The following is a 576,716-nucleotide window of genomic DNA, read 5'->3' on the forward strand; positions in this document are numbered from 1 at the left end:
TATCTGAAATCAAAAGAACACATTCCAGGGACAAAGACCAGACAGGTAAAACAGACACACACACACACACACACACACACACACACACAAAATAACACAAAATAATTAAAATGATACATACAAAGAAACAAAAGTAAATGAGTAACTTTGACTCCACAAAAAGCTGAGAGCATGAACTAGGTGCTACCGTAGGGTAAACGTCTTCTGCTTTTCTAGAAACACCCACCGAGTTGCTCATAAAATGAGAGAAGTATGTATTGTATACAACTGTTTCAGAAGGTATTGGTCTATTAATCATTCTAATAATGAAAATGTTGACATGTGTATATGTGTGTGTCCTTGACTTTGGAAGAATGACGGTAAATATCAACTTCAATCTTCATCAAAAACCCATGGTCGACTATGCTTCGATGGAGGTACGAAGTGCAGTCAATTGTGGGTTTCTGATGATGAGCTTTAATAAAAGGGCATGAATACAGCTAATTTGAAATCTATTTATTATGAAGATAAATAACTACAAAAGTGGTTCTATAACTAACATGATACAAAAAAAAAAAAAATACGCAGGACACATTCAAATGTATAAATAGAATGCTTTATCATGTGACATAAAGGAAACCATTCAAGTATAAAAATAGAACACTCAGTCATGTGACTATCTGTCATCGAACCATTGAGTTACAGCCTCTTGTAAGTTTTCGGAAAATGAAAACAACAGTTACTGATTTTGTGGTAATTATATTTGATTAATTTAGTATGGCATTCTCATATTAATAACATCACCTTCCCACTGTTATGTCATGGTGAATACTGAAGCAAAAGCAAGCCCATTAATATTCCATTATAGAATATAAGAGTTTACTGAACTGTAAAATGTAAACAGTCGACAATGATTAAAATCACAGTATATTTTTAATGTTATGTCTTTTTTTAAAGTCCAGTTATACTATTTTCAACAGGTGCTTATTTACATGCCATAGAACAAAGAGATGCAATAAACTCCTAAAGGTCATTTTTATGCTACACAAAGGTTGGAATTTCCTTCTTTCATATTCCACCGAAGTCAGAAAAAGGTGACAGACACAATTGCTGGTGTAAATGCTACCATGAAAAATGGGAAAGAATATTGAAGTGAATGAGTTTTTTATACAAACTTAAAAGAACTGCTGAAACATGTCATCTATATATTTGTCACTTATGTTTCACCTTTAAATGCCTACATTGTAAAATATGTTTACATTATATGGTGTCTGTTTGGTACAAATCTTCTTAGGTTTCATGGTTTGGTCAAATTCCAAACAAAATGCAAAAATTTAACAATCTGAGAAATCATCCATTAAGTATTTGAATTCAAACAAACCAAAAAATTGATATCTGTTAATAAAAAGGCCTTTACAGTAGCGAGTACACTACACCACATCTGAAACTAAAAAATGCCACTGGCCGACATGTATTGTCATGTACATGTTTATATATTAAACCTGAAAGTTGTGATAGAATTTGAGACTTTCCAGTATGGTTAGTTTGCAAAAACCAAATTTACTTTAAATAAAAAACTCACACCACACGTTTTTTTTCATTCCATGCTGAACTATAAATGAACAATAGCAAAAATAGAAATTATCTAGACATATGACATATGAACTCAAACAATGAACCAGTACATTGTAGTTAGTGAAAAATGTGCAAATTGATTGAATTTTTTCTAAAAATTTTTAACTTTATATTGATTCCAGAAACATTTTTGACCAAATTGTTTTAGAACAAAAACTACCTGCATACACAGGATTCAACACACAATACAGTGAAACGTGTCTAAACCAAACCCTGGATAATCCAATGACCTGTGTAAACCAGACAACTTCTGAAGTCCTGTCATAACAGCTTCAATACTTTTGTGGCTGTGTAAACCAAATATTTCTCTGAAGTGTCAGTCTCAGTAAAAATCAGGCATTGAAAAAAAACACCATTTTGAAAGTTTAATTAGACTATCCGCATCACCACATTTAAGGAAAAAGACAAGACTTTCCTTATCATTTTGGTAAATTGGGTTATATTTTCTTTGAAATGTACTGAAATGAACATTTCAATGGCCGATAACTCTGTTAAAAAACTCATTTTGCTACCCTTCTATTGTGAAATCAAATAATGTGGTCTTTTCAAATAGAGAAAGCATCCTTGATGTGAAATTAATTCGGTAATTTCACTCTCGCTTTTTCTTCCGCCAAAACTTCACAACATTGATATCAATCCGCCAATCACATTATTCAAAATTGATGTTGAAAATATCAATAAATTATGAAGCAAATCTATATATAATAAATAGGATAATCAATTTGTTATGGTAAATAACCAAAATATGATCACTTGTGCCAAGAACATTTGAGGATTTAACTCATGCGCGGAACAAGTTCCACACACTTGTTAAATCTAGGCGTTCTTCGGCACTTGTGATAATATTTTAGTTATTCACTCTTTCCAATTAATTATCCTATTATTGTTCTTTTTTACTGTTGCCTAGAGTACAAAACACAAAAAAGATATGAAACTTGGTATATGAACGAAATTCAACAGAATAGAAAAATTGAAACAAAAATGATTTCACTATTAAGAACTTATCAGATTTGGGTACACTGTCCTCAGTTCTATATATATAATGAAGATGTGAACCTTCTTTATGGAGAAATTTGATTATTTTTTTCATATATTTTTAGCATATTGGACTAGCCATTTTTTATGGCAGTATATGCTATGATTGTTTCAATACTTTAAGAAATTTTAAACCCACACTGTATTTTTTAAACTCGCTTAGTGTATAATTACATATTAAAGAGTAATCAAGGAACCAAGGTTATAGCGGTAATCAAAATAATGTAATCCAGGGACAAAGACCAGACATGGGAAACAGACATACACAACAAAGAACATAAAGTAACTAAAATCATACATACAAAGTAACAAAACCAAATGAGCAACTCGGACTCCACTAAAAACTGGGAGCATGGACCAGGTGCACCGTCCTCTGCTTTTCAAGAAACACCCGCTGAGTTGCTCATAACATGTCAAGTCCGGGGTAGACTAACGAGGAAAGGAAAACTATGACCCGTTGAATAAATCAGTTTTCATGTTGCAGATGGATACACCATAAGGATCCAAGAGTTCATGATGACGATCATAAAACTTCTGTAGTGATGACTTCAATCTTGTAGCAACATAACCCTGTTCCAGAAGCCAATTTGTTAGAGTTCTAGCGTGATACAAAAAGTCAGTGTAGTTTCGGCAAGCTCTGGCATAACATATGAGTTGTGATATGAACACTCCATACGCAGGTGCTGAAGGGATATTGCCACAGATGACAGGAAAGTTGACAATTTTGAATGAAGAGCCATCACGTTTGTCGTAAAGCTTGGTCAATAGTTTTCCTTTACCATCGATTTCTAAGTGTAGGTCACGATATGAGGCTTACCTCACAGTGTCTGTAGTGTCCTTTATCTCAAGTTCTTTGGGGTAGATGCGATGTATCAAATTCCCGAAATTAGGATTTTTTAAAGATAAGACGTCATCTATATAGTGGAAACTGAGATTAAGAGATCTAACCAAATTCTTTCTTTCGGATCAGATCAGCTATAAAGTCAGCCTCATAATAGTGAAGGAATAGGTCAGCAAGTAAAGGAGCACAATTTGTTCCCAATTGGAATGCCAATCGTTTGTTGAAAAACATGTCCACTACACTACAAAAATTCCAGCATTTTGTAAATATTTTCCTCTGTATATTTGGAAGATGATTTGTAATTATTTCTTACAAAGTATGAGGAATCTCTACCAAGAACTATATATTTGTATCTAGGTGTACCACCTTTTTTGGAAAAACAACGATGTACACATATGTACTTTTAAATGTCCTCACAAACAACATGACTTTGGTGCAGGTTCAGGCATGTGTAGTCTTTTTACTTTACTTCAACCTTCCCAAGTGTTTTTATCATCATTTATATTCAAGATTACCTGTGCATTAATTTTTGGGAAAGACTGAATACTGGAGGTTATAATTGTTTTCACAGCTTATGTGATAATTGGTCAGTGGTTGCTTGAAGACTTGTGGAGATCATTGCATGAAGTTGGTCTGACGTCAAAAGTTGTTGGAGATAACTAAAAAAAACAGGAGGGGATTCATGCATATGAAAAAAATACCACCAGAATTCACTTTTGTTTCTAATGCAGATACAACATTAAGCCAGTCTTAGTTCTTCATTTGGTTATTGCATTTTCAAGATAAAATTTGTATACATTGTGTATGAAATTGGCACTTTGTGATACATTGTGTATGAAATTGGCACTTTGTAATACATTGTGTATGAAATTGCCACTTTGTAAGAGTTATCGTTCTTGATTTGGTTGTTTTTAGTTGGAGATTAAAGTATGGTTTTCTCATAATGTACAGATCTTAATTCGGTGGTTTTTCTATACATGTACCATGAATCACCATTATAGGCACTGCCTGAATTTTATATAGACTGGTACTTAAAAACTTGATTTTAACTTGAATAGAATGATAATAGAATAATAAGAAGGTAAAGTTAAGTCTTATGACTTTTAGTAAAATAAGTCCCTCCTTTTTCCTATTGGTATTATTCTCCAACTTTGTTTGCATTTATCTTTTTTTTTGTGTTGTCAGTGTTATTTTATGTTCTTTCTTTGATTCTTGTAGTTTGGAGTCTTATGTCAGATAAACAGACTTATTTTACTGAAACTTGTTTCATAGGATGCTTACCCTACCGATGCACCTGGTCCATGCTCCCAGTTTTTAGTGGAGTCAGAGTTGCTTGTTTACTTTTGTTACTTTGTATGTATGATTTTAGTAACTTTATGTTCTTTGTTGTGTATGTCTGTTTTCCATGTCTGGCTTGTGTCCCTGGATTACATTCTTTTGATTTTCGCTAGAATCTTGGTTCCCTTGAATGTTCTTTCATCAAAGAGGTTGCAGTTGGGGGATGGATTTTTTATTTAACTTTCCTGTGCATGCCATCACTTGCAAAGTTCCAGATATTAAACAGAACAAGTATTTAAAGCTCATTTTTTCCACTTTAATGACATATTTTAAAAACATAGCTTCAACACTTGCAACAAATATAGCCAGGGAATATAGTAGTACAAGTCTCTGTAAGAATCAGGCAGTGACAAAAAAGTGTCTTTAGGCTAAAGAATTAAGTTAAAATGGAATGCAGTGATTTCAAAAGATGGGGGCTGCATCGTAACTATTCCCACCTACTTCAATAAATTTTGTTTTGAAAAAAAATGTCCACCTACTAAGGAATTTATGGCCTGCTACTCCATAAACTTTTTGATAAGCCTTTGAAATGCACAGTAAATGCAATTTTTTCCAAATTTCTGCTGAATTGGCTAAAAGTTCTTTTAGAACTTAGGGTGTTTACATTTTCTAACTTTTGCCTGGTACATACTAAGGTTTGCGCTTTATAGCAAAAATACTTTTTAAAAGATACAGAAAAGGTATATTCCAAAAAAAGCTATAAACTCTCAGCTGTTTATAATCCACATTTAATTCAAAACTAGCAAAATTTTACTGTTAAATACTTTTTTACCCTTTTTATGTAATTAAGCAGCACTCCAGCTAAGAATCATGCAAATGTGATTCATGTTAAGAAAACCTACATATTTTTATTTTTGATATTTTATTTAATATGTTATACATGAAGTAAACAGAAATTAACATGTGGCTTTTCATATAAGCCTTGTTCTTAAGAGATAAAAATTATATAAAATGTACCGTCAAATTCAAAATTAAGGGAAATAACTCTATAAATGACACTAAAATACAATACAAACTGTTCGATTTTCAACTTGGATTATCTCCTAAGAACGGATAATTATACAGTTTATCATATAGATTTGTAAACTTAATAACAAAAATAAAAAAAATGTGTAGCCTTTTTTGGGGTATATCACATATTATAGAATTTGCATGATTCTTAGAAAGACAACTACTTTAATAAAACTTAAATAGATAATGAACTAGATGAAGATTTAGTTTTGGATTACTGTAAATATACTATTATACTTCACAACACAAGAGATTTAGAGATACAACCTTTACACTTCCAATTCTTTAACTGGATCATTGCTTAAATAAGGTTTTGTATAACTTTAAATTACCAATTGATTTATCTATGGTGAGTATCCACTAAAAGTATAAACTGACAAGATATTGTAACAATTCCCTGACATAACACAACAAACATGAAGAAATGAAATGGTTACTCCTCTAACAATAAAAAAAAAAATAGGAATTTTCGGATTTTGAAACTTGCCTGTTTTGACAACATGGTAGTTTGATAATGCAAATGCACGAACTTCTGTCTTTTGAACTAATAGTAGGATAGCCCTGAATATTACATGCTTAAGACATGCTGTAATTTTCCCGAAAAGATTAAAAGCTATATAACCAAATTTTCCATGTAATTTATTCAAAAGAATATGAAAACCTGTAAATAGATAAACATCTATTGGCATAAAAAGCTTATAAGTCACTCATACATATAAAAACAATAAAAATTCTTAAAAAAAGTCTACAGAAGTTCAACACTAGAGACTAAAACTGATAAATGGTTAATGTCTTAATTAAAACATTTTGCATGTTTGTTTGTTTTTTTTGGTATTTTTTTGCTCCCCCAAAATATTTTTTTCTGTCTTTATACCCTATTTTTATTCACAATCTTTTCAGACGGCAAACAAAAACAACAACAAAATGTTCCAACAAAGACGATCTTTGTGCTAAGCACAGGAAACATGCATTGTTTGTACCCTGATATAAGGTATGATGAAAAATGAAATTGCACTATCCCATAGAATTTTCCATCGCAGGGTTTCCGACGATGAGAATTTTCAGGTTAAAAGATGTTTTGAAATTTTGTTCATCATCAACAGAATGCACTCTTTTTTTAAGTACCAGTTTTAATATATTAAAACTAATTTCTCCCTGCAATTTAGTAATTAAAAAAAATAAATATGAAATTCTTGAAAAAAGTTCTATTCACTTATGTTGTTATATATAATGAAACTTGTCTAAACCAAACCCTAAATAATCCAAAAATCTACCTTAACCAGACACTTATTTTAAAAGCCTCTTTACATCAATTTAAGGAGGTAGACTTAGGATAAGGGACACAACTTTAACAAATCATTGAAACGTTTGTATTCAGCAATATACATGTACATCAATCTCACATAAAATCAACATTAATTAGACTGATTTCATTCTGTTTCAAATGAAAGCTTGAAATGCTTCGGTGAAATTGAATATGATTCAAACATATCACTGATTTCAGGACTTATGTCCCTTACCCTAGGTCTACCTCCTTAAATGTATTTTAACCTTGATAATAAATTGAACACCTGTCCGTTTTCAATGTACAATTTTTTTAAACTAAAATGCAACTCAATAAGTATGATTTCATGGTATTTATGGCTTCCATGTTAAATACCATTCTGTGTAAGATTCAAGCAATGAGTGGCACATCATTTTTCTCAATTTGGTCTTTTTTGCCTCAAATATATTCAAATACTTCTAGAAAACAACTGAAAAGCTATTTATATTTATCCTGAAGCATTGGTGACATAGATATTTTTGACTTCTTATATAAGGAAAGCTTAATAAATCCGATCTATTCAATGTTACCTGAAAATTTTCAAATACAGTGTTCTGGAAACTAATTATTGACTATACTCGGCGTCACATAAATAACATACTGTTAAAATTTGAATAAAAATATTTTCTACGACTTTATTGACACCTACCGTCGTTTAAATTGTCTTAAATGACTTGCTCATTCGTTTAGCCAAACGGCTTCTCCCTGAACAAGTCGCTTTTAGCTTAAATCATGCGTAACAAATCCTTATGGGAAAATCCCATACTAATATCCGCCATGTTGGTTTCTACGGGACGATTTGTTTACAAACGAAGTTCGTAAGTTCCCGTCGAACTCCGGTGACAATCGTCTGCTTGATTAACTTCTCGGTATTGTACGTTGTTCGCGTAAAATAAATCCGAGATATCCGAAATAACGCCGAAATGCATTCTGGGTTCTTCGGTTTTTGGACAAACCATTTAAACGTAAACAACGTCTCCTAGCAACCCGATCACTGTAAACGTGGCCGACTTTTTACAATGTAAATATTGGCACCTAGAATTAAAATCTGACCGGAATTTAACGATTCAATGTTCAGGGAGAAGCCGTTTGGCTAAACGAATGAGCAAGTCATTTAAGACAATTTAAACGACGGTAGGTCTCAATAAAGTCGTAGAAAATATTTTTATTCAAATTTTAACAGTATGTTATTTATGTGACGCCGAGTATACTAATTTTAACAATGACTTGAAGAAACTTTTTTCTTAATAATTATTACTGAAGTATATACATGTACTTCAATTCAATAGAGATGTCAAACTCACTTTTGGCTTATTTACAGGCAAAAACAAAAAACAAATCGACAGATTTTTATAAGGCAACCTAGATATTTTCTATAGAATCATTGCTGAAAAAAAACATCCTAGTTCCAATCCATTTCATACAAATTATTACCATATTCTATTTAGAAGGAATTTTTCACCAACTAAATATGATCTCAACAATGTCTTCTGGTAAAGTAGTAACAAAAAATGGTCATTTTCAGATACTATTAGTTTACATTTTGATTATATTACAAAGACTTGAAGATTTGTTTGTATAAAATGACACTCAAAACAATTAACTTTAAATTTTCTGTTGCAATTAAGTGCCAGCAAATCTCTTATACTCTTACCTTCAAAACATACAAAGGTTGTATGATAATCTATTTGCATATTATGGAAATCTTGGAATAACTATGGGTACAAAGAGTGCTTTACCAAATGACAGAATTAACAAATGCATTGAGCAAGTTCTTAGACATCTTCGTTCTACTTTTGCTCTCGTAATGATTTCTATGTGATATATTCTAAATCATTTGCTTGAAAAAAAAATGTTTATAAAATTTTAGTTTAAATTTCAACATAAGTAACATGGAGAACTAAAGTCAGACTCATTATTACCTGCACAATTCAATTTGAAAATAAGTAAAATAAAAAAAAAAAGTTGGTTAGAAACATAAAAATTGAAAAAGCAAATACATGTCGTTGGATTAGGGTGTTGCTAAGGCACTTCAAAATGAGAATTAGGTCAATTTGTTTAAAGGTTCATAATTAACCACCTGACATTTTTTTTTATTTCTAAATTCCCCAAGCTCCTAGATTGTTTTTATCTGTTTGTTTTTTTCATTAGGTAACTTCATCAAACTTGAAGCACCATCTTTATCCAAAAGTTTCCTAGAAAAAGTGATTAAATATCGTTGTAAAAAGAGAAAACCCAAATGTATTAACCAAAATCGGAATAAAAAAAAATATAAATAAATTTTTTTTTCATGGATAACCCATGAACTACTTTTGCAGAGATTGAAAATTAAAAAAAGAAGATTGAACTTTGAACTTTGAATAAGAAGTAAGATATCCTAATGTTACAAGTGTCAAAAATGTTAACATGGATTAATAAGAAAATATTTGGGACAGCACAAAAATGAGAAAAAAAGAGGTGATAGTTGCAAATATAACAGCAATATAAGCCAATTGTTTCATTCATATACCAGAAATTTTCAATATTCTTAACAAAAGGGAGACAACTCATTTTAGCAACGGGAACTTACTCCTCATATTTGTAGATATGAGTAACCTCCTTTGTCTACAAGTTAAAATCATTGAAGAAGGACAGAAACACATGTTTTACACACAATGTGTACAAAATAAATAGCACTTATATAAAATAATATCTACCATCATAATACTGATTTAACAGAACAATATTATCATGTGAAACAAAATATGTGAAGACATTTGTGATTCCCATTGCAATGTGAAACAAGAAGCATGAAGAGACTGATTTCAAATATATGCCTTTTGAAGCATCAATGTTTGAAATAAATAGTTTTCCAAGTATACAAGAAGCACTCCAGCTAAGAATCATGCAAAATGTGATACACAGTTGGAAAGCCTACATATTTTTATTTTTGACATTTTGTTTAAAATGCTTTAGTAAACAAAAATTAACATTTGGTTTTTCATATAGCCTGTACTCATAGGAGATAAAAATTGTACAGAATGCACAGTAGAATTCAAAGTTTAGGGAGATAACTCTGTGAATGACACTCAAATACATTATAATCTATTGGATTTTCAATGTTGATTATCTCCTAAGAGTAGGCAGACTTGAATGAATAATTACACATTTCATAATATAGACCAATAAAACAACTTGAATACAAAAATAAAAATATGTAGCCTTTTTTGGGGTGTATCGCATTTTTCAGATTTTGCATGATTCTTACAAAGACTGCTACTTAATAATCTAAACACAATAATACAGTTAAAAACTGCATTGTCAATGTTTTTTTTTGCTGTAGCTCTTATAGTCAAAAGCCAAAACAAATGAAACCCAAATATATACGCTTCATGATCTCCATTTAAAGCCTGTCATACTTCATATTAACTTCTGCTTCATAACAGCAATTAGAAGCACAATGGTAGAGATAATGAATATTCAAAATGCTTTCCTTGTTTCATAATCAAATCATATTTGTGCCTAATGAATCAAAAAGATCCAATTCTGTGAGTTCAAAAATACTAGGACATTTTGTTCTCTGTTGGTATTCACATCAGTAAAAAAGTCCAGATATTTTTCCATTGCGGCTGATTATATACATCAGACTTAATATAAAAGCACTTACTTTTTTATCAGTCAAAATTTCAACTGTGTTTTACAGCAACCAAGATAGGCAACTGCAGGAAATAGCTAGTCTCCCCTTTATAAAGTAAAATGTATCAGATAGTTACCTGTACAATTGGCATACTTTTATTCTTTAGGTATTTGAAATTATGTCTGACAGAAAGTTTGAATCTCTATGGCAATGGTCATGTTAATTACCAGAGGCAAATAATTATCATTCTACCAAAGGTAGACCACCTCAATTTGCTGAAGTCAACTATTTCATTCGCAGTAAGAAATGGCACTTTCTGCACTTCAACGATTTCATTTTGATGTCTACAAGTCTAAAGATTGTAGATCAACCAAATGCACTCATATGATAATAAAATAATGAAACATGAAATTCACTCTGACAGATTGTCTTCCTAAATGTGGTTCAAATTTGTTGTCAATCAGAAGTATTGAATCTGTCGGAAACTGAAAGGTTTTAATTAAGAGATTTTGCTATGCCTCATTTTCGTCTATAATACACACTTGACCTAAACATTCTTGCTTCAAGATGTACTTTTACAAGTAATTTTTCAGAATTAATAGCAGTAATTCAATTTTCAACTCTTTTATGATAAAATGAAGGCACTTTTTGAATATAAGATTTTTTTAATAAAAGATTACATAAATGCAATTGAAAGTTAAATTGGTGAAAAGAACATTTAAAAGTGAATTGTTACTTAATTGCCTATGCAGTATTTTGCAGTATTAAGAATAGTTAAATTGGAAACGTTGAAGAAATAGAGTGTAGAAATAAGAATCTTTTTTCTATTAAAAATTTTGACAACCAAAGTCAAACTACACTGACAAAGACAACGATTTACCTTTGCCGTATGTCCGAGAGTATATGCCACACATTTTTACACTTGATTTGACTAATGCAAACAAACATTTACCTAGACTATTGTTCAAATTCTCCCAAATGTATTTTCTCCCTACCCTTGACAAATCAAAAACTTTTATAGAACAGATGCAGGAAACTTCTGAGATCATGTCAAATAAAAATAATTTTGGGACTAATTTTCCCTCCTAATCCTAAACAATTTTCCAAATTTTACAAAAAAAATTCAGTTTTGTAATCTGTCAAATTCTCTCAACTAACAATGGCATATATTCATCGCCATACAGCAATCGGTAATAACAAGCATGAAATATGAAATGTAAATATTATAACAACAGATAAAAAATTCATAATTAAAAAATAGTCATATCTTTGACATTTTAATATTAGGAATGCGTCACAATTGGAGAAGTAGAAAAAGTTTTGTGCTACTATGATCCTGAATTCACCGATCTTGATTAAGCGGGGAAAAATCAGTTAAAAAATTTGTGAACTTTCACCCAACCATAGTCATGACTGACTTCTATTGATATTGAAATTATATAAAAGGTGCATATTTTCCACGGTAAATTTTATTTTTAGAGAAAGTAATATTAAGGAATAAACATTTTTGACAAAATCAACACAAAAGAAAAAAAACACCCAAACATTTTACCCTTGCAAACTGGAGTAAAAAACTACTTGGAATATAAAATTAAGTGTCAGTTTCTGAAAGAATCAGGCTGTGGGTGAAACAACAGCACAGTAGGTCGCAGTACAGGAGACCTATTAAATATGACCTTTAAGCCAGCAACAGTTATAGATCTTCACAAATGCATCTGCCATTCCCTTGTATCTAAAATTATCACCTATTATGAATAACAAATAAAATGATGTCAGCAATTAAATTATCGAGGAAAACAGGAAATTTAGAGGTGGATTACATTGAAAAAATACCAATGTCATCGCTGACCTTTCAAACATACTGATAATTTTAATTTGTTAATTGTCTATTCAACAATTTCAGTTTATTTTTATTGGCATTTTAACTCTATTAAAAAAAAATCAAATTAATAATAAAAAATTTTATTACATAACTACTACTGAAACAATTTTGGCCCTTAACATTATGCAGTTGTTAATTTAAAAAAATAATTCAAAACTGACAATATGCAAATTATCATACCCTGTCTGAGATTTTAAAAAAAATCTAGTCCCAAAAGTTATACAAAATACTGGTTGGGAATGTTATCTGTTCAAAAACTTTCATCTTGCTGAGTTCAAAGTTCACCAAATTTTACAAAAGGTCACTCAAAGGTGAAAAGTCATCTAGATCAGTGAAAAAATAATCTTTACCTAAAAATTCTACTAATAATCATTTAAAAATCCTAAATAACACTTAATCAATCATCTATTTTCTCCTTTTCTGAACTAATAGAGCACTTCTGCTGCAGGTTCTCTGCTTCTAATAAAGGGCCATCCCATTTTTCACTCATCTGAACATTAGTTGAAGTTGTTGTTGTCATGGTTACTGAATCTCCTTCTGCTTCAAATATAGTGTCCTCAGCAAATGAGTCTTTCATTGATCTCCCATCTTCAGAATCGACACTTTCAAAGCTGGCTGTTGACCAGTTCCTCAATTTTCTATATGCAAGGAAAGGATCTTTTAGTGTGTCTCTCTGTATTGGTACATCTCGATGTATTGCTGCAGTACGCTGAATTGTAGGGTGCAATTTAGAAGATCGTCCTTCCGTGTTAGTATCCTCAAACACTGCGCTCTCGGTACTGGACCATGGTCTAGCTGTTCTATTCTCTCCTGTCTCTCCACTGTCACCCCGCGATAATGGGAACAGCATCCTCTCTCCACTATCCCCACGAGACATGGACCGTGATCTACTAGAATCATAATCGACACTTTCAACACTTGACTGAGAATAAGTTCTATTAATAGTAACATCTTGAGAATCAGTTGTGTCAGTGCTAGAAATTGAGCTTTTCCTCAAGTCTCCTTCCCTCTCTGGGAATGACAAAAACTTTCTCTGTTTTGCAGATGTCTTGTAATGCGTTCTCATGTGACGAGTGATCATGTCCCTCCTACATGCTGCATAAGGGCATTGCGGGCACCTATATGGCTTTTCACCAGTATGTGTACGCTTGTGAGTGTTTAAATGGTCACACTTCTGCTGAAAACTTGGCCACAGTCGCTGCATTCATATGGTTTGATTCCTGTATGTAATCTCATATGCCTCGTTAACATGTCACTTCGTGAAAAAGAGCGATTGCACACTTTACAGTAATGGACCTTATTGTTATCACCTTGTCTGACAGTTTCTGTCGGCAAATGTTTGGCCATGTGTTTGGCCAAATTATCATATGGAAATACTTGATTGCAAATGTATGCATCAGAGTCGGAAAAAGTTCTACGTTGGTCTTTTGATCGATCCAAACCAGTGGGATAAGAGGACGGCACATGAGAAAGAGGTATATTTATAGGTTGACTAGGGTAAAAACCACGTGGAGAAACAACTAACCGGTTCAGTTCTGACATAGAATTCAGCATTACTGCTCTAGGAGGAAATGCAAAATGGGTGCCTGGTGACAGCCCAGGGCTTGGAGAAGGCAGCTCTGGATCAGAGTGAAATCCTTCAAACGGATTTGACATGTTGAAATTAAATATATGACCTCCTTCTGGCACTGAGCACAACGGTGAGGAGTTGGCAGATGACATAAAATGAGGAGACGGATAAACAGGAGTTGAATGGTGATGTAGAAACGGATATTGTGGTTTCTTGTTTTGGGAACCAAAGGGTTCTTGCTCTTTCCCTTGCATACCTTCCGTATTCACAGATCCAAAATATTTCTGAGAAGGGTGAGTGGGAACATTTATTTGATCTTTTCAAGGAGACATATCAGAGCCCAAAAATTTCTGAGGAGAAACATTCCCTTGTTGGCTGAAAAAGTCAGGTGACCCTTGTGGAGAAAATGTGTTGCGCCGCTGAACTTTACTACTAACACTTTCCATGAATACGTCATCTTCTTCACTGGTGTTTGTTGATGTTGATTCAGTCTCTAAAGATTTAGACTTACTTGGAAAATGTGGGGGAATTTCATCAAAACTCCTTTCCTGGGAAGGAGAAGCTGACAGTGAACGTGCAGATTCGGCTTTATCAAAACTAGAGGCATCAGATGATGATGAACAGCTTTGTTTTTGACAAAAGTATCTATGTTGTAAGTTTTTCTTAAAATTTCCTGGAAATAATGCCCGTTTATGTGAAAGCAATCCTTCACTCCCTTCCTCTGCTGTGGTCATCGTGTCTGCGTCACTTTTTACTGTTGTAACAATGCTAGTAATATGATGAATTTTCTTAAATTGTTCATTACTGTCCAATGATGAAGTTTTACTAATGAGAGGAGATGGTGATCGCAGTTCTTTGGAATATGGTGAAGGCTCTCTACTGCTATAACTATCCTCAGAGCCACTGAAATCTTTGGATGTAATGCTATCGTCACTACGAGGAAGGCATGCTAATCGGAATGCTTCCCTTCCAAAGCTTCGAGGAGAAACTGATTGGAAGGATTGCTTCGTTTCCTTTTTTTTTGGCGAGGTGATAATTGCCATGATATCCAGCATCTTTAAATGAAGGTGTGACCAAGCTATTTGAAGACTCTGTCTCTTCTTGTTTATCATAAAAAAGGTTAGGAGCACTTTGGTTATATGGCATCCGTATCACGGATCTATGCTCAAAAGAACTTTGATACTGAAGAGTTTCTACATTGTAACGTTCAACAACTGATCTCTGTTCTCTAAAAGCTTTATCGTATTCAAAGTTTCTTTGATATGTAAAGTACTTTTCTGAATCAGATTCAAATTTTGTTTCCTTAGAAATACGCCCACATGGGTCACTATGCTGTTTTGGTAATTCTGGCACCTCAGGGCGGAGAAACCTCTGTTGCCGTAGTGATGGGTCATCCTAATCAACTGCTTCCTGTTTGACAAGAATACGTCTCGGTTCCTCCCCCATTGCAGTCCCAGTTTGTCCAATCATATTAATGTCTAGATTTTGTGGAGGCAATGGGATAGTAATAGTCATATCCACATCATTCAAGCTTCTCATTGTCTCTGATCCTCAAAATTGTTCTTGGTCCATTTTCTTAATTCCTTCGGAATTCTGAAAAATGACAATAAAATATTAAATATTTGGGGACAGAATTGGTCAGTATAGATTCTTACAGAACCATCCTAGTATTTTCTGGGTTAGCATGCCGGTCTCCAGTGTGGGAGGTCTTAGGTTTGACACCCCCCACACCCCTGCCCAACCAAGTCACACCACAGACTTAACTTGGCAGTCATTGCTTCTCCACCAAACATGCATGGATAAATTGACAACTGATTGCTTCAGACTCAGAATAATATATCAGGGTGGGGATGGCATCATGCCTACCATTGGGTTGTTGCTTCTGTGTTGTAAACACAATAAAGACCTCACTCAATGGGCCTAACTGGTATAAAACAGGATCTGTTCAATTGGTGAATCCATCTCATCCCGAAAGGTATTTAATAACTGCCAAAGGACATTTAACCATTATCAATCAATAAATCAGTACAGAATTAAAGTTAATTTTATGATTTTTTTGCTGTACAATTGCAAGATCCTGCAATAAATTCTGGATGTTAATACTGTGAAAGAACTATTGTTTGTCAGATACCAATTTTCGTGTTTTTCATGGATATGCCAAACCATGAAAATTTGTTCCCTGCGAAAAGGAGATTTCCATTGATGTGGATACTGAAAACCTCAAAACCACGAATTCAGGAATTCACAAACTTGAGTTTCTTCCCTGACCCATGAAAATTGGTATCCACGATTAAAAGTACTTTCAAAATACTCCTTTATGATAAGCAGAAGACAGACATCAAACCAAAGTTGAGCTATTTGGGTTACACTTGTCTAAACTAACTTTTTTTGGAAGACAACAAAAACCCTAACAAAAAAACAAAAAAAAACCCAAAAAAACCCAAAAACATCAAATCGTACTATATCAACTTTTTGGCATGGTACCATCATCACTATTATAGCAGTAATCAAATAATCATGAACAGTTTCACTCTCAAAACAAAAACTGTGAAAATACTATTGTTTGTGCGGTACTAATTTTCATGGTTTTTTGTAGGAAGACTAAACCACGAAATTTGGTTCCCACTGAATAAGAGATTCCTGTTGGAGTGTTAACTTCAAAACCACGAATTCAAGAACCTGCAAACCTGTGTTTCTTTTCAGATTTACGAAAATTGGTATCAATGAATTTAAGTACCACCACAGTATCTTGAATTGTATATCTATTTGACAGTTGTGAAAATAAGCAATTTGAAGTACCGGTATTGGCAGTTTACACAGCAACAAATCTTGGCTAAAAAAAATTGACATTGAAATACCTTTTTTTCAAAGAGGCAGGTGCCAGATGACAACTGACATTCAGAATTCACTCTAGACACAGCAGCCAGCCCTCTAAGAAAATGCAAGAATCCTGCAAAGTCTGGAAAAAGTGAATGATTTTACACAATGTTTCCATGTATACTTTGAATATTACAATCGAGAATTTCAAAAGGCCTGTCTGCAGTGTTTAGTGAAGGGAACCAAGATTCTATCTGAAATCAAAAGAACACATTGCAGGGACAAATACCAGACAGGTAAAACAGACACACACACAAAATAACACAAAATAATTAAAATGATGCATACAAAGAAACAAAAGTAAATGAGTAACTTTGACTCCACAAAAAGCTGAGAGCATGGACTAGGTCCTACCGTAGAGTAAACGTCTCCTGCTTTTCTAGAAACACCCACCGAGTTGCTCATAAAATGAGAGAAGTATGTATTGTATACAACTGTTTCAGAAGGTATTGGTCTATTAATCATTCTAATAATGAAAATGTTGACATGTGTATATGTGTGTGTCCTTGACTTTGGAAGAATGACTGTAAATATCAACTTCAATCTTCATCAAAAACCCATGGTCGACTATGCTTCGATGGAGGTACGAAGTGCAGTCAATTGTGGATTTCTGATGATGAGCTTTAACAAAAGGGCATGAATACAGCTAATTTGAAATCTATTTATTATGAAGATAAATAACTACAAAAGTGGTTCTATAACTAACATGATACAAAAAAAATACGCAGGACACATTCAAATGTATAATGCTTTATCATGTGACATAAAGGAAACCATTCAAGTGTAAAAATAGAACACTCAGTCATGTGACTATCTGTCATCGAACCATTGAGTTACTGCCTCTTGTAAAGTTTTGGAAATGAAAACAACAGTTACTAATTTTCATAGGTTTCATGGTTTGGTCAAATTCCAAACAAAATGCAAAAATTTAATCTGAGAAATCATCCATTAAGTATTTGAATTCAAAGAAACCACAAAATTGATATCTGTTAATAAAAAAGCCTTTACAGTAGCGAGTACACTACACCACAGCTGAAACTAAAAAATTCCACTGGCCGACATGTATTGTCATGTACATGTTTATATATTAAACCTGAAAGTTGTGAAAGAATTTGATACTTTCCAGTATAGTTAGTTTGCAAAAACAAAATTTACTTTAAATAAAAAACTCACACCACACGTTTTTTTCTTTCATTCTATGCTGAACTATAAACCAATGACCAATAAAATAGAACAATACCAAAAATAGAAATTATCTAGACATATGACATATGAACTCAAACAATGAACCAGTACATTGTAGTTAGTGAAAAATCTGCAAATTGATTGAATTTTTTCTAAAAAATTTTTAACTTTATATTGATTCCAGAAACATTTTTGACCAAATTGTTTTAGAACAAAAACTACCTGCATACACAGGATTCAACACACAATACAGTGAAACATGTCTAAACCAAACCCTGGATAATCCAATGACCTGTGTAAACCAGACAACGTCTGAAGTCCTGTCATAACAGCTTCAATACTTTTGCGGCTGTGTAAACCAAATATTTCTCTGAAGTGTCAGTCTCAGTAAGAATCAGGCACTGAAAAAAATCACACCAGACTTTCCTTATCATTTTGGTAAATTGGGTTATATTTTCTTTGAAATGTACTGAAATGAACATTTCAATGGCAGATAACTCTGTTAAAAAACTCATTTTTCTACCCTTCTATTGTGAAATCAAATAATATGGTCTTTTCAAATAGAGAAAGCATCATTGAGTGAAATTTTATTGTCAGATCAGTGAGTTATTGACATGAATGTTTTTTTTTCCCTTTTGCCTGATTCTTGCAAGTACTCACACTTAACCAAACAAACTTCTCAATCCAAAAGGGTTAAGTTTAGACATGTTAAACAGTATAGCACCATATACACTGATACTAATCAATATCAAGTGTTTTCTCTTTGTTGTAGAAAAATTCAACCAATATTTTAATTGCCTAAAAAAGTAGACAAATTAAATTACTGCACTAATACCCTGCTGAAAATTAATACTTGAAGTTTTTTTGTGTTGTGGTTTTTTTGTTTATATTTTTTGTGCCCTTTCCAAGATTGAGTAACCATTTTTGATGTCATGCATCATTCAAAAAATAATTAAACATAATTTGTATCATTCAGGCATAAAAATAAGCATAAGTGGAAAGTTCTAAAAAAAGAAATCACTATAGTGGTTTTGAAATAATATATTAACTAATGTGAGTACCTACTAAAAATCTACATAGGAATTATTACTGTAAATTGTTGTGGATTATTTTTTACATATAATGTCTAATCAGATGATACTACCAAGCCTTTCTCGGTGCACAAAAGAAAAACCTTGTCACTGAAAAAGTATGAAAAATATGTCCAGATATTGATGCTCTGATTCTTAAATTACTGCTGGACTGGTTGAATTTTTTAACATTACCTTTCATTCTTAGCTCCTCTGTTTGTGTCAAAATTCTTGACGGAGTTACTATTCTTGGTTTTAATGGATATTTACCCAAAACTTAAAGCGCCATAGGGAATCACTTTAGTCAGCACAATGAACAGTACAAGAAAATAAACCTTTTTTGACATCTAAGCTTATTTTCTGGATAAGCATAAAAGACATAATAGTTCTTATTGGGGGTCTAATAAGTTTCCATAGTTTCATTTGAAAACGACATTTCCCTTACCAAAATACCCTCGTCAATCTATATGTTAACAACATACCTCTATCAATAATCAGTAAAATTAAAACAAATAATTAGTTGCATGAAAAATACACAGTGAATGTGATTGAAATTTTGAAAGCTGATACATGGGTATGCACGACCTTACCTAAGCCCTACACCAAATATGGAAGCATTTTGTCCCATAGAAGCTGCAACATCGGATGAGAAAATGAGAACAGATGGACAGACCAGGTGCTGCAGTGCAGCCCATTTGGGTATAAAAAGTTGAAGTTTGGTCAATCAAGTCCTAGCAATAAAAATATGATAAAAAATAATAGAAATAGCACTGAAAATCTTCACATTGTAATTCTAAACTGATTTTTGTTATCTTTTGTCCAAATCTTTACATGCAACAATTCAAGAAAAAATATATTTAAATTTAAATTATTTAAACAAACAAAATATAACTATGATAAATAATGGGACTGTTATTTTTTACAGAAAAACAAATGAAAAAAAAAGAGGTAGATTTCATAATAAAAAAACATTATTAAAACCAAAAAATTATTCATACACAAAGGCTGTAAATAAACCCTAAATAAGACTTAACTTCCAACATTAATGAAACTATTTCTTTAATCATACTACATTTTACATTAACAAAAATTTCATAAAAATATACATTTACAGTTTAAACTTTCTAAACCATGCTTTGTACAAACTGACTTCAAAACTAATTCTTTTTTACAGCAAGTAATATAGTTAACATCAGGGAATATAAATAGTCTTCCCTTGTTTAAATGACAATCACCTGATGAACTTTCTTAGGAGATTTATACTTTCTATCAAACTCAGATTAAAATACCTGAAATGAAATGGTGGAAAGTTTAAATCTCTTTTTCAATGGTCTAGTTAAATACCTAAGATATTTCCAGGGATGATTTTACAAGGTCATCAAACAAAACCAAATTGGTAAAATCGAAAATAAATAAACAGTAAAAAAAGAATCGTAACGGTAAAATCTGGATTTCAATTAGCAGAATTCTGCTAAAAAGCCGGAAAATAATCATCCCTGTATTTCAACAGGTAATGGTCATTCAATCAATGAAAAACTAATACCATTCCATGAAGTAAACTATATCATTCGCTGTAATATGCTATATTTAAAACATCATAAAAAACCAAATTCATTGCTTCCAAATAATTTTGATTGTCAAGTTCATAATTAAAATTAATTTTTGCATATACTACAATTAGAATAATTCACTTCATCAAACACTTCTTCGAAATTGACAAATAATATCCAACCCTAACTTGTAATAAAAAAAAATCCTTGCATTTCTGCCCACAAGCACAAAAATACCCTTATAAAATATTGCAACAATACACATGACACAAAAACACTTAACAAAAAAAAGAGTTTTCAAACAATTAAAAATCAAGACATACTTGACACTACCTAATAAACAAAGCTTGTCAAATTGAAAGAAAAAAAAATCTCATATTTTCCGTAAAACAAGAACAATTCTAAAGCTATGTTACAAATTTAGTCCATTACTGTAGACGTATTAATTTTCATGGATAACTAATTTTCGCTATTTCTGCGGTAGACTGAAAAGCGTGAAAAATAGTACGTGCAAATTGATTTTTAACACTTTATAACATTAATCATTTTTTTAAACCACAAAAATTGATACTCACCAATGTTTTCACTGTACAGCATTTGCAAGAATTACCTAACATGAAAATTACCTAACGTGAAAATTAATATGTTTACAGTAGAGCGGTTGTTATAACAAACTGATAATTAAAAAATGTAAAATATAACAGTGAAACCTGGACAAAGCAAAAACCTGTCTAAACCAGACACTTTTTGAAATTCTTTCATATCAATATACATGGATTTTGAACCTGATAAATCAGACCATCCACAGGAGACCTGACAAGGGTTGTCAAGGATGTTAAAAACCCCCTGATTCAGTCAGTAACCAAACACTTGTCTAAAAAGGACAAATTCCAAAGTCCAAAAGGGACCAGTAGAGACAGGTTTCATTGTATTTTAAATTGAAACATTTGTGAACTTCGAAAAAAAAAAATAAAATAAAATAAAAACAAAACAATTAAATTTTTTCAAAAAATTTTCAAGAAAGTAATCACAATTTCATGTTATCATGGTAAATGATATTAAAGCTTGTAAGTAAGGCATGTATCAGATATATTGGCACTGCCAAAAATAAACATAATGGTTTGGTTAACACAAATTTCTCTGCATGAACCAATACAAAAAGCTTAAATTGTAACAAAGAAAGCCATAAAAAGTCATGAAAAAGTACAAATATGAAAAAAATCAAGTATACTAAAACATACAAAAAGAAGCATGCTTATAAATACCTATCAATCCAATAATGACACATAATGATGCATACAATCTACACAGGCAAATATTTTTCATGTGAAATTCATGTTAATCGAGCTTCACATGAAATTCATATGAAATTCACAAAACATGAATTTCATGTGAACATTTTGTGTGAATTTCACGTCACTCTGAACTCTGTCACTTGGTTAATTTGCTCAATTCAGGTGAAAATCATGTGAAATTCACATGAAAATCATATGAAATAATTTTGCCTGTATAAGAGTAAAAAAACATCAAAGTGATCTCCAAGGAAAGATAAAAAAAGTCAATATGGGATTATGTATATGCTTACACTGCAAATTTTTGAAGCTCAACAGAGAAATATATATTGTATAACAGGTAATTTTTGCAGAATGAAGTTTATGCTGTTTGGTGTATTAAGATCAGTATTTGCTTTTGTCAAACTAATTTTTTAGGTATGTAGCAGTGCTTGTGTGACTTGTCATAAATCTGATGAAACAGGAATTACATTCAACAACTTCAATTTCCAAGGATTCTTGTTGCGAAATAGTGCAAAAATTAGATTGTCACCAAAATTTCCTGTCATACAGTATGAAGCAAATAAAATACTACAGAAAATGTAGTTATCTCACAATATCATTAATTATCGTCACAATATAGTTATCTCCCTTGAGCTGGCACAGCAAAGGCATGAAAAACAATCAGAGTGATAAAGTTCAATGATATTCTGTTTATCCATAGAGGGTTTTGGAGGGTACATTCCCTCCAAAAACGGAAAAAAAATGTATACTTTGTATCAAATCTTTGATTTTTCACAAACTTTTATCATCAATGTTAAGAATATATTCAGACTTAATTATTTTTTTATGATTTTTGGCGCTGAGGCCATTTTTTTTAATGTTTGTTGTATAAAAAAGGCTAATAACAATACATTTCTACATTGGTTCTGATTTTTAATAATTAATGAAACCTGTCTAAACAGAAATCCCCTTCGTGCTGAAGATTTTGTTCGTTGTAGTTGGCAGTTTGGCTTGTACAGGTTCAAAAAGCTTTGAAACTTAAATAAAGTGATTTCAAAATGTGTCTGGTCAACACAGGTTGCTAATTTTGCAGTGTTCAATTTAGACATGTTTTGCTATCATGAAAAGGTAGGTTTGACAGGTTCATTGTACTTATAATACATTTTATGGATAAACAGTTTTAGCTGGACTGTCCAAACCAATGTAGACTGGATTTTTAGCATCAGAGATGACACGGACACCAAGATAGGAGATGAACCCTTCTATTGTGAATCCAAGACCAGAGGCATCTACAATCTTTTTGTATGCTTCAGCTTCTTTCTCATACTGGGCAATAATGGCCTGAGCTTCTGTTTGGGCTCTACAAAGAACGGAAAAAAATACAGTTAATGTGAAAAAGATGTAAGTGAATAATCAAAGACAGGTTTTGTGGTTCAGTCAAAGAGCAAATTTTCAAAATTTCTCATGAAATGTAAATACATATTAACCTCCCACTTGCAGAATCCATCTTCCACTTCCATTTTGTCTCCCATCCCCTGCTGTGAAACACAAACTCCGTTTTAAAAAAAGTAATCAAGGGAACCAAGATTCCAGGGTAAATCAAAGAATGTAATCCAGGAATCAAGACCAGACATGGAAAACAGACACACACAACAAAGAAGATAAAATAACCAAAATAGTATGTACAAAGTAACAAAAGTAAATGAGCGAAGTTGTAAATTAAAAAAAAAAATCAAAGTAAATGTCAAACTATTCGCATTCAGTGTTTATGTTTAGCTACACAACTTTGGTAAATTATGAATTATTAAAGTACCATTCTTGATAAGAATCGGGCAATGGGTGTCACATCATATTTCTCAATTTGGACTTTTTTCCACAAATATATTCAAATGCATCTAGAAAACAACTGAAAAGTTATTTAAATTTATCCTGAAGCATCTGTGACATAGATATTTTTTGACTACTTATATAAGGAAAAAGTGCAGGAAAATTTTCCCGCCATTTTTCAATAGTGCATTTCAACTAAATTTGACCTATCAATATCTTAAAAAGGCAAATTTTACAAACACATTGATGGTTATTTCTTGAGGTTATCTGGTATAAATACTTGGTTAATGGAATAAAATCTCTGGTTTTTTTTCTTCATGTGCCACACCTTATACACATTTTGCCTGATTTTTTAGACAGAGATGTACTTAAATACAAATAAAATATAATTAAAATGGATGAATGTAAGGCTAAAATTTTCAGCCTTACAACCTTTGTCAGGAGCAAAAAGTACTGATTCTAGAAGAGACCACAGTCCACCATGATTATAGAGAGAAGGTGTCTTCAAGTTGATCTAGATTTTCATGATGAGAACCCATCAAGTTTAAGATGAAAAAAAGAAATGCAAGTGAAAATAACAAAATGCAAGGGTGAAAACTGTGCTATGCGAATTAGATAATGTTAGTTTTGGCATTCACACTAAAGGGTAAATAAGCTTCCTGAAAGGCTAATTAACAAGCTGAATGTTTTTTACGCTTACTTAAAGCCTAATTAACAAGTGACTGTTTTGCAAGCTTAATTAAAGACTAATTAACAAGTTGACTGGTTTTCTAGCTTACTTAAAGACCAATTGACAAGCTGACACTGTTTTTTAATAGCTTAATTAAAGGCTAATTAATGAGTAGACTGTTTTAGTTTAATAAAGGGCTAATTAACAAGCTAATTGTTTTTTTTTTATTGCTTATCATTAATAACCAAAATATGATCACTCATGCCAAAAACCCTTGACAATTTAATCGGTGCACATAACAAGTTTTGCACACTCGTTAAATCTAGGTGTTCTTCAACACGTGATAATATTTTGGATATTTATATTCACTCTTTCCAATTAATTATCCTGTTTTTCGTCTTCTTTCCCCATTTCCTTGAGACTCAAGATGTAAGTATCAGTCTTTCTAAAAATCAGACACAAGGTGATTCATGCATGTTAAAAACACACCAAATTCAGTTTTATTTCTTTTTCAGAAACAGTTACTGCTGACATAACCAGTCTTAGTGTTTCATTTGGTTGTTGCACTCTTAAGATAAACATCATATAGACTGTACATGAAAATGGCCATTTGCAAGAGTTATCGTTCTTGCTTTGGCTTAATTTGGTTGATTTCAGTGGGAAATGAATGCATGATTTTCTTAAAAGCGCAGATCTGAATGCAGACAAGATTAATGTTATGTGAAAGTACAGTATACGTATACTGAAAAAGCATCAATTGTTTGGTGGTTTTTTTCTTCACCATGAATCACTTTATCATTGGCAGTGTCAGAATTTTATGTGGACTGATACTTAAAATGTCAGTATACAAACCAAAAAACACCTGCTAGAATCTTTTAATTTTTTTTAATTTCTTTTTTGTACACAGAAACAAATGTCCTTCTAGGAAAAAAACTTTCAATATATTTTTATTTTTGGTAATGACTGCTGACATTATATAAAAAGGTATTAATTTTTGTGATGTTTTATAGTAAATGAATACTAATCTAGTCAGTGTCCTTTGTTGCTGTTAATATTCATTTGCACCTATTTTCAAACACATAGTCAGTAGGCATACTTAAATTGGTTACAGAGTAAACAAATCACACCCAAAAAAAGTTATCTGAAAGCAAGACTGGTAGATATTTTCTTTGTACTAGTCCTGTAGACATGTATTTATACAACAGTTGCTTATAAAGAGGGCTTTACCATGATAAATTGACAGGCCGAGGAGAGTGATATTGCCTAAGGGCATTATCACATCATTGTATTGACTGGTAAAACTTTTTACTGCAGATTAATTAATACCATGTGAAAAGATTTTATCAAATTGAAATTACTGATTTTTCACTGATATGAAATAAGGCAAAATTAAATACATACCTGTTGGCTAAGATACGAGCATCAGATTCAGCTTTGTCTTTTATTATCTGTGCCTGGGTTTCAGCTTCACGCTTCTCAGTTTCTGCCTCAGTAATCAGCCTTGGACGTTCATTGTAAGCAACCTGTTATGTATTTTATTGATCAATAGAAAAACTGAATCTTTGTGTTTAAGCCTGGGAAGCTAATTGTAAGCCACCATTTTTGGGGTTTTTTTTTGTTCATTTTTTCTGTGTTGCTTTTTTTTCTCACCATCATTATCTCAGTAGTTTAAACAGTGTTCTAGGATTCCACTTTTCCGTCACCCGGGGTAAGTACAAATTTGGTGTGGGGAAATTGATTATTAAGCCCCACTTTTCCTTTGGCAAGAAAAAAGCTTGATTTTTTTTTTGAAATTGTAAAATTTGGAAAGCAAATTTCAAGTGTGGGAAAGTAAATCTTCATTTAGAGTTTTCCTAGAATACTGTAAAAGTTACAAATTGTAGACTGTATCTAAATACTAATTTTATTTTGGCTTTATACAGAATTTGCAGCTACATGTAATGTACTAATTACACAAATGAACTTACCTGAATATCTTCTCTGGCTCTTTCTTTACTTCTAATGGCACTTTCATACTCTGATGGACGAGCAATGTTACTGACCTAGAAGAAGACTGATTGATAAATTGATTGACTGATTGAATATGGTTAATTTTGAAAGTACTATTGTTTGTAGGGTACCAATTTTCGTGGTTTTCGTGGGTAGGTCAAACCACGAAATTTAGTTCCCAACAAATAGTAAATTCCCGTTGATGTGTATACTGAAAATTTCAAAATCACAAATTCAAGAATCCATGACCTTGTGGTTCTTCCCTGACCCATGAAAATTGGTATCCATGAATTAAAAGTACTTTCCCATGTTTGTTGGGGTTTAATGCTGAGCAGCAATATTTCAGCTATATTCATGCGATGAACATGAAGTGGATGATAAAATGAACATGAAATGATGAAATGAAAAATGGGATGGGACACAAGGACAATGGGGTTGACAAATTTTGATTGCCACTGGAAATAGGGAGAGATGGGTAGCCTCGGGAAATTTAGCCTCCTGTGGCGGAGCCCTATGGTTCCTACTCTGGGAGAATACCACAGTAGGGTTTTTTACTTTCCCAGTAACATCCTATGGAAAATATTTCATGCATTTCAGGATGAGAACAATTCACCAATCAAATGAACCCTGCTTTGTATTGAATCATTATTGTGCTAGCTCACAGAAGCAACAGCCCACTGGTAGGCAAGTCATCTAACTTGGAAGCATAATTCTGACTCTGACCCAACCAGTTGTCCACAGTTTATGGCAAACATTTTGATCCATTGACCCAAATCATATTATGGATACTTTTTATGTAGATACTGACATCACCTGTAAGTTTAATTTTCACAGGCCCTACAGCATTTTGACCGGCCCAAGGTTTTTTACAACTGGTTTAATGTGAAGACTGACTTATTATCAAGATTTTTTTTTCCCATCCTATACCATGTATACATAATTCTACTCTATGTTTGGATGACTTTTGATCAGCCAATCAGATTTCATCTTTCGTGATTTTGAAAGCAAAGGAAATAAGCCAATGATTCTGAAAAGGTCATCTGAACAGAAAGTAGAATGAAGTGTTCCTACATGTAGTGATAGAATGGAACAACTGATAGGTCTTATTTCAATTACATCTTTAAGATCAACAATCTGTACATGTACTAGTAATTCTAATTTCAAATTACAGCTAGTTGAAATAGACCAATTCCAATTTCAATACAAATCTAGCTAGGATAGTAATTTAAATAGCTCTAGGTACAAACTCTGCCCTACATTATACCAATGTGTCCTATTTAACTACCTCAGAACACCTGTGAGATCTTTCGCACACTGTATTTGAGTTGGAATAGCTGTCAATTATGATGTTGGATGGCAAATTAATAAGATATGGTCATCATAATTGACAGCTATTCAAAATTAAAAGTCAGTGTAAAAAAGAAAAAAGCGACAATTATTGCAGTGCTGAAAACTAATTCGTTTACAGTACCTGCAAATCAGTAATATCTGCATGTAGTTCCTGGTAACGTTCAACAATCTGTTCCCTGACTTTCTCCTGGAAGTTAGCTCTCTCTGCTTGAAACTGGGAGGTGTTAAAATAGCTACAGGACTCATGGAGGGCAGACATTCCTATAACATAAAAAATTGGAAGTAAATATACAGTAAAAAAATAATCTAGATTTGACATAGCGGAATTCTGTTAAAGAGCTTAAAAATAAATCATATCTCTTGATTTATCTGTAGTAACGATAGAATACTATTTAGCTGAAGATATTACATGAAACATATTTACTGATTTTGAAAGAGATTTTAAATGATATAAAAGAAATTATGCATGGACTATATTCTGTGTAGTGTTTAGAAAACAGAAGGGAAGTTCCTAAAATAAACCCGTGACATAAGGTTTTTTGACTATGAAGAATAAAAACCCCAGAAGTTGAAAAGCAAAACTTCCATAACTCCTGTAAAATTTGTTGAATCAAAATGGCGGAACAAAATGGTGACTAACAATCCAACAAAATTTGCACAAAATCCGTCAAGCTACGTTTGAGGAGTTGCGTCCACTAGTGAGACCAGATGGACGCACTGTGGGACACTGGTATTTCTATGTCCCCTACAATGTAGCAGCAGGGGACAACTGACGATGCTTAGAATCAGGGTCATAGAATGCTTAGATGCTTAGAATGAGGATTTGCCTGTTTGATGATTATGTGATATTAATACTCATCAGCATATTTGAGGACCTTTGTGTGCTTTGCCTCCAGTTTTGAGGACTATGTGATATTAATACCAGTGTATATAAGGACCTTCGTGTGCTTGCCTCCAGTTTTAAGGACTATATGATAATAATACTCACCAACATATATGAGGACCATGGTGGGCTTTGCCTCCAGTTTTGAGGACTTTATGATAATAATACTCCCCAGTATATATGAGGACCTTGGTGTGCTTTGCATCCAGCTCTGAGGACTTTGTGATATTAATACTCACCAGCATATCTGACGACCTTGATGTACTTTGCACCAGTTTGAAGGACTATGTGATATTAATACTCACCAGCATATCTGAGGACCTTGGCATGCTTTGCCTCCAGTTTTGAGGACTATGTGATATTAATACTCACCAGCATATCTGAGGACTTTGGTGTATCCATCCTTATCCCTGAAGTCAAGAATGACCTCCTTCAGCTTCGAGGACCTAACTTTGTACTGGTATGTAACATCTAAAACAATCTTTACTCCATCCTTGTTTAAGCACTGAGGAAAATAAAACAAAATCTTGTGCAAAATGGATAGATTAAGTAACATGAAGTTATCTCCCTTTTTGCAAAATGATCAAATAGTTTTCTCTCGAGATATCTCTTTGCTATCAACACATAATTATGAAACTGATCATAGAGATCTGAGAGTCATATAATTGACATATTTCGATAAAACTGTTACTTAATGAATCAGTCTATTTGCTTTGTACCATAAGTTAAGACATAATTCAATGTAACTGTCAACAAGATATGTAAACAGATAAACAGACAGGGTTATTCATATATAACCCCAAAACTCAATACACTTGCCAGTACACTATTTCAATAGGGCTTGTACATTTCTTCACATGACCGTGTGATTTCATAAGACACGGTCTGTAGCACACATCCAAAAACATATAGGAAGTAGATGTTTTTTAGAGTAAAAGACTGCAATCTTTTCAATGAAAACCTTAAATGTGTAAACTTTATGATAAAAATATGACACTTTTCTATTTCTATACAATAATAAGTATGTTAAGTAGTACTCAAGCTAAGGATCGTGCAAAATGTGATTCATGGTTGGAAAGCCTATATATTTTTATTTTTGATATTTTGTTTAAATTCTTATAGTGAATGGAAATTAACATGTAGCTTTTTGTCTTGCAAGACAATAAATGTATCGACACCTATTTCATGTATTTAAAGCATTTTATTTGAGGATATGAAATAAAATTTTACAGGAAAAGTACAATTTATTAGCAATAATTCAAAGTTAAGGCATATTTCAACAGAAACAAAAATTTATGAAAATGACAGCTAATGCAGCTTTAAATGACAGCCATTTATAAACCCAAGGAAATTTGATTAATTCAAACCCAATTTTTTCTGATCTTACCTCTAGATCATTAAATGACAGTGATTTATAGACGCTAGGAAATTTGATGAATTCAAACCCTGGTGGACCAGTATGTAGGCCTTCTCTCTCAGCATTGTCACCTAGACTCTTCTTCACTGTGTCATACTTCAGACCAACTAAAATAAAATCAGAAACACACTTTACAACTACTGTAATCAAATAAAATTAATCGTACAATATATTTTATAACCACCAAGAATATATTATCACTTAATCATTTATTATACTCACCCTGAATCATATTTCATTACCCTGAATCAAACATTATGATTACCAACGATTGTACTTTACAATCACCAAGAATCATACTTAATAATCACTGAACTGTACTATACATACAGTATAATCACATTGAATCATACTTTTTAAACACACTGAATCATATTTCATAAACCCTTAATTATACTTTATAACCACTGATTTACAACTATCACTTTAGACCCAAACTATGATAAAATTTATGTTTATTAACATATATCTCCTCTGGTTTCAAAGTTCAAAGGGGTGTAACTACCACAAAATTCAGTGGATCATAAATTCCTGGTAATATGCATATCTAGATATCAATGTTGTTAAGTTTCTATCTAATTACAAAGTTTCATGAAATTTGGCACAGTTGTTTTCTAGTTGCACTTACGAAAGTGTAATGAACAGACCGACAAGTAGGGCAAAAACTATACATCTGCCCACCAAACTAGGGGGAAGGGAGACATACTAAAGACTGTAACAAGTATTTTATTCACAGTGTTGTCAATTTTACTGATACTGAAAAAAAATTTTCATGAAATACTGGTTCTGAGGACGAAAATTATGTCAGGGTGGAGGTAGGAATATTACCTCTACCTATCTAGGCCATGAAGGTAATTTTGAATTGATAACAGGAAACAGACGCAAGTAATTTACTTCAGCTGGCCTAGGGTATATAGTATTGAACTTACTTTCATCAGAAGCCAATTTCTTCAGTGAGGTCGCAACCAGAGATATTATCATAACAATAATGGCCACCACAATAAATCCAACCACAAATACAACTTTACTGCTGTCACCCATGTTGCTTCAATAATAGTTCTGTAAAAGAAAGAAACAAATCAGTCTATTATTCAAAGGGAAATAACTCTAGATTAAAAATTATGCTTTTTCCTGTGATGATTCAATAAATCTGTAAAGAAAGATACAAATATACATTTAGTCTATCTTATGATGGCAATAACTGCCAACTAGGTTTTAAACTGTTTGTTCATTAAGACATGTCTATATCGTTGTATTCATTTAGAGTTGAGAAAACTGGACATTGCTCCTGATGGAACTAATACCCCTGCAGCCTGTTGAACACTGTACATTTGAGGACCAATCATACAGATGATTCATATGGGACACAATTTTTGTGGGGGAAAAACTAAGCACTTTTGTCACAGAATTTAGTTGCCATTTCAAGAACACCCAACTCCAAACTGCAATCAGTACTTTTTTTTTACAACATGACAGAATATAACTGCAAATTTACTTTAAACATTAAAATTCCTCACAACATGCACATCCCAATATGATAATTGAACACCCAATTAAGTTTCACAACAATCCTGTGAATTATTAAGGAGAAGTTGTGGACAACACCCTAAAGCAAGTTTTGCTGAAAAAAAGTCCAGCAGCCTACATTTCTACAATTTTGCCAAAACATAAATTCTCAAAGACATGCTCATTCTAATATGGTAATATAACAATCCATTGAGTTTCATTACAATCCTACAAGTCAATGAGGAGGAGCTGCAGACAACACATCAGACCAAATTTTGTTGAAAAAAAAAAATCGAACTAAAGTTCAACAGCTGTCATTTCTACAATTTTTGACTAAACAGTATGCATCTCCATGTGGTGTTATTACATCATACGAAGTTTCATAGCAAGCTGCTGCAAGCTGCTAAGAAAATTCAAATGTAGTTCAGACAGACAGATGTACAGACAGACTAGGTGAAACCTATATACCCACCCCAAACTTTGTTTGTAGGGGATATGATAAGACTAAAAACCTTAACCAGAAATTTTGAATGTACATGAATTTTGAACCTGGATATAAATAAACCCATCCAACATCCAAAACGGCTTGGATTTAGACAGCTTTAACTATATTCTAAAACAGTCCTCAATTAAAAAGAATTTACTCTTATTGACAAAGCAAACCAATTATTATGCCTAATATGATGTAACATTGTTTCAAACTTCCTGGTTTTTACCCCGATATTGCCATTTGTTATACAGACTTTCATTTTGACTACAACTGCCTAGATTTCATCAGTTTGATCATTTTGTTATTACACTTCATTCAAGATGAAAATGACTTTGGGCGAAAAATGACTTCGGGCGAAAATGACTTCAGATGAAAATGATTTCAAACCACAATTAACAACATATCTTTTACATCCTGAATTTGTAAGAACTACAAAATAACCAGTAAGTTTCTGGTTTAACTATCGTAAGTTATGCTATACTGTAATAACCACAAAATCATAAAATTTAAATTATTAGGCTATTCATAAAAAATTCTTAGTTTGATGTTTAAAGACTGACTTTCAATAAATAACCTTACTATCCAAAACATGCTTTCTTCATTTTCAAGATCATACCTCATTAGTGGGGAGACTCCCACAAAATCAATGGAAAATTTAGAATTTCCAACATAAAAATGTCAGATGTGAGGGAGGTTTTTTGGTTAAAATTACTATATTTTCTGTGAAAAATTACTTTTACTTAGAAAACTGACTAATAACACTCATTGGTACTTTTTGCAATATATTTTCACAGCAGGAATTCAAATTAATAATGGTCCAAGGTCTGGGACCCTAAATCTCTGATCTAGGACCTTTGAAATTTTATTTATTTAGGCCTTGGGCCTTCCACACTTTACTTTAACATTGTATTCAGGATTTAAGGTTTCTCCAAGTGGACCATTGATCATGAAACAGAAAAACTACACTGAATAACTTAGCTGTTACAATGAATAGGTTCAGAAGTACATGTACAGTGGAACCTGTCTAAACTGAACCTCTTCTGGACTGTAGTGTAGAATTTGTTTGGATTAGACAGATGTTGGGTTTACCAGGGTTAAAATACCCTAAAACTAACATGAAGGGACTTCAAAAAGTGTCTGGTTTAGACAGGTGTTTGTTTGACTCGAAACAGACTAAAAATACATAAAAATTTATATGAAAGATTTCAAAATTTGTTTGGTTTAGACAGGTTTTCAGTAGATTCAAAGGTTTGGATAAGACAAGTTTGACTGTATACAGGTAAGAAAAGTATAAGCTTAGATAATGAGTAAAATGTGATAAAGACATTTAAGTTGCACAGAAGCCAAAGATGTACATATGTTTATTTTCATAATCAATAGCAATGAGTAGTACCATGTACAACACATGTGAAACCTGCTACTTTTATTCATACTCCATGAACTTAATTCATCTGATTCATATTCATTGTACAGAAGTCCCTCTCTTATGTGGCCACCAATACTGCAATCCAAAACTGGCCACATAAGAGAGGTGGCCTCTTTTGAGAGGTTAGGCCAATTTCAGCATTTCATTGTATTTGTTACAAGTACATTGACCTGTGCATTTTTGAGTCCTATGTTAACAAAAAAACTTTTGGCTGTAATACACATGTACATTTACAATGAACATCATCACAGTATACCTCAAAAGTCACCCCTATACATGATTATACATACAGAGAAGATTCTAGACTTTTTTAGTATGAAACTAATCATCCACTTAAGGAAAAACAAAAATCCTTCAAAAGTACCAATGTATACAGTTGTCTGAATGTCCCAGACCAAGGTTAGGGATGAATTTACAAAGTCAACACACAAAGCAGAAATTGGCAAAATCAGAAATAAATATACAGTAAAAAAAATCTTAATGGAAAAATCTGGACATGAAATGGCGGAATTCTGCTAAAAAGCAGAAGAAAAAAATATCCCTGCCAGGGAAAAAAAAAATTCTTAGGTCCTAAGTCAAGAATTGAGAACCCAGACCTTGGACCACACTAATATGAACAACTTAATTACATGTAGTTGAACATTTTTATGTCCTTGGCCTTAACAATTTAAGCTTATGGTACATGTAAAACAAGACAGAGGAAATGTTTATACATGCACTTGAAGGATGGGGCAATTCATACTTCCTATCCCTCTAGATTGATTAAGGCAGAACTATTGTTTTCTATGGTAGTAATTCTTGCTTGGCATTGATTACAGGTTTTAAATTTAGCTACAACCCTGAAGACACAGCAGTTTCCTTACATTGAAAGTTGTGTATTACCAAACTAGTTAAAACTGTTACTGTGGAACCTAATCCAAATTCATCTCCTACTTATTGTGCATGCCCAGGTATATGTCACTGGATAATAAATTTACCAGATAGTTTAGCTTGTAAATTTATACATATTACTACTACCAAACATCCACATTTACGGCCTTTGTTGTCTTACTGTTGGTGGATTTTGAGTTTTGTCTAGGCCAGTTATTCAAATACATATCAAATAACATTAAGCTTAAAGAGGTAGACCTAGGGTAAGGGACATAACTCATGAAATCAGTGATATGTATCACATTCAATTTCACTAAAGTCTTTCAAGCTTTCATTTGAAACAGAATGAAATCAGTCCAAATTACTTTGATGCTTACAGGAGATTCATGTAAAATGGTAAATGCAAACGTTCCAATGATTTGCAAGAGTTGTGTCCCTTACCCTAGGTCTACCTCCTTAATAGCATCAGATATTAATATTCCACTTTGCAGCAAACATAATCTGGTCTCATTTTGGCCTAAAGAAGAGAATCATAGTGAAACCTGTCTAAATCAAACCCTAAATAAACTGGAAACCTGTCTAAACCAGACTTTCTCAAAAATCTTCATAACAAATTCAATGCATTCTTTCAATTTCATTTTTTATTATTTCCACTAGAATTTTGTTTCCCTTGATTACTCTTTCAAGTGTTTGGTTAACATATGTTCCTATTTTTTATCAATTTTTTTTTCACCAATAAAATTCTTTGGTTTCACCTGTAAGCATGTATACATACATGTACAATGTACAAAGAAAAGCCTATATGTACAGTCTGATGTGTATATATGGAAAACCTTGGTATGTTACATGTACATGTAAATTAACCAAAGTGACACCTCTTCACTTTTGTATAAGGAACTACTGTGGGTAATTTATTTATACCTGTGGGTATCATTTCTTTAAGATTAATAGAAAAAAGTCATTTCAATTTCTGTCCTATCAGTCAATGACATAAAAAAATTGACAGATATGTCCCCATTTCTCATAAAAGGGAATGCAATATATCAGGTACTATCATTGCTTTGAAGACAGAAGTGTGAAGAAAAAATTTTAAAATCAACATTTTAAGACATGAACAATGTAGTATAATCATGATATTCAAAGTTAGAGTAAATCTAAATATTTGTGGACACAGATGCAGATAAATTCCCAAACTTTGACTCTCTATATTTTTTTAAAGTCTGCATGTTCACTCCCCCCTTTTCAAAATCTCTTATGCTTCCATAATAACAAAGATGGCTATCATATCTTGAGCACCCCTAAAACCCAAATAAACCATAAACATGTCTTAACCAGACACTTTCATTCATATCAGTTTAAGATGTATTTAGTACCTGAGTAAATAAAACATCTGTCTAAACTGAACAAAATTAAAAAAAATCAACAAAAGGGGTTTGGTTTAGACAGGTTCACTGTAATTACTCTGCCATAACCTGTTACTGATTGATTATTTCAAGTACACCTCTACACAAATGTACAAAGTAAACTGCTGTAATTGATATCTTGACGCTCCCTCCCCTTCTACATCTGACCAAGACCCATCGTTCTAGACATTATGGACAACTCTCAATATGTGAAGTGAAAACACTGAAGTACCAAGCAATAAGATTCACATTGGCAATGTACTGTGTTTACATATCACAGTGAAATCTGTCTCAACTGTAATCATTAAAGACTTTAAAATTGGTTTTGTTTACACAGGTGTTCTATTTACAAAGGTTAAAAATACATCTAAAGTAAACTAATATTAAGGACTTTTAAAGGGGCAGACATGTTTAGACAGGCTTTTCAGGATTTTCAGAATATGGTTTGCACAGGTTTCACTGTAGCAGTCAAATTCTTAGAATGATCAAGATCAGGTACCGATGTATTAATGTATGTTTTTACACATAATGAATAGTATAGCAGGTGAAGGGAAGGCCATTATGTACAATTAAAGGTCACTGGTTCATTTCATGCAAAGCCATAGGTGTGAAATTACTTATTACATGTACATGTATCAATTATGACTGACATACAAATCTAATTACAGCATTTTGATGTCAATTTTTACAGCCAATAATACATATACAATTTTTGTAAAATCATTGGACCAATTTTACATTTACATTTAATTTGTGAATTCTTACCATCAATTTTTAAAAATACAATATACAATTTTTTGGGTAAAATTTAAGGATCAATATTACACTTTCAATGTCTGTGAAATCTTACGATCAACTTTACACTTTCGTTTCTGTGAAATCAAATACAATTGAATGTTGTGGACTGAAGGCCTGACAGACAACAGATGGAAATGAATCAATAGTCTCATTTTACAAAAGGGCCTAATTTATCATTTTCATTCATGGAAAGTTATTGTACACTTTGTGAAAGGGCAAACCATAAGACCATGATATTCCAATCATGATTATCTTCAAATATAATCAAAGCACCGATGGCGTTGAACCTTGGAGGTCATGTGATATTTATAGCTATTTTAAAAACTTAATAATCCGCTGATAGTAATTTGTTCTATCTGTATTTCCAAAAAGATAAATGATAAATTATTTACAAAGGGATCAGCACTTTTTCACCACAACTAGAACTACACATCAATACAATACATGTACTGATGATTCAAAATTTCAATTTAAATTTCGTCTTTTTTGCCCTTATCTTTGTGTTTTGTTTCATTACATTTTTAAGTTGTTTCTCAATGTAATCTTGACCACCTTTTTTTTAAGCTTTAAATGCAACCACTCACATGGAATCCATATACGAATATCAAACGCATTAATAAAATATGATTCAAACTTCTATACATGTATATGTATTTGAATTTTTCTTTGACAATCAACCATGTAAAATATAATTTCAATCTTAAACTGTAAAAACGGGCAATGTATTTATATGAAATAATCAATCTGAAACATTTTAATATGCATCCGCCAGATCTCTTTCGTGGTGGAAGTACTTTTAAGGCGGTTATCAACTGGAAGTCCTTTTGATTGACATCAGATTAATTTAAGACTCAGAAGTCACAAGACTTCTGAGTAAAAATCAATATTCAAAATGCTCTGGATTATCTACACTGTGTATTCTAAGGACCATTTAAAAGAGAACATTTTATTAAAAAAAGAAAATAAATAGCTGCAAGGGATTTTAAATTAGCTTACTAAGTTCTACTTACATTATCAAAAGGTACCTATGAAGCGTCACATTGCTACACCTCCTAGACCCTGAAGTGCCCAGATGTTCAGAAAATACAATACCTTCCTTTTGAGCATCAAACCTCCCATTACACACAATATCAGTTCCCGTTAACCCATTAAAAGAAATGCTTGTAAACAATGAATTCAAACAGTATTTTCAAAATACAAGTGAGGATTTACAGGGGAGACAATATACAAGTACATTTGTACATGTATAATACAACAGAGTTCAATGTACACGAGAGTTGAAGATTGAAGTATTTTTACTATTGTTTTACAACAAATTATTAAGAACAGTGTAAAAAATTCACAGTGCATGTATTTTGTTAAAAGCACAATCAATGGGTAATAGGTTGAAAATAGATGAAAATTCTCCTCATCTGAACCTGAGATCAAATTTTACGGACAGCTTAAGACTATCAACACAAAATACTGACCAATTTAAAAGAAAAGTCGTGGGAATTTTGACTTACTATACGTGCACTAAGATGGACTTCCTACTAAAAACTGATAAACGGAAATGTTATTGATAGATTTCGCAATATTTCAGAAATATTTATGACAACGCAATTCCTTCAGGTTAACAAGCGATTTCGACATTCAACGCAAATAACGATGCATTTTGCACGAAATGAGTTTTGGTGCATATAATATATTTTTGTAAAAGAAGGTAATAATAATAAAAAAAGAAAAATTCCACACATTTTCTTACCGACAAGATCAACAAACAGGTTGTCGCTTACAACAATGATATTTTGAAAAGTATTACAGATGTAGTTAAAATTGGACTTCCAATTCGAGACCGTGTTGGGTTATTTTTCACAAGATCCTAAAATTAACGGTTTAAATGATTGGTTTGCATTTTTATTTTCCAAGTTTATTTCAGTTGCATTGAACGTACTTATATTTGACGATTAAATAAACGATAAACCAATGATCTCAGAAATTGAAAAAGAATAGTTCTTTTTATATATTATTGTCTATCATATCAGGAAGTGTAATATAGTCTTTGATCATATGCTAGTACATGTAAACACAAATCGTAGCACATTGGAAATATACCTAGAAATATATCATGGGCGGATCCAGTGATTTTAAGAAAGGAGGTTCAAAAAGGTAGTTCCAATTTGGCTATTATTTACTTAGTGCTAGACCATTAAAATACATTCAAATTTTCGAACCTGATGTCAACCAAACAGCCATCGCTACTCTTTTTAAAATGTTTGTAATTTATTCAATTTAATCAAATAAATTGATTCCTGCCTTGTTGAAAAAAAAAAACAGGAGCGTTTAAAGTCCCTATTCTAGCTATGCACATGTATACCTTCACAATCAATCGTCTGTATACTTAAAAGCTTATTGTAAGACCTTTGACTGAAGAGTAACACCCCCTGGGTAACATTATAAATTGAAGTTTCTAAAAATAACATGTATAAGCCGGATTTCATAAAAAAAATCTCATAAATCAGAAAATATCCTTTCTCAACTCAACTTTCGACCAATCAAATTGCTTCAAAAAGAAGATTTAATGAAAACTCAAGGATTTGAGAAAAATCTTAGATATTTTTTTACGAAACCCAGGCCAGGTCCCATAATAGTAAATGATTCAGTGGAAACGTTAGATATCAATTCAGAATTTTATGTTCCTAATAGAAATTTGTCTTAGAATTCGCCACAAAGAGGAGGAGGTCAGATTTGACTGTCTAGAATGCGGTAATTTTGCATACTAACAACTTAATTAGCTATTTAATTGGTTATTTGAATTGCTATGCACATACATCCTCTGTATCCACCGATCATTTGACAGGTCAACCTTTTCTGAGGACTAGCAAGCTAAGGGTCGGTATATTCACTCTGTCTATCATGGGCTATGTAAATCATCAAAAATTGTCTAGAATGGAGTCAGGGTTTTGAACCACCAGAACACCCTGTCAATTTTCAGATTTTCAGACCAGGTGCCTCTCCCCCACCCCCCCCTCTCGGAACGACAAATCATACAACACAAAAGAACGTAATGAAGTACACAAAGAATAATGAACAACATGAACTCCCCTGAAGTCAAAGTGTGAAGGATGAGCCGTTCTGCTCATTGAAGGAAGGTAAAGTCCGTAAAATCAAGGGATCAAAGTTTCTAGCGGAAACCAAAAGAATAGTAATCCAGGGACAAAGACCAGACATGGAAAACAGGCAAACACAACCAAGAACATGAAGTTACTGAAATAATACATACAAAGTAACAAAAGTAAATGAGAAACTCAGACTCCACTAAAAACTTGGGAGCATGGACCAGGTGCACCGGTAGGGTAAGCGTCGTCTGCTTTTCTAGAAATATCCGCCAGGTTGCTCATAAAAGTCAAGTCCGTGGCAGACGAAAGAGGAAAGGAAAATTATGACACATTGAACAAACCAGTTTTCATGGTGCAGATGGATACGCCGTAACGATCCACGAATTCATGATGACGACCATAAAACTTCTGCAGCGATGACTTCAATCTTTTAGCAACATAACACTTTTCCTGAAGCCTGATTGTAAGAAGTCTAGCGCGATACAAAAAGTCTGCGTAGTTACGGCAAGCTCTGCCATAACGTATGATTAGTGATAAGAAAACCCCATACGCAGGTGCTAAAGGGATGTTGCCACAGATGAAAGGAAAGTTGCCAATTCTGAATGAAGTCATGAATCACGTTTGTCGTAAAGTTTGGTCAACAGTTTACCTTTACCATCGATCTCTAAGCGTAGGTAAGATATGAGGCTGACTTTACAGTGTCTGTAGTATCCTTTATTTCAAGTTCTTTGGGTAGATGCAATGTACCAAACCCCGAAACTAGGATTGTTTAACGATAATACATCATCTATATAGTGGAAACTGATAATAAAAGGATCTAGCTATAACTAAACGATATTCTTTCTTTCGGATCAGATTAGCTATAAAGTCAGCCTCATAAGAGTGAAGGAATAGGTCTGCAAGTAGATGAGCACAATCTATTCACATTGGAATGCCGACCGTTTGTTGAAAAACGCATCCACCACACTGGAAACTATCTTTGATCCGACCAACACTTGGTAGGTAAAGGACCTTAGGTGAGCCCATAGTAGAAGATGAGCAGTCCGTATAAGAGAAATAGACGTAGTCAACTAAAGGACTTGAGGTCTAGGCCATTTTCCACAGGGGTCGGATCACAAGTCAGCATATTTTAGAACTAGTTGTACATCCACAATTTTTGTTGGAATCTGTAAAATCCCTTATCGTTACTAAAACGAAATTAGTGAACAAAGCAGACGAATCAGAAACTAGATATTGCCTCATATAATGGAACTAATATCCCCGCAACCTGTTGAATCCTGTACATTTGGGGCCAGTGTGCATGGACAAACAATAAAATTGAACACAATTTCATGATGGAAAGACTAAGCACTTTTGACACACAATTTTGCTGTCATCCCAAAACATCCAACTCCAAACAGAAATCAGTAGTACTTTTTGTCGTTGACATCACATGTACAATAACGGAATATGACAGCAAATTTACTGTAAACATAAATTCCTAGGAGTTGCGGACAACACAAGACCAATGTCTAAGTCCATCAGCAGTCATTTTTACAATTTCTACCGCAATTTAAATTCTTGACAGTATACACACCTCCTTGTGGTTATATTACACCCTACAAAGTTTCAAAACAATGCAGCAAGCTGCTCAGGAAATAGCTACGGACAGACAGACACGGTGAAACTTACATGCCTACAATCTTCATTTGCGAGGGTTGGGGTATAGTTGGCAAAATATCATTAACAATATGTAATGTAGTACATGTATTAATATGTATATAATGTAGTACATTTATCAATATGTATACTAAGGGAGGTAATCAAGTTATATAAACCTGGTTATGTTGCTACAAGATTGAAGTCATGAACTCATGGATCCTTACGGTGTATCCACCTACACCATTAAGAATCGATTTGTTCAACATGTAGTTAAATTTTCTTTCCTTTATGGTTTTAGTCTACCCCAAACTGGCTTTCTTGTGAACAACAGGGTGGGTGGAGGACGCTTACCCTACCGGTGCACCTAGTCCATGCTCCCATATTTTAGCCAAATGCGGGTTGCTTATTTACATATCATTTTTGTTATTTTATGTTCCTTGTTGTACGTGTCTGTTTTCCATGGATTACATTCTTTCGATTTTCGCTAGAATCTTGGTTCCCTTGATTACTCTGTAATACATGCAAATTTTATTTCAGAAAAAAAATAAAGAAATGGAATTGACACATTTTCTTAATATAAACATATTCCTGAACATTCTTTACCAATTTACCTCAGTGGCAATTTTATCCCTAATACCTATAGAACCGGGTTGAATCCACATTTTATCAGGACCATAACGTTTGTATCCTAATTCCCAGTTTTTGCCATTTATTATATATGGTTTTCTCTAGTAGTATTCAAGATCATGCAAAATGTGATTCATGGTTGGAAAGCATTATTTTTTATATTTTGTTTAAAATGTCCTAGTAAATAGGAAGCAACATGTGGCATTTCATATAACCCTTGTTTGTAGGAGATTAAATATTGTATAGCATGTACTGTAGAATTTAAAATTAAAGGAGGTGACTTTATAAATGACATTAAAATACATGCAACTGAAACTGTTGGATTTTCCATGTTGGTAATCTCTTTAGAGCAAACAGACTGGAATGATCATACATTTCAACAAAAATAAAAATATATACAGCCTTTTCTGGGGTGCATCACATATTACAGTATTTGCATGATTCTTATTAAAGACCAGTACTTAAGAAGTTTTGTTTATTCCTGTTCCACCAGTAAATACTTTACTACTTCTACATTATTTTATCAGCCATACAAATAGGAAACAAAAGTTGAAGTGACTAATACTGAAGCTGCATGCAAAATTTCAAAAGTCAATGACTGGGAATTTTTCAGACCCGTCTATGCTTACATTATCTTCCCTGTATCAATTTGATTCAATGGAGCAGTGTAGTGAATAGTCTCGTCACATTCTGGGAGGTTTGTATATATACATAGGACAGGGGAATAAAAACAAAAGCATTTAGTAGAAAAATGCCATCTTTATTAAACAAGGCATGCAGTAATACAAAAAAAAATGTTCCTGTAATAAATGAATTAGCACATTCCTGTCATGTGTTAATGATTAAATTGTATACCAAAAAGCATTAACTTGTCCATGTGCTCTTACCACACCCCCTCCCAAATTTGCATTCCCCTATTTTCTTAAACCTCCAATATGGCAAACTGTGCATAGTATGAAAATTATACTATTTCAATAGATATCAAAATATTCTCAATAATCCATTTATAGACTTCAACCCTTTAAAAGTATAATGATGGCTATAGTTTCAAAAATTTTCTATAAAAAAAGTTTCTAAAAGCTAAAACAACTATAAAATCTAAAATGGAGACAATCTTTGTATTTCACTAACTAATTTTGTAACTGTGTACATGGAATTAACAACCAAATAAAAGACAGATTAAATCGGCCATTTTACATCAATGACTCAAAGTAGGAGAATAGAAGATTACAGAGTATATTATTCCAAACATGACTTTTTCTTTAGAAATTTTAAAGAAAGAAAAAAACAACCCAGAGAATATAGAAATAAAAAATAAATCTTATCAAGTATAACAATATTATTTATTATGTAAAGCAATAAAATAGGGTTTACTGGTTCCATTAAAAAAAAAAGATAATAGAAAACTGGGATATTCTTGAACCAGTCCAATCTACCAACTGTTACCCAGAATTACGACAATGGAACCAGTACACCAATAAAATTATATCACTTGCATAATTTAAATTAAAAACAATGTACAATATAAAGTAAAATCATAACTCAAGTTACCATGGTAACCTGCTGAATTATTAAAATATGGATTAAAATCTGGTCTTTTTTCTGATTGGATAATGGTTTTGATATGTGTTATACAATGGTAAATATGTTAAAGTGATATGATGAATAAATGTGCATGTGAATATGAGATAAAAATAATGACTTTTTGAACTTTGTTCTCAGAAAAAAAAAATGACTTTTTCATATGACACTTGTTCCATGGTAACTATTTTTTTTTTTGTTTGATTGTGAAAATAAACATACATTACACAGAAAAATGAAACATAACTTCGTTTTAAATAAAATAGTCAATACACAAAATTTTCTATATCTAAGATACTGTACAAGAACAAAATATCATGAGGCACATGCTCTTTGTCAGATCCATGACTCTTTCAACTTTAGAATTCTTATATTTACATATCAATCATTGAGATGTTTGTAATTTCTCTTTCTCACAATTGTAGTCTTCAAAATGTTTTATTTACAGATCAAAGTCACTCTTCAAGCTTGCAAATGCTCTTTACAGGTCTGTGTCATACCAGGTATGGTTTCCATCATGTTGTGGAGGCAGTGTGGACTCAATATTGTCGAAGTTAAGATCTGGTCCAGAATGAGACTGAGGACCAAGATCAGGGATGTTGTCTAATGGGCCATAATTGCTGCCGTGCTGACTTCCAATGTCTAAGCCTTGCATGGAATCAATGGGGAGCTGTGGGTCATATCCTGGAAAGAAATACCACAAATCATTATCTATAATATGCTTTTTCTATTTTCTATTACTGTAAATAAAGGCATTTGCCTCAAGTGCAAGCAAAGTATTGAGTGGATTCCCTTTTAAATAAAATGGATTTCATATCATTTACCTTTTGTGCAAAATTTGACTTGGAGTAATTTCATCTATTGGCACAAGCAAAAGATTTTCCGAAATATTTTTAATTTTATCAGTAAAACAGTTCTAGATTCTGTAAACAAAGCCTTGTTTCACCACAAGCTAAAGTAAATTTTTTATATAAAACATACAGGTCTGTGAAATGCTTTTTTAGCAGGTGCTTAGATTACATTTTAAACCTTCAATAAGTAGAGATGTAGCATTTTGCTTTGTCGAAAGTTCCTCCAGTGGTCAATATGAAAAAAATTTCGACAAATTTCTATACATTTAAGAGCAAGGTCAAATGAGAATGACTCTTTGTGCAGTGAAAGTATTATCTAAAATAATCACCAAAAATAATGACCTCTTTCTTATGCTCCTAATTCTACTGTACCTAACCTTTCACCCTTGACCTTTTACTAGTCAATAATAGACCTGTTTATGATATTTTTGTTGAACCTATTTTATAGAAAAGCAGTAAAATTCTGAACTTTGTGTTTTTAACGTAAGTACTATGGATAGAGTCACAATCAATGTGTCAGTACTGCCATAATGTAAGCCCATTTGACACTTTCAAACCAATTGCTGCTGATTATGATCTTACCTCCTCTCATGTCACCACCACTGTGCATGCTGCCTTGACTACCATGATGTTGTGGAGGTTGATACATCTGATCTCTGTAGGAGTCATCCTGTGGGAATCCACCAGCAACATCATCAAAACCTGGTGGCTATAGAGGACAAAGGTCAATCAAAATCAATTATCTCCCATTATTTTTTTTCTAGTGGATATCGTTCAATTATAAATTGAAGAAACACTTCTAAGGGATACCAATTTTTGTTGTTATTTGGTTGAACCATATATTCATATTTATTATAAAATTTCTATTGAAAACTACAAGTACTCTAATGAAATCCGCAAACTACCACAACTTTAACAAACCTTGAAAACTAATTCTCATGAACAATGATGAAATTGCAATATATTTTCCCATTTTATAAAATATGTAGACATTTAACTTTTCCTGTTACTCATTTTGCAGTAGACATTCAAAAGATCTAATTTAGGAAGCCTAAATGTGCCCCCTAGTGAACTTTGCAAGAGTTTATTCCAATAGGATACTGTGAAAGTACTTTAATTCATGGATACCAATTTTCATGGATTAGGGAAGAAACATAAGTTTGATGATTTATGAATTTGTGGTTTTGAGTATGTACTTCAACGGAAATCTTTTGATTGGGAACCAAATTTCGTGGTTTGGCCTAACCACGAAAACCACGAAAAGTGGTACCCCACAAACAATAGTACTTTCACAGCAAGTGCTTGAAGTTCACCTTAACACCACTCAATATAAAGAGTAGGAAGAAATAATCCTAATTTTGTTATGATACAAGATTATCTTTCAGGAATAAACTAATACTGTGGACACTCAAAATACAAAGGCTTAGATGCAGTTGTATTTATAATTTAAAAGTACAACACTTTGCCAAAGTGTGAATTGTTTTGTGACTCATGCTGAGGAGCTGCATTATTTTTGCCACACTATTACTGGATTATACTCATTTGCAAAATAACAGGTGCCACTGGCAAAACAGGACATGTTTACTTTTAAAGAGCACCTGACATCAGTCCCAAGTTTTCTGTGGGAGTATATATTGTTAGTGCTTAAATTGTTTTTTTGTGATATCTTGTTTTTCCCATCTTCAGTTTTTATATGTAAACTATATATTTGGTTTGGTACATTGTGTGTGAAGATCATTTTTGTTAACTGTGTTCACATTCTGACCATGTTTTGAGATTTTTAGGTATTTGAGTTACCCAAAAACTAATATTTCACTACTTTATTTTGCCTATATCTAGATTTTATTTATCATGTGATGTTAGTTCTGGCAGAACCCTTTTTTACTATATTTAAAGGTACTGAGTAGGGTATTTATTTCATTCATAGAAATGGTTAAATCACAAAATTTGTCTTTCAAAAGTTAAAAATCAAGAAATTCTAAGCTTACCTCAGACCATGGCATATTCTGGTCCCCTCTGAACAGGGAACTGGTCAGTTCAACGGACAATCGTTTTTTATAGTCTTGTGGCTTGTCCTCAGACATTCTAAACAAAACAGCAGCCGCATAAGTAGCTACTCCTTCATTTCTGGAGTGTAAAAGTTCCGTTAGGGGAGCAGTGGCTCCCTCTTGTTCAATCAATTCTGCTCCTTCCTTGTCGGCAGCAAGTTCACAAAGGACACCAGCAGCAACTCTCTGAATGTTCTCAACAGGTGAGTACAGAAGCTGAAAGAAAAACAGTAAGTTGAAAACTCATGATAATTATACCGGATGCAATAAAGAAAAAAAAATAAATATATATATACAAGTTATACGGTCTAATTTTACTTTCCCAGTTTCTGATTTAAGTGTAAATGTTGGAAGATTAATGATAATTTCATTTTTAGAGGCTATAAATTTTGAAAGTGATTTTTCTTGTAATTTTTCCACCTAATTATGTAGTGATTATGTTGAATCTTATATTGTCTAAAAATTGCATACACATGTATCTCTGATGAAGGAATTAAATATATATATATATGTTTTACAAAGTTAAGTTGTTCTCACATCTAAGTAAGAACATTTATTTATTGCCTTTCACATACCAACAATGTCAGCTAATATTATTTTGGGTCTCAGTAAAATTTTTTCATACATTTTCAAACAGTCATTTAAGTTCATCACAGCTGAAATCACCTTTGAAGGTGAAAAAAAAGTTAATAGTAAAGAACTACTAAAATTGTTTGAAAAACTTATGACTTGAAATCCATACGAAGTCCTATTTACCTGTACAAAGAGAGGAATGCAAGACAGTCCTCTGATTACAGCTCTGTTGTGCCCTTCCCTGGCCAGAATGTGGAGAGCTCCTACAGTTCCCTCTACAATGTCCTCCATACGGACACCATCAACATATCCTGATCCTTGTTCATTGGACGAAATAGATGCTCTCTACAAAGACCAAAAAAAAAAATTTAATTCATATTTTGTTTCTTATTTGATAAGCCTTATCAAATAAATTTCTATGCTAGAAGAAACACAATTTGCATAATTCTTTAGTGCACAATGACCTTGTTTTTTGAAGCTTGATGAAGCTTTATTTTCAATTGAAAAATGGGAAAGAGTGGGTTGTACATTCATTAACCTTAGTAAAAAAAATTATTAATATACAATTACATAGAACTATGCTTGTCATCAATTTAATGGGTGTTAATAACTTAGATATAGAATCAGAAAATTGCCATTATGTTATTTGATTAAATCATAAGACAGAAATAATGTATCATTTATCAACAGTAAGGACAATTTTTGTCTTATTTCCACTTACCCTCTGTGTATCTTGGTGTGCTCTCAACAACAGATGAACAATTCTGGGCAGGGCACCATGTTCTCTGAGTGGAGCATGATTAGCTGGGCATAATGCCAAGTTACGGATCAAGCCAACAACAGCCTTGATCAGTGGCCAGCGACTGGGTGGATGTAACAGTTTTACTAGGACAGGAAGTCCATAGTGTAGTCTTACAGCGTTCTGGGCCATCTCAGCATCAGGATGACGGCTGGTCAAATGACGCAATGCACATACCTGAAACATCAAATTATCACTATCTAATAACGTGTTATATTTAATCTAGACCTAATTATATATTTAGAAATAATAAAATAAAGCATATGTAGACTGAATAAGCATCATTTGTATGGCGAGTTTTTCTACACAATGAATCACATCCACTAAAGGTAATGTCTTTCATTCAGATGGTACTTAAAACCAACCAACTGGACAGAGAACTCTAAAGAATGCTTCAAAGTATAAATAGTGATTATCACTGGCATAATAAAAGTATTTAACAAAAATGGTTAAAAAAAACATTAGATGAAAGTTTCTTCCATTTGACACGTAACTTAATCTGAAATTGTATTTCCATTATTTTACAAGGTTATCTACCTGATCTTACAGAGCCAACAAAAGTAGAAGTTGACAACACTAGTAAATGTAAAAACAGTAAAATCTAAATTTTAAAAAATAGCATTCCACTCTATGGTAGAAGAAATCCAGTTTGTATGAAGATACACCGGCCAAGGATATTTCAAATAATATAATACTGAACACTTACGGCTGGTTCAGTGATGTCTTCCCTATCTCCAGCCTGCAGGATGGTTCTGACAAGGGCCTCAATACCTCCAACCTGTGACACAATGATCTTGTTTCGTTGGTTGTTACACGTCATATTGGACAGGATACCAGCAGAGCATGTGACAATGTTGAGATCATTGGAAGAAAGGAGCTGTACCAGCATTTGTAATAGACTTTCCATATTGTCCTGAAAATATTAAGAAATCATAATATTGAAATCACAATTGAAGGAAAAAGTTGCCACTGAAAATTGAGAAAACATGTATTGGACATTCTAAATGAAATTTTTATAGGGATGGAGTGTCAAGGATGCCCTGCATAAGTAAGGGGTTTGAATTATGAATGGCTCAAGATAGTTCTGTCAGAAATGACTTAAAACAAGTGATTGCTAATACTTTTGACGCAGGCATTGGGCATGTGTTCTATGAAGTCTTGCTAATTCTGCATGTCAAGACATCACTGATGTAACAAAACAATGGTTTATTATCAACTAAGTTGTTACTTATTTACAGAATGCTCAATCTATAGCCTAAACTTCCCATTTACACCATGCATATGCTACACCAAGCACACCCATCCTCAACATCTTTCATTCTTATATCCCTACATTATTAACCAAACTTTTCTGTTCTGAGGGGGTAAACCTAAGGTAAGGGACATTACTCTTGACATCAGTGATGTTTGTATCATATTCAACTTCACCCAAGCCTATCAAGCATTTTTTATTGAAACAGAATGAAATCAATCTGAGTCACTTTGATGCTTACACAAGATTAATGTAAAATGCTGAACATAAACGTTTCAGTGATTTGTAAGAGTTGTGTCCTTTAACCTATGTCTACCTCCTTTTGAAATATATATAAATAATATATTGAACCTTGACTTCTTGACCACTCCAATACCATGTACCACGGAATGAGAATTTTACTCATTAACTCTGTCAATATTAGACTTACAGCTTTGGTGGCAGCATCAGACAAGTTTCTCAGTGTCCACAGACAGTTCTGTACCAATCTTTGGCTCTGATGGGCTAGGTTCATAGCTAAAGCCTGCATACCACCTGAAAAATAAAGGCATAATGTAACCTAATATTTTACAAATCTAAAGAATTTTTAACATATTAATATCAGTATTATTCCATAAACTAACTACTCTTTGAATCCATGATCCATATGTTTCTTTCACAAATACTGATATCAAATACATATTGCAGATTTTTAATCCAGGAAAGGGCAACCTATTAACAAATCACATATACCCTAGCTTCAACATTATGGAAATAAAACATTCCATCCCATGAAGTGTTTGGATTTATTAGAAGGATCAATGAAACACTTCAATGAACAAATGAACAGAAGCTGGCAATTCTAATAGTCCACTTAGCTTTTTGGTTTGAAGTTAAAATCACTGACATGTACACAATCAAGAGTGCCAAATGTGAGACTCATATGAAGTGCCACATATGATTATCATATGTAGCAAAAAATGATAAAATTAGCATGTTTCAATTAGCATATGATAATTTCATGATAATCAAATGATATCTTATTTATTTTTCAAAACACATGATAATCATGTGTTAACAAGTTAATATTTACATGAAAATCATGAACATATGTACTAGTAATGAGCAACATTGATTATCATATGTCTCACTTTTTGCTGAGCTAAAACCATGATTTCTTAAAATTATACATATGTGCCTACCAGCTTCAACAATTGCTGGCTTGTTACTGGAGCATACAGAAAGAACCTTCAACACCCTTGATGTTGTCCATAGAAGTTTCTCATATGTGTATGATCTCATGATTCTGACCAATTCTCCTGGACCACCACTGGCCAAAATGATCAACTGAAAAATAACAAAAATCAGAATTTCAACTAAAATATCTCCCGTCAGAAGCCTCAAGCCTAAATCTTTTGATTCTGAATTTTGTTTTTCTTTTTCACACTTTAGGGTATAATAAGATGCCAATTCTGCAAAACCATTCTTTTTTCTGTTTCTGGAATATTTTTTGTTTCAAATGTCATCGTTTTAAGTATTCGTTTCTTGATTATGGTCTTGCAGTTGGGAATGCCAAGCTCAAGTACTTTATACCACCATTCATCTTATCATGAATACCTTTTCATGATAATACAGTTTACGGGAACATTTTGCTGAATGCTTTCCAGTTCCTGATGTTATTATAAGAAGTAAAAAAAGAAGTGGAAATGAACAAATTGACAGAAAATGTATGGTAAAACCAGGCTTTGAAAAAAGTGGAAGAAAATCATGTCTATAACTTGAATTGAGTTTTAAGTAGCACTCCAGTCAAGGATCATGCAAAATGTGATTCATGGGTAAAAAGCCTACGTATTTTTATTTTTGATATTTTGTTTGAAATGTCATAGTAAACAGAAATTAACATGTGGTTTTTCACATAACCTGTGCTCTTAGGAGATAAAAATTATAAAGAATGCATTGTAGATTTCAAAATTAAGGGAGATAACTCTGTAAATGGTGCTCAAATACAATATAATCTACTGGATTTTCAATGTGGATTATCTACTAAGAGCAGGCAGATTTGAATGAATAATTACACATTTCATTGTATAGACCCATTAAACAACTTAATTACAAAAATAAAAATAAGTAGCCTTTTTGGGGGTGTATCAGATTTTGCATGATTCTTACAAAGACTGATACTTAAGAGCTTTTCAAAAGAAATGAAACTTCAATAGTACTATAAAACTCACTAACCTTGCTCTCTTGGTTTCCGTAAGCTAGAATTTGTAAACAGTCTGTAGTTATGGCAAGAAATTTGACGTTGTTCCTCTGTAATAATGCCACCATTTTCTGCAGACCTCCAGCTAGTCTGACAGCCATCTTGGAACCATCTTGATGTAGCAGTAGATTGTGAAGGGTTGTGATAGCATAGAATAGAACTGATTCAATGGGAGAACTGAAAATGGAGAAAGAAATAAAATTTATGCAAGTTTTGAACTTCCTCGACAAATCATAAATTCATATGCCCATCCATTTTTGAAATGTAATGATATATAATCCTATCCCTCTGACCACATTTCGTAAACAACTAAAATTGAGTGATTTATTAGTTAGTTTGTACTCATGGAAAAAAATACCTTTTCCCTTTTTACACTGAAAGAGAGAGGGGGTATATAGAATGCCAAAGTGCAGCTGTTTATGTTTTAATTCTGGCAAACGAGTAAAGATGCTTATTTATAACAGGATAATAATTAGTTTTTATTTTTTTAGATAATTTACTAGTTAGACATTGGTTTTGAAGTTTCAATCAAGATTGAAAATATAGTACAGCTTCTGCAAGATAGCAATTCACAGAAATTTATTACAAAACGAAATCATTAACAGTCGAAATTCACACCTTAAAAGTTTGACTAGAGCTGGTATTCCTCCCGATTTAAAAATGGCGAGCAATCCTTGTCGATGGTGTGACAAATTGTGAAGTGTTCCGGCAGCACATCGTGTCGTTTCCATATCATTTGTATTGTTCATGGCGCGGACTAAAGCAGCAACCATCTGAGGAGAGTTCATGATTGCATGGCGACTGGCCTCTTTCTTGGACAGCTGATGAACCATCATGGCAGCCTGACTAACAACGACTTGATCTTCATCATTCAGAAGCTTGGTCAGTTCTGGGATGGCTCTTGTTGCAAGATCAGCATCGTCCTAACGAGATAAAATCAGAATACATTTCTACTAGTCAAATTGGTAAATGACTAGCATTGGTGTGCCTCCACAATCAATAAATAGTTCTAATATACTGGTAGCTTTTCAAAAGTTATTCATAATCTGCGAGGATTGAAAAATTCCTTAGATTTTACTAAAAGCTCCGTTGTAAATAGGAAAATTAAAAAGACATCCAACCTGTTAAAATTTTGATAGCGTTTTAAAGCGTTTTTCTTTTTTTTTAAAATTTTTTTTAGCATTAACTTGAAATAATCTACCTGATAGTTAATGAGGTTGACAACGGCATGTTTCAGCATCTGTGAAGGCTCAGCCAATCTCTGAACAGCTGTGGGCTGATCTGGGTGCATCTGTGTTGATGGGATTGGCATACCTTCCTCCATGGTCTCTGGGAACATTGCTGCCCTCACACGCTGTGATCGGGTCTGGTTTAGTTGCTGGTTGACCTCTGCGAAGAAATAAGTCATGTTTGTAAATATAGTTAGATGGACAGGCCTGGTTTTCACTGAATCATTGAATGTAGTTGTGGCAAAACCAAATTATCTGATTTTCAGCTCAAATAATATTCGCCCTTTCCAAATAGGACTGCAAGAACATTGTATCTTATGACTTCATATACAAATTTGTTGTTAATAGTATTCAAGAAGTTCAGAGCTTTACACAAATGTTAGAAATAACTTTCGGCCTAAAGTTGCAAGGCAGACAAGTTAGTCATTTTTACTTGTCCCCAAACTGACACAACACGTCAACTCTAATATAAAATTTTAGACTTGTTCAACGGGAAAGTTTCTCTGGAAATCTAGTAGCCCCTACCACTTTCAATTTAACTAGATAGTGGTCATTCACTTCTACAGCTACATTTATAAATCTTAATTCATTGCTCTAAAATAAAGTACCACCACTATAAAATTTCAAGGCATAACGATGTACTTACCATCGACTTGATCTTGTGAGTACTGAGGGTTATTATAATTCTGTTCAGCCCAGTCTAACATCAGTCTGGTGGTATCCATATTGTCTCCCCCTTGTTCCTCCATGTCATCGTTGTCATGGTGACCACCTTTACTGCTGATAGATGGAGCCTGTAATACAAAACACAGACAAATAGAAAAGTAAGTTCGTGGTTTTTCACATGGGCTCATGTGAAATATGCACAGGGTTCAACACAACACTTGTCCAGTAACAAAAGACAAGTACATTTGAAGGGGCGCCTTATTAAGATTTTTTGTGAGTTCCCCAATGTGCAGTTGAATTATCCATTATTCTATTGTATTAATACTCGGGATAATGTTTAAGTGCAGGATTTCTTGATTTTTTTCTCTGCTTTCCCATGATATGATGCATAATGACAGTTTCTAGGATGAAACCTACTTAGGCCATTTTTCTCAGTACACTGTACAATGAAACCTATCAATACAAAACCTTGAATAATCTGAAAACCAGTCTAAACCAGACACTTTGATTAATCCCACCATGTCCGTTTAAAAGTATTTTGACCCTTACTAAACCCAACAAATGAATTAATTGAGCTATTTTTGAAGGCCAACAGGGATTGGTTTAGACAGGTTCACTGTATATCTATCATGTACAGAGGGGTATCTTAGAAACTGAATGTTCCATCCATATTGGTAGTACTTTGCCAATACATTGAAGCAGATTTTAATGCTGATCAGCTATCATCTTACCTGAGTTGTGGCACCTGAGTTGATACCAGAATCCATGTATTGATTCTGTTGCCACATCATGGTCTGTTGGTTCTTGTCCATTGGCATGTCTGAAAGGTCCATATAATTGTTGCCACCAGATACTGAAACAAAAACAATTTTCATTAAGAAAGGAAGTTTCAGAAGTAGCTCGAACAGGGATCTAGTATTCAAATTTTCCACCACCCATAACATGTATTATAATCATGCCCATGGTAAGCTAAAGTTGTTTAAACTGGTGGTTGACTTTTAATGTGGGAAAATTAATACTTATGCAAAATCGTTCTATCAGATGGCAGAAAATTCCAAAAATTCTAAATCAATTAAATTGCTTTATTTCATGGTCATCATGAATTCAGTTCCATAAATATTTTCAGTAATCAATTTTTGTAGTTGTGCACCATAGTAATGTTTACAGTACTTTAAGAATTGGACTCTGAACTCTATGAGAGCACCCAATGTCTAAACCCAATAAAGTAGAAAATTTTGCTCAAGCACACACTTAGTACCCAGTGATCAACTCACATAACTGCAATGTTGATTCCAAGCTGATAGTGAAGAAATTCATCATGTTCGTTGAAAGTCTTAATTTTATGACAGTAAAATCATAAGCGAAGACCTTTATAAATAGTAGTTCAGAAAATTTTCTTACTAGAAAAATCAACACAAAGACAATAAAAAACAACCAAACTGAGGTTCGAAAGAACTCCCAATAAAAGTATCAATCTAAATCTCCTGAAATACAAAAAAAAATTATATACAAATTTTTAAGCCTACCATCTTGAGGAATTTCCTGACTTGTTTACTCCCTATCAACACATGCTGCATTTAACCCTCCCTTTTAGTGTATATTTCTTCAGGCATCGCATATTTCATTAATAACGCTTCATTACATTTGTGCATTAACAAATATAACTGTTTTAATACTTGCTAAGGCCAAGCCAAACAAATATCTCGTCTACTGGTTGCATGCCAAAATCAATATTGCATAATTCCTGGCTGACAACCACTGTGTGACTAGCGATATTGTGTCAAGGTTTTAATCAAGATTACTAGACTAAACTCTAAACTGTTTCTAGGATTACACAAGAGGATTTTATTCTCATGACTTTAACATTAAGCTTTTCACCGAGTAAATCTACCATTAGATGTACATCTGATGAAGAAGCCTCAGAAAAATTCAGACTTAAGATATTTGCAGTTCAGCATACATGTAGTTCTAGAAAATTAAGATACAGAATGAAGGCCAATCAAGCAAGATTGATCTTCATCTAAGTTCTATCTTAATGTACTACAGAAGAAATTTAAATGTGCTCATTCCTTCACCTTGAAATTTAAACTTTTGTCAGCTAGTTTTCGGGAATCTATTGTAAAAACAGGGGCAGACACAGAAGTGATGAATAGGGGCTCACTGACTAACCAATGAGGGGGTACACACCGTCAAGCCTCAGCGATTTTCTTAAATTTCCACAATTTTTCCCTAAAAAATCGAAAGAGGGGGGTGTGATTTTTTGAAAATTTGTACATCAAGAAAAAGCTGAGGTATTACTACTTAAAATAAGGCAACAGGTTGTTGAAACAATTATCTTCTTGAATGAAATGAGTTTTCGAGTCTTGTTCCAAGGCATCAGAAGAACACTAGCACAGACCTAAAGTTGATGGAACATAAGAACACAAGCAAAAGCACATATCTCGAGTAGATGGAACATAACACAAGCTGAAGCACAGACCTAGAGTAGATCGAACATAAAAACACCACAAGCACAAACATTAAGTAGCTAGACACATATATAATCCATGTATGTTTACTTCTAATGTACAACTAACAGTTTTTATTCTGCATTGGCCTTACCCTTTGATGATAATTATAATAATTTGAACACAAAATTTTCTCCCTATAGAACATCATCAAGACTGATTTTTCTGGTTTATTTCTACTGGGAAACAGTTGTTTTGGAACCAGTCCAAACTTAAAATTACAATATAAACTCTTTCCATGTATTTAGAGTATGCTTTTCATTAATGAATGTATAAGCTGCCTAATTAGTTATTTTAAGAACTTTCAGCAAAATTCATTTCTGTTAAGTACTAAACTATGAGGATCCATACATTTACCTGTACTACATGTAAATAAAAAGTAAATAAACCTCAAATGACTGACTGGCAGTGTTCTAGAATTTTGTTGTTACATTTGTATTTTAAATTTCACAAGCCAACTCTAAATGAAGATTAGCTGCCTAGGTTCAGAACTTCAGGAATCCTTTAGAAATTCAAGTTTTATACTTGCCAAAGGAACAATGCAGCATTACATACAACTCTCTTACACCAAGGCACAAAAATTGCAATTACCCCATGTGATGGGAAAGTGAAAACCTAACTGGTGCACGTTATGAGCATTTTGTTTATTTTAGGATAGGGACCAATAAAAGCTGGTCCTTTCCTATCAAATTAAATACTGAGAATGTTGCCTTGTCGGCTGTGTATTCTGAACAAAAGATTGAGTGATTTTAGTTGAACATCCTATTGTAGGTGTTTCATGCTAACAGACTTGAAAGCAAGGGCATTGCTTCAGCACTACTGGTTGAATGACAGAAAAAAATTACATACTTCAGGGGTTGAGGATAAAAAAAATTAGAGGATTACTTACTGTTCCTATTTGACCCTTGCGGGTTGTTTAATTGGTATGTACTCATGGTGAACTTTTTATTGCCGGTTCTCTTTTATGTCTGAAAATAGAAAAATAGAATTTCATGACAATCAGTCCATTAACTTACGTTGGCACATACATTTTGTATTACAATTTTTTCTCCATCAGGAAAAACTTAACATAAGACTCCTGCAATTTTACTATTACATGTACATGTATATGATTATATAAATTCATTCTTATGTGTACCACAGCTACAACCACTTGAACCAGACTGTGAACTATTGATTAAGGCCAGTGAAATCTTGTGTATAATTTCACTTATATACAAATGTACATTATGTACAAATACATGTACGGACAGGGGAGAAAAAATGTCACATATTACAGTAAAGCCTGCAAATAGGTCCCACACAGTAAACTCCCACCAAAATGTCCCAATTTCTGTGAGACAAATAGCAAACAAGACAATTTTCTTAAGACTGACCCATTGTGTTGTCGAAAGATTTAATTCCCAAAAATCTGAACCCTGTTTTACAACCTGTCTCATTTGTAGATACATGTAGCATGTACAGTACATGTACAATAAGCAGTTTAAACAAACAGCTACTACACAAAACACTCCTGTAATTTGTCATTATGACCCATCAGGAAATGTTAAGGTTAAAATTTGTTAGACATAATTTTGTTCTTTCCCAGGCCTGAAGCCATATGTAAACAAGATTGAATGGACAGGTAATAATAAATGAATTAAGACAATATGAACATCTGCTTCTTAAACTGTCATGTGTAAATTGATTCAGACCATGTAATCATGATGGGCTTACCAAGTCAACAAGTAAACTCTATTTCAAGCTGTGTTATTTGTTTTTAGTGAACATAAGACTTGAGTAGATGATTAATTCCTAAATCTTTTAATAATTTCTTGACATTGTTCACAGCTGAAGTGCCCTTCTTGAAAAACATTAACATACAAGAGCTTAAAAAAATGACTAGGGTAATTTTCATCCACTTTTCTACAAATACAAAAATTTACAAGTACATATTGATATGTACATCCATGCTTCAAATGGTAAAAATGAATTTCATTTACAAAATCTACCCAAACATATACAAACAAAACTAATCAGCTTCTAAATGAAAAAAATCACTACGAGTACAGAACAAAAACAAATGTTCATAAAACTTTTTTTAAAATATGAAATAACCCTTCTTGTAGAACCCCAATTAATTTAGCACCCCCAACAAAAGAATTTTAAATGTGTCAGATAATTTAAAGATCCCACAGTTGGTTAGACTTATCAATAGCCCTGTGACATTTAAATGACTCAAGGCATCCATTATTCAGGGAAAGAGGCCTCAGGTGGGTACCCAATGGACAATAAACGTTTGTTCATTCCCACAGAAAATTTAGCCATGTCATTATAAGGGGTTAGATTTTTTGTAACCTTGTCCCAAGAGAACCATTTATTTTCATTCACAACTGTCAATGTTATTGTGTGAAATGAAAGCCTTCAAAACATAACAACATCTGACCAGGATATTGAACAGGAAAGAAGAGGCTTGCTAATGGGGTTAATGAAAACCTTCATTTACAGATCCACTAAAATTCAGCACATAAGCTTTTGACATTTGAATTTTAATGTACTGAACAACAATTGATTTACTTCAAGATTAACATCTCTTATGATTGAGGTAAATGTAGTCAGTCTGCTGTTTCACAAAAAATTTCCTCAAATCCTTCCATAATTCAAATTTCGACCAATCAGATCACTTGATATTTGAAAAATCTGATGACTTGAGGAAGTTTTTCTTATAAAACTCAGCTGTGATCTTTTATACTATGTTCTGCACAAATTTAAAGGTTAACATTCATTTCTCACTTGGTGGTTCAGGGGGTTGGGGTAATACTAGAGCAAGTATTTATACTTTGGAAAATACTCCAAGAAGGGAGAAAGGCCTGAATTCCTAGTTTATACACTACCTACCTACAGTTGGAAGGAAGGTCTAAAAGTACATATACATGTACACATATGTAAAAAAAAAAAAACAAGCCACACTATTGTAACAAGGAGTAATCTAATAATTAACACAACACCTGTCCAGATGAACATCTGCATCAGGAAATTCTTTAACATGTATTAAAATTTAAGACATCCCACCAAGAAGTGTTTCAGGTTTCTGATAGTAGCTGAAGTACACAAACGTCTTGGTTGAATTTCAAAACTATGTACATTGTTATGCACTAAACATCATAAATCTGGTGTCACATTTTGAAAAGTAAATACTCCAGACACCAGATTTGGCCAGATTCCAAAAGTAGGTCAGATTTAATCATATCTCAAGTATGACAGGTAAACAAGACAGACTATTTCCCTCTCTTGGGCCTCTGTAAATTCCTACAGCAATTAGTGTCAAACAGTGTTATAATACAATTTCACTATAGGCAGGGGTATATTTAACAATATTTGTGGTTGGATGATTCAATATTCAATACTGCAACTTTTGTTTGACACTCTACTCAATCATTATCTTGAAGTGATTTGGCAAAATATGGCAGGGCCAATCCTAACACCAAAACACTTGGTACACATACTTTCTAAAAGCCTAAGACAGAACATTTACTTGAGTGTCAAACAAAGAGAAAACCATTATCAATTTAGAGGGTGTCATGCTAAAAAACATACATTGAAAACATACCCTAAATCATCAACTTATTCATACAATACAGATGTACTTCAGCTGAATAACTGCCATTTTCAAATCCTTACACAGCAAACAGCAAAATTGATATTATACCTGTTTAAGGGAGTAATTTTGCTCTTTAATTGTAAAATAATATGTACGTCAAAACAGTTATACTCCCAACATTTTTTGCTTTGAATGTTCTATATAAATGTATAATGAGTCTTTTAAAATACCATACTCCAACATGAATAACCCATCATCTGCCTACATGTACATGTATATCTACTAGATAATTACATGTATACATGTACCATCAACACATCATAACACCCAAACACACACCCTACTACATGTGCAACTCAACAACCCAATTAACTCATAAAATAAGCACCTTGCTAAATTTTTGTGACTTGAACAATCTCATTAACAAACTTGCTAAATGTTTGACTTGAACAAACACATTAATAAACTAAGTACACATTACCAAAAATATATTTATACAAATGTATAAGAATATCAATTTCAAGCAATACATGTACAACATGACTTAGTTAGCCTTACAGATGTGTGTACCAATTAGAGAACAAGAATACATGCCCATTTTGATTTCAAGTACCCAAGTACACCAGTTGAACTTCATATAATTTTCAAAATTCAAAACAAAAAGTGACATTTCGAACCTACATCTAAATGTACTTGCACATAAACACAAACCTTCACTTCAATGTTACAAGACAAAGGTACATGTACATACCATTTTGTATTTCAAATGCAACAAAAGTGACCTCTAGTGTCCAGTAGCCTGAATTTAAATCACTATCCAGTGTGGAATTGAGTTGTAAACTGACAAAAACCAGATGACACCTAATTAGAGTTCAACCCCTATACATGGCTTAAATAGTCAACATTAATCACATGGGATTTGGCATCTGACATCTGTTCACTGAAATCATTATCTATTTTCAACCTTGATCAAGCAGGCAGAAACATGTCATGGTGAAGAATTGTGTTCACTGCATCCAAAAAAAAATCAGTCAAGTGGAGCAGAAATTAGTGTCATGGGTGGTTTTCATACATGTAGTTATTGAACTTTGTAATGTCTGAACAAACAACTGAATACAGAAGGGATACAATCGGGACAAAAGAACAAAATTTTATCAACTGTAGCCTTGAATCCTTAAAAGTGGTTCGGAAGAAAATATTTTGATGGAAAATTTTTACTAATTGATGGGGACATTCATAAAGTAACTCTATAAACATATCATGTACTTTTAGATGGAGCCACTTCTGCCCAGAAATGGCAAATGTCACCTGGTCCCTTGTGTTACCATCCAAAATGAACAACATGTACATGTACAATATCATACAATTATTGTTTATATTCATGTCAAACCCTAGATAATGGAATTGGCTAGTCTAAGAATTTCACAAATTAAAAATCGTTGTGGGTTTCAAACACATTACATTTTAGACATTAAATGCAGAACTTCAAATGAAGCTTAACATATGCATGCATTAATAACTTGTGTTTCTGGATACTGTTTAAAATATACCAACCTTCATTCAAGGAAAAAAATATCATCCAATGCCAAAACGCACACAGATTTACAACTTTACAGCCCCCTTGTCTCGCATTAAAAAATCTAGTTTGTAAACCATATCCAACAAAATAATTTCGATATTCCAAATAACAAATTCAGATCAGAAGTTCTGACACCTCAAGATCACAGCAGAAATCAAGCATAGCGAGCATCATATTTTAAAAATATCCATGTCAAAAGTTAATTCTAATAATAAAAGTGTCAAAACATTAATATCCTGTACTATCACTTGGAAGCTTTCACCCACACTGCTTAAGTGACTAAGTATTTGTAAGTTCGACCAGCATAAAAAAACACTCCCACGACTCAGACTTAGGCGAGTTCAGTCAACCATTATTTACATATAAATTTACCTGCCATGTGTCAAAATTTTCAGAACCTCACCTGTCTAACATTTCAAAATAGGGGCTCAACAAAGGGAATTTTACAAATCAATACACAATTTAATGTCATTTAAAAAAATATACTGCATCAACAGTCAAATAATAACCAATCAATGTATTGTAATCAGCTACATGTAAATTAATGTATAATGTCAAAGATGATTTTACAAGGTCAACAAACAAAGCAGAAATTGGCAAAATCAGTGAAAAGAGAATCTCAATGGTAGAATCCGGAATTGAAATCTTCCTGAAATGTTTCCTGCATCATTTCTTTATCATGTTGGCATTTATACAGGTTTAATGGTTTTACATGTCATATCAGAGCCTTGGTTTTTATAAAGCCAGTTTATGTTAGGGTCATAGAAAAAAAAGTTACACTTACATTCTACAAAAATTAAAAAAGAAAAAAAAATGGTCGGGTAAGTTTTGCATTTTTATTTTAATTTTTGGCACACGTTTCACATAACTTTCACAATGAAATTATTAGTCTTGGAGTATACCAGTGATTTTAAGTGCAACCCCAACCCTTCATTTTTGTGAAATTATATCCAGATTTTCAACACATTGGGAAAATGTGGTACAGGGGACAGAAATGTGCCATGCCGATAGGGAACTGAAAACTGATACATTCCCTAGAAATGAACAAAGTACCAGGATGAGAAATCATGTCTCGAGGAACACTTTACTGACTTCTATACCCAGTTTTTCAAAAATCATGTCTGACAATTGGATTTTTTTCTCCCTTTGAGAAAATTTTTTTTCAACAATTTGAGAAGTCTTCTGGGAGAAACAGATGATATTCTGCTGCAATAAAAGGGTAACGAAATCCCTGTCAACTTTCATATTTCACTTCCACTGTAAACCAGGAATGACTTTACAAGGTGCTTCATCAACTAACAGGATTTAAACCTCTGACTTAATGTCAGTGAAAAAAAGTCCCTGAGTGTACTGTAGTTCGAATTTTGATTACAATGAGATATTTGACAAAGGATTTGACCAGAATGAAACTGGTCCCTTTTCCTAAATGGTACCAGTCATAACCTCCAAAAACAATCTCTTCCTACCTTTTGGGGTACAGCTTTTAATGATACAGTACAAATTAAAGATGTCTTTTCCTTTTTTGTCAAGTTACATACAGGGTACATCAGTCTTAAGATGTGACTGCTGAAGTCTTCAGTCAAACCCCTATGTTCATAAGACAAATTACTTTACTTCTGAATACACTGGACACTCAAGTTTAATTTAACTCTGTTTGGGAATGATTTTCTTTGCTTTTATCCATCAAAAGTACGTCTTGGGGAGTGGTACAATGACCCAGTAAAATGGCTCACCATAATGACTTAGGGACTGTTTACCTAAGAACCACTATTCCTGGGCAGTAAAGGAAAGGGCAAACAAACAGAATTCAGACCTTAGCCATAATTAGATCTACAAGGGGATTACTTGCAGCCTCATTTGCTCTTATGCATGTGTAGGAAGCAATCCACATGTACTTCCCAGTTCAATTCCTGGAAAATGTGTCATATGGACTTTCATCAAGGTCAGCATGCATGATATAGCTAAAGAATGAGTTCCATCTCCATGATGACAGAAATAATACTCGTGATGTTAACCCCCCCACCCACAATTAATAATAATATGCACAAGGAAACTCACTCAAAATCTAGCCGGTCCTGAATACAATTTTTCAATATATTCACTATTTGGCTATATAGATTTGTGCTAAAATTAGCCAGCCCTGCCAAAAAAAAATAGCGTCTCAGGCTGGCTGATAGGCTACTATTTCTAACTCTGCACAAGTATGTTTTGCACATAATTTAAAGAGAAAATGATTAAAATATACATGTATCTGTAAGAATACCAATAAAGCTGGTGATGAGTCTAATGTGCTTTTAAACTAAAATATAAAGCGAGAAACCAGGGGTTATCAGGATTTTTGGGAAATGCTTTATTCAGACATTTACAGACAAAAATTATCGACAAATTTGTCATTTAGGAGTCAAAATTAAGGCCGTAAAGTTCAAATTATGGGAATATTGCATCATGATGATATAATATTCTTTCGGTAGGAGTCCTTTTAAAGGATCCTGTTTAATGCTAGAAAAACCCAAGGAAACATGGGCAAAAATTCCAACCTCAGTCAGACTACTCTTCGCCCAACTTTGAATATATCAACGAACTCTGACAGGGATAGTGCTATTGTGAGCGGAATGGTATATTGAATCCTATCACTGATTCTGTTCCTTCTTTTAAAAGCAGCCCTAACCATTTATTTTTGTGAAATTTTTGCTGTATTTTCTGCATATTGGGAAAATATGGTAACTGAAAACTGATACCCAACTGACAAATACATTTACCAAAAAAACAGAAACAAAAAATTCCCAAGAAGTGAACGAAGTACCGCGCTGAGGAACACTTCACTGGCTTCTTTACCTGTTTTTCAAAAATTTGTCTGACAATTGGATTTTTTTTTCATTTTGGGAAAAGTCTCCTGTAGAAATAGCCGATATTCGACTTCATTAAAAGAGTAACAAAATCAATGCTGATCAAATCACAATGATTATCCCATCAAGAAGTGTCTAAAACACTTCAAAATGCAATAATTGAAAAAAGAAAATGGAGGACATAGGTTTAAACTTTTCTAATGGCCATGAACTTTTTTGGCAGGAATATCGGTAAACACAAATAGAAAAGGGATTTCCCAAATCTAATTAAGGAAATGCTTAAGTCATACTACACCAAAATCACATTTCCAAGTCATAACTGTTAGATATTCAAACAGGAATATAAAAGAACAAGAGAGAATAAAAAAAGGGAAACAATTATTTTTAATGGTCCATGCTAGAAATTTCATCACTTGCAATACAGAGAATTAGTTTGTTGAAAATTTATAAAATAATAATGCAAATTATATTTTAAGATAAATTGTATCAGGCCACAAAGGACAATGGTCAACATGTTTTAAGATCAGGGACTATATGAATGTAGTAATATAATGTCCTTGATAAAAATGAAACACCAGCATGTACAAATGTACATTTACTTTGGGAGTAAAATTTTGTTACATTAATGTTGCTTATGATTTTAGATCCTGGCTAAGACTAGAGCTAACTAGATAAAGTGATGCCCCACAATTAACCTTTATACAGCTATATCATAACTCTCAATTGTAAAAAGCACTTTGTCAGATGTGTTGTGTCTGTGAGACACAAATGATGCCCCCACATGTGGTTTTGAGTAAATCTCAGCATAGCTGAACGAAACTTAAACTCAATCTGTAACTAATCATGACAGACTCGCATACCAAAAACCAGTCAAATATCTTCCAAGCATTTACAAAAAAAAAAAAAAAAGCGAAACTTATACTTGATTTGTAACTAATCATGACAGACTCACATACAAAAAATCAGTTCAATATCTTCAAGGGTTTACAAAAAAGTGCGGAAAACGGTTATTTCCATGGAATTTTTTAAGTCCAGAGCCCATAATTTTGGTAAAACTCAGCGCAGCAGAACAAAACTTTAACTCGATCTGTAACTAATCATGAAAGACTCACATACAAAAAATCAGTTCAATATCTTCAAGGATTTTCAAAAAAGTGTGGAAAACTTATGGGATGGACAGACAGGGGTAAAACAATATGCCCCCCAACTTATTGTTGCGAAGGCATACAAACCAGCTCTATACATGAATCAAGATTGAATCTGGGGTACATGTACATATATGTCATGAATAAAGATTATTTTATTTTGATGATTTGACAAAGATGCATTGAAACTCATCAGCGGACTTACTGTCATCTTTACAAAAAAAATCATTTTTTGGGCACTCACGTTGGGTCCAATTTCTTAAAATTGGTGACAGAATTTGGCAGCTGGCTATTTTTCTGGTCACATTCGGGAAGCCAGAGCAGCCCCTGTGCAGATTCAGAATGAGATCACTTGACCAACTGAAACAGACTTAGCTTTGTACTAGTCCTTCACAATGTGTTGAATATACATGTATCGTCTAAACACTGTGTTCTTGGGTCAAAAGAGGGCAGAAGCAGCGACTAGCATTTTTAAAGTCACTGATGTGACTAAGGCCAGGATCCAACCTGCATTGACTGATCTTCCTCACTAAAGACCAGCATTGTCACTTGATGAAAACACATTGCAACAAGTGCATATATAATTGAGACACTACTGGTGACTTTAAAGAGCATTTCATTTTTAGCGGGTGGATTTTTGGTACAACGTAATTCAGCATGCAATCTGAGAAGTTCTGCTGTAAGGAAATAAAAAAAAAATTTTGATTTTATTTATTGTTACTCTACTTAAACTCAGTCACTGTCAATAATTATCCTCAGACTCGTCCCCCAGACAGCTGAACAGCATAGTTGACAATATAACTTTCCATGTGAGTCGTCGCAAATTAACTATTCGAAACTCTGTTTTAAAGTTTGGAACAATTAATTGTTTTCGCTAAGATTGATTATACAATTTATTCTATTCCTTCGGATCAAGGTCGTTTTTTGGGGAGGGAAGTCAAAAATATTGTCATAAAGACTGTTACATGTGATAAAGTGGTTCCTTCAAAACTGGAGGTTTCTAATCAGTGTTTTTTTCTTCTAGCAAAACAAGTAAATTATGTGTAATGTTTATCGACAACCTCATACTTTAAGTTTGTTTTGTTATTAACTATGCTGAGTACTGATCCTCTTGTCACAAGTTATTTACAAAATAATGCAACATCTTTGATAACAATATATTTTCACGATCTTATGGCATTACCATGGGCAATGAAAATTTAAGTGAAAGCCTTTTTTTCATTAACTGCATACTATGAGGTTAAATATTTGGGGAAATTTAGCAAATATCCAATAATGCCGATACCAAATTTCCAAAACCATCACAGTTCTAAAGGAGTATTATTTTCTTTACTTATTGCAAATGAAACCTGGGAAATATATTGTACTGTTGAAATTACAGAAAATGTAACATAAGAATTACACGTATAAGGGAGGTAACTGAAATTTTGAATCAAGAATGGTAATTTTAAAATTTGTTAACACACGTGGCTATACAAAATTTAGACTGTTAAATTGACAGTAATTAACAAATTTTTCTATAGGAAATGGTTGGCTGTACATGAAAAGTGGATGTGTTCAATCGGGATCCATTTTTTCTAATTGCCAATCATCATCAATAACTGATCAGCTGATTGCTCCACAGAGAATATTTACTTGTCATAAAACATTTCAGAAATTCACACTATTTCACAAATTTATGGCTCATTAAATAATCACAAATTTTGGGGTATTTGAGAAATTTGGGGTTCGAATACCGGTGTTTCTAGATATTTTTTGACAGTTCAGAAAGCGGTATATTTTCTATTCCCATGGTAGAACTGTAGAAAGGTTCTCATTGTGGTAGAAATGACCTACTGACGTAGGGTCACATTCACGTGAAGACAGAACTTTTACAAATTTAACAAAAAACAAATTCATTTTTTCCCTTTCTGTCAAAACCTTTGTTTTATAAGTGTGATTGCTATTGGTTGATTAAATAAAAAATCAGCCAATGTGATTTGATTTGTTACACACAAGGGTTTACCATGCAGTTTTCAACATAAATTGTATCAGGTCAAAAGGGTATTGAAAAAAGAGTTATTGTATGTTTGGACCGTTCAGTGATTCATTTGAACCCCTCACCTCCAAAAAAAAAAAAATAAATAAAATCCACTTTATGAGCCTGTTCAGAAATTGGCAAGAAAGCAAATTATAAGAAATATTTGTATTTTTTTTAGGGGAAATTTTTAGTAAGGTTTTAGTAAGGCACATGTTTACACACATTATGAAAATTTTATTGAAGGAACAGGTTTATAATATTGTAAATATACAGTCTGTATGTCATTTTTTTAGACTGGGAAATTTGAAATACATATAACGTTAAAAAACTTTTAATTTGTAGTTGAAGAGATAAATCTTATAGAGGGTATCAAGAAAAAGTAAATCCATAAACAATTACTGGGCATAATTTTTAACCAAAAAAAAGAGAAAAAACACCAGACCCTTCAACAACTTACTGGGAAATAGTTAATCTTGGGACACATCAAATTAATTTGTAAAATCTCATCCCTGCCCGTCCCTACTTCTTTATTTTTTTTTTACAGTTGGTTCAAATTTCTGGATTTCTTTCATGTTCATAACTATCACAACTCTACTTGTACACAACAATATAGACTTCCGGTCAAAAAACCAGTAACGTGGTGTATGTTTACTGAATATCTATATTTTTCGGCAGATCTCAGGATTGTCTTCGTTGTTAGTTGTATTATAAGGGGAGTTGAAGAAATAAAACCTTGGTATGGCACAAACATACGCAAAAGTACACATTTCCAGGATTTCTCAAACGAATTCATCAGAAGGAATAACATTTGACAAATCTCGAAAAAATGAAAAATAAAATCCTTCCACCCGCTCCAATTTTTAGTTGCTGGTGGATGAGAATCTTGATGTGGCCTTATTTCTGTTGGGATTATTTAAAGAGGCATTTTTCTGTCGAATTGGGAAACATTCTTCAGGAGAAACAGCCATATATCGGAGGCAATTTAAGACAAACAAAATCACTGCAATAACTGCTCCCTAGCCCAGGGTCAAGAAGAATTCATTTTCATTTGAAAATGATTAATGGTTCATGGCGTAGAAACACAAATTACCCCAATTAACATTTTGACACAATACACATACATCTACACACTAGGTCAACCAATTTAAGGTCTGTACACAAAACAAAGTGGTCAATCGAACCCACATTTGGACAAACGTTTAAATAATACTTATTGTTTAAATATGCTTTTATACTTTTAGTTATTCAGTACGGAAATGCAATATAACTCTTATTGTTGTGAGTTAAACTTTAAAGCCAAGTTCGACAACACAAAGACCGGAATATTTCATGAAATTTGCTTATTTTGTTCCTGTAACGCAAAATAATTCGGTACCTACCGAAAGAATCTGCCGCCTCGAACCAGAAGGTGGCTTTCGAAAGGATTGGTCACAAGTAAAATTCTCAAAAAGCGTAAAATTTCTTCACATTACAGTTTGTAATGAATCATTCAAATTTCCAAGATGGCGATTCAATTAAAACTGACACGCATGCGTTCTTCTACACGCACCTGTTGTTTGACCCATTTACCTGTATTTTTTTTTACAGAAAAATAGTCCAAACAATGCGATCGTTATCCATTTTAATGCACCGAATTTCACATGAACTTGAATGGATAAGCTTCATTATCTTTTTTAGAAAAAAAATAGTTTGACTTTGAAAAATTATGAAACATCTTTTAAATGAATTGTAAAATTCATACGCTGACGAGGTTTATTGGCTTGAACCAGCAGGAAGGTGGTAAGGAGATTTCTTAACCTATCTGATGCAAGGTTGAAGACACATTCATGTGTTAGCATTTCGATAAATTTTAATTTAATTTGCTTAATTAAAGGGATTTGTTTGCAAAACATATACATGACTGAACTATTATTTTTCTTATACATGAAGGTTAATAACCCGTTATGTATATTGTATGTTATAACAGGAACTTTATTAATTGGACATAATATGCACTCCTGGTTAAAAATAAAACGAATTTTTTTTTCTAAGTTGGTTGGTCCAATGAAACGTGATTTCGTTAAGATTGCAGTGAAAGAAACGACTATATTACTAACATGAAAATATCCGGTATATACACTGTAGAATTGGATCTGCCACAGTATCTGTATGAGTAAGTCACAGTCAGATTCCCTGCTGGGCTAGTGCGTGACGGGGATGGTCTGCGCTGGTTGGGAAGTGATGTTTTGATCTCCTCAGGCTTCTTGACGCTCACTACTGAGTCCTTTAGGTAGTTCCAATCTATGGCGATGCGTACAAACAATGAATTCTTGAATTGTTCGTTTTTGTTTGGAGGCACATACCGCTCATACGGACTTGATTTTTGGTAATGTTGGTCGTGACGCAGTCTGTGTAATTTGTTGCTCTAATTTGTCTATTAGATTAGTTGCTCTTGGTCGAAGCCGCACAAAACCACTGTCAGTCACTGAAAGAGAAAATTAGCTGGTGTTGTCGTCGTCTGGACGGTTAAGTTTGTAATTTGAGGTCCTGTAGCATTTTGATCTGGCATCCCTCGTCTCTTTATTTATAATCGATGTTACAAGGTGAGCCCTCCCCTGTGGGTGCATTCAAGTTTATTTATCCCTGTTTGAGTGTAGGGATCCCAGATAATTGCCCCGTACTCTATTATATATATTACTAACTCTATATATGCTGTTTTCGGCATTTCCTCGGACAAAGTTGGAGATTACGTTCAGTTTTTAAGCAGTGTCTTTGTAAGAAGCGCTGCATGCAAATCCTCTAAAATGCGATCAAGGACTTAAATATATTATATGACTCCTTGATGCGATACACCCCAAAAAGACTACACATTTTTATTTTTGTTACTAAGTTGCTTTATGCAATGTACGTGTAGGTATGTATGGTGAAGTGTATAATTTTTCGTTCCAATCTGTCTGTTCTTAGGAAATAATTTATATTTAAAATTAAAGAGTTTCTGTTGTATTTTCAGTGTCATTTCCTAAGTTATCTCCCTTAATTTTAAAATCTGCAGTGCATTCTATATGATTATTATTCCTTATGAACAGGGGTTCCATGAAAAGCCATATAATATTTTCTGTTTACTTAAGCATTTTAAACAAAATATCAGAAATAAAAATATCTAGGCTTTCCAAACATGAATCACATTTTACATGATTCTTAGCTGGAATATTGCTTAATGCAGCACTTATATTCAATCGAAATATTCGCAAGTCTTATGCAGTAGTCTGTCTCGGATAATAGTCTTGAATGCTTTGGAGAAGTCAAGGATCACATTGTGGACTTGATTCCTATTATCGTAGGATTTAAGCATATCATGGATGGTTATAGCAAGTTGAGTTTCGCCTAAATATCCAGATCTAAATCCATGGTCAAGGGATGTTAAGAGGTTATGGTGTTCCAGATGTTTTACCATGTGTCGGCAGATAATGTGTTCAAGGAGTTAACATGAAACTGATGTTCGAAAGTAATCAAGGGGACCGTCAGATTCTAGCGGAAATCAAAATACTGTAATCCAGGGACAAAGACGTTACATGGAAAACAGACTAACACAATAAAGAACATAAAGTAACTAAAATAATACATACAAAGTTACAAAAGTAAATGAGCAACTTTTGGACTCCACTAAAAATTGGGAGCATGGAACAGGTTCACCGGTAGGGTGAGGGTCCTCTGCTTTTCTAGAAACACCCGCCGAGTTGCTCATAAAAAGTCACGTACAGGGTAGACGAAAGAGGAAAGGAAAATTGACACATTGAACAAATCAGTTTTCATGCTGTAGATGGATACACCGTAACGATCCACGAGTTCATGATGACCATAAAACTTCTGTAGTGATGACTTCAATCTTGTAGCAACAAAACCCTGTTCCAGAAACCTAACTGTAAGAAGTCTAGCGCGATACAAAAAGTCTGCGTAGTTACGGCAAGCTTAAATTTTGGCATGACGTATATATACGAGTTGTGATATGAAAACTCCATACGCAGGTGCTGATGGGATAAGTTGCCACAGATGAAAGGGAAGTTGACAATTCTGAATGAAAAGTCATCGCGTTTCTCGTAAAGTTTGGCCAATAGTTTTCCTTTACCATCGATCTCTAAGTATAGGTCAAGATATGAGGCCGATTTCACAGTGTCTGTAGTATCCTTTATCTCAAGTTCTTTGTGGTAGATGCGATGTATCAAATCCCCGAAACTACATGTAGGATTGTTTACCAATAATACGTCACCTTTATAGCGGGAAGTGAGATTAAAGGATCTAGATAAACGATGTTCTTTCTTTCGGAGCAGATCAGCTATAACGTCAGCCTCTTAACAGTAAAAGAATAGGTCAGCAAGGAGAGAACAATTTATTCCTATTGGAATGCCGACCGTTTGTTGAAAAACGCGCCCCCACATTGGACAAATATGTTGTTGATAAAAAATTCCAGCATTTTGAAAACATCTTCTTCTGCATATTTGGAAGATGATTTGGAATTATTTTTGACAAATACCGGTTTATAGTTTTCTGTCGCGTGTCTATCTCATATGAACTGATGTCAGAGATACCTTCGAAATTTGCGTTGTTAATATAGTTCTGCTTTACGGATTTCTCTTTTGTAGGTTTTCCGGAAGTGTCGACAGTTTGACTAAGATTTTGCTTTCTTTGCCTGGTTTTTCTGTCTATACTTGAAAGTTTCTGAAAATGATAGGATTACGATGAATCTATTGTTTATTGTCTATTTGAAAAGGACAATAGAAATGATCAGGAAGACAAAGTTATTTCGGTGCACCATGAGAACCGATTTGTTCACGATTTGATATTTATTTTTTCTCTTGAAATAGTCTACCCCGGATGTGACACTTCAAACGTGTAGCACCCAAATCGCCATTATACGGCAGAAAGGATGCCTTGCTATATTTCGCTTGGTGTTTGTTTTATTTTTAGTTACCGGGTAAAAAAACTTGGTTTATAACTCCTACCTACCCTTTTTTGTCCATTACAACCTTAAGCAGACATATATTTTTCTTGGCTTAAACTAAAATAAAAAAAAAAACTAGAAATGTGTGGGCCCGATGTGGCAGTTAACACATGTATACGAAATCGATTTTGGAAAAGCTTGATACCAACTCAAAATTTTCAGTTTTTAATGCAGCACTCATATTCAATCGAAATATTTACCAGTTAAGGAAGAAGTATGGATCGAATCAAATATGTTTTTGCTTTAATAATCAAATGCCAAATATGAAAAGCTAACATCGAAAGACAAAAAAGTTACAGCCCGGAAACGAGTTTAACAGGAATTTGACCTTGAGGTCAAAGTTCTAGGTCATAGGCCACTATACAGGTACGCGACACATCGTCTTTAGGTGATCTACCCACATGTCAAATATCAAAAGTCCATACGGAAAGACAAAAAATTACAGCCCGAACACGAGTTTGTAACTGACGGACAGAGTGATCATTATAGGGCGACCGCCATTTCCCTAAAAAAATATATGAAAAAAAAATTGGTCAACAAAGTGGGAGTAAGCGACATAACGACAACTTCCTTTGTAGACGAAATGGTTTCTTTGATAAGTGACGGAATAGCAAGAAATCTACGCAAACCTAAATCTGGACCATTTGGATGGTTTGTCACTAAGGTAAGGATATAAAAGTACAAATCCATGAACAGAACGAAAAACGCAATATTCAAGACTATACCATAAAATAGAAAAAAGCACTATAGATAACATGCACAATTTAGCTAAAAGCACACAGAAAACGAGACTACATAGATACTAAAAACTTGGACTATATGGACAAGGTGCGTAGACAGAGTAAGTTTCCTCTGCTTTTCTATAAATATCATATTTAGACGAAATATGGGAACTTCGACTTTCTTTGTTCTCATTGCGGAGGTGGCCATACCATAGCGATCTACGTGACTTTCAAAGTGATAACTTTTTAGGGCAACACAATCTTGTTCCAGTTGCTTGATAACATAACATTTGGCACGATGCAACAATGAAATCCAAGAAGCTTCGATAGATCTTGGTATGAAGTATAGTATGAGCTGTGATATGTGTATATGCAGGGGCTGAAGGCAAATGGAAAATTGACTATTTAAAATAAGAAATCATTGCGTTTGTCGTAAAGTACTAGTATAGTGATGAACCCCCTTTCGCCAAGCGGGAATTCTTCGCCCGGTACGCCAGTCCTTGGATCCGCGCCTGCCATTTTGTTTTTCAAGGTTTTCTGATTTTCCTATTTTGTACTATCGAATTTACGACAGCACAAAAAACACGTTATTTATTTTACAGTATGTATTTGAAAGAAAGAATGTTATACTAGAAGAATATGGAGCAAAACTTTGCAAAATAGAGCCAGAACATAAAGTTTTGGAAGTCGGATTCGGACCGGGAATCGGACTAGAGGCGGCTTGTAAATACATTTCAGGTATATGGATTTGTAATGTTGGTTATTTTGATGGTACATTGCCATTCTTGAATTTGTTTTGACGCGGGTTTCATATAAGGAAACTTAAGTCCAGTTTTTTCCTCAAATTTTCGATTTCAAGTGATCTGATTGGTCGAAATTTGAGTTGAGGAAGGATTTGATGAAAATCTCAATTTGAGCTGTTATATGTAACCGCACTCTGCGTTAGCTTTCGATAAATGCGAACACCGTGAAATGCACGGCAAAATTTCCCGATCATTTTCACGGCAAATTTTCCGCAATTCTTACTTTTTATATATCGACTGTAAAGGTATCTGTATATATTTCCTTATACTTAGTTGGTAACTTATTAAGCTCCACACAGCTTCAGTCGTTCGTTTCCTCACTTATTAACCCATACATACGTGCATTTCGTAGTCAGTCTCGGACATTATTCAAGTAAAAACGTCGTTTGACAATCCGACAACGTCGCGTAAAATCATTCTCATTTTACCGACTTTGCAAGATTCTTGCGTTTTCTGAGAGGACTGACTGCAGCGTCTGGAGTGAATTTCAAACGTCAGTCGCTGTTTTGCAGCTTGGTTACTTATCCCACCCATACATACATACCTCACAAACAAGGTTTGCGACCAAGTGTTGGATCTGCATGATAGTGCCTTAGCCATATTTAATTGAAGATAATTAAAGAAATGTTAAAATATAGAAATGTCAGGTTTTTTACTTAGTTAATCTATATTTTGTACATTACATATGTCTTTTTCTTTAATATAGGTGGATCTGGAAAAGTCTATGGTGCAGATATCTCAGATAAAATGCTAAAAGTGGCTTCGAGAAGACTAGCATCACAAATTAAGGAAGAAAAAGTAGAGATTGTGAATGCTAGTGTTGATAACTTACCGTTTGATAAAAACAGTTTTGATCGAGTTTTTCACTGTAACTCTTATTATTTTTGGCCTGACCTTGAAGCCGGGTGTCATGAACTCTACAGGGTCATGCGACCAAGTTCTGTAATGGTTACGATCTTAAATTTGGACAACCTAAAACTTGCAGAAGAAAAGGGGTTTTTGAAGTACGGAAATACTGACCCAGACCGACTTATGAGAGGACTGGAAAACACTGGGTTCAAGGATGTAAAGATGAAAGACATAACGGAGGAAAAAAGAATTAAACTCCAAGCAATCTTCGCTAATATTAATGAAAAAAATAATTGAGTGGTGACCATCGGTGAAAAATGAAATATGATTGTTTATCATTTGATCACTAATGGTATGAATCATCACTTGATCATGGAAATAAATTACTATTTGATTATAATGGAATATGACTATAATCATTTAATCACAATGTACTTATAACCAATGGAATTTAACCAGAAAGCTTTGCTCTCGTAGAAATCGTAATGTACACTGTGTACTTTGCCAGGCGAAAATTTGATAATGAAATTTGACTGGTGAGCTTTGGTCCCAATATAATATACCCGGTGCAACCATAATTAACATTTTGTACTTTGTCAGGTGATCATTTAATTTATGAAATTTGACTGGTGAGCTTTGGCCTCAATTGTACCATAATGTGCATTTTGGACTTTGCTAGGCGATCAGTTGATTAATTGAATTTGACTGGCGAGCTTTGGTCTCAATAAAACCATAATGCTCATTGCGTACTTTGCCAGGCGTTCAGTTGATTAATGGAATTTGACCGGTGAGCTTTGATCTCAATACAATACATGTATACCCGGTGTTTTTTTTTAATGAAACATGACTGATTATTGAATATGATATTCAAATGTATTAAATTTTAAATCTGATGTTGTTCTTATTCAGGGGCAGGAAGCGGGCTATCATTTGCTCATCATTTGCCCACATTTTGCCTAATTTTACAACAAAAAGAGGGAGCTCAAAGTCCCGGAACTCCAGGCCACTGATTATTTCACTATTGGGTAAATTTATAGTATCCTCGATTGGATACTGCCACAAATGAAAAGAGTCATTGATGTACACATGACTGTCAAGTAAGCGAATTACGTCCGAGGTTTTAAATGCCGTGGAAGTTTTAAAGGCACGGTAAATTTGGAAAATACGGAAAGGAACCGGCCGTATCCACGCCTTTAATAACATAATGTTTCAAATGTTTTACACCAAATTAAAACTTACGAAAACGAACAAGATCTAAACACTTTAACAACCTTCCTAATTTTACATATTCAAAGTTCAAAACCATGCAACACCTGGCGGATATTGACGCATCAATTTCAGTTCACAGTTGTATTTTTTTCCGTGGCCAACTATCTTTTAACACGATGGACTCAGAAAAGGATGCCTTGTGTATTATTTGTCGAAAATGTGCTCGAAGCTTAAAAAGTATTGTCCAGAAAAGTGGAGGGTTCCATTCCCCGATACCCTTTCTGGTTTAGCCTTTAACCTCGCGTGACCTTTCATAATTATCAGGTCTAATTGAAACATTAAAACATATCACTTTGCTGCCTTATAGAGGAAGTATTCCGACAATTCTACCCTTTTTCCATTATTAGTAAGTTCTGCTGATATCTTCCACCTGAAATACTGCGAACATCAGATGTATGCAATTTCTTCTTAATTAAGTTATTTTTTTAAAGTATAAATTAATCTTTTCGCAAATTGTAACTGTAACTGTAAAACTACTTTGACTGATTCATATATATATGTAGAAATGATATGTCTTTCGAGACCAAGTTGCAAAGACTCGCCGTCAACAAGATTCAGGGCTATTTTGGGTGCTTTACAGCTTTTTTTTTAATTTTACTTTGGACTTAAAAAATGACACAGTGGCGGATCCAGAAAGAAGTTGGGGGGGGGGGGTGGGGGGTGGTACAGGGGATTAATTGGCACCCCCTTTTTATATTTTAAAATTTGTCGATTTCATGTGTTAAATTGACAAAATATAAAATGGCAGATAACGTCCTAGCGCCTACTTTTTCTGCGGAACCCCGGCTGTCACCCCTCCTTTTCAAAGCATCTGGATCCGCCCCTACAAAATGGAAGAAAAACAAAGAACAAAGAAATACATAACAAACAAAAAACTTACTACAAATACATAAAATAAAAAAAAACACGTGTTTTTTCAAAACGATGCCCGTTTCACCGGAGATTCATTATTTTATTCTAAAAGATGGAATGAATTTATTTTTTATGATCTCTTTATCTAAAATATTCTACAAAAACACCACTTATATTAATATTGCAAACTTCGGTATACTGTACACGTGTTTCAAAGAGTAACATCTCAACGCCAGCATCATCACCAAACACATAGGTTAATCTAAATCCCAAGACTGAATCGTACCCTTCCGGTGCACATGCGCCATGCTCCCATGAGAACCGATTCGTTCACCGTGTCATAGTTTTCTTTTCCTCGTACGTCAACTTAACGAGCAACTCGGAGAGTGTTTCTAGAAGAGCAGAGGACACTTATTCTACCGATGCACATCGTCCATGCTTCCAGTTTTTAGTGGAGTCTGAATTGCATATTTAATTTTGTGTCTTCGTAATACGAATAATTTTTGTTATTTCATGTTCTTTGTGATATGTGTGTGTTTTCCCTTTCTAGTCGTTATCCTTAAAATATATTCCTCTTTGATTTCCGCTCGAATCTTGGTTCCCTTCATTACTCTTACACATCAGAAGAACTCATAAAAAATCGAAAAGGAAAATCCAACACCGGTTTTGGCACTTGGGAGGTTTTATTAGCGACTAACCCACACAGCCAGAGTTTCGAAATACAAGCTCATTTCTTTAGGAGGGTTTTTATCGGTTGACCCTTCGACAGTACTCAGTAGAGGGTGATAAGCATATTTCTTACCCTGGCTGAAGTGAGCATTTCGGTACAGTTTCAATTTAATTTGCTTAGTATAAGGTATCTGCAACAATATGTGACTGAACTATTAATTTATCGTACCAAGGAAGATTAATAAACCAGTAAACGATGTATGTTGTATGTTAAAAATAAAACGTAGACGTTTTTTTTTTAAAGTTGGTTGGTCCATGCAGTGATACGTGATTTTTCCGCATGCAAAGAATGTAAAAGATTGCGATGAAATTACCACAAATATATATAATTTATCATTATGCGGATCCAAGGACCCGTGCCGGCCCCTTGTCAATTGCAAAAATGGAACGCGTGCAAAAATTTGTTTATCAATGATATGCTTGCCCTCACCCCTATAGGTGATTCTCTATCCGCCACTGTTTACTGAAAGTGTCTGAAAATGATTGAATTACGATTACCTTGTTGTTTAATTAATATTGTCTATTCTAATATGACGTGCTTCAAAGCTCTTTAGATATAGTACGTGGGCTGAGATAACCCTCCGTCAACCCCCCACTCATCAACCAAAATATGAGTTTCAGGTACCCTTATACCTCTCATTTCAAATCTTTTTGTCGCCAAAAATAAACTGAAGCATTTTTGTATTTTTGGCTACTTTCTATACCTCATTGAGGCAATAAAATATACATATTTTTTTTTTTTTTTAAAGTTTTTTGATTCTACGAACTTTTTTCTACGGAACAAACGTACATATGTATGCTTCATCATGTAGCCCAATGTCTCAGCTTTACAATGGTACCAAGAAAGTTGCAGTAACACTTAGGGTTTTGCGGTAAAATGAAAAAAAAGTACCCCTACCCTGCCTAAAAATTGCTTAAATTGACATAGTTTTCAATGTCAAAACCCCTAGACTATTAATGTTTCAGTAAAAAATGGTTTATTTGGTATTTCCTGTTAATATAGTATTATCACAATTTATACTTCTGGGGTTCTTTTGATGAATTTTGCCGATTTCCTTGGTCCGAATTTATCAAAAAAAAAAAAAAAAACAAAACAAAAAAATGGGATTTTCGATTTTTCGGTAAAAAGTCACATAAATTCGACTCTGTAAGTTATTGCTCAACTAAAACGTCTCAAATTTGGTATCATTCGAAAGAAAATTTAATTTTCTACATAAATAAACAACGAAAACCTAATTTTTGAGAAAGGATTTTCAAAAAATGTTAAAAAATTACCCCTACCCCTAGAAAACTAATCTCAGAATTCTCATTCACCACATATTACCGAGTTAAGCACTTATATATATATATATATATATATATATATATATATATATATATATATATATATATATATATATATATATACGATTTTACCTACCTACCCTATTTTTTTCATTCCATGTAACCTTAGCAAACATATAATTTTTCTTGGCTTAAACTTCACTTAAAATAAATTTGAATAAACAAAAAATCAATGAAGTATAAGTTAGCTATATATAACGACAACTTCCTTTGTAGAGGAAATGGTTTCTTTGATAAGGGAAGTAATAGCAAGAAATCTATGCAAACCTAAACCCGGACCATTTGGATGGTTTGTTACTACGGTAAGGGTGTAAAGAATAAAGACCATAAGCAGACCGAGGAACGCAATATTCAAGACTAAACCACAAAAACCCCAGAAAAACAACACTATAAATAACATGCACAATTTAGCTAAAATCACTCAGAAACGAGAATGTATAGATACTCAAAAGGGACTCTATGGACAAGGTGCGTCGATAGGGTAAATGTCCTCTGCTTTTTTAATGAATATCATAGTTAAAAGACGAAAGATGGGAAATTCTACTTTGTTAACAAGTTTGTGCACAAGTGACCTCACCATAACGATCTACGAGTGCGTGACTTTCGAAATAATGATATTAGTTTGGAAACACAATCTTGTTCCAATTGCTTGATAAGATATAAAATTTACCACGATTCAACAATTAAATCCAAGAAGCTTCGACAGACCTTTGTATGACTATAAGCTGTGATACAAATAGGAATTTTGTAACATACACATGAAAAATTGACAATTTAAAATGAGAAGTTATTGCGTTTGTCGTATAGTATTTTGATGACCCCCCCGCATTTCGCCAAGCGCCAAGCAGGAAACCCTTGCCATCCCATCATTTTTAAGCGTCGTAACAAAACTTGATAATTCCGGCAATATTCATGTACATGTACTATATACCTTTCTAATGTTAGTCATTTTAATGCCACTAGCCTGGTGTGATTGATTTTACGTGACTCTGGCCAATTTACGTTACAAAGCGTTACTGGTAAACTAAACTTGATCATGGCTGGCCAATTTATTTTTTATACTGGAGTTTCCCCAGAAAGTGGTACTTGGAAGGTTTTAATAGTGACCAACTCACACAACTAGGGTTTCAAAATACATAGCGTTGTTTTATGCCTATCTTTCAACGCCCGTAAAATATGGTAAACCTTTGTCTGTCTGTCGTAAGAAAACTACAAAACGCTTTGATGGAATATGATATTTTTATACAATGATTATTTATATTGAAGAAAGCTCCTTTTTTGTTTGTCAAGATTTTCTGATTTTCCCATTTTTTGAACTACATGTATTAAATTTATACGTGGAGCATGGATCTACTTTGATGGTATATTACCATTCTTTAACATGTTCTGAGTAATCTTTCAGCAAACGCGATCATTCTTTAAGTGGATATCTCATTTTGTGTGTTTTCACTTGTTGAAGAACTTTTGGGGATATCTTAAAGTATTTTACGGTTTTTGAATTTCTGTTATATTGGTGCATGTGTCGAGTTTCATCATATCCGTTCTTATTTTCCATTGTGTACTAGTACTTGATAAAAAGTGACCATGCTGCTCCCATCTTGCAATCATTAAGATGTTGGGTGAAATGCACGGCAAAATTTCCCGACCATTTTCACGGCAAATTTTTCGCCATTCTTACATTTTAGCTCACCTGGACCAAAGGCCACAGTAAGCTTATGCCATTACTTTGCAAATTTTAAAAGTTCCAAAACATTGTACCATGTGAACGATTTAGTCTCTTTAGAACGTCTAGTTTAAATACGGTCTTTCTTCATGGGTGAGTACATGCAATTTTTTGGGATAGTGTACTTAGGTGGTAACTGTCATAGTTTTCCTTTCCTCTTTCGTCTAGGCCGGACTTGATTTTTGTATGAACAACCCGGCGGGTGTCCCTAGAAATGCAGAGGATGCTTACCCTACTGGTGCACCTGGTCCATGCTCTCAGTTTTTAGTGGAGTCCGAGTTGTTCATTTGCTTTTTTTGCTTTGTATGTGTATCGTCTTAGTTACTTTGTGTTCTTTGTTGAGTATGTCTGATAACCATGTCCGGTCTTTATCCCCGGATTGCATTCTTTTGATTGCCGCTATAATCTTTGTTCCCTTGATAACTCTTATCACACCCGTAAACAAATACATATCCTACAAACAAGGTTTGCGACCAAGTGTTGGATCTGCATGATAGTGTTTCAGCCATATTTATTTTTTTAATAATTAAAAAAAAATGTTTAAATACTGAAATGTCATGTTTTAGTTAAGGAAAAGTCTACGGTGTAGGATTCTCAGATAAAATGCTAAAAGTGGCTTAGAAAACACTAGCATCACAAATTAAGGAAGAAAAAGTAGAGATTGTGAATGCTAGTGTTGATAACTTACCGTTTGATAAAAACAGTTTTGATCGAGTTTTCACTGTAACTGTTACTATTTTTGGCCTGATCTTGAAGCTGGATGTCGTGAACTCTGCAGGGTCATACGACCAGGTTCTGTAATGGTTACCATGTTAAGTTTAGACTCCCTCTAATTTGCAGAAGGAAAGGGTTTTTTGAAGTACGGAAATACTGACCAAGAACGAAATGTGAGAGGACTGGAAAAGACTGGGTTCAAGGATGTAAAGATGAAAGACATAACGGAGGACAAACGACTTATATTCCAGGCAATCTGCTAATGTTAATGAAAAACTTAAGTGAATGGTGACTATTTGTGAAAAATAAAATATGACTGTTTATCATTTGATAAAAATGGAATAATATTAACCAGGCTGGATTATGAAATATAAATGACTATTTGATTAGAATGGAATATGACTAGTGATAATTTAATTATAATGTCCTTAAAATTAATTTAATTTGACCAGAGAGCTTTGGCCTCAATCATAATGTACATTGTGTACCTTGCCAGGCGATTACTAGTATTTAATTAAGGAATATGACTAGTGAGCTTTGGTCTCAATAGAATATACCCGGTTAATATACGTGGTGTACATTGCCAGGTGATCAGTTGATTAACGGAATTTGACTAGCGAGCTTTGGCCTCAATAGAATACATCCGGTACAACCATACTTTGTCGGTCAGGTGATAATTTGATTAATTGATTAATTGAATTTTAAAAGCAAGCTTCGGTCTCAATAGATTATACCCGATGCCAGGCGATCATTTGATTAATGGAATTTGACTAGTGAGCTTTGTTCTTAATAGAATATACGCCGTGCCTAATGAATAATGACTGAACATTGAATATGATATTCAATTTTATTAAATTTTAAACCCGATGCTGTACATATACAGGGCTCCAGAAAGTTTTAAAGGGAAGCGGGCAATCATTTGCTCATCTTTTGTTTATATTCAACATCAAAATTCATCGAAAAAAAGGACCTCTAAGTCCCGCAACCCCAGACCACTGATTATTTGACTTCTGGATAAATTTATAATAAAAAATCATTTCACGATTGAATACTGTCACCGGTGGAAAAAGTCATTAATGCTCACATGACGCAATACAGGTAACTTGCAGGTAAGCGAATTTCGTCGGAGGTATGGAAATACTATGGAAGTAGCCAGTTTTATAGGGATTGTAAATTTGAAAATAGGGAATTCTTGGCCTTTACTTTACTTTTATTTTTTCATCAAATGTTTTTCACCAAATTAAAACGTACGAAAACAAACATAGAACTGAACACTTCCTGATTTGACATTGAAATACTAAGCCATGCATCGCTTGGCGGCTATTGACGCATCGATTTCAATTTACGATTATACTTATTTTTTTATTTTTTGTCTGTAGCCGAGTTACTTTAAACATGATGGTTCTCAGGGATGGATCCAGAAAAGGGTATGCTTGGTATAACGTGCTCTTCTGTGGGTGTCCTGGGTATTATTTGTTTGTTTTTTCCCAAAATATGCGCGAAGCTTACAAAGTATTTTCCAAAATAGAAAAAAAAATGGAGGAGGGTAACCCTCTCTGGAGTAGCTACTGGGTCTGCACCAGTATTAATGACAATTATTAAGTCTTGTTGACATTAAAATATGCTTAATCATTTTCCCATTGTTAATATATGTCCAGCCCGTGATCATACACTTCAAATACTACCAACATAAAAAATTCATTCAAATGAAGTATGCAATTTCTATTTATATAAGTTGTTTTAAAAAGTAGCAATTGATATTCAGTGAGCATTTTTCATGTATATAAAACTGTAAAACTACTTTGTCTGATCTATACATGTTTTAATGACGAATTGATACAGTCAGTAAATAAAATGTTTTTTTTTTGTTTGACGGTTCCTGCAGATATGACGTCTTTCTTTCAAGAGGAAGTAGCAAAGAATCTCCGTCAGCCAGGTACAGGTCTTTTTGGATGGTACGTAACAAAGGTTAGTATATATGTACAGCTATCTTTTATTTTACTTTGGACTTTACGAATCTGATACAGACTTTATTAGAAACAAACTCAGTGGCAGATCCAGAGATGGGGGATGCGGGGGATGGCATCCTCTATTTCAGTCGTAAAATTTGCCATTTTCATGTTTTAAATTGACAAAAATGGCAAATAATGTCCTAGCACCCCTTTTTTGTAAATCCCGAATCGCACCCTCCTGTGCGAAGTGTCTGGATCCACCCCTGCAAACTGAAACCAAAACAATGGAAAACCAATGCATAAACAAACAAACAAACAAACAAAAAAAGAAACTAAAAAAATAAATAAAAAAAAACCATAAACTAAGACAACACGCGTTATTCCAAAACGATGTTTGTTACACTGGAGAATCATTATTTTATTCTGAAAGATGGAATGTATTTATTTTTATGATCTCTTTATCTAAATAAATATTCTAAAAAACACCGCTTATATTAATATTGCATATTTCGGCATACTGTACACGTATTTCGAAGAGTAACATCTCATAGCCAACATCATCACCAAATACATAGGTTAATATAAATCCAAAACTACATTCTACCTGTACACCTGGTCCATCCTCCCATGATTACGGATTCGTTCTCCGTGTCATAGTTTTTCTTTCCTCGTTCGTCTACTATATGGGCAACTCGGCGGGTGTTTATTAAGTAACACAGATGACGCTTACCCTACCGGTGCACATCGTCCATACTTCTGTGTTCATTTACCGTTGTTTTTTTTGTATACGAGTAATTGTAGTTACTACATGTTCTTTGCTATATGTGTTTTCCCTTTGGAATATATTTCTCTTTGCTTTCCGTTCGAATCTTGGTTCCCTTGATCGCTTTTACACAAGAAGAATTCAAGACCAACTACTCAATCGAAATGGGTAGTCAAACCCAAAACCCAAAACAAAATATGGAATTTTTTGGAAGTCTCGGTGTTTTACTTTTAGCTTATTTAAACATAAGTTACATTAAAACCTGTCTAAACCGGACACTTTGTAATGTATTTTTGAACCTTGCCAAACCAAACACCTGTCTAAACCGGACACATTTCAAAATCCAAAAAGGGTTACCTAAGATGTGTTTTACAGTAGTATTTTTGTGTGGATTCAGCTTTTTATCAAGCACAACTCCGTATTAGAAGAGAATGCTGCAACATTATGCCAGATAGAACCTGATCACCATGTGCTTGAGGTTGGGTTTGGTCCCGGTATAGGACTAGAAACCGCTTACAAATTTGTTGAAGGTGAGTAAAAAATCTCCTCTACAGACGTACTTATAACTGTTTCATGATTTACTATGTATCTCTCCGCTAACTTATAAGCTCTGCTTTACCAGTTTCTTCCGCAGACCTGTGATCGCTTCCTGATTTAGAAAGTATCAATCCGCTAGCTTTTAGATTCTGCTATACAGGATGTAAAAAATCAGCGGGCATGAGCACTACTCATTACAAACCCGATAAACTGTGTCCGGTGTGCTTTACTAATTGCATAAAAGGGTGCGATTTAGCACTGAGTGTGACAGAATGGGTGTAAAGCGTCGGAATATCTGCGCCTGATCGAGATTAAAGGTGACCATTATTGTAAGACAGGTATGGATTTAAGGTTTCTAGGTTGCTATTATTATCAACCCATTCCGGATCCCGCATTTTTAATCATACCCTGCTGCTTAAAAAGGCACCGAAAACCGAGGTAATCGACGTTTTAAAAATGTTATTGAAATACCAATTATACGTACAATATACCAAGTGTTTTGGCGCGCTACTCATCAAAATAGTAAACCTATTCACATAAATTTTGAAAAGAATTGTGTACTCAGGTATAATGATTTACCTTTAGGAAAATAATTTGCTGTACACCTGATACCAAAACAATAAGTATAAAATATGGAACGGAAGAAAAAAATATATGGACCGCCTCATTTTCAAATTAAGAACGTGACGTCACAATGTAGGAAATTCTGTATGTTTTATCTTTCTTTTTTACATGAACGATCCAAAGCCAACTATATACATTTTGTACATATAAAAAGTATAATATATCAAATCATTAATAGTTCAAGTTACTTCGGGTCAAATTGCAATATATGGACCGGCTGGTCACCTATAAAAATCATTGGTTTTGGGGTTGTGACTTCCATCATATTGAATAAATACAAAAAAATACCAAACATGTATATTGCAAGAGTAATCAAGTGAACCAAGGTTCTAGTTGAAATCAAAAGAATTTAATCCAGGGACAAAGATCAGACATGGAAAACAGACATATACAACAAAGAACATTTCAACACTAGATACCAAACCACGAAAGGAAGACTGCGGTTTATAGACTTTTATGAGCAACTCCGCAGGTGTAATAGCCGACGCAGTGAAATTTGTTCTTTTTACTAATAGTTTTCTACATTTCATCAGGAAATAACACATGACGCGCAATTTCAATTTCCGATGCAGTTTTTTTTCGAACGCCACTAAGTTATCAGTATTTTGCCAACCGGAAAGCAGAATTTCGATCAGGTGACTTGCGGTTCCATGGAAGGGCATCTTTAAGATCAAAGGGTAAAAAGCGAAACTATACCGACTGCGTTAGAAAAAACTAAATATCCCACATAGCATGCAATTGTACAAACCCAGAGGATTGGCGGTAAATTCAAACAAGGAATTGACCAATAGTTATAAATAGTCAACAATCACTCTGATGTTCAGTTGTCATACTGATTCGTTTGGGAGACTTCAGATTGACATTTACTCTTTGCTTTTTTTGTTTTCTTCCGTTTTTGTTTTGTGTTGTTTGTTCTGTTTATTCTTTAATGAATGGCTTCCATATTCGTCGCCTCATTGTTTTCACGTAGTTTTTCGTTTATTGCACTGTATATTTATTTCCTAAAATTTGTAATATCCCTTTGTAGATGGAAGCGGCAAGATATATGGAGCAGAAATCTCGGACAAAATGATTGAAGTCGCATCTAAACGATTGGAATGTCAGATAAACAACGATAAACTTGAAATATTGAAAGGGAGTGCTGGAGAATTACCTTTCAAAGAGAACAGTTTTGATCGAGTTTTCCATTGCAACTGTTACCACTTTTGGCCCGACCTTGAAGCCGGATGTGGTGACCTTTATCGTGTCATGAAGGCAGACACTATTATGGTCACAACCACGTGTACACAAAGGGTAAACAATTTTGTTGAAAAAGGATGCTTGAAATACGGAAGATACGATACGAATGAATATATGAGAGCGCTTGAAATAACCGGATTTCAAAATGTTCATATGGACCAAATTGTTGACGATTCAGGTTTAGAATTTCAAGCAATATTTGCTCATGTTGGAAAAAGTAAATACACTCGGGCCGGCACTGGGATTAATTGAAATACAGTAAAAAGACACATTTTAATATAAAGTTTAATATATTTTAAATCTTTGAAGACCAAACACCTTTCTTAATAAAATCAAAGTTTAAAAGAGGCTCGGTTTTAACAGGTGTTATTTCAATTTTGCGAAAATCAAGTGTTGATATAGCAGTGCAAATCCTGCTTGCAGTTTTATTTTGCTGACATTGATTTAAACGCTCCACTCATCGTTGATATAATACAACAAACTCTTTTTAATTTGATATTTGCTCTCCATACAAAGTCTGTGTTCCGCTCTGTGCTAAGAGGAGGTAGCATATCGGAGGTACAAACGAGGGGACTTCTGTGGACCCATCCACCACATAAAAAATGGATAGAACCGTTCTTCCAATATTGCAAAATCTTCTATTAATGGCATTTCTTAACACTTTAATCATGTAGAAATAGATATTATTTATTTCGTATTGATATTTTACAATGTGGATCCTGAAAAATTCGAAAGATCTTTTGGAGACAATCAGTTGAAGACTATTATCTGAATATAATAGCATTAAAACCTATGATTTTTCAGCACAGTATACTTCTATTCCTCATACTCAATTGAAATCCCAACTTAAAACATTATACATCGTTGTTTTTCCAAAAAAGATGGTACACCTAGATACAAAAATATAGTTCTTTGTAGAGATCCCTCATACTTTGTAAGAAATAATTCCAAAGCATCTTACAAATATAAAGAGGAAGATGTTAACAAAATGCTGGAATTTTTAATCGGCAACATATTTGTCCAGTGTGGTGGACGTGTTTTTCAACAAACGGTCGGCATTTGGATGGGAACAAATTGTGCTCCTTTACTTGCTGACCTTTTCTTTCACTCTTATGAGGCTGACTTTATAGTTGATCTGATCAGAAAGAAAGAATATCGTTTGGCTAGATCCTTTAATTTCAGTTTCCGCTATATAGATGACGTATTATCTTTAAACAATCCTAGTTTTGGGGATTTGATACATCGCATCTACCCCAAAGAACTTAAGATAAAGGATACTACAGACACTGTGAAGTCAATCTTATATCTTGACTTACACTTAGAAATCTGTGGTAAAGGAAAGCTATTGACCAAACTTTACGACAAACATGATGACTTTTCATTCAGCATTGTCAACTTTCCTTTCATCTGTGGCAACATCCCTTCGGCTCCTGCGTATGGAGAGTTCAGATCACAACTCATACGTTATGCCAGAGCTTGCCGAAACTACGCAGACTTTTTGTATCGCGCTAGAACTCTACCAAATAGGCTTCTGGAACAGGGTTATGTTGCTACAAGATTGAAGTCATCACTACAGAAGTTTTATGGTCGTCATCATGAACTCGTGGATCTTTATGGTGTATCCATCTGCACCATGAAAACTGATTTATTCAACGGATCATAGTTTTCTTTTCCTCGTTTGTCTTCCCCGGACTTAAATTTTTATGAGCAATTCGGCGGGTGTTTCTTGACAAGCAGAGGACGTTACCCTACCGGTGCGCCTGGTCCATGCTCCCAGTTTTTAGTGGAGTCCGAGTTGCTTATTTGCTTTTGTTACTTTGTATGTATGATTTTAGTTACCTCATGTTCTTTGTTGTGTATATCTGTTTTCCATGTCTGGTCTTTGTTCCTGGATTACATTTTTTGATTACCGGTATAACCTTGGTTCCCTTGATTACTCTTACACCGATTTATTTGTTTCCATTAATAATTAAATGTTCTGTAAATAAAAGAAATCCATGCATTTGAATGGAAGCTTGGGATCATTCTATTGAAAACACAAAGTCACGTGAGAACTCTCCGTGCAAAATCCGACAGGGTATTCAAGGACGTTAAAACCCCTTAGTTTTATTAAAGAACAAAACGATATTCACGAACAACTTGAAAACCACTAAAACCCAATTTGTTAGATATTCTGTATTATTAATTTCCGCTTCTGCCAAACTCAGGACGAAACTTTGCCTCTTTTTACATTTTTGACCTTACACCTTAGGGCCATATGCAGAAATTGCACTATGCTTATTTTGGTCACATTATTTGGAAATACCGTATATACGTTCCTTTAATTGGCAACTAGAGGCTCTAAAGAGCCTGAATCGCACACGTAGCAAACTGTGCTAGGGCAATATGTAATGATACCATTTTAATCATTATCATTTTATTCAGAATAACGTTTATATATTGATAGAAATTTGGCCCCTAAAAGTGTCATTTTGACAATTTTTCAAGCTTTTTCTAATTATTTGGAATTAAATCCTCATTGCATGGTGATCCGATTTAAAAAACAAAACAAAACAAAACAAAAAAACATTCATCGCATGGTCGATGAATATGCGTGGGTCATGCTCAACATACACATCAGCGAGGAAAATTCATTTATTCTATTCAACCCCTTTATAGAGGAATTGTATATTGAGTATATTCATAGAGTTAACACGAACGGGTTCTTACGTCTAGTGTAGGTTTCACTTAACAAGTGAATCAAATACTGTAGAAAATTTCATATTACAAATCTATCACATATTTGAATAAAATAATACCACTTCAATATTATCTTGAATATTAAACTTGAATATCGTTGAATACTATAGAGATATAGAATGGCAATAAACGAAATTACTGTGTTTACATATGATGTAGATTTCTCTGGTTGAATTTCATAGTTTGGTACTTGGTTGGATCATAATGTCTTTGACATTTATTCCATATCTCAGGGTTTTGAATATATTCTATAATATAAATAAACAAATATAATGTTTTCACCAAACTCTTTGAAACGCCAACTTGAATTTAAGTACAAATGGAGTTTTAAAAACATGTTCGACGTTAAATTTTTTTCTTGGGAACTGTCAGTTGCGTTTATCATGTTTATAGAGAAATGCCTAATGATTTCAAATTTTTAATACCGAATCATAACCTACTATATTATTTGTTGATGACCGGAAGTATAATGTCCATATTGAGCATGCCTGCATTTGGTCTTTTAATTTATATTGAGTCTGTTTCTCCTTATTGGGTCTATATTTCCGTATTGGTTCAGTTATTAATTCTTATCTAATTCTAGACAAATAGTATTGAATGTGCAATTTTAATCATAATTTACACAACTGGTTAAAAGTACATTATAAACACTATCAGGTCGTACAGTCAAGAAACAGAAGTTCCCCCATAACACAAGTTCAAACAGAAGAAATTAGAAGACTTAGGCACAGCCAAAAACTGAGCATCGCTCGTATACATTTTTCTTACATGTGTAAAATCGTACCGGATCTAGACACTGTAAATAATTCTTTTATATTTTTTCTTTATTTTTGACTTGTATATTTTAATTTCAAACCAATTAAAAGGCTACTGTCATTTTGAATTCAATTCCCTGACCCATTTCTGAGGGCCTGTCTTATACCTTCCGGTTTGAGTGAACGTCTATAGTTAGTCTCTTGCGCAGTGCTCGGTATTACGATTATAAGTTCCCAAAGAAATTTGATTGTAATATCGGTATTAATTTCTAACGAAATAAACCTAATAAAACAAATGTTGACAGTACACAAATCAAAATAAAACCACTCCTTATCAACATTGAACTTCAAAATCGTTAAATACTTAATTATAAACACTGCCAGGTCGTACAACATTTAGAATACCGCCACATTTATATTAAACATAAATATCGTATTATTGTTAATTAACTAAAGTATATTAGACCTAATACGGATAAAACTCCACATCGAAAATTTCATTCTATTAGGCCATTACGACAATCTACAAAGCAATACGGATTTTCCCGTATTGGCACGGGTTTTGCAGGACCAATATTAGCATAGGCGAGTATCTTCAAGCATTCCAGTAACCTAAGAGATTTTTGCAAGGTGTCGTTGAGTTATGGAAATGTAAAGAGACGATGAAAACTACACAATTTTCAAGACAAATTTATTATTATTTGAACATGTTAAGGTAGTAGACCTAAGGTAAGGGACACAACTCTTACAAATCATTGGAACGTTTGTATTCACCATTTTATACCCATCTCATGTAATCATCAAAGTAATTTGGTCTGATTTCATTCTGTTTCAAAGGGAAGCTTGAAGGCTTTCGTGAAATTCTACATGATACAAACATATCACTGATTTGAAGAGTTATGTCTCTTACCCCAGGTCTATCTCCTTTAGTTTATTACGAAGTTTGGTCAAGTCCAATGAAGTGAAAGAAAAGGTCAACAAACAACTTTTATGATGTTATGATACATTTACTGCAAATGATTGACCTTTCACCTCACCTTTTACGAACTGCATGTAACAAAATCTGTAGACCTTAACGGCCACTTTGGAGTACAAAACACCGTGAGACCACACAACATTCAAAATACTACCACATCAACATTAAACTTCAATATCGTTAAATACTACATATGAACACTGTCAAGTCGCACAACATTAAAAAAAACACTACTTCAACATTAAACTTCGATATCGTTAATTACTAGATTATAAATACTGTCGGATCGAGGCGACCGTTTCACTGCACTATTGGACTCATTTCTCTTAGCAAAGAGTTTACTTTTACTGCGCTCAAGGCTACATATTTCAATGGTTCCACTGTCAGATCCCAGTAAAACGTCATCTAACGACGACTCGCTCTTTATTTCTTCATTTTTCCCAGATTCTTTATCCATCTTCTCAATGGTTTTCTTTGGTAGTTCGGAACCACGTCTGGCTCTATTGTCTTTACTACTGACTATAATTTCTGTTCGTATCGAGAAGATATTTTCCTTAAGCCAGAATGTAGCCATTTGACCCTTTCCCTAAAAAGTTAAAACGCACTTGTTAATTAACATTTTCGCATTGAGTGAAACCTTGCACAAACAATACCTTACACTTGTCATATAGTCATAATGATCAATTTACTGTTTGACTTTGACGAGGTGACAACAGAAGAAAAAGGCATTACCAATTTGGAGGGTGTTTTTCTAGAAGCACGGAAGACTAATTTTTTTACCAACCCAATGTTACATGCTCCAGATTTTTGCATTTCATCTAACACATTTTATACCGTTTGTCTGTTTTTGTCTTTTTTTTTTTGCTCTGCTCTTGGTTTTCTTCCAATACCCTGTTTATTGAATTTGTTCTTAAGTAGCACTCCACATAAGAATCATGCAAAATGTGATTCATGGTTGGAAAGCCTACATATTTTTATTTTTTATATTTTGTTTAAAATGTGTAAACAGAAAGTAACATGTAGTTTTTCATATAAACCATCTTCACAGGAGATAAAAATTATTTAGAATGCACTGTAGATTCCAAAATAAGGGAAATAACTCTGTAAACGACACTCAAATACAATAGAATCTATTGGATTTTCAATTTTGATTATCTCCTAAAGGGCAGGCAGATATGAATAAATAATTACAAATTTCAAAATATAGACCCATATAACAACTTAATTACAAAAATAAAAACATGTGGCCTTTTTTTTTGGGGGGGGGTGTATCATATTTTTCAGATTTTGCATGATTCTTACAAAGACAGCCACTTAACTTGTGACGAATGTGTTTCTTTTGAAGTCTCATTAGAGTTTTAGTTTAAACTTGGCCAACTGAGAGATTAAACATACATTATTATGAGAGAAAAAGAACGGCAGATTGTGTATAATCTTCGTATTTGTGACTGCTGATGCTAGTTTGGTAATGACGTAGGACTATCAGGATTTGTTAAACATGAATTGTACATAGTAATATCTTTCTGAAATTTGACCTCTACCCTTTTTCTTGTCAAGTTTTTGTAAGAATCAGGCGAAATGGGAAAAATCAGAAACCCCACCGATCTGACTATAAGTTCACTCAAGGATGTTCTCTCTTTTTGAAATCACTGGATATGCACAGAATTTTTCAATAGAATGTTAGAAAAATGAGGATTTTGACAAAATTCATTCAGTGAATTTCACAGAAATTATAACTCAATTTACCAATGCGATATCGAAAATCTTGTCTTTTCTCCTTGATTTTGATGGTGCAAACTAAATTTTGCCCAAACCGATACACATACTTCAGCTTCATATCTAGACCTGGACCTACACACAGACAACGAAGGACGTTAAAATTAAAATTGGTTATGGCGAACCTGATGATTTCAACAATGAGTTTCCCATTTTTGAGTGGCACAATACTAATATCTCCAGCATATGGAGTATATAAACAATACTAATTCATTATTTCCGGTACATTTCAATACAAAGGGGCAGCATTAAATTATCGCCGGTCAAAATCGGTAAAATTAGTAGTCAAAACAGTACAATGGATAATTTAAGCCTAGCTTTGTTAATATCATCACTCATCACTACAAAGTTTATTGACGTATATCACACCTTGATTGACCGATTCGTCTTTCTATCACACAGATGAGGCAAGGCTGGATATCTTACGGGGTGGAAACGGTATATTCGTTATTTTCCGATACTCACCTTTATATTAACAAGACCCCAATATTCGATATTCGAGGGAGATATTTCAATCAGACATGATATCTTACATGATTGTAACGGTGTATTGGAAATTCCTTTACTAACCTTTATATCAACAAGACCTCTAACATTCAAGGCAGATATCTTCAATTAGATTTAATATATAACAGGGTTGAAACGGTATATTCAAACTTTCCTTTACTAACCTTTATATTTATAAGACCTCTGGATTCGAGGGAGAAAATTACTAATGTATCCAATAAAGCCTTAGCCTGAGGGCTGACGAACTTTCATGGCAGAAACGAGACAAGATTGTACGTATAAATTAGCACATCATACAAGAAGTATTGTTTCTAGCACAAGATATCAGTGCACAGTAAGGCTTTAAGGAGAATATATTGACAGTAGCAAACGCATGCGTTTCCACTTCATCAAAATGGAATTGGTTAGTGAAAGTTGTGTATTTTTTTATTTTTTTCGCTTGCTTATTGTTGTATCTTTTCATGAAACTATATTTCGACTTAATTGTTTATTTTGTGGTTGTAATTAATTTTTTTTCGTTTCACATTTGGTAACAATTATTCAGGAAATGGTGTTTTCAATTAGTTTACTGTGATTTTATTTGTCAACATCTTCCGTTTTCATAATGAGAAAGATTAACGGTAAATGTCCAGTGCAGGCGATATCCGGTATTTCAGAGATAAAACACCTCTCTCACCAGGCTCCACGCAGGCCTTTCAAAATTTTCAGGCGTTATTAAAATTTTACGTCGTTTGACAATCGGATAACGACGCATGAAATCAATCACTTTTTCCCGACTTTGAGAGACTGTCTGCAGCGTCTAGAGTGAATTTCGAACGTCAGAGTTTGTTCGGAGTTTGCTCAACCACAATTAGTGCTTACGCCTATGGAGAATACAGCCTAATATTTTGCTCTGCAACTTTGTTAAAATCAGATGTGAATGCTTTGGAATATCTGAAAAGGAATTGTAATGAAAAAAAAAAAAAACATTGCACATACTGGTAATACAGTGTCTACATAGAAAATATATTGTTTTAATATTGAACTCAATGAAATGTAAATGACGAATCTCCATGCATTTGAATGGTATACGAGGACCAATTCTCATAAAGCCACAGAGTCACGTGACAAGATTTACATACCCTCATCGTATAATATACGAATTAAACCGGTCACCTGGGCCGGAACTTTTTACCTATTTATATACACACAAAATGTTTGTAAGAATTAAAATCAGACACTCTATTATATAAAGGATACGAAAACTCGACAAAAGCAAATTTAAACCGACTCTCGATTTTTCAATTGATTTAGATCTTTGCCTTTTTATCTTATAAGACCTCATAAAAAGCGTACACATGAATCCACGTCTGACGTAGGTTTAAGTTGTTGCTTTTCCAGAAAGTCGACCACCTTTTATGCCTAAGGTGGTATGGCTTTTTTCTGATAATTTGCCGTATGACTATTTTAAAATCTACTCGACTGACTGTTGATTGTCTGTATAACTTTAAAACTTATAATCTTTTGAAATTGGAAAAAAAAAGCATTTAATAGACTTTAAACTCGCTACTATTTTACTTCTAACAGCCATTTTTAAAATATTGCTCCCATTATGAAATTTCATACCAATTTTATCCTTGGAAAAGATTTTCCGAGAAATCATTAAAAAAACTGTGCAAAATGAACGCTGCAACGTTTTATATTTACTTTTTTGACCTTCTGAAATATACGCAAAAGTACTTACCTAAATCCACAACCTGTAGAAATAATCGAAAACGTAATATTTTAAATAATAATTACTTATTATAAATATTTATATGAGAGACTTGACCCCACCTCAAGTTCTTTTCAATATACGCATACAAATATGCGTACAACTCATAAATATTTCGTATTCAATTGAAATATATTCCAGGTACATGTAACTATTTTCCATATTGATAAGTATTTTAATCTGATGAGCTGTTCAAATTTTCTTTTAAATGAAGTTGTACTATAGTACATCATTTTTGAACGGATAATCAACAGAGCACGTCCGTATCAAAATCTAAAATTAGAAACTGTTTCACGTCGACGTTTTGTTTTTGTTTCATTTTGTTAAATTTTCAACCCCTTCTGGATAAAATTTAAAAAAATGGAAGCTGTAAATCGCGAAGTATCTTAAAAATATTTAAACTTTTAATCCTGACATTTATAAGGTTTCTAAAAATTGCTGGGGGTTGTTGAAATTCCTTCTTTTTAAGGAATACGAGGCGCATAAACAAGGAAGTTGATCGAATCACCGGAATGTGTGGCAGAAATAAATTATTTATTTATTTGTTATGGAATATTTTGCTTACCCCCAGCACTTCTCCAGCAAAATAAACATCGTTTAATGCATGCTTAAATTTTCATAAATTTCTGTTGAGGTTAACAGCTTGCAGTTTTGCAAAAAAAAAAAACAAAAACAAAAACAAAAACAAAACAATACTCATGCGCCGAATCCCAAAAGGGATTAGGCTGTAAACTAAGTCTATTATGTGTTTAGTCTTTTTTTGTTTGGTTTTCATTGTACCTTTATGACTTATTTCATTTAAAAATGTAAAATAAAAATAAAAATCCCTACCTACTGACCCTACATTTTTAGAATAGTGCTCGGAAACATAACATTATTTTTTGGCTTTGGGAATATCTCATCAATTGACTGGGATGCACCAATATCTGTCTTACATGCACTTGAAAGTGTTGTTTTTATCCCAAAAAAGTATGTTGTTGGGTCAAAGATTCAGCAAATGCTGCTGTAGGCTATACAACACTGTATATAGCGTGCACAATATGAATTGAATCACTAGTTCACCGATCGACATTAAATCACGTTATAATGACGTTGTGTACGTTGTTAGTGTCATTTAGGATTATAATAATAAATCTTTGAAAGATACCGTTAATTGTGGAGGGAAAGCATTATTCGATCACAAGAACGTCCATTTTCATATGTAGACGGGTAACATTAAGAAATGCTTGCTTCCCATTTCACCAATATATCTAAGTTGTTTCTTGGCGTACTTTGTTAAACAAACTTTTTTGGAAAGAGCAGTTTGTGCTGCAGACGATGTCATATTTTTCATGACGTAATGATAAGATCAAAGCGTATTACAATATCACAAATGTCTCCCGTTTGATGTGGACATTGTAAAAATGGAAAAAAATCGATTTGCAGACAAAATGTTAGACATTTTTTTTTAAAAAAGTTATGCGAATAGCTTTTTTTTAATCGGAACTTTTATTTACTAATATTGACAATTTATTACATAACCCCAATGAAGATATATATAAAATGTTCAATCAGTCTTTTTGTTAAACGCCTGTTTGTCCGTATTTCACTTATGTCACAAATCTTATTTTTTTCGACGTTGGCCATTGGCTACATTCTTGCTAACGGTTGTAAAATATACCAACGAATAGTATTTTTACCAAAGTAAAGGACTGTATAATTATTCAAAATAATGAGTTTTATTGTCTAATAGTAGATAAATAATCACGTGTGTGTTATGATGTCACGTTGTCTTTTCCACGACGTTTCCTACACGTTGCGTGCTACCCGGTCTTTATCAAAGGTTTTTTAGTTAGCTTTGAGTGAACTAATAACTATAAAATTTTGAGTTTTACATGTTTATATGCTGCAGATAGTATATTCTAAAAATTATGGTACTTGGTTGAACATGTATCTTAGCGCAGCATCTTGTCTGTGTCTAACCAACGTGTCACAACATCTTAAATTTGTATATTTTATTTATTCACGCGCACACCATGCGAAATTCGAACGAATTGTTCAAAAAGGCAAATGGTGTTGAGTGCGCGCACTTCTGTCTGTTCATATGCAACTATGAAATCGGGATCAACGTGTCTGCATCAAAGTATTTTAGAGTGTGTAGACACGCGATTGCACATTCCCTAGTGAAATATTGTAAACTCAACGTATTTCATGATTGTCTTAATTACCTCTTGACAAATATTTTAGCTATTATATATAATAAGCTGTACAAACGTTGCAAAAATAATTTTTTGAAATTTTTTTTTCATATCGGACCAAAAACAAAATAAAAGATATATTCTGGTGTGGCCTTTTTGACCACTTTTAACTCGAAAACCATCAGAGTTATCCGAAATCTGATTGAAAAATGCAGGCAGGATTATTAATGAGGAATCCAATGAAGAATCCGAAATAAAAAAAAATTAAAAAAAAGTTATGAAAATGTTTTTAGGCGCTGCCAAACTTTGACCCCCTATAACTTGAAAACGGTCCAAAACACATAAAATCTGCTGTACATTTGTTTACCCGAATTAAATAAAAAACACATTAAAAATTGGATAATTAAAATCAAAAAAAAAATCTACATGGGTTTTAATAAAACACGTATTTTTACCCTTTTTAGCCCTTTTTTCTAAAGCGGTAGCGGTTACAAAGTCCAAATTAAATCGGAATCTTCTTCGTTGTTGGTAAAAATCAGATCAACATTTCAGAACAATTCGTCAACCACAACTAAAGTTATCGCACGGAAACGAAGTGTCCCCAAACCACGACGACGTCAACGCGGACGACGACGTCGCCGCCGACAACGACGATTGCGCCATAACATTATACGACCGCAAGTTTTTTTTCCGTCTTATAACAAAAACGGGAGATTTCGCTCTCAAATTTTCTCAAAGAAGGAGCTTTGTCTAGGTTTGGTTTTCTCAAAATGTTCAGCAATGTTTAATGTCTAGCAACAGACCTTAGAATTCCGAAACGAGTACATGTATTCAGAAATATCAATATACATCTACATTAGAGATATAAAACCAAATAGGAAAGAAAAATATTCACGTTATACGCTTCCACAATTTGATTTCTGGGGGGGGGGGGGATTTTACTTACTTTTTTGCTTGTAGATTTGTTAGATTTCTCTTTTAGTGAGGGTGTTTTACTTTTTTAGGGCATCACGAAATTTGTTTTCATAATTCCTAACATTTCTCTCATAGGATAAAATTTACTTCAAATCACTTTAATATGGTTGCCAAACTATTTACCATATCAAGATGTAATCTGATCATTTCAATTGACCAAAACGTACGAAAAATTAATATCGAATCGGATAATTAAATAATAAAACATGTCGTGTGTGTATTTTATGTAAAAAAATAAATAGGCACACTTCTTTTTACGTGTAACAATTATAAAACGATGTACGTCGCAATAAAAAAGACGTCGAAATTTTACCGATTTCGACTTCCCGAATATGACATAAACACCATACGTCAATGCATTAATTTTAATGAATTTAATGAATGACCGTGGTCACATGACAACTAGTTTCCCCGAATACACAATGACCCACATTCACGGGTTTGACTATGCCCGGGTATTGTGTAAACGCTTTGATGCTTTACGCCGTCCGTGAGAGACCCCAATTTTGAACCAATTTTTAGCCAAGATGAGTGTAAACAGTATTGAGTATATATGTTAGCACGAAAACGAAAATTAAATTAAGTATAGGAAGAGTCAGCTGATTGTCTATCATGCAAATGATTGGCTAACACTGTGTGTTACGAAAAATTTTTAGGGATTTTAGTGGTTTATATCCACAAAGGCAGTCGAATTATCTCGTAGAAACAACGGTGTTCTAGCTTTATAATGCACGAAATGAAGGATGTAACGGATATACGGAAAGTGCTATCATTTTCAACTTTATTGTTATAGTGTTATTTAATAAAGTTACAGTTCTCATTTGTAGGGTATTCAGATTCAGATTTGTCAACATGTCAAGGGTATGCCATTCTGAATGACTACCTCAAATGAGGGTTGCAATGTTCTGTTTTTTTATGATCAAATTATCTGCTATTGATTTTTGCATTAGTTAAGGAGTGTTATACCCTGAGTTGTCTATATTCTGTTTAGAAATTTTTGTGCAATACTTCAGGTGGCCTTTTGCCTAAACAGTTAAGTTCTGACAATCATTGGTAGGGGTAAGACTTTTTTTTTTAAAGTGGTCCAAAAAAATAAATATCATATTTACTGCAAAATCAAACATTAGAAAAATCTGGTCGAAAAAATGAAAGTGTCCTTATAATTCCTGTGCAAAAGGTATTATAATTTTATTGACATCACTCAGATTGTACTAATTACATCTAGATAAACACTTTTAATCAAATAATGTAATTTTAAACACACATATCATAAATAATGAAATATTAAAAGGAGTAACTCCTTTGCACACAAAACTCTGTGCTTAGATCATTTTCGCTCTACTGGTTAGGTGAGGTCCTTTCGGCTATTTGTTCTCCATCATTTCTTGACATATGTGGTCATTATCTGTAGAAGATCGTAGTGGAATCGTGATAAAACAATGATTTTAGATAGCAACATGTACGCTGAGGCCAACAAAATACGATCGCAGACCTGTAATTTGCGGGCTAAGTCGGATACTCTACAATATTTTACGCATATTGAAAATGACTGATGTTTTAGCCACCGACCATTTATTATCCTGGAGGTGGGGGTGCGTTAGGACTTGATGTCGGATAAGATTTTTTTTTCACGTAAAAGCAGTGGCTATTTGACCGGAATCGATTGAATAGCCTGTCGTTTATGGACAGGCAATTCAACCGGGGACTAAAAATCACAAGTAGTATAATTAAGATATATATGTATACGGAAACAAAAATACATCGCTGATACAATTTAGTTGTGAGAAATATTTAGATAGTTGTAAGAAACATTTAGATGATTTTGTAAAGAATCTGAGAATTTGAGAAATGTCTAGATACTTTTGATAAGTACATGTATGTAGACAGTTGTCAGAAGCATCTAGAAGCTTTTGCGAAGTATCTGTATACTTCGCGAAAATACGTAAATGCTTCTCACAACTATCTAAATATTTTTTCACACATATAGAGATGATCCTCACAATTATATTGGTACCTTTTACTTCACATGAGTACGATACAACCAAATAATATCATCGATGTATCTTTGATAAATGTATCTTTATAGTTGTGGCAAGCATTTATATCCTTTTGCAATTACTTAGATATTTTTGATAAGTATCTAGATGCTTTTGCGAAGTATTTAAATACTTGTGAGAAGTATCTAGATACATGTGGGAAGAATCTAGATACTTTCGATAAGTATTTAGATAGTTGTGAGAAGCATCTATATTCTTTTGCGAAGTATCTAAATACTTTTCAGAAGCATCTAAATGCCGTTAAAAGTATCTAGATAGTTGTGCAACGCATCTAGTTGATTTTGCGACGTTCTAGATAGTTGTTAGATGTATCTAAATGCTTTTGCGAGGTATCTAGATATTTGTGGAAAGAATCTCGATACTTGAAAGAGGTATTGAGATACTTTTAATATGTATCTAGATAGTTGTGAGAAGCATCTAGATTCTTTTGTGAAGTATCTAGATACTTTTGGAAGCATTTTGTTTGTTCCTATGGGGGGCCATGGGTAACCCAGTGTTATATCTCTATGTATGTTCCTATCGGGGACCATGGGTAACCCAGTGTTATTAATATTTGTTTGTTCCTATATTAGAGGACCATAGGTAACCAACGTTATATTAATATGTATGTTCCTATATGGGACCATTGGTAACCAATTGTTACCTCTATATGTATGTTTCTATAGGGAACCATGGGTAACCCAATGTTATATACCATATGTATCTTCGTATGGATCATTGATAAATGAATGTAAAATATATTTGTATATTTTTTATAGTCAATTAAGAATGTTAAGAAAAATTGAAAATTATATATATATTATGTATTATGTTATAAAAGTCAAATAAAATCCAACTGTTGAGATGTACTTAACAGGCTAATCTTGCGAAATCAGCCAACAAATGATATCATAATCATTCAGTAAAATATTTAACGTTGAGCTACAAGCACAGCTTCTGTTTGTCTGTAAAAAAACGATATTGTTTTACTTTTTTATAATCTACATATTTTGTTTTGTTATTGCTGTTATTGTATAATGTATACACTTTTTCTCTACTTTCATTTCATTTGCACCGAACTATATTTTGTGTCTTAAAAGAGGTCGTGATTAGGCGGGGGACCTCTGGTCACCGTTGAGCGACAGAAATATCCTCCTGCGGTCATAATACCTCTTTGGCTCTTGTTAATTTGTCAAGTATATATAGTAATCTCGTGTCTGTCTGTCTGTCATAATTAATGTTTTGGTTATTACACCTCTATGGCTCTTGTTAATTTGTCAAGTATATACAGTGATCTCGTGTCTGTCTGTCTGTCTGTAGCACGTTATATTATTATACCTCTATGGTTCTTGTTAATTTGTCAAGTATGTATAGTGATCTCGTGTCTGTCTGTCTGTCACAGGTAAGGTTATTATACCTCTATGGCTCTTGTTAATTTGTTCAGTATGTACAGTGATATCATGTCTGTCTGTCTGTCTGTCACACTTTATGTTATTAAACCTCTATGGCTCTTGTTAATTTGTCAAGTATGGATTGTGATCTCGTGTCTGTCTGTCTGTCACACGTTAGGTTATTAGACCTCTATTGTTAATTTGTCAAGTATGTATAGTGATATCATGTCTGTTTGTCTGTCTGTAGCACGATAGGTTATTTAACCTCTATGGCTCTCGTTAATTTGTCAGGTATGTATAGTGATCTCATGTCTGTCTGTCTGTCTGTCGCACGTAAGGTTATTATACCTGTTGGCTCCTGTTAATTTGTCAAGTATGTATAGTGATTTCGTGTCTCTCTGTCACAGGTAAGGTTATTTTACCTCTATGGCTCTTCTTAATTTGTCAAGTATGTATAGTGATCTCGTGTCTGTCTGTCTGTCTCAAGTTAGGTTATTATACCTCTATGGCTCTTGTTAATATGTTAAGTATGTATAGTGATCTCGTGTCTGTCTGTCTGTCTGTCTGTCTGTCTGTCTGTGATTTCATGTTAGTTTTGTTGTCTGTCTGTTACACGTTAGGTTTTGAGGTATGTTGATGTCGGGTTTATTGTTAAGTGTAAGTAGTGACCTCATGTCAGTTTGTCTGTCTGTCACACCTAATGTTTGTAGATTTTTTTTATACATTTGATTGATTGATCAAGTGTGAACAGTGATATCATGGCAGTCTGTCTGTTACACGTTAGGTTTGAAGGTAGTTTTTATACATTAGGTTGATTGGTCATGTGTATAAAGTGATCTCATGTCAGTCTGTCTGTTTGTCTGTTACCCTTAATGTTTGAAGGTAGTTTTATACATCTTGTTAAGTAGTCATGTGCATAAAGTGATCTTCTGTTAGTCTGTCTGTCTGTGTTACGTTAAGTTTGGAGGTAGTCTTTATACCTTTTGTTAATTATTTTAGTGTATAAACAGAATTTAGACTTCAAAATTAGTTCCTTATAGACAGATGTTTGGTACAATTAAACAGATATGATGGTATTTATACCCCATGCAACCAAGTTGTGAAGGGCATATTTTTTTACCTGTCAGTCCATCATTAGCTGTCCAGACTTTGTTCTAAACACTTGCAGATATTAAGATGATTGTTGGTATGTGAGATTACCATGATGATAAACAGATCATGTTTACGTTTTTTTTTTCGCTCAGATATTGAGCTGATGTTTGGTATGTGAGTTTACAATGTATCATGATCAATTACAGATCAAGTTTATGTTATGTTGAGATTTCCTATGAACTAAGGCCCCTGGACTTTCTTTTTTTTCAAATACTTTTAATTTGAGAGTTTTATTTGTGGATGTGTGGGCTATATTAGCACGATAACAAGGGTTCTTTATATTAAAAAGTGTCTGTTATTGAGAGGTATTCAGGTTATTCAGATTCACTTAAGACAGGTTTAAGTGTTCTGTTTTGGATATAAGAATACAAAATTTCACTGTAACTGATTAGTGTTCTGTGTTAAATATTAGGGTCATTAGTTCACTGGTAACAGATTAGTGTTTAGTATTAGATATTAAGGTCATTCGTTTATTGTTCAGGTTATATGCATGGAAGTACATCGTTCTTATTCTTGCTTTTTTCAGGACATTTGTATCTCTAGTGGCGTCGACAAATTTGTCTGCTTTCATCTCAATTGTTCCATGTTCATCTTGACTGTGTAAATATCATCTGTTAGTACTATGTGCATGGGGCTGTTTGAGATGATAACATTTCGTCATCATTCATGGATTCAGCAACTGAGGACCTACCATAGAAATTCTTTCCTTCTATCTTCCAGAATGGATTTCGACCATCCCTTTCTACAGACAAATGTTAGATCAGCTTGACCTCTTGAGTATTCCAGAATGTATTTAGACCCTCCTTTTTTAAGACCAGCCTAACCATTTTTTTTAGACCAGCCTAACCCTTTTTTTAAGACCAGCCTAACCCTCCTTATTTTAAGACCAGCCTAACCCTTCTTTTTTTTAAAGACCAGCCTAACCCTCCTTTTTTAAGACCAGCCTTACCCTCCTTTTTTAAGACCAGCCTAACCCTCTTTTTTTGTTGAAGTATAACCAGTGGGGATTATCTTGTTACATTTCGGATGTATCATTTTAGTGTAATAAGCTCATAAGTGATTAAGGCTTTCCAAACCTGTAGGGTTTAGGCCATTTGATATTTACATCACAATTCACATATTACACAGAAATATTGCTACTAACTAACAATCTGTGCCATTAATTCAATTAACTACTAAATGAACATTCAATTTCAGTAATTTTTCTTGAGAACGCAACTGAAATTCTCACATGCTTCACGAACCTGAGTCAATTTTTACTAGTTTCCGGTTTCGGGTAAGCTGCTTAAGGCATAAACTGAACTGACCAAGGAATGTCACAATTTTTATTTATCTATGAGCATTATTTTATTAAAATTATATAGTGAGAAACCTGTCTAAACCTATATATTTCAAATTTAAAATTGGCTCGGTTCAGACCTGTATATGTGGTTGGTTTTCTAAGGTTCCAAAATGTACATTATCACTGATATAAAGATCTTTAAAAAAAGTGTCTGGTTTAGACAGGTTTCAGTGTATATGAAACCATCTTAGTTTTGTGTCAAATAAACGTTTTATTTTTAATGTGAAGTGAATACTTTCTTGAATTACCTCCCTTAGACCATTTTTAGCTTCTCTCAAATTCATTTTTTATATTAAAAATGATAATATTTGAAGACTTCTTTTAAAACCCATGGTAAACTAAAGTCCCACACTGTATCCCGATTAGACACTGAATCTTTTTTTATACTGCAGGGAAAGGGGGTGCGGTCTGTATTTTTTCCAAATTCAAGCCATTTTTTCTCTTTTTTTTTCTCAGGCATGGACAGAAAAAAATATGAATCAATATTTCCCTATTACTTTACAATGAAAATTTACAAATATGAACACATTGCCTTGTTAACTGCCTTTTTTTCCACCCGAGATCTTGATATCGGCGGGTAAAAGACAATATCAATCAAGGGCTGATAACAAGGGCAATATTAAAATGGCTGTACATATTCTGTTTATCACAAACATTTTCTTACCAGTAATGGATTATTTATCAATTTTTCTATTTTTGGACAGAAAATAATAAAACACTAGCAGGTAATGATGATGTGTATTCTATTTTGTTTTTACTGCATTTGATTTTTCTCTGTGTTTATAGCAGAATCACTCTTCATTATGACAGGTGATTATTGTTTATTATCAATTCAGCATAAAACCAATTAACTCTTCACTCGTATTTTCCTACTTTATATTTGGGCATCACATGTAGATGTACTTGAAGACATATGGTTGCTGTCATGAAGATTACAAAGGGAAATAATCCAAATCAAGTATTGTTCATGATCATTAATCTTGAGTGCAATTCTTCCTAACCAACACAAGGGATTTTGATGAAATTTTATATGACGGTTTTACAACATATTTAGATATGCATGAAGTAATATAGTTACTTTCTGAAGGCTTTAAGGGAAAATATTCCAACTTAACTGTTCAAATGTTAAAACCTTATAAGTGCAACTCCTCCTACACTAGTCAAGTGATTTTGATGAAACTTTATAGGAAGGTTGGACATCATATATAGATGTGGAACAATTAAGTAATAAAGTCACAGTCACGGACTGCAAGGGGATAAAGTTAAATATTCACAGCATATGAAGTGGGGGTCTTGCTTGCAGTATTCCTAGTTTTTTTTTTTAGTTTTTGTATTATTATTTTGACGTATTTTTCAATTACAAACCCCCTAGAGTATTAATGTTTCAGTAAAAATGGCTTATTTGGTATTTTCTGTTTAGTATTATCACAATTTATACACCTGGGGTTCTTTTGGTGACTTTTGGCCATTTTCGTAGTCAGAATTTATCCAAACAATGCGAAAAATGGAGTTTTCGATTTTTCGGTCAAAGTCACATAAATTCGACTCTACAAGTTACTGCTTAATTAGAACGTCGCAAATTGCGATAGATAATTTGATTTTGTACATAAATAAACCACGAAAACCTAATTTTTAAGAAAGGATTTTCAAATATTATATTACCCCACCCCTAGAAAACTGGTCTCATTATCTAACAGAATTCTCATTGAAAGCATACTGACATTATGAAACCCATATTTTGGGCATTCAAAATTAAAATAATGATGTTCCCAACATATCTGATCAATTCAGGCGCACATATTTTCTTTTTGGGGTGATACTTATTTTAAAATCGTAAAAATGGGCATTTTTAGAATTTCAGGGGTTACGTTCTTTCAGCCAAATGGCCTGGAATACATTTAATTGTGTATTTGCCTTGGGTCATTAGAAAAGTAAGATGTATCATAAATGTGTTTGAATATACAAAAGCTTGTTTAAGTAGGGTACTTGAAAATATTGCCCATTACAGGTGAAATGGAAGATAATATAAATCCGAAAAGTTCCCATTTTATGAAAAAACTCATTATTGTCAGCTTGGAATTGAAAATAGCTCATCTGAAATGAGAAGATATGTTTGATACTTCGATAATGAAAACAACAGTACCCAACATGTCTTTTTTACATCGATTATGTGCCAAAAAGTAACATTTTTTATTCATGTTTAGGTATTCTTTTCATGGGTGGGGGGGGGGCAATTTTCCACCTATTTGGACTTCGAAAAGTTCAAATATTTCTTACCTGGGCTCATTACAAAGCTAAGACACTATATAATTGTATTTAGATAAACAAAAGCTTATTCTAAAAAAAGGCCAATCATAGGTAAAATGGAAGGAAATATGAAATTCTGAAAATTTCCCTTTTCATGAAAAACTCATTATTGTCACATTGAAAATAAAAAATGCGCGCCTGAAATGAGAAGATATGTTGTATACATCGATACATAAAACAATAGTACCCAACATGTCTATTGTACACCGTTTAAATATCAATGACTAACACTCTATCCTGCAAAGGACGCATTTTCTGCCAATATTGTAAATTGATATTGGGCAGTTATTTTTAAAATAACGTGGGAACTACTTTTTGCCTGTGAAACTGTAAACAATATGACGGCCTCCGTGTCGATGCATGTCGCTCAGAAAATCAGTCATACATTTTGTACGTTTTCTGCATGTAATATTTCTCCTCATTGGAAATAAAAAGTTTGAATACTGAAATCGTGACTTGTTTTTATGTGGTGTATAGTTAAATGATGTCTGAGTATTTTTTTTGTGTTATTTTGTATAACCCTATGCTGGTCTATCATTCTCGATCCGCATTCCACTGCAGACGACCGGTAGTCGCCCACAAATGTCTTCCGTCCGACAGTGAAACGGAACCTGCATCGCAATTTAACATGGACTGGCCGCCGACATTGAATTCCATAATCTTAATATTTATATGCATCCATCGCCGAATTCCATGCATGAATGGCTCGTCGTTTCGTGACGTCATAATACAGTAAAAGCGTTTGACAAGACTTTTCGACATTTTTATCCAGATGTAAAACAGTTACCTTTTTCATTTATATTATAGACCCTTTTGTGGTAGTTGGTGAGCATGCTCAATATACACTTCTGCGAGGTAGAGCTTGGGTAGAACAAAAGAAATTTCCTCGCGGAAGTGTATATCGAGCATGCTCTACGCATGCTCATCGACTACCCCAACGTTAGCACAAAAGGGTCTATTGTGATGTGTGGTTTTCACGATATAAAGTTTAAAAAAAATCATAAATTTATGAACTCATTTTAGCGCCCATTGTCAACAAGTTCTTCAGAAAAGTGCGTCGCCGGTTACGCAAAAAAGGAATAACTCAGCACAGCAACCGTCGTAATGTATAAGAATCATTTTTCGGCAAGGAATTACACAGAAAATATTTTATACTTTACTTTTGAAAGTCCTTTACATTTATAAAAATGTTTAGGTTACAAATACAGAAAGCATTTTTTCCCGAATGCATTATTTTAAAATGAATTGGCAGACTCGTATCGATTTGCATACCCATACTGTTGCTAAGATATTACTTCGCGCTGCGTCGTGGAGGCGCACTAGGGGTACTTTTTGTAAACCACAATTTTACATAGAATTGACTTCAACCAATATTTTTTTTTATTTGCAGGATGAAAACAATACAAAACAAGTGTCCTAGCATATCGGAAATATGGGTTACTCTACGCGAAACGGGGGTAAATCGCTCGGCAAAGCCTCGCAAAACCTCCGTTACATAGCCTCATACCCATATTTCCGATATTGTATATTCATGTTTAGGATTTTTTTTTTTTGGGGGGGGGGGGTATGGGTGGAAATTTTTCATCTTTCATGACTGAGAAAAGTTAAAATATTTATTAGTTGAGCTCATTTTGAAGCTAAGATATTATATTAATGTACCGTATGTATACTCAAGTTATTGTTCAAACAAGAAATTTCTACAGACGTCAATGACGAAACTGACGCAGCATGATATCTTTATTCCACCGCAGTCAACGATGACGAAACTGACGACAGCATAATACCTTTATTCCACTGCAGACAACAATGATGAAACTGGCGACAGCATGGTATCATTATCCCACCACAGACGACAATGACGAACTGACGACAGTGTAATACCATTATGCCACCGCAGTCAACAATGACGATACTGACGATAGCATGATACAATTATTCCACGGCAGTCAACAATGACGAAACTGATGACAGCATGATAACATTATTCCACTACAGACGACAATGACGAAAGCGTGTTACCATTATGTCACCGCAGACAACAATGAGGAAACTAGTGACAGCATGATACCATTATTCCAAAGCAGACAACAATGGCGAACTGACGACAGCGTGATACAATTATTTCTACGCAGACAACAATGACGAACTGACGACAGCGTGATACCATTATGTCACCGCAGACAACAATGGCGAACTGACGACAGCGTGATACAATTATTTCTACCCAGACAACAATGACGAACTGACGACAGCGTGATACCATTATGTCACCGCAGACAACAATGTCGAAACTGACGACAGCATAATACCATTATTCGACGGCAGACGACAATGACAAACTGAAGACAGCATAACATTATTCGACGGCAGACGACAATGTGATACATTTATTCCACCGCAGACAATGACGAAACTGGCGACGTAATACCATTATTCCACCGCAGACATCAATGATGAAACTGACAACAACATGATACCTTTATTATTAATAGTCTATCTATATCCTGTTTGAATCTAAATGTGTCTTTTGTTTGTTTGTTTAACCCTGTAATTTGTACCCTTTTGCATTTGTGTATCCTCTATTTCTGGTGTCAATGAAGGGGAAACCCAATTGTTGATTCATTGATAGCAGTTAATTATCTGTTTCAAACTTTTCCAGTGTAAAATGTTGTTATACTAGTGAAATTGAAATGAACCCTCTTTAATAAGGTCTCCAACATGGACCTCTTTAGTAAATTCATCAGATGGTAGCGATAAATTGGCACATCCTGACAAAACATTAACAAGACCACACTTAAACAGCCCTTTCCAGACACTAAAGTGAAAGCCAAGCAGAAATAATGTGGCGTCTTTCCACTGTGTTTGAAATTAACCCTCATGGGAACATCTTCAGAAAATGGCCAGAAACAAGCAAGGAAATTACAACTAACCCCTACGGGCAAACAAGAAGAGATTTTCATAAAATATGTTTAATTTTTTGTACATCAGCAGTCTGTATAATATTACAAGACAATTTACATAAAAAATTATCAGATTTGCTTGGATTAGAAGTAAAATTCTGAATACTTGAAAAATTCAGGAGCAATAACTCTTATCTTCTAAAGTTAAATAAAATCAGACTAATTATGGAGGACTGCAATGGCTTGATAATGTTTCACAGTAATTGAAAGCATATCTAATTGACACATGATCAAAATTGACATACATGTATTATTAAGAGTTATTGCAATATTAACCTTTGAACTTTAACTTCTATAGCATTACAAAAAATTACAAAAAAAATAAGTGGTACATGTAAATGTTGTTAAAATATTGTAATAAAGTCTTAAAAAAAGAACAAAAACAAAAACAAACAAACAAAACCAAACCAAAAACAATACAACCAAACAATATAAGTCCCCACAATGAAAACAAATCTTGATTAAACTCTTGTTTTTTTTCCATAAACAAAATTCTACTATTGATGAAAAATATACAGCATTGACATGGGAGAAAAACGGATTATCTTCCCTTAGAACTACAATGTATTACAATGTCCTTCAGAATTAATATTATTTGACTGGATCTCTATTTAAACTAAATAATTAAGTGTAAGTTTTAAATCAGGAAAAATGCATGTCCATAACCAACAAATCTGACAATATAATTTTACTCAAGGATACTTTCTTTATTTGAAAAGACTATACTTTGATTACTACATCAATAGATTTGTTCAGAATAATTTTTAAAGAGCAAGTTAGAAAAATTAAATTTTTGACAGAATTAGCTGCCCTTGAAATGTTCATTTTGTGTGCATTTCAGTGAGATTATAACTCACCTTACCAAAATTATATGCTTTTCAAATGCACTGTGGTGTGGTGTTAAAATAATAATAAAAAAAAAAAAACAATTAGCAAAATGGATTATCTCCCTTAGAACTACACAAAAAAACAGTATTGACATATGACATATTACTTTTCCCACTCTCCACAGAAGAAAAACAAAACAAAACAAATACATATATAAATGTACATGTATAATCCTTCTATACATCAAAGAAAAAAGCTAAATAAAACATAAAAAAATTATGTAAAATTAAAAGCCTATTTTCTGGCAATTTGTTTACATAATACATGAAGATTCATTTCTGCTCCTGCAAACTCCAAATTTAAAATTTTCATTCATGAAAATGGTAATAGCTAGTGAATTACAACTCACTAGTATTTTCAGTTTGTTATTTTTTGTTTTTACAAAACTAAGCATTCTATAATTACATATAGTTCCTTCAGAGTACGTGTATGTGATTTCCAAAATTTCGATATCCAGATCGATCATGATAAAATATGTTGCATTCGCCCATTATCGGAAAATTCAAATTCACTAAGTGTTTAAAACAAACTTCCACCATGCTTTGGCCATCTAGATATATTAATATTGTCTTAGTGTATTATAAGATATATCCCAAATCATTCTACTGTTCAATGTACATGTACATGTAATGCCATATGGCTAGGCCTCATTAGTTCTAAAATACAAACTGCCCGGAAAATCCTGACTGGCCTTGTTAACAAGTCACTTGAGATTTCCTATTAAATTGTCAGACTTTGGTGGAATTGAACTATAAATAATTGATGTAAACACATTTACAGTGGGTATCCAGGGGATTCATGGGGTGATGGAAAATTTGTGTTATCTTCATTCAAAATATCAAATGAGCAAATAATAGCCTGAGTGCCCTTGGGGACCCCCTTTTCTCAAAATTTCTCAATCCAACTCTGTAAGTACATACACACGAAAACGATACACATACATATTTACAAAAAATAAAAAAAGAGATAAACAAATATTGTAAATAAATCAATTTCCATTTAGATGATGTACTACACACATAATAAGTATTGATGAAATCCCTGTTTATTTACAATTAGTGAAAATAATTTCCATTTATTTACTTTATGTCAAAAATATTTCAAATTTCAAAAAAAAAAAATGAATATACATGTAACTTCAGAAAGATTTATAAATGTATAATACATAAAGAAATGTATTTTAAAACTAAAAAAAATAACATTTGACTTGCATGTACATGTACAAGGATATCACAAGTTGTAAAGTTGTAAAAATAAGATATAGTACATGTTTTTACATAACTACTACTTTTACAAGTTCATTTTAAAATTTTGAAAGTATTGTTTTTATTAAGAGTAATTAAAAGGATACATACATAATATTCATAGTTAAAATAAGTTATAACTATTAGTTTACAGTTTCTGAAATGTTCATTGTTTCAGAGAGTCTTTTAAAAGAATATACATGTACACATACATGTATATATGATATTCATGACAAAATAACAAATAAATATTTTTTACATCATTTGAGTATGACTAAATCCAAGTTAGAAACATGAAAATGATAAATACAACTACAATGTATATACATGTACAACAACAATGAAGTAAACAGATTATCACTGATAACATCTAGATACATGTACATGTATTTGAAAAAATTGATGAAGACCAACACTTATTAAGACAGAAATATAAAATAATTTCCAAAAAATCATTCATTTTACTAAATAAACTTATTTTTATTATTTTTCTTTTTTTAAAGATTTTTAATTAAGTTAATTACAAAATGCATTACATTTACAGTATGTAAATAAAAAAGTAAATGGTTATTAAAGATAATTAAGTCAGTAAATTAAAACCTGTTTGTAAAAATACTCCTTACAAAAAAAGGGAGATAATTTCTGATATTGTTATAAAGATTTCAGATTAATTAAATCATTAATAAATTAAACATATTTTATTTACCTTTAAATCTGAATTTGTTTAATAAATTAAAATTGCCCTAGTCCATCAAGAGAAAAAAACACCAAAGCATTCTAAATGCACCATTCAAATTACATGTACATGTTATAGTCTTGTTGGTCATAAAAATACAAACTGGCATTGTTCATCACACGCATCATTCAAAATGAGATTTTCCTATTAAATTGTCAGATTTCGTTAAATTTGAACTAATTATAAAATACAGGTATAAGAGTTAACATAATTACAGTGGCGGATCCAGGGGTTCAGGGTGTAACCCCCCCTCCCCAATATTGTTTTTAATTTTTGAAATCTATGGACCTTAATGAGCAAATAATAACCTGGTACCCCTCCCCTTTTTCATAATTTCTCCATCCGCCCCTGTTTGCTAAATATATAAAATTAAATACACATACATGTACATATATAGTTACAACAACTGACAAGAAAATCAACATTTTATACCTACATGTAAATCAATAAATTGGAGATATTTCTATTTATTATTGAAGTTGTAAGTACATGTACATGTAATCACTGTTGAGGGTAATGTAATGTCTTTATTAAAATCTTTCAATAATATACAATGTATATGTAATTAAAATTTGAAGAAAAAAAAGATAATAAAAGTTCAGAAATAAATCAATCTTTTTTTAAAAAAAAAATCCATTTTAGTTGAAGCAATGAAGACTTATCACATATAAGGATATCACATGTTGCCAAAAAAATTCTATTAAATTAATTCAAACCATGCCTAAATAATGCTACAGGTACATTACATGACAATACTTTTTTATTATTGTTTGAAAGAAAGTAATTTTTAAAGATCTAAATACTGGGTATGAATAAATAACTACAAAAGTAATACATGTACTTAATTTTTACCACATTAATATTTTGATGTTGTACATGTATGGTGTTAGATATTAACACTAAGTAATACAAGTATTAGAAGTTTTTATTTCATTTATTTTCAGTTTTTAAACAAGAAAAAATCATTTATTTAGAAACATGAAAATGCAAATATATACAACAAAAGGCTAAAATTATTTTCAATGATGACACATCTACTAGATACATGTACATGTATTAGGCAATCTTGATGAAGACCAACACTGATTGATAAAAAATATAAATTAAATTTATTTTACACTGTACTCAGTATGAAATTTCTGTACAATTTGAAAGAATTTTTTTAATAAGTTAATAATTATCATATTTTTGTAATCTTATGCCAAGATAAAAGTAGAAACTTCTGTCAGATATTGTTAAGATTTCTGAAAATAAAGTCCAAAAATTAAAATATGTTTCTTTTCTTTTAATCAAGTTAATTAAGTTAAAACATGAACACATGCATGTTTATTTATATCTGACAATTAAGAAAATGGTAGAAATGTCTGATATTATTAAAATTTCTTTAGGAAAACAAATCCTACATGTAAAAAATAAAACATGTCTTCTTACCTTGAAATCGAATTAATCTCAATAATTTGTTTATCTCAGTGTTGGTTCTCCATCAAAAGTCAATATACAGTAAATATCCTGACCACCTTCTCATCAAGAACAGTGAGATGATGGGTCACTTTATCATAATGTACACACCACGGTTCATACAACCCATCATCTCCACTGACTACAACTTCATGTTTATCTCCATCCCTTGAAATTAGTAATAAATTATTGTTGTTATTATCACACACAAAAATATTCTGCTGTTCATCCATTGATATTCCAACAGGACATGACATTGTATTGTGATCCTTGAATGTGAAGATAACTCTGAGGTCAGAATCTAAGACAGTAACTGTGTTGTTGTAAGGACAGGTGTAACATATTCTGTTGCCATCTGTGTCTATATATGATAAACCATCAACAGTCCGGTCTTTATGGAGTTTGTCTATTTTTTCTGTATCTATATTAATTTTTCGGATTCCTACCTGATGTACACAGAAGTATAAATGTCCATCACTATGTGTAATTCCAGTGACTAGACTCTTTATCTGAAGTGTTTTAATGATTTTACTCCTGTCTACATCTATGATGGAGATTGTTTTATGGACAGAAACAGCAACATGGTTCTCATTGATGACTGTTACATCCCATGGTCTTCCTCCATTAAATCTGACTGATGATTTGTGTTGACCATCACTGTGTAGTATGTTTACTACACCATTGGACCAATCAGTCAACACCAGGAGTCCATTAGGCAGCGTACAACAACCATAATACCAACCTTGATCTACTGTAAACTGTTGTTTAAGTGTCAGTTGTCTGGGGAATCTTGTCTTCACCTCTGCCTGACCCATGTTTGGTTTGTTTATGTCTATTGATGATGTTTTTTTTTCTCTTGATACTTTAATGTCACACAGAGATTTTATTCCAAAAATTGTGTCGTCTGCTGTGATGTTTTTTTTCATTTCTATGTCTGTATTATCCATGGCTCCTTTTTCAAATATTTTTTGTAAGATTTCGTCTGATTCTTGAACTTTTCTCTCCATTTGTTTTGTTGCAATAAATGCTTGGAAATTTGATGCATGTTTCTTAATGAATTTCTCCTGTTCCAGTAATTCACCAAGTTTTCTTTTATTTGATTCCAGGATTTCTGTGGTGGCTTTGATTTCATTTACATTTTCATTTACAACTGACTCTAATTCTGATAGTGTTTTGTTTTCTAGTTTCTTAATTTGATCAATAAGTCTTTGTGTTCTCTTTTTTACATTTGTTGATAATTCTTCCTTCTTAGTTTTCAGTATTTTCAAATTTTCTTCTTTTTCAGTGATCGCTGTCAAAAACGTCTGATGAGTCATTTTTAATGATATCCAAACATCTTCGAACATGGCTGAAGATTTTACTTTTTTGATCACATCGTCCACAGGTAGAGTGTCTTCACATTTTTTATGAGATTGCAATAAACACATATAACAGACAACACAATCGTGAGAACTACAGTAATATTGATATTTTTGTTTGTGTTCTTCACAGTCGAGTTGAATTTTGTGGATAAAAGATGGTAATTTTAGGTAATCTTCATAAGGTATGGTGCTGTGGTCCCTTGTTGCTTTTCCAACTCTGTGTTGCTCACTACATGTTGAACAGAGGGATTCCTCACATTGTGGACACCATACTTCAGGAGTGCTGGTCCTTTCTAGTAACAGACAGATGCTGCAGCTTTCAGATGCCATTTTTCTGTAATATAAATAGAGAACTATAGGATTTAAATTCCTACTTCTTAAAATCTGTTCAACATAGCTATATATAATCCATTTTTGGATTTGGCATTGGTTAAATTTTTTATGTTTTGACCGTGATGGTAAAAAAAAAATATATATCTCCAGCACCGAATCCAGGAACGGATGAAGCTTGTTACCAAATGTATTTTTTTATCGACTTTTGAATGAGTTCAGACCTTTCATACAGTTTGTTAACCCTCACGGAGCGTAGTGTAAAGGGAGGAGTTACATCATCATATATTGTTTAACCTCATACTGGTGGTCAAAATACAAAATACTAAAGCTCTAGATATTACCTTGGTTAAGTACATGTATATCAAGGCCCTGTTTTTCTTCACAAAAACTAATCCAAAGTTGTGATTACATGGGACTTGGGTTAAAATCAGTTACATACAGCTGAGCTGCGAAACGTAGCTTGAACTATTATTTTGTGATTTGGCACTGGGGATATTTTTTGTTTTAATGGTGGTGGACTCAGCATGTTACCATTTTTTTATCGACTTTAAAATGAGTTTATATAAACCTTTCCTCTTTCAACTATCCCAGACTTGACTTTTTATGAGCAATTCCGCGGGTGTTTTCTAGAAAAGCAGAGAACGCTTAACCTACCGGTACACCTGGTCCATGCTCCCAGTTTTTAGTGGAGTCCGAGTTGCTAATTTGCTTTTGATACTCTCTATGTATTATTTTAGTTACTTTATGTTCTTTTTGTCTATGTCCGTTTTCTATGTCTGGTCTTTGTCCTTGGATTACATGGTCCTAAGTTGTGATTACACAGGAATCTCAAATTTAAGTGCTTTCATGTCTTCATTTGGCATAGCTGCGAAACGTAGCTTTTTTGTATTGTTTTAACGCTAGATTGCAAAATCAAAAAAAAAAAAAAAAGAAAAAGAAAAGATCAAGAGCTACGATTTCGCAGCTAGATTTGGCACACCCGCCATATACATCAAGTTTGACAATCAACAGAGTTATTGAGGGGCAAATGTTTCTATGACTTACAGACATGCAGCACATTCAGGGATTTCAAATTATTAGCGGCGGTCCTGGACTTATCAGACAGACGCGGAGTTTCTGTTTCAATGATGACGTATGTCTGCGGGTCTCACTAATTGGCGACAAGAGGTGGCAAAAAGCGAAAAGAAACACCTAGTCGAATAGCGCAAAGAAATTTATGTTTTCATTTAATCAGAGCGTACAATTGTTTATTTATGTGTTTGATTTAAATCTCAGAAAGATAAAAAACGAATAAGAAAATATAATTTTTAAAAACCAGGAAAATAATATTTTTTCAGGTAAAAGTGTGAAGATAAAGGATTGTTTGAAATATTTTCAAAATGATAATAGCATCCGAAAGATTTTTTCATTAAAGAAAAATAATAATAAAAAAAAGTATAAAATAAAGAACGAGATAAATCAATAAAGTTACAAGAAAACTGACTTCAAAATATGTTATCAAGATTCATTGAATATAAAAAGACATAATGAAGATATCACTAATTGGCGACAAGAAGTGGCAAAAAGCGACAAGAAACAACTAGTCGAATAGCGCAAAGAAATTTATGTTTTCATTCAATCAGAGACGTACAATTGTTTACTTATGCGTTTGATTAAAATTTTAAAAAAATATATTGTTTTTAAAAACCAGGAAAAGAATATTTTTCAGGTAAAAGTGTGAAGATAAAAGGTTGTTTGAAATATTTTCAAAATGTAGTAACACCCGGAAGATTTTTTCATTAAAGATAATAAAAAAAATTAGAAGAAAAGAACGAGATAAATCAATAAAGTTACAGGAAAACGGACTTCAAAATATGTTATCAAGATTCATTGAATATAAAAAAGACATAATGAAGATAACAATGACAGGGAATTATTTATGTAAATTTAAATGCTAACATGTAAACAAGAAAGTATTAAAAAAACAAGGTTGTCTGAAATTTAACACAATGTCGATTTAAAGGTAATACTAATTACAACTATACGCCTTGTATCAGTGGCCTGAAAAAAAAAACAACAAAAAACAAAAAAACAAAACAAAACAAAACAAAAACAACCCAAAACACCAATGTTATGTATGTATATATATACGACCATTTTTGTTAAGAAGAAGGCATATTGCTCATCCTGCTATTATTTTTTTTTCAAGTTTTCATATCTCTATACGCAACGGTGCTAAGGTGCTTTACAGAAATATTGCACCATTTTCCTGTGGAAATAGGTCTTTTCAGTCGCCTTTCTTAATTCCTATTTATAATATGTTTTAAGTAAAATCGTAACGCGAGAATGTTGCTAAGTGACAGTAGAGCACATTGGGTATGTTTATTTACAATTTTCGGTCTTAGCAATGGCGTCACGTGATCACATCGTGGATGGAATGCGAATTATCAGAAACATGAAAAGTCCAGGAGGAAGCCAACCAATAGCCACCATGAAATTTAACAGGCCATTAAAACACACATTCAACTACCTAAAAAGTTCTGCAAGAACTTTACCTGAGATTTTTTTATTATATTTAAATTTGGCCCGAAAGTGACGCTTTCCCGTTTTTTCATCACATTTCTCCACTGAATTAGGTTATCTGATGATTTATGTATAAACAAATTAAAATAAAAAAAACAAAACAAAACAAAACAAAACAAAACAAAAAAAACTTCGTGAATACATGTACTAAAAAAGGCATACATTTAAGTCTAGTTCACACTTAAAGAAGCATTTAAATTGTCGCCCGCTACATAAATTTTACGTATGCATCTCCGGCTTAAGATCCAGCACTCGATCTGTAAAACGATTTGAGATTTTCATGACACCCATGAAGAAAGGGAAACTGACTGGAAATAAAAGTACAGGTCTGTAGTCAAACCAATAACCATGCAGTTATTAAAAGAGAGAGCGCAGTTTTATTGAAGTCGTTTAGCGATAAGTCACCCTCCGTAATCATGAACCAAAATTATGTAGATCTAGAACGTTTGGTTCAATGGCCGCTATTAAACCAGTGGCGGACTCAAAGATTCAACCGTTTGTTTGTTTGTTGGGGGTTTAACGTCCGATTTCAATAAAAACAAAGGGAGAAATCTTTGGTCTTTTTTTTATATGCAGCTGAAAATATGAACTCATCTCTCTGTTCGTATCATATACATTATAGGTTGAGATATCACACTAGATTTTTAATATACCTGAATGATCAATGCATACTGATAATTACAGGTCAAAATGATCTGTATCACCGATATGCGGTATCAACCCGAGAGTCCTATATCACACAAGGCCCACCATTTTGACATGTCATGTTCATTATATGTTCATAAATCATGGGGTGATTCAGGAGTCTCGGGTTGATACACAATGTGATACAGATTTTGACATGTAATATTCAGTATATACCTGAATAAGTTTGCCTTTTTCTTTATATAAGCAGTTTTTCAATTCTTGTGCACCAATTCAACAGTCAAGTCTGCAGCACAGCTATGACGAATTGAATGGTCGCTTTTCTATCAAAAACATCATTTTAGTATGAAAACCAACATAGGAACCATTATTATGAAGGATGCTGTATAGTTTCACATTTTAAATCAGGACATATTGTACAAGTATATAAACAGCCATAATATCCGGGAGGACATTATTCTATTTCAATTCTAAACAAGGACCTAGCATTCCATGAACATTTGTAAAAAGGTGTTTGGGGATGAATTCACTTTAGTCAGTAGTTCAAATAATAAACATGCAACTCTTTGGTGAATACCAATAATTTCCGGAAATACCGTGCACACTTCAAAGTTTTAAAATATTCAGCCTGGTCATACATTTGTTGTGTGTGTGGGGGGATCGGATTGTATAAACTTAGGGGAAAAATATGCCTTCATACTTCAAAGCAGTTTCATTTTTTCTCTTTATTTTTCTTTTTGTTGACTTACCCTCTGCATATCTGGAACGTTTTGACAATCGGACTGACCCTGGTTTGTAGTTATAAATTGCTACTGGTTTTAAAGGCAATGGTTTTTCTTATGTACACAAAAATTCTCATTTCACAATGATAGACTAGAAAACAGACACACTGGAGGCAAACTCACTAAGATAATAACCCATGGCTCATGTGGGCCTACTCCAATTTAAACCATGAAGATATTCTGGCATAGAAAGGAGAAGACATTGTTTTCCCTTAATGCACATCTACATGTTGCCTTACCTTCCTATAAAATACAATCAACTTTAATTGAGAAGTTAAGGAGGAGTTGCACTTGTGCTTGTAATTGAAACTACTCCCCCATTTCTGCTATTCACTAAAAAAATTACCTCGGATGCACCAGGTGGCATTTAAAACAAAACTTGATATAAATAACAATAACTCTTTTAAGAAGTTTGACACAAAGAGAGGATTGATAAACTATAAACAAGTAATGGTTACAGAATAAAATTTATCAGACTGATTTAAAAGGCCAGAGCTTTCGAGGTTTTTCTTTTGTATAACAAGGAAGGCTGAAGAGGTCAAATTTTGTAAAACCATTATGGAGGATTATTTCAATACAGATTTGAAGAATAATTACTTCCTTTCACTTGCAGACAATCAATATTTTCATTATGCACATCTACATTAAAGCAACTGAAACCATAAAAACTGAATATAATTACTCTGTTATTGGTGACTTGTTAGAAGACAATTATATTATTCATCAAATTTTATTTTAATAATAGTACAGTTTGTTATATCTTTTAACATATTTCCCATTATTCTAACAATCCACTGGTTCCAGTTTACTCTGCTCACTATGACGGCTGTAAACAATACCTACAAGTATATAGCAACTAATTAAACTAGAAGTTCAAACTATTAAAAAATTAATGACACATATTCATACACTCCCTAATAGTAATGTAAGACAAAAATACCCCTGTTTTACTCTCAATGGCCTTAACTGAAGACTGCAACATCTAATACATGTACAAGTAATGTGTTTTCTTTCAATAATATAAATAAACCAAAATTGTATTTTGGTCGAGATGAACAAAGTAGCTGTCTTTGTAGGAATCAGGCACAATCTGTAAAATGTGCTACACGCCAAAAAAGGCTACACATTCTTTTTTTTTTGTAATTTAGTTGTTTTATAGGTCTATATTATAAAATGTGTAATTATTCTTTCAAATCTGCCCTCTCATAGGAGATAATCAACATTGAAAATCCAATAGATTCTAATGTATTTGAGTGTCATTTACAGAGTTATCTCCCTTAATTTTGAAATCTATAGTGCATTCAATCAAATTTTATATCCTAAGTACACGGGTTGTATGAAAAACCTAACATTGTTTTCCATTTACTATGGCAATTCAAACAAAACATCATTCACCCATGAATCACATTCTGCATGATCTTTAGCTGGAGTACTACTTAAAATGAATACACACAATAATTTTAACTTAATTCTTTAAAAAGAACAGTAAATGGCTCTAAAACAGATATTTAAAAACAGGAAGGTATGTCACTTTGCAATCATAAGCATGGCCATGTCCTCATATCGTTGATGCAATTCAAAACGCCCAGTTGTTGTCCAAGTGAATCTCGACTCATGACTTCGTATTAAGAAATCAATTAAATAGCAGAAATTGGTGAAATTTGTAAAAGTAAAAATACACTAAGAAACATAATGGTAAAATTATAGTTGAAAAAACAAAATTCTGCTAGTAGGCAAAAATTTATGTATTTATACAGTGTTCATTCCAGAATAATTACCAAAAGGTCCCCCCTTTTGACTGGCCCCTTTGACAGTAGAACTGGGGGTCATTTTCAGGTAACAGGAGTCCAACAAATAAATCAATAAACCTATGGTTGATATATACTTTACTGGTTCCATTTTTAGAAGTACTAAATCTTTTACTTACATGTTGTACTTATCTCTACAAGGGTCATGACTGCTTGGTTTTCAGACCCGCATAACTTCATCTCTGGAGTTTTTTGATAATCTGCTGAAAAAAAAAACATAGGAAGAATATTTTAGCAATACAGGTTTGACCTAATTTCATAAGATATTCTTCTAAATAAAATATTTCTCGATGAACAGCTTGACACAACATCCAAATGTACATACCAAGTACAGGTACAATAATTAGTTACAGTTTAATACAAAAGCATATGATGGTAGGATTGATCTATGTATAGAATGATGGTCTGATTATCACATTCCCTAATTTTTTTTCAGAAATGTTAATACAGATACTTTTTACACTGATGTACAGGTGTTATGTACATATTTGTTATTGTACCCATTCATGTCCTTACAAAAATCATATGATACAAACATCTGCTAAAGAAAACTACATGTAACATGCACTGCTGCTTTCATCAGGCTAAAGAAAACTACATGTAACATGCACTGCTGCTTTCATCAGGCTAAATAAAATTACACCTCTGTTTTCTGTTACATGCCGATAGCAAGGGAAAAAAATGGGTAGGTAAGAATTTTTTTAAAGAGCAGTAACCAAATCATCCTAATGGCAATTGACACAATTCAATGGTGAAATGTGTGTAAGGGGTACATATGAGATTAAAGTACACTGGTTTTAACAATAGACAAATGTCATTTCATAACAAATTTATTTTTTTAGAATAATCTGAAAACCGGAAACCGGAAGTAGTCACGTGGGAAACAAGAGGCTCCCAGAAGCCTGAATCCCTCACCTGATTAAAGTTTGTTTTTTCAAGGGCAATAAATTTGACAAGGAGTTGTCCAACAAATTTTATTCAAGAAGACTTTGGCAGGACTATTATTAGGATCATTTCAGCGATAGAAATTTTCTTTCTTTTAGTTTTAAAGATATTGACTGAAAACTGAAAAAAAAGGACTGTCATTTTTTTTATCTTTCAAGGGCAATAACTCTTACAGGAGTCACCTGAAAACTTTGATCCCTGACGACTTTTGAAGGCCTTATAATAAGGGTCATTTCAACTATAGAAATAATTTTGCTAAACCTAACAGTTTTGGAGATACATGTATATGCGAAAAACTACTGTCTCACCCCTATGTTCTATTTTTAGTAACAGCGGCCATGTTTTTGACGGATAAAAAATCCCCACATCAATTCTATGCACAATACCCCAAGGATCATTAATACCAAGTTTGGTTCTAATTGGTCAAGTGGTGTCAGAGGAGAAGATTTTTGAAAGAAATAACATTCAAAATAGCTAAAAAGCGTTGAAAAAGGGCAATAACTCCAACATGTCTTAAGATATTTGACTACAGATAGATCTCAACATGCTAAACACTTTGACCTCATCCAAATGTGGCTAAACCTAACGGTTTTGGAGATATATGCGAAAAACTATTTTCCAATTCCTATGTTCTATTTTTGGTAACGGCGGCCATGTTTTTCGATATCCCAAGAAACATTCATACCAAGTTTGGTTCCAATTGGTCAAGTGGTGTCAGATGAGAAGAGTTTTGAAAAATTGTTAAAGACAATGACGATGACGACGACGACGGACGCAAAATGATGGCAATAGCTCACATGGCATTCGGCCAGGTGAGCTTAAAAAGATGGACCTGTGCTAAAAATTTCTGGTCAGTCGGCTTTTTATTTTTTAAAAATTTTGACACAGTCGGGAGTGAAATTGCGCAGTCGGTCGGGTAGCGGAAAACAAAGGTATAATTTTATTTGGCCTCAAGATATTCAAAGACCATTTCCAAGCATTTACTGTTAAAACATATTTTAAAAATACCTGATATTCAATAATCGATGCTGTGTACATCAAGTGCATAATCTAGGCACTAGTAGAGGCAAATGGTTACAAACCAGACTGTAGGAAAGGTCCATTGAATTCAACTTTGATGTCTGTAAAAAAAAAAGAATAATGCATGTATATAAAGGCACACATGTACAATCTACATACCGGTACTTATTAAATATTTGAAACAGGAAGTTTCGGGCAAGACAATTCTGTTGGTACAGGAAGTTGATATGGGGCAGCAACCAAAATTACTTATAGTGTGCATCCAATCTGCACAAAACCAAATTCTAAACTTGAGAGCCAAGGGCATTAACATTCATATGAAAGAATAAAGAAAGTGATTGTAACATGCTACCCCTCTTTGAGTTATTATGCTACTAAGAGACTGGTCATTATTTATCTCCATGGGTGAGCTTGCTAAAAAGGGGGGGGGGTGGTTGTCATAGAAAAAATATAAATTTTCTGATTTACTAAATGGGAAAGAGGATCATGATTTTCTTGAATCATTCATGGTTATATGATACAAATAAAATATAAAAATATAAAAATGTAACATACACTTTTCTACCAAAGTATGCTATGTGTATGCAATAAGCATTTCAAACCTCAGGCTACATATAGAATTGCCCCTGAGCACATAGCATACACTTTTACAATTGGATGCTAAATACTCTCTTATTACCCAGTCTGCACATGAAATTAATCAACGTCTCGCACACTTTCATACTCCACTCAACATATAAAATCACACAATGTACTAAATATAGCAATTTTTACTCCAGTCTGCATATAACATGTATAAAATCCTTCTCCACTTTGCTTATAAAATTACTTCCTGTGGATTCTGCATTATATTCTTCCCTCAGCCTGAATACATAATTAATCCCTGATCAATCTAGATGGATTTTCACACTTTTAGTCTGCATATTTAATCCTCCCTCTATTTTATCTATGAAATATTAGCCACTGTATATTAAACCACTTCCTTTTTAGCCTGTGTGCACTTTTAAACTGCAGACTATGATTTTTAAATTAAAATTATACATGCTTTCATTAAGAAATGGATACTGACACTCGAGCATAATTATGACAGTAAAAATTAATGCATTTACGCTTGGCAGAAACACTTCAATCACATGCATTTAAAAGGGAGTCTCATTTTGTTCATATGTTTAATACATTGTAGATCTAGAGGGTGGGTTGAACATTTTACCGCATTTAGAAAAGGGGGATCAGTCCTGTTGTAAATTTATATTTTGCTGGCCAACACTTGAAGATAAAAATTGACTGTTCCTAACTGTTTACCATATGCAATGCATTCGATATAGTTTAATGATCACAAAATATTTTTTGTCAACATCATGAACATGCTAAATCAGATAATGTACCTCAATCACTATTGACTTAGTGATCTAACTGGCCAGCACATATATTTCACAAGCACCGAAATGAAAGGTAAATGCACATGCACATACATGTACAATGGCATGTTCAGGTACTTGTACTTGCTAGGCATGATTCAATACAAAAGTTCATGGAAAGCAATTGAGACCCCATGTCACAATACTTTTTAGCTTTTCAATTCTTTGATGATTAAACGTATACATATAGTATGATAATCAGGGTAATACCAAATGTAATACACAAATGTTATGGTCAAAAGTACATGTACAAAGACATATGCATGCATGTGTATTTCAAACTAATAACGATATGAGTACAAACTTGTGCTCAGACATAAATTAACCTTTTCAAAAATTACATTGTTACCAAAAAATCGCTTTGTTACATTACACAAGTATATGTACCCAAGCAGCTGTCAGAATGTACAAATACTTTTCTTTTTTGTTACAAATTATTTTTTGTAGCATGAACAAAACACTGAGTGTCTCATTCCGATTATAATATTAGGAACAGAAGAGGAGCAATTTATATTCCACATATCAGCTTATTACGTAGAATTATATAATTTGCTAGAATGTACAATTGATAAGTATATATTACCTCATTACGTAGCCAAAAAACTATCAATACCATAGGTTTTCATACTGTCTTGTGAATTTTATTCTTCTTGCTCTTCTAACACAGGATGTATATAAATGTACACTAATATGGATTCAAACAAAAATGTTATGCTACATGTACATGTACAGTATATGCTTGTGTTTATCATCATTATTATGTTACAATATTCATGTACATTTTTGCTTTAGTAACATTTGTAGTCCACAAACATTTGTAGTCCACAATGTTCTGAGGTGAACAGTAGAGTGCCTACAGTTGTGTCGGTATTAATACTTCAGAAAATTATGTAACGACTGTTAATACATGTATGTACATGATTTTTAATACATGTAGCTAACATTTTTGTACATATATATAGGTTTTTAACTTCTTGTGATCATACTTAATGGACACAAAGTATGATAAATGCATGTCATTTATAAACATATATTTTGTGTAGTTACTGTCAGGGCAATTAAGGGATAAATTGGTGCATAGAAGATTCCATAAAGAAAAAGCAAGTCACACTAGCAAATCAGATCTGTGTCTGCTGAATTATCAACCTGTATCTTACATGTATGAAAACCTTTAATCATGCATGTACAATGTGTATGTAGATCAACTCAACCGGTTATTCTGTTCTGTACCAGTAATATAAAGTTCCTGGCGAAATGTAAAATCTATCCTATCCCATAAAAAGTGTCTGAACAACAATCAATTTAATATATATCTACATCTGTAGAGTGATCGGCTGTCACTGGAGGAATGTACCAGCAACAACATTAGCTTTTATCATCCTAACTCTTAGTTTATACGTGTACATGCATGCCTGTAATATGCTTAGAATTAATTTTGTCCTTTTTTATCAATTTAGATCGAAAATCAGAATTGATATAGCAGTCGCCAGAGCCTTTAGATTTGTAAAGCCTGTTAGCATCTGCAATTATCTTGCACTACTGCAGGAAAATAGTCCCACTGGCATACCTCATTGAGGTTCAGATGCAGATAGTTAGGTCCTATTTTTAGGTATTTCTAATTTGTCATATTTATTTCTATGCTATTTACGCTAATAAAAAACTTTAACTGTGAATTTAATAAGATGATTAATTTGGTTTGTATTAACAACGATCCAATTAAAAATTAATTGACATTTAACTTCACCAATACCTGTTTATTTTTATGCATTTACCGGAATAAACCAATCGTTCATTATATTATATTCAATATATCTCCTACAAATACAATATTCTTAGACGCATGATAAACGATTTGATGTTAAGCTAGAAATAAAAACCATGCGAGATTTTAAATAGTCATTCCTCATAGAAATGAAAAAGAGCAATGGTGAGTGCCAATTGGAAGGGTTGCCTTTAGACATTTCATGCAGGGCTTGGCAGATCCATATACTAGTATTTACAATAAAGGGGCAGTGGTTCCGACCAAGAAACTTACATAAAGAAAGAGGTTACAGGCGGTAGGCAAGGACTACAATCCCTGTTCCAGCCTAATATTTGTCACTCATTTTTTGCAAAACTTTTAACAGACGACAAATTTTATTATGCACTCAGACAGTACAGGACTGTAACAAGAGGCAGTCAACTATAACATACAATACTATGGTGAACATGACAGAAGTGTAATAAACATATATACATTCTAACACAATAAAAAGTACTGGCTGCATTATATGTGTAAGGTATAATCGATGTGCACAGGGGAGAATGGAGTTCAGTGATGCCATTTTAAGTAAAAAGTTTGCCAATGTTGTCTATAAATAAGGCAATGTTGTTCAGAACGGTAACATTACATAACGACAACATGCCTTGCATCTTCGACAGAGATGTATTCTTGTGGTAGTAGGTCGGTATAAGTTTCACATGCAGTTGGTGTACAACGTCGTTTGTACATACAAATAGGTAGTGAAACTCATCGCCAACCAATCTATCATTACAAAGATGACAGAAATGCTCTTCACAAGGAATGTTATTCTATCGTCCGGATTCTATGGGAAATCGTATATTCCTACAACGAAATTTCTCATCACTCTGACGTCTCTTTTTCTTCAACTTCTTAAAGTAATTTTCTAACTTGAACTTGGTTTTAAATGAACTATAGAACTGACCCTTTGAGCTATTCAACTTATTAGAATACCAACTCTGTATAAATTGATCTTTTAGAATCTGTTGCATTGTTTGACCACAAATACCAACAAATGACTGGCCTATAACATCCCATATAGATTTTTTTATGAATAAATCACAAGTTCCTAAACTAAATACATTTCTAAGAGGCGGCAGTTGCATGTCCACGCCTGTCATGTCTGCCATTTGTCTAAAAGCAAGATGGTAGCATAACCCCTGAAAACACCCTATTACACACTGTATCGTGTATTTTTATTACGGTTACCGCCTCGTGACATTGGAAGACCGGAGATGACAAAATTAAACTTTTCTCATAGACGATGGCATAGAAATTTTGATAATACATTCCTCAGGAATGGTATTAGTCTGTGGTCTGGCACACAGGCGTCTATGTGATAACTTGTACGACTTGAGCCATATAGCTTGTCAACTGAGAGATGTAGCTAGTTGAATGGGACACGTACCTAAAGGCATGGTTTATTTCAATGATTGTGGCATAAGTTTGAATGATCTGACAGAAAGTTTCGACCTGAAGATCTTTTAATTGAATTTCGAATTGAAAATTTAGGAACTGAGAAAGGCCAACCAGTAGTGAGTAGTTCAGTTATGCAGTATGTTGGATGTTTTGTATGAATTCACCTTGGTGTTCCATATAAACCATCATCGAACCTGAATATTTCGCTAGCTGGTGCACTGCATGCTACGTTGCATCGCAAATTGTGTTTATTTAATGTCCTTCGTCATCAGAATAGTGTATTTAAAAAAAGTCAGAGTTCAATATTAACCATTTACAACAAAAAGCTTGTGATTAAATATGTTTGAATTCCATCCTTGTATTTTCCTTTTATCCCTGCTTTTATCCCATATTTTGCAATTTGACGGTTATTTGAGGCGTAAAAATTCAAGCGGTTGATATAGATTGATTCAGTACATGAGTACTTTGATTTGTCTACTTAAGTAAATATATGTCTATAATTGAGCTGATAACTGGGATATACTTCCAAGGAGCACTTTTTATACACATATTCATATATGTAGCCCAGATATGACAGTACATCATGCACAGGCACTTGTTTCTGTCAAAAAAGGGGGTAGGGTTTCCCCTCCACGTCTTTACTGTTGACAGAAACAAGTGAGTGTACTGTGTGACACCAAGCAATCAGAAAACAAACTTTATATATAATATACACAAGAAGAAAAGAAGAAGTGCGAGTCAGTCTGCATGGCTTTACTTTCTTTTACTTCATGTTTGGTGGCAAACCTGTGGTTGTGGACGCTTTTCCCGAACATAAGTTTACCTTGCAAGAAAAAACAATTGATCAGTTCTAGAAATCAACATTAAATACCTACCATTCCCCCGCTTTTGTCTTTAGTTCTTGGTGAAGTCATTCCGAGTTGCGTAACAGGTGTTGACATCTGAGCTGACATCGTAGAAAAGCTTCACATTGATCCTGATGAATGAAGAAAAGCTGTTGATTGGTCTAAAGTTATCGGTGGGCGTGGCAAGATTCTTTCAGTTTTCTTCAAAATACGCTTTCCGATCAGTTTTAAACCGAAAAATAAGAATTCTTTGTGAAATAAGAAGTTAAAATGTATCATATGAACCAGGCATACCGTTTACGCTATGCTAGTACGATGGCATTCGAACGTTTTCTCTCCGAATACGCAACTCCTTACGGTCCAGCCATTCTGACGTCACTAAAGTCAAAGTAGAGTTACTTCACTTAGCATAAAAAATTCCTTAAAGTGCTAACACCCTTGCGTAGATAATAATCCATTTATAATATATTTTGAACTAAGTTCTTCTATAACAATGCATGTTGCTATATTTTTCTTTCATTAAAAAAAAATCACCTTTACTTTTAATCATACCACTGAATATTGTTTCCAAATAATTTCCTTTTTGTTATTTCACATAAAACATGTTTCCATATTTTTATCAATTTGAAAACACATCAAATCAAATCTAATATATATAGATATAGTTTCTTCATGAATTGTAGTATCTAATTTGTTCAAACTGTTCATTGGTCAAATTGAGAAAAGATGCTTTTTAAATCTTAAATTTGTATCAGTTGACTTGGAACCATTTTTTTTCCAAAACAATCCTGACGAATCATAAATATATTTTTATTACGGTTACCGCTTCATGACATCGGAAGCGCCGAGATGGCAAATAAAAATGAAATTTTGCATAGACAATGGCATAGGAATTCCGATAATGCATTGTTTAGGAACTGTGTCATTTTTGGGGCTGATGTTATTGCTTTTTGTAATATTAATCATTCTATTTGGCTATTTTGGCCATGATTGGTGAAATTATATCACAGGGGCTTGCTCCCACTATCAAATATGCAGACCGACTCTATATATAAAGACGTATTTGGTAGTGATACCTGTGTTTATTCATAAGGTTGTTTGCAGGGCAGTAATAAGTAATAATTATGTTTAATTTTAATCGGGGAGGGGGGATGAGTTACCCCAAAATCTGGGGTCCGCATTTTCTTGTTATATATTATTCGGACTGCATATTTGGGAATGTGAGCAAGCCCCTGTGATAATATTATAATACTTTATCGTTTATGTTAATGTACGTGTCTCTGGACTAGGTGCCCAGAAACTAAGCGCTTTAAAATGACGCATAGGTGTCCATGAAATAACTTGTAGCACTTGAGCTATCAACCTTGTCAACTGAGAAATGCAGATAGTTGAGTGTAACACGTTTCTAAGGATATGATTTATTTTAATGGTTTGTGGCTTAAGGAGGTAGAGCTGGGGTAAGGGACGCCTCTTGAAATCAGTGATATGTTTGCATCATATTCGATTTCACCAAAGCATATAAAGCTTTCCTTTGAAACATAATGAAATCAGTCCAAATTACTTGATGTTTACATGAGCATGTTGTCAAATGTTGATTACAAACGTGAAATATGGTGAATTTAAAAAAAATTAAAACGATGCGTTTAATATTAACCATTTATAACAATAAGCTTATGTTAATATACGTTTGAATTCGATTCCCGTACTTCCCTTTTTTCCATATGTTTGCAATACGACGATTATTTGAGGCGTAAAAACGATCGATAAAAATTGATTCAGTACATGAGTACTTTGATTCTACACCATGAATCAACTCTACCATTGATAGGTAGTGTCTGAATTCTATGTGGACTGGTACTTGAATATACATGTATTAATACTTGTTTTATATATGGATGTATGTGGCAGACCTTATTTTATTTTGATCCCCCCCCCCCCAAAAAAAAGAACTGCTCTTATTCATAGTCTTAAAGTTTGACCCTTGACATATTTATCAACAATTATGAAATAATAAAGTACGGACAATATAGGAAGATTGTACAATGAACTGAAGTAAAAGCTGAATGTAAATCTTACTCTTTACTGGTCAGTATTCCCAATAAGCACGATGTTAACTTCTGTGAACGTCAACAAGGAAAACGCCCCCTTGTTATGGTATGGAATGTTATCTTTTTACTTCCTGGTAGAACCTCACAGATTACACACGACTGGTTGACCTTTACGTGGTATTATTCAAACATATAAATATGTGTAAATATTTTACCATTGTGAAATGCTGAATAACACAGCGTTATCGAGCACACTGTTCATTTCGTATATTAATCTAACTTGGTATTTTAGCCACGGCACGGGGTGGTCACTTTTGTTAAAATTTGGTACGGGAGTGCAGGAGCTGGAAAAACACCCACATTCACATATTTGTCTAGCAAGGAAATCCGTCCCATTCATATAATTTGCAGTGCAAAATACATTCCCATTCATATATTCTACCACATCAATTTGAATTAAGAGAAGACACTTGTTAATTGATTATTTGATGATAATAGGAAAGTTTATCTTGATAATAAATTATACATTTAAATTGTAGAAATATAACCCTTTGATATAGTACAGCTCAGAAATTACAACCCATTCACATAGGAAAGTAAACAAAATATGACCTAATCATAAGTTCCAACTCCAAAAAAAAAAAGACACGTTCCAGCACCACGCCTGTATATATAAACTAGTATATAGGAAGTGACTTTAAAGTACTTTGGCGGGATCTTTTTCTAAAAATCAGTTCAAAAAGGTCCGAGTTATGTATTTTTGATGAGTTTGTGCAGGGAGTGTATGTCAAATTGACATAAAGTCCCAGTGGTGGATCCAGGGGGAGGGTACAGATGGGTGGGCACCTCTCCTATTAATTGGAAAATTTGTCAAAATCGTGTGTAAAATCCTTTTCAAAGAGTTTTGACCCGCCCTCTGGCATCCCCCTTTTTTCAAAGAGTTTTGATCTGTCCTTGAGTCCCTGGTTAGTCCCTGGTTTGTGCCAAAATGAAGTAATTATGAAGTATTGTTAGTTACAATGAGTATTCAATGAATGTTGAAATGAGTCATCTTTAATCCTTTTTGGACTATTTTGTTGATCAGTATTCAATTAGGTGAGAGGACAGGACGTAGGAGCTGGGATGATTATTTTCATATTCCCCAAAAAAGGGTTTGAATTCCTTTTTTAATTGAAGAGGGGGTCTTTTTATTGCTCAAATATTTTATGTGTAAATATATTAAATGAAAAAGGGGTTGTTTGTGTTGAGAAGAACAGTCAATCGTAATGATGTTTTACAAACTGATATGCTTTTCGTTTCACACACACACGCAGACACAAATCAAAACAAAATAAAAAAAAAAAAACCAAAAAAACTAAAAAAAAAAAAAAAAAACAGACCATAACTTTATTTGCTGATGAGTCTTCTATGATCTATTTCACGTTTAATTTCATGTTAAGAGACTTTTCAGTTCTATTTGTTTTTTATGGTTTGTTTGGTTTTTGTTTCAAATTCACACTTTTTATAAACTATTTCCAGTTTGATGAGTATTGCATGAAAAAAAAAACATATCTGCATTTGACAAATTAGCTTTCCATTAATTATAGAGGAGGTCATTTAAAGAAATGAGAAAGAATAATCAATAATGTTTTTTTTTTTAATGAATTTCAATTTTGGAGGTTCAGAAATATATAGTTACAGTTGTTTCTTTCAGAGGATACCTTTCAAATAAAAAGAGAAATGGTAAGTCCCTTAAATTTGTGAGAAGGCACTTAGTATTACAAATCCTTTAAGGTAGGCAAGTTTATAACAAGTGTTTAGCTTCTAAATATTTCATCATTTACTAATAATTTAACTGCAGTTTGCAATTGTGTGTTGTATGATACGCTTACTCTACCGGTGCTCCTGGTCCATACTCCCAGTTTTTAGTGGAGTCCGAGTTGCTCATTTGCTTTTGTTACTTTGTATGTATGATTTTAGTTACTTTATGTTCTTTGTTGTGTATGTCTGTTATCCATGACTGGTCATTGTCCCTAGATTACATTCTTTTGATTACCGCTATAACCTTGGTTCCCTTGATTACTCTATCAGACTACTAGCAGTTCAATATAAGCTTTGAAGTTTCCATATCTGTCAGTAAAGAATACACATTGTTGTAACAGTAGTTCTGTCGGTAGAAAAAAAAACACAGAGTTTTGTCAGTAGCGCTATCAGTAGAAAAAACAGAGTTGTGTAAGTAGTTCTGTCAGTAGAGAATACGTAGTGTTTGGTCAGTAGTTCTGTCAGTGGAGAATACATAGATGTATGTCAGTAGTTCTGTCAGTAGAGAATATAAAGAGTTGTGTCAGTACTTCCTCCAGTAGAGAATACACAGATTTGTGTCAGTAGTCCTGTCAGTAGAGAATACACTGAGGTGTGTCAGTAGTCCTGTCAGTAGAGAATACACTGAGGTGTGTCAGTAGGTCTGTCAGTAAAGAATACACATATTTGTGTCTGTAGTTCTTTCAGTAGTGAAAGATAAAGTTGTGTCAATGTTTCTGGTAGTAAAGAATACCATGAGCTGTGCCAGTAGTTTTGTCAGGTTAGAAAACACAGAGGTTTATCAGTAGTTCTGTCAGTAGAGAATACACTGAGGTGTTGCAGTAGATCTATCAGTAGAGAATACACATATTTCTGTCAATATTTCTGTTAGTACAAAATTCACAGTGTTGTGTCAGTTTTTGTGTATTGAAAAATGACAGACATTGAAGTACTGTACACAAATTTACACAGCAGTAGGATCATACCCCCTACTAAGTACACATGAGTTATGTTTATAACCAGTGTTTTATTTCTAATAAGTTTATAGTTAATAAATTTAGACATTAACTATCATTGTTCCTCAAAACTGTATATGATTATGCTGTCTGATATGGCAACCGCCACTTTGACATTTTTTGTCAGATCTAGAAATTACAAAGAGTAGTTTCAGTTTTTGTGTATTGAAGTATAACAGACATGTCAAATTAAAATGTTAAGAGCATATATTTATATTAATTTGACCTAATACACTGTACATGGCTTTTTATGGTTATTTCCCTTACGCAATAAATTAACCTTTAAATAGTGATACGATTTCAAAAACAGTATGATACTTTGTTTGCTTCAAGAAAAATTCTCCATAAAAATGCGATGATGTAGATGGAACATTCCACAAAACCTTACACATGCAAAGGATAATAAGTTGGTTGTTCAACAGAACAAAAGTAATGTAGCAACTGTGTCATTCCTAGTTATGGCGGAGCAACAAAGTGTTCTATCAAAAACATGAACATGAGTCACACAAAATTTGGCCACTGATATACATTTATATATATTATGCTCAACATTGTTAGTGTGACGATTTAGGAGATATACGCGAAACACTTCTGTCTGACCCCTATTCTCCATTCCATGTTTTTCGACGGATAAAAGATTCCTACCATATTTTTATGCACAACACCCCAAGGAACATTAAAACCAAGTTTGGTTCTTATTAGTCTGGCAGTGTCAAAGGAGATTAAAGTTTGTGAAAGAATTGACATGAAAAATATCGAGAAAAAAACGCCAAAAAGGACAATAACTCCAACATAAAGAAACAAATTGACCACAGTTAAATTTCATCATACTCAACACTTTTACTACTCTCAGAATATGTCTTAAATGTACTGTTCATCCCTATGTCCTAATTTTAGAAACGTGGCCACGTTTTTCGACGGATTAATAATCCCCACTTCAGCTCTATGCAGAAAACCCAAAGGAACATTAATACCAAGTTTGGATCTAATTCTTTATCATACGATGTCATTGTGCATCTCTTATTACTTATTTCTATCTGAAGGACCTTTTTGGGTGTTAATTGATGCAAAACATGGATAGCCTCTGTATCATTGGTCGATTAAGGAGAGCCCATTTTCTTTTTCAAATCATCTGAAACGGTTGAATGGAATTTAATGAAACTTTCACATTACGTTTTTTCACATAATGTCATTTTGACCCTCTTATTTCGTTACTTGGGAGAGGTTTTCAAGACAGCATAATTTGCTCACAAGTTTTTCACTTATATTGATTTAGTATTTTTGCAATACTAAAACTACGTCAGGAAGACACGGTTTCTATTTTATGAGGGGAATTGAAAGATTTATTCACTTTATTTAGACCACTAAGACCAACAAGGTGTTTTCTCAAAGTAAGGCCACTAAGACCAACAAGGTGTTTTCTCAAGGTAAGACCACTAAGACCAACAAGGTGTTTTCTCAAGGTAAGACCACTGAGACCACCAAAAACGATTGACTAAAGGTGAGGCCACTGAGACCATCAAGGCGGTTTTCTCAAGGTATAACCACTGAGACCATCAAGGCGGTTCTCTCAAGGTATAACCACTGAGACCATCAAGAACGATTGACTAAAGGTAAGGCCCCGTGCGGGTCCGGCTGTCAAAAGAATAGGCCCACAACAGCGCTTAGCTTGTCGTAAAAGGCGACTGAATAGTGCTCAAAACCCTAGGCGGGGTAGGGCGCTCTGTCCATAGAGAAATTGGGTTGTGCACCCCAGGTGGTGGGTGGGGTAACCCTGGCATGTGACATGCTGAGGTCAAACCATAGTGATGCACGGTGTTGGAAAAGTTACCATGAAATGTCGCATATAGGTACATAACAAAGAATGAGGTCCGTCCATCATTGGCATAGCCTAAAATCATATTAATAATATCCCTTTTTTCGAAGGGACTCCGGCTGAAACCCTCCTTTTCAAAGTGTCTGGATCCGCCAGTGTGCTACATGTAAGTCCTGTGATGGAAGTGCAGTAAATGATATAATTGTACAATACACATTATTACACAAAAATATGTGACTTATAAGTGTAGAGACTAAGTATGCGACTTTTCTTGTCGCTCGCGCCTCACTAGTAATGTGCAGTGATATACACAGAGAAAACTTTATTTTGATTTATAACATACAAACATCAATTATCATGAGCCTTTCACCGAATATAAACAAAAAGATACATAACATAAAAGCAACTGTTTAAGCAGATATAAATAAATCAAAAGCACACAGTTTAGCACGGAAAGCATTTAAGCATCAACAATACAATTAGAAGCAATTAAAGTAAATACAAGCCAAAATGGAAAAAAAATTGAAAAACTTAAAAAACCAGAGATAAAAATATGACTACTTGCATGCACTACATCTACATTCTGAGCCATTCCAGGACTGAAGCAAGCTTTTAAATTGTCAGAAGCTACTTTCCGTTCCGAAGTGTTAAGACAAGCTGTTCCATAATACAGGAACTGCGTACCGAAATAAAGTTTTGCCAAAAGAAGAAGTTCCTTTCCCGTGGGATATCCAAAATATTGCTGTATCCAAAAATAATATGATTGTTTTTTTTTACTGACCAGGTTATTGAAAATTCATGTTATTGAGATTATTTAGGATTTTGAATGTTTCAAGTGCCATATGGTTCTGATGCGATGATATGTAGAGTGCGCAGCTGAGCTCTGCGTAATATATCCAAATATGACGAGATGTAATCATCCTAGACAAAGCGGAGTGCTAGTTCCTGTACTTTCCCTAACTTTTTAGTGTTAGTTTCTGAACAGAAATGCCAATTAAAGGGGTAAAAATTAAAATTGATAAGAATGAATATATGAAAAATCGTAATTTTATAAAGCCTGGAAAGACATAGGACCAATTATTTTAGAACAGAGTTGCTAAGCTGTTTTTCTACATATATTACCAATATATGGACGCGTAAAATTTCAGCTGATGGTCAATTTCTATACTGTATGTTTGACTACTTTTTCTAACAGTCAGTTAAAATTTTAGTAAGGAGACAGCATGTGATGTAATACCATATGACAGCAATTTATCCACCAACATTTCGAGTAGTAGGCAGCCAAACGCCTTAATGAGGTCCATGAGAACAGCTGCAAAATAATAATTTTTATCCAGGGCCTTTCTCCAATCCTTCAGCTGTCTAAACATAGTGGTCTGGTACTCACCTTGTTTTACCTTTGTAATTGTCACGGCTGTGTAACTGGTTTAGAAGTCCCCCTTTTATAAATACAAGAACATATGTAGTTCTACTTTTACCCATTTCACCTTAGAACTATAAGTGCAAAATGTGTTGCGTTACATTGGTGAGATGATTAAGACAGTTTAAAGCTCTTTTACATTTAACCTTTGTATTAATGTCAGGGGCGGATTCAATGACGGGCGTGCCGGACGTACGCCCCCCTACCCCCCCCTAAGTGAAAAAAAATTCTTTTGCATAAAATCTTGATTTTTCACCACCCTGACCTGAGATCCTGTATTCGCCCCTGAATATCACCAGAATTGAGAAAATATAATTTGTGGCTGCTCTATGACATAGACATCCATTTTTAACATTTGAAGGAACACCCTCTACCACCACTACAATACCAATTCAATTTTTGGATCTCCTGTACTTGACGATAGCAATACTGATAGCAGTATTGTACCAGTATTGTGATTTTAAACAAATATATATATATATATAATGAGTATTGTTTGGCCATTTCTACACAGTATTAACTTTTAGTGATCGTTTTCACCTTCAGTTTACTTTCATGTTGCAAGACTATATAGGGGCAACAATTTCGTTGTACTTGTATACAATGGGGGTTATACACAAGTATGTACCCCGCCGAATCTAAAAAACATAACCGCATATTTTTTCGATGTCAAATTTCTCGGAATATCTACCATTTAGTAAGAATGAGTTGGTTTTTTTCATTTAGTAATTTAAAGGCAAAAGGCGTATTTTTGTTTGGGCTTTGTCGAATCTACTCAATAATGGACATCATACACATACATGTAAATATAGTAGCTAATCGTTTAATTTTCAATACTACAAACATGGTTTCATTCATACACCAAATCAAGAACGATAACTGTTGCATAGGCCAATTTCATGTTCAATCTACAAAATTTTTATATCAAAAGCGCAACTACCAAATGAAGAACTAAGACCGGTTGTGCGATCGGAACTGTTTCTGAATAAGAAACAAAATTGCATACGCGTGGGTTTGGACATACATGTACATGAATCACCTTCTGTCTGATTTTTAGAAAGACTGCTACTTAAAGGGGTACCTAAGATCTTCTATATAAATGTTAAGTAATTTTATCCCCATGTTTTATGGGAATAATTTTAATGAACATTTTGTGGCTACATCAACAAAACTTTGGATCACAAAGATGTTTTAAGTTAGATATCAGAATGGCACAAAATAAAAGTTTTTTTTCTGATTTTTACAGTTATTTTCCATAGGCGTAGTGCATCCCTTAAATTTATTTCTTTGTCCCTCATTCTTTATCTTTTCATCTAACTATTCTTAAAACTCTGTTGTTTGGAATAATCTCGAACATTTCAATATTTGGACATTACTGTGAAATAAAAGATAACTACATTATATATTTTTATTACCCTTCTTCTTACGTCCGTTTGTCAAGTGAGTTATCTGATGTGCTCTAATATTGAGACTTTGTATAGTATTATTTGAATATCAAGCTCTTGTCAATTTTTATAACTACTTTGTTGAGATTATTTATATTCTGTCAGAACAGACCCTGCCCGTTCTCTCCACGGCCTCAAATTTTTAGTGACACCATTCAACTAGTTATGTGGAATTGGATCTCTGTAACATAATAACCAGTTCAGTGGTTTTTTTTTTCTGTAAATAAGCTTACCTTATTTGCAGCTTCTCTATCTTATTTTTGATGTCTGTCAGTGAGAAAATGTTGTTCTTTTGTTTTCAATGAGGATATGGCATTTTGTTTTTTAGACGTTTCATATTACTTTCGTTATATATGCTATTTGCATACGATTATCTATATTATATTAATGATGAGTTAGCTGTTTGAGTTGTATTATGTGAAGGTAGTGTCGATTTGAAGTTTAAATGGTGTTTTGATCTTTAATGTGCAATGCCTGATTTTTGGTATGAAGTTCAGTTTTGACCTGGGCCTTGGAGCTGGATATTTAAATCTTATTCATGGTACATTTTGTTTTGGTGCTGAACAATCATGCCTTTAATGACTTATCTATTTGGACATATTTGGTAATTTCATACTTAACTTTAAGGACATGTGTAAGTTAGCGCCATAAAATTAGTATAAGAGCTGCATTTTTTGAAGCTTGGCATTATAGCTGCACATTCGATGGTTTATTCTGGATGTACCCTGTGGTGTCTATTCAATTTTAATAAACAGCTATTTTGTAGTTATAGTTGATAATGTGTCCACTGTAAACATTTAAGAGATCAAGATTTTAACCACGGAACATTTTTGTAAGAGTTGTCAGGGGGAGGAAAGATTAAACCTTTCTAGAAGGAATTCCAACGTATCGGAAGATCCAGCAAAGCAAACACCTGGTGGTAATTTTTTTCGTTACATTCCCAGTCCGGAATTAATGTTATCCGATGAAAATTTACCTGACCAAAAGTGTTATCTAATGAAAAAGTTAGTGTCGTTGATTTTGATCCAATCGCTGTACACTGTTGCCGATTTTTTCTCAAGATAATAACAGTTTTAAGAGACATTGTTCATTAAACCTTTCGACATAAATTATAGCCAAGATGGATGGTTAGGTCATTAGTTTTCTCGAAAACACATTTATTTATTGATTTTTCTACAAATAGCAGTAACTTAAGAATACAATAGAACTTTTTTTCCGAAACGTCTGTATTACCAGTATAGTCCGGAAAAAATAGATATCTCAACTAATGTGTTGCTATAGTGTCGATAGATAGCAGTAACTCAAGAATACAATAAAACTTTTTTTCCGAAACGTCTGTGTTACCAGTATAGTCCGGAAAAAAAAGATATCTTAACTAATGTGTTGCTGTAGTGTCGATAGATAGCAGTAACTCAAGAATACAATAGAACTTTGGGTTTACCGAAACGCCAGTATAGCCAGTATAGTTCGGAACAAAAGATATCTCAACTCCCTAATGATATTGTCTTGATTTTTACACCTTATCTTAAATACGATATAATTTAAACGAATATGATTGTAATACCGGCGATACTGTTTACAATAGAATGAATAGGCGTTTTTTGATTTGCCATTTCATTAATAGTCAACGAAGCACATATCATGATTAGGTGAAGAAAGAAAAAGTTTAGTAGCATGTGTATGATAGATGTTTAAAACGTGTAGTGAATCTTGGAACAAATATAAAAAAAATCAACAAACGTTTGAATTGTCATGTGAATAATACCATCACATGTACATATTGTATATTTACACAAGTATTACTAGAAAAAAATTGGAAAGACTGGATAACTTCTTTTGTATTCACTGATCCAAAAACATATAAATGCACACGACATTGACAATGTCGAGTTGCGACGTCTCGTGTGTTTACAACGCTCTCATAGTATTTTTGCTTAATCAAGTAACCTCCTTCAATTATAAACGGATTCGATGACCGGTATTTCTTATGAGTGTCATATGATAATTGTATTAGAATCAGATTATCATTAATGGTTTAAATACGAGATTTGATACGAAAATCCTTATTAAATTATTCCGTTAACTTTTAGAATATTGGACCATTTTGAAATTTTACTTCTGTCGTCTTATTTAACTATGCGCCGTTGCAACGTGCAACTCAGTATCAAATCGAATGTTATGTTCTTAGTACTTCCAAATTTAAAGTTAAAGAAAAACTATGGACACATGTTATGGAGTATTAACCTTACAGGGTATTCACCATAATAATAGTACTCATACGGTGCTAAACTATTTCCTGTTTGTAATAGCAATGGGTTGTTGTAATATCAAAGATAAAATAAATCTCGAATATATCATTGCCTTTATAAATATTGTTATTTGTGTTCTTGCAATTTACATGTAACATAATTTCAGTTTCCAAAACTGAATGTGTGGATCAGAATGAATTTATTAAAATATTTCAAAACTTAAACTCTCTAAACATCAATGCTTAATACAGGTAAATGAACTATATTTGGGCTTATGATATAATTACAGAAATCGGAGCACGGAATTTACACTGAACACTGTACATTGACTTGACATACAGTACATGGATTAGACAAGGTACGTGGATTGGACATAATACATGGTGTGAACATAAAACATGGTGCAATATACATTGAAATTGGTACTAGATACACAGACCGTTGGGAATACTAATGCAGTTGAAGAAGCCCCCTTTTTATTTTATGTTTCTGCCTGAACCTCCTCAATCTTTTAAAGGTTTCTTTCTTGTTATGGCACCATATTGTTCAAACTCAAATAATCATATCAATCAATCAATCCCTAGCTATAGAATCTCATATTAATCCCTTGAGAGATGAAGGAGCAGTTGCGCTTAAAAGGTGTTTACATGTACATGTAAAACCATCGATATGGATTATCTCCCTCTGGAGGCATCCAACAGTAATCAAATTCCTTTGTGCGCAGCTACATATCATACCCAGCATTCCTATACCATTTCATCAAAATTCCTTGAGTGGTTTATGAATAGTTGTACTTACAAGAAATGTGGACAGATGGGGCGATTCCTGTATACTCCAAAGTACAAAAAGTAAAGAACATTTCAATCAGTAACTATACAGATATTCAATGTTAGTATGAAATAATGGAGACCGAAATTTTAAATAATATATCAAACACAAAAGATAACTGGAAGCTCAAAATAGAGCCTGAATTGCTCAGCTGGCTTTTTTTGTATAAGTGGCATGTTTTTTTCTAGGATAAAAATTCCTAACACTCATACCTAAGGAACGATGAATCAACTGTCATTGAACTCTATCCAGCTGTTTCTGAGGAGAATATCTTCGAAAGTTATAACATTAAAAAATTTTAAAAATGTCATGATGGCTACATTTGATTCACACAAAATGGTTTAGGAAATATATAAGAGAAACCTCTGTTTGATCCCTATGTTCCATTTTAGTTGTTTTCTTTGATTACTCTTAGTAATGTTTGTCTACGTATCAAAAATATCCACATCAGGTCAAGACAGAATTCATATCAAATTTGGTTCTAATTTGTTCGGTGGTGTGACATTGTCAAAGAAGAAACTTTGACGGATGACAACGACAGACGTTAAATGATTGCAATGGCTCAACTAGCGTAAATAGCCACACCTGATCAGTAAGGAAAAAAATAGCATAAACAAAAAGAAGGCAAATTTGAAAAATAACAATTACCCCCCCCCCCATCCAAAAAAGAAAATAAAACAACAAAAAAACAAAAAGAATCAAAAAACAAAAACAAAAACAAACAAAAACAAAAACAAAATGAAATAAAACCAATACAAAAATATTAGTAGAATTATTGAAGCACTTACTGAAAACTAAAAAAATTAATAAAATAGAGACCTCTTTTCATAACAAAGAGACCTATATAATAAAACTCTAGAAAAACAGACCCCAATACAAATAAATTACCTAAAGGCTAATCTAAAACATATAAACAAAGAAAATTACTCCCATCAAAATAAAACAAAACAAAACACAATGAAGTAAAAGTTTGACCCCCCCCCCCAAAGAAAAAACAAAAAAACAAAAAACAAAAACAAAAACAAAACAATAGTAGTACTCCGTTAAAACCTTTTATGCCATTGAAAAGCAATGTCCGCTCCCAGTATCATGTAAGGCATGATGTCTATTTGCACTTTATTTTGTAACCTCTCGCATATTCTTACTACGCTTTTGTGTTTTGTGTTTTGTTTTTGTTTGTTTGTTTGTTTTTTTCTTTGTTTTTCTTTGTTTTTTGACACAATTGAGTCACTACCGCCGCAAGTTCTTATGTTAATCAAACTAGATGTAGACCATATGCATTTATATCTTTCTATTTTTTCTTTGTTGTTGTTGTTGTTGTCAGAATTTTCATACTTTGTTTCTATTATTAGAGTTATGACCATTTACTGTAAATATGTGAGAACACTTAAAAATATTGAAATATTGTGAAAGTAAGAAGCAGACTATAACTCATCTCGCATTCAAACTGAGGCACGTGATCTCCTTTTACTATAAAAAACGAAACAATATTGCTACATGGTTTGGCTGTATCTGCTGAAATATGGACAAAAATGACCAATTGCGAGTGACAGACCAATTTTCACACGTTTGCCCAGCCACCCTCCCACCACCTCCTTACCTCACCCACCCCACGCCGTGATCACCAATCCTTAATTAATAGACATGTATATAAAACCCTCTAAGTGTGATAAAACACTTGTTCTGGGATATCCAAGATGGTTGCCATTTCAAAATGGCTGTCATCAAAATTTAGGTATCCTGATTGAAAATGGTCTAAAAACAACATCAAAAATTTATGAAAGAGTAATCAAGGGAACCAAGGTTATAGCAGTAATCAAAAGAATGTAATTCAGGGACGAAGACCAGACATGGAAAACAGACATACACAACAAAGAACATAAAGTAACTAAAATTATACATACAAAGTAACAAAAGCAAATGAGCAACTCAAACTCCACTAAAAAACTGGGAGCATGGACCAGGTGCACCGGTAGGGTAAGCGTCCTCTGCCTTTACTAAAACACCATTCGAGTTGCTCATATAAAGTCAAAACCGGGGTAGACAAACGAGGAAAGGAAAACTATGACCCGTCGAATAAATCAGTTTCCATGGTGCAGGTGAATACACCATAACGATCCACGAGTTCATGATGACGACCATAAAACTTTTGTAGGGATGACTTCAATCTTGTAGCAACATAACTCTGTTCCAGAAGTCTATTTGTTAGAGTTCTATTGCGATACAAAACGTCTGCGTAGTTTCGGCAAGCTCTGGCATAACGTATGAGTTGTGACATGAACACTCCATACGCAGGTGCTGAAGTGATGTGGCACAGATGAAAGGAAAGTTGACAGTTTTGAATGAAAAATTATCACGTTTGTCGTAAAGTTTGGTAAATAGTTTTCCTTTACCATCGATCTCTAAGTGTAGGTCAAGATATGAGGCTGACTTCACAGTGTCTATAGTATCCTTTATTGCAAGTTCTTTGGAGTAGATGCGATGTATCAAATCCCCGAAATTAGGATTGTTTAAAGATAATATGTCATCTATATAGCAGAAACTGTGATTAAAGGATCTAACTAAACGGTATTCTTTCTTTCGGATCAGATCAACTGTAAAGTCAGCCACATAAGAGTGAAGGAATAGGTCAGGAAGTAGAGGAACACAATTTGTTCCCATTGGAATACGACCGTTTGTTGAAAAACGCGTGCACCACACTGCACAAATATATTGTCGATTAAAAATTCTAGCATTTTGTAAACATCTCCTTCTGAATATTTGGAAGATGATTTGGAATTACAAAGTATGAGGAATCTCTACCAAGAACTATATATTTGTATCTAGGTGTACCATCTTTTTTGGAAAAAAAAACAACGATGTATAATGTTTTAAGTCGAGATTTTAACTGATTGTCTCCAAAAGATCTTTCGAATTTTTCGGAGCAACGTGCTCGCCATTCATTTTGAACGCCACCTTATTGAAACACTTACAGAAGTCTGAAAACAAAACGGCAAAATTACTCGAATGGGATCTAAATGTGGACAACATTTAACCAGCGTATCCGAGGGGGACGACGCATTGACATACTTCAGAGAATCCAGAAGTTTGATGAGCGAGGCCGGATTCAACTTAAGATCAGGGACTTCTAGCAGCCAAAAAGTATGAGAATTAGCCGAGCAAAAAAAAAGTTTTAGACAAAAACGAATTCACAAAAAATACTAGGCATGAAATGGAACTACAAAACAAACGAACTATTCTACACAGAGAAAGAAGAAGCAGATGGAAACCTTGTTACAAAAAGAGAGATTCTTCGATACTCATCGAGAATTTACGACCCGTTAGGATTTCGCAGCCCGGTTACGATAAATGCCAAATTATTGCTGCAGGAGTTACGGAAACTTGTATCCGATTGGGAATTTCCCTTGTACGGAAAAATACGCACTGATTGGACAAATTTGAAGAAAGCCATCACTAAAGCTACACAAACCGTATTTCCGAAACACTAATTTACAGATAGCAATACATCAGATGATCTTGAACTACATGTATTCGTTGATGCAAGTGTAAAAGCATATGGAGCCGTAGCGTATGTATGTAAAGGGAAAGAAAGTTCAAATGTAATGGTCTAGACGCGAGTAGCGCCATTGAAGGGACTCACACTGCCTCAACTTGAACTAATGGCTGCAGTAATTGATGCACGACTAGCGCAAAATGTGGTCATACAGTCAAATCAACGAAAACGCTTAAACGTTTCATTTCCAAACGTGTAAAAGAAATACAAAAACTGACACACTCAAGCAATTTGAAATATTGCCCTACTAATGACAACCCAGCTGATTACTGACGCGAGGAATAACCGCCGAGCAATACACAGCAAGTTCAATGTGTACAAACGGACCACAATGGTTAACGGACATGTCGATTTATCCCAGCGCACCTGTTGATGAAAAAAACTTTATTTACATTCGAAACTGACGACACGAAAATAAGTCAAACAAAGAACGATTCTGAATCCGTGACAAAATCAGGAATCCAAATGATTATGAACATAGAGCGCTATTCGTCGTATCAGAAATTATTACGAATTACATCATATGTTTTACGGTTTATCGACAACATAAACCAGACAAACAAGCACAAAATGGAAGGCCAGTTGAAGTCGAATGAGATACACAATTCAGCTGAAGTATGGATACGTGATACACTTTTTACTTGAATATCAAACATTGAAGAATAAAGGAAGACCGCGCAATTCATCACCGATAATTGGCCAATTACAGCTATATCTCGACAACAGAAATCTTATTAGATGTGGTTGACGAATACATATTGCGCAGTTGCCAGACACAATTAAATATCCGTACATTCTTCCCAACAACCATACATTGAAAAAACTTATTGTTATAGACGCCCATGAAACAACCTGTTATTCAGGAACAAACGCAACAGTTACTTAAGTCCAACAATCGTTTTTTGAAAACAGCACCTAGACAGTTTGTGAAGAAAACACCTCACCAGTGTGTAACTTCTCGAAAGGTCACCGGACGATAATTTCCAGTTCCCGACCCTCCATCTCTTCAGCAACTAAGATTACAATAAGCACCACCGTTTACAACTACTGGTATCGACTTTACTGGAGCCTTATTTGTAAGAAATAAGGAGAACGTTTTAAGCAAATGTTATATTTGTCTCTTCACGTGTGCGTCGACAAGGGCAATGCATTTAGAAGTTGTTCAAAATCTATATAAAGAGGCATTTCTGCAAGCTTTCCGACGATATTGTACCAGAAAATTAACACCAAAAATCATTATGTCTGATAACTAACTCCATTCAAAGCAGCTGCAGTAGAAATGCGAAGAATCTACGAATCGGAAACAATACAAAAATCATTTACCGAAAGAAGAAATAGAGTGGAAATTTATCCCCAAACGCGCGCCGTGGTTTGGAGGATGGTGGGAAAGATTAGGATTAACGAAGACAAGTTTGACAAAAGTATTAGGAAAACTACTGTTTCATCAGACCCAGATGACCTCGAGCCGTTAACTCCAGCACATTTGCTATATGGACGTAAAATATGTGTACTTCCATACCCGATTATAAATGATGTAGATATACAATACATGAAATCTGATACAAACTCTGTGAGGAAACAGTAAAAAAGACGATGTATGTTGTTAGAACACTTTTAGAGTCGGTGGAAATCAGAATATTTGACTGCCTTAGAAAATAACAGTGAGGATTAAAATTGGAGACATCGTTCAAATTCAGGGAGAAAATCGCCGAGTTATGTGGAAAACGTTTATCGTGGAAAAACTCAACTTTGGAAATGATGGCTTAGTTCGATCAGCCATTGGGCGTACTATTACCGGAATAACACCACGCCCGATAACCAAATTATATCCCTTGGAGGTAAATCAGAACGACAGATTTCCGATCGAAGCGCATACAGTAGAAACAACAAAAAATCAAGACGATGACAAAAATTTAAGATTCACACCTGTCCGTCAGTCTGTGATCAAGGCCAAGCAGAAAATCAAACTTTGGACTTAAAGGAAGTAGAGGACTCGTTGTGATTTGCTTAAGGTTCAAAGTATTAATTAATAGAGACAGTGGTAAAGTTTTATTTAGTTCAGAGAAATAATTTTCTTAATTTGAGTCTTTGTAATTTCATTCAAGGATTGATTTTCGCGGCCCGGAGAATGTCATGAATGTTGCGGGACATTAAAGTAATTGCAACCATGGTCGACGTCCCTGACAGCGACGTCGTCATAACATAAAAATGGAGAAAACTATACACGCTGTTTTTCTTGTCTTGACACGATCAACGCCACATCCCCAAAAACATGTACCAATGACCATAAGATATCCATGGTTTCCTTTGTTTTGGTAACTCATTGTAATAACAAATAAGTGTATTAGCATAGTTCTGTTTATAACTAAATATCCAAGTATGTGGCCAAATTGTTCAGAATTAATTTTAAATATTTTTCTTTTTATCAATCCTTCCATGTTTTCCGATAGTATACTTAATTTGCCTAATTAGAAATTCATATTGATATTCATAGAAGTACACAGTGTACATGTAAATTGTATAATTGCTTTATACAAAAATGTATTGTCCGTGCGAGAGCATGCAAATGATATTTTAATCACTGGTGTGGTAGTTAAGAAATCGCTAAGAAATTTTCGTTATTTCTTAATTTTCCGAGTTTTTTACACAATGTATGTGAAGAATCAAACTAGATCAGACCACAACGAGAACTTGTTTTGAAGCACACAATTAAATTAGATATCCATATAGAAAGCGGTAACTTGAATATTAATTTATGTGATGGTCCATTTAAGATAACAAACGCATGTCTACATGTAACGAAGATATTTAGATAATGTAAATTCCTTATGATAACTTATTGTGGATATTTGGAACTTCATGAGTGATTCAGGCTTGATTGTGCTCTTATCTTAGAGTTTTTTTAAGTTATTAGTTACCATTTCAATTATATTGATTTTTTTAATGAAAAGTTCGTTCATTCAACAATATGTATAATCTTTATATGGTTAAATAAAATACTGTTTTGAATTTAAGTTATTCATCAATGTTAAACAAAGTCAAACTAACAATCTATTACACAATTTTATCTATAACTGCATTGTCCTAATTAAATACATATTCGAAAGTTGAGGTTTGATTATATTTTTACCCGCGCAATAATTTTCGTTTACCTCGAATAAAATCCATATTTGGAACTACAATTTAAAAACAAAGTTGACCTTTTCTTATTGGTGGTGTGGCTTTATCATAAATATATCAGAAAACTAAACAGAAGTAAAAAAAAAAAAGAATATCTCAAATATCACTATGATTTCAGTCACTTTCGAAAAACCTAAAATAAGTAATTAAAAATCCGATTAAAACAACAACTACAAATATTAAAAAAGAACCTGTCATTTCTGTTCCAACTTCGAAATCAGTGGCTGGGACCAAGGTTTATTAGTCCATTTTGGGACCGGGATGAGATTTTAGGCCTACTTGAGGACTATCAATTCCCAAATTAATTACTGGGATATCCATATCAAATTCAAATTCAAATTATTTATTGTCCAAACACATTCTCATTAAATGGTCATGACACAATTATAACATAATAACATATCTTTCTCTGTCGTTGGGAAAATTTTAAACAGCCCCCCCCCGTACCACTTATATACAAACTTCGAAGTATGTGGCTTGAAACAATATCCTTAAAGCAGCAGCCTCCTGGGTATATAAGGGTTGCATCCCTTGCTTTTCAAAAATCTTATTGTAACTGGCAGGGTTAAGATCAGAAATATAATTTTAGAATATCATGAGCTAGAAGCAGATTTTATTGACAATCTTTGTCTCAAATGTTTCTACCTTAACAATAAATAAATTGTGAAAGCATATTTCCTATTTGATCAATGTTCCTAGAGAAATTACATTTGAAAAATCTGAAATGGACACAATTTTGTACAGATTTTGAATTTAGTGGGAGGAGTTTGGTATCAGCTGTTTTTGTTTGTAAACAAATGCACATGCAAGTTAGTGGTTACAGGCATGCTTCATATACCTTGTTAGCAGTACAGCCAACTTTGCCTGTTTATAGTTACACATGGAGTACAAAAACATTCCAAACACATATCCCAATCTACTTCATGCTGAATGTCTTCCTGATGGTTTGGCTCACTTTCAAAAGTGTGCAGGTCAACTTGTCTTTCTTCAGACTCATTTCTGTTGGTGTTTTCAGCTGGTTCTTCAATACAGCAATTTGTCATCTGATTAACTTAATTAAAATCCCAATTATTGTGATTGAAAAAAGCTTGTATAGCTAATCTTTGTTCTTCAGTAACTGCCAAAGAAAGCACACTTGCATTCTGCAGATTTTCCATTTTCACTGACTTTTACAAAGTTTTTGTGTCGTCATTTACTGAAGTAGGTCAGAATCAACTTTATGGGCATTTTGGGGTTATTCTGTGGGTAAAAGTCTGTAAAATTTACTATGAATTACTTGTTGACCAAAGATTACCACATGTCAATGCTAGAAATTTATTTATCTTTGTTCGTAAAACTTTATTTTCTCGGCAGATTATTTTTTTTATTCTTAGGCGATTTAATCAAAACCTATCATTCCCTCTAATAAAACAAAAATGCATGACCTTTGACAACGAGGTTATAGAAGGAGAGAGATTTTTAATCATTATCCCAATCCTCAAAACATTGTAACAATCAATCAGATGGGAGGATATACCTGTCAAAAATAAAATGTTTCAAAAGGTAATGATGATCCTGACAAAATACATCAATTAATATAGATAAAATGCATTACTATAAATTCCTTGATGGCCCCATGTTTTAGTAGGAAATTTGTAAATGTCACAGTTAGGAGGGAAATTTTGAATAAATGAATGTATCATCATGGAAGCACTACCTCTTCAGAATATTAATATAAATAATGAAAATAATCAACGACCAGAAGAAAGGAAATACGCAAAAGACAATAATAAACCAATTGATGGAAAAATTAATTTTACATGTGAATCAATTGATCAAAAAGACCACGTATATAAAATGGCCAATGACATCAAGTGTGCCATGGGTGGTGGAAATCCTAATAGAACAACAAATAAAGACATGCTTTTGGAAGTATTTTCTTTTTATATGAGAAATAAACTAACACAAAAGTTGGATCCTGAGAACTAAAAGGATGTTCCATTTTTAGACTGTTCGTTTACAGCTTGTGATATTGATGCATCCCAACAACAGCTTTTTATAACTGGTGAATAGTCTATAGAAAACCTCATTCAGAGAGTAACAAATCACGGGAAAATCTGCAAGAGCAATCTATTTGTCAAATCAACTGATACAAAAGGACATGTTGGAGTTTGTAAACTTAGATGTGAAGACAAACAGCATGATCTACTTTGGTCTTCTTCATCCTACCTTGGTGACAAATTTCTTTGTAACCTTCGGATGGCTCATGGATTTTATGTCTGATATTTTACCAAACCAGTATTCAAGATTCTGTCAGGCCTCAAATATTGGACGTATTGGCGAAATTACCCTAAATGGAATATTTCAAAAATATTCACCAGTGGTAGAAGGTTTAGTAAATGAGTCATGTAAAACAGCACTTCTCGAAGAAATTGCTTCCTACGAAGAACTTCAAGACGGCATTGACATTGTTACTGATGCCAGGCATGGAACTAGGAAGAACTCCATGTTTACTGAAGTTGTATGTCTTGGTTCTAGAATTCACAAAGTGTTACATGTCGAAACTATTTCTAAAGTTGATTGTCCAAGTGCACAGAAACACGAACTGATTGGAACAGAAAGAATATACGAGTATTTTAACAATTTACATGATGAGTATGAAGTAAAAATCTGTGTTCATTGTCATGACAGAAATACAAGTGTGAACAAATTCATAAGGAGCAATGGAATGGATACTTAATCTACAAATGATACTTGGCATGCAACAAAAAACATTGCAAAGGAAATTAAATCAATTTGCACAGGGCCAAAGTACAAAGAGGGGCAAACTTGGCATCCCGAGTTAGCAGATACAAGTGCCAGCATCAAGACTCACATTTACTGGGCAATGAAAAATTGCAGTGAATTATCAAGATGTAAAACAGAACTGAAGTACGAGCCATCAAAAGATGTGATTTCTGATCCAAAGGCAGAAATGTTACTTGGACGAGCGTTAATGAACACTCAATTGTATAAATCACCTGTACATTATATTCACCGCATGGAGAGTTATTATGTTGAAAGCTTCAACAATGCTATATTGCAGTATCATGACAAAAGGATAACCTTTTCCCAGCAAGTTTATATACTACGGACTAATCTAGCTATCTTGATTGGAATGAACACGAGAATAGGGAAGCAACATCAAGAAAAACTGTGCAAGATGCTAAAAATCCAAGGCGACAAGTAGATATGAAAGTGCTAAAAAGAAAGGCATATAACATGTGGTCATATGATGTAAACTAGTTAAAGCATATGTAGATTAATAAAATTGGAAAGGCATAATTCATTTTTCAATTGAAAAGGTGATTAAGAACTAATTATTTATGTAGCAAGCAATAATTAACTCTAAAAGTCGTCTGCATATATTTACCTAGATAACCACACATGTATTTGTTTTTATTTTACACACAGCTGTTTGTTTAAGTACCGCCGATATGTCTTTATCTAATAAAACTTAATTGCGCATGTTCCCCATTCATGATGAACGGATGTTGTTGGTTTAAGCCCATCTTGGAACTGAGATTTTAGGCCTACATAAAGACTATCAGTTCCCAAAATATTGGGCATTTTTAACACATGCCCCCCTGGCACTATTTCAAATAAGGCCCTTAAAATTGGGTCGAAGTGAGGTCCCCCTGTTTTATAGTTAAAAATTTTTCCATCGACTGGCACTTCACTAAATTGAACTTGACCTCTGCTTTTTCCGACGTAGAATGATCGGTACGGCTCTTCTCTACAACGCTATACCCCATGTTCCCCTTGCACTTTTTCAAGAAAGGCCTCTAAAATTGGTCCAAGTGAGGCCCCCTTGCTTTATAGGCACTTCATTAAATTTAGCGTTGAATCGTTCATTTTTGAGACAGATAATGTTGAATTAAAATGTTTCTATTATTCGGTTTTAAAAGAAATGAAATTCGATGGTACGTTATTGTTTACCTCGTTTTTTTTGGTTATCAGATATGACTTTATAATTGTTCGCTAGCAATTGTTCGCTAGCTTCAGTCTAGCTTCTAGACTTAACATTTAATGGATCTAAAGGCGACAGAATGTTGAGTCTACTAATTACTATTTTACTAATTTAGTATGTTTTATTTTCCATGTATAAACAGATTGAAAAAATGAATTCATTAGTTATTTACCTTTTCCTAGATAGGCGTTGGAAAGTAGTTTTCATAAAGTAGTTTTCGTACTGATATAATTTATTTTGGACACTGGGTTAGTGCCCTCATTTGTTGATCTGATCGATTGATAACTCCGTTAACTTTAATTTTATAACACAAATCAGTTACACAAAGAAAGAATAATGTTGAAAATAAGCAATTCCACTTCTATATAGATACAAAAACACATTCCACCTCCTTTTTGTCAAAACAGACAAAGAAAAGCATATTTAGAAACAGAAGAAATAAAAAGAAATAATTACCCGTCACAGTTAAATTTCTATAAATAGTTAATTCATGACTAGAAAGAGAAAAATTAGGTGTGTGTTTAGGGGGAGGGGGCGATTTTTGAGAATTATCTATATGCACATCCTAGAAATTGGGAGAATAACTAACCAAAAATATTGCAAAATCAACCCTTTATTGTCCACAAAAGCTAAAAGCTACGACATGTTTTATAACTACTTCAAAAAGGGTCCCCTGGGAAACATAAGCTGCCAAATTTTAAAGGAGACTTCTTCGGAACTGTTCATATATGGATCCTAGAAATTTAGAGATGAACTAACCCGTATGGCGATTAACCAACCCTGAATGTTCTCTAAAAGCTTTGTCGTAGGAATTTTTTTATGACCCCTTGAAGTGGAGTCTCCCTCATGAGTTTTTTTGCCAACTGAATTTCCAGTTTGCGAGAACGGTTCATATGCACACAATGGAAATTTGGTAGTAAACTTACTGGTATGGTGACTTACCAACCCTGAATGGTCTGTAAAAGCTTTGCCGTAGGAAATTTTTCATGACCCCTTGAAGAGAAGTCCCCCTCATGAATTTTTTGCCAACTTTGAATTTCCAGTTTTATTAGAAGGGTTCACATGCACTCCTGAACAATTAAGGGCTGAATTTTCAATATATTGGTAAGTTAACCATCACATTTCTGGTATGCACATATGGATCTTCCCCCACAATCAGGATCCCCCAAAACATGATTTTCTTTTTTGTTACGAACTACATTTTATAGAATGTTATTTCGAGGAGGGGTGAAATTTAACAGTGGTGGGTCATAATTTGTTGTTATTTCATTTGGTTTTGTTTTTGTATGTTCTTGTTTGTGTGTTTTTGTAAAAAGGGGATATAATTTATTTTATTTATCTTTATAGAACGGATTTTTTTTAATTTTTAACATTATTCTTTCTATATGTAACTGAATTGAGTTGTATAATTAAAGTTGACAGAGTTATCAATGTCATATCCAGACATTTACATATCGGACCCTAAACCAGGGTCCAAATAAGTTAATTAATCATATCAGTATGCAAACTAATATCTTACGTCAATGAATGAATTCAAAATATTATTTATTTTGATATTAAAAAGTTATCAATCTCAGTAATAAAGCATTTTGAAATGCATTAGAAGTACGTGCATAATATAGTGTACAAATAGTGTCAAAAATCTTGTTACTAAATTATACAATGATACATAAATAATATGAAATAAAATGGCAACGTCCGTAGTGGGTTTGTTATGTTCTATGTTTTTAGATATTGGAGCTTTCCCGCGCTTTCTTATTGTTCGCTGGCTTGATAGGGCTTATTGTTCGCTAGCTTGAGCTACTTATTCCACCCATACATACATACCTTACAAACAAGTTTTGCGGCCAAGTGTTGGATCTGCATGATAGTGTCTTAGCCATGTTTAATTTTAGATAATTAAAAAAATGTTACAATATAGAAATGTCAGTCTTTTGTTAGACTTAGTTAACCTACATTTTTAGGTGTATGTCTTTTTTTTAATATAGGTGGATCTGGAAAAGTCTATGATAACAGTGGCTTTGAAAACACTAGCATCACAAATTAGAAAAAGTAGAGATTGTGAATGCTAGTGTTGATAACTTACCGTTTGATAGTAATAGATTTGATCGAGTTTTTCACTGTAACTCTTATTATTTTTGGCCTGACCTTGAAGCCGGGTGTCATGAACTCTACAGGGTTATGCCACCAGGTTCAGTAAAGGTTACGATTTTTAAAATTGGACAACCTAAAACTTGCAGAAGAAAAAGGGTTTTTGAAGTACGGAAATACTGACCCAGACCGATTTATGAGAGGACTGTAAAACACTGGGTTAAAGGATGTAAAGATGAAAGACATAACGGAGGACAAACGACTTAAACTCCAGGCAATCTTTGCTAATATTAATGAAAAATTTAAGTGAATGATGATTATTTGTAAAAAATGAAATATGACTGTTTATCATTTAATAAAAATGGAAAAATATTACCCACCGCTGGATTATGGAATATAAATGACTATTTGATTATAATGGAATATGACTAGTGATCATTTAATCATAATTATGTCCTTATAATTAATTTAATTTGAACAGAGAGCTTTGGCCTCAATCATAATGTACATTGTGTACCTTGCCAGGCGATTACTAGTATTTAATTAAGGAATATGACTAGTGAGCTTTGGTCCCAATAGAATATACCCGGTTAATATGCGTGATGTACATTGCCATGTGATCATTTAATTAATGGAATTTGACTAGTCAGCCTTGGTCTCAGTAGAACCATAATGCGCATTTGTGCTTTGCCAGGTGATCAGTTGATTAACGGAATTTGACTAGCGAGCATTGGTCTCAATAGAATATACCCGGTGCAACCATACTTTGTCGGTCAGGTGATAATTTGATTAATTGATGCAACCATAATGTACATTGTGCACTTTGCCAGGCGATCATTTGATTAATAGAATACGACTATTGAGCTTTGTTCTCAATAGAATATACGCCGTGCCTAATGAATTATGACTGATCATTGAATATGATATTCAATTCTATGAAATTTTATACCCGATGTTATACTTATACAGGGTTTCAGAAAGTTTTAAAGGGAAGCGGGCAATCATTTGCTCATCTTTTGTCCAACTTTAACATCAAAATTCATCAAAAAAAAGGGAGCTCAAAGTCCCGAAACCCCAGACCACTGATTATTTGACTACTGGATAAATTTATAATAAAAAAATCATTTGACGATTGGATACTGCTACCAGTGAAAAAAGTCATTTATGCACACATGACGCGATATAGGTAACTTGCAGGTTAGCGATGATGGTTCTCACGGGTGGAATCATTATTTTATTCTGAAAGATGGAAAGTATTTATTTTTTATGATATCTTTATCTAAATAAAGTATACACGTGCTTCAGAGAGTTACATCTCATAGCCAACATCATCACCATATACATAGGTTAAGCTAACTATCTTCTACCTGTGCACCTGGTCCATTCTCCCATGAAAACCGATTCGTTCTCCGTGTCATAGTTTTTCTTTAGTTATTTGTCTACTTTATGGGCAACTCGGCGGGTTGTTCTAGAAGAATATAGTTGATGCTTACCCTACCGGTGCACATCGTCCATGCTTCTAGGTTGCTCATTTACTTTTTTTTTTTTTTTTTTGTATACGAGTAATTTTAGTTATTACATATTCTTTGTTATATGAGAAATATTTTCCCGTTTGGAATATATTTCTCTTTGCTTTCCGTTCGAATCTTGGTTCCCTTGATTTCTTTTACACAAGAAGAATTCAAGCCCACCACTCAAACCTGTCTAAACACACCCTCCAATAATCCGAAAACCTGTTTAAACCGGACATTTTGTAATGTATTTTTGAATTAATTTGAATGTATTTTGAACCTTGCCAAACGCTTGTCTTAACAGGACACATTTCAAAATCCAAAAAGGGTTACGTAAGTAGTATTTTTGTATGGATTAAGCTTTTTATCAAGCACAACTCCGTATTAGAAGAGAATGCTGCAACATTATGCCAGATAGAACCTGATCATAATGTGCTTCAAGTTGGGTTTGGTCTCGGTGTAGGACTAGAAACCGCTTGTAAATTTGTTGAAGGTGAGTAAACAATCTCCTCTACAGTCGTACTTATAACTGCTTCATGATTTACTCTGTATCTCTCCGCTAACTTATAAGCTCTGCTTTACCAGTTTTTTTCCGCAGACCTGTGATCGCTTCGTGATTTAGAAAGTACCAATCCGCTATCTTTTAGGCTTGCTATACAGGATGTAAAAAAATCAGGGGCATGAGAACTACTCATTATAAACCCGAGAAACTGTGTCCGGTGTGCTGTACTAATTTGCATAAAGGGGTGGGGTTTAGCACCGAGTGTGACAGAATGGGTGTAAAGCTTCGGAATATCTGCGCATGATCGAGATTAAAGGTGAACATCATGATTGTAAGGCAGGTAAGGATTCGGGGTTTCTAGGTTGCTATTATTATCAACCCATTCCGGATCCCGCATTTTTAATCATACCTTGCCGCTTAAAAGGACACAGAAAACCAAGGTAATCGACGTTTTACAAATGTTATTGAAATACCAATTATAAGTACAATATACCAAGTGTTTTGGTGCGCTACTCTTCAAAATAGTAAACCTATTCCCATAAACTTCGTATAGAATTATATACAGAGGTATGATAATTTAACTTGGGGAAAATAAACTTGCTAGTCTCCTCATACCAAAACAATAAGTATAAAATATGGACCCGAAGAAAAAAAATTATTATATAGACTGCCTCATTTTCAATTTAAGAACGTGACGTCACAATATAGGAAATTCTGTATGTTTTATCTTTCTTTTTACATAAACGATCCAGAGTAAACTATATACATTTTGTACATATAAAAAGAATAATATTGCAAATCATTAATAGTTCAAGTTACTTCGGGTCAAATTGCAATATATGGACCGGCTGGTCACCTAAAAAATCATTGGTTTTGGGGTTGTGATTTCCACCATATTGAATAAATACAAAAAAAATACTAAACATGTATATTGCAAGAGTAATCAAGGGAACCAATGTTCTAGAGGACGCTTACCCTACCGGTACACATGCTCCATGCTCCCAGTGGAGTCCGAGTTGCTCATTTGCTTTTGTTACTTTGTATGTATTATCTTAGTTACTTTATGTTCTTTGTTGTGTATGTCTGTTTTCCATGTCTGGTCTTTTTCCCTCGATTACATTCTTTTGATTACCGCTATAACTTTGGTTCCCTTGATTACTCCTACACAGATATATTTGTTTCCTTTAATAATTAAATGCTCTGTAAATAAAAGAAATCCATGCATTTGAATCTGAATGGTAGCTTAGAATCATTCTATTGAAAAGACGAAGTTACAAGTGACAAGACTTACTTACCCTATGCTATAAAAAGAAAAACAGTACATTAAAGAACTGTCCGTGCAAGACCCGACAGTGTAGTTTAGGACATTAAAAACCCCTTAGTTTTATTAAAGAACCAAAAGATATTAAACTTGAAACAACTTGAAAACCACTAAACCCCAATTTGTTAGATAATCTGTATTAATTATTTCTGCTTCTGCCAAACTCAGTACGAAACTTTGCCTCTTTGCATTTTTTTACCATACACCTTAGGACCATATGCAGAAATTATATTATGTTTATTTAGGACACATTATTTGGAAATACTGTATATACGTTCCTCTAATTAACAACTAGAGGCTCTAAAGAGCCTGAATCGCTCACCTAACAAACTGTGCCAAGTCAGTAAGTAATTATACCATTTGAATCATTATCATTTTATTCAGAATAACGTTTATATATTGAAAGAAATATGGCCCCTAAAAGTGTCATTTTGACAATTTTTTCAGCTTTTTTCTGATTTTTTGGAATTAAATTATCAAATTGTTGATTGATTTAAATTGTAAAAATATTAAGCATAAAAGATCTATTTTTAGAAAATAAATGTACTCTTGTTGGAGTTATAGCCCCTGAAATAGTAATTTTTTGACGATTTTTCTAGTTTTTGCATGGTATTTTAAAAATTCTTCTGAAACTTCATCAAAGATTTCTTTCAAACTTAACAGGAATGATACAACAGAGCCTCATTTCATGGTGATCCGATACAAAAACACGGACACCTTTACTAAAGACAGAACATAGGGGTCAAAAGAAATTTTTCCTAATTTTTGCCTCGTCTATTGAAATGATTATTAAAGCTATTTTTAAGGTGATTATGATAAAAATAGACCCTTTCGTGCTTACTTTGGGATTGCCGATGAATATGCGTGGATCAAGCTCAACATACACATTCGCGAGGAAAATTCATTTGTTCAATTCAAGCCCTTTACAGGGGAATTGTATATTGAGCATATTCATAGAGTTAACACGAAAGGGTCGATTTGTTCTTACGTCGGGTGTAAGTTTCAGTGGAACAAGAGAATAAAAAAAAACTGTAGACAATTTCATATTAAAAAATCCATAGCGTATTTGAATAAAATAACGCCACTTCAATATTTGTCTTGAATATTAAACTTGAATATCGTTGAATACTATAGGGTTATAGAATGGCAATATACAATATACGAAATTACTGTGTTTACATATGATGTAGATTTCTCTGGTTGAATTTCATAGTTTAGTACTTGGTTGGATCATTGTGTCATGGACATTTATTCAATATCTTAGGGTTTTGAATATATTCTGTATTATGAATAAACAAATAAAATGTTTTCACCAAACTCTTTGAAACGCCAACCTGTATTTAAGTACAAATGGAGTTTTAAAAAATGTTCGACATTAAAATTTTTCTTGGGAACTGTCAGTTGCGTTTATCGTGTTTATGAAGAAATGCTTAATGATTTCAAATTTTTATACCGAATCATAACCTACTATTATTTGTTGACGACCGGAAGTATAATATCCATATTGAGCATGCCTGCATTCAGCCTGTTAAAGTATATTGATCCTGTTTCTCCTTATTGGGTCTATATTTCCGTATTGGTTCAGTTATCAATTCTAATTTAATTCTGGATAAATAGTATTGAATGTACAGTTTTAATCACAATTTACACAACTGGTTAAAGTACATTATAAACACTATCAGTTCGTACAGTCATGAAACAGAAGTTCTCCCATAACACAAGTTCAAATAGAAGAAATTAGAAGACTTTGGCACAGCCAATAACTGAGCATCGCTCGTATGCATTTTTCTTGCATGTGTAAAATCGTACCGGATCTAGACACTGTAAATAACTCTTTTATATTTTTTTCTTTGTTTTTGACTTGTATATTTTAATTTCAAACCAATTAAAAGGCTACTGTCATTCTGAATTAAATTCCCTGACCCATTTCTGAGGGCCTGTCTTATACCTTCCGGTTTGAGTGAACGTCTATAGTAAGCCACTTGTACAGTGCTCGGTATTACGGTTATAAGTACCCAAAGAAATTTGACTGTAACATCTGTTTTTATTTCTAACGAAATAAACCTAATAAAACAAATGTTTCTAACAATTTCGTTTTAAAATATTCAATAAGAAACGTTCCATTGGAACTTATTATACAAGTAAACGTTGACAGTACACCAATCAATATAATACCACTTTATATCAACATTGAACTCCAAAATCGTTAAATACTTGATTATAAACACTGCTAGGTCGTAAAACATTCAGAATACCGACACATAGTTATTAAACATAAATATCGTGTAATTGTTAATTAACTAAAGTATATTTGACCTAATACGGATAAAACTGCCACATCGATAGTTTCATTCTATTAGGCCATTAGGACAATCTACAAAGCAATACGGATTTTCCGTATTGGCACGGGTTTTGCGAGACCAATATTAGAATAGGCCAGTATCTTTAGACTTACCATCAAGCATTCCAATAACCTAAGAGATTTTTGAAAGGTGACGATGAAAACTACACAATTTTCAAGACAAATTTATGATTATTTGATTTTGTCGAGGTAGTAGGGTAAGGGGCACAACTCTTACAAATCATTGGAACGTTTGTATTCACCATTTTATACCCATCTTATGTAAGCATCAAAGTAATTTCGTCTGATTTCATTCTGTGTCAAAGGGAAGCTTGAAAGGCTTTCGTGAAATTGTATATGATACAAACATATCACTGATTTGAAGATTTATGTCCCTTACCCCAGGTTTATCTTCTTAAGTTTAGTATGAAGTTTGGTCAAGTCCAATGAAGTAAAAGATGAGGTCAACAAACAACTATTATGATGTTACGATACATTTACTGCAAATAATCGACCTTTCACCTCACCTTTTATAAACTGCATGAAACAAAATCTGTAGACCTTAACGGCCATTTTGGAGTACATAAAAGTCTTCATTGCAACAATAGAACCTTACTCTAAAGACAAGCCTAAGTAGAGAATATCTACAGAGTAAGTCGCCTGTATTTTATTATTTTCATATTGTCTGAGTTAAAGGTCCTCGGCTCGTCATATTGGTCTTCGGATTTGCCTCAGGCCAATATGACAACCTTGGACCTATAACTTAGCCAATATGAAAATTACTACATAAGAATACCAAAACACTGTGAGACCATACGACATTCAAAATACCACCACATCAAAATTAAATTTCAATATCGTTAAATACTACATTTGAACACTGTCAAGTCGAATAACATTAAAAATAACACTACTTCAACATTAAACTTCGATATCGTTAAATACTAGATTATAAATACTGTCGGGTCGAGGCGACCCTTTCACTGCACTATTGGACTCATTTCTCTTAGCAAAGAGTTTACTTTTACTGCTCTCAGGGCTACATATTTCAATGGTTCCACTGTCAGATCCCAGTAAAACGTCATCTAATGACGACTCGCTCTTTATTTCTTCGTTTTTCTCAGATTCTTCATCCATCTTCTCATTGGTTTCCTTTGGTAGTTCGGAACCACGTCTGGCTATATTTTCTTTACTATTGACTAGATTTTCTGTTCGTATCGAGAAGATATTTTCCTTAAGCCAGAATGTAGCCATTTGACCCTTTCCCTAAAAAGTTAAAACGCACTTGTTAATTAACATTCTCGCATTTCATTTTATTCAAAGACTTTTATTATTTTACTATTGAGTGAAACCTTGCACAAACAATACACTAGACATAATGATCAATTTACTCTTTGACCTTGACGAAGTGACAGCAGAAGAAAAAGGCATAACGTAGTTTATTATACATATTCCGAATTTCAATTTCAAAAAGACACTCCATATATTTCTAGTGTTATCATTCGTCAGAGTCTTTCATCCTTTATCAAGGAAAAGGCATTAGGCATTACCAATTTGGACGGTGTTTCTAGAAGCACTGAAGACTTATTTCCTTGCCAACCCAATGTTCCATGCCCAAATTTTTTGCGGATTTCATCTTACACATTTGATACCGTTTATCTGTTTTTGTCTTTTTTGTTTTTGTTCTGGTTTTCTTCCAATATTCTGTTTATTGAATTGTTCCTAATTTGTGACAAATGTGTTTCTTTTGAAGTCTTATTAGAGTATAAGTTTAAACTTGGCGAACTGAGAGATTAAACATACATTATTATGCTATTATGAGAGAAAAAGAACGGCGGATTGCATTTAATCTTCGTATTTGTGACTTTGCTGACGCTAATTTGGTAATGACGTAGGATTATCAGATTTGTAAACCGTGAATAATAACAGTGGTAATGTTTTTTTTTTTTTCTAAAATTTGACCTCAACCCTTTTTCTTATCAAGTGATTATACACTTAGTGTTAGATTTTTACAAGTTTCTTATTTTTCACCGAGTAGTTAAGTGTAAGTTTTTGTAAGAATCAGGCGAAATGGGAAAAATCACAAACTCCACAGATCTGACAATGTAAGTTCACTCAAGAATGTTGTCTCTATTTGAAATTACTGGTTATGCACATAATTTTTCAATAGAATGTTAGAAAAAATAGGATTTTGACATAGTTCATTCAGTGAATTTCACAGAAATTATAACTTAATTTACCAACGCGATATCGAAAATCTTGTCTTTTTTTCCTTGATTTTGATGGTGCAAATAGTCAAACTAAACTTTCAGAATGGAGTTTTTTCACACGTGTTTCACCCACTGTCTGATTCTTACAGGGACTTACACTTAAGTATGCACATAACTCCCCTACTAATTATAACAAGAAATACTTCTAGTCTGATGTTGGTGAAATATCGGAATTTCATGTCGACAATATTTTAGTTGAGTTGGAGGACAGGTGCTCCATTAGACTGTTTACCCATGAATAATACGGATTCCAAGTATAAGTTTCATTTGATTTTTCCAAAATGAACTTGAAATCAGACAAAACCGATACACATTCGTCGGCTTCATATCTAGACCTGGACCTACACACAGATAACCAAGGACGTTAAAATTAAAATTTGTTAAGGCAAACCTGATGATTATGGCACAATACTAATAACTCCAGCACATGGAGTATATAAATAATTGATATTACTAGGTCACTATTTCCGGTACATTTCAATACAAAGGGGCAGCATTAAATTATCGCCGGTCACAATCGGTAAAATCAGTAGTCAAAATAGTACAGTGGATATTTTGAGCCTTTGTTGATATCATCAATTATTACTACAAGAAGTTATTGGCGTATATCACACCTTGATTGACGGATTCGTCTTTTTATCGCACAGATGAAGCTAGGCTGGATACCTTACGGGGTGGAAACGGTATATTCGTTATTTTCCAATACCCACCTTTATATTAACAAGACCCCACTATTCGATATTCGAGGGAGATATTTCAATCAGACATGATATCTTACAGGATTGTAACGGTGTATTTCCTTTACTAACCTTTATATCAACAAGACCTCTTAGATTCGGGGCAGATATCTTCAATATGACTTGATATATAACAGGACTGAAATTGTATATTCGAACTTTCCTTTACTAACCTTTATATTAACGAGACCTCTAGATTCGAGGAAGAAAATTCCGAATGTATCTAATAAAGCCTTAGCCTGAGGGCTGACATGAACTTTCATGGCTGAAACGAGACAAAACCGTATGTATATATTAGCGCATCATACAAGCAGTAATGTTTCTAGCACGAGATATCAGTGCACAATAAGGCTTTAAGGAGAATATATTGATAGTAGCAAACGCATGTGTTTTCACCTCATCAAAATGGAATTGAATAGTAAAAATTGCGTATTTTTTTTTCGTTTGTTTGTTGTTGTGTCTTTTCATGAAACTATATCTCGACTTGTTTATTTTCTGGTTTTATAAATTTTCCATTTCACATTTAGTAACAGTTATTTAAGAAATAGTGTTTTTAATGAGTTTACTGTGGTTTTATTTATCAACATCTTCCGTTTTGATCACGAGGAAGAATAACGATAACCGGTATATCTATTGTCTTCTATGGTAAGTTCTGGCTGTTACAATAAGGTAGAATGTAATGTCCAGTGCAGACGATATCTGTTATTTCATAGTTTAAACACCTCTCTCACCAAGCTCTACGTTGAGACAGACGTTGGTTTCCTCTCTTACTGACCGCTGCATACAGGCTTTTCAGGGGTTATTCGAACTATACGTCGTTTGACAATCGGATAACGACGCATGAAACCATTCACACGAGACTTGCATGTTCTGAGAGGACTCTGCAGCGTCTAGAGTCAATTTTGAACGTCGGACGTTGTTCGGAGCTTGCTCAACCACAATGCATGCTTACGCTCGTCATTGTAGGCAGATTAGAACAGAGCACCGTCAAAACTTCAAGAGATATATTATAGTGTTTATCCCTTGAAAATATTGTGTCGAAAAATAGTTATCTTTCTTTGGTTGAAACCATTCAATTAGGCTAGAGATAATATCAGTCTAATTTTTTGCTTTAAAATCAGATATGAATGCTTTGGAATATCTGAAAAGGAATTGTAATGAAAAAAAAAACATTGTGAGAGTATTGCACATACTGGTAATACAGTATCTGCATAGAAAAAATATATTACTTTTAATATTGAACCCAATGATATGTTAATGACGACTCTCCATGCATTTGAACGGTAGACGAGGACCCATTCTCAAGAAAAGACAGAGTCACGTAACAAGACTTACATACCCTTTTAGCCAAGTTGTAAATCTAATACTGTAACAGCAGTAGTGAAAGAAAGTTATTTTTGTACATTTCTAATAAGCAACTTATATGATAATAACAACTCGGCGGGTGTTTCTAGAAAAGCAGAGGACGCTTACCTTACCGGTCTATGCTCCCAGTTTTTAGTGGAGTTAGAGTTGCTTATTTGCTTTTGTTACATTGTATGTATGATTTTAGTTACTTTATGTTCTTTGTTGTGTATGTCTGTTTTCCATGTCTGGTATTTGTCTCTTGATTACATTCTATTGATTACCACTATAACCTTGGTTCCCTTGATTCCTCTTTCATTTTAGCAATCCCCGCATTAAAATTGCTTTTTAGTATGCAAAAATACTGTCATAAGGAAATAGGCTATATATTTGTATTTAGTATGTGGAATTTTTTTTCAATATAAATCTACTACATATAAAAAGGCAAGAACCCAATTCGAAAGTAAACGTTCATCTTCATGTATTTAAGTAGCTGTCTTTGTAAGAATGTGAAAAATGTAATACATCCCAAAAAAGGCTACATATTTTTATTTTTGTAATTAAGTTGTTTTATGGGTCTATACTATGAAATGTTTAATTATTCATTTAGTGTCATTTACAGAGTTATCTCCCTTAATTTTGAAATCTACAGTGCATTCTATATACTTTTTATCTCCTAAGAGCATAGGTTACATGAAAAACCACATGTTAATTTCTGTTTACTATGACATTTCAAACAAAATATAAAAAATAAAAATATATAGGCTTTTTACCAAAGAATCACATTTTGCATGATTCTTAGCTGGAGTGCTACTTAAAATATTTTTTTTTAAATATTCATAAAATGAAATATAGAATGTATTGCACGTTTTTATTATTGCGTATAATACGATTTAATTAAATTTGCAATAATTTCAGCTCACATTATGGAATAATTTTGAACTTTATTGTTGCAAATTATTTTCAAAATATCGTGATAATTTATGCATAAAATAAAAATGTTTTTGCAATCAGGAAATTTGTTAGGTATAAGAATAATTCATCTGCATTACATTAAAAATTTTGAGCCATCTAAATGGCTTACTGTCTCTATCCTTTTCAGTAACAAATATTGTTTAGCTATAATTACCTTGACCATGCGATTCCATCCTCGAGGCTGTGTTGACTGTATCTCCAAAAAGACAATATCTTGGCATCTTCTTTCCAACAACTCCAGCGCATACAGGCCCTAGGAAGGCAAATGAACACTTTTATAGCATATTTCTTAGATAAATACAATTCTATTACTGTCCAGTATATCATTATCCGAATTCACTATGGGAAAAGGAAATACAGCTATCTTGATTGTGTGGGTAGTAAGGCAGGTATAACTTTGTTTGTTGTGATGTAATACTAAAAAACAAAACAAAACAAACACAAAACAAAGACAAAAACAAAATAAAAAAAATAAATAAAATATAAAAAAAAACAAGTGCGAAACGTTTTTAAATCAAACAAGATACAGAGTTACATATTTTGTGTAGAACATTTCAATTGATGAACAGTCTAAATTACCTTTGTGGACATTTCCATTGATGAAACATTTAGAATACTTTTGTGTACACCATTCCAGCTGATGAACAGTTTGAATTACCTTTTTGTACACCATTCCAATTGATAAACAGATTAAATTACCTTTGTGAACACCTCACCTCTCCAATTAATAACCAGCTTAAATTACTTTTTATAACATCCTTCCTAAAAATGAACTTGAATTACCCGAGTGTACACCTATCCTGGCCTGAAGAGCCAGGTCAGGTAAATGTTTAATCCTAAATATTCTGATCTCCTGGAGTATAGCTAGGGACATTTGAGCGATTTCTTTGGCGTGTTGATCTCCATTCCGCTGTGGCAGGCCTGACACTACCATATATCCATCACCAATAGTCTCCACCTGTAAGAATAATTCCGAATATATTCCAAGCTAAATCAGTCTAAGCCAAAGCTTTCACATACCCTCATCGTATAATATACGAATTAAACCAGTCACCTGGATCATGATTTTTCATCTATTAATATGCACACAAAGTGTTTGTAAGAATTAAAATTTGACACTCAATTATAAATAATAAAAATAAAGGATACAAAAACTTGACAAAAGCATATTTAAACCGACTCTCGATTTTTCAATTGATTTAGAAAATTAAGATCTTTGCCTTTTTTTTATCTCATAAAACCTCATAAAAAGCATACATATGTACCCACATCTGACGTAGGGTTAAGTTTTTGCTTTTCCAGATAGTCGACCACATTTATGCCTAAGATGGTATGGCTTTTTTCTGATAATTTCCGGTATGACTCATTACACAATTGGCCTATTTAAAAATCTACTCGACTGACTGTTGATTGTCTGCATAACTTTAAAAACATATAATCTTTTGAAAGTTGAAAAAAAATAATTGACTTTGAACTCGCTACTCTTTTATATCTAACAGCCATTTTTAAAATATTGCTACCATTATGAAATTTCATACCCATTTTATCCATGAAAAGATTTTTGCGAGAAATCATTAAAAAAAACTGTGCAAAATGAACGCTGCAACGTTTCATATTTACATTTTTGACCTTTAAAATATATGCAAAAATACTTACCTTGTAAACGTCAAAACTATCGATAACGGCATCAAACATCGTATAGAGATCGTTCAATAAATCCACAACCTGTAGAAATAATCGAAACCGTAATATGGTAAATAATAATTACTTATATATAAAGCAAATACTAATATATATATAAACGTCTACATATGTTTAACATCACCAGAAGATGGTAAAATTTACATTGAATATTTCCTCAGCATAAAACTCATATAACTTTATCAGCATAAAACTCACAAAACGTTACGAGCATAAAACTCACAAAACTTTACGAGCATAAAACTCACAAAGTTCAAGATCAAAACAGATTCAGAAGCTGAATCACGTACGCTGTGGGTGATTGAACCTTTATCAAAGCTACACATAAGCAAATGGTAAGGAGCATGAATGAAAATAACAAAGGGGGTCTTTATATATATAAATATTAAATGTAAATTGTACCATCTTCTGGTGATGTTAAATATATTTAGACGTTTATTTAATTTATTGTTATGTTTCGCATCGTTTTTAACGATCCATCACCCCGTAAGAGTGATTGTTGACTTATGTAGACGATTGATTATATATATATATATATATATATATAGAAGGGTCTGAAAAATTCCCAACGATGTTAGATGTCGTTCCCTCCGCGGGACTCGAACTCGTACCGCCGTGACATCTATGGCAACACCGCCTGCACAAAGTCCAGCGCCCTAGACCACTCGACCAGCTAGGCTATATAAAAATATAGCTTTCGCTGGCCGGGTCATTCCACCTCGTAGGATTAATCTAGGGCTGTAACTTAGTACACGATGTATGGTAGTACGGGACAGTTCATCTAGGTGTTATAATGTAGGATAGAGGATCAAATTAATGATGCATGTCACAACAAATCAATATTATACCTAGATAATAATACACCTAGATGAACTGTCCCGTACTACCATACATCGTGTACTAAGTTACAGCCCTAGATTAATCCTACAAGGAGGAATGACCCGGCCAGCGAAAGCTATATTTTTATATAGCCTAGCTGGCCGAGTGGTCTAGGGCGCTGGACTTTGTGCAGGCGGTGTTGCCATAGATGTCACGGCGGTACGAGTTCGAGTCCCGCGGAGGGAACGACAAAACTTTGCTTCGCAAATCGTTGGGAATTTTTCAGACCCTTCTATAAGTTTACGTTATCTTCCCTTTATCAATTTGATCCGATGGAGCAGTGTAGTGAATAGAGTCGTCACATTCTGAGACGTTGTATATATATATATATATATATATAAGGTCTGAAAAATTCCCAACGATGTTAGAACTGTCAAATTTGCGATGCAAATTTTTGGTCGTTCCCTCCGCGGGACTCGAACTCGTACCGATGTGACATCTATGGCAATACCGCCTGCACTAAGTTCAGCGCCCTAGACTACATATCTTCCCTGTATCAATTTGATCCGATGGAGCAGTGTAGTGAATGGAGTTGTCACATTCTGAGACGTTTATATATATATATATATACTTTTTTATATCAAAACAAAGTCAGGAAGTGGAAAGGATGGCAAGTCTGCATTAAATTCTGTTAATAAAAAATTTAGAAATACTTGAGTCAATCTCATAAAGGATACCGCCCGCAAACCACATATTTTTATACTGGCTAGAGTCACTAAATCTTAAAAATTGTGATGTTATGGCGAAAATATGTATCACATTTAACATCCACACTCGACCTATTTCACCCCTTGGGTGATATAGGAGTCTCGGGTTGATATGGCTTTTCACATCTAGTATATATCACGTCGATACATACTTGAATGGGCGAACTTTTTGCTGATATGGATGTAAAACCAACAATATCACTGAAGTATATTGTCACACATTGGTATGCTTCAGGGTCAACTGGCTGTCCATTTTTCAATCGTGTTGCCACACTCCTGAAAATTAAGTTTTATGTAGAAGGATCATTTAGCTCCTTTGTATTCTTAACTTCTTAAATACTCTACCGGTTCATCTACTCTCAGTTTGTAGTGGAGTCCGAATAGTTCAATTACTTTTGTTTCTTTGTACGTGTTACTTTGGTTTTTGCATGTATTTGTTAAGAGTCTGTTTTCCCCAACTAGTCTTATAATCTTATGATTTCCGCTCGAATCTTGGTTCCCTTGTTTACTCTTTCAATTGTTTACGAAAAATAATATTTATTTTATTGTTTGCTTTCCCTACGTATTATTTCCACCCACCTATGTTATTCATCCTTACGCGAACATAAATATCAATTTTTATGTCTAAAACAACGAATTGATTGATAGAATAAATAGGACAACCAATAAGAAGTGGATATAAAAAATATATGACGAATCGCTACGATAACTCATGCGGTTTCACTTATGTTGCGCGCTCATCGCATAACTTATTTGGTAAGTCCACTTTATTTTTAGTGGTGTATTCGGTGTTAGCACCTTAAATAAATTAAATTCAATTATTATATAGATAGCAGTGTTTTAATGAATGTTCCCAGTTTAATACATTTCATACTGTGAAATGAATTCGGTCAATTCCCTCTCGCACTTTCTGTCGCCAAAACGTCACAACTCTGATATCAACCTGACAATCACAGAACTAAAAATTCATATTGAACATATCGATAGATTATGAAGAAAATCTATATAATAAATAGGATAATCAATTGGTTGTCGTGAATAACTGTAATATTATCATTCGTGCCCAGAACGCTTGAAGATTTAAGTCGTGCGCAGAACAAGTTCCGCACACTCGTTAAATTCAGGCGTTCTTCGGCAATCGTGATAATTGTTTGGTTATTCACTCTTTTCAATTAATCATCCTATTAATTATGTCATACCTCGGTAGGACTTGGTCTAATAGTTCTTCTGCTTTCTTCTTCTCTTCCAGAAAAGCTTCAGTTCGTTGGCCTACTAAATCTTCCAGATTGTTTGCATATTGTTCCATACGTCGCAATAGGGAATCTAAGATGTTGTGGCTTTTTGAGATCCTGAAACAAAATGTAAAATATTGTATTAAATAAATATTTAAACCTAAACATGCATAATCCATGTTTATAACGAATCGGGTGCTTTTGAATGTGAAAGAAGAATGTGATAGCCGGAATGGGGCTATGAAGAATTGGGTATGAAGAAGGGGCAATGGGAAACGGGAAAGGTTGGCTTACCACCCAAAAGAGAATTTTATCTCGGTATATACCGGTATTTTCTTTCAATTTACAGTCTCAATACCCTTTTTCTTTTGGACACCTGATGCTTAGTTGCAAATTTGCCATTGTCAGTATTTAAATAAATCTACATATCTGAAATATAAAAATCTAAGAATTTGGTATTATCTTCGCTTAGCTTCACAATAAGCATCGTCCCGTAATTTTCAACGTAATTTTAGTTATTTGAACGAAGCCCGAGTTGTAATTAAATAAAAAAAACTTCATTTTAGTTGTTCTTAATACGGACTTCGTCTAAATACAATATTAAACCTTAAATAACTGTGATCATAAACTTGATCAGAAATATGTACAGACCTTAAAAGTATATACATTTTTCTTACCCTGTTAAATCCTTCAGATGTTTCTTAATCACCCTAAAAGTCGGTCGTTTAAACACATTTTCATCCCAACATTCCTTCATTAGCTCAATTGGTTTTAGATGGTCAACATCGTAGGGCAACTGTGGCCGGAATGGAACCTGTGTTCCTCCATTTTTTATTTTACTTATAACGTCTAAAATAAATATAAAATGGGTCAAAATATGAATTTAAATCATTCAAATCCAAACCAACAACAATTATTGCATTAAAACGTATGTCACAGAGATTATTACTGGATTATACTCACTTGCAATATGGGGGATGCCGCTGGTCGAACAGACATGCTTACTTTTCCGGAGCACTAGATGTCACTTCGTTTCTTGTGGGAGTTTACGTAGCTAGTGCTTTAGTTTTTCGTATTACGTCTTGTCTCCCTTATCTGCAGTTTTTATTTGTAATCTTTTTTATTCGATTCGCTACATTGTGTATGTAGATCTGTTCACGTTTAGGCCATGTTTTTGGATTTTCTTTTTTGAAACATCCCACTGCTGCGTTTTTTTTTGTATTTTTTGCCGATATATCGTCTAGAAAAAATAATTGACTGTGTGATTCTTATGAATTCGATAGCTTAAGACGACAACTTAAGTAGCAGTATTTATAAAAATCAGACTGGAGGTGATTCATACATGTCCAAAACCCACCGAATTCAATTTAATTTCTGGTTCAGAAACATTTACTGATCACATAACAAGTCTTAGTTTTTTATTTGGTTGTTGCGCTTTTAAACGGAAAATCACATAGATTGTACATGATATTGGCACTTTGCTAGAGTTACCGTTCTTGATTTTTTTCTTTGGTTGGTTTAAGTTGGAAATAAATATATGATTTTGTAAGTGCAGATCTGAAAAGAGGAATAATTAATGTTAAGTGAAAATATGACTGAAAAGGCTTTATTTGTTTGGTGTGTTTTTGTAAACCCATGAATTACTTTAGCATTGGCAGTGTCTGAATTTTATGTGAATTTGTACTTCATAAAATGAAGTAAACATAGAAGCCTAAACCCTCAAAAGTATTGTTATTCTTTTTATGTTGATTTCGCTGATGCTTATTCCTAATGCCTTTCATCATCGGCTATTGAAAACAAATATAATGGTTATCACATCAAATTGCCTCGACCTTTTGTGTTGACCCCTAGTGTCATTCTCTGGTACTTGCAATTATTTTTCGAGTTTAGAATAATCTAATTTTGTGACTCTCTGAAAACAAATGTTTTGTTGCCTAGGTAATGCATTAAATCTAAATGGCTTTGCCAAGTTAAGAAATATGCTTAGAGCTATTAACTTCCATACTAATACATTGAATGACATTTGAGTAATCATGTGTGGATTTTATCACATTATTGGGCTACTCATTTATCCTAGACTTCGTACAAAACTAATCTTTATATTATCATACAGTATCTCATATCTGTGTCTTACCTTTTGTTGTTAAAAGATCTAGATCCATTTCAAATGGCGTCATTCGTGATAATATTTCAAATATTACGATTGCGTAGCTATAGACATCTGATGCTTGTGAAACGTTACACGTGCCTCTTAACACTTCCGGTGCAAACCACAACATTTCTGAAATTGATTTCAAAGAACTTTATGAGAGATAGAATACATCATACAATATATATCATCTCTGTTTCCTTTTGTTGGCCATGTAATTGGAATTTTGCCTTGTATTTTGTACTTTTTGTCGATAATAATAGTTCTTTGGAGCAAGAAAGTTCTCACACGACGATAGATTTCTATTAGTACTTTTATAATTTTCTTCTTTATTATTAATAACGGTGAGTTGCCAATTTTGCTGAGAAATATTTGATACTTTTGTTTGGTGAAACAACACCAAAGTGTTTAGTCTCCATCTACCTGTTTATTAATTGGCATTTTATTCTTATGTAAACGAGAAAATGAAATGAAAAAAAAACACCCAAATGATTGAAAAGGAATATATATTACACAGGCAAATATTTTTCACGTATAATTCATTTTAATCGAGCTTCACGTGAAATTCATGTGAAATTCACATGAAATTAACATGATTTTCATGTGAAATTCACTAAACACGAATTTTCTGTGAACATTTCGTGTGAATTTCACGTGAAGGCTCCATTCACCTGAATTTCACGTGAACTCTGTCATTTAATTTATTTGCTCAACTCAGGTGAAAATCATGTGAAATAGTTTTGCCTGTGTATATATATTGTTCCGTAGCTGAATTTTTGAGGTTTTGTATTTGTGAACTGTATATATTGTTAGTAGATATATATTTCTGTATATGATTTATTTGTGTGATTTGTATATGAATAAAAGTTAGTTTTACTCGTTTCAGTACTTGAACTTGTAATTTTGTATGTTATTCCTTTACAGTATATTTTATATTCCTACTCCTTTCTTGTTTCTTATTGGTTGGTTCACTTTTTTGGCGGGAACATTTTTTCTGGGCAGTTGACTCTAGGCTTTGAGTGAATGAAGAAGCCATTTTGTCTTGTTGGAGATCTTATTGTTATCTGGACGTTATACCGTTGTGATATAGTTCTATTTATTTTAAGGTTTGTTTCTACTTAACAATTAAGTACTTATAACATTCAATCCTTCAATTCCCAAGAGTAAGTGATCTTTGTGGATCAATTTTAATGAATGCTTATTATGATTGATTTGTGAGTTACATTTATCTTAAATAAACTTGAGATTTAAAAAAGTTCAACTAAATAATTTTACTATAACAGATAGTTATTTAAATCTTGATAAATTTAATACTGCTTAACTTATGTAAAAATGTAAACAAAAGGGAGATAACATTTTTCACTATATTTTTTCCAGAAGTATCCAAATGACCTCAATATTTATGACTGTAATATTGGTACTTACAGGTTTATATAATTTTAACTATCTGAGACTGGAGGCCATATAAAACACATCTTTTACATAACAAATGTGAGGTATGTATGTTCAAAGTATTGTATACATACCTGAAATTAGTTTAGATTATAAGGAAAATATTGCCATTTTTTCTATTTTGATCACCTTGAATATTTTATAATTCGCGTATTCATTACACCGTGTATTTACAATGTTTATTTATTATTACAGGGTATTATTCATTGTTTCCTGTGATTCTGATATTATACAATGATTAATAAAAATTCAAATATTTTATTGTCGTGTAAACATATTATTACATATGATATTATTTACATGATCTTCACATTTTGAATTAGAGTTAAAAATGGAATATTTATGTACAAGAGACATACCTGAAATTAGCTTTAGATAAGAACCTTACCAACTGGGAGTTGCGTTACATGGTCAACAAAAAAAAAATACAATACAAATAAAAAATAATAATTAAAAGACGGAAATATCTAAATACAAAAATTAATTATATTACATGGTGCCGATAGCACATGCAGAAGTACATGTTGATAATTTTTTTACTTTACTATATTCATGAGAGAGTAATCAAGGGAACCAAAGTTATAGCGGTAATCAAAAGAATGTAATCCAGGGACAAAGACCAGACATGGAAAACAGACATACACAACAAAGAACATAAAGTAACTGAAGTCATACATACAAAGTAACAAAAGCAAATGAGCAACTCGGACTCCACTAAAATGAATTATATGACTTAAAGAATACATAATAAAATTTTAATTTGTTGTTTTAAAGTCTCATAAAATCATGAAGAGGGCACAACCCAAACATTCATATTTTTACAGAATATTTTATTACCATGATCATTTTTGACAGCCTTCAAAGGGGAGTCAACTCGCAAAAAAGGCAGGCCAAATCCAGTAATCTTCAGAACAAACCTACTGTCGATAACACATCGCTCACTATTTAACCGGCCATGTACTTGTATGTCAGATTCGTGAAGGTACGCCATACCCTAGAGAACATCATGTTACATGAATTACAATACCATCAGACTTTATTGAAACCATTGGAAGATTTAAGTGTAAGTATTTGTAAGAATCAGGCAAACTGGGAAAAATCAGAAACTTGCATGTCAAAAACCCACCGATCTGACAATGTAATATCACTCAAGGATACTTTCTCTATTTGAAAAGACTATTATTTGGACTCTGCATCATTGGCTTTGCTCAGAAAAATTTCAATAGAATGTTAGAAAAATGAGGTTTTAGATAGAGTTATCTGCCCTGAAAATGTTCATTTTCAGTGCGTTTCATTGAAATTATAATGCAATGCACCAACTGCCAGATTCTTACAGAGACTGAAATTTAAAATTTATTGATACATGTGAATGGACCCGAAAATTATGTAATGTCATACCAGATATTAATTAACTGAAATTGACACGATAACCTATGTGCTTGATATTCACGTGCTACTCACGATTAATGGAACCTTTTGAAGTTTGTCATTTTACAAAATCTAGAATCAAAAGTGCTACGCATTACTTTTGATGCTTATGTTTTTATTCATCTTGATATTCAAAATCATGTTAATCGTCAATCATGTTACCTGTCAATCATGTTACCTGTCAATCATGTGAATACAAACGAATGAACACAATACTAAACTAGCTCACATTTGTCAAATCTGTTAATAATGCTGCTTTGAAATCCCAGTCCAGGTTCATTGAAGTATTTTGGACAATATCCTGCAATAAAATGATAAACTCCTACTTTCAGACCTGTAAAATTTCGATAGCTTTTAATTACCTTCTCTAATCTGTCCCACACGATGGTATATTAGTTTTTGTTACATCTTGATCTCATTCAGTCCCTAACCCTGGCGTCGATTACACAAAAAGTCGTAAGTGTAAAATTAATCGTAAGTAATGACGTCACAACCTAAAATAGCATTGTGACGTCATAGTTTACGATCAATTTCACACTTACGACTTTTTATGAAATTGATGCCTGCCTCTTTATGCAAACAAGTACAGTACAAGTAACTTCGCAGTTTTGTTATGAGTGTTGCTCTCATGCCTTGTGAATTGTTTTCATATCCTGTGCAGCAGAGAAAATAAGCTGGCGAAGTTATATGCAATCAACCAAGAAACGGTTATAGGTATGCGGAGAAAATTGACAATGCGTGTGCGAAACCCTTATCCACAACATCCTTTTAACATCAAAATATACTATCCAAAGTCCAAAGACCAAAGCTTTTGTTTTTTTTTTATAATTTACCGTTAGACCAAACGTGTATTGTTCACAAAATCATTCTCTCTCTTCAACAAAATTGATTTTCATTCAAGCCATTTTACTTCTTGTTTCATCTGGTAGTTTCGAAAATACGTTGTATTCATTTCATTTCATGTGGTCACTTCACTATTATCATTTTATCCACTCGAAGAGTTTTAATGTGCCTTAACATAAATTGCGACTGAAAATACTTCGGCAATCCCAAATATGGATTTCTTACATTCAAAAGGGCGTAAAAATGTAAATGTTTCCCAATCAAATATCAGGATTTTTTTTAAACGATTCATATACATGTAGATGTAAGATTAGTACCTGAAGACTTCCTCTGCTACAGTACTCTGATACTTTATAGATGTGCTTTTCGAACTCGTATAATCCAATGAATTTTACCAGATTGCCACATGTTATGTCTCTAATCTGTAACGACGAAATGACAATAGATGAAAGTGTATTAATATGTATCAATCAACAATACTCGCCCATTTCCACTGCACTAAAAAATAACCCCGGATTGATTTTTTGTGTGGATTATTCAACGTAATATTAGTGATACGCGGATTAAAGTAGTTCAATCCATCTTGGGGTGCTCAAACCTCAACACCATTAACCCTGTAATGGTACAAACTTCAACCATTTCATCTTATTTTAAGAATAAGATCCAAAAAATTCCGAGCATGTTCTTTCGTCTAGTGAATATCAGGATTTTCTTCTTTGTAACAAGAATGAGTGAATGATTCGAAGTATATTTCTGAACATAAGATGAAAACTTACGATTTGACAATCAAACCTTTTGGTGGCAGAACAAATATACGAATATATATTTACAGTAGGTTTAGAATTACAGGTAAATTCATGTACTACATATTAAATATGTCCTCTTGTCTTGGTCTGTACCGTACCGGATGGAATTGAACAAAATGATCTCTCTTACTCAGTGGCGCAAGTCATTAATACTCCAAAATTTTCAATTGATTCTTAACTGGACAGTCATTCATATTCATTTTTTTTTTATTTTTTACTAGCAATAATAACATTCATGCTTTTAGTTTGAAATCGCACATCGACTATTGTAAACATTCAATTTTTGTTCATGTTAAGGAGGTAGAACTAGGGTAAGGGACATAACTCATGATATCAGTGATATGTTTGTATTATATTCAATTTCATCTTAGCCTCTAAAGCTTTCATTTGACGCAGAATAAAATGAAAAGTTAATTAGATGCTTATATAAGATTGATGTTAAGTGTTGAATACAAACATTCCAATGATTTTTAAGACCTGTGTCCCTTACCCTAGGTCTACCTTCTTAAATCTTATCTTAATGTTCATGTGAAATTTATGTTGAGTTAACGTATATATCATGCAAGTTTTTTTTACAGTAAATTCATGTTAATTTACTCTGTCTACGTGAAATGGTTAAGTTTGCGTTTGAATTATAATGTGAATTTGACCTGAAGAAAAACTGCCTGTCCATTTGAAAATTATTTGATGTTCAGTCCTACATGTTAAATGTCGGTCGTAAATGACTAAATGGTGATAGAACGCTACATTATTTGAACCTTGTTATTTTTTTCTTCATTATTTCATTTTGTTTAAATTTCGAACGTTTGAGTTAATTTACCACATGATACTTTACCTGTTTTAATTCGATCAGATCAGATCTGATCAAATTAAAGTTCTTAAGGTCTGTCTTCGTCATGAATACAACAGCACCCTACAATCGTGAAGAAAAATCGATAAAATGATAATTGGACGACGGCTTATATATGTATATCCTCTGAAAAATGAATGGCTAAAATATTTCTGTCGGAAGTGAGATACACATGACGTAATTGCTCTTTTATTTTAACGCTGGCGCACAGCGTGTGTCATGGAAAGTCTTGCATACTCCCGTTGGTCAAGACATCATCCATTACAAAGTTGATATCTAAGAACATATAGCTTCGTCTGTCAAAAGCAAAACGTAAAATTATATTTAAAAAAGAACTATTGCCATAAAAGTAGTCCTCGTATTTATCCGCCTCGGAGAATTTTATTTTTAACACACGAACCTTTACCTTTGACCAACTGGCTTCAATAACAAAAGACGTATGCTGTATAAGTAAAGTTCTATCTGTGCGAATACAAGTTTTAACGTGGATAGGAATAACAGAAGAGCAGAAAACTGTATTCTTTACACATCACTTTTTCTGATGTCGCTCCGTGCAGGTCCGGGTGTCAAAAGAATATGCCTGCAGCAGCGCTAAGCTTGTCGTAAGAGGCGACTAAATAGTGCTCAGGAACCTAGCCGAGGGCTAGGCGCTCTGCCCACAGAGCAACTGGGACGTGTGCCCCAGGAGATGGAATGGGGTACCCCTGGCGTGTTACATGCTGGGGTTGTCCGACTATAATACGGAAGTCCTGACCGCAAACCATAGTGGTGCACCGTGTTGGGAAAGATGTCACGTTTCTCTCACGTTAAAGAACCCTGCTGTGGTATTCGATTGGAGTAGGAACCTTTGCGCTCCGCCACAGGAGACTAAATCGCCCGACCCTACCCATTCCCCTTTTTTCTAGTGGCAATCAAAATTTGTTGACCCTATTATCCTTGTGTCCCATCCTTGTTTTCATTTCATCATCAATCATGTTCATTTTATCATCCTTTTCATGTTCATCGCCTGAATATAGCTGAAATATTCCTGCTCGGGCGTTAAACCACAACAATCAATCAATCAATCTTTTAATGTCAAAACAATTTAACATAATAAATAAATGTCAGATGGGTTCGTGCAAAATATGTGCTTAAGTCTCTAATCTAACTAAAATGAATAAGCTTCTCTTTTTCATTAATTGTATACACGTTTCATCTGAAATTAAAAAAGAATAGTAATTCATTCTTTGTGTTCATACCTGGTATATACCGCACTGTTCAGTTTTGATTCCACCTTCTTTCAATGAATATAAATCTTCAGTACTCTGAAAATAACGATTTTTTAAAAGTTTTTTTTCTTAAAAGTTATCATTTTTTTTCTTTATCATCAATAACGTATCTTTATTTTCTAATGTTCGTTTTTATCAATTGAAATCCATATCTTACATCTTCCGCTTTGTCTATCAACAGTCATGTCAAAGATCAGTAAAACCGTACCTTGATAATTCAATTCGAATGACTTTTTTTCTAATCTTGGCAAGATAACTAACTTGGTATAGTGACGTCATTAACGTCAAATGATCGGTAGTCCACAACTAACTTGGTACTGTGAGGTCATTAACGTCAATTGATCGGTAGTCCGCAATTCATTAATTCCGAACTAAATAAGGTTTTGATGAAGGGATAAATCTCAACTTTGACTTGAATCGATTAGAAATTAATTAATAAGGATTGCGCCGTGGTTCATGAAGTTGTTTTTACCGCATAATCTGGTCAACAATTACAAGCAATCCTTAAAACAATTACACAATTGAAGCATTAAAAAACATTATTTCGCTCAAGGGCACCAAAATCTACATGACAAAAAGGTGTGTAAAATTTGTGAAAATAATGTTGAGACGAGTTTTACACATACGATTATTTATATAAAATTGACATAGTTGGTATAAACTTAAGTCGAGAAGGAAAACATTTTTTTAAGAAACCGGAAACATTCAGTCCATGAACCGATCCGCGCAACAAAAATTGCGATTGGTCATCGGTTACCGATCAGTTTCCGATCAGTCATCGATCCGTCAAACCGATCCATTTAACCGATGATCGCATCACGTGACCACAGAGCGTTCACTGTATTTTACGGTTTTTATTGTTTTCTTTGTCAATTTTACACATATTTACATAATGTAACAGATCTAAACATCAGTTTATACTTTTATTTTACGTTTCTTATATATCAAACAAATATTACGTCATTTCACATAACAAAACTGCGATCAGATCGGTCACCGGTTAGCGGTCATCGATCCGTCAGCGATCAATCAGTCGACGATCATCGATCCATCAAATCATTGCGCGGATCGGTTCAAGGACTGTAACTAATTTTTAAATCTAAAAAAAAAATGAATTGATGATATCTAAATTTGACCCGTGTATCGAAATGTATCGGAAGATTTCGAAAATAATATACACAATTAAATAAAATTTCCACTGTCACATTACATGCATATCAATTTATTGACGTTGTGGTAACCGAACAAAAAAAAAATATGTGGACTGCTAATTCTGTCCGTCATTGCATTACGAACCCCATACTATTAATACACTGAAAAATAAATCGCACAGTTAAAATCTTGAACACAACTGTTCTTAGTAGAACCAAAATCTACTAAAAAAATGAATATCAGCGATCGATTTTGAAACAAAGTAGTAATTGTTCAAAAGTCGTAAGTTTTGACATCTATACGGAAATAGTATTATGACGTCATAACTTACGACTTCTCAACACCTACGAATTTTACGAAAAAAACGCTTACCCTTAGCATTGACAACTGACTTTTCCTGCTTCCTAGACTGTTGACTCTCTTGTCATCAAACGTTATTTCATCCTGTTTAATTCTCCACCACTGACTGTTCAGTTCAGCCTCTCGTTTTATTTTTCTGTCAAAGAATAATCAAGGGAAACCAAGATTTTAGAGGAAATCGAAAGATTGTAATCCAGGGACAAAGACTAAAAAAAGAAAAACTGACACACATGACAAAGAACATAAAATAACCATAATAATAATACAAAGTAACAAAAGTAAATAAGCAACTTGGACTCAATAAAAACTGGGAGCATGGACCAGTTGCACATTTAGGGTTAGTGTCCTAAGCTTTTCTAAAATCACCCGCCGAGTTGCTCATAAAAAAATGTCAAGTCCTGGGTAGACGAAAGAGGAAAGGAAAACCATTACACGTTGAACAAATCAATCTTTATGGTGCAAATGGATACACCGTAATGATCTACGATTTCACAATGACGACCATGAAATTTCGCAGTATACTTAATGAATGGATTTTCAGATTTATCATCAATCGAGATTTTTAAACGCAGGAATTAAAACCCGCTATTCAGCAACATCTTATATGATCATTTAAGTGTCAGTCTCTGTAATAATTAGTCTGTGAGTGAGATATGGTATGGAAAACTCACCATTTTGAAAGTTTAATTGACTATTTGACCCATCAGAATAAACGAAATCAGACAAGAGTTATAATTGCATTGAAATGTACAATGAACATTTCTTGGGTAGATGACGCTGTCAGAAACTTCATTTCCCAACATTCTATTTAAAAACTTCTGAGCAAATCCAACAATATTGAGATCAAATAATGCTCTTTTCAAATACAGAACGTATCTGTAAGTGAAATCATATTGTCAGATCGGTTTGGTTTTGACATGCATTTCTTCTGATTTTTTTTTCATTTTGTCTAATTCTTAAAAAAATACACTTAACTTTAGAGCATTATAATTTAGAGTTATTTTCTTTAAACAACAATGTTTACAAACGAAGATTGTTTCTGAATCCTGTAAGTAACTGAATATCGGTTTTACTTAATGATATAAAATGCGAATTAATAAATATGTTAAATTTAGATTTTTACCTTTCGGCTTAACGGCATTAATCAATAGAACTTGTTTTCATGACATTATAATGGAATTAAAACCCATCATCTGCCGATAAAGAAAACGAAAAACTCACAAAAGACATCAACTGTTTTCCACAACAGACCGAGAGATTGATTTTACAACCATTCTTCTAAGTAGCTGTATAAATTTAATCACAGATTATTCTACTTACCTGTATGTAAAAATGAAAACAGCCAGAGATATAAAAAGTACTCCCAAAAGAGATCCTACAGTTATCGCCAAAATGTTGACAGCTGAAAGTTGATAAAGATGTTTTTTTTTATAATTAATTGACTCCTTGGTTGTTGACCAAATTCTGAAAATACTTCAAATGGTTTGTACGTCTCGCTGCGCCACTCAGTGCTTCCACGAGAATTGGTTCTAGTCTACCATTCAAATGCATATATATTTGGCATTTTCAACGCGTTGGGTTCAATATATAAAAGCGAAACATATTTTCATATAAAAATACAAATAAAAATGACAAATATTTTTTCAACATGATAAAAGTGTTAAGAAAAAGCGTAAAAAAGGAGATTTACTGCGTTTCGAGATCCTAGAAGTAAACAATGAAATGCAGACCAGTCTCTGGATTTCAATACGTTCTACATCAGAAATGCCGGTGAGGAAAATGAAACTAAAACGAGACTTACAGACCCTATAGATCGCAGTTTCAGAAATTATGAAAGATAAAACAAATAAATTTCGTGAATTTGTTGTTTCTGGAGTTTATCTGTATAAACATGTATACTGAAAATAGAGCCTTAATTGGAGTTTACAAATTGCCTCTCTTATTACATATGATTATTTTTTGACATTATGATACAACTATTTGTTTACGTGGGAATTTAACCAAACGGATCTGGCAATGGTCCATAACAGAATGTGTAAAAGCAGAAACATTACGATTTATGGATATTTAGTCACATAACATAATTCCTTCATTATGGTTAAGAGTACTTTCGTTTTTTTTTTCAATGTACCCATTTTGGGAAGTGCCATATGAGCGGGTCCATAGATTCTGAAAATGGGGTCCAAGTGAAAGGGAGGTTACAGGCTATTATTGATTCTGTTTCGCTTGAATAATGCACGGAATTGACAGAAGTTAACAACAAATAGCTGAGATGGAGAGGGGGCGGTACCATCACCGAATAAACCCCCCTACATGGAACTACAAAAGAGCCATGACAAGTTTTACTTACTTTTAGCTTCACACGCTGGGTTTTCATTGGTAAATCCACAAAATGGTTTGTTCAGCGGAGGCTTGCCGTTCGGCCAAGTTATCGTAACGTTGCTCATGATAATCTTTCTGTTGTAACCAAAATAGTCACCAAAAACCTGTGAAAATCAAACAATTGTGATAACGACGACAGCGACGACAGCAACAACTAAAAACCGCCATTTTAATGGTAATTTTAATCCTTTCTGTATAAAGACCCATTCGTCTTGTTAAATGTGTCCATTCAAGAACGATTACAATTAAGAACGATGATTCTTGCAAATTGCCAATGTCATATAAAGTCTATATGTTTTTATATTCTATATATTTGTTATGGTCTTCATTTGTTTCAGAATAAAAACCTAGAGGGCCTGGAGCCCATTTCTTTGTGTTATTTGAAACCGGGAGGACGCTTTCCAGCAATAGAAACATTTTTCCTATCTGACACGATTCTTAATATTAGAAAAAAGCAGTAAAAATGAGAATTGTTTAACCTTTCAAGGGCAATAACTCCTAATAGATTTCCCTTCTTACATCCACCAGTAAAGTGTTTTGTAGGGCCTTATCGAGAACATTTTATAAATAAAAAGTTTTTTTGTATATTTCAAGATATTCATTACATTAAACAGGAAGCGATCTGCTTTACAAATATGGAAGTCTAAAATATTTAACAAATTGGCCCACAGCCAATTAGTCCACTAGGGCGTATGCCGACACTTAACTTACGATAAGTGGCACAACGACCGATAAATCCTCTCTATCTAATAACTTTGTCATAGTACAGGTTACACCTGCCTAAAATAACTGTAAGGTATGCTCACGCGAAATTTTCCTGTGACTGGATCTATGTCATATACTGAATATTCTGGCTCTAAAGCACCAACACTGTCAAAAACCAACAAGCCACTCACACCTACAATAAAAAAAAAAGGTCAGAGGTAAACGAAACTGTAATACGCGTTTGGCTCACTAGGCATGTCCAAAAGGACAGAAACGAACTCAAAGTACTTACCGGTACTATTTTTTTATTATTATTTCAAAAGATTGGGGACCAATCAAAGGTCACGAAATATTTGTCAAATGACAATTACAAATAATGGTATGTTTACCTTGAAACTGAAGAAAGGCAATAAAGCTAAATGACCTTGCATTATATATCCTGTATATTCCTGGGACAAGGCAATTCTACATTGTTAGACTTAGTGAGGTAGATCCAGGGTAAGGGACATTACTCTTGACATCAAGAATAAATTTGTATCAAATTCGATTCCATCAAAGCCTATCAAGGTTTCATTTGAAACAGAATGAAATCAATCCAAGTCACTTTGACGCTTACATGAGATTGGTGTAAAATGATGAATGCAGACGTTCCAATGATTTGTAAGAGTTGCGTCCCTTACCTTAGGTCTACCTCCTTAAACAAGCATTGATTATTTTACATTAAGCACGCAATGTCAAGCATTAAGGGTCTATACATATATATTTATGAAAAAGTTCAAAAAGAGAAAGAGATCAAATATGTGAAATGCAATTTGACACGCATGAACCCACTGGGGCATATCCGGGATACGGTAATTAACCGGATATCCCGTTACTTTCTTTACAAAGCAAACACAAATAGACACCTTCAGCTTTTAATCAACAATCAAAATACTGAATCGATTTTTGAATCAAGTATTTCCCAAGGCAATAAAGTAGCCAATGTACCCAGTTATATAGATAACAATCTCTTGTCATAATGGCATCATTTTTTCGTTAAGTCTTGAGAATACCTGAATTATACTTTCTCCTTTAAAACAATGTTTTTTTCCTTGCGTCATGTTAGAATGGCTCACTTGAAATGTTTTATTTATGGTGTATCCAACTGCACCATATAAACTGATTTATACAACGGGTCATAGTTTTCCTTTCCTCGTTTGTCTACCCCGAACTTAACTTTTATGAGCAACTCGGCGGGTGTTTCTACAAAAGCAGAGGACGCTTACCCTACCGGTGCACCTGGTCCATGATCCCAGTTTTTAGTGGAGTCGATCCGAGTTAAATTGCTCATTTGCTTTTGTTACTTTGTATGTATGATTTTAGTTACTTTATATTCTTTGTTGTGTATGTCTGTTTCCATGTCTGGTCTTTGTCCCTTGATTACATTCTTTTGATCACCGCTATGACCTTGGTTCCCTTGATTACATTCTTTTGATTACCGCTATAAGCTTGGTTCCCTTGATTACCGCTATAACCTTGGTTCCATTGATTACTCTTTGAAAAGTGAAAATCGTGAAATATCGTCACTTTAAGGCGAATTGAAGTAATAAAATTCAGAATCTATTTATATCCCCTCACCACTGAATTTGCGTCCAATAATCTTCGATTTCAGGTATCTTCCATTACTATAATTTCCACCCTCGTTTATGGTCTCGTTCAATATTTCACCGTATATCAATGCCAAATCATAATACGCGGTAGTATCTGGCTGAACCTGAAAAAAAAATTTTCTATTTAAGTTGGAGAGCGACCGATATAATCAATGAGAAATGCAAGCATATATGGAAATAGCAACTCAAAGAACAGAAAAGACAAAAACATACTTGTTAACACAAAACAGAAAAGCATAGACAATATACAATACGGACTGCACTATTATTTGTGCTGTACATAGATGACGGGTCGTACATCATGAAGTACGTCCCTCATGATTTCATATAAAATTGTTTGTTTGGAATTTAAGCGATTTCACACACTGAAAACATTAATTTGAAGAAAAAAACTATTTTGGCCTTATTAACAAAAATAATAAAAAATTGATGTGTCTCGCAGGTGTTTCTAGAAAAGCAGAGGACGCCTACCCTACCGGTGCACCTGGCCATGCTCCCAGTTTTTAGTGGAGTCCGAGTTGCTCATTTACTTTTGTTACTTGGTATGTATGATTTTAGTAACTTTATGTTCTTTGTTGTGTATGTCTGTTTTCCATGTCTGGTCTTTGTCCCTGGATTACATTCTTTTGATTACCGCTATAACCTTGGTTCCCTTGATTACTCTTTGATTACCGCTATAACCTTGATTCCCTTGATTACTCTTTGATTACCGCTATAACCTTGATTCCCTTGATTAATGGTTTTCTCAGAGACAGCCGCTTAAAAGCAGGGCTCAAGGTAAGAATCATGCAAATTCTGTAATATGTGATACACCACAAAAAAGGCTATTTTTTATTTTTGTTATTAAGTTGCTTAAGGTGTATATTCATTCACTCCAATCTGTCTTGTCTTAGGAGATAATTCACATTAAAAATCCAAAAGGTTCTGAGTCATTTGTCTCCTTTTATTTTGAAATCTACACTACCTTCCATATAATTTGTATCTCCCAGAAAAACCATATATTCATATAAACTTTCTGTTTACTATAACTTTTTTAAACATATTATCTAAAATGAAAACATGTAGGATTTCCAACCATGAGTCACATTTTGCATGACTCTTATCTGTAGCGCTACACAAAAATTTGAGTTTGAACCAGGTGCAATGACGGGGTAGGCGTAATCATCTTTCTAGAAAGACTTATCAATTTACATGGTCTATTTTAGGGAATTAGAGAAACAAGATAAGTCGAACAAACGAGTCTTTATGCTGGAAATCCTGTCAGTCGACACGTCGTCGGTTGAGCACTTGTAGTCGTGGCGTTCTCGAGGTAACAGATCTTTACTTCATAATGTTATACACATGCCGTTTTTTTTTACTGATATGGACTGATGTTATATAAATATCATCAAGTTTTAATAACGCCAGAAAAATAACAAAAAAGTCGGTGTTCCACAAGAAATCTGGTTTTAATCACCAATCGTAAAAGCCCAAAAACTTCCCATCGTGATTTTCTTATATCCAGACCAATTTTAAGACGGGCCATAATTAATTTTTGGAAGAATGTTCGCTGATGTGTTTTTCTTTAATGTATGAAAGAGTTTTTAAAAAGAATTAAACTTAAAAATGCGCAGGGACAATAAATATAACTAGTAAACATTAAAGTAGATTTCTAAGAGTTATTTTTCGAATTCAATAGCATTTGAAATTTATGACTGTAAGGCTAAACAAGAGATGTAGTTCCAGTAACCATGGAGCTTAATGTATTTATAAATCTTTATATCAGCCTTTTAACTAGTCAAATATTATGCAATGGAACCATGATTCTAGCAGAAATTAAAAGAATGTAATCCAGGGAAAAAGACCAGACATTGAAAGCAGAAAACCACAATAAAACAAAATAAATGAGCAACTAGGACTTCACTGAAAACTGGGAGCATGGACCAAGTGCACCGAAAGGGTACACGAGTCATTCTGTCTTGATATCCGTTCGCCGTTGTTCGCCTCTGAATCGGTTGGTAAAACCCATTTCTAATAGACAAGACGACTCAATGCCCTGAACAAGAGGCTCCCAGGAGCCTGAATTGCTCACATGATTGAATTTTGCCTTTCAAGGGCAATAAATTAAACAAGAAGTTGTCCAACAATTTTGACTCAAGAAGACTTTGATAGGACTTATCATAAGGATCATTTTAGCAATTGAAAGTTTTTATCTATCAAAGTTTTCAAGATATTAGCTGAAAACTGTTTAAAACAAACCGTCATTTGTCCCATTTCAAGGAGTCGTCTCACAACATTTATCCCCGAAGACTGTTGTTGTCCTAATAATAAGGATCATTTCAGCTATTGAAATAATTTGGCTAAACCTTACAGTTTTGGAGATATATACGTAAAACTACTGTCTGACCTCTATGTTCTATTTTTAGTAACGGCCGCCATGTTTTTCGACGGATCAAAAATCCCGATATCGATTCTATGCAGGATACCCAACGAAACATACCAAGTTTGGTTTCTACTGGTCAAGTAGTGTCAGAGGAGAGGATTTTTGAAAGAAATAACATTAAAAATAGCAAAAAAGTTGAAAAAGGGCAATAACTCCAGCATGGCTTAACGGATTAAAACAAAAATTTGTCCGCAGAGACCTCATCATGCTGAACACTTCTACCCATGTCAGAATTTAGCTAAACCTAACGGTTTTGGAGATATACTTCGAAAAACTACTGTTTGACCTCTATGTTCTATTTTTAGTAACGGTGGCCATGTTTTTAGACGGATTAAAAATCCCCACATCTAAATTTGCAAGATACCCTAAGGAGCATTCTTACAAAGTTTAGTTTCAATTGGTCAGGTAATGTCAGTGGAGAAGATTTTTTGAAATAAATAACATTAAAAATAGTAAAAAACGTTGAAAAAGGGCTATAACTCCAACATGGCTTACAGATTAAAATGAAAATTTGACCACAGATATATTTCCTCATGCTAAACACTTGTACCTCAAGTCAGAATTTATTGTCGTATAAAGAAAGGCAGTGAATATCAGCAAAATGGCAAGGCGTCAGTGATAGATGATTCAAATACATCACAATCCCAAAACATGATCTAAACGTGAAGGTATGGATAATAAATTCCATACCTGAATGCCATAGCTGTATCCAAATTCCGCCATTGCTCGATGACGTACATCTTCTTCGAATTTCAGAAATTCCGGACTTGTTGATCTCCGAAATCTAACCATCTTTGCCGAGTTATAGGCTTCTCGTGCAATCTGTAATTGATGAATTATATTTAACAAGAAGTGCCGAAATAAAATATAACCAGAAAGAAATGCTTAATTTGTTAATTACTTATTCTAGTTCTGGCTTCGTTAGTAAGAACCAGGTGATGGAGATATAGTTATACTTCAATAAATTTATTGCTGATATGTCTTAAATGCACCTACAGGTGAGCAAACACAAACATCTAATTGAAAAAGAAAGAAAAAAAAACACATTAAAAACCCATACAAGTATTAGCCATTGAGATAACGTCTGCTTCTCAACCATAGGATTAACATATGAACCTACTTACGTCATCAAATTCGTCACCCCTGTACCAGCTGTAGTTGCCAAAGAAGTCACCATCATAGCGTGTAAGCATCAAGAAAATATATTCCCCATCTGTCATCCCTAACGCATGCGCCTTTATCATTAACTCTCGGAAAGTGTCCATGTCACAACAGTGAGTAAACACTACGTGAAAAATAGATAAATTAATATTAAGAGCATGCCTAAAAACGTCAATTACTGTTTTTTTTTTTACCCTTTTACTAAAATTTCTTAACGACACTAATTGAAAAAAGGAATGGATATTGTAAACAAGCATTTCACCTTAATCGAAAATAGTTAATACTTTCTTAAAAAATCTCTAGTGCTTAGAATTATGTACATGTATATAATTACAAAAATATATTTGCCAGAAACATCGAAATGTAATTAAATATGAGTACATTTGTATTTGTAAAGAAAACTATCCTCTTAAAACAGGGATAGAGGACTTATCAATTATGTGAAGAAATAATAAAGTTAATTAGTACCTCTAGAAACTTTACTGGCTTCTATAAGTGCCTCGTTATATTCTATGTCTCCCGTTGCTAGGGAGCGCATCCTAACGACTGTTACATTGAATCCGCTGGTAACCAATAACGGCTCCATTCCATCGGCCCATCGTTGACAAGAAATAGCATTTTGGTCATATACCAGGGCAATATCAGACCAAGAGTAATGGTTGAAGAATTGGACATAAAATTGCTCTAATTTACTAACTGAAATCGATGTTCTAATAAGTGTCGGAAAGTCATCCTGGTCGTCAAACATGACGTCGGTACCGACAGTTATCATTATCAAGCGATTCCAAGACGACGACATCCGAGCTACAGGTTCAACACTCTTGGTACAACCTAAAATTAAACACCGGATACGGTTAAGCCATTCCAAACTTAGACTGATTAATGATTGGTTTGAAAAAAAAAAATGAAATAAATTGATGTCGTTGATTAAATTGCATTAAAACGGACAAGAAGTTTTTTTTCTCAGAAATCTTGAATTATATCTGACTGATCACTTATCAATAAAAATCCATCACTTTTTACTCATCAAAATCATCGATCAAATTATGTAGAGTGTTCCATTGATGGAGCTAATCAATTGAATATCATTCGATTTGTGACCCATAATCGATCGATGATCAGTTAATCAGTTAGTCATGTCGGAATATCAAAATATGGAATCATTATTAGTCATGTCGGAATATCAAAATATGGAATCATTTGAAAAACACAGGGAATTCAATTTTAATATACAGTGAAACCTACAAATACTGAAGTTGTAGATATCCTGAATATTGCTGATATTCTGAATATGCTGATATCCTGAATATGCTGATGTCCTATATATTTAGGATATCCTACATATTTCGGATATCCTGCAAATTGCTGAAATCCTGAATATTGGGATATCCTGAATGTTGCAGACATCCTAAATTATGCGACGGGTGACTTTCACTTTCCAAATTGAAAGTAACCAAAGCAAAAAGTCGCTAAGTATTATTGTGTATAGAAATTATTATGAACATTTGAGTGGGAAATCGGTTATGCCCAATGATTTTATTTTACTGTTTTTACATTTGATAGGGGGCGCAAAAACTTTGAGTGTAACGTACGAAATCTCGTGTAAATTCTCTACCGTTACATTATGAAACAAGTAAGATAGGCACATTTCGTTTTTGGAGCAACAAAACTGATTAACTTTTTTTTTGCTCTCTCCACTGGTATATAGGGTAGCGCTTTTTCTTGTATTTTTAAACTAAATGTAATATTTTCTACATATACATAATATAAACATTCTTATGTGCAATGGTACTAGTGAGAAGGGTTTTTAACATCTGTTTTATCATTGGTTCAAAGATTTGCAAGGTTGTTTTAAAAAAAAAGAACTTCATTAATGCTGAAAGTTACAGCTAGTTTCCTCAAAAACATATATTGTTCTTTGATTCAAATAAAGTTAATGATAATTAGTACAACTTTTTATTTACTTCAAAGATATATTATGTTTTTGTTGTTGGTTTGTCTGAGAAAAAAAAAATGTTCGAATTCAAATTTATGAAATACAATAAGTTGTTATTTTGGTATCGATTTTTCTGTTTTTTATTTGTGAGATGACTGTTTTGTTTAATCGCATTTGGATTTAAATCCGTTGAAACGTCACAAAATATTTGATGTTGTCTTAATGTTATGTATAATCGCTGGCGGTTTTTTGAATGTCGATCCGCCGTTTGTTAAAAAGTTAAAACATTTTTGTCGGTAAGGGTTTTCAATGGTGTTCGGTTTGTTCTTTTTTTTTTTTTTTTTTTTTTGGGTGTTTTCGTTTTGGTTACAGGTTGTGCGTTTTGTACTACGCTGAACAATTATTTTTCATATACTCAGAATGTATGCGATGCGTGTTTTTTCTTGTTTTGAAATCTGTCCTTAGAAAGCGTTCAACCAGATAAAATCATTTTAGACGGTAATAGTCATACAATTACATTTACTTAGCATATCATTAAAATACGTTTATTTCATTGGATAATCGGCTGTACACGTGATGTTTCACGAGTCGATCTACTTATATAAGCCAACCCACAATTAAGTGGACTACTTTTATCGATCATTGTAAATTGCTTATCCTATAGTTATATCTAAAAATATAATAAAATAAGAGAAACATATAAAATATAATGATAAGAATATAAGAATTGAATAGGACAAAATGACAAGAAGACGAAATATTGAAACTATTTAAGAACATGGTTTCGTGATTGAGCTGTCAATTTCACAAAACATCGTGATACAAAACAATATTGTGGCGTCATTACCTACAACAAAATTTAAACTTCCCAGGGACAAAATCCAGTGGGTGTTCCCCTTCGGTATTGTTTCCCTATAGAATAAAGCGATAATTTGTTGTTATTTACATCTTCGGGTTGAATGTTTAGATAATAAGATAATCAGATGAGTTCAACTATATATCCGTGAGGCATCCAACTGTCATGTTGGTGTGACTGTGTAGGAATCTTCAAAATGAAAAGATTGTCACCAATTTTGATGTTTTAACAGGTAATTATAATTGTTATATATATATATATGTTTAACTCAATCTCTTTAAACGTAATGTCTCATACTAACCTAAATATTATGAGTTAATTTCGACGATCGTTACCAAAGAAATAAAACCCTATTTTTTTTACCAAACTTTTGAATGCAAATGAAGAAAAAAAACAATTTCCGTAATCCAATTTTTCTGACTTTTTCGTAATTCCAGTTATACTTTTTTTAGGTAACGTAACAAAAACAGCCCCATCAGAAGGACATGTACACAAAATAAAATATAGTACCAAAAGGCCACAAAAATTGTATTGTAAAGACAGATTCAGTCCATTCAATGGTCTTCTAATACCGTTGTCGTTCCTATGCATTTTATTTCAGATATAGCCAGGCGCTGATCCAAGGACTGGCGTGTCGGGCGTACCCACTTTAAATTTGTAAGAAAAATATTTTCACCACAATTTTCACCCCATAATATTTTTTTTGCCCTGCTTTGCACGGCATTTGATTCAATTAACGCCCCCCCCCAAACTTGAATCCTGGATCCGCCCCTGATAGCAATGCAGAACTCAAATTGAACAATCCCCCAAAAAGTTTTACCCTTCCTTTTTATAATGACGACTTGCCTTGTCCAGGAGGCTTACCATCCGATTTACTGAACCTTTACAACGATGACTTGCCTAGCCCAAGAGGCTTACCATCCGATTTAGATTAGTGGTTGCGACAGCACCACGGGAAACGGTTGTTTCTATAATACATTGCAAAAGCGTGACTACCCGAAATTTTATTCTATTATTATTCCATTTTGAAAACTGTTGGGACAAAGTCGAATGAGAGCTCTCGATGAGTGAATTTGGACTACGTTTAAGAACATGATTTGATTTATTCACACGATATTCATATTTTTTTCTATAGTAAGTTAACCACAATCCGGTGGTCAAAATATTAAGCCTCCAATAAAAAATTCAGAACAACAATTGTTGAATATGTTCTGTTTCTATACAAGTAACCTTGATATTTTTTTATCCAATGTCGAAAAAAATACTAGGATTGTCACTATATATCTTTATTTCTCACATATCCAATACATTACACTGGTACAGAGACAACATACAAATACAAACAAGACTATTTACAATATATACAAACACATAACACAAAAAGGATGAGAGAGGTTCTGCAGATATCTAGCCAGGAGGGTAAACACATGAGTTTATACATCTAATCAATTTACAAAGCTTCAACAGGACTGGTTTTCGTTTGTTTGTAAAAAGTGAACAAAATTTAAGTATATTCGGTCTGTTAGTAAAAGTTTTCGAAATATGTTCTCTGCGTTTATCAGAGAAATAATTACATTCTAAAATGTAGTGGAATTCATCCCTAATACTGTTAGTATTACATAATAGACATATACGGTTTTGTCGCATTACATTTTGCCATCTCCCAGTTTCGATCGGTAGCTTATGATTAGTAGTTCTAAATCTACATAAAACAATACCATTTTTGATATCTAAAATATTGAAATATTCCTCAAATTTCAATTCGGTTTTAAATATTCGATAATTAGTAGACTGTGGAGAATTTTGAACAAGAGAATACCAATCCTGTAGAAATTGGTCAATTAACCTTTGTTTAACTATTGATTTCAACCAGTTTTTATTTATAAAATTCTGTGTTTCCCATACATAATTAAAACCACAAGTATTAAATATATTTTTCACATTTTCAATCCATTTGATTCGTACATTTTGATTTGTATTCAGACAATATAATAGATTATATAAAACACGAGAAAATTTTTCTTGTTTACTGTTTAATAATCTAGCCCAAAACATCACTGTTCTGACCTTAATATCAATGTGAATAGGATGTTGGCCTAGTTCCCCATATACCATAAAGCTGGGTGTTGATTGTTTCAAGTTCAAAAGTACTTTACAAAACTTTATGTGAATTTTCTCTAATAGCTGATTATCACCAAACCCCCATATCTCGCAACCGTATAGTAATATCGGCAAAATCATTTTATCGAATAAGTCAAATTGAAGTTTTACAGACAAGTTTTACGTCCTTCCGAATTTTAAAATTTCATACATAGCTATTAAAGCCTTGTCTGCTAGATATTTCTTATTTAGTCCAAAATTTCCAGTTTTTGTAAGTAAGACGCCAAGATAATTAAACTCCTTAACAACTTCTATTTCTATGTTATTATAGCTAAAGTTAATGTTTGGTAGAATTCTACCCATACCAAATATCATTACTTTTGTTTTACCTACATTAACCTTTAACTTCCATTTAGTACAATATTCATAGAAGTAATTGAGTTGGTCTTGGAGATCTGTGGGCGTCTCTGCTAATAGAACGGTATCATCAGCATATAACATAATGAAAATTTTAATGTATGTATCTAATTCATGTTCTATGTTTTCAGTAATGGTATTTAATCCAACAATATTTTTACTGATTAAATAATCTTCCAAGTCATTTAGAAAAATGGAGAATAGAAAAGGAGACAAATTTTCTCCCTGTCTGACGCCATTTTCACAAGGAAAGTAATCTGATTTACTAAAAATGAAATACAAGATTGTATACTACTATACATGCTTAGAATCACATTGTACATTTTACCATGAATATTATTAAGTAACATCTTGTAGAAAAGGCCTTCTCTCCACACGGTATCGAAGGCCTTTTCAAAATCTATAAAAGCACAGTACAGTTTCTTTTTCTTACATTTCATAATTTCAAATAACATATACAAAGTAAATATACTGTCAAGAGTTGAATAGTTTTGACGTAATCCACATTAGTTTTCTTTTATAATACAATACTCATTTGAAAATTCATTTAGTCTATTACACAAAACGGAAGTGAAAAGTTTTCCCAACAACTAACAATAGTGATTGGTCTGTAATTCTTCGGGTCATTGAAATCACCCAAATTTTTATAAATAGGCTTTATGGTTCCAATAACCCAACTGTTTGGGATCAGTCTTGTGTCAAATATAATATTGAAAAGTTTTTCATATATTCCAATAAACTGGTCCGATGTGAATTTAATATATTCATTAACAATGTGGTCTTCTCCACAAGCCTTGTCATTTTTAAGTTTTCTAATACAATGGTAAATTTCGTCTCGTGTAATATATGAATTAAGGTCGTTATTAATACGATCTAAATCAGGATTATCGATATCGGGTAATTCATCTCTGTCATCATATTGAGGAGCGGTATTCAAATTTTTGAAGAATTCATAAAGTTTTGAAATGTCAATATTTGGTTGACATTTCTTTTTAGAATTTTTCAAAAACCTCCAGAATTCTTTCGAATTGTTAGACTTCATATCATTAATATTTTTTGATAAATTTTTACAATACAACTTATATTTTTCATCCAGAGTCTTTTTATAACGTGCTTCTGCTTGTTTCATATTATTATAATTACTACGAGACCTATTAGTCTTAAATTTTCTCTTAAGTTTACGAAAATTCTTACGGGCAAATTTACAATCCACGTCGAACCATGGTTTATTATCCCTCTTGTGTTTTTCTTGGGTACTTTTACTACTTCTTATGGGTGTTGTGCCAAAAGTAACCTTTCTAGATGAGATAAAAATACCACATAACTCATCTAACAAAGCATCAACTGACATTTGATTTATTACATCTACATTATCATTCACTACACTTAGATTTGATTCTAATTCTCTTACTTTTACACTATCAATATTGTTGAAAAATTCTCCACACTTCAAATGGTCCCATTTTTTTCATTTTAAAGACATCCTTGACTGTAGCATTACCAATATTTTCATGATCTATCATTTGTATAGAGCCATTTTCACCAAGGAGAGACAAAGAAAGAGGCGAATGAACGTCCGACAGTAATTTACTAGACTCCAGTATATCAAAATATACAATTGATCTAAATAAATGTGCAGAACTTATACAATAATCTACTACGCTAGATTCTCTACAAGTAAATTTCCCAATATCTTTATCACCGCCTACTCTACCGTTAACAATAAACAATTTATTACTCTTACATAGATTTAGCAAAAGGCCACCGTACCGGTTTTTGCCATTGTCCATACTGCTTCTGTTTACAGGGATCGACAAAGATTTTAATATATCTATATCATTATCAACAAAATCTGTAATATTATTATCCCCGTGCTCTCTTTCATTTAATTCGACAAAATCAGCGTCTGTACCTGTTCTAGCATTGAAATCCCCTGAAAGGCAGAAATATTCCATAGAGTTTTGAAAGGATAGATACTCTCTTTCAATTTCAGTAAAAGCTTCATCCGAAGTGTATTTGGTGTATTCTGGGGGTATATAAACAACTCCAACTATTACCGGTTGATCTAACTGAAATAATTTAACATCACACTTAAACCAGAGTACAAATTTACAGTCAGTGTTTTTAAATTCTATCAAATTAGACAGCTCATTCTTGTAACCAACCATAATACCATCAGACCGCCTATTTGAAATATTTTTCCTATTTTTCATTTTGAATTGATACCCGGAAAAATCTATTGAGTCAAGGTCATCGGTTTTAGTTTCTAATAAACAAATAATACCGTGTTTTCGTATCATATTACCAAATTCCGGATAGTTAAGTCTGGTCCTAATACCACAGCAGTTCAGACATACAATAATTACATGATCTAAACTCAAATTTCTATTAAAAGGTCTATCCACACTACTAGTAGTACATGTACTATCAGTAACACTATTACATTCAGTACAATTAGAAATATTTAAATCTAAATTAACACTTTCGTGACTTGTGTCCTCCACAGGTTCTATGTTATTACTATTGAGATTACTAACATAAAATTCATATGTAACATTATAATATTCACATACTTCATTTAGAACTAGAAAATAATCATGTAAATTTTCCTCAATCCGCGAACTACATGTCATATAATCAGATTCTAAATAAAGCCTGATAAAAATCAAAAATACATTTATTATATTTTTCTTCAGCGTTTACTACATCATTATGATCTGATAATAAATAGTTGTTTGAAGAATTCGCATTTTCATTTAAAGAATTATTAATACAAAAACAGTTTTTACTTTTAGAATATGTTTCATTTACACCTGGATTTAATAGCTTTTTATTAGTGTCCTTTAAAGAATTTTCATTTCCAAGTTTCTGTTTCCCCCCAAGGCGGTCCTAGTAACTATTTGTCCCATTAGTCTGAGGTGAAGAGTCCGAACTTGGTCGTTGTCTTTTGAAAGGCCTCTCATGTTCTCTCGGTGTTTTTAATAATGTATCACGGTAGCTAATTGTCCGCTGTGGAGTAGTGTTTGTTCTTTCATCTGGTGGATGGTACAACTTGCCGTCAATGAAGAGTTTATCTTTTACAAGTACAGTTTGTTTACCGTTTCGTCTTGCTTCTTTCTGCACAGAATAAAGCTTTTTACGTCTATTCTCAATGACTAACGGGAATTGTTCGTGAATACCAAATGGCGATCCTTTTAACCAAGTAGCGTTATCCAATACCAGCCTCAGATCCTTGTGATAAAGCAACCTTGCAACAATTGGTCTTGGTCTGTTATTCACCCGCTTGCCGAACCTGTGCACGTTCCCAAACTCAATATGATGGCTTATACCTAGCTGCTCATGTATAAATCGGCGAAGTTTCTGTTCGACATTTTCTGTATTTTTCTCTGCCAAGTTACTAAACACTAGATTGTTCTTCATAGAACGACATTGTATATCAAGAACAGTATCTTCTAACTTTTCAATAGATGACTTTAGGGTTTGTAATTCTAAGGATTCAGTAACTGGCTGAACAATTGGAGTATGTTCTAGCTTTTGTACTCTGTTGTCTAGGTGAATATTGTTTCTTGTATTTGTTTTAATGTGCTTATCTGCTTTGTCAAATAGATTACTAACTCCCTGGCAACTCGTCTCACATTCAGATACTTTGGTTTTTATTTCACTTGTTTGTTTTTTCTAATTCTGTAACCCTAGACGACACAGACAATATTGACTGTTTTAGCCCTTCAACACTTTTATCTAGGTTAGATTCCATTCTTTTCATGTTAGATTCAATGTTTGTAACTATCTGTAGTATCATGTTAAGAATGGCATTGGAACTTGGATTGTCATCATGTGTCGCCTCCACAAATTTACCACTTTCCGCTATGAGGGTGAACGTTTCATTCAAAGACATTGCTGGTTTCTGATTGGTCAACACTAAGGGTCAGTGGGTTATATTTACTATGTATTTACTATGTAACTGCTGTAATTACTACGGGTCCAAAGTCCAAGTTAATCAATCGTGTCGTGAACTGTTTTCAATATTGTACATACTGTCAAGAGCCAAAGGGAATGTTCAGGCCTGGTCACAATGAATATAAACAGTTCTTTGTATTAAAATACATTTGAGAATGGACGAAGGAGTTACAAAAATCCAGATTTTTTCAGCTCAATACGTAATACATATAATAATATTTACAGCTGCGAAATGTCAAAGCATAATGGCTAAAAACCACTAATTCCACTTTCCATAGGCTTCTATGCTAATTTCACAATATTCAATGGCTTCTCTGGACTTTACCTTAACTTTAACCTGCAGAGGACTATATATCAGCATGATTCTACATATGTCAGCTCACAATCCTCCGAATGGCATGTGGGGTTAGCAGACTTGCAGTGCAGTACTGGTCATCGGAAGTGAAGGGTCTATAAATAGCATGGGAAATCCCAGTGTTTTCACAAGATAGGGGTATATTTAAAAATCATTATGGAGATTAGGCTTCAAATCACAAGAAGCAAAATGCACCTATAAAATGTACAGAAATGTTTTTCCTTTCAGAAACTGTTTAAATTTTTTAAATAAGATGAGAACTTTTTTCACAGCACTATGAGGAACAGGGGTAATTTCTGCGTAGGACTATTTTTGCGTACATTCCAAATGCTCATTGGTTGAATTGGTGGTCTGTAACCTAATCCAAACTTGAACTATCCGAAATCCTTAAATTTCATCGGAAGAAAATAACACTTCATTTTGTCTCTATCACGTGACATCTCTCGAAAATAATGCTGACATACTTAAGGAATGAATGAATGACAAGCGTTATCGGCCGCCATCTTTGTTTTTGTCATGGAAGTCTATTTATAGACTGAACTTGATATAGAGATCGTCAGCAACCAAATTACGTAACCAGGGTAGATATTTCTACATATAACTACAAAAATATCACTACGCGGGTTATTCTCCTTGCAAAGTTCACGTAAAAATATCGCTCTGCCGCCGATCATACTCCATGAGAAATATACGATGTTTACGTGCGATATGGGCGTATAACAATATAAAAATATTTAATATGACTGTGTTTAACTACAATATTTAAATGATTATATAATATTAACTATTTAAATTTTGACGCAGAGAGCTGGACTATTTTGTCAAATTGACCCGAACATTCTCAGAGAGGAAAGCTCAATCGAGATTTGCCAATTCATTTCTCTCGTCCTGACCCTGTTAATGAGGATGTCGGGAGCTTCTAATGACGGATTTTCGGAGCTGCAATGTACACTTTTTGTGTTGTAAGCATAGATTATGTACAGTGGAGGATGCATGGGGTTGGCAGTGAGAATGTCAGGAGCTTCTAATGACGGATTTTCGGAGATGCAATGTACACTTTTGGTGTTGTAAATATAGATTACAGTGGCAGATCCATGGGAGGGTGAATGGGGTAGGTACCCCTCCTTTTAATTGGAAAATTTCATGTGTGTTTAATTTTATCCTAGGAATTTACCTTCTGTACATAAAATGCACTGTGTACATGTATATTAATTACTACATGTTACATGTACATAAATAAAATAAAATTGTAAACATACATGTAGCATGTACACCGCTGAGTATCAAGAAATCATACTAAATAACTAATTTGCTGGATTACTATTGTATCATATTTCTTTCTGAGTGTTTTTCATGATTTAACATGCACAATTTTTCAACAATTTTTAAAAATTGCAATTTTCAATTTCTAAGCGCCCCACCCCCCCTTTGGATCCGCCATTGACTGACCAGTATCATCCACTTTAGGAATATTGGCCAGGTGGTTTAAAAACTAATAAAAACCTGGGACTGATATAACCACCCCACCTTTATTTTTGCAGGCTTTGCATAAAATTATATGTACATGTTACAATATTTCCCAACAAGAGGAGGTTTCTACATATCGTATGGTTAAAATACATGTATATTTTCATGAATTTACATTGTAACATTTTGCATATATCAAACATTATGATTTTTGCCTTGATTTCTTCTCAGTGGTTATCACTTAACAGTTTCAATAGATGAAGTGAGAAGAAATAATCATCTCTTAATAAAAAAAAAATGAAAAAAATGAAGCCGGGTTTCTTAGCACTTATATATTTGGAGTTACTTAGAAGTTACTGGTATTGTAATCTTATACATATTTGTGAAACAATCATGCAGAAAAAAAATGAAAAAAATGCACAAACATTATTGAAGGCAGACAGGTATTAAACACTCAGCTTTAAGCACAATAGTGATTCATCATAAAAGAAGTGATACTCGTGGAGTTTGGGTTCACTAGTAACTTTTTTGTTTTAGAGAGGGAAAAAATGGATTTATACTCAAAGTGCATGTGTGATTAAGACATCATATTGCCTGTATTCATTACATACCATTGACTTTCCTATTTAATTGGAATCTTAAATTGCTCATATCTATGAGCTGCAAAGTTGTTTTTAGTTTAAGGATTTTTAAATCGCAAAGTAGTTTTTAGAACAAGAGTTTGTGTCCTTGTTCGAATTGAAAAAAATCCTAAAGAAAGGTAATCATTTCTTGTAAATACGTGCACAGTTTGGACGAGTTAAACACAGGCCTAATCTAGATAACGATGGCAAGAACAATTTTTTAGTTTTAATTAATTACAAAAAAATCCACATCAAAGTGAGCACAAATAAGGAGAAGTTTTTTTATCATTTCTCCCATGAGATTAGGCCCTTGTTCAATTTCCTCCAGTCTGCGGGATTCATTTCTACTTCATGCATCTCCAGACGTATGGTAAATTTTAAAGTGTTTCCATTCGTGCTTTGAAAATTCATCGAATATTGGTAATCAGTGTTTCTTAGTGGAATTCATGTTTTGTAAGAAATGCTAATTTAAGTGTAAAGTGTTAAGAAATTTGAAGACATAAACGTACGTGTACAGCCAGGAATACCAAAAGCAATAGTACAATGGAAGATCCAAACATACATTGATAAATGGACTGTATAAATATGCACTGCATTAAAACAAATTGTTATTCTTTAAAAGGACTTAGTTTTGATCGGTTTATTTAGCTTACAATTTGGTTACATGAATGTTTTTTATCACTTTGAGGTCTTCCTTGACTCAGTGCATCAGCACTTTGATTATTTAACGTATACTTGATTATGCATGCATTTAATTATCATCTGATTTTAGTGGTAATGTATATCTCCTACGTAGCAGACGATTAATCAAATTCTCTTTTTTTTTTAATGTATGTTGAAAATCAATATCAATAAAATACTTTCAAATGCCTACACATCACAATGGCGAATTTATAAAAAAGAATATACCATATATGGAATGTCGAGTTGATTTGAATATGTGAGTAATCACCTTTTGACCTGACCTTGATGACGTATAATATACTCTTGCTGGCCCCTGTTCAACGTTACCAAAGAAATTCAAATATGTGATAACACCGTTTCAACGTTTATGTTTCTATCATGTGCCTCATTTTAAATGCGTGTTGTAAATTAAAAATGTTACATTATTTTTTAAAATACTTCTATGAAATTTAAATTGAAGGCGAGTGTGACAACGTAAGTACCATTCAAAACGGAAGTTCATCAAATCCATTAATTCTAACAAGATGGATTGTTTTCCATCATTAATTTATTCTAACACGTACAAATGACGCTTATATCTTTTTTTACAAACATTCCGAAGTCAGCAGTTACTTTCCAAGCACGATTATGGTCTTCACATAATAACCCCACAGTCCTTATGGCCACTTCCTGAAATACTACGTTTCACTCTGAGTTAGGTTAGTGAAAATTTTATTAACATATCGAATTAATTAACGCGAAAAATTCAGCGCCTTCTATCGGTAATTGGAGATCGGCGCAATACAAAAAAAAAAAAAAAAACAAACAAGAAAACAAAAAAAAAACAAAAAACGAACAAACAAAAACTGATATTAATCGGGTTACGAATTTATCTATTTGAAATTCTGGAATCTCACTACGGTACATCGTTCAAATTTACATAAACAGGCGGATATTTGATATGTACATGACCGCGGTATACAAGCTAAAATTGTGACAAAAATCCATTCAGGTCTCTGTTGTTTTATCGAGGCTATGGGTTCAAGGCCCGTAGAATTTGAAAAGGTGTCCATCGATGGTTCAAAGAGTGGGTGACAAGTGTCAAATTTCGTTTCCTGAACGTTTCCATCTATTAGAGATCAAACGCTAATGTTTTCTAAAAAGTTACTGAAATGGTAAAATGAAAGAAGTGCTCACGTTTTGTAAAGGCCTTACCATACCGGTGCACCTGGTCCATGCTCCCAGTTTTTAGTGGAGTTCGACTTGCTCATTTACTTTTGTTACTTTGTATGTATGATTTTAGTTACTTTATGTTCTTTGTTGTGTGTGTCTGTTTTCCATGTCTGGTCTTTCTCCCTGGATTACATTCTTTTTATTTCCGCTTGAATCTTGGTTCCCTTGATTACTCTTTCACGTCTTATATAGCAGAGAGCCTTAAAAGCTACAAACCACTAATGTCAATTCTTATAGAGTCCAATGCTAAATTCACCAAGCTCAATGTGTTATGGAGCTCCTAGCCTAAGTTTAATCTGCAGAAGACCATTTATGACATGAAAGCTGTATGTTTACACTAATAGCTCTGAAAATATGTGAGGTTTAATATCTTTCAGTGCGACATCTGCTCCTAAAAGACAATGAGCTAAAAATAGAATGGGACTTCCCCTACAGTTCACAAAAGGGGGTCTCCATGCAGAACTCCTAAAAAATATTTATTTCAGTAAGTTACAAGGACCATTTTATGTAGAAATAGAAAAAAAATTTCGGCCGAAAACATGCTCACTTGTGCAGATTTGATATGCATTTTCCACTGCGACATACAACAATTGCACTAAAAGTTGTGCCGGACTATTTTTACATATACTCTAAAAACTCATTGGTTGAATTAGTGGTATGTAAGGTAAACTAGAGGAGTGATACGTAGTTGATCTGGAAGCACGACGCGGAGGTGATTGAACGTTATTTGAAAGCAAATGTCGTAATGTAATAATGACGAGGTTTGAAAGCCCATGTCTATGCCATTCAAACTGTAAAAATTACCAAGTCACGTTCAAAGCGGTGCTCGTGTGCTCTATTTGTTATGTCTTTTCCGCTCATGCCGATAACATCTTTTTAACATAAATATTACCTTTTTATCGTTTCCGCTTATTTAGTTTACATGATTAAACTTTTTAAATAACTTAATTCCAATTGCATTTTTTCCTTTCAGGATTAATCTCAGGATTAAGTAGCTTGTGTCGTTTCCGTTTGTTCTATTCAATCATCACCGGAAAGTCTTATTTTTTTTATCATGAGGAAAATAAGATTATTTTAATTTCAACCGTTATTCAGTACCAGAAGAGACACAAGGACAATAATTTGTAGAATTTGAAGGCTAATAAAAATGTACAATGTTTAATCTAGCAATGCATGGATTTGAAAAAATCCCATATCAATTTCGAGATATCCTTGAATAAAGAGCTTGAATATCCGAAACAAATATAGGGTCTATTAACGAGTGTAACAATTATGGCTTTGATACGGACATTCAAATAAGTGGTGACCGAAAAAGACAACAAAATCAAAATGCACAAAATTAACATTTTACTACAAAAAGTACGGTAGGAGTTCCATACCCCGGATGGTATGATTTACTTACGGCTGTTTCGTATAACATAATTTGCAATATCAAATTAAAATCTGGCATAAAATCATAATCCCTTTCGGGAATTGGTCAGTCACTGATCGCATTTTAATATCTACTTATCAATTATGCAAATGTTTATTTTTAGTGCCATGTATCTTTGTCGGATATAGATAAGCAGGTCATTACTACATCAAGGATGACGGAGACAATGACTTAGCCAAAGAATATGCATTTGTTTGTGAACTTAGAATTTTAAGTCTAAATTGTGATTTGGTGCATTTTAAATATCCATCAATGAAAATTTTGATAAATATTAATTCACATAATAAAAAGTCAACTCACAGGAGGAATGATTTAGCTAAAAAAAACAAAACAAAACAAAACAAAAACAAACAAAAAAAAACGCTTTGGTGAAATTGAATATGAGTCTAACATATCACTGATTTCAAGAGTCATTTCCTTTACTTTAGGTCTACTTTCTTAAGAATGAGAAATGTATTTTTTAAAGGTCATTTAACAGCATCTTTCAAATATCACAGATTTTGTAAAAATAAAATAAAAATAAAATTGCAGCTTTCTCTTAATCATGCAAATTAAGACAGCCTTGTTTACAAAATACGAATATTGTAGCCTTGGAACATTGTTAATTTAGTGTTCAATCTGTCAACACTTTGAACAGATAATACACAGTGTCCAAGTGTAAGTTCCGTGAAAAGCGGATAATCAGATTTTTAAAAACTTTTCTTTGAATAGGTTTGGTATGAATGACAAGACACAGTCTATTTAGTTATTTTATATATTTAAGTAGCTCTCCAGCTAAGAATTATGCAAAATGTGATTCATGGGTAAAAAGCCTACATATTTTAATTTTTGATATTATGTTTGAAGTGCCATAGTAAACAGAAATTTATATTCAGCCTTTCATATAACCCGTGTTCTTAGGAGAGAAAAATATATAGAATGCACTGTAGATAAGTCTGTAAATGGCATTCAAATACAATAGAATCTGTTGGGTTTTCAATGTTGATAATCTCTAAAATAATAATATGTAGACTTTTTATGACTGTATCACATTTTTCAGATTTTGCATGATTCTTACAAAGACAGCTACTTAAGATTGAATCTGTTTTCAAACCCTTTCTACCTTAAATCTTAATCTAAGCACATTTCCCACACAGTTCAAAGCAATACTTTAGCTCTCAATGACAGTTGACTTTTCCGTATTGTATACCGAGCTCGATTTCTCGTTCCTTGTCCCTGGCCAGCCGACACTGAAGAAGATCGAAATAACAAAAACGTGGGTCTACTATTCCTTATTAACAAGTGTTATCTTTGATTTACATGATTTTTATTGTATTTATTTTTTTTCATTTTCATGTATTTATTGTTCATATCTTGTGTACGGTCTTTACTACTGATTTTACCGATTTTGAATGGTGGCAATTTGATTCTGCTCATTTGTGTTGATATTAATAGAAATAATGAACCGAAATGGCAGAGAGAGGTTATGCGCGCAATAAAACCTCGTTTAACCTACCTTTTTTCTAAATGCTTGAACCAAGTCAGGACAATGGCAGTGTTTTCCAATTTTTCTGTTTTTACCCTGATATTACCATTTCTTATACGGACTTCTCATTTTATTATTCCTTTCGACTAATTCCTAGGTGGTTTCGATAATTGTGTTATTACCCTTCATTAAATTGACTTGTGTACGTTTCAGTAATTCATAATGATCTAAAATTCTGCAATGCAAGAGGAAACTAAAAATAAACAAAACAAGCAAAACACAAGATCACAAAAACAAAAACAAAACAAAACAAAAAAAAACAAACAAACAAAAATAAAGAAAAACAAATATACATAGGAAATGGAAAAAAGAAAAACTACGTTGCTTGCATTTATAATGATAGAATAATGTTAATAGTTATGGTCTTCCTGCATCTTGACTGACATGCTGCCACTTTACTCTATAGTCGAGTATACCAGATCGTATATCACCAGTCTTGAATGCAGTTAGCTAACAGAAACCAATGAAACAAAGACAAATCAAGGGAAACAAGATTATACCAAAAATCAAAAGAATGTAATTCATGGATAAAGACTAGACAAGGGAACAAACACACACTGCAAAGAATAGAAAATAAACAAAATAACACAAATAAAGAAACAAAAATAAATGAGCAATTCAGACTTCACTAAAAACTGGGAGTATGGACCAGGTGCAATGGTGTATAAAGCATCCCCTGCCTTTCTGTAAACACCCGCCGAGTTGCCTGTAAAAAGTCAAAAATATATAAATAAACTTACTTGGACCAATAGTTGCATCCAGTCGGTTGTTATAGTAAATATCCGAGAAGGCCACAGCTTTGCCATTTGGGTTACACAAAGGACCAAATGTTGTTCGTAGGAGATTAACATGAAAGGTTTCGTTGTAAATTTCATTTATTTTTTCGATTCCAATGAAAATTGCGGGAAGCTTTGCTCTTCCGAACGAATCGTCTTGTTCCATCGCAAGAACGTATACCTCTTTGATGCACATGCCATAATTGAATAATGTTGTTATGGCAATTAAAGCAGTTGAAATTTCCATTTTGGGACTCGAAACGAGGATGGTAAAATCACGCCATCATGCCATTTTTTTCATATTTCACAAATAATTTCATTTATATTATACAAATAATTTTTCCATAGATCTAAAGCATTACATTCATTTACTTCTTAACCAAAAGGTTTATTATTCTACAAATTTTAAAGCTGTAAGCAGAACTAAATGAAATCAATCCACAGGTAGAAAATCCGTCTGATTCCATACAATCAACTCTAATGAGTAAAGGATGAATTTCTTCTTATAAGAATCTTAAGTGTATCATATTACGTATTTCTGAAGTTTCGAAAACAGATATTGCGAGTTGTATATTTTCCACTAATAATGATATGTGGCAGATAATTGGGTCTTATTACCAATATAAAATGATCATAATTATTAGAAAAAAAAAAGATTACAACGCAGAAAAATAAACCAATGAGCCTTATGACAATAGAAATTGGCCAATAATTAACTAATCAATATGTAGATGGAATACGTCGTGGCGTATCGCATGTGGCAATTTCGAACAAAGATTGAAAAGGTATAAAACGCTGTTCTCTCATCCTGTAAATATAACAAAAACATACCTCGCTAATGAGCACAGGACGTCGCTTTCCTTTTTCAAATAATTATAAGGTGTAACTCCTTATACTATCAGCTTATTATTAATTTGCTTTACATTTAGAACAGAAATATATTTTTGTCAGTTGTAATAAAGATTGGAATTAACACATCATATATTGCATGTTTACAAAATCATTTAACACTACGTTTGAAAGTCTTTCCCGCTGAGTAAACACTAATTAACTATACAACTGATCATTTGCTAAAAAAGAGATATTTCTGAAATATTTATTTATTCAGGTAAAAAAAATAGCCAAATGGTGTTAAAATAGCCAGTTTCATGAGAAATTTTTAAGTAAAAAATAGAGTGTATTTCTCGAAATCTTTTATATTTATACAAAAAAGGCCTTCTGTCCTTTGCAATTATTGACAACATTTTCTGTTCTTCGGGACTTGCGATCTATATTGTTTAAAACTACTATGTACCTCTATTCCACTCATTTTTTTTGTGTGAAAAAATTTGAAGTTTTTGACTAAATTATAAAACGACAGCTTATATTTTGGGTATATTAGTATTCAGATAGTATTTTAGCTTAAAAATTGGCAAATTGAAAATTTCAAATAGAAATTTGAAAGTCTGGCAAAATAGTAGGCCTGAAACTAGAATTTACCCCTTAGTCTAGTAGAGTCGTGTTTGCTCATATACTTTAATTTCTTTGTGAGTGTGACTTCATTGTTTCATGATCTTGTATATCTATTTTCTTTTTTTGTGGTTGTTATCGTAGATTTATGTATTGTTTTTTATTATTGCTCCAATCCTAGTTCAACCTTAGCATTTTGATTGTATGTTCAATTAATTGCACGTTTCCATGTTATAAAAATATGGTTTTCCCTCCGTTTTGCAAGCGGGTTGAATATATTGATCATAATGTTTGTTCGATCGTCCACACCCTTTTCATTTAAGTCTATTTCATATATTCGGATTCAGTTTCTGCCGCCAACTCCTTGTGTTACAATTAAGTGACCCCGTGCAGGTCCGGGTGTTAAAAGAATAGTCCTGCAGCAGCGCTAAGCTTGTCGTATAAGGCGACTAAATAGTGCTCAGAAACCTAGCTGGGGGCTAGGCGCTCTGCCCACAGAGCAACTGGGATGTGTGCCCCAGGTGGTGGAATGGGGTACCCCTGGCGTGTTACATGCTGGGTTTGTCAGGCTATAATACGGAAAACCTGACCACAAACCATAGTGGTGCACCGTGTTGGGAAAGATGCCACGTTCCTCGCACGTTAAAGAACCCTGCTGTGGTATTCGATAGGAGTAGGAACCATTGCGCTCCGCCACAGGAGGTTAAATTGCCCGACCTTACCCATCCCCCTTTTTCCAGTGGCAATCAAAATTTGTCGACCCTATTATACTTATGTCCAATCCTTTTTTTTTTTTTTTTTTTATTTCATGTTCATTTTATCATCCATTTCATGCTCATCGTCTGAATATAGCTGAAATATTGCTGCTCGGACGTTAAACCCCAACAAACAAACAAACAAACAAAACAATTAAGTGTCAATCCCTGTAAGAATCAGGCAGTAGGTGAAAACGTGGTATGAAAGAACCCATCATTTTGAGAGTGTAATTTGATTCTTTGCGCCAATCAGGGAAAACAGACAAGGCTTTTCATATCATGCTGGTGCATCGAGTTAAATTTCATTGCAATGCACTGAAAATGAACATTTTAAGGGCAAATAACTCTGTCAAAAACATCATTTTTCTAAGGTTCTATCGAAAAATTTCTGAGCAAAGCCAACGATGCAGAGATTAAGTAATGGTCTTTTCAAATAGAGATAGCACCCTTGAGTTATATTTTACTTTTCAGATCGGTGGGGTTTTGACATGCATGTTTCTGATTTTTCTCATTTTGCCTGATTCTTACAAACACTTACACTAAAAGAATTATTTAACCATGCGTTTTTTGGGACGGAGAGAAGGATATTTTAAGTGAGCTTCTTCTCACGTGCTCTTGCTTTTGTTAACAATTTTTGGTATCTAGCGGTGAAATAACATAAAACGTAAAGGACGTGTAAAAAAATGACAAATGTCTTATTTACTTAAGAAATTAAACCACGGAATCTCCGTTTTAGCATTGTTTTACTACGGGCTGGACCTTGTATGTCGCATTGTTTTGAATAACGACATAAATGGTCAGCCTGCGGTACAAAATGATAAAATGGAGTTTCCGTGATTTATTTCGATTCTAATAGGACTAGTTTCTTTATATTTTGAAAACACACAGTTCATGTATTCCACGAAATGTTGGTCATATATTTATCCTTTTTTTATTGGTATGGGTATGGTCTGAAGAGCTTTATAGCACGTCATACATGTATTAGAAACCTTTTAAACTCATGTTTCTTTAATACATTTAGAAGCCCATGAGTAAATTGAAATGAAAATATATTAGAAACTTGCTTTCAAAGACAAGTGTTTCTGTTACAGTTGAACTGAAATGGGAAGAAAGTAAATAAAACAAAAATAAACACGAATCTTTTGGGGGAAAAAAAGTAACAAGCCATATACTTACACAATGGAAAATCGAATCCAATATTTTTGTAATTCCCAGAAGTTTAGCCCATAATTACTTAATAGAGAATAACCGAATTTTGACATTTCTTGACGTATCAGGACGTAGACGTAAGGGGACCGGTTTTTATTCAATAAAAATACCATGACAAAAACAGGCGTTTGGCAAATTGAATTTAGGGACTTGAACACCAAATCATCGCTTTGTAAACTCTGCCATGTCACCCTTACAATCTTTTTTATAATATGTAGTTTTCCAACTAATGTCTTCTCAATAAGTTTACACTATAAATTTGTCTGACTAAAACAAAACTACTTTATGTATCTAGATCCAAACAGCGTCAAATTAAATTAATTTTTGTTCAATAATATCATGTACAACTCGAACTGGATTGACTAAAAATTGTGTTACCCGTACCAATGAAAATTCATAAATATTTCCGATATTTCTTTTTTCGCTGATTTTTGTTTATCTCATTTCTACTTGAACATAATGTATTCTTGAAATTATTCAGTGGTTTTGAAAACTTAAAAAAAGTAATGACATTATACTTAATATTGTAGTGTATGTTTAAATTAGAAGTTGTAGAAATTGATTCCGCAGTGTAACTAGCGGGATTATCAGTATAAGGAACGGGCAGATACAATATTGTATAGAAATAAAATAAAAATAGGTCACCCTCCATGAGCTATAGTAAAGTACTGCACTCAAAAGCTTCATCTTCGTATAATTTAAAAGAAGTTAACCCATATATTTTTTACCATCATTTTTCCTATCGTTGGTGTTTAATTGGCATATGTAGCGGGTGCCCGTCTTAAAATGACGATAATGGCAACATATCAAATTTGAAGTTTTTACTTTATATGCACCGTAACGTGGATCTTTACGGTGTATCCAACTGATCTGTTCAACGTGCCATGGTTTTCCTTTCTTCTTTCATCTACCCCGGACTTGACTTTTTATGAGAAACTCGGCGGGTGTTTCTAGAAAAGCAGAGGACGCTTACCCTACCATTGCACCTAGTCCACGCTCCCCGTTTTTTAGTTGAGTCCGAGTTGATTATTTACTTTTGTTACTTTGTATTATTGTATTTACTTTATGTCTTTTGTCAATATACACAATAAGGGACGTTCTTATGATACTGGTTAAGGTGGTAGACCTAGAGTAAGGGACATAACTCATGAAATCAGTGATATGTTTGCATCATACTCAATTTCACCAAAGCCTCTCAAGCTTTCGTTTGAAGCAGAATAAAATGAATCCAAGTTAATTATATGCTTACATTAGATTGATTTAAAATGCTGAATACAAACGTTCCAATGATTTTTAAGAGTTGTGTCCCTTACCCAAGGTCTACCTCCTTATCCAGTATCATAAGAACCTGCTATATTGTTTTGAAAATATACCACTGCTATTATAATGTGTCAATTAATATAGCGTAAAATGAAGTCATAACCTTCAAAATAAAGACATTTCTTTGAAGTTTGGTTTTATCTCAAAACAAAATCACGCGCATAACTTTTTCTCAAAATTCCGATTGAACGATGTGAATTTTTATTGTAATAATTTGAAGTAACAATAACACGATCATAAATTTTGAAAACAATATTTTAGTTTTAATATATAGACTCTGTGTGAATTTCATTCCGTGCAATAATCCTGATTGCGCAAAACAGGCGATCCTTTTGCGCCATGCTTGAATGCGTTATGTGGCGATAGGCAGTCATACGATGATAGGTAGAGACACGTCAAAATGCGGTTGTTCTCTATCATATAAATATAATTATGTTCATTGTGTGAAAACGTAAAAACCAGTGAACATATATTTCCCGAATATATACAGAAATTTAGAAGTGACATTGTTGAGTGATGGTTCTCCATATTTAAAAAAAAGCCTTAAACCAAATTGCCTTCGCTGTTTTAAACTTTGGCAATGGCAATTTTAAGTATTGTATTCTATAACGCATACTATATATCCATTTGACAAAATATGCCGATCACTTGTGTGTAAGAAATTACCTTACCATATACCAACACTTCTTACAATTAGGCTACTAGAATATGGTTATGATGCTACAAGATTGAAGTCATCACTATAGAAGTTTTGTTGTCTGTTTTCTCTGAATGGTCTTTGTTCCTGGATTACATTCTTTTGATTTCCGCTAGAATCTTAGTCCCTTGATTACACTGCCATCAACAGGTTAACATATTATATGAAATCAGAATGCATAAGAGAATGAAGTCTGTGTGGTCTCAATACATTGTTGTATTGATATATTTACTCTACTACACCATACTTGTGCACACATTGTATAAACATTTCTGTGCTGTGAGGTCAAACGACAAAAATATATTTAAAACAAGAAAGAAATTTGAATATATTGTTGTTTCATCTTTTGGTAAGAAGCAAATTTTCAATTTCATCATTTATAAGAAAACAATTATCTTAACGCTTGATCCTATACCACTCTGTTTATTATTTTAACATTTTATTAAAAACGTGCAATTATAATCATGAAGAAATAAATAAAAGAACTCAATGTTTGTTTTCTCACGAATTTTGCAAAATGGAATATAATAACAACAGAAAATATCATAATACTTTTGAAAAGTTGAATTTAATATTTGACAGCATCAACGTGAGATAACAATATCGCAACAAATTCATAAATTCATTTATTTATTTCAAATGTTTAATTAAAGCTGTCCTAATCTCTTATTTATTCTCATATCCGTAATACGGCCTTGTGGACCTGGTCAATTTAATTTTGCTAAGGGTTAAGCAAGGTGACCCAGTGTCACGGTCAATAAATCAAACAATGAAAAATTAATACTTTGGTTTTAATTAAATCATGGCAATGTGTGCTTTTAACGAAAAAGCGGCTTAGGGCAACAAAATGTCGTTCCATTATTGACAAGAAACAGAAAGCAATCTCTCAAAAGCCCGTTACATCATCTGCTATAAACGTTTGTTTGTACTCAGTTTGATAAGATACCGGACTTTATGAAAATTTACGAGGTCATTGCTTACTCATATTTAATTTCTATAAAAAATCAATCCATATAGAGGTAGACAGGTATATGAAAGTGAATATTCTTTATCTTAAAATATCGGAAAAGGAATTTTCTTAAAATTTATTCAAATAAAAGTGAAAATTCTATAATTTCCAAACGTAAATCTTATATTCGATTAAAAATATGAAAAGTCGCGATTGAATGCGATTAAATTAAATGGAATGTGGATTTTGATTATTTTTTTTCTCAATAGGACGGCAATCATGTAGGCTAGGATGTAACTATTCAAATTCTTAATAAAGCGGGAAAATGTACGCCTCAAGGATTTTTGAAATTGGCATCTTCGTTGGTATACAGTTATTCATAACCGAACCAGGAAAGGTTCCAGTCTTTAACATGTTGACGTTGGACAAAGTAGACAATTTCGGTTATTCTGTTTTGACGGTGACCAATATGTCACTGCGTAGAGTTGAACAGCTGTATGGTGATAGATTTAGAATTAATTTTACTTTTACCTACGCTGGAGACAGATGTAACAAGAAAGGGAAGATGACGGCTGTCGCCGATGCACGGTATACTAGAGGCTTAGATGTTATTGTCGGTCCGGGTGAGTAAAATATGTTTTTGTGCATTAATTAGTTTCACGGAGTGCGTTTAAGTACCATTTTGTGTAGGAATCAGGCAATGGGTGGCCCATAATAACTCTCAATTTGGTGTTTTTTTCTCTAATACATTCAATACATTACGAAAACAACAGGAAAGCTATTTAAAGTTATCCTGCAGTATCAGAGACGTACATATTTTTGACTGCTTATGTACAGAAAAAATGCGGAAAATTTTTCCGCCATTTTTCCATAGTGCTTGTCAACTAAATTTGACATATCCATACTTTAATAAAAAGGGCAAACTTTTGAAACAATTTGATGCATTAGTCTGGGGGTAACGGGGTATAGATACATGGATTATGCAATAAAATCTCTATGTTTTTTCTTAATGTGCTAAACATGTTCACTTTTTGGCTGATTCTTAGACAGAGAAGAACAACATAGACGTAACTGTTTATCTAAGTCAAAAGGGATTTTTTCAGGTATGTCTGTTCGAGGTTTATTAGTTTCTGAAAATAAAAGGACAGAGCCGCTATAATATTTCTATTATAAATTATTGATGTTTTCATAAATTTTTATTTCTTAAAGACGACCAATATAGAATTTTAAAATTTTTTTAAAGACGAAAACATATTCCGAACTAATAATAAAGAGTTGCTTGATGTGTTCAGTGATGAATGAATGAGTATTTCTGAGCCAAGTTGTATAGAATCTTCAAAATTGATATACACATGAGCAAATATAACATATACAGTGAAATTCGTTCTAAACCGAACCCCGAATAACCCGAAAACCTCTCAGAATGCGACACTTTTAAAAGTGGTGTATTATCAGTTTAAGTTTGTTGTTGGCCTCGTAATACCGAACACGTTTATAAATCGAACCATCTTTCAAGTCCAAAAGGGGTTCGGCTAGTAAGAGTTTCACTGTATTACAAATACAAATACATTGTACTTGTATACGTTGTTCACAACGTAACGTCTATTCAGATATGAATAACCTTTGTTATTTTTTTTCAGTTTGTGGTTCAGATCTAGAAATCATTGCCTCAATGGCTGGATCATGGAATATCCCCATCATTTCTCCATCGGGATCAAGTTCAGCAATTGCAACCAATAAAACAGAATTTCCAACACTAACAAACATGGCTTTTACTATGGATAAGTTTGCTTTATTTTATATGGATATATTTAAATTTTACAAGTGGAAAGACATTGTCATTATATACCAACTGGACCAGCCATTGATAAAATTATTGACAGATGACTTGAATGAAGTGTTCATTAAAGGAAATATAACAACTGTTATGATGCCGTTTGCTTACGGAGTAAATGATTTCAAACCTTTGCTAATGAAAGCCAGTAAACATTCACGAGGTATAGTTCTAACTAGCAAATACTCTATCTACTACTTAGTCCTGAATGTTACAAATTACTTCACTAGCAATCTCACCCGCGTGCGAGCCTGTAACCGCTTTCCGGTTTTCTAACGAATAACTCTGCTATCAATCTCCTCCCTAACTTCAATTTTACAACGCATCATCTCGATAACTTTTTACTGCTGCGAGTCTGTTATGTAGTATTTAAAATATACACAAAGTTATTTTTGATGAACTGTATCAGTTTCTATAAAGAAGCGTAATTTAAAACTAAGCATGGTAGATGTGTAAAACAGCAAATATACATGTAACACGTAACTACCATTTTGTGAAAGAGTCTTGCAATGAGTGGCACGTCGTTATTCTCAATTCGATCTTTTTTTAACTTCAATATATATTCAAAACATCAACAAAATAACCAAAAAAAAAACCATTTATATTTATCGTGAAATATCTTTGACCAAGATATTTTTCGACTGCTTATATAGGGAAAAAGTAGTGCAGTTCAATTAAATTTGACCTACCAATATCTTAAAAAGCACTTTTATGGTAATTTCTGGAGGTTATAAGGTATAAATACTAAGATTATGCCAATAAATCTGTCCAGTTTTTCTTTCTTCATGTGCCACGCCTGATGTACATTATGCCCGATTCTTTGACAGAGGAGTACTTAAATTCAATAAATGCACTTTGTTTCTGCATATTTCTTAACATCAATACAAAATAACGAAACTGCAATAAAGGATACATTTAGTTATTGTTTAAAAATATTGGGGCTATATTTAACGAAAACGAGTAGACTGTAAAATGGGTTCGATGATTTGTAAGCACTTCACGCTTCTTTGTTTACGAATAGTAAGTATTTCAAAAGGATATGAAATCCTTTAAATCAAGATATTTCATTCTACAACAATAGAAGTACATAAAATTGACGGTCACGTGTGCCCGTGTTTGAGATAAAGCATTTTAAATTTTAGCATTAAGAAAGTTTCTCTTGATTGTTCATAGGGTTTGTCTTTGTTGGTTTTATCTATTAAAACCCTGAAGAAAATGTCATTAACGCTTCTCAAATTACAATTTAAAGTATGTTTAATGAAATAATGAATGGAAAAGTGGGTGTGACTCGGTAAAATATATAATGGATTAAACAAAGGAAGACCAAAAATCTGACGAAAATGGCTGAACATGAGCAGCGAATATCCTGAAAAATAATAAAAGAACTATATGAAATACAAAGAGTAATCAAGGGAACTAAGGTTATAGCGGTAATCAAAAGAATGTAATCCAGGGACAAAGACCAGACATGGAAAACAGACATACACAACAAAGAAAAATCATACATACAAAATAACAAAAGCAAATGAGCAACTCGGACTCCACTAAAAACTGGGTGCATGGACCAGGTGCACCGGTAGGGTAAGCGTCCTCTGTTTTTCCAGAAACACCCACCGAGTTGCTCATAAAAAGTCAAGTCCGGGGTAGACGAACAAGGAAAGGAAAACATGTATGATTTGCTGACATATACTTTTAGTATTTTTTCTTATAAAACCTCATTTTTTGCAGTATTTGTAGCTATTTGTATTGGAGATGATTTCCGGAAAATAATGCTTGATGCACATGACTTGAGAATGACAAATGGTGATTATGCCCATCTTTTTATTCAATTCTATGAGATCAATCACACATCACGTGCCTGGGAGAGAGGTGACTTGTTTGATGAGGTAATAAAGATCACAAATCACGAGCTTAAGAGAAAAGAAATGCATTTGATGAGTTTAATAACAATAGTGCGATATCCCTGAAACAGTTCGATTGTTTACAATTGTTCATTGTCTATGTTAATGTTGTACGAAAATTGGAATTTCCAAAGAAATGGTCAGAATCAATAAAAACCGACGATAAGGAAAAGGACTTAACTCTTGAAATCATTGATATGTTTGTAGCACATTCAATATCACAAAAAACTATCAAGCTTTCATTTGAAACAGAATTAAATCAGTTAAAGTTACTTTGATGCTTACATGAGATTGATGTAAAGTGCTGAATACAAACGCTTCAGAGATTTGTAAGAGTTGAGTCCCTTACCCTAGGTCTTTTTCCTTAAATGAGCAGAGCAAACTCCCAAATTTTTCAAACATCTGTCTATCCTTAAAGCCTTGTTTTCACCAATAGATATATTCGATACCTTATTGCATCCCTACGTAAAAACCTACGTCATTTCTTAGTACTACACTATTTAAAATAGTACCTTTTAATACCTGACTTTACCACTCCAAATCCAGTCCACTAGAATTGTAGTGAACGATTATTTCTAATGCTGGTAGTATTGTCGTTCTTTTTAACATGTTCTGAACTCCGTTTGTTTTCTTTTAATACGAATTTTACGAATAAAGTTTAAATAATAGTTGGTAGTTGACTGTTTATTTAAAAAGAAAACTTAATGCTTAGTATTTATCATTTAGAGAGCTAGAGAGGCCTATGATTCTGTGTTGGTTCTCCAACCAAAGAGACCAACAAGTTTTGAATTTAAAAAATTCGTTGAAGAAGTAAAGACGATGGCATTTGACAGATACAATTACAGCATGAAAAATGAGGAGGCAGGTTTTGGTGATTTTCTCTTGTTTTATGTTTTGTTTTGTTTACTGTTTTATTTAATTAATATTATGCATCATTTTACATTTTTCTGAACTTGAACTTTTAACAAGTCACCTGTCTGAATAGATTAGGTGTTCCATGGACTCGAAGTAGGTCAGCAGTGAAAACACATGTCTAACTAAATTACAACAAGCGGACACCATCTAACCTTCGTTTTGGAAAATAGCTCATATTTAAGTACCATTCTGTGTAAGAATCAGGAAATGTGTGGCACATCAAATTTCTCAATTTGGTATTTTTTTGCCTCAAATATATTAAATAAATCTAGAAAACAACTAAAAAGCTATTTAAATTTAACCTGAAGCATCTGTTACGTAGATAGTTTTTGACTGCTTATATAAGGAAGAAGTGCAGGAATTATTTTCATGGTGCATTTCAATTAAATTTGACCTACAATATCTTAAAAAGGCAAATTTTATTAACACTTTGATGGTTATTTCTGGAGGTTATCGGGAATAAATACTTGGTTAGTGCAATAAAATCTCTGCGTTTTTTTCTTCATGTGCCACACTTTTACACAATTTGTCTGATTGTTAGACGGAGAAGTACTTAAGTAAGACTCCAGCTAAGGATCATGCAAAATGTGATTCATGGGTAAAAAGACTACATATTTTTATTTTGATATTTTGTTTGAAATGTCATTGTAAACAGAAATTAACATGTGGTTTTTCATATAACCCGTGCTCTTAGGAGATAAAAATTATGTAGAAGCACTGTAGATTTCAAAATTAAGGGAGATAACTCTGTAAATGGCACTCAAATACAATAGAATCTACTGGATTTTCAATGTGGATTATCTCCTAAGAACAGGCAGATTTAAATGAATAATTACACATTCCATAGTATAGACCCATAAAACAACTTAATTACAAAAATGAAAATATGTAGCGTTTTTCTGGGGTGTATCACTTTTTTCAAATTTTGCATGATTCTTACAAAGACAGCTGCTTAATGACTAGTATTTGTTATTGAGCTATCATGAGACAAAGTTTTAAAAAAATCAAACACTGATCATCACTGCTAATACCTAATAGAATGAGTCAAACGCAAAAATATAATAAAACACAAATTAATAAAATATCTAATTATGTAAAAGTTCGGTATCTATAAGTATTTCTCTCCAAAAAGTAATTATTTTGTGATATTGTAGTTTTCGAGGTCATTTTAGTTATTGCAAACATTTGTTTTTAAGAGTAATGTATTTTCCAATCCGAAATCATATTCCATAATGAGTACCGCTTGGTATAAAAAAAAATATATATATCTCATATCATGTGCTTAGCTGAGTTGATGAAAGCCGTCAGTTCATGACCCGAGAGGTTAGTCAAGTTAAAACCCCGTTTTCTCATATAAAGCTTAAAGTGAATCTAAACAATTTTAGAGGAAACAATGAGAATATATTATAAATATTTTTTTCGGGCTTCAGGTTTCAATTTTCACAACTGCGTTTTACGACTCAATTATGGTATACGCGCAGGTTGTAGATGAAATTTTGAAAGCTGGAGGTGACGTCAGAGATGGACGCCATCTTTGTCAAAAAATGCTGGGACGGACGTTTAAAGGTATATTTTGATGTTGTTATTTTTTTACAAGGGAAAGTGAATCTAAAAATGTAAGAAAACACAATAACGATAAAAACGGTTTTTTCTTTCATTATTTTTTTGGAAAGAATATAGCATATTAACCCATTACCGGTTGTCAAAATATTAAGCCTGCGAAAAAAAATTCAAAACAACAATTGATGGACATGTTTTGTTTCTATAAACGTGACCTATATATTCTTCTATTAAATTTCGGAAAAAAAAATATTATGATTGTATAAAAAGAATGTATGAAAGACAATGGTCATCGGTCACCATTATTGTTTTCGTTTAACCTTTTAAAAGTGAAATTCCCGGTCATGCCTATATTTCGTTATCAACTGACCGGTGAGGAAAGCATCATATATAGCAAACCATTTATCAGTTCTGTTTATTTTATTGTAGTGGATCAATGGAAATATTTTAATTTACCTTTGAATGCAAAGAACGATTTTTTGGGTGTACAGTAAATCAAGCGAATTAATTATAAGAGTGTTATGCCATATATGGAATATTGAGCTGATTTTGTAATATTATACCATATATGGAATACTGAGCTGAATTTGATAGTAAACACCCCTTAATCCGAAATTGATGGGGTCCGATCCACAAGCGCAGGCCCTTGTTTTTAGTACAAAAAATCCGAATATGTCATTGAAGGGGAAATTGGTTGAATCACTGTATATTATTCACAAAAAGCTTCAATAAATAATAGTTGGATCATTTCCGTTGTTTGTGATTTCTTATTGTCTATTCTGAGGTCAACTACGATAAAAAAGAATTTAAGTTTTAAGTAGTCAACAAAGCTGCGTGTTCTTAATACTGACGCATTCAATTTTGATTCAATGAATGAAATAGAAAACTCTTGCAAAAGCATCTATTAAAAAAACTGTACGATTCAAAGATGTGGTAAATAAATTGTTTTATATGACTCTTTTTTGGGGGGTTTTCTTATAACACGTCATGACAGAAAAAAAAGTTTCGTGGAATTAATCTAGGGTTGTAACTTAGTACACGATGTAAAGTAGTACGAAGTATGAAGTTAAGAAATGCTACAGATGATTGCAACATGGTGCAGATAATCCAGAGATCACTTTGCATATTTTTTTCAGGAATAAGTGGAGACATTAACATTGACGATAATGGGGATAGAGATCCTGATTTTCAACTCCTGGACCTTGATATAGCTTCGTCCGAATTAGGGGTGTGTTTTTTTTTACAAAATTATAATCGCGATATCTGTCTCCCAAATTTATGTTTAGGCATACTTTTTGTCGTTATTTTTCTTTCTCAACGAATTTTTGCTAAGAAATAGACCAGAAATTTCCCATATGGACCACCCTAGTCGCATTTTCTAAAAAGTAATAAAGTAAACACACAAACCAAGATTCGAGAGGTGATAACAAAATATATTCCACGGATATGAACACGACTAGGAAAACAAACACACACAGCAAGAAACATGGAAAAAAGATGTATAAGGAAACAAACATATCATTTAAACCGGAAATGACATTGATTGAAGAGTGTTGTTTTGAGTCATTGGTTTCTTTGGCGATGCGAAGAAATTTTCAGGAAAGTTCCTTAAAAACCATACACAACTACAAGTGCAACACATGATAATCATATGGCTTGTATTATTACAATATGAAAAGAGAACGATATGATAATCAGGTGTTCCAGTTTACATATGATTATCATATGATTATCAAATGACTATCAAATGCTTTCTTACAAACTTATGATTATTATATGTTTCCAACTTTCTAACAAAAATCATATAATTATTATATGTCCATCATATATTAATCATCATATGATTACTATATGGCTGCAAATTAATCAAACACCATATGATTACCATATGTGACACATTCATTATCTTTTCATGCATCATTTGATGTTTTTATACTTTAGGTTGTTGCTGAGTATTCTGCTTCGAACCGTAGTCTACGGTTTATCAAAGAGATACACTGGCCTTCTTTAAAAGGACCACCAGCAAATATCCCAGCCTGTGGATTCTTAGGAGATGCACAACAGTGCAGAGAGAATGGTATATTCAGAATTGTTTCTATTGACACTACTAAAAATGATCCATATATTAAAACCTGTCTGAACCGAACCCCTTTTGGACTCATGATTGTTCGGTTATGAAAGGTGGTTTACCTGGGTTCAAATCTATTATTAAGTGGCAGTCTTTATAAAAATCAGACAGGAGGTGATTCATGCATGTCAAAAAACCCACCGAATTCAGTTTTATTTTTTGTTCAGAAACCTTTTTTTAAATAAAATTCATATAGATTGTATAAATTAACACTTTACAAGAGTTATCGTTCTTGATTTTGTTCGATTTGCTTTATTTAAGTGGAAATAAAGGTATGATTTTCTCTAAATAAGTGTAACAACACAATTACCGAACACTAATTTGATTCATAATCAAGTCACGTCCAAAATAAATCTGGCAAAATAGATATAACACCAATGGAGCAGCTAGTACCGGAATGGTCCTGACTTAAAACGAAATGGTGGGTTAAATCTAGGTTTTACAGCGTGCTGAACCTCCCTCTTCCATTGCGGCTTGACTATACTTGTGGTGATTAAAAGCATTTGCATACTATTGTCATAATCGATAAATCAACGGTCACATCAGCACAAAGAACATTTTACAATAAAAAAAAATCATTACTCATTGTTTTAGAAGAAACTGAGTATTTTTCAATCAAGGACTGATATCTCAAAAATAATTTGGTAAGATACCTTTTAATACTCATCTTCTCATACCCCTGATTCAGGAGTCGTATTGCGTTAAAAAAAATCAGAATAGTAAGCACTTCCTCTAGCGAATCAATTGTGAAATATACACACCATATGCAGGAAATGTAGGGATATTGCTGCACAGTAAGGGAAATTTGTAATATTAAAATTAGTCATCTCTTTTATCATAAATATTAGTGCTAAGATGACCACTGTTGTCAAATTCAAGATAAAGGTAAAAACAGGATGCAGAACAGCTTGTTTCTTTAGTCTCTTTTATCTTGAGTTGAATAAGTCCTTTTAAACGAGATTTCAATTTATCATGTGGTAACGTAGTGTAAAGACTTGAGTAGTGAAATATCTTTGTAAGATGAATTGACATCTCCTTTTTGGAGCAAGATGAAGATCCTGCAATATACCTTTTTTTGTATGGATCCTTATAAAGTTTGGGAATCCAATAAAAGTAAGGTTAGTTCTCACATTTTGTTTCGATGTTGAGAGAAGACATGAATGACTTGTGGTTGTTTAGGATTTCATCTTTATCAAAAGTAATACATTTGTATGTGGCATTACCTATGATGTCACTTTCGATGCACAATACCTCAATAAGGCAACCGAGGTAATGCGCTTTACAAACAAATAGAATGTTGTTTGAATCTTTGTCCGCAGGGACGATAACATATTTTTCATGTTGTGAAGAAAATCATTCAAGTGCCTCACGATCATTGAATACGGACTTGGGTCTATTATTGACCAATTTCTTGAGATTATCAATGATCGGAGGGCACGTGCCCATTCTGACAATGACTAAATTTCTTGTTCTTGGTCCTCCTCTCTCTTCATCCATAATCTTCAACAGCATCATTATGGTTTTGAAATTAAGTTTCCAATTGAGGTGCTTGTGTTCACTGAATTTTGGACCATGAGAAACTACCTTACGCAGGAGTTCATTCTCAATGATATTCAAATCTCTAGTGATGACATGACCAGAAGGACCGCGATTTGTAATTAAAGAGAGAAGAAGCACAGTTACATGTTAGAGGGGATTTTAACTATTCCTCAATGTTTAAGTACAGATCTGAATATGGAAACGACAACTGTTACGTAAAAATATAGCATATGTAGACGAAAAAGCATCGTCTAATCAATGGGGTTTTCTACAAAATGAATCACTTTACCATAGGCTGAGTCTAAATTTTATATGGACTGATACTTAAGATATTTAACAAAATGTCTGGATTATATAGATTTTCGGATTTTGTAGAGTTTGGTGTAAAGAGTGGGTTTGACGTTAACTTTTGTGAACCTTGCCCTGTCAGGCAAATTAGTAAGATTTCAAGTTGCATAAATTGAAAACGAGGTTTTTTGTTATAGTTAGTGCATTTTGGAAAATACATAAAAGCTGATTGTACTTTGGGCAAGTGTCACTTCTACTTATCCAAATATCAATTTTACTTGTCGTGGGCAATAGGACAATCCTCAACGTTAGACGTTGAAAGAGGTTTCATTGCATATTAGCTTAACCACTCTGTGCCATAAATAGAAACAATATGTTTTATTGAATCTTTTTTTTTTTTAATTTTTCGGATCTAAAACTCGTAATCTTAATACGTTTAGACGTTGACTTTTGTTAACGAAATATGAAAACATGGATATTAAAACATATCAATGATTTTTTGGAGGTAGACCTAAGGTAAGGGGCATAACTCTTGAAATCAGTTATATGTTTGTATCATAATCAATTTCACAAAAAAACCTACAAAGCATTCATTTGAAACAGAGTGAAATCAAGCCAAGTTACTTTGATGCTTACATGAGATTGATGTAAAATGCGGAATACAAACGTTCCAATGATTTGTAAGAGTTGTGTCCCTTTTCCTAGGTCTGCCTCCTTAAAGGTACGGGATATTATGTTTTATTTGAATAGACATGCTAAATATGTTCACATTATTTTTAGACTGATTTCAGTAAATTAAGATATTTCTTCTCATGAAGGTTTGAGTTTCAATTCTGTTAAAAAAAAGGTTTCAACCAATCAAACTCCAAGCACAACAACCGCTCCACATTGTAAAATAATTTCTTGTACCTGCACAAAAGATAAAATAGCAAAAGTATTATTTTTTTCAAATAGTATCATTAATGAAAACACTGCATCCTGATTTATTAACTTTGAATCCACATAATGAGTTAATATAACTCTGTTGTTTCAATTTCGTTTTTTGACAAACATGGCGTCTATCTCTGACGTCACTTCCAGCTTTCAAAGATATTTAGACAGCAGGTGGTTAATAGGTGTCTTAACTTACAAAGAAACAATACATGTAAACAACAAAACAAATGCCAGTCCTTGGTTAAGTGCAAATCATTTTTGTCTTGATCTTTTAATCAAGGCCGGGGGTTCACTCATTTAAGGAAATGTACGCGTACTAACGTGTTTAAATTAGGAAGTATCACAGCGAACTGGACAAAACAATTTAAGAAAGAATAAAACAAAACAAAACTTAGCAAATAAAAAACAAGTACAAAAACACAATGGAAGTGAAAAGTACATAATTAGCAGAATTCCAACTAAAATATGGACGAACCCAGATTCTTTTAAAGGTGATCAGTTATTGACACCGGCTGTGATGCCGTATTAGAGACTATATTCTATTTACTAAATTACTAAATGTGCATGTCAATGCAGGTACGTGCAGCTTTATGATAATTATACTATCATGGTACAAATTTGGATTGAAAATGAAACAGATATATGCAATTGACACGATACTTTGTTTTTGTCTTTCTTTATCAGTGATAACCATAGTCAAGTGGTTGATAATGACGACATCGGTATAGTACGAGCATCTTTGACTCCTCAAGTCTTCGTTAGACGTTTCGAGTTGGGCAATGTTCCCAGGCATTACTTGGAAACAACGAAAAGTTTTAACATTAATTTATTTTGACTAGTAGGTCAATCTGAAAGTGGCAAAAACGCATGTCACTAAATTAGCAAGGAGGCAGACCTATTGAAAGGGACACAACCCTTACAAATCATTGGAACGCTAGTATTCGGCATTTTACATCAATCTCATGTAAGCCTCAAAGTTCCATGGATTGATTTCATTCTGTTTCGAATAAAAGAATGATAGACTTGGGTGAAATTGAATATAATACAAACAAAACTCTGATTTCAAGAGTATTGTCAATTACCCTAGGTCTACCTCCTTCAGCGGACTTTCATGCATATATTGTTGTTTTATAATCACTGCAATATTGTTTCTCTTTGTAATTGCAGAATCAAATCACATAGGTCTGATCGTTGGTTTATTATTAGCAGTACTTATTGGCCTGACAATAGCATGCGTGATAATATATAGGTAGTATCTACAGTTCAATATTTGATCACTTCGAAAGTCGGAGAAAACGCTACATTTATTTCAAGAAATCAGAATAGGAATGCAGTGCATATCATTATATTTTGTATTATATGCCATCTTAGATGCAACATATGATAGAAGCACCAAAGACGTGCAGGCCAAAATATTTCTGTCTGAAATTGGGCGTTATGTATGGGTGGAACTCTTGCGAGTTATTGAGTTATTACCTGTCAGATGAGCAAAAGGACAAACCGGTACATTTCAATCATGGCAAAGGAATAACATGCCTTTGATTCGATTCCATTATTAAGCTACTTAATTCTCCGTTTACATATATGGTAGCATCTTCCTCATATTACTTAATTGTTATTAAGTACAACTTGAAAAAATTTCTGTGAATGCATGTTGATGTCTAAATGAATACTTTTTGAGTTAAATCATAGAAAATTAAAATATTGTCTACAAAAAATGAACAGTAAGACCCGTCTGCACAGAACCCAATTGCGTGCTTTAAACTCAGTTCGGTTTTGAAAGGTTTTCAGTTTGCGAATTAAGGTTCCAAATACAAAAAAACAGATTTTCAGATTAGTCATAACACAAAATATGAAATAAACGAGTCATCACACGTACAAAGAACAAAACTAGACATGCAACTCGGACTCGGGGCACGGATCAGGAAGGGGAAGCGGCCTCTGCTTTTATACTCACGTACTGGCTAGACAAAAGAAGAAAGGAAACTTATGACCTCAGCATCATGATCCGCGAGTTCATAATACAATTAATCAACATTTGTTTTTTTTATCTAGACGTGTTAAGCAAGAGGTAGATTTGAGGGACCAATGGTGGAATATACAGTCAGCCGACCTTGTTTTCAGCTCTCATCTGAGTAACAGTAGACAGAGCAAATTTTCGATGTTGGCGGTAAGTACGTTAAATTTATAGAAACACATATCAAAATTGTTTTTTTTTTGTTGTCGTGAAATAGATATTTGTACAATTTCTTGCTTTTCTATCGGAAGATAATGCTTTCTGGCGACATTGATTTTGAATATGACTATATTATTTTAATTTTGAATTCTGATGCTTAGGAAAATGACTGCAACTCTAAACAAATCGAATACTATAGCAAAACGTGTTCGGTGTTGAAATTCATATAATTTCGCATTTGAACAATTCCTACACTAAAAAGTACAGATCATTGGTGGAGTAAAACAAAAAATAATTTTATCATTGAAACTTGGTTACAATCCTCTGTGAAGTTTCCCGCAATTTGTTTTCCACTATTTAATCCGTCAACGATTACCTATCTTCAGATGCATTGTTAGCACTAATATATGCACTAATTTGTATAAAATGCGTTTCAGCGATATAAAGTAACGGGAAAATGTTTGTTGCACCTCAATCTGCCTGAATCTTACATGTACGTGTATTTAAGAAGGCAAACCTATCTAATAGCACACAACCTTTGAAATCAGTGATATATCATTTTCAATTTCACAAAAACCTACTAAGTATTCATTTGAAACAGAATGAAATCAATCCAAGTTACTGAGATGCTCACATGAAGTTTATGTAACACAATCTTAAGCGTGCCAGTAATTTCTAAGAGTTATGCCCGTTAACCTAGGTCATTCTCCTTTATGTATTTTGTAGAGTACAGATGAAATTAAATCAAACAAAGTAGACGTTGCCAGTTCGATGGCAGTATCATCGCTGAACAGGAAAATTGCCTTACATAAAGTATGGGTATTTTGTTGTATTCTTATAAGGCGTTTAATTGTTTGTTCTCTCTACGCAAATTTTTGTTTACATTATGTAAAGTTACCTTCATCTGTCTCCTTTTACTGGAGGGTATAACAGCTATCATACAAATAGTTGCATCTACTTATGAAAAACCGTTGTTGTGGGGGTTTGTGCCTTTCAGTGATATGCTTTAGCGTTTGGATGGTTTTATTTCGTTTATCGTTTTGGTGTACCAGTATTGTTTCATCCACGAATAATTTTTTTTCTTGTAGTTTCGGTGTTGCTCGTTTATCTTTTAGTTGATATCACATGCATTAAAATCAAGAGAACAATGCAACATTAGCTACTTGTTTGAAACGTAGATATTTAGAATTTTGTTTAGTATGGTTTTGTTTATTTATTTGAAAATCAGCAACTAGAAAAATGTGCATTACTTTCAGATCTATTAAACGGCATGTCAAGGTAGTATTACAAATATTGTATATTCTATATTATATATATTGGGACGATATAGTATACACTTCCGTTCTGACCTGCCATAAGGGTTCTTTCGTATTAAACAGAATATATTTTCTCTACGATATTATTGACTGCTTCGATTTGTATGAGGCTGCATGTTGCTGTCTTAATGTCATCTATCATATTTTGTTTACGTGCAGAAACCGCAATATATGTCCAAATTTATTGTCCTTTGTTGATAAACATTATGTATGACTTCGTAACAGTTTAAGATTGAATAAAAATCAAAAATCAATTAGACATACATAAAGGGGGAGAATCTAGAATGCACATCATCGTACGTCTCGTACTTTTGAATTGTTCTTTTACTAATTTATGTATATTTAGGGAATCGTCGTATCGGTTGTGAAGACTCCTGCAACAAAAATTACCATTACAAGAGATCTCCTGGTCGAATTAAAGAACGTAAGTATATTTTAAAATCTATGGGCCAATTCATATTAAATGATTGTTATCACTTTCTAACAGTGATGTTGTAGGTATCAGTCCACATAAAATTCATTAACTGCCAATGGTAAAGTGACTCATGGTGTAGAAAAACACACCAAACAAACAATGTTTCTTCAGTCTACATATGCTATATTTTCGCATACCGATAATTATTTCTGTATTCGGATCTATACTTTTGAGAAAATCATACCTCCCACTAAAACAAACCAAATCAAACAAAATCAAGAACGATAACTCTTGCAAAGTGTCAATTTCATGAACAATCTATATAATCTTTATCTCAAGAGCGCAACAACCAAATGAAAAATTAAGACTTCTTTCTAAACAAGAAATAAAGTTGAATTCGCTTGGTTTTCAACATGCATGAATCACCTCCTGCCTGATTTTTTTTTTATAAAGACAGGTACTTTAAAATATGTCAACAGTAATGAATTATAAAGTCCTTGTCAATATAATTTTGAGTTTGTTGTTTTCTTGACTTCCCTCAAAGCTTAACATTGACTTCCCTCATGGCACAAAATTGACTTCCCTCAAAGCTCAAAGTTTACTTCTCTCAAAGCTTAAAAATTGCCTTCACTATGCTTTCCTCTTTATCATGTAACAAGAAGGAAAGTATATTCAAGCAATTTGTTAACCAAGCAATTAATAAATTGAGACAACTTTATTTTGGCCTATGTTTCTACATATTTTATGAGAGAAATTGATTCCGGCTCAGCAAAGAATTATATTTTTAGTTACTTTTAATTTGTATATGGTGATTGACAATGGAGAACTGGGTATTGCATATAGGGGTCGATAGGACAATTTATCTTTAAAGAAGAACTTAACGGCATTAATTTTTATGTGGCAATATATTTTGAAATGAGGAAAGATTTAAAAGACATTTAAAGCCTTCGTTTAGCCAATTGGAAAACTGTTGTCTTAACGTGACATGAAAAAATTATTTACGAGAAAAGTTATTTACGATTGAAATAACTTACTCGATCTAAAAACGAAAAACACTACCTTAAAAATGAACAGATCTTAGCTACTTGTACAACCCTCCAGCAATGCCAGAAATCTTCCAACAAAATTTGAGAAATAAATCACAGAAATTCTATTTTATCAATGAGCGATAGCGAGGGGAAAAATATCTGCATAAATGGTCAGCCCGTGGTAAAACAATGATAAAATAGAGTTTTCGTGGTTTATGTCGATTCTAATAGGACAATAACTTTTTTTTACATTTAAGTAACCAATTACGGTAATCTTAGACCCGCCATATTTGTCCACATTTGGTTGTACATTTTCCTTAGCTATGTCAGTTGAAATGGTCGTTCGCCAGTGAAACTTTGGGTTGTATATTTTATAATGAAGCAAAAGGCGAATTAAGTAGAACGATGTTAGATATAACGGTAGTCGTTTGCATTATAAGGTCACAGTGTTCAGACATTGACAGGTACAATGTTACATTCATTGACGACTGTTGTTGTTTGGTTTCATACATGATGGCGCACGTGCCACGTGCTACCGAGTAAGGATGTAAGGAATTTTTACGGAATATGAACGTTTAAAATTTTTATTAAAATTGAATTTGTTCATTCACTCTATTGAAATAAATGAAAACAGCTGATACAGACATCGGAATATTACGCGTATTTATTTACATGGTTAAGGTGGGCAGTAATTTATACACATTTATTTAATGACTAAACAATGCACGAAACAATGCATGAATTAATGTAATGACAAGATTATGTATTCAAAAACTAAAACGGTATATAACAAAGCAAAAAAAAAACAAAAACAAAAATAAAAACAATGAACAAATGAACAAACAAACAAAATAAAAAAACTCAACTACAAACAAAATCGTGAAATTAAAAAAAATAACAGAAGGAAAGCTGGAGTTCGATATAAAAATAAGGATATAACCTATGACCTTTCGGACGTATTTGTAGATGAGAGAATTGAATTGTAACAACGTGGCAAAGGTAGTCGGACTGTACAGGTCGTATAATGGTGCTTTCATCGTAATAGAAAATTGTACTAGAGGAAGTCTTCAGGTACCGCATTTACGTAATAAAAGGTTGACAATTTATTAACCTTAAAAATTAGAAGCCGAAATAGGTCTGACAAAACGTTCAAATTGAGTTCATTCATTAAGATAAAATACGTGTCAAAATGGTATCAAACCGTGAAGTCGATTCCATAATTCTCAATTACCTAACCTCACTCATAATTGACGTATTCTAAGAATAATTAAGATATCATTGTTATGAGAACAGTAAGCAAATTTGATCATTAATATCAAACTTGTTATTTCTAGCTGTAGCATTCAAGACTACAATCCTTATTTATACACAATCGCCTATTAATGAAGCGTAATCATTTCAGGTGTTACATAGATTTTTAGGTTCATGTACAGTTATATGACGTGCATATGTAACTTGAAATTCTATTCACAAGTTTGATATGGTCTTTAAATACGCATTGTGTTATTATCAAACTTATATATCTTTTAACCTACTAATAATGTAAAAATCAGTAAAATTATGGAATTTAGGGATAATAACAAAAAACATCAATATTTGTGTACATAAGTAAATATTAGAAATTTCACGAACCATATTGATCAATTAGAGAAAAAGTGAATATACCATATTGCTTCAATTGAGATAAGTCGGAACACCCATCTGATCAGTTGGGTAAAGTCACACAAAATCGTTCCATATGAGATAAAAAAAAAAGGGCCATACTCATTTTTATCGATTTGAGATATATTGGAATAATACATAGATTCATTCATTTGTAATAAAAGGGTATCATTTCAATAGAGTTTAATAGATAAGATAGTAATAAAATAATTAATTGAAAAGACTGAATGACTAAAATATTATCAAGAGTGCAGAAGAACGTCCAGATCTAAGGAGTCAGCGAAACTTGTTTCGCACACGAGTTACATCTTCAAGCGTTCTTGGCACGAGTGATCAATTTATTGTTATTCGTGATAACCAATAGTTTATTCTATTTATTATATAGATTTTCTTCATAATTTATCGATACATTCAACATGAATTTTAAATACCGTGATTGCCGGATTGATATCAAAGTTTTGGCGGGAGAAAGTCCGGGAGTGAAATTACCAAATTTATTTCACAGTGTGAATAATTGCAATATATTACAAAGGGGGCATTGGATAAAACACTGCTTTCTATATAGTAAGATACGATAATGTCTTTATTGTGTGAAGCTGAAATAATTTATTGCAAATATAATTGTAAGTATATAAATAGCAACAACAATTGCGAATATAATATATATATTTGTTTTCATAGCAGAGAAAAATATAACACAATGCTAACAACTTATTACCCACTTGTAATACAAGATTTAAACTCCAAAACATCACATCGATCAAATTTCTAATGGTATATCCAATATACCTTTTTATGTATCAGAATATTCTAATTTGTTAGATCAATTATCATTGTAGGATATTATGCAAAATGACTCTTTGGATCTGGACTGGGATTTTAAAGCTGCCCTGCTTACTGATGTAGTAAATGTATGTTAACAATTATAATAAGTGTCTTAGAAAATACGTAAATATGTTTATAATCATAATGTTCGTCCGTTTACCACTTTTCTCTTCACAGACAATTGATATTTTGACAGAAGCATATGTATGCCATATCATAGGATTCTGTTTTAGTTTGAATCAATATAACTTCTTGTTCGACCACGTGGTTACTAGGGTTTGGAGCGGGACTATATTTTAGTGCCATTCGCGTGCAGTTTATTTTAGTCTTTACTCATTTACAAACTGCAATGAATCGAAATATACGTAAATAATTCCAAGTTGATTTACTGTTTCTCATTTTTGTTTGCTTTATCCACTTTAGTTTTCGTATAACACATATAAATTGTTTTTTGTCATATTTTCAATTTACTTTTTTAATATGAATCGCTAATTATTTTCCAGACCGCAAAAATAGTATCCGCTAATATGTTTCAATGCAAGAATGCACCAAAATAAACAACCGCGAAAACATTTATTGTAATAGAACAACTAAAGCAAGGGTTGTCAAATAAAATAACATTTCATTACTTTTTAATGATCTAGTGATATTTACTTTACATGACACATTATTCAAAACATGCATTCACTGCAACACGATGCGTTTACTACTCGCTAATTCTAAAGGCTTATTTAGACAAGCTACATATGCATAATTATTTTTTTTATATTGCTTGGCTCAACTCCACGATTAAACAACCGTTATTCATGAAATAAGATATTAGCATTGAAGGTTATAATCCCAGACTTTTCCTACCCTGAATTATATTATATTTTATCTATCATATTTATGAAACCTGACGGTATTCCAAATTAATAAATACGTAAAACACTGAGGCTTCATTCCTTGCATTGCATATGGTGGTGCATTTGGCCTCTTTCGATAGTTATGGTTTTTAGTACTTCTTGTATACAACAAATATTTTGATTATGATCTTCCTATATCTTTGATTTAAATGCTGCTGGTGCGAGGTTACTCCTTGAAACACGTGCACGTCACATCGAAATTTACAATATATAAAACTGGTAGTTTTTGTATTTACACCAATTATATTCTTTGTAGGGCATGAACTACCTTCATGACTCGCCTATTCTAATTCATGGCAGACTAAACAGTGAACGTTGCATTATTGACAGTAGATTTGTACTAAAGATTTCTGAATTCGGTCTACCTTCTGTGCTTGGACGTGATCCCTTGAAATATATAGAAAATGAAAAAGGTAGTTCTTACGTATTGCAAAATGTGTGTGTGTGTGTGTGTGTTTCTTTTTAGTAAGACACTAACCCTGTAGTCCATTGATTACCATTTGAAGCGTCGATTGAGACCACGAAAAAAACGTACTAACTTTTTTTATTTTTACCATAATCCTTTTCTCATATTTACGGAATGCAAGCAATTTAACAATTATTTTTTAAACGTGACGTAACCTAACTACACACGCTAAACTGGTATACGTTTATAACAATGGTAATACTCGATAAATCATACTTACAATGTATATATATATACAATTACATCTCAAAAACATAGAGGTTTCATTCCTTGTTTTAAACTTGACATACTCCTATCGGTACTGGATTTGATTGGTATTTTTGTATTTACTTATACTGAAAGACCCTTAATACTTTCTTTTGTAAAATATATACACTACAGATAACGTTCAGATGTGTGTTATCTATTTCATCAAAAAAAAAAAACAGACACTTTTAAAATGCAATACTCTTAGGCTATAATTACTATTTTAATAGGATGTCAAAACATTGAATTGTTTATTGTATTTTTAGATATCTTTTGGGGTGTAGGAATTTGTATCTTTTTTCAAAGTCCTAGTTTTTTTTTAGAAAATCTTGGAAAAATCCTTTCAAGCTAAGTTTTGAATTTACTTATCTCAAGAAAATACTTTTGAATATCCTTTCGTAAGCTCGCTAATTGAACATACTAGTATTTATATAAGTATCGACGCCTTTCTATTTACACTCTATGTGTATTTCCAGAATACCTGTGGTTTGCACCAGAGTGTCTCCGAGGGACGAAAGTTTCCCAAGCCGGAGACGTCTACAGTTTCGGGATAATTTTGTACGAGATTTTGACTCGAATGTCACCATATGAGGAAGAACTGGAATCACTCACTCTAACTGGTACATCTTCTTGTTGATTTGTCCATTGTACCTTACAGTCATCATTTAAAAATCTTTTTTTTTCTTTCAGGAAATGATCATTTTCCAGAAGTTTTGGGATTATGATATCAGATAGTAGGTCTTGCTCAACCAAACCTATCATTATACAGGAAAGATAATGAAAAAGGTCAAACACATATCTGAATCTAGTCGAGTATTGCTACAAAGGTCAAAACAACTCAAAATTCAAATGGATCGAGATTCATGTGAAATTCACAAGTGTTCAACATTAAAAAAATACGTCCACTCATTTTTTTTATGTCAAAACTTGCCATAGTATTAGACATTTTGTTTAATTCTTTAAGTAGAGATTATTTGATACCTTTTTCGTTTAAATAAATTTAAAGCCAACTTTTAATGATATATGCACCAAAGTTCTGAACAGCTTTTGACAATCTAAAGTCGCTTTATATGGTGCAGACAGCCTTATCAAAAGATACAGGAATCATGAAAATTGAATGGTTTTATGCGACGTTATCCGATTGTCAAAAGACATTTGATTTGATTGATTTCCAAGAATCCGAAAAAGCTTGTCTGCAGTGGTCAGTACAGGGGGATCAAGCATCTGTAATTTAGTTCAGATGGAATATCCTCTCTTAATATCCTTGTTTTCACAAATGATTCATGAGTTAAGCGAACCCAAATGGGTAGCTATTTATGCTTCTTTTCATTATCGCCACATTACATTTTCAGAAATGTTACAGCAAATTAAAACAAAAGGGATCAAGCCATTCAGACCATCTCTGAACCATATCAGAGACATTGACAAACCCGAAATTATTGAGCTCATGGTAACTTGTTGGGACGATATATTCTTCAAACGTCCGACCTTCCGTCACATTAAAAAACAATTACGGGGAATTACTGGGTACGTGTAAGATAAGTTATGCAATTAAATTAAATTCCGACATAAGGAATACACCTAGGGTAAGGGATAACTCCTGAAATCAGTAATATGTTTGTTTCATATTCAATTTTACCAAATCCTTTCAAGCTTTCCTTTGGAACAGAATGAAATCAATCCAAGTTACTATGATGCTTACATCAGATGGATATAAACAGCCTGAATACAAAGATTTCAATGAGAGTTGTAAGAGTTGTGTCCTTTACCTTAGGTCTACTTCATTAAGAAGAGCAAACATAATATCTTTAGGAAGCCCAGCAAAAATGAACAGTGGTTAATATTTACAGATATTAACTGTGTATATATTAGTGTGCAAATTTCAATTTACTTTAAACAAAATGAACTTCATCTCCGATGTTATTGCAATCACACTTCCCGTCCCCTGTATATAAATATTTTAAGCAATACCACTGACAAATTTCTTACAGTTAGTACAACTGCTATTGCATCCTTTTCACATATTTTTAAAAAGAGTATTTGCAATATGTATAATTTACCCTGGTCCGTTTGTGTGGAAACAAAACTTACATTATAACCTCACAATGTCCTTAATTTGAAAACGATGCTGCCCATATAATTTTTTACCGGTCCATATGGCATTATATTGACCGGCATTTATATCTCATAAATAAACATATGAAAATCTAAAAAGTATAATATTTCAGAATATCAGCTAGTCACAACATTTTGGACTCCCTGCTGCGAAGAATGGAGCAATATGCAAATAATTTAGAGGAACTTGTGGGACAAAGAACAGAAGCATTCCTTGACGAAAAGAGAAAATCAGATCAATTATTAGAACAAGTCTTACCCAGGTTAGGTCATATCATTTATCAAATGTTTTGTTATAATTGTTCTTATCCTTGGATACTTGTCCCTTTCGTTAGGATCTTGATTCGAATTGACGGTCCCTAATTATTTAGTTCTACTGTCCTTTTATAAAAACAATCTATGGTATGAACTCTTGATGATCAGGGCTAGTGTAGCCTCAACTTGAAAAATCCGTCTTATCGATGCGATTGATTTATTTTATTAATTTCCATCCTTTTTTATATAGTTTTGGCGTCTGATGTTTTAAAATTATATCTTTTTTTTTTCTTTTTATTTATGTTAAGTGAAGTAGTAATTCGATTAAAACATATACTGTAACTGGTATTTTAATTTCAAAATTTAATTACAGTTTTATTTTATTTCACACTTAAATAAGCAACTGAGGTCAAACTCGATTTACTACATTCTTTTTTTTTTATTTGAACTTTGATGACGTTTAAACTACACAATTTGTTTTCATTTTACACATACAACATGGAGGGAATTGAAATTACTTCAGATTTATAACTGTGACGTAAAGTATTACAAACAACATGACCGGAAATGAAATTACTTCAGATTAATAACTGTGGTGTAAGGTATTATTTAAAAATATCTTATCATTCATACTTGATCTTTTTTTTCATTTTTAGTGATCTGTTTGAATAAGGTGCTAAGGAATTGAAAAATGACTTCGAAATGTTGTAAAACTTCCATGAACTCGACAACTTTTTCGAATATGTCTCGGCGTAACTTACATACTTCCTGTCTAATAAATCTCTTAGGGCAATGTCTAACTAAACAAAATTGGGTTTTGTGTTATTTCAATGCGAAACTACTTCAAATTTTGTAAACAATATCAAATTATTAACTTTTCGACTTTTGTATTGTCCTTATTACAATAATGGATTAAAACAAAACTTACAATATGCAAATTTGCAAAAGAACACAATTCGTAAAAACTTTTTAAGAGATAGAACTCATTTGGTTCAATATTTATGAATTTATTTCAAAAACATGGCAAAAAAAAAAGTTCTTAATTGTCCCTTCTTTGTTTTAGCACTGTGGCAGATAGATTGAAAAACAACAAATCAGTATTTCCAGAAGCATTCGAGTGTGTCACTATATATTTCAGTGATATTGTTGGGTTTACCGTTTTATCGGCTATGAGTTCTGCCATGGAGGTTTGCACTTTTAAGAGGGTGTCCGAGCAAAACCAGGCAGTGGGTGGCACATGAAAAAAATTTTGTTTTAAAAAATTCACTACCTATTTCATATCACAAATACATCCTTTATTGAAGTTAAATGTTGTTTTTTTATTATTAACTGTAACGATCAATGAGAAATTATTGAAATTCATTGAAAAAGGGAGCAAAATTTTGTTGTTTTTTTTGGGAACTTAAAAACCATTTTCCGAGCCATCCATTCTGCCACCCAAATCATAGGATCTGTCTGATTTTCATATGGACAGCCTCTTAAAATTTATTTCATATCTAAATATAGATAAATATGTATTGTAATGTTGAAATAATTGTGATATCACGCGACCCAAAAGTCCCAGAAATTTGAAAGTCTGATTGAAAGTGTCTTTACACAGATATGTATCAAACCTTATTTTAGGAGGTAGACCTAGTGTAAGGGACATAACTCTTACAAATCATTGGAATGTGTTTGCAATGCATTTACGCATCAAGGTAACGTGGATTTATTTCATTCTATTTCAAATAAAATCTTGATAGGCTTTGGAAAATTGAAAATGGTGCGAACGTATTACTGATTTCAAGAGTTGCGCCCCTAAGCCCAGGTCTTCCTTTTATGAGAATGACTTTAAAGCTGATTTGATCAGAAAGAAAGAATATCGTTTGGCTTGATCCTTCAATCTCAGTTTCCGATATATAGATGACGTATTATCTTTAAACAATCCTAATTTCGGGGATATGATACATCGCATCTACCCAAAAGAACTGGATATAAAGGATACTACAGACACTGTGATGTCAGCCTCATATCTTGACCTACACTTAGAGATCGATGGTAAAGGAAAACTATTGACCAAACTTTACGACAAACGTGATGACTTTTCATTCAGAATTGTCAACTTTCCTTTCATCTGTGGCAACATCCCTTCGGCTCCTGCGTATGGAGTGTTCATATCACAACTCATACGTTATGCCAGAGCTTGCCGAAACTACGCAGACTTTTTGTATCGCGCTAGAAGTCTAACGAATAGGCTTTTGGAACAGGGTTATGTTGCTACAAGATTGAAGTCATCACTACAGAAGTTTTATGGTCGTCATCATGAACTCGTGGATCGTTATGGTGTATCCATCAGCACCATGAAAACTGATTTATTCAACGGGTCATAGTTTGCCTTTCCTCGTTTGTGACATTTTATGAGCAACTCGGCGGTTGTTTCTAGAAAAGCAGAGGACGCTTACCCTACCGGTGGACCTGGTCCATGCTCCCAGTTTTTAGTGGAGTCCGAGTTGCTCATTTACTTTTGTTACTTTGTATGTATGATTTTAGTTACTTTATGTTCTTTGTTGTGTGTGTCTGTTTTCCATGTCTGGTCTTTTTCCCTGGATTACATTCTTTTGATTACCGCTATAACCTTGGTTCCCTTGATTACTCTTAAAACAAATATACTTGTACAACCAAAGCTGTACTACTAATTACTGTATTCAGCAATATTCTGTTTTAAGAGATTGAAATTAATACCAATGTAGTGCATTTTATGTAAATATCGATAAATTTCTCCTTGCAATCGACAAAAGTAAATAATTACTGGAAGCTGTAACTTTACCCTTTTCAAGCATAAAAGTGTCAAATATTCCATTGCAAACGATTATATAATAAACATTTATGATCCAAAACTTGCGTAAAAGTGTAAAAGTGAAACAAAAATATCACAATTACCAGTTCAAAGAAGGGTTTGTATTGTTAGGGTTCTTAGTTTAGATATTGTTCTTACAATGTAATATAACTTTTTTCACAAACAATTATTGGTCAGTATGTTGATTAGCGTCGTTCACATTATATATGTATAAAATGCAAGTAAGACAGACGTTAAGTACTCCTCTGTCTAAAAATCAGGCAAAATGTGTATAAGGTGATTGATTGATTAATTGATTTTTACGTCATAACCGCAAGAAATAGGAATGAATGTGTTTGTAAAGTTTGCCTTCTTAAGATATAGATTCGTCAAGTTCAGTTGAAACGCACTATGAAAAAATTACGTGTAATTTTGCTCACACTTTTTTCCTATAGAAGAAGTAAAAATATCTATCTAGGTACCATTCATTGATAAATATTTCAATTTGTTAGACATTTGAACTTTTACAATACCTTTAATACAAAATATTATGGCGAATTAATAATTAAACTGTATTCATTTATAACATCGGGATTATAATATTATTTTCTAGGTAGTAGACTTTCTCAACGATCTATACTGTGCTTTCGATGCGATCATAGAACTGTATGACGTCTATAAGGTAAATTTGATAATCACTCCAAGTGGAAGAAAGTCTAAAAATTAATAATAAACAAATAATTCATTTAAGTGGCAGTCTTTATAAAAATCAGACACGAAGTGATTCATGCATGTCAAGAACCCTCGAAGTCAACTTTAATTTCTAATTCAGAAACAGTCACAGAACAGAAAACCAGTTTGTCATTCGGCGGTTGCACCTTTGAGATAAACATTACGAAGATTGTTCTTGATTGCGTTTTATTCGGTTAGTTTTAGTGGGAGATGAATGGTGTGTTTTTTTTTCTTAAAAATACAGATCTGAATACAGAAAGGACTATTCTAATTTATAGCATATGAAGACTGAACACCATTTTTACACCGTTTTACACCATGAATCACCCCGACCATTGTCAGTGTCTGGGTCCGGTTTCATAAAACATTCTTACATTTAGATTTTCTTCAAATCCTTGAGTTTTCCTCAAATCTTCAACTTTGAAAGATCTGATTTGTTGAAAATTGAGTTGAGGCAGAATTTGAGGAAAATCTTAATTTGAGATATTTTATGAAACTGGCTCCTGAACTTCACATCGACTGGTACTTAAAGCAATTAAATGTAACCCACCGCATGGATGTATTTGTCTCAAGATGTATTTCATAAATACTGTGAAACCTGTTTTAACCGAACCCAGAAAAAAAACTGATGACCTCTCATAAAATCCATCCTCTTATACGGGCTGTAAAAAATAGGAGATGACAAAGATATGGAATTCAAGCAAGTAAAGTCAAATCAGATTTCTTCTAAACTTCATTCATATTAACGACCTCTACCTTCTCAATCCGAACATTCAGTCCAAAAGAGCTTCGGTTTAGACAAGTTTCAAAGTGTGCTAGAGGACAAAAAAGCACTAGCAGTATGAACACCTATAAAATAGATGTTCCGGGAGGGTAAACATGTTCTGCTCCGCCAGTGGTACTTGTCATACTGCAGAAGAGTACAATTCGGTGACAGTCCACCTACAATAATGCAACTTGCCTTCATGAATAAATGATTCATGCATATCTTTTTGTCCAAAAAAAAACCAATTATACGGTAACCATACATTTCTGTTATAAATGAAAGTTCCTCTGAAAGGTAATTTGTTTAGTAGATAAACATAGCAAAATTTTAGCGGGGTTCTATTAAAAAGGACCAATTAGTTTCCCGCCATTTTGCTCTGAAACCAATCGAAAATTAGCTCAAAATATAACAGCAGACTTCTTCTTGTTGGTATTTAATATCCAGAGGCTCTTTTAAGTAAATCTAAGGTAATTAAGATTCAATAATAAATAGGTGGCGTAATACCCCTTGCATGATTCATTTTTTGGCTATACACTGGACTATGTCAGTATTTATATACATCGATCGTTTGAATTTTTATGTGAAAGACATGTCATTATCGTGATTAAATGACCATTGTGTGACCTACTTTTGTTCATGAATGAAGTATTATAACACAAAAACCGAACTGATAAACTACAACAAATGACAGTATCACGGTTTGAACCAGACATTTGGAAACCATTTGTCCTGACTTGGAACGGTCATTTCGTTTGAAAGTTTTTGGATGAACTAGGTTTGGCAGCGCGCCTAACCTCTCGCTTCCATTACAGTTCATTTTCCCGGTATATAAAATATAAACAGGCAGCATTAAATTGCCCCGGCTATAGTTGGTAAATTAATAACCAAAACAGTACAGAAGATAAGATAAACTAGCCACATTCATAAGGTGAAAAGGACCAAGTACAATGAAAATACAAGGACATGCAATATAAAGAATGCACCTTCTGTCGAACCAGCGAAAGATGCCTTCAAAATAGATCTTGAACAAATGTTTATAAATTATAGGTAGAGACCATCGGAGACGCCTATATGGTAGTATCTGGACTGCCAACCCGGAACGGAAACGATCATGTTCGACAGATTGCAATGATGTCTCTTGATATACTCCGAAATGTAAAACTCTTCAAAATTCGACATTTGCCTGACAGATGCTTGATGGCAAGGATTGGAATACATTCAGGTATTTTACAATATAAGTTTTATAGATTCGTTTTTTTTACAACATAGGTACATTCGGAATTTGATCATTAGATAAATACAATATAATCGAGATTATAAAACATTTAGTGAATTTTTTACAATATGAGTTCATCTCATACGGGTATTCTATAATATATTGTATTAACAAGATCAGACATAAAGCTAAATATTTTGGTCTGATTTGTAATAAATGTTCTCTTGTCACGTCCGTCCGATGTCATACCATAAGACTAAGAAAACAATACAGATAACCCCGAAATCACGGTAATTTGACTGTATTTTTTTTATTCCCCTCCTGAGTTTGGAGTTTAGTGGTTGTCCTGACAACCATATATTTATCTTGGTACTCTTCAATTGTTTGTCTGTCAACAGAATACCCCATGTCAAAATTTTGATGAACATAACGGTTTTGGAGATATATGCAACATTTCTGTTTGACCCCTACGTTCTATTTGTTAGTTACGGTGGCCATATTTTTTATAGATAAAAATACCCAATAAGTTTGGTTCTCAAGTAGTTTCAGATCAAATGATTTTTGAAAAAAGGGCTGTCAACCCCCTGCACCCCCTTCTGGATCAGCTGCTGGCAATATTGTGTTTTATCCATTTATATGTAGTTTTGTTTCTTTCAAGGGCCAGTTTGTGCTGGAGTAGTCGGTTCAAAGATGCCCCGCTATTGTTTGTTTGGTGACACAGTTAATACAGCTTCAAGAATGGAATCTCATGGAAAAGGTAAGATTTTCCAGACTGAAAATCCATGAAAATTAGACCATTTATAAAAGAATCTCATGGAGAAGATTTGAAGCTCTAGGATGGAATATAATAGTAAAAGGTAAGAGTTTCAAGAAAGGAATTCCACGGAAAATAGAAGCTGTATTTTGCAACCCAGTGGGAATGATGATCATGAGAGGTTTCAAAATTGAATCGTAGGACACGATAATAGTTTCGAGAATATAATTCGGTGGAAGAGTTAAGAATGCAGCCTCACGCGAACATAAGATTTTCCCGAATGAAATTCAAAGGAAGAGGTTAAAATATTCATAATGGGAACCAATGAATTAAGAGGCTCCAGAATGGAATCGCAATGGTAGCGATACTATTTCCATAATCTCAAAATAAAGGTAAAAGTTTTAAGAAAAAGATTCCCTTTACAATTTCAGAATTTTGATGTAAATTGTGTACAAGTCTTGCAATACAAGTAGTTTTAAAAAGCGACGTCCCAAGACGTCAATGCATCAATCAATATTAGTTAGGAACAATCTCATTGGTTGGTTCTCTTTAATTAAACTAGGTTTTTTATATAACCTGGCTTGTTACCATGACGCCATTAACGTCGATTGGCCCACATATGACGTTTTAATTACTTATCAATTATAAAAATTTGGACTGTGAATACCATAATATCTTTTACGTAGAAAAGTGTTAGACACCTATTCCAATTATTTTCATTTCGATTTGTTTAGTAGCACTAATGGTTGAAACTTAAGATCTCCTAATGAGATCAAACATAGACTATTCTGCATTACAGTTCAAAGGGAAATACGATTTATTGTAACGTTGTTATTGGGGATTAGTTAATAAGTCTCTAACAACTCATGCAGAAATCGTGACATCCATAATGCTTAGTTAATACATATATAACGTACGGGAAATTCAAGAATCATCGGGTAAGAGCACTAAGGCTAATAGCCGTACCATAGGATGATTGTAGTCTGGAGATTAGTTCAAGGATTTCAAGGTAGATCTCCACAAAAACAACAAAACTACTTAATTTCAGAAAAATAAAACAAAATCAAAATAACACGAATAAACAAAAATATAAAAAAAAACAACCGGAAGCAACACGTAATCTGTTTTACTTCCGCTAAATATGCCACGTGAGCTCAATGGTTGATTTACTGCCGTTTCACTGGAAGCTCAATGAAAAAAATTAAGTAATGAACACATATCTATGATAGGGACTAATAAGGTCAATGAAGAACAGTAATCCGGGTCGAAATCCATCGGACAGTTGCTCGATTCAAATGTTTCATTTTTCTTCATATGCAGTTTTTACAGAGAAAACTGTGAATTAGGAAGAGGGTCCTACCCCAGAAACAACGTCTAGATTCAGCTAAAGTTTCATAGCCAAAATTACAGTGTAAAGGGCTTTTTGATAAGGTGATCATCTTTTTGACAATCTTATTCATACTGTAGCCTTCTTTTCAGCTATGCGAATTCACGTAAGTCCGAGCTCTAGGGAGTTATTACAGAATTGTGATGAGTTCCATCTACAGAGCCGAGGAGAGATAGAAATTAAAGTGAGTTGATATTGTTGAAATTGTTTGTCATATCGTATTTCATACAGCGATGTCATTGTGAAAAAAAAAACGAAATTTACATCGAGAAAGAATTGAAAAGTTTTTAGTCGTCAAAATTCGTATATGGTCGTGAGCAAGGAGTTAAATATATTAGATGCTTTATATAAATCCTTGTCGTGAGTTATGACATCCCAATTCATTTCATTTCAAGAGTCAATGTGAAGTTATTATAAATTTTTAAACAGTACAAGATAAATAATTACATTATAAATATTGACTGATCTTTAATTACATCGCCGATGAAGTATTATGGGAGATGTTTTCCCCTTAAAAAATCAATTTTGTCATCATTATAAAGATACACTTCTTTTTAGGATAAACAAATATCAGCTTAAAATGTTTCATATATTATCATTTATCTATATGTGTGCCCATTCATTCGTCAGACGTACGTTTCATCTGTATCATAGACCTGTAATTAAAGAGATTTGCAACTATCTGAAATCTCAAAATAACACGCGGCGGGGAACGAGATCTCATACGTAATCGACAATGACAACTTGACTTTAAATGATCATTACTTAAAAAAAGTATTGCGAATATTGAAATAAAACTTTCAGTTTCCCATTCCATGATATCTAAGCTTCATGTTCACTCATACCACATTTTCATCTACCAAAACAAACAAAAACGAAGTATTGAAAACAAGTGACCTACCCCCAATTTTTACGAACATGACAATAATTAAGAATTAATTCTTTTTTTTCCATAATTGCCTATCACATTTTTGTTTGTTTTAAAGATAAATGAATAAAACCTTCAGTTCTCCAATATTCTTCGTCTTCGTGATTTTATTACAGATCATTTCATCGAAAGGGGAAACGGCAGTTTAATGAATAAGTGGTAAGGTCAGGGAATCTCGTTCTCTGTCGCTAGTTAATTTTATTGACAAACTAGCTAATTAAGAAGTTTCTTATCTGTTTAGTTATAAGTCTTTGTCTGTATCTATTTATCAATACTTCTAAATAAAAATGTCCACTTTATCGCAACTTCTATTGAAGTGTCTCCGTTTATCGAACTAGAACATGCTGAGAGAGCATGGTACGTCATGATGATGATTATAACGGCCTTGAACACCAATAAAGGCCTCACTCTTCCACAGACGTACTTCCAAGACAGTTAGAGTGGAGAAACGCTTCCAGACCAACGTAAGGTCTTGGGGTAGACCAGAGCGTGTTTACAGCAGCCCAACCGCTAGTAGGACATACAGTGACCGAATTCTTCGGTCAGGTATCCCGAAGGCTGGGCTCCGCCACCAACACTAGTGGGTTCTACTAACCCACTAACATCGACCGTGAGAGGCCTGTATTAGTATTCAAGGTCGTTATCCCCATCCTTATTAATACAGGCCTCACACGGTTAATCTGGTTCCTGCATTGGTTCCTTGGTCAATATCATAAGCGATCCTAAGTTTGCTACAACGTATATTTTAAAAATATATCATCCAAATGTCTATGCGTGATTTTCGCTTGTATTCGGATGTTGAAAGTAAGCCAAAATTAGTGACAGTGAATAATTGACGTTTAGTAACTTTGAAGACTTCAGTCTTTGATTTTACACTAGGAATCACCCCTACCGTTGGCAGTGTTCGACTTTTATATGGACTGATATTAACAAGCTCCACGCAGCGGCAGACATCCGTTTCCTCTCTTACTAACCACTGCAGACAGGCCTTCCGAAATATCGGGCGTAATTAAGAACCATTCTGTGTAAGAATCAGGCAATGGGTAGCACATCATTTTCCCCAATTTAGTCATTTTTGCCTAAAATATATTCAGTACATCTAGAAACAACCAAAAAGCTATATATTTAAGTTCATACTGAAGGATCTGTGATGTAAATATTTTTTGACTGCTTAATTTTAATTCCACTTAAACATTGCAAATACTTCAGGGCAAAGGCAAAATGATAACATACTGGCTGACTGGGGCTGGAACTCCAGGTTCAATTAATCAAAGTCCCGACAGGAAATCTTGGACAGAACGAGATGAAGATGAGGACGTGACAACAGCAAATGAACCGAGCTCTTTTCGACTGAACAGCCAGTTCGCAGAGTCAGAGGAAGGAGTGGAACCATCAGCAGATTCGAGTCCATACCGGATGCGAGGGCAATCCATTCAGTCAGACGATAGACCAGTAATGGAATCGAGTCCATACCGGATGGGTAGTAAATCCATTCAGTCAGACGATAAACCAATAATGGAATCGAGTCCATACCGGATGCGTGGTCAATCCATCGAGTCAGAAGATGCAAGGGAAACAATGACATGTCCAAATGATTTTTGACTTTTTTTTTTAAACTTATCAAATTGAATATGGTAACAGGGACTTTATTTTACATCTTAACATACACTCCTTGATGGTTTAAAAAGACGAAGAACAGAAAATAAAATAAAAAATAATATGCATAAAATGTTAAATCTTATGTAAGAAGGAAACAGACAGACCCAATGAAAAGGTATGAAAGAGAGCAGTTCAAATTGGAATAGGATTAAGTGTCAGTCCCTGTAAGAATCAGGCAGTAGTTGAAACATGGTATGGGAAAAAATCATTTTGATAGTGTAATTTGACTATTTGACCATCGGAATTAAGAAAAAAAATACATTATTTATTATGTTGGTGCATTTAGTTATAATTTCATTGAAATGCACTGAAAATGAACATTTCAAGGACAGATAACTGTCAAAAACCTTATTTTTCTAAGATTCTATTGAAAAATTTCTGTGCAAAGCCAGTGATGTAGAGTTTAAAAAATGGTCTTTACAAATAAAGAAAGTATCTTTCAATGATATTACATTGTCAGATCAGCAGTTTTGACATGCATGTTTCTAATTTTTTTCCATTTTGCCTGATTCTTACAAATACTTACATTTAAATGGTTTTCTCCTTATTCTGTAAGACCGCCATTTCTAATTTAAATATATTTTTGTTTCAGTTGTGTTTTGTATTACTTATATTATGTGTGTTGTAATTAAAATATGAGTCTTTATTAATTATTTTTTTTTGTTATGGTCTGTTATCTCAACTGTAAACCTATTTAGAACAAACAGGCTCTGTTCAAACTATTGTCAAGTCAGAACTATCACTAACACAAAAAAATCCAGCTAGTACATAGATGGATCCAAGGGGGAGTGGCCAAAACTGGACCCCCCTGCCAGTTAGAGCCCCTCTTTTAAATTTCTGGATCTCTCACAGCAGGGGAAAGGTCCTCTATTCCTTACATATTAACAACAGTAAAAACGTGATGTTTTTTTAATGAAAATTACATACATTTAAACATAAATAACAATATTATAAAAGTGTATGTAAAAACAAAAAAACAATTATGGCATCAATTTTACTCCACAAAAAAACATACAAATCATGACATTTCTTTACATTTAGAGTGTTATATTGTAAGCACTTATATAAAAAGCAAAATAAAACGAGGCAATGAAAACGCAATAAATTTGTAGATCAAGTATTTATGTGCTGTATATGTAAGAATCAGGCAAATAAAAAATAATGGATTATGTTCAGAAAAAAAGTCAAACACGAATTTAACGATGTGGGCACATAGTTTATGGTCTACTGAAGTTGAATTCACAGTTCATTGGTCATAAGATGCATAGGATACAGTTTATGGTTATGTTAGACTGATGGGGAAAAGTGAGTTATCTCCCTTTGATGACGAAATAGCAATTAATACATCAAATTACAGTCACTTAAAAAAAATGAATGGCTTTTTTGGAATTTCGGATAACATTTGAAAGAAGATCTCATGGAAAGAATTTTTCCCACCATGATACTCCCTGATTATTACAGAGGATAGACCTAGGGTAAGGGACATAACTCTTGAAATCAGTGATATGTTTGTATCATACTTAATTTCACCAAAGCCTATCAAGCTTTCTTTGGAAACAGATTACAAACAATCCAAGTTACTTTGATGCTTGCATGAGATTGATGTTGAATTCAAATGTTCCAATGGTTTGTAAGAGTTGTGTTCCTTACCATAGGTCTATCTTCTAAGTCCTGTCTAAGGCATTTAAATGGTCAAGTATTTAAGTTGATTAAAATTGTCTTTTTTCATGAAATTCACGACTAATCCATAGTTGCATAATTTTTTTTTATTCTAACTTCTTGTCAACGATTATCATTTAGTTTTAATGCTTTAAAATGGGACATTGAATATAATATATAAAAATGAAAACTACAAAATCATGTGTTGTAAATTCATACTGAATCCCTGAAATTAAAACTCCTACTCAAAAAGCTTCTATATTCAAAATAAACTAACAAAGCTCCAAGTTTTGCTCTTCAAGGAGAAAAAAAAACTTTTTTGTAATCGAAAGACTAATAAATAATAATCTCTATCATATTCCATCAGCTAGGTATTGAAGGCTTGAAAAGAGTGTAGAAATATTTATTTATCTAATCATATTCATGCCAACAAAGTTTGGTAAAGTGTCATACACTTGTATTACCATGACAACAGCGGTGTTAGTAGTGGTATAAACCATTGATAAAAGAGATCAGTTTAGTATTGAAAGTGGTACCACAAATGCCATCAGATGTTGGTTCTTGGTTGATTTAAGGAGGTTGACCTAGGGTAAGGGACATAACTCTTACAAATCATTGGAACGTTTGTGTAAATCATTTTACTTCAATCTCATCTAAGCATCAAAGTAACTTTGATTTATTTCATTCCATTTCAAATCAAAGCTTGATAGACTTTGATGAAATTGAATATGATGCAAACATATCACTGATTTCAAGAGATGTCCTTTGGCAAATTCTCTCATTTTTTCATTATTATACTCTAGCAGACATTAATTGGTTCAATGTTATAGGTGGCACTATCATACTAGATGTCCGTGATAACTGGGTTATTTCCTTTGGTAATTTTAGTCTTTCTGGTAATGCCTTTTTCACTTCTATTTGTGGCAATGGTTGATCTTTTGAATGATCATCATTCTTTACCTGAAAAAAAAAAAATAATACACTCATGTGATATTTTTATTGCATAGCTATTGCATCTCAAACGAACATGTAATTATTACATGAATATTGGGGAGTGTAGTTTTAAAAAGAAATATTTATTGCAGGAGCTTGTGCAAATGCAATAGTATTGTCATGTACAACAATTAGATTTCCCCAATGTAGTTGAAACTTCATTTTTACGGTGTAGCAAAAGTTCAGTTATGTCTTTTAGCTACCAAGGACATCATGAATTTATACTGGTGCATTATGAGAATGAGTTGCCAGTGGTTTGATAATTTTTTTTTTATTGGTGGTTGGGGGGGGGGGGGGTCTTTTACATTTTGCGTCCCCCTTCCCATGTAAATTTAAATGGAACAGCCCTAAGCAGTAGATATTTGATTAAACTTTCATTAACAATGTAAACATAAACTAAGTGTTATAAGAGCTAATTAATTTGCAACATCTTTGCTTTTTTTGATAACTCATTTATCATTTATAATTTCACACATTTAATAACAACCAACACCTTTTAATACATTTAACATGCCTTTATATATATTTGAATGAACTATAGAGGTATGTTTCAGGATTTCAGTGAAATGTTAACAAGTGAATCATGCAACTGTAAATATTTCTAGTTTAGGAAAGTAGTGTCAACAATCTAGATGACACTAGATTCATTCATGAATATACATCATGCAAAAGTTGTGCAGTGTTGTAATTTATTTTCAAATCAAATGTTTATCAACATAATAACTAAAGAACCTTAGTGAGTGTAATTTCGGTAAAAATCATCGTAGCAGAACCAACTACAAACTTGTCTTGTAACTTATCATAGTGAATTTATATACTAAAAATTACGTCAATATCTGTAAGCGTTTAGAAAAAAAGTCCAGAAAACTGTAATTTCTATGAATTTTGCTAAGTTCAAGGCCCGTAATTTCTGTAAAAATCATCAGAGCAAAACTAAAATTGACCCTGATATGTAACTTATCATGGTGAACTCATACATCATAAATCATGTATGTCAATATCTGCAAGCATTTAGAAAAAAAGTTCGGAAAACGTTTTTTTTCCCTCGTGAATTTTGCTAAGTTCAAGGTCCATAATTTCAGTAAAAATCATCAAAGCAGAATGAAACGTAAACTTGACCTGTAACTTATCCTGATGAACTTAAATACCTAAAACAATGTCAATATCTGCAAGCATTTAGAAAAAAAGTCCAGAAAACTGTTATTTCTGTGAATTTTGCTAAGTTCAAGGCCGGAAAAGAATCATTGGAGCAGAGCGAAAGTTAAACTTGACCTGTAACTTATCATATATACGAAAAATTATGTCAATATCTGCAAGCGTTTTAAAAAAAGTCTGGAACACTGAAGATAGACTGACGGACTGATGGACGGGTCAAAAACATTATGTCTACACGTACTGTGAAAGTACTTTAGTTCGTGGATACCAATTTCCGTGGATTAGGGAAGAAAGAGAAATTTGTGGATTCTTGAATTCATGGTTTTGAGGATTTCATTACAAAGATCAACGAGAATCTCATTTTCATTGAGAACCTATTGTCGTGTTTTGGTCTATCCACAAAAACCACGAAAATTGGTACTCCATGAACAATAGTACTTTGACAGTACTTGGTAGTTTCAGGTCAAAGGAATAAAAAATGGGTTTCAATAGCACATTAAATGATATCCAACACATACAGTTCCTGAACCAAGTATTTAACGGATCAATGACCAATGATTGATTGATTGCTGACAGATCAATACCTGAAAATAGGTGACCAATCTGATTATATTTTTGTTATGTAAACAATTAAGGATAATTGGTTGTGTAAATATCAGAATTTTGATCAGAACAAATCAAACTAATTGCCCTATTAAATTTAGTTTTCGGCTAAAATAATAAATCAACATTTTGTATTTCATTAAAAATAGTAAATTTAAACTACAAAAATATCACTTAATGTCCCAATTTGTATTATTTATTAATTTTGTGAAAAAATGGACAACTGAAACAAACAAATCTGTAAAATATAATAACTGATCATCAGTCATGTGATGTAAAATGGAAGCAATCACCAGTTTAACGGATCAGATTGAGGGATTGATGACGGATTGAAAGTTAATATCTATGGCAAGGAAATGGTTACATCCCTTTTAAATAATTGACTGAAGTTAACATTTAAGGCAAGGAAATGTACAAATCCCTTTCATATAATTGACTGAAGTTAACATCTTTCGCAAGGAAATGTTCACATCCCTTTTAAATAATTGACTGAAGTTAATATCTATGGCAAGTAAATGTTCACATCCCTTTCAAATGATTGACAGAAGCTAATATTTAAAGCAAGGAAATGTTCACATCCCTTTCATATAATTGATTGAAGTTAACATCTTTGGCAAGGAAATGTTCACATCCCTTTCATATAATTGACTGAAGTTAACATCTTTGGCAAGGAAATGTTCACATCCCTTTTAAATAATTGACTGAAGTTAATATCTATGGCAAGTAAATGTTCACATCCCTTTCAAGTAATTGACAGAAGTTAACATCTTTGGCAAGGAAATGGTCACATCCCTTTCAAATAATTGACAGAAGCTAATATCTATGAGAAGGAAATGGTTACATCCCTTTTATGTGATTCATGATTAAAGGCAGTTTAACAGACATAGCCTATATTTCCCATTCTAAATGTAAACTCTATTTATGAGTAATTCACGGTTTAAGCTTATGCTATTCTGGGCTACCTTGTATCCACAGAGATGTCAAAGTCAGAAGTAAATATACAGTAAAAAAGAGTCCTAACGGTAAAATCAGGATTTGAAATAGAGGAAATCCACTAAAAAACAGAAGAAATCATCCCTGTATCCAAGACATTTCTTCGCCATCCATGTAGTGTACAATCATTCATTTCTAATATATTGTGATTCATGCATATACTGTTTGTGTAAACTTCACTTAAGCTGTCATAAAAAAGGGATGCAGCTCTGAAATGCCTGAGTTACTTTACCCATTAACGATGATGTTAACGTTCCGTAAATAGTTTGATATCTACAATTACAATCGAATTTGTTGCAATGAATCAATTTTAACGAAATGAAGAACTTCCCTACAAACCTGTATTCATTATCAGAAAATATGTACAGTAAAAATCTTGTCAACAATTCATTTTCTACACAAAAAGCATCTTCAATACTATTTTTTTACTTTTACATCAATCCAAGGGCTCTACATTAAAATTTTGTTACATCTTAAGATGTCATACAACAAATGCCACTTTGAAAAAACTAATTTTAAGAAATAAATGAAATGAAAAATTGGAAGCCATTGGAAGAGAGCAATTGAAATATATAATGAGACTAAGAAAATGTTTCCTAAATATTCTCCCATTAAACTTTGTACACAAGATTAACGATAAACTGTAACACCAAAGCACAAGATGACTGGCAGCCTCACCTCCTGCCTTTTTGGCATTTAAGGTTAATCAAAAACCAAAGCACATAATGATTGGCAGCCCATCCCCATGCCTTTTTGGCATTTAAGGTTGATTAACTCTGAAATCAACCAGAAAAACTGTGAGCACAACTTACTAAAGGAGATCCCATCTCCTAATACCAGTAACAATAAATAAATATAAACAAAGACCTAAAACAGGAATTTAATGTCACTTCAGATTGAAATAAAGGAGGTAGACCTAGGGTAAGGGACAAAACTCCTAGAAATGATTGGAATGTTTGTATTCAGTATTTGACATCAATATCATGTAAGCATCAAAGTAATTTGGACTGATTTCATTCTGTTTCAAATGAAAGCTTGATAAGCTTTGGTGAAATTAATATGATACAAACATATCAATGATTTCAAGAGTTATGTCCCTTAGGTCTACATCCTTAACATATAAATAAAATATGCCAAAATATTAAGCGGTTGTGATAAGTAGTTGCCTTGAAAACTGTGAAGAAATAGTTGTGTATGGACAGACATACTGTACACCATGATCACTATATACCTCCCACAAAGCACAGGTTATAAAAATAGAATAATAGTATGAAACAAAATTTGAAGTCCCTCCTGACTTTTCCAGTGTTGTTTTTTTTTAATTTATATACACAATCAAAACATTTTCATGTAAATTTCACAAGTTTTTCATCTGAACCAAGTTCAGTAAATAAATTCTCTGACCAAGTTTACATGAAGAGACACAAAAAAAATAATAAAACCTTCAAATAAAATTCTCCTGAAAATCTGGTGAAATGAATTTCGTGTGAAAAATACACCAGTTTCCTGATGAATTCATATGATTTTTATGTGCAGCTTGATACAACAAATAAATCTCATGTGAAATGTTCTTGTTTGTTTTCAGTGTGTGAGCAGAATGGTAGCCACCAAGATATAATGAAACGTTCTCTGAAAAAAAAACAAAAAAAATTTTTTTTAAAAACCAGGCATATAATAACTTGTACTTACTGAGGTATAATTTTGCATCTTTTTCTTCACCAATGTATAGTATTTGCAATAATTATCATGTTCTTTCTTGATGTATGGAATACTGATTCTTGATTCTTTTGGTGGCGGCGGTGGGATAGGATAGTCCCATTGAAAGTCTGGTGTAGGAATTGCTCCTGGTATATCAGGAAATTGTTCCGTATCAGACCTACAAGAAAAGAGGGAAAAGTTTTCCTAATAAATTGTTAACTAAATGCAGCCAATTTTTATAATATTAGAACAAGAGGCTCCCAGGAGCCTGAATCGCTCACCTTGTTGAATTTTGCCTTTCAAAAGCAATAAAGTAAACAAGAAGCTGTCCAACAATTTTGACTCAAGACGTCTTTGGTAGGACTATCACAAGATCTTTTCAACAACTGAAAGTTTCTTTTAATCTATCGTAGTATTCAAGATATTGTCTGAAAACTATTAAAAAAAAGTCATTTTCCCCCTTTCAAAGTACAATAACTCTTACAAGGAGTCTGAAGACTTTTGTAGTCTAATAATATGGATCATTTCAGCTATTGAAAGAATTTGGATAAACCTAACGGTTTTGGAGATACATCTGAAAAACTACTGTCTGACCCCTATGTTCTATTTTTAGTAACAGTGGCCATGTTTTTCAACAAATCAAAAATCCCTACATCAGTTCTATACAGTATACCCAAGGGAACATTCATACCATTTTGGTTTCAATTGGTCAAATAGTGTCAAAGGAGAAGATTTTTGAAAGAAATAACATTAAAAATAGCAAAAATCATTGAAAAAGGGCAATAACTCCAACCTGGCTTAACAGATTAAAATAAAATTTGACCAGAGATAGATCTCAACATTATGAACACTTTTACCCAAGTCATAATTCAGCTAAACCTAACAGTTTAGGAGATATATGTGAAAACTACTGTCTGACCCCTATGTTCTATTTTTAGTAAGACGAATCAAAAATCCCCACATCAATTCTATGTATGATACCCCAAGGAACATTCATACCAAGTTTGGTTCTAATAGGTCAAGTAGTTTCAGAAGAGAAGAGTTTTGTATAATTGTTAATGACGACGACGGACGCTAAGTGATGGCAATAGCTTGCATGGCCTTTGGCCAGGTGAGCTAAAAAGATCATTCAAATTTTAATGGTCTACATAAGGGTGTTGTTCTAGAGGACCAAATATTAAGTGTAAGTGTTTGTAAGAATCAGGGATGCTTTCTCTATTTGAAAAGACTATTACTTGATCTGTGCATCATTGGATTTGCTCAGAAATTATTCAATAGAATCTTAGAAAAATGCGGTTTTTGATAGTTATCTGCCCTTGAAATGTTCATTTTCATTGCATTTCAATGATATTGTAACTCAATGGTCCAACATGATTTAGAAAATCTTGTCTGTTTTCCTTGATTCTGAAGGTGCAAATAGTCAAATTACACTATCAGAATGATGGGTTTGTTCATACCTTGTTTCACCTACTGCATTATTCTTACAGGGACTAACAATTAAGGGTCATGTTGAAAATTTACATAGAAAATATTTGCATAAATGACAAAATAGATTTCCACATGCCAAAAGACTAACATACACATCCAACAATGATATAAACTCTATTCTGATCTCATATGCCAGTTGCTTTTTCATAAAACCTCATATGTTCTATATTTATACTTCCTACTTCATTACCTTGTTGATCTACCATACTTTTCTACAATCCTTGGTAACCGTTTCTTTGAAGGATAATCAATCACAGTGCTGCCACCTAGTGTTGAAGTAACATCAGATAAGGGGGAGTAACGATCAGTATAAGGTGTTCGTTGAAGTGGAACAGGAATGGAGGTGGTCCATTGCATCTCAAGTATTCCAAACTTTGCCTGGCCTTTGTCTCTGTTAAAAAAGAGTTGCAGCTTTATATCATATGAATGAATCAATGACAGATCCAAAGGGGGGCTCCCCCCCTTATGACATTCATTAAATTGAATATATTTTATCATTTGAAAATATTAAATAATTGAAGTTTGTTCTTGTCTGCAATAACATATATCTCCCCCTGTCCTGCAAACTGGATCCACTTGCAGTATCCACCACATCCACTGAGCAGCTTCACAAAATTCTGTTAAGAGGCTGGAATGAAGTTGCGCTGATATGTTCAGTAGTTTCAGAGAATTCAAAGAATTTGAACTGACAAGATAATTATGAGGATTTTTGACAAATTTCAAAGTTCGAAAGGCACGTAAATTTCCAAGTCCAAAAGGGCATAACCCCCACAAAAATTAGGGGATAAAAATTTCCTGGAAATATGCACATTAACATATGATGTTCTTGCTACATACCACATTTGTGAACTTTGACGCCTATGCAACAGTAGATGACAACGTGTCAACATCAACTCAGATGACCGACAACGATATTATCGAAGACATTATTTCATCTAGAAATGCCGCAGAATCAGTCACTAGCGACGAAGAAGATGAACCAACACCAAAACGACCACCAGTTGCCGCTGTTATGTCCGCATTAGACATTATCACCGCACAACTAGAATTTCTGAATAACTCCAGTGTTGCAACAAAGAAATTTAATGATGTGTCAAATTTCATAATGAAAGAACATTTACTAAGTTTATGTGTAAAACAAAGTGACATTTCAGAGTTTATGTCAGAGTTTATGACACCCAGTACGTCTGCAGAATAGTGCTTTTATGTAGTGACTTTAAATTGTGAAATTGTTTTCTCATCCACAAATGTTATTGTTATTGTTCATATAGTGCTTGATCATTTAAAATTGTAATAAATTTTGTAATCGTTTATTATCTTTATTTTATGCAGTATCTTAGTCTTTAACACATTTGAAACAAGTTTATATTCTTCTGACAACTTAAAATTACGCTTTGAATTTGAACTTAAAAAGCGTAATTTTCAGTCGTCATTAGAAAAAAATAACTATGACAATAAAAAAACTATTTTATTCAACATTATTCAAACAACATAGAAACATAGAAAAACAAGAATTCATCAAAGTACAAACAATAACAAAAATAATTTACGACAACCCAGTATACACAGAATATGTAACCGGATCCAGTTGTACTTATTTTGTCATTCTCGTCCATGGTTATCTCCCCTTTCTGCTGCTCGAACTTCATTGATTTCGTTAAGTCGAACTTCGGTTGAGTCGAACTTTTCTCCTGGTCCCTCCAATTTCGAGATAACGAGAGTCAACTGTACTTGGTTCAATAGTGCAAATTTCTATGTTCAAAGGGGCATAACTCCTTCAAAAATTGGGTATCAAAATTTCCTGGTATTATGCATAACTACAAATGATGTTCTTGCTACATACAAAATTTCGTAAAATTTGGTTCAGTAGTTTCGGAGCAGTTTCTCTGACAAACTTTGTGATGGACACACACACCGACGGACAAGCCAGAAACAACATATTTCCCCACCAAAGTGGGGGGGGGAAGAGACATAATTATTTAAAAAGCAAAGGAAAAAACACAAGTTCGTGAAATCTTGAATGCGTGGTTATGTTTTCAGTCAACACATCAATGGGACCTTCCTTTTCGTTGGGAACCAACTTTCGTGGTTTAGACTACCAACGAAAACCATGAAAATTGGTTGACCACGAACAATAGTACTTTCACAGTATACCAAAATAAACATGAGGTTAGGCATATCCCACTTGTACAGAGAAGTTGATATTGAACAGCAAACAAAATGGCATACAATGTATTCCCCAGCTACATAAAGCCACACACCAAAAGTAAAATGGGAGCCAAGATAATTATAATGATATTTGGATAGAAGGATAAAAATGAACACCAGGCAAAGTGATTCCAATACGCCACTGACTCAATGAGTAGGGGCTTACCATATAATTCAAAATCCATAGATAGACTTTTGATAAATTTAATGTAGCCAGACGACAGTTGACAGTACAAAGTCTAATACTTACTCGTCTCTGGTATGAACACTTAATTTTCCTGGTATTGATTCTATCTTGTGATGTTTTTCTTCTGGTGATAATGAGTCCTACAAAATAGATAAAAAATGATTCACTACCCAGTTCAATATAAAATTTTGTATTCAGTCAACTTCACAAACAGTAGGCTTATGGACATATTTTTTTAAATCATAGCAGTTCATTGTTAATTTTGAGCTAAAGTAGGAAGAGCAATTTTTGTGTTAAAACAAAAAGTAAACTTTTCCTGACACTGAAAAACAATAAAGTACAAGCTCATCTAAAAATCATGCAAAAAGAAAAAGAAAATGGTAAAAAGTCGAAAACTTTTGATGACTTCGTTATTTCAGGAAGTCTCAATTTTGAAAAAAAAAAAAAAAAAGTACCAGATAATAGTTGTAAATAAGGTAAACTAAGTACTGTGAAAGTACTATTGTTCATGGGGTACAAATTTCTGTGGTTTTCATGAATAGGCCAATCCACAAAATTTGGTTTCCAATGAAAAGGATATTTCAACTGATCTGTATACTGAAAACATATTAAACCACAAATCCAAGAATCCACGAACTTGTGATTCTTCCCTTATCCACCAAAATTGGTATCCAAGAAATAAAGTACTTTCACAATAATTGAATTAGTCAAAACAATTTAGTTGAATCTGATGAAAAATATTTACTGCCATTTTTTCATCACTAATTACTATTTATTTTTTTCACTTTCCCAATCACCCTTGTTTCAAATTTCAAATCACCAATATTATGGGAAATTCTGAATTAAGAAAGCAGGAACTTATCAACTTCTGCATGATTCTTAGGTGAACTTGTACTTAAGTACAGCTCTGAAAATCAGGCAGAAGCTTAGTGATCCATGCTTTTCTTAATACCAAAGTGCTTTTGATTGGTAATCCTTCAGTCCATATGCTACAATAATTGTGCAAATAGAAGTTGGTCACATGAAATATTAACACTAAAAGTTTGGTTACATTCTACTCCAGAAATATATTGAAATTTTTTACTTTATTGCCAGTCAAAAAACATTTCATGATATAAAACAGATTCAAGGAAATGAGCACAGGAAGAGTTGTTTTAAGGACATAGCAAATTTATTTGAACAGTTTCATTGATTATCTTGAGGTATATCACTCTGCCTGAGTTCTAGACAGACCTATACCATGCATTATGATTGATTGATTGTTGGGGTTTAATGCCTGAGCAGCAATATTTCAGCTATATTCAGGTGATGAACATGAAACGGGTGATAAAATGAACATTAAATGAAAGGAGGGGTGGAACATAAGGATAATAGGGTCGACAACTTTTGATTGCCACTAGGAAAAGGGAGGGAAGGGTAGGGTCGGACAATTTAGACAACTGTGGTGCTCAGCGCAAAGGTTCCTACTCTTATTGAATACCACAGCAGGGTTCTTTAATGTGCTAGGAATGTGGCATCTTAACCAACACGGTGCACCACTATGGTTTGCGGTCAGGTTTTCTGTATTAAAGCCTGACAACCCCAGCATGTAACATGCTAGGGGTGCCCCATTCCACCACCTGGGACTCACAACCCAGTTGCTCTGTGGGCAGAGCGCCCCAGCCATATCTAGCCACCTTTTACGACAAGCTTGGTGCTGCTGCAGGCCTATTGTTTTGACACTCAGACCTGCATGGGGCCTATGCATTATGATAATGTCCTACATATGATGGCTCAAGTGAATAATTTTAATAAATCCAAAGTGCAATACTTCCACTTTAGAATGCTCACTTTATTTTTCCCAACTTTAACTGATTTTAGTAGCCTTAGACCAGCTTCCCCAGGTAAAGAGGGCAGTTTATCACTTATGTAATTTATTGTTGCAGCAGTCCCTGGCTTCATATTTCCCTCCTGGAAATCTTTTTTAACCATCTCCATTCTTTTCCGTTCTAAAGCTGTTGGTGTCTGGAAAAACTTCATCCAGTCAGGTTCTGAAAAAAAAAAGTTATAAGAAAGAATGTAAGAAAACTTCCCACATTTACAGCATATAAAATAGTGAGCTTCATGGCATAGAAATGGTTTTCAATTGATAAAACGACCATTTCTGGATCAGAGGAAATTTTGATTTTACCAACTTTACATAGTGGCAGTTTTATGCTGCCTGTTAATATAGTAATGTAACATACATAATTAACCCTAATGGAAGTTGAAGTTATTGCACACTATAGAATCTGGTTTTACCCACCATTTCCATCAGAAATGCCAGTACCAAGTCAGGACCAATCAGTGGCTTCCAACTTTCTGGTTTTTACTTTGATATTGCAATTTGAAATACAAACTTTCCTTTTTGACTACTACTTTTGACAATTGCCTGGAGTTATCAATTTGGTAATTTTGTACATGTAATTACCCTTTATATATCAATAAATGAAACATATACGGTAAATATGTTAATACCTTTATAATACCTTAATAACTGTAAATATCTGACAATTTCCTGCTGATGTTGTTATTTCTTACTTTTTAGATGGGAGTGTATTTATATTGTTCCTCTCACTCTGTCTGGCAAGCATCGTCTAATGCCATTATGTTTTACTGCAGAGAGATTGTGACTTTTGTGAAAATCTAACCTCCACCACTCCCTCCCACATCCCTTTTTCTCCCTCCCCCAACCTATCTTTCTCTCTGCTGGCTGTTGTTCTGTCTGACACACCTCCTATTGTGCTACTAGACTACAGGGGAGAGATTGTGTCTTCTGTGAAAATTTGACTTCCATCATTCCTTCCCCTCCCCCTTTTCCCACAACTTACCTTTCTCTCTGCTAGGTGTTGTTCTGTCTGACACACCTCCTATTGTGCTACTAGACTTTACTGGGGAGAGATTGTATCTTCTGTGAGAATTTGACCTCTTTGAATCCTTCCTTCCTTTAATGCTACTCACAGCTGAAAGAAAAGAGAGACATATGACAAGGTTGTAAGCTACATAGGTTAGGTTGCCATGGTTAAGCATCATGGATGTCACATGATGTCAAAGCAATACCGACTGTGTCAGAAAAAAATCTTCATTTGAATTAAGTCAATTTACAATGACTGCAGGCCTTGACAGGTTATTCTAAATAAAAACACCTTAACTTTTAAAATAATAATAGGATAATTAATTGGATGGAGTAAATAACCAAAATATAATCATGAGTGCCGAAAAATGCCTAGATTTAATGAGAAAGCAAAAACTGGTCTGCAAACAATATAAATCTCCATGTGTTCACGACAAGAGTAATTATATTTTTGGTTATAAACTATAACTACTTGATTATTCTATTTATCGTTAAGATTTCTCTTAGATTTATTATTATTTTTAAAATAAATTTTAAAATTTAGGTTTGGCAATTTAATACTTGTGTTGTGATCTTTTGACTGGTGAAATTCCAATAGTGAAATTACCCAGTGTGAATTATCAAAATTTTGTACCCATGGAACATTCGATAAATAACTGCAATTTATATAATAATGTATTTTTTTTGGTTGATGTGGACAAATACACATTTATAAGCCATTTATAAGCGAACATGTCACATTTTGCACTGGAATGTTTCTTTAAACCAGATATTTTGTGCTTCTGTTGTTTGTTTCTAGAGGGGCTGTAAATTTGCTTGGTCACCCCACTGAATATGAGCCTATCAACTGTATAGCATTTCGAATTAACCTGAAACTCATAATTACATTTTTGTCATAACTGTATTTTCCAATGGTCATGACTTTTTTGTCCTTCAAAATATTATATACATATTAGTACAACCCCATATAAATACATTTTTTTGGTCATTTTTGTAAAACTTTAGCAGTCTTAAAACATGAAGCATCTAAATTCAATTGGGTATGTTATTCCCAAAATTTTTAATGACAAGTTCAACAAAACACTCATTTCCCTTGATTCCAGCACATTAAATTTAAAGCCTCATTTTGTCTTACTATGTGGTATACATACGTTTCAGTTGAATTTTTTCCTTGGATATAAAAGGGCTAATTCTATGAGATCTGTAACTTTGGGTGTCAGACATATCTCTTCCAATGCCAGAGTCTTGCATACTCATAATACCAGAGTCTATGGTACTCATAACATCTCCAACCTGAAATAAGACACAGTATTTACATAAAGATGCTCATAACATTTCAAACCTGAAATAAGACAACATATTTATATACAGATTCTCATAGTACCTCCAACCTGATATAAGACACAGTATTCACAGAATCAATGGTGATCATAGCATCTCCAACCTGAAAAAAAGACACAGTATTTACATACAGATTCTCATAGCATCTCCAACCAGGGTCAGAGGAAATTTCAGGAATGAGCGGTTTAAATTATTTCTCCACTCAAGTTGGGCAAAATCACACTTTTCAAAACGATCTAAAATTCAGTGAGTATGTTAAAATCTCAATTTAACCACAGAAAGTGGAGAAAAAATCTGAATCAAGAATTGGCTCCAGGAGAATTGGTTTCTCCAATGAAATCTGCCAAAACTTCGGAAAATGTAAAATGTCTGGTAAACTATTGCAGAAATTTAATTGCCATCTGATGGTTAAGTATCAGTCTTTGTAAAAATCATGCAAATTCTGTAATATGTGATACACCTCAAAAAAGGCTACACATTTTTATTTTTGTAATTAAATTACTTTATAGGTCTATATGAAATGTATAATTATTCATTCTAATCTGTCTGTTCTTAGGAGATAATCCACAATGAAAATCCAAAGGTTTCTATTGTATTTTAGTGTCATTCAGTTTCCAATAATGAATCACATTTTGCAAATTCTTATCTGGAGTGCTACTTAAAAAATCACATATTTTTAATCACTGGCTTAGAATGGGAGAAAAAAGTATACAATTATACAATTATAATCAGGATCAGACAAAGTACTTACTTTACTAGAGTCCAGTATACCCTTAACTCCAAAGTCATATTTGTCAATTAATATTTATTTGAGACATTCATTTTTACCTGACAGACTATCAATAACCCTAAATGATATTTGAACTTACCAAATTGTGACTAACCACCTTTGTTGACCTCTTAATGTCTTCCTGATTGTGACTCTCCATTGACCCAACCTGACTTTACCAGACTGAGACTATCCATTGAGCATATCTGACCTGTATGAGCTTACCTGACTGTAACTATCCATTGACCATTTCTGACCTATTACCTTACCTGACTGTAACTATTCAGCCTATTTGACCCATATGACCTTACCTGACTGACTATCCGATGAGCCTATCTGACCTATGACCTTACCTGACTGACTATCCGATGAGCCTATCTGACCTATGTCCTTCCCTGACTGTGACTATCCATTGATCCTATCGGAACTATGTCCTTACCTGACTGTGACTATCCGTTGATCTTATCGGACCTATGTCCTTACCTGACTGTGACTATCTATTGATCCTATCTGACCCATATGACCTCACCTGATTGTGACTATCCATTGATCCTATCTGACCCATATGACCTTACCTGACTGAGACTATCCACTGATCCTATTTGACCTATGTCCTTACCTGACTGAGACTATCCATTGATCCTATCTGACCCATATGACCTTACCTGACTGTGACTATCCACTGATCCTATTTGACCTATGTCCTTACATGACTGAGACTATCCACTGATCCTATTTGACCTATGTCCTTACCTGACTGAGACTATCCACTGATCCTATTTGACCTATGTCCTTACCTGACTGAGACTATCCATTGATCCTATTTGACCTATTTGACCTATGACCTTACCTGACTGTGACTATCCACTGATCCTATTTGACCTATGACCTTACCTGACTGAGACTATCCATTGATCCTATTTGACCTATGTCCTTACCTGACTGAGACTATCCATTGATCCTATCTGACCCATATGACCTTACCTGACTGTGACTATCCACTGATCCTATTTGACCTATGACCTTACCTGACTGAGACTATCCATTGATCCTATTTGACCTATGACCTTACCTGACTGAGACTATCCATTGATCCTATTTGACTGTCAACATCCTCCCCATCTCCCTGTAGCTGTTTACTATACAATCTGTTCAGAGCTCTGTAATCTAGACAGAAGAATTTACAATAATGTTTCAGAAAAAAAATCATATTAAAAACATAAAAGTACCTTGCTTATATCAATAAGGTTAATCACAGTGGTTTTTTCTTCAATTTTGCATTACACATCCATATAAAAAGCCGTCTGCAAGAGCTGAATTTTCAAGACAAAGTCAGTTCCTTGAAGATCAACGTTCTACCGGGTACATATACATGAACTAATAACTGCCACATACTGAAAAATCTAATCACTCAAGACTTTTTAAACAGGAGTAAAAGTGCTGTTTGTCAATGGTTGCCAGTCTTATTTCAAAGTTTATATATATCTAATATAAATTTTCAATTAAGTTATTAATTCCTTTTTTTAATCCTTCAAATATAAACTTTCCAACTGTCATTGCACCCTTTTCTTTTATGTCAAGAAAACGCATATCATTTATTTGTTAAAGAAGCTAAATAAATCAATCATTTCAATATCTACAAAAATGTTTTCTGTATTATTCAATAAAAAAGATAAAACACAGAAAAGCCCACTTAAAAGGAAAGATTTGTGGTCCACAACCTGCTTTTAATTACTTTTTATGAAAAATACTGTAATTGTGGACCAGATTAAACACAGAAATACATGAGATTAGTTATTTTCAATTCAATAGAAACTTGAGTACTTCTCTGTCTAAGAATCAGGCAAAATCAGAATAAGGTGTGGCACATGAAGGAAAAAATGCAGTAATTTTATTGCATTATTCAAGAATTTCTACCTCCAGAAATAACAAAGTGTTTGTAAAGTTGCTTTTTTCAAGATATTGATAGGTCAACTTTAGTTGAAATGCATAGATGGAAAAATGGAAGGAAAATTTTTTGGCACTTTTTCCACATATAAACAGTAAAAAAATATCTAAGCCACAGATACTTCAGGATAAATTTAAATAGCTTTTTGGTTGTTTTCTAGATGTATTTAATATATTTGAAGCGAAAAAGAACAGGTTTAGAATAATGATGTGACACCCACTGCCTGATTCTGATATAGAATGGTACTTAACAACTGTTTTTTTTTTTCAAACATACACAATTAATTGAAAGAGAAATTTTCAAGGAGATGAGAGTTCAGAATTCATTATTTATATACAAAGTATAGGAAAAAGGAAAGGATTGAGAAGGTTATCAGACATCAGAGCTGCGTATTCCAAGTTTTAAAAATTAATAAGGTCAGGCCAGTCTGCTGGAGATGTTTGGTGAGGAGCAGACAGTTTCTATCATGAGCAGGAAAGAAAACCATGAGGTTCGTTTTGTATTGTAAAATACATTACTGCCTAAAGCCAAAAAGACTTCTCAGCAGATTTTAACTAACTTAGAATCCAGAAATGGTCATGACAATGAAGAAAATCAAGACTTTCATTATTTTTCACAAAAAATGATTTTCTTTCCTAATTCACATGGTGTCTCTTAATGGCCAAAATCAGTCGACTTACGCTAAAGTAGTAAGGGATGGCAGCTCTTCCCCAAAATCACCATCTCTCTTTACTACCAGAAAACAAAACATGAATTTGCATACATTCCTTGATCAAATTTATGGGAAATACTTGCTAAATCCAAGTTAAAATTCAATTTTTCAGGTAGAAATTATTACCTGCTCCTAAAATTTGCTTGCTGAATTCTATATACTGGTATATTTAAAGTTCAGTTCAGAAATAACGCAAGAGACTTAGCCTTAGCGAGTCCACTAAGTCATTCGATATGGTGAAAAATGGGTAAGTCAAATACAACAGGAAGTTGATATTGGAAAGCAGCTGATATTGCTTACAACATATGTCCTATCTAAAGAAGGTCACATATCAAATTTGAAATCAGTCAATCCATTGGATGTCAAGGTAATTACGATAAAATTCTGATGGACAAATGGACGGACGGATAGACGAGGTTATTCCAAGACACCAGTGACTGAATGGTGGTTTAAATTCATGTACCAATAAAAATCTAGAGAAAGCAGTGTAACCTACATGGTCAATGCATAAAGCTTGGATAGAGTATTAACTATAGAAAGCTGATCAGGTTATAGAGATACCAAGTCATAATTGTAATTGAAAAGGGACATATCTCCTGTGATGTAGATGCAATATACACCATGTTTTAACTTGATATGTATTGTAAGGTACAGTCCCTGAACCGATCCTCACAACGATTTGACGGATAAATGACTGCTGACTGATTGATCACTGAGGGATTGAAAAATGATGACCGATCTGATTGCAGTTGGACATATCGATCACAATTTTTGTTGCACAGATTCAGGTACTGTACCAAACATTGCAAGTTCATATGAGAAAAAAAATGCATCAATTATTTCTTTATTTATCATCCAAAAGCAAAAAGTTATAAGAACAAAAACAAAAAACAAAAAAAAAACAGGCATGATCATCATTACATCCCATAAAAAAAAAAAAAAAATCTGATAATCTTACCAAGGTAGGAATTATATCCAACACAGAATAAAACTAGGGCCACAAATTTTATAACCAAGATTAAAAAGAAAAACAATTTATCATCACCAATAATCAATATAGTTAACACATGTATTCACAATCCATAAATACATGCATTCACTGAAAAGATGCTTTAACTGATCAAGTCCTGATATCAGGAATCTACTTGAACTACAACATGCACTAATTCTATAAAATTCTGCAGTTGTGAAGTCAGAATCAATAGCCAGACCCAGCAAAGATATATCTTTTTATTCATTTTCAATAAATTCCAATGTAAATTTTATTGATTAATCAACAGACAAGTTTACGTTATTAATTATCGGATCTGTCAGAAACTTCAATCTTGTATCGAGTTTAAGCAGATTAGAAACTTTCTTTATATCATTTTTTGGTTATCAAAAATTGTATCATGCTTAAAATTTGAACTTTCTCAGGGTAAAGTTTGGATGGATTAAGTTTCTTCAAATATAGTTTACGTTAGCAAATATGCACAAAAATAATACATTTTAACAATTTTCCTTATTCAAACACAATATCTGAATGAGATTGAATTCCCTTTTAGTAAATTGTGAACCAAAATGTACAAATGTGGCATTAATATTTTCAACAAAGAGGATATATCATTTTCTATCTATACAATAGCTTATTTTTCATGTTAAATAAGATTTAAAGATGCCAATCAATTTCAATATGTCATAGTATAAACTTAAAAAATCTTTATATGTAATCAAAATACATTATGGTATCATTTGTCAATCACATTAAAATTTGTTATTGGCATAGAGATATTGTATGAGGCAAGGTGGAGGTCAATATCACTATATCTGGACAACAAATATTACTTGAAATATAAAATTAGAATTATGGTACAGGATAATTCTTGGCTTGAAAATTACATCAGAAGTGTTAAAAGCTGGTTTGAATATATTGTTAGCCAAGAAAATTGGTGGAGTCTTGCTTTCAGAGATTATTGGATGTGTATAAATTTTACACATTAAAAGAGCTTTCATTTACTGAATAGAAAATGAAGTACTTCTGTATAAATCATATAAGCCATAATTCAAATAAAGCCTAGCTGTTATAATAGTAATCTAGAAAAACAGTGAGCATAGATCACTAAAGAATACCCGTGGCTCCCCAACGCAGTAGCCAAACTATAACCAGTAAAACAGTCATCAAACAGGAAGTTGATGTCTACTATCACTCTCATATGTTCTGGTGTAGTCCCTGAACTCATCCACTCAACTATTTGATGGATTGATGACAGATTGATCAATTTAGGGCCTAAATATACGATACTAAATCCACATATTGTATTTTGTAAAATAAAAGTAATTATTTGATGTTTTAATCTATTGCATTATGTAAATATGTGTAATAACTGACAAACGAAACAACGGAATCCGTAAAATATATTGATCGCTTAGTGGTCATGTGATGCAATAATTGTTTTGTCAGATCAATGACTGAAAAGTGACTGATCAGTGATTAATGACCGATCGCAATTTTAGTTGCACGGATCGATTCAGGTACTGTATACCTATACAAAGCTGTCTAGATATCATATGGCTATGATAAGTATTATCACAGAAAAAAATGCAATGGAAAAAGCTGTGGTCTGATAGATGGACACCATGACCTCTCTATACCCCTGGGAAAACAAAACTTATTATTCCTAACATAGATAAACAGGGTAGTTTTGATACATAGAATCTGGGTTAGACGGAAAGTATATAGGATAATCAGATGGTTTTGGGTCAACTTTGTTACCTTCTGGAGTCAAATCATCAATCTCTGCAATACTCCCTCCAAACTCTGAAATTATTGTCTAGTTATATGACTAACCAGAATATATTACATGGTATATTGACCCCAATTAATTTAACGTGGAGTGAGGCTGTCGGCCAATTAATCTTCCATCACATAGTGTAAATGTAAATATTTTTGTGTAAGGGCAATCTATATACAGGGTCATAAAACATCCAGGAAAATAATCCCCACAGGAAAATTTCCTTGTTAAATTTGTTTTAACCCTTGCAAAATCGGACAGCAAAATTTACAACCTACTGGAAATGACAAACAAAACAGACTACAAAAAATTTCAGGTTAACAGTACTGTGGTACAGATTGTTGGAATCAATTTGAGCATGAGGTTTAAAGTCACAAAAATTAATACATTAAACTAATGAAAAACAGTAGTAAATGTTCACCTGAATCAGTTGAAGTAGATAATAGACCATTTCATGTTCACTGCAGGATAGTCAATGAGCATGTGTGAGATATACTTCCACAAGGTAGGAGTAAGGGTAGAACAAAAAAAATTTTCCTCTCGGAGGTGCACATTGAGCATGTCCATTGACTTTCCTGCAGTAAATGCAAAAGGGTCTATTTCACTGGCCCACCACCATTCTAATAAGTCTAAGGCGTATGACTTCTACTTTTAAACTTTGTAAAGCATCTATGTCATTTACATCTCCTATTTTCATATCTCTGTGTGTGTGTGTGTGTACTTACTCTCTCGTCTGTGTCTGTTTTTATAGTATTTGTAAAGGTTCGGGTCCCTTGGGTCAAACCTGAAATATGCAAGTTTGTAATTATTATTTTTTTCTACTAAAATCTTTGTGAACTAACTGATTAACAGGTGGGAGATCCAGGGGGAGGTATGTTTCAAAGTAACCCCCCCCCTTTTGTGTGATAAAATTTTTAATTTCATGCTAAAGTTTGGCAAAAATGAGCCAGAAACAGGACTTTAATTTTGGCTTGGAAGCCAATGTGTATAGTTCTCAACAATCACAGCAGAAATTTTAGTTGCCCACATTTTAGGGGCCTTGGCAAGTGGTCACTTACAAATATCAAACTCTACAGAAACGTCACTTTTTTCAGGAAGTGTCCTTAACAAAAGTTCAAGAACTGTCCTTGATTATTAGTACATGTATCAATCTGTCGAATCACGAAGTTTTAAAATTTATTTTGAAAATAGCAATGTAATAACTTATGACAAGAATATTGTGTGGAGCTATTCTGCCCTGTCATGAATTATTTTGTTCCTCCACATTGTGTAGAACACTTCGAAGAAATTGGTCACCGACAGTTTTATCATAGTTACTCATGTCTCTGAAATATAATGTAACATGAGTGGAACCCATGCTCATCTTTCAAAATTAATTAACAGTGGAAAGCGTACGTACACACGTACTACTTTTCCCGAAGTTTTGACCCCTTAATGTTCTGGTTACGATATATATTTAATTCAATTTTAAACATCTCGGGTGTTAATTTATAATTTATCTAGCAAATAAATGAAAGAAATTCAAATAATTGTGACTTTACCGGATTTTATGGCATTAAAACAAATTTGTTTTTCTTAATTATTAAATTTTAGGATAATAGCATGAAAATATATTTTTGGAGGGCAGTTATTTATAACTGGAAATTTGCAGGCAAGGGAGGTAACAATATACGAACATCACTTATTTTAAAGCCAAGTTAAAAAAAATACTAGCTGTAGTTTTTTAGGGGGCAAACAATATAAGTACAAAATACACATTTTGTAAATGAAATGAAAATAAAATAGCTCTAATAATGAGACACTCACACTATATATGAAAGAGGGACTGACCGCCCTGAGAACCAAAGAAGACCTAAGTACAAAAATGTACGGTCTCACGTTTATTTTGCTGTCATCAGGAAGTTATTGAAACCTTCATATGGATAATCTTTTATTTACCTGCAATCTTTAAATGCATATTTATTTTTTTTTATGAAAAAGTTCGTTTCTGATCTAACAAAAGATCACACTTATTATAAAATTAATGGTAGCAAACAAAATCATGTTAAAACTGAAGATTTAGATGGACATACTTAGTTAAGCTGACAAGATTAGGCCCAGCTGTACCATTATACTAGAAAAAAAAAACTTGATATGAATAGACCCTTTTGTGCTAACTGAAGGATAGTCGATGAGCATGCGTAGAGCATGCTCAATATACACTTCCGCGAGGAAAATTCTTTTGTTCTACCCAAGCCCTCTCGCGCGGAAGTGCACATTGAGCATGCTCACCAACTTACCACAAAAGAGTCTATAATGAATATTCCCCGAGTTATAATTGGTATTTTTAAACGTCCGTGGTATTAAGAGAAAGTTTTGTTTTCAAATGAGATCTGACGTTCGGTATGCAGGTTTATATTGATGAGTTAAACACAGAGGTTGAAGTTTATTGGTTGTAGAGCAAAAAAGGGGGTTGTTCCATTTCCTTTTAAATTTTAGAAAAAAGGGGGTGCTAGGAATTTTTTCTGGTTTTCTCGTCAATTTTACACCTGAAAATGACAGATTTTCCAATGAAAAAGGGGGTGTCAACACCCTGTACATCTCTGTATCCGCCACTGGAGTTATAGCGGTAATCAAAAGAATGTAACCCAGGGACAAAGACCAGACATAGAACACTGACATACACAACAAAGAACATAAAGTAACTAGCATCATACATTCAAAGTAACATAAGCAAATGAGCAAGTCGGACTCCACTACAAAACTGGGAGCATGGACCAGGTGCACCGGTATGGTAAGCGTACTCCGCTTTCCTAGAAACACCCGCCGAGTTGCTCATAAAAAGTCAACTCCGGGGTAGACAAACGAGGAGAGGAAAACTATGACCTGTTGAATAAATCAGTTTTTATGGTGCATGGGGCCTTGGCAAGTGGTCACTTACAAATATCAAACTCTACAGAAACCTCACTTTTCTTCTGGAAGTGTCCTTAACAAAATTTCCAGAACTGTCCCTGATCATTAGTACATGTATCAATCTGTCGAATCACGAAGTTTTAAAATCTATATTGAAAAAAGCAATGTAATAAATTCTGCTCTGTCATAAATTATCTTTGTTCCTCAACAATGTGTAGCACACTGTAAAGAATTTACCCTCCAATCATTTGATTATTGTAACACGAGTGAAACCCATGCTCGTTTTCCATAATTAATTAACAGTGGAAAGCGTACGTACTCACGTACAACTTTTCCCGAACTTTAAAATCCACACGGCATCAAGTTACAATATATATATATTATTCAATTTTTAATACCTCGGGTGTTAATCTATAATTTATCTGGCAAATAAATTAAAGAAATTTCAATATTTGTGACATTACTGCACTTAATAGCATTTAAACAAATTTGTTTATTTTAATTTGAAAATTGTAGGCCAATAGCATGAAACAATATTGTTGGGGGGAAGTTATTTATAACTGGAAATTTGTAGACAAGGGAGGCAACGAAATATGAATATCTGATATTTTAAAGCCTCACGTTAAAAAGAATATTTTTTAAATAGTTTTTTGAGGGAGCTAACAATATGAGTACAAAATACTCATTTTGTGAATGAAATGAAAATAATGTAGCTATAATAATGAGACACTCGCATAATATATGATGAGGGCCTGACTGCCCTGAGAACCAAAGAAGACCAGAGTACAAAAATGTACGGTCTCACGTTTATTTTACTGTCATAAAAAAAACATCAAACCTTCACATGGATAATCTTTTATTTACCTGCAATCTTTAAATGTATATTTTTTTCACTAGAAAAAGTTTGTTCCTTATCTAACAAAAGACCACACTTATTATAAAAATAACGATAGCAAACAAAATTACATGTACGTTAAAACGGTGAATATTTAGTTGGACATACTTTGTTAGGCAGACAAAATTAAACCCAACTGGGCCATATTAGAAAAAAAAAACTTGATAGGAATAATGAATATTCCCGAAGTAGTATTATCAAACGTTCGTGGCATTAAGAGAACGTTTTGTTTTTAAATGAGATCTGATGTTCGGTATGCAGGTTAATACTGATGAGTCTAACACAGAGGTTGAAGTCCGTTCTGCATTGATTGTACACCAAAAAAAGGGGGGTGTTCCATGTCGTTTTAAAATTCAAGAAAAATGGGGTGCTGGGAAATTTTTCTGGTTTTCTTGTCATGAAAATGACAAATTTTTCGATGAAAAGGGGTGGGGTGTCAACGTCCTGCACCTCTCTGGGTCCGCCACTGGAGTTTATAGGTATAGTCCCCAGTGGGTGGGGGTAAATTGGATTAAAGACGAGCTAAGCGAGGCAAGACCATTCTTGAAGTGAAAGTGGATAAGTCTTATTATGTTTCATGTAGTGGACAGTTTCACCAATAAAAGAGTGTTCATAAAAAAATTAGACCTTATACCAAAATAAAGAAAAAAATTCCAAGATTCTTATCAAACTTTTCTAAAATGTTTGGGCAAGAGGACAAATTTCATTTTCTTTAATTTTTCCTTCTGTAAGAGTAATCAAGGGAACCAAGGTTCTAGCGGTAATCAAAAGAAAGTAATCCAGGGACAAAGACCAGACATGGAAAACAGACATACACAACACAGAACATATAGTAACTAAAATAATAACTGCCACTCCTGTCAAAAACTAGCGTTGTTGTTATGACCATCTATGTGATCGATTTTACTAAAACAAACGTATTACATGTAAAATAGCTCTATCAAGGTCCTACTACTTCGCCTATACCGGTCTTCATCAAATTTGGAACCATTTTTAACAGAAAGTGCAGCGTAATTTATCAATAACTAAACAGAGATAATTATAAATTATTACTATACAATGTACGGAATGTTTCAGGAAATTTGAGTCGGAAACTATTTTTTTCAAAACGCATTTTGAAAACGAAAAAAAATCGGGTCAGACATGTCTTATAAAAATTTCTTCGGTCCTGTAAAAATATTGTTTTTCAGTTGTCCATATAGAAGAAAAGTTCAACATATGAGACTTGGTCTGGTAATCTCTCAACTAATTCCCACATAATGCTATATATAGATGACAGTGACTATTTGAATTTTCCCTGTGTAAACAGATCTGATCATTCACGCTGTGAAACTCAAATTCAGTAATTTTATTCTAAAACTATCTCCCACACAAATGTCATGAATATCAATCATAAAATTAAGAATTAATGTAGAAAATAGCAATAAACTAGAGAGACAGTGATCAAGGTCACCAACATAATACCCCCATCTTCAAATGAAGCTAAAATATATGACATGTTATTCAATAAACTGTTTTGGAGTACATCTATATATGATAACTAACATTCTTACAAAAGTTCATTAATTTCCCTTACGGGAAGTTACGCTGACAAGAAATGTGGACAGATAGAAACACGGACAGACAGGGTAATTAACATATACCCCCAAACTCTGTCGAATATTTCAGTCGTTATTATACACACACTGCCTGCCATTTTGAGTGGTATATACCACTCACTACCGATCGCTACATCCTCTAAGTCGGAGAGAATCGATGACGGTAAGGGCTTGAATAATTCAAGTTACATATACCCCCAAATTCTGTCGGGGGTATTTATAATTATGAAGAAAATCGAAAGTAGCCGATATACAGAGTTGATAAACAGAAGGTAGAAGTGCAACATAGCTCAAATCGTATCCCACAGTATAAGATGTGAACTAAATATCTAGTTGCACAGAAAAAAATGTTAAACAAGTATTTTCCTGCCCGCCTGCCTGTCATTTACCATTCTGTAAGCCGTTCTGCTCAAGAAGCATAAATTAAATTGTGAATTTGTTATCATGAACAAGCAAAATTAATAATTACGTGTGCAAAGAAAGCTTGAAGACTTAACTCATGTGAGAAGCGAGTTCGGCACTCTAAAAATTTCTGAACTTTCCTCAATGCTGAAGGAGTAATCAAGGGAACCAAGGTTATAGCGGTAATCAAAAGAATGTAATACAGGGACAAAGACCAGACATGGAAAAATGACATACACAACGAAGAATATGAAGTAACCAAAATCATATATACAACGTTGCAAAAGCAAATGAGCAACTCGGACTCCACTAAGCTCTTGAAACATACTGCAATGTGAACTGAATTGCTATACTGTTAATTATTAATTAGACATGAGAAGAACTCATGCTGTACGACAAAAGATATAAAATATAACGAGAATGGATATGGTTACTGTACGAACGTACGAGTAAACCCTCAATCTGTCAAACATGAAATTACTACATGAATTTTATTTCAATAAAAATTCTTCAGGTGTTGGTCTAAGACTCATCAGGCAAATAAATTAAAGAAAATCAATATATATGAACAAAAAACATTGTGTAGCATTTAAACAAAATTTGTTTATATTATTTGTTAAAATAATATGAAAAAAATATTTCTAGTGGCGATTATTTGTGACTGAAATTTTTTATAAAAGGGAGGTAACAACATTTGACTCTCTGCAAAATTTATAATTAAAAAACGAAAATATTCATTTTATGAATGAAACGAAAACAGCTTTAATAAGGCACCCACAAAATACATATGAAAGAGCTAGGGCCTGACGGCCATGAGAACCTAAGTACAAGTACGCATTTTCAGTTGAATTATAAATTGGTCATGAAGAAGCATAAAAATATAATTTAGCTATTTGTGCCAAGAAAGTTTCAAGTCTTAACTTATGTGGAGCAAGTTCTGCAGTCTCAAAAAATCTGAACTTTCCTCACCTGTCACCACTGATGACAATGATTCCTGGAGAATTTCTCTAGTTAAAATAAATAAATCAGAAAACTCCATTAAATCATTGTTTTACCACAGGCTGGCCATTTATATCGCATTATTTTACCCTGACCGATAGCGAGGGCTTAAACGACATAAATGGCCAGCCCATGGTGGAACGATGATAAAACGGAGTTTCTATGATTTATTTCGATTCTAATAGGGCTGATTTCTTCATAATTTTGAAAAGACACAGCCTATGAGTTGCACGAAATGTTGGTCAAGTGTTTATGACTTTGTTTTTTTACCATGGCTGTAGTCTAAAGAGCTTTGAAGTACGTCATATTAGAATTACATGCAATACATGATGTATATTGCAGGAAAATATCCGCTTTAAGGAAACAGATCACAAGAGTTCCCCGAGCTTATCTGACTGCTTCGAACCGAATGCAAATTAATATGTTGTTATTTTCGGCAACGTTCATTTATTGTTTTCATCCTGCAACCGCATTTGCTAAATAAAACACGCGAAATTTGTCCAAAATAGCCTTTTTTTCAGCAATCTTTAGAGCGCGGCGGTCTGCGGGGGTACTTAAGTTCAATGGGTACATTTGTATGTGCAGATGTGCGGCACATATCGGTCTACTTATTAGCAAAATACCGGTGAACTTAAATAAAACTTATAAAAACGATTATGAATGCCAATTGCAAAGAATACCTAGATTTGGGGAGTGAGTGCAGAACTTGTTCTGTGCACGAGTGAATTTCTACTAGCATTCTCGGCACTCAATATTTTAATTTGATAATTTGCAATTCGTGATAGTTTTTTCCAATTTATTTATTTTGATAAATTTTCTCAAAAATGTACTACTACTTTTGATTTCAGCTAGAAACTTGGTTCCCTTGATTACCCTTTCTCTTCACGATATTGTCTCTGCACACCTCTTAATGCTACTTGGTCACAAGCTGTTTTAATTACCAAATTTTACGAGCAAAATCTGTAAAATCCAGAACTTCGTGCGATGTTAACATAAAATCAAAGTACTCGTGTACTGAATCAATTTATATCGATCGCTTGAATTTTTACGCCTCGACTAACCGTCAAATTGCAAAAATATGGGATGAAAGCAGGGACAAAAGGAAAGTACATGGACCGATTTAAATGGTTAATATTGAACTCTGATTTTTTAATACACCATTCTGATTATGAAGGACATTTAATAAACACAACAAAATTCGCGATGCATCGTAGCATGCAGTGCACCAGCTAGCGAAATATTCAGGTTCGATGATGGTTTATATGGAACACCAAGATGAGTTCATACAAAACATCCAACATACTGCATAATTGAACTACAAACTAATAGTTGGCCTTTCCCAGTTCCTAAATTTTCAATTCGAAATTCAATTTAAAGATCTTCAGATCGAAACTGTCTGTCATATCATTCAAACTTATGCCTAAATCATTGAAATAAACCATGCCCTACCTGTCCCTCTCAACTAGCTACATCTCTCAGTTGATAAGCTATATAGCTCAAATCGTACAAGTTCTTCCCCTGCCTTTCTAGAAACAGCAGCCGTAATAGTTCCCATAAGATTGGTTTTCAACACAATATAATGTTAATAATTTTTTGAAACTGAAAATTGATACCAGCAGATATGTTCCATTGACAGAATCCACGAAAATGAGCTACACCAAAACTTTACTGTATATGTTTACTGTACTTTCAGGCATGATGAATCACTCTTTGAAAGCTTAAGGAGGTAGACCTTTGGTAAGGAACATTACTCATGAAATCAGTGATATGGTTGTATTATATTCAATTTCACAAAAATGGCTGGGTTGAGTAGAAATATTTAAAAATACATAAAGTCTGTTAACATGAAGTAAAAGTGCAACATGTCAATACTTAAGTAGCTGTCTTTGTAAGAATCATGCAAAATCTGAAAAATGTGACACACCCCAAAATAGGCTACATATTTTTATTTTTGTATTTAAGTTGTTTTATGGGTCTATATCATGAAATGTGTAATCATGCATTCCAATCTGTCTGCTGGTAGGAGATAATCAACATCGAAAATCAAATAGATTCTGTTGTATTTGGGGGTCGTTTACAGAGTTATCTCCCTTAATTTTTTAAATTTACAGTGCGTTCTATATAATTTTTATCTCCGAAGAACATGGATTATATGAAAAATCGAATGTTAATTTCTGTTTAGTATGGCAATTCAAACAAAATATCAAAAATAAAAATATGTAGGTTTTTCAGCCATGAATCACATTTTGCATGGGTTTTAGCTGGAGTGCTACTTAAGTTGTGTACCAAATATCTAGTGGCTGTGATTCATAGTTGCTGAGAAAAAATCTTATCAAAATATTTTCCCAACACACTGCCAAACCCACATTCACCATTCTGTAAGGCCATTTGCACGGGTGTTATCTGATTTTCCTTTGATGCAAATTTCATGCAACCCAAGATAAAAAAAGTCTTCAATTTATGCACAATATTAGATGACTCTGCTTTTAGTAAATGCAAAGTAAGACAACTCTTTTATTCATGCAAAGTAAGTTAGATAGCTCTGTGTTACTACACTTCTGTCCAAAATATTTTAGCAGCATTACCTTTTATGTTAACCAAACTAAGGTATAAGGGTGTGACCACACTCAGTTATATCATTCAAATAAAATTGAATATATTTTAGTTATTACATTACATTCCATACAAAGTTAGATAACTCTTAGTGAACTTTGTTACTTCACTCCTTTCCAAATATGGTAGCAACAATACCTTTTATGTAACCAAATTTACTAAATTAATTTATCATTCAAACAAGATAAGATGTGTTTTTGTTACTCTACTACATTACATGCTAAGTTAGATTACTGAAGGTTACAGTCATATTACATCCAAGCCAAATTAGATTACACTAGATTACAAGAACACCACATTCCATGCCAAGTTAGAAAACTCTAGATTACTACACTACATTGCATGCTAAGTTAGATAACTATAGATTACAACTACACTACATTGGTCTCACTTACAACTTCTGTCGTCAAATTGCCACCCCTCCTAATATACATGCAGTATCAGAAACTCACTGAACATAGATTTATACATTGTAAGAGTATTATCTGTGTGTAAGTTGATCAAATGTAGTCAAAATAAAGCCGAGAATGTGTACTTTAAAATCTAATTTGTCATTTACTACAAAAGAATATGAATATTATGTGTGAGTGATTTGCCTTCATGATGTCAGTATAAGCAGAAAAGGCAAAAATGTGGATTTTCAGTATTATTTATTAAGTCAATTTTGTAAAAAATTTCAAAAATCATCGTACCATTAGCATAATGATTTTGAAAGCTTTATTTTCAAAGCTTCACAATGGTATGCAACATTAAGATATAATTTGTCCCAGTAGGTAGAATTCACAGTGAAAATTTGGAAATTACTTTCTTACATCATATAATAGGAACATTAGAAGTGGTAAGTGAGACCACTGCATGCCAAGTTAGATAACTCTAGGTTACTACTACACTCCTCCTACCTATCTCCTTCCTCACTACTATAAGTAGTATCCTCACGTTGGCTAGGATGTAGAATTGGTTCATCTCGAGTAAGAAATCCTTGTCGTGGGAGGTTTGATGAGTCAACCTCATCACTCCTTCATTAGAAGTAAAATCAGTCATTGATTTTTTTTCAGTTCTATATACATGTCATAAAAGAATCAGGTAAATTTTGATACAGGTATGGTTTTCAAAAATCTATCTTTGGGAGGGATATTTTGTATGATTCATACATGGAAGGTACTGTAAAAGGATACCTAAAATGGACGTTGATGAGTTGTTGGGAGTTGGGTATCTCGACCAACACACCAGGTTTTTCAACAAAAGCTTTGACCCTTGACCTAGGTTCATGTTAATGGTTTTTGATGTATTTGAATCTTCCCACGCTTTGGCATTTTTTTTTGCCAATACAGTCCACCCGCCTTATACCGCCCCTCTTTTATGGTGGTCCCTCTTTTTAAAGGTTCTTTTTTCCAAAATTACTACAGTTTCTATATAAATATTTCCTTTATTTATTGCCACACTTACATATCACCAAAATTTGGCCTGGTCCCAAAGGTAGCGATATATTGAGGTGCACTGTACATAGTTGCACAACTTTTCAGTTTTGCAAGATTGATTGATTGATTGTTTGTAGTTCTCTGTCCTAAAACAAATTTTACATGCATTTCATAAGAACAGATGCCTAGTTGAACAGATCCTGCTTTGTACTAGTCAAACATGCTGAACAGGATTTTTCATGTGATGGCTCAAGGAAACAACAGCCCACAAGTAGTCATTTAATATAACTCAGACACATCACTATGATGCTCAGGGCAAACGATCGCCACTCTATCTTCTAAATGCAGAATGCTTGGTGGAGATTGAAACTGACTATCAATTTTAAAGCTCCGGTACAGACATGATTTTTCGAGGTCCACAAACAAAGTAGAAATTGACAAAATCTGAAGTAAATATACAGTAAAAAAAGAATTGTAACGGTAAAATTAGGATTGGAAATAGCGGAATTCCGCTAAAAAGCGGAAAAAAATCATGTCTGTTGGTATGGCAAGACTAGGAATCAAACACATATTACCATATTATTATCAAATGAATCAAGCAACATACGATTACCCTATGCTTATATGAATCAAGCAACATATGATTACCCTATGCTTATATGAATCAAGCAAATAAGATTACCATATGCTTATCATATGAATCAAGCAAATAAGATTACCATATGCTTATCATATGAATCATGCAACATGTGATCATCATGTTTGGCACTTTTGGCTGAAATGTAACAAAAAATATAGAACTTGTTATGTTTTCATGTGAATCTTCGACAAATTTCAACTTACCTAAAGTTGAATCCACCACTCCCTCCCGACTTGCAAGATCTATCTGTTAACTGTCCATCTGTTTTTGTTCTGAAAGAATATCGTGATTTGAAATAAAAGAGAACACTTCCGCTATATACAAATTTGCCAACTCCAAAGAGATTGGAGACTTAACACAATTCTACTGAAACAAAATTCTGTTGAAAAAGATAATGACCAAACATGTATCATATGCAAAAATCTGAAAAGTATTTAAACACTTACTTCATGTACCAGTTTCTTAAATTGACATTATTTGGATAAAAATTATCTTTTTTTATCAAACAACAACCCAAAAATAGCAGCTAAAACCAACCATCCCAACGACTTAAGATACAAAACAGTGCTAAAAGTAGGCAAATTTCAAACATAAAAAATAATACGAAATAAAACTATTCAAAACTTACTCGTTGAATCTTTGTGTACTTGTCAACATTATTATTATTATTAACACCTGTATAACCTGATACCTTTCACAGATTGATTAAAAACAAAAGATAAAAGTTTGCACCTGGACGAGCCTTTAGAGAAGTAATGGATACATTACAATACAAAATAGTGAAAGAAAATCTGGTTTAAAGACAAGTGTACCTGATATTTTATAGGGACTACAATAACTATTTTATTTTTTATGGGAATTGAGTGGGGGTGTTAAGAGTGTTGGAAGAATATACAGTAGGAGTAATACCATTTATAGTTAATAATCACCTGAAGTTTTAAAAGTACCACATTGACCTTTTTTTATTTTTAAAATTCTCTTTTTTGCAAATTAAATGCCTAAATTAGCACTCCTAAACCCATAGTTTATATGGTATTACTAGTTCTTCCTACACTCCCCCCCCCCCCCAAACACACACACACAAAAAAGTTTGTTTGTTTGCTTGTTGGGGTTTAACGTCCCAACAAACAAACAAACAAACACACTTTTGTGTGTGTGTGTGTGTTTGGGGGGGAGTGTAGGAAGAACTAGTAATACCATATAAACTATGGGTTTAGGAGTGCTAATTTAGGCATTTAATTTGCCATAATTTTTTTTTGCAATAAATATGAAAATTTACAGATCTTTCAATATGGAATACTTATCAGACTGAGTGTTAGTTACAAGTAATACCTATACAAAGACATAAGCCAAATTTGAGGAGTTGAGATAATAGTGACCAAAAAAAAAAATTTGATTGAATAGATGGCAAATGGACAAGGTTATTCAAATACACCATCCACTGGTTGTGTGGGGATATCAATGAGTTGGTTAAGGCCAAAATAAAAAAATCCTAGATTCCACTCCTGACCCAATTTTTTCACCCTCCCTGAAAAATATTGATTTTTTCCCAACTTAAGTCAATTTCTTTCAAACTGACAGCATTTCCCACTCAAATCAATAAAAATAAAAGTTAAAATTCGCCTGCCCTTAATTCTGAAAAATGATGGATGAGAATCTAGGAATTTTTTTATGATGGCCTTACAGTAATTAAAAAAAAAGGTATTTATTTTAGTGAAAGTTCTTACCTTGTTGCGTCTTTAGAAAGATATAAGCTAGAGGATTCAAAATAATGGATGATTTTTTCAATCCTTATCTCCATAATGGTACTATTACACTTCTCCATGGCTCAAAACTATTTCAGATATTTGTTTAATATTGTAACCCAATAGCTAATCCAATACTCTATGTTTCAAGGAAGAGATTTTATAATTTTGGAACTCTACTCCTCAGTCCTAAAGCCAATCCAAATCCTATGCACAGGAAAATTAAAGATGTAAATTTTTTGTTTCTGAGCACTATAGCCAATCCAATAATCCAAAAACGGGAGCCAAGATAGAGATTTCAAAATTTTGAAGTACTTGGAAACTCAGTTAATTTATGTTACTGAGAATGTTAAATGATAAGACAATTATGCTTCAATCAGTTTGAAGTAGAACATTTGCAATAGTAATAAAGCAATCACAACACACTTCAAGAACAAGAGAACAACATTCAACAACCCCATAAATCTCAGAATCTCGGCAGAAGTTGAAAATCCATCTCATCCAATCAGAATTTTTTTTTGTTCTTGACTTTTCAATAATAAACCCTGAATTTCCCCTTATTGCACAGACATTCACAATCGTAAATCATAAATTCCAATCCTGTTTTAAGATTTGAACTCCTAGGGCTGATTTCTTGAATCTCGAACACTTTGTATCATCCCCCCTTTTTTGGAACCAAATATTTGAAATGCTCAATTACAATGCAAATACACAAATCTATGTAATTACTTCACTAGACAACAAACAAGGGTGTTTTAAAGATTCTTCCCGTCTCACATTTTTCATAATAAAACCAATCTCAAAATGTCACAATGAAATTTAAACAAAAACATGTCCATGAAAACCTATTTACTCAAACTCGACAAAATTCAAATTTTTAACACCATTTCAAATACAGATTATGCATATTTCAACATCAATTGTATTACATAGAGTGTAAACAAATGTTTAAACCCAAAAAACATTAAATAACATAAGATTTTATCAAGTCCAAACTGATTAAGAGATATGCCATCCATTATTTAATTAACACCTCATGACATCTAATACTGGGCCATCAGTTCAATGTTTAAATTACAATGTAAATTGGTCCTCAAAATTTGACACAATATTGACAAAATTTCAACGTTCAAGTATAAAATAAACACCAGTGCTTAAGAACATGATAAACCTGACCCCCCCCTTTTTGTTTTCAAATTTCTAAGTTCCATAACCATGGAAGAATAAATTAAAATCTAAATAAACTCTAAATAGAGCTTTCTTCTGTGAACAAACATCAAACAGACGGACAGACAATATGGTAAACCATTAGTCTTGAAAGATAGGCCTTTAAACTTCAATCAACGATTGTTATTTTTTAATTAAGGTGTCTAAAAGAATTTGAAATGTCAGTTTTGTTTAAGTGTGATTTAATCATTGGAATTCAGTGACATTCTAATACTTGTTTTGGGACTGAATTTCAACCCCTATTGCCAAAGCGCAGTATGTTTCAGAGATCCAAAACTCCAAATAATGACTGGAAACATTGTCTCAAGATTTGTGCATGGTTTTAATAAAAAATGATTTTTTTTATAAAAATCCTTGCCCTCATATATATACATTATTTCTCAAAGTAACAACTGTCATGCTTCTTTCTTACCAATGGCAGAGGTCTAAGGTCCTTTCCAAATAAACAGTTTGACAATCATTGACATTAAGTCACTTGATATAGCTACCTGTACATTCACAGGGAACTCATTGTTTACAACATACCTATTGCCCTTCCTGTTATCCTTTATAGGAGGAAACCTGCATCCCTTTGACCTATCTTTGACATCTGCCAATCTATGCTCTCCCTTTGATTTCTTGTTTTTGAATTCCCCTTTCTTTTCTTCATGACCCACAGACCTATTTTTGTTTTTTCCCTCCTCAATATTTTCCCTGCTCCTTTTGTCATATCCTTCAGCCCTCCCCTTATCTCCATATGACCTCCTTCTTTCTGTTGCATCATGAAATCCACCACCTATCTTTTGTTGCCCTTCTGACCTTTCAAGGTCATGACCCCAGCCCTTTTTGTATCTATTGTCCTCTGACCTTGAAACTTTCTCCCACTGTTGATACCCATCACTTATTTCCTCAAAGAGAACGCTTTCTTTGTGCCTCTTTTTGTACATATCTGTGAGCCCCTTCCCCTTTTCATCACATATCTCTGACCCCTTTTCAACCAAATCTGACCTTACTGAACCACCATCACTGCTCCTGCTGTGCCCATCCACAATTACTTTTGCTCCTTTGCCCACTCCCTTTCCATTGGACAAATTAGCCATTTCTTTGCTGCCATCAAGACTTTTTGCCTTCTCACGAAACTTATCAACCCCTGATTTATACCCTTCAGCCCTGCCTTTGTACCAATCTGTTTTAGCTTCAAAACCTGTTTTCTGAACACTTTAATTAATAGCACAAAAAAAAAGAAAGAAAAAAAAATTAGTGCAAAAAAACAATACTTAATGTACCATTAAACACAACACCTACCAAAACAGAAACATTTGTCCTGTTCTAAGTACAGTGAAACCTGTCTAAACCAAACCCTGAATAATCCAAAAACCTGTTTCAACTGGACCCAAAATAATAAAAAAAACCTGTCTAAACCAGACATTTTTTTTTTAAGTTCTAGTACAAGCTTAAAGGTATTTTGAACCTGGATAAACCAATAACCTGCCTAACCTGAACAAATTCTACATCCCAAAGGGGTTTGGTTCAGACAAGTTTCAATGTAACAGGAGAGTTTGGCCTGTTAATGTGAAACAGCTGCCAAAACAAGAATGTTAAACAGGAAAAAAATGTATTAGCACATTTACAGTATTACAAAAGAAACTTTGTAAACCAATTTATTTTTTTTTGTGTAGATATTTATTTTCACGTTTCAGATTTTAATTCAAATTTGCTACAATCTAGTTTCAAGACTTATAATATTGTGTAATGAAGGGGCTTATTCATGGCAATCTATTTTTCATTTTTTACATTTCATAAAATGAGTGAAATATTAATTGCTCGGTAAAATAAGTTGGTTTACATGCAAAAACCTTACCTTCAAAAGTTCACGGTATAGGGAGACCCCCCATAGGGACTTAGCCCTTTCCAGTAATATTGTGTGGGCCATGAATAAATACCCTACCTCTCCTGGGGCTCCACACCATCCCCCTCCATACCAGGAACTGCAATTGTCTCATCTAATTCTTGAATTGGTGTTCCTAAAATTTAATTAACAAATGCATTTAGCAATATGCCTTCTATGATTGGTTTGTAATTTGAACACAAGAAACATTCTTGTAACTTTTTAAAAAAAACTTTCATTGGACTCAAGAGGAGTTGAACTCACAAAAAAACTGTGAATAAAGGGTAGAATCTGTACGAACACAGACCATATTAAGTTTTTCCTTTCCCAGCAGAAGATAAAATTATCACTACTTAAATGATTACAATATCATTTGCCATAAACTATAACATTTTCTAAATGTCTTTATCTTATTATAATCTAATTATTTTATAACATAATTATTAAAACGAATCATGATTTTATTGGTAAATATTATATATTTTAAAAGAGATGCAGTCTCCATAGCTTTGCTCTAATATGTTGTAGCCAATGGAAGTTAGGTTATGCAAATTTTTATACCCCCACTTGCAAAGTGGGGTATACAGTGATAGTTTCAATAAGCAAGCATGCAAAAATAGACATATATATATGTATATAAATGTACATCATATTTTTAGATTAACATATAACTTTTTTGTAAATGCGTTATAAGTGATTGTTTAAATCTTATATTGTCTACCTTATACCACATACCATATATCACACCCCTAGACCAATATCACATGCCCTACATCATGTCCCCTAGGCCTATATCGCATACCCTATATCACACCCCTTTACAGACCGTAGTTGAAGTATGGTTTAAATATATGATATAATGAACATGACAAGTCAAAATTTGTACCACATGCCGTATCAACCCACGACCTATATCAACCTGCGGGCTGGTGACCCTTGGGATGATATAGAAGTCTCGGGTTGATACAGCATGTGATACAGATTTTGATATGTAATACTCAGTATATATAGCAAAATAAAGCACTAAAAGCATTTTATAAAGTAAAGAAAGACCACTTGCTGTAGGTCCATCATATAAGACATCTATGCATCTTTCAACCAATTCTTCTACTGTCAAAGTGCTATTGTTTGTAGGGTACCAATTTTTGTGGTTTTCATGGGTGGGCTAAACCACGAAATTTGGCCCTTAACGAGGAAATTCCCTTTGATTGTGTATACTGAAAATATCAAAACCACGAATTCAAGAATCCACAAACTTGTGTTTCTTCCCTCATCCACATATTCATATATATAATCCTATATTCTAAAGTTTGGGATAGTTAAAATGTTTCATTGGAAAAACTTTGTAATTTCCAAATTGATTCAGTATCTTATATTAGAAGTCTTCAATGTGAAAAACTCAAATTTTCAAATGGGTATAGTAGGGCGTGCACAAAAAAGTACAATTTTTTTCAGTTTTGTCAGAACTAGGTAGATTTCCGCTGCATTTTGATGTTTTAAAATCTTTAAGTACCATTCTGTGTAAGAATCAGGCAATGGGTGGCACATCATTTTCCCCAATTTAGTCATTTTCACCTAAAATATATTCATTACATCTAGAAAACAACCAAAAAGATATTTAAGTTCATCCTGAAGCATCTGTGACATAGATATTTTTTTACTGCTTATCAGGAAACAGTGCAGGAAAATTTCCCCGCCATTTTTTGTAGTGCATTTCAACTAAATTAAGGCTATAAATATCTTAAAAAGGCAAATTTTACAAACACTTTGATCGTTATTTCTGGTGGTTATCAGGTATAATTAATTGGTTAATGCAATAAAATCTCAGTGTTTTTTCCCTTCTAGTGCCACACCTTCTATACATTTGCCTGATTCTTAGATGGAGAAATACTTAATTAATTACTGGTTTTGATTAAAAAAAACCGAGTGTTTGATTCTTTTTTTCACTTTGAGTTAGTTTTTCAATGAGTTTGAGTTGAAATGACCTGCATTTAACAGCTGATCGTGATGTCTCTATCATTTGCCAGTAAAATTTTGATCACTTGAAATTAGTATAAACAAACTGTAAGAAATAATCAATCACCGATAATCCTCCAAAAAATTATCATCCAAAAAGAATTTTCAAACACATATTCAATATTGGTACAATATGATTGTTCATTAACACTTTATAATTCAATTGCACCATTTTTTTATGGAAAAGCGCACATATTCTGTCTAAACCCATGGGTGAGATACCACTAAAGAAATCTCACAAAGCTTAAAATATGAATTTTCTTGTCTCTTTTAAGTGAGAAATTGAGATTTTATGCAGGTTCATGCACTGACCGCATATCATCAATAAATATGTCAATACATTTTGGATGCAGTATAATGCAGAATGAGTGTGCCAGGTATGTATCCCATTCATTAACTTATTCCTAAGCTACTTTCTGGGTATTTTCTACAGATGTTGTTACCTCCCTTATATACTGTTACCAGTTACAAATTATCCTCCCTAAAAAATACTTTTTCACAATGTTACCCTAAAATTTTTAAAATGAAACTAAAATATTTTTTTCAAGTGCTATAAAGTACAGTTTTATTGTAGTATTGATATACTTAAATTTATTTTGCCATATAAAAAATACTTCAATACCTTAAGCATTTCAGACATGAAATAGTTTATGAACTTATTACCAACACTATCACTTCATACTTAAGTTATATAGTTAAAAATTTATCGAAATCACATGAGTTCTTTCTCATGTAGGATGCTGCTCTACTTTAATCTACAGCTAATAACACAATGCCCAGGGTTCAGGCAATTGAAATGAAGTGTAGTCTAGTTCAATCCTATACAGTCCTCTATTACTTGGCCTAGTCGTTGAGAATTTTGAAGGAAAGGACTGAAATTCTTAATCAAAACCTGGAACAAGCTCCAAAACAGAGAAAATAAACAAAAACAAACCAAAATTATTTCATGTTGATGCTGAAAATTTATTAAAGACAATAAAAATCATAATAAGTTCATATATCTAAGACTTTCATGTCAGTTAGGTGAATTAAAGTAGCACTTGCATTTACGGTGGTTTCAAAAATTCTTTCATTGAAGTTAGTAAATATTGAAATATAATTAATCTTGAAAATTATACATAGAGTATGAGGATACAACATTGTATTTAAAATATGCCTGAAGAAATACAGATAAAGTCGACCTTTCTACTTCTAAATTGGGTCTAAGTTGTGAAATAATTCTTTATCAGAATTATTGCCCTGAAAAGGCCAAATTTGATGGTTTTTTTGGCTGTTATAGTTGATTTCTTGAAAACCTTTATAGAAATAAATAAAAAACTTCCATTTGATGGAATGATTCTTCAAACTAGGCATACTAAAGTCTTACAAGGGGCAAAGGTTATGATGTACAAAAATAATTAAAAGTAATTGCCCTTGAAATGATATAAATCCTTGAGGTTCATGAAGTCTATCACCATAAATATTCAATAAACTTAGCTACATGTAAGACTTAATACAAGTAATGGGTTGGGATGTGTTCAAGGACTTTTCTTTCCATTGGTAATGCTTGAGGAAGTTATTTACGTAATTACAGAATGCCAAGTTATTCCAGAAAATGCCAACCTTAAAAGAAAGTGTGTGCACTTCAGGAACAATAAGATATTTGAGCATTTTGGTTCACTACTAGTCCAACACTCAAAGCTGGATCTGTAATGTCCTAGCCTGTGAATGGAACAGACAATAACCATGAAGGCAGACCATCGGCACATATTATCAGAAAGGATAATTACCAATGCAACAAAAAATTCAGAAAATGACAAAAGTGGAAGTAAACAAACAGTAAAAGAGAAATGTTATGGTAAAATCCAGATTTGAAAAAGCACTTATCATAACCAAACCATAGAACTCTAGTTAGTATATTTAGTAAGCAACAATGGCTACCAACTACAACTAAGTAAGCTACATTTGAAAATATGCTACAGTATAAAGTAAGCTACAACTTCAAAAGCAACCATGCATTTATCATTTGATTAATGCAACCACATTAAAAGCAACCATGCATTTATCACCTGATTAATGCAACCACAATAAAAGCAACCATGCATTTATCATTTGATTAATGCAACCACAATAAAAGCAACCATGCATTTATCATATGATTAATGCAACCACAATGAAAGCAAGCATGCAAATCTAGAACCATTTTAATGTGTAAGTCTAATGCATATGCTGTTGTTGCATATACCATTGACGACACAGTCTCCTGAATTATCTCCCTTGGATACAATGTCATCCGAGTCATCTTCCTTGCTGCCATTTGGGAGTTTTATCAAAACCTCTTCCATAAGTTCAGGACAGTTAAGAACCACTTTCTCCTCAATTATTTTATCAGCACAATCAACTTCGTCTTTTGCCAGTATTTTGGTCTCATTTTCTGATTTATTGTCAAAATCTTCAAGTTTGATCTCTGAACACCGTTTGTCAAGTTCATGGAAAAGAGTCTTTGTATTTAGATTACGGCCATTGATTTTTCTCATTTTGTTGGTAAAATCCCCATCACCTTGTGAAACATCAGTTGAATAACCATCATAACCACTCAGGGTAGATAACCCAGAGAGTTCTCGTGTAGCTGCAAGAGGCCAGATTGCATGTGCTAGATACAGTGTATATAAAGTGTACTTCAAATACCGCAAAAAAATGTCAATTTGGGGGGAATGCTTCATGCTGTGTACTACACCATTCAAGTGATAGCCAATTATTAATCAATAGAATCAACAAAACAAATGTGATTCTGATTTTTACAAAATCATACCAAGGGGAGAAACTCTCCATCAAGAATGATGTAAATACCTCTAATACATTTGAAACCCCAGCAAACTGTGTTGCTTAATTATAAGAAATCCAGTAAAATAGACATCCTAGCTCCTAACATATAAAACCACTTGTTACAGATCACATAAGATTTGATTTGGATAGAGAATTTAAAAAAAAGGGAAACACAAAATATGGCTTTCCTCAGTCATGTTAAAAAAAGACACTGACCTTTGACCTTAAAAAAGGAAGACCTAATATGAGCAAATAGTAATACTATATGGTGGGATATTTTGGCAGGTGTACCAATTGGCAATTTTGAGGCAAAAAGTAATATAAAAAATTTTGGTGTTTCTAATTTAGGCTGATGCTAATTGGTGCACTGATTACTGATGCCCAAAATATTTTGCAGAATTTAATTTAGCATTTTTAGAAAAACTGCTAATATAAACCAAAATTACCATCCTGCAAAACTTACAAATGTACCCGCTATATGGTTACCAGATGTACTAAAGCACATGATATGCCTGTCTCACTATGAATACGGAAAGGACAAAACTAAACTTGGAATCCTCTGATTGTGTTAAAACTAGAAAAAAAACTCCCTGAGATTACCCCCCCCCTTTTTCCTGCTTCAAATGGAGTTAAATGCACAGCCCTAATGCTCAGTTATTCCCCTTTTGAGTCCAACAACAGTGACTATATTTCTTCTTATACATCTATTTATGATGCCAAACCTTCCAATACAATTTCATCAAACACTTCGAGCGGTTAAGGAGAAGTTATGTTTACAAGGTTTTAACATGTAAAATCTTTAAAAAGGTGGGATGATTCCTATATACCCAAACAATCTTTGTTTGCAAGGGGTATAATTAGACTGACATTTACCTTTGCCCTTTAAAATTAACTGGATGCTAAATATCTAGGATTAAATATTTGCTAAGTTAAGTTCAAGCATTTAAAGAATGCTGTTTCTAGCGTGTCCAGGAGATTTTAATTGACAGAAATTTTAAGGGGACAAATGGTAGCATTCTTTAATCCCCTTGCTACTTCTTTGGTTGAGGCATAATAACAGCTGTGCCAAAGCACATGATATACCCGCCATTCCTTTTCAGTGCTAAAAATATGATGATTCTGAATAAAAAATATAAAAATTATAGAAAGCAAAATCCTTCATGTAGATAATAACATTAAGACAGAGAAACATGATTTATCGTAATTTCTCCATAACTGTGAAACTACTTTAATCTTGGGTACCAATTTTAGTGGTTTTTGGATAAATTATCAGTTAGTAGAATTTAGAATTTGTTGATTTGACAAACACATGGAAAATTTCCTTTTCATTGGGTACCAAACCTACAAAAACCACGAAAATATATACCCCACGAACAATAATGATTTCACAGTATAGGTATACAAACTTCCTGAGAAGTACTTACGTGAGCCTTTACTGAGGAAGGTAAGTTCCCTAAGGCGAGTAGATGCTCTGCTGGCAGCTTCTGTCATGTAGAGTGATTCCTGTTTATATTTATGCTGTCTACCATCCCAAGCCTTGCCAATATCGTTCAACTAAAAGTTGAAAGTAAATTACCATCAAATTAGAGTGGAGGAACTATTATTTCTGTGGTACTTGTGTTTAAAGTTTTTTGTGGTTCGGTCGAAACATGATAGAATATTTGTGTTGATATTTTTACATTACATGTCTTATTAAACAAATACAAAAATAAGACTGCCACTAAGGCCAAGGAAAAAGTTCTTGGTTCTCAGTCTTAACCTCCTCTTTTTTGGAGTTGCTAAATTATCAAATTACATTACCATATTTACATATCAGCGAAATACAAAATTGACTCCTGATTAGTAAGTTTGGGGCTTTGAACAATGTAAAATATTTTTTTTATCACTTAAATCACTTTTGGGAAACTAAAAAGAGCTCCCATACTCACTGGTTCACATATCTTTGGAACAAAGAAATTATCCATGAATGTTTCCTTAACTTGTTTTTTGCTTTACTTTTGGTGGATGACTGTCTCATTGGCAATAATACCACATCTCCTATTTTTTTTATCAGTGTAAAAAGTACAATGTAAGGGAGATAACTTACTCCAATTTCAGAATCACTGTCATATATTGAGGAAGTATCATCCACCCAATTATTGATCCAATCAGTGAAGCTCTCTGACCTATAGGGGACATCTAATCTCATGGCTAGTGCTTTCAATGCTTCCTCCTGTAATAAAACGATCATCATACGAGAAAAGTCTAGACTTCTGAAAAAGGCAGTTAAGTATAAATATGTAGCTTGAGGCCATATTTTCTATAAACAAACATGGCAGCAATGTTAGATTGTTTTATGCACCATAATAAACACAACATCTGAAGAACATTACCTTTATAATGCTAATAACAAATTTGTTTTACAAATATAGCTAATATAAACTCCCCCCCTTTTTACTTTATCACAGTAGTTTTATGTTTACAAAATATTTTAGTGCTTTCTCAGACTACCTTTTGAATTTTAAAATCTCAATTTGAGATTTTTCTTATGGAACCGGGTCTAGGACCTACATGTAGATGAAAAGATTTTGAAGGTCCTAAATCAGCAATTTGAGGGCCCTTAACCATGAACCTACATTTATTTGAACCCCACAGAGTGATTCCATATTTAATGTACTGACCTAGCCAAAAGTCTACAATTGATAAATGATACAGGCCTATTTTGGCCAAAAAGTGTTCTTGACTTACCTGGTACCTTATCCTCTTGGTACAGTCAGCACATTATATATGGCTATGTTAGGTTATTTTAATTTGAATGTCTCCATATTAGAGTACAGACTTCATCAAAATGTTATGATATAGGTCACTTTTGTCCACAAAGTGTTACCACATCCTCTGGGCTAAAATGGACCTGTTAGTTTATTTTTATCTGAATGGCTCTGAATATTACACACACTGACTTATATGCTTCGGTCCAAAAAGTGTTCCGGACTTACCTCATCCTCTTTGCTATCAAAGTGAGGTTGGATCATACCAAGGGACTCCATCAGTTCATGTAACTCATCCTTGTTTTCAATACCAGCAAGGTATGCCAGAGTTTCCTTTGCTTCATCTCTCAAATCCTCCTACAATGGATGTTAAAGGTCAAAGGTGAGAGTTCACATCACATCAATGACACTCATGACAGAAAGCAGTTAAATAGGAAATCAATCGACTGACATGACAAAAATAAAACACATTTTCAACTTAAAGTACAAGATGAAAAATCTTTTCTAAAATCAAGAATAAACAGGCAGACAGATAATTTGATTGCAGTATAGCCCATATTCCACATTATTTAATAACATGAACAATAATAAAATACAGAAAAACATCAAGCTTTGGAGTCCAGACAAAAAATATCACAGCCAGCCCAACATAACGAGATGTAATCTTCTGTCAAGAATTCAAAAACTTACAGTATTATGTTTATTGGTGATGTCAATGTCGAGGTTACATAACGCTGTCATTGAAAATTGCAAATCTTTTTTAATATTCCTACAAAAGCCTGAGATAAGAAATTATCAGGCAGTAGGAACAAATGAAAAATTGATAAAGTTGCTGATAAAGAGAAAACTCTGATAATCTCTACAACACATCCTTCTTATTTTCAATCCACATACCTCAGAACTGACCAACATTGGTAACAACAATGCTAGAACATCCTGTCTGTCGGCACCAATAGCTCTGAGGACTCGTAATGCATTCCTTCTGATGGGCACACTCTCCCATTTCAGCTGTACAGACAGTTTACTGACAATTCTGTCTAAGTAGTGGTCTGGTATACCAATTTCACTAGAAATAAAGGTTGATTTCTATATTTGAATAAAATTTGACCATGTAGGTAAGCTTACATAAACTGTTAAAGTTGTGTGAAATGTCACTGACCCTAATTTAAATACTGTAAGTTCAGAAATGTTCATGATATTTTTATTAATGCAAAAAATACAACTACAGGCAATTGCATTGATAAAAACTTGCATTTGAACTCTTTGGTCGTCTGTTTATAATTTACCCATCTTCAACAACAGATGTTACAAATCGACTGAGGCACCCCAAAGTTAGTTTATACAACGATATCCGGTCGTTTATTATTGTCCGCAAGTCAGGGGAGAGGAAAAGCCAAGTTACACTTTAACAACCTCATCAGGATAGTTAGAATGATTTCAAATATATTCTGTTTTACTGCATCTTGATTACAAAGCTCTTGGGGTCCTAATAAAGGAATGTGTTTTCTTATGCGTTTATTATGTTTGGGTAGTGCGTATCGCTTTAATTGTCAGCAGACACACATTCTTTTGCAGATAATAGTGATATCAATTTCTCACACTTAGAATGAAAATAGATTTTAAAGGAGTGAAATTTAAAATGATTGTTGTTTTTGTTTCAGTACGCACTATTACCCATGCTGAATCTCCTACACACTCACTTATGCAAACGATGCATGCTACATGACAATATTTTTTAGATATATGTACCATCAACAGCATTAATTGTCATTAGCAGTTCAGATCTACTCATTCGTGATTAGGTCTCCATTTAAAATGCAAGTTTTCATTTACTTGAGAATACTGTATCAATTTATACAAAAACAGAGAAATTAACACCAGTTGTTGACACTTGTAAAGGAAACCTGTGAACTTGAATCTAATTTGGTAAATATTAATGGCAAAGGCTGAAATTTCATGATTTATTTTTATCATTCCAGTAGCAAGTCACAAAAATAAAACTAGTATTTCTCACTTGGTAACTCGAATCGGCAAAAATTTTTGAATTCACAGAATAATAATTTATCATTTGTACTGTCACTATAGAATCAAACAGAAGTCGATTTTTATAGGGGTTCAATATTAGAACCGTTGAATGTCTCTGGTGCAGGATCTCTGCTATATCATCTACCTAGGTCCTATACCTACCATATTTATGTCTACTTTTATTGTGGATTTTTTCATCAGGATGAAAAGAAGTTCAGTAGTTTTCATTCTTGAAAATAATTTTGAACCCTATTTTGTAGTGTCAGTATCTGTAAGAATCAGGCAGTAGGTGGAACATAGTCAGAAATAAGCCACAACTTTCACAGTGGTTAATTTGACTGCTTGTACCATTTGAATCGAAGAACAAAGACAAGATATTCTATATTATGTTGATAAAATGAGTTGTAAGTTCATTGAAATGCACTGATAATGAAAATTTCAGGGACAGATAACTCTGTCAAAAATCTCAATTTTCTTATTTTCATTTTTTGTTATGTAAAGCTGTCTAACCAGAACCCCTCTTGGACTTTAAAATTGGTTTTGTATAGATAGATGTTTGTTTAATCAAGGTTTAAAATACATTGAAATAAAGATAAAGGGACTTTATAAATGTATTGTTCAAACACATTTTCAGATTATTTAGGGTTCAGTATAGACAGGTTACACTGTACTTTATATTCAGCACCAATATTTGAAGTGTTTTTAAAACCAAACTTAAGGAGGTAGACCCAGGGTAAGGTTCATAACTCTTCAAATCAGTGATATGTTTGTATCATATTCAATTTCACTAAAGCCTATCAAACTTTCCTTTGAAACAGAATGAAATCAGTCCAAGTTACTTTGATGCCTACATGAGATTGAAGTAAAATGCTGAATACAAACATTTCAATGATTCATGTTCCTTACCCTAGGTCTACCTCTTTAAGAACTCACTTGTGAATAGCAATAATATAAGCACAGATTTGAGAATGAAGTTCAGCATCTTCTGTATCCAGTAATCTAATAAGGTTCTGCATGATTAAGTCAAATGATTCGTTTCCTTGGAGATCTGGGAAAAACTCCTCAGCAAGCAGACGACGAATGATATCCATATCTACTGCTGGTAACATGCCCTTCCTGTGACCTAGGCCTGACCTTGAACCATCCTAGGAGAGAATTTTTTCATCAGATATTTTCTGTCATGTAATTTTCATGGGTACTTAATTTTCATTTAAATGCCACAAATGTGTTACACATATTTTTCAGAACATGTAATTCAATTTTTTTTTATAAACAACAAGGTTTTAGATTAAGGGGTGTAAATGCATTTTAAATTTTAATGCTTCATTCCCCAAATCTCTAATAAAAATCTTTACCAAGTGCAGCATGATAATACTGCAGACAGTTGAACTCTGTTCACTTGGGGCAAGTGTGGACACAATATTAGGCATTCATGGATCACTTTGTATCTCATTATCTTAAAGAGTAATCAGGGGAACCAAAGTTCAAGCAGAAATGAAAAGAAAGTAATCCAGGGACAAAGACCAGACATGGAAAACAGACATTCAGAACAAAGAATATTAAGTAACTAAAATAATACATACTAAGTAACAAAAGCAAATGAGCAACTTAGACTCCACAAAAAACTGGGTGCATGGACCAGGTGCACCGGTAAGGTAAGCGTCCTCTGCTTTTCTAGAAACACCCGCCGAGTTGCTCATAAAATAGTAAATGATAAAGTAAATTTGTTAAGCATACTTCTTCAAAATATTTTATGCCATCACAAAAAAAAAAAATGAAAAGAAGCACTCTCCATTCAACTTAACACAAAATCACAGCATGAAATATGAAGAACAGAAGGAAAGCAGAAATCAGACCAACTAAAAGTTAATAGACAAAAAAAACTGATCATCATATTTTGATTTACAAAATGTGAAATTTGTGGATTCCAAGAAAAATAAAATCCTTTAGTCAGAAGCCATTTTCTTCTTGAGGATGGGCCTTGGATTTTATGTTAATGTAAAAAAAATTTGTTCACACAAATGCAAAAATAATTTACTATATTTTTTTAGCAGCAGCCAGAATTAAAACTTTTTATTTGAAAATCTACATTGTTAAGTAATGGGGGAATAGAGGTCAGAGCCTTACAAAGATATATTTCATAAATTAGTTCATTGCATTTTTTACCTTGAATGTAATATTGGATGAATGGTTTTTACCATGAGTGTAACATTGGATGAATGGTTTTTACCTTGAATGTAACACTGGCTGAATGGTTTTTACCATGAATGTAACATTGGATGAATGGTTTTTACCTTGAATGTAACACTAGTTGATTGCTCATCAACAACCATGTTAGTCAGGCGAAATGATTTTGTCCTCTCTCGGCTCTTTGTTCCCAGTGACCTTCTCATTCTGTCAGGTGTACCTAGGTCAAGGTCAACCTTGTGGAAGTCAAATCTTTTAGATTTCACTGTAAAGAATGAAAGTAAGATTAAACGAAAATTACATCTTTCCAAGAATTTTAATTTTTGTAATTTTAGTTACATAATTTCTGCCATTACTGTACAATTCATTACTCAATAAAGAGTTGTGCTTTAAGCGCATGATACGCCAGTTGCCCTTCTAACTTGTCCTTATGCTTTTAAGAATTTATATGATCAACCAGAAATACTGTGATCCCTGCATGTCAAATACACCCTCCCAGCAAAAAAAAGTACATAAAAAATTCACAAAAATTTGGCACTATCAAGTCTACTTCAAATTTAACTCAGTTTGTTTTCTTGATTTTTCACCCATACATTTCTATCTTGTTCAAAACACATTTTTCTGAGATGGTTACCAAGTACCTTATATATTTATTAGTTCATAAACATAACAAATAGTCCATTTTCAACAATTTTTCATTTTTTTTAAAACCTCATAACACGGAAAAGTAAATACAAATCAGAAAGAAGCTTACTTCAATAAATATGAACAATTCACTGAAGTTTCATAAAAGTTAGTGAAAGTATTTTTGAGTAATTGTGTGAAAACTTGAAAAATCTCCCTTTTTTTTAAGTAAAAAAATTCATAACACGGAAACGAAAAATCTGAAATTCATAAAAATCAAAACGGAGCCTATGTCAATAGATATAGACAATTTACCAAAGTTTCATTACAGTAGGTGAAAGCGTTTTTGAGTTATTGTCCGAAAACTGGAAAATGCCCCCCTTTTTTTAAGTAAAAAGATTCATAACACAGAAACGAAAAATCTGAAATTCCTGAAAATCGAAAGGGAGCTTACATCCATAGATATGAACAATTCATCAAAGTTTCATAAAAGTTGGTGAAAGCACTTTTGAGTTATTCTTCAAAGTGTGGACGATGGACCGACAGACAACGGTATACCATAATACTGCCTGTCTTAGACAGGCATAATAAAACTCTTCAGAAATATAATTGCCAAAATAATTCAATGAGTAAATATTTTGTATGTATCTTTTTTTAAACAACTTAAATATACAAATTCTAAGTAATACCAATTATTTAAATTTACTGGCATTTTCACTAAGTTGTGGCATCAGTGGACAAAAATGTGATTGGTGATTTACCCTGAGGTGAGTTTGAAAGACAATGACTGGTGCAAAATTGTTCAATGCCTCAGGTGAGTCAGAAAGTCAATGACTAGTGCTGATTTTTTTAATGAATCAGGTGGTGACTAGTGATTTGATTTAATCTGACTAGTCATGATTTGACTCAGGTGGAGGTACAGGGTGACTTGTGATTTGACTTCTATGACTATGATTGACAATTCAACATTGTAAAACTATATGATGATTTGCTTTAATCAGTGGCTGGAATTGTGTCTGATGTGGTGATTTGAGATTTGACTTGGCAATTAAGACAGTGGTAGGTAATTTGACTAACTCAGAAAAGATTAACTAAGTGATATGACTTTGTAAGTAAAACTGATTAGTGATTCCACTCAAGTCATTGACCTGTGATTTGACTTAATCAGTGAAACTGATCGATGATTTTGATAGTTGGTGACTGGTAATTGTAATCAATAGTTTGATCATATATTTTTATTAACTCACATTCATATTTGCCTGGAGTAGTAGGTGTTGACCGTCTGCTTCCCTTCATCTTTGAACTTCCTGTGCTCCTATTGGACAATGTAGATGTTGCACGCATGAATGTTTGCATCTTTCTCCATGGTGTGTAATCAGTGGATCGTCTCCCTTCCTGGGAGTCTCCCCAACTGAATGGCCTTATGTCCTAGGTACAAACAAGAATTTTTCACATAAAGTTTCAAAAACACTTTTTTAATATGGCAAAAATCTAAAAGAGAGTATATAGTGAAAAACAACATGAAGTCCTTAAACAAAAGGATGTGAAATTGACAGCAAACGGGATCCTGACAAAGGCTGTTCAAGTTATGGCACAGATAAGTTTTAGTAGCCATCCTTAAACTGATTTTTTTTAAGGGAAGACCAACTCTATAATATCCTCTGAACATCATTAAATATATTGTAAAATTACATCAGTCAGAGACATAAAAAAAGGTCACAACTTGCAAAATTACCTTTACAAGTTCAGCATTTATATAAATGCGATGCGACAAGAGGTATGTTAAAGAACAAAATGTTAAGAAAGCAACACAAACCAACAACCATGACTCAAATTGGCAGATCCAGAATTTTAGGACCACTTTTATCAGAAAATTATGATAATTACATCTAATGTATGAGCAGAAAATGCTCAATAATTGCCATTTTTATGTGTCAGCACAATAGGAATGCCCTGTCTGCACAGCAATTTTCTAAGTTCAAGGGGAATTACTCCATCAAAATTCAAGGAACTGGAACAGAACTCAACCTCAGTGTGTAACTCATCAATACAATCCTGCATATCAATCATCAGTTTTTTTGATTTAAGGCATAAAGAGAAAAAAATTCTGGAAAACAAAAATTAACAGGACTTTTTCTAAGATCAAGGGACATTTATTCACAAAAAAATCAAAAACCAGAAGAAAACTCAATCTAGAACTGTAATTTATCAATATACACCTGCATACAAATAATCTGATCAATATCACAAGGCATTTAGAAAAAAAAAATCCAGAAAACTGGTTTTAACAGTAATTTTTTGTACTTAAGGATGTAGACCAAGGTAAGGGACCCAACTCTTACAAATCATTGGAATGTTTGTAGTCAGCATTTTACATCAATCTCATGTAAGCATTAAAGTAACTTGGATTGAATTCATTTTGTTTCAAATGAAAGCTTAATAGGCTTTGGTGAAATTGAATATGATGCAAACATATCACTGATTTAAAGAGTTATGCCCCTTATCCTAGGTCTATCTCCTTAAGGGCCACAACACAAAAAAAAAATCATTGAACTGGAACAAATCTCAAACTTGATCTGCAACTCATCAATATACACCTGCGTACAAAAAATTAGTTCAATGTCTCAAAGTACTTACACAAAATCTGGCAAATTGGTCATCCCAGAATACATGTAATGGAATACTTGACAAGGGTAAAACAATATGTCCAAACAACTATGTGGAGGAGGTATAACAAGATTTGACTACCTTTTAATCAACAATCTGAGAAATGAGGTTAATGAAAAAATTAAAAAGTTAATAATCAATTTCATGGGTACTGCACAAGCAAAATAGCAATGGACGTATTATGGATGAGGAAAATGTTTTACATCCATTACAGGCAGGAATGATTTTACTAGGTCAACAAACGAAGCAGAAACTGGCAAAATTGGAGGTAAAAATACAATAAAAAAAGAACTGTAACGGTAAAATCTGGATTTGAAATTGTAGAAATCTGCTAAAAAACGGAAGAAAATCAACCCTGAACAGGCTGGTTGCTATTTGCAGTATACTACTTTTTAATTCAATTATGTGAAATTCAAGAGAAGACAAATGAGAGTAGAATCACACAGTGACAAATTTCAAGCCAAGTTATCCAGACCAAAATAGACAAGTGTGAGTTAGTAGATACATACTACAATGACTACTTTTAGCCAGTGTTTAAAATCCAAAGAAGAAAAACATGAGTTAGAATCACACAGTGACTACTTTCATGCAAAGTGATCATAACAAAACAAATGTGAGTTAGTAAAATTACACAGTGACTACTTTTAGCTATGAAATCAAAATCAACACCAATCAAATGTTAGTAAGAAGAATCACATAGTGACTACTTTGAATCCAAGTCACCAAAATCAGAACAAGAGCAGACTCACACGGTCTCTACTTTTAAGCAAGTGATAAGAAGTGTGAGTGAGTGGAACCAACCAGTGACTTCTCTTAAGCCAAAAGTGAGTTAGTCAAGCCACACAATGACTACCTTCAGATCAGAACCAGGTCGCAACAAAGAAAATGGCCCACCAACCAAATCCTGTCCAATTTCCGCCTCAAATCCTGGCGGGAAAATATCTGTGTCTTCAACAGGTTCACTGCTGTCAAATTCAATGTCATCGTCACTGTCAACAGGTTTGACCTTTTTCTTGCCACGACCTCTGCCATTATTTTTTGGTCGACCATGACCTCTTGATTTTTGTTTTGATTTAGGTTCCTCCTCATCTGACGAGGATTGATCCTCATTTGTACTACTGTCTTCGAGGAATTGGAGATATCTGGCCTTCACCTAAATTGTGCAGAATTTGTAATGAGCTGTTTTCAGAGGATCCAGGTTCATGCAAGCATAAAGATTTTTTATATGAAGTTGCTTTATATGTCTATATTATGAAATGTGCAATTACTCATTAAAATCTGCCTGCTCTTAGGAGATAATCCACATTGAAAATCCAGTAGATTTTATTGTATTTGAGTGTCATTTACAGAGTTATCTCCCTTAATTTTGAAATCTACAGTGTTTTATATATAATTTTTATCTCCTAAGAGCACGGGTTATATGAAAAACCAAATGTTTATTTCTGTTTACCATGACATTTAAAAAAAAAATCAAAAATAAAAATATGTAGGCTTTTCACCCATGAATCGCATTTTGCATGATTCTTAGCTGGAGTCCTACTTAAACAGCTATGATTACAGGAACTGGTTATCTTTTAATCTAATTTATTGCAATTGTATCATATCATGAATTTCTGAAAAGGAATAAATTTTTGTAAGCAATGAAATTTAGCTTGCAAAAAATATAACTGCTGTAAATGACAAATTTTTTGCAATATTTTAAAAATTATTATGAAAAATGTGACTGACATGAATTTGCAATAATTTTCACTCCCATTATGAAATTTGTATCATAATTGATGCAGGAATTTTCTCAGAACCAAAAAAAAATTAATGACTGCAAATTATAAATAATTTCTGAATTTACAGTGTTCTAAGAGGCTTCTTACATATAATTTTAATAGACTGCTGAAAAATTCACATGTGCATTTACTAAAAGAAGTGTACAAAAACCGTTGATCTTGCAATAATAATGATTATACACGACAGAGGTGCTGAAAATCTTTGAGACATAAGCCAATTTTTCAAGTAAAACTGGAAAAAAATGTCTAATGCAAACACAGTGGAATAAACTGAAGAATGAAAGTGTATCAATTTTAACCAAACACCAAATGTCAATTTAAATGTGCACACACATGATGTTTTAAGAGCATGTAATGCAGAAACTCAAACTGCTATGCCATTTTAATTTGTTGTGAAGTAAAACATAGCACTTGGATGAAATTTAACATTGATGAGTTCAAATTAGAAAAAAAACTATCTCTGAATGTGATTCAGTACTGTGGAATAGCACTTAGATGAATTTAACATAGATGAATTCAAATTAGAAATATCCAATCTCTGAATGTGATTCAGTGCTGTAGATACCACTTAGATGAATAAACATGGGTTAATTCAAATTAGAAAAAATCCAATGTCTAAACGTGATTCGGTGCTGTGGGATAGCACTTAGATGAATTAACCATATTAATTCAAATTAGAAAAAAACCCAATCTCTAAATGCGATTCGGTGCTGTGGGATAGCACTTAGATGAATTTAGCATTGATGAATTAAAATTAGAAAAACCCAATATCTGAACGTGATTCAGTGCTGTGGGTACCTTCTCCTTCTTATTTGACTGAGAACTATAAACTTGTATAATTTCATTTTCAGCCCCTTCAAATATGTCTGCATCTGTAACAGCCTCACTTTCATCAAGTTCAAGGTCAAGGTCATCATCTAAGTCAACTTTAGGCTTTGACCTTTTCTTGCGACCTCGACCTCTACCCCTATTAACAGGGCGAGTTTCAGGTTCACTTTCATCCTCTGAGGGGTCATTCAAAAAGGTCAAATATCTGGCCTTTACCTGCGATTGTAATGTTAATGTGTCATACTTATGAAGTTATGAATATTCATTGACCTTCATACATGGATTTGTTTATTTTCAAGGTGATTTGATGGTTGACTGTTACCTACATTTCTTCCTATTAGAGATAAACAGTTTTAGGATATTGGGAAATCTGGGGAAATCAGGGTAAAAGGGTATTCATGAGGTTTGATCACTATAAATTAACACATTTCCCTGAAAACACAACATATAAAATAAGTTATAACAGGATTTTGCCGTTAAGATTTATAAAAATATTGGCATTTGCTATCTTTTGGAGAAAAAAAATCTGTTGAAATGCTTAAGTATCAGTCTTTCTAAAAATCAGACAAAAGGTGATACATACATGTCAAAAACCCACCAAATTCAGTTTTATTTCTTGTTCAGGAACAGCTATAGATCACATAACCAGTCTCAGTTTTTCATTTTGATGTTGCACTTTTGAGATAAAAAATTATATAAATTGTACATGAAATTTGCATTTTATTAGCAAGAGTTATCGTTCTTGATTTGGTTGATATTAGTGGGAAATGAAGGTATGATTTTAGTGGGAGATGTAGGTATGATTTTAGTGGCAGATGAAGGTATGATTTTAGTGGGAGATGAATGTATGATTTTAGTGGCAGATGAAGGTATGATTTTAGTGACAGATGAAGGTACGATTTTGGTGGGAGATAAAGGTATGATTTTAGTGGCAGATGAAGGTATGATTTTAGTGGCAGACGAAGGTATGATTTTCTAAAAAAAAAGTGCAGATCTGAATGAAAAAAAGATTGTTGTTATGTGAAAGTATAGCATATGTAGACAGAAAAAAAATTGTTTGTTTGATTGTTTGATGGTTTTTTCTTCACCATGAATCAGTTTACCATTGGCAGTGTCTGAATTTTATATGGACTGGTACTTAAGTTTTTATTAGGCTTAAATTATTGGCAATCATACCACATCTCTTATTTTCATATTAAATCACTGTGAAAGTACTTCTATTCGTGGGTACTTATTTCCTTGGTTTAGGGAAAAATAATCAGTCCATGGATTCTTGAATTCGTGGATTTGGCAACACTGTCATACAAACAAATGGAATATTTTCTTTTCGTAGGGAACTAAATTTCATGGTTTACCAAACCCACAAAAATTGGTACCCAACGAATAATTATACATTCACAGTATGTTATTTATAGGAAAAAAAAAGGTTCTATTATACATGTACATGTAAGACAATCATCGAATCTGTCATACCCTTAGAAAAATTGATGTGCAATGCCTGAAGACTTATGTACAAGCTAAAAGAATTAAGGAAGAGTTAATTTTCATTGGTTACACCCTTTGAATATATAAGCAAGAACTATAGTCTCAGGATGTGAGAAAGATTCTGACAGCTCTAACACATGCACACATGTACTATTAATCTTATCAAAAGTAATCAAATTATAAAAGGGATAGAAGAATTTTAGTAAGCATTACTAATATGGTAAAACGGGTAATACTATAAATATGGGAAAAGCTACATTAATTTTTATTAACGAAAGGGTATAAAAATTAGTTCTTTTCAATTAACAATTTTCAAAAAGGAGAGTTTATATAAGGGTAGATAATTACCTCTTCCCAGTGATCTTCCTCTTCAGGAGCTTGTGGTTTGTAGACCATTTTAGCAGGTGGTGGAACCTTTACCTGAAAACAGACAAAAGTTAAAAGAAAAATTAATTTCTTACATCAGGGATAATTTTACGAGGTCAACAAACTAAGTGGAAATTGGCAAATTGGATATTAATATACAGTAAAAAAAGAATGGTAATGGTAAACTCCAGATTTGAAATAGCAGAAATCTGCTAAAAAATGGAAGAAAATCATCCCTGTTACATAGTTATGAGTTTTATATGAGATTGTTTTAGCTGATATCTAACCACTTCAACTGAATGGTGTTTAATAAGTCAGCTGTTGTGTTGAATACTTTGTAAAATGATAAGGTTTTGTATGTAATTATAATCAAGAAATATTTCAATGTATTACTATGAAAGTACTTTAATTTGTGGATACCAATTTTTGTGAATTAGGGAAGAAACACAAGTTTGTGAATTTTTGAATTCGTGGTTTGGAGGTTTTCAGTATACACATCAATGGAAATCTCCTTTTTGTTGAGAACCAAATTTTGTAATTTGGCCCAATCACGAAAACCATGAAAAATGGTACCCTATGAACAACAGTACTTTCACAGTATTATGATGTACTCATTTACACATGGGCTAGGTCTTTATATTTGAGTATTTTATCCAAAGCATTAGCAAGGTATAATATACAAATATAAAGGCTAAATTGTATGTGCATGAGTACTGCAACATACCTAACATGAATTATTTCAATTCTAATATGAAACACTATTACTGAACTGAATTGCCCAGGGATAGATATATTGTGTAAAATATTTTGTTAAAGGTTTATAAGGCCCCATATTAGAATCTAGCACAGTGGATTCCTGTTAATTGCATACCCTATTTGTCAGAAAACTAGAGGCTCCCAGAAGCCTGATTCGCTCACCTGGTTAAAGTTTGCCTTTCAAGAGCAATAAATTTAATGTAGGACTATCTTAAAGATCATTTCAGCGATTGAAAGTTTCTTTTTATCTATTATAGTTGTCAAGATATCAGCTGAAAACTGTAAAAAAAGTCATTTTTCATCTTTCAAGGGCAATAACTCTTACAAGGAGTCACCTGACAACTTTATCCCTTTAGACTTTTGAAGGCCTTATAATAAGGGTCATTTCAGCAATTGAAATAATTATGCTAAACCTAACGGTTTTGGAGATATATGTGAAAACACACAGTCTGAACCCTGTGTTCTATTTTTAGTAATGGTGGCAATGTTCTACAACAGATCAAATATCCCCACATCAGTTCTATGTATGATACCCCAAGGAACATTCATACCAAGTTTGATTCCAATTGGTCACGTGGTGTCAGAGGTGAAGATTTTTGACAGAAATAACATTAAAAATAGCAAAAAAATGTCGAAAAAAGGGCAATAACTCCACATGGCTTAACAGATTAACATGAAAATTTGAAGGGGAAATATCTTATATTATCAAAGTTTAAGTGGTATGTATTCTTTATCATGTCTGATTAGGTTCCTGCCAAAGTGTCTAGTTAAAAGAAAGGGAAAATATTGTTGTGAAAATTATTTAATTTTTTTTTTTTTTAGAAAACTGAGGTATTTCACTAATGATGTATTGTCGTTTTACCCATTTAGGTACATTTTTGAGTAAATTTAGAAAATTATTTATGTAAGTATGAGTAATTTTCTAATTTTGGGTCTTATGCAAATAAGTGGCATTTTTTACATGGATAAGATGTTTTTGTTCTTAGATTTTCTATGCAATTGAAAGGAATATGTAATTAATACGTATACAATATTTAGTGGAATCCACTGTATAAATATTCAAAATTTGTATATTTTCAGACATTCTTTAATGAAAAGCAACTGGCAAAGTCAGAAATTTTAAATATACAGTACAACAAAGATTGCAAAAAAATTCTGAATGTGAAAAAGCAGACATTTCTTTACAACAACAAAAAATATCAGAGTGCAGGATAACACTGACTTACATTAAGAAACATAGAAAAGTTTATACAAGTTTCAAAGTAAATATGGTGATTTGAATGGTAAAATAAGTTATTATAATTGACATGCAGCTATTTAAACTTAAAAAACTGTGTTAAAAAGATCATACATGTGTTCAGTGGTTATATAACAGTGATGTAGGGTAGAATTCTATAAGATATTTACATCACCCAGAAGCCTAATGAGAAAAATTGAAATTGGTAGTGGTGCCAGTTCATTTCAAATTGCTATAAGACCTACTGAATCAATGGTCCATGTATCCTTCCTTCGTCTGACTTTTGGACTTGAGTAACCAATACGTTTCCTCACTACTGAGTTTGGTATATAACCTGTATAGAAGGAAATATTACATAATCATAAATATGATTCCCGATTAAACATAATTGTATGATTAATTAATAAACATAATCATGATTTCCTCAAAATTTGTTCATTAAAATCATGATTATGATTACCTCAAAAACATAAGTTATTGAAAGAGAACCTTACAAGGTTTTAAACTATGATGTACTATCCACCTTTTTCTACAAAAGAACTGTAATTGGTATCAACCCTCGACCTATACCACCCTGTGTGCCAGTGGCCCTTTGGTTGATATAGGAGTCTTGGGTTGATATCACATGTGATACAAATTAAAACAACCATTTCCTAACTGCAAACATCATTTCTCAAAAACATCACATCCCTCAGAACGTTTTTGATCCATTCGTGTTTCAGAAAATCTACACAGATAGGACATTGCTGAAATTCTGTCCCAATAAATAACATTAAAATCAAAAAGTACTTTGCCAACTCTCGACTAATCCTCAATGCAACAGACCAAGTCTTACCATCTGGGGCTATGATTGGTTGTTTATTATACAGATCTCGTTCCCATGGTGACAGTTTGTCCATATACAGAGAAAAACTCCTCCCTAAAACAAAATTTGATATAAGTGTTATTTAAGAATTGGCAATAATCAAAATTTATGTCATTAAAAATTTCAATTGACGAAATTTTTATCATAGCCAATTCTTATAAATTAATTTTAAAGCATATTTTTATTGATAAACATGAGAAAAGTAGCACTGAATTTAACTGAATAGGGGCATGTCAGAATTTTGTTATCCATTGAGATATAACAAAATTATTTTAACCTATCAGATTACAGTGATAAAAAGTAACATTCCTCGTCAGTATTTTTAATAAATTGTATGTGGATATCCATCAATTATAAGCCTTTGTAAGAATCAGGCAAAATGGGAAAAAAAATCTTAAACCCAAAAACTTGACAATAAACTTTCACTTTAGGAAGTCTTTTCTATTTGAAATGACAACTATTTGAACTCTGCAACACCGGAGTTCAGCAATTTTTATAATTAATCACCAAAAAAATTAAGATTTAAAACAGTTAATTGCCCTTATAAAGTTCATTTGCAGTGCAATCAAATTAACTCATTTTATCAAAAGAATTATATGAAAAATCTTGTTTTTATTCCTTGAATCTGATTATTAGATATATAGTCAAAGTAGTGGGTTATTTCTGACCATGTTACACCCACTGCCTGCTTCTTACAGAGACTGGCACATAATTGCTTTTCTGTTATTTTCAGCTCAATGATTTTTTTTCTTAATATTCATCATGTGTTAATTAACTGAAATCTTACTCCTTTCTTCTTTAGCCTTTTCTATCTTCATTTTCTTAACAGGTGGATCTGGAGCAGAAAATCTTCTACGGAACTGATAAGCTGAAAATACAAATAAAAAAGACCATTTTCAGGAAAAATAATTATTGAAGGGGGCATTTACTTTCACCTTTAAATGACCCCAAAAAAGGAATGCTTTTTACACTGTTCAATAAGTGCCAGAAAAAATGATAGAGGCTCTTTTTGTTTTTGTTTTTATTCTAATGTTAATTGTATTAAAAATGGGAATTGAAGTACTCTGAAAATTGACAAGAAAGGATCTGAAAACCAAGAAATAATTTTCAGTTTACCTGACTTGACAAGCATTTAAAGTAACAGTTGAAGAAAAAGATGAAGTTGCACACTTGGTCGTGCTAGGCATACCCCTATTTATAAACCAAGTTGATACTGAAGAGCAACCAAAATCATTTACATTATATGTCCCATCTATACAAAGCAACATATCAAATTTGAAATCAATCATTTCACCGCGGGCCAAAATTTTTGTGATGAAACTTTTTTCTATCATTCCACTTATTTTGAAAGAGTAATCAAGGGAACCAAGATTCTAGGGGAAATAAAAAGAATGTAATTCAGGGACAAAGACTAGACATGGAAAACAGACAAACACAACAAAAAAATATAAAATGAGCAAAATGATACATACAAAATAACAAAAGCAAATGAGGAACTCAGAAAAAAAGGTAAAAATGGCAAAGTCACGTAAAGCAGGTAGTTGATATTAGACATCACCCAAAATGGTTTACAATGTACGCCCCATCTATATAAAGCCACACACCAAATTTGAAAGAAACCTAATGAACCTATTCATTGAGAGCTGAGATAGTTGCAACAGAATTTGAACGGATGGACAGACAAGGTGATTCAAATTTACCACCTACTCAATGAATGGGGATATGAAGTAAAAGGTTTATGATTTCTTCTTTTATTTCAATAGTCTGATATCTAAAATAAAATTGCACCAAATATTTCATACCCTTTGCCTCCTCTTCAATATCTCCCTCACCAGCTGTTGATGGTCTGGATTTATTATCACTAGCAAATTTTACAACTACAATATGAAAGAGCAAGAAAAAGATTAATTTTTTGGGTGTGGAGTATTTAACCACTGCATGATAAAACATACCACACTTGTCAACCTTTCAACAGTTCATGTGGGAGATTCTCCTCCATTAACACTCTCTAATATGGGAGATTTTTTATGTAATAGCAATTTTATTAAAAGTAAAAATTCAATTAATTAATATTTTTCACAGAAAATATAGTTATTTTAACCAAAAATCACCCACAAATCATACATTTTTAAGTGGGAGATTATTAATTTGTCATTTATTTTGTAGGAGTCTCCCCCCTCCAATGTGCAAGGGATAACATGAATGGCGTACAGCACATATTGTTTGTGACACAGTATTACTCGTTTTATCCTGTTGCACACTTAATAAAATTTTATATATGAATTTAGTTTCATATTTTTTCATTTGCAACTCTATTTCATGATTATTTTAGGTTGCATGATAACTACTGGTCTCATAGTCAATCTACCCGTATAAGTTTAAGAAATACGTTTAGATTTTAGAATATAGGTCCAATCTCACAAAAGTGGTGCCTTTTTATTTCTCAAATCTAAGTTCAATTCATGTATGTATAAGTATGTAACTAAGGAGATAACTGTGTTGTTTTTGAAGATAAAGAAAGGTCAATCAAACTGCCAGCCCGTGGTAATACAAGATAAAATGGAGATTCCATGTTTTAATTCTTAAGTAGCACTCCAGCTAAGGATCATGCAAAATGTGATTCATGGGTAAAAGCCTACATATTTTTATTTTTGATATTTTGTTTGAAATGTCATAGTAAACAGAAAGTAACTTATGGTTTTTCATATAACCCGTGCTCTTAGGAGATTAAAATTGTATAGAATGCACTGTAGATTTCGATATTAAGGGAGATAACTCTGCAAATGGCGCAATAGAATCTACTGGATTTTCAATGTGGATTATCTCCTAAGAGCAAGCAGATTTGAATGAATAATTACACATTTCATAGTATAGACCCATGAAACAACTTAATTACAAAAATAAAAATATGTAGCCTTTTTTGGGGTGTATCACATTTTTTCAGATTTTGCATGATTGTTACAAAAACAGCTATTTAATTTTGTAAATTTAGTTTACTGGAAATAAGTTAGCAGACAGTAAATGGATTATTTGCAGCCATCAAATCAAGATTGACGACAATAAATTGTCCATTCCATTCCAATGCAAACTTCCAATAAATCTGTTACTTCCGAAATTCTGACGTCCTTAACAGGCTTTGAGATCACAACCGTGGTCGATTTTCGATTACCATATGAGCAGCTTGAGACTTATTTGGTGTGGCTTGTGTGTGTGTAAATTACTGTCCACTTTAATCTCGTAAACTTTTAACATTCTGATGTATGTCAGCTGTTTTCATTCATTTCTGTATCGTGAATGAACATCAAATTCATATTTAATGAAGATATTAAACTTAATGTTTTAGAAAAGTTATACAGTCAACTCCACTTAATCGCATATCGCTTTATTGCATATTTCGGTTATTAGCACAATTTTCTCCTGCACAAAACCATTTCCTATTATTCTATTAGGGAAAAAATCGCTTATTTGCATAGGCCTTGCAGGTGCATTTCGGTTTACTGCATAGAGAATTTTGCCTCATCCAGGTAAAAACAGGTCTTCCCAAATTCTATTTTAAGCCTTCGGGTCATAAATATGTCAATCATATTTATTGTTGTAAAAACTAGATTATCATCAATCAGGAGGTGTAAATAATGGATTAAAAACATAATGGACATAAAAGACAATTTAAATGATTTCTAATTACATTAAAATAAACAAGCACCTAGGTGACTTGCCACGGAAAAGTGTAACTAAGTACCTTACTTTACCTGACCCAAATTTCACTTGACCCGGGTGACGGGAAATAGGAATCCTAGATTGTAACACTGGTCAATGAATACAAAATTGTACCTGTCCACGTGTGAACACTGTGACCTTATAATGCAATTACTATTGCCATATCTAACATCGTTTTACTTAATCTGCCCTTTACTTCATTATAAAAAATACAAAGCAAAGTTTCACTAATGACCATTTCAACTGACATAGCTAGCGTAAAGTGTACAGCCAAATATGGAAAAATATGGCACGTCTAAGATGACCATAATAGGTCACGAAAATGTAAAAAAGTACATTACTGTCCTTTTAGAATCAAAATAAATCACGGAAACTACCAATTTATCATTGTTTTAACACGGCTGACCATTTATGCCGATATTTTACCCCTTGCTGTCACTCGGGGTAAAATAATGCGGCATAAATAGTCAGCTCATGTTAAGACCATGTTAAAATGGAGTTTCTGTAATTTATTTTTTAATTCTAATTATAAACTTTTGAAATAACATCTGCAAATTTATAGAAAATTGGCAAAATTGATACCCCAAAAAAAATTGATATCATAATCAATGAAATTTAAAACTACAATGAAAGTTGCATTAGAATAAGTATTTTATGCCTAATATCTTAACTTGTGCTTAAACCAAAAGTAAAAATCAACTGAAATTTATTTATAGTCTATTCTTTTTCATTTTGATATCAGAGATTCCCAAGGAAAAAAAAAACATTATATCTTGTATCCAACTATCATACAATACCTGTTTTTCTGGCAATAGCTGGCGAAGCAATACGATCTGACAATAAAATATGGTCCTCTATATTCTGTAAATGTTCTTCATCATCAAAATCTTCGATAAGAGTTACTTCCCTTGGAAAAGACCCTCTGTTGTCTAGAACTTTGACATCTTCTGCAGCCTTCTTTTCTTCTGTACGTCTATCCAACGATACAGAAAACTTGGGGACCTTGTTGGGATCAAACCTGAAATAATTACACATCATAATTATATTTTATAGAAAACTTATTTGGAACCTTTTTTGGATCAAACCTAAAATTATTACATGTAATATCAGTTAAGTAAATAAAGAGACCTGATGTTAAAATTCAAAACATGGTAACTTTATTTTAAAAAAAAAGACAGTGAGGAGATGATACAAGAAATGCAAATTGAATTTTTTAATGATCCTTCTATCTATTTTACAGTTATCAAAAACAAATAAATACTGTTATTAAGCTAACAAAGAAAATAACCTCCTCAAATGGAGTCAAATGTTAAGTATAGCACCCTTAACTTCAATTACCTCCCTTCAGAGTACGCTGCACATTATTGCACACCTACATATGATGCCTAACCTTCTTATAAAATTATATCTAAATCCAATGAGCAGTTATGAAGTAGTTGGGCACACAAGAAAAGTAACCAGATGACCAGACATACATACAAACTGGGTGATTCCTATATACCCCCATACTTTGTTGGCAGAGGGTATAATGAGCTGGAGTACAATACCTGAACCGATCCGTGCAACCGATCAGTTTCCGATCAGTCATCGATCCATCAAACTGATCAGTTTAACTGGTGATTGCATCACATGACCGCAGAGTGGTCAATGTATTTTACGTTTTTGTTGTTTTCTCTGTCAATTTTGCACAAATATTTACATAATGTAATAGATTTAAACATCAATTTATACTTTTATTTTACATTTGTTTTATTTAAAACAGATCTTATGTCATTTTACATAACAAAACTGTGATCAGATCGGTCACCAGTCAACAATCCATAAGCGATCAATCAGTCAACGGTCATTGATCCGTCAAATCATTGAGCAGATTGGTTCAAGGACTGTATAAATTATTGACATATCTATAAGTTACTCAATATTATCTTTTAAACAAGAAACAACAATCACAATGGTGCACAAGTAACTATTTACCAGTAACTTTTTCACTTTAAGTAGCTGTCTTTGTAAGAATCACGCAAAATCTGAAAAATGTGATACACCCCAAAAAAAGGCTACATATTTTTATTTTTGTAATTAAGTTGTTTTATGGGTCTATACTATGAAATGTGTAATTGTTCATTCAAATCTGCCTGCTCTTAGGAGATAATTGACATTTACAGTAGATTCTATTGTATTTGTCCGCCATTTACAGAGTTATCTCCCTTAATTTTGAAATCTACAGTGCATTCTACATAATTTTTATCTCCTAAGAGCATGGGTTACATGAAAAACCACCTGTTTATTTCTGTTTACTATGACATTTCAAACAAAATATCAAAAATAAAAATAAGTAGGCTTTTTACCCATGAATCACATTTTGCATGATCCTTAGCTGGAGTGCTACTTAAGAATTAAAACATGGAATCTCCAATTTATCTTGTATTACCACGGGCTGGCAGTTTATGTTGTTATTTAATCCCTCGATATCGCCAGGGGTAAAACAATGCGATACAAATGGCAAGCCCGTCGTAAAACAAGAGTTACTGTGATTTACTTTGACTCTAATAGGACCAGTGTCTTCATATTATTTAATAGATACAGCATGAAATGGTGACTGCATTGGGGTAAAATTCCTTTGTAATGTCTGTAAATTTGTTAATATTTATCTATGATGTTGCAAAAAACACCGTCAAACGTTTCTGACATTGGTCATATGCTTATCACTTTTTTACCACGTCTCTGGTCTAAACATATGTAACCAATGGTCAAAACATAAAAAAAAATTACACAAGATTTCAACCACCTTCCATCTTTCACCTTTCACCTTTCCACACATAACTTACCAAGGTTTTATCTTATGGTTGTAAGCTAAAGGCAACTCTCTGGTTTCATCCTGAAATATGAAAAAAAAAAAAAGATTTTGCATATAAACAAAATTAAAATCATTACATAAAATTAATTAATTCATAAATGCTAACATGACTGGCAGAACAACAGCAAATTCAAATTTCAATTAGATTCTTCACTAAGAATTTTACATGGATATAATAACTTACCACCATATATTTCCTAGTAGAACTATCACTAAGAATTGAATGATTGATTGATCAACTGATTGCAGTTGAATGTCCTATTAGGGTATTTCATGCACTTCAGGAAGTCAAAGTTTGATCAAGGAAACAGACCCTGCTTAGCACTATTCAACATACTGAGCAGGAATTTGAATGTGCATGTGCATTTTACAGGAAGCTCCATTTACAAAAAAATCATATGAACAATATTCATTTGTGTAGCCATTCTTACCAAATATAATCAAAATTAAGCAGTACTCCAGCTAAGAATCATGCAAATTCTGCAATATGCAATACTCCCCAAAAAAGGCTACATATTTTTATTTTTGTTATTAAGTTGCTTTATAGGTTTATATGAAGAAATGTATAATCATTCATTCCAATCTGTCTGCTCTTAGGAGATTATTCACATTGAAAATCCAGTAGTTTCTATTGTATTTTGGTGTCAATTACAGAATTATCTCCCATGATTTTGAATTCTACAGTACATTCTATATATCTTATTCTTTATCTCCAAAGAACAAGGGTTATATGAAAAGCTGCATGCTAATTTCTGTTAACTATAACAATTTAAACAAAATATCAAAAATAAAAATATGTAGGCTTTCCAACCATGAATCACATTTTGCATGGTTCTTCGTTGGAGTACTTCTTTTCTCACCTTAAATTCCTGTCTTGTTATCCTTTCAAGGTAGTTTTTCGGGAAATAGCTTGTTAGTGGAATGGTACTAATGAAAAGAAGAAAGAACATGATAAAAACACAGCATCAATTTTTATCTTTATTTACTTTCTCAAATATTGGGAAACAGTTTATTAGTGGAATGGTTTTGATAAAAAGAAGAAAGACCATGATAAAACACTGCTTCAGTCTTTATCTTCATTTACTTTTTCAACAAATCAACCAAGTGCAAAAGCATTAGGAGACCTTGGTTTCATGAAATTAATAAAAATTCTGAAAAGTAAAATTTGTTTTGCCTTCAAAAACACATGTCTACCCCATTCCAAATTTCAAAGAAGTACAACTCCACAAAATTTAATTGATCATAAATTCTTGGTAATATGCACTATATAATGTGCCCTAACTACCTGCAGAATTTCATAAAATTTGGTGCAGTACTTTCTGAGGAGTTCTGCTTAAAAACCTATGACAAACAGACAAATGAGGTATGGCAGTCAATTTCAATGTGAATGCTGACTTCATTTGCTTTATGGCAATATGAAATACGGTTTGTAAGTCTCGTCATGTGACTCGGTGGTTTCATGAGAATGGGTCCTAGTCTACCATTCAGATGCATAAAGATTTGTTGGGGTCAGTATATAAAAGCAAAACACATTTTCATGTAAAAATACCTATAAAAATGACAAATATCTATTTCCACATGATAAAAGTGAAACACATAAAATAGAAGATTTTACATTGTAATACAGCATTTCAAGATCCCAGAAGCAAACAATAAAATGCAGACTGGTCTTGAATCTGATTTCAATACGTTCTATATCAGAAATTTCGGTAAGGAAAATGAAACAGGAACGAGACTTACAGAGCATGTAGAGCAATACATGTACTGATTTCAATACAAATCTAGCCAGGCTTCTGAGTGATTTACAACTATTCAAACTTGAATGTTGAAAGAAAGTGTCCAAAAGATCATGTACATGTTCTGTTATAATAAAGTAGGACATATAGTATAATGTAAGGCAGAATTTACCTAGAGAGCAACTTAAATCACTCAGCAGTCTAGCTGTGATTGTGAATATTCTTTCAAAATCATAAAAACAAATAATGTCAAAACATTAAATGAACTAGCATAATGTGCCTGGATGTCTAGTCATCAGCTCTTACAAAGCACACACATGACAAATTTGTTCTTTTTAGAAAAAAAAGAATAATCTGTAAGGTATCAATATTCAAAAGGTTTTCTACAATTGTTAGCAGAAAGATTTTGCACTGAAATTAGATTCTACAAAAAGCTAAAACAACTAGATAGACCCTCTATCATAAAGCAACAACAATGCATGCACCTTACCTTTGTATCTACTGTGTGATAAGTAATATACAATAAAAGACATTAATATTTGTTTCTTTGTAACTGAAAAAACCTCTAGTTTTTATCTGTTTAAAAATATATGGAAACATATGTTAATAACCTGTATAAAAGACATGTTTCTGTGCATTAACCAGAAAAAGAGTGAGTGACACCTCCCGCTTCCCTCCATAAAACAGGCAACCCCAAAAAACTCAGAAAAACAAAATAAGAGGAGCACATGGGCATCATGTGATAAAGAAAGTTTAATCTAATTCCAATGCTTGGTTTTAGAAGAGTTGTGGATTAGAAGATGGTCCCCCAGGTCAACCAATGACACAGTCCATGCTTTGCATCACGAAACCCCAAAAAATCATTCAGAATTAGGTGCACTATGAAAATGTATGATAATAAAATTTGTGAAAGTCTCATCAAATTCCAAGGACAGATGAAAGAAAAAAAAATAATGGATGGAATGACAGATATATGGACGGACAGACTTAGACAGGAAGCATGGTCATTATATACCTCATGTTTTTTTCAAGTGGGCAGCATAAAAACATAGGAAAACATTTGTTTTCAAAATTTATATGAATATCAAACTTTTTCTCTTCGGAAAACGTATAATTACAATATAATGTTGATCAACATGATTCTCATGAAATAGCTGAATTTATATGAATTCTTTTCCAATTACAATATTTATTGGTGTCTATTTTCAATGTAAAGAAAAATAATAAGTATACTTTAACATGCCATGTTTTCATAAAACAGAAATACACTTTTTTTTTAAGTCGAACAAAGTGTTATTGAGTTGTGTAAAAAATGGCAGAAAAAAACTTGATATCTTACACATTTTTTTTTCCTTCAAAAGAACTAGGGGCTATTTGGGTACAAACTAACCCCTACTTAAAATTTTGGTAGAATAATGGGATACAAATTTTCATAGCCTTTGTAGTTTGGTCATCCAACCCCAAAATTTAAACACTCTCTAAAAATTAAATTCTATGGAAAAATCTGCAACTGTAATTGGCTTAAGGAAGTCGAAACTACACAGACAAATATTTTGAGAAACAATGAAAAAAGTCAGTGATATGTCTGTATTACATTCAATTTTACCAAAGCATATCAAGCTGATGTAAAATGCTAAATACGAACATTTCAATGATTTATAAGAGTTGTGTCCCTTATCCTAGGTCCACTTCCTTAAATATTATTGCAAAGCAAAAAAAAAAATAATAAATTTTCACAAAAATCTTACCTTTTTATTTTAGTTCTAAACCCAAATGAAAACAACTATATGTTTTATCCAGCAAATTTATGATATTAAAACAAATAGGCTAATATTGTATTAACCAAATAGGGAGTACCTCATTTAATATACACCACTAATCAAACGATCTGTTATAATATCCATTACTTATAAAATAACTAAGTACCCACCCTGAACAAATTCCTACTGTAAAATGAAACTTGTATTGCATGCACCTATAGTAAAATCTCTCCTTTGTGTAATGAAATCATAAAATATCATTTTATTAGATTGTAGCAATAATTTCATGTTATATAAAGATATATGAGGGTAAATTAAAGACATCATTACTTTCAGTTTTCTGGTGTGGAACCATGGAGATATTTAAAAAAAAATAAAAGGGGGTGTTCATGCTGTTATTGGTCATTCCCCCACCCCTGGGCAAGGGGCAAATTAAACATAAAAATTCCCAAATAATGGGTATTGCTACTATTCTATATATAGTGTCACAACCTATCATGTGAGGTCACCACAAGGTAGAGCATCTGATGGACATAACTGTTCAAGTGTCATTGACCTTGATCTTTCACCTTAAAATATTGTTACAGATGATTGTAAGAATTAAGATTATTTCTATCAAGCAGGGTCAAAATTCCAATCAATAATTATGATTGTTAAGGTAATTCCCAATAAGTTACTGTAACTGGGATAACTCAATAGTCAGACTGTTCAGACCATGTTTCAATATATATCAATAATGATGGAAATTAACAGAAAATTTTCAACCCTGGCTCTGGTAAAGGGTATGACCTGTAATATTTGTATAATAATAACACCCTCTTTAAAATGCTGACAAAAGATGTCAAAAAAAAATTTAATATTACACAAAAATTTGTTTACACAAATTTAAGTGCATAAAGTTCAACTTAACTGAGCAGATAAGTAATTTCTCTTTCATTTGGAAACTGAATTTCATATTGGAATTACATTAATTTCAAATGTAATTCATGCCATTTTCAAATAAAGCTACTTTTGCAGAACTTAACATGAGTCATTTTGCCTTTGTTTAGGTGATTCACTTGCATAAATAAATCTTACTCAAGCACATTGTAAGAGAACAGCACATTTGCAAAATTACAAATGATAATCCACCCAACCCCTTTTTTTGCATTTCAAGTCCTGTGCCACATCCATTAAAAGACAGATGTAATAAAAACAAAAATACAGGTTTGACTGTATAAAACATATCACAACCAACTAATGAAATATGAGATGCATTTATAAATATACTATCATTTAACCTCAATCAAGATTGTTGACATGATAAGAATGATTTGACTGATTAAGGCCTGTCAATCATGCTTATCACGATTATGATCAAAAGAATCATTTAATTAAAGATCGTAAACTTATCAGATTTAAAAACAAAGGACTATTTACAGTAAACAAAATTTTTCATTGAAGTGCAAATACTACATATTTTCTGAATGACACATTTTTAAATACACTTAATCACATTGTAAATTTTCTTATCTATAAAATTTCATTATTTAAAGAGCACTTTCTCTCCACAGACAAAGCTTTACTAAAGAATGAAATGATATCAAAGAAGGGAGTTAATCCTGAAAAACCAATTACACTTAACATCGGCAAGTAACTGAAAAGGAGTAAGGTAGCAAGACCTGTTTTTGGCCACACCTGTAAATCACTTTTTTTCTTGACAAGTGGAAATGTATTGTCAGATATACATGTTGTAATGAAGAATGACATTTTCTAAAATAAAAATCATCATAGTTACTGCTTAGCAACCATTATACTGAATAAACATAGCAACAGAAAAATATTACATCCACTGCATGACCTATTTACATGACTAAAATAATGAAAAGGGCCTAATATAAAATTCCAGTGAGATAATGACTCAGTACAAATAATGTCAAACTACCCTTTCAGACTAAAATAAAATACTACTACAAGTCCATCAGGGGTTGCATCCAAAAAAGTATCTTTAAAAGACATATTCAAACCATTTCTAAGTCCCTATGACATTTTGCTACAGGGGACAATACTTCAAGTTAAACTTACCAGATGTGATTCTGGAATCCAAATAAGATGTCACCTCTCACATTGGCAAAACACAATCCATGCATGGGCTCACCAAAACTCATTTCTCTGATCAGCTGATTGTGGCGATTCCATATCTAAAAAAAAATGCCAGTGACTATACGTGGACTCATTTTTAACCATTATTTTTAGATGTTCAGGGATTATTTTATGAGGTCAACAAACGAAGCGGAAATTGACAAAATTGGAAGTTAATATACATTAAAAAAAATTTTTTCGTACAATCATAAAATACGGTAAAAAGAACAGTAAAATATGGATTTGGAATAGTGGAATTCCACTAAAATGCGGAAAAAATCAATTCAAGATGTTATACACAGGACAAGAACCCTTTACTGCAGGAAATAAAATTAAAGGGTTTAAAATGCATTTCCTTATAAGCCTGGGGTAGGTATAGAATTAGTATTTCCCCACATCCTTGTGATCAATGTGTGGTGGACACTTTCCGTATATCCCTCTTATCAATGTGTGATGGACACTTTCTCTACACCCCTGTGATCAATGTGCGATGGACACTTTCCCTACATCCCTGTGATCAATGTGTGATGGACACTTTACCTACATTCCTGTGGCCAATGTGTGATTGACACTTTCCCAGTGGTAAATTACTAATGTACACTTTCCTGTATTCCTGTACATGTGGTCAATGCCAATTGACACTTCCTCTATAGCTCTATGGTCAATATATGATAGACACTTTCTCTATATCCCTATGATCAATGTTTGAAGGACACTCTTCCTATGAGTATTCCTATTTCATAGTTGAAGAGTGAAACTAATATTTTATTTCATACCTTGATAAAGCCATCCTCACTAGCTGTAGCAAACAACCCCAGTAATGGACATTTGTCAATGGCTGTTATCTAGAAACAAGATAATATAGAAATTAAGGATGTGCAAATGTTTCTGTTGTGTCAAAAACCTTAAACTTTTAATATTTCTGCAATTTTTAAGATGGTTTTTGAATGGAATGGACATGGCCACACATTTGTTCACTCAAGATATTTTCACACAAGTTGACACAACTGACAATTATACACAAAATATATGAAGCATAAAAATAACATGCATGTGCCCATTACTAAAAGTGCAAAGAACTGCACTAATTCTAGTGTTTTCCAGCCTTTTTGACAGATTTTTCCAATTTCAGCTAAGTTTGAAGGGCATATATGACTGTATATGATCAACCAAAAAAAAATCAACTATAAAACACCTTAAAGAGTTGGAAAAACATCATTAAAGCAATTTCAGGTAGACTTTGAATTTGAGGCAAAATTTTGTTCTCACCATACCAACTCCTTTTCAATGTTTAAAAGGATAGATATGGAATCGCAACAATCAGCTGATCAGAGAAATGAGGTTTGGTGAGCCCATGCATGGATTGTGTTTTGCCAATGTGAGAGGTGACATCTTATTTGGATTCCAGAATCACATCTGGTAAGTTTAACTTGAAGTATTGTCCCCTGTAGCAAAATGACATAGGGACAGCTAGAAGAGAAAATGATGCCCTGAGGTCATCATTACAAATTTTGGATTACTGTAGACATACAAGATGTATTAATCTCCATGGTTACTAAATTTCACAAATTATGTCAAGTGAACATATTTGCTGAGAGTACTATTTTTCATGCTTTTATGTTAACAGTGAAAATAGTGGAAATCAATACTTTTACAGTAAAGCCTTAACTAGAAAAAAAATATATGAATTAAGGAGGGAGACCTAAGGTAAGGGACACAACTCTTACAAGTCATAGGAATGTTTGTATTCAACATTTTATATCAACCTCATGTAAGCATCGAAGTAACTTGGATTTATTTTATTCTGTTTCAAATGAAAGCTTGAAAGGCTTTGGTGAAATTGAATATGATACAAACATATCACTGATTTTAAGAGTTATGTCCCTTACTGTAGGAATATCTCAATAAATGGTGGTTGTAATTTTGTCATACCATTCCTGTGTGATCTTCATCATTAGGATGTTGTAGCGTGGTGATCTGTATCTCTTTATCAACACCATCCATTCTATACATGTGTAATTTTCTGTAAAAAAATATAAGGGTTTATTTTATGGCTATTTTGAAGGACCAGCATTCAATATTCTTTTTTTAATGGGCATTTTTGTGTATAAATTGTCATCAGTCTTTATAAGAATCAGGCAGTGGGTGAAACATTGTATGAAAAAAAAACCACCACTTCTAAAGTTTAATTTGACTATTTGTATTATCAGAATCAAGGGAAAAAATGCTAGATTTTCCTTTTCAATTGAGTTATGATTTCATTGATATGCACTAAAATGAACATTTCAAGAGCAGATAACTCATTCAAATCCCTCATTTTTCTACCAATCTATTGAACAAATTCTAATCAAACCTAGTAACGTAGAGATCAAATATTGGTCTTTTTAAATACAGAAAGGATCCTTGATTGAGTTTATTTTGTCAGATCAGTGGGTTTTTGACATGCATGTTGCTGATTTTTCCCACTTTGCCTGATTCTTACAAAAACTTACCCTTAACTATGTAGATTACAGATATGGGATAATATGATAAAGGAAAGAAGCCCATATCCTTTCTGTGCATCTCAGGCAGCTATGTTAGATGTAGAGAAAATATAAAAAAACATTGCAAAACCGGTAATCTCAAGTGAAGTGAACTGCTGTTTAAAAGTATACCATACAACGTTCTCATCTGGTTTGTTTTTAAACTCTGAAATATGCAAAGGGAGATTCCTTCTGAAAAACAAACATCCTACAAAAATTATTTAAGTCCCTCTAAGCTATCAGATATTTTTGAAAAACCTTTAGACAGACAAACTCTCTCCCCCTTTTTTCATTCATTTTATCTTTCTCTCTCCCCAACTTACCCTCTGTCAGCCTTGTCTGATGTGGACACACTGAGTGTATTCTCATACATACTGATGTGTTTTGGCATACCAACACAAGGTATCTTGAAAAAAATAGCAAAAATCATTTTTTCAGAGAATTTTTTTCTTGTACATTTCATCAAATTATTAATTTATGTTTTTATTTTCATTTAAAATATGTCATTGCATTAGTTCTAGCTTAAATTTTACCAAAAATGATTCCATATACAAGTAAATATAGTTGAATACCCTAACTTGTACAGGAATTTTACATCAGACAGCTACCAAAATTCCTAACAACTTATGTCCTATCTATATGCAGCCACAAACAAAATTCGAAATAAATTCCTTCCATTGGAAGACATGGCTTTATGGAACCAGCAAATAGAGCGTAAATTGCTGAAATCCAAAGTAAGCATACAATAAAAAAGAATGGTGGTATCAAATACCAGATTTGAAAAAGAGGAATGCCATTTTAAAACGGAAAAAAAATCATGTCTACATTGGGAGCTGAGAAAATTGTGATGAAAAGTTTGCATGGACAGACAAGGTGATTCTGATATACCATCCACCCATTAAATGGGGGTACAAATAATAAAATGAGGTAACCTATGATGAAATTTTGGTAAACTGGATTTTTATTTTAGTTGTCATTTGGATCCAGACTTTTTACTCACCACTACAATTGCTTTGTGATTATAATTGGACAATATCCTTCTTGTACTACTAGTATTAGTCACAATCATGATTTATCAACCCTGAAAAATGTTATATTTATCCTGTCTATGATAGGTAGGATATAACATTATTCGGTTTGATAAATGCAGACACAATTTTACAATGCATAAAAAAAGCTGAAATCGGCAAAATCAGAAGAAAACGATAAGGTTAAATCCAGATTTGAAAAAGAATTCTGTTTTAAAGCAAGAAAAAAAAAATCCTAACTGATCAAGATAGTGAATTATGTCAAAGCCAATAACTGTATAATGATTGTTCTTTTATCCTACCTTCACCATCATTTGAAACACAATATTATCATAGAGTATCCCTTCATTGACACTGAGCTCCCAGACTCTGATGACCCCATCAGCACCACCTGTGGCCAGTTTTCTACTGGTTTCCATAAGTTTGAATCCAGTTTCTCCAATGTCAGTACCAGTTTCCATACAAGTGATGTTCCCTATGTGAGCTTGTAGATTTTTTACCATGACACATTTAGATGCATCTAATAAAGAAATCTGTAAAATAATTAACTGAATTAAGGGCAACTGAGGCGCCGTAAACCTTTGTAAAATCTGACTCTGTAACATTGACTTTTGACATTAAACTCAAAAGGCATTCAGGTTTTTATAAGTTGAATAAGTGTGTTTTAATTTGAATCACAATCCATCGAACAATGTCAATTCTAGCATGCTTACAAAGATGTTATAAAAAATGGAGGACAATAACATTACTATTGCCCATCACAACTTCATTGATAACAGATTTTTGAAAGATGTCAAGCAATTAAAGAAAAAAAAAATTGTAAGCAGTCACAAAAGTATACCTCTGTATATACATGTGAATTTTCAAGTTGGATTATCTCCCTTTACACAAATCCACAGAGAAGTCATGTAGAAGTTGAAATTTCAAAGAAAAAAAAGCCCTCAATATTAAAATAGGATCCATGAAATTGATTTTGAACAATGGTGGTCAATTTTATCTTGCATTTTATGATCAGCATCTGAAAGTCTTTTTATTGATATAATATTTATTGATTTAAACATGTTTCCTTAAGCTTTTAAAGGCAAAACCTATTGAAATCAAGGAGAAATACTTTTCCCACCAAAATTTCAAATGTTTCATTATTTCAAAAACAGCACACAGACAAAACAGTTTTATCTATTTATGTTGTTCTCAGCATGGAAGATCTTAAATGATTTCACAACTTTTTGAAATCCTTGTTATTCTTAATCTGAGCAGTGAACATCCTTAATTTGCAATCAGAATTTGTTGATACTACTCTGTGTCTGTCTGATGGCACGAGACCACAAATAAGTGCATTTCAATATACACATTTAAGCAGATTTCAAAAATTCCACCGGCACAAACTGTCAATAAAACTTCTCTGGCCTAAAGATATGTACAAACAGAATTTTATATATAAATTGTAGAAAATTTTACCATCATTTTCTGAAATTAATACATATAACCCGGAGATGGGGTAAACATGACAAATGAACTGAGTTAAAAGTCCTAAATTTTAACCTTCGTCCACTGAACCAAATCACAACTTTTAGTCAGAATTGATTAATGAAAAAAAAATCGCATGTAATTTTTAACTATTTTCTACCAATTAGAGGCAAAACTTAGCAAAATAAGTTTCCAGTAAAAATATGAAAAAATATGGAAGGTACCTACTACCAAAGTTGGAACTATATACAACGAAAACCAGGGGAATTAATTGTGTTCTCGCACCTACTGAGAATCTGTAAATATTAACAATTCTGAATTAAGAAATCATAAGGAAAAACTGTCACTATCATGATTCACATATTTTACAGTAGGTTATTCCAGGTTAGGAAACTCAAATCAAATTCTAGCCAACCCTGAATACAATTTTTCAATATATTTACTATATGGCTCCATAATTTTCTTTCTAAAATTAGTCAGCCCAGCAGTCTCGGGCTGGCAGACAGGCTACTATTTCCAACTCTGGTTATTCTAAAATTGGGTTTTTCATGTGTTTCACATGTGTGTGCTAAACATATGAAAAACATGTCATGTTTTTCCTGGATACAGACCTGGCCATTGGCAAGACCTCCAAGAATTATGGTATCTGTTATCATGGCCTCATCTTTCTGGTATTCCTGAAATTATAATTAGGTAAGGATTAGAATTAAAAATAAATCACAATAATTGATATCTTCAGAAGAAAATTAATTAATCATAACATAAACATTTTCTCTAATTTCCAGCTAGTTTAACAATTTCTGCTAGATTAACCTATGACCCTTGACCCCATTACATGAACTTACCTCAATGGAGGTAACCTGACCTGTAAATACTGATAATTTAACATTTTTTTTGGACAGATAATTGAATTAAATTAACTGTTTTGCTCATGGCATTAAAGTATGCATATGGAGGTTGTGGAGATTTGAACTTTATTTGTAAATCTCACAATCTTTCTCAAAATCTTTGAATTTGCATAAAAAAATTTACCATAGAAAAATTAAGTTGGATTTCAACACAAATTTAATATGGACATCTTCATATGATATCCTATACATGTAGAATATTTCAGTTCAACAATATGTAAAGTTTTTTTTCTTCTCTCGAAATCTATGCATTTGCAATACTTGCTAAACAAATGTACAATATGTCAGCCTACAAGCGTTCATAGGGAAATATTTCAGACTTGCAATTGTTTATGTACAATATCTGAATTACAACTTTTTTAAAATTGTACAATCTGTTATACTCATGAGTGTTAACTGTACATATAATTATACAATCTGTCAGACATCTAAGTGTTAATTAAACAACATTTTAAACTATAAGATGTTAATTGAACAACATTTCAGACTATTAAGTGTTAATTGTACAATATGTCAGACTTACAAGTGTTAACGGAACAACATTTAAAAACTATCAAGTATTAATTTTCAATCTGTCAGATTTACAATAGATCAAATCTACCAGTGTTAGTTGTACAATATTTCAGACTTACAAGAGTTAACTGTACAATCTGTGAAACTTCCTCATCATTATTCTGAGGAATCCATCGTTCAACAGCTCGACAAGGATTGGTACCGCAGTTAAATATCAATACTGAAAATAAACAATGAAAACTTTTAAATTTCAAGAACAGAACATATAGGATGACAACAACAAAAGTTATTGAGAATTTTTTCATCTATTAAGTAGTAGTCCATGTAAGAATCATGCAAATTCTGTAATATGTGACACACCATAAAAAAGGCTACTCATTTCTATTTTTGTTGTTAAGTTGCTTGACAGGTTATCATGATAAAATGTATAATTATTCATTCCCATCTCTCTGCTCTTAGGAAATTATTCACATTGAAAATCCAATTGTTTCTATTGTGTTTCAGTGTCATTTACAGAGTTACTTCCCTTATTTTGGAATCCTACAGTACAGGCAAATCATTTGTTTGAAACTGCCAAAATTGATACAAATTAACATGTTCAATTGACACAATTTGTGAAAATCAGCAACCATAAAGATTTATATGTTTACAGTATTGTCAGGTGCCAGAATATTTTGAAATCCTTGTGGACAAACATAACCAAAAGAGTATACTCCCTCTTTTTTTCACATCTGTTATCTTGATCATTTGAATACCAACATGGTTGATTATGTCAAAAAGAGCAAAAAAACTAAAATTGGAATGGTCCACTGAAATTCTGAAAATCATTATGAAATGACGAATTTTGAAACAAACATTTATTCCTTACTTTCTCCATGCTGTAAAACTGAATGAAGTTGGTTCTTCTCACGGCTATAGGCAAAACAGGACAGGACCTACAAAAAAGAAAAAGCAAAAAAGCAAACAAAAAAATCAAACATCGAGATATCATAATCAACAATGTGTTTTACATGATAGTTTCTGAAAGAGTCTAGGCCAGACCTAGAAAATCCTGTGTATGAGATGAATGTGTTACATCCTGGACATGTACAACCAATTATGTCAAAGATTAATAAATTCTAACACAGGGGAGGCAGCAAAAAAAAGCAAGTTATAAGCTACTACTGGGTAGATAATTAATGCACAAATTAAACTTACAGTTGAACCTTGATGTGTGGAATTCCGATGAGTCAAAACCTTGAATAATTTGAAGTCTCTGCAAAACTTCCCTTACTCCAATACAATTTTAACTCGGATGACTCGAACTCCAATGAATCTAAATCTCTCATAACTCGAGGTTTTAAATCAGCCCCCTTGATAGGACTTCGAGGTTAATTAACACTTATGTCTCGAAGTCAACTAATTAGTAGAAAACTGATTGCTTTATTACAAACGATGATGGAAGTGTGTTTTTTTTTGACAATTAGCGTTGCTTTTTTTAATTATTATGTTTATGGTCTTTATGGCTTGATTTGTGTATTTAATTAATCCAAAATAGTGTGTGTACGAAAAAAGAAAGAAATTTCATTAATCAAACATTTGAATTCACACTAACATTGACATTTTTGGATATTTTGAAAATTAAAAAAAAAATTAAGATGAACTGTAATGGTATCTAAACATTGAACAAAACATCAAATTGACAGATAGTAAGTGTATTTCAATGACTACATTCGTTTCACTAGTGAATCTGAAATTTTATCTTAGTAATGTAGAGCACATGGTTTGACGATACTCCTGATTGTGAGTCATACAAAGCAACATGTTATGGACATATGACGTTTTCAATATAGTAAAAATAAAAAAGGTAATTTCCCTAAAACACTTGGTGCTGTTCATTATATACAAGCCCTGTGCAGGTCCGGGTGTTAAAAGAATAGGCCTGCAGCAGCGCTAAGCTTGTCGTAAAAGGCGACTAAATAGTGCTCAGAAACCTAGCCGGGGGGCTAGGCACTCTGCCCACAGAGCAACTGGGATGTGTGCCCCAGGTGGTGGAATGGGGTACCCCTGGCGTGTTACATGCTGGGGTTGTCAGGCTATAATACGGAAAACCTGACCGCAAACCATAGTGGTGCACCGTGTTGGGAAAGATGTCACATTCCTCGCACGTTAAAGAACCCTACTGTGGTATTCTCCCGGAGTAGGAACCATAGGGCTCCGCCACAGGAGGCTAAATTGCCCGACCTTACCCATCCCCACGTTTTCCAGTGGCAATCAAAATTTGTCAACCCTATTATCCTTGTGACCCATCCTTTTTTTTTTTTTTTTTTCATTTCATGTTCATTTTATGGTCAATTTCATGTTCATTGTCTGAATATAGCTGAAATATTGCTGCTCGGACGTTAAACCCCAACAAACAAACAAACAAACATTATATACAACACACAAAAAAACATCTTACGATTTGAAAATGCAAAAAATCACATAGTACCCTGTAAAGTGAAGTACATTTACATGTACAAGCACAACAAATGATGTAGATACAGAAACAATCATTGACCAAACTATTTCTGGGTTATACTCGACCTCGGATGACTCAAACCTTGGATGACTCAAACCAGATGACTCGAACCTCGGATGACTCAAACAATTTTGCCTGATCCCTTCGACTATGGCTTAACAAGGTTCAACTGTATTTTCCATTTTTTTTTACAGAAAAAGGGGGTCAAACCTCAAAGCCAACCTGGGTCCAAATCTTAGAACTTCCCTTAGATAGGCCATTTTTAATTTTTAATGATACTTACTTGAAATGTAGGCATAGGATAGATGATGGTCAGGGATGCTCCTGTTACAGGTGAGAATAATCGCACTGACCCATCCTGTAAGTACAAAAGAATAGAATACTGTTAACTGGAAATTTTTGCAGCAATATAATTTTGGCGTCTGGGTTGCTCATTTAGTTTTGTTTCTTTGTGCATGTTTTTTGTTCATTTCGTTTTTTTTGTAGTATGTGTTTGTTCTGTGTTACTTTAAGTAGCTTGTAATTAATGACAAAGGAGGAGGGACAAAAAGTTCTCTTCAATGTCCAAAATACAATTGAAACTTCATCTTCAAGTGTTCAAAGTTGAGCTCTTGAATCAAAACAATTTGGAAAGCATAAAAATTTCCAAAAATCCCTGTACTAAGAGATCAGCTTCTTAGCAACCAAAGAAACATCCTCATATTTAGCTGAAATATTCATCATTTGTTATAATGATGTATCCATCTGCACCATGGAAACTAATTTGTTCAACATATCATAGATTTCCTTTCCTCTTTGCTCTACTCCACTTTATGAACAACTGGCGGGTGTTTCTAGAAAAGGATGCTTACCTTACCAGTGCACCTGGTTGATGCTCCCAGTTTTTAGTGGAGTCCAAGTTCCTCATTTACTTTTGTTACTTTGTATGTATCATTTTGGTTATTTTATGTTCTTTTTTGTGTTTGTCAGTTTTCCATGTCTGGTCTTTGTCCCTGGATTACATTCTTTTAATTTACACTAGAATATTAGTTACTTGATTATTTTTTATAGTTGAAAGTGAAAACATAAGTTTTCAACTATATTACTATGTCTTGAAAAATGTTTATCTCTTTAGTACACAGTTGATACTTTTAGGCCATATTTCAGGCTTAATGCCCCTACACCTTTTCTATGTACCCTACAGACCACAGAATTAGTTTCAACAAAATTAACATACAGTGAAACCTGTTTAAACTGAACCTTGAGTAATACAAAAACCTGTCTAAACTGAACCCTGAATAATCCAAAACCTGTCTAAATCAAACCCCGAATAATCCCAAAACCTGTCTAAACCAGACACTTTTTTAAGTCCCTTTTTATAAATTTTAATGTGTTTTTAACCTTGCGTAAATCAAACTTCTTTCTAAACTGAAATAATTTAAAGAGGTTTCACTGTACCTCAAAAATTTTGTTCTGCAAAAATTACCAATCAAATGGTATTAAAAAAAGTCATACAGCAATGGCTTCAAAAATGTATACCTCCCACTGTGCTGAATTTCAAACCCGCAAAACTCAGTGGATCCTAATTTTCTGGTAATATGCACAAAAATCATGTCCTAACTACCTAAAAAGTGTCATAAAATTTGGTGCAGTACTTTCTGAGAAGCGGCATTTACTAAAGTGTGAGGGACAGACAGACAGACGTACAAGGCAAAAACATTACATCTTCACATCAATGTGGGGGGAGACACAATAAAGATATTTCAAAATTCCTGAAAGTACATCTTTGTATTTTTGTGTGGATTAACAAGAACCGAAAATCAAATGCACACAAAGAATATGTTGTTGAAAGATGGGCATATAAAAACCTTCAGCATATCTTTACATAATCAAATGCAAAAGTAGAAGAGGAGGCCTCCAGAAATATGACTTCCAAATTCTCTCTTTCTTCATTTTTCCATTTTCTTTGATAAAGATAATTCAATTCCCTGCTCTTTGCTCTTCAAAAATTTTGTTTACATCCCTTTCAACTTTAAATCCTGGATCTGACCCAGCATCATTGTCTAAACTTACCTCAGTGAATGCTATCATTCTGCTAGATTAACCTATGACCCTTGACCCCATTACATGAACTTACCTCAATGGAGGTAAACTGACCTGTATTTAGTGACTCTATGAATCATTTTATAAACTTACTACCATGGAGGCTATAATTCTGCTAAGTTTACCATGTAAACATACCTTGATCCATATCCTGCTACGTTGACCTATGACCCATAACACCTTATGTTTACATGAACTTACCTCTGTTGAGGCTATAATCCTGCTTGGCTGACCTTGTGACCCCTGGCATAACTGTAGTTTGTATACAGATGACTCAACAGGAGCAAACAAATTGTAGAACTACAAAAAATACTAAATTATAAAGCAGAGACTATGGAATCAAGGACAAAAACTGTCAAAATCTCTACTTTTCAAATAGTATAATAAAGAGCTGTGCTTTAAGTGCATGATACACCCTTGCCTTTTTAACTTGGCCTATGGTTTTAATGAATTTATATGACCAACTAGAAATACTGTAAGTCCTGTCAAATACCCTACCCCTACCCACACCCTCCTCAAAAAAAAAAAAGCCACAAGTAAATAAAAAATGCACAAAACATTTGGCACTATCAAGGCTACCTCAAGTTTTACTAAGTTTATTGCCTTGATTTTTCACCCATACATTTCTATCTTGTTCAAAACACACTTTTCTGACAAGGTTACCAAGTACCTTTTATGTCTATTAAGGCACATATATTTATACAAATCGGAAGGGACATTACTTCAATAGATATGATCCCACCTAAATTTCATAAAAGTTAGTGAAAGTGTTTTTGAGTTCAAGTTCTTGTGCAAAAACTTGAAAATCTCCCTTTTCTAAATATAAAAATTCCTAACACAGAAATAATAAATCTGAAATTTATAAAAATCAAAAGGGAGCTTACCTCAATAAATATGAACAATTCACCAAAGTTTCATAAAGTGTTTTTGAGTTATTGTCCGAAGTGTTGACGATGGACAGATGGACAATGATATACCATAATATGTCCCCGTCTTTTGACGGTGTATAAAAAACCGAAAGGTCAAGGACAAACAAAACAGAGATAAAATCAACATGTAACATTCATGAAACAAAAGAAAACACAAATACGTTAAAGATAAGAGCAACCTAGAAACCTAGAACCAATTGAAAAGTACCAGTTAGGTCTCAGATCATGAAAGCACTGTTACTTATGATCTTGCTAAAGACTTGGAGAATAGATTAGGTGCACCGGTAAGGTAAACATCCTTTGCATTTTACACTGGCTTGCATGACTAGTGCCCATTATTTTTTTTTTTTTTTTTTTAAATTTTTTGGTGATATTATAATTTAAATCAAAGAACATACAAAATTTTAAATCAATTCATACATTGGAAGCCAAGATTATTGCAATTAAATTCAGATTGACAAACAGACAGACAGATGGACAGACCAAGTGATACTGACCTGATTAAGGCTATAAACTTTGATCTGTGTTTCTGTTTGACAGTAAAATTCTTCTTCATTCAACAACTTCATGGAATAAATCTTCTCTGCTAGATCCAGCCTCATAAACTATATTGTAAATCATTTTAAGTAAACATTTGGTTTAATCACACAAAATTAAATGATTAAAAATCTTATAAAACATATCTGCTCACTTAGATCTTTTTTACAACTGAACAAAATTGTAAATCAATATTAAAAACACTTCAAGAACTTCGAAGTTAAGTGTTTCATTTTAAGTCTTTATAAAATTCAGACACTGACAATGGTGAAGTGATTCAATTTGGTGTTGAAAAACCCACCAAACAAATAATGGTTTTTCAGTTTACATATGCTATATATTAACAAAACAATAATCATTTCAGTATTCAGATTTGCATTTTTGAGAAAATCATACTTTCATCTCCCAATAAAATCAACCAAATGGAACCAAGTCAAGAACCATAACTCTTTCAAAGTACAAATTTTATGTACAATCTATATAATTTTTATCACAAAAGAGCAACAACCAAATGAAAAAACTAAGACTGGTTATGTGATCAGAGACTGTTTCTAACAACTAATAAAACTGAATTTGGTGGGTTTTTGACATACATGAATCACCTTCTGTCTGATTTTCAGAAAGACTGCTACTTAAACAATTACAACATTATCGCCAAGTAAAGCACTGAATCCATGATAAAAACCTGCTTTTAAATATACATATTTGAACAATATATTTAAACTTCACTTAGCAACAGACAGACAGACAGACAAACAGTAGTCAATCACAAAGCTAACCATACCATCCCACAAAATACCAACTCACTTCATTTAATTTCTCCTTCATAACAAACTCATCATGCCTTGTTTCTTATGATGTTGAAATCAGATAACTTGAGTTGATATTTTGTGATATTTAAGTAGCACTCCAGCTAAGGATCATGTAAAATGTGATTCATGGGTAAAAAGCCTACATATTTTTATTTTTGATATTTTCTTTGAAATGTCATAGTAAACAGAAACTAACATGTGGTTTTTCATATAGCACATGCTCTTAGGATATAAAAATTATATAGAATGCACTGTAGATTTCAAAATTAAGGGAGATAACTCTGTAAATGGCACTCCAATACAATAGAATCTACTGGATTTTTAATGTGGATTATCTCCTAAGAGCAGGCAGATTTGAATAAATAATTTCACATTTCATGGTATAGACCCATAAAACAACCTAATTACAAAAATAAAAATATGTAGCCTTTTTTGGAATGTATCACATTTTTCAGATTTTGCATGATTTTTACAGAGACAGCTACTTAACTTTCACTTGTCATCAAACCTATAATAATCCTACCTTAGAAAAGTTATCCATTCTCCAGATCTGAACACTTCCATCTAATGAGGATGAAAACAACAGAGGATCTATCTTATGTGTCTGTAGCCCTGTAATGGCACTGCGGTGACCATGGAATACATGTACCTGAGTAAATACAACAGCATTCCATACCTGGAAATAAACATAAGAGGTTGGACGTGTTGTTGTGTTAAGCATACCCTCTCCTATAAATATGAAATGTTAATATTGTTTCTTACAACCTAAAAGGAAAGACACAGTGCACAAGTTAAGGCAAAATTCATGTACCAAATATAAATATATTTTTTCTTTTAAAAGCATATAAAAATCAAGATTTTTCCATACTGCAAACAAGATAAAATCTAAGTTGCATGGTAGTGCAATACAAGTACTGTATCAAATATAACTATAACTGTAGGTAATCTCACTGAGAAGTACATGTACTCCTCAAGTACTTTTCCAAGTAGCAGCACAATTTTGCTTCATACATCTGTATCTAATGTTGAGAATATATAGCAATAAGTAACAACACGAGCACATTGATGTTATTGACATGTATTGTTATGTCTATGTTATGTGATATTTATTACACTTTTCAGCGTGCAATACAATATTTGACACACAAAATTTCTCTGTTTCTTCTCAGCTGTTTTGTTTGAAAACCTATGCTTCATCAAAAGCAAGTAAATCCTACAAAGCCAACACATAATTACAAGATATATGAAAAGACAGACAAAAAAACAAGCATAGGAAAAACTGAAAAAAAAAGCAACAACAAAAAAAACCCAACAAATTATGTACCAAAATGGGGACAAAATTTCATAAAGTGACAGACAGACAGACGGGGAAAGCATTAGAAACTTTTAAATATCAAATTTACCTTCACTGCTCCATCTCCTCCACCAGTTATGAAATATTCTCTGTCTTTATAGAAACAACAACTACAATACATGTCATAGTTCTAATTAGATTTTAGAAGAAAAAAAAAGTATATAATCAAACATCCCCCCTTTTATTCTTAATAAATAAACCTTAAAAAAGTTTATTGAACACATAAATATTTTTAAGTTTAGGTTAAAGTGTTTAAAGTTCTGAATATATCGGGATAGAAATGTCTAAAAAAGAAGATGTCATCTAGAGGAGAATTAGAGAATCATTCTTTGTTGATCAAGTTTTGCAAAACAAGAAAAGTTAAATTTATGAAAGTAAATATTTAGATTTTCCAGCATGAAATAAAAGAAAAAATATTTATCTTATAAAGTTGAAGATCAGACATTTTTGAAACTCAAAAAGTAAAGTTTGAGATCTGAATTTAACTTGTGATGTCTAAAACTATAGCTATGCATTTATGATATTGAAATATTTTCTATATGTATCCCTAGTCACTTTTTGATTTGCAACTGATGTAGAAGGTCCTACATTCCTTCAATAAAATATTGCAAATTTGTGTTCATAATGACTGTCATGGTGAAATTTGTGAGACCATCGGACATCACCAGTACTTTTAGCCGCCAGTCCGGTAAAATTTGTGTGATTTCCAGACCAGATGTCCAGTTTTTATTACATGCACCTCAACAGGAAATTCCAGTTTACAGATGGCGTCCGAATCAAGGCAAATTTAAATTGCATCAGAGAAATGATTTTGGTCTGGCAGATAATTGTTCGGTCCAGCAGATTTTGTTAGGTTGCCGGACCAAATGTCTGACAGGTTGAAAAATGATTTTGCCAGGTCTGTAATGAGCTTTTTTCAAATACATTTATATTCAACAAAATGTACTATAAGCCATTGCTAATGGTGAAAACCTTCTTTGAATCAATCAGAAATTTAATGTTGCAGAGATCTAATAAAATCCTAATCAACAGACTAACAATCTAACAAAACTAAAAATAGCTTTTGTCAATATATTAAGAAATTCCAGAGATGTATGAGAAAAAAATGCTGCCCCCACAGCCAAATGTGCAACATATGATAATCATATGATGCCTGATCCATATGATAATCATCAATAATAATGTGCATGATGATCGTATGATTATCATATACAAAAATACCAATCATATGTTTCAAACTTAAATATTCAAGGAGTAACCTCTCATTGTCAGCATTAGAATCAAATATATAGAAAGATCTAAATTCAAAAGTTCAATTGTATAGATTGTACTCAAAACCAAAATTATTGAAATATGAAGCCAAATCCATCACCGAGAGATTCTACCATGTGCAATGAACATATGATTTTCAAATGTTTTATTTTGACTTGGAAACATATGATAATCATATGTAAACTGCCTGAATCATATGATAATCATATGTTGCAAACTATATGATTTTCATGTGTGGCACTTTCATGCATATGTTAACAATTTACCATCTCAGAGAATTTTCATGTCTGTTCTGCAAGTGGTGTGTTTGTTTCATGGTCTGTAATAGAAATAAGTACAAAAAACTAAAATAAAACTGTAAACATATGAATCTCACATGGAAAAGAGAGATTCAAAAAGAGATCATGTTGAAAACCAATAATTTAGTGTAAGTTTTTGTAAAAAAATCAGGTAAAATGGGAAAAATCAGAAACATGCATACTGATCTGATAATATAATTTCACGTATGGTTGCTTTCTCAATGTGAAAAGACCAATATATTTAATCTCTGCATCACTGGATTTGCTCAGAAATTTTTCAACAGTAAGTTATAAAAATGAGATTTTTAGCAGAGTTATCTGCCCATGAAATGTTCATATTTTTGTGCATTTCGATGAAATTATGCCTCAATTTACCAAAGTGATATGGAAAACAATTGCTATTTTCCTTGATTTTGATGGTAAAAATAGTCATTGAAATTGAACATTCAAACTGTTAGTTTTTTATATCATGTTTCACCCACTGCCTGAATCTTACAGATACTTAAGTAGCACTCCAGCTAAGAATCGTGCAAAATATGATACATGGTTTGAAAGCCTATATATTTTTATTTTTGAAATTTTGTTTAAAATGTTATAGTAAACAGAAATTATCATGTGGTTTTTCATATAACTCCTGCTTTTATGAGATAAAAATTATACAGAATGTATTTTAGAATTCAAAATTAAGGGAGATAACTCAGTAAATGACACTAAAATAAAATAGAAATTGTTTGATTTGATTTTCAATATGGATTATCTCTTAAGAGCAGACAGACTGGAATGAATAATTATACATTTCATCATATAGACTTAAAAAGCAACTTAATAACAAAAATAACTAGAGGCTCAAGAGAGCCTGAATCGCTCACCTAGTTAACCATTTGCTTATTTGAAAAACTTGAGGAATGAGACAGGCTAAGTTAAAATCAACTAAATTGTCAATGCAAGAAATGCTTTTGATAGCCTTTTCATGACCTGAACAAGAATTTTGCTCAAGACAACAATTTTTGAATTTTTTTCAAAAACCTGTCTTTTGACCCCTATGTTCCATTTTTAGTACAGGCAGCCATATCTATTCACGGATTAAAAATCACAACAGTCATTTTGAGCACAATACACTAAAGAACTATTATGCTTGTTTTCATTCAATGATCTTAAATGGTTTTAGAGAAGAAGATTTTCAAAGTTGTACATGCGAAAAAAAAACAACAAAAAACTGTTTCAGGGGTTGTAACTCCTACATTAGTCAATGAATGGTTTTGAAAATTTCGGCATATGTTTGTCTTATGATGCTTAATAATTTTACCCTGCCAAACATTTGCTAAAGCCAACGGTTTTTGAGTTATTTGCCAAAAAACTGCAATCTGACACCTATGTTCTATTTTTAGTAATGGTGGCCATGTTTTTTTCATAAATCAGTAATCCCAACAGTCATTTTGTGTGGGATACCCTAAGGAACAATCATGCTAAGTTTAAAACCGGTCAGTCCAGTAGTTTCAGAGGAGAAGATTTTTAAAAATTTGTCCATGAACACAACGACGACGGACGCCAAAAGATGGCATAAGGTCACTTGGCCTTCGGCCAGGTGACCTAAAAATGTGTAGCCTTTTTTGGGGGTGTATTACAGTTTACAGAATTTGCATAATTCTTACAAAGACTGCTACTTAAATATTAACAGAAACTACGGAGTTTATTGTGATAGCAATATAGCCCTCACTCAAGAATGAAATTGCTTAAAAAGATTGAAAATTACAAACGGAGAAATTGCTATAATTGGTCACATATTATACCACGATAACTGGCAGAATCAAATCAATGCCCCCCATTCCCCCTCATCACTTCTATGCAGCTTTTCATTGCTTACAAATCTTTAAGCCAAATAATGATCTTGATGTCCCTATTCCTTCTATAAAACTTTACCTCATAGTTAACAACAAAAATTCCTTCATAAGTGACGGCCATTAGTTGTTTGTTTCTAGGGTCCACCTTGATGTCAATCACCCACTGCAAAATAGAACAAAACGTACCAGTTTTTTCTTATGTGTTTGGAGTATAGAACGATACCCTTTAGGCTATAATGGTATACTGTGCACAGGGAAAACTATGATTTTCCTTTGAATTTAGCAAAAAGACTTTATGACAAAATTTATGTGAAATTTATGCAGATTGAGTCTTCATTTGAATTTCATGTGAAAATCACACTAATTTCATGTGAATTTCACACGAATTTCATACAAAGCTCATCTCACCTAAATTCAATGTTAACAATATTTGCCTGCATACATGCATGTAAACCAAGTTCTTATTGCTTATTTGCCAAAACTTGAAAATGAGTTGCAGTTAATGTACTTTTGTTACAGACATCTGTTAGAGAGGATGTATAATTTGCAATGATAAATAGAGTGAAATTAAATTGATAACCATGAACTGGAAAATAAATACCCGCAAATCATTAGTTAGTTGGCGTTATTTGTTGCAGCAGATACACACTTCAATTGTGGAAAATTTTTCACCACTTATTAAGTTTCACAGACTAATTGACGCTGCATTTTGTTCACAGTTTTGTAGGGTTTTTGTCTGGATCCTTTACACATTCTCCATTTCTGCTTTATTTTATTTTACATATGCCCCAATTCATCCTCAAATTTAAATAATAACCAATCAGATATCTGGAAATCAAAGACTTGAGGTTAACCTGAATTTGATTCACACACGTATGATATAACCTGAACAAAATAACAATATAAATCTTACCTCATCCTCCTGAATATCAATATTGAAAACTTCCCCAGGCTCTGCTACTGCTGAATGCTAAAAACAAAGATTGATTAATTTATTGTAGTTTATCATTCATTCTTATGGCAGATATCTTCTACACTTCAGGATGAGAATGTTTGAACAATACCAAGATTGCTATGCGTAGCCACATGAAAGTTTCATTCAATTCAATTCTGTGATGTAGAAGGAGTAACTGATAAGAGATGTCCCCCCCCCCCCCACCCATGTTCCCATATTCACAAATGAAAAAAGTCTATGTTTTGCTGTATGAGTCCCCCAAATTGATTCGATCAAAATATTAAAGAAAGGGTATACAAAGGAAAAGTATGACAAAGATTCTATAAAAGTTTCCTCAAATTCCATTCAGCAGTGTAGGAGGAGTAATGGATAAGAGATTGGTTCCCTCTGGGTAATGGATGGAAGGAGGAGGTACCAACAAAAGGTAAGAAGGGTGGACACCTCTTCCACTGTATACCCCGCCTCACTTTGCATGTGGTGGGCGTAAAGACAAACATTTTTTTAAGCTCTACCTCAGCTCCATTGATCTTCCATTTCTGTAACACACCAATGCCTCCAATATAGATTTCATCTGTCTCCCTGTTGTAAGCCATGCTGTAAGATAAACATCTGCGTCAGTACCAGTAAATTTAAAGATCATACATTAAATGTCCTTTAAAGAGATCAGTGATTTATGAAGAAAAACAGCACTTTTGAAGACACTCAATATCACAGTATGTCCTATTTGGTGTATAATTTCTCCCATCTACTGAGCTTTAAGATAGTAAATTCTTTTCTCACAACCATCCAATAGAATGTACACTTTCAGAGACATTTAACTCACCATCTTATGAGCTAATGGACAGTAGTGTATGAGTTACTTATCATATACCAGTCTGTAGTGTGCAATTTATTTTATATCTTACTGTCCAAACATTACAATGCACAAATTACTAACCAGCTGAAGGGATGTTATCTACAATTCACTCACCAGTTAATGGATGACAACTTACTCACCATCTGATGGTAGTTAGGCATTGCTGGTCATTGGTCTCTACACATTTAGAGTGAGCATCAGTAAAGACCCTCATCACAAGGTCAGAACAGAAACACAGATATGCCTAAAATAGAAAACATAAAGAATGGTCATCCATGAAGACCCTCATCACAAGGTAAGAACAGAAACCCAGATATGTCTAAAATAGAAAACATAAAGAATGGTCATCCATAAAGACCTTCATCACAAGGTCAGAACAAAAACACAAGTATGCCTTAATTAGAAAAGATACAAAAAAATGGTCCTGCATAAAGACCCTCATCATACTGTCACCAAACAGTAGCATGCACATGATATTCTTAGTTTTTTAGAACTATAGCCAAACCTGCATTAAGTGAATATTCTGAAATTAAGGCAATTAAATACAAGTTTGTTGTACATAGAATACAATATGCATCCCAGGGTATCTAAAACAAGTCTTTTTAGGTAGATCCTCATCAGTTTTAGGAAAAATCCATATAAAATCAACTTTCCCACAGTCAATGATCCCTTTCCTAACAAAACAAATCCTTACAGCATATGAAGTTTTCAACTTGCCACAGGAAAGTGTAACTAAGTACCTAACTTTCCCTGACCCAAATTTCACTTGCCCCGGGTAACAGGAAATAGGAATCCTAGAACACTGCTAAGGCAGGTTTTACTGTGATTTGTTACTAATTACAGCCAAGAATCTTGATTTGATAGTATTCACTTATTGATGTACATAACAGACAAACAGACAGACAGACAAAAGATGGCAGGATGATTCTTGTAAATATGTGTATGTACCAAAAACTGCAAGCTCTTGATATTATAGGCAACAACCTAATTTCAGAAAATAAAAGAGATTTCTTGAAATGTTGGAAAGGCAAAAAAAAATATTTGAATTTTGGTCCCTCATTTTATTTTTAAATATTATCTACTCACCCTATGCTTGGGAACAAATAGAAATGCCTTCACATCACCATTGATGTCAAACCTAAAATATAAAACAAATCAGGAAGATTTGTTAATTTCATGGATTAATTATAAATGCCATGTTTTTATTGACTAATGTTCAAATATTAACATAAATATGATAAAAACAGCTGATACAATACAAAATACAAAAGTGTGTCAATATGGGATTGAGCCGTCAAATAAAAATTTTACTAGTCCAATACAAAATTTAACCGTCCAATATGTCATATTGGCCTGGTTAAGATCAATATTGGCCTGGTTAAGATCAATATTGGCCTAGGCCAATATGACGTATTGGACTAGTTAGTCAATACAGGTATAATTGCATAAGGTTCAGTCCAATATGGCTAGCCTTGGACCAACAACTAAGCTAATATGGAATAATACTATAATATTGCCCTGCTTGTTATCAGTAGGAGATCTCAATATTGACCTAAAGGCTGATATTTAGGGCAATACATGTATCCAAAAAGTCATGGAATAATCTATTTCACACATTTTACAGCAGTAATAAGTTATTTTCCAACTCTTTGTTTTTTATGAACAATTTCCATTCTCCATGCTTTTAATGAATTTATCCTATTGATTGCTTAGAAATGACTAAAACATGACAGTGATATTCCTTAATGACAGAAGATGATGTATTACACTACTCAAATAACCAAAGTAGCATGAGTGCAGTCCACATGAGTTACCGGTATTTGTCTTTTTAAAATTATATTAGGGGGTGGGGTTGGGGTTTCGACGCTTAATTCACAACATATTCTCCCCAGAGTCAATGTCAAACAGATTTCTGTTCTTCTTCCTATCTAACAAAAAAGAGTTTAAAAATCACTGTATTGCAGGAAATTTTCACAAGGTCAAGGTTCAATTTTTCACTATATTCACGAGTTTTGGAATAAAATAAAATAAAATCTTGGACCAGTTACTGTACACATACATGTAATTTCGATTCTAAAAATCTGAAGGCACCAAAAATTTAAGATGGTGAAAACTTAACATCCCTATTCATAAGGCAAATCACATAATTTAGCGACAGTGAAAATAACCAAGGATATGGAAATATCTTTTTCAACAGACGTAATCTTTAAGTACATTGTACCAGCCCATACAGCTGGTTCATGGTGTAGAAAAAAAAACACCAAAAGAATGATAATCTTTGAAAAAGACATAAATCTTTCTCCCACTAAATTCAACCAAATCAAACTAAATTAAGAGAGATAACTCTTGCAAAAGTACGAAATTCATACACAATTTATATAACTTTTACTTCGAAAGTGCAACAACCTAAGGACAAACTATGAGAGGTTATGAGGTCATGAGGTCTGTAAGTGTTTTTGAATAAGAAATAAAAGGAAGTTCAGTAGATTTTGATGTGCATGAATCACCTCCTGTCTGATTTTTATAAAAACTGATACTAAAATACATGTACCTCTGGTTTTCAATAGTAACGCCGCTGTCTGTTGACTTTAGTGTCCAGATACTGAACTGGTCCTGTATACCCATACGATAATAGGACACGAAGACATCACCAACCTTAGATGGGAAGTGGGTCATACATTTGATGCTCGCTGGATTTCGTAGAGTATGGCAGAGCTGAAAATCAGAACAAGAGAAAAGTATCAATGTAAAGGAACTGAATTCTGTTCTAGGTATAAACCTTTAGTGGTTTGGCATTCTAACCCAAAGGTATAGGGCCATAAAGCTATCATTATGGCCCAAGAATATCAACTTTGTTCTTGTTCAAAACAGAGTGAAATACTGTATAGCAGGGTGCTAATTTGGGTGTGTTTTAGCAGCCTATCTAAAGCCCCTCCCCCCCCCCCCCCCCAAAGAAAAAACACAAAATATTTACTGTTGACCTAAGTATTTGATGCACCACCACATGCCAAAATAAGAAGCGCTAAAACTTTTTGTTAACCTTTCTTGCACAAAAATTGCCAAATTTTGCACCTGCAAAAATAAATGGCCATATGGTACCCGCTATATAAGTATTGCAAAATGAATGTTTTGTGGCTTCAGGTCAGTGTAATGACATCAATATGATGCCACTATAAAATGCCCTTTAACAAAAACTGCTGAATATGAATAATTTTGCACATGTACAACTTTATTTTCACATATCACTTAAAAGTATGTTAAATATGTACATTGAATGTGTTGATTAAATTATTCACCATTTTGAACATTTTTGCAGAGACAAATTTTGGGTGGTTTAGTGTCAAATTTTGTCCCCTTTTAAAATTTTTGTGGTCTAATATAGCATTGCTTAAGAAACATTTGTAGAGCTCATTTTGATAAAGTTAAATTGAGATAATATTATATGTACATACATTAATTTTCACAACCTCTTTATAATCGTGAAATATTGCAAAATTTAGAATGCCATATTAAGAATTTCCAGATATAATTACAAGTGTCATAATTTATCTTACCTGTGGCCCATAATATAAGGTTGTGCTATCATCATATTTGTCAGAGTTCCTCAATCTATCGCCAATCTCTTGTTGAACCTTATCCCAACTCAGCAGTTTGTCCCACTTCTCCAAATCCTGGGCACTCATTATGTGACTCATCGCTTACCCTAAGGAGGAAAAAATCATCATAAAATTAGGGCATTAATAGAACATTAAGTGATACTCCACCATATTAGGCAAAATAAAACAGTCTTGTTTCCCGCTACCAGCAAAAAAAAAATATAGAGCAGGTAGGTAAATCATTCCATTTTTGAAAACATTTTACATTGAGTTATTGAGGAAACAATCTAGACTTTTACGGTGCTTGAGCCAAAATGACCATAAATGTTTTAAGCTAGGATAGGTAGGGTAACAGGAAACAGACATATTTTTTTTGCCTAATGGTGAGGAAAAGCAAAATGTTAAAAATGCCACACTCAAAAACTATATTTTGGATTTTGCTGAAAATTTAACTTAAAATGTATTGTATAGTACTAGTTACACAACGCACAAAGCTTGAAAAAAAACCTCACAAATGGCCCCTAAATTATGGTGTTGGCAGCTAATAATTTCTACAGTGATTATAAAGAACTACACATATTAACTACCAAGCCATAATTATAAGTTAAAACCCTGTTATAGCTCAAAATTTCCATCAAACCCTTGAAATTTTAAAACAATTTACACCAAATTATTCATTTTCAAAAATGAGAAACAAAGTTAAATGGTTTTCCTTTATGACTATGAGTTAAGCAAATAAACACAGAGGTCATCTAGAGACTACGAGGATAAAAGTAGACCATATGATGTACATGTACATGTAAGTGACAGAACAGATTTACATGTACACTAGAAATTTTATTTAAACTCTACCGCAGTCTAGTTTCATGTATCCATTCATGATTAAAACGTTATACTTGTGTATCCCAATCAAATTCCTATGTTCCAATCATCCCTTAAATTGAAATAGAGGCTTAAAAAATACTTCAAAAAGGTTGTTGAATCAGAATGCTTACAATTAGATGATATCCCAAACCATCACTTCCACACCAAATTTCATACCTGCTACTGAGTTACATACAGTATCTGAACCGATCCACGCAACCAAAATTGCAGTCGGTCATCAATCATCGATCAGTCATCAATCTGTTAAACCGAACCATTAGACCGGTGAACGCATCACGTGACCACAGAGCGGTCAATGCATTTTACGGATTCCATTGTTTTGTTTGTAAATTTTTACACATATTTACATAATTCAATAAGTTTAAACATCAATTATTTTTATTCTACATTTGGTTTATATTTAACAAAATACAATATGTGGATTTAATATCTTAAATATAAGGTAAATTCAGTATGGTAGTATGTTGGATTTGTTTCAATGGAAATTCCTAAATTTACATGAACCGATCATTCGTCATTTTACATAACAAAACTGTGATCAGATCAATCACCGGTCATTGGTTATCGATACGTCACTGATCAATCAGACTGAGCGGTCATCCATCCATCAAATAGTTGCATAGATTGGTTCAGGGACTGTACATGTACATTTTTATTAAGTTTTTAATCGTACATTTTCAGTGCACACTTTACAAAAGATGAGGACACCTCCATTAAACATAAAGTACTTACTGACAATACTCTACCATTATGTTCATGAAACCTTTCTGCAAGGGTAATAAAATGTACTACAGGATATTTTTAGAAACTAGATTAACTTCGAGCAATACTCAATAAATTTATACCCCTGCTCCCTATTTAATAAAATATATTTTGGTGTAAATGCTACAGGATCAATAACCCAACCCCCCCAAAAAAAACAAAAAATAAAATAAAAAATAAGTAAAAACCCAAAAATTCAGATCAAAATCTGAGGTACATTGTAAGGAAGTGCATACCTTCAATATTAGAATATAAATATTCTGTGAAAATTTCATTAAAATCTATTCAGCAGTGTAAGAGGTGTGCAACTGATAAGAGAAGGGCACCTCTCTGCACAAGGGAGAGAAGACCAGACACACCATTAAGATATAACATACATGTTCATGTACATGTGTAACAAACTATGCTGGATGATTCTGGTTACTGAGAAAATATTGATTACTTCATGTTGATTACTTCCATGTTGATTACTTCCAGCCAGAACAACCAGAATTGAGCTACATGTATAACAGTCATGTTATATTTCACAAGAAAAATGGGAGAGGCGTAATAGAGCATGATTAAAGGTTACTTAATGAAATGATGCTTACTTTGGACAGAACCACCAAAATTAAGCAATAACTTTCCACTTAAAGTCCACAAGGAAAAGGGGGAGGGCATGATAAAGCATGATTCCAAGTTACTAAGGAAATGTTGCTTACTTTGGACAGAACCATCAGAATTGAGCTATAAATTTCCAGTTAAATTCCAGCAGGAAAAAGGGGGGAGGTATTATAGTTTATAGAGGTAATATTGCTTATACCTCTGGACAGAACTTCCAGAATTCATTCCAGTTAAATTCCAGCAGAAAAAGAAGGAGGTACATGTATAAGTAATGTTGCTAAGATTTGGACCAAAATTATATATCCTATACCATCTCATTTTAATTCCAACAGGAAAATGGCGGGGAAAGGGGGGTATAAAAGTTTACTGAGGTAATTTTGCTTACCTTTGGACAGAATCATCATAATCATCTATCCTATACCATTCCAGTTAAATTTCGGCCTTGTTTTAACCTTATACCTGTCAACAGATGTACCAATACAGTGTTTAAACCTAGTGCCCTAAATAAGGCTATAACATTAATATAGATCTAGCTTAGGCCACACCAATCTAACACAGTGGAACTTGTCTGAATCAAATCTCTTTTGGACTTTTAAATTGGTTTGGTTTAGACAGGTGCTAGGTTAAAGGTTCGAAATACATTTCAATTGATATAAAAGGTCTTTTAAAAATGTCTGGTTTAGACAAGTTTTTCAGGTTATTCAGGGTTCAATGTATTTTAGTTTGAACAGAAACATTTTGCCTAGGCAAATTTAAATATAATTTAACAAAAAGCCTACATGTAGCAGTGATTGAGGTTCAAATTTTGAAAGTGGTCCAATGTTATTGATATTTTAATGGTTCACTCTTTAACACTCTTTAAAAAAATAGTTAATATAAATGAGACTTTTTGAAGGTAGAATGTGATAAACAGATAAACAGTGCATTGCCCCCTCTAATCCTAATTAATGATCATTGAAGCAAGGTGCACTGTACATGTGCATTTGTTTTTAACATTTTTCAGAAAGGAGTGTACAATCATATGTTTAAATATGTACCTGTAAACATAAAATTTGTTTTTGAATGAACGCATTGTAACTTTTGTTCTAGCTTAAAACCAATTCATGATGGGATTAATTTTTGATCTCTTAGACTTTATCCTAATCACTCTTTACTAAGTCTGTATTTTAATCCAAATGAATCCATGTAATAAAGATTATAATTACCAGTATACATATATTTAAATTTTAACATTTATATAGTATACAGTATGAAGAATGGGATACCAATTTTCGTGGAGTTCCTGGGAAGGCCAAACCATGAAATCTGGTTCCCAACCAAAAGAAGATTTCCATTTACATGTATGTGTATACTGAAAATGTCATAAATATTAATTCAAGAATCCACGAACTTGTGTATCATCCCTAACCCAAGAAAATTGGTATCCAGGAATTAAAGTACTTTCATAGTAATACACTGAAAAATCCATATTGCATGCTGCATCAACCATGAGATACCAATATCAGGCCTGAGAGTGTAAAAAGTATTTGTTTTGAAAAAAGTACCACTCCAGATAAGAATCATTTAACATCTGATTCATGGTTGGATTTTTTAAGCTTACATGTTAGTTTTTATTTTTGATGTTTAAAATGTAATGGTAAACAGAAATTACCATGTGGCTTTTCATATAACCCTTGTTCTTAGGAGATAAAAATTTATAATATAGAAAGTACTGTAGAATTCAAACTTACAATAGAAACTGTTAGGTTTTCAATGTGGATTATCTCCTAAGAGCAGACAGATTGGAACCAATAATTACACATTTCATCATATAGACCTTATAAAGGAACTTAATAACAAAAATAAAAATATGTAGCCCTTTTTGGGGTGTACCAGATATTACAGAATTTGCATGATTCTTACAATTACTACCACTTACTGTGAAATAAGTACCTTAGTGGATACCAATTTTCGTGGATCAGCAAAGAAACTCAAGTTCGTGCATTCTTGAATTCGTGATTTTGAAGTTTTCAGTTTACACATCAATGAGAATCTACTATTTGTTGGGGACCAAATTTCGTGGTTTGACCTACCCATGAAAACCATGAAAATTGGCAATTTAAAAAAACAGTAGTACTTTCACAGTAATACAAGAATACTAAATATTGCCCATTAGTGTCATCTCATTTTTACATGTACAACATACTTCATGTTCATCGATCTGTACTTAAGCCCGAACTATTTAAGTGCAAGTTTTTGCAAGAATCAGACAAAATGGAAGAAAATAAAAAAACATGCATGTCAAAATCCACCAATCTGACAATATAATTTCACTCAAGGATGCTTAATTTCTCTATTTGAAAAGATCAATATCAGTGCATTTTTATGAAATTATAACTGGTCATTTTTCCTTGATTCTGATGGTGCAAGTAGTAAAATTGACTTTTCAAACTGGTGCTTTTTTTTTCATATCATAATGTATATCTTTCACACGTTGCCTGATTCTTACATAGACTGACACTTATTTTTTATACTTGTACTGTAAAAGCATTAATTTTGACATTGTACTAATTTTCGCACATAAAAGCGTGAAAAATAGTACGAAAATGGATAACCTTGAATATGTTCACTTGACAGAATCCGCAAAAATTAGGAGCCACAAAAACTAATATATTTACAGTATATATATTTGATTGTTTTTACCTGATATGTGTGAAGGTGTGGTAGTTTTAAGTATTTTGAGGGCACTCAACCATTTCAAAAAGTTTCATTTGGGCACACCACCATGACCTGAGGGCAGTTTATTTTCCTGAACCTGCAATAAACAGACTTCATCCCTGTGTGTTATGTACTGTAACAGAATGAAGTTTCAAGCAGAAATCAAAAGAATTTATTCCAAGGATAAATTAAGACTAGACAGGAAAAATAGACACAAAATATGAAATAGCCAAAATAATACATACAAAGTAACAAAAGTAAATAAGCAACCAGACTCCACAAAAAAAAAAACAAAAAAAAACTGGGAGCATGATGGACCTGGTGCACCGGTAGGGTAAGCGTCTCACTTTTCTAGAAACATACAGAACATGTAAAAGTGTCATAAAAGGGTGCCAAAACAACAAGAGTAAATGTTTAAATGCAAATCAATTATGAAATAATTAATTCAATGGAACTTAACTTGTTTGATGAATTCACTATATGAACATATCTGTACATTCTGTCTCATTCTATGACACTTATACATATGACCCAAGCATTATAAAACAAAACATCAGAAGATGTACATTATTTATACAAGTATACAGAATTTGGTATGGAATGTGGAATGCAAGACTGAATTTTTTTTACATGCATAACACAGCCTTTTAAAAAAAGTTACATGTTGAACTATATTTCAAGTTTTGCTGTGAAGACTCACGACTGAGTTTCCTGCCTTAGTGGTTGTGAACTATGAAATATGAATTATGGATATGTGCTATAGCTTTCCATGGACATTATTTTATTTAAGAATTGGCAATAATAAAAATTTTGTCTATTGAAAAATAATGTAAATTTTCCATGTGCATATTGTTTATTGCGCATGGAAAATTTATGTTATTTTTCAATAGACAAAATTTTTATCATAGCCAATTCTTATAAATTAATTTTAAAACATATTTTTATCTTTAAACATGAGAAATGTAGCTCTGAATTTAACTGAACAGGGGCATGTCAATATTTTTTCATCCATTGCGATATAACAAAATTATTTTTACCAATCAGATTACAGTATTTATCTCAAATTAATGTATATATTGATTTTCAGAAATGTTTTGAATGCTATAGGCATTTTTGTCCACTGTGACTTGCCATAGATATGTTCCCATTGAATTTTAAGGTTATGTTTAATTCATCTGTCATTACCTGCCGAAAGGTGAGGTCAATTGATGTGCTTATAAATTTCCCATTGTATCATTGTATTTGAAAAGGAAGCCCTTTGAAATTATTTCCATAAAAAAAAATTCTTGTAATGGCAAGTAGTAGCGACGTGCTTAGACATCTTTTCAAAAGATCATAATAACTTTTTAATCTGAATTTCATCTTCATTTGACTTGACAGCAATTTTCCGAACATGACCATAGCAAAATTTGAAAATGTCTCTTACTATCTTGTCCTTAGGAAAACAGGATAAATAAATTGTTTTTAAGTTTACACTTGATCTCTAGTTTCAGACCAACAAATACTGAAAATGTGCAAGGTACTACGTTCTTGTTCTAGATTGACTAGATATTAGAATGGAAAAATAGACGAAATAAATAATACAGAATACAATTAAAACAAAAGAGGCCTGTTTTTTTTTCTCAGTCTAGAAAACAATGAACTACCGTGATACATTGAGACCCAAAGGTTTTGCAGGAATTATTGCCTGAATTTGCTGAATTTACTACATCTTTACTGTCAAAGCGGCACAAGAAACGGCATTATAGTTTTGTAAACAAACCGGTCAGCTGGTCGTGTTGAATGTTGGCGGGAGTTATTGTGACGTCACAGTTCTTGAAAATTGTAAACGATTCCGGACCATATCAAATAGTTCCGTGCATTGACGTTCCTACACTATTCTGGAATGGCAAAAGTAATGCCGGCATAGAAGAGATTTGGAAACTATATCATACTTCATTTTTGAAAATGGGCTAACAGTTTAGGCGAGTGTTCTTCACATTTTATAAATTAATGGAACGAATGGAATTGAACAATACTGAATAAACGACCCTTTTCGTGTCGATGGTCGAAGAGTTCTAGATTTGCAAGATTATGCTCGAAGAGTTTGATGGAAGTTGAAAATCACCGAGAATGCCCCCTCCCCCCACCCCTTACCTGTCAATGTCCGAAATTTATTGATCTTGGGCCGTGGATTACATTCTTTTGATTTCCGCTGGAATCTTGGTTCCCTTGATTTCTCTTTGAATATTTTCATTTTATAAAAAAAGATTCTACGTTGGCCATTCTGAAAAACCATTTTATTCCGTGTTGCTGAACTTGTTTGTAGAATTGTTCTTGCACCAAAAAATAATAATAATAATAATAAAAAGAAAATTGAAAAAAAAATAATAATAATAATAAATTACGTTCTTCCTGTCTTTGTATAGTTTCTTTTTATCACAATGTTTGTGAATGCTTTGAAAGTATGACACATTTTGCAGAATAATGGGATTCTACAAATATCGGCTGAAAATACAGACAAGGCGTCAATAATAGAACAATGCAGAAAATCCAAATCAAAGAAAGATATGACTGATATTCAAACTTAGCATTTATATACATATTGAAAATAGACACCGCCTCTTATGGAGAAATACGGTAATTTTTTTCTACATAATTAGCATGTTGAGGTTGGGCTTTTTGACAATATATGTTGTAGACAGGCGCGTAGTTGAGGCCAAATTGAAGTGCAGGCAAAATTACGGCAGGTGGCAGAGCCCTGGTAGGGGATCCAGAGGGGCGAATCCCCCCTCCGAAGCTCCGCGGAGATAGCGTTTTAGAGCATCATTTATGCCTCTCCTGGATGCATTTTATCTCCAAAAAAAAAATGGCAAAATTAAGTGCAGGCAAAAGCTTTTTTACCTAACGGCAGCTACGCGCCTGGTAGACGGTACTTACTACGTGTGATCTGTAACTCAAAAGTATCAAACCAATACTATTAAAATTTAGTACAGTGTTTATACGTACACTGTTCCGGAATGAATCTTCAATTATGGAGAACTTTGATTAATTTTTTGTAACTTTTTTATATAAATGTTGAATTTAGTCATTTTTCAGCAGTATAAACCATCGTTAGTACAATACTTCAGGAAATTTGTAAACTATGTTGTTCCTTTAATTTGTAACTTGCTTAGTGTTTATATACAAATTGAAGATATTTGTGTGCTGACAACTATATGACAGTGATGTATGGGTTAATATACAAATGAATATGTTGCAGTTGATATAGTACATGTTTTATTGAAAGAGAATCGTAGACTAAGAAAGACAACTTTAGGCACATTGGTACACTGTTTTAAGGCCATTTAAAAATAACCTGGTTTCCGAATCAATAATCAACTACAGGCTAAAAACCACTAATTCCACTTTCCATAGGCTTCTATGCTAATTTCACAATATTCAATGGCTTCTCTGGACTTTACCTTAACTTTAACCTGCAGAGGACTATATATCAGCATGATTCTACATATGTCAGCTCACAATCCTCAGAATGGCATGTGGGGTTAGCAGACTTGCAGTGCAGTACTGGTCACCGGAAGTGAAGGGTCTATAAATAGCATGGGAAATCCCAGTGTTTTCACAAGATAGGGGTATATTTAAAAATCATTATGGAGATTAGGCTTCACATCACAAGAAGCAAATTGCACCTATAAAATGTACAGAAATGTTTTTCCTTTCAGAAACTGTTTAAATTTTTTAAATAAGATGAGAACTTTTTTCACAGCACTATGAGGAACAGGGGTAATTTCTGCGTAGGACTATTTTTGCGTACGTTCCAAATGCTCATTGGTTGAATTGGTGGTCTGTAACCTACATTAATGCACGTTGACTGTGCTTTCTACTCTTACTTCAGTCTTTTTAATCATATACATGAACGTTAATATGAGAAAACAAGAATTCCCCTTATGATTAGTTTTAGGAAACGTAATGTAAAATATTTGATTCCATTTGCTTAATTTGTAAAATATGAGGTTTGATAAGATTTCTATATATATTTTGAATATATTTACATTGCATGCATCTTTAAAACATGGTGCAAAAAGAACAAAAATAATGTTATAATTTAAAAAAGTAGCGAATTTTCACGTCTGAATCGAATATGGGCTTGGATATTTTGGTAATTTGGGGGTTATGTGAAAATAATCTACGCATAGTTTTGGCCTAACATTTTGATTGATTTTTGTCTCTTTAAACTTAAACGTATGCTTTTGACGGAGGTAACTAGGAAGTAAAGCATACGCCAGACATTTATTTTGATATTAGAAAGTGGATATAAAAAATTATTTCTGCCAAAAATTGGTAAGTGGTAAGGAAAAGTGTTTTTACTTCTCCAAACGTAGGTGTAACTATTTCAGTTATTTTAATTTCGTTTTATTTTTCATATACATAGTGTATATAAGGCTAGAAACCACTAATTCCACTTCCCATAGGCTTCTATGCTAATTTCACAATATTCAATGGCTTCTCTGGACTTTACCTTAACTTTAACCTGCAGAGGACTATATATCAGCATGATTCTACATATGTCAGCTCACAATCCTCAGAGTGGCATGTGGGGTTAGCAGACTTGCAATGCAGTACTGGTCACCGGAAGTGAAGGGTCTATAAATAGCATGGGAAATCCCAGTGTTTACACAAGATAGGGGTATATTTAGAAATCATTATGGACATTAGGCTTCACATCACAAGAAGCAAAATGCACCTATAAAATGTACGGAAATGTTTTTCCTTTCAGAAACTGTTTAAAATTTTTAAAAAAGATGAGAACTTTTTTCACAGCACTATGAGGAACAGAGGTAATTTCTGCGTAGGACTATTTTTGCGAACGTTCCAAATGCTCATTGGTTGAATTGGTGGTCTGTAACCTAAAATACATAGCGTACATCATTTGAACGCCTTCTAACTAAAAATTATAGAAAATTATTTGTTCATCTTTTTGACAAAGATTTTATCTAAAAAGCAAGTATTCTAGAACTTCTTTGAGCAGTGCGTTTAAAAGTTTCAAGCAATCGGTAAGTGTTCCACAAGGACAGTAGCAGGCGGAAGGGTGTTGGCGAGGCACTTCAAATTTTCTTTTTTGCAAGTTTATAAATTTGTCCTTTCCGTACAATTCAAAAATGTGTTAACTGGAAATTTATCATCAAGCAGAAGTTAAAGTACTAAATATTTATTAACAAGGTAACGTTAATAGTTGTATTATCAACCGATTCCATAATACTTATAGTTTAAAACTAGCATTATGAAATCTCTATTTTTATCAATTTAGATCGAAGATGAGAATTGACATAGCAGTCGATCCAAATATTTACAAAAAAAAGGGGACAGTGGATCCTATCAAGAAACTTATAAAAGGAATCGGATCCACTGTACCTTTTTTGTAAATAAAAGAAACAAGATATTCTGAGTTGACTGACATTAATGAAATTATTTTTCAAAATGGCTTTCATTTTGCAACCATTTTCATTAATTGCTCGGATTCCAATGATTTTTGATATCTTTAGGAAACATTATGTTCTCAGTTGAATGGTGATGAAGAATTAAAAGTTTGTTCTGGGCTGTCATTTTCCCGCTAATTTTATACTTGCTTTGATTTCAACGAGAATATGGTCTCCTAAGCTGACTGGTAATGATGAAAATGTCGTATAGCAATAGTTTAACTTTATTTTAAGTTCTTTTTTTTGTATGCTGCACGTGCTAATGCACCCCCAGACCTGTTGAAATAATAAGGCATAGGGAGACCCCTGCCCATTTTTTTTCAGAGGTTCTAAAACACTTTTACAATATTTGACAGTGCCTTAGGTAATCAGCTGAACAGCATTCATCAACATGTTCTTTTTGTCAAACATGGTAACAAAGCATAACACCTTTACTTACTTAGTTAATAGGGTCTGGTTTGCAAAGAGAGCGATCCATGCTGTTCAAGAACCTCTTTTTGAAGACAGGGATGACCAAGATAGTCAACAATGTTGTAAGATTATAGACTTTATTACCGCGGGAACTGTGTGACTCATGTTAAGCGTTGTGGCACTTTTTGTAACGTCATTCACTACGTCTCTATGTCTAAACGTGATATTTTTGTAAAAAAAAAAAAAAAAAAAAAAACATCAGTGAGTGGTCCTTTATTAAATGATATGTCTAAAACACGTCTTTTGTTGTCTACGCTAACGCTAAATATTACGCAATCATATCACTATAAGATCACGACAACAATATGACGACGCCTAAATATTAACAAAACTGGCGTAATCAATTAATTCCTTAAGATTGCTGGACAATTTTGCCCGTAAACATTTCGTATCATAACATTTCGGAGCGCGTATTTGGACAATTCGAAACGTATTTGAAGGTTTTTAGAATATGATATAACAGTACTAAAAATGAAATGTTATATATATGTAAGACTCGGAAGTGCGATGAGGACGCCGAAGTGCGACGGTCGCGCTGATCTGCGATGATAAACGCTGAAGTACGTTGGATGTTTAACGCAAAAGCGCGGAAGTGCGTTGGTAACCCGTTCAACGTCGCCACGAATTTTTACGTGCATAAGCGCGTACAATATTACAGAGAAAACTAACAAATTGAAAGGAAGGTCATGAAAGTAGCTAGTATATTGTTGCCTGTATAAACAAACGTAGCATGCATCATTACTAATTTTGAGTGTTAACAGTACATGTATTCAATGCAGTATCAAAACTTAAAACATACGTTATGATACTGGAGGTAATTCGAGAAACATAAAATGTCGCTACGGGTAACATAAGATATTGAAAGTCGTATTGCGCGCATCTAAAACTATATTAGGTAGCATAATAAAGTTAGATCATATCTGAAAATTTGGTCTCATTTTGTGGAAATAAAACTGTTTTGAGGCAGTCCACAAAGACATTTTTCTTGTTTAGTCACAAAAAAGTGCATATTTTCTAAATACTTGGTGTGTGGAGGTTCAAGTCATTTATAAGTAATGTAGTGATTATTCTTTTAAAATCCAGTAGCCATGGTAACATACTGAAAAAAAACATTACTGAGTTTTAGTAAAAATCAGGGGTGGCTTTCCAAAATTAACAGCCAAATGCTATGTTTTATAAAATATCAGGCACTTAGACACTACCACAGGATGAAAGCATGCATGGAGTAATTGGAAAAAAGGATTCATTCTCTAACAATTTTAATTTTGTTTTTGTAATTTCCTCAATAGTTGGAAGAATGAACGAAATGAAAGCAAAGTTTTTTTCTGATTGCATGTAGACTAATATCATATCAGAAAAAAAACATCAAGATAATCTTATATTTACGGTATCAACGGAAGAAATCTTCATGATAGTTAAAACATTACAGCAAAGTAAAAACAAACAAACAAACGAATGCACCTCCTCATAGTAGCCAACGCATTTCTGTGTTGCTATTAGTAGTCAAAAATCATGTCTAACCATCGCAGTTCACCATGATCGTAAACGCACTTCGACATACTACCATCGCACTTCCGCGCGACCATCGTACCTCCGCGTCCCATCGCGGTTCCGAGTCTTATATATACATATCCATGTTTCTATGGGACTGTTGTAGGTTTCACTTGTTTTATATAAAGCATAATAGGGTTTGTAAGTCTCGTTCTAGTTTCAGTTTCCCTTCCGGAATTTTCTAAACAAAAACGCAACGGACATACTAAATATTTACAGGTTTAATTTTATATGAAGACCAAAAAATAAAATTTAATAAAATAAAATAAAACTCGCCAAAACACCTTAATTTTAGTTCCTTTAATTCTTCTTAATCTAACCACAGAATGATATGGAATTCCTTAACTGCAGCGTATGCGAGTTACAAAATTAGAAGGGTGCCCCTGTAGTGTGGTGTCCTCATTGTGAAGAATCTCTCTGTAGTCCATGCAGCAGACATCACCAGGTACAAAGAGCAACGAGAGACCATACTACAATATCATTTAAAGATTACAACAAATTACCTCCCTTTATTCTCAATATTAAACTATTCTGTCCAGTGCACAATGAGAAGTATCAATATTATTGCAAGTCACACGATTGTCCAATATGCAAAACCTGCCTGTCTAAGTCCCACATAAAATGTAGAGACATACCTGATATTGATTACGTCATCCAAAATGTCAAAACATCAGCGGTTTTAGAAAATGTATGGAGTGATGTGAAAGCAATACATCAGTCACTTTTGGAGACAGAGAGGAAAATCGAGTTGGACTGCACAGAAGAAAAGAGGAAATACCCACACAAGTGAAAGAAAATGCACAAAGACTCATTAAGCAAATCAAACACCTTGAAAACAAAACATTTTCAGAATTGAATGCTGTTGTAAGCGAACATGATAACGAAATCAGAAACAATGTAAAAGTCTTGGAATATAAAGAAAAATGTCTAAGAGAAATGTTGGGACAAAAAGAGTTGATAATGAAACACGCATCAAATTTCCAAACATTCATTAGCATCAAACAGATAGAGAAAGAAGTTAAAAATTCAGAGGAAACACTAAAGCAATTATTCCTAACGGGAGAAATGAATAATATCGAAATTGAGGAAATCTATGAAGGAGAAGAAACAATGTTCAGCAAGAAATCTCTTGGAGAAATTAAGATATCAAGAAAGAAGACGGCGGCATTATTAGAAAAAGATGAACCAAACACAGCCCAAATGATAGTACAGACCACATTTCCTAAACACGTGACACTGAAACAACAATTTAAATTAAGCAGTGGTTTTTATACAGGTATTTGCGCAATGTCAAATGGACTGATGGTTTTTGCTGATAACGAAAACAATGAGGTAAAAATAATAAAACCTGACCGTAGTAAAGAATCATCAGTTAATTTTAAAGAAAGAGTATATGATGTTACAAATATCAATGTGAACCATGTTGCTGTTTCCAATCTCGACTCACAAACAATATCCATTATAAATGTAGACAGCAGTAAAGTAATTAAAACACTCAGAGTGAGGAACGAGGTAAGGGGACTGGTGCATAGGGATGAAAAGATTATTTTCTGTGCATCAGGGAAAGGTACAATAAGAGTAAATATTAAGAGTGGAAAAATAAAAAAAATAATAAGTGATACGTTTGTTGATATACATTCACATGTTGACACAGACGGGAGAAGAATATGCTATACAAGCTACTTTGGTAATAAAATAACTGTCCTAGATTCAGACTACACAAAAAGTTATCTTAACATTTAAGGATGACGATGTTTTGTCAGAGCCAATGGCCATATCAATGGACCAACATCAGAATATGTTTGTGTGTAGTTATGAGAATAGAAAATTATTGTTCATTTCAAGAAATGGAGATACTTGTGAAATTCTACTAAGTGAAGAAAATGGGTTTTTTGTTCCTATGGCTGTACATTATGATACAAATAACAAGGAGTTGACCGTAGTTTGTTATAAGCATGTGCTGAGAAAGTTTTGTGTTAAATAAAGTTAAACAACAACAATTAAAAATTGAATTATTGGACTTTGTACATTTTTGTTGTTTGGACTGTAAAAATGTTGACGTACTAGTCTAAATATATACACATTTTACAGAGCTACTTATACGGATACTTCTGGAAAAGATAACATTTTAATTTTGTGAAAATGCATTGTTTTTACACTTTTTTTTAAACCACAATCACAGTTGTTTGCAAAAACAAAAGAAAAAATCGTGTTATTTTGACATAACAATAGACAAGCTAAGAGGCAAGAAAAAATGTGTAAAATGAAACAACTTAAACCGATGTATCAGGCACTTTTTCACTCGCCTTGATTTGACTGACAAGTGATTACACACCTCTATTTATACGTAAGACTCGTTCTTATTAGAGCGGTGCGTGTAAATGTAAATTTCGATCTTTTTTAAATTTATTTTTTTTATAAAGAAGACGACGATTTAAGAAGAAAGACATGTGAATTGCATCAATACTTTAATATAAGACGTCATTAGTTTATTGTTGGACAAGAAAGAATGAAACATGACAATATGGATAACTACAAAATGTTTTTCCATGAAAGGGTCATATTTTCTTGGAATCGATGAATAATTCAAACTACGAACTAATAATATTCTTGGTATTTCAATGTTTTGACGCGCCTGCGTAATATACGACTCATGAATTATATATACGTTTGATTGTTTACGGAATGAAGAACAGATTTTACAAAGAAGAAAGACGTTATTTCTATTTGGTAAATCCTGAATTGTTTTGGAGTTATACAGCCCTTCTGGGAAAAAATTGCACCAAAATAAACATATTCATCAAGTAAAACGTTTGAATCGTTGCTGGCTTCCCAAAAAGGTCACATTGCATTGGTTGTATAATTTTGTCAATAATTTTTCTTTTTCCGTCGATATCTGAGTTTTGGTCAATATTTGAGACTGACCTCACATTGTCTGTAGTATCCTTTATCTCAAGTTCTTTGTGGGTAGATACAATGCATAGAATTACTGGAACGAGGATTGTTTAACGATAATACGTCATCTATTGACGAACGCCAAGTGATGGCAATAGCTCAATGGCCCTATGGGACAGTTGAGCTAAAAACATAATTACCTTTTCATTTAAATTTTAGCTTTTCTCCGATATCTAGAAAGTTTTTATTTAAAAGAACCTACAGTTCCTTACACGTTAAAAATTGTAACTAAATCTACCGGTTTTTTTTATTTGGACAAGCCAAGTACTGTATAACAATGCAATATTGCTTTACCACAAAAAGATTGCAGTATAATTTTTGACCATGTGACAGGACAAAGGATGGAAACTTCCTCCCAACAAACAAAACAGGCTATGAGGAAGAATCAATAATCTCAATTATAAAGAGATGTTTTAAGTATACACTGTGCTACATGTATTTCAACTGTGAAATAATGACCCGAGAAAATGGGTTATCATTCACATATGTACTCAGCTAGAGTTGCTTATGTTGGGTTATCTAATCTTACTTCTAGAATGGTGCTGATTAGAAATAAATTATTGTCAGCTGACATAAGGAAAAGGTCTGGTAAGGAAAGATAAAAAAAGGGAGTAACCATGAGTAAAAGAGTAATCAAGAGAACCAAGGTTATAGCGGTAATCAAAAGAATGTAATCCAGGGGCAAAGAACCGACATAGAAAACAGACATACACAACAAAGAACATACAGTAACTAAAATCATACATACAAAGTAACAAAAGCAAATGAGCAACTTGGACTCCACTAAAACCTGGGAGCATGGACCAGGTGCACCGGTAGGGTAAGCGTCCTCTGCTTTTCTAGAAACACCCGCCGAGTTGTTCATAAAAAGTCCGGGGTAGACAAACGAGGAAGGGAAATCTATGACCCTTTGAATAAATGAGTTTTCATGGTGCTGATGGATACACCATAACGATCCACGAGTTCATGATGGCGACCATAGAACTTCTGTAGTGATGACTTCAATCTTGTAGCAACATAACCCTGTTCCATAAGCCTATTTGTTAGAGTTCTAGTGCGATACAAAAAGTCTGCGTAGTTTCGGCAAGCTCTGGCACAAAGAATGAGTTGTGATATGAACACTATATACGCAGATGCTGAAGGGATGTTGCCACAGATGAAAGGAAAGTTGACAATTCTGAATGAAAAGTCATCACGTTTGTCGTAAAGTTTGGTCAATAGTTTTCCTATACCATCAATAAGAGGCTGACTTCACAGTGTCTGTAGTATCCTTTATCTGTTCTTTTGGGTAGATGCGATGTATCAAATCCCCGAAATTAGGATTGTTTAGAGATAATACGTCATCTATATAGCGGAAACTGAGATTGAAGGATCTAGCCAAACGATATTCTTTCTTTCTGATCAGAACAGCTATGAAGTCAGCCTCATAAGAGTGAAGGAATAGGTCAGCAAGTAAAGGAGCACAATTTGTTCCCATTGGAATGCCGACCGTTTGTTAAAAAACACGTCCACCACACTGGACAAATATGTTGTCGATTAAAAATTCCAGCATTTTGTAAACATCTTCCTCTGTATATTTGGAAGATGATTTTGAATCATTTCTTACAAAGTATGAGGAATCTCTACCAAGAACTATATATTTGTACCTTTTTTTGGAAAAACAACGATGTATAATGTTTTTAAGTCGGGATTTTAACTGAGTATGGGGAATAAAAGCATACAGTGTTGAAAAATCATAGGTTTTAATGCTATTATATTCAGATAATAGTCTTGAACTAATTGTTTCCAAAAGATCTTTCGAATTTTTCAGGATCCACATTGAATTAATACCACTACGGGAGTAACGAGTGTTGTGGTAGGACTGCAGACCCTCTTTGACAGTTGTGAGTATAGAAGTTAAAAGTTTTGAAAGAGGTTTGGTGGTACATTTTGGAGATCCAGCTATGAAACGTTGTTTGTTTGAAACGTAGCCATTGGAGATATGTCCCGGTTGTGAAAGCATTTCTTTCGACTGTGTAGGCAGTTATTTATTGTATTCAACATAAAAAAATGATAGAATCATGGCGAGTTTTCATTAAAACAATAAGTGAGATGAAGTGTTATATTTATTTAACATTTTGTGAGAAAAGCAAACTCTTATTTTAGCATTAAAATATTGATCCACTCTCCCAAAGTCGATGAAATGATGTAAAAATATCTTATATGAATATGCAATCAGAAAGCTGTAAATATGCATGATATTATGTATATGCAATCAGATTTTTCAGGTTGTTTTTGTGATGAAGCAATGTATATATATATATTTAAATATGAACAATAAATTAGATTCCATGATTATTTAATAACAACCTCTGTACCATTTCAAATCCTATGTCGCTTAAAATTTACTGATATTTGTCCTTCTGAGAATTCTTAAAACGTCATAAAAATGAAGAATTCGTTCCAATAAAAACAATTTTAATATTATTTTACAGATTTATATATGTATTTTTGTTCCTCAATAATATGTGATTAGTGAATGAGTTGAATAGAAGAACAAATGCACCTTAAAACGTCCACAACGGTAAGAGTTACTAGAAGTTTTGTGCACTTTCACAGTCTTAGCATCGTCTTGGCGTTTGCACACTCTGACATGGGATTTTTATCTTCCAACTTTCTTACTTTCTTTATATAAAACATTATCCACTGGTGCAGTGTTGCGACTTCGGTGGTAGCATTAGACATGTACACATACAAATATATAAAGACATAAAATATTATAAGTAGAAAATAACAATAAGAGAAACTGCAGAGGATGTCACCATTTACCATCTTTACATCTAACACAAAAATACTGCATCAAAATCGAAAGTGATGAATACTGCTACTGTTAGTAGGAACTATTTTGAGTAGATTGGTATCTTGCTTTCTTATGAACAAAAGAAAAGACACAAGATAGAATGGGTTTATAAAATAATATAGTAAAAGATATTTTTAAAAGAAAAAAAAACACGGAGAGAAAACTGGATTTCCAAGTTCAGCAGATATGATTCTTCATTGTGACTCCCATTGGCTTAAAACAATGTGTGTATTTATATGTGTGTTTGTGTGTGTGTGCGTGTGGAAGAGAGGAAAAGAATATAAGGTGTTATCACCCATAATTTTAAATAATCAATCTGATTTATATAATTCATACATGTACATGTATTTGTTTGATAACAGACGTATGCAAATAAAAATGTCTTACATTTTACAATATTCCACGGGAAGACTATGTCCCAGTTTTTAGTGCAGTACGAGTTGCTCACTTACTGTTGTTACTTTGTATGTATGATTTTAGTTACTTTATGTTCTTTGTTGTGTATGTCTGTTTTCCATGTCTGGTCTTTGTCTTTGGATTACGTTCTTTTGATTACCGCTAAAACATTGGTTCCTTTGATTACTCTTTTATAAAATTTTCTTAAGAAAATCCAAATACAAAACCTTTTACAAAGTCGTCTATCGCCCTTGAATGGTCAAAATCTTCCATTTACACCACATGCCGGATCCTGGCGTCGGTTTCACAAAACGTCGTAAGTCATGACGTCACGATGCTACTTTAGTTTATGACGTCATTACTTACTATCAACTTCACACCTACGACTTTTTGTGAAATCGAGACCTGATTCCCAATGCCCTCATCCCCATTCCCTATGGAAAACTCTTCATCTTCAAACCCCACTGCATTTTGATTTAAAATATTTACATTACCAATTTTTTTTTCTGAATTTTTCAATATTAAACTGTAAATTTAAATTTAATATAATACATTTATCATACTAATAAATATTTCTAATACATATTCCCCTATCCTCCCCGTTCGAAGCTCCCACCCCATTCCACAGCCCCATCCTAATATGCAAAATAATAAATATATCATGAACTGCAATAGAGTGGTGTAAAATAATAGATATGTAGAAGCCTATTCCAGAAAATTAATTAAACAAGAACAAAAATACACAGGTTCGCTGTCAGAAAGGTTTAAAGCTGTGAAGTCTTTAATCTTATAACGTAACGGTTTTAAAGTTTACAGTAGATCAATAAGTGTCAATTTACCTGATGTTACCTAAACAATTTCCAAAATAAATACTAAGTATGGTGTATTAATAGACAAACTCCAAATCAACCCATACGTATGACATATATATATATATATATATATATATATATATATATATATATATATATATATATATATATATATATATATATATATATATATATATATAAATTCGTTAAATCAACTTTCGGTTTATCTACAAATAATATTGCATTCACGGGCTTATGTAGATCACACGCAGACAATGCTTATCAGCTGGACCAGGAAATTGTACTACATTTCGAACAATTATTTTTCATACTCAAAGCTGTAAAAAGTAGGTCTCATGTCCTACTACGACACTTGTTACTTTTGCAGTGGCATAAATCTGGTGTTCGACAGATCTTCAGAAAAATTTTAATGCTAGATTATTTTCGAAAAAAAACACCTAATACTCATATTCCTTATGTTCTTATAAAATCTCAACTCAACATTATTCTACATTGTTACTGCGAGAAAAACTTATATACAAATACAAAAATGTACGTCTTACTTGACAAAAATTCTGTATACCTTGTTTATAAACGAATTTAACTCAGCTTCTGAATACACAGAAGAATGTTTTGTCAAATGATGGCTTTTATCATCGACAACATATCGTCATGTGTGGTGAACGTGTTTTTCAACAGACGGTTGGTACTCCAATGAGATAAATTGTCTTCCGCTACTCGCTGTTCTATACTCTAATGAGGATGAATTCATAGCTGATATTTAAGTACGAGATCATTTAATCAGAATTGTCGATATTTTGATGACTTTTGTTTTAATCAAAACCACAAATTTGGATATATGATATATTGCATCTACTTTATTCTATTTTACGTATTTGAGTGTCATTTACAGAGTTATCCCCCTTAATTTTGAAATATACAGTGCATTCTATACAATTTTTATCTCCTATATACATGGGTTATATGAAAAAATCACATGTGTAGTTGACGTAAAGGATACTGCAGGCAATATCAAATTAACCTTATATTATGATCTACTCTTAATGTTTGGTCTTTGTCCCTGGATTGCATTTTTACGATTACCCCTATAACCTTGGTTCCCTTGATTACTCTTAAAGATCGATGGAAACGGAATACTCGACACTAAATTTTACGAAAAAAAAACTGATTTTTTCCCGTTTCTTATGGCAACATCCCTTTTGCGTATTAAGTATTTATAAAGCAAATCCTGCTTTATGCTAGAGCTTGATGTAACTATGCAAACTTGAAGCGAGCTAGAGTTCTGAAAGTCACGTTGCTACAAGGGTTTAATGAACTTGTCGATCGTTATGGTATAACACCTACAACACGAAAACTGATTTGTTTATCAAATCATACATTTCTTATTGTGTCACCCCTGGGCAACTCGGTGGTTTCTAGAAAAGCATCTTACTGAAAGATATAGTCAATGCTTAGTGGATTGAAGATTGCATTTAATAATTCAATTTTTATATTTTTTAAAATCGTTAAATGTTCATTAATGCTTTTTCTGCAAATGATACAAATCAGAAATATTGAAGTTCTGCGATTGTGGTTGTTTCAGTGGTATGTTTGTTGCTCTCAATTTATTCATTTTATCTGAGAGAACTTTATAATTTAGTATTAAATCAAACAATCTACTTCTGCAAGAATTTAGGCACAGTGTAACTTAACCTTATTGGTCCGGTTTAGACTAGTGGTCGGTTTACTGAGAGTTGAAATATACATTAATTGATAAATAGGGACTTTTTAAAGTAACAGTCTTTGTAAGAATCATTGAAAATCTGAAAAATGTGATACACCCCAAAAAAGGCTACATATTTTTATTTTTGTAATTAAGTTGTTTTATGAGTCTATACTATGAAATGCGTAATTATTCATTCAAATCTGCCTGCTCTTAGAAGATAATTAATATCGATATTTCAATAGATTTTTTTTTGTATTTGAGTGCCATTTACAGAGTTACCTCCTTTAATTTTGAAATCTACAGTGCATTCTGTATAATTTTTATCTCCTAAGAACACGGGTTATATGACGAACTGAATGTAAAGTTCTGTTTATTATAATTATTCAAACAAAATATCAAAAATAAAAATATGTAGGTTTTTTACCCCTGAATCACATTTTGCATGATTCTTAGTTGGAGTACTACTTAAAACATCATGACGTGATTATTTTATCGACGTCCAGAATCAGTTTAGCCATGTTACAGTATATAATAATGATTGTCAAATACACTAGGAAGGCTGCGTGTTTAAATGAAGTGTATTTTTCACTCAAATATCAGACGAATTATACATAATCTTTAACTTGTGTCAGTTCAGGTTGAACTTTTGAACATTCAATAGATAATCGTTGGATTTCTGTTTTCAAAATCTTCAACATCAAGAAACGTGTCCTACTATGAAAATTACTCCAAAATCCAGAAAACTTAAACATTCCAGTATGTAAAAATGTGTAGTTAGAATATTTTGAAGAAGAGAAATTAGTATTAAATATTGCTAAAACTATGAATAGCGCATGGTGTGTATTTCGACCAAAAAGTTTAAATACCATGAAAACGAAATTTTGGCTTCTACGTAGAAAAAATGCCCAATAAAAAGATAATTTGTTATAATAACTGTCCAAAATGAACTCCTTGTCATAACAATAGATTGACTCAATTAGTATTAAAAGACAGCATTTTTTTTCAAAAGAAATGAGTTCATTTTTAGACCAGAAGCGAGGGTGTTCAGAACGGTTTGGATGATGAAAGAAATCCCTTTTCCTTTTCTATATGTTGCAACTATATCATTTATTCAAAACTCCTTGTCAAAGTATAACTTGAAAACAGTCAAAATATAAACATTGAATTATACTAAATATATTTGTTTCGATATTCAAGTAAATTATTATTATATAATCATATGCACTGAAACGACTACGCAGAATTACAATTTGAACTAAAATCAATTAAATGTGCCGCAGGTGTTGCACAATTACGCAACTCTTGTAAAATAAATATTAATAGAATGCCTCCTAACCTTGACAAAGTAATATTTGCCTACGTCTTTTTTTTTACGATAACGAACTAAAAAGTTTTCTTTGTTTTACTGCATATATTGATGATGGTATGCGTCTGTTCGTCTGTTCCAAGTTCTAATCCGCAACTTCTCTGAAATTGCTGAACAAAATTTGATGAAACTTAATAGATTCCTTAAAACTGTGTAAATACTTTATTTCGTGGATACCAATTTTCATGGATCAGGGAAGACACACAAGTTTGTGGATTCTTGAATTAGTAGTTTTGAAATTTTTAGTATACACATTAATGGGAATCTTCGTTTCGTTTATTTGATTGTTATTTCAGATTTCATTCATCATAACAAAAGGAAAATATGATAACCGACATAATTTCTTCATTTTTATTTTGCTTTCTCGGACAAGGCTTTGGGTTAATAATTTAATTGTATTTTTGAATTGACCCTGTTTTAATGTTTGAATGTTTGACGATGGTAAGGTCTTATCATTTACGAATAGTAACCAATATAAAAAAGGGTAAAACGTTTTTCAACTATAAGTTTTCCTGTATATAAATGGCAATTACAAAATATGTTCTTAAATACATGGAAAAATAAAAATGAGAAATCGCCAACTTGTTTACAGCTTAGGTGTATAAATATGTGTTAAATTGTAATTGTTATTTTGTTGCATTTTTGTGGACTTCACTTTACATTGGTCAGTTCCAACTGGTATCGTGGACTTTAAATGGTCATTTTCAATATATGTGTTCCCGTATATAACGTAACAGAATTTTATATATACTAATAATGTGTTTAACTTCAAAAGAATTAATCATTATAAATAAGATATAAACCCTACCACTGAACGCTAAGTAGAAATTGGGGTCCCCTCAAAATATGATAAATGGGCTACTAGGCTAAAATAGGTCGAATTAGTTAAGTTGTATTTTTCTGCAATTTTTTCAATTGAGCTTCGAAAAATCATACGTCTTGCTAAACAATTCCACCTGGATCAATGTCATAATGAAGTACAACAGTTTTCAAAAGACTACCTCTTTTACTGGAATTTGAAGTCTCACTTTAATGAATATGGAACTCTGTTAAAGTCCTTGTTTGTCTCTAATCGCCTCGATTGGATGATCATCTGGAGTCGAGTCCGAGTTGCTCATTTGCTTTTGTCACTTTGTATGTATGATTTTAGTTACTTCATGTTCTTTGTTGTTCTGTTTTCCATGTGTGGTTTTTGTCCCTGGATTACATTCTTTTGATTACCGCTATAACCTTGGTTCCCTTGATTACTCTGTACATTCCAACAGAAGTCAAATTTTTCTTACCAATAACTTTCGGTCGGCTTAATGTAATAATGGTTGACATCGTCACAAGGTATGAAGACAACGACAACTAACCCCGTTTAAACAGTGATGGTAACACAATCATTCTCATAATTTTCCAATACAACCGTACCAATACAATAAATCTGCTGATATCGCGTCCAATCAGACCGACAATAATAAAACCAGAAAAGAAACCTAAGGGATACTCAAGAAATGACTACAATAAGAACATCTAATACTAACATATCTCTGTTTTGTCAAATTTTGAATATACTTGTGTTGACATTAAATTCAATCATTTTTCTTTAATAACAAGTATTGAAAAACCCACGTAGAGCAGCAGTTTGCACTAGAATCAATTTGATGTACCCTGTGTGGTGCATAATTTTGCAACTAATTATTTGTAGGCTGTTTTTTTAAACATGTTTCCGTATAATGGAGAATAAGAAACATTCATCCACGTCCTGTTAAACGACACATTTTCTAAATGATGATCAATTTATGTTTGTGTAAACATACCTTTAAAATGCATCCATGTTTTTTCTGCTTTTTTCTTGAAAGAAGTATAAATAGGTAAGCCAGTAGACAAACGCATTAAAACCCAAAGGACGCGTCAGTATGGGACTTCAATGTGCAGTTTCATTTTTTGTTTTGTTAATGGCTGGATCAGGTAAGTTCAACTTAATCCTATAAATGTGTGTTTTAAAACAATTGAATATATTTTGTTTTTATTTTAATTTTATCTTCAAGATCATGACAATGTCATGTGATATACATTTTCAACACGCCTGTATATTTTGTAAAACGTCGTTTGTTTCCAAAATTAAAATAATCGTATTTACATTTACCAATGTACATTTGCACTTCATTTGTCTTTCTAGATTATTTCATTTTGGTTACATTTTACATTTTTTAAATGAATTCTCGATTTTTGGGAAATTCTACTAGTCAATTAACACTTCATTTATTCTTTAATAGTAACAAATTGATGTTCTTTAACTGTTTTTATGCTAAATCAGTTGATGATCATTCAAATTCATACATATTAAACAATTATTTTGTCTAAGGTGTACTATCTTGGACGTGCGAAAAAGGATGGCAGTTTGCAAATGGTCGTTGCTATTATGTCAGCCGGGATGAGCTTGATTTCTACTCGGCATTAGTAAGTATGCCTTTCAACTTTTTTTCGACCGCATTGATAGTTTTTTTGCGTATTAAATATTTTGGTACTTATAAGCAATATTAAAAGCTAATGACATCAAATAACCTGTTTATTAAATTAAAACTACAAGTAGTTAAAAAAGTCCTGTTGTATGTAAGGTGATTTCTACATCCATGCTATTTATTTTTTTATTTTTTTGTCTATGAACTTAAAGAATTCGAAGATTTTAGGTTGTTGTCCAATTACACAGAAATTCGTACTAAATTTCAGAGCTTTTGCAAAGTATATAGTGGCAGTCTAGTTGAGATGGATGACATACAAGAATACAACGCCGTGAAAATGATTGCAAAGGCTCACAGTGAGTTTTCACAGTTTTTATTTTTTATTGTGTGGCATATGTAGCATGTAGGTCGCTGGACTATGTGCAGGCGGTGTTGCCATAGATATCACAGCGGTACGAGTTCGAGTCCCACGGAGGGAACGACCAAAACCAAAAATTTGCATCGCAAATTTGACAGTTCTAACATCGTTGGGAATTATATATATATAATCGTCTTAATAAAAGTCAACAATCACTCTAACGGGGTGGTGGATCGTTAAAAACGATGAGAAACATAACAATAAATTAAATAAACGTCTAAATATGTTTAACATCACCAGAAAATGGTAAAATTTACATTGAATATTTCGGATAACTGATATCCTTCTTCAGCCTAAAACTCATAAAACTTTATGAGCATAAAACTCACAAAAACTTTACGAGCATAAAACTCACAAAGTTCAAGACTAAAACAGATTCAGAAGCTGAATCACGTACGCTGTGGGTGGTTGTACCTTTATCAAAGGCATATATATACACATCATTTAGCGTTTGTAGTCATGTTCATACAAATTACAAGCAAGGCACATTATAATGAACATGAGCTGTAATTTTTTTTCAAATGCATTACTTCTCATCATAATACCAATATCATGTAATATTCGATTCGTTATATGTACGTTAATGGTAAATCTATAAGTTGGTTACACTCAAAGTATAGATGTATGTTTTATTCACAGACGTAAAGGAATTTTGGGTTGGAGTTACTGACATGTTTGTAGAAGGCCACTGGATGAAGGCATATTCAATGACACCTCAAAATTTTTTTAAATGGAAGGCAGGAGAACCAAATAACTATGGCCGTTATGAGCATTGTACTATTCAAGAATCCAGTGGTACTTGGAATGATCATTCGTGTACAGCCCACAGACATTTCGTGTGTTACACAGAGTTTGACTAAAAGAAGTAAAACCAGGTATCGAAAGAGTTTAATAAAGCATCTCGAACATAAAAAAAGTTGTTGAATTACTGTATCTTTATCTCTTTAGCAATGAAAAATGTATTGTTTATTGTCATAAGATATCAAAATATTTTATCGTTATTTATTTATTTATTTATTTATTTATTTATTTATTTTTATTTTTATTTTTTTTTGTGAAGAACAGATAAAAAGTATTTCAATTTATTTCAAATTATAACAAAACAAAATGATATATATACAAAGGCAAATAAACTTACTAGTATAGACCAAAACAATTCTTTCAAAAACGTTGAACACAGGGACCAAGATAGAGCCTTACCGAACCTCCTCCTTTATTACATGAACCGAAGCATAAGGCTATGGATTTGATATTGCAAGCAATAACTAATATAGTCTTCTTCAACATGATGTTCCAAAAAATTTCATTAAAATATTTCCTTTATATATCATAAGAAAATACTAGTACATAAAACCAATGCATAATCCTCTATCACCCGATGACGTTCTATTTTAGCAATGTAAATATTTTATTTAATCGATCAGAACTGCAAGTTTCAAAGATCATATAAAAAATGAGGAAAAAATCAACATGCAGTTTTAGACTATTTTGCATAGTTTGCAAGAAGCTTCACTAAGTCTATATTGTGTTGCACGTAATCAAGTGTGGGTAGTCAAATATCTCATTTGTCTGATTTTTTTTCGAATTTTTACAATACTAGACCGGCGTTTGTCTTGGAGAAGCCCGTATAATGACATATGTTAAAACAATTTTGAAGTGTTTTTTTAAATAATACTTGTGTTGATGATTGCTTCTCATAAACAACTCCAAATGGTGCTATGATGTATCAAGTGCAGGTAGATTTGATTAATTTTAGCAAATTGTTAGCTCTGATTCCACATTTGACACAAAGAAAACAAAAGGAAACAAACACAAAACCAGAACTTACGGAGGTAGACCTAGGGTAAAGGACACAACTCTTAAAAATCATTGGAACGTATGTATTCAGCATTTTACATCACTTCTCATGTAAGAAAAACAGAACAACTGTGAAAATGTGTTGTATTGATTCGCCTACATAAAATTGATTCGGTTAAAGCAGTAATCAAAATAATGTAACCCAGGGACAAAGACTAGATATAGAAAACAGATATACACAACAAAAAACATAAAGTAACTAAAACCATACATACATGTACAAAGTAACAAAAGAAAATCAGCAACTCGGACTCCACTAAAAACTGGGAGCATGGACCAGGTGCACCGGTAGGGTAAGCAACCTCTGCTTTTCTAGAAACACCGCCGAGTTGCTCATAAAAAAAGCAAGTCCGTGGTAGACAAAAGAGGAAAGGATGTATGTCATCAATTAAGTTTTGTATTCCGGAAAAAAATGTAGGATATGTTTTATGAATATAAAACAGTAAAGACATTGTTTAAATGGTCGTTTTAGCACCTTGTATCACCTTCTCAAGTAATATTGCACTCCTTGTCTCGAATGACTATCATCTTTAATTGATAGTCACCAAGGTTTAACACCAATGTGCATGGTTTGCTAATAATAATATCACATTTAGAACTAAATTTGTTGCTGATTAATTCATTTATATCAAATTTCTGACTCCTAATCACAAATGTGAACTATAAAACGTCTCTTGAACAGCCACCGTATAGAATAAATTATTCCAATTTATCATTTCCGGATGAAGCAACATAAACCATACCGAACGTCGTAATTACATTCTTTCTTTATTATTACAATGACTTCTATGGAGGCTATTACATGTATTTACGCGATTGGAAGCGCTGGATAGGTGAAGATAGTACACTTCGATTATGTGTCTATTGAATTTTTAAATATGAGAGATGATTACCCTGTGCGCTATTAAAACAGACTCGATTCATAGTAAAAATGTCTAATGTTGTCAATGTTGACAACCCAGTGGTATTAACTACTTAGGAAATCTGGTCATTTTCAGATGAATTTTTGACATGAATTTAAAAACGGAAATATCACACATTTCCATTTCGTCAAGAAATTTGATTGAAATTGAAGCTACAAGTCAATAAGGTCCGAAATAACTTGTTACATGACTAAATAGTTGCGTTTGAAATTGAGATTGTACCGAAACTCAGTTGAGTTATCTTTCTTGTGCAATATAATCACAACTATCCTTTTTAAATCGTAATATCTGCATACCGCAGATTGCAGATTACTGTAAAAGTACTTTAATTCGTCGATATCAATTTTTGTGGTACAAGGAAGAAACACAAGTTCGCAGATTCTCCATTTGGTATCTCCCATTCGTTGGGAACCCAATTTCGTGGTTTGGCATACACACGAAAACGACGACAATTAGGTCCCCACGAACAATAGTATTTCCACAGTAGATTCAAAGTCATCCAACGTCATGTAAGCAAGGAATTTGTGTAAACAAAACATCAATACAAACAAACAAACAGAAATAAAGCAAACATAGCTAAAATAAGAAAAGATTAACAGTTCATCGGCAACAAATAAAAACAACTACGGAATATCACAAAATACAATATAGCGGACATTTTGAGAACTGTGGAAATAAGTCAAACTCCAAAGCAGCTCCAGTTCCGAACCGTTGACGTTCCTCCACTAATTCTGGAATGGCAAAAGTAGTGCCAGCATGGAAGAGACCAATGCTCCGGAGTTTGGAAATAAGTACACAATATTTCCGTTTTATAAATTCCCGGATAAAACAACGGAACAAGAACGTATTGATAAAGAAACGTTTTTTATTCAAAGTATAAACTCAAATTTAACCGACATTTTAACACTTGAAAATATAATAAGTAAAAGTATATAGAACTATAATTAATACTAGGAAGATGAATAGTGATAGATTTTTCACCAAGACGTTATTAATAGCTGTACTATTTATAGTCATTGTCAATTTCACTTTCGTTATAATTATCATGCGACGCCGCCAAGTAACTCTTAACAATGTCTTCAACCATAGATATCTGCAAGAGCAGTGAAACCGGTAGGAAAGGAAAGATGTGATTTTATACATTCATTTATGTGAGCTTATATTGTGTTTTGTTATTCTATTGGGTCTATATTAACAAACCAGTGCATTTCTGATTTATTTGTTTTAAACAATTAGAAGTAATAATAAGATTGGGCAAAGGGAAAAAGGGAGATATATGATAGATATAAGTGCTTTGTACAAAACCTGTGTAGTGCGAACTACTTTTTTTATAAATTAGATCAAGCTGTTTTGACCTATTTCATTATTTTTTTTCCAATCATACAATGCAATTCGTTGTGTTATTTAATGATTAAAACATGTATGACATAGAATTTTTAAGGAATTAGCCAAACATACATACAATGTATAAAAGGTATCTGTTTAAGAGTAATAAAGGAAACCAAGATTATAGCGGTAATCAAAAGAATGCAATCCAGGGACAAAGACCAGACATGGAAAACAGACAAACACAACAAAGAACACAAATTAACTAAAATCATACAAACAAAGCAACAAAAGCAAATGAGCAACTCGGACTCCACTAAAACTTGGAGCATGGACCAGATGCACCGGTAGGGTTAGCGTCCTCTGCTTTTCTTGAAACACCCGCCGAGTTGCTGATAAAAAAAGTCAAATTCGGGATAGACGAAAGAGGAAGGAAAACTATGACAGTAAACATGATATTAACGAAGTTTTCATCAAATACAGAATAATCCTCAAACGATTCTTGCATTCAATTATAGAAGTTTCGAATAAGAAATAAATCGTTAACAAGATAAACAAGCCATATCATAGTAGTCTTTGTAAGAATCCTGCAAATTCTGTTATTTGTGATACACCCTAGAAAAAGCTACACATTTTTATTTTTGTTATTGTTAAGTTGCATTACATGTCTATTTGATGAAATGTATAATTATTCATTCCACCCTGTCTGCTTATAGGAGATTATCCTCGTTGCAAATCCCACATTAACTATTGTATTTTAATATCACTTGCAGAGTAATCTACCTTGATTTTAAATTATACAGTCCATTCTACATAATTTTTATCTCTTATGAAAAGGGTTTTATGAAAAGCCACATAATATTTTCTGTTAACTAAAGCAGTTGAAACAAAATATCAAAAATGAAAATATGAATGCTTTCCAACTATGTATCAATTTTGCATGATTCTTAGCTGGACTGCCACTTAAGTACTCCTAATACAGTTACAACACTTTGTTGAATATTTTATTCTTGCAATACATGTTTTTGTAAACAACTCTCCTGATACAAACATAACATTGTGGGCATTGTCATCGATAAGTCTGATAACCGCAAGGCCAAAAAATCGAAATGACCCAGTATACTTCGATAAAGTCAATTACAATATTCGGTGCAAGGTAGACGGTTGTTTCACGTTTGGTGGCTCTGGTAAAAGTATTTTTACCATTCCTAGCCCAAGAAATAAAATTTCACTGTGTAAACAATGGTTGGTATAAATTTCCCCGTAACAGCTTTAAAATACGTAATCAGAAGAATACACTTAGTGTGCAAAGATCACGTTGACGAAAGATGAGATGAAAGAAGTATGTTGGTAATTTTATTTGTATTTCCCTCTGTTCTTTTTAAACAATCGTTATCAATCACAATTTAAACTTTTATGGGACTTACGCATCATCTAGGGTGTTGACGTTTGTAAGGTTTAAACACCAGTTTTTTCTTAGTGGGGTCCGAGTTGCTCATCTGTTTTGTTACTTTGTAAGTATTATTTTAATTATTGTTCTCTGTTGCGTTTATCTGTATTCCATGTCTGGTCTTTGTCCCTAGATTACATCTTTTTAATTTCCGCCAGAATCTTGGTTCCTTGATTACTCTTTAAAAAAAGAAATTAAAATCCATAAAATATTGAATCGCATTATTTCTTCCAGAGCATTCCTATCAACAAAGTAACGGTTTTTCGTGTTTCGCAAAAAACTGGTTGACAAAAATATGAAAATAGTATAGCCCTGAATGTGCGAAATGTATACGAAATATGTGTGATGCTTCTAATATTATTCTTTAATGTAATAATGAGTTCAGACTGCCGATATTGTTAAAATGCAATATGGTTGATGTGGAAATCCAACCCTCTTTTTTTTAATTTGACGCACATATGGCAAACTTTTGTTATAATTTTATTGATGATAAAATTATTTAGAAGACTTTCTGCACAAAGTTCATAATTCTTTCACACATTTCGGTCGTATTCCAGGTGTCAGACTTTAATGGTAATTATTACTACTTTTCCTGTGTTTATTGCCCTTATATCCTGTGTATTGGTTTTGTCTTTTACTAGTGTCATACGGCAACATAAAGTATTATCCCTCTCTCCTCATATCCTCCTGTGTTCATTACCCCAATTTCCTATACCCTACTTCACGGGTACACTGTTAGCTATAGTCTTGAAAAATTACTTTTTTTATCAAGCACTTTTAAAATAATACGTACTCGTGAGAGCAGTCAAAGACGTGAAAACCCTGAAGTAGTAGTTTATGTAAATGGGCCAATATATATTTTAGAAAATGATTATGTTTGACAGTTCTAACATGAATTGTTCAGAGTCGTCACATTCTGAGACGTTGTATAATATTAATTTGTTATGACATGTATCGTTAATTTGATCCTACATAATAATACCTAATTGAACTGTCCCGTACTACCACACATCGTGTACTAGATCTAGATTGACACTTTGGTATAATATTACTTAAAGCTTCCATAACATATTTCTGACTTGCTAGTATAATTAAATTGAGACAACCATTTGAATTTTTTTTCAGGGTCGGGGTGGGGTGAAAATTTCATTATCAGTATATTTATTTTCAAAATACGAAAATTTATTTTCAAAATATTAGGTCAGAAAAATTATTTCCTACAAAGTTAAGGCAAAATGATTTATTTCAAACTTACACCTTTTTACAGTATGAAGAATCAGGAATGAAATCAGATTTTTTCTAAGAGGTGTATGTCAGTATAATTATGTATGTTCAATTGTTCTGTGTTAATTTTATGCACCTCTTGAATGATGTTATTCATTTGTGTACAAACAAAAAGAATTGCAACAGTTATGCTTAACCATATCATCATATAATTATTGTCCTAAAGGAATACTAATAGCTGGAATTGCAATATCAATAAAGCAAAGATTCAGATTATAATACTATTATCATTTATATTATATTATAATTATTGTAAAAGTGCAATCAAGGGACCAAGACTCTAGGGGAAATAAAAAAAATTAAATCTAGGGACAAAGACCAGACAGGGAAAACACAACAAAGAACGTTAAAGAACCAAACTAATACATACAAAAAATAACAAAAGTAAATGAATGAACAATGCCTAATGTCAGATTGTTAAAATTCGAAATATAGCTGATCGAAGTGTATTGATTAAAAGTAAAGTTCTGTAAAACTAGCAGTTAAGACAAAACCCTTAATAAACCGGAAATCTATGTGAATCAAACATCTTCTGAAGTCCATCTATGAACCTGTGTAAACGAACATCTTACTTAACCAGACATATCCCAGTTTTGAGTGGAGTCAGAGTTGCTCATTTACTTTTGTTACTTTGTATTCATTACGTTGGTTTTGTTATGTTCTGTCTGTTGTGCCAGTCTGTTTTCGATGTCTGATGTTTGTTCCTGGATCCTGGATTACATTCTTTTTTATTTCCACTAGAATCATGGTTCCCTTGATTACTCTTTCGGTCTATAAGATGTTTGGTATTAGACAAATCTCTGTACTATAACTATTTTTGTAATACTCACCTAAAATTTCTTAACTAAATACTTACTTTTATGCGTACAGCTCTTCAACGGCAAAACTTTCTACATTCCACATTGCCAGTTTTGTTACCTATAGAAAATCCCCAAATCTCTGTACATATATTTAATTAAATTTCATATCAACAAGTTCTCCAACGTTAAAGATTTAATGGAATTACTTATAATTATTTAACAAAAAAAAACTTGATTTGATTTCAACATCCTACCCATTCATAATCCCCATTCTCCGATGAGAAAAACAAAACGTTCCTAATTGTGCATCCCTCATATACCATGGAAAATGTTTACTCCATAGAAGTTCTCTGCCACTATACTCTCTTTTAGTATTGTGTTAATCATACAATATCACAAAATGTATACAACTAAATATCGTTTTTTTTTTTTGGTTTTTGTTTTTTTTTCTTTTGCTTTGTATTTATATTTCATTCATAACACTGATTTATATCTTATTATTGATATTCTTTATATCAATAAGCATTGTTAGAGGAATTATTTTGGATAGCAATGACCGTTATTTATTCATGTTTAATTAAAACGGGCGCATGTAGATTGATTTTTCAGTGTAGTTAAATAACAGCTGTTAAGTTTTATTTGTTGTGTTCTCCTAAATGGTTATACGATTTAAGATGAGGAGAGAAATCTAATTATTATTTAAACATCAAGATGTTTCCCTACAGTTCAAGTTAAATGATTTTATCTACAGACAAAATAAAATTTTAGGCTACTAAAAGTGTAAATCGCACACCTTGATAGACATAATTTAACTAAATGTTATAGCTCTATGCTAAACATCCTTTCCTTAAAACTGTGTAGAAGTAGAAGAACAGATTAAAAACAATTTCGCGGTTGCTATTCTCTGTGATTAGAATTTATTATGCATACGTAAATTGCGATTTCAAGCAAACCAGATGTAAGTAAATTAATTTCTTTGGTGTAACAGAAATATTTGGAAGTCCGATTTCAAACGAACATGTTTATTTAAATCAATTGCGAAGTTCTTTTGTTTACATGGCTTACCACCCAGACATATTTAGAACGTAGTTATATTGCTCAGTCGTAACTGAAGACGTATTGTATTTTACTAAAATTGAAAACAAACAGGAGTCAAATTGAAAATATATCGTTACTCTACAAAGTATTGATGAATTATTCATCGTCTTAGGTTTGAAGCGACCCTCGCTAATTCATGCTTTAATATTATGACATTTTTTTTTGAAAGAAACAAGAGAGGTGCAATAAAAACTTCAAACAACATAATTTTTCCGTTTAGAGAGTAAATTGAAGCTAGATGAAGTCTAAACTGGTCAGTTGAACAGACAAGATATAACGTGATGTTTTATTTTACTCTAACAAACAGGCTTCAGGGTTATGTTGCTACAAGATTGAAGTCATCACTAAAGAAGTTTTATGGTCGTCATCATGAACTCGTGGATCGTTATGGTGTATTCATCATCACCATGAAAACTGATTTATTCGAAGGGTCATAGTTTTTCTTTTCCTCATTTGTCTACCCCGGACTTGACTTTTTATGAGCAACTCGGCAGGTGTTTCTGGAAAAGCAGAGGACGCTTACCCTACCGGTGCACCTTGTCCATGCTCCCAGTTTTTAGTGGAGTCCGAGTTGCTCATTTACTTTTGTTACTTTGTATGAATGATTTTAGTTACTTTATGTTCTTTGTTGTGTATGTCTGTTTTCCATGTCTGGTCTTTGTCCCTGGATTACATTCTTATGATTACCGCTATAACCTTGGTTCCCTTGATTACTCTTTTATAAAAAGAAACAACAATACCAAAATAGCTCAAATAAAAAGAAGGTCAATTAAGAGATTCCAGAACACGAAGACGTGGCGAAACTAAAATTAAGATGTTAGAGAGGTGATACATATACGAAAAAAAATGAAAGAAAACGGAATATAGAGAAGAGAGAGAAAGAAAAAAAAAACAAGACGTCCCCTCAAACAAAAAGAAAAGCTTGTGCACGTTCAACTTCCAACATAAACAACGCAAGAGTAAGCATATCCTGCTAAGCCAGCGCATCACCTGTCAACGTACAAGTGTAGTTATATAGAAAAAAAAAGTTAAAATATAATTCATGATAAGTTATATAAGCCTTAGCTTCTCCAAAAGGCTCACATTTTTCCAAATCTTAATTTATTGCAGAATTAAATTTAAATAGAAATTTGAAGAACAAGCGTTTTTTTTTTTTTGTTTTTTTTTCTGTTTATTTTTGTTTTTGTTTGTTTGTTGCACATCATTATTTCAAGGGGTACTTTGCCGTATATGGAAGTATAACCGCATATTCATGCTAAAAAAACCCAATTAATAATGGTCTAGTTAATAGTTTTATGCCGCCCAACTGGTGTAATTATTATGTAACTCTTTGTTTTCTTCTTTTCTTTTTCTTTTTTTTGTTTTTGTTTTTGTTTGTTTTTGATTTATTTTAAATGTGTACATAGTCAATTTGTATTTTTCCAGATTCATGTCAATTACGGGTTATTTGTAAAAGAAGTAAACCTTAGTTCCATGGATCATGATGGTTTCTAGAATGAACACATGTAGTCTGATATTGATTACATATACTTTGGTTCTCTTATTCATCATTACGACAAGATATGAAATAAGTGGAATAAAGAACTTGATTACTGCTCGATATCAAATCAAGGATTTTCGTTATAAAGAGTATACATCAGCAAAGGAATGCAGTGTCGAACAAAAGTTTCCCGATAAATTAGAAGAAAATGTTAAAATCATTGAAAAGTATAATTTTTCAGTGCCAGAGAGGTACATTAAGTTTTTACAATTAGATCAAAAGGGAATAGCTGCCCTGACGAGCCAACGTGAGACTTCAGAGGTGCCCGTACTTGTAAGCGGTATATCATCCAATCATTTCAAAGAGCTTCGAACAAATATGCATTTTAATAGCCGTAATCTCTTAAGATCATTTCCTACTATGAAAGTCATAATATTTGACCTTGGTTTAAAACATGATGAAATTAATTACATAAGACACAATTTCAAGAATTTCACTATTCGCAAATTTCCTTTTGAGATGTTCCCTATCCATTTCCGTAAGCTTGGTCATTATTGTTGGAAGTCAATTGCAGTTCAAATGATATTACAAGAATTTGACTTAGTCTACTGGACTGATTCATCAATTATAACTTATCCAAAAAAAGCAAAAGACTTATTTCAGAGAGCAATAAGACACGGAATTCAAACAGCAATCGCTGGACGTGGAAAAAGTATCATTAAGGAAGATTTTCGATTAACTATAGCAGACAGAACTAGCCGGACAACGTTTAAATTCCTGAATGAAGACCCTTGTTTGTATCGATATAAAACTGTTTTGGGTGGCTGGATCTTGATTAAAAGAAGTCAATTTACGTTAAAGAATATTATGTTCCCTTGGGTTTCGTGTGCTTTACAGTTTGGTTGTATGGATTTTCCAAACTCTGGAAGATTATTTAAGTGTCCTAAAGGAGGGGGAACGAAAGTTGGTAGTTGCCATCGATATGACCAATCAGTTCTCGGAATACTCTTGACTAGGCTATTTCACAAGAATAGAGATGATGTGACGTTCTTAGATGAGCATTACGGTTCTATACGCAGAATGTAAAAATCGTTTAGACATAAGTAGAACCTTTGTATCCTCACTTATTGGGCTTTTTTTATATCTGTTACCTAATAATAAAATATCCAATCAACATTTAAGCGAAACAAAGCAAAAATATTTAACCTACCTTTGACACCATGGATAAGTCAAATGGTTGTATTAATACCCATACAGAAAGAATACCTACTTTTTTTTTTATTAAAATACATCTATTGCATACAACAACCTTTATCGAAAAAATGTTCAAAGACAGTTTTATCATGAAAAGTCAGCTTTGGAATTTATTCAGGCTAAGCAGGTAGAGGGGCCTTAACGCATATATAAAAATTAAATGAAAGTGTAGCAGATCTTCATAATACACCGTATCGTACAGATATTTCATAACTTATTTTCTAAAAAAAACGAAAACTAAGTTACATATATGTTTTGTATAAAAACGCAATAAGCACATGTTAATGAATACGTCATTGCAATGAATATTTTAAAATAAATGTTTCAATAGATCATGAAAAGCCACATACTGGAAATTTCGTAATAACAACTTCCTATCGAGAATCTATGCAAAACAAGTCGAGTGTAATATTGCCCCATCCCCCATTCTCCGTCGCCCCATTACCCATTGCCCCATACCCAATAAATTGGGATGTCTATTCAATAAAGGCACTGTATAAATGTTTTAACCATTTATTGAAATGAAGCGGTAGATTAAAAAGAACGCAGTTTAAGACAATGCTTAAAGGTAACTACATGTTTATGTTCATATTGAAAAAAATCTTCCATTGCAAACCCATGTTAGATTCCCGCATGTTAGAATCAGCCAACAACAGGGCCCAGCTGACCGTAAATGATACTTAAGTGAAAAGTGTTGGGAGTTAGTTTTAAAAAAAACACAAACTTACAGCTTTATTTAGGTTACTTTATTAAGACATTGTATAATTACTTTCTCAAATAGCTGTAAAAAGTTGATAGAGGGTTGAAAACTATATAGACAGTAAACAATATACAAGGCATACTAAAACCACGCATTAAGTTTATCGCAATGTATATAAGGGATTAATATCATGACAATCTGTAAACAATAATTGATACAGATGCCATAGATGTCACAGCGGTACGAGTTCGAATCCCTCGGAGGGAACGACAAAAATTTGCTTCGCAAATTTGACAGTTCTAACATCGTCGGGAATTTTTCAGACCCTTATATATATTATTGCACACGACAGCACGAGTCGTAAGAGTTTGAATTCCTCTCCAGCAGACTCCATCATGGCATTTGTTGGTCATCTGCAGAAAAGTCTGAACTCCAGTGAAAAGGTTTTTGAGAATGATAAATACAGTTTTCCCTACAAATGCCGCAATTAGGAACAAAATCATCAAAAAATGAATGAGTGCAAAATATGTACGACAAAATTATCAGATATTTAGTTTAAACACTCAGTATTGTACACGGAGACACAATCCAAAACCCTATTGCTTCGGATAAATGCAATCATACTTATCTGTTTGTATTTTCAAATGAGTCAAGACTTGTTCTCTTATTAAATTTCACCATTGTGGAAAACATATGCCGATACAACATGTTTTTAATTGAATCTTTTACTAAACGAACCGGTAATTATGACCACGTCAAGAAAAAAAAAGAATTTACATACTTTTACACTATTATATGTGTTTTCCTCCGGACGAATGTCTTGAAATTATGTCATTGTTTGAGGCTGGCATTCAAAATAATCATATTAGACTGATTAAAATACAAAGTTGATGCATGTTTGGAGAAAAAAAAAAGTAAATTTTAACCTTATTTCGTTATTTGCGGGCCATTGTTAGTATGATATCATTTACTTTACTAGGTAGAAGTTGGTATTGTGACATACCATTTCGCAATAAACGCTCTAACTCTTCCACGTCTGGCCTTTGTATCTGGATTACATCATTTTGATTCCCGCTAGAATCTTGGGTCCCTTAATTACTCTTTTTAACAGTCTTTGTTTATTGCTATAATTCTACATGTAATAACTTCTTTTTCATAACTATCCGAATGTACATGAAGAACTAATCTGATTATATTTGCTAATTTAAGATTACAAAGTTTATTATTTGAACTAATATAATACGTCATTCAAAAATGATATGGAAATTGTTCACTAACTTCCTATTTATAAAGTAATGTCAACAGCAACTCCCGCAAAATATTCTGCTAGTGAAGAATGGCAATTGCAATGAAGCCCTCGTATGCTCCTGGCGTTACAAAAAAGTTATGTTTGCTGGTGCATGAGGTTATTGGCCCAATAAAAAGATCCATTCCTCTACGATCGAAATATTTCCTTTTTCTTGTAGTCTCATTCTATGTGCCTCATATAAGTATTCTATCGAAACTTCAAATGACGGGACCTTAAAAAAACAATTGTTCATATGTCAGCAATGTGAATATTTATCTACAAGGTAATAATTTAACATGTTGCTCTGGTGAAAAATGGTACAATTCTCAAGAACAATATCAGTCATGCACATTTTACATCTTACTCGCATGGTTAATTTGGACTTTCGAGTGGGTATGTGTCCGTGTGAAAGCCATGCATTTCCGAAAATATTATCAAATTGGAAGCAAATTGGCATCACATTAGTTTTTTTAAAGTTTGAATTTAGCAATTTAAAGATTTAAGTTTATTTAAACGTTAGATGAACAATGAAATAAAATGAACCACAAAAAAGTAACAGTCATTATATGTACGGACAAAATCCAGTCTGATCACGATTTTATAATAAATGAAAATTATACATTTTCTATTAATGCGAATGACTTTAATCAAAGGATAAAAAAAATCATTGAGCAATTCGCACAATTTTCGTACTGTTTGGTCAATAGTTTTCATTTACCATTGATATTTAAGTGTAGGTCAAGATATGAGGCTGACTTCACAGTGGCTGTAGAATCCACAACTAAAGTTCCGCGGGCAGATGCATAAAATTCCCGAAACTAGGATGGTCTAATTATAATACGTGATCTATACGGCGGAACTGAGATTAAAAGATCTAGCTTAACGATGCTACTTCCTTTGTATCAGATTAGCTATAAAGTCAGCCTCATAAAAGTGAAGGAGTATGTAAGCGAGTGAAGGAACACAATCGACTTAGATTTTATTTGAATGCCGACAGTTTATTGAAAAAAACACATCACCTACACTTGATAAACAAATAGTCGATAAAAAACTCAAGCATTCTGAAAACATCTTCGGTATATTTGGAAAATGATCAGGAATCGTTCTCCATAATATATATATAGAATCTACAACGATAACGAGTTGATCATGGAACTTCTCACATCGAGTGTAATAAATTTTATAATTTTAATCGCGATGCTTGCCGATAGGCAGGCTAATAAATACATACTTGTTAAAGTTGTGTTGTTATACAAATACATAGAGTTGTTTTATATTTCGTAAATTCATTGAATAATTAATTACAATTGATGAAGCAGTTTCACATTTATGACAAATTATAGTACTGAATTTTCTCCGAGTAAAATATTTACAATAAATAATAGATATAATTGCCTGACACTTATGTTAGTGTAACTAAACAAGGTTTATGTGATACTACGTGTATAAATAAGGCCCAAGTCTAAATAAGTGTTAGATTCATAATTGAATCCATCAATTTGCTTAAAGATACTATTCTAATGTTTTCTTATTACCTGCTTTCTAATTGCCTACGTTTATAGAAAACATCATTTCCTGAAAATCAATGGCTTTTTTAAAGGACTGGACATTTTCTAATTTAGAAAAATCAAGTATTTTTGACATGTAAAATGTATGAGTGAGATTTCTAAATACCTCTCCGTATGTACCCTAACAATCATCATTGCTTCATCTTTTTTATCTTCTGAAGTATCAGAAGGGGTCAGAAGTATTAGCCCGTGTATAGTTGTAAACTAATGTAATTTTATTTGGAGAGATGACTTTACATTTCCTATTCAAAGTGTCGTTTGTTCAAGCCAAGAACTGTTGCCAAACTTTGTGTTGCACATTTTTGGGCAACTGCGACAAAAACCAAGAAAAAAAGGACCCTATGTTCTGTTTGTAAAATCTTTAAGTTGTCGTTTTTACACCACAATGACAAAACATTGGCGTCAAAATGTTCTACTGTTTAATTTAAAATTAAAGTACCTGTAGTAAACATCAGACTTAGTTTAACTCGTTCTTGTTAAAATTCCAGGATCCCTTATCACACGAGGGATTGTTATCTATGCACCCGTTTAGAGCATATCACGATAAACACATTGTCCTCGTCTTTCTGTCCTTGTTACAATGTAACATATTGCATCGAAATGTAGGATCCCATTCGTACTTTACAAAACTGTTTTATTTTAATAGTGTAATAGACTATACTTTTCCAAAACAAAAAAAAACAACATAGAACTCAATTCTCTTGTGGGATTTTATTTTTGTCGCATCTTAACCTGAAAAAACCCTTGTTCTTTTCACTGAAAACTTCACGCAAATCACCTGTATGATAGTGTTACAGTCTGGATACCTTTAAGATTTTTTTATTTTGTTTTTTGTTTAAGAATTATGTGACGCTCTTTACTTTTTTTTCTTACAGGTCTTACTGATAATTAGTATCCCATCGAATTAACTTCAATCATTATATTTATTTTTAGCAATTCATGTTTTATGTTATACACTTTGAAGAAAATTTGACTTTAACAAAAAGAGTTTTATGATTTTGCTATATAAGATTTTTATGTTACATGTTGCACTGTAAATTAGTTTTTGTTAGATATTATGTTCTAAAGAACTATATATCTTTTTTAGTTTGACGTTATACATTTGAACATTGCATTTTAAGAGCCAAAAGATATTGCCGCAACAAAAATATTTGCCACAATTTATTTGAAGTTAATCATGGTTCGAAACTTACTGCTTTCCTCCTAAAATTTCTTTTTTATAAGAAGTCTCAAAAAATCACCTATTGGAGTAATGGTCAGATTAACGTATGATGCGTTATACAAAAACCTGTTTTTCCTTCTGTCGTCGGGACTAATGAAATGCGCACACGACTCAGTTGTTATTTTCCACTATACGTTGAGCTCCATAAGATAAAAAAAAAGGATTTTGTATCACATGTGGAAAAACCCATATCCCCAATAAGATGAAGTTAAACGTGAAATAACCCTTTGATGTCTAATAAAACCAGTAGGAAGTCAAAACTTGTCAAGACTGTGAATTAATTGTCCAAAAATTAGTTCCTTTTCAAATACAGTAATTTTGAACTGGTTTAGACTGACGTACTCATAGTGTCAGGATTTGCATCCAAACCTGGTGCAAATTTTTTTTTTTTTTCACATGTTCACATGAAGTAACAAATGCTTACTACTACAATTGCTCTGACAATTGACAACGTGCACAATGTAATGAAATTATGTTGCAGTTCCGTGTATGTTCATGTTAGGTTTCTTTGTATCAAATGCATCAATGCTTAATATCATATTCCACCGATTCAATGCACGTAGAAGAAAAATATGATTTTTTTTCTCATGGAAATACAACTATATATAAGGCGGAGGTATCGATTTAAAATGTTCTCGTGCAAGAATGGCGTATTTTAATATGATTTACTTAAAAGCTCTTTAGTCCACAGACGCGAAGGGATAAACATATGACCAACGTCCAAGACGTATGGCGACCCTGTTTGCGATGTCATAGATAAACTTTACACAATTTACAGATGTCAAAAGAGAAAAGAAAAAAACATAAATAATACCTGCATCTATTATCATATCTAATTTAGACTAGAAATTTACCAATTGATTTCCTTATTTCGCAGGAACAATGTCTTCAACATTCAACAAATAAGTTCAAGTAATCTGGCGATCTATAGGAAACTAATATGATCAAAGGTATAGATAAAACGATAACATCATCTATTAATGCAATCCAGACAATCGATAAAACGATCAAAATCATCTACTGATGATACAAGACTTTGAAAACACAACAAAATGTTGGAACTACTTATAGAAGGATTATAAAAAAATCATGTTGATTATTGCATCCATTTGTCAGTTATATTCTGCCGTTTTTGGCGACTCGAGTAAGCAATCTTGACCTCAAAACAGAGAGAGAACAACTGGTTCAATCCAGACAAGTTTGAAGTAATTACAATTATAACAAAACGTAATACCAACAGCCGTGCATTGTTACATGTAATCCTTCAACAATAATTGAAAGTAACTGGTAAATCGGAGTACCTTGGCATTACCATCAATAGTCAGCTCCATGTTTTCGCCTTTATTTAAAAGTCGAACAATACCACTGCCTTCTTGATGAGGAACGTATCAACATCAAACTACAAGCAAACAAAAGTCTGATTAGACCGAAACTGCAATATTCGGGGGTTTTGTGGGGTAACTAAACTGAGAAAAAAATCAATGCAGTAGAGAATGTACCGAGATGGGCAGTTTGATTCATCGTGTATATTTACAACCAGACAATTAGTGTAACATCAATTCTAGAATAACTAAAACTCTAGAGACTTTTTAGAAATTTAAAGCCATCATGAAGTATCGCGATGTCAACAGTCTTGCCGGTATACAATCAGCCCAGATCCTTCACTCCAATAGCACAACAACGAGTGGCCACTTGACGAAATTCCTTCTTCTTTTATAAGGATTCGTTCTTTCCAATCACATTCACAAATTCATGAATGAACTACCACAGCTTGTTGTGGAAGCTGACCCCTTGGAAGTATTTAAAGATGGAGTCAGCAAGCTCGATTAGAGGTAAATAGCAACATTGGCTTTCTTACACGTGCGATAATGTCCTTGTGACCCTGCACAGTCCTTGTGTTGATGTAGATAAACGAAAAGGTAATTGTTACGCCTTTAGCTGAAAGCAAAGAACAGTAACTCTACCTGTCAGTGTTACAAGTGTTTTCGAGACAATATTCCTTTTGTAATTTATTTGTCTTCTTGTTGTGTTTCAGTTTTCTTATTTTGTATTTATTAAATTCAGTTTTTGGTGGCATTTATATATAAAAGTAGTTTAAAAATACCAAAACTATCTATCATTTAATGGCGTAAACAGATCTGTCGATATTTGGAATAAAATCTTGGAATTTCTATTTTACATGTAATTCAGATCTCCGATTGAAACATTGTAACATTTTGTTCACTCTGTAGCAATCAATAACAATCATTAACAATCTTTAGTCTCAAACCTTATTAAGTTTTTTATCCGTTATTACGTAGTGTATCGATTTCAAAATTGCTATTTTTAGAGATTAAAATCTCGATTATGCGATGTTTTTTTTCATTTTTTTCATTTTTTTTTTTTTTTTTTTTTGTATCTTTATTTTCTACGTCTACCTCTGATAATAAACATTGGATGTAAAACGTTTTTGCAGACAAAAACAATGTTGTTTTGGGCTTTGTCTGCTGGTACGACAACATATTTGTCATGTATAGTAAACAATGTTTTTGCTACATCGGGGTCTTTGAAAACTGATGTAGCTTTGGCACTCATTGACCTACTTAAAACTTTCATTCGTTTCAAAATTAAAGACCTCACGGCCTTTAACCACTCTGACAGAGAATCAATGTGTTCTTGTTCTCGTTTTATCCATTTTCTTGCATAGTCCTCGACGGCATCCATGAGAACTTTCAAATTATATTCCAATTTATGTAGCGTGGTTCACGGTACTTGGGACCTTTAGAAGGGATATTACGCAGAGATTCGTTTTCGATAATGGGTAAATCTCCCGTAACGACGTGACCAGAAGTACCATATTTGAATGAAGAGGTTTTGCAAGAACTGTCTGGTGGTTTAGCCTTGAAGTCCACAATCTCGAGGTTCTGCAATAGCCTTTTATAATTGAAAATTTTGGATGCAATGGGCGAAGTATAGGAATATGAAATAATTGGTATGAATTTTTCTTTGAAATATGGGGGAATTTTGTTGGTCACGTTTTTGTGGTGAAGGATGTTCGCCAAATTAATTGCATCTATACTTTTGTTGACATACGGTAGTGGAAGAAGTGATCGTTTTTCGTCGTCTTGACTTTTCACACAAACTGGTTTAAAGGGTCTTAAATGACAACCATAAAGAAAACAGGACAAGAGTAAGACATTTAACACCCTGATTCTCAAAACAAAATCTAGTTTAAATCAAATACTAATCATCAATGGATACAACATGTTAATACGTGTTATTCAAATATTAAATAGAAAGATTTAACAGCTATGATGATCATATTTATACATAAAAAAAACAAGAAAAACTTTTCTGAAGCAAGATAAAGTACATATAGGTATGATACACAGAGAGGATTGGGAATATGAAATGGTTTTCGAAAGTATGATATACTCAGACAATCATCTTGTTTATGTTATCTTTCATTTGAATGACATGTAGCACGAATGAACCCATATAAATTGGCTTTGAAGAAAACAGTTTCGATTAAAATAATTTCCCTTGGCCTCCCCCCAATGCTTCCCATTTTGATATAGGTTTCTTAATGTCTGGTTTTTGTCCCTGGATTGAATTTGTTTTTTGTTCCGCTAGAATCTATGTTCCATTGATAACTCTTTCATAAAACTGTATTTCTCTACGTAAAGTACACCGCAAAAGTGCTTCATACAGGGACATTTTCAACATAAAAGATGGTCCATGGGCTGGGAGGGTCCACCGTCAACTTCATGGTGAGTTTTAGGTACCTTTAAACCTTCCATTACCGAATCAATTTGTCGCCAAAGAATATTCTCGGATTGTTTTTTTTTTTTTTTGGTATAAGCCTATATTTGTACACTATTGGGTCAAAAAGCCAAGATTTTTGTGACATAATTGTTTGAGCGTCTTAGCCTTCCTGGGATACAAAAACTAAACAAACGTAGGTATCATCGTAAAGCCAAATGTCTCAGCTTTACAATGGTACCAAGAAGATTGGGCGGTAGTACTTAGAATTTGTGGTAAAATTTAAAAAAATGTACCCCTACCCCGCCTACTACTGTCGAATGATAACAAGTTTGAGACGTTTTATTTAATTAGTAACTTGTAGAGTCGAGTTTTTCTGACTTTTGACCGAAAAATCGAAAATTCCATTTTTCGAGTTTTTTTTTAATTCTGACTACGGAAATCGCCAAAATTCATCAAAAGAACCCCAGAAGTATAAAATGTGATAATATTAAACAGAAAATACCAAATAAGCGATTTTTACTAGAGCATAAATCTTCTAGGGGTATTGACATTGAAAAATATGTCAATTTAAGCAATTTTTTGGCGGGGTAGGGGTACTTTTTTTTTCATTTTACCGCAAATCCCAAGAGTTACTGCAATTTTCTTGCAATAAAGCTGACACATTGGGCTACATGATGATATATACATTTGTCAGATTACTTTGTTCTGTAGAAAGAAGAAGTTCGTAAAAAAAAACACTTTAAAAATAGATTTTTGCCTCAACGAGTTATAAAAAAGTAGCCAAAATACCAAACTTCTTCAGTTTATTTTTTGGCGACAAAGAGATTCGTAAATGGGAGGTATCAGCGTACCTGAAAATCATATTTTGGTTGATGAGTGGGGGGATGGTTTGCACGGGTGCACGGGGGGGGGGGGAGGTTATCTCAGCCTACGTATTTAGATATTTACACATGGTTTGCCAAACGTTTCTGTTTGATGAAATTCATAGTTGAAGTGGTGAAATATGCATACTCATTTCTTCTCCGATTTCTTTTTTTAAATGCAATTAATAATTTGATGTTAAATATTTAAACCTTTTTTTAATTCAAGAAGTGTTTTCATGTTTGAACCATAATTATGATTTTACTTATCGTTTGTGCAACTTACTGATTTTAACATAATGACATACAAAATGCGATATTGTAAAGACATTATCGACCTTATTTTTTTCGGTTAAAAATAGTATACCCCAAAGTTATGCTCGTAGTCTGAAGACAGGTCTTAGTTGCCCATTAACTTTTGTTACTTTGTATGTTTTATTTTAGTTATTTTATATTTTATATTCTTTGTTGTGTTTAACTGCTTTTTGTCCCTGGATTGCATTTTTTAATCTAGGTTCCCTTGATTACATTTTCATTATTGCATTATGCATTAAGCACAAGCAAAGTCAGAATGTTTCGATCCATAGAGTCAATGTAAGAAAAAAGTAAATGGAAAACAAATTCCGCAACCTGTTTACCCTATTCTTTAAAAGGGTCTATAGAAAACATACACAAACTATTTTGTGGCCTAAACATAACTACTTTATACCGGAAGTGAAGACTATTACATATGATTATATGAAAGAAGATACTCAGTCATCTGACCAGATCAAATGAATCATTGTTATAGCAAAATAGGAAAATACTTGTTTGTAAATTTTAAATGCGACCATCAGTCCGGCCTTGGATTAAAGTTGATGACTTTTTTGAAAATTATTAGTGAATGAACACATAAGTTGGTATGTACACTATTATACAGTTAACCCTATCTAAACCAAACAGTCCTCGGTTATAAGGATAATAAAAGCAGTAGGGATTAGACAAGTGTTCGCTTTAAAAGGTTCAGAATACTTTAATATAGTAAGCACCAGGTTTAGAATTTTAAGGGAAAACGTTTTATATATAATCGCACTTTGCTTAAATGATGTGAAATGTCAACGTCGTACATATATTTGAAACAAGTACTCTCTTTAAAAAAGATAGCCGACGCAGTACAATTTGTTCTATTTACTTCTGAGTTTCTACATTTCTTTAAAAAAAATAAAACATCGCGTGCAATTTCGATACAGTTTTTTTCGAACGCCACTAAGTTTTCAGTATTTGGCGAATCGGAAACAGAATTGCGAACAAGTGACTTGCGTTTATATAGAAGAGGGACCTTAAGGTCAAACGGTAAAAAACGAAACTATAACGACTGCGTCGGAAAAATGCGCTTGACTTTTCTTAAGTACCATTTCATATAAAATTCAGACTCATGTTTTTTTTCGGTCTGTGAGGTTTTACATCTTCTCCTATTGTTCCCGATTCTCATGTACACCGTACTGAAAAACTAATACTGTATGTTTTTGAAAATTTATTTTAGCGGTCAAAAAGTCAAAAACAATCTCTTTTAAACAATGACGAATGCGTACAATTGATTTTTTTTTAAATATTCGCCATTGGTTTTAGAAAAAATCATTTTCTTATGTATCAAAATATTGATTTTTGTCCACTTAGGCCTTCCATACTAAATTGAATAATTGATGATAATAGGAAAGTTTGTCTTTGCAATAAATTATACGTTTAAATTGTAGATATATGACCCATTAATATAGTTCAGCTCAGAAATTACAACCCTTTCACATATGAAAGAAAAAAAAATTATGACCTTATCATAAGTTCCAACTCTAGAAAAAACTAAAATGTTTTGAAAAGGGACTTAGTATAAGTTTATAACAAGTGTTTACCTTCTAAATATTTTGCCATTTACCAATGATTTTCCTGTAGTTTGCAATTGTGTGTTGTATGATATCAGACTACTGTCAGTTCAATATAAGCTTTGACGTTCCCATATCTGTCAGTAAAGAATACCCATAGCTGTAACAGTAGTTCTGTCGGTAGAAACACACAGAGTTATGTCAGTAGTTCTATCAGTAGGAAAAAAACACAGAGTTGAACCAGTAGTTCTGTCAGTAAGGAGTACGCAGTGTTGTGTCAGTAGTTCTGTAAGTAGAGAATATTCAGAGTTGTGTCAGTAGTTCCGTCAGTAGAAAATACACAAAATTATGTCAGTAGATCTGCCAGTAGAGAATAAACATATTTGTGTCAGTAGTTCTGTCAGTATTGAAACAAAGAGTTGTGACAGTAGTTTTGTCAATAAATAATACACAGAGTTCTGTCAGTAGATCTGTCAGTAGAAAATACAAAGAGGTGTCAGTGTTTCTGGTAGTATAGAATATCAAGAGCTTTGCCAGTAGTTTTGTTAGGAGAGAAAACACATAGGTGTATCAGTAGTTCTGTCGGTAGAGAATATAAAGAGTTATGTCAGTAGTTCTGTCAGTATAGGATACACAGAGTTGTGTCAGTGGTTCTGTCAGTAGAGAAAACACTGAGTTGTTTCACTAGATCTGTAAATAGAGAATACACATACTTGTGTCAATAGTTGTGTCAGTAGTGAAAGATTGAGTTGTGTCAGTAGTTCTGTAAATATATAATACGAAAGGTTATGTCAGTAAATCTGTCAGTAGATAATACACAGAATTATGTCAGTAGTTCTGTCAGTATATAATACAAAGAATTCTGTCAGTAGATAATACACGGAATTGTGTCAGTACATTGTACACATAATTGCGTCAGTAGTCCTGTAAGTAGAGAACTTACAGTTATGTCAGTAAAGAATACACAGAGTTGTGTCAGTAGTTCTGTCTGTAGTGAACGATAGAGTTGTGTCAGTAGTTCTGTCAGCATATAATACACAAAGTAATGTCAGTAGAGAATACAAATAGTTCTGTCTGTAGATAATTAACTGAGTTGTGTCAAAGGTACTGTCAGTTGAGATACACACATAGTTGTATCAGAATATCTGTCAGTAGAAAATACACACACTTTTGTCAGTAGTTTTGTCAGTAGAGAATTGACAGAGTTTTGTCAATAGTTCTGTCAGTAGAGACCATTCAGTTACTCTCCTTGAAACGTTCACGTTTTCCAATTTTAGCGTTCGTGCATCGTTTATCGTGCGTTTACACATCGTTTTGCGTTCGTTTAAACGCACGATGAACGCATGATAGAAGCGTTCATTTAAACGCTCACTGGGAGCGTCCATCTCAACGCACGATAGGAGCGTTCGTTTAAACGCAATACAGAAGCGTTCAGTTTTTTTTTTTTTTTTGTACTTCGATAATTGCCTGATTCAACTGTTGTTTTTATATTATTTGCTACCATTAATTCATATATTTTCATTTATTCAATTTTCTATTTGCGTTTTCATAATTATTTGTTAATACTATTATTTTTCATTTTCGTCTATCGTACTGCACACTCTCAATCATTTTGCTGATTAAACATTAATACTGGAACATGATAAATTCTAACATATAAAGACAGTTATGCTTTTATTTAGGAACAATACAAATCGAAGTATTTTTTTATTGAGCAATAGTCCTTATGGAGCACTGGTTAGGGAGTCTGTAAGAGTTTTTAAAGTTTCTTTACAATGAATTTCCCCCTGTACACAGACATTGACTTTTTAAAGGCACGATAGGAGCGTTCGTTTATCACGTGTTTGGTGAGCGTTTCACATAATTCATAGAATTGTGTCAGTAGTTCTGTCAGTAAAGAATACACACAATTGTTTCAGTAGAGAATACACTTAAATGCTAGACTAGGGGATAAGATCGACTTAATAGAAAACGAGGAATCGATACATGAACAACCATAATATATTGCCTGACAGTTATACTAATCACAATAGAAATTCATATGAAACAAAATTTAATACTCAAGGTCAAAATCTTGTAGATCTCTGCATTGCCTTCCAGCTCCAAATTTTAAATGGTCGCTTTATAGGAGATATTTTGGGAAATTTTACTTGTCACAAATCCTATGGAGCAAGTGTTGTAGAATATGCTTTGGCCGACATGGACCTCTTAAAATCTATATTTTTTTATATATATATTTATTTAAGTGAAAAATGCAACATATTTATCAGATCATTCTCAAATTTCAGTACATTTCCATTGTACCTTATTTACAGATGAACAATTTAATACTCAAAGACTTGTATGTTTTGACTATTCCTATAAATGGGAAATGGTATCAAAAGAAAAATTGTTTGATGCTATGAGTGATGTAAATGTATTAAGTGACATTGATTGTCTCTTTTGAAAATATTGAAATAGGAGATAGCTACAATGCACTTAACAATGCTTCAGAAAAATTGACAATAATTTTTGAAAATTTAGCCAGAAAATGTTGTAGGAAAGTAAAGTTTAAAAAGAAAAAAAAAGACAAATATGAAAAGGTTATGGACAGATAATGAAGTAAGAGATATGAAAAAATACTGTGGTTGATATAGGACAACAAATGAGATTGCATCACTTTAATGTGCATTTAAGAAATAGTTTCTTTAATCATGCAAAAAAATTTTAAAAATGATAAAAAAAAAGAAATATCTATACAAGGAAAATATATTTGACAAGCTTATCAGTGGGAAAGAAACAGATGCAAAGCAATACTGGCAGCTTTTGAATTCTTTGAAACATGAGAGTGGTAAACCAAATAATTCTAATTTACCAGTGAACATTGATGAAATAAGTAAACATATTCAGTCCCAAGGGAAGCGAGAATATTACAATAAACAATTTTGCGAGGAAGTAGACCAGTATGTAGATAATAACAAAATGTGTTACAAGATAATGAAATAACAGATAAATCTTTCATTATGCAGGTAGTTAAGAATTACATTAATAAATTAAAACTAGGGAAAGGTGCGGGCCCAGATCATATTTCAAATGAAATTATTGAACATAGTAGTATGGTTAATGTCAAGGCTATTTCTAAACTATTTAATAAAATTTTAGAGACTGGAAAGTATCCAAATAATTGGAGAAATTTATATACTGTGTTATTTGTTAAAGCAGGGGATAGCACTAATCTCAATAATTATAGAGGTATTTTCCTTCAAAATTGTATAGCTAAATTGTTCAGCTCTATCTTGAATGGTAGATTGAATAAGCATTATGAAAATTGATTTGCTCATCAGCAGTTTGGCTTTCGAGCTGACCATAGAACAACAGACCATATATTTATTCGTAAATCTCTTATATCAAAATATCTAAATAAAAAGAAGGAAAAATATATGCCTGTTTTGTAGATCTTCGCAGGGCATTTGATTCCCTCTGGCATAATGGACTTAGATATACATTAATACAAAATAAAGTGGGGAAGAAATTGTATAATGTGATAAGTGATATGTATAATATAACCAAATCATCTATTAAATTAAATAACAAGAAAACTGAATTTTTCACAATTGACAGAGGGGTCAAACAGGGCGACAGTTGAAGTCCTACTATTTTTAACTGTTCTATTAATGATCTACATCAAATTTTTGGTAGTAACTGTGACCCTCTTATATTATGTCAGTCCAAGATTTCTAGTTTAAGTTTTGCTGTTGATTTAGTCATATTTTCTAGCACACATACGGGTTTGCAAAATGCGCTGCAAAAAATTGAAAAATATTGTGATGATTGGTAGTTAACTGTGAATATAAAAAACAAAAGTTATGATTTTTTTAAATAAATACAACCCCAGTCCCAGTTTATTTTTTAAAAAGTGTCCAACTGTAGAGGCAAAAGTATACAATTTTCTAGGAAATGTTATAACCTACAGAGGTAACTTCAAATATGCTGTTTCCTATTTCCAGTGGCAATCAAAATATGTCGACCCCATTATCCTTGTGTCCCATCCCTTTTTCATTTCATTATCATTTCATGTTCATTTTATCATCCATTTCATGGTCGTCGTCTGAATATAGCTGAAATATTGCTGCTCGGACGTTAAACACCAATAAACAAACAAAATAAAATAGGCTGTTCAAGAATTAACAAAGAAAAGAGTATTATTTGCTTTGAAAGGGAGATTCTCTAATTTTCAGTCAATACCCAACTCCCTTTCATGTAAATTATTTGATGTTTTAATTAAACCAATATTATTATATTACAGTGAAGTATGGATCATAGAAGAATATTTTTTTCTATTATAAAGGTTTATGAAAAGAGCATCGCAACATGGTTCAGTTTGTGACTCTCTCATTGGAAGACAAGTTTCCCTTTGAAATAGTACATAACAGATATTGTAAATCAGTTTTGGGGTTGAAAAAAAAACAACTTGTAATTTTTCTGCTAAATTAGATTTTCTACTATATCATTTATTAAGACATAAGTCATGTTATATTTCTGCGATTAAACATGGGATATATTAAAGGGTTATACAAATGGTATAGTTTTGTAAATAATATTTTTGAAGATGTTGGATTAGATATTAAAGATTTTGACTATGCTGATAAACCTAAAATAAAGTAAAAAAAAATAATTTGAAGATAAAGTTTAAAAAAACACATAAGCAATATATACAAAGAAAAAAATGTAAATAAATTTTCATCTATCATCGATAGCTCACAATTATTTCTATACAGTAAATTTAAATCAAAAATAGAAATTGAAGAATATCTGATAAAAGAGTCGCATTTTAAAAACAGACAAATAATTACTAAATTTCGTGTAAGCGACCATACACTAGAAGTTGAAACAGGCAGGTATAAAAATATAATATACTTTTCTGTTAATCGTCTTAAATGTAGTATCGGCAAATAAATTGTATTTTTTACATCATCAAGCCAAAAAAAACTTATTTAAGCCAAACATTTTCCTCAAAATTGAAAAAAAATCATTCGGTCCTCTTCCTATAAAATAGATCTTAGAGTGATGAAGAATATTCATTTACAGCATACAAACTCCGTCAAAATAATATTTTGGGTACTTAGAATAAAATTATGGACATTTATCACTCATTTTTCTTATTACGATTTTAATATGATTGTTAATCGGGTAATTTTCTGATTTTCATAATTTCTCATCTTTTTTTGTCAAAGTTTGCAAATGTCAAAAGAAACGTAAAATGATATAATATCTGTCTAAGATAAACAGTAAGAGCTGGAGTCCTGAAAATATGATAGCAAACATAAGCACAGCAATATGAACTCCCACGAACAGGAAGTGATATCATTTGCTTCGTAAGGATGAGCATGTCCTGCTCCGACAGCGGCACTCTTCACACTGCAAGTGAGAAAATGTTTCAAGGGGCGGGTTATGAATCCGATAGAACTCAACAACGAATGGAAGGTTTCATTAGGGAAACATGAAAACGGCTGAATTTTATACCACTGTATGTTACTGCGTATGTTACATCATAAACCAATAAAAAAGAAACATGAAGTCTTTTCCCAGATATCAACTCTTCAAGGGAATTCAAGTAATGCCTGTATTTTTATGTATATATATAGTAGAATCATGAAGAATGGATTATTTCACACAGCAAGTTAAGACGTCGGTTTTGCTAGGTAGCCGACTAAACGTGTATTCAAAGAACTAAAACGTTGAGTCGTGTCCTTTTACTTGATTTCAGATAGCTATTAAAAAGATGTACATTTTGCAATCAACCAGATCAACTGAGTATTGGATGGAAAGAGGAGTACAGCAAAAAGCAAAAAGCAAACACAAAACAAACAAAAATAAACGAATATAAAAACAAACGGGAATATGATAAAATGCTACGGTAGGGTAAGCATATCTTGTTCCGCCAGCTGTAACCTTCACATACTGCATGTGCTATTTATTTAGCAGTAGTGTAGCAAATGTAGTTTCCCGACTTGAGTTACAGACGGTCCCTTTTGACGATATCATTTTTCAACAACGTATCATGATGTAAATACAGAAAAAATGGAAATGGTGGAACATTATCCTAAATAGATCAACCAAGTTAACCAGAAATTAAAAGTAGTACTTCCCAAAGGACAAAAAAAGCATTCTTGCATTCTCTATCAGTAAACATTTGTAACTCTGGATATCTCTACTAATAAAGAATCAACACAGTATAATATTACTTCATTTGAAGGTGTTACTTTTAATCATCAACATCAATATGCTTTGTCATCACGCAATCACATACAAAAGCGTGAATATATTGCAAATCAAATACCAGGTTATTACAATAATGCCTTTGTTGGTAGATGGGGCATTAGTACTAATACAAATTATAACTCTAGATTATAGAATAATAAAAGTTATGCTTATAAGATAGAGTGACAAAAAAAAACAAACAAACAAACAAAAACTCGGTGTTAATTTGTCCGATTTTGGGTGGCTTGCCTACGTGGGAATAAAGATCTGGCTCAATTTGTGTTATTGGTACAAAGGCTGGTGTCCGCGATTTTTTAATGGTGAAATAATATCTGCAATAGGATGTTACACCATAAGAAACCAATCAATTAATAAAACAACAAATAAAACCTGTAGATAAGAAACCAGTACAGTAAATACAAAATCCGAAAATGACAGAGTACATCGAAGAGTAAAACGTCCCGGGCAGCATGATACGACCACAGTGTTCGAACTCTGAAAGGTTGGGCATTAATTAGGCCTCGTATCACCTGAAAACCTTGAGAGATATCTGAAGTCTGATTGATTGAGATATGCAGGCAAGATTTTTTATAAGAAATTAAAAAAAGGGATGTTAAAATCGGATTTAAAAAAAAAGTTGATTTTTTTTGGGGCGTTACCATACTTTGACCTTCAAAAATGTTCCAAAATACATGGAATCAGCGGCAACATTTGTTGACAATTATTCTATAAAGAACAAAAAAAAAGAACAATTAAAATCGGAATAAAACAAATATTCTACAGGGGTTTTAATAAAAATAATAATATTTTTACTCTTTTTGGTCTCTTTTCCGAAAACATTAGGGGTCAAGTCCCGTTGAGATTAAAATGAGATTTTTGGCCTACTTGAGGACTATCGATTCCCAAAGTATTGGGAATTTTCATATCTTCCTCTTTAAATTTAAAAAAGGGGGCCCCTTACCACTCATGTAACAACTTTGTGTCGGTGGCTGGGACCATGCTCTTCTAGTCCAACTTAGGAGTGGGATAAGTTTTTGGCCTACTAAGGACTATCGATCCCCAAAATATTGAGAATTTTCGTATCTTCCACTGGCGTTGAGAAATTTTAAAAAGGCTCCCCCGTTATCACTTGTTTACCAACTTTGGTGTCGGTGGCTGGGACCAAAGTCCGTTAGGCCATCTTGGGACTTAGATGATATTTTAGACCTACATAAGAACTATCGATTCCCAAAATATTGGGAAGTTCAATATCTTCCACTGTCGTTAAGAAAATTTCAATCCCTTCCCCTCCCTTTTCACTTACGTATCAACTTTTGTGTCGTTGGCTGGCCCATGGCCCATTAGTCCATCTTAGGACTGGGATGAGTTTTTAGGCCTACTTAAAGACTATCTATTTCTCAGATATTTGGAATTTCCAAATCTACCTCTGTCGTTAAGAACATTTTAAAAAGGGGACCCACCCCCTTTACCACTTATGTACAAACATATTTGGTGTCGGTGGCTGGGACAAGGTCTTTTAGTCCATCTTGGGACTGAGATGAAATATTACACCTTCTTAAAAATGATCGATTCTTCCTCCGTCGCTGAGAATATTATAAAAATAGAGCCCCCCCCCCCCCCACAACTTATGTACCAAATTTGGTGTCAGTGGTTGGGACAAAGGTTTATTAGTCCATTTTGGGACAACAATAAGATTTTAGGCATAATTGATGACTATTGATTCCCAAAATATCTGGAATTTCCACATCTCCATCTGTCGCTGAAAAAAATATAAAAGGGAACCCTTTACCACTTATGTACCAACTTTGGTGTCGGTCGCTGGTCCAAGGTCAAATACTTCATCTTAGGACAGGGATGAAATTTTAGGCCTACTTAAAGACTATCGATTCCAAAGATATTTGGAATTTCCATATCTTCCTCTCTTTTTGAGAAAATTTAAAAAAGGGGGCCCCTTATCACTAATGTAACAACTTTGTGTCGGTGGCTGGGACCATGGTCTTCTAGTCCATCTGGGGACTAGGATGAGATTTTAGGCCTACTTAAGGACTATCGATTTCCAAAATATTAGGTATTTTCATATCTTTCTCTGTCGTTGATAAAATTTTATAAACGGGCCACTCTAACAACTTATGTACCAATTTTGGTGTGGATGGCTGGGACATAGGTCCATTAGACCATTTTATGACTGAGAGGAGATTTAAGACCTAATAAAGGATTATAATTTCTAAAAATATTGGGAATTTCCATATCTTTCTCTGTCGTTGAGAATAAAAATTAAAAGGGGGCCCCTTACCATTTATGTACCAACTTTGGCGTCGGTGGCTGGCCTAAAGTCCATTAGTCCATCTTGGGACTTGGGTGAGTTTTTGGCCTATCTAAGGACTATCAATCTCCAGAATATTAGGAATGTTTGTACCTTCCCCTCCCCGCTTACCACTTATGTACCGAATTTCGTATCTCCATATCTACCTCTATCGTTGAAAAAAAAATTAACAGGCCCATCTTTTACCACTTATGTTCCAAATTTGGTGTCTTTGGTTGGAACCAAGGTCCATTAGTCCGTCTTGGGACTTGGATGAGATTTCAGACTTACTTAAGGACTATCGATTCCCAAAATATTGGGCATTTCCATATCTTCCACTGTCGTGGTCCCAGCCACGGACACTAAAGTCAGTACATAAGTAGCAAGGGGGGTCCCCTTTTTAAAATTTTCTCAACGGCAGAGGAACCAAGATGGACTAATGGACCTTGGTCCCTGCCACCCACACTAAAGTTGGTACAGAAAGGGTCGGTTTTTGAAAACTTTTGGATTTGTTTTAATCGGATTTGTAATTACTTTTTTTATGTTCTCCGTGAAAGAATGAAATCATATTGATTTTTCTAATATATATATTTTTTTTCTTTCGTTTAAATTTTTTGTATTCATATTTCTGTTAAGTTTTCTGGTTTTTTTTTCTGATAAATCTGCGCAACGATTTAGAGAGGGTCAACTTCATTTTAAAAATGTAGTTTTAAATAGGGATTTTATTCGAAGTACACGAAAAGTACTGTGTGGGAAAGGTTAATAGAAAACCTCATTTTTCGAATATGTATTTACATGTAATTAGGATAATGCAGTAACACTAGATTGTTGGTTTGACTTTGTTTACTATTGATAAACAATTTGCAAAATATATAGTATTTTATTTCTCCGTATAAAGACTATGTTATTGAATGAAAAAAAAAATCATCGAAAAAAAACTCAGTACCATTTAAATGGTATGTATTAATTGTTTACTAAACTCTAAGTTAAGAACACAACCAAGCATGAATCACTCTTGAAGCCGCAAATATCTACTAATTCAATTTACATGTACATTGTACATAACTCTATGAATATCAATTTGATCACGTACATGGATGTTTGATTCTAAATCGGACTTTTTTTTAATACGCTTAATTTGTATCATGATGAGTAACCAAAACAAGGGAAATTATATCTTATAGCCAGTAGTAGATCCACAGGACGGAGCCGAATCCCCTTTTTGTTGGAGAATTTTGTTAATTCCGTGCAAAATTTCGCCAAAAATGTACAAATAGCCTGGAAACCCCTTTTTTTTCGGGAATCCATCCAGAACCCCTTTTTTCAAAACGTCTGGATCTACTTATTTATATTCCTATATAACGTTTTCATTGTATGGATAACTTAATTGAAATTTTGAACGCACCGCCCATGAATATTATTGACGGCTAGCTTCCATGCGGGCTGGTATTCACGGCCAGATTCACTTTAATAATATGTAAGACTTGGAACCGGGATGGAACGCGGAGTTACGATGGTCGCGCTGAAGTGCGATGGTTGTATGCCGAAGTGCGTTTATGATCACGCTAAATTGCGATGGTTAGACATGATTGTTAACTGCCAATAGCAACGCGGAAATGCGTTGGCCACTACGATGAGGTGCGGTTTTTTTTTTTTGTTTGGTTTTTTGGTTTTTTTTTGTTTTTTTTTTGTGTGTTCGCTGAAATATTTTGCTTATCATGTAGAATTTGTTTTCCGTTGAAGCCGTTAATACACTATTATCATAAAGTTCGACAGATACGATACTAGTATATGCAATCAGAAAAAAAGCTTTGCTTTCATTTCGTTCATACTTCTAACTACTGAAAAAATTATGAAAACAAAATTAATATTTTAACTTATACCCAGTGGAAATTTGAAAGAAAAAAAAAACAAAAAACAAAAACCAAAAAAAAAACTGGTAGTCTCTTTTAGGAGGACGGTTACTCTTTAACATGAACATATCTTTTGACCAGGTTAGCTCTAGAACGTTTGTGGATAGCTCTAAGACTTCTGTTTAGCGTATGAACTACATGTACTACATAAAACACATCTGATCGATAGCATCTGTAGAATTTGCAAATATATATGTAATATAGTATAAAACGGCGCTTTTTTCTCTGCGTGTGTGTCATCCTATATATACACTATGGCTATGATTATCAAAGAATGCTTGATGCTACATAGGTCTAGATTTGATGGATTAATGGATTGTACGTTATATGAAGAGAAATGTGCTAGTCTGGTCCACCGGAATTTAAGTTGTGTCTTCGACATTCTAATACTCTCTTTGAACTCGTATATTGCAGTTTCTATTTCGCCTTTCAACTATAGAATATGCTCCATGATTCGTTGTGAAACCATGTCTTACTTTTTCTAAAGGTAAAAATCTTTGATATCAAATTGATAAAAAAAACTTTTTTTTCAGATTTTTAATACAACGATAACAAAAGTGTCCCGTTAATTTTTTTAATTACATGCATACATGTTATAGTTTTCAAGATGCATGAAATACGACTTTCAGTATCCGCTGTCCTTTCTAACCCATAGCTACAGTTTATGTTTCTCGAATTTCCTTGAGTAACGTAACATATATTTTAAGTGTTGATACTGCATTAAATACATGTAATGTTAACACTCAAAAATTCATAATGATGCATGCTACATTTTTTATACAGGCAACAATAAACTAGCTACTTTCATGACTTTCCTTTCATTTTGTTAGATTTCTCTATAACACTGTACACGCTTATGCACGTAAAATTTCGTGGCCACATCCAACGTATTTCAGCGTTGACCATCGCAGATCAGCGCAACCATCTTACTTCGGCGTCCCCATCTCACTCCCGAGTATATTAAAGAGTACTTAAGTTAAGCCGTGTATACACATTAGAACAACAATTAAAATGTCACGGTACCATATGAATATGAGGCTTTATGAGGGTGACTAATTATAACACCTACAGGAATTATACAGGGTTTTAGTCCTATACACATTAAAAAGGGTGACTAATGATAACATCCCAAAAACTTCTTAGAATTTGAGTGACAGTACAAGTCAAAATTAGCAAAATTGATAACCGCTGTGGTTCAGAAAGAGTGTACAAAGAAGAATAACTCCTGTATTTATCACTTTCATGAGACCACAGTTATGATCTCCCCTAGAAAGTACATACAAAGTACATATAGACGGGGCCTTCTACTGTTCGAGTTTATTCTTTATATATGAGAAACCAATAGATGGCACCGATAATTGCTGCACCCAAGATTCAATATTATACAAGTGAATAAGGACATTAGATTAAATACATAAATGATGGAATCCCTCAAACGTGTATAAGATAGGTTATGACATTATAGTATCTAATAGTAAGGTCTGTGAATTTCGGTGATTGTCTGATTCCGTTTTTATTGTATTGTATGATTTATGGTTTTGTATAATAAATGATAAAAAAGTGCGTCAGTCTCATAATCAATTTTACAAGAGCGATCTGAATGTCCTGTGTTCGATCCTCAACCGGGGCACGAATTGTTTTTTCGAGCAAAACTTCATCGTTTTTGCAATTAGGGATTTTTCTTTTAAATAAAACTTTTTGGGACGTCAAACGAAGCTTTAATATAATGGAATAGTACTGCATGTGGTAGCCCGTTTTAACTGTTTTTAATAAGTAAGAAGAGGACCACTTTATCTGTCGTGAAAGTTTGTGGACATTATATACATGTACCTCAAGAAGACCTCAAAACATTTAGAGTAATTGTTTTTCTTCCAATTATTCTCGTTTTTTATTGTTCCGGTCGGTCTCAGGTGCGCCCTGATGCTTTTTAGTAAGACTCTTCGCTCCCGGTATTATCGGGTCGTTACTTATAAGTAGTCCCGCTTGCGTTGCCGGTGTTGGATGAGAAAATCAGGCGACCTTGTTGTTGACTCTGTAGTAATTGAATACAGGTGATAAACATTTTAAGTTGTCTCGATTATTTGTTTACTTCTCATCTAGTAATACTTACACACTTACAATATCTTATCGGTCAAAATTACACCCCTCCTCCATTTAACTGTTTAACAGACACAAAACGAGTCTTTTGTTGTTCCTGTGTAATGCAGAATGGAGCTTGCCTTCAATGTTTTTGCTAATGTGTAAAGTTTTCAGCGGTCTCACACATGGATAGGCACAATAGACACCTTTATAACGTGCCGTGTGGTACATTTAGTTTACTTTTATATGGGTCTCCACTGAGTATCATCTTGAGAACTTGAGCAATATTATCTTTTCAATGTTGTATATTTTCTGCACAGTGATGGTATTATGTCTTCATCTGATGAACTTACAAAACTAGTACCTTTTCACCATGGAAATGACTATTCTTGAACCGGTCAGCATTTATAACATTGCGGCTTCCTGTCAGATCAGTTATGCTATTGTTGTGGTGGGTATTACCATCAGCTGACCTCTTTAAATCTTTTTGTTTTATGGTTTCCAAACGAAATTTGGTATGATGTTTGCCTGAAAAGGACATATTTTTAGCTTACCTGGATCATGTGAGCTTGTGTCATCACATGGCCTTTGTCATCATTCGTCTTCCTCCTCTGTTATCTGTTAGTCTTTTTTTAATCTTTTCCTTTGAGACCAAGATTCTGATGTCATTCAGGTTTAGGTCAAATCTGTTGGTGTAGTTCAGCATGACAAATTTGACATATGCAGAAGAGAGATCTGTTATTTTTGGAGGTCCATGTAGTTTTTATACCTTTATAGCTATTGTTAATTTGTCAAGTGTGTATAGTGATCTCGTGTCTGTCTGTATGTATGTCCCACGTTATGTCATTATTGCTCTATTGCTCTTGTTAATTTGTCAAGTATGTATAGTGATCTCGTGTTTGTCTGTCTGTCTGTCGCACGTTAGGTTATTAAACCTCTATGGCTCTTGTTAATTTGTCAAGTATGTATAGTGATCTCGTGTCTGTCTGTCTGTCTGTCTGTATGTCGCACGTTAGGTCATTATTGTTCTATTGCTCTTGTTAATTTGTCAAGTATGTATAGTGATCTCGTGTTTGTCTGTCTGTCTGTCGCACGTTAGGTTATTAAACCTCTATGGCTCTTGTTAATTTGTCAAGTATGTATAGTGATTTCGTGTCTTTCTTTCTGTCTGTCTGTCACAGTTTATATTATTATACCTCTATGGCTCTTGTTAATTTGTCAAGTATGTGTAGTGAGTTCGTGTCTTTCTTTCTGTCTATCTGTCACACTTTATGTTATTATGACTCTATGACTCTTGTTAATTGGTCAAGTGTATGTATATTGATCTCGTGTCTATCTGGCAGTCAGTGATTTCATATCAAGTCGGTTGTATGTCTGTTGTATGTTAGGTTTGGAGGTATGTTGATGCCTCGGGTTTATAGTTAAGTGTAAATAGTGATCTCATTTCAGTCTGTCTAAGGGCTCATGCTACTGGGCGATTCGGGCAAAATAGTCGCCCTGGAGTCGCTCACTTCGCCTCAGACGACACCAAAAGTGAAGTGGAGTCGCCCTGTCATTTTCAGACATCACCCATGATCGGGATTGTACTCCGTCATTTAGTGGCATTTTGACCAGAATTATCTCTCTTCCGATAGGTATGATCTAAAATGTGTAACCTGTACCCGTACCCGTGCAACTTTTCCCAGTACCCACATACTATTTTGTCAATTTCTTCATTATTACATTAAATTTCCAACTAAAAGTTGGTACGTATTTTCAAAATGATATGACGGTTAGTCTAGATTTAATAATTTTTAAAATGTTTGAACATCATGATATTATCAAAATTTTCATTGGCGTTGAATTAAAATCCAATCAGACTCTGTATATGAGACTTTGTTTTTCATTCTGGATAAGATTGTATCCGTTCATTGTGGAAAGGGGATTGACGCTAGATACGCTACAGAATTCCAACTCAATCACTTCTTTTTTTTAAAAACAATACCAAATCTTTCAAAACTTTATCCAAATCTCAAAGTAAAATTTTAACCTCTTAATGATTTTAGAAGACCATAAAAGAGAAATAGTCAATAATTAGTTTAGTACGGTAATTTTTGGTTGCACATTTTAGACCTTTTGACTTCAGAAAACCGTTTAAACAAGAAATATTAGAAAAATATTCATCATTTCCTTGATTAGAAATGAATTGAAACGGACTTTTCCACATCTCATGCAATTTTCAGTCCTTAACATAATGTAAGAATGAATATTTTAGCAAAACATCATTTTTGGGAAAAGTTGGTACAGATACGGGTTACATATTTTAGACCCGTACCCTTCCGATAACAATTCAAACAAAAATGGCGCACGTTCGAGTAGCTGCGAAATCGTAGCTCTTGATCTTTTTTTTTTGAAATCTATCGAATTATCGGTTACAAGCAAGTATTTTAATCTGCTTTTTGTTTCAAACGTTTGAAACAGGATACGGAATGACCATTCTTTGTTTCAGCTTACGATAATTCATGTTTTACAGTTCACATTTCGTTAGGAAACGTGCAAATTTGTCGTGCGGGTTCCTTGGACTCAATTTAAATTTATCTCAATTGATAATTCGGTAGAAACAGACCCGAAGCGTTTCATGTTTCGTAACAGAACAGTTAATTCTCCATTTCGATGGAACATTTTTTAACCTTGAGAAGAGTTCGTACCGACCGCTACAATTTGTGTTAATAAAATTTCAGTCTTTGTCAGTAATAATGATGATGATAGGTTTTTTTTTATCTTGACTATCCTTGCGGATCTTGCACGACCGCCCCTTACGGGGAGTCTGTTAGTAATTCCAGTTAGTAGAAGAAGGTAGCAGAGCCCAGCCTTCGGGATATCAGACTGAAGAACTCAGTCAGAGTATGTCCTACTAGCGGCTGGGCTGCTCTTTTGACGCTCTGACCTACTCCCAGATCCCACGTGGGTCCGAGAGCGTTTCTCCACTCTAACTATTTGGGAGTACGTGTTGAGTGCCTCAGTACTAATTATTTTACATGATTGTTAATACTCTTGGAGACTGGATATTTTGAACAAATAATTATTATGGGTTAAGTGGGATCAGGAAAAAAAAGAACAAAATGAAAATTCCAACAGAATATCACTGCCTGAAATTTTCTAATCCAGTGCTGCTAAAAAAAGACAAAAAATAGGACAGTGCAATGCAAGAAGCTTTGCTTTGCTCAATCATTATTAATTTTGCTGTTATAAATTTGTTAAGGGTTAGAGGTATACATGTAGATTATAAATTTGGTAAGGGTTAGAGGTATACATGTAGATTATAAATTCAATTTCATGAAAATGATAGTCGATCGTTCAGTCAACAGGCTGATTTCATTTTGTCCAAAATATTTAGTTACTTACATATGTATCTTAAAAAGGAATTTATTTCAATAAAAGAAAATGAATAAAAGAAAATGCTTGCAAGTATTGTGTTCATGTAAGTAACATATAACACATGTGAGTAAAAAAAGAAATAGTAAAAGATGCATGTACACGTTCACTTCTCCCTAATGTCTCTCTGGAAGAGAAATCACTTCTCCTTGTTTTTCTTAAGTAGCTTGAGTCCTGTGTCTGTCTGTCACACTTCATGTTTGTCGGATGTTTTTATACATTGATTAATTGGTCAAGTGTGTACAGTAGTCTGTCTGTCTGTTATACGTTAAGTTTAACAGTAGTTTTTATACATCTTGTCAATTAGTCATGTGCATCTCATGTTAGTCTGTATGTCTGTGTTACGTTGAGTTTTGGAGACAGTCTTTATACCTCTTGTTAATTAGTTTAGTGTATAAACAGAATTTAAACTTCAAAATTAGTTCCCTATAGACAGTTGTTTGGTACAATTAAACAGATATGATGATATTTATACCCCATGCAACTAAGCTGTGAAGGGTATGATATTTTTTACCTGTCAGTCCATCATTAGTTTTCCAGACTTTTTTCTAAACACTTGCAGATATTAAAGGTACGAGGACACAATTAATTTCGTAGTGCATTTCAACAAGCCCATCTTGACATATTAAAAAAATTCCACTGCTTCAAACTCATTCAAACTTTATTCACTAATATGAAAACATGTATAAAAGCTGATTTCTATAAGAGTGCCAGAAAAATTCACCATCATTTTTTATTTTTAGCAACTTTGCGTCGGAGACACCATAGACATGAAAAGTGACCACTGCCAATGTCCTAACTTTTGACCTTCTTTCATAACCAAATCACAACTTCCACATAAAATTACAGAATAAAAAAAATCCCTTGCAAATTTGATCCTTGCCCTACATGTCTGCAGTTAATACTACGCAATGAAGTTTATGACAACAAAGAAAAAAATCAGGAAGAAATACACTACCAAAAAAAAAGGAACTACACTCGTATACAACGAAAAGACGAGGGGAATTAATTGTGATCTCGTACCTATTAGATCGGCTTATTTTGAAACTCAAGTAAAGGCTTCATCTGTGGAAAGCCTTTTCATTTCTAAGTCTAACTGCAAAGTTTTACAGAGATTTGTTGCAAAATAAATGATTAATGGCAAATTTTATATCAATGGTATATGTTGTGACTTCAACTTTTTGCAGTTTGGGTGAAGAAGTGTCCTCTAAATAGCCTCATTTCAAATATTTGACAGATTTTCTCTTTTTTTTTTCTTTATTTCTATTGCATTGCATGTTTCTGAAGTAGAAAACACCAGCTAGTGAGCTTTCCATCTGATTTAAGACAGAAATATGTTTTCATACATGACACTGCAGTATTAGAGCATTTTCACATAGTGCAGGAGTACTTATATAAAAACTCATTTTTAGAAGCTAAAAAAGAATGAATCAACCCGAACTTACTTCCAACGTGCTATAGACGCACTAAATGTACTTTAAAAACAACCAGAGGCAGAGTTTTAGAGTAAACTATCAGATGGGGTAATTAAAATCAAGCCAGGACAAGGGTTATAAAAGTGTGGGTTTTGGTAAATATGCTGTTTATACTAAGATTTTACCCCTACAGCCACAAAATAGTGAAAAGATATTTTAAAATGCATGTTTTGATGCTTATGTGGTACATATGAACTCATCTGGATGTTTCTTTTTCATATCAAGTCAGGTTTTTTTCTGCTTTTAGGCTTTTTAGTGTATGACCGGCTCCAAAATAAGTGTTGTTTGTCAACTCAGTAGGGGTTTAAGTGGCACATTTATTCAAAATATATGTAAAAGAATGGGAAATCATGGTTGTTTTTACATTTTTATGACATTTCCCTCTCATAATCCAGAATTTCATACCAATGCAGTGCAAGGGAGTATTCCAAGAGGTTGAGACAATTGACTAACATTTTAATTTTGCCAAATGACCTTTGCCGCAGGTTAAAAACAAATTCTAAATGTTAAAATTTTTACCTTTACCCTGTCTACTGCCTATGAATAGTGTTTATTTGCAATTATTATGACACTGTGTGTGCAAAAAACTCAAAAGGAGACAATAATTCGCTCATTTGCCCGATTTTACCCTGACTAAAATGCAAGAAAATGAGAAAAGAAATAGGTTTTTTTTGCCTCATTTCATGTTTATTCCAAGAATTCTGAGAAATAAACCCCCAAAACATATAAAAATAGCATGTTTTACAAAAATGTGACCTCTCTTATAAGTTGTGGTCAAGTTCTGGAATTCAAAATAAGGAAGTTTTTTGACAATTTTGATATATATGCCATCATTCTGACAAGTTTCGGTTAAATCCAACAACTTTTGATCGGGCATTTTGAATTCAAACACACCCACTGTGAGCCTTGCTTAACCACATTCTTATACTAGAAAAAAGCAAAAATCTGAAAATGACCACTTATTTAAAAACTTCTCTAACTTTTTTGAAAGAAAGATTTTCTCGAAAACTAAAGTGGTAATTATTCTTAGATAATTATGTTATCAGTAATAAAAGCTGCTTTAACAAAAACACTTATTAGAAAATTAGTATGAATTATCTAATTCTCTTATATGGTAAACATATGGAAAAAAAAACACATTTACAACAAATAAAAGCAATTTTTAAAGTACTGCTTTGAAAAAAAAATATATAATTGTAATAATAAAATAAAGAAATGATACAAAAACCAGAAACAATTCACAAATTTGGGACAAAATGATTATCCCCTGTGTAAATAAATATTTTTCACAACAGCTGATTTGACCAAATACCCAAAGGCTCAGGATTTAGAAGTTCACAACTTGTTGGCTTGCTCTACAGGACATTTGCATAATTTGACAATTTTTTTTTTGACAAAATGAAAAGAAATTGACTTTTTCTTTGTGTTTTTAATAAATAAAAAGATAGTTCATCACATTTTGTTACATTTAGACAGAAACATGATGAATAAAGTAAAAAAAAATGCCAAAATTATTTATTTTTTGGAAATAAAATTCAGGAAGGCAAATCAAGAATATGTTTTTAATAAAACCACTAAGAAAATTTCTAAATCAATATATTTTTTTCCATTTCACTGATTTTGCACACCATATTTGATTTCTATTGATGTTTCTTTGATCCCCCTTGCACTTTGAGGGGTTATCCCAGAATCCTATTGCAGTTAATTTATCTGATTAAAGAAATTAATGACTTCAACCTGACCCTTTCTAAGACTAAACAAACATAAACAGCATAAAAAAAATACAATCTAAATTAGCAAAAGAACTGAAAAGTATATAATGTGGCCATTTGAAAGCAAAAATTGGCATCAAAATTTGGTGCCAAGACTGACTGCAAAATTATTCCAAGATGTTTGCTCCTGGCAATCCTCCACACAACAAAGGTAAAACTGGTCTAAAGAGAAGGTCTACAGCTAAGAATGCAGGATGGTACAAGAAAAGTCATACTCCATGGTTGAAAGGTCTTGTTTTTGAGAATGCAGTTTCACCAGATGAAGATAATTCAAAAACTTACATCCGAATGAATTTGCAAGGTCACCAACAAGACGATAAGCATGTTGAAGCTGATACAGAAGAACTGCATACCACTGGCCCTGACAGCTGTTCCCAGTTTGGAAATGATGATGATCCTGCTGTTGATAATTCTCAGAAGATGATATTGCGACCATTTCACCTGAAAAGAGATGAGATACAGACAACATTAAGTTCAAATTATCGCATCATTGATGAAGAACAGATGTTTGCTGTGTTTAACTCAGCATATGAGCAACACAGATTAACTCTACGTACCTGCAAGAAGCCTCAGATGGAATCCCATACCATTAAGAAATGGGGTTGTCGTGCTATGTACAAACTTAAATGCAAGAACTGTTGGTTTGTGTCCAATGAAGTAATGAAGCTCTACAAAGAAATTGAAAACAACAAGCCAAGACCGAATCCTTCAAATTCAAATGTTGGATTGGCATCAGTGGGCTTAGACAGTCCAATAGGAAACAGGAAGACACAAGAGATTTTGGCCCGTTTGAATGTTCCACCACCTAGCAGAAGTAGCATGCAGAGAAACTCAGACAGAGTAGCAAAGGAGATGATAGACCTGAATATAGAAGACATGAAGGAGAAAACAGAACTAGTAAAAACTGATAACAGAAGTAAGGGAAAGCCTGAAAATCTTGTAGATTTGACACTAGATGGTCGATATCCTGGTTCAAACCAGGGCTTAACGCTTCTCAGGCACAGATGTTGGGGATAGAGCAAAACATGAAGGAATATACATAATTGTTGCAGTGTCCCAAAACCTATTATGTTGGAAGGGAGCATGGTTACGAGGACTTAGTTTTGAAGTAGTGTGTCCCGGAGGCCATGAAGGATGTACTGCATCTCACAAAAGATTGGCACCTGTGTCAGAATACGAGATGGGAAAGGATGTAGGAAGCCAACTAGCACCACAGGGTATTTTAATTCGGTATGCTACTACTGATGGAGACGCCAGGTCGGCGCAAGGAGTTGAAGATGCTATCCAAGCCTTGGTACATTTGTGGGAAGTGCAAAGACTTGCTGACCCGGTGCACCTGAGCCAACAGTTTCGTACAGGATTAAGTGCCGAGTTTAGTGAGACCATGTTCCACAGTAAAACAAAGATGGAAAATAAAGAATTGAAACATAAATTTAGCCTTGATTTGAGTTGTCGATGTTCGATAATTTTAAACCAACTTATGAATGATCATGAAAGAAACATAGAAAAAATAGGTAAAATTTTACCTGCAATTGTAACTACTACACTAAAGTGCTATGATGGGGACTGCTTATCCTGCTTCAGGGATTCCGTGGTGTGTGGTGGAATAGAAACAAGTAACTGGTGGTTGCGATCCTACTACCTCAGCTGCTATAACATCACTGTGCTAAAAATGGACAAAACAGACAAAAAATTAGTCACTGAACTGGTAAAGATGATGCTAAGTGAAGAAGCAATCAATAGTATGAAAATGTATCACATGAAGAACAAGAATGAAGGTTTCCACCGTGCACTGAGTGTAAGCCTACCTACAAATGTAACCCATAGCAAAAATATGGACGGGAGGTTACATTCTGCAGTTCATCGCAACAACAACAGGCCTGGTGCATCAACCATAAAAAAGAGCAAGAATTTGGGAATAAAGATTTCAGATGACTGTAACACTTTCTTCGAAAAGATGGACAAAGACTTTGTTTACCACCAGCAATATGAAAAACGTACTGAGGTAAAAAAAACTATGACTTCATCAGATAGCTCAAAACATGGAAGATCACAAGGCCTACTAAGAGTACAACAAAAAGAGACCTGATTACAAAAAGAGCCAACTAGATGCTGTACCAGAATTGCTGCAGCATTGCAATTACTGCAAAAAGAAAATGTCCCAGTGATGAAAGAAGAAAATTAAACATAAAGGTCCTTTTAAGGACCACCTAAAATTTTCAAAAAGATTCTTAGTTGATGCAAAAAAAAAAAATAAAATAAAGACTGCCTTCCCCTAGCCTGGCCTCCCCCTCCCTTAATTTTGTCCAAAATATCTAAATAATTGTCTGTCATCCTGAGGGCTACTAAACATGGTGGCAATGGGGCAATGTGACCAACTCATTCCCTTTTTGACACACGTCTGCCTACTGTTGTTAAAACTGTGACTCGGCGTGAGGCTCTAACACGAAATGGACAACATTAATGCAGCTAGTGTTGTGGCACAAGTGAGGAACATCAACTGCAGCAAATGCAGGTAAATAAGCAAATTGATGATTTATCATATATGCCTGTGCACATAAACTGATTTCCACTCAATGCCAATGGCAACAGGAAATCTACAATTTATAATCCCATATTTGCCATTGGGTGTTGAATTTCCTGTCCATATAATACATGCCCTGTTCTCTCCGAGGGTTGATTTATCTTGTATCTTTGTTCTGTACTTTTGGTAAAATACCTCCATTTTGCTAAAATGAACTTTTGCAGCATGGGAGTGTAGGAATGTACCCCTAAACTTCAATTAGAAACCCCCTTTGACACAAAAAATTGAAAAAAAAAGAAATCTAATCCAATTTCCCCCAAAATAGCCAGAATTTTACAGAATTTCAGAAAAATAAACTTCTTCTTACATATTACAGTACCCAAAAGCATTATCTACACAGAAATAAAAAAAAAATACAAAAAAAAATCAGTACTGGAGCAGTAACAGCTGATTTTATATGTAAACACACTCCTCCATTAGGTACGAGGACACAATTAATTTCACACCGAGTGTATTATCGCATTTTTCAAATTAAAAAAAACCTACCGCTTCAAATCAAATGCAATTTTGGGAGCTGAATAAACCATCTTACCTCAAACTTCCATAAAAAAATTACAAATTTTCACCGTCATTTTTCAATTTTTACTACCTGAACACAGAGACCCCCTCAAATTTGACCCAAAATGGCTTCCAAAGGCCAAAAAGTTTTCTGATCTCACCAAATCACACCCTATATGTATTTCATTATTAATTCAAGACATCTATTAAATTATTTGCATTATTCTTCTTTCAATTGAACCAAAAAAGAATAATAAATTCTAAAGGTAAGGTTGTCTAAATAATTAAAAAAAAAATACCCTATTAAAATAGGAACTATATTCGTATACAAGGAATAGCTAAGGGCAGATAATTGTGATCTCGTACCTTAAGCTGATTTTTGGTTTGTGAAACTACCATCTTGATAAACAGATCATGTTTACGTTTTGTTCTGCTGATTTTTACAGAAATTACTTGCCTTGGACTGAGCAAATTTTCAAAAATAAAAGTTTTTGGGACTTTTTTTCTAAACGCTTACAGATATCGAGCTGATATTTGGTATGTTAGTGTTACTCTACCATGATGAGTATATATAGGTTTTGTTCTGCTCCGCTGACTTTTACCAAAATTACAGGCCTTCGAATTAACAATTTCTTTTAAATCAACAGTTTTCAGGACTTTTTTTCTCAACATATTGAGCTGATGTTTGGTATGTGAGTTTACAATGTATCATGATCAGTTACAGATCAAGTTCATGTTATGTTGCGATTTTCTATAAGGCCCTTGAACTTTTTTTAAATACTTTTAATTTGAGTCATATTTGTGGATGTGTGGGGTATATTAGTGCACTCACTAAGGTTCTTTGTATTAAAAAGTGTCTGTTATAGAAAGGTATTCAGGTTCAGTTAAGACAGGTTTAAGTGTTCTGTTTTAGATATAAAAATGAAAATTTCACTGTAACTTATTAGTGTTCTTTGTTAAATACTAAGGTCATTAGTTCACTGATAACAGATTAGTGTTTAGTATTAGATATTAAGGTCATTCGTTCACTTGTACTGATTTTATGCATGGAAGTACAGCGTTCTTATTCTTGTTGTTCTTTTTCAGGACATTTGTATCTCTAGTGGCATTGAAGAATTTGTCAGATGGAATCAAGGTCTACTTTCATCTCAATTGTTCCAGGTTCATCTTGACTGTGTATATATCATCTTCCAGTACTATGTGCATGGGGCTGTTTGAGATTATGGCATTTCATCATCATCCGTAGATTCAGCAACTGGGAACCTACCATAGAATTTCTATTCTTCAATCTTCCAAAATGGATTTCGACTCTCCCTTTCTAAAGACAAATGTAAGATCAGCTTGACCTCTTGAGTATTCTAAAATATATTTAGGCCTTCCTTTTTTAAGACCGACCTAACCGTCTTTTTTAAGACCAGCCTAACCTTTTTTTTTCAGACTACCCTAATTCTCTTTTTTTAAGACCAGCCAAAACCTCTTTTTTAAAGACCAGCCTAACCCTCCTTTTTTTAAGACCAGCCTAACCTTTTTTTTTCCAGACTACCCTAATTCTCTTTTTTTAAGACCAGCCAAAACCTCTTTTTTAAAGACCAGCCTAACTCTCCTTTTTTTAAGACCAGCCTAACCTTTTTTTTCCAGACTACCCTAATTCTCTTTTTTTAAGACCAGCCAAAACCTCTTTTTTAAAGACCAGCCTAACTCTCCTTTTTTTAAGACCAGCCTAACCTTTTTTTCCAGGCTACCCTAATTCTTTTTTTTTAAGACCAGCCAAAACCTCTTTTTTAAAGACCAACCTAACCCTTTTTTTTAAAGACCAGCCTAACCCTCCTTTTTTTAAGACCAGCCTGCCCTTTTTTTTGCGGGGGGGGGGGTTGAAGTATAACCAGTGAGGATCATCTTGTTACATTTTTTATGTATTTTTTCAGTTTAATAAACTCAGAACTGATTAAGGCTTTCCAAATCTGTAGGGTTTAGGCCATTTGATATGACAATTTACATATTACACAAACAAACAGTGCAACTAACAATCTGTGCCTTTAACTCAATTAGCTACTAAATGAACAGTCAATTTCAATATTTTTTTCTTGAGAACACAACTGAAACTCTCACATGTTTCAAAAATCTGTCAGTTTTTACTAGTTTCAGGTTTTGGGCAAGCTGTTTAAGTCACAAAATGAACTGACGAAGGAATGTCACAATATTGATTTATCTATGAGCATTATTTTATTAAAACTACATAGTGAGAATTCTATCTAAACCTATATATTTCAAATTTAAAACTGGCTCGGTTCAGACTTGTATAGTTGGTTGGTTTACTAAGGTTCCGAAATGTACATTTACACTGATATAAAAATCTTTAAAAAAAAGTGTTTGGTATAGACAGGTTTCACCGTATATGAAACCATCTTAGTTTTGTGTCAAACTTTTTTTTTAATGTGAAGTGAAAAATTTCTTGAATTACCTCCCTTAGACCATTTTTTAGCTTCTCTCAAATTCACTCTTAATATTTATAGTCACAATATTTGAAAACTTATTTTACAACCCAAAGAAAACTGAAGATCAACACTATATCCATATTAGGCACTGAATCTTTTTAATACTGAAGGGAAAGGGGATGGGGTTGGATAATTTGGAGAAAAGTAATTTTCAAAATTTAAGCTATTGTTAGCTCACCTGGCCAAAGGACATGTGAGCTATTGCCATCACTTGGCGTCTGTTGTCGTCATTAACAATTATACACAACTCTTCTTCTCTGAAACTACTTGACCAATTGAAACCAAACTTGGTATTAATGTTCCTTGGGGTATCCTGCATAGAACTAATGTGGGGATTTTTTATTCGTCCAAAAACATTGCCGCCGTTACTAAAACTAGAACATAGGGGTCAGACAGTAGTTTTTCACATATATCTCCTAAACCGTTAGGTTTAGCTAAATTCTGACATGGGGTAAAAATGTTCAGCATGATGAGATCTATCTCAGGTCAAATTTTGGTTTTAATCCCTTAGGTCTCACTAACCACTTCCGGGTCAAATGGCTTCTGGGAGCCTCTTGTTTCTCTTCTTTTTTCTCAGGCATTGACAGAAAAAAAATTATGAATCAATATTTCCCTATTACTTAACAATGAAAATTTACAAATATTAAAATGTGGCCTTACTAATTCCCCTTTTTTCAACCCGAGATCTTGATATCGGCGGGTCAAAGACAATATCAATCAAGGGCTGATAACAAGGGCGATATTAAAATGGCTGTACATGTTCAGTTTATCACATACATGTTTATACCAGTAATGAATTATTTATCATTTTTTTTTTCTTTTTAAATAATTAAAGACTAGCAGATAAATGATGTGGTGTTTTCTATTTTTACGGCATTTGACTTTTCTTTGTGTTTATAGCAAAATCAATCTTCATTTTGACAGGTGATTATTGTTTATCAGCAATTCAGCATAAAAGGAAGACATGGAAGAAGAAAGAATTGAGTAGAAAAAAAAACTTTATAAAATTTATTTTTGCCTCAATGAGGTATTAAAATTTGCCAAAAAATACAAAAATGCTTCAGTTTATCTCTTGGTGTCAAAAAGATTCGGAAATGGGAGGTATAAGGGTACCTGAAAATCATAGTTTAGTTGATTAGGGTGGGGGATGTGAACGGATCCTATCTCAGCTCACGTGCTTTAGTTCCATGTGGGGTATAAGGGTTAGAACCACCCTTTTGATAATTTTGTCTTCTTAGTCTAATAGATTTCCCTTTAATCTGTGTCTTGTAGCAATTGTTAGGCACATAACATTATTTGTACTGAGGGGGAGGCTTGGTTTGTTATGGAAAATATAAGATTACTCCAAATTTTAGCCGTAAGTATTTCTCAGTCATTGATTGAAAAAAATATTAATATTGTTTAATATTTCCACCATCTCTTAACAATATAGATATTCAAATACAATTTTTAACTACGGCTGCTGCTGAAAAAAAGAAATACTTTTCGTGTGTGGGCAAAAATTAACTCGACATTAAATCCGAGCCCCTTCAAAAAGAAAATGGTCTGTGTCTTACTTTCATATTAAGCCAAAGAAATGCTTCGCAGGGCAATGCTTGATTAGAATGCAGTTGTCTAATCATGAACAGTTGGGCCAAAATTTTATGCGCTTTCCAAGCTTGATACAGATCTCAATTTTAATAGCAATTAGCCAGGGAAAGAACTTGACCCCAAAGTCCCTGTTTTGCCCTATATTGCTCAATAAGCACAACCCCCACAATCAATCAAAGCCTTTCTTTTAAGGATAGGTATGTCACCTTGAGGCTCATTTATAAGATCCATTCATCTTTACTCAAGCTATTATCTGCAAAACAGGAAAATGTTTGTTTCTGATCCCTCATTCGTAATTAGTTCAAGTTTTAAATCCCTAAAATCAATCCCAGGGTTTCTTAGGTGGTTTAATTTCATGAAAATCGATACACTCAATGTATACTAACATGAAACATCTACAGACGACAACTGACGACAGCATGATACCATTATTCCACTGCAGTCAACAATGACGAAACTGACTATAGCATGATATCATTTTTCCACCGCAGTCAACAATGACGAGAGCATGATGTCATTATTCCACCGCAGACAACAATGACGAAACTGACTATAGCATGATATCATTATTCCACTACAGACAACAATGACAAACTGATGACAAAATGATACCATAATTCAACCGCAGACGACAATGACGACACTGATGAGAGGGTAGTAACATCATCCACCACAGACAACAATGACAAAAATGACTATAGCAGGACACCATTATTCCATCGGAGACAACAATGACGAAACTGACGAGAGCATGATACCATTACTCCACCACAGGCAACAATGACCACACTGATGAGAGGGTAGTACCATTATTCCACCAGACAATGATCAAACTGACCATTGTTTTAACCATTATTCCACCACAGACAACAATGATGAAACTTGACGACATCATGATACCATTATTCCACCACAGACAGAGATACTGACGACAGCATAGTACCATTATTCCACCACAGACAACAATGATGAAACTTGACGACATCATGATACCATTATTCCACCACAGACAGAGATACTGACGACAGTAAAGTACCATTATTCCACCACAGACAACAATGATGAAACTTGACGACAGCATGGTACCATTATTCCACCACAGACAACGATGATGGAACTTGATGACATCATGATACCATTATTTCACTGCAGACGATAATGACGAAACTGATGACAGCATGATACCATTATTCCACCGCAGTCAACAATGACGATAGCATGATGTCATTATTCCACCGCAGACAACAATGACGAAACTGACTATAGCATGATACCATTATTCAACCGCAGGCGACACTGACGAAACTGACGACAGGATGATACCATTATTCCACTGCAGTCAACAATGACGATACCATGATACTATTATTCCACCACCCACAACAACGAAATTGAAGACAGCATGATACCATTATTCCACCGCAGTTAATTATCTGTTTCAAACTTTTCTTGTGTAAAATGTTGTTATACAAGTTAAATTGAAAGGAACCCTCTTTAATAAGGCCTCCAACATGGATGTCCTTGGTAGATACAATTAGTAAGACATGACCTCTTTAGTAGATACAATCAGGAAGGCATGAAACATATCATCATCATATGGTAGTGATAAATTGGACACATCTTGACAAAACATCAACAAGACCACACTTTAACAGCGCTTCCATTGACACAAGAGTTAAAGCCAAGAAGAGATAACATGGCGTCATACCATTGTGTTGGAAATCCGCAAAATTAACCCCTCATGGGAACATCTTAAGAAAATGGCCAGGACATTAAAACTAGCCCTTAAGGGCAAACAAAAAGAGATTTTCGTAAAATATGTTTTATTTTTTTTTTACACCAGCAGTCTGAATACTATTACATGACAATTTACACAAAAAATATCAAATTTGCTTGGATTAGAAGTAAAATTCTGGATACTTGAAAAAATTCAGGAACAATAACTCTTCTAATATGGAGGACTGCAATGGCTTGATAATGTTTCACAGTAATTTTGAATTGAAAGCATATTTAATTTACATATGATCAAACATGTATTATTAAGTTATTGCAATAGTAACTTTAGAACTATAACTTCTATAGCATTAAAAAAAAATTACAAAAAAATTAAATGGTAAATGTTGTTAGAATATTGTGATAAAGTGTACAAAAAAGAACAAAGAAAAAAAAACCGAAACAAAACAAACAAAACAACCAAAAAAAAAAACAATAAAAGTCCCCACTATGAAAAAAATCTTGATGATTCAAACTCTTGTTTGTTCACAGAAACAAAATATTACTACTGATGAATGATGGACAGCATTGACATGGAAGCAAAATGGATTATTTCCCTTAGAACTACCTGTACAATGTAATACAATAAACTTTAGAATTAATATTATTGGATAGCATCTCTGTTGATACTAAATAATTAAGTGTAAGTTTTAAATCAGGAAAAATGCATGTCCATAACCCACAAATATGACAGAATAATTTTACTCAAGGATACTTTCTTTATTTGAAAAGAATATACTTTGATCTCTACATCAATAGATTTGTTCAGAATAATTTTTTAAGAGAATGTAAGAAAAAATAAATTTTTGACAGAATTAGCTGCCCTTGAAATGTTCATTTTGTGTGCATGTCATTAAGATTATAACTCACCTTACCAAAATTATATGCTTTTAAAGTGCACTGTGGTGCGGTGTTAAAATACAAAAACAAGTAATATTGACATATAATTTTTTTTTTGCCTCATAACAATTTTTTTCCAATTCAGCCAATTACCAATAATGTTTTTAAATTTGGAAATCTCTACAACTGAATAAATAATTACAAATGAACACTACATGTACATGTATTTTATAAGTGTTATTAACTTCACTCTTCAACATGCTGAAGTGCAAGTTCAAACAAATAATCAAGACACAATGTATAATACATGAAAAACCTTTGATAGCTTATTTCTGCATAAATGGAAGTTCTCACTAGAAAAAATAATTCCATCTTAAAAAAAGAATCCGAATAGTTTGCCTTTCATGCGATAATCCATATTGGCAGTGCACATAATTAAAGACTCCTTGAATCAGCAAAGTCTCTTGAACTATACGCAATCTTTAAATAGTTCATGTTTACTGCGTCCTGAAGATGAATACATATTTCAGACTCTATTGGAATGTGTCACATTTTTGATGGACATTAAATATTAGGTTTGTCATTAATATCCATATGATCATGATAAAATATGTTGGATTCGCCCATTATCGGAAAATCCAAACTCACTAAGTGTTTAAAACTAACTTCCACCATGCCTTGGCCATCTACATGTAGATACACGAATATTGTTCCTAGTGTATCATAAGATAAATTCCAAATCATTCTACCATTCAATGTACATGAACATGTAATTCCATATGGCTAGGCCTCATTAGTTCTAAAATAAAAACTGGGTTTATTCATCTCAGGAAAAAGCCTTGTTAAGGAGTCACTTGAGATTTCCTATTAAATTGTCAGACTTTGGTGGAATTGAACTATAAATAATTGATGTAAACATATTTACAGTGGGTATCCAGGGGGTTCATGGGGTGATGGAAAATTTGTGTTACATGTATCGTCATTCAAAATATCCAATGAGCAAATAATGACCTGAGTGCCCTTGGGGGACCCCTCTTTTTTTAAATTTTTCAATCCAACTCTGCAAGTACATTGCACATACACACGAAAACGAAACATATATATTTACAAAAAAATAAATAATAAAATAAAAAATAAACAAATATTGTAAATAAATAAATGTGCATTCTACTCATGCCATGTACATTTATATACTGATAAAAATTACATTTAAACGTAGATGATGTACTGTACACATGGTAAGTATTGAAGAAATCTCCATGTATTTACAATTAGTGAAAATAATTTTCAGTTTATTTACTTAAAGTCAAAAATATTTCAAATTTCAAGAAAAAAAAAATGAATATACATGTAACTTCAGAAGGATTTATATATGTACAGTACATGAAGAAATGTATTTAAATTAAAAAAAAAAATAAATTTGACTTGCATGTACATGTACAAGGATATCACAAGTTGTCAAAGTTGAAGGTGAAATGTCTTGTAAAACAATTCAAATCCTGGATAAAAATAAAAATAAAGTATAGTACATGTTTTTACATAACTACTTCTTGTACAGTTTCATTTTAATTTTTTGAAAGTATTGTTTTTATAAAGAATCATTAAAAGGATACATACATGTACTTGTATTCATAATATTTATAACTACAATAAGTTATAATAGTTTACAGTGCCTAAAATGTTCATTGTTTTAAAGAGTCTTTTCAAAGAATATACATGTACATGTATATATATGATATTCATGACAAATAACAAATAAATATTTCTTTAATCATTTGAGTATGACTAAATCAAAGATAGAAACATAAAAATGATAAATACAACTATATACATTCACAACAACAATGAAATGAACAGATTTTCACTGATGACACATCTAGATACATGTATTTGAAAAACTCCATGAAGACCAAGACTTATTAATAAAGAAATATGAAATAATTTCCAAAAAAAAAATCAATCATTTTACTATATAAACTAATTTTGTATTATTTCTTTTAAAGATTTTTAATTAAGTTAATTGCAAAATGTATTACATTTATGTAAATAAAAAAGTAAAAAGTTATTAAAGATAATTAAGTCAGTAAATTAAAACATGTTTCTGAAAAACATTTCTTAGAAAAAAAAAAAGATAATTTCTGATATTGTTATAAAGATTTCTGATAAATTAAATCATTATAGATTAAACATATTTTATTTATCTTTAAACCTGAATTTGTTTAATAAATTAATATTGTCTTAGTCCATCAAGAGAAAAAAAACACCAAATCATTCTAAATGCACCATTCAAACTACATATACATGTTATAATCTTATTAGTCATAAAAAATATGAACTGGCATTGTTCCTCACATTAGATTTGAACTAATTATAAAATACAGGTATAGGTGTTAACATAATTACAGTGGCGGATCCAGAGGTTCAAGGTGTAAACCCCCCACACACGAAATAATTATTATTTTTTGTAATCTATGGACCTTAACAGTGTTCGAAATTCCCGGTCGTCCGATCGTCACCGGCGACCTGTGTTGACCTCGGACGACCTCAGTTTGTATTCTACTCGTCCGATGGACGACTGCCAATTTTAAATGTATTACAGAACACTTACTTCTTTTACTTTCACCTTTCACATTATTTACAACAACATTCCTTAAGTTTTATTCCGATCTATTTTTGTCTATCGATCGTATTGTAAACAAAGTAAAAATCTGGTTTCTCCGTCATCGGTTCCGACTTTACATTAGGATTTCCTATTTCCGGTTTTATTTTTGACCTTGATTGTTTTTCTAAAATGTGGAAATTTGTGACCGGTGCAAAAGCACCAGCCCCCAAAAAGGAGAAAAACTATGAACTTAATAGAAAACCAAGGACTTTCAGAAATGAATGGCTGGAAAACCGCCCTTGGCTACGTTTTTGCCAGGAAAGCTTTCATCAGAATCAGAATGTGACATGTCTGAAAATGAAGTTGAGAGAGAAATTGAACTTGAGATGGAATATGAATTTTAGTGTCTATTAGCAGATTAATATATTATTACAATAAAATATTTTAACATGTGTATGTTATCTGAACTGCTATCATTTGAAAAAGGTACACCATTTTTTTTTGGACCAGTGAACTTAAGTTTGGACCAGCTGAAATTTTGCCCAGATGGTCCAAATGACAACCATGAAAAAAAAATTAGTTTCTAACACTGCCTTAATGAGCAAATAATAACCTGGCACCCCTCCCCTCTTTCATAATTTCTCCATCCGCCCCTGTTAGTGCTAAATATATAAAGTCAAATACACATACATGTACATATATATTTACAATAACTGATTTAAAAATCAACATTTATAAATGTAGATGTACATGTACCTACATGTGAATCAATAAATTGCAGATACAGGTATTTCTTTTAATTACTGAAGTTGCAAGTACATGTGTAATCACTGTTGTGGGTAATTTAATGTCCTTAGTAGTACCTTTCAATAATATACATGTAATTGATATTTCAAGAAAAAAAAACAATAAAAGTTCTGAAATAAATCAACCATTTAAAAAAAAATATGTTCATTTTAGTTGAAGCAATGAAGACTAGAAAAATAATACTAGTATTAAAATTTTTAATTTTAATTATTTCCAGTTTTCAAACGAGAAAATTTCATTTATTTAGAAATATGACAATGCAAATATATACAACAAAAGGCAAAAATTATTTTCAATGATGACACATCTACATGTAGATACATGTACATGAATTTGACAATCTTGTTGAAGACCAACACTGATTGATAAAAAATATAAATTAAATTTATTTAAACTCAATATGAAATTTCTGTACTATTTGAAAGATTTTTTAATAAGTTAATATAATAATCATATTTTTGTAATCTTATGCCAGGATAAAAGTAGAAAGTTCTGTCAAATATTGTTAAGATTTTTGAAAATATAGTCCAAACATTAAATCATGTTTCTTTTCTTTTAATCAAATTAATTATCATATGAACAAATGTATGTTTATTTATGTCTGACAATTTAAAAAAAAAGTGGAAATGTCTGATATCATTAAAATTACTTTAGAAAAACAAACCTTATATACTCGAATTCACCTCAGCCTTTTTTAATTTTTTAAATTATCTTATATCATATTTCTGCTATTTACATTTAATGAAAGAAAAACCCGAAGTTCCAAATGAAAATGTTACAACTGGTACCTAATATATAATTTACCACATATAGTATTCAATTGGCAGGGAACCAGAAATGTGGCGGGAAATCATGGTATTTCAGCTCTTCAATTGTGAGATTTTAGGGAACATTTCAAAATATCCATAGAAACAAGATGGCGGATAAACAATACGCTCAATGCAAAATTCTCATAAAAAATAAATATGAAAATATTTCGATCTCGGAGGTAAGAACGAAAAATAATTGTATGAAAGTTGTAGTACAGAATGACATGAATAAAATGGCAATTTTTTAAAAAGAACTTATGAGTAATTTACAAGATAATTAAAAAAAAAACTGCAAACAGGCTGAGGTGAATTCGAGTATACATATAAAAAATAAAGTCCAAAAATTAAATCATGTTTCTTTTCTTTTGATCAAGTTAATTATCACATGTTTATTTATGTCTGACAATTAAGAAAAAGGTGGAAATGTTTTCTTACCTTGAAATTGAATTAATCTCAATAATTTGTTTATCTCAGTGTTGGTTCTCCATCAAAAGTCAATATACAGTAAATATCCTGACCACCTTATTGCAATCAACAACAGTGAGATGATGAGTCACTTTATCATAATGTACAAACACAGGGCGCCACAACCCATCATCTCCACCTTCAACAACAACTTCATGTTTATCTCCATCCCTTGAAATTAGTAATAAATTATGTTTGTTATAATTACACACAAAAATATTCTGGTGTTCATCCATTGATATTCCAACAGGAAATGACATTGTATTGTGATCCTTGAATGTGAAGATAACTCTGAGGTCAGAATCTAAGACAGTAACTGTGTCGTTGTAAGGACAGGTATAACATATTCTGTTGCCATCTGTGTCTATATATGACTCAACATGAACAGTCTGGTCGTCATGGAGTTTGTCTATTTTTTCTGTATCTATATTAATTTTTTGGATTCCTACCTTAGGTACACAGAAGTATAAATGTCCATCACTATGTGTAATTCCACTGAATCGACTCTTTATCTGAAGTGTTTTAATGATTTTACTCCTGTCTACATCTATGATGGAGATTGTTTTATGGAGAGGATTAGAAACAGCAACATGGTTCTCATTGATGACTGTTACATCCCATGGTCTTCCTCCATTAAATCTGACTGATGATTTGTGTTGACCATTACTGTGTAGTATGTTTACTACACCATTGTCCTTATCAGTCAACACCAGGAGTCCATTAGGCAGCGTACAACAACCAGAACACCAACCTTGATCTACTGTAAACTGTTGTTTAAGTGTCAGTTGTCTGGGGAATCTTGTCTTCACCTCTGCCTGACCTATGTTTGGTTTGTTTATGTCTATGGAAGTTGTATTTTTTTCTTTTGATACTTTAATGTCACACAGAGTTTTAATTCCAAAAATTGTGTCGTCTGCTGTGATGTTTTCATTCATTTCTATGTCTGTATTATCCATGGCTCCTTTTTCAGATATTTTTTGTAAGATTTCTTCTGATTCTTGAACTTTTCTCTCCATTTGTTTTGTTGCAATAAATGCTTGGAAATTTGATGCATGTTTCTTAATGAGTTCCTCTTGTCCCAATAATTCACCAAGTTTTCTTTTATTTGATTCCAGGATTTTTGTGGTGGCTTTGATTTCATTTACATTTTCATTTACAACTGACTCTAACGCTGATAGTGTTTTGTTTTCTAGTTTCTTAATTTGATCAATAAGTCTTTGTGTTCTTTTTTTTACATTTGTTGATAATTCTTCCTTCTTAGCTTTCAGTATTTTCACATTTTCTTCTTTTTCAGTGATCGCTGTCAAAAACGTTTGATGAGTAATTTTTAATGATATCCAAACATTTTCGAACATGGCTGAAGATTTTACTTTTTTGATCACATCGTCTATAGGTAGAGTGTCTTCACATTTTTTATGAGATTGCAATAAACACATATAACAGACAACACAATCGTGAGACCTACAGTAATATTGATATTTTTGTTTGTGTTCTTCACAGTCGAGTTGAATTTTGTGGATAAAAGATGGTAATTTTAGGTAATCTTCATAAGGTATGGTGCTGTGGTCCCTTGTTGCTTTGCCTACTCTGTGTTGCTCACTACATGTTGAACAAAGGGATTCCTCACATTGTGGACACCATACTTCAGGAGTGCTGGTCCTTTCTAGTAACAGACAGATGCTGCAGCTTTCAGATGCCATTTTTCTGTAATATAAATAGAGAACTATAGGATTTAAATTCCTACTTCTTAAAATCAGTTAAATATAGCTTAATATAATCCATTTTTGGATTTGGCATTGGTTATATTTTTTATGTTTTGACTGTGATGGTCAAAACAAAAAAAAATATATCTCCAGCACCGAATCCAAAAACGGATGAAGCTCTAGATATTACCTTGGTTATATTTTTTTTATCGACTTTTGAATGAGTTCAGACCTTTCATACAGTTTGTTAACCCTCACGGAGCGTAGTGTAAAGGGAGGAGTTAGATCATCATATATTGTTTAACCCCATACTGGTGGTCAAAATACAAAATACTAAAGCTCTAGATATTACCTTGGTTAAGTACATGTATATCAAGCCCCTGTTTTTCTTTACAAAAACTAATCCAAAGTTGTGATTACATGGGACTTGGGTTAAAATCAGCTACGTACAGACAATTCTCTTAAAATCAATTATATATTGCTTAGTATTTTTGGGATTTGGCATTGGTTATATTTTTTTGTTTTGACGGTGGTGGTCAAAGCAAAAAATTTTCTCCAGCGTCGAATCCAAAAACAGATAAAGCTTGTTACAAAATGTATTTTTATTGACTTTTGAATGAGTTTAGACCTTTCATACAGGTTAAAATCAGTTACATATAGCTGTGCTGTGAAACGTAGCTTTAACTATTATTTTGTGATTTGGCACTGGGGATATTTTTTTCTTTTGACGGCGGTGGATTCAGCTTATTACCAATTTTTTTTATCGACTTTAGAATGAGTTTATATAAACCTTTCATCTTTCAACTACCCTGGACTTTTTATGAGCAACTCGGCGGGTGTTTCTAGAAAAGCAGAGGACACTTAACCTACTTTGTATGTATTATTTTATTTACATGTACTTCATGTTCTTTTATTTTTTTTTGTATGTGTTTTCCATGTATTGTCTTTATCACTGTATTACTTTCTTTTGATTTCTGCTAGGACCTTGGTTCCCTTAATTACTATTCATACAGTGGGTTAACTCTCATGGAGCGGAGTGGTCAAAACACTAAGCCTCTTGACTTGACTTTGCAGATACGTACATCAGTCGTTTGAATTATATTTGTAGCGACAAATAGCAATATTTGACTCTTTTCTTGCTATTTGGCACTAATATTCAAATGACTGTGCGTACATGTATATTAAGCCCTTGTTTTCCGTTAAAAAATCCAAAGTTGTGATTAGACAGGTAAAACCTACTCCAGCAATGCCAGAGGCTACCTGGCAAACTATTTTCTGGCTTGGCGCCATCCGAAGAGTTGGGGTATGAGGGAACGGAATTCAACCTTCTTACGTTGTAGGAGTAAGGTTAAACCACTCAGAAATCTCAAATTTAAGTACTGGCATGTCTAATCCCATTCGGGATCGGTGGTGGTCAAAACAAAAATATATCTCCTGCACCGAATCCCAAAAGGTTACTGTCATGTTTTAATTTGGTACAACCGTATATATCAAATTTGAAAATCAACACAGTTATTGAGGGACAATATATTTGTATGACTTACAGACCAGAAACACAGTCAGGGATATAAATTGGCGGTGATTCTGCGCCTTTCAGACAGACGCGGAGTTTCTGTTTCAATGATGACGTCAGTCTGCGAGTCTCACTAATTGACGACAAGAAGTGACAAAAAGCGACAAAAAACAACAAGTGGAATAGCGCAAAGGAAATTTTGTTTTAATTTAAACAAAGACATACAATTGTTTATTTATGTGTTTGATTTAAAGCAAAACAAAAAACAAAAAACAAAACAAAACAAAACAAAAAAAAAAGAAAAATATTGTTTTTAAAAACCAGGAAAAGAATATTTTTCAAGTAAACATGTGAAGATAAAAGGTTGTTTGAAATATTTCCAAAATGATAGTAGCCTCATGAAGATTTTTTTCATTAAAGAAAAATAATAATAATAAAAGAAAGAGATAAACCAATAAAATTACCGGAAAACTTACTTCAAAATATGTTATAAAGATTCAATTCTCTCATTTTTTAGAATAAGGCATATTGCTGAACTTGGTATTATTTTTGCAGTTTTCATATCTCTCTAGATAATACCCATTTTATCATATATTTTGAACTAATTTCTTCTATAACAATGCATGTTGCCATATTTTTTTCTTTCATTAAGGAAAATATATAAACAGCTGCGCTTTAAAGTGCATGATACGCCCGTTGCCCTTTTAACTAGTCCTTATGTTTCGATGAATTTATATGATCAACTAGAAATACTGTGAATACCCTCCCCCCAGAAAAGTAAATAAAAAAAAAAAATGCTAAAAAAAAAATGCACTATAAAGGCTACCTCAATATCAACTAAGTTTGTTGTCTTGAAAATTAGTAATAAATTATGTTTGTCATGATCACACAAAAATATTCTGCTGTTGATCCATTGATATTCCAAAAGGCCGTGACAACTGACTTCGAAATATGTCATCAAAATTCATTGAATATAAAAAAAGATATAATGAAGATAACAGTGAGAGGGAATTATTTATGTAAATTTAAATGCTAACATATAAACAAGAAAATATTTTAAAAAAAACAAGGTTGTCAGAAATTTAACACAATGTCGAGTTACCGGTAATACTAATTACAACTATGCGCCTTGTATCAGTGGCTTGCGAAAAAATATATATGTATATATACTGTGATGCAGTAAAATTCTATATGATTCTGCAATAAATCAAAAATAAATAAAATTGCATTTTAGCTTAAGTAAATTGATAATGTCTTGATGTATTTGTAAATTTAACCGAAAGAAAGAAATATTTGTAATATTGAATAATACATAATCTGTGACAGGAGAATAAATAGGTCTGAATTCATTGGTACTTGCTTAATTGTTTTACTAATAATTTATAAGTAAGTAATTTATAGTATTACGCTTATATTATTAAAAAAATATATTTTGATCATTACATGTGTACGTTTAGGACAATAAAGAGTAAAAACTTGATATCTTCATTTACCAGGCCAGCCTCGAAAGCATACAGTGTCCGATGGGCCACAGACACAAAACAAAAATAAACGTATGCCAGAGTCACAGCAAGAAAATACCACCACCGCTCCACCAGACTCTACTCTAACTAGTTTTCCCCAAACACCAAAATGTCACTCGAAAAGAAAACTATAGTGACTGTCCATAAAAACGTGTCGGAGGGGGAGGCAGTCGACATCTCGAGGAGCCATGCCATGCCCTCGACCTCTCAGCTCCGACCACACAATTTACGACATACCAATACACCCAATTTTTTAGAGTAAGGCATATTGCTAATCTTGGATTATTTTTTCAAGTTTTCATATCTCTCTAGATAATAACCTATTCTATAATATATTTTGAACTAAGTTCTTCTATAACAATGCATGTTGCTATATTTTTCTTTAAAGAAAAAAATCACCCTTTCTTTTAATCATTCTACTTAATATTGTTTCCAAATAATTTCCTTTTTGTTATTTCACATAAAACATGTTTCCATACTTTAATCAATTTGAAAACACATCAAATCAAATCTAATATATATAGATATAGTTTCTTTATGAATTGTAGTATCTAATTTGTTTAAACGGTTCATTGGTCAAATTGAAAAGATGTTTTTTTTTAATTTTAAATTTGTATCAGTTGACTTTCGTTTTTTTTTTTTCTACATTTTCCTAAAAATAATTAACTCATTTTTTCAATAATTATCTCATTTTTTTGTCGCTTTAATTTCTCGAATTCTTGACCTTTCTTGTCCCCACTTGACACCTCTTGTCACTAATTAACTATACATTTCTATAGGAAACATTTTGTTATAGTTTGCCAAACAATGCGACATTGAGTCACGGTAAGATAGCTACTTGTTGCAGTTTGTGTAAAAGCTTCCTGGTTCAATCATAATACAGAGTATCAGAAGTACCTGTAAAGTCCGAAACGAACTCAATATAACATCAAACGAAACGAAGAACGAAATCGAAAGAAATGAAATATAACAGAACCAATCAAACCAGATCCATTATTTCAATATAGAAATTGAAACATGCCCCAATAATCATTATAATTAATAGGATTTTAGGCTATGCCAATGATGGACGGAGCACGTGCAATCGTCTACTTCCGTCAGAATATTTTAGCCATTCATAGTTCTGGTCTTGCATTCTACATACATTTATGTAGGTCGCTGACGCTCCGTTCAAACAATTAATTGTGTTTTGGGTAGGAAGGAAAAACTATCTGAAAATAATATACGTTGTGAAGTGGCTCAGTTAAACGTACATAAGAATAATGAATAAGTTAACAATAGCCACATTTAAAGGGAAAAAGGGAACTACATACGACTACATTCAAGTTACCTATTCATTTTTAAATGCATAATAAACCATTTGATGTTTAACTAGAAATGAAAACCCAGCGAGATTGTAAATAGTCTTCAATCATAGAAAAGGAATAATAAAAGGAATGGAAAGGTAAATCTTACTCTTTACTGGTCAGTATTCCCAATTAACACAAAGTTAACTTATTTGAACGTTAGCGAGGAAAACGCCGTTGGTTTAGTATGGAATGTTATCTTTTTACTTCCTGGTATAACCACATATTACACACGATTAGTTATGGAAGCTCATAGGGTACACCCGATTCCTAGTTTTTTTTCAAAATAAGTCAGAATAATTGGTTAAAACTCGTCTTGTCGAAATTTCAAAGGTCAGAATGTTGTTTTATAAACAAACATGTCGACTTTTATCATCAATTATTTCTCGTTTTTTTTCCTAGTTCAAATAATCGAAGTGTGTGCATTATGCATGTATCATGGCGGCTTGTTTTTTGTCAACTTTGTAAACCACGTCCACGTTTTATTTCAATACACAATTACACATGCGCAATCACGAATGTCGAAAGCCTGTCAGATCGTTATTTACATCGGCTAGTTCTACTTCGCATCAACAAATAATTTGCTGAAAGATAATTTATTTGAACAAAATACAACTTACTAAGCTAATATAATATTATTTCCACAGAAAACACAATAGTAATGCTACAGGCGTATGGTTTTCTCCCACAGGCGTATGCAGTCGTATTTAAGTAGGACCGGATATATCTGCCAATCAAAATCGAGCTACGTAAATGACTTCGTGGACATTAAAATGATTTTTTTAAATAATACTTCACTTGAGAAATAATTTCTTAAATTGTTTTTTTAATTAAATCATTCAAACAAATACTCTCTTCAAACTATTTTAATTCAGTTTCATTTTAAATTTACGATTTTCGTCGTATCTCGAAAATGCCCGTATGTGAATACGATCAACGGCGGAATGCTTGAAAACGAAGTGCAACGAGAAAACAATGACATCTTGGTAGGTATCTGTCGAAGAAGAAGCGAAGTTATATACCAAGAAGAGAAACATACAACGACAATATTACCATGATGCTTGAATCGGAGTTCTGACGGAGGTGTCAACAAATGGTTCCGGATCGTTTCGCCCTTTTTCCCCTTCGCCCTTAGGTTCTTTCGCCCTTTATGTGAGTTGTTTCGCCCTTTATGGTGGGTCGTTTCGCCCTTTCCTTATTAATAAGGAATTTCTCCTTATAAATATTATTTACTACTATTTTAGCCTTCGTTCTCGATGTGAGTCGTTTCGCCCTCTCGAATTCGTTTATGTATCATTACAACAAATAAATAGTTGATGATACATTAAAAATAGTTCGTTTATGTGATGAGTCATTTTATCCCTCCGTTTTTATGTATTTATTTCTTCTGTTAAAAAAGGTCGGAGATTTTCGCCCCTAGGCAATTATTGAATTCTCTCGATCCTCCGTAGACATTTATTTATTTATTTATGTAATTGCATTCACAGCTTCAGTGCTTGATTGCGGTAATCGTTTGATCTTAAGATATATAATGACATAATTGGTTATCAATATCTTCCAATTTTCTCATTTCTCAATAAATATCTCTTGTGACATTGCCTCAGAATCAGCAACTGATGGGCTTTATCTGAAAGAAAAAGGAATACCAGTACAAGTATCTATCAATTTAACAATTAGATCAACCCCTAATATACAAACATTCAAGTTTTTATTCACAGAATAAACATGTATTCTTACCTGTCACAACACAAGCCAATTAACAGGAAAACAAATCTAAGGAGGGCGAAATGACCCATCAATTACTCGGTATATATAAACACATGTATATCCAATGAGGGCGAAACGATCCTACAATAAGGGCGAAACGACCCTGCAGTAAGGGCGAAACAACCCGGACGAACGGGAAAAAGGGCGAAACTACCCGACGCCGTGTTCAGGTAGTTAAAATTGAAAATTGATGGTGAAAATTTCTAATTTTTTTATGGAAGTTTAAGGTAAGATGGTTTATTCAGCTCCCAAAATTTCATTTGATATGAAGCGGTAGGTTTTTTTTTAATTTGAAAAATGCTATAATAAACTCGGTGTGAAAATTAATTGTGTCCTCGTACTTAATAGAGGAGTGTCTTTACATATAAAGTCAGCTGTTATTGTTCCAGTACTGATTATTTTAATTTTTTAAATTTCTGTGTAGACAATGCCTTTGTGTACTGAAATATGTAAGAAGAAGTTTATTTTTTCTGAAATTCTGTGAAATTCTGGCTGTTTTGGGGGAAATTGGATTAGATTTCTATTTTTTTTTTCAATTTTTTTTGTCAATGGGGGCTTCAAATTGAAGTTTAGGGGTAAATTCCTACAAACCCTTGCTGAAAAAGTTCATTTTAGCAAAATGGAGGCATTTTACCAAAAGTACAGAACAAAGCTACAAGATAAATCAGCCCTTGGAGAGAACAGGGAATGTATTATATGGACAGGAACTTCAACACCCAATGGCAGATATGGGATTATAAATTGTAGATTTCCTGGTGCCATTGACATTGAGTGGAAATCAGTTTATGTGCACAGGCTAGCATACATGAAAGAGCATCAATCTGCTTATTTACCTGCAGTTGATTTTTCTCGCATGTGCCACAACACTAGCTCCATTAATGTTGTCCATTTGGTGTTAAAAGCCTCACGGCTTTAACAACAGTAGGCAGACATGCGTGTCAAAAGGGGAATGAGTTGGTCACATTGCCCCATTGTCACAATGTTTAGTAGCCCTCAGGATGACAGACAATGATTTAGGTATTTTTGACAAAATTAAGAGAGGGGGAGGCCAGGCTAGGGGAAGGCAGTCTTTATTTATTTTATTTTTTATTTATTTCTTTTGTTTGCTTCAACTAAGAATCTTTTTGAAAGATTTAGGTGGTCCTTAAAAGGACCTTTATATTTGATTTTCTTCTTTCATCACTGGGGCATCTTCTTTTTGCAGTAATTGCTATGCTGGTTGGCTGTTTTTGTAATCAGGTTGTACTCTTTGTAGGCCTTGTGATCTTCCATGTTTTCAGCTATCTGTTGAAGTAGTGTTTTTCATATTGCTGGTGGTAAACAAAGTCTTTGTCCATCTTTTCGAAGAAAGTGTTACAGTCATTTGAAATCTCTTTTTTAAGGCTGATGTACCAGGCCTGTTGTTGTTGCGATGAACTGCAGAATGTAACCTCCCCTCCATATTTTTGCTATGGGTTACATTTTTAGGTAGGTTTACACTCAGTACACGGTGGAAACCTTCATTCTTGTTGGTCATGTGATACATTTTCATACTATTGATTGCTTCTTCACTTAGCATAATCTTTACCAGTTCAGTGACTAATTTTTTGTCTGTTTTGTCCATTTTTAGCACAATGATGTTATAGCAGCTGAGGTAGTAGGATCGCAACCACCAGTTGCTTGTTTCTGTTCCACCACACACCACAGAATCCCTGAAGCAGGATGAGCAGTCCCCATCATAGCACTTTAGTGTAGCAGTTACAATTGCAGGTAAAATTTTACCAATTTTTTCTATGTTTCTTCCATGATCATTCATAAGTTGGTTTAAAATCATGGAACATTGACATCTCAAATCAAGGCTTAATTTCTGTTTCAATTCTTTATTTTCCATCTTTGTTTTACCGTCGAACATGGTCTCACTAAACTCGGCACATAATCCTATACGAAACTGTTGTTGGCTCAGGTGCTCCAGGTCAGCAAGTCTCTGCACTTCCCACAAAGGTACCAAGGCTTGGATAGCATCTTCAACTCCTTGCGCCAACCTGGCATCTTCATCAGTAGTAGCATACCGAATTAAAATACCCCGTAGTGCTAGTTGGCTTCCTACATCCTTTCCCATCTCATATTCTGACACAGGTGCCAATCTTTTGTGAGATGCAGTACATCCTTCATGACCTCCCGGACACACTACTGCAAAAACAAGTCCTCGTAACCATGCTCCTTTCCAACATAATAGGTTTTGGGACACTGCAACAATTATGTATTTTCTGTCTGTGTTTTGCTCTATTCCCAACATCTGTGACTGAGAAGCGTTAAGCCCTGGTTTTTTTCAGCTTGAGGGGCTTGAACCAGGATATCGACCATCTAGTGTAAAATCTACAAGATTTTCAGGCTTTTCCTTACTTCTGTTATCAGCTTTTACTAGTTCTGTTTTCTCCTTCATGTCGTCTATATTCAGGTCTATCATCTCCTTTGCTACTCTGTCTGAATTTCTCTGCATGCTACTTCTGCTAGGTGGTGGAACATTCAAACGGGCCAAAAACTCTTGTTGTCTTCCTGTTTCCTATTGGACTGTCTAAGCCCACTGATGCCAATCCAACATTTGAATTTGAAGGATAATCATTTTGTCCCCAATTTGTGAATTGTTTCTGGTTTTTGTATCATAATTTTTATTTTATTATTACAATTTTTTATATCAAAGAGTAATGAAGGGAACCAAGGTTATAGCTGTAATCAAAAGAATGTAATCCAGGGACAAAGACTAGACACGGAAAACAGAACTACACAACAAAGAACATAAAGTAACTAAAATCATACATACAAAGTAACAAAAGAAGTACTTTAAAAATTGCTTTTATTTGTTGTAAATGTGTTTTTTTCCATATTTTTACCATATTAAGAATTAGATAATTCATACTTATTTTCTAATAAGTGTTTCTGTTAATGCAGCTTTTATTACTGATAGCATAATTATCTAAGAATAATTACCACTTTAGTTTTTGAGAAAATATTTGTTTACAAAAAAGTTAAGAGAAGTTTTTAAATAAGATTTTTGCTTTTTTTCTAGTATAAGAAGGTGGTTAAGCAAGGCTCACAGTGGGTGTGTTGGAATCCAATTTGCCGGATCAAAAGTTGTTGGATTTAACCGAAACTTGTCAAAATGATGGCATATATATCAAAATTGTCAAAAAACTTCTTTATTTTGAATTCCAGAACTTGACCGCAACTAATAGGTATGAGATCACAATTATCTGCCCATTCTTATCTTACATTCTTTTGATTATCGCTATAACCTTGGTTCCCTTGATTACTCTTTCACACCACTGGGTCGATACCTCTGCTGGTGGATTTTGTCCCCGAGGGTATCATCAACCCAGTAATACAATTTTTAAAATTAATGGTTTTAACAAGAGGAATGAAAGAAAAACTGGCTCGGACGTCGTCCAGTATAAAAAGGTCCGAACCTGACAGCAGATCAGACACTCTGTTGTCTTGTAAGTATGTGGTGTCTGGTATGGAAAGTGCCCCGACCAATTCAACTAAAAGTACCCAATCACACGTTCAGTCTGCAGACCATCTATTCCAGTACAAAAATTCTGACTATTTTAAAATTATTAAACCATGTTTTATCACTTTAAACGATATATTTGACTACAAAGATGACGAACCACATTGTACCTTATCAAAATGTGGTATAAAAAATTGCAAAACATGCAACATTCTTATAATCGACCCTTACTTACTTCTCCAGTTCTCTTACAAACAAAACCTTCCATACAAGAAGTCACGATGACTTAAGTTGCAAATCAACAAACTTAATATATGGATTAGAATGCAACTTATGTGGTTTAATATATGTCGGAGAAATGCAAGAACGATTAAATAAAAGAATGTTCATCGTTCGGGAATTAACACCACCAAATTCCCGACAATTTATAAACACTTTAATCAACAAGATCATTCAATCCTCTCCATGAAAGTTCGTATTTTAGAAAAAATTTACCATCCTACGAACAGTCCCGTTCTAAGTAAAAACTATCGTAGGGAAAGAGAGGAGTACTGGATACGCAGACTAGGTACTGCAATACCTTACGGATGCAATGACAACATCAAAAGTATAGGAAATATTTCAAGCCAATATAACAATAACATAAATGTGATGAATTTATTTGACAAAAATCCAAGACAGGAAAGGAGTCATGGCTATCGCCACTATACGTCACCTAAGTTACATGTTGTCTCCATAGATGGTCTCCTTCCTTTCATACAAAAACCTCTTGGACTTCATCACATTAGAACCAAACTGTATTCTATACCTCTCACTCTACTACACTCCCATTACAAAACAAGTCTTGACACTCCTGTTTCTGACCCCACTTCATCATTATACAGACTTGTTGCCATCATTTTGGATATTGGTTTCCACAGACTCTTTAAACCAGTTTGTGTGAAAAGTCAAGATGAAGAAAAACGGATCATTTCTTCCACTACCGTTTGTCAACAAAGGTATAGATGCAATTAATTTGGCTGACATCCTCCATCACAAAAACGTTACCAACAGAATTCCCCCATATTTCAAAGACAAATCCATACTAATTATTTCATATTCCTATACTTCACCCATAGCATCCAAAATTTTCAATTATAAAAGGCTATTGCAGAACCTCGAGATTGAGGACTTCAAGGCTAAACCACCTGACTGTTCTTGCAAAACCTCTCCATTCAAATATGGTCCTTCCGGTCACGTCGTTACGGGAGATTTAACCATTATCGAAAACGAATCTGCGTAATATCCTTTCTAAAGGTCCCAAGTACCGTGAACCATGCTCTATAAATTGGAATTATAACTTTAATGTTCTTATGGACGTCGTTGAGGACTATGCAAGAAAATGGATAAAACGAGAACAAGAAGACATTGATTCTCTGTCAGAGTGGTTGAAGGCCGTGAGGTCTTTAATTTTGAAACGAATGAAAATTTTAAGTAGATCAATTAGTGCCAAGGCTACATCAGTTTTCAAAGACCCTGATGTAGCAAAAACATTGTCTACTATACATGACAAATATGTTGTCGTACCAGCAGACAAAGCCCAAAACAACATTGTTTTTGTCTGCAAAACATTTTATATCCATTGTTTATTATCAGAGGTAGACATAGAAAATAATAGCAGTGATAAGACCTACGTTGCTACCACTCTTTCCAAAGAAGAGATTGTGGAAAACCATAAATCTGTGATATCCTCTTTTGTTCTCTCTACCAAGGACGATGATTGTGGTTTACCGTCTATGTACTGGATTCCTAAACTTCACAAGAATCCATACAAACAACGTCTCATAGCTGGATCTGCAAAATGTACCACCAAACCTCTTTCAAAACTTTTAACTTCTATACTCACAACTGTCAAAGAGGGTCTACAGTCCTACCACAACACTTGTTACTCCCGTAGTGGTATTAATTCAATGTGAATCCTGAAAAATTCAAAAGATCTTTTGGAGACAATCAGTTCAAGACTATTATCTGAATATAATAGCATTAAAACCTATGATTTTTCGACACTGTATACTTCTATTCCCCATACTCAGTTAAAATCCCGACTTAAAAACATTATACATCGTTGTTTTTCCAAAAAAGATGGTACACCTAGATACAAATATATAGTTCTTGGTAGAGATTCCTCATACTTTGTAAGAAATAATTCCATATCATCTTCCAAATATACAGAGGAAGATGTTTACAAAATGCTGGAATTTTTAATCGACTACATATTTGTCCAGTGTGGTGGACGTGTTTTTCAACAAACAGTCGGCATTCCAATGGGAACAAATTGTGCTCCTTTACTAGCTGACCTATTCCTTCACTCTTATGAGGCTGACTTCATAGCTGATCTGATCAGAAAGAAAGAATATTGTTTGGCTAGATCCTTCAATCTCAGTTTCCGCTACATAGATGACGTGTTATCTTTAAACAATCCTAATTTCGGGGATTTGATACATGGCATATACCCAAAAGAACTTGAGATAAAAGATACTACAGACACTATGAAGTCAGCCTCGTATCTTGACCTACACTTAGAAATCGATGGTAAAGGAAAACTATTGACCAAACTTTACGACAAACGTGATGACTTTTCATTCAGAATTGTCAACTTTCCTTTCATCTGTGGCAACATCCCTTCGACTCCTGCGTATGGAGTGTTCATATCACAACTCATACGTTATGCTAGAGCTTGCCGGGACTATGCAGACTTTTTGTATCGCGCTAGAACTCTAACAAATAGGCTTCTGGAACAGGGTTATGTTGCTACATCACTACAGATGTTTTATGGTCGTCATCATGAACTTGTGGATCGTTATGGTGTATCCATCAGCACCATGAAAACTGATTTATTCAATGGGTCATAGTTTTCCTTTCCTCGTTTGTCTACCCCGGACTTGACTTTTTATGAGCAACTCGGCAGGTGTTTCTAGAAGAGCAGAGGACGCTTACCCTACCGGTGCACCTGGTCCATGCTCCCAGTTTGTAGTGGAGTCTGAGTTGCTCATTTAATTTTGTTACTTTGTATGTATGATTTTAGTTACTTTATGTTCTTTGTTGTGTATGTCTGTTTTCCATGTCTGGTCTTTGTCCCTGGATTACATTCTTTTGATTACCGCTATAACTTTGGTTCCCTTGATGATTCTTTTTTAAAAATTATTTAGACAACCTTACCTTTAGAATTTATTATTCTTTTTTGGTTCAATTGAAAGAAGAATAATGGAAATAATTTAATAGATGTCTTGAATTAATAAAAAATACATATAGGGTGTAATTTGGTGAGGTCAGAAAAGGTCAACTTTTTGGCCTTTGGAAGCCATTTTGGGTCAAATTTGAGGGGGTCTCTTTGTTGAGGTATTTAAAATTAAAAAAATGATGGTGAAAATTTCTAATTTTTTTATGGAAGTTTAAGGTAAGATGGTTTATTCAGCTCCCAAAATTTCATTTGATTTGAAGCAGTAGATTTTTTTTTAATTTGAAAAATGCTATAATAAACTCGGTGTAAAAATTAATTGTGTCCTCGTACCTAATAGAGGAGCGTGTTTACATATAAAATCAGCTGTTATTGTTCCAGTACTGATTATTTTTGTATTTTTTTAACATTTCTGTGTAGATAATGCCTTTGTGTACTGAAATATGTAAGAAGAAGTTTATTTTTCTGAAATTCTGTGAAATTCTGGCTGTTTTTGGGAAAATTGGATTAGATTTCTAATTTTTTTCAAATTTGTTTGTCAATGGGGGTTTCAAATTGAAGTTTAGGGGTAAATTTCTACGCACCCATGCTGAAAAAGTTCATTTTAGCAAAATGGAGGCATTTTACCAAAAGTACAGAACAAAGCTACAAGACAAATCAGCCCTTGGAGAGAACAAGGAATGTATTATATGGACAGGAACTTCAACACCCAATGGCAAATATGGGATCATAAATTGTAGATTTCCTGGTGCCATTGGGTGGAAACCAATTTAAGTGCACAGGCTAGCATACATGAAAGAGCATCAATCTGCTTATTTACCTGCAGTTGATGTTTCTCACTTGTGCCACAACACTAGCTGCATTAATGTTGTCCATTTGGTGTTAAAAGCCTCACGGCTTTAACAACAGTAGGCAGACATGCGTGTCAAAAGGGGAATGTGTTGGTCACATTGCCCCATTGTCACAATGTTAGTAGCCCTCAGGATGACAGACAATAATTTAGGTATTTTTGACAACATTAAGAGAGGGGGAGGCCAGGCTAGGGGAAGGCAGTCTTTATTTATTTTATTTTATTATTTTTTTTCTTCAACTAAGAATCTTTTTGAAAGATTTAGGTGGTCCTTAAAAGGACCTTTATGTTTGATTTTCTTCTTTCATCACTGGGACATATTTTTGCAGTAATTGCCATGCTGTAGCAATCCTGGTACAGCATCTAGTTGACTCTTTTATAATCAGGTCTCTTTTTGTTGTGCTCTTTGTAGGCCTTGTGATCTTCCATGTTTTGAGCTACATGTATTTGTTGAAGTCGTCGTTTTTTTACCTCAGGACGTTTTTCATATTGCTGGTGGTAAACAAAATCTTTGTCCATCTTTTCGAAGAAAGTGTTACAGTCATTTGAAATCTGTATTCCAAAATTCTTGCTCTTTTTTTATGACTGATGTACCAGGCCTGTTGTTGTTGCGATGAACTGCAGAATGTAACCTCCCCTTCATATTTTTGCTATGGGTTACATTTTTAGGTAGGCTTACACTCAGTGCACGATGGAAACCTTCATTCTTGTTGGTCGTGTGATATATTTTCATACTATTGATTGCTTCTTCACTTAGTATCATCTTTACCAGTTCAGTGACTAATTTTTTGTCTGTTTTGTCCATTTTTAGCACAATGATGTTATAGCAGCTGAGGTAGTAGGATCACAACCACCAGTTGCTTGTTTCTGTTCCACCACACACCACAGAATCCCTGAAGCAGGATGAGCAGTCCCCGTCATAGCACTTTAGTGTAGCAGTTACAATTGCAGGTAAAATTTCTCCAATTTTTTCTATGTTTCTTTCATGATCATTCATCAGTTGGTATAAAATCATCGAACATCGACATCTCAAATCAAGGCTAAATTTCTGTTTCAATTCTTTATTTTCCATCTTTGTTTTACCGTGGAACATGGTCTCACTAAACTCGGCACGTAATCCTGTACGAAACTGATGTTGGCTCAGGTGCACCGGGTCAGCAAGTCTCTGCACTTCCCACAAAGGTACCAAGGCTTGGATAGCATCTTCAACTCCTTGCGCCGACCTGGCATCTCCATCAGTAGTAGCATACCGAATTAAAATACCCTGTAGTGCTAGTTGGCTTCCTACATCCTTTCCCATCTCATATTCTGACACTGGTGCCAATCTTTTGTGAGATGCAATACATCCTTCATGGCCTCCGGGACACACTACTTCAAAACCAAACCCTCGTAACCATGCTCCCTTTCAACATAATAGGTTTTGGGACACTGCAACAATTATGTATTTTCTGTCTGTGTTTTGCTCTGTCCCCAACATCTGTGACTGAGAAGCGTTAAGCCCTGGTTTTTTTTTTTCAGCTTGAGGGGCTTGAACCAGGATATCGACCATCTAGTGTAAAATCTACAAGATTTTCAGGCTTTCCCTTACTTATGTTATCAGCTTTTACTAGTTCTGTTTTCTCCTTCATGTTGTCTATATTCAGGTCTATCATCTCCTTTGCTACTCTGTCTGAATTTCTCTGCATGCTACTTCTGCTAGGTGGTGGAACATTCAAACGGGCCAAAATCTCTTGTGTCTTCCTGTTTCCTATTGGACTGTCTATCCCCACTGATGCCAATCCAACATTTGAATTTGAAGGATTCGGTCCCGGCTTGTTGTTTTCAATTTCTCTGTAGAGCTTCACTACTTCATTGGACACAAACCAACAGTTCTTGCATTTAAGTTTGCACATAGCACCACAACCCCATTTCTTAATGGTATGGGATTCCATCTGAGGCTTCTTGCAGGTACGTAGAGTTAGTCTGTGTTGCTCGTATGCTGAGTTAAACAGAGCAAACATCTGTGCTTCATAATGATGCAAGAATTTGAACTTAATGTTGTCTATGTCTCGTCTATTTTCAGGTGATGTGGTCGCAATATCATCTTCTGAGAATTATCAACAGCAGGATCATCATTATTTCCAAACTGGGAACAGCTGTCAGTGCCAATGGTATGCGGTTCTTCTGTATCAGCTTCAACATGCTTATTGTCTTGTTGGTGACCTTGCAAATTCATTCGGATGTAAGTTTTTGAATTATCTTCATCTGATGAAACTGCATTCTTAGACAATTTCTACCATGGAGTATGACTTTTCTTGTACCATCCAGCATCCTTAGGTGTAGACCTCCTCTTTAGACCAGTTTTACCTTTGTTGTGTGGAGGATTGCCAGGAGCAAACATCTTGGAATATTTTTGCAGTCAGTTTTGGCAACAAATTTTGATGTGAGTTTTGCTTTTAAATGGCTCGATGATTTACTTTTCAGTTCTTTTGCTAATTTAGATTGTATTTTTTTTATGCTGTTTGAAATTTTCTTAGTGGTTTTATTAAAAACATGTTCTTGATTTGCCTTCCTGAATTTTATTTCCAAAAAATAAATAATTTTGGCATTTTTTTTTAACTTTTTTCAACATTTTTCTGTCTAAATGTAACAAAATGTGATAAAACTATCTTTTTTTAAAAAAATAAATACATAAAGAAAAAGTCAATTTCTTTTCATTTTGTCATTTTATGCAAACTAAAAAAAAATAGTTGTGAACTTCTAAAACCTGAGCCTTTGAATATTTGGTCAAATCAGCTGTTGTAAAAAATATTTATTTACACAGGGGATAATCATTTTGTCCCCATTTTGTGAATTGTTTCTGATTTTTGTATCATTTCTTTATTTTATTATTACAATTTTATATTTTTTTTATATCAAAGAAGTACTTTAAAAATTGCTTTTATTTGTTGTAAATGTGTTTTTTTTTCATATTTTTACCATATTAAGAATTAGATAATTCATACTTATTTTCTGATAAGTGTTTCTGTTAAAGCAACTTTTATTACTGATAACATAATTATCTAAGAATAATTACCACTTTAGTTTTTGAGAAAATCTTTGTTTACAAAAAAGTTAAGAGAAGTTTTTAAATAAGTGGTCATTTTCAGATTTTTGCTTTTTTCTAGTATAAGAAGGTGGTTAAGCAAGGCTCACAGTGGGTGTGTTGGAATCCAATTTGCCGGATCAAAAGTTGTTGGATTTAACCGAAACTTGTCAGAATGATGGCATATATATCAAAATTGTCAAAAAACTTCTTTATTTTGAATTGCAGAACTTGACTGCAACTTATAAGAGAGGTCACATTTTTGTAAAACATGCTATTTTTATATGTTTTGGGGGTTTATTTCTTAGAATTCTTGGCAAAAAAAAAACTATTTCTTTTCTCATTGTTTTGCATTTCTGTCCAAAAATGGGTTTCTATGGGATTTTCAATATAAAACACATAATTGCTTATGGCATCAGGGTAAAATTGGGCAAATGAGCTAATTATTGTCTCATTTTGAGTTTTTTGCATACACAGTGTTATAATAATAGCAAATAAACACTATTCATCAGCAGTAGACAGGGTAAAGGTAAAAATTTTAACATTTAGAATTTGTTTTTAACCTGCGGCAAAGGTCATTTGGCAAAATCACAGTGTTAGTCAATTGTCTCAACCTCTTGGAATACTCCCTTGCACTGCGTTGGTATGGAATTCTGGATTATGGGAGGGAAATGTCTTAAAAATGTAAAAACAACCATGATTTCCCATTCTTTTACATATATTTTGAATAAATGTGCCACTTAAACCCCTACTGAGGTGACAAAAAACACTTATTTTGGAGCCGATCATACACTAAAAAGCCTAAAAGCAGAAAAAAACCTGACTTGATATGAAAAAGAAACATCCAGATGAGTTCATATGTACCACATAAGCATCAAAACATGCATTTTAAAATATCTTTTCACTATTTTGTGGCTGTAGGGGTAAAATCTTAGTATAAACAGCATATTTACCAAAACCCGCAGTTTTACAACCCTGGTCCTGGCTTGATTTTAATTACCCCATCTGACAGTTTACTGTAAAGCATTGCCTCTGGTTGTTTTTAAAGTACATTTAATGTGTCTATAGCACTTTGGAAGTAAGTTTGGGTTGATTCATTCTTTTTAGCTTCTAAAAATGAGTTTTAATATAAGTACTCCTGCATTATGTGAAAATGCTCTAACACTGCAGTGTCATGTATGAAAACACATATTTTTGACTTAAATCAGATGAAAAGCTGACTAGCTGGTGTTTTCTACTTCAGAAACATGCAATGCAATAGAAATAAAGAAAAAAAGAGACAATCTGTCAAATATTTGAATTGAGGCTATTTAGAGGACACTTCTTCACCCAATCTGCAAAAAGTTGAAGTCACAACATATACCAATAATACAAAATTTGCCATTAATCATTTATTTTTCAACAAATCTCTGTAAAACTTTGCAGTTAGACTTAGAAATGAATAGGCTTTCCACAGATGAAGACTTTACTTGAGTTTCAAAATAAGCCAATCTCATAAGAGAGGTCACATTTTTGTAAAATTGATAAACAATCAAGTTGGCAGAGCCCAATTAATACCTCGTAAAATGAATTAATAAATGATAAACATCTTCAGTGTACTTGTCACTATGTTTAAAATGCCAATCTAATCGGAAAGTAACGAGAAAACCGAAAGAATAATTTAAAATTGATATCGGATTTTTGATATAAGTGACGCAATGATTTGTGGATGTAAGCAAGGAAAACTAATGGAATTAACTATTAGTGTTAAGTGCTTTGTATAACAATTAATTATAGGGCCAAGTCAATGCAACTGTTATTGAACAGACGCATAATGCCTCAAAGTGACAGTTTGAATTAGAGTCAACTTATATTCATTAGACAGATACGTGAAATGAATAGACAATGTATTTATTGTAATATGAAGTTGTAAACAGGCGCGGCTATTGGAACCATGACATTTTTCCAAAACACAAATCACCGCTTAAAAGACGAATGTCCTAAGCATAGACATTTTGAAAATTAATTTCGGAAAATGTACACTAAAAGAATGATCTGACTGGTTGCGTTTTTTTTTCATATACAATGCACTACATACAGAACTAAATAAAATATCTTTTATTTTTTAAACATTATTTTGTTGTTCATATATTTTTAAAGCGTCATATTTAATGCCTTTAAAATAAGAATCGCGATAGATATATCCCCAACTATAAAGAGACTGAGTTCTTGTAATTGTGTGCGGATTATTATCATTATTACGAAAACATGGAATATACAGTACTTATTTACTTTCTGATGCCAGTACTTTTAATAACTTTTTTTTTTTATAAAACTCAGGTGATTTATGTGTCAAACCTACAAAATTCATTTTTATTCCCATTTTGAAACAGTGACTTATAACATAACCAGTCTCGTTTTAGCATTGCGTTATTGCACTATAAATGATATTGTACAGTGAAACCTCTCTTTACCGAACCCTCTTTGAAAGAGTAATCAAGGGAACCAAGGTTATAGCGGTAATCTAAAGAATGTAATCCAGAGACTAAGACCAGACATGGAAAACAGACATACACAACAAAGAACATAAAGTAACCAAAATCATACATGCAAAGTAACAAAAGCAAATGAGCAAAAGCAAAATGACTCCACTAAAACTGGGAGCATGGACCAGGTGCATCGGTAGGGTAAGCGTCCTCTGCATTTCTAGAAACACCCGCCGAGTTGCTCATAAAAAGTCAAGTCCCGGGTAGACAAATGAGGAAAGGAAAACTATGACCAGTTTTCATGGTGCAGATGGATACACCATAACGATCTATGAGTTCATGATGACGACCATAAAACTTCTGTAGTGATGACTTCAATCTTGTAGCAATATAACCCTGTTCCAGAAGCTATTTGTTAGAGTTCTAGCGCGATACAAAAATTCTGCGTAGTTTCGGCAAGCTCTGGCATAACGTATGAGTTGTGATATGAACACTCCATACGCAGGTGCTGAAGGAGTAATCAAGGGAACCAAGGTTATAGAGGTAATCAAAAGCATGTAATCCAGGGACAAAGACCAGACATGGAAAACAGACATACACAACAAAGAACATAAAGTAACTAAAATCATACATACAAAGTAACAAAAGTAAATGAGCAACTCGGACTCCACTAAAAACTCGGAGCATGGACCAGATGCACCGACAGGGTAAGCGTCCTTTGCTTTTCTAGAAACACCTGCCAAGTTGCTCATAAAAAGTTAAGTCCAGGGTAGACAAACGAGGAAAGGTGAACTATGACCCGTTGAATAAATCAGTTTTCATGGTGCTGATGGATACATCATAACGATCCACGAGTTCATGATGACGACCATAAAACTTCTGTAGTGATGACTTCAATCTTGTAGCAACATAACCCTGTTCCAGAAGCTATTTGTTAGAGTTCTAACAAAAAGTCTGCGTAATTTCGGCAAGCTCTGGCATAACGTATGAGTTGTGATATGAACACTCCATACGCAGGAGCTGAAGGGATGTTGCCACAGAAGAAAGGAAAGTTTACAATTCTGAATAAAAAGTCATCAAGTTTGTCGTAAAGTTTGGTCAATAGTTTTCCCTTACCATCAATTTCTAATTGTAGGTCAAGATATGAGGCTGACTTCACAGTGTCTGTAGTATCCTTTATCTCAAGTTCTTTTGGGTAGATGCGATGTATCAAATCCCCGAAATTAGGATTGTTTAAAGAGAATACGTCATCTATATAGCGGAAACTGAGATTGAAGGATCTAGCCAAACGATATTCTTTCTTTCTGATCAAATAAGCTATAAGGTCAGCCTCATAAGAGTGAAGAAATAGGTCAGCAAGTAAAGGAGCACAATTTGTTCCCATTGGAATGCCGACCGTTTGTTGAAGAACACGTCCACCACACTGGACAAATATGTTGTCGATTAAAAATTCCAGCATTTTGTAAACATCTTCCTCTGTATATTTGGACGATGATTTGGAATTATTTCTTACAAAGTAAGAGGAATCTCTACCAAGAACTATATATTTGTATCTAGGTGTACCATCTTTTTTGGAAAAACAACGATGTATAATGTTTTTAAGCCGGGATTTTAACTGAGTATGGAGAATAGAAGTATACAGTATTGAAAAATCATAGATTTTAATGCTATTATATTCAGATAATAGTCTTGAACTGATTGTCTCCAAAAGATCTTTCGAATTTTTCAGGATCCATATTGAATTAATACCACTACGGGAGTAACAAGTGTTGTGGTAGGACTGCAGACCCTCTTTGACAGTTGTGAGTATAGAAGTTAAAAGTTTTGAAAGAGGTTTGGTGGTACATTTTGCAGATCCAGCTATGAAACGTTTGTATGGATTCTTGTGGAGTTCAGAAATCCAGTACATTGACGGTAAATCACAATCATCGTCCTTGGTAGAGAGACCAAAAGAGGATATCACAGATTTATGGTTTTCAACAATCTCTTCCGTGGAGAGTGTTGTAGCAGTATAGGTCTTATCACTGCTATTATTTTCTACATCTACCTCTGATTATAAACATTGGATGTAAAACGTTATGCAGACAAAAACAATGTTGTTTTGGGCTTGCTTTGTCTGCTGGTATGACAACATATTTGTCATGTAAAACCTTACAAACAGTACACCTTACTCAGAATTTTACAAATATTTGAAGCCCTTTTCCATCTGCCACTTTTTGCAGATGATGAAAAATTCCTAAACTACATATGTAACTTGACAAAATGATAAATGGCATGAAGTCTAATACATCAAAAAGGGAACCTGAAACTTTTGAGGTCGGACTTCGCTCGCACATACCTGATAAGGCCATTGCCCTCCTCATATTAACTTCTGGGCCTTTGCCTTTCAGTCCTTCTGAATAATTGACTGTCAAGCCAAAACTTATACTCTTGATTTGGACAATGTACTACCCACACTACTTCGACTGTGAGGTACATGTAGCTAAAATAATTATGCCGTCTATCTTTTTGTTGTTGTTGAAAAACATGGCTCCTGAATGTTTACAAAAATGTAGCTGTCTTTGTAAGAATCGTACAAATTCTGTAAAATATGATATACCCCAAAAAGGCTACATATTTTTATTTTTGTTATTAACTTGCTTTATAGGTCTTTATGATGAAATGAATAATTATTCATTCCAATCTGTCTGCTCTTTGTAGATAATCTACATGGAAAATCTAACAGTTTCTATTACATTTTACTGTCAATTACAGAGTTATCTCCCATAACTTTGAATTCTACAGTATATTCTATATAATTTTTATCTCCTTAGAGCATGGGTTATATGAAAAACCACGTTAATAATTGATTTCTGTTAACTATAACACATTAATTAAAATATCAAAAATAAAAATATGTAGGCTTTCCAACCATGCATCACATTTTGCATGGTTCTTATCTGGAGTGCTACTTCATGTTTCACCTTACAGGCGCTTTGTAAAAACTAGATTTAACCAACCATTTATACATGTAATTATTTTGAAATGCCTGAGTATACCAACTCTAAGTCAGGACCATTGCAATGTCAGAGTTTCTTTTAAATTGACTTGATTATGGATTGGAGAAGTGTTTGGTAATTTTGTTGGTACCCTTACTTAATAGGGTATGTAAGTCTCGTCACGTGACTCTGTGATTTTATGAGAATGGGTCCCCATTCAAATGCATGGAGACTTGTCATTAACACATCAATGGGTTCTATACTAAAAGCAAATTTTTTGTGTGTAGAAATACTGATAAAAAATGACAAATACCTTGTTCTAAATTATTAAAATATTATGAAAAGCATAAAATAGAAGATGTTGCATTGTGATTCTGCGGACTGCTTCATTTCGTAAGCAAACACTTACACCTGCAGGACTTAATATAGAAGTTTTCAAAGTAGATGCACACTTATTATGTATATTTGAATGTAAGAATCACTCACCTAATGTATTTTTGCTCCTTTCAATTGATATTTTTTTCTAAAAATAATGTTTTATGCAGTTCTTGAGGATTTTGAGAAAAAACAGTTATTTCCCCTGACATATGGTCACTTAATATCAGATTCATTCATGTTGACCACATTCTTGAAAAGTTTTGGTGCAAATTACTGTTACGATACATATTATAGTTTACGACAAGTCTGGAATAACAATTTTTTATCATACTTTAGTGATATTTCTTTCTGTAAACCTTGAATTGTCCATGACTCAGTCCAAGGCCTAATTTTCATAGCATAAAACATAAGAATTTCATGTATTATGGTAGTATGGTGACAAATTGTACTTTTTTCATGTAATAAATACAATATTCTGTTTTATATAGGTATAAGCAATCAATAATAGATGTCAATTGCCAGGTTTTAGAGGTTTTACTGAACAAAGTGCCCTGCCGCAGCACCACAGCCATATGTATTTGAACACTTGATTTGAAAATAACTTTCTTAGAAGATTCATGTTAGTATTTTTATTTGTTAGCATACACTGCACAATCATATTGTGTAGTTAGAATGCTGATTTTATCCTTTACCAGAAAAAAAACTGCATTTTAGTTGAAAATATCTGTTTTTCAATACCTAATTTCCCTCGGCCAATAGCGAAAAATGGATAAAAGAAGCTAATTTTAGAGATTTTCGTGTATTAGAGCTATGTTTCTGTCAAACTAATGATGAAACAATGTTGTATTTTGTTCATCTTTCATTATTTATGGAATGAACAGCATTGAATTTATTTTTTTTCAGGAGGGAAAAAAGCTGTCTTGCATGATGTGCACAGTGATTCTAATATGCCCTGGCAAGGATCAAAACAATGTACCAGAGCTCTGTAACTTTTTATTTGTGTCATAAAATGGATGTACTTAGTGAAAAAACACTTTTCCTGTTTGTTCATTCAGATGAGTGGAGGTACAGGGAAAAGAGTAATATTTATCTCCCTGCATTAGGTTGACCAATCATGTACCCTATTCAGATGAAGGCACGAAACCACAATTAATTTTCCTACTGTCTTCTTTATAGCCTTTCTGTAATTTAAATAATTCCACCAGTACAATTCAATTCAGATTTTCAGGGATGTTAATTTGAACCTTCCAACAACTGATATAAAAAATATAAAAAAAATTACCATTATTTTTTCAATTTATATGCATAAACACAGAGATACCCTAAAAATGACCCAAAATGGCTTCCGGATGTCACAAACTTGACCTTTTTTTACCTCACCAAATCACAACCTAAATGTCAAATTTCTCATTTCAACACATCTACTAAAATAATTTCATTATTCCTTTTCCATTTGAGCACAAAAAGTATGAGAAATTCTGAGAGGAAGTGTTTCTAAAAATTTTTTGAAAAATCCCCTATTATTATAGGAACTATATTCGTATACAACGAAAAGCTAAGGGCAGATAATTGTGGTCTCGTACCTATTAGGTGCGCTAAAGTTGAAATATTGTAATAAAAAAAACCATTTTCTGTTATTTCATCATATTTCCAATCATTCTGCAAAGTTTCGATCAATTCGGTCCATTATCATGTCCACAAACCAGCTTCAAAGACAGCTACCCAAAACTGTTTTCGGCTCTTCTTTCTTATCTGAAAAATTCAAAAAGTTAGATATGACCACTTTTATCAATATTGCAATAACAGTTTTACTTTTTGAGATATTTTCACCAACTAAAGTGTTTTTTTCTCTTGGATAATTATAGTATTTTAATTACAAATTTTCTTTTATCAAAATAGTTTTAAAGTGGTTTAATTTTTTTTCAAATTCCAAATATGGAAAAAAATAGAATTGAATCAAATGAAGCTAAAATTAAAAATACTTCTACTTCATTAAAAAAAATAGAAAAAAATATTATAAATTATTTTAATAATTCAGAAAACAGCCCCAATTTACAGATTCTTGATAAGTTGAAAAGTATTTGTGTAAATAATTATTTTCTACAGGTGCCGATATGACCAATCATCTAAAGGCTCAGGGTTGCAAACTCATACATAAAGTTCTTTAGATAAGAACATTTTTGAAGATAAGACGGGTGACGGGTTCTGGATCCCTGTCATCTGTTGAAATGTTTGTTAATGGTCTGGGAAACTTAGAGAGCACGGATCTGTCTGTAAATTTATACCTAACAGAGCTCCATGGTATGGAAGGTGGTGGGAGCGTCTTATCGGATTGACTAAGAACTCACTGAAGAAAACATTAGGATGGGCAATTATAGACTATATTATGTTACATACTATCGTAACAGAAATCGAATGCACCTTAAATGACAGACCATTAAATAACATGTCAACAGATGACAAGTATCCAGAATCCGTCATCCCGTCTCATCTTCTAACGTAGATCAAGGACACTACCATACCTGTCAAAGGACCTTTGTGAGAGCTCACCAAAATCGTTAACTGTTTTTAGTGCTGTGAAACGAACATTAAGCCAGACAGAAATCATTGAACATTTTCAAACTAGATGTAAAAGAGATTGATCGAGAAAAGGGTTACCAAAAAGTGATTTCAAATGGACTACAAATATTCTATATTATTTCATGAACTTTACATTTTCCAAAGTGTTTTAAGAAAGTTTTATTTTCTTTTAATGCGAAACATTTGTTTTTTTATATTGTGTGTTATTGATCAGTAACGACTTTCAATTAGACCTAGGAAAGGGACACAACTCTTAAAAATCATTGGAACGTTTGTATGCAGCATTTGACATCAATCTTATGAAAGCATCTGATTTACATGGATTCATTTCATTTTACTTCAAACGAAAGCTTGAAAAAACTTCGATGAAATTGAATATGATACAAACATATCACTGATTTCATGAGTTATGCCCTTACCCTAGGACCACCTCCTTAAACGTTGTGGCCAATTAACGCGATTACCAAACACAAAACTTTGGGAATAAAAGAGCTGACACCGTATTTCCACTAATATTCCCCGGATATGATTTATAGTTTACTAAAATATTACTAAACGGGACTCTTTTTTAACGACACATTGAAACTGAAAACACATTCTCTTAAAAAAAATAATGTTTTTGAACAGTCTAGAAGAAGGTGTTTTGAGTATGAATAAATGGTATACATATACATGTACTACTCTGGTGTTATCTCGAATATGTACACATGTACATGTATGAAATATTGTATTTTTAGTCTGTTCCGTTGGGGTTCTTATCTTAGAGTTAGATCAATACGCACAAATATTTCACTGATTGTTTAAAAATTTTATTTTTAGGAATCCAGTACATAGACGGAAAATCACTATCATAATCTTTAGTAGAGAGATTAAAAGAGGATAGCACGAATTATATTTTTGTACTATAGGACTTGTAGTATAGGACTTATTACTGCTAATACTTTCTACGTCTTTCTCTGATAATAAACATTTGATGTTATCCGTTTTAAAGACAAACCAAACAATGTTATTTTGGGCTTTTTCTGCTGGAACGACAAAATATTTTTTTTTTATTCAATGTTTTTTGCTACATCGGGTTTGTGAAAATTGTTGTTGCATTGACACTCATTGACCTATTTGAAACTTTCAAAATTAAAGACCTCACGGCCTTTACCCACTCTGTTGCATAATTAATGTTTTCATGTTCTTGTTTTATCCATTTTCTTATGTAGTCTTCCACGGCACCCATTAGAATTTTAAAGTTATAATTTCAACTCATGGAGCGTGGTTCTCGGTACTTGCGGCATTTAGAAAGGACCTTACGCAGAGATTCGTTATCGATGATTTTTAAATCTCCCGTAACGACGTAACCTTATGAATCATATTCAAATGGAAAATTTTTGCATTCTCTGCTTTTCTAGAAACACCCGGTCTAAATAGTTTGGTTCTAATGTGATGCAGTCCAAGAGGTTTTTGTATGAAAAGAAGAAGACCATCTACGGGGACATCCTGCATCTTCGGTGAAGTATAATTCCTCTCTTTCCCCGCGAAAGCTTTAACTTAGGACAGAACTGTTCGTATAGTGGTATTGTTTTTTTCAAGAATACGAACTCTCATGCAGAGGATCAACTGATCCTGTTGAATAAAACAGTTCATAAAAAATGAAAATTAGCCTATTAATCTTTAAGGTAGGAAATCTACAAAGAAAAAAAACCATTTCTTGTGTGATTATATCAATACATTGTCATCGAAATTATCAAAACTGGATGAAAATTTATAATTTATATCTATTTAGAATTGTTTTGTTACTTTTGCTAGTATGATAATTTGTTTTAAAACCTCAAATATTGGGATAAAAAGTCAATTTCTACTATTTCTCTGCTTGATTATCTGTCATATACTTGACACGAAATGCAAATCAATATCTTCAATTTTGTTAAAATGGAAAATTATCAATAAAATGTTTAAAATTACATAAAACAGGAAAGAATATTTAAGTTCTTAGTACCGTTGATAAGTGCGAGCATTTCACTTTTTGATGAAAACCTCAAAATTGGATGATAGCTATAGAATGAGAGAATTTAGACCCATTTTCTTACTTTTTGCTGATTCATCAAAATATTGTTTGAAACCTCAAAATATGGGTACATTTTTTTGTATCAGTTAGTTAGCATACTTTTGACTTTAAATGCAAAAAAATGGGCGTAAAAGCAGTGAAACATCATAAAAGTTTGCTAGTAGAAGGTTTAAATAAGAAAATATACCCTAAATTGTTGAAAAACATATATAAAGAAAGAGAAATACAGCAATTCTAAGTATCATTAATGAATGCAAGCACTTTGCTTTCTTGCGAACACCTCAAAATCGGTTGCAAAGCTATAAAATGAATTTTAGTGTGATAACTCAAACAGTTTCAGAGTTTGTTTGACATAAAAAAAAAAACATAAGTGCTTAAAACTTTCTTTCAAAACACATTTGAATATGTTTACTCATATCAAATTTAAATAATTATTCTTAAATAAATTTGAGATTCAATTTGATACATTAGGAAATGTTTGATCATTGTGAAGGTATTTTTCGACGAAGGCTGTATTTTATTTAATCATTATTTTTACTCAGAAGAATCTCGTGCAGCAAACTTATCATTTCGATCATTCGGGGTAAACAAAATGTATTGCTAATTTAATAAATTACGCCGCTATCGCGGCGATCTTATTAAAATTTAATTGTCGCAACTCGGGACCCTTAATAATACAATTTAACGTAATTATATCCTGACTTTTCCGCAATTTTAGTACGAAAGCAATTCTTTTAGAGCCAGCTCTACGAAAACTGTCAAAAGACCCTTTCTACTACTAAAGCTAGCTCTACAAACAGTTCTAGTTTTGCTAGACTTGTCAGAAAAGCTGACTCTAGAGCTGTCATGGAACTATTATCAATCTGCCATAGAACTGTTCTGATGACAGCTCGAGGACAATTTTTGTGAGAGGTCAAAACTGATCTCATCTGTATTTTCAAGAATAACTTACTTTCAAACCCAACTGAAATCAACCAAATCAAATCAAATCAAAAACGATAACTCTTACAAAATGCCAAATTCACACACAATTTATATATTTTTCATTACGAAAATGTAACATCCAAATAGAAAACAATGTTGTCAATTCGATTCCGCGTGCCTTTGGTGTGTGTTTGCTTGCTATATTTTTTTCTAGTTAAGTGTCAGTATCTGAAAGAATCAGGCAGAGGATGGAACATGGCTTGAAAAATAAATCACCATTTCGACAGATTAATTTCACTATGTTCACAATCAGAAACAAAAAAAAGGACAAGATTTTGAGTTTCAATTTCAGTGAAATTCACCAAAAATGAACATATCAAGGGCAGATTACTCTGTTGAAAACCTAATTTTTTTTTACAGCCTTTTGAAAAAATTCTGAACAAAGCCAGTGATGCAGAGATCAAATAATGGTCTTTTCAAATTGAGAAAGCATCATTGAGTGAAATTATAAAGTTAGATCGGTGGGGTTTTGACATGCATGTATCTGTTTTGTTTTCATTTTGTCTTATTCTTACAAAGTTTTACAATTAATAGTAGACTCAATGTATCATGCTTGCTTTGGGTGCGAAGTATAATATTGATATATTTCTTAGCCTACTTACACCAATAACTTTATACTTGGTTTCCACCGCTTCTTAACAAGTCAAGTGACCCGTAGAAAATGACGAATAGTTTACTCAGATTTAGAATAATGTGTCCGGATTAGGGGTCCTGCCTAAATGTAGTAAAACAACAAACTTCGCATACTGTGTCAGACTTCTACATTGCACGAATGTTAAATTGATCAAACTCATTTGTTCCAAAATGCATTTAATATCTGTCATTGAACGTGAAATCTCCTTTTCAACCATCGATTTACAAGTAAATGAATCCAGTAAATGAATAATGTGACAATTACAGTTAAGGTGCAACAAAAAATACTTTCTTATGATTTCATAATGATTATGATTTGAATCGAGCAACATATGATTTAGATATGCATATGTGGCCGTTTTTGCTATGTACAATTGAAAACGAAAAACAATGATTCATCGTAAGATGACACTTTATTTAGATGCATCATGATGTCAGAACATAATGTGCTAGAGTTACAACTTTCTAAGTAACTACAGCCTGGTACATTCGTTTCCAAAACAAGTTTTCATAAGAATTATTTTGACCACAACGAATTTCTTCGTCAACTTCCAGACAGGTAATATTGTTCCATATCTTCATCAAAGAAACAGGCATTCGTGAAACGGAGAGCTTGTCCAGCAGGATTACAACCAACATATCCCTATTTTCTTGGAACATTTTCATCCTCGCCATCTCAAGTTCAAATTCACACCAGGTGCTCTCAAGAAAAGCATGACTTACCACGATTATTGTCTTTCTGCTCTCTGATATTGCATCCATTATATTGTCCATTATAAGTTTACCAATGGCGAAATCTCTGTCATGAAGACATACTTTTAAATCGTTTTCTACTTCCAGAAAGTTTATCAGGGTTCCACATATCCATTCTTTGTCTGTTTGGCAATAGGCAATAAATGCATCGTATCTAAATTCATTACATTCCCCTGCCATTGCTGTATAATGACGGTATTTCCGGCGTATACTCAGATACCAAAAATGAATTGTGATTCTATATTTGTATGCTATTATGGTTGCACTAAAAATCAAGATAAAAATGACTCCAAGTATAATAGAAATATTCAGCCATGTTTTACTCAGGCACATATGTTTGATGCGGTTTAAGTGGTCATAAACATATTTTGTCGTTTTTCTAGTATTGTCAACAAACTTACATGAATAATTCCCTTCTTGATCTAGCTTGACTTCTGTGTTTTGAAGCCATTCGATAAAATCGAGAGAATCACAATTACAAACAAAAGGATTACCACTAAGGGAAAGGTGCAAAGTATTGCCACTTTTTAGTACATAATCGTCCATATGGTTCATGTCTTCCTTTTCTACAGATGCTAGCTGATTATTTACTAGACTCAATATATTTAGTTTCCTAAACTTTTCCACATTAAATGGTAGTTGAGATAGTTTGTTATTTGATAAGTCCAATGAAACCAAAGATTCATATTGAGATTGAAACATTTGTTTGTGTAGAAACTCGAATGTATTGTCAGAAAAGTCGATTATTTCTAAATTGGTAAGGTTTTCTAAAAATATTCCAGTAATGTCACCTTTCAAGCCAACACCTAAAAATGTATTTCTGCAAACAAATCTTCTCAAATTTGAAAAATTACGTATCATGTTTAGATCAAGGCTGCTGCAGTTAAAATCCGAAATAATAAGCGTTTTCAAAGAAGGTAGACCACGAAAATGTCCACGACAATTTTTAAACTTGATTCCAGCTACATTTACATATTCTACATGGTTGCCATTCGTGAAGTTTATATTTGCTAAACGATTATTTCTTCCACCAAAGTATGACACGTCTATATGTTGCAGTTTAATTGGTAAGTTGAACACAAACGTAGTATCCTCACCTAAAACAATTTCACGCCAATGTTTTCTCAATCTTGCTGTTGACCAAACGATCCGTTTTGTCCGTATGGTAGCTTGGTTTGACAAGTCGAGCCATCTCAAATTAGTTAGAAGTGTTAATTCAAAAATTATGCTTCTTTCACCTGCTATTGCATTTTCTTTTAATATCAGTTTTTCTAAACAATTCTTGTGTTTCATCAAAATTATCGCCCTTGATTCGATAACACTTATTTGATTTCGTGTTAAATCAACTTCCCTAACGCACACATTCCCTAGCAAAGAGAATGTGGAAGCAGTCAAAACATCAGTTTGTCCTGTTGAAATGAAATTTGCTGCAAAATTAATCGATGTTATGTTTTTATCTACAAATGGAACCAGCACATTTAACAGCTTCGATACACGAATATTAAGATTCCATTCAATGTCAATGTCTTTCAAAACGTTAAGTGGCTTCAATGCGCCCGTCTCTATTTGACTAATTTTGCAGTGTAACGACAAAGTTGTAATGGGATTGTTTTCAAATACACTAAATGTGTCGTTCAGTAGTTTGGTTATAATACAAGGTTGGAATTGAATTTTGTTTAGTTTTTTGAGAGATTTGAATCCATACCCAAATTTTATGTCATTAATTCCATTAATGACCAATGATTCAAGATTTGGTAGATGCTGTAAAGCACCTTCGGGATACGAATTGAAGAAATTATCTCCCATATTCAGATTTCGCAAAGATGGAGTTGGTTTGAAAATTGTGCTTGGCAATGGGAAACAACCCAGGCAATTATCGCTGAGGTTTAAATCCTCAAGTTTGTATAGTCTATAGAATCCACTTGATCCTATGACTGATATCTTTGAGGAGTAAAGCTGAAGCTGTCGAATATTGCTGAGGCTCCTAAATGAAAAGTTACGAAGAATTTCGAATTTATTCCCAGACAGATCAAGATGTGTTGTGTCGTTCGGAATCTTATCTCTTGGTACATTTTCGAAATCTGCGTTTCTGCAATCTGTAAAGACGTAATTTCCGGTTCTTGTAGTGTTACATTTATGTTTAAGCACATTAACACACGGATGGAGGAGCATTAACACATATATCAATAATAGCATGACTAAACGGAAGTGAATATTGTTTTTTTTTCAAAAGTATATGATATTTCCACTGGTAAAACTCTATTGAATATTTCTCAGTCCATTACATGCACATTTTTTAGTACCTTGATCAACTATCCATATCTCAAACATACATTGTTATTTGCTTTAAATGTGTATGAACGTATTTTTGTAAACAATTAAAATCAGATACAGGCTCACACAAGAATCAGGTAGAGGATGATAAGTCCATGTTTTGTCAGTTTTCTCAACGTTATAAATACAACAAGACAGCTTCATTTTAGACTTGAAAACGAATTAAAGTACAGGAACGAGAGAAGCAAACAATTGACATACCGTGATCTGTAGTAAAAGAAATAGGGGAATGTATTCTTCACCGGTATTTATCATAATCATTTGAACTATTTTTACTATTAGCTTCCCAATTAGCAATACGACTTTTAATGCTATTTTATCAGTAAGATAGTTTTTTCCAAAAGATCTTAAATGGCTTAAAAATGATGAAAATTAAATAATCGACTTCTTCTAAGTTCCTTACATGATTTTGTAGTCAGGCAATATCAACATATCACTCTTCAATTCTCAACATAACATTCAAGTGATATTTGAAAAAAATGATTTCCCTGTATTAGACTTAATGAGGCATTCACACAGTCCGTTTCAAGTTTCTGGCTTGTACAAAATGTTGCATGTATTATAATGGTTTGTAACACAAAAACAGGCCATTACCTCGTTCCATCGTCATTTCGAATATAGGTAGAATATCAGGAATAACACTAAAACGGGCTTATTTGCATTGCAGTGTAAATGCAAAAGCCGGTTTTGTCACCTAGACGTGATTCAAGTTTTTTTAAATCATTTTTGCGGCCATGAATGTGTCTTGTGGTCACGTTGTTTTGAAAGTTTTTTTTCCGAGAATGCTAAACTTGAATTGAGTTGACTTCTATCTTTTTTCAGAGAAGGATCTTTATCGGATATGGAAATTGGTAAATGGGGACATGTGCATCAGAAGACCGTTAATAGGAATATGTACATCAGGGACAGTGTATATGCACCTTTCAAGGGGATCAGTATATACAAAACGGGGAAAGGTATCTAGGAAACGGATAACAGTGTAATGTGAACGCGTCACGTGATCACATCGTGCATGCAATGTGGACATGAAAAGTCCGGGAGGAAGACGACCACTACATACCACGAAATTTAGCAGGCCGTTAAAACCCATACTGAACTATCTAAAAAGTGCTGGCAGAACTTAACTTAAGATTATTATGATATTTAAATTTTGCCCAAAAGTGACGTTATCCCGTTTTTCCACACATTAAAGGTCAAATATATAATCAAAAACATTTTGGGGAATGAGATACGAAACTGTCGAGCGTTTAATTGAAAATTCAAAAAGGATATTCACTGTCATACTTTAATCAGTCTCTCAGTTCTTATAAGCCTGACACATTGTTTCGCTTTGAAACCCGTTATGAGGACCAGGCTTTCTTTAAAGTATAACGCAACGTAATTTCTTGGATTAAACCTTGAGAAAACATTATAATTGTGTGATTTACAAGCTGCCGTCGATGTTGTCGCAGTTTTCAATATGTTTACATGTAACGCTGAGCAACCAAATAACATTCAATTTGTAAACACTTGCAACTTAATTGGCTTGCAAAAAATATAATTCAATCATTTGCAAAAATACGTTGTTTTACAATAAATTTATTTTACAGCACAATTTTGTAAAAATGAAATCCAACGCTAAGTTTAAGAAGATAGACCTAAAGTAAGGGACTTAGATCTTGAAATCAGTTACATGTTTGCTTCATATTCAGTTTCGCCAAAGCCTGTACAGCTTTCATTTGAAATACAATAAAATCACTCCAGGTTACCTTGATGCTTGGAAGAGATTGTGTAATGTGTTTAATACACACGTTCCGATGATTTGTAAGAGTTAAGTACCTTACCCTAGGTCTATCCCCTAAAGATCTTGTCACATGTGTACAAGTAAACTGGACTTTGGAAATATTTTCGAAGGATTTCATCACAAGTCAGTATACAGTGTAACAAGAGGCATATACGTAAAATATTTGATTAGGTTAATAACAAAGTAAATTAAAGGTTCGTGAAAGTTATAGACGTCATTTAAGTCAATTTGTTGGTTAATATATAGATTTATTAATGTATGAAAGGATTGCCTATTACGTAAATTTGGTCTATTTTAAATGACATAAATGTAAGCGATGTACACTTTAAATACCTTTGCAAAGATTTCATAACATTCTTATGACAAAAGTTTTGCATTAATAGTAAACAATAACTTAGATTTCAATTTATTATTCAAACATTCCAGATTATTATGATGGCCACCATACCTCAGCTACAATGTTTGATATCAGTTTCCGTATCTATGAAACAAATAGAAGTATTTGTTTCCGAGAGAGGACGTGATAACACAAGTTTGGATTTCCAATGATCAAATATACACGACGTGCACATTAGCGATTTACACGCATACAAGTATGCCTTTTAATAACCTACGAGTACTTCAAATCATTTAATTTTAGCTACGTGAAATCTCGTAAATTTTCCTATGAAATTCAAACGGGACACACAAAATCTAGGTCAACTCGTATGTAACTATTTTCATTTGTTTGTAATGGTCAGAGAGTATACCATTTTCAAGACAAGACTATGGGGAAAAGGTTGATACTCAACTCCACCAAAATTAACACATAAAAGGGGAAAAATATTCTACATCAGGAATATTTGAGACGTCTTTTGAGATAAGCACCATTTCATTACCTTGTTTAAGGGGAAAAATCTTTTACACAGAATATTCCTTTGAATCATCTTGCAAATTCATAAAGACATATTTTTTCTATGACAATTACATTTCCCAATGAAGCAAAAATATTTTTCCAACATTTTAAAAGAATTAACATAAAACTATGTATGGTAAAAATACAATGATTAATTTTAAAAAAGCTACTATGTTAATTCTTTTTTTTTTTTTAGTTCTTTGAGTTCTGTATGCAGTTTATCATCTTCGTCAGGAATGAATGGTTCATATCACTAACATGTCAAATGGTTATGATTATTTTTCTAAACATAGAGAAAAATGTGATAAAAAGTCTGGAGGTATAACTGTTATTTATGAAAGTGTATTCAAATGTAATTCATCGTTTGTTAATAATGATTCAGAGTATATAGTTTGGTTGAAAATCAGTGACTCAAAACTGTTGGTAGGGTGCATATATATTCCTCTTGAGAGTTCGAAATATTCATCTATTGATATTTTTGATGACATAGAAGAAAATGAAATTTTGAAATTAGGAGACGATAATACGCATGTAGCTCTTAATGGTGATTTTAATACCAGACGTAACACGAATTTTGATTACATTGTACCTAATGATGATTTATTAAAAATTTGGAATATTGATGGTGTGGATGGGGTAGACAATTTTCTAAATAGTTATCAAAAGCTTGATGAGTACAAAATCCCATTAGATAAAGCCAGTGAAGATAAAGGAAGATGTAATTCTTACGGCTCAAGGTTATTAATTTTTTGTAAAAATAACGGTTTGTTTATTGTTAATAGTAGAGTTGGAGCAGGCCTTGGTAGAGTGACAAGTAATCAAACAAGCCTCATTGATTATATGATTGTTACACCAGAGTTATTCCCTGTTATTAATGAATTTGAGGTCATTGGTTTTCACCCAATTTTATCAGATGTACACTGTAGATTTCACATTGTTATTTCTACTTATAATGAAACTAATTTGAATAACAATTGTGTACATATAAAAAATACAACTGAACGTATTCCTATCAGATGGAATGCGGATATGAAAAACCAATATGTTACAAATGTTGAAAATGAAATTATAGTAAAAAATGTAATGGAAAAACTTAATGCCATAGATATCAATAGCGTTAATTTTAATGTTGAACTTGACTCATTTGTGGAAGCAGTCTCTGATATATTTAGGAACTCAGCACATGATTCATTTGGTGACAGATTCATTCGTCATAATTGTCCCAATCGAAAAATTTATCAGCCATGGTTCAATAATTTATGTTACCAAAAGAGGGCAGAATTTCACAAAACTAAAAAAGGCACAACCGCTTGAAAACCGATGAAACTAGAGCTGAGTTAAAATTGAGTAGCAAAGCTTACAAAGCTGTAATAAATCAGGCTTTTAATGATTATCAATTTAAGGTTGGAAATGAATTACGTAACACAGCAGTTAGTGAACCTAGAGAGTTATGAAAAATACTTAATAAACTTAATGATACCAGTCCTAAAGATTGTAAAATTCCAATTGATGAACTGTATGACTATTTTAAAGATTTGAATTGTGATAACAATGTGAATGAGACAGAAGACGAATTTGTTTTACCAGATTGTAATGATGATGTTGCAAATAATATTTTGAATGCCTGCATTACTGAAAAGGAAATTTTAGAAGGTGTTAAAGATTTTAAAAAATAACAAAGCACCAGGTTATGATGAAATCATAAATGAATATTATAATCTACAATCGACTTGCTTTTGCCTTTGTATAAATCATTATTTAATAAGATCCTTGATTGTTGTATTGTTCCTGAAGTCTGGACTATTGGCATTGTCATGCCAATTTTCAAAAATAAGGGGGATCCACTAAATCCAGATTCTTATAGATGAATTACTCTTGTTTCGTCGCTTGGGAAGCTTTTACTGCTTTTCTTAATAACCGTCTTACAAAATTTGCAGATTTATTTGAACTTATTCCAAAGGCACAGGCAGGGTTTAGAAAAAGATATAGTACTGTTGATAATATTTTTGTACTACAAATGCTTATAGAATTATATTTTCATAATAATAAAAAAATCTATTGTACTTTTGTAGATTTCCGTAAAGCGTTCGATACTGTTTGGAGGTTGGGGTTATGAAAAAAACTTATTGATAGTAAAATTACTGGTAAAATTTTGAGAGTTTTACATAATATGAGTGGAAGTATAAAGTCGTGTGTTCAAAATGGGAATGATTTATCTGGATTTTTTTCGCTTATGAATTTGGGGTCAGGCAGGGGAAAAATGTATCTCCTTTTCTTTTTTCGGTGTTTTTGGTAGATCTAGAGTCATTTTTTTTCAAGTAATAATATTTCAGGTCTCCAAACATTATCCAAAGAACTTTTAGAACAAACTAATAGTTTCTTAATTATAGTCATTCTTTTATATGCAGATGATACAATAATTATAGCAGAATCTGTTTAAAATATGCAAAATTGTTTGAAAGTTTTTGAAGAATATTGTAACATATGGAAGTTGTCTGCCAATGTTGAAAAAACAAAAGTTACGGTGTTTTCTAAGAGAAAATACAAGGGTAATGATATATTTTGATTATATGACTCTAATATTGAAATAGTTGATATGTATTCATATCTAGGTTTACTTTTTAACTATAATGGTAAATTTACTGTAAACAAAAAGAAACTTGCAGAGCAAGGACAGAAAGCTCTGTTTGCATTACAAAGAAAAATAAGAAATTTTCCCAAACCAGTGGACTTACAGTTACATTTATTTGATACATTAGTAGAACCGATATTATTATATGGGTGCCAAATCTGGGGATTCGAAAATTTGCAAGTTTTGGAACGGGTACATATATAATTTTTGAAACAAGTGCTCTCTGTAAGATCAAGTACACCAAACTTCATGGTGTACGGCGAAACTGGAAAGTATCCATTAGAAACTGATGTAAAACTTAAAATGTTAAATTTTCGGATAAAAGATCTGTTAAATAAATCAAACCTGTCTGGTATTATGTATAAATTAATGTACAATATGCATTGCTCTGATATAGTTCATTCACAATGGATAGTTTTTATACAATCTGTACTAAATGACATAGGCTTATCGTATGTATGGGAGAGTCAGTCAGTTTTGTATGTATGGGAGAGTCAGTCAGTTTTGTATGTATGGGATAGTCAGTCAGTTTTGAGTAAACTGGAAATAAAAACAGTTGTAAAGCAAATATTACAATATCAGTTTGTACAAAGATGGCATAGTGAAAAAGATAACTCGTCTAGAGGTCAGTTATATTCACTCTTCAAAAAAAGATTTTTGTTATGAAAAATATTTACTTAAATTAGATAGAGGTCACAGGTTATACATAACAAAACTTAGGTGCTCGAACATAAAATTTCCGATCGAAGTTGTATGGGTATTGTAAGAGAAAACCGTGTTTGTAGTTTGTGTCAGATGGGTTTAGTGGGTGATGAATTTCATTATATGTTTATTTGTTGTAATGCAGATATTGTGAGGCTAAGAGAATTATATATTCCAAAGTACTATTTTACCTATCCATCTTTACCCAAACTTTAAGGATTGATACAATTTTGTCAAAGTATTACGTAATTTATCAGTATATGTTAAAAAACTTATGAAATACTTTTAATTATATACTTACCAACTTGGTTCTTGTTTGTATCATTATATTATAAACATTATGAACTACACAAAATATAACATATCTATGCTGTTTCACTACTTTTGTTTTGTAAGTGTGTTCGATTTATAAATCTTATTGCATTATATGGTAAACTTTTTACCTAGTTCGCCATTGTAATATATGTTGTATGTATTTGCCTCTTGTAACAGTTTATACTGTCAGAGTGAATAAATAAAATTTGAATCTTGAATCTTAGCACTTTATTGCACAAAATTTTAAATTCAATTATCTTTTTTTTCAAAATCAGACTAAAATTAAAAAAAAAAGTCGGGTGTGGTCCCTTTGACCACATGCAAGTCGAAAACCATGATTTCTGAAATTTGATTTAAAAATGCAGGCTGAAAGTTTTATCTGGAATCAATTTTTTTTAATTGGATCAAAAATTTGTTTCGGTCGTGCGTGTCCCTTTGACCCATTATTACTCGAAAACCGTTTTAGATATCTGCAATCTTATTGAAAAACACAGGCAGGGATTTTTATGAGGAATCCAATAAAAAATCGAAATTGGACCAAAAATTAAAAAGTTGATTTTTGAGGCGTGGTCCAACTTTGTCACCCTATAACATGAAAACATAAAATCTGCTTATACATTTTTTACCTGAATTAAATTAAAATTGAAAAAAAAAACAAACATTCTACATCGGTTTTAATTAAACACCTATTTCTCCTTTTTTTAGCCCATTTTTTTTAACGATAGGGGCCACATAGCCCAAATTAAAAAAAAAAAAAAAACAACTTCCTTTTGTGGTGAAAAAATGCTATTAAAAATTTTAGAACAATTGATCAACCACATCTAAAGTTATCGCATGGAATCAAAGTGTCCCCAGACAACGACAACACCAGAACATTATATGACTGCTATTTTTTCGTGGTCGTTTAAAAAAAACTTCAAAATCGCACCAAAAATTTTAAAAAAATAATTTTTGAGGGTTGGCTCACTTTGGCCCCTTATGATTTGAAAACTGTAAAATATTCTGGTATCTGCAGGCATTGACTTCCATGAGGAATTTGATAAAAAAACATTGTCTTAATCCGACCAGAAATAGGCCCCTTTGTGACCATTTATTCTTACTTGGCTAGAGTCAAAACCCCTAAAAATCAATCGTAGTCTTCCTTTAGTGGTTTGGCACCTTGTAATACTATTTGTTTACCGCAGCCAGTTAAACATCTGTTCACCTGAAGCAAGTGTGGACACAATATTAGTTTTTGACACACTAAACAATGGGACTTACAGTTCATTTAGACACAAAATTGCACAATATTTTGAAAATCAATTTAAGCATAAAGGTCTGCTTCAGGGTGTGTTCATTTATCAGTTTGTACTTTATTAACTATTAATAGTAAGCATACTTCTTAAAGCTCTTGGTATTTTCATATAGAATCCAATAAGAAAAAATCAAAATCGGCCCAAAGAGAAAAAAAATCAAATTTTGGGGACATGGTCCCCTTTGGCCCCTTATTGCTCAAAAGCGTAAGATATATCTGAAATCTGATTGAAATATGAATCTGATATTAAAAAAAAATATTCAACATTGCATCAAATATTATAAAAAATGACAATATTTGGGGGGAGGGGTGTGCCTTCCCCTTTGACCCCTTATAATTTTTTTTTACTGTAAAACATTCTGAAATCGGACTGAAAAATGCAGGCATGAAATGTCATGATGAATAAATATAAAAATTCTTAATCAGACGATAAACAAACAAGCTATCATCAAATATATCAGAAAATAATACATGTTTCTGGTCTCTTTGTTGCCCCTTATTCATACTAAGCTTTCAAATTCCAGTCTTCTTTATTGTAGTATGGCAAATTGTAATACAATTTCAAAGATTCATTCACTTATTGTAATTAATAATCATATATTGGAAATTTTACTTTCTCTGAACAAATGAGTGTTATGTTTGAAGGAAATTCCCTTTTTAGTTGCTCATTTACTTTTTGTTACTTTGTATAATATTTTAAGTTACTTCATGTTCTGTTGTGTTTGTCTGATTTTCCACATCGGGTCTTTGTCCCTGTGTTACATTATTTTCATTCCCATTAGAATCTTGTTTCCCTTGATTTCATTCTTTGTTACTCCATCAAACACATGTAGTGCATGCCAGAATCTTAATATGAATGTTATTTTTTAATTTAGCAACCACTAAATCAATGCCACTGTTAGTAGTCTTTTGGTGTCGGATGATAACATCAGCTCAGTAGTCAGAGATATACTAGAATATCGAGTAAAAATTAGAAGTTCTTTATCGCTGAAGCTTCATTTCCTGTATTGCACTGTAGGTAGAACTTCTCCAGGCTGAATTGGGCTTCCTCTTTTGATTAGAGTTTAAGTTCTACTGGTTTAAGAGTTAAGATCCAACTATGGTTTGGGGTCTAATCGCAGGACTTTGGGACCAGATTTTTTTTAATATTTTTTTTTAATCACAAAAAAATATCATTTATCATTTTGTTTCCATATTTGAGTTATTATGTGTGTTCTCAGACATGCCCGCTTGCCATTTAATGCTGTTCATACTATGCAAAGTTTTTCTCCTTCTCTTGGCAATTTACAACATCAAACGTTTCGGTAAGTTGCTGACGAATAAAGAAATAAGAGCAACAGCAATGCATACCTTGAACATACATTTGAAGCCAGTTACACCACCCTTTACGTATTATTTCAAAACGTACAAAGTTGGGTCAAGATCATTCCACATGAGTGAAGCGAACTTGTTCCAAAAATGCAAAGTAAAAAAGATAAATTGCTCCTTCAAAACAGGTTAAATGCAAATGCATAAAAATGAGGGATTTAAAAATCTAACGAGCGTTTTAAGAAGTAGACCTATGGTTAGGGACACAACTCTTACAATGTAAACAAATCCTTGATTTATATAGGATCATGAAAACAAAATTTTAAAAATCGGGTATTAGTAACCAAATAATACATACAAAGTAACAAAAGTAAATGAGCAACTCTGACTCCACTAAAAACTGGGAGTATGTGAACCAGTAGGGTAAATGTCCTCTGCTTTTCAAGAAACACCGCCTTGTTGCTCATAAAAAGTCAAGTCCAAGGTAGACCAGAGAATAAAAGGAAAAACACATCAGTTTTCATTGAATTCACAAGATTTATCCAGAGCACTGCAAGACAGCGTTTACTGCAATTCAGACAATAAAGACTTATAATCAATTTTCAATTACTGGTAGATGTTACAAAAATTTATTAAAACAGTGTTGTACCTGGCCTCTGGTCAAATGAACTTTGCAGTTCTTAAGTAGATAATGACATTTGGAATTATATGACCTGGTGAAAATAACAGAAAAATAAAGCATAAAACATGATCTGTTAACCGAGTAGCGTTTTTCTGTATTTGATATTTCGTACTTCTGACAGTTAACCAGTTCCATCCCTATTGTTTTTTACTTCACTTTACCAATAGTTCCTTAATCAAGTTGTCTACAGATTGCTGTATGAATTAGGATTCGATACTCAAAGTCCATCAAATCAATGCACACTTTTAACTGTTAAGTATTGTTGTTTTTTTTTCTTTTTCTTTGTTATTACGGTTGTTCACACTTTACACAACTTATTATAAGCAAGATGTAACAAAAACCTGATGCTAATGGGACAATGGTTGCATAGCAACAAGAAAAATAAAATCATCCAAAAAACAGTTAATAATAATAAATAAAAGCATTGTACTACTGTTTGACAAGGATAGCAGTGCTTTTGATAAGGAATAAATCCGGTCATAAAGCCCAAACCCCTAGTACTTTTTCTCAAAAGAGTATGGCCATAAAGAACTGATTTGGGTCATAAAGAACTAATTTGGGTCCTAAAATTTATCATAAATCATTAAAATTCTGGGACAAATTTTTTTTTATAGTTTTTAATAAATAATAACACATCACTTTTTCTTGTCCTTAAGTCCTGCACCAGCATTGAATTTGAATAAAATAATGTCACCATCCTCTACAATATAATCACGTCCTTTCTGTCTGTATTTACCATTGGCCTGAAAATATTTAACAAATTATTCAACTATATTTTTTTTAAATCTGGCAAAATGAGTAAAATAATAAACCTGCAAGTTAAAAAACCACCCACCTGACAATATAATTTCACACATGTAATTTCTCTATTTGAAAAGACCATTATATAATCTCTGCAACACTGGACAGAGTCAGAAATGTTAGAAAATTTAGGTTTTTGACATAGTTTTCTGCCCTTGAAATGTGCATTTTTGATGCATTTCAATGAAATTATAATTCAATTTACCAAAGTGACATGGAAAATCTTTATTCTTTGATTCTGATGGTGCAATAGTACAATTAAACTTTCAAAATATTGGGTTTTGTAATACCACGTTTCACTCACTGCCTGATTCTTACAGAGACTGACATGACCCAAGGTGTTTATTGATTGATTGATTATGGTTTTATATTCTATTTTTATGCATTTCTGGAGAAGAAATGGTTGATCAATTAAACAAACCTGTCTTTGTTCTAGTCAGACCAGAGTTAGAAATAGTAGCCTGCCCGCCAGCCCGTGACTGTTAATTTTTGGGCAGGACTGGCCAATTTTAGCAAAAATTTATATAGCCATATAGTAAATTAATTGAAAAATTGTATTCAGGACTGGCTAGAATTTGAGTGAGTTTCCTACCCTGAGTCAGACATGGTAAGCCAGATCTTTATTGTGCTATCATAGAAGCAACAGCTTGCTGATAGGCATGCAACCCCATCTTAACACAATATTCTGACTCTTAGCCAACCATTCTTCACCCTATCTCTGTAAATAGTATTTACGGAGATAGGGTGAATACTGGTTGGCTAAGATTAATTTGTGTGAATCTACTGGAGATCGAACCTAGGACCTTCCGAACTCAAGATAAGCATACTACCTATTACCAAACAAGGCTAAAGGACATAACTAGCGAAATCAGTTCTACGTTTGTATCATTAACAGTTTCATCAATGGCTGCTAAGCACTCATTTGATACAGAATGGTACGAATCCAAGTGAGAGTGCTTAAATGGGATTTATGTAAAATGGTTTATAAGAGTTATGCATGCCCCTAACCTAAAGCTTTTCAATATTACAGTTTTCAATGAAAATCTAGGTGTCAAAAGACTAGGGTCAATGAGACCTACTTTGAGTTTTACTTTGACAATTTAATCAAGTTAAAAAAAATAGGTATTCATAAAAGAGGTATTGTTAATTTTACTAGAAGTAAACATGGTTTGTATTTGCATGCTGCCAATTTAGTGATACAACACATTTCCAAAATGTTGGGCAATTTGTTAAATTATTATAAAGTTGCTTTGGGTCAGTCTATACTGTTGACATTGAAATTACACAACCATATTTGTTTAGCAGAAAATACTGTTATTAATGTTTTATACATTTCTGTTACTTGCATGCTGATATTATTGGTTCATGAAAAAAAAAATCAATTAGGAAATATCATACAATATTTCTTAAATAGAAATCATCAATATCTCAAACCCCTAATTGACAACCCTAAAATCAGTTTAAGACAATGAAACTTTGATTTAGTAACACTTATCTAAAATACATTTAATATTTAGGAATGCTTTACCATCTCAATGAACAGTTCCAAACTCATGGAAGAGTAATCAAGGGAACCAAAGTTATAGTGGTAATCAAAAGAATGTAATCCAGGGACAAAGACCAGACATGGAAAACAGACATACACAACAAAGAACATAAAGTAACCAAAATCATACATACAAAGTAAAAAAAAAAAATGAGCAACTCAAACTCCACTAAAAACTGGGAGCATGGACCAGGTGCACCGGTAGGGTAAGCATCCTCTGCTTTTCTAGAGACACCTGCCATAGCCATGCATAATGGCAGCCATGATGAAGTCAACTTCAAACCCCCATTTTTCATTCAAGCATCATCCCCTCCCCTTTATAAATTCCTAGAAAACCTACTTTACACTCTGCCTCAGATCCAAACTCATGGAAGTCAGCATAATTCATGACTTCAGCCATGATGAAACCACGTTCAAAATCTGTGTGAATTCTTCCAGCAGCTCCGGGAGCCTTTGTTCCTACCTGGTGCACAAAATAAACAAGATGTAGTGAACCATTTACTCAGCACACCATTACTCACTAATAATGACGGTGAGCCATTTACTCACTACAGATATACAGTAAACCATTACTCACTAAAAATGTGCAGGGAGCAATTTACTTGCAGCTGATGTATAGCAACCAATCACTCATTGTTAGTAATTACTCACTAGTATTGAGTGGTGATCCATTATGCATGCAGGACCATTGTATCAACTGTATTACTTTTAAAATGTGACAATTGATACATATATATAAAAAGGTCTGAAAAATTCCCACGTTCCCTCCGCGGAACTCGAACTCGTACTGCTGTGACATCTATGGCAACACCGCCTGCACAAAGTCCAGCGCCCTAGACCACTCGGCCAGCTAGGCTATAAAATATAGCTTTCGCTGGCTGGGTCATTCTTCCTCGTAGGATTAATCTAGGGCTGTAACTTAGTACACATTGTATGGTGGTACAGGACAGTTCATTTAGATGTTAATATGTAGGATAGAGGATTAAATTAATGATGCATGTCACAACAAATCAATATTATACAACGTCTCAGAATGTGACGACTCTATTTGCTACACTGCTCCATCGGATCAAATTGATACAGGGAAGATATATAAACATATAGAAAGGTCTGAAAAATTTCCAACAATATTAGAACTGTCAAATTTGCGATGCAAATTTTTGGTCGTTCCCTCCGCGGGACTCGAACTTGTACTCCTGTGACATCTATGGCAACACCGATGTATGGTGGTACGGGACAGTTCACATTCGTCACATTCTGAGACGTACCACCATACATCGTGTACTAAGTTTGGAATGAAAGCTTGACAGGCTTTGATGAAATTGAAAAAATACCAAACTATCACTGATTTCAAGAGTTGTTTCCCTTACCCTAGGTCTACCTCCTTAATCTTTCTCAGAGTCATAACTAAGTCACTAATACTTACATGGATTGTCCAGGCTTTAACTTCATCTTTCCCAACAGTGAAGAAATAGACCAAATTGAGAGCTTTATATCCATTTACAATAATCCTTTCTAATGAACTGAAATATACAATATCATCAATTTCTGAATGTACAATATTATGGATTTCAGAAATGTACAATATCATTCTAAAAATTCTCAAAATGACAGCTAATGTAGCTTTAAATTCCTTTTCCAGAAATTAGTAAAACTCTTTGCAGTTTTGTTTATGATAAAGCCAATCACTAAATAAGTACTCTTCCATATATAATTCAGATACTGCTAATGCTAGATGAAGTATGAAGATGTAGAAAAAACACTGAACACCATACATCCATCTCCCTCTTAAGGAGGTAGACCTAGGGTAAGGGACATAACTCATGAAATCAGTAATATGTTTGTATCATATTCAATTCTCCTTAAGTCAACCCAATCAAGAATAGTAATTCTTGAAAAGTTCAAATTTAATAAACGGAAATACAAACTAAGACTGTTTCAAAAAGTGCAAGTATTTGTAAGAATCAAGGCAAAATGGAAAAAAATCTGAAACAAGCATGTCAAAAACCACACAGATTTGATAAAAAATAATCTAAAGGATACTTTCTCCATTTGAAAAGACCATATATGATATCTGTATCATTGGATTTGATCAGAAATTTTTCAATAGAATCTTAGAAAAATGCAGCTTTTGACAGTTATCTGCCCTTAAAAATGTTCATTTTCAGTGCATTTCAAAGAAATTTGAATTCCAGCATGAAATATAAATCTTGACCGTTTCCCTTGATTCTTATGGTGCAAATAGTCAAATTCCACCATCAAAATGATGGTTTTTTTTTCATACCATGTTTCACCTACTGCCTGATTCTTAGAAGGATTGACACTAATTGAGATTTGTAACAATTTCAGAATAAGAAATAAACCTGAATTTTGTTGTTTTTTGACAATGTATCATCTCCATTCTGATATTTATGATACTAAAAATTCTCTATTTACCTTGCAATTTTGTTTTCTTTAAGGTATGTTTCTTGCTCCTCTGGTTCCATTTCAAACATTTTTAGTTCTACAGCACAGCTCATTAATATAACTAATGCCCCAGGATCATTTGTGTCAACCCATTCTTTTATTTTAACCAACCTGAAATATACAGATGTGTGACAGACTTTATTTGAGCGGTTACAGCGAGTAACACAGTGAAACTAACCAAAACAGAACCCTGAATAATCTGAAAACCTGAATACATCAATTTTTTTTTTACTGTCCTTTATATTAATGTAAATGTATTTTGAAAATAGTAAACCCAACATCACTCTAACTTGAACCAATTTTAATGCTTAAGTTTTATTGATCGATTGTTATGGTTTAACGTCCGAGCAGCAATATTTCAGCTATATTCTGGCGATGAACATGAAATGGATGATAATATGAACATGAAATGATAATGATGATGAAATGAAAAAAAGGGATGGGACACAAGGATAATAGGGTCAACAAATTTTGATTGCCACTAGAAAAAGAGGGGAGATGGGAAGGGTCGGGCAATTTAGCCTCCTCTGGAGGAGTGCAAAGGTTCATACTCGTATCAAATACCACAGCAGGATTCTTTAATGTGCCAGGAACGTGGGACCTTTCCCAACATGGTGCACCACTATGGTTTGCAGTCAGGTTTTCCATATTATAGCCTGACAATCCCAGCATATAACATGTCAGGGGTACCCCATTCCAACACCTGGGGCACACAACCCAGTTGCTCTGTAGGCAGACCGCCCTAGCCCCCAGCTAGGGTTCTAAGCACTATTTAGTTGCCTTTTAAGACAAGCTTAGTGCTGCTGCAGGCCTATCCTTTTGACACATGGACCTGCATGAGAATGAAAAGAGGCAGAACTATTGTCAGAAACATAACCCTTGAAATCAGTGATATGTTTGTATCATACTCAATTTCACCAAAGCCTTTCAACCTTTCCTTTGAAACAGAATGAAATCAATCCAAGTTACTTTGATACTAAATACAAACATCCTAATGATTTGTAAGAGTTATGTCCCTTACCCTAGGTCTCCTTTCTTAAACTCCACACAGGGTTTCAAGTTTCATTGTAAAGTAAACTCCACGGAAAAGAGCTATATTGACAATAGACAAAAATGTATACATTCTACCAAACATAGATTTAAATCCATGTACATCCAAATGGTAAGAAAGTCAAAATCTCAGTATATTTTTTTGAATTGAACAATTAAATAATTAAAAAAAGCATGTGTTTTAATTTGTAGGTGTTGGGTACATGAAAAAAGGGCCTCACAACCCTCTTCCATTACATTTTATTTTGGAACAGCCCTAACAAGTAATGATAAAATGTCGAAGGAAAATTTAACATACAGCATTTTCGTCCTAAAAAAAATAATAGAATTTTAAGTACAGATTTTATACAAGTTACATGTTTTGGTGAATTAGTTTAAGTACAAATTAACAGTGCAGTCCCTCCAAAGGTCTGTCGGACATTGGCAAATTGTCCAGTAAAATTTGGTTTTTGTCGTGTAAAAGTTATTAACCGCCTGCACCAAAAGTCCCATTACAAAACTATTGCTGACAACATAACAAAATGACATACAAAAATGATCTTTTGATCAATGAAGTCCTGGCATTAACCGGAACAAATGCCAAACAATAACAGAAACAGAGACCTTCATTATGATTGCAGTACTTTCACTGCGAAAGAAATTCTTCCTATTAATACTGACCATTTGTTCTTTTTCCTAATGAAGTCTTTCTCTGACAAGTTAACCAAGTATATCACAGGTTTAGATGTTAAAAATAAGTGATGATTCAATATATCTATCTGAAAAATAAAAATGTAATGCTATAACAGACGCTTTGAAAAACAATACATTCTTTTGTAAAAAATAAATTGTAGTTTATTATATCATTATATATATTTGAAACATAAAGATGAAAGGTTAAAACATAAACAATAGAAACAGAATCAATCAATGTAATCAGCTGATTATCTGTTCATTTCATGAATTTTAAAGTCTTAAAAATTGATCAACTATACCTTTCCAGACAGCAGATAAAGGATAACTGACTGCTTGTATCATAAATTTGATTTCCCTTTTCAAATTTTAAAAATGCATCAAATATTTCACATTCACTTTCTCATTCTGTTTTTTTTTACATAAAATAAATCTATAAGTGTTTTTGTCCTCTTACAGGTTACATCTGTCTAATTATATCAATTATCAAAATACTCAAGTGTTAGATACACGAGGTTCCACTACAATGATATAGATGATGTCTATAAGGAAGTAATTTACAGGCCAAAAACAATCAAGTACAATAAGGGTCATTTAAAAGCATTAAAATATGACCAAATAATGAATAAGGCCAAAAAAAATGTCTATTTCCTGCTACCCTGCCTACTCCATTTTTTTTTGCATTTACCCTGAACATTTTATGCACATTTTTGCTCAAGCACAGTTTAAGTCTAGATTGCTTCTCCATTAACACAATGGAAAGGTTTTTGAAAAATAAAATAATTTCCTGACTAAACTACCCATTTTTTTCTTGATGGTAGTAGGAAACTGCATTTTTTTTAACTTTGGCCTGATATCCAACCAAGTTCATGCATGGTATCACTCATCATGGTAAAACTGTGTATAAAATTTGGAATCATTTGCTTAAACAGTTTCCAGGAGTAGGGTTATGAAAATTTAAAAAAAAAAAACCCTTAACAACTATTTTGTGTAGCCTAATATCCCCCCTACAGGTACACTTTACCTCTTTGGCATCCCATGTAGCTTGTCTGACCCATTTACCACTCTGTAGTAAATCTCTGATCTTCACAAAACAATCCTGTTAAGAAAATTAAATGAATTATCATCGTCATAAATATTTCGGGAACATTACATAATCATAATCATATTTGACATATGTAGTTCGAGTGATGTTTGTCATAACATAATTCAACCTAGTCTCTGTAACAGTATGCAGTTTCGTTCAGGTGATGTCTGTTGTAACATAATTCAACCTATAAGTGGTCCAAGTCAGGAATTTCTAGTCTCTGTAACAGTATGCAGTTTCGTTTTGACTTTCAGTGTACTTTTAGGTTGCTGCAGTATATAGGGGGAACTATCTCACTGAACCTGTGAATAATGTTGTTTTGGGGCCACCTGCAGCCTGTCTTGTGGTGTGAATGTTTCCTCATTCTTCATTGAAGACCCATGGGTGGCCTTGAGCTGACATTTTTCATCCCAGTGGGGCTGTTGTCACTGAAATATCCATTCTTGTTATATTAACTGTACTGTTCTTTTTTTCCCATTTAAATTATGATTATTTCTAAACCCCTAAAAATCATCTGTTTTTTCAAAAAAATATTCCATGTCAGTTTGTCAATGATCAGACTATTGCCCAAAAAGAGGCGTTAGCACATAGCACATTTTCCGGAAAGTGACCAAGCTTTTCATGTCAAAAATGTGCAACCAGTCAATGCATTTATCCAACAATGAAACATTCTTCTCTTTTAATAAGTACTAATAATTACATTTGATATTTTTCTTTCATCTATAAAACTGTCCGTGGTTGTAAGCACAGTTTCTATTATTTTTCTTACTGTTACATAGAAAATACTGTGAAAGTACTATTGTTTGTGGGCTACCATTTGTTGTGGTTTTTGTAGGTGATAATTTAGTTTCTAACAAGAAGAACCTCTAAACAAGGAATTTAAGAATCCACTAAGTTGCATATCTTCCCCAATTCACAACAAAAATTTGTATTAACAAATTAAGGTACATATACAATAGGCACTCAAAGTGATGTTTATTCATCATTTGTACATCCTACAGAATATTTTAAGGATATGCACAGTAATAATAATTATAATTGATTGATAGTAGTTTATTGCTTTTTGAGTTACAGATTGCACATAGCAGGTTCAACCTATGGGCAACAGTTGGAGTCACACAGCTACAAGATATGGTTAGAATAATAGCGACAGGTAAAAGGTAAAATCTGGATTTGAAGAAGATGAAGAAAATAGGAATAAGTTGTTAAGGTTTGAAATTTCTAGAAGCCAATATTATGCTTACATATTCTGGCTGTCGTTTCTTATCTCCCCCTCTGGAGACGACTTTCTCCAGATCAGCCATGTGTTTATTGAGATATTCCATATCTTTAAATCTAAGTTCACTGTGTATAATGTCCAAATCTCTGGCAGGGTCAACATCCCCCTCAACATGAACTATGTCTTCTTCATCAAAAGCTCCTGCAAAATTGGGCCATTTGTGTGAATTATTTAATTTTGTTTTGGCTTCTGATCTAAAAAAAATAGCAAACAGTTCTAAAACAATAAAAATATACCCATTTTATTTAATAATTGAAGAGAAAAGTACACATTGTACAATATCTGAAATAACATTAGAAATTTCTGAATCTTAGTCAATGCCTAACAGTGATATCCCAACCATAAATTGGTAAAATAATACTGCGTAAAATGTATTTGTCCTAAAATGCATAAATTAGTTCCGATATGAACTTAAACTACAAACAATCCATCATTTTTCTTCCGTTTAAAATTAAGGGAAAAATACCAATGCTTTACTTATCGCATATCTTTGCATTAACTATGTCGCTATAGTTTTCGCCCTGTCTGTCTGTCTGTCACATATTTTCAGTGCAAGTACTTGTATACTACTACATTAAATTTCATGAATTTTTATTTGTAGTTAGAATATGATAAGTAATCATGCAGTTACCTCGAATTTATGATCAACAGAATTGTGTGGGAGTTATACCCCTTTGAACTGTGAAACCAGGGAGACAGATGTTTTTCCTATGCAAAAAACAAACTCTAGTTCACATATACCTTTTCATTACAATCAAACTTACTGACAACATGGAATATTCCGTCACAGGCATTTATATTTGAGAGGAAAGCATTTCCTAAACCTTTCCCTTCATGAGCACCCTTTACCAAACCAGCAATATCCACAACATTTAAGAAGGCTGGAACTTTACTGAAAAAAATCAAAACTTGATTTAGGTCTCTTGATTGTGAAAAAAAAATGGACACAGGATAAAAACCTGACCAGCAGCAAGATAGTCTCTTTTGGCCACTTATTTGTAAATGGTTCCAGTCACAACCCTGAATATAAATCTCAGTCTTCCTTTGGAGGTACAGCACCTTTTAGTACAATATCAACGAGATCCATTCACTTATAGTCTAGTTAGTGTCAGAAAATAGAGAAAATGCTTGCAGGGTTTGACACTTATTTCTCCTACTAGATTACTCACAAGACATTCTGACAGAAAAATTAGGTAATCCTCAAAATAATTTCATGGTCCTGTCTGTATACATAGGGCATACAAAATCAAAAATTGATTTAGGTAGCCAAAAGAACTACCAGTTAAAAATTCATGGTAGTCTTCTCTAAAATTGGGTAAGGACAGGACCATCGGACCAGTCTTAGAATTGACACCAATTTCTGTTGTGTAAAAACAAACTGTGATTGTAGTGATTAGAGATGTCAATTTTTAAGCACATGGTATCCTGATAACACAAAATAAAATCCTTATACTTTCAAAAATTTCCCAGTACCATAAAAAACTTGTTTCATTAAAATTCTGAAATTTCCATATATGCATTTATAACTATATACCTGGCTGGTTTGTAATGATCACAAAGATAGTCAAATCTTGCATCAGGCACTGGTACTCGACCTGTAATGAAATGAGATAAAAAATTTACTCAAGTCCACTATTAATAAACTGTAGATTGGTCCACAGTCCACGAGTTTAATAATCTAAATAAAACTTTGAATAAGAACATTTTATGTTACTAGAGTAAATAGGAGCAATTATGTATGTTTCCCTTAGACATACATTGTATATAATATTATCAATGCTTATTTTAATTTCTCCAATCTTCACAGTGGAGACTGTGGGTGGAGTCACAGTGTCTCCACCCAACAAAGTGTAGTCACCACTTCAAAATATGTTTGTAGTTTAGTTCTTTTGTGTAAATGACAAAATATTGAATGATATTTTCAGTTAAAGGCATATGAGTTATATGCAGAAAAAATAAATGAAAAGTAATGAAATGAAGCAGTTTTATCTCAGTTTTTAATTTATCGAAGACACAGTGGAAGGAAATGGTGACTCCAGTGTGAAGTGTGGAGAAATTAAAATTGACACTACTGCTAACAACTATTTTGATGATTCCCTTTTCCCACAGTGGGTGTGGGCAATGGTGGACAATTTGTGTCCACCCTTGGACACATTCCCACCGGCCCACGGTGGACACATGGTTGGTTTTTGTCCACGCATTCTGGTGGTCACGTTTAAATCTTGTTTCATTTTAACAGGAAACGGAGTTAAAACTCATTCTTACATAATAAATATTACGGTCCTGTTGTATTATAAGAAGCGTATCTAATTGTATGAACTATTGGTAACAATATTTCACAGATGTCAATAGAGGTTCTTTATAATTGACAGTCATCAATTACTTGTGGGCGGGATTGAAGCAGAGAAGCGTGAGCATTTGCCAACAAATGGCATAAATACAGGAAATCATGGTTACCTTTGATAGGTGCCATTTGATCTCTTTAATTGACAAATCATCAATTAACGGTAGCAACAGGTTTTAATACAGTGCAGTGCTATCACTTATCAAAATATAAATTGTGTTATAGAAGAAATTTTGATTTAACAATAATCAAGTGTTACTTGTTGGATTAGAATATATTCAGAAATACTGAATAGTTCAACATAACTTATATGAATTTGGAAACAACAGCTAATCTTGTAAGATGAATTCTGAGAAAAATACTTAAACGGCCATGTGATGGAGAAAGTGCACCCTCCTTTTGCTTATAATATTTAAAATTCTTAGAGCTAAGATTGGATGTGAATTATATATAACTGCATCCCCTTATACTGCACTGCATTATTTTGCTATGAATTTCTCACGTTGGCTAAAGATGCAGGTGTTCTATCTGGGACCTTTGACTGACAGGTAATCAATTAAATAAAATATCAAGGGTGTGGTTTTAAGTAAAGATGCAGTAACATTGATTGACAGGTAATAAATTATAGGAATATTGAGGGTGTGGTTTAAAGTATTGTGAACTGAAACTGGACAATTAACCGGCACGTATTAGCAAACAACACTTATATTTACCTTAGAAGACGTATTCATGTTGGTGATTTAATCATGATTAGACCTTCGTGCACATGTGTACTAAGATTGAGGAGTAATAAATTTTTTTTTGTCAACAACCGTAAAAAAATAAACGAGATATATGATGAGTGCAACCTTCAAGAAATTCGAAAATTAAATCAAAGCGACTGTGGGCTGGTGTTATGAATTTTAAATATGCTAAAATTTCAATAATACTCTCAACTATGATTAATTTAATATGTATCCATTTCAACAACTACAAGTGAAAGGCGAAAAGCAAAATAACGCAAAAGTACGAAATTTTCAAACTCATTTTTGTCCTATTTTAGTATTGATATATATTGGAGATTTTCAGAAAAAGGCTTACAAAGTCGACACACTAGTGTAAATAAAGATACCAATAGCTTAATTTATTCTTTAGTTGTAAAATTCATACTTGAAGAATTTATTTTTTTATCAGATTATATCTGGGGGACTCAAACTCTATTTTATAAGGGATTTCAAATGTCGAAATTTTGATTTAAAAATAAAACTTTGGATGCCCCTAATACGCTTCTGTAATCATAAAACATTAAGTTAGGTTTCTTTTCATTCTTTAATCTACGTGTAAATATTACCAAACAATTCCTTCTCATTGATTAGCAGTTAACCGACCACTTCCTGTATATTGGCTGAGTGTGACACGCTCGGGTATTAAGTAGTGACATTACACGGATAATACTGACTTGACTAATTTTATTTCTAGGTGGCTATGATATGACAATCACAAATACTTTACAAGATTATTACGTCTAGTAAAAAGAAAAAAATACTTGTATTGAGCATGATTTTACAAGAACAATGACTATTTAATTATTGAAATAAAAATATGATTGCCCTTGTGTCATTCACCTATTTGTATATTCATAAACTAACAATAGATATTCCGCGGGACTCGAACTCGTACTGCTATGACATCTATGGCAACACCGCCTGCATATAGCCTAGCTGGCCGAGTGGTCTAGGGCGCTGGACTTTGTGCAGGCGGTGTTGCCATAAGTAATAATGTTTCTGGAATAAAGTTTCAGGAGATTCTAAAAGAAATCGTTTTCCAAAGTGCATTTTGATTAATAACTTGATATGCTAAGATTTTTGGGAATTACATGTAAATTAATTTTATGTAAAAAGTCTGACTCGTAAAATGAAAAGTTATGATTTAACGTCAACGGTAATGAAAAATTTAAGAAACATAATTTTATATTTCTATATGTTTCTTTAAGTTACATGTTTTTTGAATGACGGTGTCGAATTTTAAACACTTTCAAGTATTATTACTCTTCTAATTATTTATGCAAGTAAGGCACGTTGTTCGTCAATCGATAATTGTTTCTGTGTCAACAAAATGCCAATTTACCTCGTACAATGCTCAAAACACAGGGACACACCTTTTGATAAAACGTGAAACACATTGATTGGTCGACGATATTACAAAGGCGTTTATCAAATTTGCATAAGAAATTGACACACTCAAAGCAATTTTATAGTTATTGGTTTAAAATACTTTGTTTTTTTTTTTAGAATTATTATGTAAGAAACCCGTCAGTAAAATGAGTACTCGATTTTCTTGAACATTTTAATTTACAATTTGTATGCTACTGTTATTATATAATAACGGAACTAATGGTAGTCAAAATTGTTGCACTAAGTGAAGAAAACAAAAACGGAAGAAATAAGTCATTCAATTGTCTATGGTGCACTAAATCTAAAAGAACTAACTGCATATTCAACTTAAGAGGGGAAATTTTCACCAATCACTATAATTGGCTAACGTGTGTCCGGATAATATGCAGTTAAATTCGTTGCCATTTGACAACTCATGAACTATGCGGTTCAATAATTCTGGATCATATATTATCTTCCAACAATGCTTCCCGCTTTCAAATTTTGTTGAAATGACACGATACCGATATTGGTTATTTATAGACTGTAAGTTAAAGTTGCACGTATTTGCTTCAAATCCGTTCTTTCACTAAGAAAATACAAACGTGTTAAATAGGTTGTCAGTAAAATAAGGAGTTCGCAAATACTCGACTTTCTTGAATATCGTAATTTACAATTTGTAACAATCTGGTGACAGGTCAGGTGTACAATATTGGCTTCCGATAAATCCAGGTTTACATTTCGATGATACTAAATAATGATAGACTTAAGTACGATGTGGGCTGTAAGAAATAGAAAAAAAAAAAAAAACAAAAACAAGAGTTAAAAGCAATTAATTCATATAAAAACCTAATTATACTAATTCCTAAGTAAACACCTGGTGGTGTCACAATTTTGGCTTGAGGCCAATTATACATGAAAGAAAATTGATTCTCATAGTCAAGGTAATGATTGACACATTGTACTTTTATTTGTCAATGGTTTGAACATTGTAATAAAATTGCCAATCATGGATTAAATCCAATCAACAGGTTATCACGCATCCACCAGATACCGTGGACGTGGACAATATACTGTCCACCTGACACAGTGGGCACGTAGACGTCTCTCCACGGTGGGCATTAAGGGTGGGCAAAGCGTGGACAACTTGATTTGTCCACCCTGGGCGAGTGGCATGGTCAAAATAGTCGTTAGCTGTAGTGTAGGTTGATGGTTGTGAACATGTACATGATCTATGAAACTTTCATATAATGTTACTTTTACTTATCTTAGGTGAGGGAGCAAGTTGTTATAATTTCATATCTGAAAAAGTATCTACAATAGTGTAAAACAAACTTCAAATTTGAAACAGAAGATCTTACTCTCATTTGGATCTATTGTACAGAAAGGAAAATTCTCTGCATTTGCCTGACTCTTTGTAAGTACATTAAAAAATGTGGATTTCCTACAAAAGAAAAAAATATAAATATAAATAATGTATTAATACAAAACTGGAATAAATGTCCACCAAAATTGGCCAATTCCAAGGCAGATTTGATCAATAACATAAAATTTTATATACGTGTTTTCTTTTTTCATTGCAATTCATTCCATGATGTTACTATATGCACAAAATTAGTTTTATGAAAATCTGACCCAATCTTTAAGTTATAAAGCTTAAAGCAGTGCTATATAATTCAAAAGTCATTTTGTCATCAAATCCTTATTTAGTTCCCTAAGTAATCTATTTATTACTTTATTTCCCTCAGATCATGTTCTCACTTACATGTAAAATGGTATGATCAGTTTATATCTGACAAAGTCAGCCCTGAAAACAAACTTATTTAAATCTGTATGAATTGTGCATAATACATGTAATTAGTAAAATACATGTACATGTATGTGCTTACTATGCCAGCAAAACCTTTTATTTTGAGTTCATCCATGCATAACATGGAAAACTTGGTGTAAAATAGAGCTAAAATGTGTAAATTTTGCCAAACACATGGAGAAATTAATTATTTAATTACATTTTCCTCTGCAGGAGATTTTGGCCACATGCTTCAACAATTTGAAATATTCAAACCATTAAAGGCTGTTGTATCATAACAACTATTGACAAATATATATAGCTTGTTTAAACATGTGGTCAGCATTTCCAACTTGAAAACCACATGTAAACCTCCAAATTTAGTCTCAAGTTACTAAACATTACATATTGAATACATAGGACACTTTGTGTCATTATTTTCACATAAATCTTATAACGTAGGAACATGTAATTACTTCAAATGTAGGACAAATCAGCCCTTGAAGGACCATATTAAATTATTTATGGAACTATGTTTCTTTTAGCCAATGTCATTAAGTTGTACTTACCCAACATTTGGTAAACCTACAATACCAATTTTTAGGTTGGTACCCATTCTACCAATAAGTGGCGGTGGAACATTTTCAACCTTCTTTTTTGGAGGCATCTTTCCTGAAAAAAAAATTTAGTCAGTAAATTGTTATCATAATGTATACCCCAAAGTCACTGAATTTTGATTTACAAATAAATCCAAACAACTAAATAATATCCAAAAACACATTTCTTCATTTCGTTTCTAACATTAGGTCTACTTCAACAAAAAACATGCACCGTACTGTACATGTATAAACAGATGTACATGTAGCAATGCCAGATTTCATTTTATTTGGTTTAAATATGTGCATACATGTACTGTTCATTGATCAAATATTAAATTATAAATTAAAATAAATCGAAGACAGTGATTGGAATAATAGTTGTTTTTAAAAAATAAATACTAATAAGCAAGCAAAGATATCTTTGAAATTCATCTAAAAATTCATCAAACTGACACTTGAAGAACAACTGTCCACACAAATCACTTAAGTAGCACTCCAGCTAAGAATCACACAAAATGTGATTCATGGGTAACAAGCCTACATATTTCTATTTTTGATATTTTGTTTGAAATGTCATAGTAAACAGAAAATAACATGTGGTTTTTCATATAACCCGTGCTCTTAGGAGATAAAAATTATATAGAATGCACAGTAGATTTCAAAATTAAGGGAGACAACTCTGTAAATGACACTCAAATACAGTACAATCTACTGGATTTTCAATGTTGATTATCTCCTAAAAGCAGGCAGATTTGAATGAATAATAACTCATTTCATAGTATAGACCCATAAAACAACTTAATTACAAAAATAAAAATATGTAGCCTTTTTTGGGATGTATCACATTTTTCCGATTTTGCATGATTCTTACAAAGACAGCTACTTAAATCACTATCCTTCGAAGCTTCAGAAATAGTAAAATTGCTGGCTAGACAAAACGTTTAAAAGACATGCATGTTATTTATTCGGAATTACACTGAAATTTTCAATTAAGTTGCCTTCTTGCCTTAACTACTAGCCCAAAGCCCTAGCCCAGACACCATGTAATTACTTAAAAAAAATACTTAAGTATACTGAGAATATTCTTAACTTCCATGGTAACTCCAATTGAAGTCTTTGAAGTTGATGATGTAGCAAACAAGAATTTTCTCAGACTTCTGTATTTTTTCAAGTTTTGTGGCACTGGGCCTGGGCAAAAATGTAGTAAAAATTGATTCTGATTAGTAAAATTATGTGTACTGTACTTTTCTTGTTTCAAGCTAGTTGAATCCTACACAGTTCTCTATCATTTGGGCTACATGTAATTGTAAAGAATTTTAAAATAAGGGACTGATAAAGCTACTTCCAATAGGAAGGATCTTCATAAAACCCTGCAGTCTACACAGAATCCTGAAACTGCTCCTCTGAAAATTTACAAATACATGGAATGCCTTTTGCTGTCATCGAACTAGTTGTTGATGAAAAAACACCTTAATAAACTTGGCAAAATAATAAAATGGCATGAAGACTAATTTGTTGCAAAGGGAACTTAATACATTATGTTATGCTTCGGGCTTTGCTCACCCTTAGGTCCAACCAGGCATTGCCTTCCTCACAGTGATCTCCCCAGGACCATTTAACATCACATTGCCCAGATGCTATCCAAACAGAAGTTCCAATAGAGTCCAATAAAAATGTGAGGCTATAAATTTAAGATACACGCTACTATATTAAGAGTAATCAAGGGAACCAAGGTTATAGCGGTAATCAAAGGAATGCAATCCAGGGACAAAGACCAGACATGGAAAACAGACATACACAACAAAGAACACAAAGCAACCAAAATCACACATACAAAGCAACAAAAGTAAATGAGCAACTCGGACTCCACTAAAAACTGGGAGCATGGACCAGGTGCACCGGTAGGGTAAGCGTCCTCTGCTTTTCTAGAAACACCCGCCAAGTTGCTCATAAAAAGTCAAGTCCGGGGTAGACTTAAAAATCAGGGGGTACCAGGATGATATCTGTTAATCTAATATTACTACTAATTCTATAACATTTTATGTTTATCTTTCATGTTTTCATCAGATAATTTCATTTTTTCTTTATAGTCAAAATGCGAGGTTTTATCATAGGATGCTATTTTGTGGGAGTAACGTTCCAGCGAATTGACCTGTGGAATGCTTTTGTCTAGATATAACGTAATATCAAATAAAAATATTTAAGAATGATTGAAGTACAAAGTTAAAAGATGCGGCTGTAAAATAAATTTCTTACCAGATGCAGAAATTCCATTAAAAACAAAAAAAACCATCCAAGCATATTTCCGAATAGCGATCAGCAAATATTTAGGATTTTTAATGGCGCAATGAAATTTATTCACACATCATTTTGTCAAAGATAAAATATATTTGAAAACCATGTGGTGAGTATGAAAGTAGTATGATAAAATTAAAAAATAAAGATTTTCATAATTTTTAGCCATCATTGCCTTTGGAATAAAAAAAACTTTTAAAAAATTCGTTCCACCATATGAATCCGAAAATGCAGTCAACCGTAACATAACAAGATATCAGCTTCTAGGCCAGATCACTTCGGGGTTTAATTCGGAAATATTATCTTGGAAACAAGGTTTGTTGGGATAAATTTGACTTCTTTTTCTTGTAATTATATAGCTTTGTTGAAAAAATATTCTTAAAATGTCTGAATTTAAAGTTGATTTTTACACCTTGAAATTAAGGTCCAATGATAAAACCTCGCATTTTGACTATAAACAAGAAATGAAAATATGCAATGAAAACATGAAAGATAAACATAAAATGCATGGTTTTATGTTATAGAACTATATTACTGGCTTTACTTCACCTTAGTACACTAAAAAACTACTTCATCACAGTTCAAATCTTGGCTTGATCAGGGAGTGTTTATAAAGTCTCTTGTTTAATGTGAGCACGATAGTAGAGTGTAATTGTATTAAGCCGGTTCGCGTATCATCTCATCTGTCAAAGAAAAGTAACTTTTGTCAATTCGCCCCTTATTTTTTGGCTGATTAAGAAAGACCTTTCATTATGGTTGTGTAAGATGAAGATACATTTGTACAACACAATACCTACAATTTACTAGTACCACAGCAGAAATGAAGGACTGACAGCAAAGAATGTGCGAGTATCAAAACGTGGTTTCCCAATATGGCGAAATCCACTAACCGGAAGTTTTCAAATGAACATAACATCCATATCGATTTTCAAAGAGAGACGATTGGTTTTAACGGATTTTTTTTTCATTTTTTATTAATTAATTCATTTATTTGTTTATTTATTTATTCGCGACATTTTTAAAATCAAATAAGTTAATCGTCACCTAACATACAGAAATCGTTCGTGAAAAAATAAAACAATCCAAGATTAGTGTGCATGAAAAATGAGGATTTAAGCATGCCATTTGACCTCAGTTTTAACTTGGAACCATATGTAGTGTTTGATAGATTCCAAGGTTTTAATAACCTGCATGCATTTCAAATAAAAGTCAATAATTTTAACACGTCAGAATTAAGCGGCTTTGTTTAATATAATAATTTTCATTCGTTCGAACATGCACTGTCACTTAAATTCACCAGGGAGTGTATAAAATGCCCGAATGCATGCAGAAAAACAAAGTGGATTACATTTTATAATTAATACAAAATATGAGCTCCTACATCAAAAGCTCCTCAATGTTTACATAGTTTTTCAGTACGCGTAATTGATGCATATTTTACATGTAGTAACACAAAAGTCTAAAGCTTTCTTTCTTAGAAACCTTAAGCTAGGATTTTGTCATTTCATCCTAATTAACATCAAAACCTATAGGCTTCAACAAGTTGCATTAAACACCTGGGGTCATTTAGCAGTTTCATTTAGATTGCAAGCAAGAGTAACCAAGGGAACCAAGGTTATAGCGGTAATCAAAAGAATGTAATCCAGGGACAAAGACCAGATATGGAAAACAGACAAAGTAACAAAAGCAAATGAGCAACTCGGACTCCACTAAAAACGGACCAGATGCACCGGTAGGGTAAGCGTCCTCTGCTTTTCTAGAAACACCCGTCGAGTTGTTCATAAAAAGTCAAGTCCGGGGTGGACAAACGAGGAAAGGAAAACTATGACCCGTTGAATAAATCAGTTTTCATGGTGCAGATGGATACACCATAATGATCCATGAGTTCATGATGACGACCATAAAACTTCTGTAGTGATGATTTCAATCTTGTAGCAACATAACCCTGTTCCAGAAGCCTATTTGTTAGAGTTCTAGCGCGATATCAAAAGTCTGCGTAGTTTCGGCAAGCACTGGCATAAAGTATGAGTATATGATATGAACACTCCATACGCAGGTGCTGAAGGGATGTTGCCACAGATGAAAGGAAAGTTGACAATTTTGAATGAAAAGTCATCACGTTTGTCGTAAAGTTTGGTCAATGGTTTTCCTTTACCATCGATTTCTAACTGTAGGTCAAGATATGAGGCTGACTTCACAGTGGCTGTAGTATCCCTTATCTCAAGTTCCTTGGGGTAGATACGATGTATCAAATCCCTGAAATTAGGATTGTTTAAAGATAATACGTCATCTATATAGCGGGAACTGAGATTAAAGATCTAGCCAAAAGATATTCCTTCTTTCGGATCAGATCAGCTATAAAGTCAGCCTCATAAGAGTGAAAGAATGGGTCAGCAAGTAAAGGAGCACAATTTGTTCCCATTGGAATACCGACCTTTTTTTTAAAAACACGTCCACCGCACTGGACAAATATGTTGTCGATTAAAAATTCCAGCATTTTGTAAACATCTTCCTCTGTATTTGGAAGATGATTTGGAATTATTTCTTACAAAGTATGAGGAATCTCTACTAAGAACTATATATTTGTATCTAGGTGTACCATCCTTTTTGGAAAAACAACGATGTATTATGTTTTTAAGGCGGGATTTTAACTGAGTATGGGGAATAGAAGTATACAGTGTTGAAAAATCATAGGTTTTAATGCTGTTATATTCAGATAATAGTCTTGAACTGATTGTCTCTAAAAGAGCTGTCGAATTTTTCAGAATCCACATTGAATTAATACCACTACGGGAGTAATGTTCAAGTGTTGTGGTACGACTGCAGACCCTCTTTGACAGTTGTGAGTATAGAAGTTAAAAGTTTTGAAAGAGATTTGGTGGTACATTTTGCAGATCCAGCTATGAAACGTTGTTTGTGTGGATTCTTGAGGAGTTTAAGAATCCAGTACATAGACGGTAAATCACAATCATCGTCCTTGGTAGAGAGACCAAAGGAGGATAGCACAGATTTATGGTTTTCCACAATCTCGTCTTTGGAGAGTGTGGTAGCAGTATAGGACTTATCACTTCTATTGTTTTCTACGTCTACCTCTGATAATAAACATTGGATGTAAAACGTTTTGCAGACAAAACAATGTTGTTTTGGGCTTTGTCTGCTGGTACGACAACATACCTGTCATGTATAGTAGAAAATATAGAAAACGCCTTTTTCTACTGCATGGAAAATAAGCCATTTCGTACAGGTTAAACAATGTTTTTTTTTCAACATAAATTGAGGCTAGGAGTTTATGCAGGAGACAAAGACTACCGTAAAGCGTTAACCCTCTCCTGGTAACAATTGAATACAATACATATGCATATACTTATATATATAAAGTATGGTAAATATTTTCGCAACAAATCAAAGATCAATAAAAAACTCTTATTCTCGTATATTTTTAATGTCAAAACCACTACAGTATTTTTTTTCAATAAATAATGGCATGTTAAGTATTTTGTGTAGTGTCCCAGAGTCCATTTGATGACTTGTTGCGGTTCTAACCTCGTACAATATACTGCGCATGAAAATTGCTTTCAACGAAAAGTTTTTTCATAAAAATTGGAAAATTGTAACGCTTTAATTTTTTGGGCGTCTAGACCGTCTCAAATCCTGCATCTTTGGGTATATAATACACAAAATGTATATTCTTAACTAATTAATACTAGAACACTCTAATTTTCGTTTATGAAGCACCTAAAATATGTGCATTTATATAATAAAGAATACATCTATAGGCACCATACTTTCACAGTAGTAACAAAAAGGGAAATTTTCAGAGTCACACAAATTTTCCTCAATCTGTTATACCCGTTGTTTGTCCATTTCCAACTACAATGTATTTTAAATGTTGAGCATGTTTTTTTAAGTGTAGATAGCAATTAATACAGTGGCAAAGCCTAAGTATTTCTGCAGTCGCCATTGAATTAAGCTATACCCTGTCATGGATGAGACTTTGGAAGATCTTTTCGGTCATTCTAAAAACTTATGATAATAACTGATTTGATTTTATGGGTTGACTCAGCTAGAGTAAACGCTAACCAGTTTGTTGGCCCAAAAAAAAAACAACAACACACACACATTTATAAAAAAAAATACAAAATTATGACAGAATTTGCATTTGTCATTTCAGAAGGGGTGAACATTTTCTACGACAATTAAGTCTATTAGTCGGTAGTAAACATACATATTTTTTTCACTCAGTATTTTAGAAATCCCGTCCGTGTCGTTTAAGGTTTTTGTTTTTTGTTTCCAATACTTTGTTAATACTTTAGGGTTGTATTTCCCTTTATGAAATTAATCTTCACAAATAAAATGAACCATGGAAATTGATTAAATTAACCGATTATATGTCATCTAATTAGCTTAGAAAGCGGCATAACTGTGCAAAGATGTCCTATAATTGAAAACTTTCGTTGGTAGATATAATCGAGTGGCCATCTTTTAGGCCAGACGGTCCTAGCCTTCTCCCCCTTTTCTGAACTATTGGATTAGCTACCGAGGCTACTCGGTCATAGGTCCGTCTAAGAAGATTTGAAAACTTGAAGTGCTTTTACCATTCTAAAAACTTATGAGATCAGACCCTTGTATGCTAATTGTAGGATAGTCGATGAGCATGTGTACAGCATGCTCAATATACACTTCCGCAAGGAAAATTCTGTTGTTCTACCCAAGCCCTACCTCGCGGAAGTGTATATTGAGCATGCTACCACAAAAGGGTCTATAACTGATTTCTAGATTGACTCAATGATCACTTTCTTATATTTACTAAATTGTATTTTGTAGTGAATGTTTTTTTCTCTCTCTCGGCTAAATGGCCTTTATCAAGCTTAGACACTATCGATAGGGATATAATTGGATTCCACAATACAATTTTAAGAGTGTTAAGGAGATTCGGCTGGTCAGGTGGTAGTCAAACAAAAATATCTCCAGCGCCGAATCCCAAAAGCTTAGACTATCTTTAAAAAAAATATTGAATACTTTCCCTTTTTTCGTTAGTATGGCAATAAAACTTTAATCTTAGCAGTTATACTCGGCAATTATATTAGAAATATCAAGTTTATTTGTAAGTATTCAATGTTAGAATCGGGAAATACTGTGTCTTTGACAACATTTTTATGGGAATAAAAAGAAAATAAAAATATGCATCTAGTAGGATAGGGATGAAGTAATGTGGATCGAGTTGATCATTAGTACGGAAGTCAAAATGCGCATACTCAAATACACGTGTTGACAACATCCGGTGTTTTGATCCACATGCAGACAGCTTTTTGAACAGTTGGATGTTCCCTTTATTAGGAACTCATAAACTTTTTACTCTTCGCACTATAGGTAGATCGGTTACACAAAAAATTACAAACATTTATGATTTAATTCAGTTTATTTCGTAGTTCCATCTTTTCGCAAAAAATGCAAATGAAATAATAATTCGATTTTTCATTTTTTGACAGTCTAAGTTAGACTCTAACTCTAAAATGCATCATGCCGTCTTGGTAGGCTACTTTTTATTTTGCTTTGTCGCCAGTGAGGCATAAATGTCCGATTAAAAAATGCCCCTACAAACGTCATGAGTATCTGGACTATGTACTGTCACTATACTCGGCGTCACATAAATAACATACTGTTAAAATTTGAATAAAAATATTTTCTACGACTTTATTGACATCAACCGTCGTTTAAATTGTCTTAAATGACTTGCTCATTCGTTTAGCCAAACAGCTTCTCAAAAACAAGTCGCTTATTAGCTTAAATCATGCGTAACAAATCCTTACGGGAAAATCCCATACTAATATCCGCCATGTTGGTTTTTACGGGACGATTTGTTTACAAACGAAGTGCGTAAGTTCCCGTCGAACTCCGGTGACAATCGTCTGCTTGATCAATTTCTCGGTATTATACGTTGTTCGCGTAAAATAAATCCGAGATATCCGAAATAACGCCGAATTGCATTCTGGGTTCTTCGGTTTTTGGACAAACCATTTAAACGTAAACAACATCTCCTAGCAACCCGATCACTGTAAACATGGCCGACTTTTTACAATGTAAATATTGCCACCTAGAATTAAAATCTGACCGGAATTTAACGATTCAATGTTTAGGGAGAAGCCGTTTGGCTAAACGAATGAGCAAGTCATTTAAGACAATTTAAACGACGGTAGGTGTCAATAAAGTCGTAGAAAATATTTTTATTCAAATTTTAACAGTATGTTATTTATGTGACGCCGACTATAGTAGTGTCAGTCTTTCCAAAGGCAAAGGCAAAGATTCATTTTTTTTCAGGACATTCAGTCTTGAGTCTGTGATGACATTCTATTTTCAGGACCAAACTAAGTTTTACTGTCCACTTGACCTGAATTTGGAATCACTAATATCAGAAATTTTCTAGACTTCCAGTCTGGTGTTCCAGATATTTTTGCCAGTCCTGTCATATTATTTCCAGTGATATCCCTCAACAGTTTGATGACTGTACTTTACATGTTAGTCACTAATCCCTATTGGGATTCAGTGTCCGGAGCTATCTGCTGATTTGGCAGCTCAGTGGGCGGCCAAATCAGAAAATGGCTGTGGATACTGAATCCCAAAAGGGATTTAGTTAATCACTTTAACAGTTAATTATACAAAATGTAAACTACTGGACATTCACTAAATTCCAACCAATACTTCGATGTCAAGAGTTTCAATCACATTAGTTACTCAGAGTGAAGTGTTTGAAAATCTTTGGAATGCTTGACAAAACGATAGACAAAATTAAAAACTTATTTATATGCTATTATCAAAAAATATTTTTTTGGAAGTGAACTAAATGCGAGAATTTTTTATATGATATTTTAAGTTTGAAAGCATATTTTGATAAATGGAAAGCAGATTTTCATGTGGAACTTTCCTGTGGAAAGTTAGAATTTTAAAAATTCCTGGATTCCCACTGTGTAGTATCCCTAGTGCATACCAGTTGACTTGAGTGAATCATATCTACAAATGTAGATACAGGATATGGTTCAACCAAAAATCTCAGTGACAAAATATATGGAACCCTAAGGAATCAATAATTTTGCTTCTGTTGTCATGTGCATAGTATAGTGTATAAAAAAGCATTTAGCAAAGTTTCAGGATCTGTTTGCATTCTTGAAATTTTTATGAATAATATCCTGATTTTCATTGTATCAGAGCTGTGATGATCTTAAGAATTAAGATTTAATTTTTGGAGAGAATCATAAAATTTAATGTTGCCATTTTTTTCAGATACTTGAAAGCTAACTTGGTTTTAGAGGCAGTAAATATGCAGTCTAGTATGTGTATCGACCACAAAACTGTTAAAGTTTTCTTTTTAAAGATGATAGTGGCATTTTTCTGTTTATTGACAATTGTAAATGCTGAGGATTTCTATGAACTGTTGGGAGTACAACAAAGTGCTAGCACCAAAGAAATAAGACAGGCATTTAAGAAACTTGCCATTACCATGCATCCAGATAAAAATCAGGTATTTGGAATTTTCAAATTTTAAAATAGATTTAGCAACATCCTTCTTAATAACAGTCTAACAGATACATGATAGATATCACAGTGCTTTAAGATATATAATATACATGTAAGTGTATTTTATTTGAAGAATTTGTTTTCATTAATACAGTACATGTACAAATGTCCTTATAAAGAGTTTACCAGCAACATTATCAATGACTGAGTGAATACATGTTCATGTAAAAATTTAAAAACAAACCTTGAAGTAATTAAATTTTGTTTACTAGTTATATACATATTCATTCACTACCTTGAATGAGTATAAAAGATATAATTTTCACAAGAACCTCAAAAACAATTTTGTTGTATTATGTTTAGTTATTTGAGCATACAAAATCACATGATGTTCATGTGAATTTCGTATGAATCTCAATCACATGAGTTTCCCATGAACTTATGCTGTGTACAAATTGAAAAACTATAGTAAAGTTATTTTTTGCTGAAGTAGCCTTTGCTCATATTTTTATAGGATGACCCTGAAGCACATGACAATTTTCTCAAAATTAATAGAGCTTATGAAGTTCTGAAAGATGAAGATTTGAGAAAGAAGTATGATCTGCATGGTGAAGAGGGTCTAAAAGATGATTTCCATGGCGGAAATAGATATGAAAGTTGGAAATTTTATCAAGAAGAATTTGGTAAGTACTTAAATTTTTCAGTACAAATTTTCATGGCTTAGGGGAATATGACTAGTTCATATATTCTTGATTTCATGAATTTGAAAACTAAATCATACAAATGAATCTGAAATTTCCTTGTTTGGAACCAAATTTCACGGTTTACCAAACACACAGAAACCATGAAAATTGGTACCCCACAAACAATAATACTATCACAGTATATAAATATCAGTATTCTCACCCAGCGAGCATGGCGATGTGCTGCAAAATGTATGCAATTAAGTAGCATTCTAGCTAAGAATAATGCAAAATGTAATTCATGGGTAAAAAACCTACATATTTTCATTTTTGATATTTTGTTTGAATTGCCATAGTAAACAAAAATTAATATTCATTTTTTCATATAACCCATGATAAAAATGATATAGAATGCACTGCAGATTTTTAAAATTAAGTGAGATAACTATATAAATGACATTCGAATACAATAGAATCTATTAGATTTTCAATGTTAATTATCTCCTAGGAGCAGGCAGATTTGAATGAATAATTTCACATGTTATAGTATAGACTCATAAAACAACTTAATTTCAAAGATAAAAATATGTAGCCTTTTTTGGGATGTATCACATTTTTCATATTTTGCATGATTCTTAGTAAGAGGGCTACTTACCGTATTTTGGTGTGTATTATGCACACATTTTTACATAGAAATTATTTCCAGAACAAGGGGGTGCATATTATACATCAGTACATAAAAATTTGCCATGAAATTAAAGACAATGGTTCGTGAAAAGACATTGCATAATGTAAACAAACAAACCAGAAGTGAAATGTTACTGAAAGAAATTTTATCTAATCATCAAATACATCTTTAAGTATTAAATTTTAAGTGATATTTTTTTTTCAAATCATGTACAAAAGACTTAATAACATGTTTCAAACAAAGGTTGTACAATTTTTCCTTATAAAGCATGGTTAGAAATTAATATGAAACAACTAAAAACCAAAAAGTAAGTAATTCCTTGTTTGTCAAACCCTCCTTATCAAATGCTTTTACAGCTGAAAATGATTATTCTGATACTTATTTTGATTGTTTCTTACAATTTTCTTTTTAAAAGTATGTTTTTAAATGAAAAGTTGTGAAATTTGAGTTACAAATTTGTCCGATTTTCAAGACTTTCGATTTTTTTTTTATAAGCCATTTTATACATCCTGTGTCAATTTTATCATGCTTGGAAATTAAAATTATCCAATTTATGTATCCACTGATGTTTACATGATGTTTTAATGTGCATAGAAGTATCTTTCCTTCACATTTTCATAGGAAATACCGTATCAAGGTAAATAAATTGACCGATCAAGTGTGAAATATTGATTTTTTTTTGTCTTACAAAATTTTACTGCAACCTAAGTCTAAAAAACTTTTTTTTCACACGTATAGACCTTCAAAATTACACTGAGCACAATACATACATGTAAATGTGCACTATACACACCAAAATACGGTAGATTAATTACAGTTTGACTTAAAATAGGAGCTCTTCAAGTTAAGTTTTATAACATTTTCATATGTACAATGATATAAGAGAGAGTAATCAAGGGAAGCAAGGTTATAGTGGTAATCAAAGGAATGTAATCTAGGGACAAGGACCAGGCATGGAAAACAGACGTATACAACAAAGAACATAAAGTAACTAAAATCATACATACAAAGTAACAAAAGTAAATGAGCAACTCGGACTGCACTAAAAACTGGGAGCATGGACCAGGTGCACCGGTCAAAAAAAAAAGTCAAGTCCAGGGTAGACAAACAAGGAAAGGAAAACTATGACCCATTGAATAAATCAGTTTTCGTGGTGCTGATGGATACACCATAACGATCCACGAGTTTATGATGACAGCCATAAAACTTCTGTAGTGATGACTTCAATCTTGTAGCAACATAACCCTGTTCCAGAAGCCTATTTGTTAGAGTTCTAGCAGGATACAAAACGTGTGCTTAGTTTTGGCAAGCTCTAGCATAGCATTGACTTTGAGTCTTTAAAATTTTGTTATGTATTTAACCTGCATCATAATTTGTGTTTGTCCTGATGGCTTTCCTGCAAGAGAAAAGAAATATTGCACTTATATAACCCAACTTTACCAGGAGAAACTTTTTGGTCACACTCCTATAAAGGATAGTAAGGGTAATTCCAGAAATACAATGTAAATGTATGGGTGGTCAGGAGGCATTTTTTTATTTGACCCCACCATGCATACAATTTTGATCGATATGTCAGGGCTAACTATCTTAAATAACCACCACCCTTCAAATTTCAATAGATTCACAATTAATTATGGAATAGCCCTAATTAGTATGTAATATGATACTCCTTTGGATTTCTTCACAGTGTAAGCAAAATTTTCATGACATGGCTTTGTAGTAGATTGTGAATGATTTAGTTTAAGTCTAGTAATTAATTTTGAATGCTGATCTCATTGGTCAATGACCCTTTTGATTCATCAGTAATGGGTACAGGAGCAAGTCTCAATGACCCTTTTGATTCGTCAGTAATGGGTACAGGAGCAAGTCTCAATGACTGTTTTGATTCGTCAGTAATGGGTACAGGAGCAAGTCTCAATGACCCTTTTGATTCGTCAGTAATGGGTACAGGAGCAAGTCTCAATGACCGTTTTGATTCATCAGTAATGGGTACAGGAGCAAGTCTCAATGACCCTTTTGATTCGTCAGTAATGGGTACAGGAGCAAGTCTCAATGACCGTTTTGATTCATCAGTAATGGGTACAGGAGCAAGTCTCAATGACCCTTTTGATTCGTCAGTAATGGGTACAGGAGCAAGTCTCATAAATAGGTCATTCTTATCTGTGCCATTTTTTCATTATAAGAGAAATGACACATTGTCCAATCTGAAATAACCCCCGTAAACACTTTACAAGTTATAGTTTTATTTTACTTTTAGGTATTTATGATGATGATAAAGAGATAATAACACTTAGTAGATCTGATTTTGGTAAGTACTCCACTTATTGTATAAATAACCAGATAGAACACCACATGAACTCTGAACAGTCAAAAATAGAACTGATTTTAGTAAACAAACTTGAATGCTCCAATGTCCAGAAGTATGAAACATTCATGAGACCAATTTCATATAATAGACTAAATAGTAGAGTTTGATTCTGAATATAAGGGTATAGACTATGGGGCGACAGTAAAAAGAGGGATGTTTGCAGCTTTGAATTTCACCAGTCTCACAGTGATTGCAATAGGGATATATTTGTAATATTTTAAGTCAAGACTTTAAAAACTAAAGCCTATTTATAACTGATGATGTAGTCAGTACCATAAGAAGCTATCACTGTCTTCAGAAATTTAACTGGTAGAACAATTGAATCAAGTACAAATTGCATAAAAACAGATATATAATATTTCTACTGCTACTGATTATACATGGTTGGAAATTAGAAGAGGCCCACTTGCCGATGGCCCCTAAAATTTGGTGTGGGCTACTAAAATTTTTACCATGACTGTAAAGAACTATACATATTAGCTACCAATAATTATCCTGTAACTCCAAGCCAAAATTTTAAGTTAACCCTTGTTATATGATTGTCCAATGGATACATTTTACAGAGCAATCAGTAGAAGGAACAGATGATGTGTGGTTTATCAATTACTACTCTCCCCACTGTGGACATTGCCATGATTTAGCTCCTACGGTATGTTTTCAATTATTTTTTGTATATGGCCTATTTAATTTCCTTAAAAATAATTGAGTTTTCATTAATTTATTCTGATTTTTGTAACAAATTATGAGAAAAAATGAAGGGAAAAAAACTCCATGTAATTTTCTTATTGAACATTTACAGTGGCGAGAGGTAGCTCAAGAGCTAGAAGGTGTGATCCGTATTGGTGCAGTCAACTGTGAAGATGACTGGCAACTCTGTAGAATGCAGGGAATCAGATCTTATCCAACACTAGTCATGTATCCATCTGTAAGTCATCTCTAAATTTTAAATGGTTATTTTGTTGTCCCCCTACAGAACCATCAGAGGAGCTTTGTAATGGCATTAATGTGTCTTAAATATCTTTATTCATCAGTCTCTTTGGACTCTGTGGGTGTTACTCCTTTGTGATCAGCAGTTGGATTTTGTTGAAATTATTTATTGTTGTTAGAGATCATATATAAAATGATCCCCATTTAAACCTTTATAGTTAGTTTGGTTTGGACAGGTACAACATAATCAGTTGAGCCAGGTTCAAAATACATTTAAACAGATTTGATGAAATTTTAAAAATGTGTCAGGTGTAGGCGAGTGTTCGATTTATTTAGGGTTTTTTCTCTTTAGACAGGTTTCAGTGAACTTCTCAAATATCTTATTACCCCTTCTTCCATTTTTGATTTGACAATTTTTACAGAAGTTATGGGACTTTGATTTGTTGGTTTCCAGAAAGTTTTAATCATAGTTTCTTAGGTTATATATATGTATTTAATTTTTTATACCATTAAAGGTTTATGAAATTTGATTTCCAGGGTGAAAAATATATGGGTGACAGATCAAGGAGGCAATTATTGAAGTTTGCATTGAAGATGGTTCAGGCTGATGTACACGAGATACAGACAGAAGGACAGATTGAAGACAATGGGCTACCTTGGCTCATAACATTCTGTGGTGATAGTGGTGGTAAGTTATCTCCCTTTATATTCATACTTGTGTATTTTTTTGAGATTTAAAAATTAACTGCCCTGTTTTTAGCAAACCACCTGAGATTTTTAGAACTTACCTCAACTATATAATTGGTAGTCCCTGAGGATATCATTACTAGTCTTGTTTTATTATTTTCAAAATATTTTGAAGAAAATTGTGAAAATAAGGCATAAATAGGTTCTATGGGATTAATTCTCACTTTGAAATATGAGTAGATGACATGTCTGTTTTAAACTGATTTTTAAATTCCATTTATAATGACTTCAATTTCAAAACACCTGAATTATTAAATAAAAGATTTTAATTACTTTGTTTGCAGTCATAATCTTCATGGAAGGAGTGATCCGTTTGTTTTCATTACTTTCACATATTTTTGTCCTGGGACTAGTAGTACTTAAAAGGCCAATTGAATATCATTTCTTTGTTTTCAGAATCTCTCAAGTCTCTTTTGGTGGTATATAGGGGTCAGACAGTAGTTTTCACATATATCTCCAAAAACTGTTAGGTTTATCCAAATTCTTTCAATAGCTGAAATGATCCATATTATTAGGACTACAAAAGTCTTCAGACTCCTTGTAAGAGTTATTGCCCTTGCTATCTCAATAAAACAAAACAATGAAACACATCCTTCATATTTTTTTTGACTATGAACAGAGTTAAAAATACCCTTCCACTCTTATTGGACAATTAAAAGATTTTTAAATAATTTTGAATTTCATAGAAATGGCCTAAGAACTGAAAATTAACTTTGAATTGTCTATCTGCTTTAACATAGCTGTTTATTGTTTTCATTTTAGACTGTCTGTCTTCTACAACAAGAATCAAATTAGCTGCTATACTGGTAAGACTTACATGTATAACGCTGTGTTCTAGGATTTTCAGAATTCTAGGTTTCTATGAGAAAACTGTAAATGAAGATTAACTTTCCCACAGTTAAATTCTGATTTCTGAATTTTACAAATCCTTTCAAAAATTCAAATTTTCTACTTGCCAAATGGAAAGTGGAGCATAAAAATACCAAAATTGCACTTGCCTCAGGTGACGGGAAAGTGAAATCCTAGAACACTGTTACACTGTTAATCCTGCGCTAAACCTTACATCAGTGACCTAGGATTAAATAGAAAACTAGTTTTCAGTAGAAATCTTGACAAGAACATTAAAACTTTCCCACACACAAAATACATTCATGAGCTTTACAAATTCTTTACAAATCCTTTTGAAACTTCAACTGATAATGTCTGTTACCAAAATTTCAACTGACAGGAAACAGAAATCCTAGATCACTGGTCATATTTTAAGTAGCTGTCTTTGTAAGAATCATGCAAAATCTGAAAAATGTGATACACCCCATAAAAGGCTACATATTTTTATTTTTGTAATTAAGTTGTTTTATGGGTGTATATTATGAAATGTGTAATTATTCATTCAAATCTGCCTGCTCTTAGGAGATAATCAACATTGAAAATACAGTAGATTCTATTGTATTTGAGCACCATTTACAGAGTTATCTCCCTTAATTTTGAAATCTACAGTGTATTCTATATAATATTTATCTCCTAAGAGCACGGTTTATATGATATGAAAAACCACATGTTTATTTCTGTTTACTATGACATTTCAAACAAAACATCAAAAATAAAAATATGTAGCCATTTTACCCATGAATCACATTTTGCGTGATCCTTAGCTGGAGTGCTACTTAAATTCAGAAATTATTGTGATGTTACAAGTAAAACTGTACTTTAAAAACAGAAATTTCATAAATTGTCTGAAATCCCAGATAATGAAATTGGATAAAGATGGTTTTTGTCTGAAATCCCTGGCAATGAAATTGGATAAATATGAAATCCCAGATAATGAAATTGGATAGAGATGGTTTTTGTCTGAAATCCCACATAATGGAATTGGATAAAGATGGTTTTGTCTGAAATGCCATTTAATGAAATTGGGTAAAGATGGTTTTTGTCTGAAATAGCAGATAATAATTTTGATAAATATGATTTTTGTCTGAAATCCCAGATAATGAAATTGGATAAAGATGGTTGATTGTTCTTTTAAGTTTTGTTGTATTTTGGTAGGAATGGTTTCATCTTTCAGTTATGTATGTGATTTTAATTTTACAGGCAGATTTAGTGAATGTTGGTACAGTTAACTGTAGATACAGGGAGCAGCTGTGTGAAACATTGGGAGTAGAAGTAGGGACATATTTCTATACAGCTGGAAGCGTAGAGAAAGGGGAAGGAAAGGTTGGTATCTGGGTATCAGGGGTTCAAGAATAATCAAGGGAACCAAGACTCTAGCGAAAATCAAAGGAATGTTATCCATGGACTAAGACCAGACATGGAAAACAAGACACACAACAAAGAACATAAAATAACCAAAATAATACAAAGTCACAAAAGTAAATGAGAAACTCAGACTCCACTAAAAACTGGGAGCATGGACCAGGTGTATAAATAGGGTAATTAATAGTTGTCCAAGGCCTAGGAACCCCAATTACTGACCTAGGAATTACAGTCATAGCATAATGTGTCAGTCTAAAGGCAGTGTCAGACACAGTTTTGTTTGTTCCATCAACAATGTTTATATATTCTTGTTGAGCATATATGGAAAAAGTTCAAATATTCCATTCGATTAGACACACCAAATATCTATTTCACCAATTCACGAGGACCATCGAAATTTCATTTATCCAGGTCCTTGACTTTCAAATATATACATTGACTGTTGAGGACTTTTGAGTTTAATCAAGTAGACCATTGATTTGGAGCTTTAAAAAGTTATAAATCCATATTTTTTTTTTTCTTTTAATTACCAAACAAATGTAATGACTGATTGATTGACTGCTGGGGTTTAATGCCCGAGCAGCAATATTTTAGCTATATCCAGGCGATTTTATCAAATGAACATATTGTGGGTGTCAGTTTTTGTTTATATGTGTTATATGGTGTTAAAATTTCATTTCACAGTTTTCATTCCACCACGAAAATAGCGAAAATTAGTACACAACGAATATTGATTCGTTTACAGTGTATTATAATTGTAGCTTTCTGACATATAACTTTTCAATTTTTAAGAAAGTTGACTATAAACACTAAAGTTTTGTCATATTGTCTTTTTCATGTTATTAGGTGAATATTCACACTAACTTCAGTTTTTTAAATTATGTACAGAAAGTCAGCAGTTTGAATGCCCAGGAGATAGCCCATACTGTGTTGTCATGGTTACCAGATGTTGATCAGTTGGATGCTAGAGATATGCAGGTAAATGATCTTTAAGCCAGTCATAAACAAGATGTTTATGGTCTGTCCATCTGTAAAAGTATCTAGATAACACGATTCCTAAACTATTCAATGGAATTTTACTTAACTACATTATAGAGGTTTGGCATTACATGGAGGTGTACAGTAATTAACAAAAAATTTTTTTTTCGATGTATGCATTGAGAGAAAGCCAAACTTAAAAGGACTTTTCATGTTCAAAAGCCAGTCAGAATAAAAGCAAATCCATTTCAACCATTTTATGGATTTTAATGAAATTGAAATGAAGACTAAGCATTATATGATGATGTACAAAGTAGAGAATTATTATTGCTAGGTGCTAAGGGCAAAAGATAAACTTCCAATCTTATGTGCATGGAGGATAGCACTTCTGTGAGCTTGCTCACAATATTTCTTAATGAAGCTATAAAAATGTGCTAGTTACTATAAACTTTCCTGCACTTTGTAAAACAACATCTAATCTAGTGACTGTTCCGTTCTGTCACTGCATGTATGATCTAACAGCACCCCATACAAATTTATAAATTTCTTTTCCGGTGACATTTTCAAAATCCTTTGAATTTTTTAAAATTCCATAGTTATTTGAATCTATAAGTTTGAGTATTCTTCTCAGCTGTAACTGATTTCACCTGTAACTGTATTAAAATACTGAATATCAATGTTATGAATAGTTATATGGCCTTTTTCTTGGTTTAAGACAAATTTGTAAAGGCATTAATAAGGCTAACATTTCTTTTTTAGAAAATTATAGACAACCTATTAACTGGACAGAATAATCCGTGGCTGGTACATTTTGTGGAAGGAGATGGGAGTGAGGATATAGAGTTGAGAAAACTACCAGCAATGCTGGAAGGTATTCAGGTACTAAGCCTAATGCTTAACACAGCTTAATCTCTCTTGTAACCACAACAAGAAATGCAAATGTTTAGTGTAGATCTTATTCGTTTGTTATTGGTGTTCCAGGGGCAGTAATAAATCTAAAGCATGATGCAGCTTCTCTTTCTCAATCTAGAACTTGAAAAGGCTTTTCTCTTCATAAATGGTCCCTTGTTGATGGCAATGCTTGAAAAGTATTCAGGTACTCACTCTGAGCTTACCTGTGACACAGTTTAGTCTTTCCAAAGGTTCAGTTTTTTTTTCAGGACATTCAGTCCTGTAATGACATACTATTTTCAGTACCAAACCAAGTTTTATCGTCCATTTTGACCTGAATCAGGAATGACTAATATCAGAAATTTCCGGACTTCTGGTTTGACGTTTAAAATTTTTTTTACCAGTCCTGTCACATTTTTACCGGTGATATCCGCCAGTCCAACGAACCTTCGGAAAGACTGACAGTTCACATTCGTCTGCGAGCAATGCTGAAGTTCTTTCAAGGCACTAAAAATTAACAAAGTTGATCTCTTGTGTACTTTATCCCAGCAATGGTGAAAGTTAGCCAGCCCAATCCAGGTACTTAATCCAGTCTTTACAAAATAGATTTCTGTCTTGTCTGACTGAAACTCAGGTTTGACCTTTTTTTCCTTTATAAGGTCACCTGGCATCCATTGTCGTAGTGTCATTGTCAGTTGTCTTTAGCAATTTTTCAAAACTCTTCTCCTCTGACACTACTTGACCAATTGAAACCAAAGTTGGTGTGAATGTTCCTGTAGGAAAACTGCATGGAACTGGTTTTGGAATTTTTGATCTGTCAAAAAATATGGCTGCCAATACTAAAAATAGAACATAGGGGTCAGAGAGTAGTTTTTCTTCATTTTCTCTGAAACCATTAGGTTTAGCCAAATTCTGATGACATAAGAACTGTTCAGCATGATGAGATCTACCCATAGTCAAATTTTCGTTTTTTTCCATTGAACCAAGATGGAGTTATTGCCCTTTTTGAGGTTTTTTTTAATATTTTTAATGTTATTTCTTTAAAAAAATCTTCTCCTCTGACACTATTTGACCAAAATATGATCACATGTGCCAAGAACGCTCGAGGATTTTAACTCGAGACTGGAACAAGTTCCGCCCACTCGTTAAAGCTAGGCGTTCTTTAGCATGTGTGATAATATTTTGGTTATTCACTTTTTCCAATTAATTATCCTATTATTTTTCTTTCATTGGCACAATGAAATTTAAATATTTTCTATGTCCTTGAATTTACCTTTCATTAAATTCTTTGTTTTGGTCCAAAATTCAATGCAAAAAAAAAGGACATGTATCTGTCAACCCCTGAAGACGCAACTCTTATGAGAGTAACATATAAGGAGAACGGATATGTTGAATTTGTCAAAGAGACAACAACTCCACCTTGTTGAAAAATGTCAGCGCAAAGTCATATGTATAGGACTAGATGCTTTTGTGTATGTGGCTGTATAAGAAATTTTGTATTGCTATTGAGTATATTTAGTTCATTTTGGACCATTTTTGTTCAGTTTGTCTGCTTCTGAAAATCAAGTTTGGTTAATTTAATGAAATTTCTATTTTTTTGGGGAAGTGTTGAATTTGTCAAAGAGACAACAACTCCACCTTGTTGAAAAATGTCAGCGCAAAGTCATATGTATAGGACTAGATGCTTTTGTGTATGTGGCTGTATAAGAAATTTTGTATTGCTATTGAGTATATTTAGTTCATTTTGGACCATTTTTGTTCAGTTTGTCTGCTTCTGAAAATCAGGTTTGGTTAATTTAATGAAATTTCTATTTTTTTGGGGAAGTGGTAGAGGGCCCTTGCAATTGGGAAAAAGTGCGTAAAAATTGGGAAACAATCTATGTACATGAGGGTAGGAGCATTTTTGCTGTACTTTAGTACTTTAATAAAAATAATTTCTAATTAAAATACTTGATGAAGACTATTATAGTTTTCATTGCATTGAAGTCCACGAGGACCACAAAATTGATACAGTAGAGTAAAGTGAGGTTTTTAACATCTTACAAATATCCCATTTAATCATGTACAAATTTTGATATGATGTATAAAGTCGCAATAAGGAATTTCCCTGCTGAAATTGGTAAATTTGAAAATTTCTCTATATGAATGGGCCAAAATTTTGGCTTCAAAATAAGGGTTGGAAAATCACTGGGATTTTATAAACTGCTGTAACTCTATCTCCTAAACAGATACAAAATATTAAAACTTATGAAACAAGAGCAACGTAAAGAATTGCATTCCACTCCTGCGTAAAATTTTATCTTGTAATTTTGGCCTTTTTATTAGTATTATGTGATTATCAGTTTATGTGATTATTTCAGATTGGTCGTGTGAACTGCCAGAAACTCAGATCTAAATGTAACCAGTTACATATTAAGAAGTTCCCAACATTTGTTGTTTATAAAGAATCTGGAGGATTTGAACTCTATTATGGTAGGAACTAGAATCGGACATTTGTTGGTGTATCATCCATACATTTAAAATTTATGAAAAAGGGAAGTCTAATAGATTTGGCTTTGCTCCACTTGTTAAAAGACGGAATTTCTCACACTTGTGGAAGAAATCCCAAATCTTCAGTAGATGACAAGTGTAAGAATGTATTTCTTCTGTTTTTTTATCCAGAGGTGTGGAATTACATTGAAGGTCAATGAGTAATTTGCATAAAAGATGTGTGGTATTACTGGACACCTTTTAACCACATGCGATTAACAGTAATCACCCTCAAAATTCCATTTACATTGTTGATACACTTTGTGATACCGGCGAGTCTTGTTGACTGAATTTGTATTTTTTAAAAGCCTCCATTATTACTGATATGGACTTCTACATTTTTATAGCTGGTCCACTGAAAGTAATGCAATGTACACAAATGTAGTTTAAAGTTGCATGAACAAGTGAGATAGCTTTAACAAATTTTTATTTTAGGCCTCATGTAGAAAATTTTGTGATGAAGAAAAATAACAGGAATATTTATTTTTTAAAAATACAAACAGTACTGATTTCAAAACAGGATAAAATACCTAAAAATGCTTTATATGTTCGCAATTTTTTTACAGCGGTAAAGTGACAGTAATCATCTGTGTTTGATCAGACTTGGCACATACTTGTTTAAAGCAATTTTACTCTTTGACAGGGAGACCCACTGCTCATGATGTGAGTGCCTTTGCCAGAGATAGTATGAATACTAGACTTGAGTCCTTGACACCATCTGATTTTGACTCACAAAGAGTTGGACCTTCCAGTCAAAAGATGTGGTTTATTGATTTCTTTGCCCCGGTTGGTATATCTACCTTCTCGGATTCTGAGATTTCAGAACTGATTTACATGTAGCATTTATAGTTAACGAATATTATTGGTCCTGAAATGATATACATGTATCATTAATTATGGCAGATTTGAGTCCTTAACATGTATTTAACGTTAAGGGTTTTTTTTATCTTGTTTAGTACCATTGACTTATGACATATAACTTTCAGAATGTTTTTAATTTAACTTATACCTTGAGATGCTAATGCCATCAGTAGTGCTGCTCCTGACTGTTGAAGTTCTGCTGATGATACATGATGCTATAAATACGCAGGAAAATATATCTTAAACCAAATTTACCAGGCTTTCAGAAAGAAATTCAATTCGACTGTGAAGAACACAAACACAAATATCAATTTTACTGTAGGTCTCATGATTGTGCTATCTGTCATAAATGTTTGTTTCAATCTCATAAAAAATGTGAAGAAACTTTATATATAGATGATGTGACCCACAACGTGAAATATAATATCAAAGTAATAAAAATTCAATTTGAGATTATCCTAAAACCATTGATCAAAGTAATAACTAGTTGATTGGTCTTAAATCCAGTTATGGAAAGATTTAAGGAATATCTCAAATAAAGATATGTATTTTGAAATGATTTATTCTTCTATAATGAACTGATTATTTAAAATCATGTGTTTTATTCAAAGTCCCAATAATTTACAAATGATTAATGCTCTCTATATCAGAGGTAAAAATTGGGATATACAGGCTGGTAGCCAAGAGCATATTTTTGTGTAATATTTTCTATATGTTTTAGTGGAGTCTGAGTTGCTCATTTACTTTTGTTACTTTGTTGTATGTATGATTTTAGTTATTTTATGTTCTTTGTTGTGTATGTATGATTTTAGTTATTTTATGTTCTTTGTTGTGTATGTCTGTTTTCTATATCTGGTCTTTGTCCCTGGATTACATTCTTTTGATTACCGCTATAACCTTGGTTCCCTTGATTACTCTTTCAACTAAACTTTACCTAAAAGTTTGATAGCCCATCTCAAAATATTATCTAGTAGCCATGGGCTACTGAGCCACTGCTAATTTTTATCACAGTGCATGTATTTAAGGTCTTCAGTAAATGCTAAAATGTTTATACATGTAGGTCAATAATTAGAATTTCTGTTCTGCCATTTCAGTGGTGTCCACCATGTATGAGATTATTACCAGAGTTCAGGAAGGCAGCACGTAGTTACTCAGATAACAATGTTGGCTTTGGTACTGTAGATTGTACTGTACACAACAGATTGTGTCAGCAGGTGAGTAATATGTGGTTGTCTCCCCTGGCCATGTGGTTACCATGGTAACAATTTTGGATTTTGTACATTAGATTGCACTGTACATAACAGATTATGTCTCAGCAGATAAGTAGTATGTAGATCTTTCCCCCAACCATCTGTATATAATGGTGATTTAAGTCATTGTCATGGTAACAATATTGAATTTTGCTACTGTAGACTTAAGTATTTATAATGGACTGTGCTAGCACATAAGTTCTTTTTCCACAGAACCTTAATAAGAGGTTTGATAAAGAAAATGAAATGTATTGAAAATACATTTTTTATGAATCAGAATTGGGAAAATATTATATTTTGGGGCAAGTTAATGTAAAGGATTTAGAATAGATACCTACACCATCAAGTACTAAAACTAAAACTTAGTGGCATGAACAATTATCTTAGGTGAGAAAAAGATATGTATTAAGTTAATTTTTGTTCTCTCCCATTCTAATCAAGTAGTTAAAAAGGCTTTAAACAGCCAGACCATTTTAAATTTTCAGAGTTCTTTACGAATTTCATGGGAATTTTTAGTAAACTTTTAAATTATTTCACAGTTCTCTATGATAAATTTTAGATTTTTACGTGCTCACTAAAGCTTGCATGTTTAAAACCTAATTTTACCATCTTTAGTTGAGAAAAAACTTAAACCACTCCACTTACGGAGGAACTAAAATGGTATTTACATTTTTATTTTTAAATCAATATCTTTTGTTTTTACTTCAGTACAATATCAGATCATATCCCACAACAATTCTGTACAACAACACAGTTCCTCATCAGTACAATGGTCAACACTCAGCCTCACATATAGTGGAGTTCATAACAGTGAGTATATCACTCGTCAAAGCTGAACATCTCTTATTGTAAAATTCATAACTGAGAATATCATTAGTCACCATTGTATAATATACATGTACATTTGTGAGTATATCAACAGTCATATCTGTCCTCAGAAATAAAAAATTATAGTAGTGAACATATTACCAATCACTACTTTTATTGTGTGTTCATAAATCAATTACCAACTTTCAATCAGCAAAAATAAGGGGTTTCCAGGGAGGTTTTTTATCCCCCTACTTTAAATCAGGTGGTATATAATGATCATGGTGTCCATCTTTTGTCCATCTGATCTTTATGAGTTTTCTCTACAACCACATGTACTTATCACATCCTCTTGATATTTTGAAAGGAGGTTTGTATAAGTTTGTCATATAGTGGGAGTTGTTATAAGACTCCAGTAAATTCAGTTTCCAGTTTGATGACTTGGTTTATACTTTGACTATTTGGGAGCAGGGGTATCATTTATTGATCTTTTCTCAGTTTTACTTGTTTTACATTACCTGTATTTATGTTATAGGATACATTAAACCCTCCAGTAATGATAATGAATGAAGCCATGTTTGAGGAACGAGTGTTGGGTAAGAAAGACGAGGAAATATGGCTAATAGATTGGTTTGCTAACTGGTGTGGACCTTGTCAGCAGCTGGCCCCTGAATGGAGACGATTAGCTAAGGTAATGATTGCAGTTTTAGTTCTACTAAGGATTCTGGTATACTTTTTTAAGTGTTTTATTTTTTTGTAAATAAAAAAATACAGATTAGTGTTTGTTCAGATATCATTCAAACATCATCTTAAATTGTCTCACCAACATGCTCATTTTGACATATTTTGATTATGAAACATTCAGGGTAGGAAACTCACTCAAATATTAGCCAGTCCTGAATACAACTTTTCAATACATTTACTGTATGTCTATATGGATTTTTGCTAAAATTAGCCAGCCCTGCTGGCGGACAGCCTACTATTTTTAACTCTGAAGCATTACAATAAGTTATGATTTTTTGAATAGTTATGGGAGTAAAAAAGCAGAAGTTAGCTGTTTCTTGTTTGGAACATTGTATGCAGCAACAAAATTTTTTTTAAGGCTTGACAAACAGAAAAAAAATTAGAGTTGAGAACTTGAGAGGTTGCAGCAACTTGGTCCACAAGTATGGATATGCAATAAACACCTGTATCAGTATGGTGCATTTTAATTTTCTATTTTTTTGTAGTTGATGAGAGACAACAAGAAAGTACAAGTTGCTCAGGTAGACTGTGCCAACCCATCAAATCAATGGTTCTGTCAGAATAATGGGATCAATTCCTACCCTACAATAAGGCTGTATCCTCCCGGACCAGGCTCAGGAAGTTATTTGTAAGTATTAAATGATAGGCTGTGCCAACCCATCAAATCAATGGTTTTGTCAGAATAATTGGATAAATTCCTACCCTACAATAAGACTGTATTCTGCTGGAACAGGCTCAGGAAGCTATTTGTAAGTATGAAAAGGCTGTCCATTTAGAAACCTGGCAGTTCCTGATATGGATGGCTCATGGTAAATTTTATCCCTCAGAATTTTTTGTTCTAGTGTAATGTTGATATCATAAATTTGCCCAATAGTATAATAATTTTTTAAAATAAACAGTGGATGGTTCAGAAAATGATTTTTCAGTTCTATAAGAAAGCAGCCAAATTTTGCACAAAATGAAAGAGTTTATCTCCCTTTTTTCAATGAATTTTAGTCCTTTCTAAGTAATTTATTTTTCTTTAACTGTTTCAGTCAATCAAAAACCAACATTCAACTTTGAAAAAAAAGCAAAAAAACAAACCAACACAAATTTGTCATGCAGTGTTTTAGGATTTTTCAGGAATTGAGGTTTCCTCGGGAAAAATCCATATAAAATCAACTTTCCCACAGTCAATGACTGCTTTCCTAACAAAACAAATCCTTACAGCATATGAAGTTTTCAACTTGCCACAGGAAAGTGTAACTTAAGAACTTTCCCTGACTCAAATTCCACTTGCCCCGGGTAACGGGAAATAGGAATCCTAGAACACTGTCATGTGCCACCCACTGCCTGGCTTTTGCGTGGACACCCTCTGAAATGATAGAATGTGCCAAACCATCAAATCAGTTGTTCAGTCAGAATGATGGGATCAATTCTTGCCTTGCAATAAGGCTTCATTATCTTTGGCCAATTTGTAAATATCAGTATAACCATTCATGATGTTGGTAAAAGAAGTTAAGCAGAGGAGGCCTACCCTTAGACTTCCAGTTTCTGGAGGAGTTGGAAGTGCTTGATTACTTAAGTGCAGCTCTGCCTTAAACCAAGCTGAGGCTGATGATGAGTGAGTCATGCATTTCTTAACCCCAAACATTTTTTATTGGAAATCGTTCAGTTGGGCCTCATAGAAATTGCACTAAAAACAAAAGTGCAAATGAAAGTTGGCCACTTTAGATATGTTAATTCTTCTAAAAGACTTATTTACATTTTACTACAGAGAGGTATGAGAAAATTTCCATCCCAAATTTTTACACTAAAAATTTATTTCATGATACATAGTAGATCCAAAGAAATGAACATATGAAAGTACTATTGTTTGTGGGGTACCAATTTTCGTGGTTTTCGTGGGTAGAACAAACCACAAAATTTGGTTCCCTACAAATAGTAGATTCTCATTGATGTGTATACTGAAATCATCACAACCACAAATTCAAGAATCCAGAAACTTGTGTTTCTTCCCTGAATCCCGAAAATTGATATCTACAAATTAAAGTACTTTTACAGTAAGAGTTCTTTTTAGGACCTAACAGTGTATGGAAAAATTTCTTCGATTGTCTTTAGATATGATGAATCACTCCCTGTCTGGTTTTCAGACAGAACTTGACATAGCTTTCTGAGTGTTTAATTCAGTTCAGTTGGGTTTTTTTAAAAAGTTTTTTTGTGGTTGTTTGTTTACCCTTTTCTTTTAATATGGTTTCACTAACTTTTTTTTATTTTACTTGCGGTAAATCATGTATGCACCATAATTTGTGAAAATTTAAATCACCAATAACACAGCTAGTGGATTTAAGTGTCAGTCCCTGTAAGACTCAGGCACTGGGTGAAATATGGTATGAAAAACCCACCATTTTGAAAGATTAATATTTGCACCATCATATTCTAGAAAAAAATACAAGATTTTGCATATCATTTTGCTAAAAATAAAACAAATGTAAAATAAAAGTAAATAGTTGAAGTTTGAATTTATACTCCCTATTGCATTATGTCTAAAAATTGACAAACGAAGTCTGTGAAATATATTGATTGCTCTGTGGTCAAGTGATGCGATCACCAGTTATATTGATTGTTTTGATGGATCAATGACTGATTTTAAAGTGGTCAGTGATCGATGACTGATTGGAAAGTGGTCAGTGATCGATGATTGATTGGATAGTGGTCAGTGATCTATGACCCATCACAATTTTAGTTGCATAGATCGGTTTAGATACTGTAACTGTGTCAAATACCTCATTTTTTTAACATTCTATTGAAAAATTTCTGAGCAAACCCAGTGGTGTGGAGATCAAATAATGGTCTTTTTAAATAGTAAAAGCATCTTCGAATGAAATTACATTGTCAGATAGATGGGGTTTTGACATGCATGTTTCTGATTTTTCCCATTTTGCCTGATGCTTACAAAAACTAACACTTAAATGAAATATGCCTAGGAGATCATGAGTTCTGTATAAACACAATTTCTTTGCTTTGCTCCTGACGTATTTGTTTTGATGCAGGAGATTCAGATCAACATCTTTTTATTTTGCAGTGCTTACAGTGGATGGAACAGAGATTCACACTCACTGAGAGCTTGGGCTTACGAGTTTTTACCATCTAAAGTAAAAACAATAAGATATGCAGATTTTTACAACAAAGTTTTACACAGTACAGAGCCATGGATTATAGATTTCTATGCCCCTTGGTGTGGGCACTGTCAGGTCTTCAAACCAGAATTTGACAGAATAGCAGAGGTGAATACCACATAGTGCATAGTCTTGCGTATTAGATTTTTATTTGTGGACACTATAAGGATTTCAAACTATATGTAGAATTTGACATATCGGCATAAATGGGCACATTGAATCCTGTCTTACATGAATAAGGGTAACAACAAAATTACCGGACAATAATACGATTCATAATCAAGTCAAGATCAAAATGAATTTGGCAAAATAGATATTACACCACTGGAGCAGTTGGTACCGCAGTGGTCCTGACTTGGTACAGGCAATTCAAATGAAATGGTGGGTTAAATCTAGGTTTTACAGCATGCTAAACCTCCCTCTTCCACTGCAGCGTGACTATACCTGTAAGTAATTCAGGGAAGATCTGTTTACTATGAATATTATGGTTATATTATGGGATATAAATGACTTTGGGTCGGTTTACGCTGAATAAATAGGAAAGCAGTTTATGTTGCAGTGTAAACCGACCCGAAGTCATTTATATCCCATATTCAAACCAAGAATTTAAATCAGTTCTTACATTTTATTTCAGAAACACAAAACAAAAAAAAACAAAGATAAAATCACAATAAGTTGTTTTAATAATATGAAATTCACACTTTTTTTAACATGGATCTTTACTGTCAACTGTCAACAGATTGGGCAATTTGTAATTTACATGCATGTTTTTAAGGTATTGGGATACCCCCATTGAAGTGGTTTTGTAGTTAAGGAGCATGACTAAAATACCAAGTTAGGTTATACGAAAAGGACAATATTGCTCGATAACATTGAACTAAAAGATTTCACAAAAATTCAAATATTAAAAAATATTGCCCAACCGATCTACCTACCCTGCACACTTAGTTTTGTAGGGACGTTACTGGAGAAACAAACAGTATACATGTATTTTGGTCTTGAGAAGTTAATGATGTTCATCTTATTCATTGGAAATTTATTGCTTGCATATCTACTGCATTTAAAAATCTATGTATATTTTTTCCTGCTCAGTTATGTGGTGTTTGAAAAAAAAAGGCTGGTTAATACTTAAATGATTTTTTTTAATGATTTTTTTTAACACCAAGCCTTAGATACATACAGTTCTTTTGCTCATTCCCATGTATTACAATAAATCAGTAGTGCATTGATGGACTAATACTTTTACTCTGGTATAGTATTTGCGATTATGGAAGGAAGCTCCATAGTTTGTTCATTATTATCCAATTTTTCACTTCAGAGTCATGAGAAATTTAATGCCAAAAAGGGGAGGAGGATGAAGGTATCAATCCCTTTGAGCCCCAAAGTAAATGAGTAAAACTAAATATGTACTGTAGGTTCAAAGGAGAAACTTGGAAATTTCCTAATTATGTCTATTTTATTTTAGACTATTGATGGTGTTGCTAAAGCTGGGAAAGTGAACTGTGACGAAGAGAGAGGACTATGTCAGCAAGCTGGCATCAGAGCTTACCCAACTGTTAGGTTTTATAAAGGGGCCAGAAGTGCTGGCCAATCTCAGGTAAGTTCAGTGACACAGTGCCTGTACCGATCCTTGCAATAAAAATTGCGATTGGTCATTGATCACTGATCAGTTTACGATCAGTCATCGATCCATCAAACCGATCCATTTAACCGGTGATCGCATCACATGACCACAGAGTGGTCAATTTATTTAACGGTTTCCGGTGTTCTCTTTGTCAACTTTACACATATTTACATAATGCAATAAATTTAAACATCAATTTTTACTTTTATTTTACATTTGTTTTATTTTTAACATCATTTTACATAACAAAACTGTGATCAGATCAGTCACCTGTAATTGGTTATCGATCTATCAGTGATCAATCAGTCAACGGTCATCCATCCATCAAACCGTTGCGCGGATCGGTTTGGATACTGTAGTTTGATTAGTGCTGGCCAATCTCAGGTAAGTTCAGTGATAGTTTGATTATTTATAGACTTTAATTCAGTCGGATGGAGCTATTTGTACTCAAATTATGACTTCATTTTTGTTGTGGCGTATTTATGTTGTGGCATGGTCTCCACCAACAGGGATAGGCTAGACTTCTATTACACCAACTCTTTGCCTGTGTTTTAAGTAGCAGTCTTTATGAAAAACAGACAGGAGGTGATTCATTCATGTCAAAAACTCACTAAATTTACTTTATTTCTTATTCAGAATCAGATACAGACCGCATAACCAATCTTGGTTTTTCATTTGGGTGTTGCACTTTTGAGATGAAATTTATATACATTGTGCATGAAATTAGCACTTTGCAAGAGTTATTGTTCTTGATTTGCTTTGATTTGGTTGGTTTTAGTGGGAGATGGATATATGATTTTCTCAAAAGTACAGATGTGAATACAAAAAACTTATGTTCTCTAAAGGTATACCATCTGACGATAAAAAAAGAATGTTTTTTAGGTGGGTTTTTCTATACCATGAATCACATGTACTATAGGCAGTGTCTGATTTTTATATGGACTGGTACTTAAGTCCATACAGTCACTTTAAAATTACATATGTCATTTCAGACAGGATTGTAAGTCTTTCAATGTTGCAGAGTCCTACATATGTTGGATGGCACTAATGCCTCCCGTCAATTATAATAAAAAAAACAAATTAGCGTGTCTTTACAGTCACCATTTAACCATATTTTTTTCTAAAAAGAAAAAAAAAGTCTGATAGTCATTTTCAAGGTTCGTAGGAGGTTGGCAAAAGTCTTGTAAACATTATGTCCACCCAGTGAGATTATACACCTTACTGGACAATGTTTCAGTAATTGGGTGGTGGGGGGGGGCTTTATTTAAAAACTGTCGAAATTCACAATGATATATCTTTGTTCCAGTGAAATCTGTTGGTTAACTGGACCAAATGACCACAAATGAGAGAAAAACCTTGGAAAGCACTAGTTTGGACTCATTTTTTTAAAATAAATTTTTAAATATATCTTAATCTTGCAGTTTACTACCTTCGTATGTACAAGTAGGCTGTCTTGATATTACTGTCAAAATGTTTTCTTTGATAATCCTTTTATTTTTATAGGGCCCCTATGGTTTAGAGATGGATAATTTAGATGCTCAGTATATAATCAATTATATACAAAGCAGAGTTCAAAAGGTAAGACTCTTATGAAACACTTACCTTTTGCTTTTGGTATATTGTGCCCAAACTACTTTGGGTCTGTGTGTCTCTTCTTAATTTTCTGACTTGCAACACTTAGTGGCAAGTCCTTATGTAATACATTTTTATTTACAAATGTCTGTCCATCCTCATGTTGTTTCCAGATGATATCTTAAAAAAAAGATCAGAGGATTTTGTGTCAGACAGGTTTTCCATTTTGGCTTAGTTTTTGGCCCATGGCTAGCTGTAGACCAATAACTCAGCCAATATGGAAAACCTGACATGATTATACCTTTATTGACTATGCAGTCCAGTATTGATTTTACATGTAATTATGCCAGTCAGTATGGATGTTAAGTAAACCAATATCTTAAATATGTAGATCTTACAGATTTGTTCAATGCGTCATAGTTTTCCTTTCCTCGTTTGTCTACCCTGGACTTGACTTTTTATGAGCAACTCAGTGGGTATTTCTAGAAAAGCAGAGGACACTTACCATACTGGTGCACTTGCTCCATGTTAACAGTTTTTAGTGGAGTCCGAGTTGCTCTTTTACTTGTGTTACTTTGTATGTATTATTTTAGTTACTTTATGTTCTTTTATTGTGTATGTCTGTTTTCCATGTCTGGTCTTTGTTGCTGGATTACATTCTTTTGATTACCACTACAATCTTGGTTCCCTTGATTACTTTTTAAAATGATGTTTGATCGTGAAATATTGATTAAGCTTTCTACTGTCCATCTTTACAGACTATCACAACATTAATCCTCTAATTTTGGACGGGTTAGAACCTGGGAATACCTATATTGGATGGGTATTTGTTGTATTGACTTATTTGAATTTACAGGGGTTCAGATTTACTTTAAAATGTGAAAGGTTCTAGTCTATATCGCATCTTAAATGAAAGGTTCACCAGAAAAGAGTGATCAATAAGTGTAAATGTAAAGTATGTTAAGGCCTGGATCTAGGTAAATTAAATGTGAATGTTTCTGCATCAGAAGTTGAGTGTCTGTGAAGGTGTCCAGCACTAATTTGAATTCCCGATTTTATATTGTATTGACAGTTTTCATCTTATTTATGTGATATCCTATTGTCAATAAATTCAGAATTACAACAGTTTTGAAATTTAGACAGAAAATATCACAGTGAGCCTGATATGGCAAGATGTGATATTTTGTCGAGACATTAAATACTGAAGTCTTTCTATTTATTCTCTATGCCACAGCTGAATTGACATAATGTTGTCAATGGATATTGCAGATATTTTTAGTACATGTATCATGACAGTACCCTGAGATAGAAAATATCAGACAGCATGAACAAGTGAAAAATAATAAAGTTGCTGTTATCTATGAATACACTCAAAATTCTTATTGTTTTTTTGTTTTTTTTTTCAGAAACAGCATGATGAACTGTGATCCTTCTTTACCATAGATTCTACACTGCTGCTGACTCAGCTGATTCTGAATCATAAAATTTCTTTTATCTGTGATACCAAGGATTGTTGTGTGTTTGTGAATACTTGGCCTTGATCTCATCTTTATTACAATGTATCCTGGACTTTATATATATCAGGAAGGTCATGAGCTTGATTATTCAAATTAATGCTGAATTTGTACGGTAATTAATTGCTATTATAAATTTTAATTATCATTGATGGTAAGAAAATTAAGATGAGGCTAAAAGATATACATGGTTGTTTGCTCTTACATGACCGACCTGTACCCATTGTAAAGAATAGTTATAACCAATTTTAAAAATTAATTTTTTAACTTTATTTTTTAATATTTCTTTTTAAAAATAAGTTCTCCTTGCCACATAATAGAAATTTTAAATTAAAATTTCAAATTTTACTCCAACAAATTTAGACAATGAAAAGTAGTCATTTATTTTCACCTTTTTTTTCTTATTTCTTCATAAGACAAGAATTCTTAAGGAAAGAGGTTTAAATTGTCTTTTTGAACTCCTTAAAAATTAGTAATGTTTAAAAGCTATTTAGTCTCAAACACATTTTTCCCGAAAAATGTAAATTGTATGTTTTTTTATTTTGAATTCATGTTTAAGGTAATTACAGGGTATCAGTTACGTCATTAAACTTTCTTTCTCGTTCACTGCCTGCATGATGCATATTGGACCTCCATTGAACAAGTGGGTGGTTTATTGGAATCAGCTTGTCCATTCAAATTGTTTTTGTCTCAATTATCTCTGATCTTAATTGATAGATTAATTTCTAATTTGGTGTGTGGCATTATACAGGTATGATTTTTTCTGCTTTTTAGTGCAATTCTGCTACTTCAAATCCAAATTTTACTGTTATGATCTTTTTTTACTGTATATGAACTTCCGATTTTGCCATTTTTATCCTTTGTCTTATAGTAGGAAGATACATTGTAAGTGGTTGACGTTGCTATCCACTTTCTGTTTTTTGCATAGGACTTGGTGACATTATTCACTTAATGGAATGATTTTCTTCAATTTTTTTTACTCCAACTGGATGGATTTTTTTTTTCAAATAATCTGTTGCTTTAATAGATAGGGCAGATTTTGAGTGCTGTCCAATATCAACTTCCTGTAAGAATGGGAGTATACCTAGCATGAAAATGGGTGCATTGTTGTACATTTGCAGCCATTTTTACCATCTATTTTTATTCTCAGTATGTTTTGGCAGTTTTATCCTCAGCAACTTCATTGTTATTTTTGTATGTTAAGAATAAAATATGTGTTTTAGGTTTCCTACACAGGCAAAAATTATTTCACATGATTTTCACAAGAATTTCACATGATTTTCACCCGAGTTGAGCAAATAAATTGTGACAGAGATCACATGAAATTCGGGTGAATGGAACCTTCACATGAAATTCACACGAAAAAATTCACACAAAATTCATGTTTAGTGAATTTCACATGAAAATCATGTGAATTTCACATAAATTTCACGTGAAGCTTGATTAACATGTAACCTATTCTAAAGCTTCTGATGTTTACATGTAAAGTCAAAATTATGCTAAAACAATTGTAGAATTTTGGCCGACAAATTCTCATCTCTACTTAGCTTACATAGTTGGTTATTTTTAACCTTGTGAAATATTTGTGTAGGGTTTGCTATGTTTTTATATATCTTTCAAAACCTAGATATAATGAGACGTATGCAAACATATGCCCAGTGTATAAATGGCAAGAATCTCAAGTATAAAAATTTGGCAGTTTCATAAAGTGGTAAGTGCTATGTAGTGTTAAAAGTCCACTTTTTCACTGTTCTGTCCACCGCAAAAATGGCGAAAATTAGTCCACTTCAGAAATGAATACGTTTACAGTAACTAAGTTGTATCATTTACATTATAAGTTCAGCTTAAGTGTACTTAAAAAATCATTATCAGCTCTTGCATTTAGTGTGCTCTTTAGTTGGCTATGCACTTAGATTTTTCCCTAGTGAACACTCAACTTGTTTGTTATAGTAAGGTTGTAGTCAGGTATGTTATATAGCGAGACCTGTCTAAACAGAACCCTGGATTGTCAAAAAAAAAACCTGTGTAAACCACATAATTTTTAAATGTATCTTTGTATAATATAAAGTTCAATACATAACGAAAATTTGCTGAATATGTCAAAGAGACAACAACCCCACTTGGATGAAAAATGTCAGCTCAAGGTCATCGATGGGTCTTCAGTGAATATCACACCACCACAGGGCAGGTTGTGTATTGAACCTTGTTTAACTGAACACCTGTGTAAACCAAACCTATGAAATGGATTCTGTTAAGACAAGTTTCACTGTATCTCATTTTTCAATTGAACCTCAAGCATTTCCAGATTGCTTATTAATGGTTTATCATTTTGTCTTCCAGTCTTGTTTTGTTAAGCAATATCTGTGAAAAAGCAGTAGCCCTATGCTTCCTGTGAGCTGTTTTGTTTGTCTGAAAAGTTTTACTTATAATTAAGTTCTCATTTTTAACCAGTTTTGTATATATATATATATAGTCCACCACTATGTTTTTGAATGGGAACAGAAATGAGTCTTTTGATGAAAAAATGGGAAAAGCAATACAATTTTTGAGTTATTCTAAAATCTTGAGTCAATTTAACAGACCTTTTACTTGTATTTCTATATAGCAAGATTTTCATATTTCATTTGGTTGTCATGGAAACCATAAACAAGTCATGTCTTGTTAATTTGATGAGTAATTTCTATGCAGTATTGGTCTTTCATTGGTGTTGTTTGTCAAAACAGTGTTAACCTGTTTAGGCCATCTTGAAAAAATTCCTAGATTCTTACCTAGCATTAAATTTTTCAAAATTGGGGGGGGGGGGGCTGGACAAGTTTTATTTTTGATTTATTTCATCAATTTCATTGAAAAATGTGCTCAATTTAAAAAAAAAATGTTTTACTTTAATTGGGGAAAAAATCAAATAACTTTGGTGGTGGGGGGTGGGGGGAATGAAAGGAATGAGAATCTAGGATATATTTATTTTTGGCCTTATTATGTCAACTGTTGAAGTATTCATTGAAAAAGAAATATATTTTTAGGTTGTGTATATATTTCATATTAGTTCAACGTAGAAGCTTGTTCAAATTGAATATCATTATTTATTTTGTTTGTTGTAAAAATATTGTCTGAATAGGATTTGTTTTTGTCATGTTTCAATTATTAAGAAAAATATATCTGAATAGAAAGTTAAGGTTTAGAGGTGTTTTTATGACCTATCATATGTTTAGTTGGTCAAAGCTATTTCATCATTTGATTGAACCTTTAATGATAATTAGATTAGAAAAGCAGTAAACTGTTGTATTTGCTGTATATTTTCTCTACATTTCAAAATTAGGAACTTTGTATTCATCTCTAAAAAAAAATTTAAGTTGTCATTTGAACCATTTTTATTTGACAAAATTGAAGGGAGTTACGGGATTTGGACTATATTTAATATTCCTATCTACTTTCGATTTGAATAGGGTTTGGGTCGGGTGAACATATAGCTTTGCATAGCAATCTTGTTATAATATTCTTAATACTAGTGAATTTCCATGTCTACTTATCTGTGCTTACCAAAGATTGTTCATCCACTGTCCATATTGTTTTTTTTTTTTTTTTCTGGTAAAATGGGATCTGCTGCTGCATTTAATGATGAAATCCTATGTACAGTGCCTGAAGCGATCAATGCAGCAAAAATTGCGATTGGTCATCGATCACTGATCAGTTTCCGGTCAGTCATCGATCTGTCAAACCGATTCATTTAACTGGAGATCACATCACTTGACCACATAACGGTCACAGTATTTTACGGTTTTTATTGTTTTCTTTGTGAATTTCACACGTAATTATATAATGTAATAGATTTGAACATCAATTTAAACTTTTATTTTTATTGTCGTTTATTTAAAACAGATCTTACGTCATTTTACATAACAAAACTGCGATCAGATCGGTCATCAATCCATCAGCGATCAATCAGTCAATGGTCATCGATACCTCAAATGCACGGATCGGTTCAAGGACTGTATTTATAAGCTCAAAAGATCGTAAATTCATACTTGTTTTTAGAATGTAGCTGTTTTTATTTGTTTTTATGAAGTCTATTGAAGATTCACCTTCTCAAATAGATTTGTGTAAAAATCAGCAATTGGGATTAGAAGTAGCCATGTGTCATTTATTACATTCTGTTTGAAAATGTCCAATTAAGAACAAATTTTTATTTAGAAAGATATGTAAGAATTGCCTATTGGAATTCTAGATTATGTTAAAACTCCTCATTAATTAAATTAAAAATTACCTATTCTCAAAATTTAAATCCCAATTACTTATTTATTTAAAGTTGTAAGAAATATTTTTTGTTGCATTTTGGTATACATGTACCTGTATGAAGGTTATTTTCTTCATTATGTTTGGTGTACAATACCTGTCATTTAAATTGCCCTTCACACAGTAACAGTGATGATTAATGGCTTGTTTTCTGTAGAATTGTTATAAAAAATTTTGTATCAATTAGTGAACATATGAGCAACTTAGTTTTGTTTCTGTCTTCCTCTATATGTATTCCTTGAATTTTTTTTTGCAAATTTAAGATATGAATACCTCATGTTGGGCTTCAGCAGAAGAAAATAAGTCACTTTGTTATTGACCCAATTTCTGACTTAGGCCAAAAAAATAATAGTTTTGTTTCCTGCTACCAGCAAGAAAAAATAAGGTAGGTAGGTAGATAAATTATTTTGTTTTTCCAAAACGTTTTACACTGAGGTAATGGTGAAACAATCTAAACTTTAACAGTACTTGAACCAAAGTGGCCATAAAATGTTTAGGGTAGGCACATAAAACTATGGTAGGCAGGGGAGCAGGAAACTGACATTTTTTTGGCCTAATTATTGTTTTATCATATTTTAGTTCTTCTAAATGTCCCTTGTTGTACTTGATTGCATTTGGCCAGTAAATTACTTCCTTGTAGACATTACTTATTATAGTATGCAGTTGATCCTGGTGTATCTAACACTTGAGTATTCCAATCATTGGTGTAATGAGGCAGGTCAAACCTGTTAAAGGATGAAGTTGAATATATAGATATATTATGAAATCTTCTTGTTGCTATTTCCCTGTCTTATCGCATTTTCTAGACTTTTTGATGGTTTTTGACACTTATTGTTGCTAATTAGTAAGAAAAGTGTTAATTCTGAAATTTTTGCAATGTTTTCATTTTTTTAAAAACTGCAACAGACTTTGAATTGCAGTATATTCAGCTTTTAAAAGTTGCAAAATTAGAAATGATAGTTTTGACCAAAATGGGGATATCAACTGCACACAATAATTTCTGAATTTACAACAGACAAACTTAAAAATTATACTTTAAAGTTTTAATTCCAGTATTAATTTGTGCTTTAGTTTTCAATGTGCCATTGTTTAATTATAGATAATTGTCTCCCTTTTTCTATCAGTAGTTAAGGCCATATGGACTTAATATGTTTGTATTCTTCTACATTTCTTACTTTCTTACGTAAAACTTCAAAGAATCTTGCTAAAGCAACAGATCTTTACAGAGTCAAAACCAAACCCTTGAGAAACTGGTTATCTGTACATCTTCTAAAGTCCTTCATTATCAGTTTTTAATTGTAAACTGAAAACCTTCTTCTAATGAATAAATTGCTCACTCCAAAAGGGGTTTGGTTTAGACAGGTTTCAAGTCTGTTTTCTTTTATATGACCACCATTTTTGATAGGGCATAGACCATTTTTATACTGTGTGTGTGTGTGGGGGGGGGGGGATTATTTTTGAAAAAAAAAAAGTATTTGAAATTTGAGCAAAAATTTTTTCTTAGGCACTCAGTCGTGGACAGTTATGGTTCAATAGTTCCCCCAATACTTAAGAATATAGGTTTTCAAATAAAATTTTTTAACTCAAGCTGCTGCTGAAAAAATTAATTATTTTCGTGCTTGCACAATTTTTTTTTTCAATATAAAATCCCAGCCCACCCCCTCTCCCCCACTCATGAAGAAAGTGATCTGTGCCTTGTGTGATTAAGGTCGTACATCCTTTTAAAAGTATTTGAAACAATGTCACAAATGGCATTAATGAAGTGCTACAGTTTTCAAATATAGATCTGATACTTCTGTTTAAAGTAGGTTGTATCTTTAAAAAATTCAATTAATTTTGCACTTTTTGAACATTTTTTCTATTTCATAAAAGATTAATATTTGGTTATGATTTAGCTTATATTCAATTTAAAAAAATTAAAGGAAGGTAATGTTATTTGAAATTGTATATTTTATTATTACAGCTCAAACAATGATGACGCTTAGAGGAAATAGTTATGCTCGCTTAATTAAATAGCAATCACATGGTGAACAACTTATAGTTGTTAACTGGATAATAAGAAGTAGATTTAAAATTTCAATCAGACAGTTCTCCAAATAATTTTATAGGCATTGGAAATTTTGAATCCATGACTATCTTTATCCGATGAACATCATCATTGAATGAGCTGTAATCTAGAAGTACATCAACGAAAAACTTGGTGCTACATTTTGTTGGTTATCTTGAAGTGCTAGTCATATTAATTCCAAAGAAATTATGTTGCATGTTATATCTGCTTTATAGAACTATTGTAGTTATGTAATAATGTATCTTGTTGATGCTATTTTAGGTCAATTGATTCTATTGTATTTTAATTTGCCAATCTTTTGACAGATGTATTGTGGTATACTAATGTTTGTCTGTCTTGATAACGGAAGAAAATTTGTGTAAAGAAATTTTGATCATTGTTGATGTTTTGTTTATCATTGTTGTATCTTGCACCCTTTTAATTTTTCTAAATTTGAAAAAAAAATGAGTCTGGGGGAGCTTGCATTTTGGTTTTTAACTCGAGTAGAAAGTGGGAAGGGATTCATTTTTCTTGATTGATATAATCACAAAATTTATAATTTTAATGGAAAACTAAGCTGCTTTAATAAATCCTTCCATTTAAGATCTTCTTGAACTAGTGAAAATAAAAAAAAATCAGGATGATTATTTCCCAAGAAAAAGTACAATTTGATTGAAGACTAAGACATTCTTATAAATGTATTGTCCATGTACATGTATTTGACCCTGTTAATTAAGAGCATTTCTACAGTCCCTATATGTCATACATGTAGTATGTCAATTTGAATAAGTTCCACATTTTTTTCGTGGTTTAAAATTATTGAGATTCTGTAGCAATATTAACATTAATTCCACATTTTTACATGAAAATACTTTTTTTATCATAATGTTTAATCATGGTTATAGTTATTGAATATTTATAGGAAGTAGTGGCATTACTTGGATAAACAGTCAAATCTGTCTTAGTGACCACCTGAATAAAGCAGTAACCTGTCAAAGTAACCACCTATATTCAGAAACAAACCTGTCTTAGTGACCACCTGAATACAGCAATAACCTGTCCAAGTAATCACCTGTATTCAGTAATAAACCTGTCTTCGTGACCACCTGAATACAGCAATAACCTGACAATTAACCACCTGTATTCAGTAATAAACCTGTCTAAGTGACCACCTGAATACAGCAATAACCTGACAATTAACCACATGTATTCAGTAATAAACCTGTCTTAGTGACCACCTGAATGCAGCAATGACCTGTCCAAATAACCACCTGTATTCAGTAATAAACCTGTCTTAGTGACCACCTGAATACAGCAATGACCTGTCCGAGTAACCACCTGTATTCAGTAATAAACCTGTCTTAGTGACCACCTGAGTGCAGCAATGACCTGTCCAAGTAACCACCTGTATTCAGTAATGAATCTGTATTAGTTTCCACCTGTATTCAGCAATAACCTATGTGAAACTAACCTGTTTTTAAAGACCACTAGCCTTATGTAACCACAATATTGCTGTCCTTTGGAGAACTTTGGAAGTTCACTTAAGATAAATTTGACTGTATTTCTGATACATACTGTATAGCAGGTATTTTTTGCAGGATACTAATTTTGGCATATTTAGTCTGTCTAAAAAAAAAAACAAAAACAAAATGAATTCCATGATTTTTTTTACTCAGGACTGAAGTACTAGTGCAACCACTTAGCTTCTGTCGAATATAGAAACGTAGAAATTTTGAATAAACTTTTTTACCCCAAAAGCCCCTGCCAAAATAATCTGTTATATGGTAATTGGAAGCAGATTTTATTTTTTTTTCATGGTTGTATGGTTTTATTTGTATGAGGAGAATAAACTGTAAATAAAATGATATTTATTCTTAATTGGTTGTTAAACTTCATTTGAACTGTATGTGTTTCAGTACCTGAACCAATCTGTGCAACAAAAATTGCGATAGGTCATCAATCACCAATCAGTTTCTGATCAGTCATCGATCTGTCAAACTGACCTATCAAACCGGTGATCGCATCGTGACCACTGAGCGGTCAATATATTTGACAGCTTCCAGTGTTTTCTCGGTCAATTTTACACATGTTTACATTATGCAATAAATTTCAACATCAGTCTTTACTTTTTTTTACATTTGTTTTATTTTCAACAATTCATTCGTCATTTTATATAACAAAACAGCGATCAGATCGGTCACCGGTCATCAGTCATCTATCCGTCAGTGATCAATCAGTCAATGGTCATCGATCAGTCAAACTGTTGTGCAGATCGGTTCAGGGACTGTAAACACACCAAAAACTGGAGGAATTGTTGTCTATGGGGTTATGATGTGGGTCAGTCAAACCATATTTCCAAGTTCACAACTAATATGTAAATTTTTCTGCTGAAAACTGTCAAGCTTCATTAAAATCCATGAACAAAAATTTCAAAAAAATAATGAAATTTTGGCAAACTTAAAAATCAATAGTAATAACAAATTTAAGATTTTCAACAATACTACTATCAGCAAAATTGATTGATATTAGATTAAAATCAAATGGTTGATATTTCATGCATTTCAGGGAATATCTGATTAATTACAATGACTATGCTTTGAACTAGTCCAACACTCTTGAGTCAGAATTTTTAATGTGCTAACACACAAAAGCAATAACACGCAGAAAGCAATGTCACCACTCTTGGACACGTTATTTTGACTACAAACCAACTGGTCGTCACTCGATCTCCTTGATGTGGTGTGTTAAGGAAAGAGAATCAGTGACTTTTGTTTTAAAGGTCTTTGGTATGACATAGCTGAAAATCAAACTCTTACTTTCCTTTAAAGTGAGCTATCTCTAGACCAGCAAGATCAATACAAGAAATAATACTTGTCGGCAAATTAACTCTTTAAGACTAAGTTTTGATGAGGACTAAACTTTATTGCACTTCAGATTTAAAACACAAACAGATACTTTACAAACATGGTGTAATTCAGTGGCTGGTATACCATTCAAGTCCTTCCAAGGCCATTTGTACAGAATTTGCAAAATCTGACGAAATTCTATAAATACTGTAGTTCCATAAATTATTCAGTCTAAAAAAAATTCACCTGTACATACAGACTTCTAATTTGCTCCACTAACATAATATACAATTGAATTTAGATGATATCTCGAATACCTGTTTCTTTAAAAATATTCATGATAACTTCATTCCAAGGAGCCAGGTCTGATTTTAGTACAGACACTTTTAAACTTGTCAGAAAGCTGTTAACTTTGGTTTTGAATGGAATTTCACTAGCAATCTCATCCCTTATTGAATTACAAGGCCATTAAATATAAATATAAATTATATAAATAATATAGAATGAAAAATTAATTCTAATAAATACATGTACATACACTGCACAAATCTACATGAGTAACCAGTGGTGTATAATGATGCAATCACTGACGAAAATAATGAATATTGACCAACCAAATCACAGACAAAACTTTCCTTCCCAAGGATAATCACAGATCACAATATTGCACCTATAGAGAAATTCAACTTGGCTGGACACAAAACACAAGAGTGCTCTAGAATTTCATTTTGGAAGTTTTCTTTGTTGATTAAAGCTGTTGGAAATTAATTTTACATTACAAACTTTCCTAAGGATAGAAGAAAATTTCTAAAATTCTAGAGCACTGCCATGCATTGGCACAGCCAAGTAATATTCGGAACAACATAGGTTATAAAAAAACACAAGACATTACCAATCCTTTGTGGTTTAAATAGGTAAGATTTCAACCCAAGCTTTTCACATGAAATATACTAAATATAGGTATGGGTATGTGCAATAATAACTGGTAAAATCCAACAGTAAATACTGATTCTGTAGAGAACTCGCTTACCAGTCTCAAAGTTTGAACCCAAATGATGTCATGAATTGGGTCCGTTACAGAATTCTACACAAACATGAAAGATACAATGATATAAAATCCTACTGATAATACACAGTAAAATTCTACCTACATATACATTGGATAGCAAAAACATCAGTACCTCACTGCATAATTTAAAATACACAAAAAGCAATAAAAATAGTAATCCTACATAGCTTCCAATGAAATTTGCATAAAATGAAAGTTGATATGAAGTTAATACAACATACAAAGGGTGAACACAATGAATTCATAATCTGATCTACTCTTAATTGACAATATTGACAACTTGACTCTAAACACTTAAGACAGTGTAGGGTTTGGATTTCTTAACTTTCACTTGTGTTTTATTTCACTTTATCACCCATTTCCCCAATGACTTTACCATAGTGTGAACCAATTAATTTTCATTACTTTTCAATTCCACTTACATGAAAAAAAAAACAGTAGTCATACATTTTGTATTTGCAAATTCATAACTTGAAAATGGGGCTGTACCTAATTCCAAATCCTAAAACAATTCAACTCAAGTAACACACAAAAAGTCTGAGCAAATTGAAGCTCAGGTTTACAAAAAATGAAAACTAGAACTGATCAAACTACATGCAGAAAGACTTACTGAGTACTATGTGTAATATATGTCACTAAAATTTTATTTTCTAAGTCACTTGGTAAATAAATATGCTTGAAACTTCAAGGAGTAAAAGTCTGAAACACAAAACTAGACATAGACAAGTACATGAATGCACAGAGAGAACAACTAACATGTATCCCTGAACTCACTATTGTACTGGTTCCATGAACAGGAAGTCACTACTAGTTCCCTGGACAGAAAACTAGGATCAGTTAAAACCACCCTGGAGTAGACATGGTGTCTATTTCAAGTTCCTAAGATTCATAGCACGATTTGTTGCATATCTAGAGTAACTAAAATGTTTTATTTATTTAAGTTCTTTATCTTGCATGGCCTCGTCCATTGCTGACGTGATGAGGGTCTCCGCCATTTCGTCTATACTAGTATTGTCTGTCTCTTTATCAGTAGATGTACTGCCTTCAGATTGTCCTGTCTTTGTTTCCGGTTGGTCTTTGGTTACAGTAGTTGTGTCTTCTTTTGGTGTCTTGCTGGTTTCATCTTCAGTTTGTGTTTCTGATTTGTTTTCTTTTGTTTCTTCTTTTTGTTCTAGTTTGCTCTCAGTCTTTTAGAAAGAACAAAAAATATAATTGGCTCAGGTTTAAAAAATTCAGAAATAATGGCAATGTTTCTATTTTTGAAAAAGTTACCATAGCAATAATTGAGACTGACATTATAAAAATTTTTCGCAATTTTGCAAAAATAGGATAATGCTGTTGGAGGAAATGTGGTTAAAAACATTTTTTCTGACCAAAACAATTTCAAAATTAAATATTCTGGCCCCACAAAATTTGCCAGGCCCCACCTCAGAATGAAATGTTCACCAATTAGAAATTACAATACTTATAATTGGCTATAAATGGCTCAAATGATTTCTGAACTTAAAAGATTTTACATGAATCTGAATCTAAATTACCTGCTGCAATTAAAATATTATCCTTGTTTCAAATGCTAGAGTGATGAATAATAAACAACTTCAAAGGAAATGCTTAAAAAATTGCATATGTAACAAAGCAAGTGCATTTAAACTGGTTTTGTTCATCAGATTAAGGTCTAATTGGAAAGTCAGTGGACCTATCTCCAATTATGTTAGTAAAAAAATAATATTTTATAATTGTTCCATTAAAATGTATTGAAAGAGAAATATTTCTGACAGTTCAAAATGTTCATAAGCATGGGCATGAAGATTAAGGTAGATCATACCTATTACAAGGAGTACTCTTTTCTGTCATCTCGCAAAATCACACGGACATATATATTTTCATGTAACTGATACTTGGTGGGAAAATGTTCTATCGAAATGTAAAGGGAGTTTTAGATTTTTTCAATATTACAAGAAAAAGAGTGCGGTGATCCCCAATTTTGTTTTTGAAATATAAAAGAATCCAATTGTTCTTTATATAAATTTGTAAAAAATGTTATCTACCAGTTTTTTTTAATGCTACGCTAAATAGTAAAAATTTCATACAGAATCCATAAAAAATTGCCTTTTTAATGCTCAATCATATTGAAACCAAAGTCTGTAACCTATGTTTTTTTACATCAAAATTTGAAGTATGTTCATTCAAGGTCATTTTCAAGTAAAACTAGGAAAATCTGTGTACTAGAAATATTAGGTATGACCTGCCTTAAGTAGAAAATCAAAAGATTCAGTGCTTTTTTTTTTGTTTTTTTTTTTTTTTTTTGCAAACTACACACCTCCTCCTTGACTGGTATCTCTTCTGTAACTGGTTCCAGAATAGATTCTGGGTCAGGTATAAATTCTGGCTGCCATATTCCAAGAATGCCCCTTTCTCTATAGATGTCTGCAAATCTTCTTAATTTAGCAGTGGTGAAGACAGTATCCTGTCGTGCCTTCACTGTGGTATCAGCAATCTGAAGCCATTTATCTTCCAAACAGTCTTCAGCAGATGGTCGATTCCTGAAAACATAAAATAAGCTAATACATGTAATATAATCAAAAATAAAAGCTTGAAGATATACGTAAATAAATCCTTATAATGTAGATACAGTATAGTGAGGTTTTTTTAGGGGGGTAGTCAAGAGAAGTTTGCGTGAAATTCATGTGAAGGTAGGATTCATATGAATTTCATGTTAACTTTGTCTCAAAATTTATTCACTTAATTCAGACCAAAATCGTATGAAATTCATGTGAAAATCATCAGAAAGCATTTTGTCTGTGTAGACCAAATAAAAATAATTCTTTGGTTCGCAGGCATGACTGTCTGGTTTCGTCTTGTCATTTCAAATCTGACGAGCTCTTAAAAAGAAATGGTCACTCCTACATGTACATGTATGTTCACTTAGCTCCATAATATTGGAATACAAACCTTGGGACCCTCTTCAGTATCCTGAAGATGAATCTTAGAGCATCTCTGGTAATGTTGTCATAGAGACTGTGTGCATCATATCTACAGTAGGCAATGTTTGTGTAAGTCTGCTCCACTGTGGAGGCTCTGAAGGGGGAATCTCCACTCAAACTAAAATAAAACATGTAATTTTTGATAAACTGGAAATATTCTTCTATAGTCCAATCATATCCATTTCAACACTTATTGAATATGTGGAAACCAAAAATCTTCCTACATGGAACAAATTCTTTGGTAAAAAAGGAGTTTGGTTTGGCAGGTGTCACAGTAAGTTAAGTGTGAGTCTTTATAAGAATCAGGCAAAACTGGAAAAATCTTAAACATGTATTGTCAAAAACCCACACAGTTGACAATAAAATTTCACTCAAAGAAGTCTTTTCTATTTGTAATAATTTTTTTTTATTTCTGTATCATTAGAGAGATGTTTGGAAATTTTAGAAAATTGAGGTTTTTAACTGAGCTATCTACCCCTGAAAATCTCACAGGATGTTTCAAGGGAAATATAACTAATTTAAACAAATTAGATGAAAAACCTTGTCTTTGTTCCCCAATTCCTACATTATCAAAGAAGTGGGTTATTTCTTTTACCTTGTTTCATTGACTGCCTGATTCTTACTGAGACTGACTCTTAAAATCATCACACTGGGAATTAAAAGAATTATTAAAATCTGGCAAAATTTCTGCACAAGCAACAAACTCAATCAATAATATTTTTGTATTGCTGTGAATTTGACTTCAATAAAATCTGAGACATCTGAGAAATATGATTTAAGGAATACTGACTTAGACATAAAACAGAGAGCAAACTTACAACAGAAGACAGAGGACTGCAACAGTCCACATGTCAGCAGCGTGTGTAGTTACCTCCCTTGTCACAATTTCTGGAGCTTTAAATAAAAAACAGCAGTATATTAATTAATTTTGCAGAGACAACTTTTTAATTGCTAAGCTTATAAAATACTTATCAAATACAAAAATACCAATCTTATACAGTATACATGTATATACATGAATTGTTAATTTTGGTATGCTTTACATATAATGAATGTACTTACATGAATTTGCAGGAGCATTTAAAACTGATGGGACTTGAAACAATTTCAAAGATTCTTTTTGGGTAATGATTTCTATCATTTTTAAGGTTACCAGTACATCCTTTATTTCTTTATATTTTAATTTTATTTCTTGACTTAAACTTGGCGGGGGAAAAAAACTTTAAAAAAATGGAAGTCTTAGAAAATAACCGTTTACATTAATACAATACCTAAAAAGTCTGGATAGCCAACGCAAGGTACAACTTCTCCATTACCAGAAATCTGTCGAGCATGTCTGAATCCACAGATCTTCACATTTAAGTGTCGTCTACTTCTCATTACAATACTGCTTGGTTGTAAATTCATATGTACCACACCAATACGTTCTAAATATTGCAATCCTTCCAAAACCTGTCTAATCACTATGGCAACCATGTCCTCTGAATATCTTGATTTGAAGGCAAAGTGCTGCAAGACGTTTACACCACAGAGATATTCAGTGATTATGTAAAGCTTCTCAATGACTAGGAATCCATCATACAGTCTGATGATTTTTTCATGGTTCATTAGTTTAAGAATTTCAAATTCTGCCAGTCCTGCTGTTTTGTCTGCTGAAATCTTGGCTACAAATGATCTTCCTGTAGAAACATTCTCTGCCATCTTCATTTCTGAAAACTTTCCGCTGAAAAAGAAAAAAAATTATTATCAATACTTTTCAAAATTTCTTTAAAACAGGATTTATCTTGATAACACAAAAAATTACAGCAAAAAGACAAACACTGCAATAATGCACAAATTTCTGAGGTAACCATTCTTCTTTACAAAGACATGATTAGAAGAGGTAACTGGAACTTCATTTTTACACACCTGTACTGTTTGCTCTCTTGATCCAAAAGAGTAGTCTTTCTGTAGTATTCTTTAATTCTGCTATTTAGTATGAATAACAAAGTGGGTTGTAACATTTACCTGTACAAGACATCAGTTATTTTATACTTTTCCTCAAAAGAACCTTCTGTCAGTTGTACTTTGCCACCAGAGGGAGCTGTTGGAATCAATGGGTTACCAGTCTGTCTAGACAGGATATCAGTTGTGTATTCATCCAATGATATCTTATCACCATCTATAGTCAAACCAATAAGTAAAATTGTGTTTTATTCTCCTATTTGGTGTGCTGTCACTCCTTCATTTTGATTGGTTAATAGGAGAAATTCACATTAAATGGAAGCCATAAAAAGTACATATGGCAAGAGAGATTAATTCTAATTTTCTCAAATGTAAATACAAAATGTATCTTTAAATATACATATGGATATTTGCAATGCCAAGGTGTTACTCTTAAACAGATTGTTTTGAAGATAAGTTTATATTACAGAGTAATCATTTATGAATTAACTTGCATAGTTATAATAATTGAAGGCACCTAGTTACACCACCTACATTTTGAAGTGCCTGGATGTCCAGAAAAAAAAAGCCAATAGAAAAGTCTGTGATGTTTAAATTGTGTTTTTTTAAAAAACTTAACAAGGTTTCCTTTCTAAACAATGATACAACATGATATTCCTGTTTATTTGAATTCCTTTTTCTTACTTTCTTCAGTGATAATTTCAGGGGAGGCAATACTGTAAGCACTTGATCCAAACTGGTTTACTGCACAGACTCTGAATCTGTATGAAGTATTGGGAACAAGATCTGTGACCATTGAACATTCGTCAATTGGATTGTCGACTGTGGTCCAAGAGCTGCCACCTTAAATAAAACACAACACTTAATGAAAACATCATAAAAAAAAAAACAAAAAAACATGTACATGTAGATGTGCTGAAGAAACAGAAATGCTCAGATAAATATTGAATAAACAACAGAATTTACTATTTACTTTTTTGATACAGCTTTACTTTCTGATAAAATGAATAAATTAACAGAATTACTAGTAAGAAAACTTTTAAGTCTGGGAGCTTTAATTTGTCAATAAGTCTGCAACCTGTAGCCATATGTGTTCATAAAATTACAGAGGCAGGGAAGAACGGATGATCTCATTAATGGATGGAGAGCCGGGTCCATTACGATGTCCCTCTGTCACACCATAGGTGGGAGGGGCAAAAATCATACCTGTTAACCTTTGGAATATTTATGTGAAAGATTGTCCCTCATTGACACTGTACCATGAGAGAGAGATCTTTCCTTAAAAGCATTTTTTTTAATGTAAAAATTCAATTATTTATTATTTCTCACAGAAAAAAATAGTTATTATAACCAAAACCCCCACAAATCTTACAATTTTATGTGGGAGATTCTAAATTTTTCATTGATTTTATGAGAGTTTCCCCCTAATCGGCAGGTTTAAACAGTATGTATGCAAAAATCAGTTTGGCATTTGAATCTTAACACAGTTGGATGTAACTTAAAATTGCTCACATTGTCTTGCTAGGTATACCCTCACTGTATGGAAAATTCATATCAAACAATATAAAAATCACTTACAAATATTTGAAGTCTCATCTATTTTAAGCCACATAATATCAATCCATTCATTGAGACTTGAGATGACTGTGATGAATTTCTGACATCAGACAAACAGACAGAATGAAGGATGAATGGGCAGGTAATTCAATATACCATCCACTCATTGGGTATGGGAATAACATGCCAAAAAATTTAACTCAACAATTTCAGATAGCATTTTTAAAACAGGAAATGTCTATCTATGAAACTTTCCTCTGACATTTTAATGGCACTAGTTAAACAAAATAGCATACTCTTTTTCTTGTAGTCCACTCTGTATCCTGTGATATTTGAGTTACCATCTGTTGATGGTGGTTCCCATATCAACAACACTTGTGTAGAGGACACCCTAGAGGCTACAGGCCTACTTGGCTGACTTGGAACCTCTATAATATAGAAAAATATACTGATAATTTATTTTTAAAATGATACATCACCACACTGCAAACAGATGGTAAAAACAACTTAAAATGGCCACAACTTTTGTGTAAATATACTGATCAAACTGAACTTTGAACATGATTTGTATTTTATGACAAGCAAAAACTACAATAAGTTTTAAAAAAGGACATCTTCTAAATAAATCTGCTGGAAACTGCAGGGGGACAGGCAGATGGATGGACAGACAGGGGGACAGATGGACAAGCAACTTTCGGAGGATACACAGGCAAATGTGCTACACATGAGAATCATATGGTTTACATCATATTATTATCATATAAATCGAGCACCATATGATAATCATATGTATCGGTAAACATATGATTGTGGCATATTTTTCACAAACAAATGATTATCATATGTTTTCAAACCCATATTATCATATGATAATCACTACCACATGATAAATATCGCACCAGTTCATATAGTGGGGTATAAAAACAAGAGAAAGGTGCACACAAAACACAAATATTTTAAATCTAAAAATTTTGGAATGTATTTTTTCTCCAAGAAAAGTGACACTATACCTCAGTTCAAAGTTTTATGATGTTATGCTCTCAGAATGCGCTTCCACAAAAATTTACCTGTGTAGACATGGTAGAATTATAATGGCATAGCTCCCACCAGAAATAAGCTTGTCCTTTCTCCAAATCATACATTTTCATAACACATAGACAGAAATACAGAAAAATGGGAATAAAGGCCATGAAGTATTCCCTTAATTCCTTTAAACTAATATTGTCAGGCAAGGTAAAAATAATATACCTCCAATCAGAGCTTTGACCCTCCTCATCTCCTGATCATACATTTTCATAAAATACAGAAAGACAGACAGAAAAAAAGGCACAAAGACCATGGAGTATACTCCCTTAATTCCCTGACTCTCACAATATTGTCAGGCTGGGTTGTGATATCATACCTCCAACTAGAATTCTGGCAGTAGCTGTGGCCCTTCCACCTTTACTCCTAATCACACATTTATATATACCAACATCATAAGGCTTTATATCCAACACAGTCAATGATGTACTATTGTTGGTAATTTTAACAGAAAGACGAGCACTCTCCGACACCAAGTCCTCATTTCTGTACCATGTGACTGCAGGTGGCTCGTCAGTGTCAACGGTGCATCTTAGAACAATGTTGTCCCCAGGTGTAAATGCCATGTCTGTGAACTTAGACATTATCTGGAGATAATCATCTGGAAAAAAAATATTGACTTTAATTAGTGTTGGGATCTGATAAAACAGAACATCCAATACAAATATATCCTTACATTCTTTAAGATATTAAATTTTGGAAAACATTAGGCAATCTATATACATGTATATACATGTATATACAATAGCAATAAAAGTCAGTTCTTAAGAGAAAGATTTTTTACCAAAAAAATATCTCATGGTAAAAAGGGAGACTATAATCAATATTTTTACTATGGATTTTCCGTTCTGGCTACAATTTCTCTTCTAAATTGTTTTTGTCCGTCCGCTCTTAAAAATGTTTTTCAGTGATTATGGTCAATGTTTTTCTTAATTTTGTTCATGCCTCTTCATATAAATCAAACAGCTGTTACCCAAACAGATGCTTTTGTTCTTGTACATTTATAAGCTACAATACCTTTGGATTCTTCTTTTGGCAAAAGGTCATTAGATGGTTTCCTTTGTTTGACCTCTTCAGCAACTACGGTAAACTGTAATTCCTTCTGTAAACAAGGATCCTCATGTAGGTTTTTGTCTGCTTCCATGACAACCATTCTTTTCTTTGGCTGTTTTTCTTCTTCTTCATCATTGTCAACATTTAATTTCCTACGAGTTGTCTTCAGCCCTGGAATTCTCGCTAGATAGTCATTGTCAGATAATGGTATGACCTTTGACCCAGGTCCTCTGTGATATCTGTTCTGCCAGTCATACCATGATTCCTCGTCCACATATTCTCCAAAATATCCTGAATCTGGAAATACCAAACCATTAGACTTGTCATCTTGGACTGGATTAAGTGGATAGGATTGAATCGACTGTTCTTGGATTGACTGTAGACTGTAAAGATTTGGGATGCTTCTAATACTGCTTGATTTCCTCTGAAAAACAAACATCACCTACTGATGCATGTTAAAAACAGTATTTCTTATCAAAGTTTTATTTATGGTACATGTATTACAATAAAAATGAACGAAGTACATGTATTAAGAATAAGAATGATCCAATATTCAAAACCTATAAATACCATACAGCAAGTGTGAAAGGCCCCAAATCCAGATTCTGAAATGTTTTTGTGTTTATCCCAAATCTATAAGCAACAAAATATAAGAAGCGTGATTACCTCTTTAGTATCTTGATCAAAGAATGCCTTGAGAGGTCCTAGATCTAACTGATCTGTACTCTTACTGGCTGTGTCTCTGATCCATGGATGTTGCAGACATTCTGCTGCTGACAGTCTGTCACTAGAAAATTATTGTTAACATCTTAAGTAAAAATATCTGTACTATTTAGCATTTTTTCCCTAAAAAAAAACTATTTCTTCCCCATTGATCAGTTGACAAACCATTATTTCTTCCCCACTGATCAGCTGACAAAACTAATATATTTTCTCAATTGATCAGCCAACAAAACTACTATTTCTTCCCAATTGATCAGCCAACACAACTACTATTTCTTCTCATTGATCATCCAACACAACTACTATTTCTATTTCTTCCAAATTGATTGGACAACAAAACTACTATTTCTTCCTAATTGATTGGACAACAAAACTACTATTTCTTCAAAATTGATTGGACAACAAAACTACTATTTTTTCCTAATTGATCGGCCAACACAACTACTATTTCTTCCCAATTGATCAGACAACAAAACTACTATTTCTTTCCAATTGATCAGACAACAAAACTACTATTTCTTCCCAATTGATCAGCCAACACAACTACTATTTCTTTCCAATTGATCAGACAACAAAACTACTATTTCTTCTCATTGATCAGCCAACACAACTACTATTTCTTTCCAATTGATCAGACAACAAAACTACTATTTCTTCCCAATTGATCAGCCAACACAACTACTATTTCTTTCCAATTGATCAGACAACAAAACTACTATTTCTTCCCAACTGATCAGACAACAAAACTACTATTTCTTTCCAATTGATCAGACAACAAAACTACTATTTCTTCTCATTGATCAGCCAACAAAACTACTATTTCTTCCTAATTGATCGGCCAACAAAACTACTATTTCTTCCTAATTGATCGGCCAACAAAACTACTATTTCTTTCCAATTGATCAGCCAACACAACTACTATTTCTTCCTAATTGATCAGCCAACACAACTACTATTTCTTCCTAATTGATTGGCCAACAAAACTACTATTTCTTTCCAATTGATCAGCCAACACAACTACTATTTCTTCCTAATTGATCAGCCAACACAACTACTATTTCTTCCCATTGATCGGCCAACAAAACTACTATTTCTTCTCATTGATCAGACAACAAAACTATTTTCTTTAATGTATTATCTCTGTTTTTTTCACTGATTGTAGCTTAATGTCTTATATTTTAGGATAAGAAATATATCTTTGATTATAATTGTTCAACAGAACTACAAATCATAATTACAAAGTTCCTCCATAAGTGCTGTAGGTATGGGGTGTACATGTAGTACTAAATATAGCCTAATTGAGGTTTGAAAGCAAATATTTACTACTTTATGCTATTGCCAAAATAAAAAAATCCTTACATGTCATCTACAACTAGAAGTTCTGCAAGGAAATCTTTAGCATCTTCAGACACATGTTTAAAGTTCTCCTCAGAAAGTTTCAGCTTACACTCTACTACTTTCTTCAGGGTGTCCATTTGGTTATCTCCCTTTAATGGGGATACACCACTTAACCTGGAATCAAAAAAGTATATGTCAAAATAATAAGTGATAATTTTTTTAATTAATTCATTATTATGAATGTATACGATGCATTCAGGCAATATAATTTGGAAACTATATAAGACCATAAAACTGTGGAGGCTTAAATTTTTTAGGTTTCCATTGTTTGAGTCAATCACAAACCCTTTTTCAAAACCTATTGTAAAATTTCCTATGAAAATAAAAACTAACCCTTTTAAAAATCAACAGATTAAAGAAATCCATGAACAAACAAAAAATTCAAAATCCGAGAATATTGATACTATAATTAAAAAAACCTTCACAGTACAAAAACTAAACAAACTCTCTTTTTTTGCAAATTTCTGTCATAAACTCACAGAATATAGGTCAATATGCCAACACTCCACATATCTGAAGCAGATGACACAGCCTCATTCTGGATCTGTTCAGGGGAGGTAAACTCTTCAGTACCATAGTTCATCTTGACATCATAATCCAATGACACTTGGCGTGAAAATCCAAAGTCAATCAACCGTATCTGGTCTGACTCATTATCAGCCATGTAGATATTTGATGGCTGAAATGAAATGCAAAAATACTCTAGTACAGTATTTCCTATTCTTTCATTTGGATAAAAGTAGTGTGTTCCTAATGTGAGCGAAGTACGTTCTCTAATCAACATGCAGTGTATATAGTGAAAATGGGAAAGTTACACAAAACAAGAAGTTTAAATTAGACAGCACCCAAAATTGCTTCCAAGGCATGCCTCTTCCATACAAAGCCACATGCATAATTTGAAATCAATCCATCCACGGGAGTCAAGATACTGAATGAAATTGGAATGAAATTTGGATGGACAGAATGAGTGATAGATGGACAAGGTGATTCGAATATACATATGTATATGATATCCCCAACTTATTGAGAGTGTGTACAATGTGATACATGTATATACTTCAAACCAACCTTGATATCAAGATGTACCACATTGGTAGCATGTGTACTCCTCAGGATTTCTAGCAACTGTTTAATGTACTTCACAGCCTCACTTTCAGTCCACTTGTCCTGAGACAAAATGTAATCCACAAGTGATCTCCCTTGAACACTGAATCTTGTTAAGGATAAACTGATATTAATAGAATGCATTCATACATTTATACAATCTATGATCACAATTTATCTTAACATCTAAATTTTTCCTATGAATTTGTAAAATCATATTCATAACATGTTCAGATCTAATGTCTAAAATACCATGCAATGTAACCCATGCAGCAGAGGCGACAAACATTGATTACTAACCATTTATGCATTACACTACAAACATGGAAATTATTACAGGGTGCTAATTTTTTTTAGTTTCGCTGGATGAACATTTTTGTGTGGGTGTAATTTTGTAATTAGATTCATTAACACGATAAGTTAATTAAAGGAAATTCTCATATGGGTATTAATTTCCTGGATATTTCTTGACTGTAAGCATAGCCAAAATTGCCCCAATGCACAAATTTTGCTATCCTTGCAGTAAATGTTACATATGCATTAGAGGTTTACTTAATTGGAGGTCTATCTAATAGAAGACTACTAATGCTAGAAATTCAGTTAAAACAAGATTTAAATTTATATTATCATACTTGTAAAATGTCTTGCATGCAGAAACAAAAGATGCTTGCCAAAGGAATTTTCCTCAAACATTTAAGTCGCTTAATTCTACCGTGATCTGGATGCTTTTGCTTAAGTCTAAGTAAAAATGGTTTACTTGAGTCATTTTATTCATGCAATCACTGATCAGTTTAGCATGCATTACATCACTAACCATCCTGAAGGTCTGTACATGTTAACAATCATGCACAACCTCAATGGTTCATCCATCTGAGAAGTCCTGAATCACTCATTCGTAACTACATCCTGATTTTATGACTTCTATGAGTTCATTAACATGCAGTAGATTCACTCATCCATGAATTTGAAATCAACCATACATGCCATGCTAGAATCACTCATCCATGCAGTCAGGCATGCATGACAGAGGATACAGGTCCATGACTATCACAAGTTTCCTCTCAGACTGGAAAGCGTCAACAACAGACGGAATTCGTTGATTATTAATCCTTCGTAAATTGTTCAGTTCGTGTCCAAAGAAATATTTTAATTCTTCGTTACATGCTGGAATTATTTTTGCTGCATATTCCTCTCCTGTTGATTTCTGTATCACACGCCTGACGACACCATGACGACCACGTCCAAGCTCTTCCAATGGGTAGTAATAATCTTCAAACACAGCCTCACGGAATATCACTGGTCTCTTTGTTGTCTCTATTTCTGTAACAAAAAAGAGTTGTCTCCCTTCAAGCAAAAACATACACAAATTTTAAGGTATTGATGATTCTAATACATTTTTATAGCACATACAATGATGATGTTCATGGGACCTGCTGTGGTATTACAGCACATACAATGATGATGTTCATGGGATAGAGTTAGTCTTCTCTTGATCAAATGAAAATCATCTTCCACGTGTAGTTGACTGGTCAGCTGTTGATGTTAAAATTTACACAAGTTTATTTTGAAATTGTTATTTAATCAATGGAAGACCAACATTATCTACTGAATTTCATCATTGTATGCACTGTAAGAAAGGTTCCTTTTTGTACTTTTGAAGACAAATGAATCTTTTAACAAATGTAGAAAATGGTTTGACAATAGAAAAAGTTAACACTTATATATGGTGAATTCTTAACAGGGTTTATCTTAGACGGCAGCAATTACCTGTATACCTGTGCAATGTAAGGTAAGCAGAAATAGCAACTGGTGCTAAGGCTATGTTCAAAACTGGCTTTAGCTTGTGAAGCATCTTACAAAAGGCTTTAATGGTCTTAGCAAAGTTATATACATGTACCAACACAACTGCTTCTACAGCATCTTTAATGGGCTTTTGTAATTACATAAGCTGGATCCCTTAGTAACAGCTCAAAGCTTTTAAAACAGATCCATGCAAAAATCAGGCAGGTGGTGATATAATCAAAAATATTTGTGGAAGGTTTTGTTGATGAAATGCATTCTAAACACCTAAAAGAATGCTCTTGTCTTTTGTTATAGCGCTGAGGTAGCATTGTGAAGAGAGCTACCAGCATTTCCGTTTGTATAAAAAAAAATTGCTGTAAAATTATACCAAGAGTTTAAATAAATTTTCAAATAAATGAATTTATCTTTATCATCTTGACTTTGAAAATAAAGTATATAAGGATAGCTTTTGAAGTACAGGACTTTCTTATGTGTTTTTCAGCAATTAAAATAAAAATATTTTTTGGATGAATTTCCTTACCATAGGTACTGCCTAATTCTTACACAGATCTTTATTTTGCTAGTAGTATTTCTTTACTAAATCAGCTTCATCTTAAAATTATTTGCAAAATACATAACTAACAGTCTTTATAAAGAGCTCTTAAGTTTAAATAAAGCCATCATACACAGCCAAAAGCATATGATAACCTACATATATCAGTCATATGTTTATCATACAATGCTCATATGTAAATATTGGCTTGCTTACACATAATTATCATATGTTTGCAAAAAAAAAACCAAATGATTATAAATTGATAATCAGGAAATAATCATATGTAAACTCAAACATATGATAATCATGTGATTCTCAACTCATATGCTAATCATGTGATCTCAACTCATATGATATTCATGTGATTCTCAAACATATGATAATTGTGTGATTCTCAAACATATGATAATCATTTGATTCTCCTGTGTAGCACTTTTGACAGTGCAATGTTTATTCCATTTTAACTGCTGTAAGCATTTATAATAAGATTTAGGTGTTGTGTTTTTCATGCTTCATGAGAGTAATCCTACCTTTGATAAATCTTGCTGTGGAAAGGAAGAAAGAGAAATAGTTTTATGGAAATTTGAGATAAATCTGTGGTAACAAAGAAAGACATGGGTTGAAATACAGGGGTGTAAAATGACTTTCAAGAGTGTTGGAAACATGCAAGGAGCATATTCATAGATTTTAAATTCTTTCTGGTATGTCTTTGTTCCTTGGGAAATGCATACCCGTTTCTTCTTCAAAAAATCAGTGGTTTCAATAATATCTCCACTGAAGATGGTAAAATCAAAATTCTACCATAGAGGGAGAAGAAATAGTTTTAAAATAAATTAGGAATAGGCTGAATGAAAATATGTTTCACCCATGAAATCTATAGGAAACTTGGAAAATGTAAAATTAAAGAAATTTAATCACAACTGGATGGTTCAAGTATTATACATTGTCAGTTCCTGACTTTGAATGGGAGACTAATATTCTTTCATGGTTGATACAAAACTTCAGGGTAATTGGAAGTAAATGGAATGGCAAGCATGCACCATCTGCTAGGACTGTGCACCTAAATCACTTATTATATTTTTCTGTCATGAATTTGGTTATATGCAACCAAACAGCTGAGAAGGGCACCCCCTTTTGGGATTCAAAGTCCAATTACTCATAAAGAAAATATAAAAACAATAAAAAATTGAAGGCTTTCCTTCATAAAAAAAAAAAAAATTCTTGACTTTTTATGAGCAACTCGGCGGGTGTTTCCAGAAAAGCAGGGGATGCTTACCCTACCAGTGCACCTGGTCCATGCTCCCAGTTTTTAGGAGAGTCTGAGTTGCTCATTTGCTTTTGTTACTTTGTATGTATGATTTTAGTTACTTTATGTTCTTTGTTGTGTATGTCTGTTTTCCATGTCTGGTCTTTGTCCCTGGATTACATTCTTTTGATTACTGCTAGAACCTTGGTTACTGTGATTACTCTTTCATAATTTTTTTTTTAAAATCTATCAAAATATTATGGTATCAACAAAATAACATCAGAAAGTTTGCCCTGCAAACAAATAAACTGTAACAAGACAGAGGTGGACAAAGACTGTATAAATACTGGAATGGGAAAATAGATTACAAGACAATGTCTGTTAATTGGGAATAGATGTTTTTTACCTTCGCTGTCACTATCATCTGAAAAATCAATGCATATTGAGTAATCAGAAGGGTTATATGGCTCTACCCAATGGACCAGATTTCGTTACAGCACATTAAATGATGATATTCAGGAGTTAGAATTGTCTTCCCTTGATTGAATAATCACCTGATGAACTTCCTTGGGACTGAACAATTGAGAAAGAGATTTAAACTTTCTATAAATATATCTATCGAATTGTCTGACATAGTATAAATCTTCTTTTGAATTGTCAGGAAGTTTATTAGGTAATTCTCTTTTTTTCAAAGAAAGACCAACTCTTTAATCTGAACATCATTATTATATCTGCTATAATAACTAAAATGGTAAAAGAAATTTCACTTTAATTTAAAGGAACGACAGAGAACTTGATAGGACTTTACAAAAAAATCATTTTATCTTCAATGCAAATTAAGAGTATGAGTTCAGACAATGAATCAATCATATGAAAATTATGTCACAAATAGTAATAACAAAATCCTTACCATCAACAAACAGGTGAGCAGAGCACATAGATTTTCCCGCCATATTTTCTGCCTCACATGTGTAAAGACCACCATCCAATGAAATGACATCATTGAGCTGTAGAGTCCACAGATTGGGTTTGGTATGAGTGATCTTGACTCTGCTGGACTCAGTGAGATAACGACAGTCTTTCATCCAGCGGACTTTTGGGTATGGAATGCCATCAACTCTACATTCAAATTTGCCAGATTTGTGAATGTCTAAAAATAGATCTACTGATGGCTCTAAGAAGGTTGGTGCGTCTAAAAATAACAAAAAATGACTTAGATTTTAGATATGTCAATGCTAAGTCAGTTTTAAAAAGTAAACATTGCTGAGCTACACAATATATCTCCAATTGTCATGCACTGATAAGTTGTATTTAAAGATAATATCAGAATGATAGCAGCTTTGAAGTTTAGACAGAAGATATCACAGTGGGTCCATTCGGGTGAAATGTTCAAGACTTTCAATGCTTGTGTTATTTTGTTTAACATCATTGAAAATTGCCGATATTTTTTAGTATCATGTCAGTTGCCGATAATCATAATTGTTTGTAAAGCATTCAAGAATTGCAACAAATTCCAAGTAAAGTAGATGCAAACGGTTTATTTTCCATACTACTATATTGATAGATCAACGATGAAGATGCTTGTTTGAAGTAAAGAACAAAATACTGTTAAACTGTTGACGAATACAAAATGGCTCTATTTTTGGCTTTAATGAAATTGAAGCAAATCAAGTGGAAAGAAAATATGCTTTTATGTCAGTTATGTATTGTTTTGAAAGTAGTTTTAAATCATGAAAATCATAAAAAAAATGTAACCCAGAAAAAAAGTGAAAATGAGCCATTTTTTCATTTGCTTAAGAAAAAAAAGCCATAGCCTCCACGATTGAACTTATTTCTTAACATAATCATATTATAATCATCAACTGACCTGCAAACTCTAGTTGTACCATGTAAACTTTGACCCCATGGTCATTTTCAGCAGTACATTTGTATTCTCCAACATCTTCCATACAGAAATTATAGATATCAAGGGTGATAACTCCACTTGGTGTGATAAGGGATTTGTATTTGTTTTTGTTGGTTAGGTTACTTCCCTTGAATGACCACTCTATTACAGGAAGTGGGAATCCACGGATTGCAAGGTTGATACGAGCAGTCCTTCCCAATACACCATACTGTAAATCTTCAACTGTTGATTTAAATTCTGGTGGTAAAGCTGTTAATAAAAGAGAATTTCTACAAATTCAAAAATTTATTCTGTGCTATGATATCAATGTTGATGTAAAAGAGTAATCAAGGGAACCAAGGTTATAGCGGTAATCAAAAGAATGTAATCCAGGGACAAAGACCAGACATGGAAAACAGACAAACAAACAAAGAACATAAAGTAACTAAAATCATACATGCAAAGTAACAAAACTAAATGAGCAACTCGGACTCCACTAAAAACTGGGAGCATGGACCAGGTGCACCGGTAGGGTAAACGTCCTCTGCTTTTCTAGAAACACCTGCCGAGTTCATCATTAAAAGTCATGTCTGTGGTAGACGAAAGAGAAAAGAAAAACTATGACACGTTGAACACAGATCAAAAATGTGACAAAGTTGTATAAATTGCTATCATACGCACTCAATTAAAAAATATGTACCATATACATCTTTATAGTATTTAAAGGTAAATAGTATGGGTTGTATTCTTATACTGAAACTTCAGTGGATCATAGCAGAGCATGCTGGGAAACCAACAACTTACATGTTCTGTAGCCATCTTCACTCTCATCCAAAGACATCTGTCTACTGAGAGAGAGAGGACTTTCTAGCGAGGAACGTCGTGACATACGAGGAGTTCCACTGTCTCTTGATTGTGATCTGCTAAACACCGGAGGCACATAGTCATCTGTAAAAACAATTATTTTATAAACTGCAGAGCTTTCAAAAGTAGGTGGGGAGTGGCAATTTTTACCTTGTATATCTACATTTTTACAGTCTACTTTACTAAAATTTGTATTTAAGAAGGAACCACCAACTAAAGGTTTTAGGACATTTGATTATAAACAGACAGTGCAAAATTGCAGATTGAAACAATCTAAAAAAATCTTTGAAGTATGAAAGGGCCTTTTATAACTCAATCCTGAACAAAATATGCAGTACATATCATGACTGAAATTGACCTGTTTTTAGTGGACCAAAACAGTATAATAAAGTTTGAAAAGGTTTGGTTGAGGTCTTTTATAATCTAAAAGCCAAAAATTTGTGGATAGAAAGACATTATGATCATATCTACACCAATCTTGTTGAGAATGAGTATAATTTTTTTAATGCTTTCTCTTAAAAGATATTCTACCTTTGACATTGATAACACTACAAGCCATGGTGGGTTCACTTGTTCCATACTGATTCTTGGCCCGAACTCGGAACATGTAGTCTCTGTCTGTATTCAGTCCAATGACATCAAACTCATTCTCTGTGAGGTCATCAGCAATGACGGACCATGAGGTGTGTGGAGGTTCCCTCTTCTCCACAATGTAGGTTATTGTTGATCCTTTGACATAGGAGGGAACTCGTCCTGGTCCCCATGTCAAGGTCAAGTCTCCTCCAAAGTGGTTGGTGATAAGAGGTCGTGAAGAGGACATTCTTGGAGGTACTGAAAATTAACAACCAAGAAATTATAACTGCTTAAAAGATAACTATTTGCAATGTATATAATGTACCAATCTAAAAATCAAGCTTTTATCCCAGTGCATACATGAAAGAGTTATCAAGAAAACCAAGGTTATAGCCGTAATCAAAAGAATGTAATCCAGGGACAAAGACCAGACATGGAAAACAGACATACACAACAAAGAACATAAAGTAACTAAAGTCATACATAAAAAGTAACAAAAGCAAATGAGCAACTCAGACTCCACTAAAAACTGGGAGCATGGACCAGGTGCACCAGTAGGGTAAGCATCCTCTGTTTTTCTAGAAACACCCGCTGAGTTGCTCATAAAAAGTCAAGTCCGGGGTAGACAAACGAGGAAAGGAAAACTATGACCCATTGAATAAATCAGTTTTCATGGTGCAGTTGGATACACCATAACGATACACAAGTTCATGATGATGACCATCAAACTTCTGTAGTGATGACTTCAATCTTGTAGCAACATAACTCTGTTCCAGAAGCCTATTTGTTAGAGTTCTAGCATGATACAAAAAGTCTGCATAGTTTCGGCATGCTCTGGCATAAAGTACAAGTTGTAATATGAATGCTCCATGAAAATGATGAAGTCTTCAAACTCAAAAATAAATAAACCTTCAACTGAAGAAGAAAAAATATGATTTTTCAGAAATTGAGGTTTCCTTGGGAAAAATCCATAATAAATCAACTTTCCCAGTCAATGACTGCTTTCCTGACAAAACAAATCCTTACAGCATATGAAGTTTTCAACTTGCCACGGGAAAGAGTAACTAAGTACCTAACTTTCCCTGACCCAAATTTCACTTCTCCCGGGTAACAGGAAATAGGAATCCTGGAACACTGATACTGTACTGAGGTTTAGAAATTGCTATAAAACCAAAGAATGCAAAAGACGGATAAAATATCCCAGCACAAAATCTGTCCAACGATATAAAATATAATTAAGCCCTTTAATTAGCAGATGTAAACTAAGCTGTGCAGTAATTTCTAAAATTGATTACACATGGTTTAATTCTTTACATTAATATGATAAAACTGACCTAAATTTCTTCATCAAACTTATGAAGTTTTCTCCCATTTGAATAATTATGGTCTTTCTCTTGAAAGTTGTATTTCGAAGCTATCTTCAGAGTTCTCCTTATGTATTCGAAACAGCACGGCTCTTAAGATCTTTTTTTTTTTTTTTAAATCATTGCACAGTGCTTAAAATTATAGCATTGCAAATCAGTATTATATTGAGGAGAACACCAATCTTACTGAAAAATGCCGTAGTTCCAAAAGATGTTATTTCTACATTTTTTGTCCGAACATAAATTCTTGACTACATGCACATCTCCATTTGGTAACCTAACACCAATTTAAGTTTCATTACAATCCTGCAAGTCATTAAGGAGGAGTCGTGGACAACACATGAGATGAAGTTAAACTAAAAAGTTCAATAGCCATCATTTCTAAAATGTTTGTTTAAATTCCTGACAGTATACAGACAGTATCTATGCGGTTACTTTTACATCCCACAAAGTTTCATAACAATGCTGCAAGCTGCTTAGAAAATAGTTTAAACAGATGAACAGGGTGAAACCTATATATCCCTAAACTTCAAATTCATTTGCAGGGAGTATAATTATGCTAAATTAATTTATTTTTAGATATTTGTATATTCAAAAAGTTTTCATACCACCAGAGGGCACTAAGTCTCGTATTTTCTTCTGTGGTATATCTAGGTCATCACGTTTCTCTGAAACAGGTCTCTTCACTTTGTCTAAAAAAAAAACACATATTTTAATAATACAACTTTAATTGAAAGCCTTTGAGCATGAATTATAAAATAACATGCAAAATAGCATGCAAATCTATGTATTTTTTATCCCAGTGCTTTTCTCTGGTGAAAAATACCGCACAAAATTTTATCACTACAATAATTGTACACATAGAAAAAATTTTCATTTATGTTAAAAAAAATTGCTTTTGAAAGTTATATCAGCTCCTGAATTGCTCATTTGCATTTTTATAGAAGAAGGGTGCATCAAGAAGGACTTATAAGGCAAAATGTTTTGGAAGCATTCATCATTGGAATTTTATTTTACAAAAGACTGATATTGAAATTGACAATTTCTAATGTGTGATTTTTGGGAAAAAAAAAATTGCAGTCAATAAATGGTATTTTTTTTTACCATTTTCAGAGTTTGGTGAAGGAGCTTGAATAACATCAGTCAGTGGTGTACATGTAGTTCAGTCAAGAGATATATGGGAATGTGCAATGAATGAAGTGGTGTACAGATTTCAGGAGAATTTTCTTTTAAATGGGACAACAATTGTACATGTATATCATGTAGTGGTGTGCGAAGTTTAGGAAGAATTAGGTCAAGTGTTAAAGCAGGTACATGTACATCAAGTAGTGGTGTATCCAGTTTAGGAGGAATTCAATCATTGGATTACACATGTGTGACTTTGAAGATCAGACAGTGGTGTGCCAAGTTAAGGAGGAATCAATCACAGGAGAACATCCTAACATACCCTGCAGAGATTGTATTAAATTTTTAACATCCTCCAATTGCATATCATTCTCCTCTTCACCCTCTGCAAACATAACTTATGGAATAACAGATAAGCTATAAATATTTTTTTATTTTGGGGGTGGGGCGGGGGAATGGTCATGTACTTTCAACTGAAGTATAATAAAGGACTTCTATCCTTTGCTTTGAAACATTTTCATTCGTCTTTTATTAGGGATATTTCTTTACATTTACAACTGCTCAACTGATTCCAAACTTCTTTAAAAAATATTTCATGGAATAAAATGACGTATAAGTATGATCTTTTTTTAGGAACTGCAAAAATGGATGAAATAATGCTGTTTATTTGCATACACTACTAGAAAAAATCTGACAAATGGACCAAAGATCGTGCAGTAACAGTAGCAATACCTTTGTTTCTGTCAAGAATGACAGCCAACGTTGGATCACTGCAACCAAACTGGGTCTCGGCCTTAACCCTGAACTGGTAATTCTGATTAGGGTTCAAGTTATCAATATTGAACCTAGTGTCAGTGATTCCGCTCTGCAACCGAGAGAAACCAGGCATGTTATCTTCCTTTACCTCGACAATGTACGTGATTGGTACTTTCTTGGCGTAAGCTGGTATCCTAGCAGATAACCAGTGTATCGTGCATCTGTCTCCAAAAATGTTTGTCAGCCGTGGAGTTTCCATGGGTAGTTTCGGGGGAACTAAAAAAATAGTGCACCATGCATTAAATGTCAGGCATCATGGAGGCATCTCAAAGGTAACTTAAATGCTGTTCAACAGAGGTTAAAGAACCAAAGAACAGTTTATATTTCTTATAGCTTTTTGTTGTCTTTTGAGAACAATTTGAAGTGATGAAGAAAAACATCTGAAAAATTTTTCACATTGGGGTTAATAGGAAATAAAAAAAAACTTGACACCAAAGTCATGTGACAGTATGGAGATTGAAATAAGATTCCCTGCATATAACAGTAACTAATAAAATGCTTTGCAGGACACAGCTTGATATGATCTCTGAACCCCTGAACAGTTTAGGCAAGTATGGACACACCTTTCAAACTTGACAGAGCTCAAAATTTTGTTTACGATTTGACATTGGACAAAGGGTAAAATTTGACCAGAACCAAAATGGTTACTTTTTGGCAAGTCAAAACCTGAAAATTCACAGTTCATGCCTTGAACCACTAGCCCTATGGCCGAGACTGGTAAAAATCTAACTTTGTGGTACAATTTCAAGGCAATCCATTCACCTTCAATCAAGTTATCATTCAGAAATCAGAAAAAAAAGTTCTTGTTTCTAGCCCCTTATTCTTACAAGGCTTAAGCCATAACCCAAAAACAAAACATTCCTAGTCTTCCTTTTTTGGTTTGGCACCTTGTAGTAAAATTTATATGAGATCCATTCACTTTAACACAAGTTATTATACAGACTTAAGGAAAAGCTTGTTTCAGGCTCCTTTTTTGGCCCCTAAATCCAACAATGTTCAAGTCTTAACCCCCAAAATCAATCCAAGTCTAATGCCCCAAAATCAGTACCAATCTTTCTTGTGTAATTAAAATGTAACCATGCTATAAAAATTGAAAAAGATCAATCAACTTATACTCAAATAATCACATGAAAACCAAGTGTCTAAATCGATGACAATGATATGGACTATGACCACGCCATACCAATAGACCGCAATTATTTTGCAGTTGTTTAGAAAAAGAGTAATGTATAGTGCACATACATGTTGTACATGTGCAAAATTCAATTTTGAATCTTAAAAATAAGTGTTTAAGTTTAAAAGAATAATGTAAGTTAAATCCATAGCCATAGCATGAATTAAAACTCAGCAGAACTACAATTGTATATGATATTTAGTAATTTACTACATAATAGAACTATTTCAAAAAGTTAATTTTTTTAATTCATATAGTTTTATTGTATCTATAAACTTTGAACTCCATTCTTGCAAGCTATAATGTTCTGTATAGTTTATTATTAGTAGATTTTTGAAAAATGAAACAATGTCATGATAAGAAGAAAAAAAAAAGAGAATGGAAATAAAAGTACCAGTAAGAAAAACTGCAGGTGATTGTGGTCTTTAAACTTATCCTAGAGTTTATAACAAATTGAAAAAGAGTGGTACCACTTTTAATATGATCTGGGGAATTTTAAAAGCTTCTACGGTATGATTTTGACTCTGCATGATGAGAAAGTGTTTTCCTTTTTACGGAACACCTGTTTAAATTTTTGCTCAGCTCATGATTTTACAAAACATATTGATTTTGAAGAGGAAGAGCCTTTTAGTATGACCTACATGTAACTTAGGTGGCTGAAAAAGACCATGTAGATTTTGTAGCAAAGAAAACAAAATTTCACTATAACATTTTTCAGAATTCTACCTAGATAGCCATTAAAACACATAATAGTTAACATAAACCTGTATAGAAAGTGGTACCACTCTTATTTACTTTGCTGTAAAAAATATATATAAAACCATATTGACACATGTAAATTTTTCACAACAGTAAAAGACTGGGACACATCAAATTAATAAACAACATTGTTGTATTTATTATTGATTTCTTCTGTATATTAGAACAACAAAAAAGTATACAATTTATAGCCGTAAACTGTGGTATAGGTAAACAGATTTTCAGAATAAATGAGATTATAAGACATGCTCCGATGTTATTTTTAGAACTTCTGTCACTGAAAGAATTAGCGGCCCACACCATGCTTGTAAGGTGTAAGTAGTCAAAGTGCTGAAAAATGAAGCCCCCTATAGCAGTCAGCCAATCAGTAACCTTAAAGTTGTATTTCAAAAATAAATCAGGCTTATTTTGTCTTTACTGTTCTTTTAAATTGAGCACATTTTACAGAGGATTGCATTATTTATCCCCAAAGGAAGACATTTTTATTCATAGTTTGACCTTTGGCAGCAATCTACATGAAATTTACAAAAAAGAAAAATAAATCAAAAATATTTAACCACCTCTTTGCAAATGAATATTTTCACATGAGTTTCATGTGCAATTCACACAATTTCAACTTAACTGAGTAAATAAATTTCGAAAAAGTGTTCACATGAGATTCATGCCTATCCTCTCTCTTCCCCACCCTCACCCCACCCCCCTCCCCCCCCACAAAAAAAATAACAAAACAAAACAAAACAAAACAAAACCAAACAAAATTGAGGTTGACTGACTACTATAAGTTAGTCAAAAGAGAGGAAAAATAAACATTATTAGAATCTGATTCAGCCGATAATTAATTAATGAGTCAACTCTGGCTTAATAACTTGATATCAAAACCAGGTGTTGTCTTAGAAAAAGGACAAAGTCATTAGAACTGAATGAGAAAACATTTCTTTTTTACTTTAGGAAACAAAATTATCTATGAATTTCTACCATATATCAGAAGTTTGAAAATTATTTAATTAATTTGATGGACTCTTGTTTGATGACTTTGTGCTTTATCATCAAGACATTGTCACTTGATGGGAGATAATCAGCATCTCAGTAGTACCTTCATCTATAGGACCCTCTGAAATAAACACATTATCATACTAAAGAATGGAAAACGAAAGCTAATATTTATTGTGTTTGTTTGTGGTTCCGTTGCTGTTTTTTTAATACACGTTTTGTTCAAGAAAATTGCTAGATTCTTTGGTGTTTTAGTATTGATACTCTTTTTAATTTTTTAAGCTATTGTTTTTTTTACATACATTTTTACTGTCCTTTCAACATCATGGTACTCTGACCTATTTAATTTGTGATCAAATTCCTTCCAGTGATTTTTTCAAGGTGTACAGAAAGATAATGGATGAAAATGTAAATGACCATGAACCCTTGAACTTTAACCTTACCACAGTCTCCAAGGGTAACCAGTGGTACTTCATAATCTGAGTCATATTCATCATCATGGTAGTTCACTATCTCTGTAAATATAATATATCAAATGATAATTCAATGAAGACTCATTTATGAAAGCGCATATGAATCTACTTAAAAAAAAAACCCAAACTTTTAACAATTTCACAGCATGAATTATATTTATGACCAGCATCTGAAAACAAATGCCTGTTAAATCTATCATATTAGGGAAGAGATTCCCCTAAAATCAAGGATAATTTGGAGTTTCCAGCTTATGCATGTAAGATATGTGTGAGATTTTTTGGTAAAATTACTATTTTTCTGTGAAATATACCAAACAATTGAATTTTCACATAGTAAACTTTTTTCTTAAAAAAATACAAAAATGCAACACAACTTTAGTACATACCTGAATGAATATAAATAGATTACAAAACATTCAATTAGTACATGTTATTCCAAAGTTAAAATTATTTTTGATTCTAAGACAAATTGTTTCATGTTTGACCTCTTTAAAATGAGGCAATGAATAATTTTTCCATACTTTCAGATAAACAGAACACAAGTGTATAAAATGTACTGTCACTTACCAATAGGTCTGTACAGACTGACAGGCAGAGTTGCTTCACTTGCCCCAAATTCATTGTGGGCTCTGATCCTGAACATATAATCTACTTCAGGGTGTATATTTTCCAGTTTATGTGAAAGACAGGTCAATCCTCCTTCTACTTCTCGCCAGTCTAGACCCGGTGGGTTCTTTACTTCAATACTGTATGTGACTGGATACTTCTCCCGTGCTCGTTCTGGTACCTGGGCTGGTTTCCATCGTAACAATACTGTTGATGGGTCATCTTCTGTTAGATCTGGTTTATCTAATGGTAGTCTGGGTGGAACTGGAATAGGGAACAAGCTTAAATAATTTTTGATGGCAGTGTTACTTATCATTATTTAAGGATACTAAATACTTGAAAGTCCATAATTCAGGATTTTTTTGAAAATTGTTTATGATTTAGTATATGTTGGCTCTGAAGCTACATTCTAACTGAATTTTATTTGGTGGAAGATACAATTCTATGTGACTTCTGAATAAAATAATTTGTATAAGAGCACTTTTATTTCTACAAATTACTCTTTGAAGTGATTTCTTAGCCTTTTGGTCAAAATTGTCAATCTTCCAAAATTGTACTGGGGCTGTTATCATAAAACATCTCAAATTGAGATTTTCCTCAAATCTTTCCTCCATTCAAATTTTGACCAATCACATTGCTTGCAATTGAAGATTTGAAGAAAACTCAAGGATTTGAGAAAAATCTCAATTTGAGATTTTTTTATGAAACTGGGCCCAGATCCTATAAATTTGCTAATCTCTCAGGGTTCATAAAACATATCATTTTACTTGTCTATGCTAAACACATTTATACTTCTGAAGTAGTTATAATTTATAGGGCCATGCAACTTCTATTTGCATCTATCTCCTTATTGTTTGACTAACCACAAAATATAGACCAGCAGTCCTTTTCATGATAAAAGTTATGCGTAAAATTAGTCTTTAAGTCATGACGTCATAATATTTTGATCAAGGAGTGTTGTAAAATGGAATCTTCACCTAAAAATAAGAATTCCTTCATGAGGGAAATCTAAAATTAGCTATCATTTCAAGGACAGATACCTTAAAGCACTCTTTTATACTTAAAAATAATATATCTTCCTTAAACTAGGATGAGAGTACAAACAGAGTTATCTATAATTATTTACATACTGAATGTGGTAAGATGATCAACATAAGACCTTTGTGGTACAGAGTAGTCCTGTTCAAACACCTTGTAGTCGATTGTCTTTCGTGGTATTCTTGGTGAAGGTACTGCAATGTTATCAAACATATTAAAATTTCAAGTTGGCTTTTTATCTTCATAATTCATGTTTTTTCTTTGTACACTACAGCTACACTACAGTCTTTCCATATTCTCTCCTGCTAGTCAGAATATAGTCTATACATGCTTTGTAGGGTGCAGCTGAATATGACCACAGAGATAGAACCATAAACAGTTGGAACTAGTATGGACTCATTACTTTCAACTTGATACAGCTCTTTATTTTGACCCTAATAACAGTCCCTGAACCAATCACGGATCAATGACCACTGACTGATTAATTGCTGACAGATTGTTAACCGATGACCAGTCGACTGATCTGATTGAAGTTTGTAAAATGACTGGTTAATGTAAAGGAGAAAGTTCGGTAAAGACCCCTTTTGGCCTCATAATTTTGGCATTTTTGAAAATTTGATTAAAGCTGATTTCTAGGTAGTAGTACAAAATGTAGTATAGTAAGATGGTCACAATCAGAAATAACAGTATGCATTTACATAACTTTTACAAAAACCTTTAACTTTTAACATTTCTGCAATTTTTAAGATGGTTTATGTGTGGAACGGAAGTGGTCAAATATCTGTTGACTAAAGCTATTTTTACACGAGTTGTAACTGACAATAATACACAAAATATATGAAGCAAGAGTCAACATGCATTTGGCAATTGTTAAAACAATGCAAAACTGCACAAAATTTGGTGTTTTCCAGTCTTTTTAACAGATTTTCACAATCTCAGCCAAGTTTGGAAGGCATACAAGACCGTATATGTTCAAATTATTACTATAAACCAATCAAATCAACTATAAAACACATTGAAGAGCTGGAGAAACAACATAAAATTTTTTTCACGTAGACTTTGTTTTTGTGGCCAAATTTTGCCCTTACCGAACCAATTTCTTATAGAATTTGATGTTTAAATCTATTGCTTTATCTAAATAGGTGTAAAATATGACCGCTATGTGGTCATGTGACACAATCATTGATTTAATGGATCGGTTTCACTGATTGATGACTGATCAAAAACAGTTCGGTGATTGATAATCGTTCACAATTTTTTTAGTTGCACAGATGGGTTTTAATGTTTGTTATTGAAGGTCTTTATAATCTGCAGTTAGACATAAAAAATGATACAAGTCCAAATAAAATAAAATACTTTTTTCTAACCCCTGTTTTGACCTACTAGGTGAACCCTTTTTTTACTTGTTAGGTGAAGGCCATTTTGTACATTTCTGTTGTAGTAGGAAACTCATAAATATTCATACACTTTACTCAAGTTTTTGCCTAGAAACCAGAAAATTGTTCATTATTGGTTCCAAATTCCTAAATGTTCAAGCCACAAACAAAAAATCCTTCCCATCCTTCCTTTTGTGGTATGGCACATTTTGTGCAATTTTCGTAAAGATCCATACACATTAACTCAAATTATTGTCTGAAACCAAAAAGTTTACAAACACCAGAAGATGTCAGAGCTATATCTTATTTGGCAGTTAGAGGGTCATGTAAAAAACACAATATATAATCCCTTCAAATCATCTTTGAGTTTATATGAGTTGACATGGATGGACATACATACAGATGGTCAGGCGGATAGATGGATGGACTGCATGACAATGGTATATCATAATATGGGTGCATCTTAAGTGTAGTGTATATCAAAGTTACTAAAAGACATTTTTTAACAACTGCAATTTCATTAAAGCAAACATTTTGAACTATCTAAAAGCTTAGCACTCGGCTCTATTTGTCTAGCATTCAATTTAGTTATTACATCAACGCAGATAGTAGATGTAGTTGAAAAACAATCAAACAAATTACAGTTTAATATAAGAGTTGCGTAATGCACTGCTGTTAAAAGTTCAGCTTTATTTATTAGATTAAGCTATTTGAAACATTTGAAAGGCTTTTAATAAAGCTTCTTTATGTAAATAGAAACAGATGCTTTGGTTAATTAGTACACAAACATAGTATTTATACAGAAACATACATAGTATTTATATAGAAACTGTTACATATCAGTTTCTGTAAGAGTCAGGCAGTAGGTGAAACAAGGCACAGAAAGGGAAAAAACACCACATTGACAGTGTAACTTCATTATTTTTACCATCAGAGAAAATTACAGAAGACTATTTGAAAGACCTTTCTCCTTTCCGTAAGACATTTTTTGGAAATATATTGAATAAAAATTTTTGTTGGAATGAATATATATGTATAGAGAAATCGGGCAGATAATTTGGTTTCAAATTGTACATGCATCTTTCATTCTGTGGAAAAAAATATACAATATCATAAGGAATTTAGGGACAAAATAAAGGCCAACATTAAACAGTGCTCAATTATGGGATCAATTATAAAAACTGGTGAGGTTTAAGATTTTTCAGATTTCGCCCGACTCTTACATGAACTTGTACAAAAAAATAAAATCCACCATACACATCTGCAAATAATAATATACTACACCATACACTTTGATTATCAATTGTCTATACTGTTAGAGTATTGTAGTTCCATTTGATACTAATTTTTGTAGATTAAATATCTCAATCAAACCATTAAATTTCCAATGATATGTTCAATCAAATTCAGACTTTTCATACTACATGTAATGGCTAAATGGTGACATCGTATATTATAGTAACTAATGTAAAATTCCTTCATGAAAAATTTATACTTGTTCATGTTATAATCAGAGGAGTGTTATGCATGAGCAAGGTCATTTAAAGGACAGATTCATGTTTAGGTTGTGAAGATCAAGGGAATGCATGGAGAGTGTGTGAAATATCAAATCTGAAAATCCATTTGAGTTAGTTTAAGGTCAATGAGGTCATCAAGGCACTTTAGGACTTAAATTCTTTAAATTGGAAAGTCAAGGTTAAATTATGGTGCTTGTGAAGGTCACCACAGCTATGAGAAGGTCAAGGAAAAACTATATGTATACCTTCATCATCACTTTCATCCTCAAAGTCATCACCATATTTGGATCGTCTATATTTAGACAATATGTCTGCTATATTACGCTTAGCACTATTGATGTCCCTATTTGAGTCAAATTGGCTGCCATCACATGTATCATTATCTGCTTCTATATCACTATCATTACTTTTATCTTTTGAACTTTTCGAAATCTTGGCAGCAGGACCACGTCTATATTTTGCTAAAATGTCTGATATGTCACGTTTTGTACTCTTTATCTCTTCATTAGAGTCATTATCACTTTCCTCTCGAAATGATTCTCTAGCTGCACCAATCTTATCATGGTATTCAATATTTGAACTTCCAGACTCTTGACATTTAGAACCCACTTTAGAAGTTGAAACACGGCCATATTTTGCTAAAATATTTGCTATGTTACGCTTAGCACTGACAACTGCATCTTCTTTTCCCATTTCCAGTATTTCACTGTTACTTTCAGCTTTAATACATTTTTCTACACTACTATCAAAATTAAGATTGCCTGAATTATTTTTTGTGAAAAGAGACAGACTTTTCTGTTCTGATATGTTATTTTCATCGGAATAAACATGACTAGGAGGAATGTTTGAAGTCATGGAAGTCATATTATCAGTAGTACTTGTGATCAAATTATCTCCACTGTTTTTAGCCATGGAGGTCATATTATCTCCCTTGTTTGAAGTTATGGAAGTCATATTATCAGTAGTACTTGTGATTAAATTACCTCGACTGTTTTTAGTCTGGGAGGTCATATTATCTCCCTTGTTAGGAGTCATGGAAGTCATATTATCTACTTTGTTTGAAGTCATGCTTGTCGTATTATCTACTTTGTTTGAAGTCATGCTTGTCATATTATCTCCCTTGTTTTGAATAATGGAGGTCATATTATCTCCCTTACATGGAGTCAAAGAAGTCACACCATTCAAAGTCATATTATTTTCTATAACATCCATGTTACCATTCATCTCATCAAAATCACCAACTAAAATTAAAGTTCATTCAGTAAATAAATAAAATATTGCAAATTCAGAAATTATTGCAAGCATTTTAGTTGAAAACAGGATTTGAATATCTGAATTTGGAAAAAAGCTGTATCATTAAAAATGAAATTATTCAATGATATAACTTTTAATTATTGGGATGTAATGATAAGTTGTTTTCTTAATATAATAAAAAAATTACAATAATATCTGAAATTAACTATGAAGCAAGAGAGTATCATATTAAGCAAGCATAGTATTAAAAAAGCTTTACATACTATATAAGGTAAGGGACACAACTGTTTCAAATCATTGGAACGTTTGTATTCAGCATTTTACATCAATCTCATGTAAGCACCAAAGTAACTTTGATTGATTTCATTTTGTTTCAAATGAAAGCTTGATAGGCTTTGATGAAATTGAATATGATACAAACATATCACTGATTACAAGAGTTATGTCCCTTACCCAATATCTACCTCCCACAGCTACATATATTTAAGCATGCAAAAAGCATTACTAGATCTGAGTACAGCCATTTTCATGTTCAGTGAAATCTGTCTAAACCATACCCTTTTGGATTGGAAGATTTGTAGATTTTGACAAGCCTTCAGTTTCCAAAAGTTTTTAATGTGTTAATAATGAGACAAAAATTCAGAATATGTCTAGATTAGACAAGTTTTGGGGTCATTCAGGGTTCAGTTTAGACAGTTTTTTCTATCTTGTTAATTTCTAAATTATACAGATCTATAAAAAAATCTAATTCTATATTATGTTATTGTCAATGAATCTGAATTAAGACTAAACACACAGTGTTTTTGGACCATCTTAATCAATTTCTAATATTATCTGTAAAATATCATCCTGTAAAGATCTTTTTTAAGCAATATTACAGTACATTCATAATCAAATTTTGATACTAAAACAATGACAACAAAATCTATCATTCTACCCACCTGGAGATTTATAGTAAGCCACAGGTGGTGTTGGATCGCTGATGTCACCGTTTGGTGTTTCTGCACGTAATCTGAACAAATAGTCTTTCTTAGGCAGTAAATCAGTCACTGTGTGCTCAGTCATGTTTATTCCCCTTGCCAGAGGGCGCCACTGTCTTGATGGAGCTTCCTGTACCTCAATCTGGTAGGAGAGAGGTTCAGAGTGACGATGGTATGGCGGTGTGTACACTCGGTGCCAGCGCAAACGGGCGGAAGTTGAGTCCTCATCAAAGATTTCTGGTCGTGCTATGGGTACTCCAGGGCGACCTAAAAACAAGTAATAGTAAAATATTAAAGCAGGATTATTATACATCATATTATCTATTTACTTTCAACATAATATTCAATATGAAATAATTGACAATTGCACTATATGATACATTATGCCCTCCCCCTTTTTCAGTGGTCAAAGTACCTTAACTACAAAAAAAAAAATAAATATATAAACATGTTGAAAAAATAAAAGGATATGGTAGTGCCCTACAGACAAATACAACTCCAAATTATCAAAAGTATATATACCATAATAATATGTCCATAAAAAAGACAAGCATAGAAAAAGGATCTGACACAAGTACAATATGCTTACAAAGTCCAAGATTAGTGAAGTCAATGACTAATTACAATAGAAAATGCCCATGCAACAATAGTTTTAGATAACTTCATTACAAATAGAACTTAACGTGAAAATCATATACATATACATCCGTCTGTTAATTATGTTTCAAAAGTTGAAAAAAAGAACAACGAATTGGAACAAAATTTATAAAAATCTACTTTTTAAAAGAGTACAGTTTTAATTTCACAGGAACCAGTAATAAATGCAATGTAAGCGTAAATGGCTGGAAATCTGGTTCCTTGTTTATGTCAAAGGAAACAGAGGTAACAGCTAGGAACTGTAAGAATATATAACCACCCACAGATTTATAGATTTAGATTGTTAAAAGATGCATTACAATAAATGTCATGAGAACCATCCACCAACATCCTGAAATCTACAGCAATTATTACATCATACTTTAAGGAAGAACAATAAAAACACTACAAAGCAAGCTTTAGATTGGAATCCCCAAGGGCAAAGAAAAAGAGGAAGACCAAAGAACACCTGGAGGAGGGGTTTGAACTCTGAACTGAAGAGAGTAGGACTAACGTGGAAGAATTGTAACACCATCGCCCAAAACCGAAGCGAATGGAGAGAAACTGTAGTCGCCCTATGTCCACCCATGGACGAAATGGAATAAATCATTACATCATCACGTTTTGTGTGTTTTTTTTTTTTTTTTTATTCATGCAAACCACTCATAGTTTTAGGTAATGTTTAATATTGTGAGTCAAAATGAATCAAAAAAAAATATAATGTATTTTTTATTGACATTGATGGTATATTATATAATGAGAAAGAATATATATAATTCAACTCAGTCTTCATTCAGTTTACATGTACCTGCCAGTCAGTGCTATTAGACTGTATGCTAGAGAGACATACTAAGCCAACTTTGTCAACTTCCTTCAAATATATTGATAACAATGAGCAAATAAAAGCCTGGAAGTTGCTGGAACCCCCCCTCCCCTTCCAACACCTTTTAAAAATTTCTGGATCTGATTTTCTATAAACATTCATTTTTAATATTAATTCTGCTGTCTGTGGGTAATAGCATTTCATTGCAACACTATCTTTTGGCCAAACTGCATTCACCCATAGCATGTAAGATAAACCTATAATCATTGTTATCTCCCTTGAATCAAAGGAACCTTGACCTAAAATTACCTTCAAAGAGAAGAGCAAACAGTGTTAGACCATCTGTTATTGATAAGTAACAATAGGTCTATATATATAGAAACATGTACTTCTGACCAAATTATTGCTGAATTCTACCAAATCAAATGTCATTTACCAGAACAGAGAAATATACTGTGCAGGACATTTAGTTGTTAATACTAGGATTACTACAATGTATTATACAATGAGACCTGTCTGCCAATAAACCAAACTCATTTGGGTTATTAAATTGGATTAGGTTAGACAGGTGTTCAGATTACCAAACTAAAACTGATATGAAGGGACTTTAACAAGTGTCTGGTTCAGACAGGCTTATGGATTATTCTGTGTCTGGTTTAGGCAGGTTTATGGACTATTCTGTCTGGTTTAGACAGGTTTTGGATATTCTGGGTTTGGTTTAGACAGGTTTATGGACTATTCTGTATCTGGTTTAGGCAGGTTTATGGACTATTCTGTGTTTGGTTTGAACAGGTTTATGGATTATTCTGGGTCTGGTTTAGGCAAGTTTATGGACTATTCTGTATCTGGTTTATGCAGGTTTATGGACTGTTCTGTCTGGTTTAGACAGGTTTATGGATTATTCTGTGTCTGGTTTAGGCAGGTGTATGGACTATTCTGTCTTGTTTAGGCAGGTTTATGGAGTATTCTGTTTGGTTTGAACAGGTTTATGGATTATTCTTGGTCTGGTTTAGACAGGTTTATGAACTATTATGTGCCTGATTCAGGCAGGTTTATGTACTATTCTCTGTCTGGTGTAGACAGGTTTATGGATTATTCTGGATCTGGTTTAGGCAGGTTTATGGACTATTCTGTGTCTGGTTTAGGCAGGTTTATGGACTATGCTGTTTCTGGTTTAGGCAGGTTTATGGACTATTCTGGGTTTTGTTTAGACATGTTTATGGATTATTCTGGACTTGGTTTAGACAGGTTTATGGACTATTCTGTCTGGTTTTGAGAGGTTTTTGGATTATTCTTGGCCTTGTTTAGACAGGTCTGTGGACTATTCTGTGTCTGGTTTAGACAGGTTTTTGGATTATTCTGGGTTTGGTTTGGACAAGTTTATGGACTATTCTGTGTCTGGTTTAGACAGATTTTTGGATTATTCTGGGTTTGGTTTAGACAGGTTTCACTCTAGTACAATATCATAGTAACTTTTAATTACTGTAAACTTAAAAAATTGTGTTGCTTATTTTCACGGATTCTGTCAACTGAACATATTCCAGGGTATCAATTTTTGCAGTTTAAAGAATGATAACTGTTACCTAGTGTTAAAATCAATTTCACTGATGATATTTTTCATGTTTTTATATCTACTGTGAAAATTAATATTTTTACAATATATACAACCATAGAACTGTAAATAATTAGAGGTCTATGATTATTACCAAATCCATGAAGCAAGTTTTATTGTGTAGAAGTACAAATTGTACATGTACTCCATATTGAGACCTCCCTCCTCATTTTGCTATGCAAATAACCTAAATTCCTATTTTTAACCAGTTGACTTCATATTGAACAACAATGAGTAGTTTAGCCAGGTTTCAATATATAAGGACGACTTTTGACTGACAGACACATATTCAATGAGTTAAACAATTTAGATTCTGTTCAATTATCAAAACAATTGGACTAAGTTATTTATGAATATGGAGACACATGGTGGGTATCAACCTCTTATCTGATACTCCTCCTACACCATTAAATGGATTTAAATGAAACTTTCACAGAATATTTATTACAATTTCTGTTGTGCATCTCCTGTTTCAAATTTGGATTAATTTTGAAGTCATGCTATTGAATGAGAGAAAAGGAGCATCAATCTAGTCAGCATCACTCACAGTTTGTCCATTTTTTAAAAAATTTCTTATTTCCCTGCAAAGTGCTTTTTTCTTACTATACCTTTTGTCTCAATTCAGAGAAATTACAATTTTAAAACAGCAACATGTTTAACAGTAATAAAAATCTGCCATGTGGTTGAAACACATGTACAACTTCATGACTGCCAATGATAATAACATGGATGACACATGGATGTGATAATAACAGATTGTTTTTACATATTTAATGTTGCTTTTTCTTCATTAATACAAACTATATGATTTGGGATCAAACCATCTTGATGAACTTCAGGAACCTACATGACCTAAATGCACTATCAGTAATCTAATGAACATGTCAATCCATATGATCATGCATGTTCCCTGTCATGTTCATAATAAGCTACAAGTAGCAAGTGCTTAAAGATTAAATGGGATTCTAATATATTTTCCCTTTTCAATGTGGATAGAACTGTCATCATTCTATTACCGTTGATTTTATTACTTTTGTTGTTGCCTTGAGAATTTAAGAGCTTACTTTTAGATGTGTTTAAACTTGTTGAAGATCTTTTAGTGATCTCTGAAAACATTTTCTATTTTGTACTTGATCATCAGTCAGACAACAAAGAAATCATAGATGTAGCATCAGAGATCACCAAAGCATAATTTCTCCCACTTAGATGTAGCACCAGAGATCACTAGAGCATAATTTCTCCCAACTTAGATGTAGCACCAGAGATCACCAGAGCATAGTTTCTCCCAACTTCAATGTAGCAACAGAGATCACCAAAACATAACTTATCCCAACTTGGACGTAGCACCAGTGAACATAATTTCTCACAATTATATATTGGTTGTAGCTCCAAAGATTTCTCCAAACTTGTGGATGTGGACCAAAGATCACCAAATTTCCCCTAACTTGTGGATGTGGACCAGAGATCACCAAATTTCTCCCAACTGGTGGATGTGGACCAGATATCCCCAAAACATAATTTTTCCCAACCTGTTCATCAACAAATAGACGTCAAACTGAAAAGATCAGGCAACAAATGCCATATGGTGGGTTATTTTGACGGATGTAAAATTTTGAGATTTTGAGGCAAAAAGGTAAACAATTTTGGGGTTTCTAATTTTGACTGATGATAAGTGATGCCCTAAGTAATTATGCCCAGATTTAAAAAAATGAGGAATTTACCTGAGCGTTTTTAAACAGACCACTAAAGAAATACACCAAAATTAGCACCCTGTGAAAATCTCCCACTATACAGTACATGTATTCATAGATGTGGCACTATATATCAACAAGAAATAATGTTCCCTGAACTTGTTCATGGACAGAAAACAAAGAAAATAGTCAATCATAAATGTAGCACCAGAGATCAACAAAAACTTTATTTTTTATCAACTAGACAACAAACATATCAGATACATGTCAGTAACATCAGAATATACTACATGTATTGAAGTAAACAAGATCATCCTAGGCCATTACCTCAGATACTAATTGGTACAACAAGGATTGCTATCGTCATGATCGTAGCCATTAGTTTGACCATGTTATCATGACTACTGGCTGTGCCAATATCAAAACGATTTGCCAACAGAAATAATCAGTATAAATCCTATTGAAACCATAAGACCATGACCATAATCTACTACCATAATGTTGTTCAGTGAAATATGCCAACTTGAGTACATGCCATTGTAAGAATCAGGCTGGTGGTGATACAAGCTTAGAAATTTTTGGAATTTTTTTGCTGAAAATGAAATCAATGTAGTAAGAAAACACTATAAAACTTAACAACTCTAATGGTCCTTCCAAACGATAATAAACTTGAGATAATTACTGTAATCTGATTGGTTAAAATAATTTTGTTATATCTCAATGGATGAAAAAAATATTGACACGCCCCTATTCAGTTAAATTTAGAGCTACTTTTCTCATATTTATAGATGAAAATATGTTTTAAAATTAATTTATAAGAATTGGCTATTGAAAAATAACATAAATTTTCCATGTGCATATTTTGTTTAATAAAAAATATGCACATGGAAAATTTATGCTATTTTTCAATAGACAAAATTTTTATTATTGCCAATTCTTAAATAAATCATGGTGTAAACAGAGAATCATTTTCTACTGATTACTGTCCATGGGAATCATTTTTTATGATATTTTTGGTACAGACTTGATGGTAAGCTGGTACATGTACAACAAAAACCTCTAAGACATAATGGGATGCAAAATTTCCATTGAAAACTGTGATGCTCTTATGCAATTCATAAACATGAAATTTACAAATCATCAAACTTTGACAAACCATTAAACTGATTCCCATACAAAAGAAATATGAATTTCAAGAACATTTTGCACAGCACTTCAACATTTAAAAAAAAGTGAACTTTTCTTCATCATTATAGGTATGAAATCAAAATTGGACAAGCGTAGTCTTTTGGGTGCAATGATTTTGTTTCACTTCTAAAAGTTTGGCAAAATAGTAATGTAAACATCAGTCACTACAGTATCTGCATGCATTTTACTTGGACTTGTACTTAATAACAAACATATACCAATATGTATTTTCTCCTTTGACTTGTTGACTGAGGATTATATATTCAGCATTTACTTAAACTATGCCAACAGTAACTAAATACATGGTAAACAAAACATCCTCAAGAGCAACAAGGAGACCTCACAATTTACAAAATGTCATTCAGTGTTTCATGTTCATGTTACTTTTTTCTTTCTCCAAACAGGCATTCATAAACCCTTTGTTTATAATTTGATTTTTTTAAAATTATTAATATATAGCAATCTACAAGTATAAACGAACTGAAAGTTTTTTTTTATAATACATGTAGTATAAAAATGGAGTTACTTCCCTTTAATAGTTTTACAGCATATCATGTAATATCCAATTAGAATAATATTAGTTAGTATTAGGCTAGCAAGGACCATATTGATGAGGATACATAACATTGTAGAAAAGAAGGATGGTAAAATATGGGATTACAGGGGTGTACCGTTCCATGAGCCTGCATTAAGTGTTTCAAACCTCTGTGAGTAAAATTTCACTATTATTCATTGATCAAAAAGGATAATTTTGGATGTACAATCCATTCTCCAGTGTCTTGCTATATTGTGAAAACTTTCAAAAATTATTAGAATGCTTTTAAAGTAAAAAAGACATGAAATCATTTTCAAGCAGATGGGTCCTTAATGTACGTTTCAAATCAACATCGCAAGTAATTTACAATTTCTATGCAGTTTTCAAGTAATTCTCAAGTAAATGAATGTTTTACATGTGTTTATTTACTTATCCAGGAAAATATATTGTAACATGCTTAAAATAACTAAAAACTTAGTCAAAAATTGTCTTAATTGATACTATAGGCCTCCATGGTCAAATATGTCACAAAATTTGCAACTAAGGTCAAACTTCGTGCATATTCTGAACTTTAATTCCATGTTACACATTTATGCAGTGGTTTTGTCAGCAAATTGAAACATAATCTACAGAATATCATGTAGTATTCAATTTATTTGATTAATTTCATTTCCAGGGCTGACGAAAATATAAATCCAAAACACTCCTTAATCAATTGAAACTTCCTTAACCAAAACATAAGATGATACATCTGACCATAGTTTCGGCAATATTTGATTGTCTTGAGGGAGAGAAGTGATATTCAAGGTTTTAAGGTCCAGTAGAAATACAATGTATAGGTGGATCTAAGGGGCCTCTAATGTTTGAAAACTTCAGCTAACTATATATAACATCACTGAAAAACACTGGCCAAAGGCAGCCACCATCCCACCCCATTACAAAATTTCTGAATCCATCAATGATTGCATGGAAAAGTCAGACACCTGTTCATTTTCTCCAAAGGTACAGGTGCTATATATAGAAATAAATCACGAAAACTCCATTCTATCACTGTTTTGTTTTGGGCTGGCCATTTACATCACAATGTTTTACCACGGACAGGCCATTTACATCACACTGTTTTACCTGGTGCGAAGGGTTAAATAACAACATAACTGGCCAGCCCATGTTAAAACAATTGATAAAATGGAGTTTGTGTGATTTATTTCGATTCTAATAGGACTAGTTTCTTTATATGTTTTTAAAAGACTCAGCCCATGTGTTGGTCATGTGTTTATCACTTTTTTTAACATGACTGTGGTCTGAAGAGCTTTGAAGCACGTCAAATAAGAATTTCCAATAGAAAACAGACAGGTTTCATCAACAGTTATGTACAGTAAACCTTTCTAAACTGAATGTTTGGATTAAACAAGTTTCACTGAATAAGAGAAATACATGTAGGTGTATCTCCAAATATTTCATAAATCTTAATCATCAACAAATCATTGAAGTTAGTCACATTATTGATGAAGTCAAGAGAAAAACTGTTTTAAAACTGACAAAAAACTTATCCTTGATTGAAATTATAAAAATGATCATCAGAAACAAAAATAGAGTGTTTTAAGAACCAATTTCAGGGGAGGGTTACACACAAAACACACATATTACCCTAACTTTCCAGCATACATCCCAATCAATCGGCAGCAGCCATATTGTGTGTAGTGAAACACATGTGTTACATCTAAATAAAGTGAGCACATCCAAAGTTCATCTGATACAGGGGCTTCCCAGGGGTATTACAATAGTAAAGAGGCACCATGCAGGGAAGAAATTATGACAATTTGCTAATTAGACCTTGAATCACTGGGATGATAGCATGATAAATGTTTACATAATAGATAAATAGATAATATCTGACTATGAAGCAAATTGTTTGTTTTCATTTTTGCTTGCTTGTACATTTATTTGTATACCTGGAATTCTGTACAGCATGTGTTATATTGTATCATACTTTTTTTCAGAAGATGAGTTTCAAATTCTAAACCATTTAAATTTGCTTTGTTTTAAGCATTAATTGGATTGATATAAAGGGACGAACTTAAAAAAAAGGGTCTGATTTAGACAAGTTTTTTAATAATTCATGGTTTGGTTCAGACAGGTGTCACTGTTGTACTTTCAAAGGAAATTTTAAAAAAAAATTAGTAAGAAATAAATTTCAAAAAAGGAAAATTTTTATATTATCAGAAATAGTATGTAGAAAAATGATTAAATTCAAATTCATTCATTAGTTAGTTCTTATAGAAGATTACCGAAAAGGATGACTGGGCCCTGTCAGCCACTATCCCACTTCTTTACAAAATGAAAGACTCTTTGATGCTAACTGCAGAGTATGATGATGTTAATATATTGTTATGTCTTATTGTGAGTCTATTAGACAATTATAAATTTGCTATATGTTTTATCTTTTTATCTTTTATATATATGTATAATTTTGGAAATAAATCAAACCTTCTTCATGATATCTCAGTCATCTTCAGTGATCACCAATGTGTTTGTTACATAACATTATTTACATAACACAGATGGGAAATTATCCACAGAGACTAATTAACTCTCTGACCTTGAGTGACCTTCAGACATATTTAATAACACTATATTAACAATATTTATGGAAGATTTGACTCAGACTTAAATCTTAAAGAAAGAATCTTGGATTTAAAAAGGGATATAAACCTTATTGATGCATGTACTTCAAGGAAGTAATTTATACATGTATCAAATGCTGTGAACCCCTTAATAACACTATTTAGAAAAAAAAAAAAAAAACTTCAAAAGGGGGTTCCAACCCCTGGAAACCCCAAAATCTGCCAATGCATGCATACAAAGCGCAATCAAGAATTTTTAAATTAGAATGAAGCATTTAAGTACCAGTCTTTATAAAAATCAGACAGGAGGTGGCTCATGCATGTCTAAAACCCACCAAATTCAAATTTTATTTCTTAGTCAGAATCAGTTACAGACCACATAACCCGTCATAGCTCTTCATTTGGATGTTGCGCCTTTGAGATAAAATTTATACAGACTGTACATGAAATTAGCACTTTGCAAGAGTTATCATTCTTGATTTTTTTTCCATTAGGTTGATTTAAGTGGGAGATAGAGGTACGATTTTCTCAAAAGTACAGATCTGAATATGGAAAGGACAACTGTTAAGTAAAAATGTAGCATATGTAGATTGAAAAAGTACTGTTTGTTTGTTGGGTTTTTCTTCACTATGAATCACTCTAATATGGACAGTGTCTGAATTTTATATGGACTGTTACTTAAAATAGAAAAGTTTGCCTTGACATCTCTGACAGTACCTTACGCCAACACAGGTCAATGTCAGCAAAGATTTCAAGTTATGTTATAATAATTACTCCACAACATACAAACATCAAAAGCTTTTGTCATAATTACATTTATGTTTGGTGTTTTTTTTCACTATGTCTGAATTTTACATGGACTGGTACTTAACATAGAAAAGTTTGCCTTAACATCTGTGACGTACCTTACGCCAACAAAAATCAATGTCAGCAAGGATTTCATGTTACATTATTATATAGATAACAGTGTTTTATCCAATGTTCCCACTGTAATAAATTTTGATAATTTACACTGTGAAATGAATTCGGTAATTTCACTCTTGGACTTTCTCCCGCCAAACATCACAACATAGATATCAATCTGCCAATCACAGAATTTAAAATTCATGTTGAAAATATTGATAAATTATGAAGAAAATCTATATAATAAATAGGATAATCAATTGGTTATTGTGAATAACCAAAATATTATCAATTGTGCCAAGAACGCTTGAAGATTTAACTCGTGCGCGGAACAAATTCCGCACACTCTTTAAATCTAGGCGTTCTTCGGCACTCTTGATAATATTTTGGTTATTCATTCTCACCAATTAATTATCCTATAAGTAATTACTCCACAACATACAAACATCAAAAGCCTTTGTCATAATTATATTTATGTTTGGTGGTTTTTTTCACTATGTCTGAATTTTACATGGACTGGTACTTAACACTGACAAGTTTGCCTTGACATCTGTGACAGTACCTTACACCAACACAGATCAACGTCAGCACGGATTTCAAGTTATGTTATAGTAATTACTCCACAACATACAAACATCAAAAGCCTTTGTCATTTACAGCCTATTCCTAGCAACTACCATTAAACTAGAGTCATTATTGGCTTCTATTTAGAACATAGTTGTTAAAAAACTTTCCATTGTAAAAACATGCAGCTGATTTGAATTTCATGTGTCTGGGTTCACTGTCTTTTCTCTCTACTTTGCCTGGGTTTCTATCCCATTTCTTACAATTTTACCTCAAATGTGTCTGTTCTTTAAGGAGGTAGACCTAGGGTAAGGGACATTACTCTTGAAATTAGTGATATGCTTGTATTAGTTCAATTTCACCAAATGCTATCAAGCTTTCTTTTGAAATAGAAGGAAATCAGTCAAAGTTACTCTGATGCTTGCATAAGATTGATGTAAAATGCTGAATACAAACATTCCAATGATCTGTACTAGTTGTGTCCCTTACCCTAGGTCTACCTCCTCAAATGGACAGATTCAGGATTTTGAGTGAAAGGCAGTGCTGATTGCCAAATACGGCAATTCAAAAGTCTTGAATTATATGTCCTACTAAATAAGAATTTAAATATGTTTTATTAACTTTATGTGAATATTCTCAAAAACTGATTTGTGCAATGCTTGCTTTTTTTGTGTTTCAACCTATGTATTACAAATTTTACTCCATCCCTACCTAAATTCCCATATTTGCTTAAAAAATCTTTTTTAGATAAAATTTGCATCAATTTATAAAGGTCTGATTATTAACACTGAACCTCAAAAATGTGAATAAAAAACTTAACTAAAAAGCAAGAAGAACTATCCAGTGAGGAAAATACAACCAGGAAGATCAAAAGGACAACAGTCTTAAGGAATAAATTAATACATAATGTACATACTGAAATGTCTATTTTCAGTGCTATAGTCTAAACCCCACAAGGGCAGATCTAAAAATTTTGAAAAAGGGGGGGGGGGTGGTTACAGACAGGTTCAGAAAACAGAGGGTCCAAGTCATTATTTGTTCATTTTTTCAAAAATATTGCATGGAATTCACAGAATCTGCACCATGAAAACTGACTTTTTCAACATATCATAGTTTTCCTTTCCTCTTTTGTCTACCCTGGACTTGACCTTGCAGGTGTTTCTAGAAAAGCAGAGGACGCGTACCCTACTCATGCACCTGGTCAATGCTTCCATTTTTTAGTGAAGACCAGTTGCTCATTTATTTTTGTTACTTTGTACGTATTATTTTGGTTATTTTACGTCCTTTGTTGTGAGTGTCTGTTTTCCACGTCTGGTCTTTGTCCCTGGATTACATTCTTTAGATTTCTGCTACTATCTTAGTTCCCTTGATTCCTGTTTTCAACAAAAAGGAGGGGTTCTAACCCCTAGAACACTTCTTGACTTATCAATGCTCTAAAATTAAGAAATGAAAAACCAAAAAAAAAAAGAAAACAAATATTGTGCAAATAACATAACAACAATCAAACCCCTCTAGGCTTAATGCCATCTAACGACTTGTGTATGGACCGTAATTGGGCTGACTGACAGAATATATTTTTCCAGGAATCATTAATCAATGGGACACCATTAAACAGTATGTCATATTAAAGAAACTAAAAGCTAATGACAGAGAGTCCAATTTAGGGAATGTCCTGGGTTCAGCCAAACCTTTCCATAAATTCTGACTAAATTATGATTACGGCCACTGCAATGTTCCAATGATTGTTTGACCTTGGTAAGATATTTATTGCCACACTTATACCTGTGTCCCAATTTAGCAACACATCATTTATCATGACATCTGAGAAATTTATCTCATTTTTTTGCACAAAACTTGATAATAACCCAAAGCAATGCCCTAGAGAATCCATAACCTTGGAAAAATATTTATTGGTGTACAAATGTCTTACTTTAGAAACACATCATTTATCAGGAAACAGACAACTTGACAAAGAAGTAATAGCTTGTTACATAAGGCACCATGTAATTCATGGAGTGGAGTCATTGCATGGATATGTCAATGTGGATTCAAAGAGTAGATAATTGGGTTAGAACTTTCAGTGTTATTTCTAAGTAACATATTGAGGGTGTAAATTGTAATATTTTGAATAGTCAAAGTTAATTAAACCAGGAACTTTTAATCTCACATTGAAATGCAATTGGTCATTCAGCATTTTGATTAAACTTCTTTCAGTGTATTTTTCTGAGATAAAAGAACAGCGTTCCAATGTACCCCGGGAAATAAAAAAAAAGTCCAGAAAATTTAAAACTCACTGAAATTGTCTACGTCCAAAGGCCATTACTTCCCTAAAAATCAATCAACCATAACCACAGTCTAACTTAATTTGTAACTTCTCATAGTAAGACTACATACAAAATATAACATCAATTGGTAATTTAAAAGCATTACAAAAAAAATTAGGGGACAAAAATTAGGGAAAACAATGCTGTATACTTTGCAAGTTTCAAATTTGTTTTGTATTTAATAAATGACCGAAAAGCAAAATAAGAAATTTCCACTTTAAAATTCCACTCTGTAAATTGCATTATGCCACCAAGAAGGAAGATAAAACGTATCCTTACTAACTGTACAAAATCACTCATCCTGTCATTATGGAACTCTCTTGATGTATCAGACAGACATTAATATTTGTGTTTTTCTTGCCATAATATTGTATAGAATGTAAAGATAAACTATGTATTATCTATTTTCTTTCTCTGTAATTGAAGTGTAGTACACATTTAATATAAGATGCTACCACCAGTGGTATGGAATTCCATAAAAGGTCAAGGGTCAGGGATCATGGGTACCCACAATAAGACATAACAATATATTAACATCATCATTCTCTGTGATTGAAGTATAGTATTATTTTAAGATGTTAGTACCAGCAGTATGGAATTCCTTCAGAAGTCAGGGGTAATTACAATAAGACATAATAGTATATTCTGAGGATAATTATTAAATATAAAGAACAAGAACACAGCACAGGAAATTTTGAGCAATTAGAACACAAGTATCAAATGCATGAACCATACCTGATGTTCACCTTTGTAACAATTCATTTGGAAGTTTTTTCTCCATTGCCGCAATCTCATGTTGGAGATTGTTATGTAAAAGCAAATTTTGATGTCAAAATGCAATTACTTAGTATTTTTCACAGAAAATGAACATAATTATAGTGTTAACATACTACACTCAAGGAGGTAGACCTATGGTAAAGTCTTATAAATCATTGGAAAGTTTGAATTCACCATTTTACATCAATCTCATGTAAGCATCAAAGTAACTTGGACTGATTTCATTCTGTTTCAAAGGAGAGCTTGAAAGGCTTTGATGAAATTGAATATGATACAAACATATCACTGATTTCAAGAGTTATATCCCTTACCCTAGGTCTACCTCCTTAACCAAACAACTGAGATCAAACAAATAAACAGCTGCGATAAACAACATAATGCATCCACCCATCCCTATTCTTGTTGCATGTTCAAAATCCCATAGTTTTGAGATGAACTAGAAAAAACTCCAAATTCAAATGGAGTTAAATATTCAATCATTAATTTGGATTATCCCCTATCAGAATCCTCCAACAAAAATTGTAAACTTTCACGCACATCTTAATATGATGACAACTAGATGAACAGACAGACACACAGTATGATTTTTATAATACCCCCAAACTTTCTTAGCTGCAGTCAGGAGGTACCAAAAGTGGAATAAATAGAAAAACTAAAGGGAGCTTCCTAAAATATATATAATACCTGAAAACTACACAAGTCATCATCCTGTGAATTTCTCTATAGTTATAAATATGGCCTTTAAACATGAGTACATGCCATACACATCTGGAAATTCAGAATTTGAAGGAAGAGTAATAAAGAAGAAGAGTTACCCTAATTTATCATGTGAATGATTGTCCAAGTAATAAAACACAAGATGTGTTAATGAGATACAGCTGATTGGGTGTAAACTGACCATTCTAATAAACACTCAACACAACATCAATGTCATTACTTTCAGTAAATATTAGGCCACACAAATTGATTCTTTGTTTAAGGCCAGGTCAATATTAATATATGATCCAGCTGACCCTCATAATCAAGGTAAAGGTCATTACTGTCAGTTTATGTTAGGCCACACCACAGGTAATTCTTTGGATTTTAGGCCAGGCCATAATGAGATGTAACTGGTTCAATTTAAGCAGACTGATCACATCCAATAATTTTAGGCCACATCAACTGATTTTTCAGTTTATGGCCTGAAAATAAAGTACAGTGAGAAACAACTTGATGTAGATCTTGACTAACAATCACTAAACCAAACAAACTATTTCTTCATTTTAAAAGAGAGTAAAAAATTACTATACAGGGCAGATAATAACTGATGTTAATTAGGCCACACAAGCTTAAAGCAAGGCCATAACATACAATGAGATACAGCTTGTGTGTAGACTAATCACCATAATAAAAGATCATCTTACATTTTAAAGTAAGGCCACACAAACTGATTCTTCTATTGTCAGGCTAGGCTATAAAGTATAGTGAGAAAAAACTTGGGTGTAGACTAATATCAATGATGTAAAGCCAAACCAACTCATTCCTGTTTTTTTTTCAGGCTAGGCCATAAAATATAGTGAGAAAAAACTTGGGTTCAGACAATTATCAATGATGTAAAGCCACACCAACTGATTCCTGTTTTTTTTTTCAGATTAGGCCATAAAGTATAGTGAGAAAAAAACTTTGGGTGTAGACTAATATCAATGATGTAAGGCTACACTAACTGATTCTTCTTATTGTAGGCCAGACCATAAAATGTTATGAACTACAGCTGAATGGGTATTAACTGGCCATAACACAAGATCAACAAACAATGTTAGAATGTTAGGCCATGCCAACTGATTCTTGTTTTTAAAACAAGGCTGTAAAGTAAAATGAGACAAAGCTAATGAGTGAAGGCTAACTCTAATAAACCTTAAAGATCAAGGCAATTACTGACAGATGATATTACAAGATTATTTTCAAAGACAGCAGAAAATTAATTATGTATTTCTTAAAGAAAAGTCTTCCTGAACACTGGATAAGACTGAGATTTTGGACCAGGTCATTAAATACAATGAGAAACATAATCTAATTTATGTATGTAGACTGATTTTAAACAAACATTACAACAAAAGGTTTTCATTGGGGGTCCAGAAATTTTGAAAATGGGAAACCCATTTACTTGGATTAAAGGGGGAGGCTCAAGTGATTTCCAGTTTTTCTTGGATATGCCTATGGTTTTACTGTCATTTAAGGAGGTAGACCTAGGGTAAGGGGTATAACTCTTGAAATCAGTGTTATGTCTGTATCATAATCAACTTTTCCAAAGCCTTTCAAGCTTTCATTTGAAACAGAATGAAATCAATCCAAGTTACATGAGATTGATATAAAGAGCCTGCATACAAACGTTCCAATTATTTCAAGAGTTGAGTCCCTTACCTTAGGTCTACCTCCTTAAGACTCCAAGACAACATAAACTGAATCATGGGTTACCGGATCAAGCAATTACATGTATAAGCTTATGGGCTATAAAAAGAGTAATCAAGGGAACCAAGGTTATAGTGGTAATCAAAAGAATGTAATCCAGGGACAAAGACCAGACATGGAAAACAGACATACACAACAAAGAACATAAAGTAACTAAAATCATACATACAAAGTAACAAAAGATAATGAGCAACTCGGACTCCACTAAAAACTGGGAGCATGGACCAGGTGCACCGGTAGGGTAAGCGTCCTCTGCTTTTCTAGAAACACCCGCCGAGTGTGTTTAAATGGGCCAATGTTCAAGGCCATTAGTGTCAAAGTTTACTAATTATTTGATTCTTCAGCCAAGCCATAAAAAATCATTGAATACACATGGATTTTGTTATAAACTTTACTTGTAATACATTATGCAAATATAAGAACTATTCTCCAGTTTCTTTCAGCTCATTTTGAACAAGAATTCCAGAATTAGAATCTAATAGACAAGTCAATTCTGTAAAAAAACACTTGAAAACCGAATTTCAAAAGGAACCCATCAATGACAGAATCATCAAAATCAGATCAATAATACACAATAGCTACTTCTGTCAACTCTAATTATTTCACCTATTTTCTATCTTTTAGTGCCCTTTTTTTAAAGGTGGTGGGGCAAAAATCTGCACATTTTAACTATAGGATCCTTGTTATAAAAAAATATGTCAAAATTTCAATATGATCTAATAAGTTTACTCACATTATTGTATAAGCAAAGAAAGTTAATGGATGCTACACAACAATGACAGCAGTGGAATAGTACCAAAAATTTTGCAGTTGTGTAAAAAAACTCTAACCAAAGAACAATTCATAAACATCTGCCTAACCAAGAATCAGACAAACTAAGAACCAAGAATATCATTTGAAAATTAACCACAATTTATTACATAGCAGTCCAACTAAGTATCAGGTGAAATTAGAACTAAGTGTATCATTCGAAAATTGGTCAGTTATCTTTCGAAATGATATAAGGTAGCTTGGGAAATATAATTTATGGAAAAGATAATTATTTTTCATATGGAGCCTTTTTGTTCAAGGTTTTTGCATGAAATGCAAAATAGGATTTATCTCCCTTTGATAGGAAATGATGGTGCATTCTAATGACTTTTTTTACCACATATAGTAGAAAGATTATAAGAGACCTCATGGGTTACAATATTTTAATGCATTCTTAATAATGTACTATTTTGTAAATGTGTTTGAACATATATATTTGTATTTGTCATAAAAATAAGAAGTGATCTCATCCCACAAGCTTGCTTCTTATGAAGCCAGTTATGTAATGCATTACCTGAGAATATTTTTTTTCTCAATTTTCTTTGCTAAAATAACATGAAAGGCAAAAATGATCAGCAATCAATATCTGATATGAAATCATGAAAAAGTGACAGTCATGTAATTCCAATACTATTTGTTCTGCATGTTTTAAAAGAAAGTTTTGTATTACATTTGTAGATCCAGAATGCAAATCAATAGTTCATCTTACTTCCCTATCTTAAATTTTCCACCATTTTCGACTTGTGCAAAGTACAATTATTGCTTTTTTAAATTGTACAGGCACGTTCAAGATTTTACATTTAAGTGATGCATAAATGTCAGTTTATTATCGTTCAATAAAGGTAAAGAATAGAAGAAAGAATAGATATGGTGAAACACAACAAATGCATCATCGAATAACCTCTATAAACATAGTAAATATAGAGATCACCAAAAGGTCTACAATAAGTGTAAATATACCTTAAAATACGCTCTGTTACCACGGCAACAAAAGTAATGAAATCCATGATAACACTCCTTCAAAATCAACAAAAAACAACTTAGACTTTGGTTATGGTTGATTGATTTTTAGGGAAGTTATGGCTCTTGGACGTAGAAAATTTCAGTGAATTTAAAATTATCTGCACTTTTTTTTATTTCCCAGGGGACATTGGAACACTGTTCTTTTATCTGTCAGAAAAATACATTGAAAGAAGTTTAATCAAAATGCTGAACATCCAACTGCATTTCAACGTGAGATTAAAAGTTCCTGGTTTAATTAACTTTGACTATTCAAAATATTACAATTTACACCCTCAATATGTTACTTAGAAATAACACTGAAAGTTTTAACCCAACTATCTACTCTTCGAATCCACATTGACATATCCATGCAATGACTCCACTCCATGAATTACATGGTGCCTTATGTAACAAGCAATTACTTCTTTGTCAAGTTGTCTGTTCCATGATAAATGATGTGTTGCTAAAGTAGGACATTTGTACACCAATAAACATGAAGGCACCTTAATGACCAACATTGATGTTATGGCGATATTATTCATTTCTAACCAAGTATTATGATGCAAGCACAGCAGAAAACTTGAAAATAGTGGACAAACATCCGAAATTTTACAAAATTAGTCTAAGGCAACGAGGTATTTTCTCAGGTCAAAATGGTGAAATGTGACTATATCTATGACTGTAAACCTGATACCACTCAACATGCCCTTTTTGATAATTCAACAACACGTCAAAATGCCATTTTTTAGGACATGCACCTCGTCCTTTTAAAATCCTAGCTAGAAAACTATTATATTATGAATCTCTAGATATTTTCATTTTGATTGAGTGTATAGTTTTTGACACAGTATAAACACTGCACACAAAATACAATTTCCCTCTGGATGAACATATTCTAACCTAATACTTTTTTTTTCTACATATTTTTTGTTTTCTTTTCAAGGGCAAAGAATGTTAAAATTATCTCCCCTGTTTTCTGCCAGGAAGCCATCATGTACTTATGTGTGTCACATCTCTTTTGATTTGTTTTAATTTTTGTATTAATCTGAAAGTTCTTTTTCTGATTTTTTTTTTATGGTTGAAAAAAATCGATAACTGTAAACATAATAGTTTTGCTATTCTTGAGTTGGAAAAGAACAGTGTGAAAAAAAAAATACTTGCAAAACTGATCTGTACCATAATATAAATTAATTTGAGATAAATACAATAATCTGGTTAAAATAATTTTGTTATATCTCAAAGGATAAAAAAAATATTGACACGTCCACATTCAGTTAAATTCAGAGCTACTTTTTACATGTTGAAAGATGAAAATATGTTTTAAAATTAATTTATAAGAATTGGCTATGATAAAAATTTTGACTATTGAAAAATAACATAAATTTTCCATGTGCATATTTTGTTTAATAAAAAATATGCACATGGAAAATTTATGCTATTTTTCCAGAGACAAAATTTTTATCATAGCCAATTCTTAAATAATGCTTATCTTTTTTTTTGACACATTGAATATTGATCACTTGACAGAATCCACAACAATTAGCAACCACCAAATGTAATACATTTACAGTTAGATTTCTCACTTTTTTGGTTCTGTTATCCTAATGAGTATACATTTGTATTAAGTGTCAGTCTTTGTAAAGTCAGGCAGCGGGTGAAACATGGTATAAAAAAACCCACCGTTTTGATAGTGTAATTTGACTGTTTGCACCATCAGAATCAAGGAAAAAAACAAGATTTTCCATATGATGTTGGTGCATTGAGATATAATTTTATTGAAATGCACTGTAAATCAACATTTAAAGGGCAGATAACTCTGCCAAAAACCTCATTTTTCTAACATTCTATTGAAAAATTTACAAGCAAATCCAGTGATGCAGAGAGATCAAATGATGTTCTTTTCAAATAGAGAAAGCATCATCGAGTGAAATTATATTGTCAGATCGGTGGGGTTTTGACATGCATGTTTCGGATTTCTCCCATTTTGCCTGATTCTTACAAATACTTACACTTAATAACATTTCTCTATATATGGTACCTGCTCCAAGCAATGAAAATTTCAGTAAATGAGACGTAA

General features: G+C 33.0%; 20 protein-coding genes, 5 long non-coding RNA genes and 1 pseudogene across 75 annotated transcripts in view; 12 read left to right on the top strand and 14 right to left on the bottom strand.

Moving 5' to 3' along the window:
- Positions 1–5,161: 5,161 nt before the first annotated feature.
- On the bottom strand, positions 5,162–17,296 carry LOC148600084 (uncharacterized; annotated as a pseudogene). Its single transcript, XR_015917849.1, has 2 exons — positions 17,090–17,296; positions 5,162–15,824 (listed from the first exon to the last, which is right to left on the bottom strand). The product of XR_015917849.1 is annotated as an uncharacterized LOC148600084 (transcript).
- LOC148600085 (uncharacterized) lies at positions 15,818–21,225 on the top strand. The gene is made up of 2 exons (XR_015917851.1): positions 15,818–16,206; positions 16,828–21,225. It is a non-coding gene; the product is annotated as an uncharacterized LOC148600085 (long non-coding RNA).
- Positions 17,756–38,663, bottom strand: LOC148600086 (uncharacterized). Of its 3 annotated transcripts, none has more exons than XM_088558072.1 (8): positions 38,561–38,663; positions 31,253–31,382; positions 30,294–30,430; positions 29,279–29,411; positions 28,145–28,284; positions 26,652–26,726; positions 26,086–26,207; positions 17,756–23,547 (listed from the first exon to the last, which is right to left on the bottom strand). In XM_088558072.1, exons 2-8 carry the CDS (start codon positions 31,362–31,364, stop codon positions 23,352–23,354), a joined length of 915 nt encoding a protein of 304 aa, XP_088414198.1. In that variant the 5' UTR covers positions 31,365–31,382; positions 38,561–38,663; the 3' UTR covers positions 17,756–23,351. The 3 variants fall into 3 exon arrangements, with proteins under 3 accessions (XP_088414198.1, XP_088414199.1, XP_088414200.1); XM_088558073.1 differs by lacking the exon at positions 38,561–38,663 and adding an exon at positions 38,322–38,439; XM_088558074.1 differs by lacking the exon at positions 38,561–38,663 and adding an exon at positions 38,286–38,372.
- Positions 38,664–42,921: 4,258 nt separating this feature from the next.
- On the bottom strand, positions 42,922–68,619 carry LOC148600087 (catenin beta-like). 5 transcript variants are annotated; one of them, XM_088558070.1, is made up of 16 exons: positions 61,062–61,355; positions 59,517–59,615; positions 56,817–56,895; positions 54,152–54,273; positions 53,401–53,548; positions 52,727–52,914; positions 52,144–52,448; positions 51,501–51,702; positions 50,468–50,612; positions 49,717–49,820; positions 48,741–48,947; positions 47,957–48,211; positions 47,419–47,580; positions 46,603–46,878; positions 45,197–45,323; positions 42,922–44,447 (listed from the first exon to the last, which is right to left on the bottom strand). In XM_088558070.1, exons 3-16 carry the CDS (start codon positions 56,860–56,862, stop codon positions 44,245–44,247), a joined length of 2,490 nt encoding a protein of 829 aa, XP_088414196.1. In that variant the 5' UTR covers positions 56,863–56,895; positions 59,517–59,615; positions 61,062–61,355; the 3' UTR covers positions 42,922–44,244. The 5 variants fall into 5 exon arrangements, with proteins under 5 accessions (XP_088414196.1, XP_088414193.1, XP_088414194.1 ...); XM_088558067.1 differs by lacking the exons at positions 59,517–59,615; positions 61,062–61,355 and adding an exon at positions 68,477–68,619; XM_088558068.1 differs by lacking the exon at positions 59,517–59,615.
- Positions 68,620–68,785: 166 nt separating this feature from the next.
- LOC148600088 (uncharacterized) lies at positions 68,786–75,342 on the top strand. Of its 2 annotated transcripts, none has more exons than XM_088558077.1 (4): positions 68,786–68,876; positions 72,654–72,739; positions 73,400–73,535; positions 74,307–75,342. In XM_088558077.1, exons 1-4 carry the CDS (start codon positions 68,819–68,821, stop codon positions 74,744–74,746), a joined length of 720 nt encoding a protein of 239 aa, XP_088414203.1. In that variant the 5' UTR covers positions 68,786–68,818; the 3' UTR covers positions 74,747–75,342. The 2 variants fall into 2 exon arrangements, with proteins under 2 accessions (XP_088414203.1, XP_088414204.1); XM_088558078.1 differs by having other exon boundaries at positions 68,844–68,927.
- Positions 75,343–82,084: 6,742 nt separating this feature from the next.
- LOC148600089 (uncharacterized) lies at positions 82,085–86,543 on the top strand. Of its 2 annotated transcripts, none has more exons than XM_088557012.1 (4): positions 82,085–82,189; positions 82,966–83,048; positions 84,193–84,325; positions 85,984–86,543. In XM_088557012.1, exons 2-4 carry the CDS (start codon positions 82,968–82,970, stop codon positions 86,445–86,447), a joined length of 678 nt encoding a protein of 225 aa, XP_088413138.1. In that variant the 5' UTR covers positions 82,085–82,189; positions 82,966–82,967; the 3' UTR covers positions 86,448–86,543. The 2 variants fall into 2 exon arrangements, with proteins under 2 accessions (XP_088413138.1, XP_088413139.1); XM_088557013.1 differs by having other exon boundaries at positions 82,184–82,209.
- A 22,491-nt stretch (positions 86,544–109,034) lies between these two features.
- LOC148600090 (uncharacterized) lies at positions 109,035–130,530 on the bottom strand. 6 transcript variants are annotated; one of them, XR_015917589.1, is made up of 5 exons: positions 130,362–130,530; positions 128,316–128,416; positions 122,812–122,924; positions 120,978–121,058; positions 119,410–119,889 (listed from the first exon to the last, which is right to left on the bottom strand). XR_015917589.1 is itself a non-coding variant. In XM_088557009.1 (3 exons), the coding sequence occupies exon 3, from the start codon at positions 115,056–115,058 to the stop codon at positions 113,400–113,402; it is 1,659 nt and encodes a 552-aa protein (XP_088413135.1). In that variant the 5' UTR covers positions 115,059–115,062; positions 118,485–118,591; positions 130,362–130,503; the 3' UTR covers positions 109,035–113,399. The 6 variants fall into 6 exon arrangements, 3 of the variants coding, with proteins under 3 accessions (XP_088413135.1, XP_088413133.1, XP_088413134.1); XR_015917588.1 differs by having other exon boundaries at positions 119,417–119,889; positions 120,978–121,061; positions 130,362–130,521; XR_015917590.1 differs by lacking the exons at positions 128,316–128,416; positions 130,362–130,530 and adding an exon at positions 124,825–128,293 and having other exon boundaries at positions 119,401–119,889; positions 120,978–121,061.
- LOC148600091 (uncharacterized) lies at positions 130,470–182,386 on the top strand. Of its 3 annotated transcripts, XR_015917592.1 has the most exons (7): positions 130,470–130,535; positions 132,027–132,055; positions 134,489–134,555; positions 140,348–140,416; positions 172,795–172,863; positions 173,675–173,882; positions 182,247–182,386. It is a non-coding gene; the product is annotated as an uncharacterized LOC148600091 (long non-coding RNA). The 3 variants fall into 3 exon arrangements; XR_015917593.1 differs by lacking the exons at positions 172,795–172,863; positions 173,675–173,882; positions 182,247–182,386 and adding an exon at positions 141,075–142,397; XR_015917591.1 differs by lacking the exons at positions 134,489–134,555; positions 172,795–172,863; positions 173,675–173,882; positions 182,247–182,386 and adding exons at positions 134,561–134,591; positions 141,075–142,397.
- LOC148600092 (atrial natriuretic peptide receptor 1-like) lies at positions 159,236–170,059 on the bottom strand. Its single transcript, XM_088557011.1, has 8 exons — positions 169,896–170,059; positions 169,186–169,335; positions 168,139–168,262; positions 166,356–166,424; positions 165,483–165,657; positions 164,854–164,952; positions 162,554–162,645; positions 159,236–160,639 (listed from the first exon to the last, which is right to left on the bottom strand). Exons 1-8 carry the CDS (start codon positions 169,973–169,975, stop codon positions 160,295–160,297), a joined length of 1,134 nt encoding a protein of 377 aa, XP_088413137.1. The 5' UTR covers positions 169,976–170,059; the 3' UTR covers positions 159,236–160,294.
- A 1,830-nt stretch (positions 182,387–184,216) lies between the features above and the next one.
- On the bottom strand, positions 184,217–194,505 carry LOC148600093 (atrial natriuretic peptide receptor 3-like). Its single transcript, XM_088558113.1, has 5 exons — positions 194,361–194,505; positions 188,314–188,676; positions 187,809–187,969; positions 187,375–187,506; positions 184,217–184,366 (listed from the first exon to the last, which is right to left on the bottom strand). Exons 1-5 carry the CDS (start codon positions 194,503–194,505, stop codon positions 184,217–184,219), a joined length of 951 nt encoding a protein of 316 aa, XP_088414239.1.
- Positions 194,506–212,033: 17,528 nt separating this feature from the next.
- On the top strand, positions 212,034–244,968 carry LOC148600094 (atrial natriuretic peptide receptor 1-like). Its single transcript, XM_088558114.1, has 20 exons — positions 212,034–212,187; positions 212,611–212,667; positions 213,205–213,561; positions 215,127–215,284; positions 216,026–216,170; positions 218,911–219,002; positions 219,716–219,945; positions 224,718–224,832; positions 225,565–225,657; positions 226,501–226,578; positions 230,099–230,170; positions 231,246–231,402; positions 233,054–233,228; positions 233,942–234,079; positions 235,135–235,258; positions 237,500–237,568; positions 239,432–239,606; positions 240,259–240,357; positions 241,834–241,925; positions 243,879–244,968. Exons 1-20 carry the CDS (start codon positions 212,034–212,036, stop codon positions 244,269–244,271), a joined length of 2,973 nt encoding a protein of 990 aa, XP_088414240.1. The 3' UTR covers positions 244,272–244,968.
- A 254-nt stretch (positions 244,969–245,222) lies between these two features.
- On the bottom strand, positions 245,223–346,808 carry LOC148600095 (uncharacterized). 17 transcript variants are annotated; one of them, XM_088559543.1, is made up of 56 exons: positions 346,704–346,808; positions 345,002–345,113; positions 342,705–342,778; positions 340,028–340,176; positions 339,025–339,188; positions 337,560–337,611; positions 336,614–336,717; positions 336,130–336,211; positions 335,576–335,632; positions 334,742–334,825; positions 332,789–332,841; positions 331,300–331,360; positions 330,420–330,572; positions 329,045–329,152; positions 327,820–327,918; positions 325,820–325,894; positions 323,905–323,971; positions 323,156–323,256; positions 322,227–322,292; positions 320,451–320,681; positions 319,444–319,526; positions 318,531–318,621; positions 317,375–317,443; positions 316,542–316,657; positions 311,842–311,908; positions 310,953–311,002; positions 308,925–309,145; positions 306,213–306,287; positions 305,198–305,278; positions 304,381–304,464; positions 303,791–303,879; positions 301,535–301,606; positions 297,946–298,245; positions 295,673–295,853; positions 293,909–294,066; positions 292,548–292,759; positions 290,484–290,655; positions 289,818–289,946; positions 288,929–289,054; positions 288,267–288,396; positions 286,262–286,645; positions 282,082–282,157; positions 280,680–281,351; positions 277,386–277,454; positions 276,024–276,140; positions 266,451–266,509; positions 265,707–265,751; positions 261,367–261,461; positions 259,336–259,477; positions 258,162–258,293; positions 257,143–257,342; positions 255,376–255,452; positions 253,108–253,308; positions 251,421–251,607; positions 249,964–250,004; positions 246,806–246,947 (listed from the first exon to the last, which is right to left on the bottom strand). In XM_088559543.1, exons 4-56 carry the CDS (start codon positions 340,166–340,168, stop codon positions 246,944–246,946), a joined length of 6,705 nt encoding a protein of 2,234 aa, XP_088415669.1. In that variant the 5' UTR covers positions 340,169–340,176; positions 342,705–342,778; positions 345,002–345,113; positions 346,704–346,808; the 3' UTR covers positions 246,806–246,943. The 17 variants fall into 17 exon arrangements, with proteins under 17 accessions (XP_088415659.1, XP_088415660.1, XP_088415662.1 ...); XM_088559533.1 differs by lacking the exon at positions 249,964–250,004 and having other exon boundaries at positions 245,223–246,947; XM_088559534.1 differs by lacking the exon at positions 249,964–250,004 and having other exon boundaries at positions 245,223–246,947; positions 346,663–346,802.
- LOC148600096 (uncharacterized) lies at positions 298,981–301,172 on the bottom strand. Its single transcript, XM_088557136.1, has 2 exons — positions 301,146–301,172; positions 298,981–299,944 (listed from the first exon to the last, which is right to left on the bottom strand). Exons 1-2 carry the CDS (start codon positions 301,170–301,172, stop codon positions 299,567–299,569), a joined length of 405 nt encoding a protein of 134 aa, XP_088413262.1. The 3' UTR covers positions 298,981–299,566.
- A 2,431-nt stretch (positions 346,809–349,239) lies between the features above and the next one.
- LOC148600097 (uncharacterized) lies at positions 349,240–354,514 on the top strand. 2 transcript variants are annotated; one of them, XM_088558811.1, is made up of 3 exons: positions 349,240–349,336; positions 350,916–351,005; positions 352,820–354,514. In XM_088558811.1, exon 3 carries the CDS (start codon positions 353,431–353,433, stop codon positions 354,235–354,237), a length of 807 nt encoding a protein of 268 aa, XP_088414937.1. In that variant the 5' UTR covers positions 349,240–349,336; positions 350,916–351,005; positions 352,820–353,430; the 3' UTR covers positions 354,238–354,514. The 2 variants fall into 2 exon arrangements, with proteins under 2 accessions (XP_088414937.1, XP_088414938.1); XM_088558812.1 differs by lacking the exon at positions 350,916–351,005 and having other exon boundaries at positions 349,243–349,336.
- Positions 354,515–364,403: 9,889 nt separating this feature from the next.
- Positions 364,404–366,369, top strand: LOC148600098 (hepatic lectin-like). Its single transcript, XM_088558688.1, has 4 exons — positions 364,404–364,541; positions 364,939–365,033; positions 365,304–365,391; positions 366,093–366,369. Exons 1-4 carry the CDS (start codon positions 364,490–364,492, stop codon positions 366,311–366,313), a joined length of 456 nt encoding a protein of 151 aa, XP_088414814.1. The 5' UTR covers positions 364,404–364,489; the 3' UTR covers positions 366,314–366,369.
- Positions 366,370–369,131: 2,762 nt separating this feature from the next.
- Positions 369,132–373,567, bottom strand: LOC148600099 (uncharacterized). Of its 2 annotated transcripts, none has more exons than XR_015918015.1 (3): positions 373,348–373,567; positions 373,150–373,211; positions 369,132–369,326 (listed from the first exon to the last, which is right to left on the bottom strand). It is a non-coding gene; the product is annotated as an uncharacterized LOC148600099 (long non-coding RNA). The 2 variants fall into 2 exon arrangements; XR_015918016.1 differs by lacking the exon at positions 369,132–369,326 and adding an exon at positions 370,533–371,188.
- Positions 373,568–373,881: 314 nt separating this feature from the next.
- On the top strand, positions 373,882–376,794 carry LOC148600100 (uncharacterized). Its single transcript, XM_088559131.1, has 2 exons — positions 373,882–374,051; positions 375,617–376,794. The coding sequence occupies exon 2, from the start codon at positions 375,672–375,674 to the stop codon at positions 376,755–376,757; it is 1,086 nt and encodes a 361-aa protein (XP_088415257.1). The 5' UTR covers positions 373,882–374,051; positions 375,617–375,671; the 3' UTR covers positions 376,758–376,794.
- A 29,095-nt stretch (positions 376,795–405,889) lies between these two features.
- Positions 405,890–410,571, bottom strand: LOC148600101 (uncharacterized). The gene is made up of 3 exons (XR_015917744.1): positions 410,475–410,571; positions 408,885–409,024; positions 405,890–407,799 (listed from the first exon to the last, which is right to left on the bottom strand). It is a non-coding gene; the product is annotated as an uncharacterized LOC148600101 (long non-coding RNA).
- On the top strand, positions 409,603–419,142 carry LOC148600102 (uncharacterized). The gene is made up of 3 exons (XR_015917743.1): positions 409,603–409,873; positions 411,527–411,770; positions 413,860–419,142. It is a non-coding gene; the product is annotated as an uncharacterized LOC148600102 (long non-coding RNA).
- Positions 416,332–425,185, bottom strand: LOC148600103 (uncharacterized). The gene is made up of 2 exons (XM_088557465.1): positions 425,069–425,185; positions 416,332–423,525 (listed from the first exon to the last, which is right to left on the bottom strand). Exon 2 carries the CDS (start codon positions 423,519–423,521, stop codon positions 421,851–421,853), a length of 1,671 nt encoding a protein of 556 aa, XP_088413591.1. The 5' UTR covers positions 423,522–423,525; positions 425,069–425,185; the 3' UTR covers positions 416,332–421,850.
- Positions 425,186–427,284: 2,099 nt separating this feature from the next.
- LOC148600104 (uncharacterized) overlaps positions 427,285–576,716 on the top strand; it is a 319,707-nt gene continuing 170,275 nt past the window's right edge. For 2 of the 11 annotated variants that reach the window (XR_015917737.1, XR_015917726.1), the window contains exons 1-4: positions 428,241–428,892; positions 431,283–431,422; positions 438,039–438,178; positions 439,290–439,649. Coding sequence is in view for 1 of the 11 variants with exons in the window: in XM_088557470.1 (XP_088413596.1) it covers positions 439,293–439,448 (156 nt within the window). In the remaining 10 variants the exon portion in view is untranslated. Of the gene's footprint in view, positions 428,005–428,240; positions 429,901–431,282; positions 431,423–436,545; positions 436,597–438,038; positions 438,179–439,289; positions 439,650–446,600; positions 446,732–447,015; positions 447,750–576,716 lie in introns of those variants that run through there. The other 9 variants (XR_015917740.1, XR_015917731.1, XR_015917729.1 and 6 more) reach the window with 9 other exon arrangements.
- On the top strand, positions 448,935–461,939 carry LOC148600105 (uncharacterized). Its single transcript, XM_088557469.1, has 4 exons — positions 448,935–450,191; positions 456,275–457,358; positions 457,662–457,828; positions 458,327–461,939. The coding sequence occupies exon 4, from the start codon at positions 458,371–458,373 to the stop codon at positions 459,442–459,444; it is 1,074 nt and encodes a 357-aa protein (XP_088413595.1). The 5' UTR covers positions 448,935–450,191; positions 456,275–457,358; positions 457,662–457,828; positions 458,327–458,370; the 3' UTR covers positions 459,445–461,939.
- LOC148600106 (toll-like receptor 4) lies at positions 452,760–455,459 on the bottom strand. Its single transcript, XM_088557462.1, has one exon. The coding sequence runs from the start codon at positions 455,312–455,314 to the stop codon at positions 452,831–452,833; it is 2,484 nt and encodes an 827-aa protein (XP_088413588.1). The 5' UTR covers positions 455,315–455,459; the 3' UTR covers positions 452,760–452,830.
- On the bottom strand, positions 464,899–484,027 carry LOC148600107 (obg-like ATPase 1). 3 transcript variants are annotated; one of them, XM_088558498.1, is made up of 12 exons: positions 483,921–484,027; positions 480,799–480,901; positions 479,802–479,884; positions 475,499–475,559; positions 474,729–474,856; positions 473,930–474,105; positions 472,623–472,697; positions 471,587–471,684; positions 469,847–469,987; positions 468,837–468,933; positions 467,751–467,873; positions 464,899–465,806 (listed from the first exon to the last, which is right to left on the bottom strand). In XM_088558498.1, exons 2-12 carry the CDS (start codon positions 480,894–480,896, stop codon positions 465,699–465,701), a joined length of 1,188 nt encoding a protein of 395 aa, XP_088414624.1. In that variant the 5' UTR covers positions 480,897–480,901; positions 483,921–484,027; the 3' UTR covers positions 464,899–465,698. The 3 variants fall into 3 exon arrangements, with proteins under 3 accessions (XP_088414624.1, XP_088414625.1, XP_088414626.1); XM_088558499.1 differs by lacking the exon at positions 483,921–484,027 and adding an exon at positions 482,392–482,410; XM_088558500.1 differs by lacking the exon at positions 467,751–467,873.
- Positions 488,378–522,441, top strand: LOC148600108 (endoplasmic reticulum disulfide reductase DNAJC10-like). Its single transcript, XM_088557463.1, has 21 exons — positions 488,378–488,493; positions 490,402–490,639; positions 491,150–491,318; positions 494,264–494,314; positions 494,938–495,023; positions 495,174–495,299; positions 495,839–495,989; positions 496,811–496,854; positions 498,137–498,259; positions 499,187–499,276; positions 500,036–500,155; positions 502,528–502,639; positions 503,340–503,482; positions 504,652–504,771; positions 505,516–505,617; positions 506,150–506,305; positions 506,844–506,986; positions 509,423–509,624; positions 510,982–511,113; positions 512,644–512,718; positions 514,119–522,441. Exons 2-21 carry the CDS (start codon positions 490,439–490,441, stop codon positions 514,137–514,139), a joined length of 2,367 nt encoding a protein of 788 aa, XP_088413589.1. The 5' UTR covers positions 488,378–488,493; positions 490,402–490,438; the 3' UTR covers positions 514,140–522,441.
- The window catches only part of LOC148600109 (uncharacterized), a 138,410-nt gene continuing 85,158 nt past the window's right edge, over positions 523,465–576,716 (bottom strand). For 2 of the 5 annotated variants that reach the window (XM_088557461.1, XM_088557458.1), the window contains 27 exons: positions 556,664–556,969; positions 551,668–551,769; positions 550,499–550,801; positions 549,902–549,973; positions 549,562–549,579; positions 546,452–546,751; positions 545,203–545,286; positions 543,189–543,488; positions 542,598–542,741; positions 541,776–542,063; positions 540,819–541,100; positions 540,315–540,332; positions 537,359–537,644; positions 536,289–536,427; positions 535,700–535,899; positions 535,182–535,334; positions 533,766–533,886; positions 533,064–533,523; positions 532,366–532,647; positions 531,260–531,391; positions 530,091–530,249; positions 529,470–529,623; positions 528,734–529,185; positions 528,281–528,356; positions 527,431–527,580; positions 526,799–527,021; positions 523,465–525,665 (listed from right to left, as the gene is read on the bottom strand). In XM_088557461.1, coding sequence (XP_088413587.1) covers positions 525,411–525,665; positions 526,799–527,021; positions 527,431–527,580; positions 528,281–528,356; positions 528,734–529,185; positions 529,470–529,623; positions 530,091–530,249; positions 531,260–531,391; positions 532,366–532,647; positions 533,064–533,523; positions 533,766–533,886; positions 535,182–535,334; positions 535,700–535,899; positions 536,289–536,427; positions 537,359–537,644; positions 540,315–540,332; positions 540,819–541,100; positions 541,776–542,063; positions 542,598–542,741; positions 543,189–543,488; positions 545,203–545,286; positions 546,452–546,751; positions 549,562–549,579; positions 549,902–549,973; positions 550,499–550,801; positions 551,668–551,769; positions 556,664–556,969 — 5,459 coding nt within the window. In that variant the 3' untranslated portion in view covers positions 523,465–525,410. Of the gene's footprint in view, positions 525,666–526,798; positions 527,022–527,430; positions 527,581–528,280; positions 528,357–528,733; positions 529,186–529,469; positions 529,624–530,090; positions 530,250–531,259; positions 531,392–532,365; positions 532,648–533,063; positions 533,524–533,765; positions 533,887–535,181; positions 535,335–535,699; positions 535,900–536,288; positions 536,428–537,358; positions 537,645–539,192; positions 539,208–540,314; positions 540,333–540,818; positions 541,101–541,775; positions 542,064–542,597; positions 542,742–543,188; positions 543,489–545,202; positions 545,287–546,451; positions 546,752–549,561; positions 549,580–549,901; positions 549,974–550,498; positions 550,802–551,667; positions 551,770–556,663; positions 556,970–576,716 lie in introns of all 5 variants that reach the window. The other 3 variants (XM_088557457.1, XM_088557459.1, XM_088557460.1) reach the window with 3 other exon arrangements.

Source organism: Perna viridis, chromosome 13 (genome assembly GCF_037379345.1).
Source record: "Perna viridis isolate PV_CMFRI_1.1 ecotype Kerala chromosome 13, ASM3737934v1, whole genome shotgun sequence".
NCBI lineage: Eukaryota > Metazoa > Mollusca > Bivalvia > Mytilida > Mytilidae > Perna > Perna viridis.

Excerpts from the sequence above, each read along its gene's own strand:
- LOC148600086 (XM_088558072.1), bottom strand. The coding sequence starts at position 31,364 with ATGGGTGACAGCAGTAAAGTTGTATTTGTGGTTGGATTTATTGTGGTG. Across the intron at positions 30,431-31,252 it reads GAAATTGGCTTCTGATGAAA|TTGGTCTGAAGTATGACACA; the intron begins GTAAGTTCAATA and ends ATTTTATTTTAG. Across the intron at positions 29,412-30,293 it reads TGTCATTTAATGATCTAGAG|TGCTTAAACAAGGATGGAGT; the intron begins GTAAGATCAGAA and ends TATTTTCCTCAG.
- LOC148600098 (XM_088558688.1), top strand. The coding sequence starts at position 364,490 with ATGGGACTTCAATGTGCAGTTTCATTTTTTGTTTTGTTAATGGCTGGA. Across the intron at positions 365,034-365,303 it reads TTGATTTCTACTCGGCATTA|AGCTTTTGCAAAGTATATAG; the intron begins GTAAGTATGCCT and ends ACTAAATTTCAG. Across the intron at positions 365,392-366,092 it reads AATGATTGCAAAGGCTCACA|ACGTAAAGGAATTTTGGGTT; the intron begins GTGAGTTTTCAC and ends TTTTATTCACAG.
- LOC148600095 (XM_088559533.1), bottom strand. The coding sequence starts at position 340,168 with ATGAGTCACATAATGAGTGCCCAGGATTTGGAGAAGTGGGACAAACTG. Across the intron at positions 281,352-282,081 it reads GGTGTGGAGCCCCAGGAGAG|TGTTCAGAAAACAGGTTTTG; the intron begins GTAGGGTATTTA and ends TATTAATTAAAG. Across the intron at positions 266,510-276,023 it reads AGTAGTGAGGAAGGAGATAG|GTTTGACCCAAGGGACCCGA; the intron begins GTAGGAGGAGTG and ends TGCATATTTCAG.
- LOC148600094 (XM_088558114.1), top strand. The coding sequence starts at position 212,034 with ATGTCACTGCGTAGAGTTGAACAGCTGTATGGTGATAGATTTAGAATT. Across the intron at positions 233,229-233,941 it reads CAATTACGGGGAATTACTGG|TCACAACATTTTGGACTCCC; the intron begins GTACGTGTAAGA and ends AATATCAGCTAG. Across the intron at positions 234,080-235,134 it reads TTAGAACAAGTCTTACCCAG|CACTGTGGCAGATAGATTGA; the intron begins GTTAGGTCATAT and ends TCTTTGTTTTAG.
- LOC148600097 (XM_088558811.1), top strand. The coding sequence starts at position 353,431 with ATGTTGGGACAAAAAGAGTTGATAATGAAACACGCATCAAATTTCCAA.
- LOC148600089 (XM_088557012.1), top strand. The coding sequence starts at position 82,968 with ATGACGTCTTTCTTTCAAGAGGAAGTAGCAAAGAATCTCCGTCAGCCA. Across the intron at positions 83,049-84,192 it reads TTGGATGGTACGTAACAAAG|CTTTTTATCAAGCACAACTC; the intron begins GTTAGTATATAT and ends GTGTGGATTCAG. Across the intron at positions 84,326-85,983 it reads CGCTTACAAATTTGTTGAAG|ATGGAAGCGGCAAGATATAT; the intron begins GTGAGTAAAAAA and ends ATCCCTTTGTAG.
- LOC148600096 (XM_088557136.1), bottom strand. The coding sequence starts at position 301,172 with ATGACAGATTCGATGATTGTCTTACAT. Across the intron at positions 299,945-301,145 it reads ATTCGATGATTGTCTTACAT|TATGACACATTAACATTACA; the intron begins GTACATGTATAA and ends TAACTTCATAAG.
- LOC148600093 (XM_088558113.1), bottom strand. The coding sequence starts at position 194,505 with ATGTCAGTTGATGCTTTGTTAGATGAGTTATGTGGTATTTTTATCTCA. Across the intron at positions 188,677-194,360 it reads ACCATGGTTCGACGTGGATT|GTTGTACCAAGAGTGTTGAA; the intron begins GTAAATTTGCCC and ends GTTTAATTTTAG. Across the intron at positions 187,970-188,313 it reads AGCCAGTAAAGTTTCTAGAG|TGTTTACTCACTGTTGTGAC; the intron begins GTACTAATTAAC and ends TTTTTCACGTAG.
- LOC148600103 (XM_088557465.1), bottom strand. The coding sequence starts at position 423,521 with ATGGCATCTGAAAGCTGCAGCATCTGTCTGTTACTAGAAAGGACCAGC.
- LOC148600105 (XM_088557469.1), top strand. The coding sequence starts at position 458,371 with ATGGTTCATATCACTAACATGTCAAATGGTTATGATTATTTTTCTAAA.
- LOC148600088 (XM_088558077.1), top strand. The coding sequence starts at position 68,819 with ATGAATTGTAAAATTCATACGCTGACGAGGTTTATTGGCTTGAACCAG. Across the intron at positions 72,740-73,399 it reads TTGGATGGTTTGTCACTAAG|TATGTATTTGAAAGAAAGAA; the intron begins GTAAGGATATAA and ends TTTATTTTACAG. Across the intron at positions 73,536-74,306 it reads GGCTTGTAAATACATTTCAG|GTGGATCTGGAAAAGTCTAT; the intron begins GTATATGGATTT and ends TCTTTAATATAG.
- LOC148600090 (XM_088557007.1), bottom strand. The coding sequence starts at position 115,058 with ATGGCATCTGAAAGCTGCAGCATCTGTCTGTTACTAGAAAGGACCAGC.
- LOC148600092 (XM_088557011.1), bottom strand. The coding sequence starts at position 169,975 with ATGAAGGAATGTTGGGATGAAAATGTGTTTAAACGACCGACTTTTAGG. Across the intron at positions 166,425-168,138 it reads CAAAAAGTTCGCCCATTCAA|GTTGTGGATTTATTGAACGA; the intron begins GTATGTATCGAC and ends TTATTTCTACAG. Across the intron at positions 162,646-164,853 it reads GATGGAATCGCATGGTCAAG|CCATGAAAGTTCATGTCAGC; the intron begins GTAATTATAGCT and ends GTCTCGTTTCAG.
- LOC148600108 (XM_088557463.1), top strand. The coding sequence starts at position 490,439 with ATGCAGTCTAGTATGTGTATCGACCACAAAACTGTTAAAGTTTTCTTT. Across the intron at positions 500,156-502,527 it reads CAATGCTGGAAGGTATTCAG|ATTGGTCGTGTGAACTGCCA; the intron begins GTACTAAGCCTA and ends TGATTATTTCAG. Across the intron at positions 504,772-505,515 it reads ACAACAGATTGTGTCAGCAG|TACAATATCAGATCATATCC; the intron begins GTGAGTAATATG and ends TTTTTACTTCAG.
- LOC148600100 (XM_088559131.1), top strand. The coding sequence starts at position 375,672 with ATGATGGTTTCTAGAATGAACACATGTAGTCTGATATTGATTACATAT.
- LOC148600087 (XM_088558067.1), bottom strand. The coding sequence starts at position 56,862 with ATGAGTACATACCAATTAAACAACCCGCAAGGGTCAAATAGGAACA. Across the intron at positions 45,324-46,602 it reads AGAATATGCCATGGTCTGAG|CCACCAGGTTTTGATGATGT; the intron begins GTAAGCTTAGAA and ends TGTCCTCTATAG. Across the intron at positions 44,448-45,196 it reads TGGTGGTGACATGAGAGGAG|GATATGACCCACAGCTCCCC; the intron begins GTAAGATCATAA and ends ATTTCTTTCCAG.
- LOC148600106 (XM_088557462.1), bottom strand. The coding sequence starts at position 455,314 with ATGCTATTATTGATATATGTGTTAATGCTCCTCCATCCGTGTGTTAAT.
- LOC148600107 (XM_088558498.1), bottom strand. The coding sequence starts at position 480,896 with ATGCCTCCAAAAAAGAAGGTTGAAAATGTTCCACCGCCACTTATTGGT. Across the intron at positions 475,560-479,801 it reads TACAATAGATCCAAATGAGA|GTCGAGTACCAGTGCCTGAT; the intron begins GTAAGATCTTCT and ends ATTTCATTACAG. Across the intron at positions 467,874-468,836 it reads TTAAAGCCTGGACAATCCAT|GTAGGAACAAAGGCTCCCGG; the intron begins GTAAGTATTAGT and ends TTTGTGCACCAG.